Below are 576,716 nucleotides of genomic sequence, written 5' to 3'. Positions count from 1 at the left end.
AAGACCCTAGGATGTCCGGGCGCCTTTTGCAGGCCCCTAGAGTTGGTCCATTCGATATTTAGTAAGTTTGTTGCCAAATCTTCTTTTGTGGTGCGATTTCCAACACTGATGATCAAAAATCCCTACAAAAAAGTCCGTTTTAGGTCTACAATATCTCCACTGGTTTTAGAGATATTCGCATTTTATTTTTGCAATTTTGACCGAGACCTGCTACGTTTTTCAATTTACAAAGGCATTTGTGGTTCGATTTTAATTTTATGCATTTAGAGAAAGAAACGAATAAAGATATCTTAGTTGTTCGATTTTGTTCTTAAAAAAACCAAAATAAATTCTGCCCGAGTTTTTTTTTTTAAATTCCCAAAATATCCAAAATATTGTTAGGTGTAAAAGTTTTTTGGATGGCTTTAGGGGGCATATGGAGTAGGGAGTGGGTTTTGGGGGACATATGGAGTGGCCAAATGGGGGATCTGGGATCTGAGAAACTTCCTCGAATTTGAGAATTCGAGGAAGTTTCTCAATTTTTTAATAAAAAAAATTGTCTATTTTGAAGTACATATGGCATCCGTTTAAGTTAAGTAAAGACATGATAATGTCTTACTTTATGAAAATACTTTACCAAAAAATAAATTTTTCTCACATTTGTTACTTTCAAACTGTATTACTTTCAATAGAATAATCCGATACGATATGGATTTTTGTGGTTGTAAATTTTGCCAGAAATCCAAATCATGCATAAAAATAAAAAAACGAACAACAAATGCATTCGTAAATAGCAAAATACGAAGGAGATCTCGGTCAAAGTTGCAAAAAATATTATAGAGAAATTTTAGACATCAAGCGGACTATCTTGTGGGATTTTTGAGCACTATCCAGCAAACAAATTTTCGAAATTGGATAACAAGTGAAGATTTGGCAACCCTTGTAAGTTTTCGAAATACGGAGGTGATCGACTTAAGGGGCCTGTCAAAAGGCGTCCCTAGACCTTGAAATTTTGCACACAATCTCGCTACCTCCTCTGCTCTAACAATTCAAAATTTCAAAGACATGTGTCCACCCGTTCTCACACAGCATATTTTTTAACTTGTTTTTTTTTTCGATTTTCTCCCACTGTGCGCTGGGGCGTTTATTTTATTATAATGAATTGTACATTGTGAATATTGTCAATAAAAGAAAAAAGTTCGGGGCCACCGTAACTCAGAGATTAGGATGTGCTTTAATGGCGCTGAACGCCTGGGTTAAAAAAAGTATCAATGGTGATTATCCCCTCTTAGTGCTGGCCACATTTGCGGGTATATTTACCTTTGGTAATCAGCCGTGTAAACGTCTTCGTTCGGACTTGGCAATAAAAAGGAGATCCCTTACCATTGAGCTTGAACTTGGATCGGACAGCACTCATTGATATAAGCGAAGTATCCTGCTGTTCCTTAATGAATTGTTCATGGGCATATGCGCAAGTTTTTCAAGCTCAATGGTTTGAGTTCTCGCTTATTTTGTGGTCTTGCTGTTGGAACTTGTATTCGAATTGCTTGTCTGTTGCTTAACTTCAAAAATGTTTTCACTTCAAACTGCCTCAGCGAACACGCTTAATATGCCACCATTTCTTCTACTCAATGTTTTTTAAATACCTTTAATTTTTTCAAACCTTGGCAGCGGCTTTAGTCTGGCCATATCATGACTCTAGGGTGCTTAATGTCCATTGACATCTCTAAACAGCAAATGGGAAATAATGTGTCGTTTGGATTAATTATGGCCTTTGATGACAATAATATGACACCGCTCCACCAGTATTCACGGCAATTTTTATTTTAAATTTCCATCATAAAAATGTCCACGTTCACCATGCAAACTCGAACACCATTGCCCGGAGAAATTGGCTTTTGCAAATGTCAAGCGCCAAAGTGTGGACAAAAATGTAGGACCATATCGTGTTATCAGTAGTAACGTAGAATTGTGGACGGCCAATGTGGTTATCATTCGACCAACCATCCATTTATGCTTGCCATTCATCCATTCATTTGAGGGGCGATGTCAAACCACAGCCCCACAGGGCGGAGGAGAGGGAAACGGCTACCCAGCCATCTCCCTTGGGGGGAGGGGGTTACACAGGAACATTTAGACATTAAACAGTTCGCTAATGGTCATATTTGTTTACATTAAATATGTTATGACATTTGCTCATATTTCAGATCTACATGTCCGTTTACGTTTAGTGATAACCTCAGAGCATAAATAAAGAGTGGCTACATAAGTACCAACATTGCTGTTAAACATTGAGGTCCAGCAGAGTTGCCAGAGCTCGAGGGGACCTGGCTCAGCGTCTTCACATGTAAGGCGGTTGGCAGGCAGCAAGATTTTGTAACCGCTAATTAAATGTTGTTCTCTTTCTTTTAAGAGACCTTTCAAGAGTTGCCCTTTCTATGCTCTATACTCGTGAGAAATGCCGTTTATGGGCAACACTGGCCTTTTGTTTCCCATCTATTGCGTATTTCTGCCGGCAGAGAAATATGTTTCGCTTCATTGTTAAGGAGACGAGTACATATTTTCACTGTTACTTTGCAACTTTAGGCAATAATGAATGGGGAAACAAGCGCCATTATTAGTGTCCCTGCTCTTCTCCATTCTCCTGCTGCTGTTCCAAATTTAAATGTTGGTGTAACATGTGCCTATAAATGTAAGTTAATGATGATGCATTTTTAATGGGCCTTTTTTTTTGTCTGTCGCTTACCTTTATTGTCCTTCAGGCGGCAACTCAAAGTACGTAGCATTCATTCGCCCATCATGCTGTGTAGGTGGAGTGGGGAGAAATTTGCCGGGGGCTAGTTGCTAACTCCGACAAAAAGACTTCAATACAAAAGATCATGCAAGAGAGCTAATTTTGCTGAATGAATTCACATTCATTTTATTAAAGTACCGTTTGCAATGAGGGAAACGAGATTTTTGATGGTCTGTGTGTGTGTGTGTGTGTGTGTGTGTGTGTGTGTGTGTGTGTGTGTGTGTGTGTGTGTGTGTGTGTGTGTGTGTGTGTGTGGAGGTATTTGGGTACTTTGGAAACTATAATTAATTTTGAATAGATTGTAAGGAGTTGCTTTTATTAAAGAGGCAAACGTTAGCTTGCCAGCCCAGAGTTTTATGTCTTAAAGCCTTATTCCTTTCCTTATTTTTAAAACTTTTCATTTTGAAACTAAGGAAAGGCATAAGACTGGCGAAACCAACTGTATAATATCCTGCACTTCTGAGTTAACTTCTACAAATATTGCACCTCTGCTCCAATTACACGATTAGACATGTCATATGAGCTGTCACTTTCTGTATTAATAAGACTTTTCTTATGTACGTCAAATACAAATAGAGTGCGCTCTAATCGGCATGTATTCTCATATATATTGTGCTTTTTTGTACTTTATTCGAAAAAGTTGAATATTTATTCCAATATCCTGTTGTCGTATTAATAGCCTGTTTGTCTATCTCGAAACGAATTTTTCGCGTCACTCAATAGTTTGTTGAAACTGCAAGTTGCGCAAAAAGGGAAAAATTTCGATATATAAACAGTCCATATAGAAACCGTCCATATAGACACATATAGATCTGTAAACGAAGCCCAGATGAACGAAAAGCAACTGATCGACATCAGCAAGCAGGCTATAAATTTTTCGTACGTATCACGCGATGTGTACTAATTTCAGAGTTGCTATTTTTGAAACTACTTATGACATGTCTGATCGTGTAATGGCAGCTTAAATGACATGCCTATGTATCAAAGCCCAGCACAAAACCGTTCATTGGTATCTGTTTTTGTTGAACTCGATGAACACATGATGTTGCATATCAAGACTACTGTAGTGCGAGACACTGAAGATAGAGTTGCTGTCGAGCAGATAATCTTGAAAACAACCACCATTCAGTACTTGGGAATATTTTTATTTTGAATTCATAGGCGCTACAGTGAGTTATGAGAAATTACTCGCTGTATATGGAAGCGTGTCGCTGTAATTTTTAAATATGAATTGATCACACAAATCGTTTGCAAACTTTTTGTTTTCTTACATAAAGAACTAGGCGTGCGGTCGAAAACAATCGACAAGAAAATTTTTAATTTATCTGAAGCAAAATGTACCCGAATACATGCATTGTACAACGTGCACTCACTGAAAACCGAATTATTCATTTGCATTCATTCATCTCGTTACTTGGTGTCTTGTTTATCAATTTTACTCAGTTCTCAATTGTCTCATACACTGTTGTATTTTTAAACGAAGAGTACAGTTCTTGGAACACACTATGATTGTTAGTGTGTCTTGAAAGCAGAAATGAGTGGTATTGCGCAGGCCTTTAATATGTATATGAAAGCTACAATTGAACCGCGATTATCCGGGCCTCTATTAACCGGTTGCATCTGTTAACCGGCATGTTGTACTTTTAGTTGTGGACCTGTTTTAACCGCGTTTACCTCTATAATCCATGCTTCAATTATGCTCCCTCTATTAACCATGCTTACCTCTATTATCCGCGCACCATACGCATGATGTTTGTACCTGCCACCATAGGATGGGGGTATATTAATTTCGTCATTCCATTTGTAGCACATCGAAATATTGATCTTAAATAGTTTATATATTTTTTATGGTCTTGATTTTCTAAGCCGATTTAGCCATGTCCGTCCGTCTGTCGAAAGCATGCACATTTTCGAAGGATTAAAGCTAGGCGATTGAAATTTTGCGCAAATACTTCCTATAATTGTAGTTTGGTTGGGATTGTAAATGGACCGCATCGTGTATGTTTTGATATTGCTGCCATATAAACCGATAGTGATCTAATTTGGTTGAAAATTTGCACAATTACTTCTACATCTATAACAACGAAACTAATTATAGTCCGAATCGGTCCATAACCTGATATAGCCCCAATAGCATAGAAATTCTTATCCACTATCCTTTGTTAGCCTACAGAGAGATAACGGGAAAAGATCTTCACAAATGCGATCTATGGTGGATAATATATAGGACTCGGCCCGGCCGAGCTTAGCACGCTTTTACCTGTTTGATGTAAAATTATGGGATTATTTTTTTGTTTATTTTGAGTTAAATTTGAGTATATTGCTCGTTTACAAACTCCAAAAATACTGATGTCGAAAGAAATCGACAAAAATTTCCAACTTAATACTAATTTTTAGTTCATGGTCTTTTCTCCTGGCAACCCAACTGTAGTCGAGTTTGGCTCGAATTAGGACAAACATTTCTTCAGTGCATGCTTAATTCAAGGCCATTCCGATCAAGCAGCATTCCGAAGCTTCAAATAACATAAATTAATCGTCCAAAAACTTTTTGCTTCCGACAGCAGACATGATTTCGTCAAGTCTTTGAATATCAATACAGCTTTGTGGACAGTTGCTAAATTTTGAGACAATTCTCTAGAAACTGTGTATGGGACCGAGCAAACCGGATAATCGAGGTTCAACTGTAAATATATGTCTTAGCATCTTTTGTTCAAGTTTTGCCCATCAAATGAGTGCACGTTAGGCAACTTTGGTTCCATTCCTGGCGAGAATATAAAAAAAAAACATTTTTTCTTTTGCGTGTGGGATTCTTTTTCAGAAAAGTTTACAGCCAATCTGGACCGCAATAATTTCCATTTTTTTTAATTGAGCTCTTGTGTTTTATTGTTCATATCTCAAATAGGAACCAATTTCGTAAAAAAGTAGTAATACCCTAATCTGCAGACATAATAACAAAATAGTGTTTGTTTTTATCGCTTGACCCAACCAACTGCTATGTTTTTTGTCTTTTAGTTTTTTTATATTGCATTTCGAGTTAATTTGGACATTCGAAACTGAAAGGCACCGCTGATTAGGCTTATCAGGGTTTCATTAGGCAAAAAATTCCTTTTGAAAGGGCTGCACAAAAAAAAATGTCCTTGTATATATGCCAGTTGTTTCAAAGGCATCTAAAATTGGAAAATATCACCTGCGATCCGCTTGAATGCACAACAATTGTTAATGGGAGCCTTAATCCCATAATTCCTCAATGAAATTAATTTTTAATGTATTCTGTGTTATTTAAATGCAAAGTGATGCGAACAAAATTAAGCGACTTTTTCCATGGAATGTGTCAATTAAAAGTTAATCTGCTGCGTGTTGCATTGTGTTTGGGCGTATTACAAAGTAATTGGCATTAAATTTAAGCGTTTATTTAGTTGGAAAAGCAAATGCAAATGAGAATGTGAATATGAATGCAAGGCGTGGGCGTCCCTATGGGCGTTAACTCAAACAAAATACGTTTGTTGCGAAAGAAGGTGATAACACAAAACATTTTATTTAGCCTATTTTAAGCTAGTGATTTGTCCTAGAGCTATAACATTATAGGTGATTGGTGGGAACTCCAGGACTGCCCCATTATTTTTTGTTTTTTTTTTCTCTTTTTTCGAAAAACTTTCAACTCATTGACTGCGGCTGATCCAGCTGATGATGCAAATCATTTTGAATGCCTTGACATGGCACGCATAAAATGCTAATGAGATTTACTCGTAAACGAGTGGTTGGTTGACTTGTTGCATTGTCAATTGTAATATCGAATGTTTTCACTCATCTGCCTTAATTAAGGACCTATATATAAATTTACATCTGCCAAAATGACCCCAACTACACGCACACGCATACACACACAAACACAGCTACAGAACACAAAAATTCCATTGGCTTATTGAGATGTTGTGGACCACCATGAGCGGGTCTCATTTCCAATGGCAGCAGAATAAACTGCAAATAAACATTTATTATTAGCTATGTCCTCATCGTAATTAACTTTACTCGCAGAAGAAAAAGTTTCGCCGAGTAAAACATCAGAGCCAACAGCGGAGACAAAATGAAATCTTCCCAGTCCTAACACAAGCAAGATGCTGAGCCTCCATCACTGTCTTTTAAAAGGACAAAGTTTTAGTTCAATTTCTTGTTTAACGTTGCCTAATGAGGTCATTAACAATATTCCTTACAACTTTCTACAACATTTTGCAGATAAATGTTTACCTTGGTTGAAAGAAAAAGAAGTGCAAGGACGTGAAAGTTTTCCCCACTGTGAACTTATGACGTCGTTATGAAAATTTTGAGATAATGTCTGAAATATTCGGACGAAATTGAGAAGATCACTAAAGCGGGGGGAGGGGCATTAAATGTCTACTATATTGTTAAAAAATGTTGGATCTAAAGGACAAAAAAACTTTACTATGCCTGAAAAAAAGGAGACTTAATTGAGGCAAGCCTTCTACTATTATACAGGGTATTATAACTTCAGCACTTGTTTATTGCTGAAAAAGATATGAACTATTGATAGATATAACGGTGCCTTTGCATCCAGAGAAATCATTGGTTGGAATTCGACTACAAGAACAAAGAGAAAATAATGGTAAATCGAGTTTGATTGTTTAAACCACAGAATGGTTAATGTCATAGTTCTGTACCGGTATATCAACTCCATCAATCATTTCCATAAAAAAGTAGGTTTATTCTGCTTCTGCCTATTGTATCAACAACTTTTTATTTTAAAAATCACTCCGCAGTAACAACAACGAGTTAGCACTACTGCCCCAACGGACAAAATTTGAATTTCAGTTAGTAATGCATACCGGACTCACACGCCACTGAAGAATTTGCATAAACAGGTTCGAATTCCCCGGCCGCACTAAGGGCGGGAACATGGGAAAATGTGGTCAAAATGCAATAAAACGTTGTAGAGTGCTGAGAGAGTAAGTCCTATATACATGCACGCCCGATTTTCGCTTTAAAAGCGATAGCAAGCAGATTAATCAACAAATATTGTCGATTTTGCAGATTGTTTTCTTAAGCATTTACCACTACGCGTGCTTTGGTAGAAACCCGTTCAGATTTGGACATAGCTGTCATATAAATATATGTACCACCCAAATTTCACCATTGGATCCATAACACGCAAGTTTGTCAAGCAATTTTCACGAAATTTGCAAATACAAGTTCTTTACACCTCAGACAACACATATGAAATTTCGTTGCAATCGGTACAGAATTAGGTATACCTGTCTCACACACGTATGGCCCTCAATTCATTTATTTACTGATTGTATAGATATCTATTGACATTTTTTCTTTTCAAATGTTGCCTTACGAAAGTCCTTTTTACCTCGCACTTTAACTGGTTTCGGTTGCTATTATTTATTGTATTTTCAAAGTTTTGCATCAAATGTCTATGTGTAGCAATTTATAATAATCGTTTAAAGTAATATGGGCCAATAAGTAAAACCACAACATACGCTTAAATGGGAGCAGTACTTACACAAATAAGCGGATAAGGTTCATGTTCAATTTTCAACGAACAAAAAGGATCAGTGAAAATGTTCAAGTTGATATCTTCTGCCTTTTTATGCTTTAGTGATTTTAGACGACAGACATATTTTCGAAGCTGTTATATCAGAAAAGTGGCATTAAAACAAATTTTTATTTCAAAAGCAATTTAAAACAAGTAAGAGCGTTCTAAGTTCGGCCGGGCCGAATCTTATATACCCTCCACCATGGATCGCATTTGGCGAGTTCTATGCGCAGTATCTCTTTTCAGGCAAACAAAGAATATTGAATAAGAATATGCTATTGTGTAATATTTCAATTCATTCGGATAAGAATTGCGCCTTGCAAAATCGGGAGATCGGTTTATATGGGAGCTGTATCAAGCTATTGATCGATTCAGACCATATTAGACACGTATGTTGAAGGTCATGAGAGGAGCCGTTGTACAAAATTTGTGCCAAATCGGATAAGAATTGCGCCTTCTGGAGGCTCAAGAAGTCAAGATCCCAGATCGGTTTATATGGCAGCTATACCAGATTATGAACCGATTTGGATCATACCAAAACACTATGTGCAAAATTTCAGTCAAATCGGACGAGAATTGCGCCCTCTTATGAGGTCTGAGACGCAAAAATTCGGGCAACTTTCATGTTGAGTTTTGGACAGGCATAAACCAAATTTACCGTCAATGTAATATCGTTTATATTTTGGAATAAGAGACCTCAATATGTGCTTAAGGCAATTTCGTAAGCTAAATGTTGATATATGAAACATAAAAAATCTCTAATATCGGCCTTTTTTCCACTTTTAGCCCGTAGTGGGCCGTGCATTTTCTTGTTATTTTTTAACTTATGCAGATGTGTTATTCCATCATTAAGAAAATGATATCGGTAGACTAGTGGATGCATTAAAGACTACCAAACATAATATCATAAGTTCAAATATCCTCGGCCACCGAAAAAACAAACAAAATACGCAGAGAAAAAAACCGAGAGCAAGCAAGAAAAATAACGAGCAAGCAGCTCGCCGAACGATGCATTACACAATCACTATTTTTAGTAGCAATAACATAAACTAGACAATAAACTCAATACCTACGATGGTTGTCGCAATACAAAGTTACGGTAGGCAAAAAATGGATTGAGGTAACAAATCCGTTTTCTGTTTGTAGAATCAAAATCTAAGCCTAACGGCCCCATTGTATTTTTGATCGCATCCCTCTAGTAACTTGGCACATAGAACTTTTTTGAACTGGGAACCACGGGTCGGACAGGAAAATAGCACAGTTAAATTTTGTGATATACGAGGGTTGCCTTTTATATTACGGAAATATTTATCATCGAAAATCACTTTGTTTTTCAAAATATTCCCTATTAAGATTTCTACACTTTTGCATGCGTTTGAACCAATTGTCGAAGCACTTTTGCCACTCTGATTGACGTTTCTCCAAAACATGCATTCTCAACGCATCAACCGCTTCTTCAGGTGTCGAAAAACGTTGATCTCACATTTTATTTTTACGTATACGAGAATAAAAACAAGTCATTTGGTGCCAAGTCAGGACTATACGGCGGATGATTCATCAAATCGATGTTTTGAGGGCTCAGGCTATCATTTGCTTGGAAGTGCTTTGAGCGCAAACAACTTTTGATGGATTTGGCACATCTTGAAACACCCATACAGTCGACTGTTGCTTACTTTCTGGCGTAAATCCACGATTCACCGCCTGCCACGATGTCGTAGACATGTTTCGAAGCACCGCGATCGTATTTTTGGAGCATTTCTTTCGACCAAACGACACGAGCCTATTTTTGCGATTGACAAATTGTGTGGGATCCCACGTGAACATAGTTTTTTGCTGGTCCCACTAATGCCTATGGTTGTCTCAATCTTATGAAAGGTCACATGACGATCTTGCAATATCAGTTGGCGCACAGCATCAATGGTTTTTGGAACAACAACTGATTTTGGACGACCTTTACAAAATTCTTCTGGGAGTGAACTACGACCTCGGTTAAATTCACTATACCATCGATAAAAACTGGTCCTTGATGGAGCTTCATCGCCAAAAACTGAATTAAGTTCATCGATGCACTATTGTCGAAAGTTGTACAAAATAATCGTACGAAAATGTTCACGATTTAATTCCATTTTTTGGGCGAGATGAATATTTTAAGCTACTGTAAACAACACAAATAGCGCTCGTATGTCAAAACGTTCTGAGTACGTATAAACTCAAAAATGTCAAGCTTTATGATAAAGCTGTCAGTTGGCAGATTACAACACAAGGATTGTCCAATCCCGAAATATAAAAGCCAACCCTCGTAGGTTAGCTTAGAGCAGTTGTTGTCATACCCATTTTTGCATGTGGAGGTAGCGATCCTCTTTAAGCGCTATAGGTCCGGTCCAAACAACAGATTGCTGCGGGAACATTACGACCGATGCTGCTCGGCCTCTCACTGAGACTCCACTCGATACGGCTTATTGTCCGCGACTGCAGCTGCAGTTACTCCGTAGGGAGCATTCCAAAGTTCCGTGCGGAGCAGTGATGGGCGTTAGTGTGCCCAAAACCATGGCCTTATAAGTTATAGGGTGTGTGTATTTGCTCAGCACTGGTTTAGCAAGTTGTTCATCCACGATTTGCTTATAATATTGGTGTTACATTTTTCATAGATATATGTTTCCTTTGAAGTCCCCACACAGTCTTGCTTTGCAAAGCAAAAGTGGCCTTTAAAGCCCACCTGTTTGTTAGCAGCAACCACAATCTGGGGACAAATGCCTTACCACTTTTCCTTTTTTCGTTCTTTAAAGAGTTCCGTTACTTTTTTATGATGGCGTGCTAGGTTCATAATCGGCTTCACAACCCAGTTGGTAATTGCAACATGTGGCACTGGCGGCCGTGTTGTTGCTGTAGCATGTCGAAGATGATAATCATATTGTTCTATGCCCTCTATCGCTTTATCTCTCGCAGATAGTGGCAGTTGGCAGTTGAGCATGGATGTGCTTTGTTTATTCTCGTTCCTTTTTTTTCGTTCGTGTTTTGTTTTGCCCTCTCTCCTCCTCATAACACACTTACTCTCCACCTATGAGCCGATTGTTGCAATGCAAAGTCGATATGTACATATTTAAACGGATTTTAGACTTCCGTTTAAATCTGAGAGCCTTAATGGAAAAGCTGCCAGCAGCATTTCCTGGACGTTATTGGTTGGTAGCTCCTCTCCCGTGAGCTATTGTTGCTGGTGTTTGGCAGCCAGGCAGGCAAGCAGCAGCACAAGTTTGTTTAGTGCAATTTCCGTCTTTTTTAATGCTTCCATTTGAAGGAAACAGTGGAGTGAGATTACAGTTCACTCCTCTCGATTGTTTATCCTTTGTTGTTACTTTGTGGCAACGGTTCTGTTGTGTTGGCTGCTAGACCCGATTGTCCGACTTTTGTGGGCAATGCCTGTTGGCCGTTGTTATTGTTGCTGCAGTTTTGCATCCCATAGATGGGGGATTTGCGGTTATTGAATGTCATTCGCAAATAAATTTTTCCCAGTTTTGAACTGATTCCGTTGCAGTGGTTTTAACTTGTTTATGTCAGAGTTTATTTATTTGTGACAGAGGCAAAAAACAAAAACAAAAAGAGGAGGACAACCAACAGCCACCAAGCAGCTTCGCGCACCGAGCAACCAGCACTGCAGCTGTGGATTTAGTTTTGTTTGGTTCCGACTAAAGTGGAGCTGCAGCGGCAAAAACCACTCCTGGCATTAGTGTTAAATGCTTTTTGTGGCACCATGAAATATTAAACTGGCACTGGCTTGTGCTAGCAATAACAGCGATTATCGTGAATTGGTTTGAACGGAACGTGCTCTGTACTGTACGTTCAGATCTATTGCAACGGGGGAGGGTTGCATTGCTCAAGTTTAGGTTGATTAATTATTGGAAACAAAAATAAACCTTGCCCCACCTATAAATTTGAATTTGAAATAGAGGCGAGATGACATGTTTTTATGTCGAAACAACTAAAACTAATTTCTGAAGTCCCTTAAATCATTGATTGTTGATGGCATTTCGAAACTTTTGTACTTTTTCTACAGATTTAAGAAATAATTCCCAGGGAATGTACTCTTTACTCATATGGTTATTTGCATTGATATTCGAATAAATATTTAAACCCTTTGGAAATTTAAGCCATACGTTAGTTGAATTCCAAATGCATCCTTTCTCTGCGATTGCATTGAATGTCGAATTATCAATACCAGCCATCATCATCGTAACCATCATCATCATCATCACCATCATTTTCATTATGGCCAAACCAAACCAAGCACTCGAAAAGCACTCCAATTTCAGATCTCGATTTATTATTTTGAAATTGCATTTTAGTACAGTTTTGTCAGCAATTAATTTTAGATAAATATACAGAATTTCTATTGAAATATTTTGAATTTGCTTGTAAACTATGGACGTTTGTATGCATGGGAGTGCCTGTAATGTTGAATTGAATGCAAATATGTAGAAATTCAATCAAAGTCCAATTACAATTAAATGAGAACAAAACTAATGTGTAATTATTGCTTAAATATAGGCTGGCATATGGGTGTTTCCATATGTGTTGTGTTTCCCCCCACCCTCGCCACGCTGCAAGCGAGTATTTTTGGTAAACAAGACAAATCCTTAACAAAAATTGAATGCAACGGTAGGTTGGCTAGATAGGGAGAACTATTTGTTACACCAAGCGAAATTTGTATGTGAAAAGAGCAAACAAGTTTGCTACAATAGTAAAAAATCACCCAGAGAGAGAACAAGTTTTCAGCTGTCTTTAAACGGTCAACATTTGACAGTGGCATTAAAATGTCATAACGACTTTATATATATTGCAACTTATATTTTCCCATATAGACCGATTTTTCAATCAGGGCATCGACCTATCGATACTTCTTTGTGACCCATCAAAATAAGTTAAGTGGCACGTAGGTGCACTCAAAGAAATAAATAAAAAAAGGGATAGAAAAAAGCCATATTTCCCTACTATATCAAATGTCAAATTTGAGTTCAATTTCATACCCTAAACTGCCACAATTTATCGAAATGTTCATACATTAAGTCAGCTTAAAATTCTAGGAAAGTTTCTCGTTAAAATATCAATTATTTTCTGTCTAAGAGTTTAAATTCTAATGTATACCGAACCCTGTGGCAATTTAACATTTTTGAGAAACGGTTTCCCAAATCCTATTTTTATCAGATTTGTGCTATTCATATATTATGGAAACCCCTCAACAAGCCATTGAACTAAACATCTCGCATAGAATTAGCAAAAATTAAAACATTTTTGTTACAATCTCAGCTAGGATTTATTTTGCCAGAGTGGCGTATGAATCCATGAACTCAATGCATTAGATATCAGCACTCATACGCTTTGGTGTTTTCGCCGGCTACAACCCTTAAGGCCACCAATTTGCCATCACCACACAAATACACACACACACACACAGACATGGCGATGGATACACAAAATACAAATATGTGTAATTATATTATTTGCTTGCAAATATTTATGTAGGTATAGTTTAAAGTTCTTAAATTAATTTTTTTTTATTAATTTTTAATACAACTCGAATTAAGACACTTAAAATATCTGCCGTTGTCGTGGCAGGCTGTCGACAGAACTGAGAGGCATTAAATATACCTTTGGTCATTTAGGCGCATAAATCCAGTAATTATCGAGATTTGTGATTTCTCGGCCACCTAATTCAGAAGTGACTAATTAAGAAGTTTGTATGTCTCACACATTGAACCAGGCCAACTTCAAGACCAGAAGTGATAATGAACAGCTATAATGCCAATGCGTGTGCGAATACGTTAGAGTGTTGTGTAATCATCTTGCAGAGCAATTATTGCGAGTTGTGGGTTAACGTACAGATACAATGACAGACATAAGTTTATGTATTTGTATTCTGCGCTAGACCTATGGAAGAATGGGCTCGTCAGCTAAAGACAACCGGTATTGTAGACACGAAATTACGCGAATTGTAAAAAAACAAGTGAAAATATGGCGGGAGGAATCTTGGAAATCCACTACCAACTTAGTTGAGGTTATATGTGCACTTTTCGTACCAAATTTCTGCAAAACCAATTGAAAATTTAAGTTACTCAAGAGATCTGTTTATATTGGAGCCATACTAGGTAAAAGACCCATTTGTACAATACATACCATGGATATTTGATTTGAGATCATAACAAAACACTCTATATAAAATTTCTGCCAAAGCGGACAGAAATTGAGCCTTCTGGGGCTCAAGAAGTCGAATCGAAAGACCACTCTGAGCTGTATCTACCACTGGGAGCTGTATCTAAATCTGAACCTAAGGAGCCATTTGATCAGCCGAAATCGTGATTTCGACGGACGGACAAACGGAGGGACGAACGGAACTGGCTAGCTCCTTTCAGAAGTCGAATCGAAAGGCCACTCTATATGGGAGCTATATCTTCATCAGAACCCAAGGACCTATACGTTCGACCGCAAACGGAGGGACGGACGGAAATGGCTAGCTCTATTCAGAATGTCAACACGATCATAAATGCATAAACTTTATGGGGCCGCAGATGACTATTTCGATGGATCTAGTGGATATATTAAATTTAATAAAGCTTCCTGCTCTCTGTAGCCGCAGGAAAATGTTGAACATCACTTTCATCTCAAATACTTTCCACGGAAAATTGAAGTCCGAATTTTTGTTGAGCCGACTTAATATTAACGTTACATCTAGACCAACGAGAAATTTTCAACTGCTTAATATTCCGTACCATCAATGCGATTTTGCAAATGTCGAGTCTCTTCGTCATATTTGTTTCGATTTTAATATGCAGTGTCATCTTTTTGATTTTACTGAAGACAGACATTCTTTAAAAAGAAGATTTACACTTTATTTAAATACTAATTGAATACCAATGTTATTTGTATTGTATATATGTATATTTATATTAGTCTGTAAGGATACATGTATCTATAGATAACAAAAAAATAATACGTATGGTTTTTTCCCAGGGGGAAATAATCTGCCATTACACCCTGCACCATAGGATAGGGTTATGCAAATGCAACTGCAATTTTGGCCATGGACATTCCATTTAGGAACAGGGGAAAACTTCTCACATATCAATGAGTGCTGCCCGTTTCAAGTTTTTTAGCTCAATGATAAGGTGCCTCCTTTTTAAAGCTGAGTCCGAACGGCGTGCCGCAGTGCGACACCCCTTTGGGGAGAAGTTTTTACATGGCATAGTTCCTCACAAATGTTGCCAGCATTAGGAGGGGATAACCATCGCTTAAAATTTTTTTTTTCTGATGTTCTCGCCAGGATTCGAACCCAGGCGTTCAGCGTCATAGGCGGACATGCTAACCTCTGTGCTACAATGGTATAGGATAGGGTTATAGTAAGAAGTTATTCTATTTGCGACACCTTGAAGCCATGATCTAAAGGTGGGTGCATTTTATTATCGGCAAAACGTTTTAAAACAATTTTAATGCAGATTTTGTCAATCTGAAAAAATAAGGAATACCATTTTTAAAGAGAACTACTTTAAAGAACGCGAAGACTTGCAGATGTTGACTGTGACTAATCTAAATCATTGACATTTTGAGATACAAGTGACTAGAAACATACTACCTAACTCAACAACTCAAGTTATTACCAGTTCACCACTAGCCAACTCTATCTCTGGATACAAAACCCTTATAGCTTTTCGATGAAAAAATGTTAACTAACCAAAGATCTCTAACATATATACTTGTATGAAGTGCTTAAACCAAACGGAAAAGATTTATCTGAGTCAGTAATTAGCCGCTTAAAACAATCTATGCCTTTTGTGCCAAAAATGATGCAACTGATATCAACCATTAATAATTTGCTTTAGTTTTGCACATGTGAAAATGCACTATTGTTGAACAAAACCTCATTTGTATAAAAATATGGGTCGGAAACACCAATTTTTTACATTTTATACTACATCAAGTTAAGTGGTTATAAAACTTTATATGTAAAGGGTGATTTTTTAAGAGCTTTAGGAAAGCTCTGCTTAGTCCAATTTTCGCATAATCTTTCCAACATTTCGTCCGGTATCTCACGAATAAATGCTTCAATATTGTCTTCCAATGTGTCAATTGAAGCGGTCTTGTCTGAAAAGACATGACCTTTAACAAAGCCCCACAAAAAATAGTCTAAAGGCATTAAATCGCATGATGTATGCGGCCAATTGACCGGTCCCGGACGTTTCCCTTCGATTTCCCTTCGACAGTTCGGTCAGAAAACATGTCAACCACTCCAAATGTGTTTCATTCCAAATTCGGATAAGAACAGGTCAGCCTGTTTAAATTTGTGAACAATGCCACGGCATCTCTCTTTGCTAATCCTGAGGAGAGCACTATAGTGGGAAAAGATTATGTAAACACCATGATCACTCCTGAATTGGATGAATTACTTTATAAATAAGATTTTTTTTTTATATAAAACAATAAACAAAATAATTAGCACACATTTACACTTTTGTCCCTCACTGTACGTACCAGTTGCCTTTGTTAGTTGCTCAGTGTGTGTGTGTGTGTGTTTGTTTCCCTGTTTGTGCATAACTCTTGAAGAGGTTACCGTGAGCTGTGGTAATTTGTTGTTGGCGTTGTAGATAATGTGGCACAATTTACGCACCCAAAACAACCAACAACCACCACCGTCATCATCATCATCCACATCCACACTGCAGTGAGAATGGCGGCATGTCAGCCAAATGTTGTTGAGGTTGTTCCCATAATGAGGGGATCATCATAGCCGCCGTAATCGTACTCATTGCGTTGCCTGAATTGCTGTAGTGGCTGTAGTTGTTGCTACTCTGACTGCTATTATTTGGCTGGGTAATGGAATTTAATAGCTGCGTTTTTAGCCGTTAATTGTGTTGAATTAAGCCAAGGGATTGTATTCTCCTCATAGCGAATAAATCAAGTCGTTATGCCGAAAAGAAGGACTACCGTTTAGCGTTCCAAACATCCATTTATCCACGGGAATTCTACCAAACTTTCTTCTCAATTATCCTTGGAAAGAGCGATATTTCAAAATAAATGTTCTATTTAAATTACTGTTGGGCCCAATCCTCCACGACATAACTTTTGAACCTCGCACCTAGGCAAGTTTTAATTGCTTTTTAAAAGACTTTGCTGCCGTGAATAAGACTGGCATGAGAGGGCAACGAAAGTAGGGCCAATAAAATGTTCCATATGGCACGCAAATTTATAAACACACTCCTCCCCTCCCCCTCGCTAAATTCAGCCATAAGGACCTCTTTGTCTATGCGTGAGAATTGCATGTGCTATTGTATAAGAAATTAAGAAGAATGGAATGTGGAAAGTAGCATGTGCTGTGTGTATGTTAGTTTTTTTGTTTTTTTTTTTCTCCCTAATTTACGAACTTTCCATGGGTCATAAATTTTTTATAGGTGAAAGCAAAATTAGCTTCTTTTGTTTTAAATCAATTACAACAAAAGTATGAAAGTGTATTTTAATTAAGAAAAGATTACATTGTGCGCTGTGTTCACTTCTTTCTGCAAAATATTTTTTCACATTTTCTCAATGAAAGCTAGGGGGGGGGGGGGGGGGTGTTCCTTTTTTATTTTTCAAATAAGTAACAATGTCGCCAATTACGGTATTAAATCTTAGCAACATAAACTTTTTGGTTGAAATTTATCGCACCAATAAAGGTTTGTAGTCGATTTAAACGAAGTTGTCCTTACATACAAAATGTTAATTAAATACTTCGACAATAACTTCGACATAAAAAGAAAAAAATTCCGAAAAAATCATTTATTCAAAACAAAAATGTAATGCATTTTTGACTTTCCAAACATCATATTTTTTTGAAATCTTATTACATTTTCACCAGAGACCAAATTTTAATGATAACTTTAAAAAAAAACGTTAATCTTTCTCATGTCAAATAGCATTTTTTCAAATTTCAATGACATTTTTATAAAATTTTTTAGAGAAAAATTTGCAATGAAATTTGTTTTAAAGCAATAGTCATGTAACATAGCCTTCTCTACACTGAAAAAAATTTATACTAATTTTTGAGCTGAATACTGAAGATAACCAACTCTCTGTATTTCCTTTTGTGAAAGATTTTACACGCAATGTTAATTTTTTGTGCATAACATAAATAATTCAATAGAATTAAATTTAAAATTTGAAAATTGCATTAAAATCATGTACACTCATAGAAATTTGTTAGTAAAAACAGCAAAAATTTTTGCTGAAATAGCTGAAAATGGGAACATTGCATTAAAATGATGTGCACTCATAGAAATGTGTTAGTAAAAACAGCAAAAATGTTTGCTGTAACAGCAGAAAGTTTGATGAAAATTGGACAGCAGTAATTTGTTGCTAAAACAGCAAACATTTTCTGCTATTTTCAAATTTAAAAAAGTTAAAAAAAGCTCAAAAATATAAATATTTCAAAAAATGTTATTTTACATCTTATTTTTCAATTTTACAAGCATACAACTTAAAATTTTTTACAATTTTCTAATTTTGATTGAATTTTGAATTACAGCAGACAAAATAAGTACTACTATTATATTGGGTTGCGCAAAAAGTAATTGCGGATTTTTTAAAAGAAAGAAAATGCATTTTTAATAAGAATTAGAATGAACTTTAATCAAATATACTTTTTTTACACTTTTTTCTAAAGCTAGCTAAAAGTAACAGCTGATAGCTGACAGAAGAAAGAATGCAATAACAGAGTCACAAGCTGTGAAAAAATTTGTCAACGCCGACTATATGAAAAATCCGCAAATACTTTTTGGGCAACCCAATATTTATGCTTTTAAACAAAAAAATTTACACCTAAAATTTACAATTTTTTTTTTATTAGCATATACCAAATGTCTCAATTGTTGTTAAGGAGTTCAAAAATTTTGATTGCATTTATTGAAAAGTTTAAAATGTTTAATTTAATATCAGCAGATAGGGTTTGCTGATTCAGCGGACTAATTCTTCTGGGTGTACTATAGAAAATTTAGCCAACTTTTTTATCTTCTGAGGAAAATTATTTAGCTATGCAAAATCTCTAAAAGCATGGCTTGGAGTGGTTGTCATCTTTCAGAAAGTCATTAAACTAGGTAGAATCGAAAAACCAGAGTCTGATCATTTTTGTCCATTTCGATGCCACAGGAGTGGTTGCCACCTATCAGAAAGTCAAAAACATAGGTAAAAACAAAAAACCAGACTCAGACAATTTTTGTCCATTTTGGTGCAACAGTTGCAAAAGATCAAAGCTTTTATTGGAAATTTAATCCACTACCCCGCATGGGTAATTCAAGCTCGCTTCAACTCAGTTACTGGAGCGTTTTACTGAGGTACCATCATTTAGATTAATCGAACTCTCATTCTTTGCGATTTAAGCAGACAGAGTTTATAGAACAAAGACAATATTTCATCTTAATGTGACTAAAATTCCGAATCTTTTTATAGCCGAGTCCGAACGGCAAGCCGCAGTGCGACACCTTTTTGGAGAGAAGTTTTACATGGCATAGTACCTCATAAATGTTGCCAGCATTAGGAGGGGAAAAGCACCGCTGAAAATTTTTTCTGATGGTCTCGCCAGGATTCGCACCCAGGCGTTCAGCGTTATAGGCGGACATGCTAACGGTGGCCTCCCACTTTTTTTATTCAATCGCTGAGAAAACTTAAATCGGCTAAAGTTTCCCTGTTTTTGCCGAATTAAAAAAAAAATATCAAATGAGAATTGAATAGATTTTGCACTACACTAAATAAATGCTTTCATTCGACTGTAAGAAATTTATTTGGACTGTAAAAAAAAGTTGAAGCATTTTCATTAAGCATTTCCATTTACATCATTCCATCTTTAACTTTAGAGACATCATAGGTCATTGTTCAGAATGTGGAAGTTCACCTCGTTCCCATAACGTATCCTTAAAGGTTAGTTTGATTGATTGTCTGATGATCAATTGTTCTGCATTTAAAATATCATCGCATATGGATGTGCCAACACTGTTCTCATCAGTGCTGTGTTGTTGCTTTTTCTGTCTATAGCTTAGACACCTATGGTGTTCTATGTCTAGACTGTTTTTAATTCATATCGTGCGATTGTTTTTCCTAATTCGTTTCGAATTTGCTTGGCATTCAGCCGATGAGAGTCCAAGATGCCTTAAATGTCATTGTCTGCTCTTCAGAAGACCAGCACAACAGCCCGATTGGTTGCAAGTTGACAGCTTTTGGCCGTTTGGATCAGAGTCAATGTTGAATCTTGACAACGACTTCGGACTTTGTATTAGATTTGTACCGACAATGGCACACTTTCAAGTTGCTGACATTCGATGATGTTGCTGAGTACTTGGAATTAACAATCCAAAGCCAAAATTAATGAGGTTTCATCAGAAGAATACCTTAATAACTTTTCCAATACTGAGCTCTTCCAAAAGTCTGCAGTCGAATTGTTTTTAAGAGTTTTTTTTTTTGTTAATTTTTTAACACATTTTACTTGATTGTGTTCATTCATTCATTGATTCGTTTAAATGCGATTTCAATGGCCCCTTGCAAGCATAATTAATTTGTTTAACTTTTTCCAATATGTTTTTTAAAAACATTTTCCTTGTCCAAATGGACGCTCATCCTAACGAATTGATTGCCACTTACTTGTGAATGCAATTACACTCAAGTTGTGGTCCACAAGTGATCAACGGAGCAGCAGCGAGCGAGCGCATGGAGCGACCGTTGTTGAGATGGATGGGATTTGATTCATTGCAGTCCGTTGCCGAGATACTTGTAAATATTGAATTGGATTGAATTTTGCATTTAATTGAATTGAATTATCGTGCAAGCGTTTGAGTGTTCACCTCGCCGGACGATGGGCAATATGGAGTGGAGGAGTGGATAGCATACCAAAGACGACGTGTGTTTGGTGTGTGCCAACAAAGACATTGGCAGTAGTCACGTTTATCTCATTGTAGCCATTAATAGCTCATACAGTGATGATAACTCGCTATCAATTAGTTATTAAGCGACAGAAAAAACAAAGAAAATCGAATACCTTAAAAGATGCCATCCAAATAGGTGAACACAAAAATCAAAGAAACCAAGTCTTCATAGTCTTCATTCATAAGTGCATGTTTACCAAACGTGTGGTAGTTATGTTTGTCTGTCTCTTGTACCAATGACCTCCAGTTAAAAGTCAAAGCTTTGCAAAAATGTTAAGTGATGGGAATTTTTTAAGTTCTGCGTAAAGCAACATGTGCTACAGCATGTATTTTTACCTTGCGATATACAAATCTAAAAAAAAAACCGAAACTTCATATCAGTCAGCCCATAGCAAGTGTCTTTCGTGTATGAATTAAAGCTGCAATCAATATCAAAATTTAGATTTCAGTTATGGCAGTCAACGTTCTTTAAACCCTGAAAAGTCTTCATTAAGCCTTTTTTGTATGCTCTCCATCATATGTTGAGCTATTATACTTTGATGTTAAACCTTTTAAAGTTCAAACTTTACGTTCTATATGCATCAAGTGGTCTGTCCACCTTTCCGTCTGTCCTTCTGGTTGTCCAACATCTCATTTAGAAGATGATATTGTAACAATTGCTTTTAGAAGATGCAGGCCGATCGCAAATACAGTTTTGATAAGTCCATGAGTATGTGGGATCGTATCCTAGCAAGACCACCAGAAATAATCATCGTTACTCCGCTTTTCAAAGGCGTATATCGACAGCAGTCCTAGTCAAAGGCGAATTTCATATTTTGCGGTAGAACCATAAAAACCATACTAACCAAAAATTCAAAGGAATTTCCAACATATATTTGTAAATGGGCAGTAGGTGTGTTCGTCTTGTTTTCCTATACGAAATGTGCAAGCAAGTGAGAAACTCTACTCTCGTTTGTTATTTATTTTGATAAAATAAGATAAAACTGCTGTTTTTCATTAAAATAATTTCGAGGATACTGCTAGACTGCTAGGAGAAGGGCCGTGCGGAGTTTCCATGCTACTTCTACCATCGGACGGCTCCCCAGGTGGTGGAGAGGGGAAAGCTCATCAGATATGACGAGTACAACAGAAATAAAATATGTGTGGCAAACCAAAAAGATACCACAAGCAGGGGGTGTCCCGCCTGCACGGATACGAATACGAACACGATTGGTCCATGCAATGGGGTCGACAGCGGATTAGCCACAAGAAATGGCCAACGTTGGCGCTCGCAGATTTTCAGAGGATTTACCATCAAGATAACCCGGCCCAAAGGGTCGCTGGCAGCTCCAGCATTATGTACCGATGGGATGGCCCAATCCGCATCCATCAAAATCACGATTACAGAAACATCAACAAAAAATAATGGAACTGACAACCCCCCGATGACGACCTATGGATTCTGATTGGAACATGGAACATCAGAACTCCTCAAAACCAACGAGACTTTACCAAGTCCAGAACGAGATGTCAAACTACAACCTAGACATCCTCGGTTAAAGTGAAGTGTGATGGCCTTAATCCGGAACTATGGATCTTTAAGTTGGCTACCACTTCATTTTTTCAGACAATGAAATCCACTTTTACTGTCGCCGAAAGCAAAGCGAACGCATCGTGACGGCAAGATTGAATTCAAAATAACTTCAAAATAACAATGCTATGCGCCAACCGAACCCGATGACGACGAAACAAAGAATCAGTTCTATTCCCAACTCGACTCAATGACACGCTCTCTTCCAAAAGGAGACATTAAAATTGTTATGGGAGATTTTAATGCCAAGTTGGGCAATAATAACAATAATCTATAAACAATCATGAGAATGCAAGGAATTGGCGATACCAAGAATGACAATGGCGACAGATTGGTTGATTTCTTCGCAAGAAACTGGCTCTTTATTGGAGGTACAAAATTCCCCCATAAAAATATGCACAAATATGCTTGGGAATCACCACGTACTTATCACTACTGTACTGGATTCGCTGGTTGATGTAAAAACAAGATGAGGAGCCGACATCGATAGTGACCACATGCTTTTAGTGGCCACTCTTTGTCAGGGTCCAGCCGTCGTGGAAAGGACTCAAACAAAAAGCACAAAGTTCAACCTCTTAAACCTAAAAGACCCCAAAACAGCGCCCGAATACAAGACAACATTACCAGAGAAGTCGCAAAATAACACCCACTACAGCAGCAATTTAGAATCATGATTTGTATTGGGAACTCCGCAATATTAATGCGGTCCAAATCGGATCATAGTTGAAAATAGTCGCCACAAAGACCGATATTCCGAATGAACTCCTGTTATTTACCCGAGATCACTGAAATTTGGATATAACTGCCTACTGTGTACAAAATTTGACCACCATTTACTTTTTTAAAACAAAAAATAAATACGTCTTTATACCATACAACACTACCGTGGTGCAGGGTATTATAACTTGGTGCATTGGTTTGTAACACCCTGAAGGAAGATAGTTTATTATACCGATCGACTCAAAATCGATTTAGAAATGACCGTCTGTCTGTCTGTCCATGTTGATCTGTGAACAAAGGTACAAAGTAAATTTGGCCCAGACATATTTCTTTTAGCCAAGAGACAGCCTATTGAAAATGGAAAAAATTGGTTCAGATTTGGATATAGCTCCCATACATTGCAATAATGTGGTCATTTGTTAACCGATTCTACCGATATTTGCCAGGAAGGATTTCTTATGACTCTTTGCATTACTGGCGAGTTTCATAGAAATCGGTTCAGATTTATATACAGCTCCCATATATATGTATATCACCCGATTTTCACATCCAGAACTACCGCAAGCGCATTTAGTAATCAATCTTCTTTAAGTTTTGCACAACGCTTTCCTCGACGACTACTGCTGCCAGGAGTTTGGTCAAAATCGTTTCAGTTTAAGATTCAGAAAAATAGGTGTGAATCTTATTTTTTGCACGAGTGTGGAGATTAATTTATAAAGTCAACATATTTTGTGTAGAAATTCGTCGATTTTAAAGTGGTCAGTAAAATAGATGTATATGAGTGTTAGTGCTAATCTTTTGAATAAACATCAAACCAGGCAGTTAATACCCGGTGCACCAACTCCTATATTTAAGAACAGCTTCTGTTCTCTAAGGCATGGATGAACTTTACTTACGGTATACCTCTATCGGGATGTTGTATACTCAGACAAATTTGTTAGTAAAAACAGCAAAAATGTTTGCTGTAACAGCAGAAAACCAGCTTAAAATGGAACAGCACTAGTTTTTTGCTAAAACAGCAAATATTTTCGGCTGATTTTAAAATGAAAAGAAGTTAAAACAAGCTCAAAAATTTCAGAATTTTTTCAAAAAAGTTCATATTCCATCGTATTTTTCAATTTAACAAGCATATACCGTACATTTTTTTCAAATTTTTTATATAATTGCTAATTTTTGAATGAATTTAAATAACAGCAGAAAAAATTACTACTACTATTATATTTATGCTTTAAAATTATTTTATTAATATATAGCAAGTTTTTTTATTAATATATAGCAAGTGACTCCATCGTTGTTTAGAATTCCAAAAACTTTGTGTGGATGCATTACAAAGTTTAAAATTTTTAAAATAATATCTGCAGACAGCGTTTGCCGATATCAGCAGACTTATTTTTCTGGGTGTACGATGATTTTTGAATATTTTTGCACAATTGTTTTTTATAGCTGCAGGGAAGCTTAGAAACTTGTCGCTTGAGTTCACCCCAAATGTTCTCTGTGGGTTTGAGGTCGTGGTACTAACTTGGCCACTCAACAACGTTCATATTATGATCCCGAAACCATTCACTTACCAATTTTGATGAGTGTTTCAGCTTATTATCCTGTTGAAATCTCCGTACAAGTGGCATATTTTCCTCAGTGTATGGTAGCATAACTGTCTCCAACAAATCGTTATAAACAAATCTAACAATTGTGTTTTTAATAAGAGGTATCGCACGTACTCCTTCCCAAGAAAAACCGTTCTGATGTTGAATTCTTTTCCTTTTGGACGATGAAGATTCTTTTCTCTATCATTACCAAACAAATTGACTTTTACTTCATCGGTCCGAAAGATATTTCGTCACTTTTTTACTTCTTTTGATCCGCACCATGTTCTATGAACCAAAGCTAAGTTTAACCTCTTCTTCAAGTTTGCTTATCTGAGTAAAGGAACTTTCCGAGCTTTTCTACCTGGTAGTTTTGTAGACAAAAATCTCCGTCGGACCGTCCGGGATGAAAAATCAAACACCGCCTTTAAATATTGACAACATACGTCAATAGAAGTGAATCAACCCACAGATGTTATCAGATCAACCACAAATGTTCACAAACCAACAACAGTATAAATGAATGAAACGTCCACACCCGTTCACATTCTGACAACGTCTTGTGCGCATTTTTTTAAAACATTGAAGAAAGTTATTGTGTGTTGCGGAGTATCGAACCTGTGTTGCGGAGTGAATGTTAACAAACGCCTTACCACATTGCATAACAGTCGGCTATGTATATAAAAATTTTTTAGAGCCATTTAAACTAAGGTTGGTATACATACACATTTTGTTGGGATGATGTTCACAACGCTCGGTGTATGAAACAATAATGCGTGTTTGCAAAATCATCCTCACTTGTTTACAATATTTCCAACAATGTCCGTGTACGATAGTGACAGCATTGGTGCATGACTTTGCAACGTTTTTTTTTTTCTATCAGTGTTGATCATTGCTTTCTGAGCAGCCAAAATGCCAGATAACAGCAACATTTGTTGAAAAATACGATCAAACCCTTCAAAAAAGGTGAAATTGAGCGGTTCAGCTATATGGTGGGCTATACCTAAACATATGTCAAAAATAGGACCTATATTGAAAATTTTTCGTTTCAATATCTTTTGCTCTCTGAGAAGACAAAGTGCCAAATTACAGCGGCATTTGTTGGAAAATGCGGTCAAAATAGACGAAATCGAGCGGTCTTGATAATTTTCGGTTCGCATATTTCTTGCTTTCTGAGCAGCCAAAACGCCAAATTACATCAACATTCTTTGAAAAGTACGGTCAAACCCTTCAAAAAAGGTGAATCCGCTATATGGCGACCATACCTAAACATGGTCCAATCTTCACGACATACGATCCTTTCTTCTATTTTATTCTTCCTTGTTCTTCTATTCTACTTAAAAATGTCCCATTTATCATTTGTTTTGAGTTTTAATCATCTACTCGTTATGCGTCGCTACTATTCGTCAGGGTTTATGCTACCTAATTTTTGGTATAGGCGCCAACATATAAGGTCAAGATCACCACCCCATCGGATATAAAGGTTGCAACTGGTCTTTACAAAGCATGTCCATTTAAAATGGGAAAGATTCTGCATCTCTGAGCTAAACAATTGAATTTCAAATGAGTACACATCCTGAGAGCCTCCAAAGTAAACTTTTTTCTGATTCGACAAATTAAGACCTTCAAAGACTGACTATCCATGGTGTAGGAGCTATTAGATGCGGCCCTACTGAACTTGGCGCCTATATATTTATTGACTTGAAGTAATGTCTTTAATGTTTCACAAAATAACTTTTCATTTTTTCATTGTCATTCATAAATCTTTAGTAATTTTGCTTTTTTTTTGCGTTTTGCAAGAAACTTCGATAGCAAACCAAACTTAAGTTATAAACAAACACTGTTTCTTCACATTTTTCGTATTTTTTTTTTGTTTTGTTTTGGCAACGAAGGGGTAAACAAAAGCTGGATACAAAAAGTTTAGGTATTAACGTGTTTCTCCTGCTCCTTTTTCTTGTTCTTTTGTAAACTATTGGGAGTTTTATGCGTTAAGTTCACTGGTTTTTCGCTCAAAACAGTCCTGCTGCTGCCGGGCGGGGTGGTTTGCTTAGTTCTTGTGGCGATTGGCTACATCCCCTTCAAAAGTAAATTGCCTCAATGAGTCCTGAGGCTTAGACTCTGCGGACCTTGTTAAAGTGATTTACATTTATGGAAGGCCCCAAAGGCCATCTACGGACTCCTAATCCCATGGCTGTTGATTAACAATGTTTGGGCCTGTAGGGTATGCCAGTGTTTGTTATGTCCCCGTTCTCTTACCTGCATGTAACGACGGGTGTGTATATCTTTAGACTTCATTTAAATGTTCTTGGAGAACACATACAGACGAAAAAAAAAAGACCACGACTATGGCATCGTTTTTTGCATTGTCCGAAAAGTTGGACTATGCGGAGCGTGAAAGAAAAAATACAAACGCACGCACACAATGGGTGAACAAAAAAGAAAAAACGATGCTAAACCCAAATAAACACCAGCATAAAATGCCAAGCCAAAACCCCTCAGGAACAGCTAACAGCGGGGAGCTAAGGAAACAAAAGAGGACCAAGCAAACTAAAGATGTAGCCACTGCTGTCGTGGCCAAAAATATCCTTTGTTGCTTTACAGGAAATTCCTGCATCTTTTGTCCTCCCAGGTTTTTTTTACAGAATTTTTCACAAAAAGTTGGAATTTTGTTTACGGAATTATTCTAACAATTGTTGCGAGTTTCCTGCTTGTATTCTCTGCCAACGTTGGGTTTATTCGAAATTAACAAGTGCCAGAGTTAGTGTAATTTAATTCACAATAGAGCGCCGCCATAATCTCTTAATAAAGTAGCCAATATTCCAAGTGTTTGCGGGCGAACTTGTCTGTATGGCATTGTGTCCCTTGCACCAAGGATGGCAAATTGTTGTCAAAATGCATTTTGTGCTCTTCGTGATTTTCTTTTCGAGCAGCACAATAGATCAAATATGTCCATAGTCTGGAGAATTGCTCAAAGTTCAGCGAACTGGGTCTGCGTGCATGTTTCAGCTACTCAACTCTTCCCACCCTCTTGTTCGAATATGCCAGTTCGATGTTTACTTTGCACCTTTTGTCTGCTTAGGGGTTGATCGAGAATGTTTGCTAGCTCCTCGATCACACATGCACCAAATGTTTCATTTAGTTGTTCGGCTTATTGCTACCAACATAAATTTCCATTAATTTTCTTTTGTTTTGTTTTTATGTAAAGTCTGATTGTGAGTTGGCGCTACTTTTTAGACGCTACAATTGCTTGGGTTGACTTCACTCAGCAAAATGCACAGTCTAATTCCGTTTAGGGTGTAACGTACTCCTCGTACTTCTGTCAGCATAGACCGTAAGATGTTCAAACTGGAATACAGTTTGGGTGATTTGTGGAGTTCTCTGTTTTTAATGCAAGCAAGCAACATAAATAAAAAAAAATTTTAAATTTATGATAAATATTTAAGCTTCAATTATTTCATATTTCTCATGCAACTACATCTCTGGGAGGAAACTTGAAGACGTTTCTGAGAGTTTTATAAATTTTCTATGCTCTTTCGCATTGATTGCCGTAATATGGTTTTAAAACACGCACATGTTTCTCATCTCGAAGCAGCCGGAAATAGTTTATTTTTCTCTCTGTTCCGTCCCTTATAGTTCCTTATATAGTTCCGAGTTCGTATGAAGATAAGGAGGATACGGAGATAAAACTGATGGGACAGGATGTTGAGCAACTGCATTGATTTATGGCAGTGCTGTGTGTGTGTTGTTGCCTCTTCGCAAATAATGGCCACAATTTATGATAGATTTAAGTGAAAGACACAAAAAAGTTCAGTTTACAAAAGCTGTCAAAGAAAGTTGCAAAAGTTAGGGAGTCCAGTGAGTTCACGACAGGGGCAAATGCTTGTTCAATAACTGTGGAAAAATAAGTGGAGTAGGGGTCCCTCTCCCCGACCACTTTCCCCATTCAAATGTACACATTTTGTGCTGGTCTACTCTCTTTAATGATGATATCTCGCTCGCGAGGAGTCAATAGTATTTATGTCTCATAAAGGATTATCATCACTTTGTTGAACGATGACGATTAAATCTTCTTCCGCCTTTGACGGACACACAGCCTGGCAGACTTCTTGCTGCTTGCGTCTTTAGTGCATGCACTCGAGTTAGGTTCATGGTCATGGCCACGTGCCATTTGAATCTATGTTCAACTAAATCTTGAACTACGTGACACTCGATGTGCCCAGTAAGGTGGTAGAAGAGTGACACGAATCAGTCAGACTGAGGTGTCCAACATATCGTTAGTCGGTTTAGGCGTGGCAACTACCTGCAACGTTTGCACACAAGCGGCTTAATGGGGGGTCTTGCGGAATTCTTGCAAAATCAATTCCAATATGTAGCTTAGCGATAATATATGAATGACATTTAAGATGGCTAGGACGTAGGCAGCATGTGCTAAATCACCCTTGACTGCTGAGTCGTGGGAAATGGGCTTTTGTAACATATGGCACGTCTCACTTCCTTCAGTGATAGATGAGGGGTAAATGTCTCAAAATGTTGCTGCCATATTGGGTTTGAATTGATGGATTGCAGGCCATCGTGGGTGTGTACAGTTAACGTAACACGACACATATTTATCCATTATTCTGTTGAATATTAAAGAAAGGTAAATTAAAGCCTTAAATCTCATTAAGATTTAATTTCAAAGTTACTCACATACCCAAACAACTTTATACTCCTTAAATATCCTCAAAAGGGTTTGCCTCATCGATGCCAACGCACTAGCCAACCATCGTTAGAAACATCATAATTATCAGCATCACCATTAAAAGCCGCATTGTTATCGTAGCTGTCAGTAGACATGACTGCTCTCATCTACTTCTTTGCGTTGCCCAGGAGATTCCTTGAATAAAAGATGGCAAGACGTAGGGGAGTTGGGGGGATGAGCATCTACATTCCACGATTGAGTAAATATTTACATACCTTGGTGCGTTAATAGACAAACACACCCACATTAGCACAAAATAAGGACTTAACTTTGCGTACCGTTCGTTATAAATATAGAAGCCTTTTTAAACTTTCCATGAGTAGAGTTTACATGCACTGTTGTGCGGGGTTTGACAGCTAACTAATAACACTACAATAAAACTGATACATATATAAATAAAATATAAATTTGTATACCCACCACCGAAGGATGGGGGTATATTCATTTTGTCATTCCGTTTGCAACACATCGAAATATCCATTTCCGTATATATATTCTTGATCAGCGTAAAAATCTGTCCGTCCATGTCCGTCCGTCTGTCTGTTGAAATCACGCTACAGTCTTTAAAAGTAGAGATATTGAGCTGAAACTTTGCACAGATCCTTTTTGTTGTCAATAAGCAGGTTAAGTTCGAAGATGGGCTGCATCGGACTATATCTTAGTATAGTCCCTATATAGACCAATCCGCCGATTTAGGGTCTTAGGCCCAAAAAAGCCACATTTATTATCCGATTTTGTCGAAATTTGGGTCAGTGAGTTATGGTAGGCCCTTCGACACACTTCTGCAATATGGCCCAGATCGGTCTAGATTAGGATATAGTTGCCATTTAGACCGATCCGCCCATTTAGGGTCTGGCCCATAAAAGCCAAATTTATTATCCGATTTTGCTGACAGTGAGTTGTGTTAGGCCCCTCGACATCCTTCTTCAATATGGCCCGGATCGGTCCAGATTTGGATATAGCTGTCATATAGACCAATCCGCCGATTTAGGGTCTTGGGCCCATAAAAGCACATTTATTATCCAATTTTGCTGAAATTTGGGACAGTGAGTTTTGTTAGGCCCTTTGACTTCCTTCTTCAATTTGGCCCAGCTCGGTTAAGATTTGGGTATAGCTGCCAAATAGTACGCATTTATTGTCCGATATCGCCGAAATTTGGGACAGTGAGTTGCATTAGGCCCTTCGACATCCTTCTTCAATTTGGCCCAGATCGGTCCAGATTTGGATATAGCTGCCATATAGACCGATCTCTCGATTTAAGGTTTTGTGTCTATAAAAGGCGCTTTTATTGTCCGATATCGCCGAAATTTGGGACAGTAAGTTACATTAGGCCCTTCGACATCCTTTTTCAATTTGACCCAGATCGGTCTAGATTTTAATATAGCTGCCATGTAGACCGATCTCTCGATTTAAGGTTTTGGGTCCATTGCGTTCCAAACGCATTGACAGTTAGGCGGTAACTAGGCCTTAAACCCGATTCCCTCGCCCGGTACTGCTTCCAAGCCTGGCCCATATCCTAGAAGCTGGTCCCAGAGAGCTTCGCCTGGTAGAGGTTCCAAAACCGGCAGGTTGAACAAAAACCCGGTAGGTGGTTTCAAAATCTGGGCCTAGCCCCTGTTTTTTGGGACAAACTCCAGGTTTTGGTCCCACTGCTAGTTTTGGAAACAGAACAAGGCGAACTATGGGGTTTAGGCCCAGCTACCGGCTAGCGCCAGGTACTTTGGGACCAGCTATCAGATTTTGGAGCCACCTGCCGATTTGTGGACCCATCTGCGGGGTTTTGGACCTACCTGCCGGTTTTGGAACCAGAACCAGCCTAAACCTACGGCCCAGCTGCCGTTTTTTTTGGGACCAGCTACCTGGTTTTGGCCCCACCTGCCGGGTTTTTAGCTCACCTGGCACCTAGGCCCGTTAAACTGATAGCTGGGCCCGAAACCAGTAGGCTTCGCCGTTCTTCGGGTCCAGCTACCAGGGTTTGGAGCCATCTGCCGATTTTCCAACCCACCTGCCTGGTTTTGAACCTACCTTCCGGTTTTGGAACCAAAACCAGCCTAAGGCATTGTGTTAAAGCTCCAGCTACGGCCTAGCTGCCGTTTTTTTTAGCTCACCTTCCGGATTTTTAGCTCACCTGGCAGATTTTGCACCTACCTGCCGGTTTTTTCAAACTTCCTGCGGGGTTTTAGACCTACCTGGTGGTTTTGGAACCAGCCTAAGGCTACGGCCTAGTTACCGTTGTTTTTTGGGACCAGCTACCTGGTTTTGGCCCCATCTGCCGGGTTTTTAGCTCACCTGCTGGCTTTTTGGCTCACCTGACACCTAGGCCCGCTAAACTGATAGTTGGGCTCGAAACCAGTAGGCTTCGCCTTCTCTTGGTGTCCAGCTACCAGAGTTTGGAGCCATCTGCCGATTTTTCAACCTACCTGCTGCCGTTTTTTTTTTAGCTCACCTTTCGGATTTTTAGCTCACCTTTCGGATTTTTAGCTCACCTGCCGGATTTTGCACCTACCTGCCGGGTTTTTTAACTTCCTGCGAAGCTATCGGGTTAAAGGTCTAGCTAACGCCTTTTTTATTTTTAGCTCACCTGCCGGATTTTGGACCTACCTGCCGGCTTTGGAACCACAATCAGGCGAAGATATAAAGGTTCGGGCCCACAATCAGTCGAAGATATGAGGGTTCCGGCCCAGCTATCGGTTATGCGGGCCTAGCTGTCGTTTTTTGGATAAGCTATCAGGCTATGGACCCACCTGCCGGGTTTTATACCATCCTGCCAGCTTTAGACGCAGGCCAAGCTTTCGGATTAAGGCCTAGTTGCCGTTTTTTGGGACCAGCTTCCAAAACCCTACCGAATTTTTGGCCTTAAACCCGACAGCTTTGCTTTTTAGTGCTTCCAAACCTGGCATGTGGGTCATAACCTAGTAGCTGGGCCCGATACCAGATAGCTTTACTTGATCGTGGTTACAAAATTGGCAGGTTGACCCAAAACCTGGTGGCTGGCCCAAAAAAAAAAGGCAGCTAGGCGGTAACTGAACCTTATACCCGATGGTTTAGCCTGGTTCCAAAACTGGCAGGTAGGCCCAAAACCCGAAAGTGAGTTCAAAAATCGGCGGATCCAAAACCCGTAAGGTGTGTCCAAAAATCGGCAGATGTGTCCAAAACCTGCTAACAGGTCCCAAAGAAACAGCAGCTGGGCCTTAACTTAACGAAAATTCGCCTGGTTCTGCTTCCAAAATTGGCAGGTGGGTCAAAACACGGCATGTTGGTAGATGGTCCCAAAGAACCGGCAGTTGGGCCTAACCCGAAAGTTTGCCTGGTTCTGCTTTCTCAATCCACTTTCGGAGCAGAACCAGGCGAACTATCGGGTTTAGGCCCAGCTACCGGCTAGCTACCGGTTCTTTGGGACCAGCTACCAGGTTTTGGACTCACCTGCCACCTGCCGGGTGTTAGACCTACCTGCCGGTCATTTGACCAACCTGCAGTTGTGGAACCAGAACCAGCTTAAGTCATCGGGTTGAAGGTCCAGCTACGTCCTAGCTACCGTTTTTTTTTTTTTGGACCAGCTACCAGGTTTTGGTCGGACCTGCCGGGTTTCGGACCCACATGCCAGTTTTTGGACCTTCCTGTTGGTTTTGGAACCAGAGCCAGGCGAAGCTATCGGGTTGAAGTTCCAGCTATCGCCTATCTGCAGTTTTTTTGGGACCAACTAGGCGAAGCTGGTTCGGGCCCAGCTATCGGTTTTACGGGCCTAGCTGCCATTTTCTGGGATCAGGCTATGGACCTGTTTTTGGACCCACCTGCCGGGTTTTGGACCCACCTGCTGGGTTTTGAACTTGCTTGCTGGATTTTTAACCTACCTCAGAAGCAGGCGAAGTTATCGGGTTTTAGGTAGCTAGTCTCAAAAACCGGCAGGTAGGTCCATAACCCGACAGGTGAATCCAAAACCTGGTAACTGCTCCCAAAACACGGCAGCTAGACGGTAGCTGGTGCTAAAATTGGCAGGTATGTCCATGACCCGGGAGGTGGGTCCGAAAACCAGCAGGTGGTTCGAAAAAAATTGCAACTAGGCAGTGGCTGTGCTTCGGCTGGTTCGAGTTCCAAAACCGGCTGGTAGATCTGTAAAAAAAAAGCGGCCGCTAGGACTTAAACCTGTTAGCTTCGCCTTGTACTGCTTCCAAAACTGGCAGGTGGGCCCATAGACTCTGTAGTAGGTCCCAAAAAACGGCACCTAGGCCCGTACAACCGATAGATGGGCTTGAAACCCGATAGTTTCGCCTGGATTCAAACCCGGCAGGTCGGTCTAAAACCAGGTAGGTGGATACCAAACCTAGTAGCTGGTCCCAAAAACCGACAGGTTGGTCCAAAACTCGGGAGCTTTTCAGTAGCTGAGTCTAAACCCCGATAGTAAGTGGGTCCAAAACCTGGTAGCTGGACCCAAAAAACGGCAGCTAGGACAGTAGCTGGGCCTTAACCCGGTAGCTTCGCCGGCAGTCGGGACTGAAATCCGGCAGAAGGATCGAAAATCTGGTAGCTGGTCCAAAAATAAACGTCAGCTAGACAGTCCATGGGTCTAAACCCCGATAGCTTCGGCGGGGTTTGGTGCCAAAACCCGAACCCGGGTCCTTGCTTGGAGGCAGATCGGAAAACCGCAAATTGGACCTTAAACAAGGTATCTACGCCCGTGTTCAAAACAGTTAGCTGGCCTTGAAACCCGGTAGCAGTAAAACCGGTTCTTAGGCCTGAAAACTAGTAACTACGACAGGTAAAACCTAACAATTAATCCCTAGGACTGCAAAACCTATTATTGGTACGTAAACTAGGACCATAAACGCCTGGTAATAATCGGTAGCGGTATCCAAAACCTGAAAGCTGGTCCCATAAAACGGAAGTTAGGCACGTAAAACCGATTTCCGCCAGCAGTTATTCGAATTTAGGCCTAGCATATAGCGGTATTTATGGCCTTTCAGCATACTGTTCCAACCAGCTATTGGTTTGTTGGGCACTCTTCCCGCCTAGCTACACCCTTTTTGAGCCTACCTCAGAATTTTCGGTTCAGCTACCGGTGAGCTGCCAGTTTTTTGGGTCTAGCTACTCGTATTTAGCTGGCGGTCTTAGGAACCAACCGATATTTTTGGCCAAACAATTGGTTTTGGGCCATCTATGAGTTTTTCAGACAAAGTTGCAGGCTTTTTAGACAATAAAACAAAAACCCGCAGCGGCAGCTGGTCTCATAAACCGGTAGCTTATTTCGGTTGTTGTGAAATGCTGACAATTCACTTAAAGCGAATTATTTCCATTATAATCTGTATGTTTTAATATACATCAAATTCACGTATACCTTTTCATATTTTTTCCAGATATATCAACAGATTTATTATCTTGGCGGCTGTGTGAAGAGTTTTGATAATTAATGCAATGGATAAATATTTCGTTGGCGCAAAGAAAGATGCAAAGAAAGATGCAAAGAAAGATGCTACTTCATTTAAATTATAAAGGGTGATTTTTCCGCAATTACCTTTTTTGGCAACATTGGTTTAAACAGCTCATGCACGTATCGTGTTTTGTTTCACAGTCAAACATCTTCAGTTTGGTATATAATTCCACCATGAATCATCTTACAAACGAACAACCCTTGCAAATTATTGAATTTTATTATCAAAATGCCTGCTCTGTTAAGAAAGTTCATCGCGTGCTTCTTCCATTGAGCGACGAAGCTCATTTTTGGCTCAATGGGTACGTAAACAAGCAGAATTGTCAATTTTGTAGTGAAGATTAGCCAGAAGCATTGCAAGAGCCACCAATGCATCTAGAAAAAGTCCCAGTTTGGTGCGGTTTATGGGCTAGTGGCATCATTGGACCGTACTTCTTCAAAGATGATGCGAATCGCAACGTAACTGTGAGTGATGAGCGCTACCGTGAGATGATATCCAACGTTTACTTGCCAAAATGCAAGAGCTTGACTTGACAAGACGGTGCCACATTCCACACAGCACGCGTAACAATGGACTTATTGAGAGGCAAGTTCGGTGAATATTTTATTTCACGCTCTGGACCGGTCAGCCTAGATCGTGCGATTTAATACCTTTAGATTATTATTTGTTATAGATTATGTCTATAAAGACAAGCCTGCTTCAAAGGACGTATTTATTCGTGAGATTCCGGCCGAAATGTTGGAAAGAGAAAGAAAGCCGCAGTCACGGTCAACATTTGCATGAAATAATTTGCAAACATTAAATTATATTGACCGTATTATCGATTCAAATAAAGATTTTATGCATTTTTCTGAATTTTATTTGTTTTTTTTTTTTTTTTTTTGACAAAAATTGCTATAGATCTTATTAGTAGTACCACTACTGTGGTACAGGGTATTATATATTAGTGCATTTGTTTGTAACACCCAAAAGGAAGCGAGATAGACCCATTGATAAGTATACCGATCAACTCAGAATCACTTTCTGATTCGATTTAGTTATGTCTGTCTGTCTGTCCATGTTAATTTGTGTACAAACTGTAGGTCGGAATTTTCATCCGATCGTCTTCAAATTTGGTACGGGCATGTTTCTCGGCCCAGAAACGGTTCATATTAAGATATAGCTCCCATGTATATATATCGCCAGATTTTCACTCATGAAGCCACTGCAAGCGCATTAATTGACCAAAAATGTTGTACAACGCTTTCCTCGGCGACTTCAACAATTTCTATAAAGTTTGGTCCAAATCGGGTCAGATTTAAATATAGCTCCGATATATCCAACGGTGTCGTCAGAATTTTGAAATTTGCAAAACTGAAGATGTGACATCAATTTCAAACTCATTTCGATTTTTTCACCATTTTTCGAATAATAATTATGCGATTTTGAGCTTGTTTTTTGAAGAAAAAACATAGGAGTTGCACTAATCCGATTTTTGTGCCTTAATCTTCAATGCTGTATACTCAACTCAAAAAATTTTTTCGCATCAAAATTTGAAAATTTTCGTAAGGGGTTAGCCTTTGCTAAAAAAATGCAAAAAAAATAAAATGTGAAATTTGACGTAATTTTGCTTATTGTACGAATCTTTTTCGAATTTCGAAATGCGGAATGCTGGAAAATTATAGAAATTCCAAAAAATTGAGGAGTTACAGCGTTTTTGACCTTGAAAACGACCTTGAATTTTTACGCCAAAAACAGATTTGGTTTTTGCGATATTTTCCATAGAAAACTTTACACTATTGCTTCATCTAGCACCACTACGGAAAGGGATTTTCTTGACGAATCCAACGGTGTCGTCAGAATTTTGAAATTTGCAAAACTGAAGATGTGACATCAATTTCAAACTCATTTCGATTTTTTCACCATTTTTCGAATAATAATTATGCGATTTTGAGCTTGTTTTTTGAAGAAAAAACATAGGAGTTGCACTAATCCGATTTTTGTGCCTTAATCTTCAATGCTGTATACTCAACTCAAAAAATTTTTTCGCATCAAAATTTGAAAATTTTCATAAGGGGTTAGCCTTTGCTAAAAAAATGCAAAAAAAATAAAATGTGAAATTTGACGTAATTTTGCTTATTGTACGAATCTTTTTCGAATTTCGAACTGCGGAATGCTGGAAAATTATAGAAATTCCAAAAAATTGAGGAGTTACAGCGTTTTTGACCTTGAAAACGACCTCGAAATTTTACACCAAAAACAGATTTGGTTTTTGCGAAATTTTCCATAGAAAACTTTACACTATTGCTTCATCTAGCACCACTACGGAAAGGGATTTTCTTGACGAATCCAACGGTGTCGTCAGAATTTTGAAATTTGCAAAACTGAAGATGTGACATCAATTTCAAACTCATTTCGATTTTTTCACCATTTTTCGAATAATAATTATGCGATTTTGAGCTTGTTTTTTGAAGAAAAAACATAGGAGTTGCACTAATCCGATTTTTTTGCCTTAATCTTCAATGCTGTATACTCAACTCAAAAAATTTTTTCGCATCAAAATTTGAAAATTTTCGTAAGGGGTTAGCCTTTGCTAAAAAAATGCAAAAAAAATAAAATGTGAAATTTGACGTAATTTTGCTTATTGTACGAATCTTTTTCGAATTTCGAAATGCGGAATGCTGGAAAATTATAGAAATTCCAAAAAATTGAGGAGTTACAGCGTTTTTGACCTTGAAAACGACCTTGAATTTTTACGCCAAAAACAGATTTGGTTTTTGCGATATTTTCCATAGAAAACTTTACACTATTGCTTCATCTAGCACCACTACGGAAAGGGATTTTCTTGACGAATCCAACGGTGTCGTCAGAATTTTGAAATTTGCAAAACTGAAGATGTGACATCAATTTCAAACTCATTTCGATTTTTTCACCATTTTTCGAATAATAATTATGCGATTTTGAGCTTGTTTTTTGAAGAAAAAACATAGGAGTTGCACTAATCCGATTTTTGTGCCTTAATCTTCAATGCTGTATACTCAACTAAAAAAATTTTTTCGCATCAAAATTTGAAAATTTTCATAAGGGGTTAGCCTTTGCTAAAAAAATGCAAAAAAAATAAAATGTGAAATTTGACGTAATTTTGCTTATTGTACGAATCTTTTTCGAATTTCGAAATGCGGAATGCTGGAAAATTATAGAAATTCCAAAAAATTGAGGAGTTACAGCGTTTTTGACCTTGAAAACGACCTCGAAATTTTACACCAAAAACAGATTTGGTTTTTGCGATATTTTCCATAGAAAACTTTACACTATTGCTTCATCTAGCACCACTACGGAAAGGGATTTTCTTGACGAATCCAACGGTGTCGTCAGAATTTTGAAATTTGCAAAACTGAAGATGTGACATCAATTTCAAACTCATTTCGATTTTTTCACCATTTTTCGAATAATAATTATGCGATTTTGAGCTTGTTTTTTGAAGAAAAAACATAGGAGTTGCACTAATCCGATTTTTGTGCCTTAATCTTCAATGCTGTATACTCAACTCAAAAAATTTTTTCGCATCAAAATTTGAAAATTTTCATAAGGGGTTAGCCTTTGCTAAAAAAATGCAAAAAAAATAAAATGTGAAATTTGACGTAATTTTGCTTATTGTACGAATCTTTTTCGAATTTCGAACTGCGGAATGCTGGAAAATTATAGAAATTCCAAAAAATTGAGGAGTTACAGCGTTTTTGACCTTGAAAACGACCTCGAAATTTTACACCAAAAACAGATTTGGTTTTTGCGATATTTTCCATAGAAAACTTTACACTATTGCTTCATCTAGCACCACTACGGAAAGGGATTTTCTTGACGAATCCAACGGTGTCGTCAGAATTTTGAAATTTGCAAAACTGAAGATGTGACATCAATTTCAAACTCATTTCGATTTTTTCACCATTTTTCGAATAATAATTATGCGATTTTGAGCTTGTTTTTTGAAGAAAAAACATAGGAGTTGCACTAATCCGATTTTTGTGCCTTAATCTTCAATGCTGTATACTCAACTCAAAAAATTTTTTCGCATCAAAATTTGAAAATTTTCATAAGGGGTTAGCCTTTGCTAAAAAAATGCAAAAAAAATAAAATGTGAAATTTGACGTAATTTTGCTTATTGTACGAATCTTTTTCGAATTTCGAAATGCGGAATGCTGGAAAATTATAGAAATTCCAAAAAATTGAGGAGTTACAGCGTTTTTGACCTTGAAAACGACCTTGAATTTTTACGCCAAAAACAGATTTGGTTTTTGCGATATTTTCCATAGAAAACTTTACACTATTGCTTCATCTAGCACCACTACGGAAAGGGATTTTCTTGACGAATCCAACGGTGTCGTCAGAATTTTGAAATTTGCAAAACTGAAGATGTGACATCAATTTCAAACTCATTTCGATTTTTTCACCATTTTTCGAATAATAATTATGCGATTTTGAGCTTGTTTTTTGAAGAAAAAACATAGGAGTTGCACTAATCCGATTTTTGTGCCTTAATCTTCAATGCTGTATACTCAACTCAAAAAATTTTTTCGCATCAAAATTTGAAAATTTTCATAAGGGGTTAGCCTTTGCTAAAAAAATGCAAAAAAAATAAAATGTGAAATTTGACGTAATTTTGCTTATTGTACGAATCTTTTTCGAATTTCGAACTGCGGAATGCTGGAAAATTATAGAAATTCCAAAAAATGAAGGAGTTACAGCGTTTTTGACCTTGAAAACGACCTTGAATTTTTACGCCAAAAACAGATTTGGTTTTTGCGATATTTTCCATAGAAAACTTTACACTATTGCTTCATCTAGCACCACTACGGAAAGGGATTTTCTTGACGAATCCAACGGTGTCGTCAGAATTTTGAAATTTGCAAAACTGAAGATGTGACATCAATTTCAAACTCATTTCGATTTTTTCACCATTTTTCGAATAATAATTATGCGATTTTGAGCTTGTTTTTTGAAGAAAAAACATAGGAGTTGCACTAATCCGATTTTTGTGCCTTAATCTTCAATGCTGTATACTCAACTCAAAAAATTTTTTCGCATCAAAATTTGAAAATTTTCATAAGGGGTTAGCCTTTGCTAAAAAAATGCAAAAAAAATAAAATGTGAAATTTGACGTAATTTTGCTTATTGTACGAATCTTTTTCGAATTTCGAACTGCGGAATGCTGGAAAATTATAGAAATTCCAAAAAATGAAGGAGTTACAGCGTTTTTGACCTTGAAAACGACCTCGAAATTTTACACCAAAAACAGATTTGGTTTTTGCGATATTTTCCATAGAAAACTTTACACTATTGCTTCATCTAGCACCACTACGGAAAGGGATTTTCTTGACGAATCCAACGGTGTCGTCAGAATTTTGAAATTTGCAAAACTGAAGATGTGACATCAATTTCAAACTCATTTCGATTTTTTCACCATTTTTCGAATAATAATTATGCGATTTTGAGCTTGTTTTTTGAAGAAAAAACATAGGAGTTGCACTAATCCGATTTTTTTGCCTTAATCTTCAATGCTGTATACTCAACTCAAAAAATTTTTTCGCATCAAAATTTGAAAATTTTCATAAGGGGTTAGCCTTTGCTAAAAAAATGCAAAAAAAATAAAATGTGAAATTTGACGTAATTTTGCTTATTGTACGAATCTTTTTCGAATTTCGAAATGCGGAATGCTGGAAAATTATAGAAATTCCAAAAAATTGAGGAGTTACAGCGTTTTTGACCTTGAAAACGACCTTGAATTTTTACGCCAAAAACAGATTTGGTTTTTGCGATATTTTCCATAGAAAACTTTACACTATTGCTTCATCTAGCACCACTACGGAAAGGGATTTTCTTGACGAATCCAACGGTGTCGTCAGAATTTTGAAATTTGCAAAACTGAAGATGTGACATCAATTTCAAACTCATTTCGATTTTTTCACCATTTTTCGAATAATAATTATGCGATTTTGAGCTTGTTTTTTGAAGAAAAAACATAGGAGTTGCACTAATCCGATTTTTGTGCCTTAATCTTCAATGCTGTATACTCAACTCAAAAAATTTTTTCGCATCAAAATTTGAAAATTTTCATAAGGGGTTAGCCTTTGCTAAAAAAATGCAAAAAAAATAAAATGTGAAATTTGACGTAATTTTGCTTATTGTACGAATCTTTTTCGAATTTCGAACTGCGGAATGCTGGAAAATTATAGAAATTCCAAAAAATGAAGGAGTTACAGCGTTTTTGACCTTGAAAACGACCTCGAAATTTTACACCAAAAACAGATTTGGTTTTTGCGATATTTTCCATAGAAAACTTTACACTATTGCTTCATCTAGCACCACTACGGAAAGGGATTTTCTTGACGAATCCAACGGTGTCGTCAGAATTTTGAAATTTGCAAAACTGAAGATGTGACATCAATTTCAAACTCATTTCGATTTTTTCACCATTTTTCGAATAATAATTATGCGATTTTGAGCTTGTTTTTTGAAGAAAAAACATAGGAGTTGCACTAATCCGATTTTTTTTGCCTTAATCTTCAATGCTGCATACTCAACTCAAAAAATTTTTTCGCATCAAAATTTGAAAATTTTCATAAGGGGTTAGCCTTTGCTAAAAAAATGCAAAAAAAATAAAATGTGAAATTTGACGTAATTTTGCTTATTGTACGAATCTTTTTCGAATTTCGAACTGCGGAATGCTGGAAAATTATAGAAATTCCAAAAAATGAAGGAGTTACAGCGTTTTTGACCTTGAAAACGACCTTGAATTTTTACGCCAAAAACAGATTTGGTTTTTGCGATATTTTCCATAGAAAACTTTACACTATTGCTTCATCTAGCACCACTACGGAAAGGGATTTTCTTGACGAATCCAACGGTGTCGTCAGAATTTTGAAATTTGCAAAACTGAAGATGTGACATCAATTTCAAACTCATTTCGATTTTTTCACCATTTTTCGAATAATAATTATGCGATTTTGAGCTTGTTTTTTGAAGAAAAAACATAGGAGTTGCACTAATCCGATTTTTTTGCCTTAATCTTCAATGCTGTATACTCAACTCAAAAAATTTTTTCGCATCAAAATTTGAAAATTTTCATAAGGGGTTAGCCTTTGCTAAAAAAATGCAAAAAAAATAAAATGTGAAATTTGACGTAATTTTGCTTATTGTACGAATCTTTTTCGAATTTCGAACTGCGGAATGCTGGAAAATTATAGAAATTCCAAAAAATTGAGGAGTTACAGCGTTTTTGACCTTGAAAACGACCTCGAAATTTTACACCAAAAACAGATTTGGTTTTTGCGATATTTTCCATAGAAAACTTTACACTATTGCTTCATCTAGCACCACTACGGAAAGGGATTTTCTTGACGAATCCAACGGTGTCGTCAGAATTTTGAAATTTGCAAAACTGAAGATGTGACATCAATTTCAAACTCATTTCGATTTTTTCACCATTTTTCGAATAATAATTATGCGATTTTGAGCTTGTTTTTTGAAGAAAAAACATAGGAGTTGCACTAATCCGATTTTTGTGCCTTAATCTTCAATGCTGTATACTCAACTAAAAAAATTTTTTCGCATCAAAATTTGAAAATTTTCTAAGGGGTTAGCCTTTGCTAAAAAAATGCAAAAAAAATAAAATGTGAAATTTGACGTAATTTTGCTTATTGTACGAATCTTTTTCGAATTTCGAAATGCGGAATGCTGGAAAATTATAGAAATTCCAAAAAATTGAGGAGTTACAGCGTTTTTGACCTTGAAAACGACCTTGAATTTTTACGCCAAAAACAGATTTGGTTTTTGCGATATTTTCCATAGAAAACTTTACACTATTGCTTCATCTAGCACCACTACGGAAAGGGATTTTCTTGACGAATCCAACGGTGTCGTCAGAATTTTGAAATTTGCAAAACTGAAGATGTGACATCAATTTCAAACTCATTTCGATTTTTTCACCATTTTTCGAATAATAATTATGCGATTTTGAGCTTGTTTTTTGAAGAAAAAACATAGGAGTTGCACTAATCCGATTTTTTTGCCTTAATCTTCAATGCTGTATACTCAACTCAAAAAATTTTTTCGCATCAAAATTTGAAAATTTTCATAAGGGGTTAGCCTTTGCTAAAAAAATGCAAAAAAAATAAAATGTGAAATTTGACGTAATTTTGCTTATTGTACGAATCTTTTTCGAATTTCGAAATGCGGAATGCTGGAAAATTATAGAAATTCCAAAAAATTGAGGAGTTACAGCGTTTTTGACCTTGAAAACGACCTTGAATTTTTACGCCACAAAACAGATTTGGTTTTTGCGATATTTTCCATAGAAAACTTTACACTATTGCTTCATCTAGCACCACTACGGAAAGGGATTTTCTTGACGAATCCAACGGTGTCGTCAGAATTTTGAAATTTGCAAAACTGAAGATGTGACATCAATTTCAAACTCATTTCGATTTTTTCACCATTTTTCGAATAATAATTATGCGATTTTGAGCTTGTTTTTTGAAGAAAAAACATAGGAGTTGCACTAATCCGATTTTTTTGCCTTAATCTTCAATGCTGCATACTCAACTCAAAAAATTTTTTCGCATCAAAATTTGAAAATTTTCATAAGGGGTTAGCCTTTGCTAAAAAAATGCAAAAAAAATAAAATGTGAAATTTGACATAATTTTGCTTATTGTACGAATCTTTTTCGAATTTCGAACTGCGGAATGCTGGAAAATTATAGAAATTCCAAAAAATGAAGGAGTTACAGCGTTTTTGACCTTGAAAACGACCTTGAATTTTTACGCCAAAAACAGATTTGGTTTTTGCGATATTTTCCATAGAAAACTTTACACTATTGCTTCATCTAGCACCACTACGGAAAGGGATTTTCTTGACGAATCCAACGGTGTCGTCAGAATTTTGAAATTTGCAAAACTGAAGATGTGACATCAATTTCAAACTCATTTCGATTTTTTCACCATTTTTCGAATAATAATTATGCGATTTTGAGCTTGTTTTTTGAAGAAAAAACATAGGAGTTGCACTAATCCGATTTTTTTGCCTTAATCTTCAATGCTGCATACTCAACTCAAAAAATTTTTTCGCATCAAAATTTGAAAATTTTCATAAGGGGTTAGCCTTTGCTAAAAAAATGCAAAAAAAATAAAATGTGAAATTTGACATAATTTTGCTTATTGTACGAATCTTTTTCGAATTTCGAACTGCGGAATGCTGGAAAATTATAGAAATTCCAAAAAATGAAGGAGTTACAGCGTTTTTGACCTTGAAAACGACCTTGAATTTTTACGCCAAAAACAGATTTGGTTTTTGCGATATTTTCCATAGAAAACTTTACACTATTGCTTCATCTAGCACCACTACGGAAAGGGATTTTCTTGACGAATCCAACGGTGTCGTCAGAATTTTGAAATTTGCAAAACTGAAGATGTGACATCAATTTCAAACTCATTTCGATTTTTTCACCATTTTTCGAATAATAATTATGCGATTTTGAGCTTGTTTTTTGAAGAAAAAACATAGGAGTTGCACTAATCCGATTTTTGTGCCTTAATCTTCAATGCTGTATACTCAACTCAAAAAATTTTTTCGCATCAAAATTTGAAAATTTTCATAAGGGGTTAGCCTTTGCTAAAAAAATGCAAAAAAAATAAAATGTGAAATTTGACGTAATTTTGCTTATTGTACGTGTTCAAAGTACGTTTGAACATGAAGTCATGTGCACCCATGTGCAGACATGCGTTCACGTATGCACATGACCCACTGTGCATAACGGTACATTGAAGTAAGTTCTTAATCGCTGATTCCGCCTTGACTTCATATTTGTTTACCTGGAATTGTTGCTTGTAGCTTGGAAAGTTGACCGTTTTCGCGGGGTCCAAGTGACAAGCAACAACCAAAAAAAGATCAGTCTCGTTTTAAATCTCAAACCCGCGCATCGTATTCTCTCCCCCTCAAAGTGAAAACCCAAGTGAAGTGAAAAGTAAAAAGTGAACATACATACAAACATATATAACTAGAGTGAACATTGCAACAATAAACTTTGAAACAGTGAACTAATATATTTAACATTTTAGATACAAAGTGACACAATAACAACCGACTCAAAAACCAAATCTACACTCGACCCACAATTGCAACATCACAACAACCATAAGTGCGGGACACAACATACAACACCAACTAATTCTAATATTGCAAACCCCCCACCTGTTAAATACAATGTCTATCTACTACAATCAACTATACTCATAATTTAAATTTTAATCTACTTACTACTGCTACTTAAATCTATGAATTGTGCTATCTAAACCTAAATATTTGCTACTTAAACACTACGATCTACTTATAACTAATGAATTTAAATAACATAGAAAAGAACATCACAATAAACAATCACCACCACATTTGAATTTTAAACATAAAACTTCCTATGTTTTATTTCGGAAGGCAAAACCCTTAGTTTGACCCCAAACATTTGGTCCTTCGAACCGGATAAGTGGTTTTTTTAAATAATTAAAAAACCAAAAATCAAAAAAATTTTTCTGTTTTGTGCACAAAAATAATTCATTTTCATTTCAAAAAACCCAGTGACCGAAACACAAAAAAATTCGCAACAACAAAAGTGCAGTGACCCAACAATTAAAAGCAAATGAAATAGAGAAAAGTGCGAAAAAAGGGTTGGTTACACACAACCGTACATACATACACGTATGGACGGACGGCCAACACAAAAATATCAAAACACATAAAAGATCAGTTTTGGCAATTTATTAAAAACAAAATAATACACAAATCACAAAAAAAAAGAATAACACAGTTGCAAAGGACAAGAAGACTCATACAAAATAAAAGATAATTAAATCAACAGGGTGACCCGAAGAAAATAAAAATAATTAAATTAAATTTGTAATTTGCAAAAATTAATTAAATTTTGTTATAAACCATTAGAAAAGTGTTACAGTGACCCAAAAAACGTAAAGTGACCCGCACAGTGGAACAGAAGTGGAAAAAAGTGGAATTTCAAAAATTATAAAAAATCAAAAAATTTTAAATTGTTGAAAGAAGTTTCTTTGTGTTAAAATGAAAAAAAAGAGCTAAAAAATTGAAAAATTTAACAATTTATCGTCCAACCCAAAATTTATGTTAATTTTTTTTCTACATATTTTGAAAAATTTTTTTCTCTAAAAATCATAAATTTTCAGTATTTTAACTTAAAAAACAAATTAGAGTGTTAAAACAGAATTATGGGTTGCTCGATAAATTTGTAAATTTTATCCCAAACTAATTCTTTCTTTTTCTATCAAACATAAAATATTGTGCATTTTCAAAAAACCCCAACAAAATCAAATTCGTGCGTTCCGTGTAAAAACACAAAAACAAAAAATCTACGCTCTGGGATAAAAACGGAAAAACCCGCTACAACGGTTAAATTCCCAAAACTTCATCAAATCAAAAACACTAAAACAACAAAATCCAAGACTCTAACGACACAAAGCTACAAAAATTGCAAAAGGCGCCAACACACAATTCTGGACCCAAGCCAAGCGCCCACCTACACACACACACACATACACACACATCAAAAAAGAAGCTTCAAAGTGAGTACCATTTTGTTTTTCTATTAAAGTGCGCTTGGGTATTACGTCATACATAACCTTTTTTTCAAAAAAGGAAAAGTTCATACATTTACCCAGCGTACTTTAATATTGTTTTTGATCGTTTTCTGATTATGAATCGCTAATTCGGTTGTCTGATTAATTTTGACCCAAATTAATTTGATCCAAGTGAATTGGACCCAATATAGCAGACCCTACTTTCAAGGCAGTGTGTAGGATTTTCGGGACAGACATCCACGAGATTTTTTGTTGAAATTTTTTATAAAGAAAAGGAAAAGTGTCTAAGAAAAATCGAAGTGCTTTTAGAAAAGAAGAAGTTTTTTTTATCAAGAATTGTTTTTGTGTGAGAAATAACGAAAATAATATTGCGTGCTGGCCTCATTTGTCTTCGAAATTTTAAAACTTCATTCTATTGCACAAATTTAAGTGGAAACGGTCGGAAAGGACTGTGGTTGTTTGTGCAATCCTTTGTTGTTTTTTATACAGAAAGCAAATTGACCCAACGAGTCAAAGCAGTATTATTGTAAAGAATCATCTAGTTCTGCATGCCAAATTTTGAAAAGTGAAAGTTTAATTTTTTTTGGAGAAAAATAAATTTTTTTTTTTTGCAACTTTAATTCGAGCGGAATTAAATTGCTGGTGTATTGCGATTTGAAAGGAAAATTTTTCTTACAATTTTTTGCGGCTATTGTATAATCGATGTCATCAGAAATATTAACCTGTTTTTTTTCTAGTGACCCAGATAAAACATTTATTACGAATTTTGTAAAAAGTTTCAGGTTTGACCCTTAGATATTTGACCCATCATCAAGACACACATTTTTTTCTTCGCATTAGGTTTTTTAGAAATAGATTTGATTTCTACAAATAACCAGTTTTTTTGGACATTTTGTTGTAGATTTTTCCGTGGTTTTATAGTTTTTGAACCTATTTAAAACATATACAAGCCAATTACAAAATGGATAAGAATTTACGCGAAAAATTTGTAAACTGTGTGAATGATTTAGTAGATTTTGAAAGCGTTTACTCCGCGGCTAAGTCAGATGATAATATACATTCGTTAGAAATCACGCGGGTAGAACTCAATTCTTTATGGGATCAAATCAAGAAGGCATACTTAGATTGTAGGGACCGCATTCCGGAAAAGGATGAGACACCTATAGATAAAACTAAACTTCGAAATAATTACAAACAGGCACTAGAAACTTATAAACGGTGTTTAAGCTCTCTTAACGGAGAAATTTTGGCCCTTAACGAGCAACAAGATCAAGAAAAACAGGAGAGAATATCGATGACCCAACAGCGAGACAATAATGATTTTTCACCAGCTCTAAGATTGCCGCCCTGTGACACAGATGTTTTTAAAGGGGGATATCGCGAATGGCCCACCTTTAGGGACTTATTTTCAGCAATTTACATTAACAATTCAAAATTAAGTAAAGTCGAGAAGTTGTTTCACTTAACCCAGAAAACAGCAGGAGAAGCCCGCGAAATAATTTCCAATGTTCCACTGACCCATGAGGGTTTCGACATAGCGTGGAGAAATCTCGTTCATAGGTACGAAAATAAACGCATGCAGGTAAATGAGCAATTGCGAGCTCTTTTTAATTTACCTTCGGTTTCCGTTGATAACGCGTCAACAATCCAGAAATTACAGCGCACTATAGGTAGTTGTACCCAAACTTTACAGACCCTTGAAGTAGAAACGGGGGGATGGGACCCAATCTTAGTTTATCTTGTGTCAACCAAACTACCAAGAATATTTTTAGAAGAATTCGAAAGCAGCCTAGCAGATTGTTCGTCTCTTCCATCGTGGAATCAACTAGATGTATTTTTGACCCATAAATTCAAGACCCTAGAATCAGTCGGCAATATCAAGCCACAATATTCGAGATATAATCAACCCAGATCGGAGTACGATAAGCGGGAAAAGCGAGTTAATAGTTTTCAAACAAATGTAAATCCCAATTTCAAGAACACGGGCTCAAGACCCAGCAACAACACACAATCACACTATAATGCTCAGAATAACAAACCGGTTTGTCAACTTTGTAAATCCAATCATTCTTTGCGAGAATGTCCTCAATTTCTAGAAAGGTCGATCAACGATCGAATAAACATTGTTAAGACAGGTCATCTTTGCTATAACTGCCTTTCTTCGGATCATGGAGTCAGGGAGTGTAAAAGTCGTTTTAGTTGTAGGGAATGTAGTCAACGACACCACAGTTTGATACATAAAGGCAACCAGAGCCAGTACCCTACAACAGGCACACACCAACGAGGCGGAGCACGACCTAGCACCAGTGCTGCCGCTCTCAACACTTTAGTTCAACCCGGTAGACAGGAAGCACGACCTAGCACCAGTGCTACTGATCCTACCACCCTAGCTCAACCGGTTAGCGAATACGCACGCCCTAGTACCAGTGCTGCCGCTTCAACCACCCTAGTACAACCATCGGTATCGCCAAATATACAGTCCACACCTTGTTTAGAAGCACCTTGTTCAACGACTTTGACACTTCAGGAAATCAGACCCACTCCGCAACCCAAAGAGACACTTTTGTTCACAGCAATAGTTCAAATCAAATCTAGAGGACATAGATATGATGCCAGGGCAATCATCGATCCTGGGTCACAATCAACTTTCATATCAGAAAAAATTAGAAACAAATTGCAACTTCCAACAGTTAAGAATTTAATTCACGTCACAGGTTTAAGCGACGCAGTTTCTGAAACATCGACAAAAGCTTGCGTCTTCAATCTTTGCTCACGAGTAAATCCTAGTTTTGAGCTGGAGGTTTGGGCACCAGTCTTAAAGACCCTACCTTCTCATTTACCAACACACAATTTAAGGCAAAATCAATTTGGAGATTTTGCACACCTTAGTCTCGCGGATCCCCGATTCTTTGAAAGTCGACCCGTGGACATGTTAATCGGATTAGATATTGGACCCCTTATATTCACAAAAGGCGGTACTATGAAATCCTTTGGATCACTTATAGCGCAGGACACCGTTTTTGGGTGGATCATAGGAGGACCCATTACGGAAGACCCTAAATCCGACAGACAAATCACACTTTATAGTGCATCATCATTAGAAAAGATAATCACTCGCTTTTGGGAGGTGGAAGAGACCCCAAAAAAGGTTTTGAGGTCAGCAGAAGATATTTATTGCGAAAATAATTACAAAAATACAACACGACGTAATGAGGCGGGGAGATATATCGTAACTTTACCTTTTAAAAGCTGTTCAGAGATCGGTTCATCTAGGAACATCGCATTGGCACAGTTTCATAGAATGGAGAAAAAGTTGTCTAAGACCCCAGATATTAAAGCACATTATGATGCAGCCATATTAGAGTATTTGGAATTAGGACACATGAGGAAGGTAGACCCAAACAGCGTATACAAGACCCCTCACTACTACTTACCTCACCATGCAGTTATCAAACCAGATAGGGTTACCACAAAACTTAGAGTGGTTTTTAACGCATCTAGCCCAACATCAAACAAGAAAAGTCTTAATGATATCTTACATACAGGACCCATACTTCAGCAAGACCTTGTCGTACAAGTGTTGAACTGGAGATTTTTTAAGTACGTCTTCAATGCAGACGTGACAAAGATGTATCGTCAGATCTTAGTAGACCCCAATCAAACAGCATTTCAAAGGATCCTCTTTCGCAAATCAGAAAACCACCCAATTGAGGATTACGAACTCTTAACTGTTACCTTCGGCATAAATTGCGCCCCATTTTTAGCGATTAGGACCCTTCTCCAGTTAGCAGAAGACGTGAAAGATTCTCATCCGTTAGGATCAAGAATTATTAAAGAAAATTTATATGTCGATGATGTATTAGCGGGCGGACACTCCATAGAAGAAGCTACAGCAGCTAGGAAAGAATTAGCCTCCGCATTAGAATCAGCTGGTTTCAGGCTAAGAAAATGGGCGTCAAATGACACACGTTTGTTAAAGGATTTAAATGAAGACATGCTTCTTCCAATAGATTGGTTAAATATTTCCGAAGCTTCTTCGACAAAGACCCTAGGAATTCGTTGGAATATATCAGGTGACAATTTCACTTTTACGGCCCCTACAGTTGAAGAAAAGCAAATGAGCACCAAGCGAGAAGTATTATCAACGATAGCAAGGTTTTTCGACCCATGTGGATGGTTAGCGCCAGTAATTGTTGTAGCCAAGTTAATCATGCAGCAGGTTTGGCTAGATAAGGTAGAATGGGATGACTCGTTGAAGCCAGTGACTCAAATGAACTGGAATAACTTTGTGAGAGGCAGCCATTCTATAGACACTGTATCGATACCAAGATGGGTTCGGTTTACACCTGCTAGTATTGTGGAAATACATGGATTCTGCGACGCGTCAGAAAGCGCATATGCAGCCACAATTTATATACGCGTTGAACACATCGATAAAACTGTAGACACTTTTCTTCTAGCAGCCAAGACCCGAGTAGCCCCAGTTAAGAAAATCTCTCTGCCAAGGTTAGAATTATGCGGTGCAGTTATGTTGTCAAAGTTAACAAATGCCATTGTGCCTAAGCTTCAATTATCAAAGTTTACGACCCATTTCTGGACCGACTCTACAATCGTTCTAGCCTGGCTACAAAAGCCACCATGCTCATGGAGCGCTTTCGTTGGTAACAGGGTTTCAGAGATATTAGAGAACGTCGGCGGTGAGAATTGGAAACATGTTGACTCAGAATATAATCCTGCGGATGTAGCAAGTCGTGGCTGTTCTCCTGACGACTTAATAGCTCATAATTTATGGTGGACGGGACCCCAGTGGCTCAAATTGCCGCATGATCAGTGGCCGCAAGACCGAGTTAATACAGACACTAATCTTGAAGCAAAACAAGTTAAAGTATTCGCAACAGGCACTTTTGATGACCCTTTGACTCGATTTTCGTCTTTAGCTAGAGCATATCGTGTTTTGTCTTACGCAGTTAGGTTCTGGCGTAACACAGGTTCAACTAGATCCTCACTTAAAATTTCATCGCAAGAAATAACCAGCCCAGAGCTCATAGACACAAAGATGCGTCTTATAGTGGCAACTCAGAAACATTACTTCGTTGAGGAATACAGTTCTTTGACCCAAAAGAAAAGGCTTTCACCTAGAAGTAGTCTTTTACCATTCAACCCCTTCATAGATAGAAAAGGAGTAATTAGATCCAATGGTCGTTTAGTTCAATCGCCAGCTTTGACGTACAGCGAACGTCATCCAATCTTAATCCCATATGATTCGCGATTTGCACTCCTTCTAGTGGAATTTGTTCATAAAGTCTCAATGCACGGAGGCAATCAACTTATGACCCGGCTCATCCGTACGGAGTTTTGGATATTCAGATTGAAACAGTTGATCAAGAAAGTTATACACAATTGCAGAGTTTGTACCCTATATCGATTAAAGACTCAGACCCAAATTATGTCATCTCTTCCACCCGAGCGTACTACTTTATCCAGACCCTTTACGAATACAGGGGTAGATTTTGCAGGACCCTTCGGAATCAAAAGCTTAACAGCACGAGCGTGTTTAATAACCAAGGGTTATATCTGCATATTTGTTTGTTTTGCGACAAAAGCCATCCACTTAGAAGCAACAAGTGATTTATCGACTCAATCATTTCTGGCGGCATTAGCTCGTTTCATAGGAAGGAGAGGGTGCCCAGAAAAGATATATTCCGACAATGGAAAGAATTTTATAGGCGCAGCAGAAATGCTCAAGAAAGATCAGAAAGAGTTTATGAAAAGTTTACAGAGCAGCGCCATTCAGCAACATGCTCATCAGAATTTAGAGTGGAAATTTATTCCTCCAGGAGCTCCCCATATGGGGGGATTGTGGGAGGCAGGAGTTAAATCATTCAAGATACACCTTAAGAAGTCTATGCCCAAAATGAACTTCACGTTCGAAGAACTGTCAACCATATTGGCACGTATCGAGGCCTGCCTCAATTCACGACCCCTTAGTCCAGCTTCTGAAGACCCTAACGATTTAGCACCCTTGACCCCAGCTCACTTCCTTATAGGCTCTTCCCTTTTGACCCCGGCAGAACCCGACATCTCAGAGGAGGACATAACGCTTGCAAATCGGTGGAAGAGATTAAAGATTATATCCCAAAACTTTTGTCAGAGGTGGAAGTCAGAGTACTTAAATGAGCTTCACCGTAGATACAAATGGAAGTATCAGCAAGATAACATACAGGTCAATGATTTAGTTGTCATCAGGGATGAGAGATATCCCACCGAGTGGAAGTTAGGACGAGTTTTTAAAACATACCCCGGTGTTGATCAGAACACTCGAGTTATAGATATTCGAACTTCCAATGGCATAGTCAGTCGACCCATAACTAAGATTGTCAAATTATTCTCAGACACCCCTAGCAATTCATAATCACATCAAAACACGGTACTCACGGGATTTTGGTTACAGATAATGGCCGGATATTTACCTCGCCCAGAGTCCCCACGACCCGCCAGACCCACACGCCCTCGCTTCGACCCACGGGAACCCAGGTATCGCCCCGCATCTTGGCAGTATGCCTGTGGCCTCTGCCAGGAGGACCACGCCATACGGTCATGCCCGCGGTTCCGGCAAATGACACCGTATCAGAGATACGAGACAGTTGAGAGACGGAGTTACTGTCGGAACTGTCTGGCGCGCAGCCATCTGGCCCCAGACTGCCCCGTGGTCACTGCCTGCCGAACATGCGACTACCGCCATCACACAATGCTGCATGGAGCCCCACAGCTTAGGGAGACATACGGCAGCTACAGCCCGCCCCCAATGGAGATTGCCAACCCACGGCAACTTGCAATCGAACCAGCCAACCAGATGCCCATCGTCCAAGGCCCTCCCCCGGTCGAGATACCTTACAGCCGGGCCACTGTTTTTGTACCCACGGCGATGGTGGAATTGGCACCCGAGGAGCAGGACGATTGGGCTGGGGTACGGGTACTTTTGTGCCAGGCATCGACCATCACCCGAATCGCGGCAGCCACAGTAACTCGCCTGGGGATACCAACGAGAGAGCGCAGAGGGCACCGTCTGGCAACAATAAGACTTCGGTCAAGGCATGCGTCGAGGAGGACCATGTATACCATCCGGGCAGTGGTGACCCGGGATTTGCCGCGACGACCCTATTCAGATCCCATCATTCCCGACCCCACAAGCAGCCTAAGATCCCTTTCTTTGGCAGATGCTGACCCTAGGGGCAACGAACCAATCGATGTAGAGGTAGGGGCCGATGCCTACGCCCACCTCCGGAGGAGTGGTGTTGTACAACCCGGATTGGGAGCCGTCTTCGCCCAGGAGACAGATTGGGGATACGTGTTCGTCGGCCCAGTCACCTCACAGGCAAGAAACCAAAATTAAAAAGGTAAGATGTCACTTCGTCACTTGGAGGGGGAGAATGTTCAAAGTACGTTTGAACATGAAGTCATGTGCACCCATGTGCAGACATGCGTTCACGTATGCACATGACCCACTGTGCATAACGGTACATTGAAGTAAGTTCTTAATCGCTGATTCCGCCTTGACTTCATATTTGTTTACCTGGAATTGTTGCTTGTAGCTTGGAAAGTTGACCGTTTTCGCGGGGTCCAAGTGACAAGCAACAACCAAAAAAAGATCAGTCTCGTTTTAAATCTCAAACCCGCGCATCGTATTCTCTCCCCCTCAAAGTGAAAACCCAAGTGAAGTGAAAAGTAAAAAGTGAACATACATACAAACATATATAACTAGAGTGAACATTGCAACAATAAACTTTGAAACAGTGAACTAATATATTTAACATTTTAGATACAAAGTGACACAATAACAACCGACTCAAAAACCAAATCTACACTCGACCCACAATTGCAACATCACAACAACCATAAGTGCGGGACACAACATACAACACCAACTAATTCTAATATTGCAAACCCCCCACCTGTTAAATACAATGTCTATCTACTACAATCAACTATACTCATAATTTAAATTTTAATCTACTTACTACTGCTACTTAAATCTATGAATTGTGCTATCTAAACCTAAATATTTGCTACTTAAACACTACGATCTACTTATAACTAATGAATTTAAATAACATAGAAAAGAACATCACAATAAACAATCACCACCACATTTGAATTTTAAACATAAAACTTCCTATGTTTTATTTCGGAAGGCAAAACCCTTAGTTTGACCCCAAACAGTACGAATCTTTTTCGAATTTCGAACTGCGGAATGCTGGAAAATTATAGAAATTCCAAAAAATGAAGGAGTTACAGCGTTTTTGACCTTGAAAACGACCTCGAAATTTTACACCAAAAACAGATTTGGTTTTAGCGATATTTTCCATAGAAAACTTTACACTATTGCTTCATCTAGCACCACTACGGAAAGGGATTTTCTTGACGAATCCAACGGTGTCGTCAGAATTTTGAAATTTGCAAAACTGAAGATGTGACATCAATTTCAAACTCATTTCGATTTTTTCACCATTTTTCGAATAATAATTATGCGATTTTGAGCTTGTTTTTTGAAGAAAAAACATAGGAGTTGCACTAATCCGATTTTTTTGCCTTAATCTTCAATGCTGCATACTCAACTCAAAAAATTTTTTCGCATCAAAATTTGAAAATTTTCATAAGGGGTTAGCCTTTGCTAAAAAAATGCAAAAAAAATAAAATGTGAAATTTGACGTAATTTTGCTTATTGTACGAATCTTTTTCGAATTTCGAACTGCGGAATGCTGGAAAATTATAGAAATTCCAAAAAATTGAGGAGTTACAGCGTTTTTGACCTTGAAAACGACCTTGAATTTTTACGCCAAAAACAGATTTGGTTTTTGCGATATTTTCCATAGAAAACTTTACACTATTGCTTCATCTAGCACCACTACGGAAAGGGATTTTCTTGACGAATCCAACGGTGTCGTCAGAATTTTGAAATTTGCAAAACTGAAGATGTGACATCAATTTCAAACTCATTTCGATTTTTTCACCATTTTTCGAATAATAATTATGCGATTTTGAGCTTGTTTTTTGAAGAAAAAACATAGGAGTTGCACTAATCCGATTTTTTTGCCTTAATCTTCAATGCTGTATACTCAACTCAAAAAATTTTTTCGCATCAAAATTTGAAAATTTTCATAAGGGGTTAGCCTTTGCTAAAAAAATGCAAAAAAAATAAAATGTGAAATTTGACGTAATTTTGCTTATTGTACGAATCTTTTTCGAATTTCGAAATGCGGAATGCTGGAAAATTATAGAAATTCCAAAAAATTGAGGAGTTACAGCGTTTTTGACCTTGAAAACGACCTTGAATTTTTACGCCAAAAACAGATTTGGTTTTTGCGATATTTTCCATAGAAAACTTTACACTATTGCTTCATCTAGCACCACTACGGAAAGGGATTTTCTTGACGAATCCAACGGTGTCGTCAGAATTTTGAAATTTGCAAAACTGAAGATGTGACATCAATTTCAAACTCATTTCGATTTTTTCACCATTTTTCGAATAATAATTATGCGATTTTGAGCTTGTTTTTTGAAGAAAAAACATAGGAGTTGCACTAATCCGATTTTTTTGCCTTAATCTTCAATGCTGTATACTCAACTCAAAAAATTTTTTCGCATCAAAATTTGAAAATTTTCATAAGGGGTTAGCCTTTGCTAAAAAAATGCAAAAAAAATAAAATGTGAAATTTGACGTAATTTTGCTTATTGTACGAATCTTTTTCGAATTTCGAACTGCGGAATGCTGGAAAATTATAGAAATTCCAAAAAATGAAGGAGTTACAGCGTTTTTGACCTTGAAAACGACCTTGAATTTTTACGCCAAAAACAGATTTGGTTTTTGCGATATTTTCCATAGAAAACTTTACACTATTGCTTCATCTAGCACCACTACGGAAAGGGATTTTCTTGACGAATCCAACGGTGTCGTCAGAATTTTGAAATTTGCAAAACTGAAGATGTGACATCAATTTCAAACTCATTTCGATTTTTTCACCATGTTTCGAATAATAATTATGCGATTTTGAGCTTGTTTTTTGAAGAAAAAACATAGGAGTTGCACTAATCCGATTTTTTTGCCTTAATCTTCAATGCTGTATACTCAACTCAAAAAATTTTTTCGCATCAAAATTTGAAAATTTTCATAAGGGGTTAGCCTTTGCTAAAAAAATGCAAAAAAAATAAAATGTGAAATTTGACGTAATTTTGCTTATTGTACGAATCTTTTTCGAATTTCGAAATGCGGAATGCTGGAAAATTATAGAAATTCCAAAAAATTGAGGAGTTACAGCGTTTTTGACCTTGAAAACGACCTCGAAATTTTACACCAAAAACAGATTTGGTTTTTGCGATATTTTCCATAGAAAACTTTACACTATTGCTTCATCTAGCACCACTACGGAAAGGGATTTTCTTGACGAATCCAACGGTGTCGTCAGAATTTTGAAATTTGCAAAACTGAAGATGTGACATCAATTTCAAACTCATTTCGATTTTTTCACCATTTTTCGAATAATAATTATGCGATTTTGAGCTTGTTTTTTGAAGAAAAAACATAGGAGTTGCACTAATCCGATTTTTGTGCCTTAATCTTCAATGCTGTATACTCAACTAAAAAAATTTTTTCGCATCAAAATTTGAAAATTTTGCTAAAAAAATGCAAAAAAAATAAAATGTGAAATTTGACATAATTTTGCTTATTGTACGAATCTTTTTCGAATTTCGAACTGCGGAATGCTGGAAAATTATAGAAATTCCAAAAAATGAAGGAGTTACAGCGTTTTTGACCTTGAAAACGACCTTGAATTTTTACGCCAAAAACAGATTTGGTTTTTGCGATATTTTCCATAGAAAACTTTACACTATTGCTTCATCTAGCACCACTACGGAAAGGGATTTTCTTGACGAATCCAACGGTGTCGTCAGAATTTTGAAATTTGCAAAACTGAAGATGTGACATCAATTTCAAACTCATTTCGATTTTTTCACCATGTTTCGAATAATAATTATGCGATTTTGAGCTTGTTTTTTGAAGAAAAAACATAGGAGTTGCACTAATCCGATTTTTTTGCCTTAATCTTCAATGCTGTATACTCAACTCAAAAAATTTTTTCGCATCAAAATTTGAAAATTTTCATAAGGGGTTAGCCTTTGCTAAAAAAATGCAAAAAAAATAAAATGTGAAATTTGACGTAATTTTGCTTATTGTACGAATCTTTTTCGAATTTCGAAATGCGGAATGCTGGAAAATTATAGAAATTCCAAAAAATTGAGGAGTTACAGCGTTTTTGACCTTGAAAACGACCTCGAAATTTTACACCAAAAACAGATTTGGTTTTTGCGATATTTTCCATAGAAAACTTTACACTATTGCTTCATCTAGCACCACTACGGAAAGGGATTTTCTTGACGAATCCAACGGTGTCGTCAGAATTTTGAAATTTGCAAAACTGAAGATGTGACATCAATTTCAAACTCATTTCGATTTTTTCACCATTTTTCGAATAATAATTATGCGATTTTGAGCTTGTTTTTTGAAGAAAAAACATAGGAGTTGCACTAATCCGATTTTTGTGCCTTAATCTTCAATGCTGTATACTCAACTAAAAAAATTTTTTCGCATCAAAATTTGAAAATTTTCTAAGGGGTTAGCCTTTGCTAAAAAAATGCAAAAAAAATAAAATGTGAAATTTGACGTAATTTTGCTTATTGTACGAATCTTTTTCGAATTTCGAAATGCGGAATGCTGGAAAATTATAGAAATTCCAAAAAATTGAGGAGTTACAGCGTTTTTGACCTTGAAAACGACCTTGAATTTTTACGCCAAAAACAGATTTGGTTTTTGCGATATTTTCCATAGAAAACTTTACACTATTGCTTCATCTAGCACCACTACGGAAAGGGATTTTCTTGACGAATCCAACGGTGTCGTCAGAATTTTGAAATTTGCAAAACTGAAGATGTGACATCAATTTCAAACTCATTTCGATTTTTTCACCATTTTTCGAATAATAATTATGCGATTTTGAGCTTGTTTTTTGAAGAAAAAACATAGGAGTTGCACTAATCCGATTTTTTTGCCTTAATCTTCAATGCTGTATACTCAACTCAAAAAATTTTTTCGCATCAAAATTTGAAAATTTTCATAAGGGGTTAGCCTTTGCTAAAAAAATGCAAAAAAAATAAAATGTGAAATTTGACGTAATTTTGCTTATTGTACGAATCTTTTTCGAATTTCGAAATGCGGAATGCTGGAAAATTATAGAAATTCCAAAAAATTGAGGAGTTACAGCGTTTTTGACCTTGAAAACGACCTTGAATTTTTACGCCACAAAACAGATTTGGTTTTTGCGATATTTTCCATAGAAAACTTTACACTATTGCTTCATCTAGCACCACTACGGAAAGGGATTTTCTTGACGAATCCAACGGTGTCGTCAGAATTTTGAAATTTGCAAAACTGAAGATGTGACATCAATTTCAAACTCATTTCGATTTTTTCACCATTTTTCGAATAATAATTATGCGATTTTGAGCTTGTTTTTTGAAGAAAAAACATAGGAGTTGCACTAATCCGATTTTTTTGCCTTAATCTTCAATGCTGCATACTCAACTCAAAAAATTTTTTCGCATCAAAATTTGAAAATTTTCATAAGGGGTTAGCCTTTGCTAAAAAAATGCAAAAAAAATAAAATGTGAAATTTGACATAATTTTGCTTATTGTACGAATCTTTTTCGAATTTCGAACTGCGGAATGCTGGAAAATTATAGAAATTCCAAAAAATGAAGGAGTTACAGCGTTTTTGACCTTGAAAACGACCTTGAATTTTTACGCCAAAAACAGATTTGGTTTTTGCGATATTTTCCATAGAAAACTTTACACTATTGCTTCATCTAGCACCACTACGGAAAGGGATTTTCTTGACGAATCCAACGGTGTCGTCAGAATTTTGAAATTTGCAAAACTGAAGATGTGACATCAATTTCAAACTCATTTCGATTTTTTCACCATTTTTCGAATAATAATTATGCGATTTTGAGCTTGTTTTTTGAAGAAAAAACATAGGAGTTGCACTAATCCGATTTTTTTGCCTTAATCTTCAATGCTGCATACTCAACTCAAAAAATTTTTTCGCATCAAAATTTGAAAATTTTCATAAGGGGTTAGCCTTTGCTAAAAAAATGCAAAAAAAATAAAATGTGAAATTTGACGTAATTTTGCTTATTGTACGAATCTTTTTCGAATTTCGAACTGCGGAATGCTGGAGAATTATAGAAATTCCAAAAAATGAAGGAGTTACAGCGTTTTTGACCTTGAAAACGACCTCGAAATTTTACACCAAAAACAGATTTGGTTTTAGCGATATTTTCCATAGAAAACTTTACACTATTGCTTCATCTAGCACCACTACGGAAAGGGATTTTCTTGACGAATCCAACGGTGTCGTCAGAATTTTGAAATTTGCAAAACTGAAGATGTGACATCAATTTCAAACTCATTTCGATTTTTTCACCATTTTTCGAATAATAATTATGCGATTTTGAGCTTGTTTTTTGAAGAAAAAACATAGGAGTTGCACTAATCCGATTTTTTTGCCTTAATCTTCAATGCTGCATACTCAACTCAAAAAATTTTTTCGCATCAAAATTTGAAAATTTTCATAAGGGGTTAGCCTTTGCTAAAAAAATGCAAAAAAAATAAAATGTGAAATTTGACGTAATTTTGCTTATTGTACGAATCTTTTTCGAATTTCGAACTGCGGAATGCTGGAAAATTATAGAAATTCCAAAAAATTGAGGAGTTACAGCGTTTTTGACCTTGAAAACGACCTTGAATTTTTACGCCAAAAACAGATTTGGTTTTTGCGATATTTTCCATAGAAAACTTTACACTATTGCTTCATCTAGCACCACTACGGAAAGGGATTTTCTTGACGAATCCAACGGTGTCGTCAGAATTTTGAAATTTGCAAAACTGAAGATGTGACATCAATTTCAAACTCATTTCGATTTTTTCACCATTTTTCGAATAATAATTATGCGATTTTGAGCTTGTTTTTTGAAGAAAAAACATAGGAGTTGCACTAATCCGATTTTTTTGCCTTAATCTTCAATGCTGTATACTCAACTCAAAAAATTTTTTCGCATCAAAATTTGAAAATTTTCATAAGGGGTTAGCCTTTGCTAAAAAAATGCAAAAAAAATAAAATGTGAAATTTGACGTAATTTTGCTTATTGTACGAATCTTTTTCGAATTTCGAAATGCGGAATGCTGGAAAATTATAGAAATTCCAAAAAATTGAGGAGTTACAGCGTTTTTGACCTTGAAAACGACCTTGAATTTTTACGCCAAAAACAGATTTGGTTTTTGCGATATTTTCCATAGAAAACTTTACACTATTGCTTCATCTAGCACCACTACGGAAAGGGATTTTCTTGACGAATCCAACGGTGTCGTCAGAATTTTGAAATTTGCAAAACTGAAGATGTGACATCAATTTCAAACTCATTTCGATTTTTTCACCATTTTTCGAATAATAATTATGCGATTTTGAGCTTGTTTTTTGAAGAAAAAACATAGGAGTTGCACTAATCCGATTTTTTTGCCTTAATCTTCAATGCTGTATACTCAACTCAAAAAATTTTTTCGCATCAAAATTTGAAAATTTTCATAAGGGGTTAGCCTTTGCTAAAAAAATGCAAAAAAAATAAAATGTGAAATTTGACGTAATTTTGCTTATTGTACGAATCTTTTTCGAATTTCGAAATGCGGAATGCTGGAAAATTATAGAAATTCCAAAAAATTGAGGAGTTACAGCGTTTTTGACCTTGAAAACGACCTTGAATTTTTACGCCAAAAACAGATTTGGTTTTTGCGATATTTTCCATAGAAAACTTTACACTATTGCTTCATCTAGCACCACTACGGAAAGGGATTTTCTTGACGAATCCAACGGTGTCGTCAGAATTTTGAAATTTGCAAAACTGAAGATGTGACATCAATTTCAAACTCATTTCGATTTTTTCACCATTTTTCGAATAATAATTATGCGATTTTGAGCTTGTTTTTTGAAGAAAAAACATAGGAGTTGCACTAATCCGATTTTTTTGCCTTAATCTTCAATGCTGTATACTCAACTCAAAAAATTTTTTCGCATCAAAATTTGAAAATTTTCATAAGGGGTTAGCCTTTGCTAAAAAAATGCAAAAAAAATAAAATGTGAAATTTGACGTAATTTTGCTTATTGTACGAATCTTTTTCGAATTTCGAAATGCGGAATGCTGGAAAATTATAGAAATTCCAAAAAATTGAGGAGTTACAGCGTTTTTGACCTTGAAAACGACCTTGAATTTTTACGCCACAAAACAGATTTGGTTTTTGCGATATTTTCCATAGAAAACTTTACACTATTGCTTCATCTAGCACCACTACGGAAAGGGATTTTCTTGACGAATCCAACGGTGTCGTCAGAATTTTGAAATTTGCAAAACTGAAGATGTGACATCAATTTCAAACTCATTTCGATTTTTTCACCATTTTTCGAATAATAATTATGCGATTTTGAGCTTGTTTTTTGAAGAAAAAACATAGGAGTTGCACTTATCCGATTTTTTTGCCTTAATCTTCAATGCTGCATACTCAACTCAAAAAATTTTTTCGCATCAAAATTTGAAAATTTTCATAAGGGGTTAGCCTTTGCTAAAAAAATGCAAAAAAAATAAAATGTGAAATTTGACGTAATTTTGCTTATTGTACGAATCTTTTTCGAATTTCGAAATGCGGAATGCTGGAAAATTATAGAAATTCCAAAAAATTGAGGAGTTACAGCGTTTTTGACCTTGAAAACGACCTCGAAATTTTAGACCAAAAACAGATTTGGTTTTTGCGATATTTTCCATAGAAAACTTTACACTATTGCTTCATCTAGCACCACTACGGAAAGGGATTTTCTTGACGAATCCAACGGTGTCGTCAGAATTTTGAAATTTGCAAAACTGAAGATGTGACATCAATTTCAAACTCATTTCGATTTTTTCACCATTTTTCGAATAATAATTATGCGATTTTGAGCTTGTTTTTTGAAGAAAAAACATAGGAGTTGCACGTATCCGATTTTTGTGCCTTAATCTTCAATGCTGTATACTCAACTCAAAAAATTTTTTCGCATAAAAATTTGAAAATTTTCATAAGGGAAAATGCAAAAAAAATAAAATGTGAAATTTGACATAATTTTGCTTATTGTACGAATCTTTTTCGAATTTCGAAATGCGGAATGCTGGAAAATTATAGAAATTCCAAAAAATTGAGGAGTTACAGCGTTTTTGACCTTGAAAACGACCTCGAAATTAATTTTACACCAAAAACAGATTTGGTTTTTGCGATATTTTCCATAGAAAACTTTACACTATTGCTTCATCTAGCACCACTACGGAAAGGGATTTTCTTGACGAATCCAACGGTGTCGTCAGAATTTTGAAATTTGCAAAACTGAAGATGTGACATCAATTTCAAACTCATTTCGATTTTTCCACCATTTTTCGAATAATAATTATGCGATTTTGAGCTTGTTTTTTGAAGAAAAAACATAGGAGTTGCACTAATCCGATTTTTTTGCCTTAATCTTCAATGCTGTATACTCAACTCAAAAAATTTTTTCGCATCAAAATTTGAAAATTTTCATAAGGGGTTAGCCTTTGCTAAAAAAATGCAAAAAAAAATAAAATGTGAAATTTTACGTAATTTTGCTTATTGTACGAATCTTTTTCGAATTTCGAAATGCGGAATGCTGAAAAATTATAGAAATTCCAAAAAATTGAGGAGTTACAGCGTTTTTGACCTTGAAAACGACCTTGAATTTTTACGCCAAAAACAGATTTGGTTTTTGCGATATTTTCCATAGAAAACTTTACACTATTGCTTCATCTAGCACCACTACGGAAAGGGATTTTCTTGACGAATCCAACGGTGTCGTCAGAATTTTGAAATTTGCAAAACTGAAGATGTGACATCAATTTCAAACTCATTTCGATTTTTTCACCATTTTTCGAATAATAATTATGCGATTTTGAGCTTGTTTTTTGAAGAAAAAACATAGGAGTTGCACTAATCCGATTTTTGTGCCTTAATCTTCAATGCTGTATACTCAACTCAAAAAATTTTTTCGCATCAAAATTTGAAAATTTTCATAAGGGGTCAGCCTTTGCTAAAAAAATGCAAAAAAAATAAAATGTGAAATTTGACGTAATTTTGCTTATTGTACGAATCTTTTTCGAATTTCGAAATGCGGAATGCTGGAAAATTATAGAAATTCCAAAAAATTGAGGAGTTACAGCGTTTTTGACCTTGAAAACGACCTCGAAATTTTACACCAAAAACAGATTTGGTTTTTGCGATATTTTCCATAGAAAACTTTACACTATTGCTTCATCTAGCACCACTACGGAAAGGGATTTTCTTGACGAATCCAACGGTGTCGTCAGAATTTTGAAATTTGCAAAACTGAAGATGTGACATCAATTTCAAACTCATTTCGATTTTTTCACCATTTTTCGAATAATAATTATGCGATTTTGAGCTTGTGTTTTTTGAAGAAAAAACATAGGAGTTGCACTAATCCGATTTTTTTTGCCTTAATCTTCAATGCTGTATACTCAACTCAAAAAATTTTTTCGCATCAAAATTTGAAAATTTTCATAAGGGGTTAGCCTTTGCTAAAAAAATGCAAAAAAAAATAAAATGTGAAATTTTACGTAATTTTGCTTATTGTACGAATCTTTTTCGAATTTCGAAATGCGGAATGCTGGAAAATTATAGAAATTCCAAAAAATGAAGGAGTTACAGCGTTTTTGACCTTGAAAACGACCTCGAAATTTTACACCAAAAACAGATTTGGTTTTTGCGATATTTTCCATAGAAAACTTTACACTATTGCTTCATCTAGCACCACTACGGAAAGGGATTTTCTTGACGAATCCAACGGTGTCGTCAGAATTTTGAAATTTGCAAAACTGAAGATGTGACATCAATTTCAAACTCATTTCGATTTTTTCACAATTTTTCGAATAATAATTATGCGATTTTGAGCTTGTTTTTTGAAGAAAAAACATAGGAGTTGCACTAATCCGATTTTTGTGCCTTAATCTTCAATGCTGTATACTCAACTCAAAAAATTTTTTCGCATCAAAATTTGAAAATTTTCATAAGGGGTTAGCCTTTGCTAAAAAAATGCAAAAAAATAAAATGTGAAATTTGACATAATTTTGCTTATTGTACGAATCTTTTTCGAATTTCGAAATGCGGAATGCTGAAAAATTATAGAAATTCCAAAAAATTTAGGAGTTACAGCGTTTTTGACCTTGAAAACGACCTTGAATTTTTACGCCAAAAACAGATTTGGTTTTTGCGATATTTTCCATAGAAAACTTTACACTATTGCTTCATCTAGCACCACTACGGAAAGGGATTTTCTTGACGAATCCAACGGTGTCGTCAGAATTTTGAAATTTGCAAAACTGAAGATGTGACATCAATTTCAAACTCATTTCGATTTTTTCACCATTTTTCGAATAATAATTATGCGATTTTGAGCTTGTTTTTTGAAGAAAAAACATAGAAGTTGCACTAATCCGATTTTTTTGCCTTAATCTTCAATGCTGTATACTCAACTCAAAAAATTTTTTCGCATCAAAATTTGAAAATTTTCATAAGGGGTTAGCGTTTGTTAAAAAAATGCAAAAAAAATAAAATGTGAAATTTTACGTAATTTTGCTTATTGTACGAATCTTTTTCGAATTTCGAAATGCGGAATGCTGAAAAATTATAGAAATTCCAAAAAATTGAGGAGTTACAGCGTTTTTGACCTTGAAAACGACCTTGAATTTTTACGCCAAAAACAGATTTGGTTTTTGCGATATTTTCCATAGAAAACTTTACACTATTGCTTCATCTAGCACCACTACGGAAAGGGATTTTCTTGACGAATCCAACGGTGTCGTCAGAATTTTGAAATTTGCAAAACTGAAGATGTGACATCAATTTCAAACTCATTTCGATTTTTTCACCATTTTTCGAATAATAATTATGCGATTTTGAGCTTGTTTTTTGAAGAAAAAACATAGGAGTTGCACTAATCCGATTTTTTTGCCTTAATCTTCAATGCTGTATACTCAACTCAAAAAATTTTTTCGCATCAAAATTTGAAAATTTTCATAAGGGGTTAGCCTTTGCTAAAAAAATGCAAAAAAAATAAAATGTGAAATTTGACGTAATTTTGCTTATTGTACGAATCTTTTTCGAATTTCGAACTGCGGAATGATGGAAAATTATAGAAATTCCAAAAAATGAAGGAGTTACAGCGTTTTTGACCTTGAAAACGACCTTGAATTTTTACGCCAACAACAGATTTGGTTTTTGCGATATTTTCCATAGAAAACTTTACACTATTGCTTCATCTAGCACCACTACGGAAAGGGATTTTCTTGACGAATCCAACGGTGTCGTCAGAATTTTGAAATTTGCAAAACTGAAGATGTGACATCAATTTCAAACTCATTTCGATTTTTTCACCATTTTTCGAATAATAATTATGCGATTTTGAGCTTGTTTTTTGAAGAAAAAACATAGGAGTTGCACTAATCCGATTTTTTTGCCTTAATCTTCAATGCTGTATACTCAACTCAAAAAATTTTTTCGCATCAAAATTTGAAAATTTTCATAAGGGGTTAGCCTTTGCTAAAAAAATGCAAAAAAAATAAAATGTGAAATTTGACATAATTTTGCTTATTGTACGAATCTTTTTCGAATTTCGAACTGCGGAATGCTGGAAAATTATAGAAATTCCAAAAAATGAAGGAGTTACAGCGTTTTTGACCTTGAAAACGACCTCGAAATTTTACACCAAAAACAGATTTGGTTTTTGCGATATTTTCCATAGAAAACTTTACACTATTGCTTCATCTAGCACCACTACGGAAAGGGATTTTCTTGACGAATCCAACGGTGTCGTCAGAATTTTGAAATTTGCAAAACTGAAGATGTGACATCAATTTCAAACTCATTTCGATTTTTTCACCATTTTTCGAATAATAATTATGCGATTTTGAGCTTGTTTTTTGAAGAAAAAACATAGGAGTTGCACTAATCCGATTTTTGTGCCTTAATCTTCAATGCTGTATACTCAACTCAAAAAATTTTTTCGCATCAAAATTTGAAAATTTTCATAAGGGGTCAGCCTTTGCTAAAAAAATGCAAAAAAAATAAAATGTGAAATTTGACGTAATTTTGCTTATTGTACGAATCTTTTTCGAATTTCGAAATGCGGAATGCTGGAAAATTATAGAAATTCCAAAAAATTGAGGAGTTACAGCGTTTTTGACCTTGAAAACGACCTCGAAATTTTACACCAAAAACAGATTTGGTTTTTGCGATATTTTCCATAGAAAACTTTACACTATTGCTTCATCTAGCACCACTACGGAAAGGGATTTTCTTGACGAATCCAACGGTGTCGTCAGAATTTTGAAATTTGCAAAACTGAAGATGTGACATCAATTTCAAACTCATTTCGATTTTTTCACCATTTTTCGAATAATAATTATGCGATTTTGAGCTTGTTTTTTGAAGAAAAAACATAGGAGTTGCACTAATCCGATTTTTTTGCCTTAATCTTCAATGCTGTATACTCAACTCAAAAAATTTTTTCGCATCAAAATTTGAAAATTTTCATAAGGGGTTAGCCTTTGCTAAAAAAATGCAAAAAAAAATAAAATGTGAAATTTTACGTAATTTTGCTTATTGTACGAATCTTTTTCGAATTTCGAAATGCGGAATGCTGGAAAATTATAGAAATTCCAAAAAATGAAGGAGTTACAGCGTTTTTGACCTTGAAAACGACCTTGAATTTTTACGCCAACAACAGATTTGGTTTTTGCGATATTTTCCATAGAAAACTTTACACTATTGCTTCATCTAGCACCACTACGGAAAGGGATTTTCTTGACGAATCCAACGGTGTCGTCAGAATTTTGAAATTTGCAAAACTGAAGATGTGACATCAATTTCAAACTCATTTCGATTTTTTCACCATTTTTCGAATAATAATTATGCGATTTTGAGCTTGTTTTTTGAAGAAAAAACATAGGAGTTGCACTAATCCGATTTTTTTGCCTTAATCTTCAATGCTGTATACTCAACTCAAAAAATTTTTTCGCATCAAAATTTGAAAATTTTCATAAGGGGTTAGCCTTTGCTAAAAAAATGCAAAAAAAATAAAATGTGAAATTTGACATAATTTTGCTTATTGTACGAATCTTTTTCGAATTTCGAACTGCGGAATGCTGGAAAATTATAGAAATTCCAAAAAATGAAGGAGTTACAGCGTTTTTGACCTTGAAAACGACCTCGAAATTTTACACCAAAAACAGATTTGGTTTTTGCGATATTTTCCATAGAAAACTTTACACTATTGCTTCATCTAGCACCACTACGGAAAGGGATTTTCTTGACGAATCCAACGGTGTCGTCAGAATTTTGAAATTTGCAAAACTGAAGATGTGACATCAATTTCAAACTCATTTCGATTTTTTCACCATTTTTCGAATAATAATTATGCGATTTTGAGCTTGTTTTTTGAAGAAAAAACATAGGAGTTGCACTAATCCGATTTTTGTGCCTTAATCTTCAATGCTGTATACTCAACTCAAAAAATTTTTTCGCATCAAAATTTGAAAATTTTCATAAGGGGTCAGCCTTTGCTAAAAAAATGCAAAAAAAATAAAATGTGAAATTTGACGTAATTTTGCTTATTGTACGAATCTTTTTCGAATTTCGAAATGCGGAATGCTGGAAAATTATAGAAATTCCAAAAAATTGAGGAGTTACAGCGTTTTTGACCTTGAAAACGACCTCGAAATTTTACACCAAAAACAGATTTGGTTTTTGCGATATTTTCCATAGAAAACTTTACACTATTGCTTCATCTAGCACCACTACGGAAAGGGATTTTCTTGACGAATCCAACGGTGTCGTCAGAATTTTGAAATTTGCAAAACTGAAGATGTGACATCAATTTCAAACTCATTTCGATTTTTTCACCATTTTTCGAATAATAATTATGCGATTTTGAGCTTGTTTTTTGAAGAAAAAACATAGGAGTTGCACTAATCCGATTTTTTTGCCTTAATCTTCAATGCTGTATACTCAACTCAAAAAATTTTTTCGCATCAAAATTTGAAAATTTTCATAAGGGGTTAGCCTTTGCTAAAAAAATGCAAAAAAAAATAAAATGTGAAATTTTACGTAATTTTGCTTATTGTACGAATCTTTTTCGAATTTCGAAATGCGGAATGCTGGAAAATTATAGAAATTCCAAAAAATGAAGGAGTTACAGCGTTTTTGACCTTGAAAACGACCTCGAAATTTTACACCAAAAACAGATTTGGTTTTTGCGATATTTTCCATAGAAAACTTTACACTATTGCTTCATCTAGCACCACTACGGAAAGGGATTTTCTTGACGAATCCAACGGTGTCGTCAGAATTTTGAAATTTGCAAAACTGAAGATGTGACATCAATTTCAAACTCATTTCGATTTTTTCACAATTTTTCGAATAATAATTATGCGATTTTGAGCTTGTTTTTTGAAGAAAAAACATAGGAGTTGCACTAATCCGATTTTTGTGCCTTAATCTTCAATGCTGTATACTCAACTCAAAAAATTTTTTCGCATCAAAATTTGAAAATTTTCATAAGGGGTTAGCCTTTGCTAAAAAAATGCAAAAAAATAAAATGTGAAATTTGACATAATTTTGCTTATTGTACGAATCTTTTTCGAATTTCGAAATGCGGAATGCTGAAAAATTATAGAAATTCCAAAAAATTGAGGAGTTACAGCGTTTTTGACCTTGAAAACGACCTTGAATTTTTACGCCAAAAACAGATTTGGTTTTTGCGATATTTTCCATAGAAAACTTTACACTATTGCTTCATCTAGCACCACTACGGAAAGGGATTTTCTTGACGAATCCAACGGTGTCGTCAGAATTTTGAAATTTGCAAAACTGAAGATGTGACATCAATTTCAAACTCATTTCGATTTTTTCACCATTTTTCGAATAATAATTATGCGATTTTGAGCTTGTTTTTTGAAGAAAAAACATAGAAGTTGCACTAATCCGATTTTTTTGCCTTAATCTTCAATGCTGTATACTCAACTCAAAAAATTTTTTCGCATCAAAATTTGAAAATTTTCATAAGGGGTTAGCGTTTGTTAAAAAAATGCAAAAAAAATAAAATGTGAAATTTTACGTAATTTTGCTTATTGTACGAATCTTTTTCGAATTTCGAAATGCGGAATGCTGAAAAATTATAGAAATTCCAAAAAATTGAGGAGTTACAGCGTTTTTGACCTTGAAAACGACCTTGAATTTTTACGCCAAAAACAGATTTGGTTTTTGCGATATTTTCCATAGAAAACTTTACACTATTGCTTCATCTAGCACCACTACGGAAAGGGATTTTCTTGACGAATCCAACGGTGTCGTCAGAATTTTGAAATTTGCAAAACTGAAGATGTGACATCAATTTCAAACTCATTTCGATTTTTCCACCATTTTTCGAATAATAATTATGCGATTTTGAGCTTGTTTTTTGAAGAAAAAACATAGGAGTTGCACTAATCCGATTTTTTTGCCTTAATCTTCAATGCTGTATACTCAACTCAAAAAATTTTTTCGCATCAAAATTTGAAAATTTTCATAAGGGGTTAGCCTTTGCTAAAAAAATGCAAAAAAAAATAAAATGTGAAATTTTACGTAATTTTGCTTATTGTACGAATCTTTTTCGAATTTCGAAATGCGGAATGCTGAAAAATTATAGAAATTCCAAAAAATTGAGGAGTTACAGCGTTTTTGACCTTGAAAACGACCTTGAATTTTTACGCCAAAAACAGATTTGGTTTTTGCGATATTTTCCATAGAAAACTTTACACTATTGCTTCATCTAGCACCACTACGGAAAGGGATTTTCTTGACGAATCCAACGGTGTCGTCAGAATTTTGAAATTTGCAAAACTGAAGATGTGACATCAATTTCAAACTCATTTCGATTTTTTCACCATTTTTCGAATAATAATTATGCGATTTTGAGCTTGTTTTTTGAAGAAAAAACATAGGAGTTGCACTAATCCGATTTTTGTGCCTTAATCTTCAATGCTGTATACTCAACTCAAAAAATTTTTTCGCATCAAAATTTGAAAATTTTCATAAGGGGTCAGCCTTTGCTAAAAAAATGCAAAAAAAATAAAATGTGAAATTTGACGTAATTTTGCTTATTGTACGAATCTTTTTCGAATTTCGAAATGCGGAATGCTGGAAAATTATAGAAATTCCAAAAAATTGAGGAGTTACAGCGTTTTTGACCTTGAAAACGACCTCGAAATTTTACACCAAAAACAGATTTGGTTTTTGCGATATTTTCCATAGAAAACTTTACACTATTGCTTCATCTAGCACCACTACGGAAAGGGATTTTCTTGACGAATCCAACGGTGTCGTCAGAATTTTGAAATTTGCAAAACTGAAGATGTGACATCAATTTCAAACTCATTTCGATTTTTTCACCATTTTTCGAATAATAATTATGCGATTTTGAGCTTGTTTTTTGAAGAAAAAACATAGGAGTTGCACTAATCCGATTTTTTTGCCTTAATCTTCAATGCTGTATACTCAACTCAAAAAATTTTTTCGCATCAAAATTTGAAAATTTTCATAAGGGGTTAGCCTTTGCTAAAAAAATGCAAAAAAAAATAAAATGTGAAATTTTACGTAATTTTGCTTATTGTACGAATCTTTTTCGAATTTCGAAATGCGGAATGCTGGAAAATTATAGAAATTCCAAAAAATGAAGGAGTTACAGCGTTTTTGACCTTGAAAACGACCTCGAAATTTTACACCAAAAACAGATTTGGTTTTTGCGATATTTTCCATAGAAAACTTTACACTATTGCTTCATCTAGCACCACTACGGAAAGGGATTTTCTTGACGAATCCAACGGTGTCGTCAGAATTTTGAAATTTGCAAAACTGAAGATGTGACATCAATTTCAAACTCATTTCGATTTTTTCACAATTTTTCGAATAATAATTATGCGATTTTGAGCTTGTTTTTTGAAGAAAAAACATAGGAGTTGCACTAATCCGATTTTTGTGCCTTAATCTTCAATGCTGTATACTCAACTCAAAAAATTTTTTCGCATCAAAATTTGAAAATTTTCATAAGGGGTTAGCCTTTGCTAAAAAAATGCAAAAAAATAAAATGTGAAATTTGACATAATTTTGCTTATTGTACGAATCTTTTTCGAATTTCGAAATGCGGAATGCTGAAAAATTATAGAAATTCCAAAAAATTTAGGAGTTACAGCGTTTTTGACCTTGAAAACGACCTTGAATTTTTACGCCAAAAACAGATTTGGTTTTTGCGATATTTTCCATAGAAAACTTTACACTATTGCTTCATCTAGCACCACTACGGAAAGGGATTTTCTTGACGAATCCAACGGTGTCGTCAGAATTTTGAAATTTGCAAAACTGAAGATGTGACATCAATTTCAAACTCATTTCGATTTTTTCACCATTTTTCGAATAATAATTATGCGATTTTGAGCTTGTTTTTTGAAGAAAAAACATAGAAGTTGCACTAATCCGATTTTTTTGCCTTAATCTTCAATGCTGTATACTCAACTCAAAAAATTTTTTCGCATCAAAATTTGAAAATTTTCATAAGGGGTTAGCGTTTGTTAAAAAAATGCAAAAAAAATAAAATGTGAAATTTTACGTAATTTTGCTTATTGTACGAATCTTTTTCGAATTTCGAAATGCGGAATGCTGAAAAATTATAGAAATTCCAAAAAATTGAGGAGTTACAGCGTTTTTGACCTTGAAAACGACCTTGAATTTTTACGCCAAAAACAGATTTGGTTTTTGCGATATTTTCCATAGAAAACTTTACACTATTGCTTCATCTAGCACCACTACGGAAAGGGATTTTCTTGACGAATCCAACGGTGTCGTCAGAATTTTGAAATTTGCAAAACTGAAGATGTGACATCAATTTCAAACTCATTTCGATTTTTTCACCATTTTTCGAATAATAATTATGCGATTTTGAGCTTGTTTTTTGAAGAAAAAACATAGGAGTTGCACTAATCCGATTTTTTTGCCTTAATCTTCAATGCTGTATACTCAACTCAAAAAATTTTTTCGCATCAAAATTTGAAAATTTTCATAAGGGGTTAGCCTTTGCTAAAAAAATGCAAAAAAAATAAAATGTGAAATTTGACGTAATTTTGCTTATTGTACGAATCTTTTTCGAATTTCGAACTGCGGAATGATGGAAAATTATAGAAATTCCAAAAAATGAAGGAGTTACAGCGTTTTTGACCTTGAAAACGACCTTGAATTTTTACGCCAACAACAGATTTGGTTTTTGCGATATTTTCCATAGAAAACTTTACACTATTGCTTCATCTAGCACCACTACGGAAAGGGATTTTCTTGACGAATCCAACGGTGTCGTCAGAATTTTGAAATTTGCAAAACTGAAGATGTGACATCAATTTCAAACTCATTTCGATTTTTTCACCATTTTTCGAATAATAATTATGCGATTTTGAGCTTGTTTTTTGAAGAAAAAACATAGGAGTTGCACTAATCCGATTTTTTTGCCTTAATCTTCAATGCTGTATACTCAACTCAAAAAATTTTTTCGCATCAAAATTTGAAAATTTTCATAAGGGGTTAGCCTTTGCTAAAAAAATGCAAAAAAATAAATGTGAAATTTGACATAATTTTGCTTATTGTACGAATCTTTTTCGAATTTCGAACTGCGGAATGCTGGAAAATTATAGAAATTCCAAAAAATGAAGGAGTTACAGCGTTTTTGACCTTGAAAACGACCTCGAAATTTTACACCAAAACAGATTTGGTTTTTGCGATATTTTCCATAGAAAACTTTACACTATTGCTTCATCTAGCACCACTACGGAAAGGGATTTTCTTGACGAATCCAACGGTGTCGTCAGAATTTTGAAATTTGCAAAACTGAAGATGTGACATCAATTTCAAACTCATTTCGATTTTTTCACCATTTTTCGAATAATAATTATGCGATTTTGAGCTTGTTTTTTGAAGAAAAAACATAGGAGTTGCACTAATCCGATTTTTGTGCCTTAATCTTCAATGCTGTATACTCAACTCAAAAAATTTTTTCGCATCAAAATTTGAAAATTTTCATAAGGGGTCAGCCTTTGCTAAAAAAAATGCAAAAAAATAAAATGTGAAATTTGACGTAATTTTGCTTATTGTACGAATCTTTTTCGAATTTCGAAATGCGGAATGCTGGAAAATTATAGAAATTCCAAAAAATTGAGGAGTTACAGCGTTTTTGACCTTGAAAACGACCTCGAAATTTTACACCAAAAACAGATTTGGTTTTTGCGATATTTTCCATAGAAAACTTTACACTATTGCTTCATCTAGCACCACTACGGAAAGGGATTTTCTTGACGAATCCAACGGTGTCGTCAGAATTTTGAAATTTGCAAAACTGAAGATGTGACATCAATTTCAAACTCATTTCGATTTTTTCACCATTTTCGAATAATAATTATGCGATTTTGAGCTTGTTTTTTGAAGAAAAAACATAGGAGTTGCACTAATCCGATTTTTTTGCCTTAATCTTCAATGCTGTATACTCAACTCAAAAAATTTTTTCGCATCAAAATTTGAAAATTTTCATAAGGGGTTAGCCTTTGCTAAAAAAATGCAAAAAAAAATAAAATGTGAAATTTTACGTAATTTTGCTTATTGTACGAATCTTTTTCGAATTTCGAAATGCGGAATGCTGGAAAATTATAGAAATTCCAAAAAATGAAGGAGTTACAGCGTTTTTGACCTTGAAAACGACCTTGAATTTTTACGCCAACAACAGATTTGGTTTTTGCGATATTTTCCATAGAAAACTTTACACTATTGCTTCATCTAGCACCACTACGGAAAGGGATTTTCTTGACGAATCCAACGGTGTCGTCAGAATTTTGAAATTTGCAAAACTGAAGATGTGACATCAATTTCAAACTCATTTCGATTTTTTCACCATTTTTCGAATAATAATTATGCGATTTTGAGCTTGTTTTTTGAAGAAAAAACATAGGAGTTGCACTAATCCGATTTTTTTGCCTTAATCTTCAATGCTGTATACTCAACTCAAAAAATTTTTTCGCATCAAAATTTGAAATTTTCATAAGGGGTTAGCCTTTGCTAAAAAAATGCAAAAAAAATAAAATGTGAAATTTGACATAATTTTGCTTATTGTACGAATCTTTTTCGAATTTCGAACTGCGGAATGCTGGAAAATTATAGAAATTCCAAAAAATGAAGGAGTTACAGCGTTTTTGACCTTGAAAACGACCTCGAAATTTTACACCAAAAACAGATTTGGTTTTTGCGATATTTTCCATAGAAAACTTTACACTATTGCTTCATCTAGCACCACTACGGAAAGGGATTTTCTTGACGAATCCAACGGTGTCGTCAGAATTTTGAAATTTGCAAAACTGAAGATGTGACATCAATTTCAAACTCATTTCGATTTTTTCACCATTTTTCGAATAATAATTATGCGATTTTGAGCTTGTTTTTTGAAGAAAAAACATAGGAGTTGCACTAATCCGATTTTTGTGCCTTAATCTTCAATGCTGTATACTCAACTCAAAAATTTTTTCGCATCAAAATTTGAAAATTTTCATAAGGGGTCAGCCTTTGCTAAAAAAATGCAAAAAAAATAAAATGTGAAATTTGACGTAATTTTGCTTATTGTACGAATCTTTTTCGAATTCGAAATGCGGAATGCTGGAAAATTATAGAAATTCCAAAAAATTGAGGAGTTACAGCGTTTTGACCTTGAAAACGACCTCGAAATTTTACACCAAAAACAGATTTGGTTTTTGCGATATTTTCCATAGAAAACTTTACACTATTGCTTCATCTAGCACCACTACGGAAAGGGATTTTCTTGACGAATCCAACGGTGTCGTCAGAATTTTGAAATTTGCAAAACTGAAGATGTGACATCAATTTCAAACTCATTTCGATTTTTTCACCATTTTTCGAATAATAATTATGCGATTTTGAGCTTGTTTTTTGAAGAAAAAACATAGGAGTTGCACTAATCCGATTTTTTTGCCTTAATCTTCAATGCTGTATACTCAACTCAAAAAATTTTTTCGCATCAAAATTTGAAAATTTTCATAAGGGGTTAGCCTTTGCTAAAAAAAATGCAAAAAAAAATAAAATGTGAAATTTTACGTAATTTTGCTTATTGTACGAATCTTTTTCGAATTCGAAATGCGGAATGCTGGAAAATTATAGAAATTCCAAAAAATGAAGGAATGAAGGAGTTACAGCGTTTTTGACCTTGAAAACGACCTCGAAATTTTACACCAAAAACAGATTTGGTTTTTGCGATATTTTCCATAGAAAACTTTACACTATTGCTTCATCTAGCACCACTACGGAAAGGGATTTTCTTGACGAATCCAACGGTGTCGTCAGAATTTTGAAATTTGCAAAACTGAAGATGTGACATCAATTTCAAACTCATTTCGATTTTTTCACAATTTTTCGAATAATAATTATGCGATTTTGAGCTTGTTTTTTGAAGAAAAAACATAGGAGTTGCACTAATCCGATTTTTGTGCCTTAATCTTCAATGCTGTATACTCAACTCAAAAAATTTTTTCGCATCAAAATTTGAAAATTTTCATAAGGGGTTAGCCTTTGCTAAAAAAATGCAAAAAAATAAAATGTGAAATTTGACATAATTTTGCTTATTGTACGAATCTTTTTCGAATTTCGAAATGCGGAATGCTGAAAAATTATAGAAATTCCAAAAAATTGAGGAGTTACAGCGTTTTTGACCTTGAAAACGACCTTGAATTTTTACGCCAAAAACAGATTTGGTTTTTGCGATATTTTCCATAGAAAACTTTACACTATTGCTTCATCTAGCACCACTACGGAAAGGGATTTTCTTGACGAATCCAACGGTGTCGTCAGAATTTTGAAATTTGCAAAACTGAAGATGTGACATCAATTTCAAACTCATTTCGATTTTTTCACCATTTTTCGAATAATAATTATGCGATTTTGAGCTTGTTTTTTGAAGAAAAAACATAGAAGTTGCACTAATCCGATTTTTTTGCCTTAATCTTCAATGCTGTATACTCAACTCAAAAAATTTTTTCGCATCAAAATTTGAAAATTTTCATAAGGGGTTAGCGTTTGTTAAAAAAATGCAAAAAAAATAAAATGTGAAATTTTACGTAATTTTGCTTATTGTACGAATCTTTTTCGAATTTCGAAATGCGGAATGCTGAAAAATTATAGAAATTCCAAAAAATTGAGGAGTTACAGCGTTTTTGACCTTGAAAACGACCTTGAATTTTTACGCCAAAAACAGATTTGGTTTTTGCGATATTTTCCATAGAAAACTTTACACTATTGCTTCATCTAGCACCACTACGGAAAGGGATTTTCTTGACGAATCCAACGGTGTCGTCAGAATTTTGAAATTTGCAAAACTGAAGATGTGACATCAATTTCAAACTCATTTCGATTTTTTCACCATTTTTCGAATAATAATTATGCGATTTTGAGCTTGTTTTTTGAAGAAAAAACATAGGAGTTGCACTAATCCGATTTTTTTGCCTTAATCTTCAATGCTGTATACTCAACTCAAAAAATTTTTTCGCATCAAAATTTGAAAATTTTCATAAGGGGTTAGCCTTTGCTAAAAAAATGCAAAAAAAATAAAATGTGAAATTTGACGTAATTTTGCTTATTGTACGAATCTTTTTCGAATTTCGAACTGCGGAATGATGGAAAATTATAGAAATTCCAAAAAATGAAGGAGTTACAGCGTTTTTGACCTTGAAAACGACCTTGAATTTTTACGCCAACAACAGATTTGGTTTTTGCGATATTTTCCATAGAAAACTTTACACTATTGCTTCATCTAGCACCACTACGGAAAGGGATTTTCTTGACGAATCCAACGGTGTCGTCAGAATTTTGAAATTTGCAAAACTGAAGATGTGACATCAATTTCAAACTCATTTCGATTTTTCCACCATTTTTCGAATAATAATTATGCGATTTTGAGCTTGTTTTTTGAAGAAAAAACATAGGAGTTGCACTAATCCGATTTTTTTGCCTTCATCTTCAATGCTGTATACTCAACTCAAAAAATTTTTTCGCATCAAAATTTGAAAATTTTCATAAGGGGTTAGCCTTTGCTAAAAAAATGCAAAAAAAATAAAATGTGAAATTTGACGTAATTTTGCTTATTGTACGAATCTTTTTCGAATTTCGAACTGCGGAATGCTGGAAAATTATAGAAATTCCAAAAAATGAAGGAGTTACAGCGTTTTTGACCTTGAAAACGACCTTGAATTTTTACGCCAAAAACAGATTTGGTTTTTGCGATATTTTCCATAGAAAACTTTACACTATTGCTTCATCTAGCACCACTACGGAAAGGGATTTTCTTGACGAATCCAACGGTGTCGTCAGAATTTTGAAATTTGCAAAACTGAAGATGTGACATCAATTTCAAACTCATTTCGATTTTTTCACCATTTTTCGAATAATAATTATGCGATTTTGAGCTTGTTTTTTGAAGAAAAAACATAGAAGTTGCACTAATCCGATTTTTTTGCCTTAATCTTCAATGCTGTATACTCAACTCAAAAAATTTTTTCGCATCAAAATTTGAAAATTTTCATAAGGGGTTAGCGTTTGTTAAAAAAATGCAAAAAAAATAAAATGTGAAATTTTACGTAATTTTGCTTATTGTACGAATCTTTTTCGAATTTCGAAATGCGGAATGCTGAAAAATTATAGAAATTCCAAAAAATTGAGGAGTTACAGCGTTTTTGACCTTGAAAACGACCTTGAATTTTTACGCCAAAAACAGATTTGGTTTTTGCGATATTTTCCATAGAAAACTTTACACTATTGCTTCATCTAGCACCACTACGGAAAGGGATTTTCTTGACGAATCCAACGGTGTCGTCAGAATTTTGAAATTTGCAAAACTGAAGATGTGACATCAATTTCAAACTCATTTCGATTTTTTCACCATTTTTCGAATAATAATTATGCGATTTTGAGCTTGTTTTTTGAAGAAAAAACATAGAAGTTGCACTAATCCGATTTTTTTGCCTTAATCTTCAATGCTGTATACTCAACTCAAAAAATTTTTTCGCATCAAAATTTGAAAATTTTCATAAGGGGTTAGCGTTTGTTAAAAAAATGCAAAAAAAATAAAATGTGAAATTTTACGTAATTTTGCTTATTGTACGAATCTTTTTCGAATTTCGAAATGCGGAATGTTGAAAAATTATAGAAATTCCAAAAAATTGAGGAGTTACAGCGTTTTTGACCTTGAAAACGACCTTGAATTTTTACGCCAAAAACAGATTTGGTTTCTGCGATATTTTCCATAGAAAACTTTACACTATTGCTTCATCTAGCACCACTACGGAAAGGGATTTTCTTGACGAATCCAACGGTGTCGTCAGAATTTTGAAATTTGGAAAACTGAAGATGTGACATCAATTTCAAACTCATTTCGATTTTTTCACCATTTTTCGAATAATAATTATGCGATTTTGAGCTTGTTTTTTGAAGAAAAAACATAGAAGTTGCACTAATCCGATTTTTTTGCCTTAATCTTCAATGCTGTATACTCAACTCAAAAAATTTTTTCGCATCAAAATTTGAAAATTTTCATAAGGGGTTAGCGTTTGTTAAAAAAATGCAAAAAAAAATAAAATGTGAAATTTTACGTAATTTTGCTTATTGTACGAATCTTTTTCGAATTTCGAAATGCGGAATGCTGAAAAATTATAGAAATTCCAAAAAATTGAGGAGTTACAGCGTTTTTGACCTTGAAAACGACCTTGAATTTTTACGCCAAAAACAGATTTGGTTTTTGCGATATTTTCCATAGAAAACTTTACACTATTGCTTCATCTAGCACCACTACGGAAAGGGATTTTCTTGACGAATCCAACGGTGTCGTCAGAATTTTGAAATTTGCAAAACTGAAGATGTGACATCAATTTCAAACTCATTTCGATTTTTTCACCATTTTTCGAATAATAATTATGCGATTTTGAGCTTGTTTTTTGAAGAAAAAACATAGGAGTTGCACTAATCCGATTTTTGTGCCTTAATCTTCAATGCTGTATACTCAACTCAAAAAATTTTTTCGCATCAAAATTTGAAAATTTTCATAAGGGGTCAGCCTTTGCTAAAAAAATGCAAAAAAAATAAAATGTGAAATTTGACGTAATTTTGCTTATTGTACGAATCTTTTTCGAATTTCGAAATGCGGAATGCTGGAAAATTATAGAAATTCCAAAAAATTGAGGAGTTACAGCGTTTTTGACCTTGAAAACGACCTCGAAATTTTACACCAAAAACAGATTTGGTTTTTGCGATATTTTCCATAGAAAACTTTACACTATTGCTTCATCTAGCACCACTACGGAAAGGGATTTTCTTGACGAATCCAACGGTGTCGTCAGAATTTTGAAATTTGCAAAACTGAAGATGTGACATCAATTTCAAACTCATTTCGATTTTTCCACCATTTTTCGAATAATAATTATGCGATTTTGAGCTTGTTTTTTGAAGAAAAAACATAGGAGTTGCACTAATCCGATTTTTTTGCCTTCATCTTCAATGCTGTATACTCAACTCAAAAAATTTTTTCGCATCAAAATTTGAAAATTTTCATAAGGGGTTAGCCTTTGCTAAAAAAATGCAAAAAAAATAAAATGTGAAATTTGACGTAATTTTGCTTATTGTACGAATCTTTTTCGAATTTCGAACTGCGGAATGCTGGAAAATTATAGAAATTCCAAAAAATGAAGGAGTTACAGCGTTTTTGACCTTGAAAACGACCTTGAATTTTTACGCCAAAAACAGATTTGGTTTTTGCGATATTTTCCATAGAAAACTTTACACTATTGCTTCATCTAGCACCACTACGGAAAGGGATTTTCTTGACGAATCCAACGGTGTCGTCAGAATTTTGAAATTTGCAAAACTGAAGATGTGACATCAATTTCAAACTCATTTCGATTTTTTCACCATTTTTCGAATAATAATTATGCGATTTTGAGCTTGTTTTTTGAAGAAAAAACATAGGAGTTGCACTAATCCGATTTTTTTGCCTTAATCTTCAATGCTGTATACTCAACTCAAAAAATTTTTTCGCATCAAAATTTGAAAATTTTCATAAGGGGTTAGCGTTTGTTAAAAAAATGCAAAAAAAATAAAATGTGAAATTTTACGTAATTTTGCTTATTGTACGAATCTTTTTCGAATTTCGAAGTGCGGAATGCTGGAAAATTATAGAAATTCCAAAAAATTGAGGAGTTACAGCGTTTTTGACCTTGAAAACGACCTCGAAATTTTACACCAAAAACAGATTTGGTTTTTGCGATATTTTCCATAGAAAACTTTACACTATTGCTTCATCTAGCACCACTACGGAAAGGGATTTTCTTGACGAATCCAACGGTGTCGTCAGAATTTTGAAATTTGCAAAACTGAAGATGTGACATCAATTTCAAACTCATTTCGATTTTTCCACCATTTTTCGAATAATAATTATGCGATTTTGAGCTTGTTTTTTGAAGAAAAAACATAGGAGTTGCACTAATCCGATTTTTTTGCCTTAATCTTCAATGCTGTATACTCAACTCAAAAAATTTTTTCGCATCAAAATTTGAAAATTTTCATAAGGGGTTAGCCTTTGCTAAAAAAATGCAAAAAAAATAAAATGTGAAATTTGACGTAATTTTGCTTATTGTACGAATCTTTTTCGAATTTCGAAATGCGGAATGCTGGAAAATTATAGAAATTCCAAAAAATTGAGGAGTTACAGCGTTTTTGACCTTGAAAACGACCTTGAATTTTTACGCCAAAAACAGATTTGGTTTTTGCGATATTTTCCATAGAAAACTTTACACTATTGCTTCATCTAGCACCACTACGGAAAGGGATTTTCTTGACGAATCCAACGGTGTCGTCCGAATTTTGAAATTTGCAAAACTGAAGATGTGACATCAATTTCAAACTCATTTCGATTTTTTCACCATTTTTCGAATAATAATTATGCGATTTTGAGCTTGTTTTTTGAAGAAAAAACATAGGAGTTGCACTAATCCGATTTTTTGCCTTAATCTTCAATGCTGTATACTCAACTCAAAAATTTTTTCGCATCAAAATTTGAAAATTTTCATAAGGGGTTAGCCTTTGCTAAAAAAATGCAAAAAAAATAAAATGTGAAATTTGACGTAATTTTGCTTATTGTACGAATCTTTTTCGAATTTCGAAATGCGGAATGCTGGAAAATTATAGAAATTCCAAAAAATTGAGGAGTTACAGCGTTTTTGACCTTGAAAACGACCTTGAAATTTTACACCAAAAACAGACTTGGTTTTTGCGATATTTTCCATAGAAAACTTTACACTATTGCTTCATCTAGCACCACTACGGAAAGGGATTTTCTTGACGAATCCAACGGTGTCGTCAGAATTTTGAAATTTGCAAAACTGAAGATGTGACATCAATTTCAAACTCATTTCGATTTTTCCACCATTTTTCGAATAATAATTATGCGATTTTGAGCTTGTTTTTTGAAGAAAAAACATAGGAGTTGCACTAATCCGATTTTTTTGCCTTAATCTTCAATGCTGTATACTCAACTCAAAAAATTTTTTCGCATCAAAATTTGAAAATTTTCATAAGGGGTTAGCCTTTGCTAAAAAAATGCAAAAAAAATAAAATGTGAAATTTGACGTAATTTTGCTTATTGTACGAATCTTTTTCGAATTTCGAACTGCGGAATGCTGGAAAATTATAGAAATTCCAAAAAATTAAGGAGTTACAGCGTTTTTGACCTTGAAAACGACCTTGAATTTTTACGCCAAAAACAGATTTGGTTTTTGCGATATTTTCCATAGAAAACTTTACACTATTGCTTCATCTAGCACCACTACGGAAAGGGATTTTCTTGACGAATCCAACGGTGTCGTCAGAATTTTTAAATTTGCAAAACTGAAGATGTGACATCAATTTCAAACTCATTTCGATTTTTTCACCATTTTTCGAATAATAATTATGCGATATTGAGCTTGTTTTTTGAAGAAAAAACATAGGAGTTGCACTAATCCGATTTTTTTGCCTTAATCTTCAATGCTGTATACTCAACTCAAAAAATTTTTTCGCATCAAAATTTGAAAATTTTCATAAGGGGTTAGCCTTTGCTAAAAAAATGCAAAAAAAATAAAATGTGAAATTTGACGTAATTTTGCTTATTGTACGAATCTTTTTCGAATTTCGAACTGCGGAATGCTGGAAAATTATAGAAATTCCAAAAAATTAAGGAGTTACAGCGTTTTTGACCTTGAAAACGACCTTGAATTTTTACGCCAAAAACAGATTTGGTTTTTGCGATATTTTCCATAGAAAACTTTACACTATTGCTTCATCTAGCACCACTACGGAAAGGGATTTTCTTGACGAATCCAACGGTGTCGTCAGAATTTTGAAATTTGCAAAACTGAAGATGTGACATCAATTTCAAACTCATTTCGATTTTTTCACCATTTTTCGAATAATAATTATGCGATTTTGAGCTTGTTTTTTGAAGAAAAAACATAGGAGTTGCACTAATCCGATTTTTTTGCCTTAATCTTCAATGCTGCATACTCAACTCAAAAAATTTTTTCGCATCAAAATTTGAAAATTTTCATAAGGGGTTAGCCTTTGCTAAAAAAATGCAAAAAAAAAATAAAATGTGAAATTTGACATAATTTTGCTTATTGTACGAATCTTTTTCGAATTTCGAACTGCGGAATGCTGGAAAATTATAGAAATTCCAAAAAATGAAGGAGTTACAGCGTTTTTGACCTTGAAAACGACCTTGAATTTTTACGCCAAAAACAGATTTGGTTTTTGCGATATTTTCCATAGAAAACTTTACACTATTGCTTCATCTAGCACCACTACGGAAAGGGATTTTCTTGACGAATCCAACGGTGTCGTCAGAATTTTGAAATTTGCAAAACTGAAGATGTGACATCAATTTCAAACTCATTTCGATTTTTTCACCATTTTTCGAATAATAATTATGCGATTTTGAGCTTGTTTTTTGAAGAAAAAACATAGGAGTTGCACTAATCCGATTTTTGTGCCTTAATCTTCAATGCTGTATACTCAACTCAAAAAATTTTTTCGCATAAAAATTTGAAAATTTTCATAAGGGGTTAGCCTTTGCTAAAAAAATGCAAAAAAATAAAATGTGAAATTTGACGTAATTTTGCTTATTGTACGAATCTTTTTCGAATTTCGAACTGCGGAATGCTGGAAAATTATAGAAATTCCAAAAAATGAAGGAGTTACAGCGTTTTTGACCTTGAAAACGACCTTGAATTTTTACGCCAAAAACAGATTTGGTTTTTGCGATATTTTCCATAGAAAACTTTACACTATTGCTTCATCTAGCACCACTACGGAAAGGGATTTTCTTGACGAATCCAACGGTGTCGTCAGAATTTTGAAATTTGCAAAACTGAAGATGTGACATCAATTTCAAACTCATTTCGATTTTTTCACCATTTTTCGAATAATAATTATGCGATTTTGAGCTTGTTTTTTGAAGAAAAAACATAGGAGTTGCACTAATCCGATTTTTTTGCCTTAATCTTCAATGCTGCATACTCAACTCAAAAAATTTTTTCGCATCAAAATTTGAAAATTTTCATAAGGGGTTAGCCTTTGCTAAAAAAATGCAAAAAAAAATAAAATGTGAAATTTGACATAATTTTGCTTATTGTACGAATCTTTTTCGAATTTCGAACTGCGGAATGCTGGAAAATTATAGAAATTCCAAAAAATGAAGGAGTTACAGCGTTTTTGACCTTGAAAACGACCTTGAATTTTTACGCCAAAAACAGATTTGGTTTTTGCGATATTTTCCATAGAAAACTTTACACTATTGCTTCATCTAGCACCACTACGGAAAGGGATTTTCTTGACGAATCCAACGGTGTCGTCAGAATTTTTAAATTTGCATAACTGAAGATGTGACATCAATTTCAAACTCATTTCGATTTTTTCACCATTTTTCGAATAATAATTATGCGATTTTGAGCTTGTTTTTTGAAGAAAAAATATAGGAGTTGCACTAATCCGATTTTTGTGCCTTAATCTTCAATGCTGTATACTCAACTCAAAAAATTTGTTCGCATCAAAATTTGAAAATTTTCATAAGGGGTTAGCCTTTGCTAAAAAAATGCAAAAAAAAATAAAATGTGAAATTTGACATAATTTTGCTTATTGTACGAATCTTTTTCGAATTTCGAACTGCGGAATGCTGGAAAATTATAGAAATTCCAAAAAATTGAGGAGTTACAGCGTTTTTGACCTTGAAAACGACCTCGAAATTTTACACCAAAAACAGATTTGGTTTTTGCGATATTTTCCATAGAAAACTTTACACTATTGCTTCATCTAGCACCACTACGGAAAGGGATTTTCTTGACGAATCCAACGGTGTCGTCCGAATTTTGAAATTTGCAAAACTGAAGATGTGACATCAATTTCAAACTCATTTCGATTTTTTCACCATTTTTCGAATAATAATTATGCGATTTTGAGCTTGTTTTTTGAAGAAAAAACATAGGAGTTGCACTAATCCGATTTTTGTGCCTTAATCTTCAATGCTGTATACTCAACTCAAAAAATTTTTTCGCATCAAAATTTGAAAATTTTCATAAGGGGTTAGCCTTTGCTAAAAAAATGCAAAAAAAATAAAATGTGAAATTTGACGTAATTTTGCTTATTGTACGAATCTTTTTCGAATTTCGAACTGCGGAATGCTGGAAAATTATAGAAATTCCAAAAAATGAAGGAGTTACAGCGTTTTTGACCTTGAAAACGACCTTGAATTTTTACGCCAAAAACAGATTTGGTTTTTGCGATATTTTCCATAGAAAACTTTACACTATTGCTTCATCTAGCACCACTACGGAAAGGGATTTTCTTGACGAATCCAACGGTGTCGTCAGAATTTTGAAATTTGCAAAACTGAAGATGTGACATCAATTTCAAACTCATTTTGATTTTTTCACCATTTTTCGAATAATAATTATGCGATTTTGAGCTTGTTTTTTGAAGAAAAAACATAGGAGTTGCACGTATCCGATTTTTTTGCCTTAATCTTCAACTCAAAAAATTTTTTCGCATCAAAATTTGAAAATTTTCATAAGGGGTTAGTCTTTGCTAAAAAAATGCAAAAAAAATAAAATGTGAAATTTGACGTAATTTTGCTTATTGTACGAATCTTTTTCGAATTTCGAAATGCGGAATGCTGGAAAATTATAGAAATTCCAAAAAATTGAGGAGTTACAGCGTTTTTGACCTTGAAAACGACCTTGAATTTTTACGCCAAAAACAGATTTGGTTTTTGCGATATTTTCCATAGAAAACTTTACACTATTGCTTCATCTAGCACCACTACGGAAAGGGATTTTCTTGACGAATCCAACGGTGTCGTCAGAATTTTGAAATTTGCAAAACTGAAGATGTGACATCAATTTCAAACTCATTTCGATTTTTTCACCATTTTTCGAATAATAATTATGCGATTTTGAGCTTGTTTTTTGAAGAAAAAACATAGGAGTTGCACTAATCCGATTTTTTTGCCTTAATCTTCAATGCTGTATACTCAACTCAAAAAATTTTTTCGCATCAAAATTTGAAAATTTTCATAAGGCCTTTGCTAAAAAAATGCAAAAAAAAAATAAAATGTGAAATTTTACGTAATTTTGCTTATTGTACGAATCTTTTTCGAATTTCGAAATGCGGAATGCTGGAAAATTATAGAAATTCCAAAAAATTGAGGAGTTACAGCGTTTTTGACCTTGAAAACGACCTCGAAATTTTACACCAAAAACAGATTTGGTTTTTGCGATATTTTCCATAGAAAACTTTACACTATTGCTTCATCTAGCACCACTACGGAAAGGGATTTTCTTGACGAATCCAACGGTGTCGTCAGAATTTTGAAATTTGCAAAACTGAAGATGTGACATCAATTTCAAACTCATTTTGATTTTTTCACCATTTTTCGAATAATAATTATGCGATTTTGAGCTTGTTTTTTGAAGAAAAAACATAGGAGTTGCACGTATCCGATTTTTTTGCCTTAATCTTCAACTCAAAAAATTTTTTCGCATCAAAATTTGAAAATTTTCATAAGGGGTTAGCCTTTGCTAAAAAAATGCAAAAAAAATAAAATGTGAAATTTGACGTAATTTTGCTTATTGTACGAATCTTTTTCGAATTTCGAAATGCGGAATGCTGGAAAATTATAGAAATTCCAAAAAATTGAGGAGTTACAGCGTTTTTGACCTTGAAAACGACCTTGAATTTTTACGCCAAAAACAGATTTGGTTTTTGCGATATTTTCCATAGAAAACTTTACACTATTGCTTCATCTAGCACCACTACGGAAAGGGATTTTCTTGACGAATCCAACGGTGTCGTCAGAATTTTGAAATTTGCAAAACTGAAGATGTGACATCAACTTCAAACTCATTTCGATTTTTTCACCATTTTTCGAATAATAATTATGCGATTTTGAGCTTGTTTTTTTGAAGAAAAAACATAGGAGTTGCACTAATCCGATTTTTTTGCCTTAATCTTCAATGCTGTATACTCAACTCAAAAAATTTTTTCGCATCAAAATTTGAAAATTTTCATAAGGGGTTAGCCTATGCTAAAAAAATGCAAAAAAATAAAATGTGAAATTTGACGTAATTTTGCTTATTGTAAGAATCTTTTTCGAATTTCGAACTGCGGAATGCTGGAAAATTATAGAAATTCCAAAAAATGAAGGAGTTACAGCGTTTTTGACCTTGAAAACGACCTTGAATTTTTACGCCAAAAACAGATTTGGTTTTTGCGATTTTTTCCATAGAAAACTTTACACTATTGCTTCATCTAGCACCACTACGGAAAGGGATTTTCTTGACGAATCCAACGGTGTCGTCAGAATTTTGAAATTTGCAAAACTGAAGATGTGACATCAATTTCAAACTCATTTCGATTTTTTCACCATTTTTCGAATAATAATTATGCGATTTTGAGCTTGTTTTTTGAAGAAAAAACATAGGAGTTGCACTAATCCGATTTTTTTGCCTTAATCTTCAATGCTGTATACTCAACTCAAAAAATTTTTTCGCATCGCATGCGGAATGCTGGAAAATTATAGAAATTCCAAAAAATGAAGGAGTTACAGCGTTTTTGACCTTGAAAACGACCTTGAATTTTTACGCCTAAAACAGATTTGGTTTTTGCGATTTTTTCCATAGAAAACTTTACACTATTGCTTCATCTAGCACCACTACGGAAAGGGATTTTCTTGACGAATCCAACGGTGTCGTCAGAATTTTGAAATTTGCAAAACTGAAGATGTGACATCAATTTCAAACTCATTTCGATTTTTTCACCATTTTTCGAATAATAATTATGCGATTTTGAGCTTGTTTTTTGAAGAAAAAACATAGGAGTTGCACTAATCCGATTTTTTTGCCTTAATCTTCAATGCTGTATACTCAACTCAAAAAATTTTTTCGCATCGCATGCGGAATGCTGGAAAATTATAGAAATTCCAAAAAATGAAGGAGTTACAGCGTTTTTGACCTTGAAAACGACCTTGAATTTTTACGCCAAAAACAGATTTGGTTTTTGCGATATTTTCCATAGAAAACTTTACACTATTGCTTCATCTAGCACCACTACGGAAAGGGATTTTCTTGACGAATCCAACGGTGTCGTCAGAATTTTGATATTTGCAAAACTGAAGATGTGACATCAATTTCAAACTCATTTCGATTTTTTCACCATTTTTCGAATAATAATTATGCGATTTTGAGCTTGTTTTTTGAAGAAAAAACATAGGAGTTGCACTAATCCGATTTTTTTGCCTTAATCTTCAATGCTGTATACTCAACTCAAAAAATTTTTTCGCATCAAAATTTGAAAATTTTCATAAGGCCTTTGCTAAAAAAATGCAAAAAAAAATAAAATGTGAAATTTTACGTAATTTTGCTTATTGTACGAAACTTTTTCGAATTTCGAGATGCGGAATGCTGGAAAATTATAGAAATTCCAAAAAATTGAGGAGTTACAGCGTTTTTGACCTTGAAAACGACCTTGAATTTTTACGCCAAAAACAGATTTGGTTTTTGCGATATTTTCCATAGAAAACTTTACACTATTGCTTCATCTAGCACCACTACGGAAAGGGATTTTTTTGACGAATCCAACGGTGTCGTCAGAATTTTGAAATTTGCAAAACTGAAGATGTGGCATCAATTTCAAACTCATTTCGATTTTTTCACCATTTTTCGAATAATAATTATGCGATTTTGAGCTTGTTTTTTGAAGAAAAAACATAGGAGTTGCACTAATCCGATTTTTTTGCCTTAATCTTCAATGCTGTATACTCAACTCAAAAAATTTTTTCGCATCAAAATTTGAAAATTTTCATAAGGGGTTAGCCTTTGCTAAAAAAATGCAAAAAAAAAATAAAATGTGAAATTTGACGTAATTTTGCTTATTGTACGAATCTTTTTCGAATTTCGAAATGCGGAATGCTGAAAAATTATAGAAATTCCAAAAAATTGAGGAGTTACAGCGTTTTTGACCTTGAAAACGACCTTGAATTTTTACGCCAAAAACAGATTTGGTTTTTGCGATATTTTCCATAGAAAACTTTACACTATTGCTTCATCTAGCACCACTACGGAAAGGGATTTTTTTGACGAATCCAACGGTGTCGTCAGAATTTTGAAATTTGCAAAACTGAAGATGTGACATCAATTTCAAACTCATTTCGATTTTTTCACCATTTTTCGAATAATAATTATGCGATTTTGAGCTTGTTTTTTGAAGAAAAAACATAGGAGTTGCACTAATCCGATTTGTTTGCCTTAATCTTCAATGCTGTATACTCAACTCAAAAAATTTTTTCGCATCAAAATTTGAAAATTTTCATAAGGGGTTAGCCTTTGCTAAAAAAATGCAAAAAAAAAATAAAATGTGAAATTTGACGTAATTTTGCTTATTGTACGAATCTTTTTCGAATTTCGAAATGCGGAATGCTGGAAAATTATAGAAATTCCAAAAAATTGAGGAGTTACAGCGTTTTTGACCTTGAAAACGACCTTGAAATTTTACACCAAAAACAGACTTGGTTTTTGCGATATTTTCCATAGAAAACTTTACACTATTGCTTCATCTAGCACCACTACGGAAAGGGATTTTCTTGACGAATCCAACGGTGTCGTCCGAATTTTGAAATTTGCAAAACTGAAGATGTGACATCAATTTCAAACTCATTTCGATTTTTTCACCATTTTTCGAATAATAATTATGCGATTTTGAGCTTGTTTTTTGAAGAAAAAACATAGGAGTTGCACTAATCCGATTTTTTTGCCTTAATCTTCAATGCTGTATACTCAACTCAAAAAATTTTTTCGCATCAAAATTTGAAAATTTTCATAAGGGGTTAGTTAGCCTTTGCTAAAAAAATGCAAAAAAATAAAATGTGAAATTTGACGTAATTTTGCTTATTGTACGAATCTTTTTCGAATTTCGAAGTGCGGAATGCTGGAAAATTATAGAAATTCCAAAAAATGAAGGAGTTACAGCGTTTTTGACCTTGAAAACGACCTTGAATTCTTACGCCAAAAACAGATTTGGTTTTTGCGATATTTTCCATAGAAAACTTTACACTATTGCTTCATCTAGCACCACTACGGAAAGGGATTTTCTTGACGAATCCAACGGTTTCGTCAGAATTTTGAAATTTGCAAAACTGAAGATGTGACATCAATTTCAAACTCATTTCGATTTTTTCACCATTTTTCGAATAATAATTATGCGATTTTGAGCTTGTTTTTTGAAGAAAAAACATTAAAAAAAAACATCTTTTTCAAATTTCGAACTGCGGAATGCTGGAAAATTAACGAAATTCGAAAAATTTAAAGAGTTACAGCGTTATTGACCTTGGAAACGACCTTGAATTTTTACGCCAAAAAGATTTGGTTCATCTGGCACCCTACGGAAAGGGATTTTGCCAAAAAACTGTGTCTGAAAAATGTTTAAGTTTGCAAAACTAAGAAAGTTACTGCAATTGCAAACTCACGTTGGTTTTTTTTGAATTTTTTTACCCTACACCACTACTGTGGTACAGGTGCATTTGTTTGTGACACCCAAAAGGAAGATCGATAAACCCATTGATAAGTATACCGATCGACTCAGAATCACTTTCTGATCGATGTCCGTCTGTCCATGTTAATTTGTGTACAAAGTACAGGTCGATCGTCTTAAAATTTGGTACATGCATGTTATTTGGCCGAGAGATGAAGCCTATTGAAAGTGGAAAAATCGGTTCAGATTTGGATATAGCTCCCTTATATAAGTTCGTCCGATTTGCAGAAATATTGCAATAAAATTGTCATTTGTTAACCGATTCTCCCAAATTTGGCAGAAAGAACTTTCTCTTGACTCTCGACATGACTGGTGAATTTCATGGAAATCGGTTCAGATTTAGACATAGCTCTTATAGAGGGTGATTTTTTTGAGGTTAGGATTTTCATGCATTAGTATTTGACAGATCACGTGGGATTTCAGACATGGTGTCAAAGAGAAAGATGCTCAGTATGCTTTGACATTTCATCATGAATAGACTTACTAACGAGCAACGCTTGCAAATCATTGAATTTTATTACCAAAATCAGTGTTCGGTTCGAAATGTGTTCATTCGACGTAACGTTGCGTCCAACAGCATCTTTGAAAAAATACGGTCCAATGATTCCACCAGCGTACAAACCACACCAAATAGTGCATTTTTCGGGATGCATGGGCAGTTCTTGAACGGCTTCTGGTTGCTCTTCACTCCAAATGCGGCAATTTTGCGTAGCCATTCAACCAGAAATGAGCCTCATCGCTGAACAAAATTTGTCAAAATTTGAACACATTTCGAACCGAACACTGATTTTGGTAATAAAATTCAATGATTTGCAAGCGTTGCTCGTTAGTAAGTCTATTCATGATGAAATGTCAAAGCATACTGAGCATCTTTCTCTTTGACACCATGTCTGAAATCCCACGTGATCTGTCAAATACTAATGCATGAAAATCCTAACCTCAAAAAAATCACCCTTTATATATCGCCCGATTTTAACTTCTAGTCACATTAACCGCATTTATTGACCCATCTTGCCAAAATTTCGCATAACGCTTTCCTCGACGACTACCACAATTTCTGAGGAGTTTGTTCGAAATCGGTTCAGAATTAGATATAGCTCCCATTATATGTTCGTCAGATTTTGAATAATTTGCAATACTGTTGTCATTTGTCAACCGTAGTTATTACAGTTTGAACATAATTGCTAGAAATTTGATACGGATTGTTTAATGACCCAGCCGAGGTCCCTCAAAATTGGTTCAGAATTGGATATAGCTCCCACATTGTACTTATAGGATAGGTGTACGGTATTATAAAGTCGGTACCGCCCGAATTTTGCCCTTCCTTAATGGTTTTAGTTTAATTTGTATGTAGTTTCCAACAGACATTTTCCAAAAGCACCAGCTTGCTCCGACAAGCAAATGGTAGTTGGGCCAAAAATCTTATAGCTGTCCCAAAACGGTGTGGACAAAAAAAAAACGGTTGCTGAACCCAAAATCGCGGTTGCTGAATTCAAAAAAAGCGAAGCGAAGCGACCTCAAAAAACGTAACCGTGGACCAGCAAACAGAGCTATAGAATAGGTGATTTCGATTTAAAAAAAAAACGGTGGTGGGGTTAAATTTTTTTGGTCACAATAGAATGTGGTTGTTTGACTTGGTAACACTTTGCGTCAGCTACCCTGTATATGATGATGTTACAGCCATTAAGTCAAATCCGCGATTGATATTTTTAAAAGCTTGCAGATAGATATTTCTGGTTGCTGCAAGCCCAAAAGGACACAGATTTTAGCTGAGGCATCAGCTGGACATGGAACGATGTGCAAATGTTTTGTATACCCATTTGAGGAGGGAATATATGCACGATTGCATGAATATGTGGTCGTTATAAGGTCGTCTGTGTAAACATAAACGTAAATGAAGGAAGCACTCACTGACTGACATCTCGCGTGTTCCGCCATTGCGGTAACATGGGCATCTCCATCAACACCGGGCATTGAGTAGATGTGTGCGTGCGTGTGTGTATTCGTACATGCGCTGGAACAGTTTTCAATGTGAATGTCAAGTGTAAAGTCAACAAACGGGAACGAGGCAATGAAAACAACAGCCAAAGAAGAGAAACATGAACGAAAACAAAGTGTGTGGCACAACGAGATGATGTCTGGGGCTGTTGCTAGTGGTGGGGTTGAGACTGAGCCTTTGTAATCCATATCCGTGGAATATTAAACCGTAGGGTAAACAGCAGCGCTCATGGCGATGGTGGTCATGATGGCGATGAAGACTATGACGGCGCAGTGATTATTGTTGTTCGGCTTACAGCTTTTCTGCCGCTAAGTGTATGGCTGGAACTTCTCCAGTCAACAAGAGGCCTTTAGAAATCTCCTGGACAGAGCCGTTGGTGGTGGCTGGGAGAGAATAACTGTTTCCCCAGATGTGGGGGTTATACAACACATATGCTTTACAGTGCTTGTGCCATGTCAAATTACGTGCATACGCTGGTGGCTTATGTGAGCCGATCGTTTCATTGACGAATTGCCAGAAATTCGTTGAGCAGCAATGTTTCTTAACGCCTTGAGAAACGCCAAAGTAATTGGATTAAACTGTCTGTGCACTTGTTTTCAATGCCAGCAATTTGAGGTGAGGCGGAAATCATTTTGATACCACCGTGGCTTTTTTTTTTTTTTGCTTTTAAAGAGACTCATCTATTTAGGCTATTAGATTGCAAAATGGTATGAAACACTTTGTGCAAACGATGATGAGAGGTAGGAAGTGACTAGAGTTCATGCAAGAGTTCATCATTGTATGTTTTGCCATAATCGGTGGGTTAGTGCGGTTAAATGTGAGCATAAAGCCAAACCATAATCCTAAATGATTATCAAAACAACAAGCGGGAGTTCAACGTCCAAGGGTCGAAACTGCTCAAGAGCAAATTACTCATTTCGTGTTCAATGCTAAGTTATTGAACTTCTTTACAAAAGGTTTTGTTCTGCGACACTGCAACTGGATTCAATTTAAAAAATTAAAACAAAAACAAAGACCTCAATAATTAAAAGAGAAAATGTATGCCTGAGATTGCTAAATCCAAAATTATCTATTAATACAAAGCAAGTGCTTCATTCTGTGTTTGAAGTTCAAAGATTTTGAATCGTTTCCGTCAAAAATTAAAAAATAGCCACCAAAGTGCAGAGGTTAGCATGCCCGCCTATGACGCTGTCCCGAGAAGCTTAGCTGCGAGCTACCGGGGGCGTCCATATGTTGCGGATGGTGGAATGCTCCATACGGACCAATTGGAACATTGAGGTCCGATCTGTGTGGTGCTCATAACTGACACGAGAAGCTTAGCTGCGAGCTACCGGGCGCGTCCACAGGTTGCGGATAGTGGAATGCTCCATACGGAGTATCACCAATGGCAGTCGCGGACAATCAGCGGCATCGAACACGGAGTGTCTCAGTGAGAGGCCGGGCGGCACCCGCTCTTGCACAAATACTGAGTGTCTCCGATGCTCGATATGACAAGGCGAGTTATTGGCGCCTTTAAATCACCAATGGCCACTCTGTTCCCGCGGCGATCGGCCTTGACGAGGATCGCCACCTCCACATAAAAATGTGGCTACGACAACGACAATCTCAACTGACCTTTACTAAAAGGAAGTATTTGTGCAAAATTTCAAGCGCATTGTTTTACTCCTTCGACAATTAGCGTGCTTTCCACAGACAGATAGACGGACGGACATGGCTAAACCGACATGGATTGCCATGGGGTCTTAGATCTGTATTTCGTTGTGTTACAAACGGAATTATGTCTACTGAAAAAGCAAACATTCCTATTACATGTATGACTTTACTTTATTCATAAGTTGCACCGGCTAATAAATATGCAACCCTTTATAGGTCAGAGTTGCAGTCTATTTTATAAACAGACTCACATAGGTTATTTTATTCCATGGTGACACCACAGTAGCGGCAGAGCAGGCCTCTGGTGTAAATGGAACCCACAACTTTCGCACTGGAAATCCGATCACGCTCCGGGGCGACCTTTATAAAATAAAAAAACTAGGGTAGCTTAAACCATGGTAAATGGAGTATAGTCATGATTTGCGACTATCCTCAATTTAACATAGTCTGCAATCCTCACTCAGTGAAATTTGTGAGTAAGAATAGCAAAAAAGTTTGCTATACCAACAAAATTGCAGTAATTTTTCGTTGAAAGAGCAAACTGTCTTCTGTTGATTTCGGATGGTCAAAATTTAACTGTTCCAAGGGAATGCCAAAATTATTTAAAAACAAGTAAAAGCGTGCTAGGTTTATCAAGTTCTTTGCCTGGCATCTCTTTATAGGCAAACAAAGGATAATGGATAAAATTGCTATGCTTTTGGAGCTATATCCGATTATTATAAACCGATTCGGGTCATACATAGCTTGGATGTTGGAAGCCATTGTGCAAAATCTCAACAAACTGGGATAATAAATATGGGAGCTATACCAGGTTATGAACCGATTTGGACCATATATGGCACGTATGTTAACGGTCATAAAAAAGTGACTGTGCAAAATTTCTCCCAAATCGGATAAGAATTGCGGCCAAATGAAGTTGATGATGACCAAATCAAAGCATTAATCGAATTGCGTCGTCATGTAACTGAGCGTGAGATAGGAGAGAAGTTTAATATACCAAAATCAACCGTTCATTATCACATAAAAAGTCTTGGACAGGTGAAAAAGCTTGATACTTGGGTACCACATGTATTAAAAGAAATTCATTTAACAAACCGAATCAACGCTTGTGATATGCACCTTAAACGCAATGAATTCGATCCGTTTTTAAAACGAATCATAACTGGAGATGAAAAATGGATTGTTTACAACAACGTTAGTCGAAAACGTGGGATTGGGAGGGTGTGGTATATTTTGAGCTGCTTCTAAGCAACCAAACGATTAATTCGGATGTTTACTGTCAACAATTGGACAAATTGAAAACAGCCATCAAGGAGAAGCGACCAGAATTGGTCAATCGTAAAGGTGTCATATTCCACCAGGACAACGCTAGACCATACGCATCTTTGGTCACTCGCCAAAAACTTAGTGAGATTGGCTGGGAACTTTTGATGCATCCACCATATAGCGCTGACCTTGCACTATCAGACTACCATTTATTTCGATCTTTGCAGAACTCCTTAAATGGTAAAACTTTCGGCAATGATGAGGCCATAAAATCGCACTTGGTTTAGTTTTTTGCAGATAAAGGCCAGAAGTTCTATGAGCGTGGAATGGGAATTTGCCAGGAAGATGGCAAAAGGTTATCGAACAAAATGGCAATTATATATTTGATTAAAGTTCATTCTAAGTTTTATTAAAAATGCATTTACTTTCTTTTAAAAAATCCGCAATTACTTTTTGGGCCACCAATAGTATGAGCGGGAGATGGGTTTATATGGGAGCTATATCAAGTTATGGACCAATTTAGATCATATTTGGCAGGTGTGTTAGAGGTCATAAAACACAGTGACTGTACAAAATTTCAGCCAAATGGGTTAAGAAGTAGCCCTCTAGAGCCTCAAGAAATAAAATCGGGAGATGGGTTTATATGGGAGCCAAGTCAGGGTTTATATGGGACCACTTCAGATCATATTTGGCACGTACGATTAGGGTCACTGTGCGAAATTTCAGCTAAATCGGATAATAATTGCGGTACATTATGCATTTCTTTCTCCTCTAATATGATCATTTATGAACGATTTCAACTAACAGCTGACAGAGAGCAACAGAAAAATCATCAAACTTTTTTGCTGGATATTGCCTTCTATACAAATATCCAACTAAATTCAAAAGAATAATACATTTAAGCGAGGCCAATGTGCCGTTTTATTTTGGGATAAATTCACAAAAAGGTCTATACCACTCCAAAAGCCACAATAAGCCATCCAGTTTGGGAAGATGTTTGGCATGGATGGCTTTGAATTCACCCACATATGTAGAACTGGCTTTCGTAGTGATATCCCAAGACGAGAAAATGTAATTCTTGTTGGGTGAGTTTGAAGGATTTTCTTACTCTATTGTAATTTTAAAATTGCAGCAGCTGTGTAGTAGCTTTGATTCAGGAACTTACATTGCTTCTGGCAATGTTTGGGTAGGTTAGTTATGGCTTCTCTGTGTTGAAAGAGGCAAATGGCATGGCAGTAGTTGCTACGTACATCCAATGGGGCAAGAAGAACGTTGTTAAGAGTTTACATTTATGGAATGTAACAGCACATTAACTCTTGCCATGAGACTCTCTCGCTCTCGCACTCTCTCCTTGGCGCTCGCATTCGTGTTACATGTGGATTTTATGTTAGGATGGATTTCAATGTTAATGTTAATTAACTCTCTCACTTGGTGGTTCTCAAATTTGTAGACCGGTCAATGTTGCCATTTTGTTGCTGACTTTTCACATTGTTGTGTGTGCTGTACACTGCCCGTCGGCTGCCACAGGCAGGTGGTGGTGAAGATGTGGACTCTAGTCTGCTCGTCTCATTTATCAGGTAGTGGTGAAAGGAAAAATTCAGCGTAGATATTTGTTACTTGGCCGACTGGTTTCGACATAATCCTCATGCTGTAAGTCCCGATGGAGATATCAAAGTTGAGATTAAAAATGCTGTGATCCAGCAGCGGATAAATGTTGATCATTGATTTGAGATGAATTGCATGTCTTATAGCCGATTGCATTGCTCGTTTGCATCGATGGATTAGATGGCAAGTCAAAGGCGTGTTTTCCTGCTGTGCGAAAAGACCGTTATGCTTGGACCTAATTTGGTGCATAGCAACGAATAAATAAGTGGTCCTTTTTTGCTTCCATACGATAAAATGCAACGCTTATGCGGCGCACATTTAGGGCAAGATGTATTGGCATACCCATCACCCCTCAGCCTTCGAACGATCGAACATCGTTTCAGGGAGTTCTTTAGAGTTGCCCTCGCTTGCTATACCATCGAAATGAGCAACCCTGTTGCTCTCCCTCTCACACCCCACTGTGGATCTTGGCTCTTAAATAATTTTCTCATTGAAAATCCTTTCTAACGAAAAACCGGTCCCCAATTATATCTGCTGGATAAACTGGCATTTGCCTATGTTTTTGTTGGTGTATTTGTACAAATGCACTTAATACTACTCTGGCGCATGCATGGGCATTGGATGGCAGGTAGGTAGGTAGGTGCCACATCAGTGTGCACATGGCCCCCTCGCCCTCCACTGCTACGGAGCCACAAACGAAATGAGATGCAGCGCAATCTAGCAACCTAACCACCACCACCAGGCAGGCAGTCTGCTAGCTAGCCTGCAAGTCAGCATAGGCCGCATGCAACTGAAAGATGCCACTCACCACCTCCCATGCACTCAACCGCAGATATGGGTTACGGGGAGCACGGGGCGGGTGAGTGTGTGCATGTTTCTCGTTTTCATTAAGCTTTCTGTGGGCTGAAATCATAGCCTGCAATCCGGCGATTGTCTTAAGCACTTTTAATAGACTCTGCATTTTCCATCGCTAATGCATCATGGAAGAGATTAAATTGAAGTGCAGTGCAGTGAAGTGAAATAAAGTGGGTGGTGGTGGTGGTTGGACAAAAGTGTTTAGAAGATGCAGATCCAGTCGGGAGAGGGAGCTAAGGGACTTCCTGGTGAGAAACTTGATTTTATCAGCTGCCTTTGTTTATGGTCTCTGGTGTGGAATAAACCAACCGGGCATTCTTCAAAAGGAGACCAGCAAGAGAATGCCACACTCATTGTGATGGCAGCTACACACACCTAAACAAATTCTAAAGGCTGTAATCAGTTCTTGGGTAATGAACTATTTTTGTTTTTGTGTGTGTTTTCTTGCCATTGCTGAGATAAATGCGAATGACCCTGATGGGAAAATCTTAATTTGTTGTCTTTCCGAAAACACAAATAGTAGCAGACGTCAGTATTGGACCTCAACCTATTGCTAAAGGAGAGCTGATTTCTCCTTAATCGAACTAGAAGCTCTAAAAAGAGTTTTGTCTTGTTTTATGATCCGATTCTTCCGAAATGACTTATTTTCGCATGCAAAATCAATCACAGGTTTCTATAAAGAAATTTGTGCTCACCTACGATTGGCAAGAAAAAACAAAACTTCACAAAAGACCAAATGAAGCACAAACTCCATTAACATGGAACATCCATTGGCAATGTTATTCCATTCCGTTTGATTCATGGCACAAAGAACTGAGGCCGGGCCATTCTTCAGGCAGACATTTCAGCCAAGCAAATACACTGCACAAAAACATCCTAAAAAGGGATGCTGTCACCGGTCTCTCCTCTTAGACCCTGCCCAGGACGGCTGTCAATGGCGAAGAACTATGTGGACACATCATTCAGGAAATGTCAAAAAATTACATCAACAAGCACAACATGAAACCACAGGCACATGCACCAGTGTGTGCCACATGGAACTGTGAGGAACGACCTATTGGCAGAAAGAATTGCAAAGTAGTCCTACAGCATATGAGACATTGCGGTGATATTTCACTAGAGCGAGATTTTCCCACTTCAGTCCCAAACTGGAGTTTTGTTTTGAAATGACGACTGTAAGGCGTCGTGGGAGATGTGAGAGAAACGGGATGGGGTTAGTGAAATATACATAACAAGTAAAATGGCAAAAGGGTATCCAAAGTTTGGCACGGCTCCACCACGGATATATATATATATATAGATAAAAAACATTTCGCCATAATACCGCGAACAATTTATCATTTATGAACCTATAGCAGCTATATCTTAATATAGTCCGATCTCGACCATATTCAAGAAGACTATGTAAGGGTCTAACTCAGTCAACTCATTGTGCCACAGTCATCTGTTAAAAATTCATGTCTTAGGGCATAAGAAGTTAAATCTGGAGATTGGTATATAATAGCCTGTTTCTCGATGTCGAACGGTTGCTTTTCGTCTGTCTAGGCTTTTAATTCCGATCTATTTTCGTCTATATAGACGGGTTATAGTATTTATTTTTGATGAGTTATTAGTGCTTTTGAATATGATGATGAATTCTTCTCTTTTTGCTCGTATTGCAGTTTAAACGTACTCTTGAATTACACGAAAAATTCGTTTCGATATAGGCACACTGGCTATAAATATAGGCCGAGCTGAACCATATTGAATACGAATATCAAAGAGCCTAACACAGCGCACTGTATCAAATTTCAGCGAAATCGAGTAATAAACGCGTTATTATTGTCTCAAGAACTTAAATCGAGAGATCGGCAGCTATATCCAAATATAGCCCGATCTTGACCATATTCGAGGTATGCACCTCGAAATTCGCAACTCATTATGCTTAATTTCAGCAAAATCGGTTAACAAATTCATCTTTATGGGTCTGGAACCTTAAATCGGCAGATTGGTGTATATGGCAACTATATATGTACCGATCTGAGCTGTACTGAACGGGGATGTCGAGGAGCCTAACACAACTCGCTATACCAAATTTTAGCGAAATCGGACAATAAATGCGCCTGTTATAGGCTCAAGACCTTAAACTATACTCGTTACGAATGTCGTAACTTATTGTGCCTAATTTCAGCAAAAACGTTTAATAAATTCACCTTTAATGGATTTAAAACCTTAAATCGGGTAATCGGTCTATATGGCAACTATATCCAAATCTGGACTGATCTGGATCATATTGAACTGATATATCAAGGATCCTAACACAACTCGCTATACCAAATTTCAGACAATATATGCGCATATTATGGGCCTAAGACCCTAAATCGAGAGATCGGTCTATATGGCAGCAATATCTAAATCTGAAACACCACAACTCACTGTCCCTAATGGACCTAAGACCTTAAATCGGCAGATCGGTCCATATGGGGCCTATATCCGATATAGTCCATCTTCGAACTTAACCTGCCCATGGATAAAAAAAAAGAATCTGTGCAAAGTTTCAGCTCAATACCTCTAGTTTTAAAGACTGTAGCGTGATTTCAACAGACAGACGCACGGATATGGCCAGATCGTCTTAGATTTATTGCGACGGTCAAGAATATTTATAGGGTCGCAAATGGATATTTCGAATGTAGGTAAATTTGTTGGAATATTACGTTTAATGTCATAAAATAATTCGTGAGTCAATTTACCAGGTACATCCATCGTCTAAGAGGGAGAATTTTGCTTTTCTTAGTGCCAAAGTTGCAGCGTGTAGCGAACAGATGATGCCGTTATTTCCGCATTCAGTTTTGATTCGAGAAAGGGGAACTCAGTAATAATTATTTCATGGGATACGATGATCTGCTGGATCTCTTTGAAGAAAAAGTTCTCACATACGTTCGTGGGCACCTGGAAACTGCGTCCCCCAAAACCATGGCTCTGCAATAGCTCATATCTGCCTGGAGGAAAACATGGAGTGCAGTACAAAAAACATCCATCACCACCGGAAATGTGAGCTTGTTTATTCACAAATGTAGAGAAATGATTCATGCAAATGGCTAAAATGGCACAGGGACTTAAAGTCGGAGCACGAACTCCCTGCAAAAACTAAAAAAAAAACAAACACAGAACAAAATATTACAAAAATATGTTGACTTCTAACTAGAACACATCATATGTCCCCAATTAAGCAAAGTGCAGGGGGAGGGCAAAGTTTTAACATATTTTACCAGCTTAAATTGCTTTAGAGATTCCAATTTCATCTAACTGCTTGGCAGAATAACACATCCGAGCAGTCCGTAAATCACTCACATACACTCACTGAGTTCACAGAGATGCACTAATAGAGCCATTAGGGGGGAATTCAGTGGCCAATGCATTCATGGCAAGGGTGCCATCCTCATCATTTGGCTCAATGTGCCCAATAAAGAGTTCCCCCTAATGACAAGGTTCGAGGCACCCACTATGACCTACATTGGCCATTACCTAATGACAATTACGAGTCATTCACAAATTTCAATTTTCCATTTTTCATTTTCGCTTCAATGGGGAAAATGGAAAATAACGAAACACTTAATCAAATTTTGTTTGCAGTGAGGAAAACCTGTTGTATATTGTGGGCCACAATCTATGAAGATGTTAGGAAAATGTGAGTTTGTCTGCCTGCACCTTCAGGAGGATTATCAGCGAGGGGGGCGGGGAGGGTTGGGTGTCGCAAACCTCAAAGTGCAACAGGTTATTTCATGACTTGGCTGCTAGCTGCTGCTGCCACAAACAGTATCCAAGTGAAGAGGCCTGCTCGTCTACTTATCGAAAGTGGTGGAAGAGACAGACTTCAAGCCCGCTCAACACTCTGACATCCATCCTAGTATGGCTATTGACAAAGGAATGTTTGGTAAGCAACTGGGAATGGTCGATTATAAAGGGACAGTATATGCTAGTTTCGATAATGGAATGCAGTACCATATAAACACCCTGTTACACCTGTTGCGATTATAGTTGATGTATGTTCCAATCCTTAAGGAGACTGTATAACTGAGCACTCTTAGATGAATGTCGATGTGTTTGAAGAACTTCTAATTTTTGGAATAAATATCTCTGTGGATAAATGACAACCACAGAAAAACTTGTTGAGGTTTGCGAAGTAAACCACAATTAGCCATGTGTCCATGTGCCCTGGCGTAATGTAGGGCGCATGTTGTTACACAAATTAAGGAGTGCTCTTTGTGGTTTGTGTCTGTTTTATGCTTCAAAGGAGTGGACGATGACTTTCTTGATATTAAAACTTTCAATTACGTGCCATAAAACAAGGTAAGTAACAACAGCAATGGCTCCCCGGCTGTGTCAAGGAGTCGACATGGCGGCGATGAAAGAAGCTACCTACAACAAAGCAAAACGGCGGCCAAGGCATGATGTAATACTGTTGGCTGTAACTTACAGTGATGAATTCAAAGGGAAAATATTCCGAAAAATTCGAAATCCAGGTTCACCCCTTTTCATGTGAAAAGTGTTTGGCCTCAAGCACAAATGGCTTGTAAATTAATCCCAAGGCCCTTTCCAACGACTTTTAGAACTTTATTCGAACATCATCTTAAAGATATGCAAAACTATACCCAGTTGGCCACTGAAGGAATGTGTGGGTTGGCCCATACGCTCTCCAGGCAAATGTTTTGAATTGTGAAAAATTGGTAACACGAAATCACAAACCTTTCCCACCAATTGAAACAACTTCTTAGTGTCACTGTTTGCATTCTGGCTTTGCACACATCCACACCTTTTTCAAACGAGGGTGCTAAGTAATTTAGCAGAATTGCCAGTTCATTTCACAAACTCGAATTCTGTTTTCTCTGCCATTCCAGGTTACATAATTATAAGAAAAAATAGGGGACCGGCGCAAAATGGTGTGAAAGATTCGATTTCGATTTCGCTTTACAATACAATGCAATTTCAACTCACAGCGGTTTGAAAAAATTTACATTTTCGAAAAATTATCTGAAAATTTTCATTACACTGTGTAAAAGATTACTGTGTGAAAGACTAAAACCTAAAGTCAATGAGATAATTGGATCCTATCAGTGGGGTTTTTGACCTGGACCAGATATTCACACTGCGCCAAATCCTGGAAAAGACCCGAGACGGACAAATCAACACCTACCATCTCTTTGTTGACTACAAAGCCGCTTTCGATACTCCTTTACGTTCAAAGGTATTTCAAGCCATGTCTGAGTTTGGTATCCCTGCAAAATAACTAAGACTCTGCAGGATGACACTGGCTGACACGCGTTCCTCAGTAAGAATCGGAAAGAATCTCTCTGAACCATTTAATAGCAAACGAGGTGTCAGACAAGGAGACAGCCTATCGAGTGCTCTCTTTAATATACTGCTGGGGAAGATTATACGAGATGCAGATGTGAATAGATATGGCACACTAATCACAAGGAAACACATGCTACTCGCCTATGCCGACGACATCGACATCATAGGTCGGTCACCGGAAGTAGTAACGACTGCCTTTGAAGGAATCGAAAGAGAGTCAGTGAAAATGGGTCTGGCAGTAAATGGAGATAAGAAAAAATGAATGGTTTCAACTCCCAAACACCTTGTACAACCGAGCAGATAAAGAAAATGGAGAAAGTTGGGAACCAAAACTTTGAGATAGTCAGTAACTTTATCTACCTCGGCACCGCCGTGACCGAAACGAATGACACCATTTTTGAGATAAAGTGAAGAATAATACTGGCAAGCAGATGCTACATTGGTCTAAGTAAACAGTTTAAAAGGCGAAGATTACACTATACAAGACACTGATACTACCTGTGCTGTTATATGGTTCTGAAGCATGGGTACTTGTGAAGGCAGATGAGGCAGTGCTTGGAGTATTTGAAAAAAACGAAAGATTCTTCGTAAAATATATGAACCAGATTGCGTTAATGGAGAATATAGGCGACGTATGAACCACGAGCTGTATGACGACGATAGCATAGTTACACGCATAAAATACAACGGCTGCGTTGGCTAGGTCATGTTGTCAGAATGGATGAAGAAGCTCCAGCAAAGAAGTTATTTGAAGACAAACACGGTGGTACACGCAAACCGGGAAGACCAAAAGCCCGATGGAAAGATCAAGTGGTGGGAGACACCTCGAAACTTGGTGTCAGAGATTTTAGATCGAGGCGCTTGGAATGCTATTCTCGGCAAGTGGAACACATGTTCTGTCATAGCCAATTAAAGTAAGTTCATTACACAGTTCATCTTGACCGATTATTAAATTTCATATGAAATTCTCTTCAAAATTGTTTTTTTTTTATTCAAAAATGTATGTAGCATTTTATTGAATTAGTGTAATCTTTAGATTGGATCAACCGGTCGGGTTGAGCCCATACTTTGTCAAAATACCACTAAACCACTATTTGCAGAAGAATATGGGAACGTTGCAACGGTGTTTCTTCGTAAAAAAAGACACTTTTCTCCTGGAGACCACCGTGGTGCAGAGTTTAGCATGTCCACCCATGACGCCAAATGCCTGGGTTCAAATCCCGGCGTGAACATAAAATATGTAAGTTGTGGTTATCCCCTTACTAGTGTTGGCTACATTTGTGAGGCATCCTCCCATGTTGAAACTTCTCTACCAAGTGGTGTCGCTATGCGGCACACTGTTCGGACTCGGCATAAAATAGGAGGCCCCTTATCATTGAGCATAAACTTTAATCGCGGATTGTACTCATTGATGAAAGAAAGGTATCACCTGTTGCTAAAGGGAATGTTCAGAGGAAATGTAGTGGGAAACTTTTCACGTATTATTTCACTTGCAAAGTATTTGTATATAATTTTCATACATATTTATGTAAAATGCAAATTTTGCCCACGAATATTCCACTAAGGAACAGGGGCAAACTTCTCACATATCAATGAGTGCAGTCCGATTCAAGTTTTAAGCTCAATGATAAGGGGCCTCCTTTTTATAGCCGAGTCCGAACAACGTGCAGCAATGCGACACCTCTTTCGAGTGAAGTTCTACATGGCGTAGTACCTCACAAATGTTGCCAGTATTAGGAGGGGAAAACCACCGTTGAAAAATTTTTCTGATGGTCTCGCCAGGATTTGAACCCAGGCGTTTAGCGTCATAGGCGGACATGCTAACTTCTGCGCTACGGTGGCCTCCATATTTATGTATGTGTATAAATTTAACTAAAATATATTTCGCATTGGTTAAGGGATTATAATTAAAAAAAAAAAAGGTTTCAATCCTAAAATTTTTCAGCTAAAAATCAAAACGCTTATTTTAAGCACTCTGGTCTAAGTAGGTATACAAGAAATCTTGGCTTTTCTAATTTAAATCCACCCTTTTCAAAATTCAATCATTCTACTGGCAGAATATACATTTCCACCGATATTCCGTTCAGCTCTTATGCAGCACTCAAAAACAAGTAAAGCCATCCAACCTCTGGCCAATAACACTACTACTAAACGTGCACTCCCGCGGAATCTCACGTTGCAAGAGACTCTGTCAACGGACATTGTAGTCGGCAACGATTTGAATGTGTGATGCGTTGTTTTTTATGGGTTTGCTGCCGACTCTGGTTTCTAGTTCTGGTTTCTGCCATCTAAGCGTATTCTTATAGCCAATTATATAATTTGTTGCTTTTATGAGTTAACCACGGAACGAGCTGGTGAGCATTAACTTGGGTTAACTTTGTCCTCACTGTAATAGATGGTGGTAGCCAGCCAGGGCAGTCGTTCAATACAATGTCTTGGTACGTGGCGACAAGTCTTGACCCAAAGGTCATATTTTTCCAAATGGAAACGAGAGCTTTAAGAGATGTAAAAACAAGATTGTAAAAATCGTATCAACGTTTGTGCCGCCAAAACCTAACTCGAATGGCGAAATGGCGGTAAAGAATATTAAATTTAGCTTCTACGATAATCGAGAGACGGCAAATGAGGCCCTGCCAAGGGGCGGAGTTATTGCCTTTTGTTGTTTACACATTTTCTTAGAACGAAGAAAAAAAACCAGAAACGAATTACCAACGTTTTGCAGTTTGCACAGAATCTTCTATGTTGATCATGTACAATGTACAGTGACCAAGTAACACCTTTTAAAGTCAATATTGATTATATAAGTCACAGGCATTCTAATAGAATCCTTTTTGGAAGACTGTTTTTAAGTGTAACACTCATCGATGTGAAACGAAATTCGCTGTCAAATATAATGTTCAACTTCGTCTACAAAGCTTTTACTGTGAAAAAAAAAGTTTGCTGCAAACATGACACACTCGAAGTATTAAATTGACATTATTGCCCGAGGATGTCCATCGCATTTATTTAATACACTACTCATAGAAAAAAGTTTGCTGAAAATTCCAAACACTGTCTGCTGAATATAAGTAGTAAATTTTGTTGCTATTGTAGCAGTAGTTCTCCTAATACAACAGCAGTACTACAATTTCAGAGTAGCAGACTTACTGCTGAAAAGTCTGTGTTTGCTGATAATGACTGCTGCTTAATTATGAAGGGGATGTTAGAAGAAAAAAAATAGAACACATATGTAAATGTGTGTCTCAGTGGATGTTTATAATCACCACTGAACGTATACTTTCCATAACCTTTTTTCTTTTAATTTAGATACAAAAGGCCATGCCGATCAATGCACAGAGCAAGCAATAACAAAAAATGCGAGCTAGCTCAGCCACATTTCGAAATGTATTGTATAACAATGTGTGGATCAGGTAGCTCCTTTACCGTAATATTCGACAAAATAAAATCATCTCTTACAACAAAGTAAGGCTGACGGCAGAGTGCAGGCAAGATCCCATGCGATGTTATATGCTAAAATAGTTCATGATTTTTTAATGCTATAATACGGTAGAGTGAGTGCGATAGAGAGCAAAGCGTGTTGTTTGTTTACATCACCTGTTTAAGTTGTAGAGTGGTGCTTGTTTACTGAAAATTGATTCAGATGAAGAATTTTTTGTCGCACAATACTTGCAATGCGTTTTTCAAAAGAAAGCTTTCTTTTTGAATTCTTCAAATAAAAAAAAGTCGAAAAAATAATAGGAAAATCCATAGTCTATGTAATTAAAAAAAAATCACCCGGAGAAATTTTTTAATTAAACCAGGACCATATTTTGACGAAAATGTAACACAAACTAGAAAAGAACTGGCCAAATTTCATAAAAATCCCAACTCCGCCCGCCAAAAAACTAATAGTAACTTTGGAGTCAAATTTGATTGAATGGAGTATTATTTATTCATTAAATATATTAAATTTTGGACACAAAATGATCAATGCCATTGAAATGCAAAATTATGAATCCCATACAGTCAATAACGGTAAAATTAAAAAATAAACAAAGAAATTATTATACAGAGACAAAGCGAGTTCCTTCTGTAATTCATTTCACAACACACTTTATCGCTCGCACTAGTGCCGTCTCGCTTGTTCTTCTGACAGCATTTGCGCTATGGCATAACACAACACACGCAGAGATTTAAAGCGCCATCTATCGCCATATCATAGCAACGCTTCAAGCTCGCACTCTGTCGTCAGCCTAACAGGCAACCATAAAAAGTAGCATACATAGCAAACAGCAGATTTTGTTATTTGAATTCCCAGTTTGCTAATACAGCAGCCCTATGTTTGCTGAAACAGCAGTAATGTCTGCTTTCAGCAAAAAGTTGTTGTTTTAGCTGTTAACATTTTTGTTGTTTTGAATAACAAATTTGGTTGGGTGTAAAAACCAAAGCCTATAACAAATTATTTTTAAACAAGTAAAAGCGTGCTAAGTTCGGCAGGGCCGAATCTTATATACAGCGGTCAAAAAAAGTATTCATCATTCAATGTTTTTTTTTTAATAAGTCTACAAAAGACAATTGGAATAAAAACATATTAAACTAATGATGCAGTAGTGCTTGTGTGATATATATGTACACAATTTCATTGTTTTTAAAGAAAAAAATAGTATTTATTGGAACAAAAAGGGCCATTTTACAGCTGAACACAAAAAATTAAACAAAAAAAGTATTCATCATTGCAAAAAAACAAAAAAATAAATAACATAATTTAAAAAAATTAATACTTTGTTATTCGACCACCGCGTCTTATAACTTCTTTTAAACGGTTTGACATCGATTGGACTAATTTAGCGGTTATATTTTGGTCTATATTAGCCCATTCCTCCATTATCACCTGTTGCATTTGACTCTTGCTCGAAAAATTGCGCGTTCTCAATTTGCGTTCGAGATGTTCCCAAAGATGTTCAATTGGGTTCAAGTCGGGACTTTGAGGAGGAGTTTTAATGACTTTGGGGCAGTTATACAGCATCCACATCTTGGTATTTAAAGCAGAATGTTTGGGGTCATTATCTTGATAATATTGAAAGTTATTACCAAGCCCAAGTTTTACAGCACTATCTTTTAAATTCCTCTTTAAAATGTCAATGTAATACTTATGATCCATTACTCCATTAATAATTTCAAGATTTCCCGCTCCTGAAGCCGCCATACACCCCCAAACCATTAAACCACCTCCACCATGTTTTACAGTAGCAACTGTGTTTCGTTCTTCAAGCTCTGTATTTGGTTTTCTGTACACTATGACCTTTCCATCGCACCCAAAAAGATTAAACTTGCTCTCGTCTGCAAAAATGACTGTTTTCCAAAATGATTCGGGCTGTTTTACATACATTTTTGCGAAGTTTAGCCTTTTCACTCGGTTTATTTTATTTATAAAGGGCTTCTTACGTGCAGTTCTTCCTCTGTAACTATGCCTTTTGAGTGTATTTCGAATTGTTTGTGTAGTAACTTCCTTCCCTAAATATTCCATAGTGTTTTTACGAAGAATGGTCGCATTTGTCTTCGGAGTTTTCTGAACTTGCCGCACTAGCCAACGCACATCTCCAACTGAAAGTACTTTTGGTCGACCAGATCTTGGTTTATTGTCAACAGTTTTCGTTTCTGTCCACTTTCTGATGATGGATTGTATAGTAGATCGTGGTCTATTTAATATTTCACTGATAGTTTTTTGAGTTAAACCATTCCTGTGGTGTTTTATTATTAAAACTTTTACCTCATCAGAAATCTCGTTTTGCTTACGACCCATTTTGACAAAAACTATATTTTCAATGAAATTAAATATTTGCTGTCAAGGGCAAAGCCTCCTTTACTAAATAAAACAGAAAAGGGGGATTCCCAAATAATATTTGAATTTGACTTTGATGATAGCACATCAATGATGAATACTTTTTTTGTTCTGTTGTTGGTGTTATTATATAAAATTGCATTTTTTGCGCTAATTAAATTTATTTTTTGAATTTATTTTAAAACATATTACGAAAAATAAACTATTGCATAAAACTGCATTATTTGTTTACTTTAAATTTTCTTCAATTACCCAAAATAAGTGAATTTATTATCAATTTTGCTAATGATGAATACTTTTTTTGACCGCTGTACCCTCCACCATGGATCGCATTTGTCGAGATCTTTTACCGGTATCTCTTTTTAGGCAAACATATGATAAAAGGAAAGAATTGCTATGATATTGGAGCTATAATATCAAGTTATCGTCCGATTCGGACCATAATTGAACTGAATGTTGGAGACTATAGTAGAAGTCGTTGTGTAATTTCAGCCAATTCGAATAAAATTGCGACCTAACGGGGCTCAAGAAGTAAAATAGGGAGATTGATTAATATGGGAGCTGTATCAGGCTATAGACCGATTCAGACCATAATTGACACGCTGAAGTTCATGAAAGAAGTCGCTGTAAAAAAATTTCAGTCTAATAATTGCGACCTCTAGATGCTCAAGAAGTCAAGATCCCAGATCGGTTTATATGGTAGCTATATCAGGTAATAAACCAATTAAAACCATATTTGGCACAGTTGTTGGAAGTCATAACAAAACACCTCTTGCAAAATTTCAGAAAAATCGGATAAGAATAGCGCTCTCTAGCGGCTCAAGAAGTCAAGATTCAAGATCGGTTTATATCGCAGCTATGGATCGGCCTACACTAATAAGAAGTATTCGTACAAAATTTCAAGCGTCTAGCTTTACTCCATCGAAAGTTAGCGTGATTTTGACAGACAGACAGACGGGCATGGCTGGATCGACTTAAAATGACATGACGACCAAGAATATATATACTTTATGGGGTCACTGGAACGTCTTTGCAAAGAAGTTTTACACAGCATAGGTTGTTCAATAAATTAATAATTTATAAGAACTTAGTGTTTGACGATACTCGTACAAAAAAGATTAGGGTAAACAAGTAAAAGCGTGCTAAGTTCGCCCTGGCCGAATCTTATATACCCTCCACCATGGATCGCATTTGTCGAGTTATTTTCCCGGTATCGCTTCTTAGGCAAAAAAAAAGATATAAGAAAAGATTTGCTCTGCTATTAGAGCGATATCAAGATATGGTCCGGTTTGGACCACAATTAAATTATATGTTGGAGACCTGTGTAAAATGTCAGCCAATTCGAATAAGAATTGCGCTCTTTGTGAGCTCAAAAAGTAAAATAGAGAGATCGATTTATATGGGAGCTGCAACGGGCTATGGACCGATTCATACCATAATAAACACGTATGTTGATGGTCATGAAAGAATCCGTCGTACAAAATTTCAGGCAAATCGGATAATAATTGCGACCTCTAGAGACTCAAGAAGTCAAGATCCCAGATCGGTTTATATGGCAGCTATATCAGGTTATGAACCGACTTCTACTTTATTTGACATAGTTGTTGAAAGAAACAATAAAAAACACCATGCGAAATTTCATTCAAATTGGATAAGAATTGCGCCCTCTAGAGGCTCGAGAAGTCAAGACCCAAGATCGGTTTATATGACAGCTATATGAGGTTATGGACCGATTTGAACCATACTTGGCACAGTTGTTGGATATCGTAACAAAACACGTCGTGCCAAATCGGTTTATATGGCAGCTAAATCAGGTTATGGACCGATTTGAACTATACTTGGCACAGTTGTTGGATATAATAACGAAACACGTCGTGCAAAATTTCATTCCAATCGGATAAGAATTGCGCACTCTAGAGGCTCAAGAAGTCAAGACCCAAGATCGGTTTATATGGCAGCTATATCAGGTTATAAGCCGATTTGAACCATACTTGGCACAGTTGTTGGATATCATAGGAAAACACGTCGTGCAAAATTGCATCCCAATCGGATAAGAATTGCGCACTCTAGAGGCTCAAGAAGTCAAGACCCAAGATCGGTTTATATGGCAGCTATATCAAAACATGGACCGATATGGCCCATTTACAATACCAACCGACCTACACTAATAAGAAGTATTTGTGTAAAATTTCAAGCGGCTAGCTTCACTCCTTCGGAAGTTAGCGTGCTTTCGACAGACAGACGGACGGACGGATGGACGGACAGACGGACGGACATGGCCAGATCGACATAAAATTTCACGACGATCAAGAATATATATACTTTATGGGGTCTCAGACGAATATTTCGAGTAGTTACAATCAGAATGACGAAATTAGTATACCCCCCATCTTATGGTGGAGGGTATAATAAAATAAATGGTCATATAATGCGCGTAAATTTATGAAATTTTTGTTTTCAGTTAAAAGATTTTACTATTCTGCGCTGCTATTTTTTTCACCCCAGCTGCAAATCTGCACACATATTGGGACATCAAATAAAACACTTCATGCTAAATTTTGGAAAGATCGGACGAAAATTGTGGCAACTACAGCCCTTATGGCCATATCGGATAAATTATATACATATATGGGAGCCAAGTCTAGACCGATTTTGATGAAATTTAGAATTCGTATTGGGACGTCAAATAAAGCACGTCATGGCAGACAGACAGACAGACAGACGGACTTAGGTAAATCGAATCAGAAAGTGCTTCTAAGCTGATCGGTGTACTTATCAATGGGTGCCCTAGGTTATTATACCCTGCTCCACAAAGTGGTTGGGGGTATGAAAAAAAAAATACAGTGAATAATTTGTACCAAATAACACAGACATTAAAATTTTAATTTGCTTGCTTGTAAATTTCGATTTTTTTTGGGATTTCAAACAAAATTTTCTATTTGATTCGATTGGTTTGCATTTATCCGGAATAACAAAGTCGGACTTCTTATGGTAGTTAAGTAGATTTGCTTTTCTGCCAGCTATGCACATTTATGTTCTCTGGGTTTTTTTGTCACTATACATTTTCCAGCCATTTGTTCTGCACGCAAATGCTGTTGGACAAACAACTTTGGAACTTAACGTCATTTCCCAACTTCACTGCAATTATTTGCTTCATTTGCGATAAATTTTTCTGAAAACAAAGAAGTTTTCTTGCTTCTCCTTTGCCTCGTCGTACCAGAAATGATTTATCGAAATTCCATTTCGATTATCTTCTGAATGCAAACATCATTTCTTTGTCACGGATTCTAAAGATTGGTGACCATTCATGGCCGGCATGGCTTTCATTTGATTCCATTTTTAAGTTTTTCTTTCTTTTTCATGGATTTCTCCGCTTTGAATTTTCTACTGTAAAATTCTAGCATTGTCGAGTTGGACGGAGGAAAACTTAGCACGAATAACAAGTGATGCCAAAAAATGTTTTCCAAGTTGAATGGAAATTTATGGCTTTACCGGTAAAAAGTGACAGTTTTTTGGAGGGGGGGGCAGGATGTGAGAATGAGGGAAAATGTTCGAATTTTTGGTGGTCATGACGGGACGAATTACTTGAAAACGCACTGCAAAATATAACGAACTTTCAATGCATTTTCCGGTGCAGTGAACTGTCAAAATTAAACGCTGAATGTCATTTAAAAGCGTGAGACATTTACAAATGGCAACAGAATTGCCTGCAGAGCTGTGGGATTCTTCGGTTTTGGGAATTTCTTCAGAACCATAGCAGAAGTTTCCATTTTACGTTGATCACACAGCCATCCGATATATTTTTTGTGACGCTGCCCCAGAAGGACATTCAAATAAAACCCCAAACACATTTTGAATCGCAAATCGATAATCAATCCTTCCTAATCATGTGTGGCCACTTGACCAAAATGCACCACATCACGAACAACAATGCAAATTGGATTGGGTGCCATTCACAGCCAGTCCATTTGGAAATTGCCTCCCCTTCCTTTGTGTTTGCCTTTGTAAGGGGCAAGTGACACAAACTCTTTCTAGCCAATACGAGGGTTGCCTTTTATATTTCGGGATTAGAGAATACATAGAAAACAAATATTAATCATCGAAAATCGCTTAATTGTCTTCCATGCGTTCGAACCAATTGCCGAAGCACTTGTGCCACTCTGATTGAGGTATCTTCAAAACATGCGTTCTGAACGCATCAACCGCTTCTTCAGGTGTCGAAAAACGTTGACATCTCATTTTATTTTTATGTACGGCAATAAAAAGAAGTCAGTCCGTGCCACGTCCGGTCTATACCGCGGACTCACCAAACCGATGTTTTGAGTCATCAAAAATGCAGTTGCTTGAGCCGATGTGTGAGAGCTCGCATTGTCGTGGTGAAGTGTGATCCGTCTTCGGCGGTTCGCTTTGCTGATTTCTTGTGTACCACTGAGCATTGACTGTTCTGCGTTGTTCTAGTGGTACGATTCCAACATGTCCTGTTCTTCCGAAAAAACAGACGATCATTTGCTTGGAAGGGCTTCGTGCACGAACAACTTTTGTTGGATTTGGCTCATCTAGAAACACCCATACAGTCGACTGCTGTTTACTTTCGGGCTCATACGCGTAACTCCACGATTCATCAACTGTCACGATGTCATAGATTCGTTTCGCAGCACCGCTAACTTATTTGTGGAGCATTTCTTTCGACCTATTGACACGAGCCTTTTTTGACGATTGATAAATTTTGTGGGATCCAAAGTGAACATAGTTTTTTGACGGTAAAATTTTCATGCAATATTGAATGTATGCTGGTCCCACTAATGCCTAAGGTTGTCTCAATCTCACGATAAAACATGGTTACATGACAATCTTGCAATATCAGTTGGCGCACAGCATCGATTGTTTTTAGAACATCAACTGATTTTGCACGACCTTCACGAAATTTGTCCTGGAGTGAACTGCGACCTCGGTTGAATTCACCATACCATCGATAAACACAGATTCTTGAAGTTCCACTTCATCGCCAAAAATTGAATTAAGTTCATCGATGCACTGTTGTTGAGTTAATCTACGTCGAAAGTTGTAAAGAATAATCGCACGAAAATGTTCGCGATTTAATTCAATTTTTTGGGCGAGATGAATCTTTCAAGTTACTGTAAACAACACAAATAGCGCTCGTATGTCAAAACGTTCTGAGTACGTATAACCTCAAAATGTCAAGTTTTACGATAGAGTTGTCAGTTGGTAGATTGCAACACAAGGGTTGTCCAAACCCGAAATATAAAAGGCAACCCTCGTATGGCCGCACTGTGGTTCCTACCTATCGTAAAAGGAACGCAGGGCTCTCTTCAGGGCAAGTGAGTGGTAATGTTTTGGGCTATGCACAAGGATGTGGGTCTGAGATTTAAATATTCTGGTCAGCATTTGTTGTGGCATGATGCACACTAACACTCACTGACACACACACACACACACAGTGGCGAAAGAAAACATTAGGACTTAATGTTGCAACTTGGTTAGCAGAGATGCCGACCCATGTTATGTATGTGCGGAAATTATAATGGCATTGTTGCCATTGCCTTTCGTGTTTGTAATAAACGCTGCTAAAGCCCTTGCTGCAGACTTTAGTGCACTGGTCCTTCCATTCCCCGGTGAGTGAGTGAATGTGTGTGAGAGTGGGCTTGCGTGAGGGTTGTCTGATGTTGCTGCTGTCATTTGTTTAATGTAGTCAGGCGTCAAATACCATCGAGACGATGTCAACATAGGTTAAGCTAACCAACCATGAAGCAATCTTGAGCCACAATTACAGCACACATACGGCACGCCACACACATGCAACGGACACAAATACAATGCTTCGCTATTTTAAGAGTAACTCGAACACAAACAAACACTCATAAATGTCATATGCCCTAATGGACAGCAATGGGCACTTGGAACACATTTTCAAGCTATTTTATTTTTTTACAGCTTTTTGACAGCTTTCTAATTTCTAGAAATAGGAACTTTTGTACCACATGTGAGAATATGAGGTTGCAACAACCAAGAACCAAAGCTAATAACTAGACCCATTGGTAATTTTACTAATCTACGAGATCCATTTTAATTGAAAATACGAACTAGGAATATTCTAAAGCTAATATTATTTGGCTACCGCGTAAAGGAATTGAAATATTTTAATATGTTAAGCATGGAGAGTGATTTCCAATAGTTGGGCCATTCTATATTTCACATTGTTTCTTCCCTCAGAACAATGTAGTTTATGGAACTTTACTCAGGTAACCCACGATGTTGAAAGGAGGCCTGGGCGAACTTTAGGCCATTGAGCATTAACTTGTTGCCGTGGTGTAGAAATAAAATTTTACAACAATTATGTAACAAAGTTCTACTCAAGCAATGAGTAAAGACATGTATCGTATATCGTACCATCGTATAAGAACAACTGATGCAACTCATCCCGTGTACACCGTATCAGTATAGACATAGACACAAAAGCTTAAAAAATACTCCTCACTGGAATATCGCTGGCGAGAGTCTTCTTAATCCTTTTGTTCAATGGCTTTCGATGCATTTGAAACTCCTCAACGTTGTACTTCATTTAAATTCATCTTTAAAGCATCGACTTCAAGTGCTTGCTCGCTCGCTTCGTCATGTCAGTGCTTCACTTTGACTTACGTCAGCGTTCTTTTCCCCAACTCGTGGAGGTTATTCTGCTGTCAAGGATTGATTTTTTGTTTGATGTGTTCTTTTTCTCGATTTCTGGAAGTTGGATTATTTTCTTTGGCCCCCTTCAATGACCATTCAACTTAAGTCGATGCTGCATCTCATTAGGGGGGAGAATGGGAAACAGGTCGAGCAGAGTACTTGAAATCAAAAGTGTTTCTCGACACAGCGGACTCAAGTGAGGCGGAAAACAGAAGAGCACCGTGGTAAAGGTGTTTAAATGCGCCCAGTGCAAAGCAGGCTGAAGCGATCCTTCTCAAATTTATTTGCAAATTTTATTTGAAGCCCTGGAACGAGAAATAAGTGCTTTTGTTGTTTTCATAAATACTAAATGAGACGCAAAGCGAGAGGCCAGGCCAAAGAGTTTAATTAGTTTTATGCCCCTCTGTTCTACTTTTAGTGAAATTGAATGAAGCCTTGCTGCTACACAAACTGCATGGCGAGTGCCTACGAATGCGGCTTCCTACAAAAGAGCACAATGCAAATTTGGCCGGATTGGGGATGGCCTTTGCACCTAATAATCATCAATAGTTCGTTGAATACTTGATTCGATTAGGCAGCAAATGGTACCATTACGTAAATACAATGAAGTGCAAAATTTAATTAGCCGATGGATGGAGAAAAGCAATTTCACAATTACACCTTCACAATATGCGGCGTTGGAGCACTAATAATATTTTTGTGATTTCAGATAGAAACAAGCCGATACCAATTGGAACCTTTAAATCTTACGTTCTTTTATGCCAATAATATGAATAAAACGGAAATATTTGGTAGTTATACCATAACAAACTGTATATAAAGTCGCGTTATATCCTTTTTTATACTCACCATAGGATGGGGGTTATACGCATCTAGTTCATCTGGTTGTAACACTTCGAAATATTGATCAGTGACCCCATTTTTGTTCGCCTTGACATTCTCAGTCGATCTAGCCATGGCCTTCCGTTTGCGGAAATCACGATAGCGGACGAACGCATAAATCCAGCCGCTCGAAATTTTACCAAGATACTTCTTATTGATAATGGAGGCCTCCGTAGCACCGTTAGCAAGTATGACGCTGAACGCCTGTGTTCGAATCCTGGCGGGAGCATCAAAAAAAAAATGTTCAGCGGTGGTTATCCCCTCCTAATGCTGACGACTTTTTGAAAAATGATATGGCAGCCATGCATAGACTGCAGCACACCGTTGGTGTTGTTGTTGTAGCCACAATTTCATGTGGAGATGGCGATCCTCGTCAAGCACCTGCATGTGAGCAAGCTCGTTCGTATCCAAAGGACCGATCGCCGAGGGAACGCGGTGGCCATTGGTTATTTAAAGGCGTCAATAACTCACCTTGTCAAATCGAGCATCGTAGCCACTCAGTATTTGTGCAAGAGCTAGTGCCGCCCGGCCTCTCACTAAGACTCTCCGCTCGATACCACTAAATGTACGCGACTATCGTTGAAACTACTCCGTATGGAGCATTCTATTTGTGGACGTACCCCGCAACTTGTGGACGTACCCGGTAGCTCACAGCTAAGTTTCTCGTGACAGCCATGAACACCACACAGATCGGACCTCAATGTTTTAATTTGCAATCTTGCGATTTGTAATAAAGGAGATAAACCAGCTTTTATTACCAGGAACAAGCAGGAGGTACTAGATATTACCTTTATATCGGATGATATAAGCACAACAATATGCGACTGGGAGGAGTTTGATCCCTTGGTCCCTCGGCTAAACAGAAGAAAGGCGGATTGGCATACATTTAGGCACAAACTCTGCACGTCTATTCCTTTTAAACCAGAAAAGAAAGTGGCAACTGCGAAGGATATAGACACAATGGTCAAGCGGATAACGAACGCCCTGAATGACTCGCTTGTGTCAGCATGTCCTAGTGCCAAGCCAAGGGGCAAATAGCGACCGCTATGGTGGACCCTATAACTGGTTGGTCTAAGGAAGGACTGCAGGAAACTCTTCAACAGAGCGAAAACCACAAGAGCACCACACGATTGGGATACCTATAAGGCTGAGCTAAGAAAATATAAGGGCGAGCTGAGAAAGACTCAGAACAAATACTAGGTGGAATTCTGTAGCTCTGTGGAGGATACATCTGAGGCCCCTAGAATAAGGAAGATTCTGTCCTCGAGACCTATTACGGTGGAGTATATTCAGATGTCAGAGAATGTATGGACAATGTCTAGTGGGGAAATATTAGAACTTCTCGTTGAGTCACATTTCCCGGGAATTTCTGCAATGGAAAATTTGCTCGATTTTTAACTGGAGAGACAATATTATTTTGGATTCGAAAAATTGAAAAAGTTACAGCAACTTCAAGTTCATTTCGGCTAGGAAGAAAAAAATTTTAAATTTTGATAAAATTTTTAGTAAATTGTGAAATCTTGCTCCATTTTCGATATTTGGCTGGGGAGACCAAATTATTTTGGATTAAGAACGCATAACGTATACAAAACATCCATTTCAGGTTGAAATTCGACAAAAAACATCGATGTAAAAATTTTGAAAATTTTATAAGCGGTTTTGAAAATTTCATAAGGGGGTACCCTATGAAAAAAAGTTAAAAATCATCGGCTTGCCAATTATTGGAAAAAACTTTATGAAAATTTATTAGGGGGGGTACCCTATGAAAAAAGTTAAAAATCATCGACTTGCCAATTATTGAAAAAAACCTTATCTTTGAGCTCTAACTAGAATCGGACAGCACCCAATAATATGTAAGAAGTTGGCCCTGTCTCTTAATGGAATGTTCATGGGCAAATTTAAATTTTTATTGCAAATGAGTCATATTGGTTTAAATTTGGATATAGTTCCGACATGACTTCTCGAGCCCTAGAAGTTGCAATAATTATTCGATTGGGCTGAAATTTTGCACACAGTGTTATGTTAAGACTTTCAACAATTGGGACATGTTTGCTCCGTTCCCATATAAACCGTTCTTCTGATGTTACATCCTGAACTCCTAAAAGCCGTTTGACCTGAATTTTTGTATATAGTTGTCTGTTACTACTTCTAACAACCGTACCATCTACAGTCCAAATCGGTCTGTTATAGCTGCCATATAAATCTATCTTCCGAGTTGACGACTTTAGGCTCCACAAATCGATATTGTTGTCCGAGAACTTCCAACATTCATGATGAATATTGTCCAAATCTACCTAAAACGGTAGGAGCTGATCTCCCGAATAGCCTTCTACAGCCGCCAGAAGCATTAATTTGTGCCCCTCAACTAAGTTCATTGATCTTCATATGAACTTTTTTCGAATAGAGCTTAAGGCTGTAATTTCTGCTATGAATTGGCAAAGAAGAGGTTGCGAGCTAAATTAAAATAGTTTTTGCTATATAGTATGTGGCGAATACATATTTGAAAAATCTATATCGGATTTTATCATCATTGCGCATGAGCGGCACATTAAAATAGAGTCCTCATTACATATCTCAGAGGTGCGAGGTATGTCTTCGGTTATTTTTCAGTGAAAAATAGATGTCACTAAGTCCCTAGCACTCATGGTTTGGCGAATTAATTTGGAAATAATTTTTCCAAGTAATTTTATATGGAATATAAGTGCTCAAGGTGACGTATGATGCATGACATATCTAGACATAATAAGCGAAAAGAAGTCATACACACACATGTCCAATAAACCTAATAAGAAATAATCTTAACTAGTGGGTGTTATGTCAGAGATTTTCGCCTAATCACGGACTCAATAGCGCATCTTTTTGAGATACGAATTTCTGAGGTACATAACGATGAACCCATGGTTTGTCCTGATGTTGTAGTTGCATTTTAAAATACGCAATTTTGACAAAGTCCGATATTACTTTTTTCTATTTTTTCAAATGTATATTAGCCACATATATAGCAAAAACTATTTAGAACAAGTACACATCACCTTATTTGCGAATTCATATCGAAAAACAACTACAAAGTATTTTTTTCTGTCCAAGAAACAAAAAAGAAAAGTCCGGACTAAAATCGTAAACTATGACCCTAAGCTATATCTCAAAACCAAGATATGTTAAAGAAAAAACAAAAACATTGGAGGAAACAAAAGTTGTGTTCATCAGCATTATCAATGACTAGAAAACAAAATATCGATGCCTCAATGTAAAAAGGGCCTTACTCAATTCTTTCCAAGTTATTCTGGAAGACCAATGTCTGTTGCAATACAGATGGATACGATTACAAATAAAAAATTTAAAACAATTTCTAAAAAGCTAAAATCAACTAGTTTCCTTCTCCCGTAACGTAACAATAAAACGAGTTGGGCCCTTTTTATTTTAAGCCATCGACATTTATGTATGCACCCTGAAAAATTAGTCAGGAGGCCACCGTAGCGCAGAGGTTAGCATGTCCACCTATGAGAACATCAGAGAAAAATTTCAGCGGTGGTTATCCCCTCCTAATGCTGGCAGCATTTTTGAGGAACTATGCCATTTGAAAAAATGGTATGGCAACCATGTAAAAACTTCTCCCTAAAGAGGTGTCGCACTGTGGCACGCCACTCGGACTCGGTTATAGCAAGGAGGCCCCTTATCATTGAGCTTAAAACTAGAATCGGACAACACTCATTGATATGTGAGAATTTTGCTCCTGTTTCTTAAAGGAATGCCCATGGGTAAATTTGCAATTTGATATCAGCAAACACTGTCTGCTGACACTAAATTAAAAATATTTACATCTTGAATGACACTACACAAAATGTTTGAACTTCTCAACAACAATTTAAGTTCTTCTTACATATTAATGTAAATTTTTCCCAATTTTAGCTAATAAATTTGACTAACTAAATACAAAGTTTTGCATAAACTTTCAATTAAGAAACAGGGGATATTTCTCTCATATCAATGAGTGCAGTCCAATCAAAGTTTAAGCTCGATGATAAGGGCCCTCCTTTTTATGCCAGTCCGAACAGCGTGCCGCATAGCGACACCACTTGGTAGAGAAGTTTTAACATAGCAGGATACCTTTCAAATGTAGCCAGCATTACTAAGGGGATAACCACCGCTGATATTTTTTTTCTGATGTTCATGCCGGGATTAGAACCCAGGCGTTCGGTGGCCTCCTTATTTTGTCTATTTATCAAATTGTAGAAAATTGGAAAAAAATGTCTAGCTATATGCCCATAAAACTACAAGACATACAAATTTTTAAAGTATTTATTAAATTTGTAGGCTATATTCATATGTATACCATCCAAAAACAGCAGAAAATGTTTGCTATTTTAGCAAAAAATTACTGCTCTCCTGTGTTCAGCAAACTTTCTGCTGTTACAGCAAACATTTTTGCTGTTTTTCCTAACAAATGTCTCTGTTTGTGCCGACAATGTCAATTTGAAATTCTCACTAGGTGATATTTAAAGAAAGTGTTGGAGGATACAAGTGTACCCCACTTACCAAATTTTAGTAAGAAGTATCTGTTCGAAAGTTATCGGGGTTGGTGGATGGACATATTATAAAGCTAGATCGACTTAAAACTAAATGATCTAAGGCTTCTTACTTAATATCTTGTTTCGACAATTTGTATACCACTGGGAATCATTATCAATACAAAAAAACGGCAAACACTCTCCTTATATAGGGTGGCAAACAGAGTAAATGTGACAATTGTGGATTTTCATTTAGATTTTGGTGAAATGCTTTTTTTAGATTATGTTACCACAAAATATTTGCATTTGATGTTTTATTTCACATTATTCTCCAAGAGTGCATCCATCAAATTGCATTTCATGCCAATCACTAAGTGAATCTGCATTCCCTGAGGGAGTTTTGTGGTATCTTCTTTGTTGCTCCAATGGGCGATGCAATCAGCAAAACAAAAAGAGAAATACAATGTTCTTGCAATTAAATCTCAGGCGATGATTGAAAACAGAAAGTTTAAACTGAATGCCGTGTGCCTGAGCATGTGTATGTGTATGTAGCCACGTCTGTACGTATGGGAATATTCCTGATTTTCTTTTATTTCAATGCAATTTATGAAATTCGTTTTGTAAAAGCCATGTTGATTTTTGCCTTTGTTCGTGTGTATACACTAAGCAGAATGGATTGCAAAAGGATCTTACGCAAAGGGATAACCCTTTTTAGGAGAAAGAAAATGTACTACGTAATCTTTCTTTTCACATAACGATGGCCGATAATCTTTTTCGCAATTGCAAAATGTCTTATATACCTCAAAGAGTTCAACCTACAATCATAGATTTAAAAAATGATGAAGAAAGTCTGTCGATACGATTATGGACATTATTCTAAGTACTAAATCGAATGAAGAAGTGTTGTCTTAGGTAACCCATTTTGAATTTTGATGTAGAATTTTCAGTTGTTGTCATCATCTGCTCAAAATGGACATTCTTGGAACACTATACAACCTATTCAGAATAGCAAAAATGTTTGCTAAAACAACAGGATTTTGTCTGCTGAAAATGAGAGAGCAGACATTACTGCTGTTGCAGCAAACTTAGGGCTGCTATTTTAGCAAACATTTCCGACTGCTACTTCAACTAACAAAATCTGCTAAAATATTGAAGACATTGGCCTACTGGTCAGCATCTCAGTCATGAAACTACCTATAATCTACCTTTGTCCATATATATTCTTTTATTGCTGCAGACACATACATATCTCCGTTTCCGTACGGGTAAATATCTCATACGTGAAAATTCTTTAAATCTGCCTGCGATAATATTTTCCCACTTTTGTGCTACCAACCGCAACATCATTTGTTCCTTGCTGTCCTTTGGTTATAATTACAACAACATCACTTGTGTGCAATGCAACAACAACGTTTTGTTCCTTGCTTTCTAACCCCTGCTGTTGGAAGTTGTTGTTTGTTTTTTGAAGACAGCAAACAAAATCTGCTGTTTTAAGTACTAAAATAGCTGAAAAAATTTTGTGTTTTTATGTTTTTTTAGATTTTTTTTTTAATTCGTGGAATATTACTAAAAGAAGCTACCTGATCAACAGATTACTTGTACGCATGACATTATATCCATTGGTATACATTTCGAAATGTGGCTGAGCTCGCTCTCTACTAATGTGTACATTACTGACATGGCCTTGACATGGCCATCATGGAAAGTAAACGTTCAGTGGTGATTGAAAACATCCACTGAGTCACACATTAACATTTGTATTTTATTTTTCTTCTAACATCCCCTCCATAACTAAGCAGTAGTCATTATCAGCAAACAACAGGCTTTTCAGCAGTAAGTCTGCTGCTCCGAATTTGCAAAACTAGTGCTGTAATAGCAGCACTACTGCTTCAATAGCAGCAAATTAACTATTAATATTCAGCAGACAGTGTTCGCTATTTCCAGCAAACTTTTTTCTAAGAGTGTTTTACTTTTATTAAATACTAGTTGACCCGGGCCCCCTCCGCTGCGCCTTCTTTTACTTCATATGGAAAAAAAGTTTCCTTGGAATATTTATTTTGGAAGATTTTTTAGTGAAATACCATGCTAACTTGACTAAGAGTTTAACAATATAAGTGCCTTTATCTGAATCCCATATGATCTTCATTGGTCTACGAATTTAAGTTTGGATGTAAGATGTACCCATTCTGTAAATACTTCATTTCAGCCCGATATTTTCATGATTTCTGATTTAGTGGTGTTTTTCGGGGGAGAGGTGGTCCCCCAGATACTTGGCCCTGAAAAATATCAGCATCGTGCTCTTCTCTCAAATACCATTTATTTTAACCCCATATTGCCATTGGCTTAGGAGGAGTTTACTGGATGAGGCGTCCCCCTAACACATGACCCCAAAATAAGTTATCAAATTCGTTTTCTAATCTCAAATACATTTCATTTGAGCCACATATTGGCATGGTCAATATGGGTATCAATTCTTGCTCTACCCCCCAATTCCTTTCATTTAAGTTCCACATTGACATGGTCGGTAAATGTGGCCGATTTAGGGGTGTTTTGGGGATTGGGGTGGTCCCCCAACCACTAAGCCCGGAAAATACATCAGCAACGTGCTCTATTCTCATATATCTATATATCATTTATTTCAAACCCATGTTGCCATTGCCCTCAAAATGACCGGTTGGGGTGTTTTGTGGGATGGGCGGCCACTCGGTGAGTTGGCCTTTAAAATATATATCGGATTCGTGTTCCACTTTAAAAACCCTCTTATTTGAGCCTCATATTGCAATATTCAGCAAATATTTACTATTTGGGTGGTGTTGTGGGGATGGGGTGGCCCCATAGACACTTTTCCCGAATATTGATATCAAATTCGTGCTTTACTCCCAAAGACCTTTCATTTGAGCCCCATATTGCTATGGTCGTAAATTTGTCCCCTTTGGGGGATGTTTTTGGTGAAGGGCGGCCCCCAAACACTTGGACCCATATTTGGATATCAGATTCGTATTCTACATTCAAATACCTTTTACTTAAGCCCCATATTCCCATGGTCAGTAAATAAGCCTAGTTTGGGGGTGTTTTGGGAAAGGGGTGGACCCCCAGAAACGTGGTCCCACATTTGAATATCAGATTCGTATTCTACTCGCAAATACCTTTCATTTGAGTCCCATATTGCCATGGTCGGTAAATATGTCCGATTTAGGGGTGTTTTGGGGCTTGGGGAGGTCCCCCTAGCACTTAGTCCGACAATTGGATAACATATACGTTCTTATCCTAAATACCTTTCATTTGAGTCCCATATTGTCGTGATTGGCCTAAATATATGTTTGGTAGGTTTTAGGGTGGGACAGCCCCCCTGGTACTCTATCCGAAATTTGGATACCAAATTTTTTTTAGGGTACAATATGAGAGCACACAAAGCACCACATTTGAATATCAGATTCGTATTCTACTCGCAAATACCTTTCATTTGAGTCCCATATTGCCATGGTCGGTAAATATGTCCGATTTAGGGTTGTTTTGGGGCTTGGGGAGGTCCCCCTAGCACTTGGTCCGACAATTGGATAACATATACGTTCTTTTGAGTCCCATATTGTCGTGATTGGCCTAAATATATGTTTGGTAGGTTTTAGGGTGGGACAGCCCCCCTGGTACTCTATCCGAAATTTGGATACCAAATTTTTTTTAGGGTACAATATGAGAGCACACAAAATTTCGCTTAACTCGCACCACCCATCTTCGAGATCTGGCGTTTCTGAAAATTAGGGTAAGGGGGAAGTAAGAACATTACCACCGGGAACCGAGAAGGGGCAAATTCTCACACATCAAGTTTAAACTCAATGATAAGGGACCTTTTTTATATCCGAGTCCGAACGGCGTTCCGCAGAGCGACACCTCTTTGGGGAAAATTTTTTAAATGACCATGACCAACCAATTAAATGACAATGACCAACATTAATAGGGCGACACCGCTTTGCCCAATGTTCTCGCCAGGATTCGAAACCGTTCAGCGTCATAGGCTACAATGGCACGATATTGATATCCGCATTCAGGGCGAAGTGTCCCCACCCTAAAAAGATATTAGAGGGTTAAAGAAGGCGAAGCGGAGCGTGCTCGGTTCGGCTAGTGGACTATATAACAAACGAATTGAGAGACATTCATTAAATTCCGCGAAGCGAAGAATTAAAATATTGGACGATATCTTAAATTCAATGCTGTAAATGCGGTGTGGACCACTGTAAGCAAAATATACTATATTTTCAAGCACTATTTCGGAAACGGTACGAAATGAATTCCAAAAAAAAAATTAAAAATATTTCGTGCTATTTGCCAACAAAAAATTTGTCTTGAGCTTTCATTTAAAAATAACGGGGATACTTTTCTCATATAAGCGAGTGCTGTCCGATATAAGCTTAATCTTCAAGATAAGGAACTCCTTTTTACTGCCATGCAGCAGAGCGACACCAATTGGTAGAGAAGTTTACACGGCTGATTACCTAAAGTAAATACCTCACAAGTGTCGCCAGCACAAACATGTTCTGATGTTCTCGCCGGGATTTGAGCCCAGACGATCAATGTCAACTTCTGAGCTACGGTGGACCCAATTTGTCAAAAGCAATCCATCTATACTTTTTATATGTATTACGTACACAGATTTTTGTTGTTCAGTGGCTTGCAATAAAATGTCAGTTAAAAACATTTTGGTCAGCACAAATGTTTGCATGTGTCATCCTTATACCGAATCTCTGCTCATTACTTTTAGTATTAATATGCCAATTCAAGCAGAATTGCTTCAATGTCAGATCAGCAGTTTGCTCTGATTGGCGTTGCTGATTTCTGTCGTCTAAGCTCCTGCTGAAGTTTCTTTCACAGTGTAGTAGGTGATGATACCATGAAAACACACCTTCTGTTTGTTTGCCTTCCCAACTGGTGCTTGACTTAACTTGTAAAAAATAACTTTATATATCATACACTACGACACATTGTGGCAGAGACGTTTCCCCTTTGCCCTACAACTGAGGATACAGTTCGTTGTATGGCGAAGAAAAATCTGGTTGTTGCCTGTTAAATTCAATATTCTTAGCAAGCCTTTAACTTATTTCGACAATTTTCAATCCAGACACTAAGCCAACCATACTACCGCGCTACCAACATATTTTCCCTCGTGCCGTTTCACACAAAGGAAAACCCGGAAACCCAAATCGGGTTAAAAAAATATTTGAACTATGTGCTGTTTACACGCATGAAAAACAAAAAAAAAGCGAAACGAACAAAAAAGGAAGCAATGCCATGAAAAAGGCAAAGGGAAATAACTTTTCCTTGCGAAAAGCAAATAGAGATGAATTCGTTTCTCTTTCATCCTTGCTTACCCTGAACTTTCCAAAATTGATATCGGTATGTGATGGTAGAATCCAACAAGACAAGGCACAGAGATGCCAATAAACGGTGTCGATGGAAGGATTTTTTTTCGCCCTCAAAGAAACAAAAAACACAAATTGCCAAACGGACTAGCAGCGGGCACCAAAGACAAAAAAAAAACCTATGAAACATGTGGAATATGTCGTTCAGAGAGAAAAGAAGGTTTCATCTCAAAACGTAACAAAATTCGAGGATTGGCATAAAGGACATTCCAAATATATTTGGACATACTGCATGCGCAAGGATACACATCAAACTTGCCTCAGTGGTTACCCTTTAGAGAAGGCCACAATGCATGGCATTCAAGTCTTCCTTAACCAAATAAAAGGACTGAATTTGATTCATACGCATTTATAGGTGTAGGTTTGTACTATCCTTTTGTGTGTCAAGGCAGATTGTGTGTAAATGTATGTGTGGGTGTGGGTCTGCGAATAAATAGATTTGATGTTCTACGGATTTCAACTTTTTTTGGCACTCTTATAACATTTGGTAATCGATCCATTGAATATTGAAAATAAATATTTATTCAGGGAAACACAGGTAAAATCCTTTCAAATATTTATGGCAATAATTTGAATAATATCTTGCAGGAAATTGAAGCTCGTCCATGTTTGTTACGCAAACAGGTGATGCTGAGGCCACTTATCAATATTCAACATGTACCGTGGACTAAACCCATGACAAAGACGTACAATACGTAAAGATTTGGCATTTGAAAAAGTCAATAAGGGATGATTTTGAACGCATAAATGGCCTTGTATATTTTGCGATACAAACATTTATACTAGTTCAGTGCATGTGTGGATTAATTTAATCGATAAATATTGGGTTGCCCAAAAAGTAATTGCGGATTTTTCGTATAGTCGGCGTTGGCAAATTTTTTCACAGCTTGTGACTCTGTAATTGCATTCTTTCTTCTGTCAGTTATCAGCTGTTACTTTTAGCTTGCTTTAGAAAAAAAGTGTAAAAAAAGTATATTTGATTAAAGTTCATTCTAAGTTTTATTAAAAATGCATTTACTTTCTCTTAAAAAATCCGCAATTACAAAGACATTATTGCGAACTTGTTATAAGTTTGCCAGACGCTAAATTTGTCTAAATTCGTTCACAAACTAAGAACTGAAATTTGATTTTCCATAAACACACGAACAAAATCGGATCATATTTTGATATATGGCGGGCATATAGGCTGATCTCTTGATTTAGGCTCGTGAGGCCAAAAAAGGCGCTTTTATAACGCGGTTGAGCATTATGCATTTTTATATCCACCAAAGAACCGCGAGGTATATTCATTGTATCATTTCGTTTACAATACATTGGAATATTCATTTCCGATCCTGTAAAAACATATATTATTGGTCGTCATAAAAATTGAAGACGATCTAGCTTTGTCCGACCGTCTGTTGAAATCATGCTACAGTTTTAAAAAACAAAGATAATGAGCTGAAACTTTGCACAAATTCTTTTCTGTCCATAGGCAGGTTAAAGTCGAAGATGGACTATATCGGATTATATCTTGATATAGCTCCCATATTGACCGATCTTCCGATTTAGGGTCTTAGGCTCATAAAATCAGTATTTACTATCTGATTTGGTTGAAATTTGATAAATGTTTTTTGTTTAGATCTCCGACATCCGTGCTGAATATGGGCCAAATCGGTCTATACCTTAATATAGGCCCCATATAGACCAATCTCCCGATTTAGGGTCCTAAACTCAAGAAGTTTTATTTATTGGCCGAAATTCGCTAATACAGTGAGCTGTGTTCAAGCCTTCAACGTCCGTGTCGAGCATTATTTAGTTAGGATCATTTTTGGGCATAGTCCCCATTTAGACCGATCTGCCGATTGTAGGTCTATTACCCATTAGAAATGTATTTTGTTGAAATTATGTACAATGAGCAATTCTAAAACCATACACATCTTCTCCGAACACGGTTCAGATCGAATCATATTTGGATATAGCTGTTATATACATCGATCTCCTGATTTACGGTCTTCAACCCATATAACACCTTTTTAATACCAGATTATGGACCGAACTTTTGATACCCACCACCCGAGGTGGTGGGTATCAAAAGTTCGGTCCAGTCGAATTTAATGCCATTTTTACTAGTTACTAATTACACTGTGGAACTATTTAAGGGTCACGATCGGGTGCATGAGAAATTTCAAATGGTGATGAAAGTACTAAAATACTGACCTAGTACTTTCTTTCCCATTTGGAGTTTCCCATGATCCGCATCATAGCCCTGAAATTGTTCCACAGTGTAATTAGTAAGAAATAAAGAAAGACATTAAGTTCGGCTGGGCCGAACTTTTTATAATAATTACCTCAAGTTTATAAAAATAAGATTTCGGTAAAATCCGGTGAAAAATGCAAGATTCTGAATCCATAGCAAGTCTATCGAAATATGGTCTGATCTGGATCAAACTTTTAAAGCGAATGTTGATGGTACCCTTAAAAACCCCCAAAAATACAAGTCACCCTTGTGGACATATGCATAGATCAACTGCGACATTATGAGATTCTAATGAATGGTATTTGGGAGTACGAAGCCTATACGAAACTGACTTTAAAAAAAATGCTCCAAATATCGGGAGGGTCGCCCCACCACCAAATTTTCAAGAGGAAATGTAGACCACTCAGAACAACATGACTGTCCGATGAGAAGAGTACATTGCAAATGTGAATTAGAAAAACAAATTATTAAAGGTTTACACTTCACGAAAAAATCATGAAAAATAGAAACATTTGGCATTTAAATTGGGATTTGTCTCTTATCATGTCTGGATGCCGCCCAAAAAAAAAAACACTGCAAAAAATCCCAGGATTTATTGTAGGAAAATTTAAAAAAAAAAATTGTAACTTTTCCCAGCTATTAAAAACATATCTTTTAAACAAACATTATTTACAATACGTTTAAATTTATTTATTTACAATACGTTTAAATTAAATAAAAAAGAACAAAAAACTTGAAAAACTCTTCTTTTTATTTGGCAAAAAAGTATTAAAAATTAAAAAAAAATCTAGAGTTTAGTTACACTCTCATTCGCACCCCCATCACTGTCATCAGTTTCTGAATTCACTTGCGGCTTTGCAGCTCCTTCTAATTATAGTCCATCTTCATATCTTCTTCCATACCTCACCATACTTGTTTTGAAACACTTGCCTATTCACCCAACAAATTTCCCCATGTACAGCACTCGGTGGCTTCCCCCCCCCCCCCCTCTCCGTCATTTCAAAGGGCATAGCAACATGATCATGATGAGAGGTTGGGTCAACCTCCCACTTTAGTTACCTACTCCCAACTACCATTCATTAGAATCCCATCTTGCCCCAGTTGATTAATATGTCAACTGGTGTGATTTCGTGGAGTGGGGCCTCCAGATAATTGAACCCATGTTAAATGTAAGATTCGTGTTACAATACCATATGTCCCATATTGTACTTATCGGTATATATTCCCGTTCATCAAAGTCGTACTCCACTCTCAAATACCTTTAATTTAAGCCCCATATTGTAACAATAGGTATCTGATATGCCCGTTTCTGTGTGTTTCAAAGTTTTGTTTTGGGGTGGGGCGTTCCTCCCAGGTACTTAAACTCAAATTTAAAGATCTGGTTCGTGATATTAAATGTGCAAACAAAAATGCAGATATATCTTGAAAAATAACCCTATAACTCCTAAGGGAATGCATCGAGCTTATTTTTAAGAGATGGCGTTGCTCTCAAACTTACGCAGCTTAAAAAAGCACTTGTTGTACAGTATTATTCCCTTTTTGATATTAATCTGATCCTGTTTCTATTCAACTATTTGTTTCCGATTTCATAAAACTGCCTATTTCTTGGTCTACAATCCTTCCTCGTTACTACATGGCACGGAGAGTTCCTTCCCTATTTTCATACCCTCCATCATATAATGCGGGTATACTAACTTCGTCGTTTCGTTTGCAACACCTCCAAATCTTTCGCAACAAATAGCGTAGGAAAGTTGCAGCCGGTTTCAGTAGTTCTGTGTCACTCAAATCCTTTTTCTATTATCAACTGACACATATTGGCATACAGGCAAAAGAAAATCGCTCATTTTAATCAGGATGTTATTTTTTTTAAGTGGAGATATTTCTTCTGTTTCAGAGATAGCATTAAGATGAGGAAAATTCTATTCCATTGTTTATCCTGTTGGTTATATAACATATTTGGCTTGTTTGTATGAAATGGCATCCTGTGGCCATGGTACAAATGTCGATGGTATTTTTTGTTTGTTTTTTGTTTTGCTGAAGTCAGAGTCCATTCATGATGTGGTGTATAATTCGTGGCGTTGGCGCATTTGTTTTACGACCATTCTTTGCCATTTACTTTTCCTATTGTTTAATTATACATACAAAAGTCAAACGAAAGCACCACCGAAAAAATGTAAATAAACGAATGTCCATTCAAAGCATTCTTGAAAATAACAGCATTCATTTTTGTTCGGGAGCCATTTGTTGGAACAATTACCAACAAAAACAAACAGCAAAATTGTTCACGGAAAATAAACTCTCCGAAGCACAGTTTTGAGGTATGGGGATTTCACACAAATGAAACTGAATATGACGTACGAAGTATCCCATATTAGAGTATCCTCGTAGTTCTCAGAGAAATAGTGATTTGGAAGCTGCATCCAAAGGAAGTACCATGGACTTTGGCTAGATTTTTTTCAAAATTGGGGTAACTCTGTTACTGCTTTACTACTACATCTATGACACACTTATCTGTAGCATGGAAAAATAAAAATCTCAAAAACACCGCCATAAATGCATGAAGAAAGAAACACAACCCAATGAAGTGGTGCCGAAAAAATATAACTACAATAAAACACACAAGCCATCTACAGATAAAGGAATTAAATTATTCACTTTTTTTGAGGAAGAGCATTTCGGGAGCCTTTAACCAGGACAATAAATGAGTAGCAATCAAGAAAGTTTTCAAAGAAGCAATTTTATTTCGTTCACTGTTCCATGTCTGTGGGGAATAATAATTAAAGCGGAGAGAGGGTTAATTTTAAGGAACAACCTCGGTCCAGATCATCACAGAAAGGTCTGCTAAAAAATTACATTGGAAATTTTCTTATACAGATGAGTGTAGCCTCCTTCAATTCTCCTCTTGCTGGGGCAAGATGTCTGTCCTCCTTTCCCCGGCTAATATTCACTTTGGAAGGAAATGATAAATGGAAGTGCCACAGTTTTAGTCCGAACGCCATCGTCGCCAGAGCTCAGCGAAACTCCAAACATTGTGCAATGATTTATTTCACTGTTGAGAGGAATTTCTTCAAAGGCAAGTGTCTTCAATGCAATGCCAGTTAATCGTTTGATCAGTCCGTGGCTGATGATTGGGAGAACAGCTAATGCAATTTGTGAAATGATTTGTCTTGCACCAAAACAGAAAAACTCCATTGTCATGCTAAAATTTTAGCAAAGACGACTATTAAAGGCAGCAGTACAAAGAGTGAGATGAAAAACTATGAACTTTAAAAATTGTTAATGCATTGCTTGAAAGGAATATCCTACGTATGCGTTATAAGAAATTGAACTACAATATTTTCATAAAACACATTATTAAAGAGTTGTGCTAAGCAATAACAGAAAGCATTTAAACACTCTTTTTAAAGAAATCAAAAGGAGTTTTATTTGAAACATCGTTTATTGGATGCAGTTTTCATTGAAATTATATTAGAACCCAGCGAACAATGTGGTCGTAGAATGAAACAAACCAGACTCCCATAAAAATCATAAAGTTTGTGGGACATAATTTTTGATAATTTTCTAGTTCTAAGCTAAAGAACGCGTTTAGGCTTAGGCCCAAGACACAAAATTCATATCGTCTTAGAACTTTAATGCTCTGTATACATTGACTCGTTTTGGAAAACATCTCAACCGTTCACACGAGTTTAGATGTTTTGGAAATAGCATTTTTTCACACTGCAACCTAAATGTTATCATGCACTATTGTTAAGATTTTTTTTCTTGCTTTATCTGTATTTTTTTTTATTCTACAATTTTTGTTTTTGAAAAAAAAAATACTTTTATTTTTTGACATTATTCTGAGCTGTGTTTATTTAGCAATATTGGCACTTATTTGGGCTCACATGCTATGAATGACTCGTTTTTGTGTGAAACGAGTCGTTTCGCCCTTATAAATTGTAAAGGAAAAACGAGTCGTTTGCCCAAAATAGTTTTGGTCTGAACATAGTATAAGACGATCTGTAAAGTTTATATACTTTGTAAGGTCGGAAATGGATATTTTGATGTGTTGCAAACGGAATGCCTAAATTGATATATCCCCAATTCTATGGTGGTGTGTTTGAAAGAGTCAGGTCGAGTATCTGAGTGCGTATTCCCCTCGTTGTTGTCGTAGCCATATTTTCGTGTGGAGGTGGCGATCCCTATGGAGCATTCCACTATCCGGATCCTGTGAACGCGCCCGGTAGCTCGCAGCTAAGCTTCTTGTGGCAGAAATGAACACCATACAGATCGGTCCTTAATGTTCCAGGCTGTGTGGTGCCGGGTGAGGGTGTACTCTTATGCCTCTCCTCAACCATTGCGAATAGGAGCCAAATCAGACCATATTTGGATATAGCCACCATATAGACCGGTCGCACAGGTAGACAAGTTGGTAGTGTGCACGGACTACCAGCTTGGTTCCCGCCAGAGACTAAAATTGTTTAAGTGAATCTGTAAAAAAAATATGCTGCCATTTTTACCTAATTTAGCCTATCCCTTCAAAAAAATAGCCAAATTTATAGGGTCATCTATGGAACCCTGGAATTTTACATACTATCTGCCACATACCCCAGTTCTACTCATTTTAAATTTCACTCCACCAAATTTGTTATTCAAAACAGTAAAAATGTTCGCTAAAACAGCAGTTTTTGTCTGCTGAAAATGGGAAAGCAGACACTACTGCTGTTTCAGCAAACATTAGCCAAAATTTCTTACTGCTATTTTAACTAAAAAAATCTGCTGTTTTGAATCCACAAGTCTGCTAAAAAAATTGATATGCTTCTTTTTATGGTTGCCTGTTACTTGTTTTGATTACTTTAGCCAATTTTTTATTAAGTTTGTTGGAAGGGCACACATATAAAGAGTGTTATTTCGAATCACCCTGTATATCGGTAGCTGACACTTTTAAAGCGTTTATACTTTGATATTTGGCAAATAGAAACTACGCCACTATAAAAAAGGAAACGCTTCAACAACGCATTGAGATTATTAAAATTCACTACAAAAATGGTGAGAAACTCGCAGTGACAGTTCCCATCCAAATCGAAAAACCATCGTGACTGGTGAGGCCCTTTTCTCCTTCGGCGGCTTCGTCAACATGCAAAATTGTCGCATCTGGGGCTTGAAAAGACTTGGGGCTACGTGAAAGATAAGGTGTACACCAACAGCCCAGCGTCGATTCAAGACCTCAAATATAGAATTCGTGAAGCTATCGAGAACATTGGGCAACTACTTCGCAAATTCCATAAAACGAATATGTCCTGTAAGCGTGGTCGTGGTGACCATTTGGCTGATGTTCTTTTTCGATATTAACGGCATACCTTCCTCTTTATTCTAAAATAAATATCCGATTATTTATGTCAAAAATTGGCATTTTGCTTCGAAAACCCCACATTCACAGCGGCACAACAAACTGCGGGAAAGGTTGTTTAATAGAAAATGGTAATTTTGTTCTTTTTTTTTAAATTATTAGGGTTTTATTTTGCTGGGATGTTAACAATAAAAGTCATAAGCAATCCATTTTCACTTCAGAACTTTAGTGCTGTTTTTTTTTGCGTTTATACCCAGTGCATATTAAATCCTCAGAATTTTCCTCGGCTCCAGTGGAAAAAAGTCGGTATGTATTAACAATCCTCTTAATATTTGCCATAGTTATTATTGGTCGAGTACACTTTACACAGTGCAACCCTCGAGAACTGACTCTTGACGAAGCTCCTCACCAAGTAGAGGACTCCCACATCGACAATGGTCGCCACTAGACCACAACAACACTTTTCAGTTTCGTGAATAATGGACTCGACGGGATATTTAAAAACAATTTTCGTGGGGTAAAATGGAAACATCGAAGCAGTAGCCAGGACTCATAAAAAATCCAGCAGAACAGCAACGAACAGAACTCAAATAAATGAACAGAAAAGTTCGCTTTTGTGATGTCGTGAGAACTGCGAACGAGTGTCAGACCACTGGTGTGACTTTTGTGGGTGATATGTAAAAATACTTTCGTTGCAGTCCCCACAATGTTTCCGCTGGAGTTTTATGGGCTAGTGAGGATGCAATTCCTCAATGCGAAATGGACGAAATGTAGGCATGCTGGGTGAAATACATTTCGAAGTTTTTAGCATCATTCATCCACTTTTCCCGTCACCCGCCAAGGCTCGGCAAATGCTGGGTGTTGCGGGCCACTGGGCTGCCGCCTTTGTCTTTTTTTCGGTGTGTTTCGCTTCCTCCCCTTTGTCGATGGACAATTTAACAACAATTGTTATTCATTTGTACATTTTAAATGTTTGTACACACGCTCCTCCCGTGCGTGGCTTTCCTGCCCACTCAAATTCAAACATGGTCACGATTGCGGCTGTCCGGTGCATCTCATTGCAGACTGTTTTATGGGCCAGCAGGAGGAGGTTTGTTGGGTGGAAAACACTGCCGCTGTCACTCCAGATGCCTGAATGCATCTTGGCAATGGGAACAAAGTATTATAGACCTTTAGTTGGGATGTAATTGAAAATTCGAAAACTTCCGTTAAATTATATGGGCTTCCTGGAAACCAAAAAACAGATTCGGAAGCAGCCTCTTTATTACGAAAATATTTGCGGGTGTTCTAAAATAACTCATAACTCATGAATGTGAAGGAACGCAGCAATTTTGAAGGAAGCAGTTAATGATACTCCAGAAACCATAATTTAAATTCACAATAATGGAGAAGTTGTGTATAATTAGAAAGAAAATGCAGAGCGCCAGCAAATGCAATAAATATTTTTGGACAAATGATGTTAGGTTTTACATTACATTTATGTATGACTAGTTCGGAATCTCTTGGCTTTCCGACATACATATCTGTGTACAGAAGTAAGGCCATGGCCCAACAAGAGATCTAGTTTTTAAGATTTCTAACACAATTTCATTCGATCAAATATGAGCAGTCATTTTAGTGAATGGTCTTACTTCCCCTTCGTTTGCGGTTTCTTCCACCCTCTTACGGCAGGTTACCTGGTAGTTGCACGAAATGCAGATGCATGAAATGCCAATTGTCTTCTTCCCTTCCTCTTCTTCGACATTTCATCCATACCCCTACATATCGGGCTAATGCAATGCAAGAACACGTAATGTGTGAATGACTGCATGAATTGCAACGATCTGATTCGAACATTAGTGATATTAAACAGTTCAGTGAATGCCTGACTCCATCAACGTTGATTACTGCCAATTTGAACAGCATTCTTCATGGAAAATTTTCCATAACATTCCAATGAATGCAATGAATCCTTTTAGATGACATATTCAGGAGGATTGTTTCCGTTTACTTCGAACTTTTTCTTTTTTTTTTTGGCACTCTTCCATTAGATGATAGAATGTCTCTTAATCTAATGATACCGATAGCTCATTGGGCGCAAGTGAAAATTATTCTCACCATAAGTGACCCTCAATGTTATCCATTGGAACTGGAAACTATGGCGAAATGAAGTACTGATGTGTCGTAAACTGTCCGTTAATTAATTGCTTAAATCAATCTCATTTAATTTTTCATGGTCTAAAATTAAGGAGAATATGGCATCGACGAGGAAGAAGCTGCTGCCATAGACCCCCTACATCCTCTCCTCCTTCTTCCGTTACATAGAAACAAAAGTGCTACAAATGGGATCTCATTTGAAATGTCAGAAAAATGTAACAATAAATAGACATAAATTACGCCACAGAATCAATTGAGGAGGAGCGGAGGAATATTTTTAAGACTCTCTACCGCCCAATGATTCGCACATTAAAGCTGTGTGAGGCATTGTTTAATGTGTCCAAATGCTTAATATGCGGTCCAAACATTGTATTGGCAGTAATCAAAACAGCAGCAATAACAACGACAACGAGGACATTTACTAACCGAGAATACGCAAACATTCTCTGATTTATGGGTCGAACAATTCTTGGTATTGTTGCCAACTGCGACGTCCCATTTAATTTTTGGCATCCTACGACCTCCTTTCCGCTGTGGCATGTTAAACGTTAACTACACTAGCAGACAAGCAATTGTCCTGCATTGTAGTTGTACTTTCTGATTCGTTGCGAAGATGTGGCAACATTACAAAAGCCAAAACAAGTTACAATTCGTGAAGCATAAGCTAATCTTTCCGTAGCTCTTTCCAAAAGTCATATACCTATCGTAAATGCGGTTCCCCTTAGAACTGTATACCTTCTGAACGCATCTTTTCTACTTTCAAACCCTAACAACTTTTCCGCTTCTATTAGAAATTTTTAACCAAGTTGTGACCCTTTGGTTTTGTGTGAATCTCGTTATATATGTGTCCTTTATTTATAATTGGAGTATATTAAATATATCGAAATAAAATATGTCCAATAGTAAACTGGTCAGTGTGAACATAGGTCATCAACAAGCTCTCTCCATCAAGATTTATCGTTGGCCAAAGCCATGGCTTGATTCCACGATATATGGGTTGATTCCAACTCTCTTTTGTGTTTTTCGGGCGTCCTTGCGATTTCCCCCCTCGCTGTCCTTGCGATTTCCAGTCTGGGACATTTCTCGCTATATCATCGCGCGGTCGGCGTAGGAAATTACCAAACCAAGTTCATTTCCTGTTCCCGATTTCTACATCGGCAGGGGAAGTGTTTGTTCTTATAAGCAATTCCTCATTTGAAATACGATTTGGCCAGAACATTGGAAGTATTTGTCGCAGACAGCGATTATAAAAGCTGTACAGCCATATAATAAAATGGATTTCACACTTCTATTGAAGATTCTGACATTTGTATTATGTGATATGTCACTGCATCGCCAAACTTTGTTGAGTTTAAGAAAGATGCTTCTAGCCTGGTTGATACGTACGCGTATGTCTGACTCTGATCCTCCGTCCTTTGATATTTTGCTGCCAAGATAAGAAAAGTTGTCAATGTCTTTAATGGCATGGTCGTTTATAGTGAGCGGTGTCAGTTTTGATGTTCCTATCCTCATAAATTTTGATCAGGCCTACTTTGGCTGCATTTTCAGTCAATCGTTTCAATTTCGCCTTTATGTGCTCGAAGCGATGCGCAAAGAGGCATATATTATCCGCGTAGTCGATGTCTCCGAGGAAGTCGTATGCCATAGGTTATCCCAGCATTAGTTGCTTCTAATACGGAGTCTAATAAAATTAAAAATAGCGTTAGTGACCGGATGCATCCCTGCTTCACTCCTTTGTCGATCCCTAAGGGTCGCCTCTCTTTTTAATTGAAACGGACAGAAACTTCAGCATTCCTATACAGCTCCCTAACTAGTGTCACGATTTTTTCGGGGATACCCCTATTCAACAGTATACTCTACATTGAACTCCGCGAAACGGTGTCAAAAGCATGTTCGAAGTCGATGAATAAAAGGTATAGGTGTGTATTAAGTTCTGCAGACTGATCAATGATTATGCGCAGCCAGTTAATGTGGTCGGCACAAGAACACACTGGCCGAAAAACTGCCATTTCCTTCCTCAGGCTCCTGCTACCTACTTACACCTTAGCTGGATTACAGATGTTTCTAGCCTATTCTAACTAGGACATTTTTGTCACGAGACTACTTCTCCATATATAAAGAAAATCTTACAAAACAGACATCAGGCATGCTTTGTAAAATGTATCTCCTACTCGTTTGTTACAACCTCTATAACAAGGGGTAGATAAGAAAAAAAGAAGATCTTCATTACCCTATTCCTAATTCATTCTTGCAATCCAAGTTATATTTCTTGCTCCAAGTTATATTTCTTGCCTAGCGTTCCCTTGCTAACAGTAAATTCAAAAAAGGTAATTCTTTTAAACATAAAACATTTGTACGATGACCCACTATAGTCAGAAATATTAATGCTAGAGGAAAACCCAAAAATAATTGTAGTACTGTGTTCTCGAATTACAATTCAAAGTTAGCGATGTGGAATGTTTATTGCCGAAACGGCATCAAATGGGGGCCAGTAGCTGCTGTCGTTGTCGTTATTAACGCAGTAAATATTTATACGTCGATATCGAGAAAATAATGGGGATGCTGTGCCAACACCTCTGGAAAATAAATCGTGGTGTGGGAACATCAATTATGGAATCTAATTGATTGTGTTGTGGGAATTGGCCAAAATCCTCAAATATATTTTTTTTTATTGTTGACTGGAAATTTCGCTTCGATTAACAAGCGATGTTTATTTTCCGAGAGGGAGAGACGAGTACCCAAGGAGCAAGCAAAGGAGCACACAAACTGGAAATTAGACTGTATGTGTGAGATGCTCTCTTCAAGTCTCACTATCAGTAACAATGAGTTCATTTGGCTGAACCTTTGGCGTTTTTTTTTTTTAACCATAAACATAATCCTAAGGAAACCTAAATAGTTTGACTTTACTTTCTAGTGTTACATAAAAAATAACCTTATTTTAAAAATGAGAATAGAAAAAACTAGTAAGAATTGGGCACTATAGGGGCTGAAGAAGTAAAATAGGGAGATCGGTTTATAGGGGAGCTGTATTAGGCTATAAACCAACGCATGTCATATTCGACACGTATGTTAAAGGTTATGGGAGAAGCCGTTTTACAAAATTTCATCCAAATCGAATAATACTTGCGCCCTTTAGAGGCTCAAGAAGTTAAGATCCCACATCGGTTTATATTAAAGCTATATCAGGTTATGGACCGATTTGAACGGTTCTCAGCACATTTGTTGATAGTCATAAAAAAACACCTCATGGAAAATTTCAGCTAAATCGGGTTATATGGCAGCTATATCAGGTTATCCACCGATTTGAACCATTCCTAATACAGTTGTAGGAAGTCATACCAAAACACGTCATGCTAAATTTCAACCAAATCGGATAGGAATTGTTCAAGAAGTCAAGACCCCAGATCGGTTTATATGGCAGCAATATCAGGTTATGGATCGATTTGAACTATTCTTAGCACAGTTGTTGAAAGTCATAACAAAACACCCCATGCAAAATTTCAGCCAAATCGGATAATAATTGCATCATCTAGTGGCTCAAGAACTCAAGACCGCAGAGCGGTTTATATGGCAGCTATATCAGGTTATCGGCCGATTTCAACCATACTCAGCACAGTTGTTGAAAGTCATAGCAAAACACATCATGCATAATATCAGCCAAATCGGATAAGAATTGTACCCTCTAGCGGCTCAAGAAGTCAAGTCCCCAGATCGGTTTATATGGCAGCTATATCAAAACGTGGACCGATATAGCCCATTTACAATGCCAACCGACCTACACTAATTAGAAGTATTAGTGTAGGTCGGCTAGTTCGACTTAAAATGTCATGACGATCAAGAATATATATACTTTATAGGGTCTTAGACGAATATTTCGAGTAGTTACAAACAGAAAGACGAAATTGGTATACCCCCATGCTATGGTGGAGGGTATAAAAACTACGCACACACGTGCACATGTTCGCTCGCTCCTATGTTAACAAAACCTGAAACGAAGGCGTAAGTGTACATGTGAATTGAGCAAGAAATTTTCATTTTGTCAACCACTGGTTTAAAATGCATATGAACGCTGGAGTCTCACTTGTTTGACTGACATGTGATCTTTCAAAAGGTCGTTTAACAAAACGTATGTATTGAACAACTTTGGACAGAAAAGGGAAATTCAAGATTGAGATTATGTCAAACCTATACACACTGATAAGTTTCTTAAATACATTTGTAGTTCGCCATTTCACAAGCAGGTAATTGTTTTCTTGGTGTTGAAAGAAAAGCTTGTGAGGTTCTCCTTTTTCGCTTAAGCATTTACTTAAATATTCTTCATACTCCTGTTAGGATGTAGAGAGGTTTCCCCAACCGCCACTATTGATGGATAACATTTCTCTTTCATTCGTTTCCTTTTTATTTGTCGTTTTGTTCTGTATTCCCGAACTAATTTCGTCTCCTTTGTCCAGGGCCATTTCGTTGTTTTGACACATGTTCAGCGTTAAGTGGCCCCAGTGTTTGTTGGTTAGTGATTTATGGCATTTCATTTGATTTTATTACAAAGCAATCTGGAGGAATTACTACACGTCGATGGATCTGTATTGTGTGGCACTCATTTGGGGGAAATGGACGTCGTTTGGTTAATAATTAAATTGGTATCCCCTCGTAACAGCTTCGATGGGACGACAATCAAGCCATTTTGGGACACACATGCAAGTGGGGTGACTATGAGGGGGAATTATTCACATATTTAGTAGCAGTCAATGAAAGAAGCACATAAGGATGGTCATTATTTATGTCAAGTAATTAAGCTAATGTTGGCAACAACATTTGTCGTTTTCCACAACAACTTTGATTATAAGTAGGTATGTTAGAGGTAAAGTAATTATTTCTGAATATTGAATAGGATTTCTTAATCTCCAACTAAGTGTTCAATGGAAAGACGAAATTCTTTCGCTATACATAGAATAAAACGTTGTCCGAATGCGAAATATTACAACGTATTGATCATTGATCCTGCCAAGAACATCAGAAAAATTTTCAGCGGAGATTATCCCCTTCAAATGCTGGCGACATTTGTGACCACTCCTTGATATATGTGAATAGTTTGCCCCTGTTCCTTAATGGAATGTTCATGGACAACTTTGCATTTGCATTGATCATTAAGCCCTTTAAGCTAATACCCCAATGAATCATTATAGATATATAAAGGTTGAAATGAACATTTTCAAATGTTATTCAATTCAGCAATTCCATTTGCAATTCGGCCATTCCACTTCGATTGAATTTGAAAATATTTCTTCTGAAATTCAGAAAAATTTTCCTTGTAGTTATGTAATAATTTAAAGATGTTTTAGTCATGCGATCTACACATATTTGATTTCTGAGTTTAATAGAAGTTAACCTATGAAACAAAAAAGGAGAACAATTAAGGTTTTGCAATACAACAAACCCTACGTACAACATGTGCATTTTGCAGGATTAGGGCTTATTCCAGGAATGTTGAAGAAAGGGCAGATAAGAATGGGTACCACCGACCAAGGAACAAATGAACACTTGGTATACTCTCTTGTAAAACACCTCTTGTCATTTTATAAAGGCAACTAGAGCAGTTTTCTTTTAGTTCCATTTCAATCAAACACAATAAAGTTTCATTAATTCAAACCCCGGAACGGGATAACTATAAGCATCACACCAGCTGGAACTTTGTGCTCCAATCTGTGTGGGTTTTTTTCGTTATCACGAGAAGCTTAGCTGGGAGCTTCAGGGCGCGTCCACAGGTTGTGGATAGTGGAATGCTCCATACGGAGTAGCTGCAACTGCAGTTGTTGTTGACGAATAACAACAACAACATCAAACAGCTTGACGATAAACAACAACAACATCAATTCAAACTGATAACAATTTTACTGATAAATTATCAGATGATACATGATATGGTCAGTGACCATTGGTCACTATGTTACACCAATCAGGAAATTCTTAAATTGTGATATACGCTAAGTTACTGTGTATGTTAACTCTGAGTCTGAATTTCAATTAAAATATTTAGAACTTTAATTGGGTTTTCTGAATTTCAAAAAATCTGAATTTAAATGGAGTCGAAATTCAGATAGAATTTCGATTGGAATTACACTTGAAATTGTTGTACACTGAAAAAAAAATCTTGTCCGAATTTTAAAGATTTTCCTTATTCGTAGGATTTTAGCAATAAAAACGAGCCAAAGAACCAAAAACGTTGAAAAAAATGCTATCTTTAAATTTAAATTTCTATTTACTAATGAACATAACCATCCAGTTCAAATTTTCATTGCTGATTGATTTTTTTTACTTTAAAGATGACTGTAGAATTACTATTTTTTGACAAATTATGTTTTTTTTTAAACTTAGCTTCTTAATATTAAAAAAAAATAAACATTTAAAAACGCTCCTATTTGTAAGGCCATGTTGCGTCTTTAACTATGGTTCACTGTTGCTTTGTCCCAAGGTCGATTTCCTAACGTTCAACGATATTTTGTTCTTCATTTTAGATTTTTGTCTTTAATAACAAGCTCGAAAGTTAAGGATGTATTAACCTACCATTTAAAATTAAAAATCCTTGAAATTAAGGAATGTATTTTTCACCAAAGGGAATGTTTCCTTAATAAGCTGAAAATGTATTATCTGATATCTTTAAATAAAGTTTGCTATTATTTGGCTCGAATCTTTAAAATTAAGACAAAATTTTGTTCAGTGCATATGGGAGCTATATCCAATGTACATGTACTATGGATCCCAAAGTCGGCTTTCGACTAATCCATTAGTCGACTTTTTGTGTGAAAAAGTCGAAGTCGACTTTCAAGATTAAAAATTCGAATTGAACGTTTTTGAACTCGAATAGTCGAAAAGAAAGCTGCACAGAGATATTTGTCTACAATTTAGCAAGCGACATTTTCTCGGCATGCTAAACGTATATTCCAATCCATGGACATATCGAACAATATTTTATAGTTCCTTTAATATAAGGGTACATTTCACAAATAGGGATTTTTCCACCGAATTTAGCGAAGTCTAGATGGAATTTAGAATAGATAGACTTCGATTTAGTGAAGGCGGTCGGATTTTATGTTCAATTTCATTTTTGAAAAATGGTAATGCCGGATACATAAAATCGGATGGAATAGATTTAATTTTGTGTTTCTTTTGGAGTTTTATTGAGGAAGTGATAAAGAATAAAAGTTCGTTGTTCATATGTGCAATAAAATGTGATGTTCTACTTGAGTTTTAACATTCAAAGTAACACTAGTTGAAAGTCCTCTAGGGCTTCAAGCTTTATTTCAATTAGAACAAGTAAAATCGCGCTATGATCGGCCGTGCCGAATCTTGGGAACCCACCATGGATTATGCTAAAAATGTATACATACTAAATTTAGTTGGAGGGCATAACTTTATTCTACATACCAAATTTCTGTAAAACCACCAAAAATTAAAGCTTCTAGGAACCGCACAACGACGATCGAGAGACCGGGTAACATGGGGGCTATATCAGAATATAGACTGAGATTTGGCACAGTTGTTGGAACAGAACACTATATGCGAAATTACAGCAAAATCCCACAAAAATCGGGGCTTCCAAGGGCTCCAGAAGTCAAATCGGTTTTATATGGGAGCTATATCTAAATCTGTACCGATATAGCCCATTTGCAATCCCCATCGACCTACATCAATAGTAAGTATATGTGCAAAAATTCAAGCGGCTTGCTTTTCGCGTTCGACCGCTATCGTGATATCGACAGGCGGACGGCCATGCGTAGATCTTCTTACAACGTCGAGACGATCAAGAATACATTTACTTTATGGGGTCTTTGACGAATATTTTGAGGTGCTACAAACGGAATGACTAGATTAGTGGTGGGTATAAAAAAGGCGAAAGTAAACCGAAATGTGGCAACTTTTGCAATAAGCTATATTGGCTTTAAGATAGCGGGGTGGTCTTGATATAAAAATGTGCAAATTTTGCATATTAAATTCTTTTTAATAATTCCGCTTTATAAAAATCCAAATATGATTATATCTTCATTGCAAAAGTCTACGCAGACTTATAGAAAATAGCAAATTATTTAGAAAATTTTGAAAATGTTTGACAAAAAGTCGACTTTGATAAAGTTGAAAAGTCGCCTTGAAGGCGAGCGCGTATGTCTCTGGAATGCTTGCTGAATTCTTTGCAGGTATTCTAAAAAGCCTGCTGCACACCTCTTTCCGCTGCTGGGATTATTATTTAACAAAAGTTTTATTGACATCTTATCTCGCCCCATTAGCTGAGAAGGTAGCAAGCTCAGATTACCATTGCGGGGGTTGTGGATGCGATTCCCACAAGTGCCTTTGGTCCGTCGCTACTGTGGTGTTACAATAGAGTATAAATTTTCTAAATATGTTTGTAACCGACTGTCACTACTAGGTTTCGAGAAAATTTCTTTGGAACTGTGCCTTAAGAATGCTTTTTTGAATTTTGTCTTAAGTGAATGATCCGTTGTAGTTATGTCTTCAGAGAAAATTAAAAAAACAAATATCGTTGCATTTTTTTTGAAAATTTTAGTATTTTATTTATAATTTTTCACTATAGTCTTCTCGTCGTGTGGTTTAAGCCTTAGAGAGCTTGTATGATTGGATGAAAATAGATTTGATATAGATGTTAAAAAGGTAGATTATTTTGGGTTGAAAATCATATAGGTTCCTAACTACAAAAACCTTTAATTATAGAAGCTTTTCTTTATTAGAGTATAATTGTCAAAGTGTTTGAGTCAGGCTGCATACAATTCGGGGTGGTTTTGCTTGTTTATCCCACCTACTTTTATACCTTCAAAACAATTTTGTCGCGCTTCAAAAAAAAAAGTGTGGCAGGAAAGAATGAATGTCGTCATTGTTTGTACATATGTCACTGGCGTACATGCCGCTCGCCTCCGCTCGTGTCGCACACGTTTTTCGACATTAGGCAATTTTTCAATTCTTTTTCTAAAAAGGGGTCTTTGGGCATTGCTCACTGCTGTGCTGCTATTCGATGATAAATCAGTCACTTAGCACCAACAATGACATATTCACCTACTCCCCTACAGTTGTAGGTGAGAATGGTCGATTAGGTATTCCTTGTGTAGGCTAAAGAGATCTTAACGCATATCACACGAAGGAAAATTTTAGCTTAATGATACTATAGTTTTAGACAATTTCCTGTCTAATTTGTTGAGAGAACAGTAATGACAGGCCAAAGCCTCTGAAAGGAATCGAACATACGTCCCTCGCACGGGGAATGCAGGCTTGCTACAAAAACTTTCAACATTTTTTCATTTTAATGTTGGATTTTTGTCCAGCTGAAACCCATAAACTTCTATTTAGAATAGAAAGCAAAATAAAAACCCCTCTTAAAAGGTCAAGGCAAAATGTGGTGTGCTATAAATGCGTTATGGGGCAAAAACAGAATTTTCATTTCTTTAACGTAGAATCACATTTAGTTGAACGCACGATTTTAATGGAGGTATTCAACATAGTTTTGATATTTACGCAAACATTTACCGTAAGTTAGATGGATAGGTGAGGTACTGAGGTTTCAAAATAAAAGTAACAAGACCTTGGAGGGCTTTATTGGTGAAAGTTTGGATATTACAACGCCACCAAATCTCTGCAGCCAAGTAAGATTGGCTGCCAGATGAACCGATGCACCAACAATCTAGGCTTGCTTAATCTTCTTCGCTCCTTTATGCAAGTAGGGTATTCTACAAATCAAAACATCGTCGTCATACCCTGACTCCGATTTATTGCTGCTCACATTAAGAGAACAACTTGACAGCCAGAAATGGCATGCTAGACCTCCACGGCGAGTGGCAAAAGTCCTTTTTGTATAAAAATTTTAAAATATTCAAGGATTTGAAATAGCATTTCCACATCAATGTGTTTTGGAGTGGTGGATGTGTGTGTGTGCGTGAATGTATAGGTGGACTTGAGTGTGTGCGGTTTGTCGCGTTTATCCTTCTACTGAGCTGACGACATGAATAATGCCATTCCCAAGACATAAAAGTGGTTTTATTTGAAGGGCTTCCTCAAATGGGGTTGTGTGCAGAGGAAACCCCAAGCAAGCATCATGGGGAGATGAAACGCATTTTCTTGCAAATAAATCTTATGTAAATTTCTTACTTGCCAAAATCAGCAAAAAAAAAAGGCGAAGAAAAATAAATTTGCCACGTTGCGCATTCCACCTTAACGAGGACTACGAATTTTAAATGGCAATCAAGAAATGCAACAACACTCACACCTAGCGGGACCTATTACCAGATCAAGCGGGGCAAATGCTACTATCCTTGGGGAGATGTCTGCGATGATGGCAATACACGCTGCGAGAATGCCATCATCAATCTTTCATTCTAGGAAAACGATGTATCTCTGAGTGGGGGAATGCTTAAAATTACTTTGATGATGATTTTGGCAAGGTTTTAAGCTCTCGAAACAACAGGTACTGACTGATTGAATGCACAAATATCAATCATGGCCTTTGGAGTGAGGGGATAGACATTGCCATTGTATGTAGAATAGCCAGCTTTCATTAACATTAGGCGCGATATTTAAAACAACTATCCCACCTAGCCTAATCGTTGTACATGTGTGTACTGAGAAATTGAGATCCTTTGATGCCTTCGACAATTCTGTAACAGCTAAATTTGTTCAAAGTCTTTTGCTTTATTCATTTTATTTCATTAAATGCCGTTTGCATACAACGCCTACCAGCACATGTATGTGGAGATGTGCGTGCATATGTTCGAATTTGAGTAGACGGACGGATGGCAGTGGAGTTTGACAAAAATTCCTTTTGAAATCCCTTTTTCAATTTAATGTTCTTTCAAATTTTTTTTGTGTGTGTGGTAAAGTTTGTTTGGTTTACAGTTGCCATTTTACCAAATTCTGGGTAAATGCATTAGGGTGGATCACTCTCATAGTTAAGCCAAAGATGAGTTTATGCCAAAAATGTGAGTTCTGTAAACTCAACATTTTCATGATGGGAAAGTACACGACCGAAAGATGTCTGCAAATCATAAAAATTTACTACTGAAATTCGGAGTAGGTGGCTGCTACTTTAAGAGCGTTAACTCGAATGTTGATAAAACTAATTTTGACTTAATAGGTTCGTCAATGAGCAAAACATGCATTATTAGTCAGAAGAAAGTCCACATGTTCTTAACGAATCAATGCTTGGTGCGGTTTGCATGCCGGCGGCGGCATTGGTCCGTCTACGTCTTGTCGACGATGCCAATCGTTACCTTACCGTGAATAAAGAACCGCACCATGCTCACTGATTACGGTTGGCCTGAATTGGAAGATATGGACTTGGACGGCATGTGGTTTCAGCAAGACGGTGCCACAAGCCACACAGCACACGTTACATTTATTAGAAATATGTTTGATGGCGTGTTTTCTGCAGAAAAAAAATGGCCCAGTCGATTGGCCGCCTCGTTCGGTCAAGTCATTGGTCTATGCCAGCAAATCGACGATGTTCGAAAAGCTCAGAGCCAATATTGAACTGTAAATATCGACCATTTCGCCTAAAATGTGTGACCGAGTCATCGAAAAATGGGTTCAACGTATGGACAGATAAACGTGCCGCTGTGGCCATATGAACAAAGTCGAGTTCCATTCATACATTTTTTTGAATATCAAGTCGTTATTGGAAAACCCAATACAAGCTGAACAACATTGCAAACGTAGGGTAGTGTCATTATTTAATGGCGTTTTTCGGTTTAAGGAACACAGAAAGTGACAGGGGACCAGGTTTGGGGAACATTGTGTTTGCGGCACCATTATGATATAAAGTACGACTGTAAATTTTAGTCAAATTGGATAAACATTTAGGTTTCTAAAGACCAAAGGTGTTGAATCTGGAGATCAGATCTGGTGAACGCTTTCGCAATTGAGTTCACATTGGTCAAGCCAATCAAAAGATACGGTACGATGTGATAACAAGTTCATACTGGTATATCTGTCAAACTGGATATGACAGTTACATGACATTTGTTTCATTGCCAGCGTTATATTTGGCTGAGAAATCACCAAAGTGAACAAAATATTTATGTGTCGCACCATTAATCATTATAATGATAATGACTGCAAGTAGTTTTCCATCTCAAGTGATGGTATGGGCAAGTGACCGCCAATGACTGCTCTCCAAGTTACACGAATTCTTATTCTCTCTGAAAACATGCGCAGGGGTATACGCATCGTCTTTCTGTTGTTGTTGTAGTTTAGCCATGAAACACTTTCCTGAAAAGTAATGTAGTAATATGGCTTTCAGACTCGGCTAAGAAAGGAGGACCCCTATCGTTTAGCTACAACTTGTATCGGACGGCATTCATTGATATGAAGGACGTCTCCCCGTAGACCCTTAACGGAGTATATGAGGGAATATTTATATTTATTTATAATGGTTGTTATGCTATGGTTAGCAAAGCGTTCATTATGATATGTATACAAAGATTGATATGCAAATTTGGCCATGAACATTCCATTAAGGATAAGGGACAGAATTCTCACATATCAATGACTGCTGTCCGATTCAAGTTTAAGCTCATTGATAAGGGGGGAACGGCGTGCGACACCTATTTGTGGGGAAATTTCTACATGGCAGTCATACAAAATGCTACAGTACCTCACAAATGTCGCCAGCAGTATGAGGGGACAACCGCCGCTGAAATTTGTTTCTGATTTTATCGCCAGTATTCGAACCCAGGCGTTCAGCGTCATAGGCGGACATGCTAACCTCTGCGCTGCGGTGGCCTTGATATAGTCAAACTTTATGCTGTTTCCATTCGTTTTAATGTACATATATGGTTAATATTTAAGAGCCTTTGCTAAACTGTATCTTGTTTCAGTTTTTGAAAAAGGGCTTTAAACGAAACATACCATTTGACAGCAATTACTTTACCCCAATACACACACAGCCATATACACACATACACACTCGTTCGTATGCACACAGTTGGCAGCTCGAATGTAGCGCAGGGTGCTACACAGTTCTACATGTTTATAAATTTTTGAACATGTTTACACAACTTACAAGCAATATATCAAATTGTCACTTTGCCTGTAACTGCATTTGTATGTGCAGATGTCATGCATATGTCCCTGTGCCCCATGGACAATGTTGAACAAAATGTCCGCCATTCCAGCCTGGCACGTTTGTTTCTTTCGAATCCGCATCCCAATGAGGCCATATTTATTTGCTTTAGGATTTTCTGGGTCATACAGGGGTTAGACGGAAACGTTGCTGAAGAACCAGACGTACAGAACATAGAAAGGAATCGTCTCGACTTAAAACTTGGCGACATCTATGGGGAAAAGAATCATTTCCGATTCTATTTATTAATCATCAATTGCAAGGCAAAGTGGGTTACTCACAAAGTATGAAAAATAACTGAACCCAATTCACAAAAAAAAAGGATCACACGTCTGTAACAGACGGAAGAAAAAAAGTTACAAAAAAAGAAAACCCCAGACGGAGTTGTGCTCGCTTGAGTTCAGTGAAGAAAAATTTTCTTTCACTTACCCATGATTTTTCAGTGCGACGATAATATCCGAAAATTGAAAAAAAGACACTTATAACTAAAAAGATCACAGACCAAATTGATAAACAACAAAATGTCCACTCAAAATGTCCTTTCCAATGAAAATTTACTAATAACCACAATTAAATACAATTCAATACTTTGATACCTTCAATTGTACTCTAAGAGACAATATGGTAGGCTAGATTACATATTAAGAAAAAAAAAAGACCACACTACTCCTCCACTTGGCTCATTCAGTTGGATGCTTTTCAAAAAAAGGACTATTTTTGACATATTAAGTAAACGAAAGCTGTTCGTGACGCTATCTAAAAGGTTTCTCCTTTTATCAATCAAAATTGTAACAGAATGTTCGATAAGAATTACTTATTTATTGCAAATTAATTTACAATAAATGAAGGGAGTTATTAGAACTGGCTGCTAGGAACTTCACCTTGTACAGATGAGGATATACTTACAAGACAATCGTTACATACTTGAATACATATTTAGATGTGCATATTTCTTAATGTAAAGGGTGGCAGATGATCTTTAAGGTGACTGCAATCGAGGTTCTAGATGAAGTCTATCGAATATGCACTGCGGTTCACCACTGAAATACTGGAAGAAGGTACCGTTTTATATAAAGATGGTCTCCAATATTTGGATATTATTTTTTTTAGTTTATGAAAGGTACGGTACTCGATGCTACCAATTACAAAAATTTGCTCCAAGTTCTGTATAGCGGTACTTTTTCGCTCTTAATGGCAATAGTCAGAGTACTTGCTGTTTTGAGATGGTTCATCAGGAACAAACCACATTAAGTTTTATGCTACCTACATCGTCGGGAGAGATAATGCTTATTGAAACCTTTTTTTTAATATAAAAATGATTAGAAAAATATTTTGAGTTTACCGGGTCTTGTATAAATTAGTGTGAACCACACGGAAAAATATGTCCGCAGTGAAATCACCAGAAAATCGAATGAAACCATAATGTATTTATGAATTATAGTTAAAAAGTGTAGAGATACAACAAGCATAAAAAAAAAAATGTGAATACACCGCTCCTACGCTTTAAAACAAACGAAAACATCTGCTACTGCTAAAATTTATTATTTCGTCCATTTTTTTGGCAGTCACAGCAAGTAAATCGTTCGACGTACTATTATGATTGATGGCCATCTGCAGTTTCGAAAACTAAAGAAAGAACCCATAACTTATTGCATCTAGTCAAATACTGCGACTAAAATTCTCTAAGAACCAGATGGCATTGCACATGACATTGGTGCAAACCAACTGAAGCGATAGGGACCGGCTAAAAGGAATTTTTTCGCGCGAAAACGATTCAACTTGAGTAGTCAGGATAGTTACAGTCTTCATTTACGCTATATTCGAAAAAAATGTTTGAGCCGGTAGTAAGGAGGCATTATGGTATGCAGGGACGTAGCCAGGAGGGGGTAAACACGCCATAATTTTTTAAAATCGAAAATTGCCACAATTTTTCTGTTACTGTAAAATTGGTGGAGATACATCAATTTTTGAAAATTGTGGTCACTATTAGATGTAGGAACTGAGCTATCGGCAGTGGTATTTGGCCATAGTCAGAGCTGAATTTTGTGCTGATCGCCACAATTCTAATCTTTCAAAGACTTCAAAGTATGGTTGTATATGCGAATATCTTAGTTTTATAGTGAGTTTCACCGAATCAGCTGCAGCATTTTGATGAAGTTTTTCATTTGCGCTCATTTTTGCTCTCAAACTAGTTTTATGATATCAACAGGTTATGGTTTGTGTCAGACTATTTGTTTTAAAGGACTTTAATTTTCATAAAATTTTACCCACCTTTAGGGAGCTTGGAATTGTTGCAAAAATTAAATTTGACTCGTCGAATTTCATTAAAGTTTTTCGTACATAACACTCAAGGAAATCATTATTCGCAAAATCTTTTCAATGTTGAAAGATTTTCTTGGAAAGAAACAAAAATTCAAAAAGTGAATTTTAAATTTTCTTCGTGAATTCTTATGCTAACGGAAAAGTAAAAAATTGCGTAAAGAACTGAGCACTGAGGACTTGTAATACATCGAATGGAACTTCTTCCGGACTTACTTGGAATATGTTGTTCAACGCAATTGAGGTGCCGTTTATCTTTTGAACATATAAAATAAATGTTCATATTTAAGGTATTTGGACTTTGACCAATTTAATTGATTTGATTTTTCGTCATAGCCAAAAGCAAAAAGTTGCATCAAACCAAAGTTTTGTTGGCAGTACATATTTGAGTCAAATTTTTGTGGATTGAACTAAAATCCAATTCTTCCTTTTTGCTAGTTTTGTTGTTGTTGTTGCTCTTTCAATAAGGGAGACAAAGCAAGCCAGTCATTTCCATAAGTCACGTTTGTGCAGTTAATGCAGATACCATCGACAGACGAAGGGAAAGGAAACTTCTGCCATATAATTTGCAATCAGACAGAGGGCAAAAGTGAGAAGCAACTGCAAGAAGCTCTTTTAAAACAATTCCCATAAAAGTTCTGAGGCAATCATCGTAATAACTAAATTACCAACTGCCAACTATCCGAAAACTGCAACGACAAACCGACAACAGTCAAGAGGACACAAAACATGAAGCAGCGGAGGAGGCTGCAGAGGCCACCATGGCAAAGTATTTGTGGCCAGCAATGATGAAAATAATGCTTAGATGCCAATAGCACCGAAAATTAATATTACCAAAGTCTGGGCTTTTTGTGCACATCCACAGTGCCTTATCATAGACACACACCCTACACTCTGTTGCATTGGGGTGGCGATGCATCAATCCTCCGCATTGGCAAAAGTGATCACAACCTCGGTGTAGGGTAGAGTAATTTGTAAATTATTTTCATTTGTTTTTCCCCTTCCACTCAAGAACGGCAGCGGCTGCCATTTGTTGTCACTTTGAGTGACACAGTAGTTTTTCAATGTTTCGGATGGTGTATTGCCAACGAGAATCCATTAAAAGGGAACATTAAACAAATTCCAAGCTGGACTACATCGCTGTAATGTTTGTGTTCTCTGATGTTTTCCTTGAAAACTGTGATTATTCTGGGTGTCGAAGCTACACCTTCAGTCTAGAGCGAGTATCGGGTCTCATCTGATGCATCATCACCATCTGCATCATTTCAAGAGGAGTTGTGCAACCTGACATTAATGATTGCGCTTGACTGTGCAGGCGAACTGACAGATTTCGTAACAATGCCAAGTTAACACTTCACTAATAATGGGTGTCAAGGTATAGGTGGTTGCTGGATTAGATTTTTGACTGCATCATTATTATTGCATTTCAGTTGGGCAACAAAAAACTTGAATAATGCATTTCAGTGATTCAGATTGTCCACTTTAATCGCTTATGAGGAAAAACGTGGAACTGGCATTGCATTGTATGTTTTTACATGGCATAGTACCTCACAAATGTTGTCAGCATTAGGAGGGGAAAGCCACCGCTGAAAATTTTTTCTGATAATCTCGCCAGGATTCAAACCCAGGCGTTCAGCGTCATAGGCGGACATGCTAACCTCTGCGCTACGGTGGCCTCCAGAATATAAATTAAGAACATGAACGAGATGAGCGTTAACATCAAACAGTGCGGAGAAACCATGTATATACTCGCCATTTCACATGCTATTGGAATCGGATGAAAATTGAGCGCGTGTCCGTCTATGACGTTGAACGCCTGGCCTTGGTTCTACTGTCGAGAACATGCTTATCGCTCTTACACTCAACCAAATATGTTATTCAAAACAGCAAAAATGTTTGCTAAAACAGCTGACCTTACTACTTAAGAAAAAAGAATTGCTATAATATTGGAGCTATATCAAGTTATAATTCGGCCATAATTGAATTGAATGCTGGAGACCATAGTTAATTGGAATAATTGTGTAAAATTTCAGCCAATTCGATTAAGAATTGTGCCCTTTAGGTGCTCAAGAAGTAAAATAGAGAGATCGGCTATAGACATCAGGCAATAGACCGATTCGGATCATATTTGACACATATGTTGAAGGGAGAAGCTGTTGTACAAAATTTCAGCCAAATCGGATAATAATGACGCCCTCTGAAGGCTCAAGAAGTCAAGATCCCAGATCGGTTTATATGGCAGCTATACCAGGTTATAAATCGATTTGAACCGTATTTGGCACCGCTGTTAGAAGTTATAACAAAACACGACATGTGAAATTTCAGCCAAATCGGATGGGAATTGCGCCCTCTACACGCTTAAGAAGTAAGACCCCAAGATAGGTTTATATGACAGCTATATCAGGTTATGGACCGATTTCAACCATACTCAGCACAGTTAATGGAAGTCATAACAAGATAAGAACTGTACCCTCTAGTGGCTCAAGAAGTCAAGATCCAAGATCGGTTTATATGGCTGCTATATCAAAACATGAACCGATACAGCCCATTTACAATCCCAACCGACTTACACTAATAAGAAGTATTTGTGCAAAATTTCAAGCGGCTAGCTTTACTCCTTCGAAAGGAAGCCTGCTTTCGACAGACAGGCGGACGGACATGGCTAGATCGACATCAAATGTCATGACGATCAAGAATATTTATACTTTATGGGGTCTTAGACGGATATTGCGAGGAGTTACTAACAGAATGACGAAATTAGTTTCCCCCAATCCTATAGTGGAGGGTATAAAAACATTATGGAAAGAATACATTCAGTGGTGGTTATAAATATCCACTCAGACACACATTTACATTGGTATTTTATTTTTTTTTTCTTCTAACATCCCCTTCATAATTAGGCAGCAGTAATTTTTAGCAGACTTTTTAGCAGTAAGCCTGCTGCACTGAAATTGCAGTACTACTCCTTTAATAGCAGAACTACTGCTACAATAGTAGCAAAATTACCTACTAATATTCAACAGACAGTGTTTGCTATTTTCAGCAAACTTTTCTATGAGCGTACTAATGCTGACGACATATGTGAGACAATGGAAATTTTCTTCATGAAGAACCGTTCAGATTCGTTGAGCTTAATCTTGCATCGAACAGCACTAATGAATAGGATGTGCATGTGAGTGCTTTTACGCTCACTTTTTTATGTTGACTCACGTTTGCGCATGCTCACGAAGTAACAGTTTTACTCACGCACGACTAATGGAGAACTAACAAGACAATCACTATTCACGAGAAAATCACGACTCACAGTTGAATTACCATTTTTCCATGAAGCGAATAATAGTTTTTTCCGTGCTTTCCAAGTCGTACGGTATTTTAACGTGCGAATATAAATGTGTAAAGAGTATCACCCCTGGAAATGGTTACTACTTTTTCCAGACTTTACCAATAGTGTCAGTGTGCCGGAATTCGTTCGTCCAAATACCATATGATTTGGAACGCATACAAAAAATATGTTTTTTGTAACTTATCTTACAACCTTTCTCGTGAGTATCCCGAGAGTCGTGTATATCTCGTGAGTAGTGAGCACGATTTCACTCACTCGCACAGGAAGAATTTTAATTCAATACGAAAACGTGATGGGACTTGGATCTCACTCACGACTCACGTGGACACCTTTACTAATGATGTCAGAGAAGTCTCCTTGTGTCTCATTGTGTTGTGCAAACTCATCGACATAACTATGGGCCAAGAAACAGTTAAAAACTATTGCCTTGTACTGAGTTCGTCTTTTCGCCCGAACACCTGTCAAAGCGCATTTAAAAAAATTGGAGCGAAAAAATATGAAACCCATTGGTAAAAGTGGTACTGAGTTCTATGAACAAAACAGCAACTCTCCTTGAATGATGATTCCTTTTTTGTATGTTGTTGTTTGGCTTTTGTTTATGTTCTGTTCAATTAACAAACACTTAGCTGCGAATGAACTTTTTACTGGGCTTAGGAACGTCCCCGTCCCCGTTAAACAAAGGTCAGCATCTAGTTTTTTGCTTGTTTGCCCAATCACATTGTTGGTGTTTTTAGGATAAGCAGTCTTATCCCGGCGCATTATGTTTTGCTAATTAGGTCTGTTAATCCTGAGTTAAACCATAAATAAAGCCATTCAGGTGGGCAGAATGCCACCACACAGGTATCCTGGTAATTTAATTGAATTTTCAATATTGTGCAATGCTAATAATAATGAAAATCCACCACTTTAATAATCATAAAATAAAAAACATGAGCAAAGTGGAGTAATAAAAACTCGCGACTTGATTAAAAGCAGCAGCACGGGTGACTGCCGCAACTGCGACGTCAGATTGTTGTTGTGATAATAAAGCAAACAATAAATTAATTAATTATAACCACCAAGTTGGTGTATACATATATATATATAAAAAAATACATAAAAAGAGCAAAACAAAAAAATGCATTGGAAAATGACACATGGACACAGCAGATGGTTCAGTTTAGTATCGTAACGGCCTTATTTGAGGGGGAAATAACTCTCAGCCACTGTGAAAATTCAATTAGCTCCGATGGCAGCTCTACAAACTTTGATTTTCCTTGCATACCCTAAGGCGTTGCACACTTGCAAAATGTGTTGCATATTTTGTGAGTGCGACGAGAATAACTATCACGTTCAAATTAAATTTCAAAGTTTTTAGAGGTATTTTAACAAACGTGCAAAATCAATATTCATCAGTTTTGCACTCAAAATGTCTGTCTGTCTGTCTATTCGAATTATTGATATCTGATTTCAATTTGCATAATAATTGCGCACACTGTGTAAGCATACGAAAGAAAAAAAGAGAGAGAGACAGCATAGAGCTGCTGGTTTGTCATTTCGTTTTACACCATCCATTTAATTGTTGCCGTTGCAATATTTTAATGAAATTTAATCTTTTTTAATTAAGTTTTGGACCTGAGAATGTGCAAGTCGTGCTGTTGGCTTTTTTCTCGCTTCCTGCAAATGATGACATTATTGTGTAACACATAAATATTATTTTATTCAAATAACCGCAAAAATCATGTTTACAGAATTATTGCAAAAAGTCAGCATCCCACGAACGCTCGTCGAAAAAAACAACATGGAAAATTGGCAAAATATGTTTTTATTCCATAAATGCAAATAATTTCACAAAAAGTTGTAAAATAAACAGTGGTCGCACAAAAGCGCAACCAAACAAAGGAATTATGGTAGGTGGAATGGCTAACTAGAGGATGCAATTAACAATGTCTGCATTAAAGAGTCGTCGTCGAAACTAGGTCACATATTTAGGATTTAATGTAGTAGAAAAAGGCACCTGTCCAAAGCAAAACCTATTCTAAAAAAAAAACTCGACTAAAACTGCTTTTGTGACAATTTGTCCCTACCCCCAGAAGAATGTGGCAAAATACCCCTCTCCTTCTGGAATGTTGGAATCCCTAAAATTTGAGTACTTGTTCCAAAGTGAGCAATTAGAGTTAAACACAATATACAATATTTAGCTAGCCTCAAGCTCGCATGCTTTTCACAATCAGTTTATGGTTGCATTCCTGAAAGACAACGGAAATATTCGCACATTTCTTGGGTCTGCAGGAAAATATTATATAGGCTATGCACATAAAACCTAAAATCTAAAAAATATAAAAAAAATAAAATTGGCCAAATATGTACAAAATTACGCCAGCATGTAGGGATTTAATAAGACACTACTATGTCTACAAAATTTCATATTGAATCAAGGCTACCGAGATCAGAGTTAAAAAAAAACAAATTTCTCCGAAATTTCTATATCGGATCGTATACGAACGTTTAATGGACCCTGATTTTAGGCGAGGATTATAAATACTATAACATAGAGAACACCTTTAGGCAATTAAAACAACTAGTTTTGATCAAAATTTGACTACTTCATAAATATAGCCTAGTTACCCTCGAGGACAATCACTCCAGAGTTTGCAGTAAACTGTGAGCAAACGCGATATCCATTTCTCATAGTCAAATGCTTGTGCAGAGTGTCCGCTAACTCCTTCAAGTTCATTTTTCGGTTTTCGGAAACGATTATTTTCAACGATGTTTTCTAGTGTGACCACCTCTTTTGATCAATTAGGTATATCGTCTGTGTCCGTGCGGCCACGTTTGAAGTTAGAAAACCACCCCTCAGCCGTTGGTCCCGATGGAACAGAATCTTTATAATATTATCAAGCCATCCCTTGGCTTGAATTGCTTTAGGTATATTGTTTTAAAAAACAAAAAAAAAATAGCTCTACTAAAACCCCGTTAACTTGGGAACGTACTAATGATCAGATTAAAATGAAATTTTCCTGTTACATTTCTGTCAGTTAGTACTTTCTAAAATTATTATGGACTAAGAGTTTGTGGCGAAAATTATATATTAACCTATGGACCTTTCAACCCATTTATTGTGGTAACGAACACGCAGGCAACTAATCCCCCTGTGCATGTATGGTGGAATTTTCACTCAAAGAACAAGTTGGTTTACCTACTAAGACTCATTGAGTGTATTTATGAGTTGGCCTCGTTCCATGCCGAAACGTAATTAGATTAACGAACAATTCAAATTTCTTGGTTCCTTTTGCTGGCTGTTCTCTGTACAAAATATGCTACATTGTCATGTACAAAATTTCAGCCTAAAAGCATACCAGCATTTTTCGGAATAATTACTACGTTTCACATAATTGATTTTGTGTACAATCGCTTATACACTCTTACAACACACACACACACAGCCATAAAACTTTGCAGTGGAATTTTGGCTGATAGGTGCACTCGTTTTCAATGTTGCCGCTCGCCGTTTCCGTTGCCCGGCTCTTCACACATCCACATGCCATACATCTACCCTCGACGTGGATAGTGTTAGTGTGTGAGTGACTACATGGTTGGGATGTATGTACGTACGTAAAGACTGGCGCCTTTGTTCCAGTTCTTGGGGCTGCTATTCCAACTGCTCCTCTAGCAGCGAAACAGCAGAGCCTTTCGTTTGCAACAAATTACCTGTATTCACGTAACTAACTTACGTACTTTACGTGCTCAGTTCATGTGGCGGAGCAGTCTCAAAGTTCGCTGCTTGAAACTGTAGGAATGCACAGTTTTATGAACGTAGTTATGTACTCGTACGAGCTATTACAGCACATGTCGTTAGGTTGAACATGTTGAACATTTTCCATAATGACGGGACTAAAAATCAACGCCACCTCACATGTCCCCACACTCCGAAAACAGGAAAAAAAAAGAGATGCGGCGAAAGTAAACTTCCACCGTCGTGTGACATAGTAATGCAACATATCATGATCCCATACTTCCTGCATTGGATGGATGAAGGAACTTACTGATAAGTTGGCTAAAACCAACAAAGGACACGATGAGCTTAAGGCTGCATAACTTCAGCAGAAAGTTGTTGGGAAGGACAGAAACTTGTTTTTATGCCAACTGTCATGATAAACAAATTAACGTATCATGCTCTCAAAGGACGCCATACCGCCACAAGCAGATGTGAAAGTAAGGAAATATGATTCGTTTATTTAAAAGACATCAGGCATCCGATTTGACATTCAGATGTCCAAGAGGGCGGTCTCTGTTTAGGAGCTACTGCGTGCAAGATAAAAATCGACTACTAAGCCAATCATAATTACAGCATGGGATATCCTTCGAAGTTGTGTGACTCTACATCTGCTTTAATAGATAAAATCTCCTCAGAACACTTGGGCGAACATTTATTCTTACAATTCAGAACTGTTTTAAAATTTTTTAAAATGGTCGGTAGAAGCAAAAATTTATACAGCATGGGATATCCTTCGAAGTTGTGTGACTCTACATCTGCTTTAATAGATAAAATCTCCTCAGAACACTTGGGCGAACATTTATTCTTACAATTCAGAACTGTTTTAAAATTTTTTAAAATGGTCGGTAGAAGCAAAAATTTATACAGCATGGGATATCCTTCGAAGTTGTGTGACTCTACATCTGCTTTAATAGATAAAATCTCCTCAGAACACTTGGGCGAACATTTATTCTTACAATTCAGAACTGTTTTAAAATTTTTTAAAATGGTCGGTAGAAGCAAATATTTATATGGGAACAAGCGAAAATTCAAACCCAAAAATTTACAATCGAAGAACATTAAAATTGTATACCGCTAGAGCTCGAATACATTTTTCAGTAACGCGCTTAACAAAAATGCGGAAAGGTTTTGTCGAATACTTTCATCACCTCACGGAACTCTATTCATATGCCTTCTTATAGTACATAGTGAACATGTGTAATTTTTTCAAAAACTGACACTTCCACAATTTAAAATTGTTAATATGCACACATTTATTTGTTTTCTAATTTTTGAGCGCGTTAAATTGAAGAGATACCTAAAAACGCATGTACTTTTTGTGTCACTCCGAGGGATAATTTAACCTATAGCGACGAATGGGTAAAACTATTACAAAATAGGTTAGACTTAGAAAGACTTCACTAGTCCAAGTTAACTTGGAAGTATATCCATTCGGGTTCTGTGGGAAAATAGTGGTAAAATAGAAATAGTACAATAAATTTTTTTTACCATGTCTTACGTGATGAGCTTTCTAAATTTCCAATGCACATTCCATTGAGGAACAGGGGATACTAAAGGGCGATTTTTAACTGTTATCTTTTTAGCAATACTGGTTTAAACAGCTCACGCACGTTTCGTGTTTTGTTTCACTATCAAACATCTTAAGTTTGGTCTATAATTTAACCATCAATCGTCTTACAAACGAACAAGGCAAATTATTGAATTTTATTATCAAAATGCGTGCTCTTTCATTTAATGGAAAAAGCTCATTTTTGGCTCAATGGGTACGTAAATACGCAGAATTGTCGATTTAGAAGTGAAGATTAGCCAGAAGCATTGCAAGAGCTACCGATGCATCCAGAAAAAGTCATATTTTGATGCGGTTTATGGGCTGGTGGCATCATTGGACCGTAATTCTTTAAAGATCTGAGAGCTATCGTGAGATGATATTCAACTGTTTTTTTACCCAAAATGCAAGAGCTTGACTTGCAAGACATGTGGTTTCAACAAGACGGTCCCACATGTCACACAGCACGCTTAACAATGAACTTATTGAGAGACAAGTCCGGGGAACATTTTATTTCACGTTCGGGACCGGCCGTATAGATAGTGCGATTTAACGCCTCAAAACTATTTTTTGTGGGGCTATGCTAAAGCTCATGTCTATAGAGACGAGCCCGCTTAATGATCGAAAAATTTAATGCAACGGAAAAATGAAAGCCACGTTTTAACAAATTTATGGAGTAAAGTATCTCTTTCTTAAAGACTTTCGTAATATTTATTCAATAAAACTATCATCAAAATTTTGGAAAGAATACTTTTATAACTCAAATATGTCCATAGTTACATCTAAATATGGGCCGATTTCATATTTGGTTTGTATAACGAGAAGTCCTATACAAGTCATACTTTCAAATTTCAGCAAAATCTGGTGATAAGTTTGCCTTTTATGGGTTCAATCGAGACATCGCTATGGAAGAAAATGGATCTATGCCACAATTTCTGCTCCATATATCAATTTTTAAAGGCTGCAGCGTTATTACAAACGGACGGACTGATACCCGAAGATCGTTAAATCATTTTAGTATTTTACGGCGATCGAAAATTTATATACTTTGTAGGGTCGGAAATCGATATTTCGATGTGTTGTAAACGCAGCCACTAAATGAATATGCCGCTTATCAAATCACGAAAACGAAAGTATCCTCACCGTCTTTGCCAAAGATAATTGATACAATTTTCAAACATAAAAATTGTATATTCAATAAAAAAAATATTTGAAAATTTTAAAACTTTTTTTGATTTGATACTTTAGATTTAAGAACAATTTTTACCAACAGAAAAAAGGTCTTCCTATGGGAACCTCTACATCTCCGCTAGTGGCCGACATAGTATTGCAAGGGCTATTGGATAAAAGCTATAAAATATGTCAGTTTATACCTAAGTTTCTGCCTATGCTGACGACTTTTAGGAATAGGAAAATCCAGTGCAATACATAATCTATTGACGATATTCAACAGTTTAAACCATCACATCCAATTAACAATTGGAAAAGAAAACAACAGTTGTATACCATATTCGGACATACTAGTTATACGGCAAAAAGGACCCACTGTGCATGATAACATCATCGGACGGATCTAGAGAGAATTTCTGTGTTTCAATGTCAAACAGCTGCAACAAGAGACCGACACTTCTGATGTTACATATATATAGTTGATAAACCTAAAATCATAAACTATAGAAAATAGACACTAAAAATATGGCACATAACCATCGCAGTCGAATAAGAAAGTGAAAGAAATCACAATAAGACGAATGCATGGACAAGGACGCAACATTGAGTTCAACTAAAAAATGATTTAACAAATATTTTTTTATTTTTTTTTTTTGATTACATGCACTTTATTATTTTGGACAAAATTCTCCCGTTAATAAACTTTGATAAGCATAATTTAAGCGATGTAGTGTGATATAAAATATATTAGTACACCTCATGTGGCTAGTAGGTACATAGGGCGGTATACATAAAAGTAATTCAGACGAACATTTTTTCGGTAATTTTTAAATTTTTTGTGCAAAATGCTCAACCACCTAGTAAATGTATGATATAAATTGGAAATTTGGTCATGGCCCATTTGCTAACCCTAATAAACACACAGCCCCAAACAACCGTACTAATCCACTCTTCAACAATAACTTTGAATTGAAATGCCCCACAACAAGCTATGCTGATTAATTAAATCAGTAAATACGTCCGTGCTCATGTGTGCGGGCTCAAATTGTCCTTCTGTTCCCTCGAGAATGGTGTGTTGCGCTCGACATAGTCAATAGCCTCAGAAAAGCGGAAGAAGAACAAACTCTCTTAACGATTTCCGACAAGATAGGGAAGCCACAAAATATGAGCTTTCCGGATGTTTGTGCATGTTGCGATGATTATCAGTGACACAGTGGCACCACCAGCGGTAGGCTCGATGCATGGCTGGCTTACTTGCCACCGCAACCACCACTGTCACCGCTTTCAATGGCATGAATGCTCGCTCATTGGCGAAATCCAGTGTGAATTGGAGCCTTGGCGATAACAAAGGCATTTGCATAAATTCGCAGCACAGTTGCCACGACTCCGTCGTCCCCTGTGAATTTAGAGTCGTCAGCACTCGGCACTCACAGCTCCAGAACAGCAGTCAATGGAATTTTAAATATTTCCATTTGAATAGAAGAAATTCCTTAAATGTTCCGAGACTCTCGAATGCCAGCTGGAAACGTGGCAATGCTACATAGATCGGATTTGTAAACACGTTAATTTTAGCACTACGCATTGCCTGCGAATTGCTCAAACGTTCTTCAAATGGGGAACGGTGGACGGTGTACGAAGGGAATTTGGTGGAGAAACGCTCCACTGCTTGTACCTTGCAACACTTACTTAGGCGCTCGTATAGGAAGTTACACAAAACTCCTCGCAGTCGCGTTGCGAGTTTATGGGGCAAAAAACTAAACAAAGAAAAAAAAAAGGTTGAACAAAACAAATGCGTTTTGTTCGTTAGGCGATATGTTCCATGTGGCAGAGAACACACAAAATGGCAGATGTGACTATTGTGTGATTTTTTCTTCTTTAGGTGAAATATCTACATTTCAGCTGTGCTCTTCCACACCACCTTGTCGCGGGCATAGCTGAATGGGGGCCATTGCAAAAGGTTGTTCACCATGAAGGTAGGGGATTTTTTAAAAAATATTCATTTTCAGACATGACCCAACTAAGGGGCGTGGCATGGAAAACAATTAAGGGTTTTGTAAGTAGCACGGAATTCCTAACTTTGATTTTCTTTTTCGAGGTTACTTTTTTTTAGTATTTAGAGCGCACAACAAGCCTATTACTGGCCTAGGTGTATGTCTATAGTGGCATGGGGCGGATTAACATCCGCACCCTCTTTTTAACCTAACCTAACCTATATTTTTATACAGTAAAGTAATATATTCTGACTTTGTTAGAGATAGAAGATATGTGGAATTTTCGAGGAATAAAAAACACTACGTATTAGTGCACTCTTCGAATTAAGAGGCCAACGTAGCGCACAGGTTAGGTTTGACAATTTTTCGATCCGCCCCCCTTCCCATATATAAACAAGTAAGAGCGTGCTAAGTTCGGCCGGGCCGAATCTGGTATACCCTCCACCAAGGTTCGCATCTATCGAGTTCTTTGCGCAGCATCTCTTTTTAGGCAAACAAAAAATAATGAATAAGGACGGACTATTAAGTTATAGTCCGAGTCGGGGCACAAGAAGCAAAATCGGGAGATCGATGTATATGGGAGCTGTATCAAGCCATAGATCGATTTGGCCCATTTACAATCCCAACCGAGCGGCTTGCTTTAATCCTTCAAGAGTTTGCATGCTTTCGACAGACAGACGGACGGACGGACATGGCTAGTTCGATTTAAAATGTCACGACGATCAAGTGTATATATACTTTATGGGGTCTTTGACGCATATTTCGAGGTGTTACAAACAGAATGACGAAATTATTACACCCCCATCCTATTATGGAGAGTATAAAAAAACAATTATATCCTACACAATCTGTAAAAATTTTAAGAAAATCGGTTCAGCCGTTTTGAGTCTATACATATAAAAATACCCTAGTAAAACAAATGAAAATTCGGGACAAAAAAAAATGCCGAAAATTCAAGATTTTTCCTTATTCGTAGGTTTTAAGCAATGAAAATGATCCAAAGAACCAAAACTTCCTAAAGATGGTCTCTACAAATTTAACTTCCTATTTAGTAACGAAAATAACCTTCAAATTTCGATCGTTGGTGGATTCTTATTTTACTTCACAGATAACTGTGCAATTAATATTTTTTGAAAAATTCTTTTTTTTTACCTAGTATCCTAACTAAAAACCCAAAAAAAAAAAACTAAACATTTAACTAAGGTACAATTTTGGCTTGTCCCAAAGTAAATTTCTTAACTTTAAACGATATTTCGACCTTCACTTTAGATTTCTGTCTTTAATAACAATACGCAAAATTAAGGATCTATTAACCTACCATTTAAAACTAAAAATCCTTTATATCAAGGAAAATATCTTTCACCAATGGAAATGTTTCCTTAAAAGTAGTTGAAAAATAAATCAGTGTGGCTTTTCATTTTTTAAGTAAAACGTGAAAATGATTCGCAAAGGTACAAAAAAAGAGCTTCCAATGAAAACTACAGAAGTGACCCACGATTCGCTCGTACCTCATTAAGGCAGCTGTAAGTGAAGAGATATTTTGACAGAACGCGAGCAAAACGCTTAAAGCCCATCGCTATTTGAAGCACAACTAATGTTAAAGTTATGTAAATTTCAAATTTAGAGAAACAATGTTCGAGGAAGCCTGCCATTTTGCATATGGATGTATGTAAATTGAATGTTTTTCGTTTTGGTATCTGCGGATCTACCCGGAGCACGGTATGTGGTGTTCGCTGTAGCTCACCGTGCTAAAATTATCACCATGCATTTGCGTAAATGTAAGGAAGTCGGAACAGAGCAAATAATAAAAGCAAATAATGCAAATATTTATTGTATTCTCCGTCGCTTGTCTTCAGTTTAGTTCAGTTCATGGGCCTCCATGGAAATGACTTCCAGCAACTGTAAGGGGCCACAGTCTTTCGACATTGAGGCATTTGTGGAAAATTAAGGAAAATCAGGTTTTAAATATATAAGAAAAAATATTAAGGACTAAAGTCGTTCGAACACTTATAAATTAAAGTTTATCTAAACCTCCATTCGCTGAAAAGCAAGCTTTGCTCTGGGGCTTTACAAAGGATTGCACATCTGCAATAACTGAATAGTGATACGAAAACCGGAAAAAGAAATCCACAGTTTGCAAAAGGCAGGATCGACAAGTGTTTAGTTACGTCTTTGAAGAAATCACAAAAGGCATCGTTTTGCTAGACTGTTCTGTTACAGTGCAATATACAACCAATCAATTGAATTTCGTACCAATTTCTAATGCTATTTACTGCCTTTATTCCATTTTCCGTATTTGTTTTAACTTCATCCACCGTTGAAAAAAAAATGAAACGTAAAAACGAAACACAATAAAAGAGTTTTTCTCAAAATTTATGTTCATAAGAAATTTATATCACGTATTGACAGCAAATAAAAATATACTTCTCCCCTGCCCCCTCCTATCGCCATAAGCACTCATAGCACGCTCATGATGATGTGCACTAACAGGGGTCGAATGTCATTCCGAATATCTAAAAGGTTTGCTATCTTTTATATCGAAAATGCTGGAGAAGGTTACCACCATATCCAAGTAGAATATATATGTTCAAGTTGTAGAATATATACTATTGAAGTGTTTTCCAAAATTTGTTTTACATTTAAAAATAAAAATTTCATGCTGCGCTGTTTCATAAAAGAAAGGGGAAAAAGTGTATAAGTAAGTAATTTATGGCCAGGCAATGGTATTTTGGGAGATCCCCGGGAAAAACTTACATATTCGTATTTCTAGGGTCATTTCGAACCCTCATACGATAGATTTTGAACCAGTAAAATGCAATAGGTAGGGTTAGGCTAGGTTGAAAAGAGGATGTCACTATGGGCGTACACCTAAGCCTAACTTGAAAAAAATCTAAGTCCGGAATTCCGTGTTACTAAAAAAAATCAAAATTTGTTCTCCATTCCAAGTCGGTTCATGCCTGATACCGTGTTCTCACTTAAGTGCTGGCAATGACATAGGAAAAGCTCCAATCAGTCATCGTGTTCCTCACATGCCCTACACTTCTATCACTTGCCTTATCTATTTCGCATAAATAAGCTCTTAGTCGTATGTGTCTCGTTATAATGCCGAAAGCTATACTGATATCCTTCTTAATTCCTTTCAGTAATAACCTCGTCTTCTCATGATTGGAGATCCGGATAGAGACGTTCGTTCTTCTACCGATAGTTTTGCTGTTTTACAGTGCTACCCGTTCGTCGTCTCGCCTCTAACTCGGACTACGTCGCCCTGAAAGGCTTCGGATTAACCAAGTTTTTTTACTGACCTTTATGGCGAAATCGTTCGCTCTTTCACACCCTCCTTACTCCGCTTTGGCCCGGCACCCAAAAAATGTGGAACGTGCCTACACTTGAAGACTGTTTGTGATCTTACCTTCTTGGTTGTTACAGGCCTGATGTCTAATTTACTGTCCGTGGAACGGGCATACACTTGAAGACTGTTTATGATCTTACCTTCTTGGTTGTTACAGGCCTGATGTCCAATCAGTCATCGTGTTCCTCACATGCCCTACACTTCTATCACTTGCCTTATCTATTTCGCATAAATAAGCTCTTAGTCGTATGTGTCTCGTTATAATGCCGAAAGCTATACTGATATCCTTCTTAATTCCTTTCAGTAATAACCTCGTCTTCTCATGATTGGAGATCCGGATAGAGACGTTCGTTCTTCTCCCGATAGTTTTGCTGTTTTACAGTGCTACCCGTTCGTCGTCTCGCCTCTAACTCGGACTACGTCGCCCTGAAAGGCTTCGGATTAACCAAGTTTTTTTACTGACCTTTATGGCGAAATCGTTCGCTCTTTCACACCCTCCTTACTCCGCTTTGGCCCGGCACCCAAAAAATGTGGAACGTGCTTACACTTGAAGACTGTTTGTGATCTTACCTTCTTGGTTGTTACAGGCCTGATGTCTAATTTACTGTCCGTGGAACGGGCATACACTTGAAGACTGTTTATGATCTTACCTTCTTGGTTGTTACAGGCCTGATGTCCAATTTACTGTCCGTCCTCGCGCAAACACCATAGCACCTCACGCATCCGTGATCGCTAGGACAGTTTAAATATCGGACTCTAGCTAGCTAAAAAATCTTAGATTGAGGGGATCTATTTTTTTTTGAAGCAAATTTGTAAAAGTAATATAAAAATAATAGTTACATAATACAGGTGTAAAATTTTAATAATAAAATTGATTAAATTCTTTAAAACTCTAAAAGATATAAAATAATAAATCCATTCGTTTTTTCTGTTTCTCTACGACCCACTGCAAGGTACCAACGCCTGCACTTACACATCGACTATCTGCTGCGTACAGGGTTTCTCAAATTCCCCCTCCCCCACACACACGAAGAAACAAAGGATGAATTCGTCGCATACACAGACACACACACACACACACACCGTAATATGTTCAGAAAACGTATGCGAATCTTCACCCACACATTTAGTAGTTTGTGCAAATGTTTGTGCATAAAGTGCACACAGTTATTATCAATCTGATGCGCCATCGATTCGACTCTTATGGTTACTGGTGATAGTCATCCGTTTCTATTACTTACGTTACGCTAAAGACCCCCTATCGCAGCAAAATCCACCCAAGGAGTCCTCTGAGTGTTGGCAAACAGAATCTCCAATAACGCTTGTGTTGCAAAACTGCAGATTCAGCGTCCCTCTTCAGCTGATGGCTGTAGTTTGTTGTGCTCGATGCTGTATTGGCCAGTAAACCACTTAATGCTGGGGGAGGGAGCGGCGAGAGTTTGTAACAGGATTTCGTCTATTTATCTTTCCAGCTCAATGGCAAACTGAGCATTATGACCATAAGATACCCCAAGAACCATGACACAATCACGAGTAAATATGGACAATAACAAAAATCAGTAATAGCAAAGGATAAAAAAATAAAGTCCGGACCAGCATTACGGGGAGGAAAAAGTCTGCAATTCCCTACACAGCTAATAGACGAAGCAATTTTATTGTGCATTGTCTTGTAGGATCAAAGAATAACAAGATTGCCGAGGCCGTGAATAGTCGGCCCTCTTCGATGGTCACTTTTGAGATTTCCAGGCATTGGTACAGCATTTCCAGTATGGTCGAACCAGCTTCGCCTATGATGCCAACAATTTGTACCCTGCCATTCCGCCTAGCCATTGCTTCTTTGCTAGCTTTGATCCTTTAACAATTCTTTATGTCTTTAAGCTCTTTCAGTTTCTTCCTTCCTGCGTCTATCTGACAGTGTTGGAGACCCATTCAAACAAATAGAAATCTGTTTACATTTTAGCGTAACAAAACACAACATAACGCAACGCAACAATGTCGTCTCGTATGCGAGCAGGGATTTAGTTAAGCTGCGGAATAAACGAACTGGCAACATATGGCGACAGAAGCAACAATCCACTACCCTCTACGTTGGCTCACTAACATAGTCGGAGAAATGGATGAAAATATGCTTTAATAGAAACCTTGATGCATTTGTTCTGGTTGCCTTCGGGCATACAAGATATCTGAGAAGCCACAGGACTGAAAGGATCGAGAGGGGGAGGTTGCTCCACTCGAAGGTGAGATGCAAATTTTCTAATTAACCTAATTTAGCTTCAATGTTACGCCATGCATCTCGACTGTTCATGACAATGCAGAGGTAAAACGAGCTTTTTTGGTTCGACAACAATTTATGCTTCCTTTAAAAAGTGGTGTTTGGTGTGACAAGGACATGGAAAAACTGTTGAATGTGTCAGCACTCGCAGCGAAGGTAACAAATTTAGCAAGATAACCCTTGCTTGAAGCACAAAAAGAGCTTGTTCAATACAAGGAAGAATGTATTAAGTGCGGCCGTTCCGAACTTTGAAGAAGTTTATTCGTGGGATCGTTATATATACAGCAACATCCAAATACAGTCAGATACGGGCAAGTATGTCGACTATTAACTTTTCAAAATGAGTTGATATCGTGAAATAATTCGTCTTCAATGGGCCCAAGACCTTAAATAGTGAGATCAGTCTATATGGCAGCTATGCACATATATATATCCAAATGTGGTCGGATCAGGACAGAGATGTCGAATTAAATGAAGTTAAATCTAGACCATATAAGGACAAGGACGATGAACGGTTTTTTACAACTAAGAGCTGGTAATTTCATTAAAATCAGGTATAAATGTAACTTTTATGGGTCGAAGACCCCAAACTAGAAAATCGGTTTATACAGCAGATATTTCCAACTTTGATCTTATGAGGACCACCTTGGGTACAAATGCCAGGGGGCTACCTTGAATCGTGATATCATCGATATCAGATAACTAATTGACTCAATTCCTTAAACCCGTATCTTATTCTATGTGGTTCGATTTGCCCACATTGAGCTAGGGTGACGAATGGTATATAGCAGCACGTTCAAAATTTCAGCGAAATCAGGTAGAAACTCGCTTTTTAGGGGCTCAAGACCTTAAATATTTAGATCGGTCTATACGGCTAAACTATATTTGGTACAGATGTCGAAGAGCTATCTTCAACTCACTGTTTCAAGCTTCAACAAAATCGCGTAATAAATGGGTCTTTTATGGGGTCAAAACCCAAAATCGAGAGATTGGTCTATATGTCAGCTTTATCCAATGTGATCCGATCTACGCATATATAGATCGATGTGGACCATACTAACTGTTTCCAATATCAGCGAAATCGAATAATAAATGCTCCTTTTAGGGACCCTTGATCCTACATCGAAAGATCCGTCTATATGACAGCTATATCCAAATATCGTCCAATATGGGACGTTCAATAACTTAACCAGCGAAAATCTGTACAAAATGTTAGCTCAGTATCAACATTTCCAAAATTTCAGGCGAATCGAGTAGTAATTGCAGCCTCCAGAGGCTCAGAAAATCAAATTGGCAGATCGGTTTATGTGGCAGCTATATCAGGTTATGGACTGATTTAGACAACACTTGACACAGTTGTTGGAAGTCATACCAAAACAACACGTGTAAAACTTCAGTCAAATTCGATAAGAATAGCACACTCTAGAAGCTCAGGAAGTCTACTCGGGAGATTGCTATACCATGTTATGGACCAATTTTGACTATACTCACAGTTGCTGGACGTCATACCAAAAACATTTCTGTAAAATTATATGGCAGCTATATCAGGTTGTGAACCGATTGGATTTACACTTAACACAATTATTGTAAGTCATATCGAAATACCATATGCAAAGTTTCAGCCAAATCGGACAAGAATTGCGTCCTCTAGAAGCCCAAGAAGTCAAATCGGGAGATCGGTGTATATGGCAGCTATATCAAAACATAGACTCATTTGCCCCATTTACAAGCGCCTAGCTTTCTCCTTCGAAAGCCTGCGTGTTTTCGGCAGACAGACGGATGGATAGACGAACGGATATGGCTAGATCAACATAGGGACAGTTTTTTCATATAGTTAGTTTATTTTTTTTTTCTTCAATATTTCAATACTGATGCAATTTAAATTTAAACAAGTGAAAGTGTGTAAGTTCGGCCGGGCCGCTTAAAATTTATACAACCTAATTGTATTTTGCTATACTATTCTTTGAAAAGAAAGCATTAAACAATGGTTTAAAGTCGGACAATATCCTGCAATGGGATCTCAGCAAACTAAATTTAGTTGAAGGGCATAAGTTTATTCTACATACCAAACTTCTGTCAAACCAGCAATAACTAAAGCTCCTAGGAATCGAACAAGGATAATCGAGAGACCGGTTTATATGGGATCTATTGGGTTGCCCAAAAAGTAATTGCGGATTTTTCATATAGTCGGCGTTGACAATTTTTTTCACAGCTTGTGAATCTGTTATTGCATTCTTTCTTCCGTCAGTTATCAGCTGTTACTATTAGCTTGCTTTAGAAAAAAAAGTGGAAAAAAAGTATATTTGATTAAAGTTCATTTTAAGTTTTATTAAAAATGCATTTACTTTCTTTTAAAAAATCCGCAATTACTTTTCGGGCAACCCAATATATCGGATTATAGACTGAATTGTTGGAAGTCGTAACAGAACACCGCATGCAAAATTTCAGCCAAATCGGACAAAAATTGCGGCTTGTAAGGACTCAAATCAATCGGCAGCTCAGTTTATATGGGAGCTATACCAGGTTATATTTCGATTTGGACTTTATTTAGTACAGTTGTTGAAAGTCATAACAGAAACCTACATGCTAAGTTTCAGCCAAATCGGACAAAAATTGCGGCTTTTAAGGGCTCAAGAGGTCTATATGGGGGCTATATAAGTTACTGGAAGTTATATCAGAACACTATGTGCAAACTTTTAGCAAAATTGGACGAAAATTGTGGTTTCGAGGGGCTCAATAAGTGAAATCGGGAGATCAGTTTATATGGGAGCTATATCCAATTCTAAACCGATATTGCCCATTAGCAACCTACATCAATAGTAAGTATCTGTGCAAAATCTCAAGCAGCTAGCTCTACGCGTTCGACCGCTATCATGATTTCAACAGACGAACGGACATGGCTAGATTGACTCAGATTGTCCAGACGATCCAAAATATATATACTTTATGGATCCGTATGTCAACATTTCGAGGTGTTGCAAACGGCTCGACTAGATTTCCCATCCTATGGTGATTTGTATAAAAAACTGTTTAATGGTTTAATGGGTTGTTCGGTTTGATGTGTTGTTCCGGTTGATAGCCCGAGAATATAATACAAAATATGAATGGAATGCAAACCCTTCATAACTTCCAACCAAAAAAAAAGACAAAATTTCAACAAAAAAATTTCTACAATAAGGGTTTCCTTTGGAGACAAAATTTCTTTGAAATTTTCCCCAATGAATATTGATAATGATTAACCTCTCAATGGAATTTTGCACTAAAGATAAACATTTAATTTAATTATATTGCGGTGATCTCTAGAGTTGATTTGTGTGGAACTTACTATTTTTTTGATTGATCCAAAATATGTTTGGGCAAGAATTAATTATTAATGAAACATCTTAAAAACGTTAAGACATTTATTTTTAATTCGAAAAGATGCCAGTTTTAAAGAAGCCGTAAAGTGTTGTAAACATACAGAACCATAGAGCCCGGTTTCAATAAGTGGGGCTTATTTTTCAATTCGACCAACCCCGTTGGGTGTGTTTCAATCACTTTACTTCAGGTTTAAAAATTCTCGGTTAGATATAGTGGAATTTGGACGACTCAACCTACACGGATTGATATGACAAGGTGGAAAAAATCTTGCAAAGAAATGTGGCAAATGAAAAGGACACATTTTGCGACTTGGTTTTGCTTTGCTCTCGCTGCCTTTGTTGTTGTCGTCGCCTTCATTGTCATTTTGTCACAACATGCGGCACACGTAACCACGTAACTGTTGCCTTCGGAGAAGCAGCAGCAGTCACCATTGGCGAAGAGCAACGGTTGCAGGAGCAACATTCCATGTCTGTAAATGCTAATGACAGTTAACGTATGCTCCTCAAGTTGTATCCTGTTGCCCGTCTCCAACCTACGTGCAACGCCATCTCCTCCCTGGGCTCTTTGTTGAGGAATACAAATTGCTGAAGCAGTTGATTGTTTTTGAGTGTTGCAACATTTCCTTGCAAGCGAAAGCTTTAATAGGCGATGTCGGTTTGGTGTTGTGGGATTTTGGTTAGATTTCCGTGTCCTCCTTGATTCCCGGTTCTTTTGTGCATGTCATGTTGCAGTTGCCGTTGTCGTTTCCATTGCCTTTGGTAGCGGCTGCTTCTGTGTGCAATGTTCTGAGGTGCCGGTGGGGTGGAATGTTGTGAAATTTGTGGTTATTGAATGTCGCATTTCAAAAGGAGAGCTTTTTCTCCCGCCACAAACCTTTAGGCTGTTTAGAGGATGACTAAATTGGATCTTTTTGCTATGAATTTATGGAGTTTGGCGAGGAGCATCGTTGCAACAGTTTAACTATGAAAAGGCTGATTCAGTGCACCTTGCTCGATTATGTGATGAACATACAATTTGGGCCACTGCTTTTGACTGATCTTGCTTGGCTTTCATTGGCATTTATTTGAATTGCTTATTCTATCTACCACTGCTGGCACAGCCTGGCTATGGCAGATTAGTTGTACTTCGACTAATATTTATTTCATGATGATGTTGACGATGACATCCTATGCAATGGCAGTGTGTATAAAACTGATAGCTTGGTCGCATAAATGCTTTTAAATGACCAATGGCATGGAGTTGGCCGACACCAGATGCGTGTCCAAGTCACATGATGGCTAGAGTTGTTAATTTAGACATGACCTCCCATTGCAACAATTGACGTTGCATGTTTGTGTAATTTATGCAAATTACAAACATCAGAGGCACAGTGACGAGAGCCACAAGTGTTTCTTTCCTCTTTGGGATGACAAAAGGCTTACTAAGCAATTGCGGGTTCATTTGCAAGGCAATAGACGCCCCAAGTGAAACTATCTATACTCGCTGCATAGCAGGGATTTTGCCAGCCGTTCAACCTGTGAGCATTTCACAATTCATGTCACTCCAAAGACCTTTGGAATCCCCTAGATTGCAAACTTAGTGTAATTAACACAACTAAAGTCATAAACTAATATAAACATCAGCACTGCATGTAACCAACTACTCATCCCTCGTAAATATGGACATTTATTAGAGTGGGTAAAGCAAGGCGCCTATAGGCGACTCTGCCATAAAAGGCCACAAAATGGAGATGTAACAATCACAAGCAACTAGACCCACTCTAATTATACATCTGCGTGGTTGTGTGTATGTGTGTGTGTGTACGCGCATCGTACTGGGTCCATTCGGGGAGAAATGTAATTTTGCATTTAAATGTTAATATTTATTAAACTCTAGCCATGGCTTAAATGTGCATTCCTCTGGTCGACATTGCACGGCGGGGATGCGACGAATATTGTGTGTCAACAGGTCAGGCCGACACCGAGTTCGGCTAACTTATCCTGCCATGTTTCCGTTCGCTGGGGATAGCGACAAAAACTAATTACGGTTTGGAAAAGACCAAACAAAAACCAATTTATATTAAAATTATTATGGCATTGTGTGCGACATGGTGGTTGTAGATAAATTTTTCATCAGGCCATGCAGGTAGACCAATTGCAATGCAAATGGCCGGCCAAGGACACACTGTCATTTGAGTAAATCGTATCTGAGAGGATATCATTATTTTGCAGATTTCAAATGTGTGTCTGTTAATATTGACATGTTGCAATTTCAAACCGGATTACCAGAGAAGAAAGTGTGAGAAAACACAGTGCAAATCCACCTCTCAGAAGGAAAATGCAAAATTAATTAAATCTTTATCAGGTACTTGAGAACACACGACGAGCAGTCTAGTGAAACAGACAGGGAGGCACAACTTATTGGTCGCTGATTGACATAACTGCACCATTGTGAGACTTCCAAAGACTTCTGTTGACAAAAAGAATAAATCGTTGAATTGCTGTTTGCACAGAAATCAATTAATTCTTTCAAATTGCCACTTCAACTTGCACCACGAAGATGCCATGCAGCGCACTCTGTCCTCAGTCCATTCATTCATCCATAGTGATAACGGACAAGCAGAGGCCACAACTACACTTATGACAGTCGCACGAATGCACATTCATCCACAGACGATAATCAAACAAACAATTATGCACTTATTTATGGCTTAATAAGTGGGAATCGTTTTACACCAGAGTTTCCCACATCAATTTTTTTCTTATTTCGCCCTTGTCATGCGTTGGGATACTCAGCGTCTGCCAACATTGCCATCCGAATGGCTGCCCCGGAAGAATGCCATTGCGGTGGCTGGTTGCATGCAAATACTCCATAAAGGGCCAACTCACAAGCAGCTTAACCATTAACGACAGCATTCCTTACCTACAACTATATTTTGGCATTATGCGCGAGAGCCGCTATCACCATGGCCATTTATTGTGAATGGATATTCATGTCCAGTCCATCGAACATCCGTGAAAGAGCAAAGTCTATCCGAACTGTATTGTTAATGTTAATGCGGATAAAAGGTGTAAGTCCATTCAAAAACAAAAAAACCGTTCTATTATTACAATAGCTACTCTATAGCAAAATAGCAAATTTGCCCATGAACATTCAATTAAGGAACAGGGGCAAACTTCTCGCATATCAATGGGTGCTGTCCGATTCAAGTTTAAGCTCAATGATAAGGGGCTTCCGTTTTATAGCCGAGTCCGAACTCTATTTGAATCGATTGTACGGTCCATATAATTTAATATTTGAAGATTATTTCATGCAAATGTTGACCGTGAGTGCGCCTCAAATGGTCCATCCGCTTAGTCCAATTTTGGCATACTCTTTCCAACATTTCGGCCGGTATCTCGCGAATGAATGCTTCAATGTTGTCTGTCACTGCGTCAATTGAAGCAGGCTTGTCTGTATAGACATGAGCTTTAACATAGACCCACAAAAAATAGTCTGAAGGAGTTAAATCGCCGCCTAGATCGGCCAATTGTCCGGTCCTGAACGTGAATTAGAATGTTCGCCGAACTAGCTTCCCAATAAGTCCATTGTTAAGTGTGCTGTGTGGCACCGTTTTGTTGAAACCGCATGTCTGCAAATCAAGTTCATGTATTTTGAGTAAAAAAAGTAGGATGTCATTCACGATAGCCCAGTTACGTTACGATTCGCATCATCTTTGAAGAAGTACGGTCCAATGATGCCACTAGCCCATGAACCGCACCAAACTGTGACTTTTTCTGGATGCATTGGTAGCTCTTGCAATGCTTCTGACTGATCTGCACTCGAAACTCGAAAATTCTGCTTATTTACGTACCCATTGCATCAAAAATGAGCTTCGTCGCCTAATAAAAGAAGCGCACGATGAACTTTCTTAACAGAGCAAGCATTTTGATAATAAAATACAATCATTTGCAAGCGTTATTTGTTTGTAAGACGGTTCATGGTTAAATTATAGATGAAGCTGAAGATGTGGCGTGAGCAGTTGCCATAAAGATAATAGCTAAAATTCACCCTTTTAGGACAAATTTAAATCTCATATCTACGTTGCCGGTTGCCGCATTGGTGGATGCGGCACTGTATAGTTTTGTTTGGGCACATAGAAGAAAAAAAATAGACACCCATTGAACATTAAGGGCCATTAATAGAAGTATCAAGCCGTGGATTTGTGCCTTCTGTTTGTATCCCAACAACAAGTGCTATTATAGAAGAGAGTGATGGGGAAGAAAGTGATAACTGAATGTTATTGAGTGAATTCGGACAATACTCTGGGAACTTAAGATAAGTGGGCGAAAGTTAGACAAGTGAGCTAAAGTTAGATAATAGAGTTAGGAATAATTTCTGGTAAAAGATTTAGTGCATGGAGGTAATGATTGATAAATTGGATTATTTTAGGGGAATATTGTGGGGTAAAGCTGTAAGGGGGAATGCTCTAAGGAGACTATTATACATTAACGTGAATATCAACACCACGAGGTTTGGGGGGCTTTCTAACGTTGCTAAGTTTATGTATATCGATGTGCATGTTTGAGGCATAACACAATGTCATGTGAAATATATTTTGTTTTATTTTTCAAAGATCACATAGTAGCTGAATTTTTTGTGGGACTCCCCGAACATAATGCAATAACAATGATAATAATCTTCTGCATTTTTATTTTCGGATGCAATGTTTTATGTCACGTTTTGTTAAATTCATTTGTTTTAAATATACTTTACGGAGTGTTCCTTTAATTTTTGGTTGGCAGACTTGAATTTTTGTCTTTGTTCTGCTTGCTTTTCGTCATTTAGAAAAAACCTCACCTCACTTTTACTCAAACCAAGTTTTTAATAAAGAAACAACGCAAATTGACCTGTTTTGCTAATCTGTGAATTGAGTCGCAGGTAAAGTAAAGCTGAATTCTCCTCAGAGAGAGTTCCCGTTGGCGATACTATTCTATGCTGATTGTGTTGCAAGAACTAGACCACAATGGAGCGGTATCAATCTGTTGGAAGGAATCTCTCATGGAGTCAATCAATGACTTTAAAGTCCAGAGAAACACGGGGTCAATCCAAAACAAACCCAATGGAATATGGAAACAAATAATGCTCGTTGGAATTTACTTGGATTCGTTTTTATTAGACGAATAGAGTAGCTTCTTGCCATTTCGAACACTCTAGCGAAACAAGAAAATGATTCTTTTTGATTGTGCGGAAGTTGCACGTAAGTCATGTTTTGTATTGCAGGGTGAAAACGTTTTCGATATGTTAACAGTGTTAATCGTTTTAAATGTTTATCGACATTGTATTTACATTTTTAGGGATTTTTAGAATCTTTTAGGGAATTTACAGATTGAGATGAAATTAATTGGGTTTATGATCTCGCACAACGACAAGTATTATTTGCCGTTCCTTTATGATTAACAACTGATCGATTCATATAAAGCGATCTCCAAATTTGCCCATTAATATTCCATTAGGGAACATCGGGAATACTTCTTTCATATCAATAAGTGTTGTGCTGTCCAATACAAGTTTAAGCTCTATACCTAATAAGACATCCCCTTTCAATTGCCGAGTCCGAAGGGCTTGGCGCAGAGCGACACCACTTAGTAGAGTTTTTTACACGGCTGATAACCTAAGGTATACACCTTTCAAGTGTCGCTATGACTAGGATGGTATTACCACCACTGAAAATTCGTTCTAAAATTCTCGCCTGACTTTGAAACCAGCGACAAAGGCGGATATCCTAACATCAGAGCTACAGTGGCCACATACTGAAAGAAGTAATTCGAAGAAATTGCCGGTCTCCCGATTTTGTTTGTTTAGCCTATAAAGGGCTCAGTATTTCTACATATTTGTCTGAATTCTGCTCATAATGTTTTTTACTTACAACTTATATCTAATACAGTGGTGGAAAAAATAATAGGGACAATGGTCACTAAGAATAATATTCAACAAAAAAGTAAGAAAATAGTTATACTTCAGTGAAAGGCTGAACCAGATTATTCGCAGAACCGTTGATTTCAGAATGGTAAACTAAAATTTTTTATAAAATGTCATTTAATTCACGTATGCTTTATATGGTGAAATCTCCGGTAAATTCACTTGGAAAAAATAGGGACAAAATATTGTTATTGCTAAAGAACACTAGTTTATTTGTAAATCAAGTGTTGAAAGAAGAAAAACACCAACGGGCAACAATGATTTAAATAGTTTTTGCAATATTCACATGGTAATTAAAAACTTTAATTCCTAAAGTTGGGTTACAGAGTCACACAACTGAAGACGGTAAAATAAGAATGAGTAAGGAAATTGCATATTTAATGACTTGATGGAGAAAGAAAGTTTTATACTTAATTCATTCAATAACTCTTGTGGAAAATAGAGAAAGAAAGCGAAAGATTTCACATCTTTTGACAAATATATACTGAACCTATGGGCAAAATAATCCATTTACAACATTTAAAAAACTACAACTGTTTACATGCGCAAATTACAAGTTCAAAAGTTTGAAATAGGCGTATGTCTGTCGGATTTATAGGAAAAAGTCCAACAATGTTTGACAGCGCAAAAAAAATGGAATTTGTTACGCCAAGTAGTACCAAACCTATCGAATTTGTATATTATTGGTAATAATATAGGAATTTCCATTTTGTTGTTGTTGTTCTGTGAAGCACAAAACGTGTTTGTAATTTAAATTACAACAGTGTTAAAGAAAAGAAAAAGTCAACAAACTATATGAAAAAAACGGTATGTCCCTATTATTTTTTCCACCACTTTGGTTAAAATTTATATAGAAAAAGTCTGCTGAAAATATTGTTTTTTGTCCTTAATTTAATTGTATACAGAAAATGTCTGCTGCTCCGATTATGAGAGGATTATAAGGATGCACATTTAAATGTTATGTGCCAGATTTCATGCGCACGACTCATCCGATTATGGATATATTTTTGTATTTTATCAATTATGCTAACGAAACAAATGACGCAATGGCCTTAGCAATTTATGCGCAGTGTACCTTTCTTTGCTATCGTAGCATATGTGGTTTGTTCACTATTTTAGCAGATTTTGTAGCTAAAACAGCAGATTTTGTGAAAAATAGCAAAGCCAAATGTTTCTAAAACAGAATTCATATGCTTGCTAACACAACAGCCATGTCTGCTTTCCCATTTTCAACAGACAAAAACTGCTGTTTTAGCAAACATTTTTGCATCTTATTAGCCGCACTACACCTATATCCGTAAAAGGATTTATGATTGCAAAGGGGCGCGTTATGGTTCCTTTAACCACAATGTATCTGGATAGATAGTATTTTGGTTGGCTTAACGATTGTAATCACATACTTACAAATGAAAGCGGGTCAATTGTCCCACCTTGTAATTGGTATCATAGCTCATCAGAATAGAATTTTTGAATGCAATGCAATAACTTAATTTTCGAAGGCAATTTTTGTTTTTTTTTTTAAGTTTTTAAAAATTTTGAGTACCTCATTTGTAAAAATCTTAAATTGATATGCTTGCAACAATGAACGTACGTGGACTTGGTACATTTTCACTCTCAAGCAGTTCGTTTGCTACTTTGCTTAGCGAACGGAATAAGTATGGAATGGTTTGTTATCATTAGAGTCCGGATTTTCATGCAAAATGGAAATTTTGATATCAATTATTTGGTGGATGCGTTGTATTTTGCATATATGCATGCAGCATCGAAGTTCTGAAGACATTTTAAGTTTAAAAAATAAAAATGGATATCAACATTACGATTTTGTATTAAAATCCGGACTCTAGTTATCATACACCGACACAATATTAACACACCTTAACAGCCCTAAAAGTGCATAAATGCTGAATGAATTGGTGCGATATGAGGAGACTGAATTCGCAAAGTAATCGTAAATATCCCTTATTTCGAAAGTTAATTCCCTCAAAAGACTATCATAAGCTCTGCTCTGCTCTGCATTACGGTGCCAGCAGAACAATTCCATGTGAATTTCTCATTTTACATTCAGCTGTCAGCACCAGCAAAAGACCGCATGGAAAGCTTCCTTTCGCCAACACTCTTATGATTAAGTAATCGCCTCTGTGGTCTACTGGTTTGACAAACGATAAGAAATGGAAAGTCGCAACTCAGTTTACTTGAAAATTTTTCACGGACCTCTGAAGAACTTTATTTAACAATTGAATAAATGAATGCTAACAAATAGCAAATGAGGGATCATTTAAGCCAGCACGAATATCGAAAGGGCGAGTTTTGCTCCAAATGTTATGATAGCTGAATAAAAAAACAGTTTCAACAAAACCGGAGGCGGAGGTATGCTACCGTAATCCTTTGAGATCAATAGTAACATAATGCCTTTGTTATTGTTTAGTTAAGTTACGATATTTGCACTTTAGTTACAAGCAAAACGGATATTCCATTGGATTGCGAGGCTTTAATTGCTTTCTACTGTCATGCGGGAACTCAACAATAATTTGTTTTATAAAAAATTTGGGTTGTGGTGACTTTATATAGAAAATATGATATGTGCTGAAGGAAATAAGAATTCTACCTTAAAAAAACGATGCTTCAAAAAGCTACCAGTTGCTTTCCGACTCTGACTTAGAAGAGAGACTGCGTATTGTTCGACTTTGTGACTAAAAGGAAAAATCTATCGGTTGCTTTCCAACTCTGACTTAGAAGAGAGACTGTCTATTGTTGGAGGAGCATCGATTGATGTGCAGAAACATTTTCTTTGTGACTAAAAGGGAAAAGCTATCGGTTGCTTTCCAACTCTGACTTAGAAGAGAGACTGTTTATCGTTCGAGGAGCATCGATTGAAGTGCAGAACATTTTTCTTTGTGACTAAAAGGAATATTTGAGCGAAATTAGTTCACTATTGAACTACTAAATCTTTAAATTTTGGACATGTAATAGGCCTTTTATTCGGCACGTCATGAACGTACACGCAATGAGCGTGTACGTTTTTTTTTCTTTTCTTTAATGTTATTTCATTTTCCATACATTTCTTCTTTTCTTATTTATAACTTTTATTTTGGACAGTATGTGCTTTTTTTTCTATATCTGTTAAGTAATGATTACTTATATCTGTGTAAACGGTAATCGATAGACGCCAATCATCGGAAAGATTTTTCAGCCATGACTGATTGTTATGTGTACATGTGACGCATACACCCCCATTTTCACCAATACTATTACAATGACCACGCATCATGATGTGCCATGTAAAGTCCCATCATGGTTTCAAATTGAAAACGAATAAAACTATTAAAAAAGGACCAATGACGAAAAAATTTGTATTGTTTGGTATTTGTATTACAAAGGATGCATTTATTGATTCTGAAATATCACTTGGGAAATGTGAATGCTAATAACGCATTCGGAAAAGGTAAATTTCAAAAAAACATTTTCCAACGGACCGACAATGCAAAACCGCAAAACATTCACTTGAATGCATTTCCGTTTCCCTGCTAATACATGCTGTCATTCTCAATCAATTTTAAATGGCACAACACCCACACAGACACACAATATTCGGCCGAAAAATAGTTTCAACAATTTCTAATGGGCATTTGAAGCGAGCAGGCATTCCAAAATCAAATGGAAAAAGCTTTTAGAGGAACTGAGGAAACAAAAAACAAATCGAATGACATGAGTGATGAATGTCGCGCTCCGGCAGGGTATCTAAATGTTGGAGACATCAAATGAATCACAAAAATCCATTAAAAGCCGGAAATGAGATGGACTCAATGACAGCGACAACCGGAAAATATTCGCATGTCCCAGCTCAGGCTTGGTCGGAACTCCGAACATTGTTTTAACCATTTTAAGGAGTTTTAATGGATATTTACGAGTTAACTGTTGACACACAAAACAAGGCAAAAGTTGCAATTGGATGATATATAAAGGATGTTTGATGATCAAAATGCATATTTATACCCTACACCACCACTGTGGTACAGGGTATTATAACTTAGTGCATTTTTTGGTAACACCCAGAAGGAGAAATATAGACCCATTGGTAAGTATACCAATCCACTCAGAATCACTTTCTGTTTAGCTATGTCCGTCTGTCTGTCTGTCCATGTTAATTTGTGTACGAACTACAGGTCGCAATTTTCATAGAGACGAAGTACAATGAAATTGGAAAAAATCGGTTCAGATATAAATATAGCTCCCATATAAATGTTCGTCCGATTTGCAGTAATAATGCAATAAAATGGCTGTTTGTTAACCGATTCTATCGAAGTTTAGTAGGAAGGATTTTCTCTTGACACCCGATTTTGTACCACGCTTTCCTCAACGACTACCACAAGATCTAAAAAGTTTGCTTGAAATGGGTTCAGATGTAGATACAGCTCCTATACATATGTTTGTCCGATTTTGAGACATATTGGAAAAAGTGCTCATTTGTTAACCGATTCTCTCGATTTTCACTTCTAGAGCCACTGCAAGCGCATTTACAGACCCAATCTGCCAAAATTGTGCAAAACGCTTTTCTCAATGCCTACCAAAATATCTAAGAAATTTGGTCCAAATCGGTTCAGATTTAGATATAGCTCCGATATGTATGTCCGTCAGATTTTGGGTAATTTGCAATTATGATGTCATTTGTCAACAGTAGTTTGAACATATTTGCCTTGCTCGAAATTTGATACGGGTTGTTTAATAACCCCTCTGAAAACATCCGCCGAGGTCCATTAAAACTGGTTTAAAATTAAATATAGCTCCCACTTTGTACTTATAGGGTAGGGTATAAAGTCGGCACCGAGTTTTGCCTTTTCTTACTGGTTTTTGGACTTATTTCCAAAATAAGTCCAATTGCAGACGGCCACTTTAATATAAAAACTTTCATATCTAGCGTTTAATAAGAAAAAGCATTGTTTTTAAAATGAAAACAGAAAACACGATGCGTAAACCCATGCGCATGTTCATTCGTTGCTGTCTCAACAACGACTGAAATCGAGAGAATAAGAAGACAGGTACATTGAAATTTTATTTTCGTGCACAACCGATCTATATGATGATAAAGTAGAAAATCAATTTCAAGGGGCTTTATTACCTTACGAAACTTGCCCACTCCGCCTCGACTTCTTTAACTCTCTTATACCTTTTATTCGAAACCTATATAGCGATGGTCGGGAGAATTCTGGGGTGGGTACATTTCGCCCTGAATGTGGCTGTCGAATTCGTTCTCTACTTCCAAATACCTTTGTTTGATTCCTATATTGCCATGGTGGTTAAATATGTCAGTTTTAAGGGATATTTTAGGGATCGGCTGGCCACCCAGACCCTTGGCCCTTGTAGTAAATAAAAGGTTCGTGCTCTACATTTTATATGAGGCCCATATAACCCTGGTCGGTAAATGAGTTGTATCCCAAATAGATTTAATTTCAGTCCCATAAAGGCCGACCGATTTGGGAGGTGTTTCAGGGTTGGGCGATCCCCAAACTAATGGTTCCACAGTTGGATATCTGACATGTTTTTTACTCTCAAATACCTTTCATTTGAGTCCAATTTTGTTGAGATACATCCATTTGGCGAGTTTTGGGGGCGGGCCTCCTAGGTACCCCCGCATAATAATGGATACCAAATTGTTGTTTTGCGGCAAGAAAAGGGTCTTTGTTTGAATCGCACCACCCATTTCCGAGATCTGACGTTTTGAAAATTAAGGTAATGGGGAGTGCTTTTTGGAGAGATGGTCCCCCAGATATTTCACTCCAAATATGGATATCAAATTTGTTATTTAATCGCAAATACCTTCCATTTGAGCCCTGTATTGTCATGGTCGGAATAGTATTGTCCCAAACACTTAGCTCCACTAGATACTATCAGACCTGTTCCGGTTGTCGAATTCTCAAAACGCAAAAAATTGGTTTGTATATACTACAACTAATAATAACCCACTGGAGTCCAATATAGTCCGGCCCATGCCCATTTAGGGGGTTTTTGGAGGTGGGCTACCCCCAAGTACTTGGACCTCATTTTTTATGCCATATTTGTAGCCTACTTCCCAATACCTTTCAATTGAATCCCACCTTTACATGAACGTCCAATATGTCTGTTTAGGAGAGTATAGGGACTAAGACGGTCCCGGGTACTTGAATCCAATTTGTAATACCATATTTGTGTTTTATTCTCCAAAACCATTCATTTGAAACACATAATGTCGCGATCGGCCCCTTTTTGTAAAAGGGAGGGGACACTCCACTTTATATAAAAAAATAAGATATGAAGCAATACAAACGTGAAGTGGTGTCAATGAAAACCAATTCTTAATTGCTTTCTTTACTGGAATAGAACTAAGAAAAAACATACTAAAACCGTACTTACAGACTTATAACCGAAGGATTCTAAATCTGGAATTGGTTTCTGAACAACAATCACATATCGACACCTCGTTTAATATTGTGTTATTTATAAAAAAAAAGTTGCATATAAGTGACATCACTAAACTTAGGTCTTGATTTTTTGCAGAAATCAAATATGGAACATGGAATAACATCATACTCGGGTTTTTCCTGTCGACAGTTTTTAAAAACAAATGTTCGCAGCAAATGGTTATGTGAAAGCACATCTTGTGGAGAAATGTTTGATTGGTATGAAGTTAATTTGGGAATGATGTAAACTCTAACATGCGACGCAACCTAATGTTTACAAGTGTGTGTGTATTTGTGTGTATTTGTATTCACAATTTATATTCAATATTTGGCTTTAATAATCACCACAAATTCAACAACAAAAGTCACAGCAATAACCGATTTCCGAATATTTATTTGCTTGTAAATGAACGCAAACACACACACACACACACTCATATTGTCGTTCATTGCATGTAGAAGCAAACAATGTAAAAATATAGACTTTGTGTCAACTGTTTGCCAAGTACTCGCCTCTGTGAGTGCGAGTGTGTGTGTGCATGTGTGTGCGTATGTGGTCTATTCATTTAGTGGGCCATAAAAAGGTTAAAGTGCTGCTGCTAACTGGTTAAATGTCGAACACATTACATTTTGGCAACGGCAACTGCCAAGCGCGGCAAACATGCGATATTTTGTGGCACCGAAGGTTACTCTTGGCTCATGGCTTCTTGCTTGGCTTCGATTACATGGGCCAAGATGAATGGCTGAGTAATTCAATGGGATAGGGGATCTGCACTCCCGGCCGGCCTGCTGTTAGTTTGAGGAGGGTATTGCAAATTTATGGCCATTTTGGGATGGCTACAAATGCAAATGGAGACTTATTAAGCAAAGGAGTTGGGAAGTAGTCCAAACAGCCCAAAGCACTGATATTTTATTAGTTGGCATTAAGAGACGAAATAAATCTCAGAGAAGTGAATGGGACAGTCACTTGCCTATTCAATGATAAATCCAAAAGAAATTCTGTGGTAATCAGAAGGACTCAACATAAAAAGTTTGCAGGCAATTCTCACATAATAAAACAAAGAGAGGGAGAAAGGTAGAGAGTGAGAAACAAAGAGAGAGAGAGATAAGAGGGCATGTATCCTATTACTTCACCCGAAAATTGAATTCATAATTAAAGAGTCTGGATTTTTATGCAAAATCGAAATTTGGTCATTTTTTATATGGCAAATACGACGATTTTTTTCCTCCTTTATTTATTCCTTCTAGGAAAGTAGGGGTTCTACAAGCCTATATTCCCAGGAGGCCTATCCATTTCCATTTTCTTTTTGCGATCTGATATTTTATTGGTGTTTCATTCTTCTCCAAAGTTTTGCGTTGGTTATGGTATTTGGCAAAAAAAAAAACGACATATTATGCGGAAGAATTTGTTTATTGGCATCTGCTTTCGGTTATTGCTATTGTTGTGAGCCATGTTTCCCTTCCATAGACCAATATTTGAATATTCTTAGTTTCGTGTGTATGGATGGTTGTGGAGATCGGTCGATTTTATGGAGGCGCCCAAATTTATTTTATGCCGTAATAGCTTCGGATATTTCTTCTATTGTTGGAAGGTTCTCATTTATATCATGTGTTGGTATGCTGGAGGATACATAAGTTCGATCTCAGAGTTTACTGGTGTGCATCTGTAAGAAAATGTCCGCTTCTATACTTGATGGCCTTATTGTTTTTTAATGTTGGGTTTGATTGTTGACCGACGATTAGACATAATTTCCGCAAATTATTTGCAACTGCGGCATTCTTTCTTTCTTGAACGGGTCTTTCCATGAGCTCTCATGCGCTTGGCAATAAGACCTCTCAAATCTGGATGTAGGAAGCCATTCCCTTTCGTATCATCTTTTAGTTTTTCGATAACAAATCTTTTCTTTTGTTGTTATCGATTGCAGTTATTGAATTACCGTTTCAAGTTTAGTATTATGAATGCTAAAAATAGCTCATAATCGCTATCAATATCTGCCCTACATTTTGTACGAACATCCATAAGAGAGAAATGCAAAATATCACCGCATTTTCCAAATAATAGAGAGCAAAATTTTGATATTTCATAAAAATCCGGACTCTGATAATTATGTTTGTTATTAATTAAAATTAATAATGAACAGAGTTCCTTCGTTGGTAAGTTTATATACAAACAGCTGATCTCAAATTTGGCTCAGGTGCAGGTTATATAATAAAAGACGTATTTGAAATCGAGGTCCGTATGCAACACATTTCTCAGAATTTCATTACAAGTAGTTAAAAAAAACCAACAACAACAACTAAAAATCATGCCTGCTAAGTCCCATTGTGGACATGGCAATTGTTGCAATTGTAATTGTTAGCAATTTCATGATTTAATTGCCACAAAACAGATCAACCTGAACAAAAAAAGAACCCCGACAATTGAATTAGCAGCATAACTCGAGCATAAAGACCTCAAATTTAGTGAAAAGCCAATGCTGATAAAGAATGTTGCAAATGCCGTCAAGTTCACATTTCAATTTCCGTTGCTGCCGGATTCCTTTCCCTTTCGACGACCACTCCTTCGACCACATTCCTGTCCACCTTACCTTAACGCCAGACAAAAATTATTCGGGCTTGGAGTTTGCAGTAAATGTAATAATTCATACGAAAACCACGTAGTAAATTATGTTATTTTTTAATAAATGGATGACACCTTTAGCGCGACAAAAAAAAAGAAACTCATTGCGACACATGACACCGCGAACGCCAACGTGGCCAGAACATGTTCTGCTATGCCAAACACAAAAAGATTGAACGGGTGAGGGGGGAGGGGATAAAATAGCCACCGCATAAAGCGAATCGCCAACGCCAGAGGAAGAAAATAACTCACAGCATCGCTGTTTCTGTAGAAGAATTATGTACTCAAACTCAATATTGGGTCACACTGTCGCAGGACAATGTGGCTGGACATGGGCACAAGAAAGTCCGCAATTGTGTGGGAGGAATGGTTGGCACAAAGTAAATGAAAAGTTAAAGCACTTTTAACTTTGTGCTATAGAAATGTCACAGTTTCATAAGTAAGAAATAGCAAGAGGAAGAATGGGGGGAATTCCAGTGTTTACCAAAAAGGCATCAAGGACAGCACACACATACCTCCTAAGATGACGAACAAAATCGAAATAGGGGAACACATCATATTTTAGCATTACATATTTTTTCCCAAAGAAAATTATAACTTATTCTACTTTGGAAAGAAATGGCTAATGCAACATTTTTAACAGAGCTCCTCGGTATTAAGTTAGCAACGGGTTTGGAGTTCGATTCCCAACAGAGGCTTTCCGTTGCCACAATGGTGAGTGTAGGTGAGTTTGATTGTAGATTGCCACTACTACCTGCCTACCCTTAACTAACCAAAATACTCACACACTAACATTTCCATAGCAGGCAATTGTACAAGACAGTGTCCTTACGAAAGAATTATCTACACTGACTGGCACAGCAAACAAAAGAGGAGAGGAGCTGCACCGGGTGAAATATATGCCAAGCCAGGAAGACAAAGCACAACGTTTCGAAACAATCACAGACATTTTGTTAAGAGTGCAATTTGTGGTCCTCAACTCACTTGCCGACAGCGTTTTTTGATTACATATCAGACAATTGGTGCTAAGAAGTGCTAAACTATGCAGCGTCAATGTCAACTAGCCACACGTAGTGGAATAAGATTTAGACATGTCAAAATACTGCTCTACGAACTGCGAATGGCTGTCTCCTGCGTTCTCGTATGGAACACCAGCAAATATAACTGCATGATGCTACTTTTTATCTAAAGGTGCTATTAAACGACATACATTTGCCATATGACATGTCACTTTCTGTATCCATATAACTTTCCTACTGTATGCAGTAACTTAATTTCCCATGAACATTTCATTAAGGAACAGATGATACTTATCACATATCAATGAGTTCAGTCCTATTAAAGTTTAAGCTCAATGGGAAGGGGCCTCCGAACGGCGTGCCGCAAAGCGTCACTTCTTGGTAGAGAAGTTTAAACATGGCAAAATGCGACACAAATGTATAGGTGCTATTAGACGACATACATTTGTCATATGACATCCCACTTTCTGTATCCATATGACTTTCCTACTGCATGTAGTAACTAAATTTGCCATGAATATTCCATTAAGGAACAGGAGATTCATATCTCATATCAATGAGTTCAGTCCTATTAAAGTTTAAGCTTAATGACAAGCGCCCTTCGAACGGCGTGCCATTAAGCGACACCTCTTGGTAGAGAAGTTTAAACATGGCAAGATGCGTCCCAGGTGTAGTCTGTATTAGTAAGGAATAAAGAACGCAGTAAATTTTTCTGATGATCACTCCTAGATTGGAACCCTGGCGTTCGGCGTCATAGACGGACATGCTAACCTCTGCGCCACAGCGGGCTCCTTATGTATGTTAGATGTGAGATATATGTGTCAACTTTTGTTCCAAATGTATAAGAAGAAAATAGAACTCCTTTAAAAAAAAAAAATACACATTTATTCCAACATCCGTATTTCACATTTCATGTTTTATTTGTATCAGACGATGTCTACAACTTTTACATCTGCAAAATTTGACATGTCATATGACAAACACATGTCGTCCGATAGCACCCTATGCAGTATCTACGGATCTGCTTCCGTGTCAGCCATTCAAATCACATCTTGTGGATTGCCAACCACCGGATGGATCTTGATTATCTGGCGCCAGAAATTCAGCGCAACAAAAAAGAGAGCATTTAAATCAAGCAGCATCTAAAAAGCATTTATGAAGATATGGTAGCGGTGAACCATAATCGTTCTGGCTTAACTACCTTCAGCAGATCCCACCTCCTCAATTTTTTTTTTCATCCGCGCAGCAACTCGCTCTCGACTCATTAACAGGGCACGCTGGATGCACCCCACTCGAGTTTCAGAATTCCAAATAGAACCCATCAAGCAAAACTAAGTATGAACCCAGTATGAATGCAATACAAACCAGAGTACAATGCATTGAAGGCCTAAGCAGAGCTGCAAAGTCAGTACGACAAGTAATTACCCGAAGTCGCAGTCCAGTTTGAGGTCGAAGCATGCTTGCTCAGATAAGTTGTATTTAGTTTGCAGTGATCTGAAGACTTACTTTAACCCGGCACGGGATAGCTGTGAGCACCACACAGGCTCGACCATTGTGTGGTGTTCTTTGCTGTCACGAGAAGCTTAGCTGCGAGCTACCGGGCGCGTCCACAGGTTGTGAATAGTGGAATGCTCCACACCGAGTAGCTGCAACGGCAGTCGGGGACAATGAGCGGTATCGAGCAGAGTCTCAATGAGAGGCCGGGTGGCACCGGCTCTTGCACAAATACTGAGTGCCTATGATGCTCGATATGACAAGGCGAGTTAATGTCGCCTTTAAATAACCAATGGCCATCCTGTTCCCGCGGGGAACGTTTCTTTGGACCAGGAGCTTGACGAGGATCGCCACCTCCACATGGAAAAGTCGCCACAACAACAACAATCATTACAACTTTTATGATGTTACGAAACATATCTCTCAAATACTTTCGATGAAAATCTCCCCAAACAAAACCTGTTCTCCAAAACCCATTGACTGTAGGATTCATGCTTGAAAATAATTATGAATTGAAATAACAAAACATATATGTACCTCTTGGACATTAAAGCAGCGGCCATAGCAACCATGGGTTTCCACCGCTTTTACGATTACCAAACATTTTTCTTTTTGTCAAATTTAAATGTTGGTTTTTTTTTGCTTCTTAATCTCTTACCTACAATTCAGTATAATTTAATATCACTTTTCCCCATTAAATGAAGGTCTTCCTAAAGAAGCTCCTCCATAGCTCAGACCAAAAGAATGGCACAGCAAATGCCGGCAGAACTCGTCAATGTCGCCATTGCTACCACATTCACCAGGCTGTAACTCTGCCAGGGATTCTGAGAAAGGCTGCACAATCTTTTGTATTCCATATTGGAAGGCATAAAGACACTTATCAACAAGTACCCTCCAACTGGTGGTGAAATTGTTTTTCTCCATCGTCACAGCAGCCATCGCTTATGATATTGTCCGGGTATTCGGATTAAATTAGCTCAAGTGGAAAATCTAATTTTCTTCTTCGTATGTCCTTTGTATGTGCGCAGTTTGTACCTTTCTCTCTCCACCCATCTACGTTTGGCAAATTGCTAAAATCACAAGGAATCACAGAAACCCAAAAAATATGAAAGGTGTCATGATGACGACTTCACACTACCCTATAGATGGAATCCATCCCAAAACGTAACGCAACCCACCAACATGTTGCCGTTTTCGAAAAAATTAAAAAAAAGTATTGTTGGCACCAAACCTCACCCTTTGTAGAAATGTATTCTTCTAAATTCTACATCGATTGTATTTTCGGTTATTGTTCCCTCGATTGCCAAGCCAAATGACTTACAATGATTGATGGGATTGATAGAGAGAAATCGACGGTATGTGCCGAAGTTATAAACGGAAACTGGTTCTCGCTTTTTCGATATTTAAAATAGCTTTGGCTTCAGATGACGAAACATAACTCAAATAATTACTTACTCAGATGTGCGATGTATACATAGTCGCTACCATCCATACAGCTTTGCGTCACCTACGAGACTTTGAACCAAACGTTTCCGCTGTGTAGCGTAGTCATCTGTAAATAAAAAAAATAAACATAACAAAAAGTGATTCACAATAAATTCCATAGAAAATCTCAGTATAAATAAATTTAAGGAAAAATTCGCTCCTATTATTTTACATAAATTGAACATTAAATTTTGGGGAAAACCTTCGTTGTAGAAAGGTTGCCAGACATCCTTTGCTGTGCTACCCATTCACGGCGCACGGTTTCCCCTGGTTGTATGTCCGGATAAATTACCCAATGAAAGGATTTATAACAGCAAAACTGTCGCTCTTCGTGCTTCTCAGTCCATGACTGTCCGAAAGGGACATTTGTGTGTGTGTGCGTTTGTGTCAAAAAGGCTGTTGAAGGACTAGCGAGAAGGCTAAAAACCAAAACAGCAATAACAAAATTTACTAAAGGTCTTAAGAGGGGATTGCTGTATTGTGTTTTGCTCTTGTTCTTGTCTTTTCCCCTCGTTACAAAGGCAACAGCGTGTAACATTTTCAAGCGATGGCCAGCCAAGATGCTTAAGGATGTTCCATCCCAAAAAAGAAACACCCCCGCCTTCAAATGGTCCTAAGGAAATGGTTCAAACTGTCAAACAGTCGTGGTTGCTCCGTCTCCTTTCCGGCGGCCACCTCATCCAATCAAGTTCATATTAAAAACATTTATATAAACTTTATGGTAATTCTCTGTAAAAACTATAATAATAATCGTAATAACATGCATTGCCATGGATACTTCTTGGAATTCTAATGAAATGCCAGCCCGTAAACGGAGTTATGTAAATGGGTGAGGTTTGCTTTCCAAGAGCGATGGTTCCTTTGGTTGCGGGGACTTGTTTGGTATCGCATTCCGGACCTTACTTTGGCTTGCTAAAATGTCATTTCATTTGCGGACGCTCCATTAAAATTCCATCATCATTAAAGGGACATTAAACGTATCGTAGGAACGTGTTCATTTCTGCTCCCCAAGATGTGTCCGATCAATCACAAACAAACAGATACATGAGTGAGGGGTGCCAGCCAAAAATACACAGTCGGTGAGAGGGACAAAGGCGACGTACACTGTTCTTGCCAATGTTTAAGGGGAGCAGTTCTACTCACACTCGCGAGCTTACACACATTTGGGCATAATTGGTCATGTAAGCGACAAAGGATAAATTATCCGGCAGAATACCAAATTTGGCGCGCAATATTGCCACAGGTGTGAATTATATTTTGACAAATTTTAAAAATTTCCTTCTTCGAACAGGATTGTTGTTAGGGGTTTGGTTGTGCGAGACATCATCTCAGAAATGGCCCTAGGCGGCAATAATCCCATTGCACAGGCATACTAGCTTAGTTGTGATTTTGTCGTAAGTCCACCCCACCCCATCAACCCCCTGTGTATTCTCCACCTTTTGTATTCAAATAGAAAGCCAAGTGGATTCGTTATGGCTGCCAAATGCTAAACCTCTTTCGATTGTCCTGATTCAACGGCACACATGCATTTGCTTTGTTATATTGTGCTTCGTGTTCAAATGATTGTATATTAGGGTGTACTATCCTCAAACGAAATTAAACTTCAACAACAAAAGAATGCTCTTTCACAAAAATCTTTTAACTGTTGTTAAGGGTACTGCGTTTGCAAAAGAATTATTACATGACTCTGTGCTGTCCACTAGAGTATGGGAACTTGCCTGCGATGCAACGCAAGGAAAAATGGTGTAATTGCTGGAATAAAGCATTAGGCTGTAAACCGATGAAGGGGCTGTGGACAAATGAAAGGTATTTGAGAGCAAACGAATCTGGTAATAATTTACGGTCTTAGCCCAAATGCTTACATAGATTTCTTTTGGATTCGGATTAGAAGCTGTATCAAGTTACGGACCGAATTAGGGCAAAACAAGCCATTTCAATTGTGTTAAAAATTTCGCCCTACGTGTCTTAACAATTAAACAAGTATAAACGTGTTAAGATTGCTGATTTTTAGATGCCCAGCATCATGAATGCATGTATTATCCTGTTGTTTCCACTACAACCATAGTAATATCCAAATATGGACCGATTGATCATATTTGGTTTAGATGACCAGAAGCCTTATACAAATACCAGCTCAAAATGTCAGAGAAATTGTATAGTAAATGCGTCTTTTATGGTCTTAGGAACCTAAATCGACACATCGCTCTATATGGCGGATATATCTAAATAAGTTCCGATCTAGACCACATTTGAATGGGATATCGAAAGGCTCAACACAACGGTTGATCGGGCAACATGACAGTCACGCTTGGTTTATATTTGAATATATATAGTCCAATCGTGACCATATGTTACTAGGCTGTTCAGAGATTTAGGAATACCAACCGCTTAAAATTTCAGCAATACCGGATGATAAATAAAGCTTTTATTGTGTTTTTTTTTTGATGTGTTGCAAACGGAAATTTTAAACAAATATGCCCCTATCTTATGATGGTGGTTATAAAAGTATACACTTCAATTCAATAAGTACATGCACTTTCATTTTTCCGTTAGTATACCCCTTTTCTGTTGAATATGCAAAAATGCCACAATATTTTCTGTTCTCATCACACTTGACAACAGAAACTTTATTTGCAAAACCGGTTATTCGAATCTGTTACACGTGAGAAATCAATTATTACTAAGTTTCCCATGAACATTCCACTAAGGAGCAGGGGATATTTCTCTCATATCAATAAGTGTAGTCCGATTAATGTTTAAGTTCAATGATAAGGGGCCTCCTTTTTTATGCCGAGTCCGAACGGCTTACCACATAGCGACCACACTTGGTGGAGTAGTTTTAACATGGCAGGGGATAGGGTAGGTTAGGTTGAAAAGAGGGCGCGGATATTAATCCGCCCCATGCCACTTTGGACATACACCTTCGCCAATAATCGGCCTGTTGTGCCCTCTAAATACTAAAAAGTAACCTTGAAAAAGAATATCTAAATTAGGAATTCCCTTCTACTTACAAAATCCTTATTTGTTTTCCATACCACGCCCCTATGTTGGTTCATATTTGGTATTGTGTCCCCCCCTAAGTATCGGAGGGGGCAATGACATATGAAACGCTCCAACGTATCATCATCTTCCCACATCCCCTACACATGCTAATACTTTTCTCACCGATTTTGCATAAGTGAGCTCGCAGTCCTGTTATACTGATAGCTATACTGACCTCCTTCTTATTTACTTTCAGCAATAGCCTCGTCTTCTCACGATCCGGATCTTGCCATAGGATTCTCGCCGTCCGTGCGAGTGCGTAGCCCACGCCTTTAACTCGGATTGCGTCGACCCGACGGGTTTGGGGTTAACTATGTTAGTTGACGATAGTGCCCTGCCGAACCGCCTGCTTTTCATTCCCCCTTACTCCGCCATGGCCCGGCAGGTGCTGAGAAAACTGACTCACACCCCGCCGTTCGTAGCCCGCGCCCTTAGCTCGGACTGTGTTGACCCGAAAGGCTTCGGGTTAAGAAAATTTGTTTGAAGGCCTTCACTGCCAAATCTTCTGCTTTTTCATTCCCCCTTTCTCCACTATGGCGCAACATACGCTAAGTATGTTCCGAAAACTGACTCACACCCCGCCGTGTGAGACAGCGGCGAAATAATCAGAAATCATACATTGCCTTCTGCGGAAGAGGGAGTACACAGGTTAAGATTGCAAAGAAGTTTGCCGTAAGTTTGAGTTACACAAACAACTCCGACCAAGTACACAACGTATGGACTTGGCAGAGCTAGACGCAGCGGAGATAATTTTGTCGTTAAGAAATGGTTTATGCAGTACGATGACTATGCAGCTGTTTGTAAGTTCAACGGAGAAGAAAAAATGCGTCGCAGACTGCTAAACGTCTTCATGCGTGCCACGTCGCGCCAGAAAATATATCTTCAGCTTCGCGCACGCAACCTGAAGCCGATTGATAAACCTATCGTCTCGATCGATACGAACAACTGAATAAAATGAAGATCTCCAGAATAAAATGAAGAACTCCAGAAATGGGTATGTTGCAAACACCTCTAAAATAAGGCGACTACTGCAAAAACGCCTGACGCTGAAGTTCGCTATTACAATTGTTCGCAGTTTGGACATTATCAGTGTTATTATCAATCTTTGAAACCAAACCGAAGCGATCGGCGAACTCTTGCTTTATATGTGCAGAAGTGGGACATTTTCACAACGGCTACCTGAAGAAGAAGAATTATGCTGCCGCTTTAACTGAAGTTTCTAAGAATGAAGATCAAATAGATGTATATCACACGGTAAGTGTTGCCTTCATTAAGCGAAGTAAACGCACTAAATATAGCAATTGACACGTGTAGTCCTATTAGCTGTATAAAGAAGTCGCTTGCGCCTTTTTCGCCATAAGTGTAAGAACAAATTAACCGAATTTCGCGGTATTGGAAATAATGAAATTAATTCATATGGAACAGCTAATGTGAAATACAAATTCGAAATTCGAAAATATTTCATAAACTATTGATTTTACCGGATAATGAAGCCGTCATGCCAGTAATCATTGGTAGAGATGCACTCTCGAAATTTAAAATGAGTTTATATCAGATAAGAATCGTCAATGCAAATAATGAAATGCTGAAATATAATGTAAATGAAATCCCGGAGAAGGAAACAATCAGTGCGCTTATGAAGTTTAATTGACTAAAGGGTCTGCCTGAAATGGGGAATTTTTCAGCCGGGATAAGTAAAATTGACTTGTTAAGAAGGCGCTAAGGCGCAGGGGATAACCACCGTTGAAAATATTTCTGATGTTCGCGGCGGGATTTGAACCCAGGCGTTCGGCGTCATAGGCGGGCATACTAACCTCTGCGCCACGGTGGCCTCGGAAATCGATTATTATTATTATTTATTATTTATTAATAGATTTTTGAGTACACAATGATAGAGGTTTGAGATTCAGTGTTGTTGTAAATCTATAAAGCTGGCATAGCAAGAATGCTGTTAGCCATATAATTCATTGATATTACCAAAGGTTGGCTGATTATAGTATGTTAATCTATGTTATATAAAGTTGTTTACATATTGGAGACTATAAAAAAGAGAAAGTGCTATTTTAAAAGTTAAATTCATTTTGTATAAAGTTTCTATATTTAATACAATTTTCTAAATATTTGTATAGAGATAAAAAATTCGTGCCATTCAATATGCTTATTACTTCGTTTACATTAAGTGTGGGCTTATTAAAGTAAATAATTCTGAGATTTGTGTATATTGGGCACGAGCCGATAAAGTGGAAGGTGTTCTCGGTTTCGTCTGTGTTACAAATTGAGCAAACGCCATCGGTATTGTCTCTGAAAGATCTAGCATTTAAATTAAGTAACCCGCCTCTAGCCTTTACAATGATACTTGTAGCACGTGAAGATAAGTTCGCAGTGAGTTCCGGTATCCTGGTGTATTCAAGCTGTGGGTAAAGGTCATGGAACTGTGAGCCTTTTGCCCTAACCTCAAAATCTAATCTCTCCTTTGATTTAAGTAGTTCTATAACTTCTTTCCAGTACGAGGGTAAATGTGTCGCGTTGTAGTGCAAAGAAAATTGCAGAGATTGGCATATATTGGACCATTCTTCTGCCCAAGACATATTCAGTTCTATGATCTTCAGCGCAAGAATACGTGGTAATCGTCGGCAGTCTAGTTGGAGTACTCTGTCAATGTAGCAAAAATGTGTCTTCAATGTAGAACAGAAAAGTGAATTGAATCCAGTTTCCAGATATAACATGTAGTTAGGCGTATTGTTAGGCAGATATAACATTTTGTTAATAAAGAATCTAAACAATTTCTCCACGTCCTCATATCTTACACATCCCCAAATTTCTGCGGCATAACACATTATAGACTTTGAACACGATTCAAAAATTTTAAGTTTATTAGCCTTCGATATTTTTGGGTGATTAATATATCTTGACCAAGTAGAATTTATCGCCATTTTAGACGCAGTGAGCTTGTTCTGAAGATGTTTTCTAAAAGATAAGTTGTAACTTAATTCGACACCAAGGTAAGTGTAACTATTCACAATTTCGATATTCTGATTCCCAAACCGCCAATTCAAGTTTCTAGCGACTCTTGTGCCCTTCCGGAAAATAAGTATCTTAGATTTGGCAAGGTTTACCTTCAGACTCCATGTCAAACAATACTCCTCAAGAACGTTAATCATATCTTGTAACCCTTCTGCAGTTTCAGACAGAATGACAATGTCGTCTGCATACAAAAGAACTTTAATGTTAGTATCTGCTACGTTCACACCTCCTGGTAAAGAATCGGGTAAGTCATTAACATATAAAGAAAACAGTACTGGGCTGAGTGTACAACCCTGCTTCACTCCTGTTTCCACCGAAAAGTGATCTGAGAATGCATTTCCGTCCCAGATTTTACTCGTAGTATTTTCATACAATAGTTGCAATATCCGCACAATCTTCGTAGAGAGTCCATAGCTTGACAATTTATAAAATAAGCTGTTTCTGGGGATCAGATCGAAAGCAGATGAGAAATCTACAAAGAAAGCGTAGGTAGCCTTGTTCTTCAAATTATTCAAATTAACAATGTTAACCAGATTGAATATATTGTCAAGCGTGGAGTACTCTTTTCTGAACCCAGACTGGAACTCATTTAGAATGTCATTTCTTTCTATCCAAGCAGATATCCGATTCAAAAGCAAAGAGTTAAAGATCTTACAGTTAGTGTTTAGAAGTGAGAGTCCCCTATAATTAGCCGCAATGTTAACGTCACCTTTTTTAAACAACGGTATCAAGGTAGATTCTCTGAAAGATAACGGAATCCTTTCATTAAGGAATATAGTGTTGAAGACAGCCAATATTTCTTCTAGAAAATTGCGAGGAGCGTATTTATAGAACTCATAAGGGATTCCATCCAGCCCTGGAGACTTATTTCTTCTAAGCCCTTTAATAACAAAGAATAGTTCACACAGTTCAAAGGGAGAGTCAAGGAATGGGTCGACGTAATAAGGCAAACACCAGTGTATGTTCTCGGATTCCTTTCGGTTAAGTAGTAATGCCTTAAAATGTACCATGTAATCATCAGCATTAAGATTTCCTTTTGAATTTTGTGATCTATTCTTCAATGAATTCGACAAGTTCCACCAATCCTTGCTACTCGTTACTCTGTCCAGTCTTCTGAGGTTCTCATTATAATATTCCAATTTCTTCCTACTACATAGTCTTTGAAACTTGGTTCTCGATGAATAATATCTTTTCTTATTAACATCAGTATGGAGAGCCCTAAACGCTTTAAGGTTCCTGCGCATTACTGAACGCAAACGGAAGCATGTCCAATCAAACCACGGCTGTTTAGGCTCAAAAAATTTCCTGTTTGTGTTTTTGACATGTGCCTGTCTAATCTTTTGCGTTATACCGCAGATCATGTCGTCCACAGACATATCTGCACGGTAGTATCCATTCACTGGGGTGTTACCCAGATTTAACCCGTATTGAGTCATATTTCTATCGCTCCAATAAAGTCTTCTAGTATCATTCTGTTTAGTCACATTGCTAGAATGCTTTGGGATTTTAAGCTGGAGACAGATGGGCATGTGGTCTGAAAACGGCTTAGCAAGTATTGCAAAATTCTCAATATATTGCAACAAATCAGATGAGCAAATGCAGTAATCTATCAATGAGCTTCCCATTACACCAAAGAAACTAAGTTTTCCATCCAAATCACCTAAAGTCCTTCCATTTACCACAATACCACCTATGTCCTCAATCATATTCAAAAGCCGTCTCCCTTGTGTATTTATATTCTTATCTTTAGAGCACCTAATTACATTTATATGAGGTTGGTCCCTGATTATATTTTCGTCCAGGACTTGTTGTTCACCTATTCTTGCATTTAGATCTCCCATAATACAGAAGCTGGTTGGATTTAGACTGCTCAAAAATGATACAAACTTATCTGCATCGTTCTTCCAGCTCGTACTATTCAGATAGGTCGGGATAAGTTGGAATAAATTTCCGTCAATATTCACAGATAGCATTGTATGGCTATTGCATTCGGTAAAGTTTAGCTTGTATTTCTTTTTCATTTCTCGATCGGAAATCGATTATTAATAATAAAAAAAACTCGTTAAGCCTATGTTTCAGTAAAAATTTTCACTTTTTGAAAATGATAAAAAAAAACTAATATGCAATAATATCCAGATGCTTCCAGACTGTTTGGTTAGGTTTAGACTCTTACACAATATGAGCAAGAAGTCTGAACTTTACTCTGCATGTAAAAATTGATTATTTAGTTTTACTACTCGTAACTTGCTTTAGACCATAATTGTTGCTTTTATTTAGAGAAGCAAACACCCTTCGATAAAGTATGAATTTCTCAATTTTTTTAACCGGCCGGCACAGTCTATTTTTTTAGGAGTCGTTTCGGAAAAGGGTTTGCATTTTTTGGGCATCGGTGCCGTTTGGTGTCACGTACCATCCCAACGTCTTCAGATCTGGTGACACAAGCATGTGACATCAATTGACACATAAAACAGATGGTACGTTTTTTAAAACTCCTTACGTTGCCGAACAGCGACGGACGCAGTTGGCCCATTTGGCAGACGTGTCCTAATCACAAGTCACGTTCACATTTTTATTCTTCTTATGCGATGGCAAATACTGAAAATGAACCTGGAAAAGTCGATTGTATGACAGTGCAGGAGGGGGATGCATTCACTCCTAGCCACTATGACAGAGCAAGGAAGGACATCATTTTTTTTTCATCAACTCGTAATGAAGAGACACAGAAATACAATTACAAAATATAGTTAAGAAGAGCTCTGAATTATCAGCAGACAGACGGCATATGGATGGGTGTATGGGTTTATGGGTGTAGATGGTTCTGTAGCCAGCCCAAGGCAAGGAAGTTGTATGTTTGTTTATGCCAAATATTGAAAATCTGCCTCCTTCCGTATAAGATATTCCGCTGGCTCAGAACAAACTTTTATCTCGTTATCAGTTACCCTTCCGTTCAGCTTCAGGATGAAATTTAATTCAATTAAGTTTTGTCATAAAACTTTCCCTTTTGTGTGTGAAAATCTATTATGTTGCCAAATGGAAGCGAAGGCCACTTAGCAGTGAAAAGTCAAGTGGCGATGATGTGATTTCGATAATGCCCCCTAAGCGAACCTAGGATGACTAAATGAATAAAAGTTGAAATGAACGAGTTCAACTTAATGATTGAATTAATTGAGGAAACAGAATGAATGGCAAAGAGTGGAGAAGGGTGGCCGCTTTAGTTAGAACTAAGCCCATTTAGTTAGGAACCGCCAAACAGCTTCCTCTATGTGACGGCAACGCCATCACACACTAGACCATACTAAAATATTGCCAGCAAACACAATTATGACATTTTATGGCATCTCTTTTCCACTCGTCCTCCTCACCAACCCCCCACGCAAGGAAAAGTTTTTGCTGCTCTGCTCTATTCTATGTGCGTCTTTACAAAGACACCTACAAAATGACAGCAATGTCAACTTGTCGTAGACTTCTTAATAACGCTAATTTAAGAGTAATTACAAGAAAACAATGGCAAACATTTTCAATTGTGCGCCCATCTTAAATAGAGGAAGCGCTTAGGAAGAACTACGAAGAGGCATTCGTTTCAAAAGAAAACCAAAGTGAGCATAACGCCTGGTAATTAGAGCTAATGAAGCTGGTGGCTGAGAATCAGTGACGAAATTTCGAAATACAAATAACACTCTGAACTCCTTCCACGAACAATCACAGAGAGAGGAAACTTTCCTCATTTTGTATCAATGTAAGATATCCGATTCAAGTTTGGCTCAAAAACAGGCGTGCTTTGTTTTTGTACCCGAAATACTTACATCATTGCCAGCAATAGCAGAGAAAAAAGATGATTTTCCATTTACATATATTTCTGTGCGGATGGTTCAGGCAGGCATGCTAATGAATGCACCTCAATGGAGCGAGTTGTTGTTCTCAACGAGGATCTCTTCTACTCGAGGAGATCATGTAACAACACTTTCCACATTTAAAATACATTTTTAATTACTTACATAAATGTTTCTCTGTTCGCGCTATCTTTTTTTTTTATTAAACTTAAAATCTTTTTGGGATTCCATGAGGAATATTGTACGGCTGTAGACAATAAGCCTAAATGCTTCTATTCAAGAAACTCTTAAAAGTTAGGCAAGTGTGTGCTGCTGTTAAAGCATTTGACTGGCTTTTTGGATGGCGATTTCTAGATTGCCAAGACAGAGTTCAACGAGATTCAGCCTACAACTGGCGGTAAATATTTTTATAAATTAAATGACAGTCGAAATTCTCTATAACGTAGCAGTTGGGGACCGACGAAATACAACTTTATAGAGAAACTTCGTTATAAAGTATCTGCCGAAATTATTGTAGATTTTATTTGACTTTAGTGCAAAAATAAGCAAACCAACATGTGTCTATGAATAAACAGAAACTACATTTTTATCAATGGTGTTGATATTGAATCGATATCGAGTTCAATATATACCCGATACTAGGCAAATAGTCATTGAAAATGTAACGTTTTTTTAACTGAAATTTTAAATTTGTGTTCGTCTGCGAGTGCGTTGTTGATCAACATTGAATGTTTTTTTGTATTTTTTCCTCTAATATTTATGAACTTCAACAACTATAAGCTTGTGTGGGAACGTAATTTGTTTGTGATCTCAGCCAATAATTGATTGTTTTAAAGTGTTGTTTAGGTGACCACTTGTCTAGCTTTTGGCGCTTTTTGACTGTTCATCCCGCCACATCACACTTTTCGCAAAAAGTTTCAGCCTTTCCATACCATCCTTTTGTTTTTATACCCTGTACCACTGCTGTGATGCTAGGAATTTACAACATTATTTTGCATAATTGCAACATTCTATTTTCTTTTTCCATGTTACTTTTTGTTCACCCTTATTCCCGTTGTCAAAGGCGAAGATAGGCAGCAGTTCGAATTTCAGATCGGCAGCAGTTTCGAAGGCGAATTTCACATTACATGGTATTCTGTAACTTATTCGCCTTCGACAGTTTGATAATAGAAAAATATTGTCGTTGTATACTCTTCCGACAAATAGGCGCGATGTAGTTTAAAGTCAAATTAACTTATATATCATACATACGTGCCAACCGATCTTTACTAATTTACCACATAGAAATTGTCTTATACTTGGGCGGATAGATATCCACTGTGAAGAGCGCCATTAAATTTTTCAAAATTTTTTAGCTGTTGGGGTGGCCACCTTCGGCATTATACCCCAAATAATTAGGAGTTTGTATTTAACCAGGCTGACAATTTGTTTGTTGTACATCCTACCCTGCAACCGGCACTAACTTTTGCCACATCACAGAAAATCCGATATCGTAAAGAAATTTACTTTCGATTTGTCTCTAGCCTTTGCTAGCATGAACAGAATAAAAAGGAAGTGGCATCGCTGCAACGAACGAACGTGCTCTTGTCCGTCTGTCCAACCATAGTTTAGGGCTTATGAAAAATTGAACAGCATTTATTTCACTTTGGTGAATGTGTGGCAAAGGCAAAAACACATGGCTTGCTTGCTCCCTTGCCATGCATTCGCAATTGCAGTTCCCGTAGTATGAATGCCCTTCTATTTAGTTTGCCACAACAATAAGAATATTTTTCATGTCTCACTGTGTTAAAGTAAATAGCAGTCCCCTTCCTGCAGCAAGGGAAATTTTTTACCTTTGGCAGGATTGCGTTGATTGTGATGCCAATCGCTCTGAGGAAGATAAATCACGGCAAAGCAATTCAAAGTCGTTTGCTGTGTTGCAAAGAGGTGACGCATGCATTGGAAGATGCAGGACAGGTGAGAAGAACAGGGTATTCGTTGACATAAAAAATTCTTTGAAAATTCAGAAGAAGAAAAATCATATCTTCTGTCGAAAGACAATATGAAGTCTTAAAATTTAAATATTAATAGGGGAAAGAAGATGGAGAGATTGACTGATATGAAAAATTAGGGTGTTGATCGAAGTGCCATCAAAGTTGATCAACGTTCAAGCCTTTATAATTTTAATTATCAAGACCGTCAGAAGTTCAATCGGGAGACCAAATTCTGTAGTGTTTCCAGATTTGAGCCATAATCAGCATAGATGTGGAGAGGTGTAACAAAAATGTAGTCTTTCAATTTCATCTTTATTGTGTTTTATACTTTTAAGACATTTATGATCCAAATTATAACATGTTCGGTAGCGAAATCTAGGTGTTTCGAACTACGACGAAATCAAGTAAAAAGAATGAGTTTAACTTGGTCTAGACTCGAGAGATCGATCAAACTCAACTTGCTATTGGACAAACAAAATATATGTTTAGCATTTTAGCTCATTGTTTTAATTTTTTACCATTAGATGAACAAAATGTGCCTGTGATCCGCTTCTTTATAATTTTGACCAACTTCATTCTAATTTTTATTCATTATTGTATTATAAGCCGCAAGTGGCCGATAAAGAATTACAATAAACAGCAAGTATCACAACTAATCAATAAATTCTAAACATAACAGTGAAGCCTTTTATCAACTCTGGAAAACTAAAATAGGCTTACGCTGTTTGCCATATTGCTGCCATATAGACCGAACTACCGATTAAGGGCCTTAAGCCCATAAAAGCTGCATTTATTACTCGATTTCACTGGAATTTGATACAGTATTAAGCCTCTCTTTTGATCCGATCAACTAAATATAGTCTGATATGGACCATGATATCAGACTATATTTAGATATAGTATAGACCGATCTTCTGATCCCATAAGAGCGAATTTGCTGTCCGCTCACACCTTATTCGAATAAGTGCAACTTACTCTCCACTCTGTATTCGCACTGCTCTCACAATTTGAATCGCAGAGCATGGGCAGACCAAATATAGACTGAGAGCAATGATACAATTGGGTCGTTGTGTGGTGTGTGCCATTAACTTGTACAAGAGTTGTCAGGAACTGAATCAAATATTGCTATGGATATGGAGTTGTTAAAAAAGAGGATGGTTATTTTATCCATGATGGTGGATATCAAAAGATCGACACAACCGAACTTAACACGTTTTTACTTGTTTATTTTCGAGTTAACGAGTTAACACAGCCCACCCATATGAATGACATTTTTGTGCGGTGTTTGGATACTAAACCTTCGTGGAACCCGCTTTAAGTATTAACAAAAGGAAGAAATATATGAGACGGTCTTTCACTCTCTATTTCGTTTGATTTGAGCTCTTTATTGCCATGGTTTCTAAATAAGTTTGTTTCGCTACAAATGTGGATGTCAAATTCGTGTTCTACTCCCAAAATTCCTCTCTTTTTGCCCAAATTGCCGTGGTCGGTAAATATGTCCAGTTTGGGGCTTATTTAAGAGGTGGGGTGGACACCCAGACATATGGTCCCGATATTAGATATCAGATTCGTTTTCTACTTTAAATGAAAGGTATTCATTTGAATCCCTTATTGTGCTCATGGGTGTACATGTTCGTATGGATACCAAACTTTTGTTTTTTGGTTACTATAAGGTTGCAAGCAAAATTTCATTGAAATCCTCAAACCCATCTCCGAGATCTGGCATTTTTTTAAATCAGAGTTAAGGGGAGGGTCAAAATGATTAAAAAAATCCAGTACGGAGATCAGGATTTTTTTTGTTATGAATATAATGATGTCCAGAAACCGCAAAACCAAAATAAAATAACATTTGGTTGTGAAAATCTCTCCGTAACAAAGCACTATTCTGCGGCAGTTTGCAATGAAGGCATTAAAAAAGTTTGTAATAGTAAAGTGATTGGCCATACTCTCCCAAAGAATAGTTGGGATAAGTTCATTACTTTTTATTATTTTTTTTTTTAATAAAGGGGCAGTCGCTTAAAAGGTAAAACTTGTGTGTCGTCACTATTTGAAGTCAAATCCCAAAAAAGGGAATTTAATTGTTGGCACTTCCAGTGCTCACAACTAATTTGAGTGCAGCCATCAAGCTCAAATTCAAAAGTAGAGCACTTAAACTAAAATTAAAACTAAAATTAATTCCCTTCATGCTTATAATACCGAAAAATACACCATTCATAACAGGCTCATTGCAAATCCGTATTTGAGGCAACCCTCCCCCCCTTGCGTCAAGGCAGCAACGGCATCCTCATTGTATCGTTATTAATGGGACAAAAGGAGACACATAAACGACGCAGAAAACATGGACAACCCAAATCTTCTGTTCCAGCGCCTCCTCCTCCTCCGTTCATGTTAGCACTCTTGTGACGGATGTGTGTTGAAGCGTTCTTGTTGGTCCGCAATTTAGCAGCTTAAGCCACAACCGAGCAAATACCAGCAGCAACAGCAGCCAGGAAAGAAGCACCAGCTCCAGCTCCACTACCACACGAGGAGGACACACAAGATGGACAGGGAGCAGTTGCGATGGTTTGTTGGTAGAAAGATAAATATTTGCAACATTCATTTGCATAAGCTTAATAAATTTACAACTATTTATCAACAAATGCCAAGCAGGAAGCCCAATGTGATGTCCTTAAATCGCATCTATTTCACAGTGAACTAACGAACAGACAAACAAACAAACCAACGAACGAACGAACGAACGAACGAATGTATGTATGCAGATTAGGAGCTGTATTTGTAAGGAGGATTTGCAGCGACAGTCGTTCATAGCTCACATAAAGTGGAAATGATGTACAATTCCCTACATGAGTGCGAGGATATAAAAAAGCCTCGCATTTCTAATACCAAAACATTGCGGCGTCATCACTTTATTGGGTAGTCGAGAAGAATCACAATCCGCAATAAATCGATCCCAAAAGCAAGTCTACCAAGAATTTGGCTTAAATAATTAAAACTTAATTCGACGGATCTTCGTAATGATTACAAAAGCAAAACTACAATAAGATGCTATCTTTAAACTAAAGTTGATCCCTTTCAACGGTCATAACTGTTTTTTTACCCACTTTTGATTATTTTTTTTTAGGGGTATATTCAGTGAATTTGCCAACAAATTCCTTTGGCATTAAAAATACAGGCAAATTCCCCCAAAAAAAAATGGAGTTTAAAAACAGAACGTTTTCAACGGTTTAAGGGAAATTTTCATTGACAAAATCTCTAAAATGTATCTCTGCCGATTATTGAAAAATTATTTCAACAATGCATTGAAAGGCTAAATGAGTAAATACCAACTTTCGAATGTTTTGTTGCCGTTGCTCCAACTCCCACACCAATTCGAACTCACGCAATCCATAATTTGCAGCTTTCAAGCATGACTTTTGAATGAAGATGGCAGACAAAGACGAAGGCGGAGGCAGAGGCAGTGGCAAAAACGAGTAGACGTTGAACTGCCTTAAACAAATGCTAGCGAAGCACATTTCATTGAGACTAGTTTCGATTTCGTTGCCATCGTTCCATCTGCGTCTTTGTGTTGTTGTGCTGCTTACACCAGTTCAGTCATTCAGATTCGAACCATCCTCACTTGATCAGCAGCACTATATCGTGGTGCTGCTGCAGCGTCTTAGCCATTCCGCTCACTTTGTGACCCGTTTTGTGCGCTGGCCGTGCAATGAGATTTCATTTTAGCCGCTTTTGTTTTGGCTGGCTATGAATTAATTTGTCTAATTTAGTTGTTAGATTCATAGACGAGTTAAAAATGTTGCTGTTGCTGTTACTTTCGATTTCATTCGATGTTGGCCAACCAAAAAGACCCAAGCATCGCCACCAGGGAGCTGCAGCAAACTGCAACTGGAGCTGCAATTTAACTGCACAACAGAAAAATTTCGCTGGCATCGCTGTAGAGCTGCTGCTGCAGCTACAATTTCAGTTACAGTATGGATGAATTGTCTTAGGTGGACTGAAATGCTAGAAGGATTGCAAACCAAGTCAGCGGCTGCCAATGGAAATTGATGGTTGGGTGAGATTTTGTTTCTAATATTGCAAACTTGACTATACACCGGGTTCTAGTAAAATTGAAAGTAAATTTTTCTAATGAAATGCTGCGTGAAAGTTTAAAACCATCACCCTTTTTACGGTTGGCGATCAAATTTCCTATTTGTTTATAAAAAGGGAAGTGTTGGATGGCCACAGCTGGGTAGTGTTGGATGACCACAGTTTCTCTGAGCATCGTTATTTTAGTTTCAGCCTTGGATAAAATACTGCAGAAGTGGTCCCTCGTCTAAACGGATGAAGAAAGGCGGATGGTATTCTGTAACTTATTCGCCTTCGACAGTTTGATAATAGAAAAATATTGTCGTTGTATACTCTTCCGACAAATAGGCGCGATGTAGTTTAAAGTCAAATTAACTTATATATCATACATACGTGCCAACCGATCTTTACTAATTTACCACATAGAAATTGTCTTATACTTGGGCGGATAGATATCCACTGTGAAGAGCGCCATTAAATTTTTCAAAATTTTTTAGCTGTTGGGGTGGCCACCTTCGGCATTATACCCCAAATAATTAGGAGTTTGTATTTAACCAGGCTGACAATTTGTTTGTTGTACATCCTACCCTGCAACCGGCACTAACTTTTGCCACATCACAGAAAATCCGATATCGTAAAGAAATTTACTTTCGATTTGTCTCTAGCCTTTGCTAGCATGAACAGAATAAAAAGGAAGTGGCATCGCTGCAACGAACGAACGTGCTCTTGTCCGTCTGTCCAACCATAGTTTAGGGCTTATGAAAAATTGAACAGCATTTATTTCACTTTGGTGAATGTGTGGCAAAGGCAAAAACACATGGCTTGCTTGCTCCCTTGCCATGCATTCGCAATTGCAGTTCCCGTAGTATGAATGCCCTTCTATTTAGTTTGCCACAACAATAAGAATATTTTTCATGTCTCACTGTGTTAAAGTAAATAGCAGTCCCCTTCCTGCAGCAAGGGAAATTTTTTACCTTTGGCAGGATTGCGTTGATTGTGATGCCAATCGCTCTGAGGAAGATAAATCACGGCAAAGCAATTCAAAGTCGTTTGCTGTGTTGCAAAGAGGTGACGCATGCATTGGAAGATGCAGGACAGGTGAGAAGAACAGGGTATTCGTTGACATAAAAAATTCTTTGAAAATTCAGAAGAAGAAAAATCATATCTTCTGTCGAAAGACAATATGAAGTCTTAAAATTTAAATATTAATAGGGGAAAGAAGATGGAGAGATTGACTGATATGAAAAATTAGGGTGTTGATCGAAGTGCCATCAAAGTTGATCAACGTTCAAGCCTTTATAATTTTAATTATCAAGACCGTCAGAAGTTCAATCGGGAGACCAAATTCTGTAGTGTTTCCAGATTTGAGCCATAATCAGCATAGATGTGGAGAGGTGTAACAAAAATGTAGTCTTTCAATTTCATCTTTATTGTGTTTTATACTTTTAAGACATTTATGATCCAAATTATAACATGTTCGGTAGCGAAATCTAGGTGTTTCGAACTACGACGAAATCAAGTAAAAAGAATGAGTTTAACTTGGTCTAGACTCGAGAGATCGATCAAACTCAACTTGCTATTGGACAAACAAAATATATGTTTAGCATTTTAGCTCATTGTTTTAATTTTTTACCATTAGATGAACAAAATGTGCCTGTGATCCGCTTCTTTATAATTTTGACCAACTTCATTCTAATTTTTATTCATTATTGTATTATAAGCCGCAAGTGGCCGATAAAGAATTACAATAAACAGCAAGTATCACAACTAATCAATAAATTCTAAACATAACAGTGAAGCCTTTTATCAACTCTGGAAAACTAAAATAGGCTTACGCTGTTTGCCATATTGCTGCCATATAGACCGAACTACCGATTAAGGGCCTTAAGCCCATAAAAGCTGCATTTATTACTCGATTTCACTGGAATTTGATACAGTATTAAGCCTCTCTTTTGATCCGATCAACTAAATATAGTCTGATATGGACCATGATATCAGACTATATTTAGATATAGTATAGACCGATCTTCTGATCCCATAAGAGCGAATTTGCTGTCCGCTCACACCTTATTCGAATAAGTGCAACTTACTCTCCACTCTGTATTCGCACTGCTCTCACAATTTGAATCGCAGAGCATGGGCAGACCAAATATAGACTGAGAGCAATGATACAATTGGGTCGTTGTGTGGTGTGTGCCATTAACTTGTACAAGAGTTGTCAGGAACTGAATCAAATATTGCTATGGATATGGAGTTGTTAAAAAAGAGGATGGTTATTTTATCCATGATGGTGGATATCAAAAGATCGACACAACCGAACTTAACACGTTTTTACTTGTTTATTTTCGAGTTAACGAGTTAACACAGCCCACCCATATGAATGACATTTTTGTGCGGTGTTTGGATACTAAACCTTCGTGGAACCCGCTTTAAGTATTAACAAAAGGAAGAAATATATGAGACGGTCTTTCACTCTCTATTTCGTTTGATTTGAGCTCTTTATTGCCATGGTTTCTAAATAAGTTTGTTTCGCTACAAATGTGGATGTCAAATTCGTGTTCTACTCCCAAAATTCCTCTCTTTTTGCCCAAATTGCCGTGGTCGGTAAATATGTCCAGTTTGGGGCTTATTTAAGAGGTGGGGTGGACACCCAGACATATGGTCCCGATATTAGATATCAGATTCGTTTTCTACTTTAAATGAAAGGTATTCATTTGAATCCCTTATTGTGCTCATGGGTGTACATGTTCGTATGGATACCAAACTTTTGTTTTTTGGTTACTATAAGGTTGCAAGCAAAATTTCATTGAAATCCTCAAACCCATCTCCGAGATCTGGCATTTTTTTAAATCAGAGTTAAGGGGAGGGTCAAAATGATTAAAAAAATCCAGTACGGAGATCAGGATTTTTTTTGTTATGAATATAATGATGTCCAGAAACCGCAAAACCAAAATAAAATAACATTTGGTTGTGAAAATCTCTCCGTAACAAAGCACTATTCTGCGGCAGTTTGCAATGAAGGCATTAAAAAAGTTTGTAATAGTAAAGTGATTGGCCATACTCTCCCAAAGAATAGTTGGGATAAGTTCATTACTTTTTATTATTTTTTTTTTTAATAAAGGGGCAGTCGCTTAAAAGGTAAAACTTGTGTGTCGTCACTATTTGAAGTCAAATCCCAAAAAAGGGAATTTAATTGTTGGCACTTCCAGTGCTCACAACTAATTTGAGTGCAGCCATCAAGCTCAAATTCAAAAGTAGAGCACTTAAACTAAAATTAAAACTAAAATTAATTCCCTTCATGCTTATAATACCGAAAAATACACCATTCATAACAGGCTCATTGCAAATCCGTATTTGAGGCAACCCTCCCCCCCTTGCGTCAAGGCAGCAACGGCATCCTCATTGTATCGTTATTAATGGGACAAAAGGAGACACATAAACGACGCAGAAAACATGGACAACCCAAATCTTCTGTTCCAGCGCCTCCTCCTCCTCCGTTCATGTTAGCACTCTTGTGACGGATGTGTGTTGAAGCGTTCTTGTTGGTCCGCAATTTAGCAGCTTAAGCCACAACCGAGCAAATACCAGCAGCAACAGCAGCCAGGAAAGAAGCACCAGCTCCAGCTCCACTACCACACGAGGAGGACACACAAGATGGACAGGGAGCAGTTGCGATGGTTTGTTGGTAGAAAGATAAATATTTGCAACATTCATTTGCATAAGCTTAATAAATTTACAACTATTTATCAACAAATGCCAAGCAGGAAGCCCAATGTGATGTCCTTAAATCGCATCTATTTCACAGTGAACTAACGAACAGACAAACAAACAAACCAACGAACGAACGAACGAACGAACGAATGTATGTATGCAGATTAGGAGCTGTATTTGTAAGGAGGATTTGCAGCGACAGTCGTTCATAGCTCACATAAAGTGGAAATGATGTACAATTCCCTACATGAGTGCGAGGATATAAAAAAGCCTCGCATTTCTAATACCAAAACATTGCGGCGTCATCACTTTATTGGGTAGTCGAGAAGAATCACAATCCGCAATAAATCGATCCCAAAAGCAAGTCTACCAAGAATTTGGCTTAAATAATTAAAACTTAATTCGACGGATCTTCGTAATGATTACAAAAGCAAAACTTCAAAACTACAATAAGATGCTATCTTTAAACTAAAGTTGATCCCTTTCAACGGTCATAACTGTTTTTTTACCCACTTTTGATTATTTTTTTTTAGGGGTATATTCAGTGAATTTGCCAACAAATTCCTTTGGCATTAAAAATACAGGCAAATTCCCCCAAAAAAAAATGGAGTTTAAAAACAGAACGTTTTCAACGGTTTAAGGGAAATTTTCATTGACAAAATCTCTAAAATGTATCTCTGCCGATTATTGAAAAATTATTTCAACAATGCATTGAAAGGCTAAATGAGTAAATACCAACTTTCGAATGTTTTGTTGCCGTTGCTCCAACTCCCACACCAATTCGAACTCACGCAATCCATAATTTGCAGCTTTCAAGCATGACTTTTGAATGAAGATGGCAGACAAAGACGAAGGCGGAGGCAGAGGCAGTGGCAAAAACGAGTAGACGTTGAACTGCCTTAAACAAATGCTAGCGAAGCACATTTCATTGAGACTAGTTTCGATTTCGTTGCCATCGTTCCATCTGCGTCTTTGTGTTGTTGTGCTGCTTACACCAGTTCAGTCATTCAGATTCGAACCATCCTCACTTGATCAGCAGCACTATATCGTGGTGCTGCTGCAGCGTCTTAGCCATTCCGCTCACTTTGTGACCCGTTTTGTGCGCTGGCCGTGCAATGAGATTTCATTTTAGCCGCTTTTGTTTTGGCTGGCTATGAATTAATTTGTCTAATTTAGTTGTTAGATTCATAGACGAGTTAAAAATGTTGCTGTTGCTGTTACTTTCGATTTCATTCGATGTTGGCCAACCAAAAAGACCCAAGCATCGCCACCAGGGAGCTGCAGCAAACTGCAACTGGAGCTGCAATTTAACTGCACAACAGAAAAATTTCGCTGGCATCGCTGTAGAGCTGCTGCTGCAGCTACAATTTCAGTTACAGTATGGATGAATTGTCTTAGGTGGACTGAAATGCTAGAAGGATTGCAAACCAAGTCAGCGGCTGCCAATGGAAATTGATGGTTGGGTGAGATTTTGTTTCTAATATTGCAAACTTGACTATACACCGGGTTCTAGTAAAATTGAAAGTAAATTTTTCTAATGAAATGCTGCGTGAAAGTTTAAAACCATCACCCTTTTTACGGTTGGCGATCAAATTTCCTATTTGTTTATAAAAAGGGAAGTGTTGGATGGCCACAGCTGGGTAGTGTTGGATGACCACAGTTTCTCTGAGCATCGTTATTTTAGTTTCAGCCTTGGATAAAATACTGCAGAAGTGGTCCCTCGTCTAAACGGATGAAGAAAGGCGGATGCGGACAAAATTCGGCACACATTCTACATGTCCATCCCTTCTAGACCAGAAAAGGAAGTGGAAACTGCGGAGGATATAGACGTAATATTCAAGCGGGTCGCGAAGGCCCTGAATGACTCGCTTGTGTCAGCATGCCCTAGTACCAAGGGACCGCCATGGTGGACCCCAGCACTGGTTGGTCCAAGAAAGGACTGCAGAAAACTCTTCAAAAGGGCGAAAGCCACAAGGGCACCACACTATTGCGACGTCTATAAGACTGAGATAAGAAAATATAAGGGCGAGCTGAGAATGGCTCAGAACAAATCCTGTGTGGAATTCTGCAGCTCTGTTGAGGATACATCTGAGGCCTCTAGGCTAAGAAGGATCCTATCCTCAAGACCTATTGCGATGGGATATATTTATAAGTCGAAGAACGCATGGAAAATGTCTAGTGAGGAAACACTAGAACTAACATTTCCCGGGAAATTCTCTAACGGACAACGTGGCTCTACAAGAGGTTGTCACTGGTATGCATTCGTCGGAGATTGTTGGGGAAGTTGTGTTTGACGCGAAAACCCTTTGGACGATAACATGTTTCGACCCTGATGATGTATCACCCAGCTGTGTTCGATAGACTGGCTCCTTGCTTAGAGAGATATACTCTGCTTGTATCAACATGTCATCTATACCTGTGGGATGGAAGTACACAAAGGTCATTTTTATTTCAAAAGCAGGAAAATCATACCACAAGAAGGCCAAAAAATGTTCGTCTTATTAGTCTGTCATCCTTTATGCTGAAGCCTCTAGAGAGGTTGATAGAAACATATTTTAGGACAAAGATCCCTGGAGATCAACTTTCTCGGCAACAGAATGCATATAGTAAAGGCAAGTCCACTGAAACAATCCTTCACGACCTAGTCGTCCACATAGAGGTTCTCCCGCTGTCAAGGAATATACAATGGTAGCATTTCTTGACATTGAAGGTTCTTTCAATAATGTCTTCTCTACTTTGAAACATAGCCATAAACAATATACTATTGAAGAAGAAATATGTGTAAAAGTAGGAAAGTTTTCCAGCACTATTAGAGATATACTACAGGAAGCTCTCTGTGCCACAGCAAAGTGGGCTACCGAAAGTCGTCGAGGCGTTAAGAAGTAGCACTTTTCAGCAGGATATACAAGTTACCTACACTGGCACCTGTCTTCTTGGGAGGAGAGAATGTTCCATTTACTGAAACCGAAAAATACAGAAAATTTAACTTAAAATTGTAACATTTTGGAAAGGGCAAGAAAGACAACACTGCCCTATACAACTACAAGAGAGCTATTGGCAAAAGTTGGGGGTTTAAACCACGTGTCATGTACTGGTTAAATACTGCAGTTGTCTGACCTATAATACCGTATGGTGTTGCGGTCTGGTGGACGGCGCTTTAAAAGTCCACCTACTGTTCAATACTCAACGGAAAACCAAGGATGGTTCTTTTGTGCATCACAGCCGAACTGAGGACGACACCATCTGATGCAGGGAATATAATGCTACATCTAATGCCTCTGGGCGTTGTGGCTAGACAAATTTCTGCGACCACTGCTGTGAGGCTAAGGGAGTTTTCTCTTTGGTCATGTGGCAGCTACGGACTCTAGTTGTGTGGATTGCACCCTGCCTGAACCTATCTTTGATAAAAAGTACTGTATTACTATCCTTGATAGAACCGATTGGAACTACGATATCCCTGGTAAAAGAAGCTACATCGACTTCTATACGGATGGTTCCAAACTAGATGACCAGTTGTACTCTGAAAAACTAGAATTGGTCCACTGCAGTGTGTATCAAGCGGAGATTCTTGCAACTAAAGAAGTGTTGAAATAACTAAGGTATAACACATTTAGCCGATGTAAATATTCGCAAGTTGTTGGACTTTTGTAAGTGATCTGGATGGTTCAACGGTAGGAACTAGAAAGTATTTTCCTTCTCCTGTTCTTTCGGTATTACAATGGACAAAAACATCTGAATCCGATGGCAGACTGCCACTTTAACCTAACCTACAAAATAGAATTAATTTTGTATTTTTGGTATCACGTAAGTCAAATTCGATGCTCAATTTTGTCGAAAATGGCATAGTTAATGACCCTCTTAAGTATAGCACACATATTTGTATAAAAAGTATGGAGGCTAATTTAACATTATTTTGTTGTCTACTATAAAATCCATATTTCTATTACCACGAAATGTGAAATTCGCTTTCGATTGCCGACAAAGTTCGCCTTAATTTCTTTGACGATCTCTTTGCATCCCCTTCACAACCACCATAGTGCAGTCCGATTCAAGTTTAAACTTAATGACAATAGGGCCCCCTTTTTATAGCCGAGTCTGAACGGATTGCCGCAGTGCGACAACTCTTTGAGGAGAAGTTTTAACATGGCTGACATACCATTCTTTTAAATGACATTTTTTTGATGTTCACACCAGGATTTGAACCCACTTGTCCAGCGTCATTGGCGGACATGCCAACCTCTGCGCTATGGTGGGCTCCCAGTACACTTAACACCAATACAAATATGGCGCCATATAAACCAAATACCCGAGTTGACTTATGATTTGAGTCCATTGTGGTGGGAAAATTTAGCAATAATCCCTATTAGACTTAACCAACTGTAATTTCAATGTTTTCTCAATTTCCATAAATTCTGATTTGGACAATTCATATTTGAGGATAATAGCAAAAGGAATTAAAACGCCTTCTTTTGCCAGCGGTGAATGTGAATCTCGCTTAACCTAATCCCAGGGCAGCCCACTGCCGCGGCCGGTTGCCTTTTCGGGATTTCATGTCTTAACACCAAATTTATTGTTGTCAAAACAGTTCGCCATGTAATTTATGCTCCTCTTTCATTGTGCCGTGTGTCGGTGCTTCATTACACGAATGGAAATGTTCAACATTAAAAAGGTTTATTTGGTATTATTTCATTCGGGGTTACGGCGCCAGCTTTAACGGTCTGTTCGCCGCAGACAACGAAGCTCATGCTGCCACCTTCTTTAGCTGCATTAACGAATGGACGAAGCAGAACGATTTTTTTTTTTGCTAAACAAATTCTCTTTCTCTGTTTGCGTTGTGTGGTCAGAATTGTTTGGAAGACTCCGCACGCCAGGATTTAAATGAAAATATTGCTCATGAACTCCAGCTAGTGAGCCACATCCATATTCTCAATCCCACACCCACATTGGCCACTCACGGTGGCAAACGCTGGGCAGAGAGTGTGGCTAAAGCGCAATTACGAGGATAGTATCACGGAATAAGGCGAGGCGCGAAGCAAACCAGGGCAGAACAGGGCAGCAGCATATTAATTGAAATATGAATATTTGTAATGAAAGTGGAAATTGTATAAAACAACAAAAATAAAGTATGAAAAATAATGGGCATTTTATGTTTTCCACGGTCTTGTCGCTCCGTTCGTCTGACCGTATGCGGGGGTCAAGGATGATGTATTCGCCCATATCACCACACTGCGGATTAACTTGGTAATTTACATTCAAGGACCACGAGACAAGTGTTACAAAAACATCAACTGTTGTTGGACCAATATTTTTGTTAAGCATAGCCAACTGCCTAACATTCCACCTTAAATTAGTTCACAGAGAATAACCATTTAAAATGCCTATTGCGAATGTTAAAAAAGTTGCGTCACACAATTGACATGCCACATAGCCTTTTCGCAAATCAAAGCGATTTAGGTTTGAATTACGATATAAAACGGACTTTTGATTGCAACAGAATGTACCCGGGAAATGAAGATTTTTTGCCATGAAAAAAGAAGCCAGAAGATACTACAAACCATCCAAATTTGACATGTTTCCACTGTTGTCTGCGGCCTCTTCAAATACTTTCTGATGTGAAAGCTTCACAGGCCATCGTACATTGGTCCTGTAGTACTTACAAAGAAGTTAGAGCGAAAACGCCTGTCAACGAAATCAATACCACACTTACCAAGTTCGACTCCTTGTCACATGTATGTTTTGTCCATGCAACTACAATTAATTCCATCGTTAACACATGTTTTGGAAGTTGTGTCGATGGCTTTGTATGCCTAGATGACGCACAGTGGGATAGAATAAAAAAAATTTGTAAAAAAATCTGCCATTTGAGGAAAGGATTGAGATAATTGAGTAGTTAGAGCTGAGGTTTTATAGAGATCAGGTGCAAAATTTCAAGGCCCTAGGTGGGCCGGGCGCCTCTGGGCAGGGTTCTAAAGTTGATCACCTTGGCATTTTGAAAAATTGTTCGGACTGTCAAATATTCATCTACTCTCCGATTTCCATTTTTTCTGAATAGTGCTCAATTTGAATTTTCGTTTTTGTTATATTGGATTTATTTCCCTTATTTTTGTTTTCACCCCTTCAATCCACTCAAATTCATTCCAGAAATTAAGGAAAATTTGCAATTTTCTGAAAACGGAAACTCAACTTGAAAAATTTGTAAGACAAAAATATAAAATGATATCCAAATAATTTTTTTGCCCGAATTTTTTCACAAAAGTATCCAAAGTAAGCATTACGAGAAAATGTGGATTTCAAATCGTAGTTTTTTAGGAAATTTGCTGTGGAAGCTATGAATATTGTTTGGGGAAAAGAAAAAAATTCTTGGGTTAAGGGGACATATGAAGGAAAAAAAACCTAAACCCTAATGCAGGTCTGGGCTTTGTATTTAGAAAACTTGTGGGGTTTTCCAATTTTTTGATAAAAAAAAAAATTGGCTATTATAAAGTAAGTTGAAATATTTTATTAAAACTTCACTTAAAATGAATCTTCAAATTGTCCTCTTTACAAAAATTATGGTTTTCAAGCTAATTTGCCACAAAAGACTAATCAATCAAAATTCTTATTCTTGTGACTAACATATGAAATAACCACTTTCTTTACATTTTTGACTTAAAAATGTATAACTTTTAACTGAATTATCAGATGTGGGCACTTTTTGCAGCAAAATCGTTTTAAATTTTATAGTATTGATCATGCATCAAAATGAAAATCAAACCACAAATGCCCTGGTAAACTCGGTCAAAATTCCAAAAAAAAAAAATAAAAATTAATGATTGAATATGCAAATGATTAGATTTTTCATTACCCTTTATAGTTTCATTTTCACAAAATTTTGGATTTTAGGGCAATGCAGTTTAATCCATTTTGAATAAAAGTCATGTTAATAAACAAGCAAACCCAATAAGCTAATGGAGAGTACCGAAAAGAAAGGGGCATAAAGAAATCAAAATACCTAATGTGCAAGCGATGGCGATGATTTTTGTTTTTTTGGTTTAATTTTGCGCGTTAACCTTTTTCTGAACTAATTTCTTGCCGTAATACAGCCGTTCGTGATAATGAGTTTAAGCATCATTCACATGTCCCTGATCAAAGAATAGAGGCAAACCACCAACGTGCCTTTAACGAATATTTATATATGAACCCAAAAATCAGGGAAAACTAAGGAGGGAAGACTCGGTGTCAGCATTTTCAAAGACAGCCCACCATTCTATTTATCTTAACGGCCATCTTTGTGTGTGTGTGTGTGTGTGTGGGAATTTCATTAGCATCCTCGCCTTCGATTAGTGTTCATGTGCATCACATAGAAAAAAAATTTTATGTCTTTTCCCTTTTGCTACATTGGCCTTCATACATCATCAAAGTTCATATGTAACATTTCTTCTCTTCGGACATCTTTAGGTCAGACTGAATGTTGTACGGTTCCATATAAGCTCACATGCGGAGTTTTCTCATGTTACCCTCAAGGCTGCGTTTTTTTTTTTCAATGAACAAATTTCGGCCTGTTGTTGGCGAAGGATGATGAGGTTGGAAAGGAGGAGACTTTGCCTTTGCTTGTTGGCCTAAAAATAGATTGCCATTTTGTTCTATGGATTTCATGGGAGCGGGCGACATTGTAACAACGCATCATCTATGTCATATCCTTTTTTATATGCCTACATGCAAAATTAACGAGATGGACGATATATGGCCGTAGACATTGTAGCCAACGATACCCAGTAAACAAACCCACATTAAAAAGACAGTATCTGGAAGTTCTGCCTAAAGGTCGGGTTTAAGTTGAAAGTCTTTCTGGGAAGTTGAATATCTCAATGTAACCTTTCAAGCTACATGCCTCTTTATGGCAGCATGACTTAGGTTTGCGTGTTAATGTATAAATGGCCATGTCGCGCTGAAAACTTTTGCTGTGCTCACTCTATGTGATAAATGTCACTGACGATGCTCTTGCAAATGTTTTTCTTGTATGCTCGTTCTATTTTTCTCATTCGCACTATCTCTCTAGTTCACCATCTAGAGAAGGAATAGTAAAAAACCAACGTACTGTCTGTCATGATGGCCTAAAGGGTTGCACCTATTGACGGACAAGTGACAAATACCACACTTTCAGTTTTTTCCAGCGTTTCATTGTTTGGTCGCCACACACACACACACACACACACTGGCTGCTTGTTTCATATCTCCCCGCACCCATAATGATGGCTGCTCTTGGTTTTTTGTTTTCCATTTTTGTGGATGTCAACCTCTGAAGGACTCATTTGGGAGGAATATGCTTTGGCAAGCACTTCGTGCCGGGCTGTATAACCCACTTGAGTCGATGGCATGGTTTAGTTTACATTGAATATGCACATATTTAAAACAACAATAATAACAATAACAACGACAACAAAGAATAAACCCCCAACAAAGAAAGGCGTTTAAAACAATACCACAATGCACTTTGTTGTTTTCTAGGGCGTATGAGCAACACAATGTCACTGCAAGGCTTGCCATCTGGGGCGTATGATGTGTGCGTCTCTAATTGCCATTAATCATACGCATGAGGGCACGCGGAAAGCACGATGACTCCCGTGCATGCAGAATTAATTTTGGCTAATTCTATTCACATTTAATGTGGTGTATGAGTGTAGTTTTCAGCACCATACAAGAAGGCGCAAGTGCAATTTCAAATGGCATAAAAAAAGTTGAATTTCCTTCTGCATGCTCTTTACCTCATCATTCGAAGCTTGTGACAGACTTTTTATTTGAAGGTGCACTACGACGTTATGTGTACATGATGATTTGTGTACATTTGGATAGTTGCAATAGCATTTGTATTCTTAAATCGAATCCTGGCGAGAACTTCATGAAAATGTTCAGCGGTGGATATCCCTCCTAATGCTGGCGACATTTGGGAGGTACTGTACCATTTGGTATGTCGGCCATGTTAAAACTTCTCCACAAAGAGATGTCGCACTGCGGCAAGGGGTTCGGACTCGGCTATAAAAAGAAGGCTCCTTATCATTGAGCTTAAACTTGAATGGAATGTTCATGGGCAAATTTGCATTGCATCTAAATCTAGACCGATATTGATGAAATTTTGTAGACATATTGGGACGGCAAAGAAAATTTTGTGGATTCTACAGCCTTAAAAGTGCATATCGGATAAAATATATATTGGGTGCTATATGTAAATCTCGTCCGATTTTGATTAAATTTTGCACACGTCTTAGGATATCAAATGAAACATCTCACGCCAAATTTTGTAAAGATCGGACCAAAAATCGGATGAAAATATATACAGGAGCTATATCTAAATCTGAACCGATTTCGGTGCAATATCGCACATGCATTGGGACGTCAAATAAAGCGAAATGTTTTATTTTAGGCAAAATTTTGTAAAGATCGGACCAAAATTGTGACTACTTAAGCCTAAAAGACTATATCGGATGAAAGTTTCGTAGGGGAGCTATATCTAAATCTGATCCGATTTTGTTCAAAATCAAAGGCCCCCCTATTATCCGATTTCGCTGAAATTTTACGGAATGACCTATGTTAAGCTTTTGGACATCCGTGCTCTATATGGTTCAGTTCGGTCTATATTGTGATATAGCTGCCATATTGACCAATATTCTGTTTAAACAACTTGAATAGTGAATATTATTTATTAGACCACTCGACATCCGTGCCAAGTTTGGTCTAAATCGGACCATATTTAAATATAGCTGCAATTGGTTAAAAATTGTTGCATTTTTCCGGATAATGACGAAAGGTGGTTAATCCCAAGTTCAGCCCAGCCGAACTTAATGCCTTTTATCCATTTGTAATCCACAACAACCTTCATTAATGGGAAGTATCTGTGCAAAATTTCAAGCGGCAAGCTCCTCACATCCGACCGCTGTCGTGATTTTGACAGACAGACGCACGGGCAGACATAACTGAACTGACTCAGTATATCGAGACGGTCAAGAATTTATATACTTTATTGTCAATATTTCGAGGTGTTACAAACGGAATGACTAGATTATTATTCCCTCTATGCTTTAATATTGGGTACAAAACAAGACGCGCTGAAACAGTGCTTAACGCTCTAGGTATCTATTTTTGTGGTCTAATTGAGCAGGCTTAACCATTATTTGAAGGCTATCACTTTCTGTGACCCTTTTTGACACTTTTTACGAATTTTGTTATTTTGTCTGGATATGGTTACAAACTAAGAAATACAAGAAATTTTGTCGAAATTTTGATTCTGTAAGAAGTATGGTCAAACGTTGGTTAATGTTTGATCAAACTTTTTATAGAAATTGTTTTTAAAAATTTGAACTTTTTCATTTTTAAGTTTTTTTGACAATTAGGGCGAAGACCGTTAAATTTCACAATTTTCGTTTGTATCTCTTTCGAGACGAGCTTAATGATCGCAAAAGCCAGAGATCGCGACACACACCAACCACTATGGGACGCGTTTCGTCAATACAACTTCCAACAGATGCACAGAATCATGTGCTTACCAAGTTATTTTTTGCAGACAAAAAATCTGTCATTACACGAAAACACATGCATTGGGAAAAGTACAGCTAATAGACAGGGTTGTCGAGCGTGGTTAATGTGGTATTTGTATCATTGAGGCGTTTTCGCAATAAATTCGATACAAATGCAACATACCAACGCACGGCCCTTGAAGCCATCACACCTAATATGGTTGAAAAAGACTTCTTACCAAAGACGAAACGCTTCCCATAGTGGTTGGTGTGTGTTGCGATCTCTGGCTTTCCTTTTCCATTTGCAAAGGAAATCACCCATTATTGAGCTCGTCTCGAAAGAGAAACAAACAAAATTTTTTACTTTTATTTTCAAATTTTAAGCTGAAGTAAAATGTTACTCACTTACTTTTACTTTTCAATTCGATTTTTTTACAAATATACGGTTTTTTTACAAATATACGGTTTAAGAGTCCCTTTTAGTTGCCTACTTATTACTGTTGAGAGCGAAAATCATTGATCTGCTGTCTGAATTTAGGCGTGCTTATAAAATCATTACACTAGACATTATCTTATTTGATAACCCTCATCGCTACATTTTCTCATTAGATGATAATGGGAATTAAATATCTACGCATGTTTTGTCTTTGAATGAGTTCCTATCTCGTTTGTTGGTAAATGGTTTGGTTCGTGTCAACCAATGTTAATACAGCCAAATATTGGAGATAAAGAGGGCTCAAACTCAAAGATAGGTTATATATTTTACAAAATTACTCTTCCCTACTCCCTTTATCTCTCTAACACTCTCGTTTTATGCCCACCAACATGGGATAGAGTGTGTGTTCATTTTGACATGCCGTTGGCAAGACATTGAAATATGGTTTTCCGATGAATTACAAAGTATATACGTGTTTATTATTGATCGTCGTAAAATTCTAGACGATTTTACGATGTTGTCGTGTCTGTCTGTTCATTTGTCTTGTCCAATCACGCTATAGCTGTCGGAAAGTGAGATATAGCTGCCATTGAACCTATCTAATGATTAAGGGCCATAAGCCCATAACAGGGAGGTACACTTATTAGCCGACAGGGGTTACACTCAGAGAAATTTGTCAGTAAAAAAAAAGCAAACAGAAAGCCTCCTGAAAATGGAGCAGTAGTAATTTTTTGCTAAAACAGCAAACTTTTGCTGCTGTCTGCAGATGTTATTGTCATATTAAATTTTAACATTTAATTTTTTAGCCATATAGCGTACATATTTTTCCAATTTTATTTCATTTGATATTTTTTTTTACGATTTTAAATAATAGCACACAAAATAACTACTAAAATCATATTTATGCTTTCAAACTAAAAATGTTTGCTCAAAGTTGGCAAAAATGTGAACTAGTGTGTAGAAAATAACCAAAATATTTGTATGGCTTCATTCAAAAGTACATTTTTAATATAATATCAGCAGGCTGTGTTTGCTGATATCAGCAGACTAAATTCTCTGGGTGTAGGATACCCGAAACGAGTATAGTTCACATCAGACCATATTTAGATATAGCTTCCATATAGGCTGATCTACCGACTTAACGTCTTAAACCCATTAAAGGCGCACTTGTTATCCGATTTCCCTTAAATCTGGAACAGAGAGACCTCTTAGACCCCTTAACAAAAGGTTAATGGTCTAGATCGGACACGGTTGCTGTAAAGACCGATTTTCCGTTTTAGGGTCTTGATCCCATAAATAGCCGATTTCGATGAAATTTGAAAATTTCATTTTAAAAGGCTTGTCGGTATCTGAATTAAATTTGATACAAATCAGCCCCTACTTATATATAGTAACGTTGTTTTAAAACAGGATTGCAAAATATATCCATGGTGATGAGTATCCACAGTTCCGCACAGCCGAACTTGAATATCACATGAATAATAGTCAATGATTTCAATTGTGCGCAATCCATTGTGCTCACAATAACACACAAAAACGCACACATTTGAAAATTTTAACTTGATTAAGCGCATCAATCATAACGATGAACTAAATGTGATATGGAAAATATTTCAAATGTAATGAACGACATAAAGACTTACCTCACAGCAGTTGTGGCTCCTCTTCGCAGATAATTAAGCACTGAAATATAATTGGATATCGATGCGAAGTACTTCTTGCTTTGTAACGATGCATGGAGTTTTATTGACTTTTAAAGGCAAATTAACACCTCCAATATTAAAATTATCAGCTCTTGATTGTTATGTGTACACTTTTTACACCTTTATTGCCCCATTGATTTGTTTTTCTCACTTTATTCAAAAAGTTGAAGTAGCGAGATCATGCCGCTATGACTACAGGCATATTGTGAATATTGTCGGTCAGCTGTTGACAGTTTGAGGGGCATTGAGTCACACAACAGTATAATGACATGTCGTAGTGTGCAATTGGCGTTGATGAAGAGTTGCCATATTGTTAGTTTGATTTGTTCTGGAATAAAAGAAAAAACAGAATATAGGTTACATAGAGATACTCAAGGGTCGCCAAAAACTTCTTTTCTAACTAAAATACAGCTGGTTTGCCATTTCATAATCAAAAGCCTTTCTCATAATTGGAGAGCGGCAAATATACAAATGAATATTTTGATTGGAGCTTCGAAAAAATTTTTGAAAACACCGACATTGTTTGTATTCAACGAAAGCACATTGAAAGAAAGCGAAATTAGTGTGGCACATTTTGTCAAGGTAAAAATGTTTGCACTTTTCCCTCTCTATGCTCATTTTGAGTACAGAGAGGGACAGAGAGGGCTAATAGCTGACAGATCCTTGTGGCCCGGCACCCAGAACAGGTGAATTTTAAACTATTCAGCCATCTCGTTAAGAGACTTGCGACAGTTGATGGTTTTTGAATTCCGAAATACGTTATTCGGGGATTTAATGGCTGCCTGGCTGTTTGAGAAAATACAAAGGGAAATAAATCCAGCCTATTTAACAAATAAATAAACGCTTTCAAATCCCACTGCATTGATGCGTTTGAATATAAGGAGAAAGTGGAAATTGTTTAAAAAATTTTTAACGCTTAGCAATTAAATGTAATTTAAACAATTCTTGAATACCATACTGTAAATTAAATTCAAGCTAGATTTTCTGTTGCAATTTCCATCATATTAACCGAATAAAAATGTTGGGAAAATTGGTCGTCGTCATTGTAGCCACATTTTCATATGGAAGGGGCGATCTTCGTCAAGTTCCTCTCTCTGAAACTCTCCTCTCGATACCGCTGATCGTCCGAAACTGCCGTTGAAACTACTCCGTACGGAACATTTCACTATCCACAACCTTTGGACGTTCCCGGTAGCTCGCAGCTAAGCTTCTCGTGACAGCAATGAACACCACACAGATCGGCTCTCAATGTTCCAGCCTGTGTGGTGCTCACAGCTATTCCGTGTCGTGTGGGACAATTGGTGTTAATGAGTGATGGAACAAATTTTGTTATCGTTATATTTCATTGTAAAGACAAAACCGAAGTATATAAACTTTATAACAATCATCGAAAATACATAGCTCTGAAAACATTTTCCAATCTTTATAATTATGTTTATGCTGTCTTGTCAGTATTTGTCCGTTCGTTGTCCCGAAATTTTAGTCCTTGTCCCCAAAAATCCCCAATTTTCTTTTTTATTTTCACAAAAAAAAAAAACTGTTCCAAACCGATTTTTATAAATTAATAACTCAATATTTGTTTGTACTTCTATTTAAATGTTGTTAATTATTTCTCAGAAAAATGTGCGTCATACTAACATGAGAAGGCATGGATTTTGTATTATAATAATCGCTCTCACTCATCTTCGTTTTAACACCATAATATCCCACTCGAAAGGGATTCAAGGGAAAAGTCGTGCCTTGCCTGCGCTTTGATCCAAAATAAGGTTTGTATGAATACAATGAGTGAGTCTCCCTGCTATGTTTATATGGGTGTTTGTGGGCAAATGACATCTCTCAGATGTGGTATTTTTTTCTCAACTTTGAATTTCTTTCTTAAGTTTTCCCCTACTCATAAGGTTTGTCTTTTGTTAAAAAAAAAATTGGTTTGGTCGCGACAGTATTTACTGCTAGTCAAGTGTACTGAAGATATATTCCAGTACCATAAACGATAACCGTCGACGTACTTTGCCCATGGTGTTAAGTATAAGAACTAAATTACCTTAAGAAGAACGGTTTAACCTGACAGATTTAACAACCGTTTAAATCTTCAAATAAAATTTTAATTTAAAAATGTTCAACATTAAAAGTTTTAAGATTTTCGCATGATGTTGGTAAAAATTAAAACATTTAAGATAACCGAGGAGATAAAAACCTCATGTTATCATCTTGCTAACACTTATCAATTGCCAACTGTTTATCAACTATGAAATAAAATCAGCAAACAAAAATACTAACAGCTATAAAACCACTTGTTGTTAACGGAATTAGATGGGATACTAACGCAAAGGCAATCCATGTCTGGTAATACCAGTTGGTTTTATCACACAACAATGTCTGTCGTCATGGTCGACCTCTCCTATGAAACAAGTGCAGCATCCAGTCTTACAATTGCAGTAAAATGTTCAACTAACGCCATAGTAAAATGTCAACAAAGCCCACTCCATAACTCATCGTCTCCCGAACGTACCACCATCCATTTAGGTGCCGGCATACCTTGCATTTGATCGCCATTCTCCACTATTTGAGTTAAAGGTGTTTTGCAAGTTTCAATCGCATTGCCAGTCGGTTATCTTCTATGGGTTTCGATAAATTCAGTGATCATACCCCAAACCCCAAAAAAAGTGTGCTCTTATATATCTAAACCAAGAAATGGCTTGTGAAGCTTTTAAATATGTAGTCGATAGTTTCAAGGCAAAAAAGCAAGGATACGATGTGATGATTCCAAATTCCTAGAAAGATAAAATCGTTAAAGCGCGCTCAATTTGGCAAAATACTTTCCAGCTACAGTCTAAAATTCCCAAGTAATCAATTAACTTCAACGTGGACCCAATAACGGATACAGGTAAAAGCAGACCCCTTTTATGTATTCTGGAATTTTAGCACGATTCTATACTTCTTAGAGAAACTGAAGTTGATACAAATGTTTGCTGGTTGCCAATAACAATTGAACGGCTTTGTTTTAGCGTGCCATGTAATGGAGAACTTGATTTTGACACTGACTGCCATAGTACAAGCCGGCCCCACCCCTTCCTCTGGTGTCATCCCGCCAATGGCTACATTGTTGTGTGCAAGCACCTATTTAATGACGCAGCTGTGGTTGTTGTAACAACGCATTGCTCCCTTTCTGCCGTTCTATAAGCAAAATATGACTTGGCAACTGAGCAACAAAGGTAAGTGGGTTAACATAAGGATGGATTTCATTTGTTGGTGCCACCCTAGGACCACCATTGCATTTTCTTGCTTCAACCCATGCCTAAGTGATGTGCAGTTCCTTTCAATTTTGATTTTCGCATAATAACTACTGTGACGATCTAACTATGCTAATAACGTGTTAATGGATATCGACAATGTAGGCCAGGAGAATGGAAGATAATAACTCCTATCCAGATTCGTCTATATAGACAGGCTTTGCTATTTACCATAGATGAGTTGTTAGCTCTTTTGACATTGACAAATATACTCGTATTGACGAAATACTTCTTTGCTGCTCGAATTGACGTTTTAGCAAAGTTTAACTAGAGATCTATAAACAGGCCAATACCTATACATTCTAGAATTACTGCCCACAAAGCTAAACACACTCTAAATTCTGACGATGTAATTGTTCAGAGTTAATTTCGCTCATTTCCTCTGTGCATATATTGCTGCCGATTAGATGTTAGTGGCCGCAAGTATAAAGCCATCACGTACCCCGTCAAAGGCCAAGCTCTCTTTGCAAACATATTCTGTAAGACATAACCCGCTGCCAAGTCGAGCTGTTTGACAAAGCTCAAAGTCCAAAGACGCCAAAATGAATGTAACTCTGGTGCGATCAATACTCGTTACAATTTCCAGTTTCGGTCGCTGGCTTGCAACAAAAGAGCTGCTGTGACAACGTCTATGGCCAATCAACTTTGAGCAACCGCAATGGCAAATAACGTCCGAATGTGTGGACAGTTTTCATAAACCCGAAAGTCTTGCTGCCATGCTGCACGAGTTTGGAAAAGAGATCAAATCGTGACTGTTTTGTGTAGCCAATCTGGAAATATGACGTTTGGAAAACACCTCGATTCAAATCGATTCGTCGCTTGAGCCAACATCTATGAGCAACAACCATAATGCGGGAAACGTGCAACGCGGCAGCCAAGCAATGCCTCGTGATATTTGAGGAACATTTAGACAATCATGCCATTGGCACTTGGCGCGTTTTGTTGCGTATTTTACGGCAACTTGGAAATGTTGTTCGCACTGCCATAATCGTTTCAAACTTTACACTGAACTTCAAAACAAGGTGCGCATGCGCCACACGGCACCCGGGGCAAAACATTGACACATTATGCATCATCACAAGTGATTCATTGTTCGCAGGCTGGGCATAATACACAAAGAACATCCGAATTGATGGGAACTTCTCACACAATTCACCCCATTTCAGACCAGCGACAGTTGTTACAGAATCTACTCCGATACAATGAATTAATGTGCTCAGTGGCACTCAACACGATGATCAATCATCAGAAACTCGCATCGATGTAACAGGCGTTAGCCTAAACAAACAAACATCGGCGGAGCATGCTGCGGCAATTAAATCAAACTGGAAAAACGCCCCGCCAACAAAACAACTAAGCAGGCAGACTATCAGTCATGCAGCCCAGCAAGCCAACCAGTTATACTCCGTAGTGCATTCGCGTTTTATTTTCCTTTAATTTGGAATTTTGACTGCATTTCATTTGTCTGCTCCGCCATCGATGCTTTTCACTTTCGAACGCGAATATGAAGATAAACAACGCACATCGTCGAATGCCAAATCTGCCGCAAATTAAACAGCAAAACATGAAAATGTTACAATTTCATTCATTCGTTCATTTGTTTGTTTTTTTCCATTCAGTTGGCCATCCGCTCACCCCCTCCCACAATGCTGGCGCTGGAGCTGATGCGGGGTTTGGGATTGCTGCTGTTGGCGTGCAAGTGCACAACATTTTGCAGTCGGAGCTGATTAATGCCATTACCAGCTGGAGGAGCTAGAAAATCGCATGAATGCAGATGCCAGTGCGAATATTGGTCCGTGACGATGATCCAAAAATTATAATCGTTTGACATATCACACAAAGACTTTCGCTTTGGCTTTGGGGAGGCAGCAACTAAGTTCAGCCATCCACCGAATGGCGAAACCAATTCAATTCAGTCTCCAGATGGATTGGGGTGGCAATGACCGCAGTGGAATCGTTGCTTAGCCCCATTAAAGCGTTGTCGAGTTTTCCCAATACAACAAAGCTAATTGCAGACGGGGTGTTTCCTTTCTCTCTGGCAAGAGGAAGCCAGTCACCGCATGCAACATCCTTGTTGAACTTTGGTGAACGGACAAAATAGCACTTGACAGCGCTATATCGCCACAAAGAGACGACTGCAATTCATAGATTAAGATGGCCCAATTGGGACACAGAACGCATTTCACAGCAACGTCCCACACTAATTCGGCGACTTTGTAAAACTTACCTAAATAAGTGTAGTTCTGGAGCAACCTTATCCTTACTAGGCTATTAGTTGGGCCCTTTTATAATTGACCCAATTTTAAATTGCTCAGCACTATTTGATATGAGAGAAATTGTTATAATTTCTCAGTGAGACATGCAACACAGGGACTTCATTGTAGCTATAAACAAGTAAAAACTGTGTTAAGTTCGGCCTGGCCTACTTGAGAACCCACCACTATGGATTCCATATAAAATGTACACAAATGAACTAAGTTGAAGGGCACATTTGTGCATTACGTACAAAGTTTCTGCCAAATCAGCCAAAAATTAAAGCTTCTTGGGGTCGAAGAAGAATAATCAGGAGATCGATTAACAGGGGAGCTATATTAGGGTATACATCGATTGAGTCCATACTTACCAAAGGATGTTGAAAGTCATAACAGAACACTACCTGCAAAACTTCACCCATATCGGCTAACAATTGCTGCTTCCCGAGAGGGGCTAAGGATTTCAAATCGCGAGATCGGTTCATAAGGGGGCTATAACAGGATATAAACCAATTTGGATTATAATATATTCAGATCTGAACCGAAAAGGCCCATGGGCAATCCCCAATGACCTACAACAATAAAAAGAAGAAGTAGCTGTGCAAAATTTCGAACGGATAGCTTTATGCGTTCGACCGATTTCCACAGGCGCATCATTATTTCAAGGTGCTACAATCGGAGTGACTAGATTAGGGAAGTTTTTTATTAAGAGTCTGTTTATTGATATTGAACGATAAATCGAATCAAAATCATTTTATTTTTATTGGTATGCGTAGTCCAAACCAACTATCAAGTGGCTGATTTTGATATTGGCTTCGCATATTGATAGCTCTTTCGATTTTAACAAACACGCTTTTACATGGTAATGTTTGCAATGCCGATCGAAAAGGTCTTCGTTTCGAAGGAGTTATATAAAACGAAATTAGCGTTTTTTCAGCCCAAACAAGTGTCAATGTTGAAGATAAGCAAAACGGCGATAAGAGATTTCCAATAGCATCAAATGTTTCTACATTTTTAATTATGCAAAAATGTAATATTTGCGGAACCGTAAAGCATTCCCCGTTCTCCAAGATAGCATAGTACGCCAACTTTGATACGAGTGTCTTCTGACCAGAAAGTTCTTCCATACGTACACTCAGAAAAATGCTTATCGTAAGTGTGAGTTTGTTATATAATATATGCATGTTAGTTCATTAATTTTACTCACTACAGTTGGGTTAGGTTGAAAAGAGAGTGCAGATAATAATCCTAAGCCAGAAATCGGCTTGTTGTGCGCTCTTAAAACGGAAACGTATCCTCGACAAAGAAAATTTTATGTTAGGAATTCCGTGCTACTTACAAAATCCTTAATTGTTTTCTATACCACTCGCCTAAGTTGTTTCATGTCTGGTATCGGGTCCCCACCTAATTACCGGTGTCTTTAAGCCGCAAAAGCCGGGCAATCACATAGGAAGTGCTCCAACGTCTCATCATCTTTCCCACATGCCCTATGCATGCTAGCACTTGCCGCACCGATTTTGCACAAGTAAGTTCATAGTGCTATGTGTCCCATAAGCTATACTGACCGCCGTCTTACATCCTTTCAGTTATAGCCTCGTTCTCCCGCAATCCGGATCACCCCATAGGATTTTCGCCGTCCTACTGACTGTTTCACTGTAACACTGTGGGTAAAAACAAACCCAACTTATCATGAGTATAGATGAAAATGTTTAAAACTCGGGTGGACTAAGTGATTTTACTTCAACGATTTTTTTTTGGAATAAAAATATCAAACATGTGTAAAAGCATATCATCGTTGACGAAAAATTTTTTGAAATTGTCAATATAACTAAAATTTTCAATCTATTTCTTGAATTCACAATTAACATGTTCGGAATTAAGAACAACTTATTATAGGTTAGTTATTGTTGAACTAAAATTTAATCTGAAGGATTGTAGCTTTATTTCATCCAAAAATATATTTTAATTGTGTTGGTCTGCCCACACATACGCGTAATTTTGAAGTAACCAAATAATAAAAAATCATTTTGCTTGCCTGAGATTCGAACTCAAGACGTTTGTATTGTAAAGCAGAATCACATGCTCTGTGCCATAAACTTCCCTCCCATTTATGGCAAAGTGCTACTTTAAGTTTTACTCTCTTCCACTGGTCTATCAATAGAATATGTTAAACCATAAACAAAAAAGCATGACCCTCTTAACTGAAAAAAAAGTTAGAAAATGTTGTTGTTGTAGCCACATTTGCATGTGGAGGTGGCGATTCTCGCCAAGCTCTTATAGGTGAGCAAACTTGTTCCGGTCTATATGACCGATCGACGCGGGAACATGATGGCCATTTAAAGGCGCCAATAACTCGCCTCGTCGTATTGAGCATCATAGGCAATCAGTATTTAAGCAAGAGCCGGTGTCACACGGCCTCTCACTGAGACTCCACTCGATACCGCTGATTGTCCGCGATTGTAGTTGCAGATACTCCGTATGGAACATTACACTACCCGCATCCTGTGGATGCGCCCGGTATCTCCCAGCTAAGCTACTCGACATAACGAAGAACACCATACCGATTGGAGCTCAAAGTTCCAGCCTGTGTGATGCTCATAGTTATTACGTGCCGGGAGAGTTAGAAAATGTTTCACTTTTGTGTTGTGAGCAAATATTGAAAGGGGAAAATAGCATCAGATTCAAACAATAGTGATGTGGATTAATGCGTTGAGCGCCTGCTTTGTAAACAGAAGTTTCTTGGTTGAGCTCTCGGCTGTGACAAAAACTAGAGTTTTATTTAATTTATAATTGAAAGGTTTCATATTAAATTTGTCCACTTCAAAACAGCTTGACGATTAAGAGCGTGGGGGAGAGAGACAAGCGGAACTAAATGTGTTGTACCCCTCCGAAGAGTTCGAAAATAACTATTTTTCAAAAATTTTACCTTTCAGTTTCTAAGCTTACTAGTTCATATTTTACTTGTGGGAAGTTAAAAGTGAACTAGTACTATGTAGAAACAATTGCATAACTGTTAAACTCAATGTTGAACTCCTAACGAGCATTCAATCTTTAGCGCTATATGAAGATCAATTTTGCTCAAATTTAGCCATTTTAACTAGTGTGGGAGTTCAAAATTTTTTGAGTGAAGATCAACATTAGGATATGAGGGAGCCACATAAACACATATGATACCTGTTCCTACGATATATACCTACCTAGAACAGAGACTTTCTGGGTTTATATCCAACAATATTTTTCAGCAGCCCACCGCCTCAGTCGGCAGTATGGTCTGCTATAAATTTCCCATATGAAAAATCTTTCGCCACTTGGCGGTAAGTGACCGAACAAAGTATTTTTTCGTTGCCTTGTTTTTGTTAGCAAAGTCACCCTATAATTGTGTGTTTGGCTACCTATTAGCGAAGCTGGATTTCATTGTGCTATTTTAGACTAAAGAATGGCTTTCGTGGTTCGTTAGCTTAAAGAATGATCAGATCGTTATATTGGCAAAACAACATTCTATTCATTTAACGACAACTAGTATTTGTTCACCTGCTGCACAACATAAATGTGAATAGAAGTTAATTGTCTTGAGATCGTTTTGCTAGCTCACTCTTTTTCTCCAAGTGCATTAATTTTTACATAACACAACACTTCAAACGTTAATTGTCCATTTATTTTATGATGTTTCGGCATGCTCATTATGCACTTTGAGACAAAGTAGGACATTGCAATTTCGAAATTTGGTTATGTTTGCTTGTGCCCGATGGCACCCCCGCAAAAAGCGTGTTATCATCGAAAGCTGTTTGTTTTGTGATGACATCGAGCACGACACATCTTTTCAATAGACTTAAAAGTGTTGCAAAAGCCACACTTCTCTCCGGTACGCGCTATGCCCTGCACCGAAGATGGTGCACATCCGTCATCATGCAAAGAGCATTGTCACGATATTTCTCTGCGAATTCTTAATTAACAATTTTATTTTACCATAAAGCAAACAAACAGCGACGAAGCAACAAGGCAAACAAACAACCCAAAACCAACAGCAGCATTGACGGGTCCAATAGCATCACAGTAGTATAGCCGTGAGTTGACTTCTTCGAAGAATTGACTAGTGCGTCTCGCCCAAGCCAATGTAAGTCATCACTCATGCTCTATTGGATAAGTGAATGTTGCTGAAGAAAGCGCATGAGTTAAGCAGACAATTACTAAGAATCATGGCCAAGAACCATCAACCTCCACCATCAAGGGTTGCCAGAAAAAATTTATCGAAATAACATCACCAAATAAGGGGTTTCTCCAAAAATGAAACGGAAAATATTGTTTTCAGAATTATAAAAGAAAGAAAGCGAGGCAGTAACTTTATGAATTACATGCATTAGGGAATATGTTTTAATTAGATCGACGCTAAAGAAGCCGTCATGCCATTAATATGCATATTTTGGTCATTAGAATTGCGTTTAGAAATTTAAAACTTTGATGTGTCGAGACATTTGCAAAAACGGACAGTCATAACAGTGCTGACGGGTCTAAAAAGGTTTCCGGTTCCAATTAAAAAATTATTAAAAGAACTTAGTGCCTAAACCATTAACATTTTTTTCTTTTTGTCACTCGATTCGTTCGCCAATTCAATAAAAACAACTGTTATCCCTCTATAAAATTAGCTGTTTTCAATGAATTGGCAATCAAACTGAGTGACAAAAAGAAAAAAAGTTAGTTGTATTGGTCATATTGTTTAATTGAAAATGATTTCATTTTCAATCACATTTTATATAAAAACTTTTTTGAAATTCAATTTAAAAAAATTATTGAACCAATTTTTTAATTGAAAATTTCAAAAATTTCCACTACGATCGTAATTGAATTGAATTAAAAACAATTATTGAATCAATTAATTTTTTAATTGAACATTGCCAACATTTCAGTCACAATCGTAATTGAAAAAAATCCTGACTCAATTAAAAAATGGTTGATTCAATTAATTTCTTAATTAATTTGTTCGTGATATTTTTTTCTGTGTACCTGAATTCGGGCAAATCGGCTGAAAATTGTCGTCAATTTGTAAATTGGGTGATACGTATATTTGAGAGCTTTGTCTAAATCTGAACCGATTTTTTTTTAATTTAATAGCATTTGGCCATGTCTGCCCGTCCGTCTGTCAAAATCACGATAACGTTCCAACGAATAAAGATACCGAATTGAAATTTTGCACAGATACTATTTATTGATAGACGTCATCGGGGATTGCGAATGGGCCATATCGGTTTAGGTTTGGATATAGCCTCGATCATAAGCATAGGGAGGCCTCTGGGAGGTGATGTGAGCACCTCTCCAAAAAGTTTTATTGCGTTGATTTCAGTTAAATTTGGATTTATTGCCAAATACATGGATTTTATTGGCATAGTGCATAGAAGAGTTCAAATCTGTCTATAAACTAATATACCTCCCACATAAACCGATCTCCCAATTAGTCTGCTGCGGCCCCTTAGCTTAGGCAGAAAAGAACACATACCCCCTTCAACTAAGTTCATTTGCGGAAATTTTAAGCAGAATCCAAGGAGGTGGGATCACAAGATTTGGGCCCGACACCTTTTCACTTCTTTTCCTCTAAATACCTTCTTTCCCCGTCAGAAACTGTTTTTCTCTTACCTCCGAAATTCGAACTTACTTGAGGATTTAATTTATGAGGTATGAGGTCTACCACTGTTCCTCCAGTAGAAAGGTCCAATGACGTCTCCATACTGGAGCAAAAGACCCAAGCATAATGTTATCCTCGATCTTGCTGCATTTTCATAGAATTTAAATGAAAACATGTATCTGGGGCTGAACAAAATACCGTCAGATGTTTTGAGTTCAATCGAAAATAACGCACGAGTATATGCTGCTGTGTTTGCACAAAATTGATGGATTTGTTTATCACTTTTGGTATTTCAAATTTTTGTTTATTAAAAAACAAAAAAAAAAAGATAATTCATTTCTCAACGCTTATGTTGCGACAGCAGCGAATTGATGGCAACAGATATCATTGATCGAATTCAGTTTCTCTTTTGTTTGCCCAAGACATACGAGTAGACTCTGCCAGAGATGGATGCAGCCATCGATTCGATATAATTTGGAAACAATCGAAACAAAGCAGATCCCATGCCGCACATCGGAAGCATGGGCTGGCAACCCTCCACATCTCTTAGACAATTGGATGTCTTCGTTGTCTTGGAGCCCCTTAGTCGGTCCAATGACGAGTTGATGTCATCATAAGCCCCCGCCAAACATATGACTGCTCCGCACCAGTATTAGGTAATTTTTCTTTGATGGCAGACGAACAATGGGACCCGTCATAAGCCCCCATCGGCCCGCTACGAATGTTCTTTCACATATTGCCTGCTCTTGCCATGGGGCAGCGGAGAAACTTTCAAATGTTTTGGTTTCTCTTTCGTTAGACAATCATCTGTAAAATTGCAAGTAACCAAACACTTCAAATCGATTAAAGCGTTCGCAAGCTGATAAAAATGCAATAAATGAAAAAAAAAAAAGATTTTAGACAAAAGAATCTCTGATTGGAAGAAGAAGACCATCCAGAGTCTGAGACAGCGAAAGTTATTCACATGGGCTGTAAAGAAGAAAGCGCGGCCACACCGCCAAGCCAGCGCGATGGCATCGATTGCTAAATCCATTAACCGTAACTGCTGACCCAAATTGTCGATTATTTTACTATCAAAACGTAATCGAACAAAATATTTATCAACGGCGGCCCAATGTCTCCATGCGACGCGCAGTGCACATCTGGCCGAATGAATGGCCGGCTACCAGCCCTCACTGCCCACCACCACCTCACAATTGTTGATTGTCAATTGTTGGGTGCTTTGTGAACTGGGTGATTGCTCTTAAAGGCATCAGACATCGTGACATCTATGGCCAATTCCGCCACTTCTGGCTTAAATAGCCGACACATAAGGCATGTTCGGCGTGATTTGGATGTCGCCAATTACGTTAACGTCTGTCTCATTAATTGCACCCGAAGAAAAACATCAGCTTTGCTTTCGTCGCATAGCGTGACTAATGCGATTTGGCAGCTCACAAATCACAGGCGAATAGCATCCAATTGTGTGGTATGTAGGTGTTGGAAGACTCGGAGGCAAATGGACACGCATGACTATTTTTTGCCCGAGTGTAAGCCCATGGCCGCAGAACATTAAGCCAAGACCCACCCACAATGAAAGTGTTTTTATATGTGCAAAAAATAAGAATTTTACGTGGACGAAAGATTTATTCGCTCCTTGTTGGGCAGCTGCCAATGCCTCTCTGCTGGTCAGTGTGGTGTGTCTCTTTAAAATGGGAAACAAAACCGGCTTTTGTTCATTCTGACACGTCATTTAAATAAATTATAGCAGATTAAACACTCTCATGTCCATTTTGCCTGCCCCTTCTCGTTTGACGACGCAACCCATGGCCTGCCCCGCACACACAGCAATGACAGTTATCCACTCTGCTCCACTTGTCTGCCATACATCTCCGGCAGTTGTCGGCTTCTACATCTCACGTCTGTCTCATATCAATTCAGTTCAGCTCAGTTCAGAGGCACACAACCAACACCTTATCAAAACCGCAAAGTAAGCGCACTACAAAAGAAAAGGCATTTCCATCATGGACTCGGCCGTATGCTATGCGTTACTTGCCTTGTATATGTAACCGCAAAGTGTCACGTCTACTCTTGTGTCGTCTGTCTCTGCTTGTGTGGTGTGGGGGCGAGTACATGGCCATAGTGGCTGTCGTTTCGCCTAGATTATGGGTCAGTTCGAAACGAGACGGAAGTAGTTTTGGACACACGAACAAGTGACAACTGCTTGGATTATGGCTAAGGGAGCACAAAAGTGGCATTTTCTGATAAGATTTGCCAACAAATGGGTGAGATTTGTGACAAAGTGTCATCCACTCCCCATATGGGTTAATATCAGCTCTCTTCTGACTGGCTTATGTTATCTTATTATCCAAATGAGGGCAATTAATCGCACAATGACCAAAACGACATTTCATTGGGCCAGTGCAATTCTTTTTTCCAATTTCAGTGCGTCGAGGAAAAGCCACTTTTTTTCCTACGTCACTCTATTGATTTTGAGCTAAACGCGTTTAAAGTTTGCCATAAATTAGCCAAAACTTTTTGCTGTTTACTCACTAGTTACGGGGATGTAGGTCTTGGTGGATTAGCAATCACGATTCCAGAAGCCCGTCAAATGCTTTAGCTACAGCTCTCTGTTGCCGAACTCTTGCAAGTGATCTTTGGTATGACATTTTTTGAATAGAAGTATTCAACTTTTTGTTCGAAGCCGGAACATATGATACCAAAAGGAAGCGCAAACGGATATAAGAAACTATCCTACAGGATCCATAGAAAATGCAGACTTGACTTGCGTATTGCATTACTTTGTCCATTTTTATGATACTTTCATGGCATGTGCATGTAACCACAAAGAAAACATCTTTAGCGGTTTTAAGTTGGCAGCGTTTTGTATGTCAAAACAAAATTTTGTTCACTAATTTCAATTTTTTGCGAAAATTATAATTCCATTTCTTTTGAATTTTCGAATTATTCGCCCATTAAAACATAATCATTTCTATTTATGTTCCTTAAGTTCAGACAGATTTAGAGAAATGCTTGAAGAAAAATTACCTCATTCCGATATTAAACCGAACCGTTATCTTAATCCTAACATGGCCAAAAGTTCCTGGATGATTTTTACACCCTACACCACAACTGTGGTACAGGATATTATAACTTTGTGAATTTGTTTGTGACATCCAGAAGGAAGAGAGATAGACCCATTGATAAGAATACCGGTCGACTCAGAATCAGTTTCTGATTCGCTAACTCCGTCTGTCTGTCTGTCCATGTTAATTTGTGTACAAACTACAGATCGTAGTTTTCATCTGATCGTCTTCAAATTTGGTAAAGGCATATTTTTCGGCCTGGTGACGAAGCCTTTTGAAATTGAAAAAAATCGGTTCAGATTTAGATATAGCTCCCATATATATGTTCGTCCGATTTGCACTAATAATGCAATTAAATGGTCATTTGTTAACCAATTGTCTCGAAATTTGGAAGGAAGGATTCTTATGACTCTCAACATTGCTAGTGAATTTCATAGAAATAGGTCAAGCTTTAGATATAGCTGCCATATATGTATATCGCCCGATTTTCACTCCAACAGCCACTGCAAGCGCATTTACCGACCAATCTTGCCAAAATTGTGTACAACGCCTTGACGACTACCAAAATATCTGAGTTTGCTCAAATACGGTTCAGATTTAGATTTAGCTCCCATACATGTGTCATTTGTCAACCGTAGCTATTACATATTGAACATATTTGCTCCAAATATGATAAGGATTGTTTAATAACCCATCTGAAAACATCCGCCGAGGTCCACCAAAATTGTTTCAGAATTGGATATAGCTCCCACATTGTACTTATAGGGTGGGTGTAGGGTATTATACAATCGGCACCGCCCGACTTTTGCCTTTCCTTCCTGGTTTGTTCGTGTTAATGCTCAAATGTTCCCAGCAATTTAAGCCTTACCTTATCCTACCTAAGCACGTAAGGACAACTTTGATTATTTCCTTTGTAAGAAACCGCTCACGTTGTTTTAAAACCTGACTTCATTCCTCCACAAATGTCTCAAAATTTTGCATGGCTCACATCAATAGAACGAAAGTTGCTAAACTATTTTGACTATTTGCCTTTTGGACCACTGTGTGTTGCTCTAAATTTTGTTTTTTCTTATATTCGTAGTAAGCGATATAGAAAATACATTGCGAAAGCAACCAACTGAATAATACACACTCACACACACACATATAAATATCACTTGATTAAACATAAATAGAATGTTTCAAAAATTATAAAAAACTCCATTTGCAAATTTGTTCAAAGCCATTTAAACTGCATTTCAACATGAGATGGCAAAATTTGGGGGAAAGATAAACACATCTTTCCTCCTTTCTTTACCCAAAAGGTAGCAGCAGCAACAGCTGCGAAAGAAGTTGAACATTGCGGAAGAGATGGAAATTTTGTTAATTTAAACTTTAATTTTGATTAAAAAAGACCCCATCACATTTGGCATGACAGAACACGAGAAATTCTCATGACTCGTCAGCGCAGCCACACGCATAATAAGCTCGTGCCGCATCTATTTGTATAGCCTACACACCACTGTGCTACAGGGTGCTATAGCTAAGTACATTTGCTTTCAAAGCCAAGAGAAAACCAGTAAGGAAGGGCAAAAGTCGGGCGGAGCCGACTATATAATACCCTTCACCACCGAGTTTAAGTACTACATTTAATATATAAAACTAATTTCCAAAGCTAGTCAGACTTTTGGTGATGTATCTAAATCTGAACCGATTTTAATTAAAGCTTGCATACGTATTGGGATATGAATTGAAAGATCTCATGAACAATTTTGTAGAGATCGGACCAAACTTGTGCCTACTACAGTCATAAGGGCCATATCAGATGAAAGATATTCCTGGGAGCTATATCTAAATCTGAGACGTTTTTCATGAAATTTTGCACACGTTTTGGGATGTCAACTAAAAGTCCTCGTGCCAAATCTTATTAAGATCGGATTAAAATTGTGGCTTCAACAGCCTTAAAGGCCATATCGAATGAAAGATTTGCATGGGAGCTATATCCAAATCTAGCCCGGTTTTGTCGAATGTTTGCACACATAATAGGACGTCAAATGAAAGACCTCATGCTAAACTTTGTAAAGATCGGACGAAAATTCTGGCTTCTACAGTCTTAAAAGCCAAAATCGGATAAAAGATATATTGGGTTGCCAAAAAAGTAATTGCGGATTTTTCATATAGTCGGCGTTGACAAATTTTTTCACAGCTTGTGACTCTGTAACTGCATTCTTTCTTCTGTCAGTTATCAGCTGTTACTTTTAGCTTGCTTTAGAAAAAAAGTGCAAAAAAAGTATATTTGATTAAAGTTCATTCTAAGTTTTATTAAAAATGCATTTACTTTCTTTTAAAAAAATCCGCAATTACTTTTTGGGCAACCCAATATATACATATATTACATATATATATATGGGAGCTATATCTAAATCTGAACCGATTTTTTCCAAAATTACTAGCGATCGTCCTTGGATCAAAGAGGTGACACGTGCAAAATTTTGTGACCATCGGGCAATAAATGCGACCTGTACCCTAAATCGAATTAGGAGATGATTCTAAGCCGATCGGTATACTTGTTGATGGGTCTAGCTCTTCTCTTTCCTAGCGTTGTAAACAAATGCACAAAGTTATAGTACCATGTAATACAGTGGTGGTGGTGTACCGACCGACTCAAAATCACCATGTCCGTCTGTTTATGCTTACCTATGCATTTCTAATCGGAATTGGTACAGATCGGCCTAGAGACGAAGCCTATTGAAATCGGAAATTCAAACTTCTTGGAACGCAAACCGAACCTATCGGAAATTAGCTCACAAGCAGACGAACGGATATCGTTACTCAAAAACCGAATAACGAGATTGATGCAACCTTAATCCTATGATGGTAGGTGTAAAATTGCTTCTTCTAAAGGCCTAAACAGAATGAGCGCATTGAGGAGTTAAGCGATGAAAAATGCAACTCTGCAAACATATCTCAAAAAACAACTAGCAAATGTTTTACAATTTTTAACTTTGGCGACTAAAAATACCACTTCACGCGTGGCAGCACAGAATGACGCTCGCTTTCAAACGTCAAAGTTAACAAAATTTTAACTTTTCCGCGTTGCTTTTGTGGGATTTGTATGCAGAGTAACATTTTCGCAACGCGATACTCATAAATATTGTAAAAGCTCAACGCGCTCATTCTGTTTTGGCCTTCAAAGTATTAAACGAGCCCGATTTTCCGATATAAAAAGTCATCACTGCTAGCGCAACAAAAATCATCACTCCAAAAGTATGCAAATAATCCAAAGCTGTTGGAAGTCATACGAACAAAAGAAATGGAAATCCCACGAGCAGACAAACAAGTTTCGAGTTCAAAGCAAACCCAAAGACAAGAAGTCAATTTAGTGGTGCATCCTGTTATGCCGGTGTTGCTCTTCAAATCCTGCGAAACAGCTCCTAGACCTTTTTCTCTGCACATCAAAAATAGTTGCAGTGAAATGTATGGCTTAAGTGGGGAAGAGAGTTAAGAGCGAAGCTCGACCTGTTATTTGAATTGCCAAGAAACTTTTTAATGGATTTCCATCTAATATAGCAAACACAACCCCCCACGAGTGTTCAACCAACATTTCTGGTGTGGCAAAAGGGCAAAAGTGTTCGCGGAGCCCCACTTTGCATGCAAACTAAGCCAATAGGAAATTAGACGCACATAAAGATCTATTAAAGTTAGCTATTAGAGAGACGTACCACAAAAGACATTGAGCGCCTGCGATGTCAAGAAGAGGCAGCCATCCGCGTGAGTTTATCTCTGAGATATAACAATCGAACAATCTTAGTTCGAGTCACAACAGTGGCGGAGGCAGAAGAATGCGCCTGCTACAAAAGCAGAATGAGAAAGGGTGTTGGATTAGTTAAAACGCTAGAATTCGACGGGACTGATGTTTTGATGTGAACGCCAAAACGTTGCACTTTAAGATAGTTTGCCCAAGAAACCATGGGTCTAAAATCAAAATCAATCATATTTCGTAGTTTTGCACCTCGTGCAAAATGCAAAAGACCTAGTTTGAGCTGTTTTATCTGGAGCTTCATCAAAAGATAGGCATTCATCAATGAACTGCTGTAAGCCAACAACAAAACATTATTGTTAAAAATAACTCCGGAAATTCGATTTGAATTTTAGACCTATGGTTTCTTAGAACTCGTTGTAGATTACGTACGACAACCAATTGACCTAAATCACATATTCAGAGCGAAAGTTTGAATCTAAGTTGTGAACCTACTCTCTACATGGCCTCAATAGCTTATTTGAAATCTCCTTCAAGCCGAAAGTTGACAACAGTGCCTTCAGTGAAAGTGCAAGGAAGGCGACTTGAATTGCTTTTGGATACCAGGAAAAGTGTTTTATAATCCACCCAACCACCTCCCTATCTTCTACTCAAGTTCAACTTTACTGGTCTCTGTTGCAAAACATCCGCGCCGTGTTCAGAGTCATAGTGAGTTGACAATTTCTTGAAGCTTTGGCCCTATTGCCCTGTTGATCAACATAAGTGCATCAAGTGTGTCATTCCATTAAATCTCGAAAAACACAAGTCATTTAGTCGCGCCGTTGACACTCATTATGACCATTATTCGATTCTTTTTCGTTTGTCCGTTCGTTCGTTCGTTCGTTCGTTCTACTTCATCGTCATCTTGGCATGTTTCATGAGCTAAAGCTGCTGCTGGTGCTGCCGCTGCCGCTGCTGGGTAACCAGCCAAGTCATAGTCATCATAAATATAATTATGCATAAACAATAGACCAATCATCGACCATAGACCCATAGACCCACAGACAACATCGCCAACAACGAGCAGGCGAACCAGCGACTATGTCTTATGGATGTGACCTTATACCTCATGAAAACGTCTTGCTATCAGTTACGACAGTCATTCCCTTCTTCCACGTCGCGGAGCTTTATAGACGCTTGAACAACAATTACCCGAAAGACGATATCATTCATCAGCATTACCACCATCGTCATTGCCTGGCTTTGTGTTTGTCATCGACAGCAACTAAACTAGCCATTAAATGTTAGCCAAAGTGTATGCACATCGCCCCATGATGGTACTCTTGGCCAATATGATGGGTGCGTGTATGGCAACTGCTGCCCATAAACCACCGCCCCCTCCGCCGCCACCACCAGAGCCCAGAACGAAGCTGCCAGCATTAAGTCTCGTAGGTGACCACTTAGTTGGTTACCAATAAAAAAAAAAATATGATGCGTATGTACGAATATGAATTATCGGTGGGCCATAGATCATCAGAGGCTGGCTCTCTGATCGGCGAGTGAACGAAAGAGGCTCAGCGTCTTTCAACAGGCAGACATTGCTTCAATGTTAATGTCAAGTGCAGGCAACTGAGTTGGCGGGCAGCAGAAGGCAGTGTTGTTAACCCGAATTAGGCGGCTACGCATGGCGGTATCGAACGAACGCAAAGTGGCCGCGCACAGGAAATGTAGAAAACCCACAACCACCAACAATCAAATATCAATTAAATCGATACACGCTTATGCGCAAATTGTAATACGATGTGTGTGTGTGTGTGTGTGTCTCAGCAGATCCACTTGGTGGTTCACATTCAGTTCTTCTCTCTCAATAATCCATGTTTGGCATTGGAATTACTTCAAGGGCTGTGTGGTTTCATACAAAGTCAATGGACTTAAATTTTGGCTAAATTTGTAGAACACACAATAGGAGAGAGGGTGGGAGAGTGAGACAGTTGAACAAGGCACAGTCTATCGGAATGATGTTTTCTGATTGTCAACACTTCGGGCTCAACGAATACAAAGTTGAAAAGTTGCATAATTCAAAAGGGTTTAGTTGCACGTATTTGCCCAATTTTGAGGCAAAAATGGCCCAATAAATTGTATGGAGGGCAAGTTCCAAAGTGTCTTCAAATCGAAACATTTTGGGAATTTTCCCATATGATCATCACATGTCTGGAATATGTCTAACAAAAAAAGCCTACTTAAATTATTTGCTTCATAACAAAAATTTTCAAAACAAGTAAGGACGGGTTTAAATTGGGCAAAGCCGACCTTATTGTACTCTTCACCACATTGGGTATGCAGGCAAAATTGTCGAAATTAAAATTTGCTTAAATTTGAAATGCTGAATTTTCATCAAAATCAGGACATATTTTGAGAGTCATAGAGAAAATTGTTGTACAAATTACGAGAAGATCGTTTGCACTTATCAAAAGCCCTAAAAGCGATTTTGTCTAAAGAAAAAATTGAAATTAAACCTATTCTAAACAAAAAAAACTTCAGTAACATTTTTTTAAAATTACAAAATCTTATATTTATAATATTCTACAAAGACAATACTTTGCTGGAGCCGGGACCGGCTTAAAATTATTATTCTTAGGGACAAAATTGTAATGAAATTTTTACTAAAAACAAAATTTTAATGAAATTCTTTCTTAAACATTTTTTTAAAGACAAAATTTTGCTGAAACTTTCTCAAATGAAACAACAACAAATGAAACAAAAAGACGACCTTACCTCGAGATTATTTTTTAAAGCCATAATTTCAATAAAAATTTTTGTGCCTGATAAAAGCATTTTGCAACAATACATTTTGCCTAAACATTTTTTTCTTTTTATTATGCTTATCTATCCCAGGCAACATTTTCCCAAAATTTTTGATTTTTGCGATATAAAAAATTGCCGACATTCGACAAGCCAATTTTCCCCCAAAAACATGGCGGAAAAAATTATTTAAACTGGTTTCAGTCGTCCATTTTACGCCAATCCAAATTTCATTAGCATACCTCTTTCCTAACTTGAGCCAGAATTTTTCTAAGGCAGCTCTATTCTTGTGTATTTTTAGTCGTTAATGGGTTAATGCAAGTTTTTTTAAGACCAAATCGCAATGCAATTTTTTTCAAAACATAAAATTTTTGTGATTATTTTAAACAAATTTAGAATTTTCGATAAGCCAAAATCTTCATAGAATTTTTTCAAAAAAAATTTTTAATGAAAATTGTTCCGAAAAACAAATATATAACACAAATTTTTCGAAGATATAGAACGTAGCCCAAATAAAATCCTGGCTACGTCCCTGATGGGAGTTATATCTAAGTTTGAAGAGGTTTCTATGATATTTACCAGTGATCAGAAGAGTCATAAGCGAAACCTTTGTGCCAAATTTTGAGAAGATCGACCATCAAATCACCAAATTATTCCTGTATTAGTCAAAATCGGACGTATATGGGAGCCAGGGCGAATTTTTTTAAGAAAAAATTTCAATGACATTTTTCGGAAGATCTCGTGACACAAGATTTCAGTGAAAATTATTTTTTTAAACATAAAATTTCAGTAAAGTTATTTCTAAAGATAAATCTTCATTTAAATTTTTTCTAAGGACAAAATTTTTATGACATTTTTATATCCTCCACCATAGGATAGGGGTATACTAATTTCGTCATTCTGTTTGTAACACCTCGAAATATGCGTCTGAAACCCCATAAAGTATATATATTCTTGATCGTCATGTTTTTTTAAGTCAATCTAGCTTGTCCGTCCGTCTGTCGAAAGCACGCTAACTTTCGAAGGAGTAAAGCTAGCCGCTTGAAATTTAGCACAAATATTTTTTATTTGCGTAGGTCGGTTGGGATTGTAAATGGGACATATCGGTCCAAGTTTTGATATAGCTGTCATATAAACCGATCTTGGGTCTTGACTTCTTGAGCCTTTAGAGGGCGCAATTCTCGTCCGATTTGACTGAAATTTTGCACGGCGTGTTTTGGTATCACTTCCAACAACTGCGCTAAATACGGTTCAAATTGGTTCATTTTTTGATATAGCCGCCATATAAACCGATCTTGGGTCTTGACTTCTTGAGCCTCTGAAGAGCGCAATTCTCGTCCGATTTCACTGAAATTTTGCATCACTTCCAACAACTGTGTTAAGTATGATTCACATCGGTTTATAATCTGGTATAGCTGCCATGTAAACCGATCTGGGATCTTGACTTCTTGAGCCTTTAGAGGGCGCAATTCTCATCCGATTTGGAAGAAATTTTGTACAACGGCTTCTCTCATGACCTTCAACATACGTGTCTATTATGGTCTGAATCGATTAATAACTAGATACAGCTCCCATATAAACCAATCTTCCGATTTTGCTTCTTGAGCCCCTACTAGGCGCAATTCTTATCCGAATGAACTGAAATATTACACAATGACTTCTACCATGTTCAGCATTCATTTATGGTCCGAATGGGACTATAACTTGTTAAAAAAATTTGATTCTTTTTCAAAAAAATCTTTTCACATACACAAGCTTTGTAATAGAACAAGTTTACGAATAATGATTTCCTTAAGGGGTAAGTAAGAAAAACTGTGGTTAAAATGTACTACTCAAATTGCCAACATATTGACAAACACAATTTTTTTTTTTTTTTTTGATTTTGAACTGAAGTGAGGACGAAGCGGTATATTGGATTTTATATTTTGACAAAGGCTGGTCTCGTTTTTTTGTGATCTGTGAAGGCATTTCCAGATTTTTGTATTAAGCCAAGTTCTTGTCTTCGAACTTAAGAGATTCGGTCGGTCAATGACTATGAGTACGAGGTTAATTAAACATGGCTGCTAAGATGCCGCTTTATTAAAATGTATCCAACTAACTGCATGGGTCAATGCGAGGAAGATCTCTCTTGACGACAGATAGTGACACTGACTTTGCTCAATGTTTGTTGGTAGCTGTTTGATCGCTGCCCATCATTTGCTTTATTTCGCCACATTTTAATTAGTCGGTCGTCTTGTAGCTGCCTTAAAGTCTTCGCTCACTGGGCTGGCGTGCGAACGCAGGAAGCTTTGTCTTGTATCCCATCAATTCTTTAATTTTGCCGTTGTTCTTTCACTCTTTGTAGGAATTTTATCTTCGCTACATTTCTACGCCTAATAAAGTTTTGCCTCAAACACATCCGAGAATAACCACAACCAGACAACAATAACACCAACAACAAAGCACCAACAGCAACAAGAGTCGCGATAAAAGCAATACAAAATAAGTGAATTTTTAATTAAACTTCGGTTAATTTGAGTCTTAAGGAACGCCTCTTTTACGAGTTAATTTCTGATGTCGGTTGTGTTCTTTGGCCCAGCAGCAGCAACAAAACTTTGTTCTTCTCTACTTTTATTATTCCCCATTTTCTGTTCTCGGGAGGGAAATGACTCTTAATGAGTTTCAAACATGAACTGGTGCTATATTAGAAATGCACGACACATGGAAGTGTCCAAGTCCCCTCCTGAGGCAAGGTATCCAATTTGATTCTAGCCCCAGCCACCAGCCACCAGTCATCGTTCACTTACAACGGCCAGAAAGATTCTTATCAAAAACCGAGACGGATAGTAAGCTGGAATATTGAGAGCGAGCACATAGCACACAAAGTAGTGTTGTGGTGATTAATGGAATGCAATGGAATAACTTGACGAATGGCGTTGTTAATTTACTTCAATTTAACCCAACATTCCAATAAACTACTCACTAGTAGCATGGGAATGAAATTCATGCAGTGGAGTTGTTGGTCGTTTGAATCTAACACAAAGAAAATAACGCTCCTCCAAGCCTTAAAAGAAGGTGGTCGATCAGAACGCTTTGATTGAAATATCTGCGCTAACATCGGTGACCTATGGACCATTGATTGGCATGCCACATGAATTCTTCGGTCACCGATCTCATTTCTAGTAAGAGATAGCTAGTTCTAAAAAAAAAACTAATTGTACAAAGGACGAAAGCTTTAAATTCAACAATGCACGGTGAGGCATTTGGCCTTGGAGCGGCGAAAAACAAAAAATTCAATCTGAGATATTTTAAACTCACTGTGTTCCAGAAAATTGCTACTAAATTCCAGCCATAAAGTTCAGATTTAGCCATATATGGAAGATATATCTAAATCTGAACCGATTTCGCTGAAATTTGGCAGAGGTATTGGGACATCTCTCACCAAATTTGAATGTTCGGACAAAAATTGTGGCTACCACAGCCATAAAAGCACATTGCTGGGAGCTTTGTCTAAATCTGAACCGATTATTTCCAATTTTACATTCCCAGACCATAAAAAAAATTTTGGTAACTTTCATTAAGATTGAACGCTTCCCTGAATTAATGTCCATTGTGAATGACAAATACCCCACTGTGCGGGTATTTGTCATTATCTTGAAACGTTTAAAGATAACGAGAACAATTTGCCAATTGAGCAATTCGTAAACTGACAAAATTATGATGTATATTTAATCTAGCGCACGTAAGAGTTTGAGCCTACACCCAAACAAAATTGACCCAGTAGTTGTGTTAAAATAAACTCCTTTTGAATGACGTTGAACTTCAAAGACACTTTTATACTTTGTTACACAGAAAAAATGTAGACCTAAATTTGACCGATAACACATGGTATTGACTTAAAAAAAACATATAGAACAAGGAGTTAATTGCTTTAATTATTTTTGACATGGAAATCCGATATTTTTTTGTATTATTGCAAGTGATTGGTAAAGAAGGTATACGTTGAACATATTTTTAATTGTACGAATAAAATTGTTATTCAATAATACAAATTGTGAGTATCTACTTCTTTGTTGTGTAGTGTCCTCTTTCACACATATGCAATTCGAGGAAGTGCGAATAAGCCAAGTATATGTCTAGTCTATACCATAGACAGACACATGGTGGCGTGGGTGGACAAAAAATATCAAGAAAAAAATTAAAGTATGGTTTTTATTTATCTCGCAATAAAAACCAGGTGTCATTCATATTCGGTGAAGCCCGAGTAAAAACAATTTATTTTAAAAAGTGTTATGCTGAAATAGTGCAAAGCAGAAAAATAGGGATGTGAACAAATGAAATAAGTACATTCGAAACGAAAGAAATTTAAGGACATGGAAGAAGATAGACGAGGTATTTATAAATATCATTTTGGAGGAATCGTGGAGGTACCACAGTTCCTCAGGTTTAGGTTATTTAAATTTATCAACAGAAACTATCCAGACGTCTAAGATGTTGTGTGCTGTGGTTTTTATTTTTTTTTTTGTTGTCTTAGAAGTGGTTTTCGGAGCAGACGGTAAACGTCCAGATACGTCCACACTTCTTTCCTATTCACAGGAGGAATGAAGGGCCTTCAGGTATTTTTCCGTCTTCCGTCTTTATTGCTTGAAAGCAAGATCAGGAATGACAATTTGTGAAAGGTTACGGTAACGTTTTATCGCAACTGAGACTTTGAGTGTTAATAAACTAGTTGGCAAAAATAAGTGAGTGGGAGGGAGTACAACATAAAAGTAGCTGAGCATAAAATAAGTGAGAAAATGAGAAAATTAGTTGGATTTTGTTAATCAATAAAACGAATTCGTTTAAAGGTTCGAATTCAGCGAATTTGTTTTTATTAAATATACAAATTGCTTAATTGAACAATGTTTTTAATTTTTTCTGTGAAATTAATGCAGATCTAAAGTATAATGACATCATATGGATTTCGTTATGATTCAACTTTAATAAAATTGAGATAAATTATTCTTTATTCAGTGCATATGATGAACAATCATGTAAGATATTTTTAATTGAACTTTAACTAAATGATGGAATAAAATGTTTGAAATTGTGACTGTCAATACAAACATTTTGCAAAATCTCTGCCTCTATTCCGCTCAGTTTTAACTAATACACCCAGAGAAATATGTCTGCTGAAAGATAAGATGGAGTATACAATTTTTTAAATATTTTTTTTTTCATTTTTGATCCTTTATGTAACTTTTTAGCATTTGAAAACAGCAGAAAATGTTGGCTGTTTAGCAAAAAATTACTGTTGTTCCATATTCAGCAGACTTTCTGCTTTAACAGCAAACATTTTGTTGTTTTGCTAACAAATTTCTCTGAGTGGCGCATGAAATAATTCATTTAATTGCTATTCCCATAATAAACCTCTGTATTTGTTATTAATAAATTTCATATTTACACTTTGCTAATGCATATTTCATATTTATTAAGCACTAAAATTAAAATGTTGACACTTTAAGTTTTTTATGGCTTTGGAAAAATTCCCTATCGTAAATAAGTCGCATAGAAGTAAGCACCACACCACAGAAGTTTCGTTACATCATATCAACAATATTTTACAGACTGTCAAACAAGAAATAAAAGTGTTCAGTATAGATACATAGTTTTATATTCAATCTAATATCTACTTCTACTACTAAGGTATACTTCCCTATGTAATTAGTAGTATGAATCTTTTTGCAAAAGCATTGTAGTTCGCATTTCAATTTTAAAAATGTTTCTGCAATCAATAAAGACCAGTAAAATAACATAATTTTTTTGGTTTATTTATTTAATACTAATGCTTACCAAATCTTCAAGTCGTGTCACACTTCATGCTGTATGTTCGGGCTATTCTGAGCAGTAGCGATGATAACTAATTTTAGCTATACCACTGCACTTGAGGCAATTCTGACAGATAAAAAGGGAGGGGCATCATACCTCGCCAAATTTACTTAGCTAATGTTATTTCACATTTTTCAGAGTTGCAACATTTGAAAAAGTACATAAAACATAACGTGTAATACCAGCTACGTGAGTTATTTTTTTGCGTGTAGCGGAGCTTGCAACTCGTTTTTGACCGACTCTGCGCAGTAGTCATTTGAGCCATTTATGTCATTTGAACCAATAAAAAATATTTTCACACAAAAAAACGTGGTCGTTTGAATTGGTAACACTTAGTGCCAGCATTAGTCGAAAATAGAATAGCGTTCCAAGCGCCTCGATCTTCTGCGCTCATTCTATAATCTGACACAAGGTCACTTGGTCTTTCCATCGAGCTTTTTGACGTTCCGGTTTGCGTGGTACCGCAGCGTGATTGCCTTAAAAAGACTTCTTCGCTGGAACTTGACATGTCCCAGCCGACGCAACCGTTGGCTAGGTCAATCACTCCAATCACTGCCTCGTCTCCTTTCACAAGTACCCATGTCTCGAAACCATATAACAACACGGGTATTATCTGAGTCTTGCATAGATAAATTATATATATGTATATATAAAGAATTTTAACATCGCACATCGACTGGTTGGTGGCGCTTTTGATTATAGATAAATGCATGCTGCAAGCAGAATTCTGCTCTCAATCGCATGCAGTTTGCGTCATTTGCATTTTCTAAACATGCATTATTTCCATTCTCGTGAAGGAAACTTTGGTGTAATGCACCCATATAGGGTTTCGGCACTCTAAGCTTCCAATATATGTATCTTTCTTTGTTCCAATATATGTATCTTTCAAACTCAGACATGGCTTGAAATACCTTTGAAAGAAAAGGGGTATCGAAAGCGGCTTTGTAGTCAACAAATAGATGGTAGGTGTTGATTTGTCTTTCTCGGGTGTTTTTCAGGATTTGGCACAGTGTGAATATGTGGTCAATGGTGGATTTACCGGGTCTAAAGCCGCATTGATAGGGCACAATTAACTCGTTGACTTTAGGTTTTAATATTTCACACAGTATGCTCGAGAGTATCTTGAATGCGATGGGGAGGTAACTTATTCCTCTGTAGATGGCACATTTCGTCTTGTCTCATTTCTTGTGTACGGGACATAGTATGTCGAGGTTCCAATCATCGGGTATGCGTTCCTCTAGCCAGATCGCGCAGACAAGCTGATGCATACGTCTGATCAGCGTGTCGCCTCCTATGTTAAAAAGTTCAGCGGGCAACTCGTTGGCTCCTGTTATTGTTCTTCAATCGTGTTGGACCTCATTCAGACTAGGAGGTAAACATTCCCAAGGATTGATTCTGCGGTATCGTCTTTGCCGCCAATGTCGGACACTAGCAGCTGTGTAAAATGTTCTTTCCATATCCTCAGCACACTATATGTATCAGTCACCCGATTTTCTTCTTTGTCTCTGAACGAGGATGTGCCTGTACCAAAGCCATCTGTACAATTGTAGAATAACCACCACCATAGATATATTTCAAATCCTTTATAGAGCTTGTGTGCCAATTATACCCCCATCAGGATGGATAATAGTTATATGAACAATTCTTCAAATTCCTGCTCCTTTTGTGAGTTAATTCTGAAGACAGATATACCTGACTGTAGTATTAAAGTATAGCAAATTTGGACGGTGATGCGCACGGGTGTCAACGCGTTTTCTATAGCACTCTGTTGCAGCGATAACAGGCCTAAGAAGTTCATTCAAGAAATGGAGCCATATTCAAATATGGTCCGATTTTTATCGTATTTGGCATAGATGGCGAAGGCTCTAGTACACTTTACAGTTTTAGTTCTCTGCGAATCGATTAAAAAATGCATTATTTATTGGGGCTATAATCAAACAGGTATGGTTCGATTAGGACAGTATTTGTCAACGGTGCTGAGGGTTCAAATGCAACTCACTCTTCCCAATTTTAGCGAAGTCTCAGAAAATGTGCTTCTTTGATTGGATTTTGGTTTTTATTTCAATATGGCTATTACCACACCATATTGTGATTAGGCTTGCCAGATTTTCTGAACAAAAAGACGGGAAATTCCTTACAACAAGTCGGGTTTCGCAACGATTTTTTTTTTTCAAAAATACAAAACTTTTGTCAACACCCAGTCTTTATTTAAAAAAAAAAAACAAACAAGAAATACACCACAGTGTTAACAAGTGACTAACGACTTTATTGCATTTTATTAAGAATATATTTTAATGGTATAGTATGATTCTTCACAAGCTTGCATGTGACAAGTTTCTTAAAATCATCATCCCAAAAATTTGCAAACTGCAATATATGAGAACTGTATCAATATTCAAACGGATTTAAGAATATCGCTATAGTTTGCGATGAGTACTTTCATGTGACTTTCATTTGCCAAACTTCTTGAGGGTGGGATAATTAATGTGTATACAATATGAGTGCAAATCGGCCTTATACAATATACGACAGCTGTATCAACATTCAAATCGTTTTCAAAGTACCGCATTAGTTTGCAATAAGAACTTTCATGTGACATTCAATTGTCACACTCCGCAAAGATGGGATAGTAAATGTGCGCAAATTGGCATTATACAATATATGACAGCTGTATCAATATTCAAACCGATTCCAAAATATCGCAACAATTTGTGATAAGAACTTTCATGAGAATTCAATTTGCCACACTTCGCACAGATGGGATAATAAATGTGTATACTACGTGTATTACGATATGAGTGCAAATCGGCCTTATATAACCCCCAATATGTCCCGGTGTATATCTTAAGCAAATTCGATTAAATGTGGCAGGCATGATTTTTGTCAAAAAGTAAAAATTAAAATTTTTCCAAAACAAAATTATAAACAACATTTTACAGATAAAGCAAGAATAACTGAATCATAACAAGAGTGCATCATAATATTTATATTAGAATGTTAAAAAAAAAATGCAATTTCCAAAATATCGCAACTAGTATGAGCGGTTGAGATGTTTTTTTAAAACGACATAAGCATAACGAATCAATGTAAGCATAGCCTGAATCTCTTCAAGTGGGAGCTGTATGAAAATCTGAACTGATTTTTTATGGAAATTCTGCTGTATTATCAAGAATAAAATTTCATCTCCATTTATTGCAATATTGGCCGATTTCTTCTAATTGCTATAGGCTTTTCCTTAACGCCAAATTTTTTTACAACAAAAATAAAACGTATTTACGACTAATTGAACGTAAGTAACTTTGTTCATTCTAAACTCTTTAGCAACTTCACCTACGATAAAGGAATCTTTCTTCCATTCTAAAATCAAAAAAATTTTAGTGACAAGTCCTTTGATAGCCGCAAACGATTATTCGCTTGCCAGACCCATAATTATTCTCTTCTTTCTCTCCAAACATAGAGAAAGTAAGTTCATTTTTTGTTCTTTGACTGAGCGATCATTGCTTTTTGGAGCGTAGTCACTATGTTAAGCAGCTCGAAAAGTGACAATTTTAAACATTTTACCTTAGGTGGAAAAATGCATTAGAGCAACCGACAAATGGCGTCAGACACACGAAAAAACAACAAGAATTGTTAAGGCCATACAGTATTGCCAAAAACTTAAGCACCATCTCAGTACGTTTTTTTATATGATACTTTTTTTAAGAAAAAGTCCTTCAAATGTTTCCATTGTTTATTTTTATTTATTTATATCATTATTATTGAAAACCACAAAATTAAGGAATTCAGAAAATAATAAAAAAAACGTTAAAATTAAAACAAAATTTTTAGTGGCAAATATAAGCGGACATGGAGGATTTCAAAAATGTAAACCCGGCGTCAATCATGAGGGAGCTGGAGTTTATATGCATCACTTTTACCGTTGTAAATTTTTTTAATAACTTACTAGATGTATTACAGCAGGCTTGGGAAAAAGATGGGTCAACAGAGGAACTCCTCTACTTTGGAATACAGCCATTAACAATATACAGCTATGTGCAAAAAAAAAAAAGAAACAACGTGTAGACAGACAAATAAAGGATTCTAAATTGCGTAAAATGAGAGCAAGAACGATGGTTTATAGCAGTTTTTAATACAAAAACAAGTTCCGTTGCGAAATTGGCAAATATACGCAGTATTTTTTTTTTTTTTTTTTCATTTCTTAAACGTGGAAAAATATTGGGGACACTTTTGATTTTTAAACATAAAACTGCAAAAATAGGAAAACGAAGGCATGTTTTGAGTTACGAATGTAACCAAATTGCGTTGTAAAAGCTCAATAGCTACATACCGATATGTTGTGTTCAAAATGAGCTTGAGTCACTTAAGGCATAGAGTCAGTTCAGTTCTGGGGAACCGAAAAGGGTATAAGTTCCTGCGAAGCTTTAATGAGTAACTAAAATTTATCTGAGTTGAAAGGAAGTATTGTTTGAGTTTTAACGATATTGCACAGATTTTCAATCGAATTTAGATTCTGAGACTTTGGAAGCTACTCCAGGACAGATATTTTATTGCTCCTATTCCAAGGTTATGTGTATTAAAGTTCTTATCATGCTGGAAAATGTATATGACTTGCCTTAAGTCTTCAGATAATGCAAGGATACAATTCGAAATTTAGAGATAGTACGATGTCGTATATACGATACAAGAGACCCACTCTATTGTATAGAAACTTTCCCCAAACCATGATATTTGCAACGACATGTTTGACGGTTTATACGGTGTGCTTGAAATTTGCTGAGGCTTCAGCCATTCTCATTACATGCTATTATCCCTTATTTGGGCTATCCAAAATAATTTTAAGTTATCAGACCAAAGAATAATGCTCTGTTCTTCTTATGTCCAGATGAAAATATCATATTTGACTACTTCAAAGATAACAAACAATTTTTTTTTTTGAGTAATCTATTTGTGACATCCCTTCTATTTATAAACTTTCAAGAATTAAAGTTTTTCGAAGAATTGAAGAAATAACTTTTTTCCCTTTTTCTGCAGACGATATAAACAGAGTGTTTCTGATCGTTCTATGTTTCGCCTCACAATTTTCGGTTTCTTGACCCAACTTTCTGATTTAGGTATCCATTTCACTCCATTCTCCTTCACATTTTTCGAATAGTATTTTCCCATATTTAGTAATTTTTCGATATTTTTTCTTGTAACAGGGATACAGTTCCTCGATCTGCCTATATCGGCATAGGTTTAACAAATAAAAACTTCAATTAAAATCAAAAATTTTACCTAAACTCTTGTTTTAACATTTCCACAAAACATAAATGATTTTTATTCACTTTCAGTAACAGCTTTTAATATATTTTCTAAAAACCTAAAATTGGACTTTTTGTAGCAATAGAGTTTTCTTGCGAAATATCAGAACGTCTTTATCACTTTTATAACGGGAATTGTTTTTCCAGTGTAAAGCAATACAAAATTGCTTTAAACCATAAATTGCGCTTTCGGACGTGTTTCCTTTAACTAGAAGAATATCAAGACCATAAATAGTAAACGGAGAATAAGAAACCCAGCCTTAGAATCCTTTACTTGTCTGTCCAGCCGCTGTCCCTATTCTTTCGCACGTAACTGTATTATTGTCTCTGGAAGAACAACATGTAAAAGAGGTCGCGCATGCTGATGACTTGGCTGTTGCGCGTTGAGGGGAAAGTCTCCAAGTGCTCTTAGAGATATCTTCAGGATACTCTACATACGACAGCAAAGTAGGCTACTGATAGTGGTCTGGGCGTAAATTCGTCTAAGACAGAAGTAGTTCATTTTATGAGAAGATACACGTTACCCACAGCGGGACCTGTTTCCTTGGGAGGAGAGAATGTTTCATTTACTGAAAATTTAACTTAAAATCAAACATTTTGGAAAGGGGAAGGAAGGCAACTCTTGGCCTATACATTTGCAAGCTGGGGGCTTAAACCATGTGTTATGCACTGGGTGTATATTGCAGTTGTCAGACCTATAACGCTATATGGTATTGTGGATTAGTAGTAGGCGCTTAAAAATCCATCTACTGTTCGATACTCAGCCAAGGATGGCTTGTTTGTGCATCACAGCCGCATTAAGGACAACACCATATGATGCATTAAATTAAGTGCCAACTAATGCATTTGGAAATTATTGTCAAGGGAACTTGCTCTTTGGTCATGTGGCGGCTACGGACACTGTGTCTTCTTGATACAATGACCGATGTTACAGGCAGTGTGGATTACACATTGCCTGAGCCGCTTTTTGATAGAAAGTACTGTACTACTATTCCTGATAGGACCGAATGGAACTTCGATATTCCTGGTAATAGAAGTTACATAGATTTCTATACGGATGGTTCCAAACTAGACGACCAGGTTGGTTTTGGCGTGTACTTTAAAAAACTACAACTGGCTATATCGAAAGAGTTACACGGCCACTGTAGTGTGTATCAAGCGGAAACTCTTGCAATTAAAGAAGTGATGTAATGGCTAAGATATAATGTCATAACCAGAGATGGCCCGTAGAAAACTCTGACATGTATGACATACATTTCCGACGCATAATACATACGTCGAAAACGTCGCAAAAAATAATTTTCGACAGAGTTACTGGCCCGTAGAAAACTCTGACATGTATGACATACATTTCCGACGCATAATACATACGTCGAAAACGTCGCAAAAAATAATTTTCGACAGAGTTAAAAATTTCGAGGGATTTTTCGAGGTTTATAACGTTTACAACTTTTTGACAGCCGAAAACCTAAAAAAATCGTCATAACGTCGATTAGGATAAATATTTTCTTTGACAGCCAGGCTGCTATTAAATCTTACGGAAACATACTTCTAAATTCAAGAACCGCCCTCGACTGTTGCAGATCGCTTAACGAGATGGCTGCACAGTTGAAAACTCTCCTGTTCTGGGTGCCGGGGTCACTGCTGTCTGATCGGAAAACATGCTGACAGGTTGCCAGTAACGAATTCTGCAGAATCTATGAGGAAATCGAGGAAAGAAGACTTTAAAACATTTGCTGTGTATCTGTCACGCACTGGTAGGCAGAAGAAGTTCCATTTTAGGTTTTCATTTCTTTCAAAAATGGATGAAGGCTTCATATTTAATTGATGATCCACATCATAACAAATACGAATAAACTCTGAAATAGTTAAACAGTTTATGATGTTGTTGTAGCAGTGTGTTGTACACTGAGGAGGCAGCTTTTGCCGATGAATGTCTTCATCGGGTAAATGCGGTTCGTACAACCGGCAGCCTTGGGATTGAAACTGCTCATAATTGTTTAAAGTGTTTACTTTATAAAATCAGCTGTCGTGAGCCATAAATCCGGATTTAACCGTTGGTCAATCTAAAGTGGTAATATTGCTTCAACATTAACTTGATATGCTTTTGGATATGCACAATCTATTCCAAAATTAAAAGGAATGTATGTACATATAAGCATGATAATGTTTAATTCCATATATAGATGTTATCAGACTATATGTTCTTGTCTTATGACATGCCACTTTTTATGTATCATTGGTATTGCATTATCTGTGTCAAAATTGCCAATTTATATACGATTTATCATTTTTGCTATCACACTAGTATGTTACTTTTGTATGACATATCCTCAAAATGTGGCTTCAAATTGTTAAAGTGGTGAAGACAATTTAATTTGGGGTTGCTTTCATTCAACTTACAACAAAAAGAGCAGTTTTCTTTTTGTTTTTGTCAGAAGCAATAGAGCACCGCTCTAATCGAAAAAATAACGGTGCTATGATGAAAAGTGATTTTCTGGTGTTAGTTTCATTCGTATCACACTATGTGTGCAAGTCAAACAAGAGCAAGATTTGACATGTCATAAGATAAGAAAGGTGTTATTTGGGTAAAAGTTGATTATTTGTCACAAATTCTTGCATGCTTTTATCACAAAAAATCATGTAAATCATCGTAACAATGTCCCAAAATTTTTCTCAAAAGAAGATTACTTGTCGAAATTTGCTATAGAAAACGATTTTTTGTTTGCGTGAAGTAGCTAATATGCTTGCCATTTTATATGTGACCCAGTTCTGACATGGTTGTTGCAGATGTCACACGGAATTAAAAAAAATTGAAACGTAAAAACGGTCAATGTGGGTCTTTATCGAAAAGTGAACCTATGTGTATCATATTAAGGGCAGATTTAAGCCTGAATGCTCGAAGGTATTGCCTATCATTAAGTACTTTGGTATGACAGCTAGGCGATACGACTGATAGTGTGTTATCGCAAAAATTATTAAATTTCCCCCAATAATCGTGTAAAGTCGAAAAGTCGGGATTTTCCGATATTTTTTTGCCAATAGTCCAACCATTTGGCAAGCCTCATTGTGATCCATGCTAGACGTGTTCGATTTTGATATTTGATTTTCCGAATAGGAATTCCCATCGTCTTCATTTAATTTTCAAGAGAAAGACAAAATTTACTGCTTTGACTTTATGATTGCAACAACGCTTCAAAAAGATTATTCAATTACTGAAACATTTGTGTCTGACAAACCTGATGTTAGCTAATGTAAGCATTTGGTAATGTTCAAACAAGAGCAACAGCGAGAGGGATGGTCAGTGGCAGTGAGAGCACTTCTGTTATTGCCAACATTCTGTGGGTGCTATGTTAGCAGTACTGATTACGAACGCAGAGGAACGCATGTGAATTTAACAGTTGTTTAAACCGGAGAGCATTAATGTTTCGCGCTGCTTCGTTGCACACAGTTAGAGTGTGACAAAAATTGAATTGTTTTGATTAATTCAGCATAAACGCCACTATACTATGGCCTCTGACAAATCCGCTTTATTTTTTTAAGTCACTATTTCATTTACTACTTCTTACGAGAGAGGCAACATGTTTTATGCGCATAATACAAATAAACTACAGCTAACGCTTAGCACTCGCTCATCATGTTATCATGTTGAGTGCCTTAACATCAGTCAATCATTTGCTGCTGTTAGTCACTGTTAAAGCGACCGATACATTCCAAGATGTTAAAGAGCTAATGAGAAGTTGAACAGGCGTTAGTTGTGCCGGCATAGCGAGATAGAAAAGACATATCGCTTTCTGTGACTCTTCTGCGTCAGTCGTTACGAGTTACGTCTTACGTCGTTACTTGCGTGAAGTGAATAAAAATGTGAAGAGTTTGAGAAAATGCAACACAAATTAATCAAACATGTTTTCCCCATCAACCAAAAGAAAACCAATGTGAAAAATTAAAACTGAATACCTAAAGGTCATTATGATAATTATTCACAAATTTTAAGTGAACACAGAGCAGCACATCACTATTAGTGCAAAAAAATGTTAATGCATGTTAAAACAAATAACAAGCAAGAGCCCAGCCCGCCCGTCGCCTTGTCAATCTGTCAAACGAGTTTAATTCGTTACTCCACAAAATCCAAACAAAAAAAAAAAAAAAACAAAACAAAAAGCAGCACCCAGCATAACTAACCACAAAAAAAAGAAACAAACATATATGAGCATGTATGCAAATTAGAAAATGAAACAGTTTTTCTGTGGAATTAACAAATGTGCTTGAAAAGAAATTAAAAAAAAAGTTGATAGGGATCAATAGTGACACATAATCATTCCGCGCTTTGATCGATTATCTACGGCTGAGATAAAATAACGTTTCGATTGTGCCATTATCTGGAATAAAAGAAACGAAAGTAGTGGTGCACTCCAATGACCATGGCAGGTACTAAGTAGGGGAGAAATTGCGAATTTCCCAATCAGTCAATAAACCGCCATTGGTTGATAAATTTATAAATAAAAAAATTCTAAAGAAATTTTCTCCTTCTTATGTCGGGCTTAAACTAAAGTCTTCCGTCTTCATACATGCATAAAAGCGGTGTATGTACTGTTGCCTGTGGAAATACCTTCGAATGATTTGTTGTTGTTTTGTGTTGGTGTTGTTTTGTTGTTGCTCTTGTTGTGTTGATTGTTTGCTCTTGGTTTTTATTTCAGTTTTCTGTTTTTTTTTCTTATTTTGTTTTTGTTTTATATTGGAGAGTGGTTTTCGTTTAACTCATAAAACCGGATTTATATGAAAGGAATTATTCAACAGCTTAAATACCGAAGGGAAGCAACGATACAACAATGAAAATAGCCAACCGCTTCTACTACTACTAGTGCAACAATAGCAACAGCGCCAAAAACAAGAACAACATCAGCACCGAGTATATGCAACAAACACTGGAAACAGCACACAACGTGCCAAAGACAACAATAACACGATGCACAACAACAAGTTTCTTTCTTTCGTTACGTTTCTCATTTGTTAAACAGCAGCAGCAGCAGCAGTAACAGAAGAGAAATTAACTGTTGTCTCTGAACCCAGAGAGCACCAATGACAGTGAGAGAGCAAAAGTGCAAGCCACACTGACATTGGTGCTGACGTGTGTGTGAGTGTTGTCTTGATGCTGCTCAACTGTTAGTAAAACTAACAGCCTTCCACGAGTTTCAAACTGAAGAATGTGAAAATGAAGCCTAGAATGCAAACAAAGCAACAAAAATAAAAGAAACGGGAAAGACTTGAAACATAAGGAGATACGAAGAGCAGGCTTAATGCATAAGAAGGGGAAGAATGTAAAACACAAACTGCATGTTATATACGCGACCCTTGAAGGGAACAAATCTAAACAAAAATTCTCTGCAAATGACCAAATATACCTTTAAAGCACACAAAAAAAAAAAATACAAACGTGTTTCACACACTCACCTAGTGAAATTGAAAATCGTTAAAGAAATAGTTGCTGAATGAAATTAGCCAACGCAACACACACATACGTGCGCGAATACTTAAATGGAATGAATTTTGAAAATTCGACGCCTCAGGCTAATGATTAACGGTCGCTCTTTAGAAATTGCTTTTTGCGGTGATGGTATGCGCTGTGGTGCTCTCTGTTTACGGGTTATTCTTCAGACGGGTAAAGCTTAGCAGCAGCCAGTGGAGAAATGTGGAAACGTTTGCAAGTCCCTATGAAAATTGTTCTCTATAGTCGCGGTTTGCACTTTTGTGTGTTAATCCAATTAGCATTCGCATTCATTGGCAATACAACACATTGATGTTTTAATTTTTTTTATTCTCTCTGTTTGGTGTACATCTCGGCCAAAAGGTGAACGAAAGCAAAATAAAAAAAAAATAAAAAAGAAAACGAGCAACTATAAAAATTACAATATTTGCCAAATCCATAGAAACAAATAAACTACGTTCTCCTCTACCCACACACCAACCAACCTACCTACCTACTAACCGGTAGCTATCAAATAGTTCGACAAAATCGAACTTCAAACTGAAAACCGAACGCCAACAAAAATAAACTTGGGCACTTATCTGCTCCTAATAACTCGGCTTTATCATTGCGCTATTGCAAAGCAATACGATTAGCACCATCACTACCACCACCACCACCACCAACAACAACAACGGCAGCAACCGCTAACACGGAATTGGATTACTTTTGCGGTATTGCCTTCCTCCTCTCTTAATCTTTGAGCAAGAGGAAAGTGGTTATTATAAAAATAATCGGTGTTAAGGTGAGTTGATGACGTCCATCTCAAGCTAGACAAAGACCAATTTATAAATTAATCATGAACGGCCGCCGGCCAGCAGCCGGCAGGAAACCAGTTTCTGTCACACAAGAAAGTGCCAATGTTCATGCCTATTTCGAATATTTCAAGCATGACACTTCAGCCAGATTCGTGCAGTTCGTCCAATACATGGATAATGTGTTAAATAGGGTACAAATTCCTCTTAAGACACTCTTTATTGGTTCACATTTTGTTGACATTTAACTAGGCTCACATTCAGCATTTGTTTATCGATGCAAACAAATGCTTGGTGGGGGATGGGGGGCGGGGTCTATTAAGTCTACATACCCTTCATTGACAACTATGACTTACAGCTCCAACTAGTTATTATAAAAAAAAACAAAGTTATTTCAAGATTTAAATTCTTGGAAAATTTTATGTCCACAACTTTTTTTTTGTTTTTTGAAAATAAACTTTAAAACTATGCCAAAATTTATGATATTTTACAATTCTGAATCGGAAAACACCAAGACACCAGTTTGTCACACAAACAATGTGAAAGTGTCAATGTACATCTACCGTTTTATCTAAAGTGACTAAACGATGAAAGTTGGAATGGTACACCTATCTATCTACAGTGGTACAACATGACAAAGGATTAGCAAAAATGCAAATTTGCCCATGAACATTCCATAAAGGAACAGGGGCAAACTTGTCTCAGATGCCAAGGAGTGCTGTTCCATTCAAGTTAAAGCTCTGCGATAAGGAACCTCCTTTTTATAGCCGAGTCCGAACGGAGTGCCATGTGACTCCACTTTGAGCAGCATAAGGGGGAGAAAACCACCCTGGAATATGATTTTCCAATGTTCTCGCCATAGGTGAACACGTAAACCTCTGCGCCCCAAAAGGCCTGACAATGGGCCAGCACGTCACTAATAATCAAAACAGAATTGATCAAGTAGATTGATCTTTGTAAAAAGCATAAAATTGAAGTGCACCTTTAGGATATAGGCTCTATTACAAAGATAAGAATTCGTCAGACATGTCAGTTATTCAAGCGAGAGCTGTTAAGAATACCAACGTAAAAAATAATCTAAAGAAAACACTATTTATTTAAGGACACACCTAAATATGATACAAAATGTCAAATTTTTTCCATATTTGGGGAGGGTCTGAGGAATGACATAAGAATAAGTGGATTACATTTCAGAGCTCATAGGTTCACGTACCCTCAAATTCCCTTAAATGTATCTTTTTGGGATGCGTCAAAAATAAAAAAAATAATTTTCACTTTCATTTAATATTAAGACATATAATGCATCTCCAATATTTGAAGAGACACCCCAAACAAGTATTTTTGATCGATTTTCTTGAATCCTTAAAAGCCTCAGATGTTGTCGAATTTGTATGAATTCTACATACGAGAAAATCACGTTTGTTCTTCAAGAATCATATCATCTACGACTTATATAGATTTATAAATAGGTTCAGGTTCCATTTCAACCAGTGATGGGCACTCTAACACAGTTGAAAAACTGAATTGTGTTTGTTTGAGATAAACCGAAACCAATAAAAACCAGTGATCAAATAAGCGAAGTAGCTTTGTAAAATAACGATAATCCGTCAACCGAACGAAGCCTCACGAAGTTGCTTGCATCGTACTTATGCATCTGTTCGTTTTTCATAGAAAAACAATGTGCGTTGGTGCCCATTTATTATATAAACCAAATTCCGGTTAGACTTCTTAAGTTCCTTAGCCATATTTGGTTGAAATGTCGAAATGTCTAGTAGACTTTAGATCACCAATGCCCAATTTTCTTTGTACGGCCCAGTTGGGGTGATAATAAGCTATATCCTCAATGTACCTCAATCCAAACTCCTTGAGCCCCTAAAACTGCTCATTTCCCCCGATTTGGGTGACATTTGGTATTAAAGTACACTTACCTTCAAACATAGTCTTAAAAGGTGTATAGATCGAAAGAGATCCATATAATTCGATACTAAAAAGGTTCATTCATTCGCCTATTTGCTTTCTTCAAATTATCCACGAACAATGTAATCTTTTCGTTTGGCCGTTATTGCCTTTTTGGAATTTGTTAATTGCTCTGTGGAAAATAAAATTATACTACATGTACTTTTATTTCTTTGAAAAAAAAAAACACAATCGATAACAAATGTTTTTCTTATCAGCAATATTCAATGTATTAAACAGTGCCATTTCAAAAATACCCAACAATAATCGAAATGGAGTTGTTTGTCTTCAAACAGTTTACAGCTAAGCGTTTGCTTGTGTACTTTATTGTAGCCGTAGCGCTAGTACACTCCGTCAGTGTGGGTCGCATTTCTTTTTTTTTTTTAGATTATTAAAAGCAGAAACTTGATAGTCAAGAGGCCCTTCTTTAAAGGCACACAGATTAAATGGGACTATCCAATTGAAGCTTTTATTTGCCGTTGTTTTATTTAGATCTCTCTAAGCCATTATTGTACCAAAGCTGAGTTACTATGAAAATTCAATTCAAATGTACTTGGCCGGTCTCAGGGCATCGCGATTAAAAATAAAGACGGTTTTTGTACAACCAATTCAAATATTTTCGTAGTTTATGCGATTAGCAGGTGATGGTAAAACTGGCTCCAAGTGTTGAATCATTTCGTTCATTGGTATTGCACGTGAGCATTGCTTTAAAAACTCAGCATTCCCCAACGAGGTGACCACCGTTGCGACGTTAAGCAAAGCAGAAAAGAAAGAACAAAAACAGGGGGCATTTGGCATCACCATCTATCTCTACATATGTATCTATGTACAGCTGTGTTCAACATAATAGCAGTGCTACCTCTTCATATTTTGAAAAGTTAATATCCAAATTAAATGATATTCTAAGGGTACTTAAAAGGGGTATAAAAGAAGTAAAATAACAAATATAAGTTCATTACAAATATTTAATTTTTGATGCCAATCGTAGTTTTCTCTTTTGGTCACTCCATGACCTTGTGCGAAAAAATAGGAGTATGAATGATTTGTAATAAAAAAAAATAATCATTATTAAATTAAAACAAAAGAGTGATAAGTTTGGCCGGGCCGAATCTTGTATACCCTCCACGATGAATCGCATTTGTCAAGTTCTTTGAATGACTCTCTCAAATAGAAAAACACCAGTCATACAAAAACACCACCTCCAAAATTTCAGCAAATCGAGTAATAATTGCGCCCTCCGGAGGCTCAAAAAGCCAAACTGGGAGATTGGTTTATATGACAGCTATGTCAGGCTACATACCGATTAAGACAAAACTTGGAACAGTGGTTGGAAGTCATACCAAAACGACATATGCAAAATTTCAACCATATTGGATAAGAATTGCACCCTCTAGAAGCCGATATCAGGTTATGGACTGATTTGGACCATAATTGAGACAGTTGTTGGAAGTCAAAATAAAATACTTCATGCAAAACTTCGGCCACATCGGATAAGAATTGGGTCAAGAAGTCAAGACCCAAAATCAGCTAATATGGTAGGTACATCTGGTTATGGACCGATTTGACCCATTCTTAGTACAGTTGTTGGAAGTCATAACGAAACACGTTATGCAAAATTTCAGCCAAATTGGATAGGATTTGGGTTTAATTCGCACAACTCTATTATAGTTTGGTACAATATTATGATTTGCTGTATTCCTTATGCTATAAACACATTTAAATACCAACTATGGGATGGATATTTCTTTATTGCGAAAATATTACCAAACAATGTATGTGCCTAAGAAATTCTTGATATGTGTTCTTGTATCCAGCAGCCATTTGTCTGTTTTTGTAATGATTTTTGTCATGGGACATACCAGGATTTTTCGTTTTAAGGCCTTAATTTAAAAATGATCTTTCTCCGAGTTTACGCGCATCCGCACTCGATGGTGCTGCCAAACATACTGACTACTCATTGGTCAGTCAAAGGAAAAAATGTTCTGAATGAGTATGTGTCTATAGTGAGAAGCTCAATATTGCAAATTTGCAGCCCATCGGCTTGTTTGGGATTATTTTCTTTTTATGTACGTACACAGTAAATTGCAATAAACAAATAATCATTTGAGGTTAACGAAATACTTTCGCTATTAAAGAGTTTTTAGTTTTACAACAAAAGAAAGGTTCTTTTATTGTAGGCGAAGCTTCTAAACGTTACCGTATGTTCAATAATGCTACGTTTATGGCTTACGTTTGACATGTTGAATCGAAACATTACAAGGTTTCAATAAAAGAAAAACTTCGTTATAAATGTATTATGTTTGTCGTAAAAATGTCCCAAACGTTTTATTTGTTTGCGTGTATTGATGATCGTTGTTTGTGTGATATAGCAAAGCAAACCCTACTGCGTCTTCAAAAAAGATTAAGCAAGTAAGAGCGTGCTAAGTTCGGCCGGGCCGAATCTTATATACCCTCCACCATGTATATCCACCACATTTGTCGAGTTCTTTGCACGGTATTTCTTTTTATGCAAATAAAGAATTATGAATAATGAATAAAAATACAATCCCATGGCAGCCGGTTGTATGTACCGGATTGACCCGATGAATTCCTTCATCGTCAAGGGCTGCCGCCTCAGTGTACCACACACTGCTACTACAACAACAATGAATAAGAACTGTTTTGCTATTGCAGCTATATCAAGTTGTAGTCCGATTCGGGCCATAAATGAATTGAATGCTAAACACCTCAGTGTACTACACACTGCTACTACAACAACAACGAATAAGAACTGTTTTGCTATTGCAGCTATATCAAGTTGTAGTCCGATTCGGGCCATAAATGAATTGAATGCTAAACAATGTAGAAGTCATTGTGTGCTATTTCAGTACATTCGGATAAGAATTGCACCTTGTAGGGGCTCAAGAAGCAAGATCGGAAGATCGGTATACATGGAAGCTGCATCAAGCTATAGATCAATTCAGACCATATATCACATGTATGTTGAATGTCATGGGAGAAGCCGTTCAACAAAATTTCAGCCAAATTGGATAATAACCGCGCCCTCTAGAGGCTCAAGAAGTCAAGATCCCAGATCGGGGTATATGGCAGCTATATCAGATTATGTACCGATTTGCGCCATACTAAGCACAGTTGTTGGAAGGAAGTTGTTAGAGACATACCGACGGATATGTCTAGATCGACTCAAAATGTCATGACGATCAATAATATATATACTCTATGGGGTCTTAGACGCATATTTCGAGTTGTTACAAACAGAATGATGAAATTATTATACCCCAATCCTATGGCGGAGGGTATAAAAAGGGTGATTTCTGAGTGTAGTTGGTCCTTTTTATTGTTGGAAAGTAACTTATTAGCATATCATTCAAAAATGGTACCAATGCTGACCAAGAAACGATCAGATTAATTTGCTAAAGGGCATATCACTTGGCTAATGGAACAATTAAGGAATACAATGTTGTCCGATGAATGTAAATTGTATTGTTTGGTGAAACTGGGTCTAGACAGAACGTCAAATGCCCTCCCAACACATAATATAAAGCAATTTTTGTGCCATTTGCTTTAAAATTTTTGAGTTATATATCCACACTCGTATTATTTTGAACAGCAAATTTTTGGGAAAAAGTTTATTCATTGGAATATTTTAAACTACTATAGCTTTAACTACATAATTTATTGTTATAAAATTTAGGGAATTGATTAATAGTTAATCTTGCGTAAAAACATCTGAATTAAAACAAATATTTTTTATTCAATATTCAATATTTGTTTTTTAGTTGGGCGCACTCCTATTTTTTTGAACACAACTGTATGTTTGTTGCTCCAGCAACAAAACTCAATACTGCAACCTTGTGCAACGACTCGTCTGTTTCATTTTAAACCCTCAAAATGGTTCAATTGTCTAAATTCAAAGAACTCGCCATTGTGGTTTTTTTTTTTCAAAGTATGCCTCTGGCCAGGCCATTCTTGTGTCTGCCGTTCCATTGCTCAACTCGCTTTCGAATAAACACCGACCGTAGGAGTCATTTATGGGCAGCATGACTTGAGCATTTCTCGCTAAACATTATTACAAATTCAAAACAGAACAGAATGTCCCACGAGCGAGCCCATTCCTAAAACAATGGAAGCGGTTGTTCAATAACTGTCACAAATGGGCTCTTATTCAAAGAGAATTGCCACAGCAATTATCAAAATTGTGGTGTTGATAATTAAATGAATAACCATTTTGCCTCTCCAATCAATGACAGGTTGATGATATTCGAAGTTAATTGGAGTGACACAGCTAATCCTAGTCCCTGATCGGCACGCACTGAAAGGTGTGCTGGTATGCAATAAAAAACAATTTTCCCAACCGGAAGATAGCCGACCTGGTTAAGCTCGGAAACCGTTTTTGGCTCATTCCGTACAAAACGGTCTCTAGGCGTAGAACAACATTTCAAAAGTGCGAGCAAAAAGTACGAGACAAGATAGCAAAATTGTGAATACAATCCTGTGCTTAAGGTCAGTATTCAGGCTAAGTGAAGCTGTCGTGGATGTTTCTCTCGTTCGGTGTCAATAGACTTCATTTTGGAATAATTCGAGGGTTGTTAAGTAAACTATCCGCTTTATCAATTTAAAGTAAGACTCCAAAACCTCTTTTTTGAAAGGTAATTCAATACTTTTAGTGCTTACTCTAACTGAAACCTTTTAAAGGCATGCATAAAAACCTCCCTGGAGGATAATTTCTGCAACGGCTTATTTGGCTCCTGAGTGACGTTTCCTTGTCGATGGAGCAACCAACGCAAGGGACATGTCCTTGGTAAACGTCATCGGTACCAAGTATGCGTGTGTGTGCCGATGTAATACACTACGTACCGCCAAAGGCTTGAGGCAGACTTTCAGCTGGCACCAACTTCGCGGCAACAGCACTACCAGCCCTCAGACTATTTGAAAGTATTTAGTCAACCATCTGTGAGTGAACTATTTGCTGTTGTTGCCAATAGAGCACTCCACTCTTTGGCTAGGCCAAATGCAACCCATACACTACTGTCGGCAGGCTCTTGGTGGTATGCATGCATCATGTACATGTGCCAGTGCCACCGATGTTTATGTTTCGTCTTATTTTCGGCGAATTGAGTTTTCACAGTTTTTGAAAGGGAGGGCGAAGGCAATTCGGAAACCTGAACCAAATGTGAGCTTTTGTGTTGTGCTTTTTGTTGTCTTGTCTGCTGAGCGGTTGTCCTCATTGGCGTCGTCTGCCTTGTTGCAGTTGTTAGCAATTTCATTGGCGGTTGCTCAGTCTAATTTAATTTTGGCCCATTTGTATCGAACGAACACACAGCAACAACTACCACAGTCCCTCGGAAGCATGTTCATTTATTTTTGTGGCTACCAGACTACTGATTTTTCTTGCATTGGCATATTACCCAACGAACATTTCCAGTTGGATGCAGTGCCAAAAAAAAACCAAAATTTCAGCCAAGTCGGATACTACAGGTGACAACTTTTGATTACCACTATTGAAGTTTAGGATTTAGTTTGCTCCCCCATTTTGATAGATGGAAACTCGTTTTGGGAAAAAGGAAAAGGACTTGGTTCATCACATACAAATGTGATTTTTTCATTGCTACATGTTTAACGTATTCTCTATGATTGTTCTCTTGTAAAGAGCATGACTAAGCATACACTGAAAAAAGGTTTGTCCTCATTTTAAAGATGAGAGCCTAAGGTAAGCAGACTTAATTTTAATTTTAAATGGTAGGTTAACAGATCCTTAGCGAATTTCAAAGTATCGTTGAAAATTAAAACATTAACTTTGGGACAATACAACAGTGTACCTTCGCTAAAAACACAAAATAGACTTAGAAATAGCGGCGTGTATAAATGTTTAGCATTTGTAGGTTAGGATGCTAGGTTAAAAAAAAATATCATTGGACAGTCATCTGTGTAGTAAAATAAGAATCAATCAGCGATAGAAATTTGAAGCAGGAAATTCAATTTAGAGATAGTTTTAGTTCGTTGGCTCGTTTTCATTGCTGGAAACCTACAAATAAGCAAAATCACAAATTTTGGACCAACTTTTTAGTGTGAAACTCTTTATTCCATCTTTATGCAAATTGCCCATGAACATTTCATTGCAAACTTCTCACAAATCAGCGAGTGCTGCCCGATTCAAATTTCAGCTCAATGATAGGGGACCTCATTTTTAACGCCGAGTCCCAACGGCATCCCGCAGTGCAACACCCTTTGAGAAGAAGTTTTTACATGGCATAGTACCTATCAAATGTCGCCATCAATAGGAGAAGATAACCAACGCTGAAATTTTTTTCTGATTCAGGATTCAAGTTCAGGCGTTCAGCGTCATAGGCCGACATTCTAACCTCTGTTCTAGGGTGGTCATTATCCTGCATAAACAACAAATTTGCGAACATGAAAATTTCATGAATTCTCTCACCCTCTTCGCACAGTTGCAAAACAACACTTGCTGATGGATAAACACACACCGAACGAAATGTGCTGTTTTTTGCCGATTCCTTTTTGCAAATTGCAATGCATTCAAATGAAATTCCAAATAAATCTATTAATACCGTAATGGGAACTTAACTTTTATTTGGATTCACTCATTTAAACAGGATATTGTACAAAAACTACAAGAGTGTGCTGGTATTAAAGCATTCGACTAGCTTGGTCATTGCGATTTCACCTCTGTCAAAAGAGTTACTCACTTCTCTCCTTACCCTTAAGATGTTTCTACATTTTTCAAGGTGCGCCTGAACCAACATTAAATAAATAGGTCTTACACCTGGAAAATTACTTGAGATTCTAAAACTCCAAAATTCATAGACGAGAAAAAACAATTCAAAATCTGTGGAAAGTTTTTTAAATAAATCCACTTTGAAAATTCGTACTCACGATATACAATATATTTTTTTATTTGAAAACGAACATTCAAATTAAAAAATTTCTAGGAAAAAACTTATAAAGATATCTTAATGATAATTCAATGCAGATAAAAAATTTCTTATAAAATAAAAAAAATATGAATATTGACTGAATTTTTTCACAACATAAATACCCATTTCAGGTAAAGGTGGTTTCCCATTCGCCATCTTTCGTAAATTGGCTGTGGAAGCTGGAAATATTGTTTGAGCAAAACATTGTTTGCGTATGAAGTAAAAGAACATAAGCCCAAATGGGGGTTATGGGCTTTGCGTGTTGAAAACTCAAGGAGTTTTTCCAATTTTTTAATAAAAACAATTGCCTGTTTTAAAGTAGATATAGCATCCATAAAAGTTGACATCCGCCGAATAGTCCTAACTTGGCACCGAATTCTTTTTATTCCCGTACGTAAAAAATAAAATGAGAGGTCAACGTTTTTCGGCACTTGAAGAAGCGGTTGATGCGTTCAGAATGCATGTTTTGGCGATACCTCAATCAGAGTGGTAAAAGTGATTCGACAATTGGTTCAAACGCATGCAAAAGTGTATAGATCTTAATGGTGAATATTTTGAAAAACAATGTAGCGATTTTCAATGATTAATATTTGTTTTTGGGTTCTCTAATCTCGAAATATAAAAGGCAACCCTCGTATATTCACACAATTTCGAACAGAAATTGAATAAAATTAATTACTTTTCTTAAACTGAAAAACGCTGCCAGCATCGAAGGGACTCTTTTAGCATTAGTGGTTACTGGGTTATACGAATAGGTTCAGCTTGGCCTCCACCAATTGATTTCTTCAAATACCACGACAATGTTTTCAGACGATGGTATCATTATTGCTATTTGCAGCGCAGTCACATCCATGCAACGATGGCAGCCTTTGGTGCGGCAGTAAAGATGTCAATCGTGACTTTTGTGCCACAGAAAAACTGTAAATCAAAACTTCCTTCAGCTAGCGCACAGGGTGCAAAACAGCGAAAATATTGGAGATAAGTCTACAACTTTTTATCTGTAGATCTGAGCGGCTGTAAACATATACTGGCACAATGTGTGTGATATTTGCGGTATATCTTAAAAATTGAGGGAGTTATTAGACGATTCGAATCTCATTAACGGTGTCCGATGGTATTGTAATAAAGGGTGATTTTTTTGAGGTTAGGATTTTCATGCATTAGTATTTGACAGATCACGTGGGATTTCAGACATGGTGCCAAAGAGAAAGATGCTCAGTATGCTTTGACATTTCATCATGAATAGACTTACTAACGAGCAACGCTTGCAAATCATTGAATTTTATTACCAAAATCAGTGTTCGGTTCGAAATGTGTTCATTCACCGTAACGTTGCGTCCAACAGCATCTTTGAAAAAATACGGTCCAATGATTCCACCAGCGTACAAACCACACCAAACAGTGCATTTTTCGGGATGCATGGGCAGTTCTTGAACGGCTTCTGGTTGCTCTTCACTCCAAATGCGGCAATTTTGCTTATTTACGTAGCCATTCAACCAGAAATGAGCCTCATCGCTGAACAAAATTTGTTAAAATTTGAACACATTTCGAACCGAACACTGATTTTGGTAATAAAATTCAATGATTTGCAAGCGATGCTCGTTAGTAAGTCTATTCATGATGAAATGTCAAAGCATACAGAGCATCTTTCTCTTTGACACCATGTCTGAAATCCCACGTGATCTGTCAAATACTAATGCATGAAAATCCTAACTTCAAAAAAATCACCCTTTATATGCACGTTTTCTAGATCTCGTCCAGTTCTTTCTAACATGAACCGTGCAAATCGGGTCAGTAGATCAAGAGTTATGGCCCCCAGATGATTGAAGAAGTGGTCCAAAGTGGTTAACTTTGACACCCTGTATTACATGCGACGCTAGTGCACTTGAGGAAGTGTAACTACATGCATGTCTGCAATTGTTTATTTCGATGTACCAACGCAATAATCTTTCATTCGCCATTTTCAAAATCAATTGTTTGACACCCTGTATTACCTCCTGTATTAAAAATATAGACCTGAAAGTCCATGTCCTCCTCTACAAATGTGTAGAACGTGTCATTACCGCTCAGACCAACAGAAAAAAGTTTTGGGCTTATTTCCGTTTGGCCCACTGTGCAGCGTTCACAGACTGCATTGAACACGCCTTGATATGGACTCCTCCAATGCCCCTAATGCGACGCTAGTACACTCGAGGAAGTGCAACTACATGCATATCTGCAAGTGTTTATTTCGATGTACCAACGCAATAATCTTTCATTCGCCATTTTCAAAATCAATTGTTCTCGTGTTGCAATTACTTGCACAGAAAGTGGAAGCACACACGCACCGATAAAGATGCGTGCCCATATTTCAAATCAAATCCAAACTCAAAATCTTTGACTATGCATTATGCGCAGGCAAGAGGGTATTTCATGAATTCAAGAATTTCATGATAATAAAGTTTAAGCCATGAGCAACAAAAATTTGGCCAAGTTCAAGTTTACTGATGAAAAGGACACGTTTAGCTAGACAATCATGTTCCTTCCTTCTATTAGCACCGAATTCCTGACATTTAATAAGGATTACAAATATGGGCACAAATGTCAGCAATAATTTCTTCCGCAAAATCTTCGGGAAAACTTTTGCATCTCTTTTTCGAGAACACATTTTGACCAGTTGCCAGTTTATTCCCATTTCTTGCATTCTAATTTTGTCTCAGTCCAGTCCATCGAGACCAGTCGGCATAAATACCATTATGCTCGCATGTCCATGTGAACGAACACAGTCACAAGAGAGGGGAAGAGGGTGCTCCACGTATTTCTTTCACACGCGTTTGCATGGCAGTGAGTTGATGCAACAAAACTTGAAACGAGTCGAATGCTGGCACATATGAAAAGTCTCCTCTTCCACTTCTATGCCAGCGAAAACAAGTCCCTTTGGCTGCACAGTGCACACACGGCCAGAGCAAGTAAATTCATGCCGGCGGAGTAATTGCGAGGCCTTGAATATAGACAACGACTCAATTGTAATGTCGTTAAGGCTCTTTCTAAACGGATTGTCGGATGGCATGAATAAGGAGGCTGTTTATTTTAAAACTGACAAAAACATGGGCTCAGAGTGTCTGCAATGTCCTAAAACTTAAGGAATCGCATGCAGTTTCAAAAGAAGTCGTGTGCTTCATTCCTGAACGGTGTAATGGATGCAATGAATCTGCCATTTAATATGTCTCAAATTGAGGGCCTTACTCGCACAGGCAGAGGGCCTGTCTCGAACTCCATGCAACGCATTTATGAGGAATGAATTCAATATTCGAAAATAAACATGTGGGGTCGTCGTCTCTCAGAACTCTTTGCTTTGCAAGATAGTGTGTGTGTGTGCTTGCGTGCAACAAAATGTGAGGAGATGTGGAGGAAGACTAGCTTTGATGTATGTTTGAACACATCGAGAGCATGTGTGTATCCGTGTGGTCGGTTTCCCATCGCAGTCTGCGTTGCAACTGGCGACTGCTCATGCAACATGTGCTGGCAATATTTTTAGCTCGCTGCTCTCCTCTGCCTGCTTCTCCAATACGAGGCGCTGCATTAACTAAGAATCTGTTACCAAGGCATAGTGAAAATAAAAATTTGCCCATGAACATTCCACTAAAGAGCTGGCGCAAACTTCTCCCATATAACTGAGTGCTGTCCGATTGAAATTTGAAGCGGTCTCCTTTTTATAGCCGAGTCCAAACGGTATACCACAGTGCGATACCTCTTTGGGAGAAGTTTTAACAGACATAGTACTTCACAAATGTCGCCAGCATTAGGAGTAGATAACCGCCGCTGAAATAGTTTTTTCTGATGTTCGCACCAGGATTCGAACCCAGGCGTTCAGCGTCATAGGCGAACATGCTAACCTCTGCGCTACGGTGGCCTTTAATGTTTCAGGGGATACGATCTTCAGTAATCTTTTATTTCATAGTTTCACATTTATCCTATCCGAATTTCAGCGACAGAGTTATTGTCACTGTCACTGGAATAGAAGTCAGCGGTGCTCTAACAAACGAAAATTCAAAAGGGCCATAATCCACGACAAATTGTAGCACAATCTGAAAAGTTTGCCTCTTTCAACGTTACAGGCAACAGTGGCATGCGAAGACATAAGGCGTTACAAGATGTGGCCATAAAACAACTGATCAGCAAATAAATCTTCAAAAGTCTTCGCAGTACTTCGATGTGAATAGTTTTTATATGAATTGGTCCCATCCCATTATTTGGCATCCGGAGTATCTGCATTGCACATTTTTTTTTACCATTTGAGTTTCAATTTTTGCATGCGGAGTTTTGTTGTGACTTTCATCGACTGTGCTGAGTTTGGTGTGAATTGGTGGCTCCAAAACAATCCGTTCTGATGTACCTGGATTTGAAACAGCATATTTTTCATGTGCTTCAACTATGCAAATGCAAATTAACCCAAATGTTTGAACCCATTAATGCATAAAGCTCCCTAACAAGGTTTATTCAAAATTGCTGTTGTTTTTGTACAATTAAACGACGACAAATAGGCAATTTTAAAAAATATTTTTTTTTATATATAGCAAAAAGGGAAACTTATTTTTAGAGAGCGTCCTTTATAAAGACGATAGGCAGAAAGTGTGTATAGTATAAGTGAATCAGTTTAATTTTCATCATAACTTGCACGAGCATATTGTTTGGATTTGTTTCCATCAGCCGGAAAAATAAAAATATTGGTCCCGTTATAGTACCATTACATTTACTTTCATAAGTAAACAAGAAGTTTCGAGTTGAACCTTGATCAAAATTATAGAATAGAATGCTCTAACACGGAGCTTTAGAAATAAAAACGTCCGATAAAAAGGACACTATGCACCAATGGGTCAGAGTCTGCCAATTAACAAAAAATCAAGGAGGGTATATAAGATTCGATGCGGCCGAACTTAAGGCGCTTTTCGCCATCTCCCTTGCACAAGTGGTTGTTTTATTTCATTTCCATTTTTTTCAATCCGTTTATGTCGCTTTTTCTTGATGAACTGCACCACAATGCATTGACATATTCAATGTTGTAATTTCTTACCACATCCATAGGTGTTCGGCAAACAGACTGAGACAAAAGAAATGAATAGCAGAAATGCAACAAAAGACACGAAAACAATAGTCAAAAAAAAAAATTAAGAATTTACGATGCCACAGAATTCCTATAGAATTCGTTGAATTCTCCTCTGCAGTTTTTGTAAGCAACAGCATTCTTTGGGTTCTCTGCTCTGCCTTTTTCGTCGACAACAGAAACGAAATTCTTTTGTTTCGACATGAGTTCACCCAGCCTTCCACGATTCTCATTCGTAGTCAATCAGTCATAGGTTCCCATTTGAGCAGCCCCCATCCCCATAAATAAAGCATTGTAATTTTTAATTAATTAAATATGCCCTACACTCAGACTTTGCGTAATCTACATTGACCTACGACCTTCGCACTTAGAAAACAACAACCACAGAAAAACGACAATAGACATAAGCCATTCATTCATATCGTTCACACTTCAGATGGATATTGGGCAAGAGTTATGCTTACAAAAGGGAAATTAATCCGCGAAGCATTGTGCAAAGATGGCAGCATTGGAAAATTACGATGTATAACCCTTGCACCTCAACAACAAAAGCCAGTGTTAAAATTCCGGACTTAACATGCAAACTGTTAGGCATACAGGGTATGAAAATTCTAATTGCATTATTCAGCTTTGTGGCTCCGAGCAATTCAAGTTAAACGGAGTCGATTTGAGCTAAACGGAGTCGATTTGAGCTAAACGGAGTCGAGTTGAGCCAAAGCTAAAATTTGCATAACATAACATTCTGTCATGTAGCCTAATCAAGTTATAGCTCAATTAGGGTTAGCGCCACCACTTAAAGGGACGTTTTACAATACAGGACTGAATACCACACAACGGTCGGAACGATATTGCGTTCAGATAATAAGGATAAACCATCAGACGATCATCATGGTTACATCGACTCAGAATGTCGTGGCAATCATGAATTATGTATTTTTTTTTGGTTCGGTTTTTGAAACCGGGTTTTCGTTTTACTTGCGCTGAATATAGTAATTGGTTTCTTAAAAATTACCCGTTTCGAGTTTTTGATATATCGGTGTCTTGCGAAAAATAACCGGTGTCTTAGGTGTTCCCATGCCAATGGTTCATTTCTAATCTAAGTGCACTGAGAAAAAAAATGTCCCAAAATTTACCTCATAGACCCGACCATTTATTATTTTTTTAATAATTCTTTTTTTTAAACTCAACTTCTTAACTTAAAACAAGTTATAGTCCGATTCGGGGCTTAAGAAGCAAAATCGGGAGATCGGTTTATATGGGAGCTGTATAAAGCTATAAATAGATTGCACACGTTTGTTGAAAGCCATGGGAGAAGCCGTTGCACAAAATTTGTGCCATCTCGGATGAGAATTGCGCTCTCTAGAGGCTCAAGAAGTCAAGATCCCAGATCGGTTTATATGGCAGCTATATCAGGTTATGGATCGATTTGGACCATCCTTCGCACAAATGTTCGAAGTGATACCAAAACGCCAGATGCAAAGTTACAGCCAAATCGGATGTGAATTGCGCTCTCTAGAGGCTCAAGAAGTCAAGATCTCAGATCGGTTTATATGACAACTATATCGGGTTATGAACCGATTTGAACCATACTTAGCACAGTTGTTGGAAGTGATATCAAAACACTAAAATCGGACGAGAATTGCGCCCTCTAGAGACTCAAGAAGTCAAGACCCACGATCGGTTTATATAGCAGCTATATCAAAACATGGACCGATTTGGCCCATTTACTATCCCAACCGACCTACACTAATAAGAAGTATTTGTGCAAAACTACAAGCGGCTAGCTTTACTCCCTCAAAAGCTAGCGTGCTTTCGACAGACAGACGGATGGACGGACGGACATGGCTAGTTCGACTTAAAATGACACGACTATCAAGAATATATATACTTAATGGGGTCTCAGACGCATAATTCGAGGTGTTACAAACAGAATGACGAAATTTTATACCATGGTGGAGGGTATAAAAATTAAGCATTTGAAGACGCTCCTATTTGTAAGGCGATTTTGCGTCTTTAACTACGGTTCACTGTTGTCTTGTCCCAAGGTCAATTTCCTAACTTTTAACGATATTTTGACTTTCATTTTAGATTTGTGTCTTTAATAACAAGACGCAAAGTTAATGATTTATTAACCTACAATTTAAAATAAATAATCCTAAATATGAAGAATTTTTTTCACTGAAGCGAATGTTTCCTTAGCAAGTTAGATAATGAATCATCTTTAAATTAAATTTGCTAATCTTTGGCTCGATTCTTTTAAATTAGGACAAATATTTTTCAGTGTGTGTGATAAATATGACTTTTAGAGGAAACGTCTTGAAAAAAAATTTATGGAATAAACTCCCAGGGAATTAATTTCTCCCTCAACTAAAATCCTCTTATTCTAACTGAATGAGAAGAGAAAAAATTTGGCAGAGGGAATTTCGAATTTTCGAAAACAGTTGTTTTGCTCGGGCTGTTTTATTTTGGCTAAACATTTGACTTTTTGGAAAAAATAACATAAAATGGAAAAATTAGCAAAAAGAATTTATAAATGTTGTTAAAAAAGTTGGAGGTCACCGTGGGCGGAACTACTTTAGTGAGTTGTATATAGGTTTGTTTCTACTTCGTCGTCATGACTGCTGTGGTGGTCTTCCTGATACGCCGTTTCATCTCAAGACCTACGTTTATGGAGCTACAATTTGAAGATCTAATCGACATTTCTGGGCGGCGGCCGATTTTCTTGGTGGTTGGGACGGCTTCCACACATTTTAATACCTACATATATGTATGCATATACCAATTCTATAATTCTCGTCTTTTATTGTCAGTAAAACTGAAAAACGTATGCAAATCTACAAACTTTGGAGTTGTTTTTGATGAAAAAGGGAAAAAGAAATTCCGTACATAATAAATTCTTTGTAAATAGTAAGAAGCGGTATAAATTTTTTGTAAAAACAAATTAAATTCATAATTTTATATCCTAAATCCCTTTGATTTGTTTGGAGGAATTTTTCGCAGATTTTATCGTCTCCTTCTTTTATCGATTCAGAATACCTACTTTTTTCCCCTGGGAGATATTTCCCTTTTGTCGAAGTTTGTTTAGAATAAGGGAACAGGGAGTAGGGAAAAAACTCCCAGAAAATTGTTATTGGAAGTGGGGGAAAAGGGAGTAGGGAAAACACTCCCAGGGAATTGTTATTCAGATTCGGGCTGTTAGTGAAAATTTTTTCTTTCATTCAAAAATTATTTTCTCCACCGACAAATCAATCACAAACTTAAATAGGGATTGCAGGTCAACAATTTGAAAAAGTTATCTTTTGTAAGAAATAACCTGCTCATTTTTCGAATAATTCGAAAATTGGTTTTAGTAAAAAGCCGGTTTATTGATCACCCTACTTTATGTTATCTTTGATTTACATTAAGCGTGAAAATAACGCGAACAACGTGTTTTATTTGAGAACTATTCTAATCGTAACAACTGCTCACACTCAGAGAAATTTGTTAGTAAAACAGCAAAAATGTTTACTATAACAGCAGAAAGTCTGCTAAAAATGGGACAGCTGCAACATTGTCTACTGTTTTCAAGTGGTAAAAAGTTCAAAAATTTCATACAAATAAAAAAAAAATTATATACCATCTTATATTTTAATTTTACAAGCATATAGCGTACATTTTTTCCATTTCTCCTCAATTTGCAAGTTTGTGAAGGAGTTTAAATAATACCTCTCAAAATAACTACTACTATTATGTTTATGCTTTCAAACAAAAATTAACGCCTAAAATTGGCAAATTTTCGTTTTATTAATACATAGCAAATGGCTCAATTGTGACCAACTTTCAAGCTTCTGGACTCATTAGGGTCGCATACTTATTGGAAAACCACCTCAACATTGACTATGTCAAGTTTCGTGTACATATCTTTATCCGTTTAAAAGTTCCATAATTGTTTCCAAGATTTTTCGATTTGGCAACACTGTGCGCCCATAATCAGCGTTTAGTTTGATATTTGGCTAAAGCATTTAATGCAAGCATACTCACTGAACAATTTCAAGTTAGTGGTTGCTACAGCATTAGATGTGAAAATTGTTTTATAAAACGCTGTCTGATGCCCTTCACTCATTTGTGTAAATTATGTCATTTAAAAAAGCATTCGCTTAAGCCTTTCCCTTTACCCACTGATACTAATGTGATTTATGGCTTCTTTATCTGCCCTTTGCAGGTTGTGGGAACTGGCCTGGCCTGGACTGGACTGGATATTGCTTCACCGCTCTGGGTAAGTTCATGCCTCACCTTGAGAGAAGTTCAAACGATGTGGCACAACATCAGTGGTCCCATTTTAAGATCACCTCACATCACAAGGTTCATTGCTTCAATCGCTTAATCGCTTTCCATGTTGGGCATAAACAGCAAATTAAACTTGTTGTTGCTTCGGAAGGCGGAGTGGGTGGCAGAATTAGACGGAAATTTGGCGATGCTGTGTTGCAATGGAAGCTATGTTGGTATTTTTCTGGAAGTTATCACTCCGATTAGATTCCATTATAATGTGAAAGGCTTATCTAATCGTCACTTGTTTTATGGCGTAGATGGCCTTTATCTGTGTACGAGTGCATGTACACGCTTGGAGTGACAGAAGTTACACCATTTCCATTGCACGTGGAATATGGACAGAGGCAATAAAACCTGTTATTTATAATGCCTTGAGGGTTGTAAAGTTTCTATTGCTTGTAACACAAAATGATAACAGAAGAGGGTCGACAGAATTCTCGGGTCCTTATCGTCTTGCTGGAAATTTATTGCAAAGTACTTGGAGCATAGAATATAGTCAGTTGTTGTGTTTCCCAGAAAAGACACTTCCCAAATGTAGCGGTTGTAGTAGTTGGTTGGAGCATTATTTGTGTGATAATTGAATTATTCTCAAGTGTTGTCAAGGTTTGATGTTATCAGTGCAGGGGTACAAAAAAAAACACTCAAATCGATATCGAAACGAATACAAGAGTGGAATAGGTAAAACAAAAAAAACGAATATCATCAGGAGAACGTACATACCAATTTCATCTTCTTCCAGAAGTTTTACATGCATTCACTCTCGATTTCAAACGCTGCACAGTCTCGACTAAGCATCACAACTACTCTGCACCGCCGCTTTTCTGCTCCAGATAGATTTTAAAGTGCCATGCGCAAGTATGGCCCCTTTGCTGCCGCCACAAAAGCACTTCCAATTAATATTTTCGAATTAAAACTGCAAAAGAAAACGCAACACACACAACAATAATTATTAAATAGCAAAAACAGATTATATTTTTCATTCGAAAATTTATTCAACACAGCCGCAACGAACAGCAAATGCGGCAGGAGAATTTGGGGGGCTGCAAACAACAAAAAACACGCAATTATGAGAATTATCGTTGAAACGTTAAAAAAAAGTGAAAATGAAACTAGAAAACTTAAGTTCGAAAATGTTAGCCACATAAACAATTAATTTTATCGATTCAAATGTAAATCGGGCGAAAAAAAATTTTAAATTTTATCGTTTTTTTACAAATGCACTGTACTCAACTGCGATTGCCAAATTACCAGGTTAGCTTTGAGAATACTGTTACACCCAGAAAAATAAGTTTTCTGATATCAGAATATACTGTCGGTTAACAAATTATTCAATTGTACAAGATAATGAAAAGAAAATACGCTATAAAGTAGTCTTGCCTTTGCTGCCAATGCATGTTTTGCACTCTTTTTTGCGGCTGCAAAGCAAAATTCGCACTTATCTTTAAAGCGTTTAAAAGCCAACAAGTGTGGCTTTTAAGTGTAATATTCAGTCAAATCTGTTTTTTACTTCTATTGTGAATATTTGAGTAAGAAACCCTAAAGGTTCAAAGTTCGTGTATGTGAGTGTTTGACAACTAAAAGACAAAATCTATTTTTTGGTTTTTTATTATTTGCGGCTGGTAAATAGAAAAATGTTATCAAAAGTGACGATATCTTTCAAAATATTGTAGGTCGTTGAAATTCGCACTTAAACGATTGGCTGTTAAGAGATTAATTTGTATAGAAAATTGGATAGAAATTCACTTTTTTTAATATCTGACAAAACTTACAAATTTATATTTTCTTGAGTTTTTTGCCTGTTGAGGCGAAGATTATTTTATTCTATAATTTCAATTTCTCTTTCGAGACGGGCTCAGTGATGAAAATAATTTTTTCTTAAAGCCAGAAGATACAAAAACACCAACCATAGTGTGACGCGTTTCGACCTCTTTGTTGAGAAAGGTCATCCTCAGAAGGCTTCAAGGGCCGAACATTGATAGGTTGCACCTACATCCAATTCATTGCGAAAACGCCTCTGTGATAAAAATACCACAGTAGCAAAGCTCGACACCCTGTCTGACAGCTATTTCAAATTTACACTTAAACAATTGTCAGGTAGAACAAAACTACTGTATACCTTTCACATTTAAAATAAAGTTTATTATTAATTTTTTTCGTGTATTTGAGGCAATTTTACGCTACTTTCGAGTTGTTGTTATCTTTAAACTGAGCAAAATATGTTTGCTGTTTTAGCAAAACAAAAGAATTGTTGTGCTATTTTCACCAATTTTGCGATTGTTACAGCAAAGATTTTATTTTTACTAACAAATTTCTCCGGGTATAATGCAGACATTTGCAAGGAATAGGAACCAGAGTTTACAGAACTATTTTATGCATAAAAACCTATGCATTCCTAATAACATCCATTTTTGGGATGTTTTGGTCTGTTGTTTCCTTTTTTAATAAATAAATAGCGTTACCGTTATGACTCTAAATGGACACTTTGAACCCTTTTTGTGATCCTTTTTATAAATCCAGTGCTATCTGCTATGGGTTAATATATATACATATATATATCCTTGGTAGTGATTATTCACAGTTCGGTACGTCTAAACCTAATGCCTTTGTACTTGTTCTTATAAATTCGAATATCAATATTACTATATTATGTGATAACAAATTATAATTTTTTGATGAATTGTTTTAATGTTTATTGTGCTTATTATACCCACCACCATAGGATAGGGGGTATATTCATTTAGTCATTCCGTTTGCAACACATCGAAATATCAATTTCCGACCCTACAAAGTATATAAATTGAAATTTGGCACAGATACGTATTTTTGATGCACGCTGGCTAAGTTCCTGAACAGGCCAAATCGCACCATATTTGAATATAGCTGCTATATAGAGCGATCTGCCGATAAAGGGTCTAATGCCCATAAATGCTTTATTTTTTATCCAATTTCACTGAAATTTGAAACAGTGAGTAATTTAAGGCTTCCCGTCAAATATGGTTCAGATCAGACTATATTTAGATAAAGCTGCCTTATATAGACCGATCTGCCGATAAAGGGTCCGAAGCTCATAAAAGATTTATTTTTCAACTGATTTCGCTGAAATTTGAGACAGTGAGTAGTTTTAGACTAACATACTCCTAACATAGGATCCAAATATGGTTCAGATCGCACTATATTTAGATTTAGCTGTCATATAGACCGATCTGCCGATAATGGGTCTGAAGCCCATAAAAGCTTTATCTATTACCCGATTTCGCTGAAATTTGAAACAGTGGATTATTTTAAGCCTCCCGATACCTGACCTAAATATGGATTAGATCGGACTATATTAAGAAATAGCTGCCATATAGACCGATCTCCCGATAAAGGGTCCGAAGCCCTTTAAAACGTTACTTTTTATCTGACCTAAATATGGTTCAGATCGGACTATATTTAGATATAGCTGTCATATAGATCGATCTGCCGAAGTCTGAAGCCCATAAAAGCTTTATCTATTACCCGATTTCGCTGAAATTTGAAACAGTGAATTATTTCAAGCCTCCCGATACCTGACCTAAATATAGATTAGATCGGACTATATTAAGAAATAGCTGCCATATAGACCGATCTCCCGATAAAGGGTCCGAAGCCCTTTAAAGCGTTACTTTTTATCTGACCCAAATATGGTTCAGATCGGACTATATTTAGATATAGCTGTCATATAGATCGATCTGCCGATTAGGGATCTGAAGCCCATAAAAACTTTATTTTTTACCCAATTTCGCTCAAATTTGAAAAAAGTGAATTTTTTAAGGCTTGTTTTGAAATGAAATATTTGGTTCAATAAATACAACAAAGGTTTGACCATTTTACGGGAAAAAATCCCATTTTTACTTCTTTTGAAAATTTCTTAAAGGTAAGCCTACTCCATAAGTCACCGCAGTGCAATCGTTAGCATGTCCACATACGACGCTGGGTTCAAATCCTGGCGAGAGCGTTAGGAAAAAATATTCAGCATGGGTTATCCCCTTCTAATGCTGGCGACATTTGTGAGGTACTACTATGCCATTTAAAAAAATTCCCCCCAAAGAGGTGTCGCACTGCCGCACACCATTCGGACTCTGCTATAAAAAGAGGCCCCTTAGCATTGATCTTAAAACTTTAGTCGGACAGCACTCATTGATGTGTGAGAGTGAGAAGTTGCTCCTATTCCTTAATTGAATATTCAAGGCACACAATGTTGGTGCTCACAATGTCCGGCCAAGAGCGCAAAAACTCCAGAACATATAAAGCTATTCCCTCAAAATGTTGGATCCACAGTGGACGATAATGTGTGAGTCTGATTGTAGATTTAGATTTAGGATTTATAACAGCTGTAAACAAACTTCAATCATTTAATTTGACTTCTACCGCAAAGGAATACAAAACATATTCATATGGTAGAAATTTTGCATACGAGCTTGACTAAAGCCTAGGGTCCATTATCTGACAAAGCTCTGTACCACATATGAAAATTTGCCCACGAATATTCCATTAAGGAACAGAAATAAACCTCTTGCAAATCGATGAGTGCTGTTCGATTCCAGTTGAAGCTCGATGATAGGGCATCTACTGTTTATAGATAAGTCCAAACGGGCCAATAAATATTCAAGCCAATATATTAATCAGCATTTGTAGAAAATAAAACCGATTAAGTTAATCCCTTTTATCCCGTTGGCGATGGGGTGCCGAATGTCGACATTTTGGTTGTCGAAGACATTATTAATATCACATAACTGTCAAGTTTGACGGAAACGATCGATATAGTATAGGTTAATTGCATTCTAAACTACATCGCGCCTAGTTGTCGATAGAGTATGGAACCTTCTTTTATGTTATTTTTTTATTTACCACAATATTTTCCAATTATCAAACTGTCGAAGGCGATTACGGCACAGAATACCACGAAGTGTGAAATTCACCTTCGCCTTCGACTACGACTGCTGTCGATTTTCGCCTTCGACAACGGGAATAAGGGAGAATACTCAGTTGAACGTAAGTAGTCATGGATAATCTTAAACGTTTGACTGTAAAATTAGAATTTTTTTAGTGGTAGTCCATCATTCAGGCAATGGACTACATTTAGGTAACATTTAGTTAGGACATCATTTAGGCAATGGACCCGCACGGGTAACCCAGCACGCGATCAACTAGGCTACCGAGGCGGTTCACCCAATCTGTGGCATCATCTAAGACAATCATATCAACTTGCCAAAAGTACAGCTCCCCGTTGTGAGGCATAGAAGGGAAGAGTTTTGGAATGCTACATCGCTCTGTTTCGAAACATATTCAAGTTCCGGCTGACTGCCTAAAAACGATGAAAGTGATGATGTACCAGCCGCACAATCTTCCGCACGTGTGTGTGTGTGTGTGTGTGCTTGGTTATGGTACTATGAGATTTACCTTTCTTTCTCTTCTAGTGATGAGACGAATGTTGTGCTCAAGATCACTTTATATCGCCTCAGCAAGTTTCAATTCGGCGAAATGCCAAACCGCTCAAAGTGTCTGCATTGTGAAACTAACAATTACCTCACCTCTTCAAAACGAATCCGAACGTTTCGATAACACCTTCATGAGAAGACAATTTTTGGTTAGTATATGCGAATACACCAGCAATAGATAACCATTATTAACACCGCCATACGAAAGCGTGGTTAAATTTTTATTGAATTTGGCTCATTTAAATCGAACGAGATTCTTTCTAGGCGATTGTAATAAATGCCACAAATTTGTAAAACGGTTGTTGTTGTAGTTGTTCATGACACAATGCGTTGATATTTCCGGTCCACATTCGAGGATATTTCAACCACAATGACAAAGCATCTGAACAAGGCAACTGAAGTCGGAGATTTACACAAAAACATAACCAAACAGCGGCGTACAATCGCACATTGACGCATGCAGTTAACAGGTAAATAATAATTCGTCTTTTAACAATGTGTGCTGCTACACGATGCACTCTACTGGTCGGTCATTGTTTGTCATCAAAAGACCTCAATGAAAAATAAAATAAATAACCAATAAAAAATAACAACAACAACAACTCCCTTCTACACGCGGAGATAATGTCTATCACGAGGTGCGTTCACAGGGTACAGTAAGTGGTCTCTCTTGCAAGCGACATGAATGTGAACCACCACTCAACTCAGTTTTTGGTGGTCGAACCTTCCAAAACTAGAGTCAATTCATGCGAGGGGTTGTTCAATTGTAAGACAAATATTTTATTATTTCAATTTGGAATTTCGCAACGGGGTGGTAGCTTTGTATTCATTTAAATGATGGATACACAAATATGCCTTGAATACGCCGATCCTTAAGCGATTAAAAAGCCTTAGGGAGCAACTTTGCACCAAAAACACCTCCAGTTATCTAGCATCTCTAAAAACAGTGCCACAGTCCAATTTTGTTTCTAGCGCCATAAATGGGTATAATGTGCTTGGCCATCGTCTCGTATTTTTGTTTTCTTTTAATTTTTAGCATTCGCAATGACATGAGCAAAGTCGAATATTAAAAGAAGCACTAATTCACTTTTTACTCACAATACTTTGGGGTAAAATCAAATAGAAACTAGATTTGAAATGCCATCAGAGAAAGCACTGTGCCCTGTGCCGATCAATAGTGCTGAACTAGTTTTCCGGCTTTACCCAATGACCTAATGACTCAAGGTCTGCTTTCCATTTGCATATCTGTCTCAGCACACATTTCTCACAAGTCGTATGTCACTTTGGCTATTGGTTGGCATTTGCCTCGCGCCGCAATGCTTTGGATGTTCTGTAAGCCCCAGCACTCAGTGTATGAAAGTGGCCACCGTTTCAGTTTGTAATCGTTCTGGTGGCACGCCAACCTTAATGAACTTTTTTCAATGGGGCACAAAAGGGGAGACTGACAAACAACACCTTGCGACATATGACATTTACTCCGAAGTGCTGATTCTTCTGCACAACAAAAACAGCTCCAACGAAGATGCCCCAAGCCTTTTGCACCTTTTCATTCTCGGGGGTGAAGAGGGCGCGACGCAGCAGTTGGTAATGATGAAAAGCAAAAGTAAGAAAAGACAATAAAACTTTTGTCACACATTTACTTCGAGAGAGGGCCCAAAGCAAAGTCCTACTTTGTTGCAAATGGCAGCAACAGGGAGGGAACAAACGACGTTGATCTTGATGGACTCTTAAGACGGTGACAACAATGCACACTCACCCAGGCTACCCTTGGCCCCCTGTGGCCGTGATCCCTCCTTCTTGGAAGAGAAGTGAGGTGGAACACATTCATTCACCACCTCCTGTTGTGTACAGCTTGCTATGGCATTGCATTCATAATAGATTCGACATTTTCGAATGAAAGTTTGATTTAGTGCCCCAAGGTTGTAAACAACCATATACATTTTACTCCAAAGGCTTCCATGAAATATACAGGGTAATATTATGCCGGCAACGTTCCTCTAAACACCCAGTTATTTTTTTGTGATTTGGCACCATGCCAAAGCAAAATTAGAGTGATAAACGATTCGGTTTTTGAACTATTTAAAAAAAATGAGTGCCGTCAAATAGAGGAAGTTAAAAACCAAATTGGTCACATTGGAATAGGTGAAAGGCATTCATTCAGCGTGTTAGATGCACAATCGATCCGAAGATCAAACATCTATTCGGATCATTGCCTTGTTGCGGGAAAGGTTCGCACCCGTTTGAGCGTAACGAGAAAAGTACTATCTGACACTACACGTAAGTTGGACATTGAAAAGCTGCAAACACAACAGATGGCAAAGACATACTTCACTCGACTGACCCAACTGCTTAATGAAGGCACTCCTTACACGATGATATAACGGCACAGTGGCAAACCATTGCCCACGCCATGGAAAATGTGGCGAAATCCGTACATGAGTACTAGAAGCCTCCCACAAGAAACCTATGGTCCGACCGAGAATTCAGAATGCTACTGAAGCCAAGAATGCGGCATACAGAGCAACCCTGCAATCAGTAGCAACGCGCCAGGAAATGGAAAGACATGAGTGTAAGCGAACTGCAATCAATGTACAGGTGTCTGAATGAAATCTGGAAATTTTACCTAAGAATCAAACATCAAACCGATGTACGGTGGGGTATTTGGTAGAGCTGGCAAACTACCGATAATCTTAAAATTCGGTATTTTCTATAGTTTTACTTATAAATATCGATAGTATCGATACTATCGTTAAATTCCCATCACCTAAATTTCAAACGATAATGAGAAGTAAAAACCCGTGGATCGATTTATATAGAAGCAATATCAATGCATTGACCAAATAAAACCAAGGTTTATAAAGACAGTTGGAAGTCATGAGAAAAATTGTACAAAATGTTAGCCTAATGAGATGAAAATTGCGCTCTCTATAGGCGCAATGTATCATAATTCAGTGTCAGATTGCTTATTTTTGTAGGCGCAATGTATCATAATTCAGTGTCAGATTGCTTATTATTGTTTAGTTTTGCAAAAATTTAACTTTTGCGATATTATCCATAGGAAAAATATCAATCGATATTCAGTCAAAAAATTAAATATCGGTAGTGCCAGCTCTAGTAATTGGCCCTCAAAATGGCGCATAATTGATTTTTTAAATTTCCGATATAGTAATTGATTTTCAATTTACGCCAAAAAAGACAATTCAATTTTCAATTTACGTCCTATATGTCCGTGTATTGATCTGATAGCAGCCAAGCGGTTCATAAATAGGTTTGGGCGGTATAAAAATGGGGTCTCTTTACAAATTTTTAATATTTTTGTGAACATAGTAATAACCCACTGATGGTACCTTAGAAAAACGTGGACAAATATTCAGCCCAAAAATACATAACATAAGCTATATCTTTAAGGACAGCAGACGATGTCTTCCAGGACTGTAGTGGCTCTCATTTGTTTGTTTGTTTATTAAAGGCATAACTAGTGCAAAAAGATTTAAAATCTTATAAGTGACTGTGCTAGAATTGTAAGGATATAGTAAATTATTACAAAAAATACAAATTGAAAGTTACATAACAGTAATTATAAATAAGCATAGATAAATAAAAAAATATAATAAATAAGGAACATTATTTTAAATGAAAATAAAAAGTGATTTAGTGAATCCTGCATAACATTTAAAAAGGTCAGCATTACTCAACAGTTGCAATTAATTGGAGAGAGAGTTCCAAGGACGTGACATGTGAATAAGAATTGCGGTTCGGAACAGTCTTTTGAATCTCGGTAATATGAGTTTCTTGTCTCTACTGGATCTGGCGAACTGTAAATGTTTGTAGGGATATGGAGGTTCTTTTGAATGTACTACATAATGAAGTTATATTAGGCATTTGTTCTTTTATATTGGCGGTTTTAGTACTTGCGTATAGTTGTACATCATCAGTATACATTTGTATATTGCATGTCTCAGGAACGTCGGGAAGGTCATTTTTACAAGGACTAAATAACAGAGGGCCGAGAATGAAACCCTGGCGCACACCTCGCAATACATTTAATGATCGAGATTTTTGCTCGCCGAGAACAACACACTGAGACCGATTTGACAAGTAGAATGATATTAGATTACAGGCTGAATTAGAGAAGTAAAAGAGTTTCTTAACTTTCGCCAACAATATATTATTATTGACCGTGTCAAAGGCCTTGCTTGTTTATCTTGACAGCTACCAATCATCTAAAATACGAATATCATTCATTGCATTGTGTAGAAAGTTTAGACCACATCAATTGATCAAACCTAAATTGCTTTAATTATGAAACTACATATTTTTGAAAAGTCTAATAACATTTAGTCTTTTGACACTTCACCAACTCGCCATTAAAGATCACATGAAAGACTCTACCCTACTTCAGCCTATTGCTATGCGAAAAAACTTTTCAATTCTACCGTCTTAACGCTAAGGACGCGTGCAATTGAAAAGCTCATGTGACGTAGTGCGACACATGGTTGTGCACTCAGGAAATAGGAGGAAGACATGCACTTGCCTTGTGATTGAATCCCGGACATTCTGCTGTTGTATGGACAAAACTTACATAGCTTCGACATGGCTACATTGGCTCGGACTACACTCCTTTGAAGTGCTGTTTGTGTGTGATAGTACAGGGTTCGACTAAGTAAATAGTCGGCTGTCACTGAGGAGAAGTCCATAAGGCTCAGTGAGGCTGAGTGGCGCAGTCAACGTTTTAAGTTGTCATTTGCAATGTTGATGGCTTCAAATTGAATTTTGGGGTTTTGTTGGTCAGCGCAGTGCTGAGTGTGAGCGTGTAACTTGCCGACGAGAAAATTGAAATAGCACTAGAGCCGGTGGAAAGCAACACAAGGCGGGAAAGGAAACTTAGCGTTGTGCTCTAAGGCAAAAATGCAAATGCAAATCTCTAACAGAGTCATTGGCTATTATTTCCAGTATTTTGCATTCGGAACATGTACAACAAACATTCAAAAGATGATAGCTGGTACCACATAAAACTAGTCAATGAAGTGCCGCGGTCTAAGTAGGACAAAGTTCAGTTTAGCAAGGACATAAGGATTAAATCCTCCAAAACTTGACGCTTGAGCAAAGTTTTGGAGCTTTTTAAATGTTATAGCCACTACACAGAAAAAAAAGATGACCGAAAATTTGAAATTTTTCCTTATTCGTAGGATTTTAGCAACGAAACCGAATCAAACTTTTTAATAGAAGCAAAATCATAGACTATTGGTTGTAGCCAAAATAAAAAGAAGCGCCAAGACAGATTAATGAACGGACAGCACGCCGATAAATGTGTATTCTGCAATACCAACAAATTGAACAGTTACTCCTCGTCAATCAAAGATTGCTGGGTAACAGGTTTTGGCTTTGTGTGTGTTGCTGGTGCTAGATGTTTTTTGAATAGAGACATTGGCGGTAGGTGGTTTCTATTCTTACTGCGTTCGATGAAAGTTATCATGATATGATGCAAAGAGGCTTGCTTCTGCGACTGCACTGCTCACTTATTAGTGAATAGATGGAAGTATGTAATCTTTTTAGGGCTTTTTGGATTGATGATGAAGCTTTGATCAGTTCTGATGCATTTATAGCACACTACATTGTCTTAACTTTTTAAAAAAGGTTTTTTGCTTTCTATTCTAAGTAGAAGTAAAATCAAAGCCTATTGGTTTTAGCTGACCAAAGAAATCCACCAACAAAAATTAAAAATTAAAGAGTGAAGTGTTTATGCTATATTTTCCTTAAATCGGGAATTCAGGCTACAAAAAATAAAAAGAAATTTTTATATAAGTGCAATATTACAATTTTATTGATATATTATATTATTGTACTATATATAAAATCGAATTAAAAAAAAGAAAATATATAATTTAAAAATATTTATTCTTAAATTAAAATTCTTCCTTTAGGAAAATGTTGCTTTATCATTTTGGAAAATTTTCGACTTTTGCGGTGAGTATATCCTTCAATTCCGATTTGGTAATTATTCTTTGAACATATCCATGAAGATATGCACTGGCCATAACACATATTTGAGTGGTAATAGATATTCCACATTTAGTAAAAATTATGAAACATATTTGCGTCGCTCAATTCCACCCTCAACCCAAGAACGTTTCCATTGCATGGCGGTGAACAATTCACACTCTCTACTAAGGCAAGCACATTTTCCTGAGTCAGATGGCCCACTATTTGGCAGCAATATTATCGAATAAAAAAGTCCAACCATATTTTACGGAGAAACGACAATATGCTTCATAACACGAAACGGTGGTTGCGCCAGCAGCCGCAACAGAGCCCCAGTTCAGGACCTTAAGCGTGTAAGTCAAAAAGGTGCGAGAAAACAAATAAGGATGCAAGCAGATTACGAGCAATAAAAATGGCAAAAACCATCCTTTTGAATTGAAAAGTTGATTATCCGCCTTTAGGCTGCCTCTCATACACATACTGATGCCGCCCTATGGAAGTTTTGTGACAATCCAAGCAACTCATGTCTGAAGATGCGTGAGGGTAAAAAAACATACATATTTCTATAGTAGTCTAAGAGAAAAAAAAAAATACGAAAGGCGGAAACTGTGAGCCAGACATTGGTCGTCATTCATAGCATGGGAATATAGAGTTTATCCGTATTAATCACATTGTAAGATGTGTTCATTGAGACTCCCTGCATTTGATCTGACGACTTTTCTTGAGACATCTTTGAGGCTTTTCTTATCGCACCTGTTGTAACATATAGAAGTTACTGAACAATTTAAAATTTGTGGTATATGCGAAATACAGATTCTTAGAAAAGAATCGAACAACTATTATTCGACTATGTTGCACTTAAAGGGGACAACATTTTGCAAATGTCGCCCCAACCCTCTCATAGTGTTACACTTTTTGCATTTTCAATATGTAGTCATGAAGAACTTTCTTGCAATGCATCTAATATGCCGTTAGCTGAATAAAACGCCTTCACTATATTTTATATATTTATTTTTTATATTTCGCCACTTTTTTCCGAACATTCAAAAAATTTTGTCTTCTACTTCTTTTCAAACAAAATTTGCTTGAATGATAGCCTCTGTTTTTCAGTGCGACATTCCCCACCGTAGACTTGGCACGGTGTAAGAAATGCAACATTTTTCCACTCTCTGTAGGTAACACCATTTAAAACGAACACTTCACACGGTGTTGGGGTTACATTTTTTTGGACAAGCGAACACAAAATTTTGATTTCAGTTCAACATGTCGAAAAAATGCTACAATTTTTTGCACAATCGAAATCACCATAAATTTGATAAATACATACAACAAATAGAACCTTTGACAAGGGTAAACTTCTCATATATCAGTGAGTGCTTTCCGATTCAAGTTAAAGGCCTCAATGATAAGGGACCTCATTTTTTATTTTTTGATCGTTGCCATCGGTCCACCATGCCATTAATTCTCGATTTCTGCCATTTTTAAAGCGGCAACCGGGCCACAAGCGGCGTTCGGGAAGAAATACAATGCATCCTATTGCCACGAGTCCAAATTAACACTTAAATTGTTGTGAGGTGTTTTTTTTTTTTTGAAAAGTTATAAAAAATAATTGTTTAACATCATAATCATCGAGTACCGAAATTCATAAAAACTGAAAAAATTACTTTCAAAAGCTTTAGAAAGGCATATTCATGAGATCGAGAGCAAAATGGTAAGGATCTCTGGCAGACGAGATGCAATTGCAAATGACGATCACTTAACAAAGAATTATCGGCTAGCTCTCCTTGCCCTCTCCTTTTCCCTCTATTGTTTTATTATTTAGTGCGGATAGCCAGAGTGAATGTCACTTCGATTTTTGGCATCCGCCAGAGGCTCTATTAGCCGTATTTGTCAAGTGCATAGTGGCTGTCGTTTGTTTAATACAATTATTATTCAATTCATGATTTGTTTTGTTTTGTGAGCAGTAACATTGTTTACCTCCGCTTCGATGTGTCTGCCTCTGGTCAGTTGTTGTATGTGGTATGTGCGTCAAGTCAATATTTAGATATGATTGTCAAACAGCGGCGCTCGAGGCTTGACTGCCAAGAGATCCGAAAACGGCTCTGTGAGTGCGTTGTCGCCAAATGCCCAAAACTCAACTGTATTGACGCTGTCGACTTGTTTCATTTCACCCGTCTACACCCCCTACGTGCCCGTCTTTAGTTTCAAATAATTAACCTTGAATTGAGTTTTATAAACATTGGAGTGGCTTTGAACAGTGCTCAAGGTCAGCCATGAGCGTTGGTTAGGTAGTTAACAATGGATGAAACTATTCAAGGAATGCTGAAGTTCATGGATATTTTTTCAATCGCAAAAATCGCAATCAAATCGCAAAGAAATTTAACAGATTTATATTGATAAAATTATATGGATAGGAAAAGTGGATAAGAAACCAAAATTTTTTAATAATGCGGCAAGAGTTAAGCTTAGGAACATTGTAGACAAAGTTTTAATATTATTTTAAAAATATCATATATTTAAAAACAAATAAAATAAAGAACCGCAAGATGTTCTATTTTCTAAATACGATGCTATTAAAGTGATGGTCGAAAGCTATGCTATATCCTGTTGAAATCACAAAACGATTCTGAGATCGAATAAAAATAATCTCAAAACGAACGGACAAACGAAAATGCACGACACAAATTGCTCTTATACAGAAATTTGAAGAAAGTTTCTTGTATCGAAATATCAATTTCCGAGCATACAAAGGCAGCTAGTGGGACAAAGTGCAGAACTTGGTTAGTGTTGTGTGCATTTCATAAAAGTACTTTCGCAATTTCATCGAGATAAATACAACCTCACAATCTAGTATCTCTGGTGATATTCATGCTTATAGTCAGATAAGCCCGACTCACTCCCATTTGGGAGAAATAACGTAAAACAAGTAAAAGCGTGCTAAACCGAATCTAATATACCCCCCATCATGGATCGCATTTGCCAAATTCTTTGCCCCGTATCACTTTACAGGCAAATAAAGGATAAAGGATAAGAATTGCTATCATATAAGAGCTATATCAGATTATTGACCGATTCGGATCGTACTTGGTTTGCATGTAAGAGACCATAGTAGAGATCATTGTGCGAAATTTAAACAAAATCGAGTGAGAACTTCGCCCTTTAACTCAAAAAGTAACATAGGGGCTCAAGAAGTAACATAGGAAGATCGATCTATAAGGGAGCTAAGTCAGTTTATAAACCGACCATATTTGGCACGTATTTTGACGGTTATAAAAGAAGTCGTTGTCCAAAATTTCTGCCAAATCAGAAAAGAATTGCGCCCTATAGAGGCTCATGAAGTGTAATCGGGAGATCGGTTGATATGGGAACTTTATCAAGTAACGAATCAAAACAAAACAGTTCGTGCAAAATTTCAGTCAAATCGGATTATAATTGCGCCCTCTAGAGACTCAAGAAGTTTAGGTCCGAGATCGGTTTATATGGCAGCTTTATCAAAACATGGACCGATATGGCCCATTTACAATCCGCACCGACCTACACCAAGAAGAATTTTTTCAAAGTTTCAAGCTCTACTCTTCCGAAAGTTAGCGTGCTTTCGGCAGACAGACAAACGGACGGACATGGCTAAATCGACTTAGAATGTCTAGACGATCAAGAATATATATATATATATATACCGTGGAATGACGAAATTAGTATACCCTCATCCTATGGTGGAGGGGATAAAAAGTAGCTTGGACCTCTGGAAGCCGGTTAGCTTTAATTTTTTTGAGTGAAGTGTGTTTTTCCCTCCGCCTGTGTATGCCCCCCGCATATTGACAATATTTTTAATATATTTTTGATTTTGCAATGTCTTTTTTCTGTCAGTGTATAATTATGACTTAACACACACATTTCTATATTTCTAGTAATAGATATAGCTATTTATCCATTTAGCACCGAATGGGTATTTAAACAACGATGACATAAAATCTCACCAAAATAGTAAATCTGTCGCCATATGTTTTTCTTATCTAAATCGCACCAAAATAGTGAACCTTTTGCCATATAAGAAGACATAAAAACTACTAAACGGTTTCCAGAAATCTCACTAAAAATCATTTAAATTCAAGAACTCACAAAGTGTTCGGTAAGTGTGTGTTATTTTAAAAGTACTTTGACTGACATAGACGGTCGCGATTTCTGATACGAAACAAAATCAAAGACTGTTAGTGTTGCGTTTCCCGACTTGGAGCTTTGGGGTCCTGGCAAGACTACATAAATCTCACTTAACCCGAATCAATGGTTTTCTTAAAGAGAGAAAATTTGCACATTTCTGGATTTTGAACTATGTAGTCAGTGTTTTAAAAGACTAAAGGACTTACTGCCACCGTAGCGCAGAGGTTAGCATGTCCGCCTATTACGCTGAACGCCTGGGTTCGAATCCTGGCGAGATCATCAGAAAAAAAATTTCAGCGGTGGTTTACCCCTACTTGTGCTGGCAACATTTATGAAGTACTATGCCAGGTAAAACTTCTCTCCAAAGAGGCTGCGGCACGCCGTTCAGACTCGGCTATACAAAGGAGCCCCCTTATCATTGAGCTTAAACTTGAATCGGACTGCACTCATTGATATGTGAGAAGTTTGCCCCACGTCTCCCCAGGGAGATTCTAAAGTTCTTTTTCATAGACCTTTTTGTGGATGTTCGTTCTTCTTGTTCAACGATAACAATTTTCGCCAGTGGGGAGCATTTCTCTCGTCTTTCAATTCGATCATTTGACAGCTAGAACATCTGCGCTCCTCCAACTTGCCAGAACAAATGTGTGCGTGGAACGGAAGCAAAAAGGAGAAATATTACGTGAACATCTATACATGCATGCAAACAAACATATGTACACGCATGAATAGCCCCTTTGGCTGGCTGTTCGGAGGTCGTATTTAAAAGATTAGGCGGTTGATGAACCTGAACATTTCAAATTAAACCTTTTTTGTGCAGATCCAATTGTCTTGGCTCCCACCTGATTTTCTTTTGTGTTTAACCAAAACTCAAAGAGTATGGCCTGTCACGGGGTATGTGCCAAGGTACGGATATGGGCAGTTCACATGTGTGTAGCTTGTGGCAGTACAAAACTCATAATTAATTGTACAACAACAACAGCAACAACTACAACAATTTACTAGAAAATAGCAGCTGAGGAATTCAAACACAATTCAGAATCATTAATCACAAGGCACGAGAGAATATCTAGTCGGGATTTGATGCGGCAGAGAAGACGCTTAGCGGGGAATTCGATAAGCTAAATATAATTATGCCAACAATGAAACTGCGTACACACTAAAGGGCGATTCCTTCGAGTCTTGGTAGTAGAGTCAGAAGTTGTGAGCAACCAACTATGGGAAATACTGACACATTCAACGGCGAATTCGTCATCTCGCTTCGTCTAACCAGTGCCCAAAGGCAAACAACAAATGCCGTAACGCGTCACTTCGTCAGCCAGTTGAGGCGATTTTCATTTTAATAGCCAGTCAATCCCTTCACGCGTCGTCTCCCTCTTACGTCAGCGAGAGATCACTTTATTAATTATTTAGTTTTATAATAGAACCATCCGCCATTCGATAAACTCCCTCCCATCCGCTGTACTTAAGTGGAAATCTATGTGCGACTGTGAGTTGGCTTTTTGCGCTACCAACAGCGCTCCATCCATAATGGAATAATCACCCAATCATCCAATCGCCTAATCGCACGCCAAGTTAGTTTTTATTGCTTCAAGTTCTGTATGATTCGAGTTATCAAAGTTTGAAACGATCAAAATAGTTAATGATCTCATCACTTTATTAGTGGAAAACGACAGTAGCCATGCAATGGCCCTGCCAAATGCGACCTCAGATAGATATGTGACATGTGACACCTGCAGGTAAATTTTAAATACAGGCCAGGCAGGCGGAGGCCAGAATTGTAGCATCTGCAGCAGAACCTACGATCGCTTTATTTCTGAATTTCCACTTTCAACGAATTAGCCCAGCAAGCCCGACAAGCAAACGAAATGCCAGCAGCACATGCCCATGCCCATTTCTGGCTGTTGCTAATTCATAGTTTCTAATTGCGTCCACGCCTGGTACTGGATTCCATGGCGCAAAGAACCGTTTCAAAGAGCATTGCCTTGGGTATTTATGCAAAACAAGCCCGGCAGACACCTACCTACCTTACAAGCAGCGAGTTGAATGAACCTTTCTGCTTTTGGTCTCTCCCATCGCCAGAACGACGAAGGCAGAAGACTAAATCCAATTACAATAGAGCACCCCGTATAAACAATAAATCTTAACCACACAATCGACCGACCGTACACAGATTGCGCCGGCCAGTCAGCCAGTCAGCCAGCCAACCAGTCAGTCAGCAGGAGGGAATAGACCTGAGCAGGGACATAAAAACAATTGATATTCAAAACTCGTTAACGACCGCAGTAAACAGCAAAAATACCAACCTACAATAGGAACACATTCAAGATGGAGAAACTTTCTAAATCGCTTTGAAGACATCAGCACCAACCAACACAGGCGAGTGGAAATCTATCATTCTGTCAAAAGACAAGTCCCCCACTATCGGAGCGAGATGTTGGACGGAGTATTTGACAGGCCTGCGGCGTGGCCACAAAGGCTGACAAATTGAAATTTGACGGTGGCTGCAAAAGATTCAGCACCAATAGCCAGCAACTTGACCCACTTTTGCCAGCAGAACAATACCCAAATGATCGACAATTGCCGATAATGACAGTTGTACGATCTAAGTGTGGCCACAGAACACAACTCTCACTCCAATATGTGTCCATTAAACAAAAAAAAAGGAGAGATAACCTACTTCTGCATACCTATCTGTCTACAAATTATTTTAGCTTTTATGCATGTGTGTGTGCTTAGATGTGCATTGTAAAACTCAAGGCAAATTTGAAAGTAGCTACTCACTACTCTGTTCCGCCAGTTATTAATGGCCTTTTCATTCATCCATTCTTGCCACTTGTCTTTGACTAAATCAAGCATTCCTCTTATCATAATCAAAAAAATAAAATATATGGGCATGCGTTGTAGCTTTAGACATATAGCGAACATAGCTAAGATAAGATCGGATAACAATCATAAACAAAATAATTGACACTTGAGCAAATCTTTCAAATCGCGAACTCATCGGTTTTGGTTTGCATTCCTTTGAGTTTTGTTTTTACCAAACCTAATACGGAAAAATGCATCGCGAAACTGAGCAGAATCCCACACAGAAGAAAACACTTTGCCTTAGTAATTTTCTGATTTACTGGTCGCTTTATGGAAAGCTTTTGCTATGCCTTATAACAAGGGTTCGGAATTCTATGCACAAAAAACAGTGCTTTATGCGCATATATGTATATCTGCATTAAAAATCGGAAAACATACTTCTAGAATAGAAAATATGAAACAAATTTGGTAAAGAGGCATAAAATTTTGAAAATTTATCTGGTTTTTTAATGACTTTTACAGTCTTTTATTGATGCAACAAAACACAATATAAGAAAACATAAACATGGTAAATAATATACAATGTGGTTGTTCATCTGGACAATTCAATTCGTAAACACCTAAAAACAGTTTGTCACTCCGTCATTCCGCTAAAACAACAGACAGTCTGCTTAACATGAACAGCGGACATTTTTTGCTAAAACAACAAATGTTTTCAATTGTTTATCGTAAGGCAAACACGACCGTAACATAAAACTCCTTAAAAATGTTGATATCCCTTCTAGTGTAAATAGTGTTTCTGGCGTATTATGCTTTAAGTATTCTTATTACCCAAAGGAAAGCTAATGACCATGAAAAATTTGTTGGCCAGGGAAAATAATTTTTCCTACTAAACAAAAACTGTGCCACTGAAATGGCCAAAAATGTATACCAATATAAAGGAAATGCTTCGATTATGGTTTTTAAGTTCATAACATTACAGACAATTTAAATCAATAGCTAGAAATTGCTGATATCAGAAATCTTATTTCTCTCGGTGCATAATAGGCGCATTTATAAAAATTTGGAGTACAGATCGGCATATAGTAGAATATAGCTGCCAGATATGTCGAACTCCCGAGATATGTAAGTTCTTAAAAGCGGCGGTTTGCTAGAACCAGCCGATGTTGCATTTAATACAGCATAGTCCAAGATAGAATAAACTTGGGCACAGGTAGATATAAAGAAGTTTCATATTTACTTACAGACAAACGAAAATGTGTGTCTTAGTGCATATTTACATTCCATATTCTTTTTGCATAGTATAATACAGAAATAAGTAGACAATTTCTTTTCAGTAAAATTCCACAAACTAAAATCTTCTCTTCCAACATAATTTCTTATGATCACTAGATCGACTCCTTTTGGATATGCCAGATATGCCGAACTCCCGAGGTATGTAAGTTCTTAACAGCGGCGGTTTGCTAGAACCAGCCGATGTTGCATTTAATACAGCATAGTCCAAGAACGAATAAGCTTGGACACAGATAGATATAAAGAAGTTTCATATTTACTTACAGACAAACGAAAATGTGTGTCTCACTGCATATTTACATTCCATATTCTTTTTTCATAGTATAATACAGAAATAAGTCGACAATTTCTCTTCAATCATGTGGACAATTTCTTTTCAGTAAAATTCCACAAACTAAAATCTTCTCTTTCAACATAATTTCTTATGATCACTAGATCGACCCCTTTGGAAAAATACCTAGAGAAATTAAAACACATTACCGGCCGTAATTGCCAAATATAATGCACTCAGAGAAATTTGTTAGTAAATAACAGCAACAATTTTTGCTGTAACAGTAGAAAGTCTGCTGAAAATAGGACACCAGTAATTTTTTGCTAATGGTAAAAATTTAAAAAATACCAAGAAATAAAAAGTTAAAATAAGCTCAGAAATATCATATATATTTCAAACATTTTTATATTCCATCTTATCTTTCAATTTTAATAGCAAATAATAACGTAAAATTTTTTCAATTTTCTACAATAGCAGGAGACAAAATTTTAAACATCAAATGAGCGCCTATTAGTAAACGCCTTAATTGTTGTTTAGAAGTTAAAAAATTTTGTATGGATTCACTCAAAAGTCTAAAATTTCTAATTTATGATCAGCAGACAGATTTTATTCATATCAGCAGACTGATTTTCCTGGGTGTAGCATAAAAAAACAAAAAAACAAAAAACTCGTTTGTCAGTTCCGTAATAGTTTAGCAGATTTTTGTCAGTACTATGTTCGTTTTAACAGTTGGAAAACACTTGTTTTTCGCTATTACTTCTTTGAAACACTACAAAAATCTCAATGATAACATTATAATCTTATCAAATGTAACAATGGAATGTTATACTGAATGGAAACAGCATGCTTTGCTTGCTTCAAAATTTGTTCTTCAAAAAATTAATCATGTCTGTCATGTCTGGTTTCCCATTTTCGGCAGACAAAAACTGTTGTTTAAGCAAACATTTTGGCTACTTTGAATAACAAATTTCGTTGAGCCTATAAATAAGACGTAGGTATATTCATAATGATTTCCAACTATGCGCCGGTCGTGTTTGAGAATAAAACGGAAATCCTTTTGCAATCAATGCCTTTGTATTTACACGAAGCACAACAAATATGCATTTGCTAAGAATTCCGAACCCTACTAATAACTTTGTCCTTAGTTTGTGTGTTAGCTCTTGGTCTGGCTGAATTCTAAATCAAAGGATCATCCATCAATTTGGCTTCTGATACACCTTGAGATATTTTTTACCGTTTTACAGTTATTTGCACTCACACAACAACTCCAGTTGAGCCTCGATTATTCGGTCCGCTCGGGGCCGAGCTTAGCATGGAAAATCGAAAACACAGTTAATAGAATTTTTTTATACCCACCACCGTAGGGTGGGGGTATATTCATTTTGTCATTCTGTTTGCAACACATCGAAATATCCATTTCCGACCCTATAAAGTATATATATTCTTGATCAGCGTAAAAATCTAAAACGATCTAGCGATGTCCGTCCGTCTGTCTGTTGAAATCACGCTACAGTCTCACAGATTTTTTTTTTGTCCATAAGCAGACTAAGTTCGGCCCTTCGATATCTTTCTTCAATTTGGCCCAGATCGGTCCACATTTGGATATAGCTGCCATATAGACCGATCTCTCGATTTAAGGTTTTGGGCCCATAAAAGGCGTATTTATTGTCCGATTTCGTCAAAATTTGGACAGTGCGTTGTGTTAGGCCCTTCGACATTCTTCTTCAATTTGGCACAGATCGGTTCAGATTTGGGTATAGCTGCCATATAGACCGATCTCTAGATTTAAGGTTTTGGGCCCATAAAAGGCGCATTTATTGTCCGATGTCGCCGAAATTTGGGAAAGTGAGTTGTGTAAGGCCCTTTGACATTCTTCTTTAATTTGGCACAGATCGGTTCAGATTTGGATATAGCTGCCATATAGACTGATCTCAAGATTTAAGGTTTTGGGCCCATAAAAGACTAATTTCTCTTTGTGTATGTGTCTTTATGTATACCATACAGAATTTTTATGATTCAAAACTAAAATTTGTGGTGCTACATTGTTCCAAGATATGACAGCTGTCCACAAAGCTGTATTGATATTTTTAGTCTTGACGAAATCATGTCTTCTGTCTGAAGTCAGAATGCTCCTTGATCCATAGGTTGAATTAAGCATATACAATGTACGGCGGAAGAAATGTTACTGTGACTATCAGGTATCCGAACACTAACATCTTGGTGTGCTTACATCTATCTAAACGCAAAAGCACTTTGCACTCCTCATCGAAACCAATGTTCTTCAGATTTTGTCTTACTTCTGAATTTTTAGATTCACTTCTGAGGCATGTATTAAAATTGCTATCTTCCTTTTTTATTAAATCACGTAAATTTTGTTTTCCTACATCATATTGTTCTGATAACAACCCAACGGACTGACTGACTTTAATCAGTTCAAATTTTTCCTGACTTGAAAGAGCTTTACGTGCTCATTTTGTCTCTTTGTTTGTTGGAGCCATTTTCTCAACTTTAGCTCAAAATAAAAAGGGGAACCCCAGAGTTTTACATAAAAAACATGCATTTAATAGAGGTTCAAAACCAAGTTAATAGAGAACTGGATAGTCGAGGTTCAACTGTTTTATGATTACTACGAAATTTCCCATTCTCATTTCCCAGGAACAGGAGATACTTCACTCATGTCAATGAGTGCAGTTCGATTGTGGTTTAAGCTCAATAATAAAGGGCCTGCTTTTTTATGCCGAATTCGTACGGCGTGCCGCATAGCGACACCACTTGGTATAGAAGTTTTAACAAGACTGGATACCTCAAAAATCTAGCCAGCATTAGTAAGGGAAAAAACCACCGCTGAAAATTTTTCTGATGTTCCAGGCGTTCGGCGTCATAGGCGGACATGCCAACCTCTGCGCCACTGTAGCCTCCGTTGTAATGTGATTCCTTTTTTAATCAATTCGGCAAAGTTTGAGCAAATTTTTGGTAATTGGCAGCTCTATTTTTATCTAAGCCATTCTGAATAACATTTTGTGCGGTTATAACAAGATTACACGAACAGACAGACACATAAATCGCTTTTAGAAGTGCTTCTGAATCCATCCTCCTCCAGCAAGTGTACAAACTTGCATTATCATACATCACAGTAGTGTTGTAAAAAATAAAATTCGGATGCACTTAAAACAAATTTAATTCAATTCAAATAATTGTCCAAAATTCCTTTTCTCTTTTACTGAAAAATTCCATAATGGGATCAGCGGGTGTGGTACAGTGAGGGACACATTGCTTTACTTGAACACAAGCGCTTTAAAAAGTCTGCGAGCATAGACTATGGCGACTACGATAGGCGTACGTGGACTTCATAGTAATTATTACGAGCGTCAAGCTAATACAGATATCTTTGTTTTTTCAATTGTTTGCGTGAGTTGTATCGGCACATTAATGGTCATTTCGTTAGCGACATTAGAAGCATTCCAATACTTCCTGATTTGATATTCGCAGACAGGGCAACCACACCATTTCCAATTGAACTTACGAGACATACGAGTACAATTGAAAGTGACAAATGAGAGATGACTTAAAAGGGATTAGGTTCATGCGAACAAAACACTTTCTAACAAGAACTCCAAAATGAAACATTTCCTAAAATTTGCTAATGGCTCTCGGATTTTTATCGATTATACAGCCGATCTACAGATCGGCACATATTGCATAGCCACCTTTTGTTACAGAATTTCTTAATTTTTTTAAGGCTGTTATGGAAATCATGAGAATTTGAACCTTGACACAGCAGCAGAGTTTGCCCCCTGTTCTCAAGGACTTCTGATCCACAATTCAAGGCACCCTAAATTATAATGCTACAGATGAGGCAAATTGCTTTTCCTAGAGTGATTTTCTTAAACTGTTTTTTTTTTCTCTTTCTATGGATATTGAAAAATGTTCAAGAAAATTATGAGTGCAGCTCCAACCTACTTCGGTGATATGCGGGAAGCATTAAACTAATTATTAAAAGTACAAACAGCATTGCCGCCAACTCAAATCGTTCTTCCTACATTATGCAGCGACTAAGTGGACTGGGTAGGGGCATCCCTAATAGGATTCTCGGCTGATGGATTATAACCATAATCTTGGTTGCAGACGGTTTACAGGCGGTAGTCTGCATGCCCGACCACAATTCTTCCGCTATTATTCACCCACCCCGCACTGTTTTGACAATATAATGGAAGTTATGAGGCTCCTGAAGCCGTAGCTTGCGCCATGCGAAGCTTGCAATTTCACTTTTGCAAAGAGTGCTGATGCAAAGGATACGTCGTTGCGCAGCGGCAGGGGAATTGCATTGTGTTTAACAGACTGTCGTTGTGGGGTTTCCTTGTCGGCAGCAGTAAATTTTGTGACATCAGGTCCTTTGCCTAGTGCTGATATGTTGTGTGTGTGTGTGTGTAGAAAGTTTACGAGGTAGAGTCATACTGTGCCTGCCTCTGTCTGGAACATTTTAATCATTATGATAGCCTTGAATCATCTCCGAATGCTTTTCGTATGCCATTGTACGAAGTGGTGAATGATGTTCTCCGTTGAAGGATGTGCTTTCTTCACAATGGTGACAAACGGCGGACAGAGAACGCAGCGCGGAGTTGGATTTCATGTACAATGGAAATGGAAAATGTTTGAAAACACAACCGGATGAAAATTGATATCAGGCAATTTGTTCTTTCAGGAAAAAGCGACACACCAAGACTCACTCTCGGAAAACATGCCATTTGGAAATTAGAAAAAGTTGTATTGTTTATGATGTAAGGACAGGCAGGAAATGACAATAAAATATTGTGACAGGGATTTATTAGCGTACCTATCCTCCCCTTCTCAAAACCGTTTGGATGATCAGTGGCTACATGGTCCACGCAATCAAATGTACGTTGATATTCTATCGATTCCATAGAATTGCTTGTGGCCTTTTCCACCCTCATTGCAAAATGCCTTGTCCATGTCGAAGTTGTAGCAAAGTCGGGTGATAAAATCTCTTCGATTTCATTTGGACAGACTTGCTTCCTCCAAGAGCTACCGTTGCGTTGCGTCTTTCTCAGAATGACAGAGTTTTGCAAAATATTAACAAAATTCACAGCAGGAGTTTCAACAACGCAAACGTCATCTGCCCTCTAGAGTCAGCCAGTCAGCCACCCATCCATTCAGCCAAGACCATAGACACTTCGAAGTACATTGCCATTACCATTGCCTCAACATTCAATGGCACAATCGAGGACAAGCGTATCCCTCTATGTTTGTCGATAAGGGATGTTTTAACATGAAATTCTCTTCCAGTTCGCAGAGTTTTTTCCCCTCCATCCAGTTTGATGTCATTAAATTTTAATGATTTCCATCGCATGGCCTCTGCTCAGCCGAAAACCAGACGTGGGGTACAGAACAACGAAGCAGACAGACGACGTGTAACAGGAAATTGTTGCAATCCATTGTTAATGTGACCTTTTCTGGGTTCTCTCAATCATCTCTTCCTGCATATATATCCAGACCAATTTGAAACCAAACCAGTTCGCATCTACTTTCAAATCGCTATCCCCAGTTCAGTTGTTTAATTTTTCCACAGCCCAGGGTTGTGGTGGCAGACTACACTTAAAGGCGAAGAGATAATTTAATCTATCATTTGCTCCCGTTGCACTAACTACATTGCCTTATGAAGCCACACCTGGCGCGTTAAAGTTCAAATCTGCTTGATTCTACACTAGCCAGTCGGACAACTTCAGTATACTGTTCATGCACGGCCCCGATTAAAACCGCTAACCTTTCCCAAAGGCACCTTTTCAGGTATATAGAGTTGGTTTGGTCGCCTCTCTTCATAGAGTGGCGAACAGGTTTCCCGTTTAGTCTCCTGTTCAACAGAACAACAAATCAAATGATTTTAGCAACAATAACGGACGCCCCGGTAGCCGAGTTGGTAGCGTGCTTGGATTACAGGGATGCAGGGGTCTTGGGTTCGATTCCCGCCAGAAGCCTTGGTCTATCGCCACTGTGGTATCACAATAGACCTAAAATTGTATAATTGAGTCTGTAAAGGACTGCCACTCTTACCTAACCTAACCTAACGAGCCAAAGAACGAAAACTTTAAAATAAAGATGCTATTTTACAATTGATTTTGCTATATACTAACAGGCACAACCACCCGTTTCAAATTTCGATCACTGATTGATTATCATTTCACAAATGACTGCCCAAATATAATTTTTTGAAAAAAAAAATCGTTTTTTCAACTTAATATCCTTACGTAAAACAAATTCAACATAAAATAACGCCCCTTTTAATAAGGCTATTCTATATCTTTAACTAAGGTTCAACATTGACTTTCCCCAAAGTCATCTTCCTGAACTTCAACGACATTTTAACCCTCATTTAAGAATTTGTATCTTTAACAACAAGACACAAGTTAAGAATCTATTCAACTGCCATTTAAAATAGAAAATCCTTAGTATCAGTAAAAATTCTTTCACCCAAGGCAATGTCTCCTTAAAAAGTTGGAAAATTGTTCATCTATAAATTAAGATCGTGATCTTTGTGTCAAATCTTTGAAATTAGAAAAAAAGAAAATTTTCAGTGTACCATTCTTGCTAAAGCATTACTATGCACGATTTTCAGTGTACCATTCTTGCTAAAGCATTACTATGCACGATTTTTCCCTGTCCCTTTTTTCCCAGCGTTGAGGTAGATGTGTGACCGTATAACAAAAACTTCTGCTACAATGAAAACTATAATCCGAGAAAGAAGAATTCGATTGGAATTTAACATAGTAATAAATTAATTACGACGTGAATGGTTGACACCCACAACATTAAAACAAAATTCCATAGTGACAAGCGGGATAAGGGAGTGAAGGCGTTTTCAATACAAAATCCGAAAAAAAAACAAAAACCAAATGACATCGTAATGAAAATGTGAAATGAATCATCGAAATAAACAATTAGCCACCCCATAAAACTCCAAAAAGAAGGGCGAAATAAATAAAATTCATTCCTAATAAAATACATCGCAGCATCCTTGGACGACAACAAAAATGTGAAATGAGATGAATGCACGCCAGGCACCAAAACGTTCCAAATGCATTTGGCTTTCTTTCCAAATAGAGCAACTTTTTTCTTCTTGCCTACCATAAAACGCCTGAGGCATAAATCGTCCAAAGTTGACACAAATATTGAACTAAACAATCAGTTGAGTGACAAACGGACTATCTATTAGGAATACTAGACAAATTACACCTACGCAGCTTCCAATTCGTTTCAGCATAGACACGCGTCCGCCTCCATGGGGCAATCAAAACAATATGCAGGATTTTTTGAGTTCAAAAATAGTATGCAAGCGATTTGTAGCTAAGAAAAACCAAATGCGCTGTTCTTACTGCATACCAACACACACTAAGGATTCTACATACTAACACACACTAAGGTGTATCGCCTGTATTGTTCTGAACATAAATAATTGAAGTCAAAACTGTGGACGGTGAAAATGTCTAAAAAAAAGGCGAAAAGGTTTACACTGTTGAGACAAATTAGTATTTAGGGATATTTAAAGGATTATAGGATTAAGGGATTCTCGAGATACCAAACAAATGCAACCCACAACCCAGTCACCACGCATATTGGGATGCCTGTCGAAGAATGATAAAATATTGCGCCAAGGTCAGGATGAAAGAGACTTTGAATTACAATATTTAACTAAGACAATTTATTTTACGGCTTCTTTAAGTTTTGCCGTTAACATTTAGAGCATAAAAAGTCAAAAACAATGAAATTTAAAGTTTTATGCTTAGAACCTGTTTCTCATTCTCCGGTTACAATTTTTGGTACCGACATTCGTCTTGTTAATTTCTTAATATATGCTATCCTATCAATAAACCTACAACCCGGCATATGGGTTCGGTCAACCCGGTTGAGATCTCAACCCGATAAATTGAAACAGATGGGGTTTGTTTACCGATTGCTGCGTAATATTAGGTGTGTTCGCTTAATTGTCTAGTAAAAATTTGCAGGAGGGTTAGAAATTTCTGCTGAGGAAAACAGCTCCAGCAGAAATGTCCAATTTCTGCATATTTTTGAGTTCGCAAACTCTCTAATTGCTGATATACTACCAAAGTAAATTTCCCATGAACACTCCATTAAGGAACTCATTGATATGAACTTATCTCATATCAATGAGTGCATTCCGATTAAAGTTTAAGCTCAACGATATGGGGCCTCCTTTTTTATGCCGAGTACGCCGTATAGCGACACCACTTGGTAGAGAAGTTTTAATCTGGCAGGATACCTCACGAATGTAGCCAGCATTGATAAAGGGAAAACCACTGCTGAAAATTTGTCCGATGTTCACGCCTGGATTTGAAGCCAGGCGTTCGGCGTCACATACGGACATGCTAACCTCTGCGCCACGGTGGCGTAATATATTGTAGCTATATCTTCTAAATTACCTTTAAAATGTACGAGAAACCCAAATTTGTCAATCTTCTCGATAATTAAATGAACCGGTAAGTTATCACGAACTTTATTTTTCTACGAGATACCGTCCCTTAAGCATTCTCGAAAACTAGATTTATACTGTTTAATTGTTATTATAACTATTTGGCGGTGATGTACACATATACCAAAACAAATTAAAGCGTGCTTAGTTCGGCCAGTCCGAATCATGGGAATCCACCACCATGGATTCTACTGCACTCAGTTGAATAGCATTTTTGAACGTTACATACCAAATTTCAGCCAAATCAGGCAAAAATTAAAGCATCTAGGGGCCGTACGAGGCTAATCAGGAGATCGATTTTTTATGGTTTTAGATCGATTTGGATTTTATCAAGTCATAACGAAACACTACGTGCAAAATGTTTGCCCAATCAATTGCGATTTCCAGATGCTCAGGATCTTAAATAGGGAGATCGTTTTATACATGGCACCGATATTGAAAGCCCTACTTCGTCGTAAAAGAACACACCGTACAAAATAATCGGATACAAATTGCGGCTTCTAGCGCCACAAGATCTCAAATCGGGATATCGGTGTGTATGGGAACTATATCCAAATCTGAACCGATATGGCCCATTTACTATCCAAGTATCTGTAAAATAGGTCAAGCTGAAAACTTTATTCGTTCGATCGCTGACGTCGATTTTGACAGAAGAATATACTAGTGTATCCCAGCACTCGATAATCGAGTACCACTTATAATCCACAAAATGTAAACTGCCCTCCTACGCCTTATCTATGGCTTCTCATCTCTATACACTAAAATGCTTTCCACAGTAACGAGAAACGGATGCAATTTTACAATTGGACACCTGCGTGCACTTTCGTGCTGCCATATGGCAACACCAAGGCTAAAAGACAGAATTTAAATAAAAAAAAATCTCTTAAGGCAAGCTTTCCACAAAATTTTATCTGTATTTAACATGAAAATTAAGCTGAAATTTGTTAATTAGTGCAAAGTCAAATTAATACTACCATAACGAAAGCGATAAATTTTAAATTCGCAAATGTGTCAATATTTAATTTTAGTTCAGAAAATGGCACACAACCACTACATATGCATTTTAATTACAATTTAAATTCATACACCTAGTTCAAATTCAATGACTTCACTTGTTGCAGGAGAAATTGGATTTTTTTATTATCCTTTTTTATTCGTTATTATGACAACAGCCAGTGAAATCGACTTTCAAATTTGCATTAATAGGCTGAATAATTTAAATCATGGCAAATATAGTCCGATATAGCGCAAAGTGTAGAGGTGTCTAAAACAACTCAAGATACCAATGTGAATGGGTACAAAACTATCAAAACGGTTGGGTAATCGAAAACATTTTTATTTCTCCCTGTGTGAGTGGAACTGGAAAATCGTACAAAAAAGACTGATCTAAATCATTGTTTTTTCAAAAAAAAAAAAAAAAAACAAAAACTTGATGAATGCTGTTGGGGGCACCAGAGATGGTCTGTATGTCGGTTTTTTAGTAGTCAGACGTTTTCTGCCATTGGAGCACGTTCTAACCTATGCACCAGTGTTGCCATATTTATAAATTCACAAAAGTTGAAACTTATTCTTCGAAAATGTCTCCCTGTGTGAGTGGAAACTGGAAAATCGTACAAAATAGAATGATTTTAATCATTGTTTTTTCAAAAAAAGAAAAAAAAAATTGTTGAATGCTGTTGGGGGCACCAGAGATGGTCTGTATGTCGGTTTTTTAGTAGTCAGACGTTTTCTGCCATTGGAGCACGTTCTAACCTTGCACCAGTGTTGCCATATTTATAAATTCACAAAAGTTGAAACGAATTCTTCGAAAATTTCTCCCTGTGTGAGTGGAAACTGGAAAATCGTACAAAAAAGACGGATTTAAATCATTTTTTTTTTCAAAAAAAAGCAAAAACTTGTTGAATGCTGTTGAGGGCACCAGAGATGATCTGTATGTCGGTTTTTTAGTAGTCAGACGTTTTCTGCCATAGGAGCACGTTCTAACCTATGCACCAGTGTTGCCATATTTATAAATTCATAAAAGTTGAAACTAATTCTTCGATTTCCTAATTAGTTTTCCATTGTCCAAAACTTAATTTTTTAGATATGTTCATGACGTTTTTGACGTATGTATTATGCGTCGGAAATGTATGCCACATACGTCAGAGTTTCCGACAGCCCATCTCTGGTGGACACTCTAGTGTTCACATATTTTTATTTCATATTCAAAATTATTTCAACGGGAAATTTGTGTCAATTCCATGTTTATTTCATTCAACTTTTGTCGGCCTTGTTCAGTTGGTGCCCAGTAAACACAAACAGAATAACCTGTCTGTCCGTATGTCTTACACATGTTTGTCAAGCAAAGCCTCGCTGCTGTCGCGACAAGTCATTAGCGTGGGTGATTTGGGGGTCAGGTCACGGCTGTATCCGAATACTTTCTTCCGCTGTTATGGATTCGTGTTCTGTTCACATGTCGATGGGGACATGCATACTATTAAATGCTTCTTTGTATCTAAACCGTAATTTTGCCCGCCAAGAAGAGTGGAGCAACAGCATTAACCAAACTTGCGTGACCCACAACGCCCCAACAGGCAAATGTAAACAAAAAATTAAAGCTTTAGGTTGTCACAACGTGTGTGGAAACAAAAGTTTATAGACCAAAGGCAACGCATTGTGTCAAACGCCTTTTGACTCAACCTTTGAGTTTTCCTCTCCAGTCGATTTTTACTGCTGTTTGGATTTGATTATTGTATGCAACATTTATTATGTGAAAATTTGCACTTCTTGAACCGTGCAACCTTCTGAGATCAAAGTCCGTCAGACAAGTTTAGTCCATTGTGATACCATCTGACCTGTAAGTCAGACGCTCTACTAAGTCTTCCAACGAAGCGCTGAAAAAATTGCACCACACTCATATCGAACCGATCTTCCATTCTATCCTAAATATAGACATATGGCAGAAATGAATCAATGATTAACATATTCTCATTTATTTCAATTAATTATTCACCAGTTTTGATACTTCACCATCAGAAGGTTAGTTTTTTAAGCGGATTTAATACTACCTACTGCAATTCACTCACTATGCACTACTCACCGAGAGATGAAATTATTTCTCAGTTGCTGGGCTGCTCAACTATGCAAGTAGCGTTTTTGATGATATGTACTCGTACCTTAGGGAGGTTGAAAAAACGTAGGGGCCTTAAAACACTCACCGCAATTCGCAATTCCCCCGAAAAAACATGGGTCTAAAAACAAAATTAAGCTTTCGGTTTTTAATGACAAAATTCTGTTTAAGGTCTTAACATGATCAAACTTTCGATCTTGTCGTTAAAACACGGAAGCTAAATTTTGATTTTAGATCCATTGTTTCTTGGACAAAAATTCTTAGTCAATTAAACCAACCTAATGTACCTTTGTTGGGTGTTAATATGTATAACATATAGCAACTAAAATAGTTATTAGAAACGCTTCAAGCAATTGAACTGAGATTGTCATTGTGTTCTGTGTGGTACTTTATCGAACAAAAATCTAAATTCAGTTAAATCACACTCCCACCTCTACAATCATTTTAACTATCAACTCACCTTTAACCGGTAAAAAATTAAATAAAATGTCTTTCTGCTCATCTCTTTCAGGATTAAGAAAATACCACGTCCGACAAGTATAAGCCATTACACAAGGTAAGTACCTACTGTCCATTGCACAGTGAGTGCATGACTAATTAAATTTTAATTGAATAAAACAAAATGCAAGACAAAGTGCACTCTGACACAGAGACCAACCCACCCACCAACCACCCTAAGAGGTGGTTTGCCTTTCTTTGCATATGTGGCAGGCAGCATAGAGTGAGATTAAATAAACCACCTTTTTACAAAAACGAGTCTAGTGTGTATAACAACTGGAAACCGGATTTCATGCAAAACATGTTTTGCATAGATGGACATACGTATTAAAGTCCCGACTTCACTCTAATGATTTTTGACCTAAAACAGGTCATTTTAAGTTTTGTATATCCATATGCCAAAAATTTGCACATTGCTTTAGCGACTGTAAGAATGCACAAAGCTCAGTACCTTAAATTTCTTCTGTTTCAGTATCTTCTGTCTTCACTTTTTCACTGCAGAAAATTCTTCGATCATAAGCTCGTCTGAAAAAGTGTAATGAAATGTAATTTTTTATGGTTTAAGGTACATGATTTCAGAATAATCGAGGATATTTGACATGTCCCGTTAAAATTTCCAGACAACGAAATGTAAATGTGTTCCACATCACCTATTTCAATAAACTTTGTATGATTCAAATTAGTTCCAACGATGGTACTGATTTAATCACACCTGTTTGCCTGTGGTCCGATGCTGGCGATGACATCAGAAAACAAGAAAAAATGCATTAAGTTCCGCCGGGCCAAACATTGGATACTCACCACCTCAGAAATATTTACCTATATAGTATCTACATCACGTCAAAATCAGGTTCAAAATCAACCATTTATGAAAGCTTAGCGAAATATTGCTGATTTGGACTTAAATCGGCACGGGCGGCGAGGGATGTAACACAATGAACTGTTCAAGATCGTAAAACGGGAGATTGGTTTATATGGTAGCTATTGTGTATCCAAATAAACTACGAGGTGCACCATATTCGGGAAGGATGTGTAGGCGTCTAATACCTATCATTCTAGCAAATTTCAAAGTCGACTGTGCAAACTTCAACAGCATCGTGTCAAAAGTTTAGCTTTAATGGGCCTAAGTCCTTTGGGCGGTTGATCGATCTATGTAAATTTCTATGTAAATTTTCAGCTCAAAATCTATATATTTTTAATGACTATGGGCTGATTAGAAGGGACAGAAGCACGGACATGGCTAGAACGTGTTTGGTTTTGACGACGATCATGAATATACATATATATGGAAATGGTTGTTTCGAGGTGTTGCAAACGGAATGCCAAATGAATGTACCCCCATCCTTCGGTGGTGGCTATAAAAATTCATCGGATGATATTCCCTTACGAATGCTGGCGATTCATTTGGTGGGGTCTTCTGCCATATAAAAATAAAACTCTGCGACACGACGTTCGGACAGCATTCACTGATATGAGAGACGTATAGCCGCTGTTCCTTAATGGAATTTTCGTGGGCACATTTGTAATTTTACATAGAGTGATGGCATTGTGATGGATAAATTCCACAAATGCCAAAACTTTTCATATTCCACTTACGGTTATATATTTTCAAAGGAAATGAACAAAGTGTGGTGCAATTGCGTAATAAATATTTAAGAACTATTGGGTTATACAAAATATCCACAGGTCATATAAATGCATTTGCACCCAACTAAAGGAGGAACAGCGCTTTTGGTCACAATACCGAATACGTTGCTCACAAACCAAGCTATTTATCATCTCGCTACACAATACAGCTCTGAGGAATTGACTCAGCCATCACAGACGCTGGCAACTTCAACAGCATCGTGTCAAAAGTTTAGCTTTAATGGGCCTAAGTCCTTTGGGCGGTTGATCGATCTATGTAAATTTCTATGTAAATTTTCAGCTCAAAATCTATATATTTTTAATGACTATGGGCTGATTAGAAGGGACAGAAGCACGGACATGGCTAGAACGTGTTTGGTTTTGACGACGATCATGAATATACATATATATGGAAATGGTTGTTTCGAGGTGTTGCAAACGGAATGCCAAATGAATGTACCCCCATCCTTCGGTGGTGGCTATAAAAATTCATCGGATGATATTCCCTTACGAATGCTGGCGATTCATTTGGTGGGGTCTTCTGCCATATAAAAATAAAACTCTGCGACACGACGTTCGGACAGCATTCACTGATATGAGAGACGTATAGCCGCTGTTCCTTAATGGAATTTTCGTGGGCACATTTGTAATTTTACATAGAGTGATGGCATTGTGATGGATAAATTCCACAAATGCCAAAACTTTTCATATTCCACTTACGGTTATATATTTTCAAAGGAAATGAACAAAGTGTGGTGCAATTGCGTAATAAATATTTAAGAACTATTGGGTTATACAAAATATCCACAGGTCATATAAATGCATTTGCACCCAACTAAAGGAGGAACAGCGCTTTTGGTCACAATACCGAATACGTTGCTCACAAACCAAGCTATTTATCATCTCGCTACACAATACAGCTCTGAGGAATTGACTCAGCCATCACAGACGCTGGCAATTATTTCTAATCACTTCGGCGATTATGGCAAACTTAAAAAATCTTTGTAAATAATTATAAAGAAGTATGAGCAAAAATGCAAAAAAAAAACCATAAACATAAACATAAAAATAAAAATACATTTTATTTTAAAACTCTAGAAGGTTTTACGCTTGACCGTGACTCTTGCGACTGCTAGAATTACCTGGATGTCTGTCTGGCAGTGTGTCTGTCTGCAGGTCGTCGTCATCGGCTTGCCTACTCAGTGTCAGAATTTCATAATTAATAAAAGAGTGTTTAGCTCATTAAAAGTTTTGTGTAGATTGTTGTTAACGCTGGCTCTCTTAGCACTGGCCTTTGGATGGTTGGATTGACGAGTGGCCAAAGTACATACGTGCGATGGGTCGGCGTGGGGACTAAAGTCAGGGCACTTGATATGTTGTCGTTTTATTTTTAATTGGATGCTGTCATGGTGCAATTTGAGCCCGATTGCACTTTGCTGTCTAGTTAGGCATCCATTGATGAACTCAACACCCACCCAACGACATCTGTGAATTTTGCCATTGTTGCAGATATGCCAACTTCCCACAGCGATATGAAAAATCAGCAGCAGTTAGTGAAGGGCCTCCGCCTGCCACCTGGCACCTGCCACAAGCCGTTAGCCGCCAAACACCCAACAATGCCCATTGTGAGTGTATGGTTTTGTTGTTTGTTCACAACGATCTCGATTTTATGGAATTATTCATTGGCCTGTTTAGGTTTTCTAATTAAAATCATATGAAACCTAACCTCCAGGCCTTCATTTCGTCTCGAGCATGACAAGTGTCATGTATATGTTTGCTACTAATCCCTCTCTCCCACTCCCACTCCCACACTTTTTTCTATGCAATAAAAAACCACCTGCCGTTGGCTCCAAATGGAAAATTGGCCATTATGAAATGTGCGGGTACTTTTGTATGTCTCGCGTTTTTCCGTTGCAGTTTAATGCAACATGCTTCCATTTGGTTCACATGAAATCGGACACGTCGCAGCAGGGACAGACTTTCAATAACACCACTTAGGAAATTTACTCTCATTAAGTAGATGTTACTACAGCAGTCTACTATTTTGCCATTGCGGTAAAAATTATCATCTTTTTTCCACTCATCATAATTGTTTATGTTTAACAAAAGCAATTCATCTATGATGGCCCACAAGTGGCAAAAAGTGATAACAAGCGCAAAAGGTGCATTAAGACCATTTGTTTTGTTTCGAAATTTTCAATGCAGCATTGACAGCATAGGCAATGCTCACGCCTCCTTTGTAAAGCGATAGAACTGTGAAACGCATGTTATAGAGATGGCCTTTACCATACGGTACGTCACCTGTATTTGTCATATGACTTCATTCGAAATTCAAATTAATTGCTACCCGGAAAAAATATGTTCGGATTTCTTTGAAAAATTCTAGCTCGAGTTAGGTAAGGTGTATACCAATGCAATTTTCTTTTGGGAAAAAATTTGCTTGTGAAACGTAAATTTGCCAATTTTACAAATCTTCAATATTTAAACAAAAATTGCTAAAAATACCACGGATTTAAATTTCAAATGAAAACAAAAACTCGGCGAGGCATTGTCACGTTCAGTTCATACCTAAAAAATCGTTGCACAGTGGGCTGACTATGTGCTGCGTTTTGATGCACTTTAGATAAGCACATTAAAAATGAAAATTTCCCAAATGGCAAGTTGTAATCAAGTCCCATTTGTCACGTTGAGTTCATACAGTGTCACGTTGAGTTCATACCTAAAAATCCGTTTCACAGTGGGCTGACTATGTGCTGCGTTTTGATGCACTCTAGATAAGCACATTTAAAATGAAAAATTATTTCCCAAATGGCAAGTTGTAATCAAGTCCCATATGTTTGTTAAGGGTAAATAAAACTTCGAAATCGAAATCCATGTAGTATCTGTGCAGTCTTAGACCCAAAAGCAAAAAAATAAAACATCTTTCAACAAAATATGAATTGGTAATAAAATCGTGTTACTTATCCACATTTTTCCCATTCCCAATTTGTGTATGTTGCCACCTGGTCAGCAACATTTTTTCTTTGATCTATCGATTCTGGTAATCCTTTCTAGCCAAAGAAGAAAAACAAACTTAAAAATGGTGATGCCGTCTTAAAAATTCCGTCACTATATATTAATAATACTATAAACTTTCGCCAAAAAATTTTAAATTTAAAATTTATTCGTAGAATTTTTGCAATGAATAAGAACCAAAATAAGGATCTTTAAATTTAATTTCTTATTAACTAACGCACACGACCATCAAATTTTGATCGCTGATTGACAGATGACTGTTCTTAAACTTAGCATCTTAACCTAAAAACACTCAACGTTTAAAGACGCTTTTATTTCTAAGGCTGTTTTGCTAAAGTACACTATTGTCTTGTTCCAAAGTCCATTTCCTAACTTTCAATGATATTTTGACCTTCATTTTAGATTTGTGTCTTTAATAAAGTATAAAAAAATCCATAATTTAAAATAAAAAAATAGTTCACCAAAGGAAACGTCTTTTTAAAAAGTTGAAAAATTTATCATCTTTAAATTAAGTTTGTTTATCTTTTGCTCGAATCTTTAAAATTAGAACAAGATTTTTTCAGTGTAAGCTCGCTGACTGATTCTAATTGTACTTCACAAATGATTCTCATTTTATAATTTTCAAACACTTGTTCAAACCTGGAATCCTTTGCTTTAAAATGTAAACATTTAAGTCTGTCTTATTGAAAAGTCTTTTTTCCACAGCCATAACAAGACGCAAAGGTGCCAAATATGAACAAGTTTGAAATCTTTCACCAAATGATTTGTTTCGTTTAAAAGTTCGAAAATTGGCCATCTTTAAATTATGTTTCTTTGGCATTGTTGGACGAAATCTTTCAAGTTTGTAAAATGTGACTAGGTTAAGTGAGGACTTAGATCTTTAGAAATTTATAGTCATTGAAAGTTACATTTAATCCAGGTCCAGATGAGATTCCGCCAAACATTTTAAAAATTGCGCTCTCCAACTTGCATATCCCGTGTCTATGGTGTTAGACAAATTAAAAAATATGCCATTTAAGAACGGATAGAGATAACTCTTTGAAATTTGAAATTTTTAGAGATGAAGTGCTATCGATATCATGTGCAAAATTTCAGGGGCCTAGCGTTGGGGGCGCCTCTTTGCAGGGCCCTAAAGTTGGTCACCTCGGCATTGAAATTTTGCTCATAATCTCGATAACACCCCCGCTCTAACCATTTCATATTTCGAAGAACTATCTCCATCAGTTCTCAAATGGCATATTTTTTACTAGATTTTTTCGATTCTATCCCACTGTGCACTGTCAAACAGATACTATCTATGCTGATTTTAGTAAGGCTTTTGATAAAGTTAACCACAACCTACTGCTGAAAAATAGACCTTTTTGGTTGCAGTGCTTCACTACTAAAGTGGATTTATTCATATCTAAAAGGATGTACTCAACGAGGTTGTTGTTGTTGTAGCAGTGCTGTATACTGCGCCTGCAGCTCTTGCCTATGAAGGAATCCATCGTGCCAATCCAGTACGCATAACCGGCTGCCATGGGATTGGTGCCTTAGGTGTTCCACAGGGATGGTAGGTTACACCCTAAAAGTTTTGGCATCTGTTTGCGCCAATTGTTCTTTGTAAATGACATTTAATTGTTAGGTATCGCCGGGAGATTTGAGTGTTATCAACGTATATGGGATATGTACGTCCCTTTTCATTACATAATACAAGTCTACGTGGATTCAATTCTAACATTTGATGGATTTTCAAATTAGCACCAACTATCATTTTCATCCCATTGTGCATTATGTGTTGCAGCATTGCTGTATTCCATGAGTGTTGGAAGATGTGCGCTGGCCCGTTTAATATAAAAGCCAACTCAGAAGTTTTTTTTAAATTGAGTGCAAAAAATCCAAGTGCCGATTACTTATAATTGGAAATATGAGCCAGCGTTCCTAATATATGGAGAAAAAACCCACGGTGGACTTAAACTCATTACTTTGCCGCGAATCTACAATGTCGGCAATTTGGCAACTTCATAGTGGCAGCGCTTCAAATGGCCATGTCGATGGAACTGTCAATTGGTCCATAATTTGTTTATAAATTAATAATTGTCCACGATTTCATGGTGTTTTACGCATGGTTGCAACAGTCACTATTATATCGCTATCTTGCACGAGGTGCCCATCGGGCTTGTGCTGGCACATAGAACCGGTCATTTGGTTGGATGTCATCCGCCGTTTGTGATGGCTAGCGTCGCTACAAGTTGCAGGTTGTTCTGCTTTGCAGTGAGTAGTCATTGAAGCAATTACGTGTCGCGTTACTCCATCGCGATTGTTGAATGTTAAATTAATCGCTAATCAGCTTTAATGGGCCGAATCCGCAAAGTGTGTTCGTCATGGGTATTTGATTTTTGGCAATGCCAAGTGCAAAGACAGCATATTGAAGGCTTTAACCGAATAAATGCGAAACGGTAGCCTTCAACTGCAACGCATCCTAATAACGCTCATTATCAGCATACACTCCGCGATTAGCGATTAACTGGCATCCACAACATTTGTTTGCTGTCATCGATTACCTCAACACTCTCTTGTCCAATCAAAAAGCAGCTAACAGTCAAGGACAACATGGCATACAAATTGAAAACACTTTGGAAGCAAAATTCTCGTTCTATGAAACTAAAACTCGTGCGATGGGTGTGCAGACAAAATCTTTTTTAGACAGCATATTGGAGGCTTTATTGTAAGGCTTCCACTTCCGTTGAAGTGGAGAAAGCCTTACAAAAAGCAGCATCTTTAAATTTTAAAATAAAGATTCTAAGTTTTAAAGTAGAATTTTTCCAAAAAAAAAACAAATTTGAAATTCATGTATGAAGTAAAATGAGAATCACTTGGAGATCGAAATTCGAACCGAAGTTTGCGTCCGCTAGAATACAGCGACAGCAATTTAAAGATGAACCAATTTTTCCACGAACATTTCACTAAGGAACCTAGGGCAAACTTCTCAAATATCGATGAGTGCTGTCCGATTCAAGTTTTAAGCTCAATAGTTAGGCGCCTCCTTTTAAAAGGCGAGTCCAAATGGCGTGCCGCAGCGCGACGCCTAATTAGGAAGAAGTTTTTACATGGCATAGTACCTCACAAATGTCGCCAGCATTGGGAGGGGATAACCACCGCTGAAAAACTTTTTCTGATGTTCTCGCCAGGATTCGAACTCAGGCGTTTAGAGTCATAAGCGGACATATTAACGTCAGGCGCCACGTTTTCTCTCAAGAGAACTGATCACCCTAACATCTTCCTTCCTTTTTGAATATGCATCAGGGATGGAAAACAAAAATTTTAAATAGTTATAAAAAGGTACTTTTTGGACCCAAAGAGCATTTTTAGCTATGCATAAAGATTTCAAAAATTCTTGAGTCCATAAATTTTTTGCTTTACAGCCAATTCATATTTCATAGAAACGTTAAAACTTAACATAGTCATGCGTTTAGATTACTTCCCAACATATAGGAAAAGAACAAACTTTGTCACTTTGGAAGTATATAAAATGCTGTTCTTTTAGAATAACTTATAATTGATTTTGCTGGGATTGCAAGCGCCTCGACCTTCTGCAGTTTCTGACACCTAGTTTCGAGAACACATTCGACTCCCCCCTACATAATGCCACTGACCTTAGTATAGCACTGTATGCAGTATTTTTGGGCCACTAATGTATTCAAACAATTGGATCAGTAGAGTCGCTTACTGTTGCTTCTCCTAATTCTCTATTAATAGTCTGTACGTTCCTGGTGCAAGTTCTTCAGTGGAGTTTGACGAGTGTAGACTACCAACTTTTTGCATCAACCCCATTCCTCATCTCTCAAAATTTGCACTAAATAACCGATCGAATTATACCCTCTGCATGTTAGAATGTTTGCCCGCCCATTTTCTACCGGAATCATTTCCTCGTCTGTGTGCAACTCCCTACTCTAGGATCGTGGCCAACACTTCAATTAGATAACAAGAATTGGTACGGAAGGTATTCAACTAACTTTTATTTTCTTTCAAACTCCACGACCAAGGTCAACCAAAACAAAAAGTAAACCAAAACAAACAAACAACGATGCTGCCAAAGAAAGCAGAACCAATTAAACGTCATCTACAGTAATGAAATGCGGGAATAAAACCGGCCTGCAGTAGTAAGTAATTAAGTATTAGCGCATAAGGCAAAACATCGCTGTGTGACATTCCACAAATAACAATCGTTTTTAAGTCGGTTTCGGTGCTGCGTACACTGACTTCGAAGAGTTTGTTGACTTTTCGCCGGAAAGACGATGTTAGGAAGAAAGTAAATGTGTTGGAGGTGCACATGTACGCCAGGTGTGAAAACGATCAAATGTGAGCTAGAAGATTCACACCAGAAAAAATTCACTTGGTTGAATGCATTGACAACAAAAAAAAGGACTAAATTCGACTCCTGGGTACCAACTAGGGTGTACATTTATTTGTACTTATGGTTTATTCGATTAATTGTTTATTTGAAAATCTAGGTTCAACGATTAATCGAACAAGACCGAAAGAGTTGTCGATTAATCGAAAATATATATTTTGGTTTGATTTTTGGGATCCTATGCTTCAAATATTTCTTATGTCTGTGTGTCAATTTGAATTGAAAATAGGCAAATGGATCAGATTTTTTTGAAGCAAAATATTCTCATCCCAATCGAATTAAATTTTGGCACAAATTATCGAAAAAATGTTGACAGATGACGCAATTCATATGTTTTTAAGCTTTTTTGTCATCCAAACGATTAATCAGATATCCATTCTTAATCATTCGATTATTTGTTTATTTGAAAATGAAATGAAATTTTTTTTATTTGAAAATGTATCATTTTCAATTATTCGATTATTTGGAAGGTCACGAATAACCGATTTAGCTGAAAGTGCACACAAATCAATTTGGTTTATATTTGAATTATTTATATAGAAACAATCGGGTAATGATGGAGGCTCAAGTAGTGGGGCTCAAGAGCACAAACAAAATTATAGGATCGTTTTGTAAAAGGACAAAAAGCGGATTTTTGCAAATGGCATTTTTTGGATAATAAGCAAATTCGTATGCAAGTACTTGTGGACTTTATGCGAGTCCAAAGGTTTTTATTTTTTTTAGGAAATTGGATTTGTCATATTTCATATTACAAAACAATGAAACAGGAAAAAATTTTCTTCGGAATGGGTCCTAAACAGTCAAGGTTATCGTCATAATGTAAATATTAATAAAAAGAAACCAATCTATTTATTTTTTTGTATTATCGGAATGAATATTGGCTAGTTGTGGACAGCTTAAGTTGCTATCACACGATAAGCCTTGTCATATGCATTTTCAAAGATAGCAGCTCGGAAAGTTGTACACATAGTGCGATATATACGAAAACTTTTATATGATTAAATCGAGCTCTTATTTCATCGAACATACATGTAGACACATGTCTATAAAAAAAGTACAATATATAAGTGAATACGTTAGAGTGCACTCTATTTTTTATTTGGCGTTTATAAGGAAAGTTTTAAAACTAAAGAATGTGACAGCACATATGTAACGCGCATACCGTGTAATAGCATCTATTTTTTATTTGGCGTTTATAAGGAAAGTTTTAAAACTAAAGAATGTGACAGCACATATGTAACGCGCATACCGTGTAATAGCATCTTTGCAGTAGGAGTCATTATGTGTACAAAACCATTTGTTTCAAAATAGTTCTTTTTTCAGCCTTTAAATTTACGATTATTTCTGTTTATTAACATTTTATGATTTCTCGTTCTCTACTTAAACCTAAAAAATCAAAAACAATAATCTTAAAACAACAAAAGAATACTTAAAATCAAACGCTTTTGCACAGTTTGTCAGATTCTGTCAAAATTTATCATTTTTGAAATTTCAATTTTGGACTATATCTTACGAAAATCGTGTGTATGTTGCGAGTGTTTCATATATGTGGCTTATAATCAAAAATGGCTTATATCGCTAATGGACTTATACACCAAACGAATTATGTGTAAAATGATTATATTTGACTTGAAAACGAATCATATTGGATTATGTCTTTAGTTCTATTATATGCGGTGTGGACTATAAGCGGCAATCCCGTGGCAGCCGGTTGTACGTACCGGATTGACCCTATTGAATTTTTCATTGGCAAGGGCTGCTTCCACAGTATACAACGCACTGCTACAACAACAACAACAACTACTACTACTAAAAGCGTGATATACTGTACCAAATTTCTATCAAATCGGACAAAATTCTCGAAATTGCAGATGGAAAATAATGCGAAAATCGCTATTCTATTCTTTAGATTAGTTCCATATTTTCAATGAAGCTATTCCATGCTTTAAATGGAGGTATTGGGTTTCCTATATGCATTTTTTGCAGGTCACAACTGTGAATGTAAAGAGGATGATAACCATCTGCCATATCAATAAATTCGTTAGAATACAGAGGCGGTGAGACCGTATAAGAAATGGTGTTTCTAATTTCTTACCCTAGCTCTGCATGTCTCATTCCCGTTTAATGGCACTCGTTTCAATCACAATGTTCACCGCAAATCTGAAGTTTGCCCAAAATCAAATCAGCAATGTGTTTTCATCCGCCTTCATCATCGACATTGTGTGGTTGGTGTGGCTTATTGTGCTTCGAATTGCAAAGTTGAATCAATGCTGTCAATATTTTTCCACTAAATACTTGTATTGATTTATGCATTGACAATGGCGGTGGTGATGATCATGATGATGGTGCTGGTGGCGATGACGATGACGCTGACAATATGCCAATACCATTTTGTTTTCTTCTTTGCAGATTCATATTCCCCTCTGCATTATCCGCCATTATTTCGGCGACTTTTCTTTTGTTCGGAGCTGAATCGCCACTCATGCTCTGTGTTATGTAGGAGTCGAAACTGTAACGGCTGTTTCATAACAAAAGATTGCAACATCCTTATTAGAGTTTGCATTACACCAGCAGCGTCTAACAGCAGATACGGTGGGTAACATTTTAAAGGGGACACAAGGCACATTCGTTAGAGGCTTTTAAAGCTGCTTACAAATATATCCGGAGAAATACAAAAAGGAAAAAATTTAAGTCATTTTCTACATGATCACCAGTGTCCTAAATATCTCTATTCCCTCTGTACATTGGAATGCAATAGTAAAGTTGCTATCACACGCTCTAACCGGCATGTATTCTCATATGTATTGTATTTTTCTTATAGACGTGTGTCTACATGTTTGTTCGATGCTCGTTTTAAACGAAAGATTTGCATATTTATTCGAAAATCCATTTAACATATTTTTTAATACATATCGTGCGATAAAAGCGTATGTAAGAGCAGAGGCAACGCGTCTAAATGTTAAATGTGGTTGTTATTGTTCTACAATAATTTCCCCGATGCTCAATGCAACGGCACCCAAGTGGTTTAAATTGTTGTGAGCTTCTACTAGCAGAGTTCTTTGAGAAAAGTTCTAATGCCACGAGTGGTCGGCCACCCATAGTCCTTTCAATTGGCGGTGTGACGGCCCCGAAAACTTTTTCTGAAATATTCATACCAGATTCTTACTCGACTCCTTAAGAGATTGATACGCATTTTTTACCAGTGGAGATAAATATCCATTTTGGGGCTTTTTTGGGGTACGATGGCCCCTAGGACACATTTGGACCATATTTTTAAAGATTTGCACTCTATTTTCAAATACCTTTCATTTGATACCCCTATTACCGCAATCGATAAATTTGTGCGTTTGTGTGGACTTACGGGTGGGGCGTTTCCCCAGGATGTTTGACCCCAAAGTTTTATACCGATTTCGTGTTTTTGGGATGCCATAAAGGTGCACACTATTTTTACCTATTTAAATGAGGGCCCCCCCATAGACCCCACTCTACAATTTGTAAAAACTTCGGGAAAATCCGTCCAGCGGCTTCTGAGTCTCTACGGAATAGACACACAAACAAAGCGTAACATTTTCTCCTTTTTATAATGGATTTTTATAAAGATTTGTCTTTCTTATGGTTATATTACATTTTGGCAGTTGCAGAAAAATATGTTGCCGTTAGATTAATTGCAACATTCAAAAATTGTAACAGCGATTTTTATCATTTCTAAAGCTTGTTGGCCCTCTACCATAGGATGGAGATATACTCACTTTTTCATTTTTTTTGTAACTCTTTGAAATATTCAACTGCGACCGTTTAAAGAATCACCTTGGCATTGTAACTCTATTTAGCCGTGTCTGTCCACGCTTATTTTCATTTAATTTTTTATGTCTTCGAGTAATGTGTTAAATACGGTATGAAACAGTTAGTCCCCCCCATATTAACAGATCTTAAAAACTGACTTCATGAGCTCCTACAGACTGTTAGCATGTCCGCCTATGACGCTGAACGCCTGGGTTCGAATACTGGCGAGAACATTATACCGTACCATCTGATACGGCAGCCATGTAAAAACTTTTCTACAAAGAGAACTCGCCGTTCGGACTCAGCTTTTAAAGGAGGTCCCTTATGATTTAGCTTAAATTTTAATCGGACATCATTCAGTGATACGTGAAAAGTTTACCCCTGTTCCTTAATGGAATGTTCATGGACAAATTTGTATTTGCATGTGCCGTACCTCAAATGCGTCAAAAGAGCGTTTAAAATGATAGAAAGCGCTTAAAATGCTAACATTGACGTAGAAAAGCACAGAGTTTGGCAAAGCATTTTGACGGGATTCTCGGATCGGGATTTCTTGTCTATCGACAAAGTTTCCACACGATTTGTCGAATGGATTCAGGTACTCCACTTATCCACCACTTGTGAGCAGAGTGTAGAGAATAGTTTTTGGTTTCAAACGGGGCTTCCGAGCATTGCTTTCTGTTAAATGACATCAGCAACAACAAGTTTAGGGATTACTCGAAATTACATCCAATTGGCAACAAGTGTCAAAGTCTAAAAGTATAACTTTAAATTTTGCTAAAATGTAATTCCCAGGTCACCTCATGGTAGCATAATAAACCGAATGGTATGGAAATATTAAAAAAGAATTACAGATGGGCCCTTAGCTAAATATGTAGTGTAATGTGCAGAAGGCCATGTTGCATCTTCAACTAACCGAACTCAATGGCATTTTCTGGAATCTAATGTATGCTTCGCAACTTATTTCGACTCCCGGATTCAAAGAAATACTAACTTCTAGGAGCTACCATCATCGTATTACTCAAAATATATTTCACAGTTCTGTGGTCATTTAAGAAGTGTGAAGCGTAGAACTTTTCATTGACTGCTAACAGTAACCATTTTTTTCGAAGTTACTTAATTGACCGAATCTTAATTGAATATAGCTTTTGTATACACCAATCTCCAGATGAGAAATATATCTATAGTTGTGAATATCTAATTTTTGGCTCGGGCGAGTTTACGTTTTTCTTCTTTTTCCTTGTTGTTTTGTGTTAAGTATGTGAGTTAATAAAATAACCAGTAATTATCCTTAATAATTAATATTTTCTTTACCAAAATACTATATGCCGACTTTAGGAACATGTCATACCAAGCATTGGAGGATGGTGCCGACTACTGGTGAAAAAACACTTTTTTTAAATTGAAAATTTTACAAAATTAGTAAAAGAAATTGAAATTGTTTGTTAATACAACTAAAGCAAAACAAAATTTCGAATTGTAAAAACCAAATTTTAATTGAATTGAACGTTTGTACCCGGAAGGCTGATGAATTGAAAATGGCAAAATCCTTAAACTGCCGGCTACTGGTGCACTTATGCGCATTTTTAATTGCACGTTTTTGTTTCTCTAAACACTGCAAAACGATCAAATTCCGTCACGACTAAATCAAGTCGCACCCCAAAAAGATAACAACGATTGCATGCTGCTATTGTAATCTTCTTCAGTGTAAATGGTATCAAAAACAAAACAGCTAAGCCAAACCACTACGCACTACCATGAAAGAAAATGAACAGAAAACGTTTCACAATAGGAAATACGAGAACTTAATAACAATTTCCTGAATTGGAAGAGCCAAACAATGGACAGACCCATCTCAATGTGAATAGCTTTCCTCGGAAAGAAATTAAAATGCGCCGTTAAATTGACAACCCATCTAGGGTATCATACTTGAGTATCTCTATCGAAGTTTTGCGGTTCAGTGCTGCAGCCTAACTTAATCCTTGCCATGATAACAAAGTGCCAACTGTTGGCGACCCGTATTCAGAAATATTTGTGCACCCTACACCACTTCTGTGGCATAGGATATTATATGCATTTGTTTGCAACACCCACAAGGAAAGAAGATGGACCCATTGTTAAGTGTACCTATTGACTCAGAAACACTTTCTGATTCAATTTAGCAATGTCTGTTCGCCTATATGTCTGTTGTTATTTGTATCCAAAGTATAGATTGCATTTTTCATCCGATCATCTTCAAAAGCTCCGAAATCGGAAGAAATCTGTTCAGATATAGATAAAGCTTCCATGTATATACATGCGTCCGATTTAGAATAATATTGCAATTATGCAGTCATTTGGCGCATAACATCTCTTTAATGTTTCTGGTAAATCTTTACCAAGTCGCATATAATTTAGATATGCAGCGGTAGCCATGTAATTAAGGACAATATTACTAATTTTGCAAAAAAAAAACTTCGATAAACGTTGATAAATTTCAAATTATTGTTTTTCTTTAATAATCCCACATGCTATGATTAGGAACATGTATACAACCAAAGAAATAAGTCTGCTATCAGCAAACACTGTCTGTTTAGCTTGGCCAGCTAAATAGGGATGTAAGTTTAACATAAATTGATTATTCGGGTCGTTCTTAAGGCTAAGCGAACTTTAATATTTAGTTTGGTGACCCTGTAATGCAAATGATGGTCTTCAACTTGGTGAAAATGTTTCTAGCTAACTTTTTAGGCAAACCTGGGAGATATTTAGCCAAATTCCTTGTTCATTTTGGAATATCTCATCCACCCTTCAACTTTTTCTCTTTCCTAAAGAAAATGCTCTGAGACGGCGCGTCCCGACGTCCGATAAATTGATGTTTTTAGTAGAAATCCAGAGTTTTACCCACCTGTTGGTATTTTTTGGATCATTTTCTTGCACAAAAACAGTTGAAGCTGGCATGTTTTGAAACGCAAATGATTTCATTGAATTTCCCATTATATTTTTATGGAAATGGTGATCCATTCTTGGAGTTATCTTAGTTTAGGAACGATTACCTCATACCATGAAAAAGCTCCCCAAATCATTAAGTTTGCCTCCATCATAACATATTACTTTAAAGTATACTGAGGGTCAAGGTAATTCTCGCTAAAGAGGTGTCGCACTGCGTCACGCCGTTCCGACTCGTCTATAAAATTTACACAATAATAGAATTAACAGTTTTGACGATTTCCCTAATATATGGTGAATCTGCACACCGTGCCGAAGTTCATTCAAATCGATTCTTATTTTAATATAGCGTCCATATAATAATATTACCCAATTTACGTTTATGGAATAACTGTAAGGTATTATATTATTGGCACCCCCGACTTTTGCCTTATCTTACCTGTTGCCTTACAATAACCAATAAATAAATAGAGTTCCGTTAGCTGAAGCCAAATCAGATTCGCTCGTGAAATAATTTGTAACCATTGTCAAACGACAAAGAACAGAAAAATGTTTCAAAAAATCGGGCTGGAAGTTATTAGGAACAATTCACTAAGTTCCATGCAATGCTTCTTTAAGGAGTGGTTCAAAAAATCATGTCCTCAGTGCCAATCACCTGCCCAGAGTGTCTCTCTATTACATCGTACGCTCGCCCCCACCAACACCCCAAATCACAATGCGTCAAGGCACATAACAAGTTGCAAGTTCCTCTGTAGCGCTTTCACGTTTCGTTTCGTTGTTACTTTATAATGCCATTATTGCTTATAAACAAATTTAGTAGGCAGACAGACGCTTGGTCTGTCTGACAGAAAACTACTTGGAATTGAAGAAGAAAAAAGCTTGTTTCCTAGGTAATTCTGTTTATGTGTATGTACTTAACGCAATCCCAAAAAGCTATCATCTATCATCCATCCCCACACAGAGATGGTCGTCGCCGCACAGTGGCGTGAGTTCTCAGTGAAGTTGGCCAAAAATAAAAGGAACTAACGTAGATGAATGAAACTACAAGGCACAGTTTTTTTTTATTATTATAGAAGAATAGGTCCCATATAGACCGATCTTTCGATTTTACTTTCCAATCCCATAAATTGTTCATTCTCCATCCGATTGCCCTCAAATTTGAAACAAAGCCTTTTTTGGGCTGTCTTATAGACCGATCTCCCGATTAATGGTTTTGGCTTATAAAGGACTTTTTTCAGCCAATTGTTACGAATTTCGGATCAGCGAGTTCTATAGCACCAATATAATCCAAATCGGACCATATTTGGATTTAGCTACCATATAGACCGATATTTCGACTTTGAGTCTCGGGACCATAAAATACACATTTGTCATTCGATTTCGCTAAAATTTGGAACAGAAATACATTTAAGATCCCTATCCAAGCAATCAATGAGACCAATTGGGTCATATTTGTGTATAGTCTTTGGAGCTCTCTAGACCATATTTGATATCTGGTTTCAACATAAATAGAGTTAAGTTTTTTATTTCCATTTCACCCCTTTCAATTTTTATTCGATCTTCAATAAATTTAAGCCCTGACGTCGCATATGCCTTTTTTTATCTCTCACTTCTGGCCATTTGCTAAAGATGTCACAAATCTTCAATGATGTAGACACTGAACCAGTAGAGATGTACAAATTTCCCCTGGTCCGAATCTTGCGGTTCACCATGTATTTTGTGAAAAATGTCCACAAATGAACTAGTTGAAGAACCTTTGTGGCCATTTTCTACTTCCAGAGTCTCAAGATGTCATATCGGGAGATAGATTTATATGGGAACTATATCAGATTATGGAAGGATTTGGAACGTCTGTCTGTTGATATCACGTTACAGTCTTTAAAAATAGAGATATTCGACTGAAACATTGCACTGATTCTTCTTTTGTCCATAATCAGGTAAAGTTCGAAGGTGGACAACATTGGACTATATCTTCATATAGCCCCCATATAGACCGATCCGTCGATTTAGGGTCTTAGGCCCATAAAAGCCACATTTATTATCCGATTTTGCTGAAATTTGGAACAGTGAGTTGTGTAAGGCCCTTGGGAATTCTTCTTCAATTTGGCATAGATCGGTTCAGATTTGGATATAGCTGCCATATGTAACGATCTCTCGATTTAGGGTTTTTAGCCCATTAAAGGCACATGTATTGGCACGATTGTTAGAAGTCATAACAAATTCATCCAACCGGGACAAAAATTGACACTACTAGTAGCTCAAGAATCCAAATCGAAGAACCACTTTATATGGGAGTTATTCGATCCCATCCGATGGTGGTGGTTTTAAAAAGATTAATAAATTTTGTTAATAAAGGCTAGCTGATACTTTAACACGTTTAAGAACAAACGTTTTAAGATTTAACAAGTAAAAGCGTGCTAAGTTCGGCCGGGCCGAATCTTACATACCCTCCACCATGGATCGCATTTGCCGAGTTCTTCTCCCGGCATCTCTTCTTAGGCAAAAAAGGATATAAGAAAAGATTTGCTCTGCTATTATTATATTATTACACGTTGGAGACCTGTGTAAAATGTCAGCCAATTCGAATAAGAATTGCGCCCTTTGGGGGCTCAATAAGTAAAATAGAGAGATCGATTTATATGGGAGCTGTATCTGGCTATAGACCGATTCAGATCATAATAAGCACCTATGTTGATGGCCATGAGAGGATCCGTAGTACATAATTTCAGGCAAATCGGATAATAATTGCGACCTCTAGAGGCTCAAGAAGTCAAGATCCCAGATCGGTTTATATGGCAGCTATATCAGGTTATGGACCGATTTGAACCATACTTGGCAAAGTTGTTGGATATCGTAACGAAACACGTCGTGCAAAATTTCATTCCAATCGGATAAGAATTGCGCACTCTAGAGGCTCAAGAAGTCAAGACCCCAGATCGGTTTATATGGCAGCTATATCAGGTTATTAACCGATTTGAACTATACTTGGCACAGTTGTTGGATATCATAACAAAACACGTCGTGCAAAATTTCATTCCAATCGGATAAGAATGGCGCACTCTAGAGGCTCAAGAAGTCAAGACCCAAGATCGGTTTAAATGGCAGCTATATCAAAACATGGACCGATATGGCCCATTTACAATACCAACCGACCTACACTAATAAGAAGTATTTGTGCAAAATTTCAAGCGGCTAGCTTTACTCCTTCGGAAGTTAGCGTGCTTTCGACAGACATGATGGCTAGATCGACATAAAATTTCACGACGATCAAGAATATATATACTTTATGGGGTCTCAGACGAATATTTCGAGTAGTTACAATCAGAATGACGAAATTAGTATACCCCCCATCTTATGGTGGAGGGTATAAAAACCAGAAAACTGGAGCGACCGTTTTTGAATATTTTTTTCTGACCCACTTAAGTTGTGATTCACTTGCACGAGTTCGTCTTACTAAGTATTTCAGTTTTGGGTAACTGCAAATTCCGTATGATCAACACATACATATTCAAAGAAACATATTGCCACATTATTTACATCCCAAAAAATTTACTAAAATTTGTGTGAACAGATGCAGCTTTTAATTTACGCCATTAAACAAGGAAAAAAGGCATTGCAAAAATTATTGAATGTGAACCCCTATATACACACAAAACTACTTGACATATTGAAACCTTATTTCACATTTACAGTGACTGGAGTGTTCTCTATCGAATTGCATCAAAAATTTGCGTTTTGGCCACGGTCGTGACACTGTGCGTCGTCATCTTGTTCACATCTAGAAGTTCACTTAAATGCAACTTCCAAGCACGAAAAACTTGAATGTGTGCTCCTCTGCCGCTAAAACCGCTTTTGCACCTCGCCAAAGTACCTGTTAGGAACATAATGAAGAATATGATTTCTATGATGCTGTTTCGCTCTTCTCTTTAGCCAAGCACTCATCGAATGTAATAGCAGATGGTCTCCCTCACTGCCTGTGTAAGCTTCATGTCTGACGAGGACGTGCGGTTACTGCAGCAGTTTAAGGTAAGGAAACAGTAATGGAAATAAAAATGAAACCTGAAACATCCTCACTTGCAAACAAGTTTCTATAGCCATAAATAGAACGAGTGCGTATCCACTGACAGACGATAGCACGCTGCTCCGCAGAGAATTAAATGAAGTGATGCCGACGTCTGAAGTTTTATGTAAAATGGTACTGCAACGAACTTTGATTTCACTCAAGCTTTGCGCCAAGCAATTCTTCAACTGACACGCTGCCGTTTTAATGGCGCCTGCAATTAATGTTTTCGATTCGAATATTGTAAAGAGTACTTTCCATAGGGATGAGCGTTTAAATGCTAAACTCTGCGCCACGGTGGCGAAGAGCAGAGACTTAGTAGTAGTGAAATAGCCAGAACTTGATGGAGAATCCGCCATTTGGTCTATCTAGGAGTTCACGAACTCGATCAAAAGGTGCTTTTTAGATGGCCTGCTTCTTAGATGGCCGAGTTTACTTTTCATAGATATTGTAATTGCCAAACATTTGGTTGCAAAACTAAATGTGGGCATTAACCCGAATCGTCCTGATGTAGACAGACGACAACGCGTACATGTTTGCATGTTTCAGCTACGGGAGCAGTTCGTCTTTCAAACATGTGATCGCTAGTATTCAAGTGAGTGGATCGCAAATTCCGAAGTGCAATTAGTAACTTTTCATATAATTTTGATTGTGTAAACTTTTATCGATAAATTTCAGTTTTTGTCATTTTATGTGTTGATTAAACCGATACTGTATTTTTTGCTGAAATTATTGAATGTTCGGATTTTATGCCGTAAAATGTTTGATCTTCTAGAGGCTGAATTACGGCATACATAATGGAGTCACTATTGTATCGAATCAGACTGCAAATTATAGTATCGCAGTTTTAAAGATTATGATAGCTTTTAACATATGCCGCATGCATGCCTTCCTTAGTTTTGATTTTATTTTTCACATAAGCATTTTGTTTAGCCCTGGCCATATTATTTAACTTTTAGAGAAAACTTATATTCATATCTTGTGTTATTAGAAACTTTGGGCTATTTAGAAAAACTTTCAGGTCAGACGATCTTTGTGCGGTATATTAGGGTGGGTCAATTTTTAGCGGTTGTGACAATCGTAATCTACGACAAGTTCTAAGAGTTTGATAACGACAACATCATTGGGCCTTACATATTGACCTACTCTAATATGTATCCCTAATAAGGGCTTGAAACTAGTAATTTTTAAATCGTTTACCTCTCTAAAAAAAATCGTCGTAAAATTTTGAGCACAAAAAACCAACTATACCTTTCGGTCCAGTTATTGTTTTATTGCAATATTTGTTTCGTAAATCAAAGCATTAACAATTAAAAATGGTTGCAGATTCAACAAAATTGAAGAAGAGAAAAGGGTGATTACAAAAAAAAAACGAAATGTACGAAAACCCATAGAGGAAACGTTTGATTTTTTTGTATGCCCCAGAGGTCTTCAATAAGGTTTAAGTCCCATGATTGCGTTAGGCCTTCCAAACTCGGTACAAAAAGCTTTTGAAACTGGAATTCCGCTCGCGGTCTTCTAGGGGTGCTTAGGATTAAATCATTAAATTAAATGAGATTTAATGTCAAATATAAGCAGACCATTTAAAATTCAACAGGTCTATGAATACGAAATAGTCATGTTGTTGTTTGTTGCTTTTATCAACCGACGAAATTTTTCACAACGATTTTCTCTATGGCTCCTACAATGTTGGTCAACATACGATATATCCAAATTAAAAAATTTTAATTTCGATGACTAAGCGTGTCGAACCATCGAAAGTTCTGCTTTGTCTGACTTGGATCTGCTTACTTGATTTTTTTACAGTCAATCACATTTTAAGTTCGTAAACCTTGCGAATTAATATTGTATATTTGAACATGGTATGTACAGGATCTTTTGAAGTACTCGTACATTGTAACATACAAGACAAAATTGTTAAGTATCGCCCAGTCAGCTATGGCTAACTTTACCAATTTCCATTACAATGTGCCAGCTTTATGTACTTCAGCCGTTGAATGCCATTTTAAACTGAAAGACACATTCAAAACAGGCAGCGCTTCAGGGCACACCTAGCTGCAGGATTTGCTAAAGCTTGGAAAATCTAAGCTTAGGAGATTCGGTTTCTCTTCTTCCGTGTACGAAGTGCACAGATATTCCATTAACCTTTCTCCACTTATGCGACGTCATACATACTCGTACAAAACCAATTTCCACTTTTCTCATCTAAAAAATATAGTCCAGAATCCAGTTTTTCACGAAAATTGAGCCAGCACCAATGACCGGCCGCGTAAAACCATACAACGCATTTTACCGTTAGCGATTTAAACGTTCATGATCAGTGGGTCTGGTTATAACTTGTATTCCATTACCATGGCTGAAGCTAATCCAAAAGTGGCAATAACGCAAGTGAACACCGTAGCTGTAGCAGTAAACATCATCAGTGAGATATGTATGTATAATGGCGCAGCCATTGATAGCCGAGGCAGAGCAACTGCACCACAGCACAGCTCAGCACACTGCCACCCAAAGTGAACTCGCAAGCGTCGCCATCTAAGCATCCGGAGTGAGGTATGAAATCTATACCAAAGAAAAACAAGTACATGAACCACAGAACCAACTGCTCGCCTCTGGAAAGTCAATTGTTTTCTGGCCTTTAGAATCAATTTCGCGATGAATATTCAAGTTTTTGCTTTAGCAGCGTGCATTTCACCGCAATTCTCTCCGCCATGTAGTGGGGCGCAGTTGGTGAATGCAATTGTAAGACCAGTTTGTGTGACTCTGCAACCGGCGCATTGACACAAAATGGTCAATGGAAGCATTATTATAACTCTCACAGAGTCCAAACAATGGGACTGCATGTGAGCAACGCCATGAAAAGTTCCAATCCTAAGGTATAAAAATAATTCCCCTACTTCCAAACAGTTGCGATATTTCGAAGTCTTATTGTAAAAAATCATCCTCGAACCTAATTTTCACAGGAAACTAGTCATTGGGTAACACTGTCATATATTGAGCGCAACCGACATCACGTCGAAATTGGTGTTAATTGGAGCTTACCTTAAAATGTTTCCACGAATAGGCACACTGGAACCAATAAGCAATCGGGTAAACTGAAAAAAAAACAACCACAAAAACCAATTTAAATTAAAGGGACTTAGAGCTAAAACGCTTTAATATCAAACGCAAATCAAACAGGATCGGTCATCGGATTCCTATCAGGTGGTCGTTGTTTAGGTCGTTCTTGGCGTTCACATCCCACTTAGTATTTATAAATGAAATTTGAGATACAAAGCAAGCAATAAAATCAAAAAAAAGAGATTCCGCTACACACTAGTGTTGCCTTGTGCAGGCCTCCAATCTAAACCATATTCGCTAAGGAAGTAGAAAGGTCTGATACAATTCAATCCAACTATTTTAGCGAAATCAGTTAAAAAATATACCTTTTATGAGTTTAAGACCCGTCTTGGAAGATTGGGCCATATGACAGCTATATCCAAATGTGGTCCAATCTAACCAATATTCTGTCCCGGTACCGACAGAACAAGCAGAATTGTCGATTTTGGAGTGAAGATCAGCCTGAAGCATTGCAAGAGCTACCAAAGAATCCAGAAAGTCACAGTCTGGTGCGGTTTATGGGCTGGTGGCATCATTTGACCGTACTTCTTCAAAGATGATGCAAATCGTAACGTAACTGTGAATGGTGAGCGCTACCGTGAGATGATATCCAACTTTTTTGTCCAAAATGCAAAAGCTTGACTTGTTTGACATGCGGTTTCAAAAAGAAGGTGCCACATGCCACACAGGACGCGTAGCATTGGACTTATTGAGAGGCGAGTTCGGTAAACATTTTATTTCATGTTCAGGACCGGTCAATTGTCCGCCTAGATCGTGCGATTTAACGACTTTAGACAATTTTTTTGTGGGGCTATTGGAAGACAACATTCAAGCATTTATTTGTGAGATACCGGCCGAAATGTTGGAAAGAGTTTGCCAAAATTGGACTAGGTTAGGTTGAAAATAGGGTGCGGATGTTAATCCACGAACAAAAAAGGAAAAATATCGGTTTAAAATAAGTTGCGTAATGTAATGAGAACAAACAAAAAAAATTGCAAAAAGTAAAATTGAAGAAAAGTACCATATTATATCCAAAGTTGATGAAGGCTCTAAAACAGAGAAGGAATATCGCCTAGAGCACTCTCAAATATTATAAAGAACAGAAACGCCATCCGCATTTTTCTGTATCCATTAAATTTCAGAACGTAAGGATTCTGAGAATTCAAATGCTTACAGTGGGTTAGAGTTGAAAAATCTAGTAAAAAAATCTGCCTTTGAAAAAAGGTAGAGTTAACGGGATTATGTGCAAAATTTCAAGGCAGCAATGCTTCCGGGCTGGTAAATACGAATTTGTGGTCTGATTTTAAAAATTTTTGCTGGAAAGTCCTAAAAAATCCCTACAAAATAGTCCGCTTGAGGTCTACAATATCTCTTCTGGTGTCGAGGATTTTTCCTAAAAAAATTTTTGCACCAAGCAATATTTGTAGCTTCCTTCACAGTCAATTTACTAAAAAATTACTATTTTGAAATCATCTTTGCCCTAAATGGGTGCTTTAGTGAAAAAATTCGGGTAGTTTTTATTTTTTGTTTTTTAAGGACAGTTTTATCTTCAAAATTTAAAATTTTCTTTTCCAGAAAATAAAAATTTAAAAATCAGACAACAAATGAAAATTAGATTTAGGACCTTGCCAAGAGCTGCCTGCACCGTCTAGGGCCTCTCGTAAACACCTCATATATAACCATTCAAAATTTCAAAGAGCTTTCTCTACCCGTTCTCAGACGGCAGATTTTTTATTATTTTTTCGATTCTATTCTACTGTGAGCTTGTTTATTCTTGCACTTATGTCAAATTAAACATCAATTTCCCCACGTCGGTCCCCAACTGCCGTGTTCTGGGCAAGTTCTGCTGTATTTACAAATTTCGTACACCAGAAACCAAATTCTGCATGGAAGTAGAAATACCAAAGATCTTGTTTACTTCAATTCTTTTTATAGAGCCCTGTTCCGATAAGCACAATTACAAGAATTTTGTGAATTTAACTTTAATTTATGTTCCGGTAATCGGAAATAGCAAAAAATTTCCTTAAAATGTTTTCAGCAAAATATAAAAATATAAACGAATTGTGTCCGTCAGTATAAAAAACGGTGGTGTGGCAAAATAGGATTTCCCTTCGAATTTCATTACCATGCAATGCCAAAACCAAATAAGAACAAATATTGATAATGTAGTATAATTGCATACAACCCGTTACAATGGAATTGCCCATATATAAAAAATATATAAAATTTTGTTTACATTTCATCAAATTTTAAAAATGGTGAAAAATTTATAGTTTTTAAAAAAAATTTACCTGGAAACGGTCAAAGTACTCTTAATTTTACATGTATTAAGTACACCAATCAATCCCATGGCAGCCGGTTGTACGTACCGGATTGACCCGATGAAGTCCTTCATCGGCAAGGGCTGCCGCTTCAGTGTACAACACACTGCTACAACAACAACCAATCAATAGAAAAATAAAAACGGACAATCCCGTATCCCGTTTTCGAAATATTGCATTTAAAATCGAACCAATTTAGCTACAAAATTGTATGTTTTGTTGAAAACCAACTACAGTCGAATACTCTATACCGAACGTATGAAATTAAGCAAACCAGTTGACCACTTCTGCTAAGTGTTGCCAACGAAATTTAATGTAAACGAAATGTAAATCGCACGAAACCCCAAGAAACAACCTATGCATCGCACGAATTTATTACGATTTGGACTCGCAAACTTTCGTGGAAATTGGAACAGGCCTGATAATCTGTGTTTTGCACGAAACCAAAAAAATATCCAAAATTTCGCTAAGGATATGACAATACATTTCTTATGGCATCAAAAATTTCGTTGGAGGGTCAAGCCGCCTTTTGGCCAAAAGAAAAAAAAACCCGATGGTCACTTGGCAACCCTTTAAATAGGCCACGAATGCGTCCATGTTTAAATGTTGCTTGAAACACAGATTAGCGAGCACAGTTTGTGACCATTGAGAAAAGGAAACAAAGAATACACAACGTATGGAACCCTCATGAAAACTGTAACGACTTTATTTATATCATCCATATAACTGAAATCATCGCCACCACCCGAAGAATTCTTGGACGGTCATTAAAGTTACAACATTTCGCTTATTCTTGGTGGCCTACCCTTTCTAAGTTATCAGTCGAACAAGGGCAAAATGTGCCGCATCAACCCTCATAAAATTGTTTCAAAGACTTGCACGCTAATTAAGATTTTGATTTCTTTAATTATAATGTTAATTTTTTCCCACTTATTTCACGATACCATTTTGTTTCTTATCTCTTCTAGGTTATTTCGCCAAATGTTCGAGAAGAGTAAACCGTTTGCCAATGCCTTCAACCTGCGTTTCTTTGTTGATGTTTACAAATTTTCTAATTAAAGTTCCCTAAGCCACCTGGATAGGCAAAAAGGCAGCAGCATAGCATCCGCAGGCGTTTGTCCTCCAAGGCTACACCCACAAAATACAGTTGGAGCACCATGGCTCGCACAAAAGTTATTTTGAAAATTCTTTTCACGCTATGCGTGTGGTCCTTTGTGATAATTGGTGTCTTCAAAATGCACGGTACAAACATTGTATCGCAAGAGTATGCAGCAGTTCAACTAAGTGGTCGTATCCTATTGCAAAAAGATATGAGATATGCCGAGCCCACATCGACTACGACGGACAGATTCGACCCTTCAGAAATATTGGTGGATAATCGAACAGGTAAGATTGCAACGCATACAAGTGGCAATACACTGAAAAAATGAGGTCAATCGAATGAGGAATCTCTTACTCAGACATCTGTTGGTGAAAACAAATTATTTCCTATCTTAAGATTTCGAAAGTCCCTGGAATTGATGGGATTAATAATATTCGTATAAAAAATCTGCCTGATTCAGCGTTAGATTTTCTAGCAAAAGTCTATAATTCTGCATTTCGAAATCATATTTTCCAAAAAATTTCAAACTGGCTACAGTAATCCCGATACAGGAATAAGGCAAAGATGGATAGCTGCCATGCAATTGTCGACCAATCAGTCTTCTTATTTGTAGAGGAATATAATTCGATTCATGACTGTCAGTACAGATTAAGCGCCGGTCACTCCACTACTCATCACATCTAAAGTGTAGTCAATATGGTAAAGACCAATAAGAACAGGAGGCTTTCAACTGGTGTTGTTCTCCTTGATATCGAGAAAGCTTTTGACGCTATTTGGCATAAAGATCTTCTGGTTTAGAATGAATATTCCCATAAATTTAACAAAGCTCATAAGTTTTTTAAATGACCGTAGGTCGATGTCAATGGCAGTCGGTCAACAGAACGCCCAATCCCTGCTGGAGTCCCTCAGGGATCGATCCTATCTCCTTTGCAGTATTCACTTTACACTTCGGATTTTAAAATTATCAATGGTTATAACACGGCTTTCTAACCAATAATATGTAAGGGAATAGTTTCAAATTCTATCGTGGGGAAATCCAGAAGGCTCTAAGCTCCGCTGTGAAATTTTTTTATTTTCCATAAATGAGCAAGACTCAACCCATTTTGTTTCCTTTCAATAACTCTTCGAAAAGGATTCCCTCCCTTCTTTCAACCCATTTTGTTTCCTTTCAACAACTCTCCGAAAAGAATTTGTTCCCGTAGACTTTCCTTACAGGATCGAGATTACGATTTTACAATACGTCAAAATATCTGGGAATGATTTTAGATATACAATTTAATTTTAGGGATCACCTGAATAGTGTGTGCCTCAAAGCCACTGCAATTCAGAATAAAAATCTGAAAATATAATGATATTTCTTGGTCGAAATTGAAATCGCGATACGGATAGCCAGTCATGTATAAGTAATTATGTATTTGAAGCAACGATTGTAATATTACTGAAAAGAAATTGCCTGATCAACAGATCCCTTACATACATTTCGAATGGTTGCTAGAGTCGTTTATCAATGTTGTTGCTCTGTTAATGTACATGTGGCTGTCGACACTACCTACGTATATGTCATATGGGAAAAGAATATGGAATGTAAATTGTACCTGTTCCTTATTGGGCAAATTTGCAAATATCCATTGAGACTACTGATAAATATCTCATTCATGGAACTTCCTTAACCCTTTCACTGCCGAATTAAAAGTAGCAATCATAAAATTACTTTCTCCTCGCAACTAGTTATTTGGAGTGCTATGAAGCGCAAAAGTTCTTTTTTCGAGAATATATGTTAGTTGGCTTGTCTGCAATAAAAGTCCTCCTGAGAGGACATTCGCAGTCAATGGAGTAAATCCAACGAAAATTTGCCAATGAATCAATAATAAGGGAATATAGCAATTGGCTTCAAATTTTGAACAGATACATCTTTTCGATGTAGGTCGTTAGGGATTGAAAATAGACCATAATGGTTCATATTTGGTTGTAGCTCCCATGTACACCGATCAACCGATATGATTTCTTTAATCAGTAGAGGGCGCAATTATTATCTGATTTCGCTGTAATTTTGCACGTTGACTACTATTATGACATTGAACTTACGTGCAAAGTTTGGTCTAATTCTTTCTATAACCCGATATAGCACCCATGTATACCGATCTATCGATTTAACTTATTAAGCCCCTAAAGGGCGAAATTATAATCTGATTTCGTTGAAGTTTTACGCATATGGTTTTGGTATGACTTCCAACAACTATGCCAAGTATGGCCTAAATCTGTTCGTAACCTGATTTTGCTGCCATATAAACCGATCTCCCAAATAGAATTCTTGAGCCTCTCGATGGCGCAATTCTTATCAATTTTGCTTTGCTTTTCCAATAATTGTGCTATGTTTGATTTAGTTCGGATCATATACTTATATAGCTACCATATTACCCGATTTCCCAATCTGACTTCTTGGGCGTCCAGAGGGCGCAGTTTTCATCTGATTTAGCTAAAAATGTGCACATATGCCGTTTTTGTATGACTTCCAACAACTGTGCCAAGTATGGTCAAAATCTGTTCATAACCTCATACAGCTGCCATATAAAGCGGTCTCCCACCAACTTGACTTTCTGGGCCTCCGAAGGGCACAATTATTACTTTATTTGCTTGAAATTTTGGAGGTGATGTTTTTCTATGACTATAATAATAGCCATGACAAGTACGGTTTAATTGGTCAATAACTTATTATAGCTCATATATATATGAAGTCATTCAAAAAACTTGACAAATGGGATCCATGGAGGGTGTAAAAGATTCGGTCGGGCCGAACTTAGCACGCTTTTACTTGTTTTCTCTATGAGTGGGAGCTAAGAAGGCCAGCGTGGCGCAGAGGTTAGCATGTCCGCATATAACACCGAGCGCCTGGGTTCAAATACCGACGTGAATTATCCCCTTGCTAATGTCGGCTACATTTCTGAGGTATCCTGCCATGTTAAAACTTCTCTACCAAGTGGTGTTGCTATGCGGCACGCCGTTCGGACTCGGCATAAAAAAGGAGGTCCCTTATGATTGAGCTTAAAACATTATTGGAATTGCACTCATTGATATGAGAGAAGTATCCCTCGTTACCAAATGGAATGTTCATGGGGAATTTAATAGTAGTATAAAGTACAAGCAATTGGGTGTCAAGTCAGGTCTGTACGGCGGATGACCCATTTTGTTCGGTCAACAAGGGCTCGTTTGAGTTGGTGTGTGAGAACTTGCGTTGGCTTGGTGAACATTGATTCGTCTTCTCTTGTTCGTTTTTCGACAACAAATTGCGGTTTACCTCTCGAAATTGACCTCCTACGTTAGTTAACGGCACAGTCGCAACATCACTAGTGTTTCCGAAGAAAAAAGGGCCCATTTGCTTCGAAGTTCTTCTTCCACGGTCAACATTTGTTGGATTTGGCTCGTCTTGGACGACCCACAGTGCTGTAGGATTGTGTTTCATCGCCATACAAAAATTTAATTTAATCAATTCAGTCTTGTTGTAAAAAGCCACGACAAAAGTTGTAAAAGAGCCGGCGATGTCCGTTCTATCGCTGACGCTCTCCAGTAGATACCGCTGATTGTTCGCGACTGCAGTTGCAGCTAATGCGTATGTAGCATTCAACTATCCGCAACCTGCGTACTCGAACGGTAGCTTCCGTCTTAACGTCTCGTGATAACGATGAACACCACATAGATCGGAGCTCAAAATTCCAGACTATGTGGTATTCGTAGTTATCCCGTACCGGGTATAAGGGTTGATTTTTTTGTTATTATCTTTTTGGCAACACTGGTTTAAACAGCTCACGCACGTTTCATGTTTTGTTTAAACGTCAAACATCTTCAGTTTTGTCTATAATTTAACCATGAATCGGCTTACAAACGAACAACGCTTGCAAATTACTGATGCCACACAGCACTTATTGAGAGGCGAGTTTGGTGAACATTTTATTTCACGTTCGGGACCGGTCAATTGGCCACCGTTGGAATACAACATTGAAGCATTTATTCGTGAGATACCGGCCGAAATGTTGGAAAGAGTATGACAAAATTGGACTAAGCGGGTGGACCATTGGAGTCACGGTCACGTCCAACATTTCCATGAAATAATCTTCAAATATTAAATTATATGGTCCGTACTATCGATCTAAATACAGATGTCATGCATTTATATGAACTTTGTTCTTTTGTTTGAAAATTTTCCTATAGCTCTTATTTAAATAATCACCCTTTATATGTATGTGTACTAGGGAGATACATTTTTTACAACCTGGTATTCCTGTATCATTTTTTGAGGAGTTTATATTAAAGATTAGATAAAATTTTACTAATATGGTGATTCGATAAAAAAAACCTCACGCACAAATTGATTTAAAAAAATTTCACGAAAGTGTTTTTTTAAATTTTAATGGAAATTTCAAAAAAGTGGTTTGTGCATGAGTTTTGCTAGTATTTTAATAGATTGTGTATTATTTTAGTGTTTAATAGGCAAAAGGTCATTTATTCGCGCAACAGGAACTAATTTTTGAGAAAAAAATTAAAAAGTTATCACACTAACGAACAAGGTCCTAAATTGACTTGCCGGGTAGAAATGTATTTATTTGGGGGATGAAAACTTTGTTTCCCCATATCATACTTAGACTGAGTGTTTATTTAAGATTAGACAAAATCTTAAATATAAGGCGATTCGATAGAAAAACCTCATGCACAAAATGATGTAAAAAATTGCATTCAAAGTGGTTTGTGGGTGAACTTCTTCAATATTTAAATGGAATACATTTTATTTAGTCATTAATTGGCAAAGCATTCGTGCAACAGGAAATAATCTTTGAAAAGAAAAGTTCAAAAAGTCAACACCCTAATGGATACTTTGTTGCATCGGAAATCAATATTTTGAGGTGTTACAAATAGAATGACAAAATGAATACATGAATGAATATCCGTATTTGACTAAAGATTTGAGTCACTTGTATTTAGCTTCTCATTTTTTTTTTCTTATTACCATTACAGCCATGGACGATGACCAACTGGTGCGTGATGTCGAATCCCGAATTCCTTCGCTGCCTATAGCCTATTGGAGCAAAAATAAGAACTTTCTTCAGCAAAAGTCATCAACATGTGCCAAATATCCGTCGATTTTTGAGCTGGAATTCAATAACATATACTGGCAGACGATGCGCACATCGAACGGAACGTTTCAGCTGTTTGGCGCCTACTACGATATCAGAAAGAACTCACTGTTAGGCCCTACAGTGCGTATTCTGGGCATGATCGATCGCATCGAACCGAAAGTGAAGACGTATTGCCAGTTTTGGTTTGATGGTCAAAAAGAGCCGTTCATAGTCAAGACATACGAGTACAAATACATCTGGTACAACAAATGGGGCAACTACAAGCAAGGAATTTATCAGCCCTATCTGATAGCGTGCAAAATACCCAAGCCATTCCATGGTGTAGTGCCCAGTTCGGTGTCGATGGTTGAAAAGGAATGTGATACTGCAACCAACAATTTGAGGGTAATCTACAATCGGCCGCCAGACGATCAGAAAAGGGGCTTTGCGGTATGCGTTAAGGGTTTAGACTTCCTATACGATGATCTGTCTGTGCGTCTAATTGAGTGGATAGAAATGCTGAACATTCTTGGGGCGGACAAAATATACTTCTACAATCTGCAGGTCCATCCGAATATTTCCAAAGTTCTCAGCCATTATGAGCAAGAGGGAAAAGTTCAGGTTATACCGTTGACTTTGCCCGGCGGTCAGCCGAATGTGCCTGGCTTCCAGCATTTGTACCTAACAAAGAAAACGAATCACAAACGGCAAAATGAAGTTATCCCATACAACGATTGCCTGTACAAGAATTTATACCTCTACGACTACATAGCGCTTCTCGACATAGACGAAGTTATTATGCCGAAAGGTAATTTTGTACTATGGTCCGAACTGATGGAAAAAGTGGTGCCCGAATCTCTCAAATTGCGACCAGAAGGATACCATAGTTTCAATTTCCGAAATGTATATTTTCTGGACGATCAGCAGCACGAGCACGGGTGGCACAAAGATATACCGAAGTACATGCACATGCTGCAACATGTTTACCGTGCCAAGAACTACACAAAACCGAACCAATATGTAAAATGTTTCCATAATCCGGAAAAAGTGTTGACCTTACACAATCACTTCCCATTAGCGTGTCTGGGTGGGGTGTGCAAGTCATACCCAGTGGACACAAAGGACGCCCACCTGCAACACTATCGGGCGGATTGCGTCAACACATTGAAAAAATCGTGCGTGGAATTTAGAGAAAATTCGGAGGAGGACAAAACCATATGGAAGTACAAGGACGAGCTCATAAGGCGTACAATAAAGACTCTGGAAACGCTTGGTTTCTTTCGCCGCCAGTCGGGCACATATGGCAGTGGATATGGGTCCACGACGCATTCTTCGGAGCGGTGATTGCCGAATTCTTGGTGGTCTTTGAAAATGCAAGAATGGTGGGGCATTTTACAAGGGGGTCAACAACGAATTAGTAAAACACCAACTGTCCCAGCTGAGAAAATGGAAGAGAATGGTGTACGCCGCTCCAGTACCCCAACCTTTATTGACACCAGTCGCAGCAATAATTCACATCCCACTGCCATCTCGAACAGCGGCTGCAGTCAGACATCCACAGAAGGTGTTGACACCGAAGTCCCGGACAACGCCACCGCAATACAAACCACCACGAGTTCTTTTGCAAGATAGTGATTCCTAAAATATCAAGACTTGAAGTAGTCCACATTTGCGTCACCCCTACATCCCATCATAAAGATTAAGAAAAAACCAAACCCCTTCCAATATCACGTCCACACACATCATATCATTTAAAGATCTATCCTGAAATTCTTCTCCTGCACTGTGCTGATGGTGGTCCGTTTGAAATGTCCACGCTGCTGTTTGGGACTAACAAAGCGAGTCCTTTTGTCACCACACTATAGCTCGACATTGGGTACACAGTCACACTTTATGCTGAAGGCCGCCGCTATCCCCTGCGAGAGGTTGAAATCTCTACAAAACTTGTGATCCCGCTACGAGCCTTACAGCAAATGTGCTCTCGTATTACATATATCCTATTTTTGTTTTTCTTAAAGTTAAAAAATATTATTTCCTTATTACATTTATTTGTAACTACTAGATGTATCAACACACGCCTACACATTTCTTTGTATGTACTACTTGCAGCGGAGTAAAAGTTGTTGCAATGAAAACCGAGTTTGTTAGAAAAAATGTGCCTTCTATGTAAAAATTACTTTTTTGTCTTTTTGTTCTACGTAGATGAAAAAAAAAAAGTCATTGTTATAATTTTACATTTTGTATGTACCTATGTATGTGTATATGTATGGTTGTATATATGTAAATAGACAGTAATTATAGATTAGCGCTACGCAGGTACAGCCACAAAAAGTTTCACCGCGACTCGAGACCACCATGTTTAAACCGCATCAGCATCCATGCATCACCCGCGCAATATATTAAAACGCCTCGAGAAGCACGCCCTACATACGCAACCTCCAAGTTTGAAATCTCTTTATGCAAGATATCCCGAACCACCATCAAACTATTTATTTAATTCTACAATGTATCATCATGCACAAGCCCTACACAATGCAGCTGCAACGGCAACTTTTTGCAAGGAGCATGCCTAACAACCAATAATGTTAACGGGTGGAAAAAATATTAGAGATTTGTTTGTTTCTACGGAGGTTGTTGTTCTCGATTACGGACATTCATCAAGTTTGTTTAGAACCTAGAATTTTATACATATACCTATGTATATGTATCGGAAAGGGCTTTTTTGTATTAACACTATACCCGGTATAAAATTTAGTTTTTATTCAAACTCAACTCTTTTTTACACATTTTTTAAAAAACATGCCAGTAGCGAAGGGTTAGGTCACGACGACTTTTTCATGCAAAAGTTACAAAATTTTCCCATCGAAAAACATTGGCCTTCAAACAAATCTGTTCGACGGCTGTTTCTTCATTTTCTCTTGAAACAAACCCCAATATACAACCTCAAACAAAATCTGTTCGACGGCTGCTTCTTCATTTTCTCTTGAAACAAACCCCAATATACAACCACTTACATATATACAATACATATTTACACACATAAAAACATACATGTTATTAAGAAATGCTAAGTTAAAGACTGAAGATTAGAAAATTGTTCATTGAAAATACTTAATAGATAATAGATAATACCAAAATATCAATAAGTAGCCTCTAAGCGGATTGTACAGCAACTACATGTAACTAACATACAATATATTAGCCATAAGTGATAGCCAGATACACACGTCAACTGACCCACGTGGGAATTTGACTCTAGATCGGATTTATCAAAACAAAACGCAATTTGTTTCAAGCTTCTGTGACCGAGAGGTTACACAAAGCGAAGCTTTAAACTTTATTCCTCTCTTGCTGTACATATTATGGCAACAGCCGTTACTGCATTTTCAAGTATGCCTACCTGTACATATCGGAAAGAACGCCTTGGTTGAAATTTTTATTCTAATACAGGATGCGCCAGAGAAAATTACTTATTTGAAAGATCAATAAAAACAGAAACAGTGCTACAGTTGATGTTTTTTGATTCTTTTTTTATTATTTGCGAATACAATATCACAATTTTTCATGCAGTCTTGAAAATGATACCGTATAAATGGCGACCTCCATTGCGAATACACCACTTGAGTCGATTTGTGTAATTCGCGGCATATCAATCGGTATATTGTCAATGGCGTCTTGAAAAATGTTCTTGAGCTGTGCTATGCTCCGTGGTCGAATGACAAAATCACTCCGACTCAAATCTTGATGGAGATCGCCTCCATCGACAGAGATCCGGAGGCCGGGGACATGTTGTCGCAATAAAATCCTTAAGTCTCGAGATGTGTGCGTGCTGAAGTGCCATCTTGGTGATACCATACGTTCTGTCGTTCTGATGTTAATTTCTTCGAGGCTGGGAAATACAACATTCCTCCATCATGTTTCTGCAACGAGCTGCATTAATGACAACTGCGCGTTCCGTTATCTTCAAAAAATAAGGACCAATTATTCCGATAAACGACATGGCACACCAGACAGTAACTTGTTCGCGTTGAAGTGGCTTTCGGGTGAAGTTCTCGCGGATTTACACCACTCCAATAACGCATGCTTTGCTTATTGACACATCCGGAAATGTGAAAGTAAACCTCGTCACTGGAAAAGACCACGTTGCGTAAGAACAGGCGAGCGGCCGTAAGAAAAGAAGCTCCCGACGGCAAAGGCTGACTGACTGGAGAGAGAAACAAACTTGGGGACTTCCCCCTCAAGATGTGCCCCATCCCCGTCCATCTCACCGCTCGGGAGCTTTTTTAAATAAGAAAGTTTCTCTGGCGCATCCTGTACTTGTTGAATTTTGGCATTATTTTTGGCAGTATCCATATACATATGTACATATATATATTTAAATTAAAATCATATAATTAAATTAACGTTAACAAAAAAACGCTATGCCAGAGTGCAGAACATCCATTTGTTTACTTATTTACACAAACTAAACGTAGTTATGTTTCACAAGCTTATATATAAACATATATACAAATGTATATGTGTGGTTAACTTTCACAATGTAATAAGATGTATTGATAACTACCTATTATATATGATCCTAACGAAGGAGAGGACATGTTGCAAGGAACTACAAAATAATAAAAGATGAAATACAAATAAAAAAAAAAACTTATATGTGATTGTTTCTTTCTTGGATTTTGCATTGAACGTTATCTGCCACCTGCCAATGTCTTTAGGATAGTCATTCAAACGAAGCATTTCCGTCTATTCCAAACAGAAATTTATACTAGCTAGTCCTGTCTTCTCGCTACACCCTAAAGTAGCTTTTGTAAACTAAATACTTAACTATTTTGAAGACGTTCCCAAAGCATAACATTATTGAGGACTATTTACTTTATATAGTTTGATTAATGTATGTAATTGTTAGTACCATATCTGATTCACAATGTTCAAAAGATCCCCCTTGTATCATTATAGCCTACACCACTATTGTGGTACATGGTATTATTTTCGTAGTAAATTTGGACGTGAAATGTGTTCTGTACTCCCAAAGACTCTTTTGGATTTTCATATTACCGAAAATAGGGGGTACAATTTTTAGGGCTACTTTGGGCTTTCCTAGTACCGGATTGATCCGATGGAGTCCTTCATCGTCAAATGCTGCCGCCTCAGTGTACAACACACTGCTACAACAACAACAACAAGTAATTTCAAACCATAAAAGAAGACTTAGAAAATATAGGCAAAAAATTCAAAAACCGGAACAGGCCTGACTGACAGTGTCACAAAAACTGCAACTATATGAACTGAGTCTGCAACAAAATATTAAGTTTGCAAGTTTAACTCCGATCGTTCTATCCAGGTCCACGTTCCACTGCTATGAGTGGTCAATTGCCAAAAACTATATTGAGGTCACAACAACAATTTTCAGCGATGATGTTTTATCCAATAATTCTGGCGACTTTATTCATCAATAATTTTATAATGCAATTATTATGAATTTGAAACGCTTGTTGTTGTTGGTGTTGTAGCCACATGTCTATATGTGGAGGTGGCGATCCTCATCTAGCTCCTATAGGTGACCAAGCTCGTTGACCATTGGTTATTTAAAGACGCCAACAACTCGCTTTGTCATATCGAGCATCATAGGCACTCAGTATTTGTGCAAGAGTCGGCGCCACCCGGCCTTTCACCGAGACTCTCTGCTCCATACCGCTGATTGTCCGCGACAGCAATTGTAGGTACTCCGTATGGAGCATTCCACTATCCGCAACCAGTGGAAGCGTCCGGAAGCTCGCAGCTAAGCTTCTCGTGATAACAATGAACACCACACAGATCGGAGCTCAAAGTTCCAGCCTGTGTGGTGCTCATAGTTATCCCGTGTTGTTGTTGTGTGTTGTTAAAGGCAAATATTTTTATGTGGAGGTAGCGATTCTCGTCAAGCTCCATAAGTGACCGAACTTGTTCCGGTCCTTAGAACCGATCGGCGCGGGAACGTTATAATCGTTCCCTCGCCTCTCCTGCACTGGGAAGAAAAACAAGTTTCACTTTAGGTTGTGAGTGAGTCTGATTGCAAACTGCCACTAAAGCCTAACCTTAAACTTTGCCTTTGAGAAGTCTTGAGTCACGTAAAACGTCTATTCTTTACATTTGGGAAGTCTTGAGCCAAGTAAAACGTATATCCTACGCCGACCGCGCGATGATATAGCAAGAAATCTCCTAGACTGGAAACCGCAAGGACAGCGAAGAAGGGGACGCCCGAAAAACACTTGGATCAGCTGCACGAAAATAAAGTTGGAATCAACCCATATATTGGGGAATCAGGTCAAGGCTTTGGTCAACGATAAGCTAGATGGAGAGAGCTTGGTGATGCCCTATGTTCACACTGAACAGGTTACTATTGGTCATATTTTTTGTAATATATTTAATATACTCCAATTGTAAACAAAGGATATATAGAGTAAAACTTCTAAGTAGTTCAGAGAGAGCTTGGTGATGCCCTATGTTCACACTGAACAGGTTACTATTGGTCATATTTTTTGTAATATATTTAATATACTCCAATTGTAAACAAAGGATATATAGAGTAAAACTTCTAAGTAGTTCATTTCTTAGTTTGAAAATAAATATTAGCGGATTGAGCATCATTTCACTTTGCGGAAAATTTGCAAAGCTGATCATGTGAGGAATAATCAAAAGTCCTTACAAAATGGGAGTAAGGTCATAGAATACGTACTACAGTTATGTATATATTACAATAAGCACTTACCCCAATCACAACGTCCAACCGCACCTGACCGATTGGCACATTGGCTGTGTCGTTACATGTTGTAGCAGTTGGAAGTGGTAGACCGCTAAAGTTCAAATGAATGGTTCTGCGCGTACAATGCACAAATGTTCTTGCTTCTTTTTGGTGCAGGAAATAATTCCGAAAATATTGTCGAAACACCAAACAATAACGATGAAATTACAAACCACAAAACACTATTCCATTTGCTGCTTTTTTGTGCGTCTTTTTACTTTCAATTTAAAATTTTGCGACACACGACCAAATTTATTTTATACTGATTGATTGCAGACATCAACGCCGGCACTTGAAGACAACATCGCCGTTTGCCATCGTTATGCAGCTTGGCAAAAGACAGCGCATGCACTCGACGTTTTTCACAATTACTTTTTTGAACAATACGTAAAAAACAATGATAAATTAACAATTTTATTCAATTTTTACCATAAGTAATTAGGAAAAGTCATACTGAATGAAATCAGCAAGTCATTTAAGTCCTTAATACATTATATGCTCATTTGCTTTTCCAATAAGCATTATTGAGCAGAATTTTTGCTATTGGAGAAAAAATTTGCTACAAACACTGCAAAAAAGGAACGCACACATTTGTTTCGAAAACACGAACAGATTTATTGCAAGAAATTTTAATATTTCTACAGCTTAACGCTATTTTGTTGCACACATGTATTCACACTTACTGTATGAATTGGTAGGCTGCTTTTGCAAAGGCAAGAAATTTTCTTCCCGTCAAACGTTACGATTCTAATAATTATATACCACCCATGTGAGCAATTTTTAAAATTAGATTTCCACACGGGCGGTTTCACTAACGTTGTGATGAGTAGCGTGGTTGGAGTATTATCTAATTTTTAGTATTTCTCCTTTTTAACACTCCATTGGCTGCAGATTTATCTATGCATTGCTAATGTTTCCGCATATGTTTTGCTCTAATGCTCCAACCACGCTACTCATCACAACGTAATTGAAACCGCCCATGTGGAAATCTAATTTTAAAAATTGCTCACATGGGTGGTATATAATTATTAGAATCGTAACGTTTGACGGGAAGAAAATTTCTTGCCTTTGCAAAAGCAGTCTACCAATTCATACAGTAAGTGTGAATACATGCGTGCAACAAAATAGCGTTAAGCTGTAGAAATATTCAAATTTCTTGTAGTAAATCTGTTCGTGTTTTCAAAATTTGTACAAATGTGTGTTTACTTTATTTGCAGTGTTTGTAGCAAATTTTTTCTCCAATAGCAAATTGTGGCTTTAATCAGGTTTACATAAATAGATTTATTCAAAAATTCTGCTGAATAACGCTTATTGGAAAAGCAAATGAGCATATAATTTATTAAGGGCTTAAATGACTTGCTGATTTCTTTCAGTATGACTTTCCCTAATTACTTATGGTAAAAATTTAATAAAATTGTTGTTTTTACGTACTGTTCAAAAAAGTAATTGTGAAAAACGTCGAGTGTGAACATCTTTACGGACAGTAAAATGGCCATAAGGGCAACAACAACCAGGACGGTAAGGTCACAAACAGTCTTGGAATGTAAGAAGTAGATTAACGGCTTCTCTGAGGATGGCACAATCCGCATCGTTTGGGTGCCGGGCCATGGCGGTGTAAGGGGGGACGCCAGAGAACTGCCGTCAATAAACTTGGTTAATCCGAAGCCTTTCGGGACAACGCACTCTGATTTAAGGGCGTGGGCGACAAACGCGCACGTAACACTATGGAACAGTGAAACATTCGACGAAAATCCTATGGGGTGATGCGGGTCGTGACAGGACGAGCCTATGACTGAAAGGAAGTAAGAAGGTCAGTATAGGTTTTGGTGTCATAACGGGACACATAGAACTACGAGCTCACTTATGCAAAATCGGTGCGGCAAGTGTTAGCACGTGGGGAAGATGATGAAACGTTGGAGCATTTCCTATGTCCAATGTCAGGGGGTGGCATGACAAACAATTAAAGATTTTGTAAGTAGCACCGAATTCCTAACTTAGATTTTCTTTTTCGAGATTTCTTTTTAGTATTTAGAGCGCACAACAAGCCGATTACTGGCTTATGTGTATGTCCACAGTGGCATGGGGCGGATTAAAATCCACACCCTCTTTTTCAACCTAACCTAACCTAACCTAAATCTTCAGCCACATTATTCACTACATACACGCATGAGGTGGGTAGGGAGCTAAATATGATGGTCGATGGAGTGACAATTCCGACCATCAAAAGTCCCAGAAGTTACTAATGGTATTTATGGGGTGATGATGTCGATGGAGTGACAATTCCGACCATCAAAAGTCCCAGAAGTTACTATTGGTATTTATGGGGTGCTGACAATGAAACCTTGTTGACCACGCTCAAAGCAATTGGCCGGTCAGTGATAAGATATGTAGCGCCAGTGTAGTCTCCTTAGCTATGTGACACGCTGTGGAATAATATTCATTTCTGTCAGAATGCCGCTCTTCGAACTGCAATGGTTCTCACGTGGACCACCTTCATCAGCAGACAAAGATCCTACCTGTAAGAAGACATAATTACATGCTGTCTATGCAACACCTTCTGAGCTGTTATCACAGGAATCGTCCAAATCATCATCTTGTGGATAGGTGTCTACCCGCCAGAAGCCTCAAATTGGATCTTTATGATCTACAGCGAAGATCAACGATACGAGAGAGAACCTCTAGATCAAGCGGCTTATAAGGCGGGTCTGGGCGACATTCATGCAGACACGGTAGTAGATGCGGTGAAAAGCCTTGGAGAACGACTGTCACTCATCGCACCCCAAGAAATTAACCTCATCCACAGTAGTTCTGGCTCAGTAACAATCCGGCAGATGCAGCTTCCTCGACCATTGCAGAGCAAGGATTGATGTCAACGTGCAGGATGTGTGTCCCGATTGTGACCTGGGACCTCACGACTCCTGTTTAACTTCCCAGTCAGACCCACTCGCCTTAATTATTATCATTTTTTTTTAATTAAATGGGTTTTCGAAGGATATGGAAACTATATAAATAGCGTAAAAAAAACATAGATTATACATAAATACATATTTATAGTAAATTGTCAATTGTAGCATTTATTTGTTTTCTGAATTTCGCCCATAAAATTATACTTCTCAAATCAATTGTGTGTAGAATAAATACCATTAGTAACTTTAGCTACATTGTAAAACTATTCGTAGTGTAGGTATTTCCATCAAAAATTGGATATCCATATGAATGTTCATACAAAAGTAAGTGAACCAACAAAGGTCAACACAGAAATGTACACTAATTTTTTCACGTTTCATTGATTTCCTATAACAACTTCGTTACATAATAACTTGCGTCGAATTTTATAATTTCCAATTTGGTAATTGAATTAATTTTGTTTTCGTTGTACTTTTGTCACGTGCATTTTGCACTTTCGCTGCCAAGTCATATGGCTACCCCCACCCCTATCGCATCACCCACTAACGCATGTACGCATGATAAAACTTATAGGTGCGCTCTTCACCTTGCTGGACATTTCTCCAATGAATGTTTCCATGCAGACAATGAAACTTTTATATGAACTATCGCATTTACCGCGCAGCGGCCACTTTAAAATATCAAAGTATGAATGGAAAATGCTCGTTTAAAAAACTTGGATTTTTTGCAGAGACATACAGACCGAAGCTAAATAAGAGAATTTGCATAGAAATGAACATTTTTAACTGAATTTCGATCAAAAAGGGCCAATTTTTATCGACTTTTTTTCTTCTGGTGTATATATATATGTAGATATTTAAAATTATAAGTATTTTTCGGTGCTTGATAGGAATAATCTATTTTAATAAAACTTAGGAACAAGGCGTATTTAATAAGCTGATGGAATTTGATATGTCAAGTCATTTGTGAATTCGCCTTAAAAATATTTAAACTTCAAAATAAATATTTTATAAATTGATTGTTGAGTTTGCTGCTGTTTTGATTCTTAAACTTAGGTTGTAAATGGTACGCGTAAAACAACCTCAATCGCTATCAGCTTCACTCAGGAAACTTAGGTTTATTGCGTCGCCCCCGAAAGAGATTCAAAAAGCGCTGAAAAACAGATACAAAATTTACGGCGGTACAATGGCAGATATTAGAGCGAAGAAGATAAAGAGCCAACATGCACGACAATAATGGGGGCCAGGCTGGCTGAAGAAGTTCCCTCCAATCTGCCATTTCAATCCCTTATTGCAGTCAAAAATGGCAAAGGGACTATGTGTCTGAAAATAATTAAGACAAGTCAAGTGTTCATTTAACCATAGTCATGAACCCTTTCAGGAAGTGCCATAATAGGCGCACAACCGTCAACCGGCGCGGTTTCAAAGTCCTTAAATTCCAATTGCTTGTAGAAGCCCTATCAGAAGTGAGAGCGATAGCTCCACCGCATCTAGGATATGTCCCCTAAACACACCAAATTACTTCATATTGGTGAATAGTACTAAATTTTTTCCTTCGGGGGTTTACGTCAAGCCCATTGGCCAATCTTGGCAGCATACTATATGCTCTCCGAACGACCACACTCTAAGATGAAAATGTCATCTTCGTAGCCAACAAGCTTTAGCCCCCTCTTTTTCACATGACCTAAAAATCCCATAATTATCAAAGAACCCCAAAAAGGGGGTCCATTATCATTGAGGTTAAAGTTGAATCGGACAGCACCCTTTGATACGTGAGAAGTTTGCCCCTGTTCCGAAGTAGAATGTTCATGGGCAAAATTTTCAATTTGCAATTCTAATAATTTAATATCAAATTAGTTATTTTAAGGCAATACTATGACCTTGCGGCCACCGCGGCGCTGTGTTTAGCATATCCACCTATTACACCTAACGCCTGGTTTCAAATCCCGGCGAGAACACCAGAAAAATGTTCAGCGATGGTTATCCCACACGAATTTTAAGACAATACTATGACCTTGTGGCCTCCGCGACGCTGTGTTTAGCATATCCACCTATGACACCGAACGCCTGGTTTCAAATCGCGGCGAAAACATAAGAAAAATGTTCAGCGATGGTTATCCCCCACGAATGCTGACGACATTTGAGAGATATCCTGCCTGGCAAAAACTTCTCTGCGAAATGCTGGTTGTTTCGCACCCGGCATACAAAAACTAGGTCCCTCATCGATGAGCTAAAATTTTAATCGGACTGCACTCTGTGATATGAGAGATGTATCCCTTTTCCCTTAATGAAATTTTCGTGTGAAAATTAATTAATGATGCTATTATCTGGGAATAATGCAAATCACAATAAAATATTTTTTGGTGGCATAATAGTCTACATTCAGATCGCAAGAAACGGTTTTATGCCAATAGTCGGCCGTATCAAATATGAGCTAAAACTGCATTCCTACAAAAAGCAATTTCTCACGCAAAGTACTGCCAATATGTCGAATGGCCAAAACAAATGTGCACTGCCGGACATTGCGGGTATCCCATATAGACTAACACGAACACTGGTATTAGTTGGAATTGGACACTACAAATTTTAATATAAACTGCAATTAATAAAATCATAAAAATTAAAACAAAAATGCGATATGAGACATGAATGCCAATTGGCTCTTGGCAGACGCGCGGAGGTGGTCGTGAACGGAATTGGAAATGGACAAAAAGGGTGAAACCAAACAAAACTGAAATATAAAAACTATTGCTTGCGTTTTCGATGTTGCTCAAAAATGCATAAGGCTTGCCGTCTGCAAACATAAAGTTTAGTATGCGTATGAGCTCCATAAGTTGCAAAATATAGCATATTGAGTGTGAACGACACAGTACAATAGACGCGACCAAGTTATTTGGAGACGCTTGCTGGGTTGGAGTGGCACGGCTCTTTGGTCACTTTTATTGGGATTTGAAAGACGCCCGCTTATAAATACATGATAAAGTAAGGAAGTCTATTTCATTAGGTAAACAACAATTAACGGGTCGACATTAAAGTGAGACTTTGAGAAGCTATCGGTTTGCGTGGTCATAGCTTAGTGAAAATGAAAGTGTTCGCCTTGACTTTGGTGGCTGCTTTAACTTTTAGTGGTTGCTGTGCAGTGGAATTGAAAAAAAATGCCACCGAAGATGAACTAAGAAAAGAGTCAGCATCGAAAGGAGACAAAGAACTGCATAAACGTGGCGTTTTTCACTATGGTACCCTAGCTGCCCACACCAACCCGTGGCCTAGGTCCTATGCAGCACATTATGGCTATGGCGGTGTACATCTACCCGCATTTTCAACCTTTTCTCCCTCTGCTTTATCTGCAGCTCATATTGCTGTTCCTGGGGCATTAAAATATAATACAGCTGTTCACTACAAAGCATTGTCATCTCCGTTTTCACCAGCCGGTGTGACAGGTTTAAACTCAGTCGCCACACCATTCGTCATCAGACCAGGAGGTGCGGTTGTTCAGTCGTATAGTGTCAATTACCCACACCACAGGCCAAATGTTGCAATTAAAACGTTTCCAGCCTCTCCAGTAACACCTGTGCATGTCTATCAAGGTGTATTTCCCGCTGCACAATCGTTCGAAACTGTCCAACCAGCACCTGTTCAACCGGTACAACCAGTACCGATACAACCAGCACATTCAGTTGTGCAAGTACAACATGTAAAACCTATTTTAAGTTATGATCAGTCTACCCAACAATTGCCGACATTTTTCCAAACTTCATTTGTGCACCCGGCACCGACGAGTGTACCTTTGCCCCTTGCACCGCACGTACCAGCCTTGGCTCCGGCCCAGCCAGCATTCTCAGCAATACCGTCCTTCGCACCCAATTTCCCTGCTGTTACCACCTCCACAGTCTCAAACAGCTTGTTTCCCGTCAATGTGCAACCTCCTCTTCCCCAGCAACCGACAACCTTTGTAACAGCTCAAGTTCCCACACTTGTCCCTGTTCCTGGAACACCCAACCAAAACAGACCCGATTTTGGAAGCGCCGAAGCAGCACCTCAAATACCAAGCCAACCTACTCCCGAGCCTCATTTTAATTCCGAACTCCCTGCGCAGCAGCCAACACAACAGCCATGGAAGCCTGTTTTGTATCTGCCCCCTAATGTAGGAAGTGAAGTCCATCGTCCGTCTAACACACTCTTGCCTCCCTATGGAAGCTCACCAGCCGAAGGTAAACAATTTAGTTTCTTAAGGCGCTAAAATTTTAATATTGCAGGCGCTTGAACAAATTGCAAGAACGTATTTACTTACATTTTTCTATCCTTCTTATAATCCACATTTTTGCCAGGCTACTTGCCACCAGCCCCATCGTCGTCTAATCATAAGCAGCTCAACGAAGAGTTACAATTAAATCGCCACTTTTTTGATAATCTTTCTGATGCCGACATTCAACACATATTTCATCAGGCCAATTTAGCTGCTCAAAGTGAAAACGGTCACACGCATGACCACGCCCACACCGTCCATACGTACCATTCCCACTACTAGCATAAGTTTCTTGAGAACAACATTAATTGTATGTGACTACGCCCACATCGCTGATACGCACCTTCCCACTACTAAGTGTGACATTTTCTTTAACAAACTAGTGATTAAGACTTTCGACTTATTGATATCTCGAAAAAAAGACTACAGTCTCAGAAAGTATAGCTACATGTCTGCCGTATGTTCACCCAATGCAATTTTTAGTATAAGGACTTTTTCTTTGTAAATAATATTTATTTTCTTTTCTCCCTTCTCAAGCTCCTATACCATCTCTCGCATATAAAAATAAAAATAATTTTCAAATAAAATAACAACAGTTTTAAAAGTCAGTAGAAGCAGTAATTTTCACAAAAAATACATGTCTATCTGAACTCGTCGTGACCTACATTTTCCAATCGCAAATAGTTTCTTTGGGTGTTCCCAAATTTCGATATGACCTAAGTACTTTACTTTCAAAAGCCTTTTATTTGCATCCCATATTGTCGCGGATGGCCAATATGAGTTTATTGGTGAATCCTGTACTTCCAAAGACTTTAAATTTGAGTCCAATACTGTCCCGGTCGGCCAATATTTCTCTTGGGCCCTACTTTTAAACAGCCGATTCGTACTCTACTTCCAAATATAAAACGTTTCCTTATGATTTTTTTGTATATTTTTTGCAATTATTGCTTAATTTGTTTGAGGTACTTGTGTCTAGCTAAAATAATGTAAGTGTCATTCGCTGTCACAGAATTAATCTACCAAAATTAAAACGGCACTTACATTAAAATTGTTTTTGTTGTAAAAACATAACGGCCTGGATTATCGACTCCAAATTTTAACTGAAGGTGGAAACAGTCATCAGTTATCCATTTTTATTAAAAACTGAAAATACCAAAATTTTGCACTTTTTGGGGGTAAGGGGACGATATGTAAGTAACAAAAGTCCAACGTTGCAGGAGTAGTTTGAATTAACTCAGGCATTAACACAAAGCAAATTCAAAATTGCATATTTTGCCCATAAACATTCCACTAAGGAACAGGGGCAAACTTCTCACATATCAATGAGTGCAGTCCGATTCAAGTTTAAGCTCAATGATAAGGGCATCCTTTTTATAGCCGAGTCCAAACGGAGTGTCGCAGTGCGACACCTCTTTGGAGAGAAAGTTTTACATGGCATAGTACCTCACAAATGTTGCCAGCATTAGGAGGGGAAAAACCACCCCTGATATTTTTTTTCTGTTGGTCTCGCCAGGATTCGAACCCAAGCGTTCAGCGTCATAGGCGGTGGCCTCCGCAAATTCAAAACATCCACCTAAAATTAAAACATTTTCTTACTTATATATCTTTGGCGCTTTGGGGATGATATAGAAACAAAATCTTACATTGGCTACTTTTTATTCATTCAATGTAAAAACGTTGCACAGTGGCGCGGCCAGAGGAAACAGGTGGCATACCGACTCGTCAATGAGAAACATTTTTGTCCTCATACAAAAAATTATATTTCTGACCATTATATTTCTAACCATCTAATCAAACTTGATTTTGATCAAATTTAGCAGAGACTTTCGGATGGATAATACAACATTCCATATCAAAATTCATGCAAACACGTTGAAATTGTAGTAACTACGCCCTACGCTTAGATAGTCCTCTGGGGAAGTGAGCTAATCCACGGTAGTGATGCCGGGTACAGTTTGTGTTTCTATAATAAATTCCATATAAATGAGAACCACTTGGTTAACCAATTTCATGCTACGAGGTAAAATACTCAACGGGATTAATTAGAAAGCACTACATCCAATTGGACGGGTATTCGTCAACCGATCGCCACCATATATCCCTTTTTCGATATTTTTCCCACCAATTCCGATAGCTGAACAGAATATATTCTGCTTAAACATGAAAAAATTAGTTTTCTCCCAAAATATGCATAATGGAGTAATAAGCATTAATATTGTCAATTTTGTAACTCTATAAGGCCTTGTTGGTTTAGTTATTGAATTAATAAATTAAATAAAAAGATTAGTAACTTAGTATACCTTTACTTTGAAGAGAAATAGTTCCATGTGCTCCTTCTCCAATTCCTGACACCACTTGGTCTTTCATCGTTGTTTTTTTTATTAATCCCCTTCTACGTTTACGATCAGGTTCATTTCCAATTGTCTTCTTAGCTGGGTATTCTTCACTGCAACAAAAATTAGTTTTGTTTACTGGGGATTTTTCTCTCTTGTAGAAATTTCAGCTCGTGCTCAAACAATGCATTCGCTAATGTGTTCGTTTTTGTATCGAACAAAGTGTCTATACAAAAACATTCATGGATCGCTACCATTTTCCACAGCTTTGCTAGCGACAAAAAGCGAATTAGAATCATTACTTGGCTAAATAATACTTTACATATTATATTCAATATTACTTTGTTTTGTTAATCTAAATGCAAAATGGCTTTTTATTGTACTGACTTGATGGATCTTTCTATAAGAAGACAAAATTAACCATTATACGGAATAAAATTTCTTGAAGCGTTTCGATACTTTGCGTTTCTCCAGTTCCAAGGATAGATTCATTCCATCAACAATAATTCATCAATTTCTCTTTTTGTTCTCCTCCCAAATTCTGGCACACATTAGGAAATGGCCATGAAGTTTATTTGGGGACAAAAAGGTAAGTGATTAGTATGGAGAGGTGCAAAACGCAAGTGTTTTTTTCATACAGAAAAAGCAAACCAGCCAACAGCAGTTTCAACAATAAAATCTTGGTCATTAGCAGCTTCCCAAAGTGTATGGCAAATGGCTACCAAGTTGCAAGTGTTTAAATAGGGACAGCAACACAATGGCTTCTAAAAAGAAAATTTTGCATATATTCCTATGTATGCGAAGAAATGCAAAAACGATTAAAAACAAATGCTTCTCGATGACGATGAGTAATCGAAAAGGATTGCGAACAAACGATGCTCTCGTGATTCGTATGCATTATAATTTGATATGATGTATAATTCGATTTAAAAATCTTGAAATCGAATGTCTGAATAAGAAGTTGTCCTAAGCTCCAGCAAATATTTACCCGAACAAAAAACACGAGCTGAACAATTATTTTCCCTGATCATGTATGTGTGGTTGTTAGTGCAAGTCCCAAAAACCCCCAAAGCAACAAAACAATCCTATGATTGTCTATGGCATTTTTGAAAACACGTAAACCGCAGTTACATCGAATCAAATTAAAACGCAGTTTTGTAAAAACTTGCATTCATATGTATGCACTTAATTTACACCATCCGCTTCATTTATGCAATTGTTTTATTTGTAGCTACTTACAATTAAATAAATAATATTAAAATACTGTTCTTAAAACTAAATACATACAAACTTATGAATTTTTCATATTGCTGCTTAAAATTCGAGGATGTTAATTGCTATCATTTGAGATTCCATTTATTATTATTATTATTACATCTTAAAATAGTCTGTCTGTTTGTTTGGATTACTGCTGGGTTTTATCAAGTATTGCGATTGGCGCAATAAATGGTGAACCAAAACATGTTGTTCGTTTTTAAACATTTGTGGTCAATTTTTGTAAAAAGAAATAAAATTTAGTAGTATTTGCGCTGAAAATTAACCATACATATGTATGTATGCTCATGCATTGAAGTCTGAGTTAATTAATTTAAATCAACTACATGCAACGTACACAGTACTCTAGGAATGGCGTCGAATCGTTCGTATTTTTAAACAAACAAAAAAATTGTGTACACTTTTCGGCTGTTTGTGTGTGCGTTCATTTTGTTAAAATATTTATTTTTTTTCTGTTTTGATAATACTCCATAACTCTGGCGATGTTTTGAGAGGGTACAAATAGTATTGGTGTCAGGTGATTTAACTAAGAGATGTCACTTCGCCATTCCATGAGCGATTGGACAGATGGGCGACAAAGAAATTTACGCAATGTGACTCACGTCAAAAAACTTCGAAAATACGTTGGAGTAAAAGCTTCTAAATTGATTGGAATAAAGATTAACTAACCCAGCAACACGCATGGAAACACGTATACGAGTACTTGGTAAAAAGCCTCGGTAATTAAGAATGCACTATTTCTGCAGCTAAATTTGTCCTTGGTTCCTTATATGAATACTTTTTGTGCTTATTTGAAATGATAAATATTAGAGAGACCAAAAGAAAATACGACAATACAAACTAACAATGTGCAATTTTTCATACAAAAGAATAATTTAAACGAAACCCTGATTTTTACCTTTCTTTTGTTTTTTTGTGTTGTTTTGTATCTACACGTTAGGATAAGTTGGCAACTTGGCTGTTTCTACTTTATCCACGACTTTAAATGACGGAAAGAGTCCCACTTGGTTCGTGCGCGTGTTTTTGCCTTTGGTAAACCCATCCCAATGGTTACCGGCGACCCCCACCAAATCCCCTGCTTTCAGGTGGAGTTCCTCGTGGCTCTTAGGTTTATGTGGTATTACCACTTGTCGATTATGCTGATTTTGGCCGCCATAGTAGTATATATCGTCCAGCGATTTGAAACGATGGCCAGCATCAGGATGTAAAGTTTGCATAATCTCGTATGCTACGCGGCAAACTTGTGAGCTAAAAGTACATACCAAATAATCGGATATGGATAATAAATGTATATCCAAAATTATGCCATTTAGTCCCGTGTCCGTATATCTTGTGGAGACAGCAGCCATTCGCGCCACCTCGGCATCTCCAATTATTTCATATTGGGGATATTTTTTTCTTGCTTCGTCTATAACACGCGCATCATCCGATGCTAAGAAAATACGCCTCGCCATAGAAGTTCCATTGATCTCTTGTGTTAAATAGTAATCCTCGACATGAGTCATGTACTCGTCAATGCTGTGAAAAGCTGCCTCCGTGCCTACCTTGTCTGTGCGGCGTACGTGGACCCTTAAATAGAAAATATAAAAATTCTCAAATAAATCTTAGCTGCTTTAGATTTAATATGAATGAAAAACACAATGTTGAGATAATGGTCCGAACCATTAATCCAAACAATAAACATAGCGCTAAAGAAATAAATATCTACAATCTGACTTAAAAGAGTGGCTAAAAGAGTTTCAAAAGATTCACAAAGCTGAGATTTTCCACAATGTTTTGAACGTAGAATAGTAGAATATTTAGTTGATAGATTTGCAGATCGTTAGAAATGATGACGTATTTAATACCATTTTCCTGCTCCAAAATTGATTCTAATATGAACAAATATACCAAAATCTCATTTTGTTTTAGAACAAATAGTTCATGGAACTTAAATCGTATTATGTTTAGCTTGGCCGAATCTTATGTACATACCTCCCACCAAGGATAGCATTTGTTATGCTCTTTGTACTAATAATTTTTTAAGCTGAAATTAAAGGCTCATTAAAGCGCATTCCAGGTTCGCAGCAAGTCAAATCTAGTGATCGAGTTTTATCGATTGAAAGTCATAACAGAATCCTTGTGCACATGTTTAGCTAAATCGGAGAATATATGCGCCTTCTAGGGGTTGAAGAAGTCAAAAAAAAAGACCGATTCGGATTTGACTCATTTGCGATTCCAACTGATTCCCTTGAATAAGTGGTACTTTAGGCAATATTTGGAGCTGATAGCTGTACTTGATAAAAAGTTTGTGTGCTTTCAACAGATGCACAACACTTACTCTGAGTTCAAACTTCCATTCCAAAAAATTGCCTGCATCAAATCGCCAAGTAATGTAAATTTGTCCATGAACATAACATTGTATCTCACAAATGGCGCCAGCATTAGAAGGGGATAACCACCAATGATGTTTCTGATGTTTTCGCCATGATTCGAACCCGGGCGTTTAGCGTCATAGGTGGACATGTTAAGCTCTGCGCTAAGGTGGCCGCCTAGTACAAGTCATACATTTTGTCGCAATTTTCGTGAAAAATGTCCCTAAATCAAAGTTTGCAGCTTCTTAATAGCCGAAATCCTAAAATTTTGCTTGCTCTTTGCGAATAAAATTCAATCATTTATATCGCCCACATATTCTTTGGAATTTTTCTTCTTTGCTGTTCACTTTATATATTTAAATTATTTATTGTGTAGTTGGTAAAGGAAAATAAGTGTATATTAATTAAAAAATATGTGTATTTACGAACATTTTGGGGGGAAACAGATTCTATGGGAGTGGCTAAGCCTCGCCAATGCCAGCATGCATGCTATCTTTCTTTTGCCTAGCTTTAGCCGAGATGAAATATGTTGAATATCAATAGGTTATAGGCTAAATCTTTTCCTTTTTATAAAAGTTTTCAATATATATTTTAAACAAATAAAGACTTATACAGATGTTTAAACTTATTTTTTATGTCTTGTTTGGCTAATTTTTAAATTTAGCGAAACTTCAAAAATGACTGATTAAACATGTCTATATAATGTCCCTATTGACATATACTAACAATGCCCCACATATCCCGCAATCTCTCTACATATTCCCTAATGACTTACTATTTACAATGAATGACAAGCTCAAATAAAATGTCTATAGCAAAAAACATGGACATGGGTACAATTTGTCAGTAGTTCTGTTGACAAAGTCAATAGTAAGTCACTATAGATTTACTATTGACATTTCCTATAGGGAAACCGAGTCTTTGTATTAAAATACACGGTAAGATTTGATCCATACGCATTTTCTGTGGTTTGCTACACGTAGTGTAGCGGTTGAACAATTGCTGGATTTGGCTTGCGTCACGTACGCATGCATACATATGAGACATTGCACTATGGCCCAACGACCGGTTTTATGGGCTTTTTATGATGAGCTTGATATTCAGAGTCGATCCAACATTTTCCGTGCGTCTGTCGTATTTTGCTACATTGCACTTTGCCCCAACGACAGGTTTTATGGACTTCATTTCAGAGTCGATCCAACATTTTCTGTGCGTCTGTCGAATTTACGATTGCGTTCGAACAAGTTAAGATAAACTCTTTAAATTTTGCACACATAGTTTTATTAACGTAGGTCGTTGGGTATTGCAAAGAGGCAATTTTCTTTCAGATTTTAATATAAATACAAACCGAACCCCAGATTTGACTTATTGAGTCCCGGGAAGCCTCAATTTTTATCCTATTTGTTGACATTTGGTACGCAAAGTACATGTAATGTTCTTTCTTACACTCCCATCCAGACAGGTCCATAAACAGATATAGCCCCCATACAAACCTTCCCCGAATTGGAATTCTTCAGACCATTCTAGTTACTACAACATATTACAAATCCCATGGCAGCCGGATATATGTACCGGGTTGACCCGATGGAGTGCTTCAGGAAGGAGGAAGACTTACCAGTATTTCTGTCAAATTGGATGAAAATGTAAGCTTCTATGGGTCAAGAAGTCAAACCCGAGTATTTGATTGTGTATGGTCTTTAGCCTTTTATGGACATAGTGGTGGGATGTCATGTGAGTGTTTGAGAAAATAATCAGTTGAATTATGTGCAGGCGTTAAAGGGTATAAAAATACTTTACAATGGAAATTTCAACCAAGTCGGATAAAATATAAGGCTCCTAGAGTCTCATAAAGTCAATTCGAATGACATTTTTATATGGGAGCATTTATTAGTGTCATTCAAATTGACAAAGTTCAAGGCTCCTAGAGTCTCATAAAATTCAATTCGAATGACATTTATATATTGGAACAGATCTAAATCTGAACCTGTATGGAGCATTTGCAATCCCCTACAACAACCTACACCAATAAAAGTAACTGTGCAATTTAAACGGATAGCTCTATTCTTACAAAAGCTATCTTAATTTTGACAAAGGAACGTAAAAACAGCGCTTTAAGTTCGCCGAATCTTTCGTTGCTAACTTTTTGATTTGCTGATAAAAGTTTTTGCTGACACAGAAACATAAAAGTTGGCGGACGAAATTCTGTTGTTTTCGCAAGGACTCGAACACAGGCGACATAGGCGGACATGATAATCTCTGCATCAAGGTGGACTCCTAGAAATCATATACTGCCCCGGTATAACATCGATAATTATGTGATTTATTAGAATTAAAATAGAATTAAAAGAATTAAAAGAATTTGAATAAAAGTTTTTGCTGACACAAAAACATAAAAGTTGGCGGACGAAATTCTGTTGTTTTCGCAAGGTGGACTCCTAGAAATCATATACTGCCCCAGTATAACATCGATAATTATGTGATTTATTAGAATTAAAATAGAATTAAAAGAATTAGAATAAAAGTTTTTACTGACACAAAAACATAAAAGTTGGCGGACGAAAATCTGTTGTTTTCGCAAGGACTCGAACACAGGCGACATAGGCGGACATGATAATCTCTTCATCAAGGTGGACTCCTAGAAATCATATACTGCCCCAGTATAACATCGATAATTATGTGATTTATTAGAATCCACTTATTAGAGTCCAGATTATCATGTCCGCCTATGTCGCATATGCCGCTGAACGCCTCAGTTTGAGTCCTAGCGAACATTATTGCCTTCTAATGTTGGCGACATTTGTGAGGTGGTCTCTTATCATTGAGCTTAAACTTGAATAGAGCAGCTCTCATTGATATGTGAGAAGTTTATCCCCTGCTTTTTAGTTTGTGGGCAAATTTACAATTGTGTAGCAAAATGTGCGGAGACAACCGTAGCGCATAGATTAGCATATCAGCGGTTATCCCCTCCTTATGCTGGCGACTTTTGTGTGGCAAGTTAAAACTTCTCCCCAAATAGTTGTCGCACTGCGGCACACCGTTCGGACTCGGCTATAAAGAAGATGTCCCTTATCACTGAGCCTAACCTTGAATCTGGCGGCACTCATTCATTTATATGTAAGAAGGTTGCCCCTGTTCCTTAATGGAATTTCCGCAGACAAATTTGAAAATTGTTCAGAGTAAAATGTATGAATTTAGGGCAAAGTGAAAGCAAACGATAGATGTACATATACATCCATAGAAAAAATCAAGCGCTGCGCTGAAAAAGTGACCACATTCGTTCATAAAAGTGAATCAACACACAGATGTTATCAGATCAACCATAAATGTTCAGCAACCAACAACAGCTTTTTGAATGAAACGTCCACACCCGTTCACGTTCTGACAACGTCTAGTTCACAGATTAAAAAAAAATGCAAAAAGTTTTTGTGTGCTGCTGAGTTTTTCACTTCATCCAATTTCATTGAAATCGGGGCATTGATTTGTTTAGACCTCTCTACATTCTTGGCGAAAATGGTTGAGGTGCGACCATAAATAGAAACAGAAGTTACAAAGGTGGATAATGGTTAGATATAGGAGTAAGGTGCATGCTGAGCAGCTAATACTTATACGAAAAAGCGACCATTTCGGCAAGTTTTTAAAGAATTAAATTGATTCCTAATGCTATGACTAATAACGCTGACATTCAATATACATATGTACATTTATTTAAGAATTCCTAAATTGGATTTTTGGCATAATATGGGGAGAATTGCCCAAATTTAAACCCGATCTCCCCTCAATCGGTTCTACGTGCCGGGAATGGTCAAAGAATATTCTGGCTCAAACGTTGTTCCACCTTCGAAAATACGCGGCATTACAAAACAATACAAATTGTCTAAAACAAAATGTTATTTCATAGCCGAACTGTCATATTCGATCAAATACCTGTGCCCAGTTTTAGATTTTTAGAAATTATACTAAACTTATATCAAAATATAAGATTAGTAGGAAAAAAATAGCAATGGCTACTGAGGTCATCAGCTAAATATTTAACTTCTATTATTGTATAATCCTAGTTAATCACATTTAATTGGGATATGAAGTTAAAAACTCTGTTGATATTGTCTTAGCTTGGATGTTTTAAGACTTCGCTTGGATGAATTAAGATATCTGTAAAATATAAGATTAGTAGTAAGAAGAAAAAAAATATGCAATGGCTACTGGGGTCATCAGCTAAATATAAAATTGCTATTATTGTATAATCCTACTTAATCACGTTTAATTGGGATATGAAGTTAAAAACTCTGCTGATATTGTGTTCGCTTCGATGTTTTAAGATATCTGCTCCTTCGTTATTCAGCATAGTTTTTTCTTGAGCAGATTAGCAGCGGCAGTATTGAAGTATAAGTTGCACAGTTCTTTGTCTATATTTGTTGGATAAATCGGTCGTACATATTCAACGTTTATTTGAGTATAATGTTGGTGCTGATACTTTGTCCTCATGAAAATTTGATTCTGCTCAACATTCAATATATGTTTTATGTCTTACTTTTCCATAGAGGATCAACTAGTAGGGAAGATGAGCAAACCCATTTAGCGTCGAGGTCGGCAAATACGTTTGCTTTTATACCGACATGTCCAGACATCCAACACAGTTTCAATCTTTTACAGTTCCCTGTTAACGTGTCACGAATTTTGTTAATTGAATTCCAACAAAAGTTGGATATATTACAAACACTCTTAAGTACAGATCGAGAAAGAATAGTCTTCTTTTTCGATTGAATTGCAAGATCCAAGGCCAGGAGGATGCCAGCAGCTCCAGCAGTAAAAATCAAAGAATATTTGTTTTATAACTTCATCCCGAGATTTTTGCCGCCATTGTTAACAACAGTATAAGCAGTACAGTTCGCATTTTTTGAGGCATCAGTAAATAAAAATTATCATTTGTCCCAATAATGTTAAAATGCTGCAGGTATACTTCATTTGGCGTACGTTCTTTAAGAAGCCTTACAGGGAAATGTTATAGCAGTCATCGGAAAAATCAAGCGGGAAAAGAGGTTTTAAATTTCGGGAGTTTTTGTTTTATATCTAAAATGTTGTTGTGGAAACAATCATATAATGTTGATGGTATCCTGGTCACTCTCTTATTTATCATAACTCTTGCCATATCAACATTAACAATAAATTCACTAAGAGACAAAACTTTAGGTGAGGAGAATATTTACTGACGTGTTTCGGTACGCATAAATACTTGCTCTTATGCAGCTGTGATGGACCGACTTAATTTGTTTCAGTGTTAAAATAGGACTTTTTCCAAATAGAAAAAGGTCATTGTCAATTTCGCTAAGAACAAGCGTTTTGACTAGATACACCAGGGTACTAATGTGTGTATAGCTTTTCTCAGCCAGATACTTGATTAAATTCGACCTTCGCATAAGGTCTGTTTTTGGATTTATTATTTGGTATTTCCAGCGGTGATTCTCTCAAACACTATGCCCAGGATCCACAGTTGGGTTACCTGAGGAAAACGATATCATTTATAACAAGTTCCCACGGCGAGCAGTGATTTTTTCTACATACACGAAGAACTGAGGTTTACACGCTGCTGTAAAGATCATCCAAAGTTTGACTTGATATAATCGGATGGATTTGGAGCGAGCAGCAAACAAAAGTAGATAAATGTGTTGGTTTCCCGTCGTTTAGTAAGCACATATTTTGCAAGTGTAAAGCGTTTACCTCCTCTAGTCGCTCGTCTGTTTCTCTTACAGGATCCGCATAAAGTGCAAGGAATACTTTCACATCCCCTACGAGTATGGTGGGCGTGTGATTATTTTGAAAAAGCGATAGGAAGTAATTAGTATCTAAATTCTCAATTGGATGAATGCAATGGGTCGTTCAGTTGAGTGGTTGTCTGACAACGCAGACAACTGGCGTTGTTTTAGGAAGAAATTAGGTATGAGATAGGAGCACAGACTTGATGTTGATATGGAATATGTGTCTCCTGTATTGAAACGAATGCAGGTGAAATATCTTTCATTAACAATTTAAGGTCTATGAAGTTGTTAGTTAGCCCTTTAATATTGCATTGGGTGATATCAAAATTGGACATAAAGCTTTTTTTTGAGGGGAATGTTTTAGTTTTGTCCCTTTATCTGTTGTTTGGTTTTCTGGGTGGCTTTTGTGTAGACTGGTTTCCATGTTGATGTGGCTATTTCCCTCTTGGTTGAGTACAATTGTTTTGTTGCTATTGGATGAAGATAAGTCGGAATTTTGTATTGTTTTATTTTGATTTTCTTTACTGGTAGGTCTAGGGGGATTTTGTTGGACTGCTTGTGCAGTGCTAACGGTGGGTAAGATGTTGTTGTTAATATGATTTTTGGTGTTAAGTCTTTATTCGTTCTTCCATTGCATTTTCAATAGGTTTAGTTGTTGTTTCTTTCTAATGGAGCTAACTTTGGCGTATTTTGAATTTCATTTTTGAAACACTTACTTCTTATTTTGTACTTCGATACTTCTCTGCGTTGTAGAAAAGCGAAGCTTTGTATTTTACACAAAGGAGTAGGGTCATGTGCTGCCAATGAGCAGACTTCTTATGTTGAAGTGTTTTTGCAGGGTTTTTTGTATGCCCTAATTTAATGCAATTTTGGCACAGTTTATAACTCCGAACATCCTTAGGAAAGTCATACAAATTAAAGGTAAGTACATGAATTGCCATTTTGATTACCTGTCCGTACTGAAAACTAGTGGTTTTCTGACATCCTACGTTTGTCATTTCTTCTTCGGTAGACAATTTCTTCTTCGGTAGAGTTTGTGAGTAGATCGGTTATAAATAATGCTTTGACGGTGTTAAGAGTGGGATGAAGCGTTCACTCTATTGAAAAAATCCCAAGTAGGTTCTTGGCTTTTAGGAAACGGTTGGCCTGTGCTTCTTTTTAGGATAGGAAAAGGAGATTACTTCCCTGTTAAAGATTGTTTAGAAGAGATTCCTTGTAATGCTTTCGAAACCAGGAAATTTTTTTAAAATTTTATTGGCTTTTCAGGTACTTTTCTCTTTATAACTACGTATTTCGGGTGTGTGGGGTTTTTTTTTGTCTAGGTGAGGTGGACATTCTAATGAACTTCCTAAAGCGTATGTTTTTGTTTTTGCGACGATTTATTCCAATAAAGATAAAACAAAAACGATGTTAGTTCGGAAAGACAACGACTTTAAAAAAATAGCTATAGATGAACAAAAGCACAACTGATCACAATGAGTGTTAAATTCCTCGCAAATATACTAAATATTTTTATTCTAACGGTTAATCGTTTGAATGAACCTCACACACCGGTATCAACAAATCTTTTTTCATATAAAACAGCATTTTTGTCTCTCTATAGATATACGGCCATGTTTCTGGTTTCACTCTTCCTTTCGCAACTTAAAACTTCTTGAGGTTATCTTGCAATAAAGTGCTGAAATTTCTTTTTTTTTATGTCATCATAAGAGTTTCACAATAAAATCTTGGACATTTTCTACAACAATACATGCATTTTTGATGAAATTAAACCAAAAATAGGCATCTCTTTAATACGACAAGGTTCAGGCTTATCAAATGTATATAAATTAAGATATATATATATATACTTGCCCCACAATCGGCTTCTTCCAGCCTAGCTTTGCCATACTCGTTTCCAAAAACGCTTTAGTGCCCTTTTGCGGTCTTAGTAAATACTTCAAAAATTGGCCAACCCACCAAACAATAGGTTCACTGTGGAGACGTTTTAACCTTGGCGCTAAGTCTTCCGGTATAGATAGCGGTAAATATGGGGGTCGTGGCATTAATGAATCTATTATTGGCAACACCACAACTTGAGATTCGCGTCTGCCGGGCCAGTTGTTAGCGCGAGCCCCTCCGATGTCTACGCATGTGTCTGATACGGGTTGAAATACTTCTTCCCAACCACCTTTGTGATAGCGCCAGCCTTTCGACTTTAATATCAATGTTCTTTCTGTGGCATATGCCACTATGAAGCAGTAAACAGCATGGTGCAGCTGGCAGCCATACCCGCAACCTTTATTCAATTTACACAACAATTTTTTAGCTCGAGAGCATTCAGTTGGATTTTGTAAGAAATGGATGCGCCTTTGCACCAAATTACTAAGTTCAACCGCCTCTTTTTGGCGCCAGGCTTCATATCCGTCTAGCTGGCGTAGGCGCTCCATGTCACTCAAAAGCGACCGTTTGTGCTCCGCTCCCAAAATTAGTACACTATTGATGTCCTCGTTCTTTCCAATAGGGCCATGGTCAAAACTTTTCTTAACTTTTCCCAGTTCGTTACTGAAAAAATTCCACAGCTCCCCAATGTTAGTTTGAATACGTCTTCTTAGTAGCTCATATTCTAATGTGGGTTCATTCGATGGGTTGCCATATACGATGGGAAATTCGGCTTTTGCTTCCACTCCTAGTTGGTTGTGCAAGTTGTATTCCAATTTTTGTATCAGCTTCTGTGCAGATTGATAGTCTACATTGTCTCTATAAAAATACAAAATAATGAGTCATGCATGTATATATATATTTAACTTCATTGTACCAATATACTAACTTTAAAATGGTGTCAATAGTCTCCTGTAACTCCTGGTTCCTTTGACGCGATGCTTCCAAAAGTTGCAGAGCCTGGTTAATACGATTGGAAATACTGTCAGACTCATCTGTGTTAGCAGGATTCAACTTTGCAACAAAAATATATACAAGGACGGCCCACGCTAGGCAAAATATAATAAGTGCTCGAACCCAGGTATTTGACGAGGTACCAACAAATTGACGTAAAACTGACATTTGAGATGGCTTTGCATATATTCCTGCTGTGTTTGTGATAGTTTGGAGATGGTAGGTTGAAGGTCTCTTTGTAGTTTTGTCGCTTTTAATATTTTCCACAATATTTCTTATCCTGTGCACGCCAAGTGTAGGGGACAAAGTTGTTCTTATTCCAGAAAATATCCACAATTGCAAACGTTAAATCCGGCTTTATTTCTGAAATCAAAACGATCAAATGTTATTCGTGCCTCATACCCCAAAAACATTTGTTAAAAATATTAGATTGATCTGCAAATGACTCCCTTACAAAGTACATCAAAATTTTGGCCTGATTATAGGCAAAATATAAAAAGTGATAAGTGAAATTTGAGATGGCTTTGCATTAATTCTTAGTTAAAATAGTTTCCACAAATTTTCCTATCGTGTTCTGCGCCAACCAAGTGAATAAGAACATCATTGCTTTGATATTCAAAAAAAACCACACCTACATACCTACAAACTTTCTGGCCCTATATCTAAATTCCAAACGATAAAATTTGAATCGTACTTCATACTCCAAAAACATTTGTTAAAATAGTGAACGCTTGGGTTGTTCTGCAAATGATCCCCTTACAAAGTACATCATAATGTTACCCTAAAACGTTCTGATTTTTGTTATATATGTGTGTGTGTGTGGGTGTGTTTTTTTTTTTCACTAGTCTAAGCAGCTCTTCAAAATAATGCGAGCAAATAATTTGAGCTGATAACAATTAAAAATGCTTTTGATTTCGCAACTTTACACTGGGGATTGAAAAGTAAAACATTCCTTCCCACTTCTCGCCCCTTTCGCGTCCCACTTATTTCAATAACTATGTCTGTTGTGCATAGATTAACAGTTTTTTCCTTGTATTGTTTATATTTCTCCTTTCTTCAATATTTCAATACTGATGCCAATTAAATCAAAAAACCTTTTGTGGTTTATTAAACAACAGCAAAATCAAAGATGAAATAAAATATTTGTATCAATTAAATAAGAATTTTAACGGTTTGGTGCTGTTGGACAAAAAAATAAGTCAATTTTTTCTTATATTTTTACCATGTCTCGAAGGTCATCCAGATAAACTTTCACCGGAGCGGGACAACTACGCGCGCTCTGATGGATAAAATCAGCAAGGGCAATATTCATATTGCCTTAATTCAGGAGCCATGGACGACCTGGAACAAAGCTTCTGGACTGAACCATGTCAACTACCAGTTATTCTATGCTAACACTGGTACTCGGCCTAGGACCTGCGTTATTTTTTACAAAAATTTAAATTATGTATTTTCCCCAGAGTTGTCAACGTGGGATGCAACAGTGAGGAGACACTTGATATGCCTTTCGACTCTCCGACACCGCCACCCACGTCGGAGCTGCAACGGTTGGTGAGGAAAGCAAAACAGACAGGAAATGAGGTACTAATATGGTGTGATGCGAACTCTCATCACATTTAGTGGGGAGTACCATCATGAATAACGGGGGTCGGGCCCTGGCAGAATTCTTGAGCACTAATGACCTAATAACACTTAAAATTTGTAACACCACCACCTTTGTTAAAGGATTAGGTGGGAGGTTTTAGATGCGACAATACGTTCGGAAAATCTAATCGATGAGGTTCAAGGTTAGAGGGTCTTCATGGAACACTCCTTCTCTGACCATCGCTACATTAGGTTTAGAATGGCACAGCCAGCGCCGAATCCGATAAGCTTCCGTAATAAGTTGAAAACCAACTGGCCAAAATTCGGGAGACTACTTGAACAAGATAATTTAGATTGTCTAAGCATAGAAGACATTGACGACAACGTCAACAGGATTACGACTGTACTGGTGGGGTCTTTCGAAGATAGTTGTCCTCCTCGGGAAAGAAAATAACCCCAAGAAAAACCCTGGATGACCGGGGAGATGCGCAATGTTGGAACAGAGGTCCATAGACTTTTTAACAGAGCACGGAAGTATATTGGGATGTGTATTACACACGGCTCAATGAATACATTACAATTACCAGAGCGACAAACGTGCCTCCTGGAAGCTTTTCTGCGAACAGGTCGAATGCGCCGCCATGATGAAAGAGTTTCTCTCAAAAACCCATGCCCAAACTGAAACGTTAGTAGACGGCATGGGAGTGAGATCAGATTCAACGAGGTCATCATCAAACACCAACTAAATGAAATAGCTTAGCAATAGAGGCAGCCGAAAAAAGCCACACGAAGTTGTTTATACTGTCCGTGTTCTACTGTTTTTTTCCTATACCCGCGGGCATAGGAATTTATGTGCTAATGTGTATGACCATCTATGTTCTAATACATGAATATGAAGTAATTGCTGGTCCGATATGACTCGCTAAGCCCCAAAAAGATAAATTGATAATTTGAAGCTGGATCGATATGGTCAGGACCATGCGATTGTTCCGTGTACCACAGACATGATTCTTTCGTGTAAAATTCGGGAATTCGCCATTTTATATCTGGTTAAAGTTAAGGATCAAGTTATTTAGTATTAAAATCTTCTACCAGCTTCAATGACGCTCCCTCTATTAACCATGCTTACTTCTAAAGGGTGATTTTTTAGCTATTATCTTTTTGACAACACGGGTTTAAACATCTCAAGCACCTTTCGTCTTTTGTTTCACAGTCGAACATCTTCAGTTTGGTCTATGATTTAATGTATCAACATGCGTGTTCTGTTAAGAAAGTTCGTCGCGCGCTCATTGTGTTCAGCGACGAAGTTCATTTTTGGCTCAATGGGTACGTAAATAATCAGAATTGTCGATTTTGGAGTGAAGATCAGCCAGAAGCATTGCAAGAGCTACCAATGCATGCTAAATAGTCACATTTTGGTGCGGTTTATGGGCTAGTGGCATCATTGGACCATACTTCTTCAAAGATGATGCGAATCGTAACGTAACTGTGAATCGCGAGCGCTATCGCGAGATGAGATCCAACTTTTTGTACCCAAAATGCAAAAGCTTGACTTGCATGACGTGTGGTTTCAACAAGACGATGCCACATGCCACACAGCATGTGTTACATTGGAATTATTGAGAGGCGAGTTCACGCTCGAGACCGGTCAATTGGCGATTTAACCCATTTAGAATATTTTTGTGGGGCTATGTTAAAGCTCATGTCTATTCAGACAAGCCCGCTTCAATTGACGCAACGGAAGACAACATTGAAGCATTTATTCGTGAGATACCGGGCGAAATGTCGGGAAGAGTATGCCAAAATTGGACTAAGCGGATAGACTATTTGAAGCGCAGTCACGTTCTACATTGAATGAAATAATCTTCAAATTATATGGACCGTACTATCGATTCAAATAAAGATGTCATGCATTTTTCTGAATTTTTGTTTTTGAAAAACTTTCCTATAGCTCTTAAAAAATCACCCTTTATAACCCGTACATCCGACATGTTTGGTCGAAATTTCCGGGATTCTTCTTTTTACTAGATTTGAGTTTAGGTATCGAAGAATTCGAGATTGATGGGGATTCTAAAGAAGCAGACGTAGGAGACTCAAAGGCCCAGAAACCCCCAATTTAGCTCGATCAATGAAAGCATGCATTGTTCTGTTTGAATTTATTGAAAACAATATGAGTCCAGAAATTTCAGAGCCAAATGGTATGCAGGTGTATAGCATAAAAAATAATGTACTCAATCAAAGAATACACACACAAAAACAAACATTATGTATCTTACATAGCTATCTATATACCGAATTAATCCAAAAATATCTCTCAACTAAGTCAAATATTACAAAATTGCTCCTGGAGAAAAATGTGATCATCTTGGCCACATGGAAAAAGATGGCCCTTCCACTCACAACTCCTCAATTTATTGGGGATATGAGAAATTGTACATTTTAAATATTCAGTGATTCAAAGTAAAAAAAAGGGAGTCTAATGATTCAAACAGTACAAAATATTTGAAGACTTTTTTGCAGGATGCAAATGATTTAACCAATCGCACAACTTGATTTATTTCCTTGGCCAAAAAACCAAAATCGAGTAATATTTACACTTTACTATATACACGTGTTTAAACTAAAAATTAAGCACATCTTTTTATTTTTAATTTTTTCCAAGAAGTTTTTTACCAACTAAATTCAGCTACCTTTTTTTCCAAGAAGTTTTTGCTTCATTTATACAATAACGAAAATATTTAAGCTTTAAGGGTATGTATTGTTGTAACATTTCTTAAACAACATTTCCCTTAGCCATCGGGTCAATGCATTGCAACGAGCTTGCTCTTAAAAGGGAGCTTACCAAGGATCGCTACCTCATCGCGCGTACGTGGTAGGTGGGTGCAAATACACAAAGGAGATTATAAATAAAGTACTAGTCGACATCTTTATAACGAAATTATTTAGATCACATCGCCGTCAATGTTCAAAGAAATCACATATATCAACTCAGAAACAATCCATTTCGACAAAAATTTACTTTATAGGGCGCGCCTCTGATTTCACTACAATTTGATATACAGATGTGGGTTGACCCCAAGAAAACGAATCCGAACTCCGCTTTTGAGGCAAACGCCCTTGGACACCCCTAGGGACTGAAAGCCCCTCTCGATTGGAAGTGCTCCAACCTAGTCAATATGCATATCAAACGAAAGATAGTATTCTTAAAAAAAAATTCTTAAAATTGGACCATGAAACTTTGAACCTCCTAACCTATGCAATATGGGTATCGAATTTGCATTTGGAGGTAGCGATCATACCTCCACCCGGGAAGGACCTATGGGGCCATGAAACTTTTGAATCTCCTAACATAGCCAATATGGGTATCGAATGAAAGCGATTGACTTATTGTTGATTGTTGGTAGAGTAGATTACAAATGAAAATAAAAAAATTTTAAAAATTTTTATTTTATGGGACAAATATGGAAAAACGATGGTGAAAATATGTTCAATATAAACTAAATGCTCATGTTTATCTTATGGCAATGTTGCCTAGGCTAAGAGGTTCACTATCTCAAAACACTTTCGATCCTTCAATCCCATGGCAGCCGGTTGTACGTACCGGATTGACCCGATGTATTCTTTCATCGGCAAGGGCTGCCGCCCCAGTACACGACACACTACAACAACAACCTTTCGACCCTTCACAGGCCAAATTGTTTGCATTTTTTGAACCTTCCCGGCTTCAATTTTGATACATTTTTTGCCTATTTGCAATCTACTCCTTTATGTATTTTATTTCATATCCATATTGCCTAGGTTGCAACACGTATCTTTGAGGGAGTTTATGGCCCGTAGGGCAAAGGCCCGTGGACCAAATCTAAGAGTTAACCCACCTCTATATTCCAAATTTTAGCGAAATCAAAGGTGCGCACTTTAGTAACTGTTTTCTCTAGGAATTTTGAGCAAAACTAGTGCGCTTGGTGTCACTTTTTAGGCGTTTTTGCACAACCATGTATGTTTTTTACTATAAGAAACAACGACTCACAAAGGAGAGCAGCGTTAAATTGGATAAAAATATGGATTAAGACCCTTATACATATTTTGGCATGAAAAATATATTTTGTTAGTAATTTATACAAATTACAAACTATTAACAATGAAAATGCTCACCACAATTGCTGTTAACAATACTTCTTATACCCGTTTTAAGATTGAGAACTTTATCAAATCATGTCACCAACCTGAACTTGAGCTTATCTTGCAAAGGACAACGTTGTCGCTTACTAGCATTCATTCATTAATAATATTGACAGCCATTTTACGCAAATTAACAATTAAAATTTTTACCTCTGTTCTAGAGTTAATACGACTACGTAAACATATCGTTTAATTTGTCAAACAGCGCGAATATCGATTGCACGATTGCTTAATCTGTCATCGCTGTCGATGATAGTTCTACGAAGCAGTATTCTCTTAAACAAGGTAGGGCCAGCTGCCCAGCTGAGTGAAATTATTCACTTCAAAGTTGATTGGGTTGTTTTTTTTGCCAGTCTGACGGATTTGCTAGCTTAGCGTCTAAACCCAATCCAAGAGTCAAAGTCATAAAAAATCGCTAGTCGCGAAACCAAATAAGAGATGCGACACTGGTGGTAAAGATGTTAGTTAATTATATACTTTTAAAAATTCAAAGTACGCGAAAATTTAAAGTCTATCACAGTATTTCAATTTAATCACTTGAAATAAATTTGTATACTTTTTGTAAATTTTACATAAAAACATCTGCAATTTTTTAAACATGTAAGGTTGCTATATTTTCATTAAAATTCTCTGAAAATTTTTGGCAACGTAACGAAGTCATAAAAATCGCTAGCGATGAAACTAAATAAGAGAAGCGGAATCTGGAGTCAAACGGCGAGAAACAGCGAGACTGGTGGTACAGATGTTTTTTAATTATTAAATTTTCTATACTTTTGAATAACTTCGAAGTACACAAAAATGCGTTTGAACTGTATTGCAATTTTATCACTTCAAAAATTGACATATTTTCTTATAAAGTTTACACAAAAACAGCTGCAACTTTGTAAACATGGAATTTTTTCATATAAGGTTACCATATTTTTTGTAAAATTCTTCGAAAATTGTTGGAATTTTCATGAAAATGTGGCAACATTTCAGAGAGAAATGTGCTGAGAGAAGATAACTTTGGCTCACCTACAGGAACTTGAAGAGGATCGCCACCTTCACATGAATATGTGGTTACAACATGTTTTACGCGATTACTTTTTTGAAACACTAAAAGATATCAATGATAACATAATAAATACGCGAAAATTTAAAGTCTATTACAGTATTTCAATTTAATCACTTGAAATAAATTTGTATACTTTTTGTAAATTTTACATAAAAACATCTGCAATTTTTTAAACATGTAAGGTTGCTATATTTTCATTAAAATTCTCTGAAAATTTTTGGCAACGTAACGAAGTCATAAAAATCGCTAGCGATGAAACTAAATAAGAGAAGCGGAATCTGGAGTCAAACAGCGAGACTGGTGGTACAGATGTTTTTTAATTATTAAATTTTCTATACTTTTGAATAACTTCGAAGTACACAAAAATGCGTTTGAACTGTATTGCAATTTTGTCACTTCAAAAATTGACATATTTTCTTAAAAAGTTTACACAAAAACAGCTGCAACTTTGTAAACATGGAATTTTTTCATATAAGGTTACCATATTTTTTGTAAAATTCTTCGAAAATTGTTGGAATTTTCATGAAAATGTGGAAACATTTTCAGAGAGAAATGTACTGAGAGAAGATAACTTTGGCTCACCTACAAGAACTTGAAGAGGATCGCCACCTTCACATGAATATGTGGTTACAACATGTTTTACGCGATTACTTTTTTGAAACACTAAAAAATATCAATGATAACATAATACTTTTATTCAATTTTTTTGAGAGTTATAACGGAATGTCCCATTGAATTAATTCAGCAAGTTTTTTTACTTTAAAATCTGTTAAGATAGCAGTTTAAAACAATTAATCCTAGTGAAAGTAAGTTCCATGATACGATTCGTTGCAAAGCTCATCGTGTGCAGAAAAAAAATTGAAATTGGGCCAGATTTAAACACAGCACTAATAAACCTTTTTTTATCCGGTATGCGTTTTTCTGGCATTGTACACATAATAGAAGAAGCTTTATATTTAGAAGTTTCCATGAGACGATACGTTGCAAAGCTCATCGTGTGTAGAAAAAAGAATTGAAATTGGACCAGATTTAAACATAGCACTAATAAACCTTTTTTATCCGGTATGCGTTTTTCTGGCATAGTACACATAATTTAAGTCCCTCGCTTAAAAAATTTAAATTTTTTATATTTGAGATCTGTCAATGTGTGAAAAATGTTCTTAAAATCGGATACAACTTTCAAACATATTATGGTTACTTATTTTATTAATAGTTGCAGTAAATGCACTTAGTTGTGTAAGGTTTATTATTAACCACGGCCGAGTTTTGCCTTTCTTGCTTGCTTTTCATACCCTCCACCATAGGATGAGCGGTGTAATAATTTCGTCATTCCGTTTGTAACACATCGAATTATTGATCTGAGACCCAACAAAGTTTATGTATTCTTGATCGTCTTGACATTCCGTGTCGATTTAGCCTAGTCTGTCCGTCTTTCTAAGGGATAAATCTAGGCGCTTGAAATTTTGCATGATTACTGCCTATTAGTATAGATTGGTTGGGATTGTAAATGAGCTATATCGGTCATGTCTTGATGTAGCTGCTATATACACCGATCCTTCTTGAGCATGTAGAGGGCCCGATTCTATCCTATTTGTCTGAAATTATACATGAGGTGTTTTGTTATGACTTCCAACAAATGTGCAAAGTATGGTCTAAATCCCTTGATAACCTGATATAGCTCCATATAAACCGATCTCGGGTCTTGATTTGTTAAGTCCCTAGAGGGCGCATTCATTGTACGATTTGGCTGAAGTTATTAGCTTGGACTTCCAACAGCTGCGCCAAGTATGACTGTACAACGACTTCACCTATGACCTTCAACATACGTGCCAAATATGATCTGAATCAGGTCATAACTTGATCCACAAATTTTGCACAATGACTTCAATTTTGGTCTCCAACAGCCAAACCAAGTATGAGCCAAAATGGGTTCATAACTTGATAAAGCTCAAATGGCATGGCAAGTCTTATCCATTATCTCATGTTTGCCTATAAGGAGATATATGGCAAATAACTCGACAAATGCGATCCATGATGGAGGGTATATAAAATTCGGCCCGGCCGAACTTATCAAACTTTTACTTGTTTAATATAAGGTTTACCATTATAGTGTATGGTTTTGGAACTAATGATAAGTTGCATGCCAACAATTGGAGCCCAAATAACAATTTATGGTAAACAATTTTTGGTACTGAAACATTGTAATATATTCTATTTAGTCGAGGTTTCCATTGTAGTTATGGTATTAAAACATAATTTATTATGGTATTCAATTTATGTTAATAAAATTAATAAATTTAATAAAGGCAAAATTAATGAAAATATTTTTATAACATTTTTAAAATAAAGCTTTTAAGAGAGAACCGCCCCCTATATTTAGTGGGAAGCAAAACCGAGTAGAGGGTTCTCTGTCTACATTGTTTCCGAAAGTTAAATCAAAAATGGATCATAATAACTAAAAAATTATTTTGTTATATGGTTTGTTTTTGAACAAAGCTGTTGACTGTCGTCAACATCAAATTTATTTTGTGAGAAATTAATTTTTTCATAGCTAAAACTTGGTCTGTAACATGCATTTGACACATGAAAAGACCATACGCAAATTTCTATGCTATTTTTATCCAAGCATCGTAATTCCTTTCTATTAACATTAAATTGTGGATTTTTTGTTTCATTAGTACGTTCATTGAATGTGGGTTTGACAGTTAATGAATATATGACAAAGTGGATAGCACCAACTCTCGGAACGCTTTGTACAAGCGGACAAACAAAGAAATTTGGAAACTATAACTTTGAAATAGTCAACAATTTCATCTACCTTGGCAACGCGTTGAAGGGAACGAATGACACTAGTTTTGTAAATAAAGCGAAGAATAATATTGGCAAACGTATGTTAATTTGGATTAAACAAGCAGTTTAGGAACAATTTCACCTCTCGACAAACGAAAATTACATTTTACTACCCGTTGTGTTACATGGTTTAGAGGCATTTTTTTAGCTATTTCGAAGTAAAGTGTTAAACATATTAAACCAAGTTTACAGCGCTCAATAAATCCGGATTTAAGGCTCTCGTCAGCTGATTTTAAAAAGGGAAAACAGATGATCGAGCCATTAAATTCGGATTTAAAGAGCAGTGTAAACGGGGTTTTAGCTTTGTAATTAAAGTTTCTACAATATAAAGTAGATTTTAAAAAGCTGATTTTAAAAAGGGAAAACAGATGATCGAGCCATTAAATTCGGATTTAAAGAGCAGTGTAAACGGGGTTTTAGCTTTGTAATTAAATTTTCTACCATATAAAGTATATTTTCTTCGAACAGATGCACTTTTTGCTCAAATGTTCAGTGGCGAAAGACTTAAAAATAATCTTTTAAGTAATTTAGCGAATGAAGTGTGAAATTTTTTTTATAAATTTTAATCGATGGATTCATTAAATAAAACGATGTTTTTCACCACAATGAACTAATTTTGGCCCTCTTTTTAACGTCGTAATCAATTCTTTTCTGAAGAACAATTACTTGGCATAATTTCTTCGACCAGATGCACTTTTTGCTCACATGTTCAGTAACGAAAGATTTAAAAATAAACGTAAGGTTAGGTTAGGTTAAAAGAGGGTGTAGATTTTAATCCGCCCCATGCACTATTGACATACATCTATGCCAATAACCGGCTTGTTGTGCGCTCTAAAAACAAAAAAAGTAAGTTCAAAAGAGAATCAAGTTAGGAATTCCGTGCTACTTACAAAATCCTTAATTGTTTTCCATGCCACTCCCCTAAGTTGCTTCATATCTGTTATAGTGTCTCCACCTAAGTGCCGGTATCTGTTAGAAGCGAAAGCCGGGCAATGACAAAAGAAATGCTCCAACGTCTCACCGCATGCTATCACTTTCCGCACCGATGTTACATAAGTAAGCTCGTAGTCCATGATACCAATGGCTTTACTGACCTTTACTGACTTTCTTTCAGTAATAGCCTCGTCTACTCACGATCTGGATCCCCCATGGGATTTTCGTCGTCCTACCGAGCGATTTGCTGTTCCACAGGGTTGCATGGGCATTCGTCACCCACGCATTCGTCAGACTGCGTCTTCCCGAAAGGCTTCGGGTTAACAAAGTTTATTGACGGCAGCCCTCTGGCCTTCACCGCCAAAACGTCTGTCCTTTCATTTCCCCTTAATCCGTTATGGCCCGGCACCCAAACGATGCGGATTTTAAGAGGAGGCGTTAATCTCCTTTTTACGCTGCAAGACTGTTCGTGACCTTACCGCCCTGGTTGTTATTGCCCTTATGGAAATTTTAATGTCCGTAGAGATGTACACACTCGATGTTCCCGCGTTAGCACCACACCACCTCACGCATTCCGTGATCGCTCGGATCTCCGCCTGTCGGATCGTATTATGGTCAGGTAGTCTAAAACAGATCTCCGTCTCTGGGTTTTCAATGTAGATCCCCAGGCACACTCTGTCCTCTAGCTTGGATCCATCCGTGTAACATGATCTTCCAGATGGCAATACTACGATTCCGTCAATCCAAGACTGTGCTGCTGGCAGCAGTACCTCGCATTCGGCCTCAAGGTTCATCCCATCGGAAACCTCTTCCCTCCCTTCCGGGTATCCTATCGTCGTCACGATTATATGTGGTATAATCGTGGTATGAGCTGTTCCCATCCTCAATCCATTCTCCCATCACCTTAAGTCTCATAGCAGCAGTGGCTGCATCACACTAAATCTGTATGTCAATGGGTTGGATATCTAGAATAGTCTCCATTGCCCTAGTGGGGGTGGTCCTGATAGCTCCGCCTATGCAAAGACATCATGTTCTCTGAACCTTATTGAGGAAACGTTGTTTCAAATTGGCACACCTTCGTCTGCCTCGTGAACAGGCATATTTCAGACTTCTCGGGGTTAACATTGAGACCTCTGGGTCTAGCCCAGTCATATACAAGACCCTTTCGGCCCTTCTGCATAGCTGGTTCGGATCCTTACCCCTAAGAAGTATTATAACATCGTCTGAGTAGCAGACGGGCTCAATTCCCTCCTTAGGTAATAGGTCATTTATGGTGGTCATCCATAGGAGTGGCGATAAAATGCCCCCCTGTGGCGTGCCTTGTGCCACTTTTACCCTTATATTTATGCCATGGGACACACACTTTATTTACCTGTTCCTTAGCATATGTTTTATCCAGTCTCTAAGGATCCAGTCCATCCGGTACTGGTCTAAGGATTGGATCAGTGTGTCGGTCCGCACATTGTTAAAAGCCCCCTCGATGTCAATGCATACCGCCAGTGTGTACGTTTTGGCATCGAAGGATTCTTCTATTTTATGCACAACCTCGTTCAGGTCAGTCTCCACCGACCTTCCCTTGACATCGGCATGCTGTTTGTACTACTCTTTATCATTACGTCCACAATACGTTCCATGGTTTTGAGTAGAAAGGACGTAAGGCTTATAGGTCTGTAGGCCTTTGGTGTCGCATAATTTGCCTTGCCGGGTTTGGGTATAAATAACACCCTTGCCTCCTGCCAGGCTTTCGGAGATGCAAGTCCCAGGTACGCTGTGAAAATATTGGCCAGGTGGGGTGCCAGATAGTCTGTCTTTCTCGGTAGTAACGCCGAAATTATTCCATCAGGTCCGAAAGACATAAATGGTTTGAAGCTCCCCAAGGATTCCTTCACCATAAATTCCGTAATTATAAATCTTCGATCAACATCATCATTCCAAGATTCCGTGTATCCGTGAGTCCCGTTGTATCCTGTGGAAAATGGGTTTCAATCAAAAGCCTCAACAAGTCGTGCGTTGTCTCTGCTCTCACTCCCATGTCGTCGACTAAAGTTTCAGTTTGGACATGGCTTTTTGAGAGAAACTTTTTTGCGGCGTCATTAACGCTATCGACCTGTTCGCAGAAAAACTTCCAGGAGGCGCGTTTTTTTATAAATTTTAATCAAGAAATTCATTAAATAAAAGTGGAAGTTTTTCACAACAATGAACTTATGTTAGGGAGTTGTTACTTGGGAGTTTTCCCTACTCCCTGTTCTCCTATTCTGAATAATAATTCTCTAGATTTTTTCCTTTTCCCTTATTCTTAGCGAATTTGGGAAAAGGGTTAATTTTCCCAGGGAAAAATAAGCGACATTATTAAAACACAAGTCACATGTTCACCAGTTCTCAATCAAACTCCAGTTTTCTAGATCTGAATACTTTGTATTTGGTAGGCCATAGTGGGGACTACCAAAATACAAAAAGTAAAAATAAAACATTACAAAAACAACATATAACAAATTTGGAGATTGCTTAAATTCCTGTTTACCTTGTAAAAGTAATAGCCAAAAGTTAACTCTAAACAAAAGTTAAAAGTTTGCAATACATCAGGCGAGAGCATAAGAAACCATTGAAACAAAACCCTTTACATGGAACCTTTTACGTTGTGAAAAAAACTACACTTATATTTTAGAATGTCGGACATCTTTGAGATTTCGTCGAAAACTGCAAATGAAATTTGCCCATTAACATTCCATTAGGGAACTGGTGCAAACTTCTCACAAATCAATGAATGCTGTTCGATTCAATTTTGAGACCAATGATAAGGGACCTCCTTTTTATAGCCAAGTCCGAACGGCGTGCCGCAGAGCGACAGCGACGGCAAGGTACCTCACAAATCTCGCCAGCATTAGGAAGAGATAACCAACGCTGAAAAAATTTCTGGTGTTCCTGCGAGGATTCGAACCCAGGCGTTCAGCTTCAAAGGCGGACATGCTTGCCACTGCGCTACGGTGGCCTCAAAACTTTAATAACAAACCCTCAACCCCGTCATTTTAAGCAAAAACTTGTCTATGGTCGACTTTCTGATTCCATTCATTTTCATAAAAGTATTCCGGTGTGACCTTGGTTTCGCCAAAATTAGTTTTCCCTTTTCACATTCGTTTCACCAAATAAATATTAAGGTGACCGCCAAATCACACGAAATAATTTTTTCAAACTCACAGTTCGAAAAATTAAAGCATATGTTTTGTCTGAAACAAAGGTAAACAAAAGATAGAAAGAAGAAGAAAATCTTGGACTTGTAATTTGTTTTAAAATTTTTGGAAATTTCTAAATACCTGCGGCTTTCTTGTTGAGACCAAATTATAGATGTTTTTTAAATCTCAAACTTCGCACATTGAAGTGATTTTTTAACCCAAAAACTAATGACACAAATAAAAAACCACCAAAAACTGGTTATTTGATTTTAAATAAACTGGTTGTGATTTTAATGTGTATTTTAAGTATTAGGAATAATTTACATTGGTTTCACCATAAAATTTTTAGTCAAATGGTTTCACAGTTTTTTTGGTGAAATCTATCATACTGATCACCTCATTTTACAAATATTTCACATTAGTCTGCGGAACGAAACCAAGGTCGTACTCGATTATGTTATTATTCTGGTTTCTGTAGTGTATCAAAAAAACATGCGATTTCGCCTGTGAAAAACGAATATAGTACCAGCCTTAACAGAAAAAATTCAGCTGTAGAAATAATTTTTTCGAAGAGAATAAAATAACTCTGAAGTTGATAGAAAACATGCCAATTCATACTAATTGATTTGTAAAAAATTGAATAAACTATCAACAACAAGCCATATTCTAAATTTATTGTAAAAGTACAAAACTGATCGCATGTGCCAATTTTGTAACTGAATATTTTTAATATTCGAAAGAAACGCAGACAGAATTTGTTTCCCCATTGTATTTCGTCGGCCTATTTCCATATTGGTCCAAACACCAGTTTTAAGTTGGGTTAAGTTTTTGTGACTTTAAAGACACGTACTTACATTCAGATTCTCATTTATGGCTCGATTATGTATAACAACCTTATGGGTCGGTTATGGATGGCAATCTTAAGGGTCGATTATGGAACGCAACCTTAGTTCAGTTGCATTGTCAGTTGACATGGGATTCTTCGGCAATCACATTCTTGTAGTTGCTGTTTTTTTTTTATTAATAAATAAGTGAAATGAAAAGGAAATGAATTCGCTTGCGTTGAAATTGTTCATTTGTTTGTTTATTACAAATGTGTTGGCGTTTGTTGGCTTCCCCACAAATAAATAATTTTTTATGTATCATCAAAAATACATGATAAATACATACGCTACCAATGCATATTACTAGCCCGCATACGAGTTGGGAAAACTCTTTTTAACACACAACATAACTAAGATAATTCCACTACCATTCAATGTGTTCACTGCAATCAAGAGCTGAGTATTTCTCACATCCTTGTAGAATGTCCTTCCTCCAAATACAACGAGCCGATGTCAACTCCCATGGACCCCTCTAATCCAAGGAGTCTGCCTAAAACCTTAGGTTCGGCAACTTTTGTAGTTGTTAGTTAATAAAAAGAATGTTAAATGTTTCTTGTATTCAATTTTTTTTTTGTATGTTACAAATGTGTTTATATGATTCGTCATAGTAAAATCCCCACAAATCGATAATTCTTTATGTTAAGAAAAATGGTGACAACCCCAAATATAGCTCGGGTTGTGCGTGTGTCATAAAATTTCGCCGCCAGGTACATCTGGTGATAGTGTCGGTCATCGCCAAGAGTGCCTGTTACCATTAGACCAACTCGGTAACAGACCTATTGTGTACTCATTATGTGTGATAGTGTGAAAAGATTATAAATCAAAGATAAAATGAAATTAAAAAGAAACCTAAACATCGCAGAATGTCGGCCATCGCCAGGAGTGTCTATTTCCATTAGACCCAGTCGATAGAACACCAATTGCAAATAAACTTGAATGGAAGACCAGTAGGCTAGCTCTTTGGTTTTGGAGAAATGATGGATTTGAAAAAAAAAAAATAGTTCAAAATTGCTTTAAATTGAAAAGAAAAAAATGTTTATTCATGATAACTCACATGTGCTGATTTATTTGACAATTTTACGTCATGGATGAAACTTTCAACTGAAGTTGCCAATGCCAGTGCTAAAAATGGAATTTTTCATCAACTTTTTGTAGAGCAGAGAGTCTCAGTGAGAGGTCGGGTGGCGCCAGCTCTTACTAAAATACTGAGTGCCTATGATACTCGACACGACAAGGTGAGTTATTGGCGCCTTTAAATAATGGCTATAACGCTCCCGTGGCGATCGGTCCTATGGACCAGAACGAGCTTGCTCACCTATGGACCTTGTAGAGGATCACCACCTCCACATAGAAATGACTAGTTAATTTTTGCCATCTTAGTCTTTAAGTCATTATTATATTTTGTATATTAAACATAAGGAGTAGTTGATTGTAATTTGTTTAAAATGGCCACTGCGTGGCTTCAAATTGCATTATCTGAATAAAATGAAAAAAATTTTAAATTGATTACAACAACAACTATTTAGATCATGCTACACAGAAGGATAAAAGCTAGAGGACAGAGTCGGCCTGGTGGTTTGCATTGAGAGCCCTGGGACTGAGATCTGTTTTTGGCTGCCTGACCATAATACAACCCTGCAGGCGGAGATCCGGGCGATTACGGAATGCGTGAGATGGTGTGGTGTTAACTGCAGGACGTCGAGTATGAAAATCTTTATGGACAGTAAACAGGCCATAATAGAATAACAACCAGGACAATAAAGTCACGAACAGAACTGAAGCATAAGAAGGAGATTAAAGCCTTCCCTGAGGTGCCGGGGCATAGCAAGGTAAATATAAAAGCCTTCAATAAACTTTGTTACACCGAAGACATTCGGGACGACGCAGTCCGAGTTAAGGGCGTGGTCAGCGAACGCGCATGTAACATTGTGAAACAGCGACAGGGACGATGAAAATCCTTTGGGTTATCCGGAGGCTTTAAGACCAGGCTGTTACTGAAAGAAAGTAAGAAGGTCAGTAAAGCTTTCGGTATCTTAACGAGACATGAAGGACTACGAGCTCACTCATGCAAAATCGTTGCGGCAAAGGATAGCTTGTGTAGGGCATGTGGGGAAGATAGCGAGACGTTGAAGCATTTGCTATATCATTTTCCGGCTTTCGGTGCTAACAGATATCGATACTTAGGTGCCGATGCGATGAAGTTCGCAACGCATTTTGCGAACTTCTAGTTCGTCGATCTCAAAATCAATAGAATGGTGTAAGGAACTGTGACACAATGCCAGAGTACATCCTTCTGGCTTTGTTTATATTGTTTGCAAATAAGTATTCTAATTACACATTTTAATCTATTGAATTTTGTATAATTTTATTGCGAAGAAAATACTAGAGTTTCGAATAGAAATCAATACAAACAAAATTATGAACGTCTAAAAAGTCTTGAATAGATACCTACCCGACTAAGTGTTGAGTTGTGGAAATGGAGGCAATTTTACGAATATAAATTATACACACCAGATCGTACGGGTAATATACCATATATGACATAAATATTTCGTCTTGACCTCGTTCACATGAGTCCTTGGTTCACCCGAGAATCTATGTAGAATTTATACATTTTAAAAAAATTTTTACCCACTCAATAGAATGGTGTAAGGAACTGTGACACAAAATTCTAGTGCCCAAGAATGGTATTCATATTCTGAATGCCAGAGTACATCCTTCTGGCTTTGTTTATATTGTTTGCGAATAAATATTCTAATTATACATTTTAATCTATTGATTTTTGTATAAGATATTGTAATCAAAAATTTACGATGTACAGCGGTCAAAAAAAGTATTCATCATTCAATGTTTTTTTTTTAATAAGTCTACAAAAGACAATTGGAATAAAAACATATTTAACTAATGATGCAGTAGTGCTTGTGTGATATATATGTACACAATTTCATTGTTTTTAAAGAAAAAAATAGTATTTATGGGAACAAAAAGGGTCATTTTACAGCTGAACACAAAAAATTAAACAAAAAAAGTATTCATCATTGCAAAAAAACAAAAAAATAAATAACATAATTTAAAAAAATTAATACTTTGTTATTCGACCACCGCGTCTTATAACTTCTTTTAAACGGTTTGACATCGATTGGACTAATTTAGCGGTTATATTTTGGTCTATATTAGTCCATTCCTCCATTATCACCTGTTGCATTTGACTCTTGCTCGAAAAATTGCGCGTTCTCAATTTGCGTTCGAGATGTTCCCAAAGATGTTCAATTGGGTTCAAGTCGGGACTTTGAGGGGGAGTTTTAATGACTTTGGGGCAGTTATACAGCATCCACATCTTGGTATTTAAAGCAGAATGTTTGGGGTCATTATCTTGATAATATTGAAAGTTATTACCAAGCCCAAGTTTTACAGCACTATCTTTTAAATTCTTCTTTAAAATGTCAATGTAATACTTATGATCCATTACTCCATTAATAATTTCAAGATTTCCCGCTCCTGAAGCCGCCATACACCCCCAAACCATTAAACCACCTCCACCATGTTTTACAGTAGCAACTGTGTTTCGTTCTTCAAGCTCTGTATTTGGTTTTCTGTACACTATGACCTTTCCATCGCACCCAAAAAGATTAAACTTGCTCTCGTCTGCAAAAATGACTGTTTTCCAAAATGATTCGGGCTGTTTTACATACATTTTTGCGAAGTTTAGCCTTTTCACTCGGTTTATTTTATTTATAAAGGGCTTCTTACGTGCAGTTCTTCCTCTGTAACTATGCCTTTTGAGTGTATTTCGAATTGTTTGTGTAGTAACTTCCTTCCCTAAATATTCCATAGTGTTTTTACGAAGAATGGTCGCATTTGTCTTCGGAGTTTTCTGAACTTGCCGCACTAGCCAACGCACATCTCCAACTGAAAGTGCTTTTGGTCGACCAGATCTTGGTTTATTGTCAACAGTTTTCGTTTCTGTCCACTTTCTGATGATGGATTGTATAGTAGATCGTGGTCTATTTAATATTTCACTCATAGTTTTTTGAGTTAAACCATTCCTGTGGTGTTTTATTATCAAAACTTTTACCTCATCAGAAACCTCGTTTTGCTTACGACCCATTTTGACAAAAACTATATTTTCAATGAAATTAAATATTTGCTGTCAAGGGCAAAGCCTCCTTTACTAAATAAAACAGAAAAGGGGGATTCCCAAATAATATTTGAATTTGACTTTGATGATAGCACATCAATGATGAATACTTTTTTTGTTCTGTTTTTGGTGTTATTATATAAAATTGCATTTTTTGCGCTAATTAAATTTATTTTTTGAATTTATTTTAAAACATATTACGAAAAATAAACTATTGCATAAAACTGCATTATTTGTTTACTTTAAATTTTCTTCAATTACCCAAAATAAGTGAATTTATTATCAATTTTGCTAATGATGAATACTTTTTTTGACCGCTGTACGTCGCATGTTCCAAAACTTCCTACCGAATCCCAGTGTTCAGATAGCTAGTTTGCACAAGAGCTTAAATCTTTCATATGACATACATAATAATTTTTGATTTATCCAAGTGGCGTTGACATTGTTCGACTTAGTGCTTGATACATTCAATAAACACTGAAAAATGTATTCATTGTTTGAAAGTTTTTGATATCTCCAAGTGATGTTGATCCGTACTCCTATCTATGTAGGTGCCTAATACATTTGACAAACTCGGAAGGATTTTTTGATTGTTTAAAAAATTACCCTTAAAGCAGGGGTTGAATTGCTGACTTCAAAATATTAACAGCACAAAAAACATGTACTTTGCTTGAGCTTTTTTCAGTCAAAAAAAGGAAACTGATTACTGGCTGTAACTATGAAAAATAAGCAAGCAAAAGCCAAAAAGAAAAAACAGAACAACTTAACTTGACTTTTAAGCAAACAGTTAACGCATTTAAAACAAGCAAAGCTACAAGAATTGCTATCAGCATTTAGGTTATATAAAGTATATATTAAATCGTAGTAAAATTCGAATATATTTGTCCGTAGGTAGCCTTTAAAATTATGATGTTGGGCTGACATTTAACAGACCCATATTTTTTGTACGCAGTTTAAGTCTTTGAACAGGCAAAGCCGGACCATATTAAGAAATAGCTCACATATAAACCGATATCTTGATTTTGGGGCTTAAGCCATAGAAGGGGCCTTTGTTACTCGATTTTGCTGAAATTTTGAATTGTGACCTGTATAAGACCTCTCGATTTAGGCGCCTTATATTTACCAGATTCGTCCATTTGAAATAAATGGACGCAATAAATGATGAATACACATTTTAAGCGATTTTGATTTTAATGTTTTCTGTGCATTTGCTCGACTTTGCAAGTCGAAAAAGGAGCAAGATTAAAGCAAGAAAATTTTAATAAAACTGAATACTGACAGTTAAGAAGTTCACATTGATTTGTATTGCTTAGCTTGCTTTGATTGCTATAACTGTTTGTTAAGGAAGTCAAGTTAAACTGTTCTTTTTTTAAATGCTTTAGCTGTTGCTGTTGCTTGTTTATTTTTCACAGTCACAGTTACAGCCAAAAGTCATGTATTGAAAAATAGTCAAGCATTCAAACTGAATACTGACAGTTAAGAAGTTCACATTGATTTATATTGCTTGGCTTGCTTTGATTGCTTTAACTGTTTGTTTAGGAAGTCAAGCTAAATAGTATTTTTAATTGCTTTAGCTGTTGCTTTAGCTTGTTTATTTTTCACAGTCACAGTTAAGGCAAAAAGCCAAGCATTCAAGCCCTGCCTGAAAGAACTACTTGACAATACAGTTTTTGTAATCCATTGTTAAGCATGTCAAAAATGTATGATCTACGTCCCACGTTCCAAAAACTTGATTTTATTTGTATTAGATCATGATTCATGCGGGAATATGCACAGTTATGGGTACGAATAAGTATGAGTATATTGGAAAACAATGTATGCCCCCATCTTTATAGCTTAAGTAAATTGTTTGCTTTTTATTATTAGGGAAAACTATTATGGGTGTGAAATAAAAATATAAATTTTAAGTTGTTATATAAAACTAAAATTAAGAAATTATTACATTTATGTCGAAGTCCCTTAACGTTAACTCAAATCACGGCTGTTTGTGGTTGCTGGAATGACAGGCTTATTGCCGGTCATGTTTGGAAACGTTTAAAGCTTTTCTCCGATTACAAAGAAATGTTATTTTTCAATGGTAGCTATATTTGCGTTTGTTTTCGTTAATTAAATATAAATTTACCTTAATTTTAATTGGGTTTCCTGTTTGTTTTTAACTGCCTTTCGATTTTAAACAACAAGCGCTTTTAATAGTTACCGACCTAATCTAAAGATGCTGTGTCTTTCTAGCGTTCATGGATTGATTTTTGTTCTTTAACTTTATTATTTTTGTTTTTGTATATAGATGCTTATCTTCCATATCCCTTATACGGTTAATTTTTTAGTCGCTACGTATCTTCTTTATGTCTGGTTGTGCCGGTTCTTCCAGCGATGCCTCATCCGCGCAATTGAGTGTCCGCTTTTGGCCGACGATTGTGGCGGCGGCTGATGTAGCACATCCACCGCTTAGAGTAGAGTCGTTATCTGTAGTATTATGGTTGATTAATGAAGGTGTTTGACCATCGTCCAAAGCACGACTGTTACTACTCTCATCATCCTCATATTCTGATTCGCGCAAGCAGTTACTGCTGCTGTTTTCACCTTCCAATCCAGCTGCCGAAGCTGGCATAATAAGTGCACCATTTCCATTGGATGCGGTTTGAGTAGTTGCGATGTTGGACTCCTTAAGTAGTAACGAACTATTTTTATTAGTTTTTACTACTGGTGGTTCCATATTACTTTCTGAATCAGATGCTAAAGGTGTACCTTCAGCATTTTCCTCGCCATCATCAGTTGTTGTGGTAGCCGTAGTTTGTGTTGTGTTTTCATCAAGGTTGGGCTCTTGTGATGTTGAATCGTTTGAAACAAAATTGGAGTCGCCATCTTGATGTGTAGGGTTAGTATTTTCATTTTCTGATTCAGTTGCAATATTTTCTTCTCCACGACCTAAAATTAAAAAATATGAGATTAGAAACGACGGTTACATTAAAATTCATAGCAAGACGTCTTTGTAAAACAAAAGTCCAACAAAGCGAATCTTGCTACGCATTTTTGAATATATCAATGACGCATATTTATGTTTTTACAAATGTAACACAACAAAAGACACCAATACCAATGTGTACAACATAGAAAACGCTCATAAATACTATTATCAATCCTGGAAAACATATTTAAAGGATTAACACCCACCTGCGCTATCGTCGTCATCGTCGTTTGTGTCATCGCCAGCAGCATTTCGAACATTATCGGATGTTCCATTAGCTTTGTTTCCCGCTGCACTGCCACCACCTTTGCCAGAAGGCATTTCATCTAAAAGTTCTGGGCTCAAGTCGTTGGCGACATAGTGAGCCCATAATGCCAATTCAACTCTGTGTGGTGACCATACTGGCTTCTCTCCACCCGCTTGGGCATTTAGCCGAGTAACAGTTGATTGAATATGTTGGACAAAGTTTAAATATTCCTTCGTGGTGTAGTCGATACCTTCAATTTCTGGAATGGCCATAAGACACTCATCCGCCATAAATGGTGCTGAGTCTGGACATGCAGCTGCTAGCAACGCTGAAGCCATTGTTGTTCCAACACCTTTTAAATTTGATAGTGCTGTAATAGCCTGTTCCAAATTAGGCAGTTTGCGGAAAGCCTTTTTTGTCTCTTGTACTACTGCTCGTGGTGTGTTCACCTTAACAAGATAATTGAGTTGAGGATAGAATTTTCCTCGAGCCTGTTTCCATCTCATCGTCTGTACCAGCTCATCATACTCCATATGTGCATCTTTCCCTCGTTCCTTTATAAGCTTAGGTAGAACATTTTGATACCATTCATCCAGCCGTATAAGTTCCTGTGGCTTTTTGTTGCGTTTCTCCGCCTTAAGTTTCAAAACTTCGGGGTACAAATTATAGCAGTAGTCGAATTGCTCCGTCGTGCCATTTTCAAAGAAAGAAGCCGTATCTTTGCCGGTATTGGCCATATTTGCTGTTTTTCCAATACTCCCGATTTAGCTATGGCTATGGCCAATCTAAAGTACTAAGATCTGAATACCCAACCGAACCGAATACACAAAGTTAACTCAAAAGCAAACCAAAAAATAAAACTACAAGCGACGAACACGAAGAGAAATGACAGATGGTTTTCCAAAGAAGAAAACGGCCTCTATCCTCTATTTAATGGCGGCTCGTAGTTTGAGTGGAGAAGACAAGCGTAGCGCTTAAAATGTTGAGCTCTCTTTCGATGTGAATGCTTGTTGTTGCTGTGGCCGATGATAAATGCTTCGCCTGCTGCTTTAATGTGATTTGTTGTTGTTGATGGTGGTGGTTGCTTGTGTTTGTATATCACAGATTCACACACACAAACATTTCATGTCGTATTTTAATGGCAGCTGCAGATTCTTGATGGTGTTGGTGCCTGAAATGGTGGTGTAGCTGATAATGGCGAAGAAGGCCTAAAGCAAAAATCCTAATCCTGTCGAGGAGCAACTCCGCTTAATTTTTTCCCGAGCACGTCTGGGCCAATATTCACCCTGATTTTTAATCTGAAAAGAGCAAAATGCGAACCCTTAAATTTAAGCCAATACACAACAGAACCGAGAATAAATTACTTTGACCAGCCAAACTTTTAAAACCAATGTTTTTCTTACTAACCTTAATTTCTACATATATTATTATTTATAATATGTTTATGGAACAAGCTTATTTCACAAATTATTTGCTAATTTCACGGTAAAAATTTTTCTGTGCCACCAGCAATAGTAATTTTTTTTTAAATTTTGTCTTGCCTTCTTTTCTCTCCTTTTCTCTTTTTTTTAACCCTAACACAACCATGTCGCACGACGCTTATCGAAACCCGCTACGAGTAAACACAACCATAGCAAAGCGGTCACCTATTCAAAGGGCAGTTCCCACATGAATATATTTAGTTCAGTTTGACAGAAAATTACTCAAGTTCATTATATGAACAAATTCGATTGTTATTTATTGTTATTTCAAAGACTGTTATTGCCAAATTTAATACTCTTAAAGTAGTTTTCACTTACATTTAAGCCTAGTACTGAATTCGAATCGAAAAAAAAATGCAAACACATTTCGTATATGGAATTCTCGTTGTGTTTTATTTTAGCGCTATATAGTGCAGATCACGATTAATTTTTTCTTATTAAGCCTAGTACTAACTTCAATTGCAGCGAAAATGCCTATTAAATTATTGCGAAATCCGACGGACTCTTTTCTTTGTCAGAACACAAACAAAAGTCAAATGACAACACACAACAGTATGGAATCAGAGTTGATTCGGCCCATTTCGTGAGCATTTAATTACATTTGCAATTAAAATGGTGCGAAATTTATCCTGAAGCAGCTACATGTCGCTACTATTTTGCTCAAAGAACTCAGTACCACTTGTACGGAATGTGTTCGCATTATCTTCGTCACCATTTTTTTTTATAGTGCGTTTCGACACTTGTTTGGGTGAAAAGTCAAAGTCAGTACTAGGCGTTATCTGTTATCCCATGTTATGACTGGTACCATGGCATAATTACCAGGTAGTGTACCGTATATAGCTGAATTAAATTTTTTCTCGCGAAGTGCACTATCTGTCAACGAGTTTTGGTTGGGTGTGTGTTTCAGTGTTTCAAAAAAGAAAACGTGAAAAATGTGTGTTTTCTGACTGCTCTGATTAGGACAAAGGCATATTCATTTACAGGTATTGGCAGTTGCCCAACAACAAAATATTAAGCGCACTATCTGTCAAAATCAGTGTTTAGAACCACTTAATAGACAATTTTCGTGCGAATGAACTTAGTACTAGGCTTATAGCAGTGTTCATTCCAGTTTTTAATTCTATAAATTCACTACAAATGGTTAGCTCGCAAATAGAAAATCGAATAGTGAAGAAATTGTACGCTAAAACCCGGTATTTTTTATAAAAAATAACGGTATTTTTTTGTTAAGTTTTTTTTTCTGCTTCCGTCGAAAATCTTTCCATGCCATCCTTTCATTTGATCTGATCAGTATTCCTATCTTCTCGCAGTACATTTCCATATCATTATCCAATACCTATTTCAATTCAATTGACTCACATGTTACATTCTTGTAAGAAATGTGTGTATGTGCGCCGTTAGCCAAGTACGCGTGTATCCGATACTCACCAGGGCACTGATCTGTCGCAAAAAATAAAAACTATTGCATCACAATAGATAAAAAAAAATGGAAACGAATCGGTTTAATAGACTGTCACTATAACCTATTCTGGCCTGTCACTATAGCATATAACGCTTTTTATAAATTCGTTTGATTCTGTTTTCATAATGATATGCAATTATTTTTTAAAACCTTTACTATAGTATAGGGGTTATAGCAACTTCACCATTCCGCTTGCAACGCCTCAATATTCTAAAAACCTATATTCTTAATTGTCGTGACATCATAAAAGTACGTTTACACAGCCCATTATATTGGTATTTATGGCCCACGACTATTGATTTTATAAAGGGAAACCCGATGATTGAGCTATTTAACAGGCTTTAATAATCAGTGAACCATACTTAAACTTAAAACGAGTAAAGCTAGACGTTCAAAATTTGCACAACTACACCCATCTCTTCTCAATTCTTGCGCCCTTAGATGGATCAATTATTGCTGTCTTATTTCAGTTCTACATCTGCAAGTAAGATATTCTAAATAGATATCATTGCAAAGTTGCAATGGTAAGTTATCGATATCATGCGTAACAATTCCGTTTTGGAGTACATCCAGATCCCTAAAAACTAAATTTTTTCTACATCTTTGGAAGCAAACATTTTGCGCCATGTCATTTTTCATAAATTTTCAATTAATATATTGAAAATTTCGATTTTAAATCAAAAAAATTTTATTTGTTGTTAATCTAATGCAGGCAAATCAAAGATTTATTGGTATATTTTCATAAAATGCTAATGCATCCAATTAGCTAACTTGAAGAATTGATTTGCTCTTTTCCTTCGACTATCTTGTCAACAATAGTTTGTATTCTCCATATAATGTCGTAACTCCCTTTTCGATACCTACAAGTAATAATAATAAAAAAATATGTATATATAAACGGGCTTGTTATTAGATCAACAGAAGTTTTTCATTCATATTGTTACCTTTTCGAACTCACATAGAAAACAAGTTGTTATTCACATTTGCAGGATTAATATTTCAATTAAATTTAAACTAGGCATGACGAAAAGGGTGTTGATAAAATTAAATTTTTTAGCAATTTTTTGTGGATATTACTAGATTAAAACAAATAAAAGTTAGTAAATGGTTTATCTTCAATGTAACATAACTAAAGAAGTGAATCCAGTTAATAACTTTTTTGTTTCTTTGAAATTCAGGCGACGACATTAGTTACAAATTGAAAACTAATTGTCGAATTATCAATTATTCAAAAATTAACTCAAACATGAAACAACTAATATCAATGCATTTCTAATGCTTCCAGTCGTACTGGTTGTGTGTATGGTATTATAGATTTCTTCTCCGTGTCCCTTGTGAGTGCTTTTCGCATATCTGAAAATAATAGTTAAGCAAATGTCACATTAATGCACATACCTATTTGTATCTCAAGTGTTATGGCGGGTACTATGTTCGGTTTTCACCGTTGAAAACCCCTTTTTCTCACGATTACTGATTTGAAACTTTACGAAAAAAAAACATTGTTTTAACAATTTTATTAAAATTTTGCCAAGAGTAATGAGTGAATGGCCTACTGAATATAATCGAAAGTTTTTCTGCTTTAAAATCTATTGTCTAAAACAAGTAATCGGCGAAAAATATCGCGAAGAGGGAATATAGTACCAGCCTTTATATGGCAGCATAAATTATAATGAATTTTGTATGTTTATGGATGCCCCCGTAATCGGCGAAAATATCGCGAAACGGGAATTTAGTACCAGCCTTTATATGACAGCATAAATTATAAGGAATTTTATATGTTTATGAATGCCACCGAGGCGCAGAATTTGCCATGCGTTCGGCTTCATAGGCGGACATAACTTGGTTTGCACAGCACGCCGTTCGTGCTCGACTATAAAAAGCAGGTCGCTTATCATTGAGCTTAAACTCGAATCAGAGAGCACTCATTGATATGATTGATATTGAAGTTTACCCCCTCTTCTATAATGGAATTTTCGTGGGAAAATTTGCGTTTTGTGTACATATGTTTATAATATAACAACTAATATTAAAAGACATGTAAAACTCACCATAGGCATCTTCGTCTTGATCTCCAGAATAGTAGTCCAATATTGTTCGAAATATTATATATCCTAAATTGGTATACATGTTTATGGCAATTTTGTTACTTTTGCGAACAAATAAGTCAACAAAATAAGCTCGCTTCCTAAAAAAAAGTAAAAACAATTAAAAAAATATACAGAGAATAAATAGGGACTAAAAGGGTTAAAAATTAGACAATCAGCGTCATTAAAAAAAAACCTTTTTTCGTGATTACTTTTTTAAAAATGACAAAATAAAAATTTTATTAAAAATTTACCATAAGTAATGAGGGTGTGAAGTCAGCAAGTTTTTTTGCTTTAAAATCTATTATCTAAAAAAAGTAATAGGGGAAAAATATCGCGAAAAGCGAATATAGTACCAGCCCTTAGGGCGAAGATTAATTTTATTTCTCTTTCTAAAATCGAGATTAATACGCGAAAAATTATTTTGCAATGATAATCCCCGATTGGGATTAGAACAGCCAACCTTACGAGTCCAAGGTGTATGCTGGCCCTCTGTGCTTCTCGCCTTATTTCATTACAGAAGCCTAAGTAAATGTCAATTATTTTGTGTTTGGTTTTTAAGTTAGCGGCAGAAGCAATAACAAAAACAAAATTGTTTAAACTTCTATCAATAACTGTAGATGATGAAAAAAATTTGTATAATATAATTGCGATAGTAACGTATTTTGTTGTTTTGAATCATGAAATCTCTACTAACTTTAATACATAAGTATCAAAATATTGGCGAGTATGGAGTTTGAGATGCATTCCAAAATGTTTGCAGGGCGCCAAACAATAAAAAATTGGCAAAATTTACCATTTTACTACAAAAAAAAATAATTTTCTGCAACTTATGTTGCTAAGAATTATTATTTGAAATGACTAGATACTTTTTATAGATCATTTAATGCAATCTCAATTTAATCACTGTTGTGTATCCAATTAATAAAACATTGTTTTTTTTTATAATAAAAACAGCATCAATATTGGCACAATTTCTACCCGGCATGGGATAACAACACAACTGGGATCTACCGGGTGCATTCACAGGCTGCGGATAGTGGAATCCTCTGTATACGGAATAGCTCCAACTGCTGTCGCGGAGAGGGTGGACAAGGCGATTTATGGGCGTGACATGATTTCTAACCGACGTGGTATTACTCTCACACAGGTTAGACATCTCAGCTGAGATGTACCAGGTGCATCCACAGGTTGCGGATAGTGGAATGTTCCGTATACGAAATAGCTGCAACGGCTGTCACGAACAATCAGGGGTATCCAGTCGGGAGGATGAACAAGGCGAGTTATTGGCGCATCAAAATTACTTCAGACCATAACGTTCACGCGGCGATCGGTCAAATGAACCATAACAGGCTTGCCCACCTATGGATCTTGACGAGAATCGCTACCTTCACATGCAAATATGTGGCCAATCCCATGGCAGTCGGTTGTACGTACCGGATTGACCCGATGGAATTCATTATTGGCAAGGACTGATGCCTCGGTGTAGACACTGCTGCAATAGTGGATAGTGGAATGCTCCGTATACGAAATAGCTGCAACGGCTGTCACGAACAATCAGGGGTATCCAGTCGGGAGGATGAACAAGGCGAGTTATTGGCGCATCAAAATTACTTCAGACCATAACGTTCACGCGGCGATCGGTCAAATGAACCATAACAGGCTTGCCCACCTATGGATCTTGACGAGAATCGCTACCTTCACATACAAATATGTGGCCAATCCCATGGCAGTCGGTTGTACGTACCGGATTGACCCGATGGAATTCATTATTGGCAAGGGCTGATGCCTCGGTGTAGACACTGCTACAACAACCAAATATGTGGCTCCAACAACATTATTTCTAAATTATGTTCTATACTTATAATTAAAAAAGTGACAAATAGGTTATCTTCAAATAAATTTCTTACTTTTCAGATATGTCTTCCAAGAAGTTCATTAACAGAGCTGCTAAGCCCAAACGGCGGTAGTCAGGTGACACGGTTAAAGCTGTTACATGGCCATGCCAATTCTCCATATGTCCTTCAACTTTTCCCATTACTAAAGAATTAAAATATATTTAATGAGGAAGCGTTACTCTTAATGGTACTTTACTGTTGTTCCATCTAAAAATACCAATTCTAATAATTTTAAAACACTACAAATTCATTTGTGCGGTCACAGCATTGTGTAATTTATTAACTAGCCAAGACTTTAATGAAATTAAAACTCGCCTTTTCAAGAAACACAGTAAAGTACCACAAGAAAAACAAAATAATCTTACTGTATCCCATTATCTGGCCACTGGGCGATTCCGCTAATTGAAAAAATTCTGGCCAACGAGCAAGATACTGTGTATAAAACGAAAGACCATATGTTTCTGTTAAGGGGTCAAAGTTCCTGTGGAAGATGCATTTATAAGAGCAACATATAATTAAAATAAATGTGAATTCCAAAAGGAACGTTGAAAAAGCATGTTTACATTACAAAGTGGGTCGTCGATGAGACCCACTTTGTAATATTTACTTACACATTATTGAATTTAAATAAGTCATCGCAAGTAAAAGGTCTCAGAGTGGTCATACTGGTGAAATAGGATTCCTATAGCAACAAAAATCTGCTGTGGTGCTTCTCTCGATTTATTTTTGGATTAGCCACCATGCACAAATTTCGCTCCAAGTTTATTAAAAACAAGTCTGATAGTGATGAGAAATGGCGTAGAATTCTGCTCGTTTGTGAGTTTTCGATTACCAGGATAAAAATTGTGCTAAAAATAACAAACTATTTATACAGGTCTCCTTGATAGGCTGTTGTAAAGAATCATTTAAGCCTTAGATGAATGAATTTGTTTATTGATTGCTAGATTGCTACTGCAAACCAATATTTTAATATTATTAATCCTAACAAAATGTAAGAAACGTACAGTTTTTTGTTCTATTAAAGATGGCAATTAATAAGAGATTAAAATGTACTCTAAAACAAAAGTAATCGGTTTCTCCGCTGACTAAATTAGAACAGCAACGGCGGCATGGTTGAATTAAGTAGGTTGGCTCACTTACCCAACAACAACGAAATCAATATTTCAACACTATGGCGATGGTGGCGCAAATTGCCACTAGGCAGTCAAATTTCTAGACACTTCCTACCTGACATTCTAGTTTTTATTTGCACTATCATGCATAGGTGCCACAAGATTTTAAGATTTATCATTATAAACGTGTATATTATAAATTAAAACAATTAAACAAAATTTAAATCCAAACCAGGCATTTGGCTTTCTGGTGGGTTTTGGATACAACTCTGGAGTTGGACAATTCCATCAGCTGGGCAAGTGAGCCAACGTTCAAAGTTATACCATGAACAGCGGCATTTAGAAGCAAGATACGTCGGGGTTATGAATAAAATATTTATTTTGAAAAAAGTTTATCACGTTTCATTTTGTTACTGAATTCGCCTGTTTCCAAATCTTTCATTTGAATTTGGAAATACAAATTCAACAAATTCAAATTCAATTGTATTGTGTTTCAGAGACGTTGCCGTGAAGCACGAAATTTGGGTCCGGGGTCGAAGGTTTGAGTCCCATCGTAGACTTTGGTTTGTCATTGTGTCTCAACGGTCACAATTGTGAGTCTGTTTAATGGGACTGTAACTCTTACCTAATGGCTGGTACTATGTTCGTTTTCAAGGTTGAGCACCCATATTTTTTTTGAAACACTACACAAAAAAACAATAATAAAATAACAATTTTATTAATTTTTTGCCATAAGTAGTGGGCGAAAGTCCTACTGAATGAAATCAGCATGTCTATTTGTCTTAAAATCTGTTATCTAAAAAAAGTAACCGGTGAAAAATATCACGAAAAACGTATTTAGTACCTGCCTTAATCTAAGGGTCAACTTCATGCTCCCTAGATACATTTCCCAAAAATACCAATTACGTTTTGTAGTGAGTTGTTTTATTAGAGTAGTTGGTCTCAGTAAGAAATTTGTTGTTGTTGTTATCATTTTCCGTTCGTCGTTCGTGTTGCAATCGTCTTTTTGGGGAAAATTACAAACATTATATCAACATATTGATAAATAAATTAATAAAGTAATTATAAATTGTAGTAAAAGTATATTAATTCCTAGTGCTTTCGTCATAAGTAAAAATTTTTATTGAAGCAGTGTAATATTAATGGGAAAAATTGTGGTTAAAGATTCTGAAAATTGGGACAAACAACCACCACTACAAAAAACTGTAGACTGTAGCCATGAAATGATAGATACAAGTGAAAACGAAAATTTATGTTAAAACTTCTAAAATAGGAAAGAAGTATAGTGAATGCTCTAAAAGTTATTGGTGTTATCTGAAATACTTCTTAAATAATAAAAATTTAATAATTATTGATATATGCCTCTGAAAGGAATATCGAAAGTTATTCGCGGTTCACCGTTTTCTTGTTCGTGTTCTCGTTCGTGCTGCACTACAAACGTCGTATTTTGTATTGCTTTCTATCGTGCAAACCAGTTAAAAATTAAGAAAAAAATCTTGATCAAATCGATGTTTTGGATTAAATCATGTTGAAATCAATATTGCGGCAGATATGATGTCTCGATTCCCATTTCTGTAAAAGTGAGTATATACTATATATTTAATGAACAGACAAACGCCAAGCGAACGCCACATTTCTCCGCCTTTTATAACTAGTGTTGCCAGACTGCAAAGAGCTACGTGTGTCAAACGGATTGTTTACCTTATTAGGGCTTGTATTATGTTCACCTCACGCGTTGAAAATCAATATTTTTCGCGATTACTTATTATAATGAATAAAAAATCTTGCTTATATCATTCAGTAGAACTAATTTTATTATTGTAGTGTTTCAAAAGTAAAAATGCAAGTTTGGCCTTGAACATTCCATTAACCCATTAACGCCTGAGGGTTGGCACACTATTCGTCTTCATACGAATACTAAAATCTTAATTTAGATTCCTTGTAGGAAATTGTCCGGCTCTAGAGCATTTCATTCATGCTTTCTATTCAGCAACCAAATAATAGAAAGCATTAAACGAAATGGTTTATGTCCGTACTAAATGCTGCAATGGAATCTAAAGATTTTAATACCAAAAAAGGAAAGCGCAAACAGACAAACCAAATGGAAAGCACGTCGTTGTGTAGGTATCACTGCCAATACACAAAATATCACTGATAGCATCAGGCGATGGCAGATCTAAGTGCAGAGAACAAATGAGTTCGGCAAAATGTTTGTTTGCTGCTATTGGCATTGTTGGATTATGTTCAACAATAAGGATAAGTTGCATTTGAATCAGGGAAGTGTTTTTTTTTTTTACTTTTTTCTATTACGCTTGTGAATCAAGTCGCATTTTTTTTTTAATAAAAACCATCATTTGCTACAATATACTATAACGTTGTTCTCGCGGCGATCGGTTTGGACCGAAACGAGCCTGCTCACATACAGGAGCTTGACGAGGATCACCACCTCCTCATGAAATTATGACTGCAACAAAAACAACTAAAACAGAAATCTCACTCGCTCTAACTTTTTGATAAAATTTTTTGTTTCATTTTGTTTTATATAAAAAATTGCCGACATTCGACAAGACAATTTTTCCCAAACACATTTTATGACGGAAATAATTTTTTTTTACCAAATTTCTACTTTACGCCAATCAAAATTTCAAAAAGATTCTTCTTTCTTAACTCGAATGGGAACATTTATTAAAAAAGTTTCATTCGACTTTTTTACGCCAATCCAAATTTCATAGGAAGTTAGGAAAGAGCTAACATTTTTCTTTGACAGCCTTATTCATGGGTATATTTCTATGAAACAAAACAACTAAAACAGAAATCTCACTCGCTCTAACTTTTAGATTAAATTTTTTGTTTCATTTTGTTTTATATAAAAAATTGCCGACATTCGACAAGACAATTTTTCCCAAACACATTTTATGACGGAAATAATTTTTTTTACCAAATTTCTACTTTACGCCAATCAAAATTTCAAAAAGATTCTTCTTTCTTAACTCGAATGGGAACATTTATTAAAAAAGTTTCATTCGACTTTTTTACGCCAATCCAAATTTCATAGGAAGTTAGGAAAGAGCTAACATTTTTCTTTGACAGCCTTATTCATGGGTATATTTCTATGAAACAAAACAACTAAAACAGAAATCTCACTCGCTCTAACTTTTAGATTAAATTTTTTGTTTCATTTTGTTTTATATAAAAAATTGCCGACATTCGACAAGCCAATTTTTCCCAAACACATTTTATGGCGGAAGTAATTTTTTTTTACCAAATTTCTACTTTACGCCAATCAAAATTTCAAAAAGATTCTTCTTTCTTAACTCGAATGGGAACATTTATTAAAAAAGTTTCATTCGTCTTCATTACGCCAATCCAAATTTCATAGGAAGTTAGGAAAGAGCTAACATTTTTCTTTGACAGCCTTATTCATGGGTATATTTCTATGAAACAAAACAACTAAAACAGAAATCTCACTCGCTCTAACTTTTAGATTAAATTTTTTGTTTCATTTTGTTTTATATAAAAAATTGCCGACATTCGACAAGACAATTTTTCCCAAACACATTTTATGGCGGAAATAATTTTTTTTACCAATCCAAATTTCATAGGAAGTTAGGAAAGAGCTAACATTTTTCTTTGACAGCCTTATTCATGGGTATATTTCTATGAAACAAAACAACTAAAACAGAAATCTCACTCGCTCTAACTTTTAGATTAAATTTTTTGTTTCATTTTGTTTTATATAAAAAATTGCCGACATTCGACAAGCCAATTTTTCCCAAACACATTTTATGGCGGAAGTAATTTTTTTTTACCAAATTTCTACTTTACGCCAATCAAAATTTCAAAAAGATTCTTCTTTCTTAACTCGAATGGGAACATTTATTAAAAAAGTTTCATTCGTCTTCATTACGCCAATCCAAATTTCATAGGAAGTTAGGAAAGAGCTAACATTTTTCTTTGACAGCCTTATTCATGGGTATATTTCTATGAAACAAAACAACTAAAACAGAAATCTCACTCGCTCTAACTTTTAGATTAAATTTTTTGTTTCATTTTGTTTTATATAAAAAATTGCCGACATTCGACAAGACAATTTTTCCCAAACACATTTTATGGCGGAAATAATTTTTTTTACCAAATTTCTACTTTACGCCAATCAAAATTTCAAAAAGATTCTTCTTTCTTAACTCGAATGGGAACATTTATTAAAAAAGTTTCATTCGTCTTCTTGACGCCAATCCAAATTTCATAGGAAGTTAGGAAAGAGCTAACATTTTTCTATGACAGCCTTATTCATGGGTATATTTCCACTTATCCATCGTCTACAGGTTAAGGTACAGAGGCAAACTTCTTGCATATCAATGAGAGCTGTCCGATTCACGTTTAAGCCCAATGATAAGGTGCCTCATTTTTATAGCAGGGTCTGAACGACGTGGCGCAGTGCGATAACTTTTTGGGGATTTTTTTTAAACTCTACTCGCATGTTTAGATTTGCTGAAATAGATTGAATGAAATATTTTTCATTTCATTTATTAACCAAATATGTAATATAAAGCCAATAAGGCCCATAAAATAATTACATACAAACATTTCAGTAACCTGAGTATAACAGATAATTAAATTCATTTCTTAACATAATGAGGTACTTTATTATATTTACCTAATATTTGGCTCCCCAGCCATTAAAAATAAAGAATATAAAAGAAATCCAAATGGAAGAGAGCGATAAATAGAAAGTGGTCCAACAAAGTGCACAAGAATTAAAAATAGCGAAAGTTTATACTTTTTTACTATAACTGAGTTTACCTGACTTTACTTTAATTGACTATGACAACATTTGTCTCTTTAGCCGAAGTTAGAGTATATTTTAGTCTCCTCGAAGTTTTGCGCTGCTATCTCTGTCACCTGATTTTACTATAATTAACTATGAATGAGCATTTGTCCCATTAGTCGAAAACATGATGTATTTCCCAGCGCCTAAGTCTTCTGCGCTCCTTCTCCAGTCTCTGGCACTTAGTTTCAAGATGTCTTTCACAAATTGATCGTTACATCGGAGTTTTGTTCGTAGCACAGTGCTTGACTTCAAAAGACTTCTTCGGTGGAGCTTCTTCATTCATACTGACAACATGATCTAGCCAATGCAAACGTTGTAATTTGATACAAACTGGTCCATACATTTTACGAAGAATCTTTCTCCTAAACGCGTCAATATTCTTCGCTTTATTTCCACACTGGTGTCATTCGTTTCGGTTACTGCGGGTATATGTATGAAGTATACCTGCAACTGCAACAAATGGTAAGTAACACTCAAACCAAATTTGGTTGAGATAGGTCAACAAATATATTATTATGTACATAAAGCTCTCACATTATTCGATAAGCCGTTTTCATCTTTGAGCCCTTAAAAGCCAAATAGTCCTAAATCCCATACAAACCCATTTCTATTGGGTGTTAAATTTTTGCTCAAATATATCTTTGGAAAAAATATTATTTGTGTATTTATGAATTAAAATGAATCCTAGTTTTATAGAGGCGTCATGTTGACCTATCATCGGCTTAATGCTATACGCAATTTTCGATTATTTTAAGTTTTTGTGGCTTTCAGATACTTGTTTTGTAGCGTCAATTTAAATGGAGGCCACCGTAGCGGAGAGGTTAGCATAAGCGCATATGGCGCTGAATGCCTGGGATCGAAATCTAGCGAGAACCCCTATCCTAATGCTGGCGACTTTTTGATGAACTATGCCATTGGAAAAAATGGTATGACAGCCATGCAAAGACTTATCTCCAAAGAGAAGTAGCACTGTGGCACACAGTTATTGTTGTAGCCTCATTTTCAAGTGGAGGTGGTGATTCCGTCAGGCTTCTGCATGTGAGGAAGCTTGTTTCGCACCAAAGGACCGATTGCCGCGGGAAAACGGTGGTCATTGGTTATCATTGATGGGCAAATTTGCATTTCCATTTAAATTAATTATTTTGAGAACCTTCATTTATTCCAAAAGCATGTCTTAATCAACCTAACTATGCAAATTTTATGTTAATTTTCTCTTTCGAGATCGGAAATTTTATACAATGGAAATATGAAAGTTACAGGAGATACACCACACCAACCACGCGTTTTTTCGGTTTATAGCTTTTGATTCATGTGTAGACGAAATTTTCCATCAACGAATATATTCGCCTATAAACTTATAGTTTGTCGGCGTTCCGAGTTTTAATACCATGTATGTTACTTTGCCTTCGTTTACTGCCAAACATACTTTATCTTTCTCTTTTTCCCCTATTGTACAATCTTTAACCAAAAATTTGAACAGCAAAAAGCTAAAATTAGTTCACCACCAAAGATATATAATTGTTTTATGCGAACTGCTAATTTTTGTAAAAATGTTAAACCTCGTAAAGCATACAGATGTTGGGTAATATAGATATTGAGAAATATAACGTAGTCTAATTTTTAATTTAATTTATATCAAATTTCAAACTAAGGCCTCTAGGAGCTCAAGAAGTCAAATCTGCGGCTCGGGTTATATAGGTGATATACATATTTATGAACCTATTTGGATAAGATTTGGTGTGAGTGTTGGAGGGCATAAGTGCACTTACACATACATACTTTTCAGCCAAATCAGGTGAAAATTGAGCATTCTAGGGATCAAAAATAAAAATGATGATCAGTTTATATCAAGGCATTATCAGTTTATAGACCGATTCGGATACTTGGCATTCATTCAAACGCTAGCGTGATTTCGATAGACGGACGGACAGACAAACGGAAGGGCGGAATTTGCTAGATCGACTCAGAAAGTAAAGCCGACCAAGAGTAGTGAGGTACACTAGCTCTCATCGACTTCTCGACTTTGTTAGTCAAGACGTTGAACGTTTCTTAGTTCCCATTTTTTATTTTGTGGGTTTAGACTTATGCTAACATTTTATAAGATATATAAGTAGCAAACGCCATCTTTTCTTTCAAGTCTCTTAAATTTTTGTCACTTGATACGAGTTAATCAAACTGTTATCCCTAGACTTTTCCCTTTTGTGAGCAGATCATTTCAGGTCAAAGTGGCTTAACTATTTAATACGCTTCCTAATCCTCTTAGAATTTTTAATGCCTTCTGTCATACCTATACAATAAAGCTGCTTCAACACTTTGCGATAATTCATATTTTTTTTAAATTTTTAATTATATGTATACTTTTGTAACCTGCTGATTAGGATATCGAATCAGTTTAGTAGTTTACTTTCTTTCTTTTGTTTATTTTTTAGGAATTCAATAATAAAAATCCCCTTTTAAATTGCATTTGAAAACAAAAAGCATTAAAATATTTTATATTTTATTTTTAAGAGAATAGTCTAATATAAACGTGCAGTTCTATTGTAATTTTATAAATGGACCGAACAGCTTAAGATTACAAAATTAGGCAAATAAATTAATATATAACTTCTTTATATGGTCTCAAACCAATATTTCAAAATATTACAAACGGAATGACCTATCGTGATTTCGACAGATGGGCGGACGGACGTACGTTGATAGTTCGACTCAGACTATCAAGACGAACAAAAATATATATACGTATAATTTAACAATAACTTAAAACAATATTGATTGATCGAAAATACATTAACAATTTTATACTTACGCGATAATATCAAAAAACTACCCCCATATCAGTTTATCTTTTCAAATGCTTAGACAGTAAAAATTCTAATGCTTTACAAAGCATTTATGTTTTTATTATTATTATTTAGTTTTTATTTTTGTAAGTGAGTTCACTGTAGACATCACTGGTTTGGTTGCTGCTTATTTGAACCGCGTTTGTTGTGTGTGTGAGATTGTATGTTTTGCTACTCTTCTTTTTGCTTTGTATCTTTTATTCTCGTATTCGTTCGGTTGGTTCGTTGGCATATACATTTAGCGTGTCGAATGTAATAATTCTTTGTGTGTAAAAAGGGTTTAAAACATTATTTTTGTTTTTTGCGACATTTCAGTAGTTGATTTTTGGACATAACTTAGTGCTTGCAGCATAAACTAAAGCTTACAAAAATGAATCTTTAACAAATCTTTAATATATTGCAAAAAAAGTCCATATGAACGCGAGTGTCTATGCAACTGTCTGGCCAGTTCAGTTGTGTGTAATGTGTGCAATAAATGAATTATTTTGAGTGATTTGTACCTAACTAATGTTTAACACATTTTCAACAACGCTAAAGATTTGAAGTGACATTTGTTTTTGCTATAAGCAACTTTTACAACGCTTGTTTGTACGTAAGTGAGAATTGTATTTTAACCCATGTGTTGGTTTTTATTCATCAATAGATTGTCGTCCATTTTCCGTCGTAACATGTCGTTTGCTTTTCGTTATTGTTCGGCGTTCTTTATGTGGTTATATTTTTATTTCTCAATCGTTCCCTTACCTTTTCGACCGCATTAACGCTCCGCACTTGGGGACGAATAACATTTAAGTTTCGCATTGAATGGATATTGTATATGTGGACAAGTAATTCATATTGTGTTTCTCATATCATAAATATGTGTGCATCATGTTGGTGCTCTCTTTGAATTTGAAGTGTTTTGCCCCCTAAAAATCATGTGCGTTTACGTTGAACTTGCTCTTTGTTCACATACTGCTTTTTATAGACGTAAAAATATACATATGCAGCGGATCTGGATTTTTTTATTCTTGTAACGATTGAAAGTGATAGTTGACTGTTTTTTGGGATAATTTATAGCTGAAATAGATATTCCCTGTAATGACTCAGTCGAAAATATTTCAACTTTGAGTTGATAGTCCACAATTAATGTTAAAATCTCAATAAATTCCAGGTTTCTAAGAACGGGATTGTACTAGCCCTTACTACTGTTCGGAGAACAACAGATAGGCCGACTTAGTTTCTTTAAGGCCATTAACTGCTCCTTTCATCCGTAATGTTCGAAGCAGCCGTTAGAATAAGCATTTATATTTTTTTTATATAAATCCTGATAACATAACATAAAAAAGCTACAAATCCATTGTGGTTGCTATCCTATTATATGTCTGTCCAAACCAAATGCGATTTTATCAGAATATTTTCGAGATTGTCATTTTTAGGGTTCGCAATTCCATGCAAATGCATATTCGATGTCGTTCGTCTATACAGAAGCAAAATAATACACATGTGGACAGAAAAATAGGTGTGAAGTTTTTTGAAAGAGTGTATGATTTTTAGGTTTTTTAGTAAAGTAAACAAATTTGGGTATTTAAAAATTATTTTGGTATTTAAGAAATTCATTGATTTTAATGTGGACAGTAAAATATGGAAATATGTATATGAAAAAACTTAAAAAAAAAATTTTTGTACATGAGTGTTAGTGTTTTGAATAAACATCAAAACAGGCAGTTAATAGCCAGTATATCCACCCTTATTTTTAGACAAGCTTCAGCTCTTAGGATTGCATGAAATTATCTTACGGCAAGTCTCTACCGGAATATTATACCACGCTTTTTGAATATTTTCTTGACGCTGGGGTTCACCCCAAGGTTTCTCAATGGGATTGATGTCGGGGAACTGACTTGGCCACTCAACAATGTCTAAATTATGATGCCGAAACCATTCACTCACCAATATTGAAGAGAGATTTGTGACATTATCCTATTGAAATTTACATCCAAGTGGCTTATTTTCCTAAACGTATGGTAGCATGTCTCCAATAAATATTTGTAAAGAAATCTATCCATTGTGTTTTCAATTAGTTGTATCGGACCTACTCTCTCCCAAGAGAAACAGTCCCATATCCTGACATTTCTTCCTCCATGTTTATCACTTTTTGTTTGGTAAATCTGATATGGCATTCTTTCCATTTTGGACGAAGAACACTCCTTACTGTATCATTACCAAAGAAATTGACTTTTACTTAATCGGTCCGAAGGATATCAGGTCACTTATTTACTCCTTCTTGTCCGCACCATGTTTAATGAGCCAAAGCAAAGTTTAACCTCTTCTTCGTGTTTGCTTGTCTAAGTAAAGGAAATTTCCGTGCTATTCTACCTGATAGTTTTGCAGACACTTATCTTCGTCGAACCGTTTAGGATGACACAACATTTCGAATTTCCTTTAAAATTTCTTTTGAACTCTTGAAAGTGTCTGGTTTAGCTAAAGTTACGATACGATTATCCGTAACTAGAGAGGTTTTCTTTTTTGCGCCGCGGCTCTTAATATTTTTATTTGGTTTCTATCCTTTCGAAGCTGATGAACTAGGCATCTTTCTTTTTCACTGCTTTTATGTCCACGATTGGATTTATGGATATGGATTTCACCTTATAAATGTTTATTACGCACTTGATGAGTTTTTTTTTTTAATTTCTGTTAGATTAAAAAAAATAGAACTATTTTTCTGTCCACGTGTGTATATCTATGCGAATCAAGAACATTGGATTCAAATACTATTGATTTGTGAAATAGGCAAAAATATGCATATTTCACTTTAAATGCGTATATTTAGATATCTGCCGAAAACATTCTTATTTAGACAGTAAAATAGTTTTAGGTGAATTTTTCAATACAAATTGAGCAAAAAAAGGTTCAGCAGAATATGGTGTATTACAACTAAACGACCAGTGTGAGTTTAACATATGATTTAATGTTTGGTAAAGCTGCAGTTACAAGACCAGACATGTCCCATATAAAAACACACGCCGATTAGGGCGCTCTCTATTCGTATATTCGTACATAAGACAAGTCTAATTTATGCAGTATATTACAGCTCAGATGACATGTCTGATCGTGTAATAGGAAATTAAGATGCGTTGATTGCACTGCGCTGTAAGCTAAGACTATGTCGTGTGTGAGTTAGCGCACGTTATATGTATGTACAGCTGTGTTCAAAATAATACGAGTGCTACCACATATTTTGAAAAGTCAACTTTGTTGGCATAACAATATCCAAATTTAGTGTTACTCTAGGGGTACTCCAAAGGGTATGTAAGAAGGAAAAAAACAAATATGAGTTCAATATAAATATTATATTTTTGCTGCCACCGATTATTTTCTCTTTTGGTCACTCTGTAGCCTTGTTCAAAAAATGGGACTATGAATGACTTGTAATAAAAAAAAATGTACAGTATTAAAATAAAAAAATAAATAAATAATGAAACAATCGATAGAAAATTTGCATTAAAGCAGCACTGTTCCAAGCAAATGCGAAAATTACTCCAAACTACGAAACTACCTAAAAAACTACGAAAAATGTATAGAGAAATAAAGGAAATAGCAGGGTGCTTTGATCTATTCACTCCAAATGCCTCACCACATAAAAAAAGGGTATGAAACATATTGTTGACCGAGGGATGTAAAATTGTATTATTTGGTGGAACTGGGTCTAGACAGTATGTCGGATGTCTTGCCAACACATAATATAAAGAACTTTACACAAAAAATATAGCCAAAAATGATGGGGGAAAAATTATTGACACATTGGGGCCTTTAATACAATGGTGTAGGTCATGAATATGCAGGTTTATGTTAGAATTTTGGAATATATAATGTTAACTTATTCAGAATGGGAAATTATTCTGAAATTGGTATCCGAACACCGGAAATATACTAGTAAATTGCCACAGGAGTGGTTAAAGGTCAAAGGGGTTCAGGTTAAGTCGTGACCTGCTAAGTCTCCCGACATCAGTCCCATAGTAAGCATATGGGGAGACATTGGAAAATATGTTACAGCGACAAAAGTGGCGAAATAGGAATAGTTATGGAATGCAATTATAATGCTTGAAAAAAATCTGTTTAAAACAGCGATGCCCAAAATGAAAACATGACTATATGTGTGTAATACTCCCCTTAAGTATTTTTAGTTCGCTAATTTTTGGACTGAGTGAGTGCATTTTTAAAAATTGTAGCGTGATTTCAAAAGACAGTTGGATGGCCATTGCTAGAAATTTGAGATTTTTGCCAAACTATTTTGTTGTGTTACGTTTTGCATTAATAAAAGATTAATATCATATTTGTTATTTTTAATGTTTTGAATATAATAATGATTTTAACAAACTTTTAAACATTAAGGCTCTTGTTATGCTGCATTAAATTATTTATAACAAAACGTCAAAGTATGTCTACAAGAAATTGGAGTTTGGCAGAACCATCAGGCGGATAATGTCCCAAAGCGAAACAATCTGCTAGTGTCTGAATGGCAATTCTTTCATAATTAATTCCATTTTAAAATAAAAATATGCCAAACATAAAGATTATACCAATTTAATAGCTACATAAATTTTCGGACAAAAAAAATTTACTTCGAAAAGAATTTCGAATGAGATTTAAAAATTGGTCAAAATAAACGGTTGGTACCTCTATTGTTTAGTATGAACCTTTTGAGTTAAAATTTTGATTATATTATTTTTTAGCCATAAGTAGTTAAAGATGGTTGTTGAGTTCTATAGGAGTATACATTGATATATACCCCTTATAGAGTGATCTCCCAATTTTCAAATTTTTAAATTTGCCCATGAACATTCCGTTAAGGAATAGCGGCAAACTTCTCACATATTCATGAGTGCTATCCGATTTAAGTTTAAGCTCAATGATAAGGGGCCTTCTTTTTTTTAGTAGTATAGTATAGTACCTCACAAATGTCGCCAGTATAGTACCCCCCTCCGAGCGTCATGGGCTGACATGCTAACCTATGCGCTCCGGTTATAATATATAAAATCAATGTGTTGTAAAAATTCATCTCGGGATTTTGAGTCGTGCAGTTTTGGCTCGACTACGGAAACCTGCTTTAAACATTATGTAAAACTCAATCCTGAAAATTTTGCGAATATCGTTTGAAAAGTGTTGTTTGTATTACATTACAAGTATATGCAGAGGTGATCACCTAGGCATTAGACTAATTTTATATGTATATACAATATATATATGCATATATAGGTATTTTATACCTTTTAACAGACGTTTTTTAGATCCATAACATTTTTTTACTGTTCTTGTTTTGTGAAAAAATTTAATTCACTAAAGGGACTGAGGAAGAAACAAGAATTTTCTATTAAATCATTTTCAGCCTGGTCATAAATTGAAGACACCTCTGATTGGATAAAAATATCTTCATAAAATTTAAAATTGTTATAGCTTAGGTGTTACCACCTATGTCAATTATGCTGCCAATTATACCATAATTTGTCATGTCATTTATAGCAATGTGTTTCTTCTGGTTTTTAGGAGTACCACGCTGACTTTGTAAACATAATAAGCTTGTGCCCAAAATTTGTAGGATTAGTACTAGGCAGATTTCGTAAATATCAGTAGATCACCGGAGGCCACAGTAGCGCAGAGGTTAGCATGTCCGCCTATGACGCTGAACGTCCGGGTTCTAATCTTTGGGAGACCATCAGAAACAAAATTTTCAACAGTGGTTTTCCCCTCCTAATGCTGGCAACATTTGTGAGGTACAACGCCATGTAAAACTTCTCTCCAAAGAGGTGTCGCACTGGGGCATGCCATTCGGATTCGGCTATAAAAAGAAGGCCCCTTATCATTGAGTTTTAAACTTGAATCGGACTGCACTCATTGATATGTAAGAAGTTTGCCCCTGTTCCTTAGTGGAATGTTCATGGGCAAAATTTGCATTTTTGCGTTTGCAGTAGATCAATAAAGTATAACAAACCAGGAATTTATAGCAATGTGTGGAATTTGTAGCAATATGTTTCTTCTGGTTCTAATTATTATTTCTTTATCGTATTTTTAGGAGTACCACACGGATTTCGTAAATATAATAAGCTTGTGCCCAACATGCTTTCATTTAGTCAATAAAGTACAAGAATCCAGAAATTTTGTGGCAAAAAAACGAAAATACAGAAAAACTTGGAAAGTTAATTTCAATACACATAAGAGATGAATGTTACAAATCGACGAAGTTCGACGGATGCAGATACACCACCATCAATACAGACTCAAAATCACCAACCACAATTAATAGCTTATATAACCTGTCGGCAAGCCGCTTCTGCTTCGAATAGGAGCAATCGATCTCGACAAGAGGAGGATCAAGAACCTTTGGTTACCTCGACATCAGCAGATAGTGTGTTACCACTGCAGGCGGAGGGTGAAGGGGAGGAAGTTTCAATTGATTTGGAGACAGCAGACACTTCCATTGAACACATTACCAGCAGCACTCATTGCTATGAATTTGTAAACGAATCACTTGATGAAATGGTTATGCCATCTACATCACAGAGCACAAGTTTAGGATCCGAAGGTTCATCTGTAAACTCCATTAATACAGGTATAAGCAGCAGCAACCGCTCAACCAGGTCTTTTCCTATAGATATGGTGGCTAGAGACGTTAATAGTAAAACTTTGAACGATACATCTGCTCGTGGAACTAACCGAATCACTTCTGAATCTACTGTGAGACTTCGTGATATCGATGATCAGTCGACTTCATCAGCTAATAATATCACAGTGGACTCAATGCCGCACATAGATAAAAATAAAATAATACTTAAACTGCCGAAAATGACCGGAAATGAATCTCAAATGTTTTCTTCTACAGAAGACGACTTACGTAAGGTGGAACCTTTAAAAATAAATCTTCATAATACGCATCATCACCATTACTCTTCCAATACCCATCATACACCGAAAATAACTATAAAACCTATTTTAAAGGAAAACGCCGCGGAAGCTCTGGTGTCTTCGGAGGACTGTTCTTCTTCAGCCGAAGAAGAAATGGTTTCGAGATTGAACAATACCGAACCACATATCTTACCAAAATTAACTATTCGAGCAAAAAATGAAGATTATGGATCGTCACAAACTTCTGTTGTTCCAAAACTTACAATTAAAATAAATGACTCTAATTCGGCAGAATCTCTAACTACAGCAACAGCTGCTCACACACCACCATTACCAAAGTTAACTATAAAAACCGGACAGGATGGCCATCCTGAATCTATAATATCTAATGTGTCACCAGCTTCATCCACTACATCATCATCGTCGTCGATGGCATCATCTTCAACTTCTTCCTCGTCGGGTAATTTTTTACTGGCTACTCCATCAATACCAATACCTAAATTAACTATAAAACCTGTTCAAAAAGAGGACTCCAAATCAGCCGAAGTTAGCGATTCCCACCCATCTATACCCAAGCTATGCATTAAAACTAATACGCTATGCACAGACTCAACGGAAGAACCAATTCTTTCCAAAATACCAAAACTTACTATAAAAACGGGACACGAACATGCAGTTATTATAACACAGCACAACGACGGCGCAAAGGCAAAGGGCATACCCAAAATGACTATTAAAACGAAGTCTCTGGATACTGCTGATGACTCTAGTATTTCAGCATCCTCCGTTGTAGAGAAAATACCAAAATTTACAATAAAGACCACAACTGGAAATGATCTATCTAAACTTTGTAGAAACAAATCTCAATCTGAAGTCGACAATGTTAGCGGTACACCATTGACGTCTCCAAAACAATCAATTTCAAAGATAACCATAAATAGAAATGCTATTCAAATGGAGAACATGTTAGGAATTCAAGGAAATGTGGAAACACACTGCTCGAGTAAAACTTTAACCAAGGAACAATGCAAAATAGATAGCGTACCAAAGGTTGCAGCAAAATCAACAACAAACAGATCATCACAGATCGAGGACATTTGTATTAGTTCTGACTTTGACGACGAATGTGAGGACCAAAATGCCGGAAACAGTAAAATTGTGCCGAAGTTAACTATAAAAAATGTTGGCTCTCCACAACAAAAACTAAAATTTGTCGTTGACACGGATATAAAATCAAATAAGAATACGATCACTTTACCAGTGGTTGATGTTGCAGACGAATTCGATCTATTAAATGTCGATAATGTCGGCGGGGAATCTAGTAATTCTCAAGAGTTCTGCGGCTTTAATGATAATGCAGATTGTACCCAAAATAAAGAAATTGGTCTGGATGCAGATGCTAACACTAAACCTGAATTGCCTCGGCGTCATTCCGATGATATGGATATAGATGAAACACTTAGGGATCAGCATGAACCAAAAATATTTCAAAACGCCACAAACATTCATGCACAAGATTCCTCCAATTTTATTACTAATGAGGAAATGGACTTAAACGGGAAAGCATCGTTGAAAATTGGGCATATTATTGATACAGTTGATTTAACATCGTCAGCAGGCAGTTCACCAGTGCACCGTTTTGACTATAATGATGGCGAAGGAGAGGATAACGATGTCAGGGAGAAATCGCCAATGGTAACAAATACAATTGTGCCTTCAACAAATATTTTGTTAGAATGTCTACAAAGAGAGACCACTGTAATACAAAACACCCAACAATTGACACAACAAACACAGCATAACACAGCACTGCCTCCATTACAACCTAAACCTATGGTAGCAACTAAATCATCAGTTTCTCTCAAATATCCCCAGTTGGCTGAGCGTTTATTGGCTAACGGTTCATCAGTTGGCTGTATGGATGTAGGACCATCTAGTGCAAAGAAAGACTCCGTCGAAAATATCATAGACTCCATAGAAATTCTTGACACTCCGGAAGGGAGTCCTCGTGGTTTCATAGACGACAGACATGAAAATGATACTATCTTTAACGAAAACCTACAAACACTAAATGGTCTAAATGTTTCAGAGGAAAACCGTTTACTGAGCCTTAATAACAACAGTTTAAATTTGAAACGACCTGTTTCGCAGGAATGTCATGTTTCAGAGACTATATGTACAGCAATGTCGGAAAAGACAATAGAAACACCCTCTAAATTGCGCAAAATACAAAATGAAAGCGAACAGCTAAATACAAAAAATAATGCCTTACAACAATATCTTCCAACAGGATACCAAAATCATCAGCGGTTGCGTAAACAAAAACATGAACATTTGTTACCTATACCTATGGACGAAGTAACAGATGCCATTCAAACAAATTCGAACGATAGTTTAGACCTTCAAATTAATATTGACTCGAATGAAAATTCTACTCCAATTGTAAAAAAAAGGGGAAGACCTAAAAAATCGGAAATCAATTTAACCTCAGAAAATGCCAAAGAAGAACATACAATAAATTCAGACAATAGACAGGATTGCAAAGCACGCAGAGTTCAATTGTTACGAAAAAGACTAGCAATTGACATGGTCGATGCGGAGCAACCAGTTGCTCTTATTACCGACATTGCAACATCGGGAGGCCCAGAAGATAACAAAAGTGAACAGAATATTATAGAAACACCTAAAAGAGAACGAAATTTACGAACTCCCCTGAGAACATCGAGAAGAAGTAACACGCCAATAAACTTTCAAAGTGAGCTTAAAACATCAAAAAGTAAGCCTTTATCGTCATTGTCATTGGAAAACAAGAAAACATCAAACGATACAGGTTCTGAAAATGAACTCAATCACTTCCACGAATCGAATTCGTCTATATCGTCTGTCAGCTTTCATAGTTCATCAACAATTCAAAATATTACAAACATTGCAAATAGTGTTAGTCATTCAATGACTTCCCAAATTGATTTGACTATATCTTCATCATCAAGCAATAGCAATGGGAGCACAACGAACACAATTACCACTGTAGAAGCTACATCGAGAAACGATGGCCCCGTCTTTGTTATTCCTGATTGTAGTGTTAATGGTGCAAATATTGGAAGTAATAGTCATAATTCAATGTTGCCACCCACAACAATTTTATCGTCGTCAGATCCTTTACCGGATATGATATTCAAACCGAACGATTTCTCTTCTATAATAGCTACACAGCAATTAAGGGTCTCCAATTTTTCAACTGTTTATAAACCTGGATCAGTTGCATCACAAGAAGAAGAAACGGCGGACGATGTTAGTGGAGCAGATAACTCTGAAGGTTCGCCAATGCAGTTTAATACCACTTTAATAAAATATTAACTACGGAAAGTTTCTATTTCTAGATGACTCAGCCAGTTCTTCTTCTATGCCTGCAATACCAGGCCGTAGCCGTGGACGTGTTCGGGGATCCCGCGGAAGGAGTATTGGTCGTGGTCAACGAAGTCATGGTATTAGTCGTGATAGTTTAAGTGTAAAATCTATAGCTATGAATCGGCCACGTTGCATAGGAGCCCTTAAGCATACCCCTGATCCTGAGAGGATTAAAGAACTCTTCAGTCCGGTACGTAACATTTTTCTGTCACAGAATAAGTCAATAATAAAATCAAAAATGTCAACCGTCAGAGCCTTATAGCTAAGCCTAAATTTGAATGGCATTTATTTTTATTTCAATCCGTAGCGATTATAAGCACTCTGATTATTTACGACAAAATAGAGCGTGCTTATTAGTTTAATATTATCATTCACTGGCAAAAAAGGTATTGATATTCTTTTATAGACTAATTTTTTTTTAATATATTTTCAGTCTCCTCAAGTTTTTGAAGAAGACACCCGTATGAGCGCCGATTTGTCTCAAACCAGTTTACAACAACAATCTCCTTCTTATTCAAGGTACATAGGGTTCTATAATATTTAATAATATTATTAATATTTATTTATAACTAAACTATTTTGTAGCCAACCTGATTTTTTTACCAATGAGGAGTCCCAGTCGTCCATTATCAGCAATACGAGCATTATAGACCCGAATAGCACGGCATCAGCTCAAAATAGTGCATCCGCCAAGAAAACAACGAAAAAAAAGAAAATGGAAGTTTGCGTTGCTGAAGAGTATGTACAACTTGTGTTATTCGTTACTCTTACAATGCAGTAACTTTAATTATTTTTTTAAGCACCGACTTCACAGTTGCATCTATAGCAGAATATGATTGGCCGCCACCGAAAGGTTGTTGTCCCTCAAAAAATCGAGATACCTTTATGATACAAGAACAGGTTGCAATGTACTTGGGAATTAAAAGCTTCAAGAGAAAATATCCCGATTTACCCCGCCGTCAAGTAGATATGGAAGAGAGAAATTGGTTGCAAGAAAAAGGGCTGGTGTCTGAAAAAATGTGTGATTTAGGAATCACGGCCGTATGGGCTTCCGACATTTTGGACATAATGTATACAGATTTCTATGAAAAGTACGAGGAGTATAAGGACTTTGTACGGCAAAAACATTTGCGTGAAATAGAGGCTAAACAGAAATCACTTGGACTCAATGTGGCTGGAAGAGGTTTACAAGCTCGCGAAAGAGCCATGTTATCTACTAGCAAATGGAACTCATACTTTAACAGAACGTAAGTTACAATGAATATCAAAAGATTTCTAGGTTATGGTACAGACAATTTTCAGGCGCAAAGACGAACGATTGTCATTCCTCGATCTTCAAACGCTGGTCATTAACAAACCCTGCCCATCTACAGCCCCTTTATCTACTATACCCAACCGTCCAGTTGCTGAAGCAGTTGCGTTAGCTATAAAAACGGAGCGCATTTCTCAACCTCCGACTTTGCTTAAACCTCGGATTTGGGAACCATCAAGGCCAAGAGATATTTATTACCCGTTATCTCTCGTTCCAGGCCAATTTTGTGAGAAATATCACGACTATTCATCTGATGAATTACGGTAGGCATGGTCTTTAAACTATTTATAAACAAATATATTCTATTTTATTTTCACTTTGGATGTATGCCTCCCAATACGACGGTAGACCTTATTTTAAACTAAAGGGTGATTTTTTTGAGGTTAGGATTTTCATGCATTAGTATTTGACAGATCACGTGGGATTTCAGACATGGTGTCAAAGAGAAAGATGCTCAGTATGCTTTGAAATTTCATCATGAATAGACTTACTAACGAGCAACGCTTGCAAATCATTGAATTTTATTACCAAAATCAGTGTTCGGTTCGAAATGTGTTCAAATTTTGACAAATTTTGTTCAGCGATGAGGCTCATTTCTGGTTGAATGGCTACGTAAATAAGCAAAATTGCCGCATTTGGAGTGAAGAGCAACCAGAAGCCGTTCAAGAACTGCCCATGCATCCCGAAAAATGCACTGTTTGGTGTGGTTTGTACGCTGGTGGAATCATTGGACCGTATTTTTCAAAAATGCTGTTGGACGCAACGTTACGGTGAATGAACACATTTCGAACCGAACACTGATTTTGGTAATAAAATTCAATGATTTGCAAGCGTTGCTCGTTAGTAAGTCTATTCATGATGAAATGTCAAAGCATACTGAGCATCTTTCTCTTTGACACCATGTCTGAAATCCCACGTGATCTGTCAAATACTAATGCATGAAAATCCTAACCTCAAAAAAATCACCCTTTATTTACAAAGAAATGTTTTCTATTTTATTTTCAATTTAGATGTATGCCACTCAATACGGTTGTAGACCCTATTGTTCAAATGTGGTCCTGCAAAGACTGTGGTAATAACAGCTCTGACACAGATTCGGCTATAGAGAGTATTGATAACAAGACTGAGATAGATAAATCATTGCCGGGCAGACGACACAAAAAACGTCGCCTACGGCGAACACGACAACCTGGAAATATGAGTGCTGATGAATTTAAGGTACCGCTGCTCCCTGGTGCACCAGTGATATCGACAAGTTCGACAGATTCTTGTTCCTCGAGTGATACGTCTTCATCGGAGACAGTAAGTGTTACTTTGTTTTAAAATATATATCTACATGTTTTGAATATAATTTTTTATTAAATTGCAGGATTCCGAATCGTCGTGTTCTTCATCGTCCTCTGATGAATCATCCAACGGTGAAGAATCATTGGCAACGTGTGAAGTCTGTTTACGTCCACATAATCGTAATCTCAATAATGTGCCCGAATTATTTCTACAATGTTATACTTGTAGACGAAGAGGTAGGAGCGATATAAATCCTCTTGGTCTTTTGAAATAAAAATTAATTTCCTTTTCAGTTCACCCCAGCTGCATTGAAATGCCACATCGCATGAGTTTACGCGTTCGAAATTACAATTGGCAATGCGCCGATTGTAAATGCTGTGTGAAGTGCAAACGTCGACATGATCAAAATAAAATGTTGTTCTGCGAACAATGTGACAGAGGTTTTCACATATATTGTCTTGGAATTAAGACCGTTCCTGACGGTAAGTTCAGACTAAATCTTTACACCAGTATTTTATGGTTCAAAATATTTTTCATGTTCATTAAGGTCGTTGGAGCTGTAACCGTTGTAGTATTTGTATGCGTTGCGGGGCAACGACACCAGAGGGCTTATCTCACATGCATCAGCTAATAAATACGGCGCAGGGAGAACATGTGAAACAAACTAAGCAAAAGAAGGCCAAGTGGGTTAATGAATATCGTTTGGATCACTTAACTAAGATAAAGGAACATTGTTCTATGTTATGCATTCCTTGTGGAAAAATGAAAAATTCCAAACGCGCGCAAAATGTAGCACACAATAACGCTACGACAAAAGCAACATCGCCGTGCTCCCTTAGTGAATCTAGTTCTAACAGCTTTATCAATTACCCCCCACCTTCAGCCATCTCATCACAAAAACTTTTGCCTTCTCCAAATGCAACATCAAATGGCGAATTAATGCACAGTAGCACTGTAAAGGAAAGTAGCGGTCATGCTGCGCCTTCGACTTCCATACCAACTGAAGATTCGTACTTCTCGGATAATAAAGATTCTGAAAGGTACTCGCCCGTACCAAGCAGTTTTACGTCATCTATAATAGCTGCAAGCAATACACAAATGACAACTACGCACAACGCAACTGGCGGCCCTCCTCCTGTGGTTGCCTGAGTAGGGGTAATACGTTTTTGTCCAAAGCTGCAACCACCGCCACAAACGCCTTTTTTAAATATACCGAATTTATAGCAGTTGTAAACAAAGTAAACTCTACTGGCTGCTAAATACATTTGGAAATATCAGGAGGTAGTTTTATTTTAAATTTATTCGTATGTTTCTTTTTCTCCATAAAATAATTTAATCTGCATTTTTTACTCGTATTGTATGGCTTACTTCACAAAGTAGAAACTGACATTCTAACCAAAGGTGTAAACAAATGTTTTCATTTATAATTTACCAGGATGTTGGAAATGGCTAAAAGATACAATATGATAATTAACATATTTTAAAATGATAAAAATTAAGAAATTAGAGATGTATCCCTTCTATAATTTTAAATTTATTTTACGTCTCAAGCATTTGCCTGATCGACATTACAAACACGTAGTCTCTTTTGATGTTTGATTCTTTAAGTAAGGCATCCGAAATTTATTTTTATAAATACATCATCTTTCATTAGATAATTTTTAAATAGATATTTATAAATTGTTTAATTAAACTTTATTTCTAATCATTTCGCGTATTATTTTTTGTTTCGTCTAATTTAATTTTTTACTCTAAGGTTAATATATATACATAATTAAGAAAACCGTGTGGCTTGTGTTTTGTCAATTGAATGTGTTAATACTGTCCACAAAAATTACTGTTCAAGATGCCGCTTTCTTTCTTTTCTTATTTTCAGCGTCACGTCATTTGGCCGTTTATTTCATTTAAGCAGGCCATTGCTTTTTTCGTATCATCATTCTCTTCGTAGCATAAAGATCGAAATGAAGGAATAAATAGAGGTGCATTACACTCATCACCTTTTAAACACGTCAAATTCGGTGTTATTTAAACTCAAAATTTGCCCTAAATCATCCATCCTTAAACAGTTATCGAAAATTCGAATGAGAAGAATTTTGATTAAAAGTTATTTTTGGCAGCATTTTCTTTTTGAATTAATCCCAAAAAACGCAATAACTTCTGTTATTTGGATATAAGAAAATTCTATTTCAATAGACCATAACATTATAGATTTATAATTTTTATTTTTCAAATAATAACAAATACTGTATTTATTGACGCAATCCATATGTAAACACACCAAAAGTGAAAACCTTTAAAAAACTATACTTATGAAAGAAGGAAAAACATTTATATTACTGAATGTACTAAATATTTGTAAAATAAAATGTTCCTTAGCATAGGACACAATTCAAACGATAGACTAATAAAAAAGAAACAATTTATGCAATGAAGTAAATCATTTTATCTAATATTATTTATCTATACTTTCATTTGGTATTTTCATTCTCTCTAGATATCGCATACGATGTGGATGTTAGTTGAAATTGATGCATCTCTGGATATCCCATTATAAGAATAAACGTTATCAAATATTTTTCATATTAATTTTATTGAAAATTTTCTTTATAAGAAAGAATTTTATATATTTTACAGAAAAATCGTCTCGGCGTCAAATTTTTTTGTGACAATTGGAATACTTGTCTACCTAAATTTTTCTATCGAATGTTGAGCACTCCTACACGCAACCAATTAATTACTATTAGTGGCGGAATTATCTTGCGGTTTCAAACAATTTAATCGGACTCTCCCATTGCAGCCGGTTGTACGAACCGTATTGACCCGATGGAGTCCTCCATCGGCAAGGGCTATCGCCTCAGGTAAATGCACCAAAAGTGAAAACCTTTAAAAAACTATACTTATGAATGAAGGAAAAACATTTATATTAATGAATGTACTAAATATTTGTAAAATAGAATGTCCCTTAGCATAGGACACAACTCAAACGATAGACTAATAAAAAAAGAAAAACTGTATGTAATGAAGTAAATCATTTTAACAACTAATATGATTTATCTATACTTTCATTTGGCATTTTCATTCTCTCTATATATGGCATCCGATGTGGATGTTTGTTGATATTGATAAATCTCTGGATATCCCGTTATAAGAATTAACATTACTAATTTATTGAAAATTTTCTTTATAAGAAATAGTTTTATATTCTACAAAAAAAAATCGTCTCGGCTACGAACCGTATTGACCCGATGGAGTCCTTCATCGGCAAGGGCTTTCGCCTCAGTGTACAACACACTGCTACCACAACAACTATTTTTTGCCATAAACATAGGTCCCATATAATTTGATCTATTTTTCGAGCACTTTATTAAACCCGTAATACTTTGTAAATTATAACCCATGTCGTAAACAGAATATTATAGCCATTAAATCAATCTGAAAATGAAACAACTTATTTTCAGTAACATTTAGTTAAAAACCTCCTTTAATACGGAATTGTATTATAACCTACAAGGCACTTGCAAAATGCTTTTGTATATTGTAGACATGTAAGACTTAATAATGTAATCCTTATGCAAAAACAAAAAAAAACTTAGCTTTACGTAATAAAAAAATTGAAACCAAACATTTGTCACTGTTAGTTCTTAGGAGTATATATATGATTTACTACAAATTGCAATAGATATCCGCTCGTTAATGCATGACGAAAATTTTAAAATGTTTAATACATCACATTCGGTTGCTAAACGATCAACATATAATTATTTACCATGTATGTCGACGAATTATTACTTTTAAAAACATTCTATTTGTTTGGTAAAATGATCAGCTTGTAATTGCTTTATTCATATAGAAACTATTCTGGTTTGTACTAGATTTCACTTTCATGCGAATAAAGTGCCAAAATTTCATAAATGTTCATTATAAGATTTCTTAAATAAAATCAACCCACTCTAATCAGATCAAATTTGATTTAATGTGGCACAATAAATACAATTAGATAAAATTTTATACTTTTAGACAAAATTGACTTCAAATTTGTCCAAGATATAATTTCATATAATTATGTATATCTAATTGGATCAGATTAGACATAATTTTATATGATTAAATCTTAAGCTATAAAAACATCGAGATTGACATTTTAAGTCTATGCATTAGTTTATTTACGAAATTAATAATTTATTTAAGGATTTAAAAAAACTCGCATCTCACGCAAGCACGTATGTGCCTTCACCGGAGGCTATTGCACCTTCCGGCGAAACCATCCCATTCCGCCAACAAATCTCAGGAAACCTCCCAGAGGTACGTTCGCAAGATCACACAGGGGCCTAATCACGGCATTCGATTTCGAGATTTTTCAATCGAATTGTACATTTTTCGAATCATGAGACTCGATATCGAGTTGCGTTTTTCGAAATATTCGATTGCTCTGTTGTCGCCGAGAAGGCTTTCTTTTGATTGTTTAAGCATTTATTTGTACACATAAGAATGCAAAAACGTAAATTTTTGGTTGTGTTTTTCTCCTTTTTTGTCTATTTATTATAAAGAATGATTTATATACTATTTTTGCCAAATTTAACATAAACTAATTAACAACAATTAATTCCGGTCAACTTAATGAAACAGCAACACAATAAGATACTGCGCACAGACTAAGGGACAAAAAAACTGCGGAAGTTTCATTCCTTACTCTCGGTGACGGTGTAGCTTGGAAGAAGATAAATATATGAAACCTTGCCATAATCGTTTTCAATCGATGCATGACTTTAAACTCCTGTTAGAAGCCATTGTATTTCTGCCACTTTTTCACCACTTCCAACTTTGGAAGCTTGTAATGATCAAAAGATTTAATTGTTGATATTGCTGTCGCGCAGAAAACTTTTTACGCACATAAAATCATTTGCTTTTTGCTCCTCTCCATACATTTGCAAAATCAACCACATGCGTATATCGAAGCGCTGTAAGAAATTTACTCCGTTTGGTAATGAAATCTTTGATTTTGTCTTCCTAAGAAAGAGATCCACCAACACAGCACAATAAAGAGTAATTTTGCATTTAGATTTACAAAACCATGTAATATTTATTTTCATTTACTGCCGCCGACTAAGTTTTCTTATTTGTTTTGATTCTAATTCTATTTTTAATACTGGCAACGCAGTACAAAATGATAGCAAATTTCGATCGAATACCGCGATCCAAATATGTGTTCGTATCAATAATATGTTCGAAGCAAAAACGAATACGCTATCGAATGTGATTAGGCCGCAGATCGCAGAGGAACCGCCTCCACAAAAAGGGAGTCTGCATCCCTGCAGACCCAGACATGAACAGAGCAAGTGCTCAATAGTACCCTCCTCATCTTGACATCTCCTGCAGAAGTCATGGCCTATGGCACAGTGTCCTGTTATGACCTCTGTTAAGGTACTCATCGACCTCTTATCAAAGGCCAGTAACTCCTCCGTCCTGTGACCACGACGCTGGCCAGACTCGGGACCTTCTGGAATTCCCTCGTAGTACTGGCAACGGAGTACAAAATTCGATCGAATTGCGCAATCCAAATATGTATTCGTATCAACGTAAAAGTTCTCTTTTACATGGCCCTCCACCATACCAGTACTCCATAGGTCAATACTAGTCTCACAAAAGCCATATATATCGAAGAAATCATCTTGTTGGTTACTACCACTTGCTAAAAGACATCCACCAACAGGAGTAAAGAGCACACAGTGCCTTACGGCGCTTTTCCTCCGTATTCCTCTTCAGGATAGCTTCAAATCGAGGACTATGCCAATTTGCTGGGTGATTGCGTCAAAAGTCTGAATTACAGTATCTTTTATCTACGAGTGAAGTGCACCAGCTCCTTCCTCGTGTTGGTCCTCCAGCCATTTCAATGACTCTTCCATGCTTTCTCTAATCGTTGATAGAAACCTACCTCGGGCCAGCAACACGTAGTCGTCTGCACAAGCGATTATCTCCGTACAATTTAAAATATACTCGTTCATTGAGGAGCATGACTGTATAGTCCCTGCACAATTTGAGTTTGGCGCTATACATCATCGATGGGGCAAAGCTTTCCATTTCCGTGGTTGTTAGAATCTAACATTAGAATAAAAATATATCAAATACGAGTGTGAAAAACGGACTATTTGAATTTCAACAAGCATCGTTTACAGGCAAAAACAAAACCAACCATTTTCTAATTCAAAGATAATCGCCATCCTTAGCAATAATAGGTTTAGCTGTGTGTTATAAAAAAAATTGAAGTTATTGCCACGTTTAATAAGACTTTGCATTTATACAAGAGCCTGCATAAAAATAAAAGACATCGAGATTGAGTGGCGGCGTATTCGAGCTCAGGGGCCGTATTGCCGCATACGTAATCGAGTGCGCTTTCGTATCGAAAGGTATTTCAACTTGTATTTAATGGAAGTTATGCCCCTTGTTTATAAATTTTTTTTGTCAAAGTTTTGATAAATAATGAACGACTTAAATACTCGCGTTCCTAAATTTCGAAAATCCCCGTTCAACAAAAAGATACATAATTACAATAGAGAGATTTCGAACGATTTTACTCGTTCACTTATACAGTAATTCGGCCCCAGTTTTCATTGAACGGTGTCTTTTGGTGGACGGTAGTAAGATGATCGCCGTACTTAGCAATAATAGGTTTAGCTGTATGCTACAAATAAATGAAAGTTATTGCCACGTTCAAGAGGACTTTATTTGCATTCAAACAAGAGCCTGCATATAAATGAAGGAAATCGAGATTGGGTGGCAGCATATTCGAGCTCAGCTTTCATTGACCGGTGACTTTTGGTGAGCGGTATTAGGCTGATCACTGGCTGCAGCAGTTTTTGTTGACTTTTAGCAGTCTGCTTAGATTATTATTAATTTTAGCTGATTCCGGACGAAATCGATTTACAAAAGTGGAGAATTGCGACCCAAGTTTACTCGTTCACGCATGCGGTAATTCGGCCCTTGCATTTGTCCTTGGTACAGGCCCTGGATTTGTTTTGTGGTCAATCGGCAAGAACGTTGTGAATTAAGGACTAATTCCATATGCTAGCTAGCGACCATTTTAGAGTCTACGAACATCCCACTACTAGAATTCTTGGACAAACATATGTTTTGATTCTCTAATTACTTTATTAAGAATTGGACGATATGAAGTAAAGGTAAGAAATCTTTAGCGACTTATACGAGTATGGCATAAAAAACAATGCGCTATTCTGTAAGAGGCTGTAATGCCTTCACAGCTATCAAACTTACATGCACAGACGGACGGCAGGGATTTTTTGAAGTGACAGCTTCCCGTAAACTTGACTCTGTCTGCTAGTCTATTGTTGTTGAGGGGCTTTAGGTGAACAGAGGCGCAATCCTGAACTCGCTCTAACCATATGAATTAAAGGTAAGAAATCTTTAGTGACTTATACAAGTATGGCATAAAAAACAATTCGGTATTCTGTAAGAGGCTGTAATTCCTTCACAGCTACCAAACTTACATGCACAGACGGACGGCAGGGATTTTTTGAAGTGACAGCTTCCCGTAAACTTGACTCTGTCTGCTAGCCTATTGTTGTTGAGGGGCTTTAGGTAAACAGAGGGGCAATCCTGAACTCGCTTTAATTGAACGGTAGGCGGCTCGTCAGTTTTTATTTGGCAGCAGCAGTTTTGAATATCCTTTAGCAGTCTGCGTAGATATTTATCCATTTCGACTGGTGCCGGACGACATAGTTTTGCCAAACTGGAGTATTGCTGCTCATAATTTGCTCCCTTTTAGCGCTGAAAGAGCAACAGGAGAGTTTTAGCAAATAGATAAAAAAGTAAAAAAAAATATAATTACCTCGTTTGACGAAGCAATGTCAATCTTGGATATTTTGATGTCCGGGATAGATGACATTATCCAGCATTTGTCCTTGGTACTGCGCTTGTGTTTGTTTTGTGTTTACTCAGCAAAAAACTTGTGAATTAATGACGGGTTGCATATTTTACCGACATTTTAGAGTCTATGAACACTCCATAACTGGTGTACTTGGACAAACAAGTGTTTTGATTCTCTGATCACTATTATTAGAAATGTATAAGGTGAATTAAAGGTAAAAAAAAATTTAGTTAATTATAAGAGTATAGCAATAAAAACAATTCCCTATTCTGTAAGTGGCTGGAAATCCTAGTGAGAAAAGTAGTTAGGTATGTTTATTGCTGAATTTCTGAAAACAAATTAAACGAATCTTCTTTTGTTTAGTAGGCGATGTTGATCTTATTGAATATTCTAGGAACGATTGTAGTCCAGTTCGTAGTTTTCAATTTGTTAGCTGGCTTGCACAGACGGACGGCAGGATTTGTTGAATTGACAGCTTCCCGTAAATTGTTCTAGGTCTATTGGCCAATTGTTGTTGAAGGGTTTAAGTTGACCAGCAGCGTATTTCTGAACTCGCTGCTCGTAACTTTTATCAAACGATGACTTTTGATGAAAGGTAGGCGGCTGATAAGTATTTATCTGCCACGTTTAATAAGACTTTGCATTTATACAAGAGCCTGCATAAAAATAAAAGACATCGAGATTGAGTGGCGGCGTATTCGAGCTCAGGGGCCGTATTGCCGCATACGTAATCGAGTGCGCTTTCGTATCGAAAGGTATTTCAACTTGTATTTAATGGAAGTTATGCCCCTTGTTTATAAATTTTTTTGTCAAAGTTTTGATAAATAATGAACGACTTAAATACTCGCGTTCCTAAATTTCGAAAATCCCCGTTCAACAAAAAGATACATAATTACAATAGAGAGATTTCGAACGATTTTACTCGTTCACTTATACAGTAATTCGGCCCCAGTTTTCATTGAACGGTGTCTTTTGGTGGACGGTAGTAAGATGATCGCCGTACTTAGCAATAATAGGTTTAGCTGTATGCTACAAATAAATGAAAGTTATTGCCACGTTCAAGAGGACTTTATTTGCATTCAAACAAGAGCCTGCATATAAATGAAGGAAATCGAGATTGGGTGGCAGCATATTCGAGCTCAGCTTTCATTGACCGGTGACTTTTGGTGAGCGGTATTAGGCTGATCACTGGCTGCAGCAGTTTTTGTTGACTTTTAGCAGTCTGCTTAGATTATTATTAATTTTAGCTGATTCCGGACGAAATCGATTTACAAAAGTGGAGAATTGCGACCCAAGTTTACTCGTTCACGCATGCGGTAATTCGGCCCTTGCATTTGTCCTTGGTACAGGCCCTGGATTTGTTTTGTGGTCAATCGGCAAGAACGTTGTGAATTAAGGACTAATTCCATATGCTAGCTAGCGACCATTTTAGAGTCTACGAACATCCCACTACTAGAATTCTTGGACAAACATATGTTTTGATTCTCTAATTACTTTATTAAGAATTGGACGATATGAAGTAAAGGTAAGAAATCTTTAGCGACTTATACGAGTATGGCATAAAAAACAATGCGCTATTCTGTAAGAGGCTGTAATGCCTTCACAGCTATCAAACTTACATGCACAGACGGACGGCAGGGATTTTTTGAAGTGACAGCTTCCCGTAAACTTGACTCTGTCTGCTAGTCTATTGTTGTTGAGGGGCTTTAGGTGAACAGAGGCGCAATCCTGAACTCGCTCTAACCATATGAATTAAAGGTAAGAAATCTTTAGTGACTTATACAAGTATGGCATAAAAAACAATTCGGTATTCTGTAAGAGGCTGTAATTCCTTCACAGCTACCAAACTTACATGCACAGACGGACGGCAGGGATTTTTTGAAGTGACAGCTTCCCGTAAACTTGACTCTGTCTGCTAGCCTATTGTTGTTGAGGGGCTTTAGGTAAACAGAGGGGCAATCCTGAACTCGCTTTAATTGAACGGTAGGCGGCTCGTCAGTTTTTATTTGGCAGCAGCAGTTTTGAATATCCTTTAGCAGTCTGCGTAGATATTTATCCATTTCGACTGGTGCCGGACGACATAGTTTTGCCAAACTGGAGTATTGCTGCTCATAATTTGCTCCCTTTTAGCGCTGAAAGAGCAACAGGAGAGTTTTAGCAAATAGATAAAAAAGTAAAAAAAAATATAATTACCTCGTTTGACGAAGCAATGTCAATCTTGGATATTTTGATGTCCGGGATAGATGACATTATCCAGCATTTGTCCTTGGTACTGCGCTTGTGTTTGTTTTGTGTTTACTCAGCAAAAAACTTGTGAATTAATGACGGGTTGCATATTTTACCGACATTTTAGAGTCTATGAACACTCCATAACTGGTGTACTTGGACAAACAAGTGTTTTGATTCTCTGATCACTATTATTAGAAATGTATAAGGTGAATTAAAGGTAAAAAAAATTTAGTTAATTATAAGAGTATAGCAATAAAAACAATTCCCTATTCTGTAAGTGGCTGGAAATCCTAGTGAGAAAAGTAGTTAGGTATGTTTATTGCTGAATTTCTGAAAACAAATTAAACGAATCTTCTTTTGTTTAGTAGGCGATGTTGATCTTATTGAATATTCTAGGAACGATTGTAGTCCAGTTCGTAGTTTTCAATTTGTTAGCTGGCTTGCACAGACGGACGGCAGGATTTGTTGAATTGACAGCTTCCCGTAAATTGTTCTAGGTCTATTGGCCAATTGTTGTTGAAGGGTTTAAGTTGACCAGCAGCGTATTTCTGAACTCGCTGCTCGTAACTTTTATCAAACGATGACTTTTGATGAAAGGTAGGCGGCTGATAAGTATTTATCTGCCACGTTTAATAAGACTTTGCATTTATACAAGAGCCTGCATAAAAATAAAAGACATCGAGATTGAGTGGCGGCGTATTCGAGCTCAGGGGCCGTATTGCCGCATACGTAATCGAGTGCGCTTTCGTATCGAAAGGTATTTCAACTTGTATTTAATGGAAGTTATGCCCCTTGTTTATAAATTTTTTTGTCAAAGTTTTGATAAATAATGAACGACTTAAATACTCGCGTTCCTAAATTTCGAAAATCCCCGTTCAACAAAAAGATACATAATTACAATAGAGAGATTTCGAACGATTTTACTCGTTCACTTATACAGTAATTCGGCCCCAGTTTTCATTGAACGGTGTCTTTTGGTGGACGGTAGTAAGATGATCGCCGTACTTAGCAATAATAGGTTTAGCTGTATGCTACAAATAAATGAAAGTTATTGCCACGTTCAAGAGGACTTTATTTGCATTCAAACAAGAGCCTGCATATAAATGAAGGAAATCGAGATTGGGTGGCAGCATATTCGAGCTCAGCTTTCATTGACCGGTGACTTTTGGTGAGCGGTATTAGGCTGATCACTGGCTGCAGCAGTTTTTGTTGACTTTTAGCAGTCTGCTTAGATTATTATTAATTTTAGCTGATTCCGGACGAAATCGATTTACAAAAGTGGAGAATTGCGACCCAAGTTTACTCGTTCACGCATGCGGTAATTCGGCCCTTGCATTTGTCCTTGGTACAGGCCCTGGATTTGTTTTGTGGTCAATCGGCAAGAACGTTGTGAATTAAGGACTAATTCCATATGCTAGCTAGCGACCATTTTAGAGTCTACGAACATCCCACTACTAGAATTCTTGGACAAACATATGTTTTGATTCTCTAATTACTTTATTAAGAATTGGACGATATGAAGTAAAGGTAAGAAATCTTTAGCGACTTATACGAGTATGGCATAAAAAACAATGCGCTATTCTGTAAGAGGCTGTAATGCCTTCACAGCTATCAAACTTACATGCACAGACGGACGGCAGGGATTTTTTGAAGTGACAGCTTCCCGTAAACTTGACTCTGTCTGCTAGTCTATTGTTGTTGAGGGGCTTTAGGTGAACAGAGGCGCAATCCTGAACTCGCTCTAACCATATGAATTAAAGGTAAGAAATCTTTAGTGACTTATACAAGTATGGCATAAAAAACAATTCGGTATTCTGTAAGAGGCTGTAATTCCTTCACAGCTACCAAACTTACATGCACAGACGGACGGCAGGGATTTTTTGAAGTGACAGCTTCCCGTAAACTTGACTCTGTCTGCTAGCCTATTGTTGTTGAGGGGCTTTAGGTAAACAGAGGGGCAATCCTGAACTCGCTTTAATTGAACGGTAGGCGGCTCGTCAGTTTTTATTTGGCAGCAGCAGTTTTGAATATCCTTTAGCAGTCTGCGTAGATATTTATCCATTTCGACTGGTGCCGGACGACATAGTTTTGCCAAACTGGAGTATTGCTGCTCATAATTTGCTCCCTTTTAGCGCTGAAAGAGCAACAGGAGAGTTTTAGCAAATAGATAAAAAAGTAAAAAAAAATATAATTACCTCGTTTGACGAAGCAATGTCAATCTTGGATATTTTGATGTCCGGGATAGATGACATTATCCAGCATTTGTCCTTGGTACTGCGCTTGTGTTTGTTTTGTGTTTACTCAGCAAAAAACTTGTGAATTAATGACGGGTTGCATATTTTACCGACATTTTAGAGTCTATGAACACTCCATAACTGGTGTACTTGGACAAACAAGTGTTTTGATTCTCTGATCACTATTATTAGAAATGTATAAGGTGAATTAAAGGTAAAAAAAAATTTAGTTAATTATAAGAGTATAGCAATAAAAACAATTCCCTATTCTGTAAGTGGCTGGAAATCCTAGTGAGAAAAGTAGTTAGGTATGTTTATTGCTGAATTTCTGAAAACAAATTAAACGAATCTTCTTTTGTTTAGTAGGCGATGTTGATCTTATTGAATATTCTAGGAACGATTGTAGTCCAGTTCGTAGTTTTCAATTTGTTAGCTGGCTTGCACAGACGGACGGCAGGATTTGTTGAATTGACAGCTTCCCGTAAATTGTTCTAGGTCTATTGGCCAATTGTTGTTGAAGGGTTTAAGTTGACCAGCAGCGTATTTCTGAACTCGCTGCTCGTAACTTTTATCAAACGATGACTTTTGATGAAAGGTAGGCGGCTGATAAGTATTTATCTGCCACGTTTAATAAGACTTTGCATTTATACAAGAGCCTGCATAAAAATAAAAGACATCGAGATTGAGTGGCGGCGTATTCGAGCGCAGGGGCCGTATTGCCGCATACGTAATCGTGTGCGCTTTCGTATCGAAAGGTATTTCAACTTGTATTTAATGGAAGTTATGCCCCTTGTTTATAAATTTTTTTGTCAAAGTTTTGATAAATAATGAACGACTTAAATACTCGCGTTCCTAAATTTCGAAAATCCCCGTTCAACAAAAAGATACATAATTACAATAGAGAGATTTCGAACGATTTTACTCGTTCACTTATACAGTAATTCGGCCCCAGTTTTTATTGAACGGTGTCTTTTGGTGGACGGTAGTAAGATGATCGCCGTACTTAGCAATAATAGGTTTAGCTGTATGCTACAAATAAATGAAAGTTATTGCCACGTTCAAGAGGACTTTATTTGCATTCAAACAAGAGCCTGCATATAAATGAAGGAAATCGAGATTGGGTGGCAGCATATTCGAGCTCAGCTTTCATTGACCGGTGACTTTTGGTGAGCGGTATTAGGCTGATCACTGGCTGCAGCAGTTTTTGTTGACTTTTAGCAGTCTGCTTAGATTATTATTAATTTTAGCTGATTCCGGACGAAATCGATTTACAAGAGTGGAGAATTGCGACCCAAGTTTACTCGTTCACGCATGCGGTAATTCGGCCCTTGCATTTGTCCTTGGTACAGGCCCTGGATTTGTTTTGTGGTCAATCGGCAAGAACGTTGTGAATTAAGGACTAATTCCATATGCTAGCTAGCGACCATTTTAGAGTCTACGAACATCCCACTACTAGAATTCTTGGACAAACATATGTTTTGATTCTCTAATTACTTTATTAAGAATTGGACGATATGAAGTAAAGGTAAGAAATCTTTAGCGACTTATACGAGTATGGCATAAAAAACAATGCGCTATTCTGTAAGAGGCTGTAATGCCTTCACAGCTATCAAACTTACATGCACAGACGGACGGCAGGGATTTTTTGAAGTGACAGCTTCCCGTAAACTTGACTCTGTCTGCTAGTCTATTGTTGTTGAGGGGCTTTAGGTGAACAGAGGCGCAATCCTGAACTCGCTCTAACCATATGAATTAAAGGTAAGAAATCTTTAGTGACTTATACAAGTATGGCATAAAAAACAATTCGGTATTCTGTAAGAGGCTGTAATTCCTTCACAGCTACCAAACTTACATGCACAGACGGACGGCAGGGATTTTTTGAAGTGACAGCTTCCCGTAAACTTGACTCTGTCTGCTAGCCTATTGTTGTTGAGGGGCTTTAGGTAAACAGAGGGGCAATCCTGAACTCGCTTTAATTGAACGGTAGGCGGCTCGTCAGTTTTTATTTGGCAGCAGCAGTTTTGAATATCCTTTAGCAGTCTGCGTAGATATTTATCCATTTCGACTGGTGCCGGACGACATAGTTTTGCCAAACTGGAGTATTGCTGCTCATAATTTGCTCCTTTTTAGCGCTGAAAGAGCAACAGGAGAGTTTTAGCAAATAGATAAAAAAGTAAAAAAAAATATAATTACCTCGTTTGACGAAGCAATGTCAATCTTGGATATTTTGATGTCCGGGATAGATGACATTATCCAGCATTTGTCCTTGGTACTGCGCTTGTGTTTGTTTTGTGTTTACTCAGCAAAAAACTTGTGAATTAATGACGGGTTGCATATTTTACCGACATTTTAGAGTCTATGAACACTCCATAACTGGTGTACTTGGACAAACAAGTGTTTTGATTCTCTGATCACTATTATTAGAAATGTATAAGGTGAATTAAAGGTAAAAAAAAATTTAGTTAATTATAAGAGTATAGCAATAAAAACAATTCCCTATTCTGTAAGTGGCTGGAAATCCTAGTGAGAAAAGTAGTTAGGTATGTTTATTGCTGAATTTCTGAAAACAAATTAAACGAATCTTCTTTTGTTTAGTAGGCGATGTTGATCTTATTGAATATTCTAGGAACGATTGTAGTCCAGTTCGTAGTTTTCAATTTGTTAGCTGGCTTGCACAGACGGACGGCAGGATTTGTTGAATTGACAGCTTCCCGTAAATTGTTCTAGGTCTATTGGCCAATTGTTGTTGAAGGGTTTAAGTTGACCAGCAGCGTATTTCTGAACTCGCTGCTCGTAACTTTTATCAAACGATGACTTTTGATGAAAGGTAGGCGGCTGATAAGTATTTATCTGCCACGTTTAATAAGACTTTGCATTTATACAAGAGCCTGCATAAAAATAAAAGACATCGAGATTGAGTGGCGGCGTATTCGGGCTCAGGGGCCGTATTGCCGCATACGTAATCGAGTGCGCTTTCGTATCGAAAGGTATTTCAACTTGTATTTAATGGAAGTTATGCCCCTTGTTTATAAATTTTTTTGTCAAAGTTTTGATAAATAATGAACGACTTAAATACTCGCGTTCCTAAATTTCGAAAATCCCCGTTCAACAAAAAGATACATAATTACAATAGAGAGATTTCGAACGATTTTACTCGTTCACTTATACAGTAATTCGGCCCCAGTTTTCATTGGGGCCGAAAAATGTTGGCTCTCCACAACAAAAACTAAAATTTGTCGTTGACACGGATATAAAATCAAATAAGAATACGATCACTTTACCAGTGGTTGATGTTGCAGACGAATTCGATCTATTAAATGTCGATAATGTCGGCGGGGAATCTAGTAATTCTCAAGAGTTCTGCGGCTTTAATGATAATGCAGATTGTACCCAAAATAAAGAAATTGGTCTGGATGCAGATGCTAACACTAAACCTGAATTGCCTCGGCGTCATTCCGATGATATGGATATAGATGAAACACTTAGGGATCAGCATGAACCAAAAATGTTTCAAAACGCCACAAACATTCATGCACAAGATTCCTCCAATTTTATTACTAATGAGGAAATGGACTTAAACGGGAAAGCATCGTTGAAAATTGGGCATATTATTGATACAGTTGATTTAACATCGTCAGCAGGCAGTTCACCAGTGCACCGTTTTGACTATAATGATGGCGAAGGAGAGGATAACGATGTCAGGGAGAAATCGCCAATGGTAACAAATACAATTGTGCCTTCAACAAATATTTTGTTAGAATGTCTACAAAGAGAGACCACTGTAATACAAAACACCCAACAATTGACACAACAAACACAGCATAACACAGCACTGCCTCCATTACAACCTAAACCTATGGTAGCAACTAAATCATCAGTTTCTCTTAAATATCCCCAGTTGGCTGAGCGTTTATTGGCTAACGGTTCATCAGTTGGCTGTATGGATGTAGGACCATCTAGTGCAAAGAAAGACTCCGTCGAAAATATCATAGACTCCATAGAAATTCTTGACACTCCGGAAGGGAGTCCTCGTGGTTTCATAGACGACAGACATGAAAATGATACTATCTTTAACGAAAACCTACAAACACTAAATGGTCTAAATGTTTCAGAGGAAAACCGTTTACTGAGCCTTAATAACAACAGTTTAAATTTGAAACGACCTGTTTCGCAGGAATGTCATGTTTCAGAGACTATATGTACAGCAATGTCGGAAAAGACAATAGAAACACCCTCTAAATTGCGCAAAATACAAAATGAAAGCGAACAGCTAAATACAAAAAATAATGCCTTACAACAATATCTTCCAACAGGATACCAAAATCATCAGCGGTTGCGTAAACAAAAACATGAACATTTGTTACCTATACCTATGGACGAAGTAACAGATGCCATTCAAACAAATTCGAACGATAGTTTAGACCTTCAAATTAATATTGACTCGAATGAAAATTCTACTCCAATTGTAAAAAAAAGGGGAAGACCTAAAAAATCGGAAATCAATTTAACCTCAGAAAATGCCAAAGAAGAACATACAATAAATTCAGACAATAGACAGGATTGCAAAGCACGCAGAGTTCAATTGTTACGAAAAAGACTAGCAATTGACATGGTCGATGCGGAGCAACCAGTTGCTCTTATTACCGACATTGCAACATCGGGAGGCCCAGAAGATAACAAAAGTGAACAGAATATTATAGAAACACCTAAAAGAGAACGAAATTTACGAACTCCCCTGAGAACATCGAGAAGAAGTAACACGCCAATAAACTTTCAAAGTGAGCTTAAAACATCAAAAAGTAAGCCTTTATCGTCATTGTCATTGGAAAACAAGAAAACATCAAACGATACAGGTTCTGAAAATGAACTCAATCACTTCCACGAATCGAATTCGTCTATATCGTCTGTCAGCTTTCATAGTTCATCAACAATTCAAAATATTACAAACATTGCAAATAGTGTTAGTCATTCAATGACTTCCCAAATTGATTTGACTATATCTTCATCATCAAGCAATAGCAATGGGAGCACAACGAACACAATTACCACTGTAGAAGCTACATCGAGAAACGATGGCCCCGTCTTTGTTATTCCTGATTGTAGTGTTAATGGTGCAAATATTGGAAGTAATAGTCATAATTCAATGTTGCCACCCACAACAATTTTATCGTCGTCAGATCCTTTACCGGATATGATATTCAAACCGAACGATTTCTCTTCTATAATAGCTACACAGCAATTAAGGGTCTCCAATTTTTCAACTGTTTATAAACCTGGATCAGTTGCATCACAAGAAGAAGAAACGGCGGACGATGTTAGTGGAGCAGATAACTCTGAAGGTTCGCCAATGCAGTTTAATACCACTTTAATAAAATATTAACTACGGAAAGTTTCTATTTCTAGATGACTCAGCCAGTTCTTCTTCTATGCCTGCAATACCAGGCCGTAGCCGTGGACGTGTTCGGGGATCCCGCGGAAGGAGTATTGGTCGTGGTCAACGAAGTCATGGTATTAGTCGTGATAGTTTAAGTGTAAAATCTATAGCTATGAATCGGCCACGTTGCATAGGAGCCCTTAAGCATACCCCTGATCCTGAGAGGATTAAAGAACTCTTCAGTCCGGTACGTAACATTTTTCTGTCACAGAATAAGTCAATAATAAAATCAAAAATGTCAACCGTCAGAGCCTTATAGCTAAGCCTAAATTTGAATGGCATTTATTTTTATTTCAATCCGTAGCGATTATAAGCACTCTGATTATTTACGACAAAATAGAGCGTGCTTATTAGTTTAATATTATCATTCACTGGCAAAAAAGGTATTGATATTCTTTTATAGACTAATTTTTTTTTAATATATTTTCAGTCTCCTCAAGTTTTTGAAGAAGACACCCGTATGAGCGCCGATTTGTCTCAAACCAGTTTACAACAACAATCTCCTTCTTATTCAAGGTACATAGGGTTCTATAATATTTAATAATATTATTAATATTTATTTATAACTAAACTATTTTGTAGCCAACCTGATTTTTTTACCAATGAGGAGTCCCAGTCGTCCATTATCAGCAATACGAGCATTATAGACCCGAATAGCACGGCATCAGCTCAAAATAGTGCATCCGCCAAGAAAACAACGAAAAAAAAGAAAATGGAAGTTTGCGTTGCTGAAGAGTATGTACAACTTGTGTTATTCGTTACTCTTACAATGCAGTAACTTTAATTATTTTTTTAAGCACCGACTTCACAGTTGCATCTATAGCAGAATATGATTGGCCGCCACCGAAAGGTTGTTGTCCCTCAAAAAATCGAGATACCTTTATGATACAAGAACAGGTTGCAATGTACTTGGGAATTAAAAGCTTCAAGAGAAAATATCCCGATTTACCCCGCCGTCAAGTAGATATGGAAGAGAGAAATTGGTTGCAAGAAAAAGGGCTGGTGTCTGAAAAAATGTGTGATTTAGGAATCACGGCCGTATGGGCTTCCGACATTTTGGACATAATGTATACAGATTTCTATGAAAAGTACGAGGAGTATAAGGACTTTGTACGGCAAAAACATTTGCGTGAAATAGAGGCTAAACAGAAATCACTTGGACTCAATGTGGCTGGAAGAGGTTTACAAGCTCGCGAAAGAGCCATGTTATCTACTAGCAAATGGAACTCATACTTTAACAGAACGTAAGTTACAATGAATATCAAAAGATTTCTAGGTTATGGTACAGACAATTTTCAGGCGCAAAGACGAACGATTGTCATTCCTCGATCTTCAAACGCTGGTCATTAACAAACCCTGCCCATCTACAGCCCCTTTATCTACTATACCCAACCGTCCAGTTGCTGAAGCAGTTGCGTTAGCTATAAAAACGGAGCGCATTTCTCAACCTCCGACTTTGCTTAAACCTCGGATTTGGGAACCATCAAGGCCAAGAGATATTTATTACCCGTTATCTCTCGTTCCAGGCCAATTTTGTGAGAAATATCACGACTATTCATCTGATGAATTACGGTAGGCATGGTCTTTAAACTATTTATAAACAAATATATTCTATTTTATTTTCACTTTGGATGTATGCCTCCCAATACGACGGTAGACCTTATTTTAAACTAAAGGGTGATTTTTTTGAGGTTAGGATTTTCATGCATTAGTATTTGACAGATCACGTGGGATTTCAGACATGGTGTCAAAGAGAAAGATGCTCAGTATGCTTTGAAATTTCATCATGAATAGACTTACTAACGAGCAACGCTTGCAAATCATTGAATTTTATTACCAAAATCAGTGTTCGGTTCGAAATGTGTTCAAATTTTGACAAATTTTGTTCAGCGATGAGGCTCATTTCTGGTTGAATGGCTACGTAAATAAGCAAAATTGCCGCATTTGGAGTGAAGAGCAACCAGAAGCCGTTCAAGAACTGCCCATGCATCCCGAAAAATGCACTGTTTGGTGTGGTTTGTACGCTGGTGGAATCATTGGACCGTATTTTTTCAAAAATGCTGTTGGACGCAACGTTACGGTGAATGAACACATTTCGAACCGAACACTGATTTTGGTAATAAAATTCAATGATTTGCAAGCGTTGCTCGTTAGTAAGTCTATTCATGATGAAATGTCAAAGCATACTGAGCATCTTTCTCTTTGACACCATGTCTGAAATCCCACGTGATCTGTCAAATACTAATGCATGAAAATCCTAACCTCAAAAAAATCACCCTTTATTTACAAAGAAATGTTTTCTATTTTATTTTCAATTTAGATGTATGCCACTCAATACGGTTGTAGACCCTATTGTTCAAATGTGGTCCTGCAAAGACTGTGGTAATAACAGCTCTGACACAGATTCGGCTATAGAGAGTATTGATAACAAGACTGAGATAGATAAATCATTGCCGGGCAGACGACACAAAAAACGTCGCCTACGGCGAACACGACAACCTGGAAATATGAGTGCTGATGAATTTAAGGTACCGCTGCTCCCTGGTGCACCAGTGATATCGACAAGTTCGACAGATTCTTGTTCCTCGAGTGATACGTCTTCATCGGAGACAGTAAGTGTTACTTTGTTTTAAAATATATATCTACATGTTTTGAATATAATTTTTTATTAAATTGCAGGATTCCGAATCGTCGTGTTCTTCATCGTCCTCTGATGAATCATCCAACGGTGAAGAATCATTGGCAACGTGTGAAGTCTGTTTACGTCCACATAATCGTAATCTCAATAATGTGCCCGAATTATTTCTACAATGTTATACTTGTAGACGAAGAGGTAGGAGCGATATAAATCCTCTTGGTCTTTTGAAATAAAAATTAATTTCCTTTTCAGTTCACCCCAGCTGCATTGAAATGCCACATCGCATGAGTTTACGCGTTCGAAATTACAATTGGCAATGCGCCGATTGTAAATGCTGTGTGAAGTGCAAACGTCGACATGATCAAAATAAAATGTTGTTCTGCGAACAATGTGACAGAGGTTTTCACATATATTGTCTTGGAATTAAGACCGTTCCTGACGGTAAGTTCAGACTAAATCTTTACACCAGTATTTTATGGTTCAAAATATTTTTCATGTTCATTAAGGTCGTTGGAGCTGTAACCGTTGTAGTATTTGTATGCGTTGCGGGGCAACGACACCAGAGGGCTTATCTCACATGCATCAGCTAATAAATACGGCGCAGGGAGAACATGTGAAACAAACTAAGCAAAAGAAGGCCAAGTGGGTTAATGAATATCGTTTGGATCACTTAACTAAGATAAAGGAACATTGTTCTATGTTATGCATTCCTTGTGGAAAAATGAAAAATTCCAAACGCGCGCAAAATGTAGCACACAATAACGCTACGACAAAAGCAACATCGCCGTGCTCCCTTAGTGAATCTAGTTCTAACAGCTTTATCAATTACCCCCCACCTTCAGCCATCTCATCACAAAAACTTTTGCCTTCTCCAAATGCAACATCAAATGGCGAATTAATGCACAGTAGCACTGTAAAGGAAAGTAGCGGTCATGCTGCGCCTTCGACTTCCATACCAACTGAAGATTCGTACTTCTCGGATAATAAAGATTCTGAAAGGTACTCGCCCGTACCAAGCAGTTTTACGTCATCTATAATAGCTGCAAGCAATACACAAATGACAACTACGCACAACGCAACTGGCGGCCCTCCTCCTGTGGTTGCCTGAGTAGGGGTAATACGTTTTTGTCCAAAGCTGCAACCACCGCCACAAACGCCTTTTTTAAATATACCGAATTTATAGCAGTTGTAAACAAAGTAAACTCTACTGGCTGCTAAATACATTTGGAAATATCAGGAGGTAGTTTTATTTTAAATTTATTCGTATGTTTCTTTTTCTCCATAAAATAATTTAATCTGCATTTTTTACTCGTATTGTATGGCTTACTTCACAAAGTAGAAACTGACATTCTAACCAAAGGTGTAAACAAATGTTTTCATTTATAATTTACCAGGATGTTGGAAATGGCTAAAAGATACAATATGATAATTAACATATTTTAAAATGATAAAAATTAAGAAATTAGAGATGTATCCCTTCTATAATTTTAAATTTATTTTACGTCTCAAGCATTTGCCTGATCGACATTACAAACACGTAGTCTCTTTTGATGTTTGATTCTTTAAGTAAGGCATCCGAAATTTATTTTTATAAATACATCATCTTTCATTAGATAATTTTTAAATAGATATTTATAAATTGTTTAATTAAACTTTATTTCTAATCATTTCGCGTATTATTTTTTGTTTCGTCTAATTTAATTTTTTACTCTAAGGTTAATATATATACATAATTAAGAAAACCGTGTGGCTTGTGTTTTGTCAATTGAATGTGTTAATACTGTCCACAAAAATTACTGTTCAAGATGCCGCTTTCTTTCTTTTCTTATTTTCAGCGTCACGTCGTTTGGCCGTTTATTTCATTTAAGCAGGCCATTGCTTTTTTCGTATCATCATTCTCTTCGTAGCATAAAGATCGAAATGAAGGAATAAATAGAGGTGCATTACACTCATCACCTTTTAAACACGTCAAATTCGGTGTTATTTAAACTCAAAATTTGCCCTAAATCATCCATCCTTAAACAGTTATCGAAAATTCGAATGAGAAGAATTTTGATTAAAAGTTATTTTTGGCAGCATTTTCTTTTTGAATTAATCCCAAAAAACGCAATAACTTCTGTTATTTGGATATAAGAAAATTCTATTTCAATAGACCATAACATTATAGATTTATAATTTTTATTTTTCAAATAATAACAAATACTGTATTTATTGACGCAATCCATATGTAAACACACCAAAAGTGAAAACCTTTAAAAAACTATACTTATGAAAGAAGGAAAAACATTTATATTACTGAATGTACTAAATATTTGTAAAATAAAATGTTCCTTAGCATAGGACACAATTCAAACGATAGACTAATAAAAAAGAAACAATTTATGCAATGAAGTAAATCATTTTATCTAATATTATTTATCTATACTTTCATTTGGTATTTTCATTCTCTCTAGATATCGCATACGATGTGGATGTTAGTTGAAATTGATGCATCTCTGGATATCCCATTATAAGAATAAACGTTATCAAATATTTTTCATATTAATTTTATTGAAAATTTTCTTTATAAGAAAGAATTTTATATATTTTACAGAAAAATCGTCTCGGCGTCAAATTTTTTTGTGACAATTGGAATACTTGTCTACCTAAATTTTTCTATCGAATGTTGAGCACTCCTACACGCAACCAATTAATTACTATTAGTGGCGGAATTATCTTGCGGTTTCAAACAATTTAATCGGACTCTCCCATTGCAGCCGGTTGTACGAACCGTATTGACCCGATGGAGTCCTCCATCGGCAAGGGCTATCGCCTCAGGTAAATGCACCAAAAGTGAAAACCTTTAAAAAACTATACTTATGAATGAAGGAAAAACATTTATATTAATGAATGTACTAAATATTTGTAAAATAGAATGTCCCTTAGCATAGGACACAACTCAAACGATAGACTAATAAAAAAAGAAAAACTGTATGTAATGAAGTAAATCATTTTAACAACTAATATGATTTATCTATACTTTCATTTGGCATTTTCATTCTCTCTATATATGGCATCCGATGTGGATGTTTGTTGATATTGATAAATCTCTGGATATCCCGTTATAAGAATTAACATTACTAATTTATTGAAAATTTTCTTTATAAGAAATAGTTTTATATTCTACAAAAAAAAATCGTCTCGGCTACGAACCGTATTGACCCGATGGAGTCCTTCATCGGCAAGGGCTTTCGCCTCAGTGTACAACACACTGCTACCACAACAACTATTTTTTGCCATAAACATAGGTCCCATATAATTTGATCTATTTTTCGAGCACTTTATTAAACCCGTAATACTTTGTAAATTATAACCCATGTCGTAAACAGAATATTATAGCCATTAAATCAATCTGAAAATGAAACAACTTATTTTCAGTAACATTTAGTTAAAAACCTCCTTTAATACGGAATTGTATTATAACCTACAAGGCACTTGCAAAATGCTTTTGTATATTGTAGACATGTAAGACTTAATAATGTAATCCTTATGCAAAAACAAAAAAAAACTTAGCTTTACGTAATAAAAAAATTGAAACCAAACATTTGTCACTGTTAGTTCTTAGGAGTATATATATGATTTACTACAAATTGCAATAGATATCCGCTCGTTAATGCATGACGAAAATTTTAAAATGTTTAATACATCACATTCGGTTGCTAAACGATCAACATATAATTATTTACCATGTATGTCGACGAATTATTACTTTTAAAAACATTCTATTTGTTTGGTAAAATGATCAGCTTGTAATTGCTTTATTCATATAGAAACTATTCTGGTTTGTACTAGATTTCACTTTCATGCGAATAAAGTGCCAAAATTTCATAAATGTTCATTATAAGATTTCTTAAATAAAATCAACCCACTCTAATCAGATCAAATTTGATTTAATGTGGCACAATAAATACAATTAGATAAAATTTTATACTTTTAGACAAAATTGACTTCAAATTTGTCCAAGATATAATTTCATATAATTATGTATATCTAATTGGATCAGATTAGACATAATTTTATATGATTAAATCTTAAGCTATAAAAACATCGAGATTGACATTTTAAGTCTATGCATTAGTTTATTTACGAAATTAATAATTTATTTAAGGATTTAAAAAAACTCGCATCTCACGCAAGCACGTATGTGCCTTCACCGGAGGCTATTGCACCTTCCGGCGAAACCATCCCATTCCGCCAACAAATCTCAGGAAACCTCCCAGAGGTACGTTCGCAAGATCACACAGGGGCCTAATCACGGCATTCGATTTCGAGATTTTTCAATCGAATTGTACATTTTTCGAATCATGAGACTCGATATCGAGTTGCGTTTTTCGAAATATTCGATTGCTCTGTTGTCGCCGAGAAGGCTTTCTTTTGATTGTTTAAGCATTTATTTGTACACATAAGAATGCAAAAACGTAAATTTTTGGTTGTGTTTTTCTCCTTTTTTGTCTATTTATTATAAAGAATGATTTATATACTATTTTTGCCAAATTTAACATAAACTAATTAACAACAATTAATTCCGGTCAACTTAATGAAACAGCAACACAATAAGATACTGCGCACAGACTAAGGGACAAAAAAACTGCGGAAGTTTCATTCCTTACTCTCGGTGACGGTGTAGCTTGGAAGAAGATAAATATATGAAACCTTGCCATAATCGTTTTCAATCGATGCATGACTTTAAACTCCTGTTAGAAGCCATTGTATTTCTGCCACTTTTTCACCACTTCCAACTTTGGAAGCTTGTAATGATCAAAAGATTTAATTGTTGATATTGCTGTCGCGCAGAAAACTTTTTACGCACATAAAATCATTTGCTTTTTGCTCCTCTCCATACATTTGCAAAATCAACCACATGCGTATATCGAAGCGCTGTAAGAAATTTACTCCGTTTGGTAATGAAATCTTTGATTTTGTCTTCCTAAGAAAGAGATCCACCAACACAGCACAATAAAGAGTAATTTTGCATTTAGATTTACAAAACCATGTAATATTTATTTTCATTTACTGCCGCCGACTAAGTTTTCTTATTTGTTTTGATTCTAATTCTATTTTTAATACTGGCAACGCAGTACAAAATGATAGCAAATTTCGATCGAATACCGCGATCCAAATATGTGTTCGTATCAATAATATGTTCGAAGCAAAAACGAATACGCTATCGAATGTGATTAGGCCGCAGATCGCAGAGGAACCGCCTCCACAAAAAGGGAGTCTGCATCCCTGCAGACCCAGACATGAACAGAGCAAGTGCTCAATAGTACCCTCCTCATCTTGACATCTCCTGCAGAAGTCATGGCCTATGGCACAGTGTCCTGTTATGACCTCTGTTAAGGTACTCATCGACCTCTTATCAAAGGCCAGTAACTCCTCCGTCCTGTGACCACGACGCTGGCCAGACTCGGGACCTTCTGGAATTCCCTCGTAGTACTGGCAACGGAGTACAAAATTCGATCGAATTGCGCAATCCAAATATGTATTCGTATCAACGTAAAAGTTCTCTTTTACATGGCCCTCCACCATACCAGTACTCCATAGGTCAATACTAGTCTCACAAAAGCCATATATATCGAAGAAATCATCTTGTTGGTTACTACCACTTGCTAAAAGACATCCACCAACAGGAGTAAAGAGCACACAGTGCCTTACGGCGCTTTTCCTCCGTATTCCTCTTCAGGATAGCTTCAAATCGAGGACTATGCCAATTTGCTGGGTGATTGCGTCAAAAGTCTGAACTACAGTATCTTTTATCTACGAGTGAAGTGCACCAGCTCCTTCCTCGTGTTGGTCCTCCAGCCATTTCAATGACTCTTCCATGCTTTCTCTAATCGTTGATAGAAACCTACCTCGGGCCAGCAACACGTAGTCGTCTGCACAAGCGATTATCTCCGTACAATTTAAAATATACTCGTTCATTGAGGAGCATGACTGTATAGTCCCTGCACAATTTGAGTTTGGCGCTATACATCATCGATGGGGCAAAGCTTTCCATTTCCGTGGTTGTTAGAATCTAACATTAGAATAAAAATATATCAAATACGAGTGTGAAAAACGGACTATTTGAATTTCAACAAGCATCGTTTACAGGCAAAAACAAAACCAACCATTTTCTAATTCAAAGATAATCGCCATCCTTAGCAATAATAGGTTTAGCTGTGTGTTATAAAAAAAATTGAAGTTATTGCCACGTTTAATAAGACTTTGCATTTATACAAGAGCCTGCATAAAAATAAAAGACATCGAGATTGAGTGGCGGCGTATTCGAGCTCAGGGGCCGTATTGCCGCATACGTGATCGAGTGCGCTTTCGTATCGAAATGTATTTCAACTTGTATTTAATGGAAGTTATGCCTCTTGTTTATACATTTTTTTGTCAAAGTTTTGATAAATAATGAACGACTTAAATACTCGCGTTCCTAAATTTCGAAAATCCCCGTTCAACAAAAAGATACATAATGACAATAGAGAGATTTCGAACGATTTTACTCGTTCACTTATACTGTAATTCGGCCCCAGCTTTCATTGAACGGTGTCTTTTGGTGGACGGTAGTAAGATGATCGCCATACTTAGCAATAATAGGTTTAGCTGTATGCTACAAATAAATGAAAGTTATTGCCACGTTCAAGAGGACTTTATTTGCATTCAAACAAGAGCCTGCATATAAATGAAGGAAATCGAGATTGGGTGGCAGCATATTCGAGCTCAGCTTTCATTGACCGGTGACTTTTGGTGAGCGGTATTAGGCTGATCACTGGCTGCAGCAGTTTTTGTTGACTTTTAGCAGTCTGCTTAGATTATTATTAATTTTAGCTGATTCCGGACGAAATCGATTTACAAAAGTGGAGAATTGCGACCCAAGTTTACTCGTTCACGCATGCGGTAATTCGGCCCTTGCATTTGTCCTTGGTACAGGCCCTGGATTTGTTTTGTGGTCAATCGGCAAGAACGTTGTGAATTAAGGACTAATTCCATATGCTAGCTAGCGACCATTTTAGAGTCTACGAACATCCCACTACTAGAATTCTTGGACAAACATATGTTTTGATTCTCTAATTACTTTATTAAGAATTGGACGATATGAAGTAAAGGTAAGAAATCTTTAGCGACTTATACGAGTATGGCATAAAAAACAATGCGCTATTCTGTAAGAGGCTGTAATGCCTTCACAGCTATCAAACTTACATGCACAGACGGACGGCAGGGATTTTTTGAAGTGACAGCTTCCCGTAAACTTGACTCTGTCTGCTAGTCTATTGTTGTTGAGGGGCTTTAGGTGAACAGAGGCGCAATCCTGAACTCGCTCTAACCATATGAATTAAAGGTAAGAAATCTTTAGTGACTTATACAAGTATGGCATAAAAAACAATTCGGTATTCTGTAAGAGGCTGTAATTCCTTCACAGCTACCAAACTTACATGCACAGACGGACGGCAGGGATTTTTTGAAGTGACAGCTTCCCGTAAACTTGACTCTGTCTGCTAGCCTATTGTTGTTGAGGGGCTTTAGGTAAACAGAGGGGCAATCCTGAACTCGCTTTAATTGAACGGTAGGCGGCTCGTCAGTTTTTATTTGGCAGCAGCAGTTTTGAATATCCTTTAGCAGTCTGCGTAGATATTTATCCATTTCGACTGGTGCCGGACGACATAGTTTTGCCAAACTGGAGTATTGCTGCTCATAATTTGCTCCCTTTTAGCGCTGAAAGAGCAACAGGAGAGTTTTAGCAAATAGATAAAAAAGTAAAAAAAAATATAATTACCTCGTTTGACGAAGCAATGTCAATCTTGGATATTTTGATGTCCGGGATAGATGACATTATCCAGCATTTGTCCTTGGTACTGCGCTTGTGTTTGTTTTGTGTTTACTCAGCAAAAAACTTGTGAATTAATGACGGGTTGCATATTTTACCGACATTTTAGAGTCTATGAACACTCCATAACTGGTGTACTTGGACAAACAAGTGTTTTGATTCTCTGATCACTATTATTAGAAATGTATAAGGTGAATTAAAGGTAAAAAAAAATTTAGTTAATTATAAGAGTATAGCAATAAAAACAATTCCCTATTCTGTAAGTGGCTGGAAATCCTAGTGAGAAAAGTAGTTAGGTATGTTTATTGCTGAATTTCTGAAAACAAATTAAACGAATCTTCTTTTGTTTAGTAGGCGATGTTGATCTTATTGAATATTCTAGGAACGATTGTAGTCCAGTTCGTAGTTTTCAATTTGTTAGCTGGCTTGCACAGACGGACGGCAGGATTTGTTGAATTGACAGCTTCCCGTAAATTGTTCTAGGTCTATTGGCCAATTGTTGTTGAAGGGTTTAAGTTGACCAGCAGCGTATTTCTGAACTCGCTGCTCGTAACTTTTATCAAACGATGACTTTTGATGAAAGGTAGGCGGCTGATAAGTATTTATCTGCCACGTTTAATAAGACTTTGCATTTATACAAGAGCCTGCATAAAAATAAAAGACATCGAGATTGAGTGGCGGCGTATTCGGGCTCAGGGGCCGTATTGCCGCATACGTAATCGAGTGCGCTTTCGTATCGAAAGGTATTTCAACTTGTATTTAATGGAAGTTATGCCCCTTGTTTATAAATTTTTTTGTCAAAGTTTTGATAAATAATGAACGACTTAAATACTCGCGTTCCTAAATTTCGAAAATCCCCGTTCAACAAAAAGATACATAATTACAATAGAGAGATTTCGAACGATTTTACTCGTTCACTTATACAGTAATTCGGCCCCAGTTTTCATTGGGGCCGAAAAATGTTGGCTCTCCACAACAAAAACTAAAATTTGTCGTTGACACGGATATAAAATCAAATAAGAATACGATCACTTTACCAGTGGTTGATGTTGCAGACGAATTCGATCTATTAAATGTCGATAATGTCGGCGGGGAATCTAGTAATTCTCAAGAGTTCTGCGGCTTTAATGATAATGCAGATTGTACCCAAAATAAAGAAATTGGTCTGGATGCAGATGCTAACACTAAACCTGAATTGCCTCGGCGTCATTCCGATGATATGGATATAGATGAAACACTTAGGGATCAGCATGAACCAAAAATGTTTCAAAACGCCACAAACATTCATGCACAAGATTCCTCCAATTTTATTACTAATGAGGAAATGGACTTAAACGGGAAAGCATCGTTGAAAATTGGGCATATTATTGATACAGTTGATTTAACATCGTCAGCAGGCAGTTCACCAGTGCACCGTTTTGACTATAATGATGGCGAAGGAGAGGATAACGATGTCAGGGAGAAATCGCCAATGGTAACAAATACAATTGTGCCTTCAACAAATATTTTGTTAGAATGTCTACAAAGAGAGACCACTGTAATACAAAACACCCAACAATTGACACAACAAACACAGCATAACACAGCACTGCCTCCATTACAACCTAAACCTATGGTAGCAACTAAATCATCAGTTTCTCTTAAATATCCCCAGTTGGCTGAGCGTTTATTGGCTAACGGTTCATCAGTTGGCTGTATGGATGTAGGACCATCTAGTGCAAAGAAAGACTCCGTCGAAAATATCATAGACTCCATAGAAATTCTTGACACTCCGGAAGGGAGTCCTCGTGGTTTCATAGACGACAGACATGAAAATGATACTATCTTTAACGAAAACCTACAAACACTAAATGGTCTAAATGTTTCAGAGGAAAACCGTTTACTGAGCCTTAATAACAACAGTTTAAATTTGAAACGACCTGTTTCGCAGGAATGTCATGTTTCAGAGACTATATGTACAGCAATGTCGGAAAAGACAATAGAAACACCCTCTAAATTGCGCAAAATACAAAATGAAAGCGAACAGCTAAATACAAAAAATAATGCCTTACAACAATATCTTCCAACAGGATACCAAAATCATCAGCGGTTGCGTAAACAAAAACATGAACATTTGTTACCTATACCTATGGACGAAGTAACAGATGCCATTCAAACAAATTCGAACGATAGTTTAGACCTTCAAATTAATATTGACTCGAATGAAAATTCTACTCCAATTGTAAAAAAAAGGGGAAGACCTAAAAAATCGGAAATCAATTTAACCTCAGAAAATGCCAAAGAAGAACATACAATAAATTCAGACAATAGACAGGATTGCAAAGCACGCAGAGTTCAATTGTTACGAAAAAGACTAGCAATTGACATGGTCGATGCGGAGCAACCAGTTGCTCTTATTACCGACATTGCAACATCGGGAGGCCCAGAAGATAACAAAAGTGAACAGAATATTATAGAAACACCTAAAAGAGAACGAAATTTACGAACTCCCCTGAGAACATCGAGAAGAAGTAACACGCCAATAAACTTTCAAAGTGAGCTTAAAACATCAAAAAGTAAGCCTTTATCGTCATTGTCATTGGAAAACAAGAAAACATCAAACGATACAGGTTCTGAAAATGAACTCAATCACTTCCACGAATCGAATTCGTCTATATCGTCTGTCAGCTTTCATAGTTCATCAACAATTCAAAATATTACAAACATTGCAAATAGTGTTAGTCATTCAATGACTTCCCAAATTGATTTGACTATATCTTCATCATCAAGCAATAGCAATGGGAGCACAACGAACACAATTACCACTGTAGAAGCTACATCGAGAAACGATGGCCCCGTCTTTGTTATTCCTGATTGTAGTGTTAATGGTGCAAATATTGGAAGTAATAGTCATAATTCAATGTTGCCACCCACAACAATTTTATCGTCGTCAGATCCTTTACCGGATATGATATTCAAACCGAACGATTTCTCTTCTATAATAGCTACACAGCAATTAAGGGTCTCCAATTTTTCAACTGTTTATAAACCTGGATCAGTTGCATCACAAGAAGAAGAAACGGCGGACGATGTTAGTGGAGCAGATAACTCTGAAGGTTCGCCAATGCAGTTTAATACCACTTTAATAAAATATTAACTACGGAAAGTTTCTATTTCTAGATGACTCAGCCAGTTCTTCTTCTATGCCTGCAATACCAGGCCGTAGCCGTGGACGTGTTCGGGGATCCCGCGGAAGGAGTATTGGTCGTGGTCAACGAAGTCATGGTATTAGTCGTGATAGTTTAAGTGTAAAATCTATAGCTATGAATCGGCCACGTTGCATAGGAGCCCTTAAGCATACCCCTGATCCTGAGAGGATTAAAGAACTCTTCAGTCCGGTACGTAACATTTTTCTGTCACAGAATAAGTCAATAATAAAATCAAAAATGTCAACCGTCAGAGCCTTATAGCTAAGCCTAAATTTGAATGGCATTTATTTTTATTTCAATCCGTAGCGATTATAAGCACTCTGATTATTTACGACAAAATAGAGCGTGCTTATTAGTTTAATATTATCATTCACTGGCAAAAAAGGTATTGATATTCTTTTATAGACTAATTTTTTTTTAATATATTTTCAGTCTCCTCAAGTTTTTGAAGAAGACACCCGTATGAGCGCCGATTTGTCTCAAACCAGTTTACAACAACAATCTCCTTCTTATTCAAGGTACATAGGGTTCTATAATATTTAATAATATTATTAATATTTATTTATAACTAAACTATTTTGTAGCCAACCTGATTTTTTTACCAATGAGGAGTCCCAGTCGTCCATTATCAGCAATACGAGCATTATAGACCCGAATAGCACGGCATCAGCTCAAAATAGTGCATCCGCCAAGAAAACAACGAAAAAAAAGAAAATGGAAGTTTGCGTTGCTGAAGAGTATGTACAACTTGTGTTATTCGTTACTCTTACAATGCAGTAACTTTAATTATTTTTTTAAGCACCGACTTCACAGTTGCATCTATAGCAGAATATGATTGGCCGCCACCGAAAGGTTGTTGTCCCTCAAAAAATCGAGATACCTTTATGATACAAGAACAGGTTGCAATGTACTTGGGAATTAAAAGCTTCAAGAGAAAATATCCCGATTTACCCCGCCGTCAAGTAGATATGGAAGAGAGAAATTGGTTGCAAGAAAAAGGGCTGGTGTCTGAAAAAATGTGTGATTTAGGAATCACGGCCGTATGGGCTTCCGACATTTTGGACATAATGTATACAGATTTCTATGAAAAGTACGAGGAGTATAAGGACTTTGTACGGCAAAAACATTTGCGTGAAATAGAGGCTAAACAGAAATCACTTGGACTCAATGTGGCTGGAAGAGGTTTACAAGCTCGCGAAAGAGCCATGTTATCTACTAGCAAATGGAACTCATACTTTAACAGAACGTAAGTTACAATGAATATCAAAAGATTTCTAGGTTATGGTACAGACAATTTTCAGGCGCAAAGACGAACGATTGTCATTCCTCGATCTTCAAACGCTGGTCATTAACAAACCCTGCCCATCTACAGCCCCTTTATCTACTATACCCAACCGTCCAGTTGCTGAAGCAGTTGCGTTAGCTATAAAAACGGAGCGCATTTCTCAACCTCCGACTTTGCTTAAACCTCGGATTTGGGAACCATCAAGGCCAAGAGATATTTATTACCCGTTATCTCTCGTTCCAGGCCAATTTTGTGAGAAATATCACGACTATTCATCTGATGAATTACGGTAGGCATGGTCTTTAAACTATTTATAAACAAATATATTCTATTTTATTTTCACTTTGGATGTATGCCTCCCAATACGACGGTAGACCTTATTTTAAACTAAAGGGTGATTTTTTTGAGGTTAGGATTTTCATGCATTAGTATTTGACAGATCACGTGGGATTTCAGACATGGTGTCAAAGAGAAAGATGCTCAGTATGCTTTGAAATTTCATCATGAATAGACTTACTAACGAGCAACGCTTGCAAATCATTGAATTTTATTACCAAAATCAGTGTTCGGTTCGAAATGTGTTCAAATTTTGACAAATTTTGTTCAGCGATGAGGCTCATTTCTGGTTGAATGGCTACGTAAATAAGCAAAATTGCCGCATTTGGAGTGAAGAGCAACCAGAAGCCGTTCAAGAACTGCCCATGCATCCCGAAAAATGCACTGTTTGGTGTGGTTTGTACGCTGGTGGAATCATTGGACCGTATTTTTCAAAAATGCTGTTGGACGCAACGTTACGGTGAATGAACACATTTCGAACCGAACACTGATTTTGGTAATAAAATTCAATGATTTGCAAGCGTTGCTCGTTAGTAAGTCTATTCATGATGAAATGTCAAAGCATACTGAGCATCTTTCTCTTTGACACCATGTCTGAAATCCCACGTGATCTGTCAAATACTAATGCATGAAAATCCTAACCTCAAAAAAATCACCCTTTATTTACAAAGAAATGTTTTCTATTTTATTTTCAATTTAGATGTATGCCACTCAATACGGTTGTAGACCCTATTGTTCAAATGTGGTCCTGCAAAGACTGTGGTAATAACAGCTCTGACACAGATTCGGCTATAGAGAGTATTGATAACAAGACTGAGATAGATAAATCATTGCCGGGCAGACGACACAAAAAACGTCGCCTACGGCGAACACGACAACCTGGAAATATGAGTGCTGATGAATTTAAGGTACCGCTGCTCCCTGGTGCACCAGTGATATCGACAAGTTCGACAGATTCTTGTTCCTCGAGTGATACGTCTTCATCGGAGACAGTAAGTGTTACTTTGTTTTAAAATATATATCTACATGTTTTGAATATAATTTTTTATTAAATTGCAGGATTCCGAATCGTCGTGTTCTTCATCGTCCTCTGATGAATCATCCAACGGTGAAGAATCATTGGCAACGTGTGAAGTCTGTTTACGTCCACATAATCGTAATCTCAATAATGTGCCCGAATTATTTCTACAATGTTATACTTGTAGACGAAGAGGTAGGAGCGATATAAATCCTCTTGGTCTTTTGAAATAAAAATTAATTTCCTTTTCAGTTCACCCCAGCTGCATTGAAATGCCACATCGCATGAGTTTACGCGTTCGAAATTACAATTGGCAATGCGCCGATTGTAAATGCTGTGTGAAGTGCAAACGTCGACATGATCAAAATAAAATGTTGTTCTGCGAACAATGTGACAGAGGTTTTCACATATATTGTCTTGGAATTAAGACCGTTCCTGACGGTAAGTTCAGACTAAATCTTTACACCAGTATTTTATGGTTCAAAATATTTTTCATGTTCATTAAGGTCGTTGGAGCTGTAACCGTTGTAGTATTTGTATGCGTTGCGGGGCAACGACACCAGAGGGCTTATCTCACATGCATCAGCTAATAAATACGGCGCAGGGAGAACATGTGAAACAAACTAAGCAAAAGAAGGCCAAGTGGGTTAATGAATATCGTTTGGATCACTTAACTAAGATAAAGGAACATTGTTCTATGTTATGCATTCCTTGTGGAAAAATGAAAAATTCCAAACGCGCGCAAAATGTAGCACACAATAACGCTACGACAAAAGCAACATCGCCGTGCTCCCTTAGTGAATCTAGTTCTAACAGCTTTATCAATTACCCCCCACCTTCAGCCATCTCATCACAAAAACTTTTGCCTTCTCCAAATGCAACATCAAATGGCGAATTAATGCACAGTAGCACTGTAAAGGAAAGTAGCGGTCATGCTGCGCCTTCGACTTCCATACCAACTGAAGATTCGTACTTCTCGGATAATAAAGATTCTGAAAGGTACTCGCCCGTACCAAGCAGTTTTACGTCATCTATAATAGCTGCAAGCAATACACAAATGACAACTACGCACAACGCAACTGGCGGCCCTCCTCCTGTGGTTGCCTGAGTAGGGGTAATACGTTTTTGTCCAAAGCTGCAACCACCGCCACAAACGCCTTTTTTAAATATACCGAATTTATAGCAGTTGTAAACAAAGTAAACTCTACTGGCTGCTAAATACATTTGGAAATATCAGGAGGTAGTTTTATTTTAAATTTATTCGTATGTTTCTTTTTCTCCATAAAATAATTTAATCTGCATTTTTTACTCGTATTGTATGGCTTACTTCACAAAGTAGAAACTGACATTCTAACCAAAGGTGTAAACAAATGTTTTCATTTATAATTTACCAGGATGTTGGAAATGGCTAAAAGATACAATATGATAATTAACATATTTTAAAATGATAAAAATTAAGAAATTAGAGATGTATCCCTTCTATAATTTTAAATTTATTTTACGTCTCAAGCATTTGCCTGATCGACATTACAAACACGTAGTCTCTTTTGATGTTTGATTCTTTAAGTAAGGCATCCGAAATTTATTTTTATAAATACATCATCTTTCATTAGATAATTTTTAAATAGATATTTATAAATTGTTTAATTAAACTTTATTTCTAATCATTTCGCGTATTATTTTTTGTTTCGTCTAATTTAATTTTTTACTCTAAGGTTAATATATATACATAATTAAGAAAACCGTGTGGCTTGTGTTTTGTCAATTGAATGTGTTAATACTGTCCACAAAAATTACTGTTCAAGATGCCGCTTTCTTTCTTTTCTTATTTTCAGCGTCACGTCATTTGGCCGTTTATTTCATTTAAGCAGGCCATTGCTTTTTTCGTATCATCATTCTCTTCGTAGCATAAAGATCGAAATGAAGGAATAAATAGAGGTGCATTACACTCATCACCTTTTAAACACGTCAAATTCGGTGTTATTTAAACTCAAAATTTGCCCTAAATCATCCATCCTTAAACAGTTATCGAAAATTCGAATGAGAAGAATTTTGATTAAAAGTTATTTTTGGCAGCATTTTCTTTTTGAATTAATCCCAAAAAACGCAATAACTTCTGTTATTTGGATATAAGAAAATTCTATTTCAATAGACCATAACATTATAGATTTATAATTTTTATTTTTCAAATAATAACAAATACTGTATTTATTGACGCAATCCATATGTAAACACACCAAAAGTGAAAACCTTTAAAAAACTATACTTATGAAAGAAGGAAAAACATTTATATTACTGAATGTACTAAATATTTGTAAAATAAAATGTTCCTTAGCATAGGACACAATTCAAACGATAGACTAATAAAAAAGAAACAATTTATGCAATGAAGTAAATCATTTTATCTAATATTATTTATCTATACTTTCATTTGGTATTTTCATTCTCTCTAGATATCGCATACGATGTGGATGTTAGTTGAAATTGATGCATCTCTGGATATCCCATTATAAGAATAAACGTTATCAAATATTTTTCATATTAATTTTATTGAAAATTTTCTTTATAAGAAAGAATTTTATATATTTTACAGAAAAATCGTCTCGGCGTCAAATTTTTTTGTGACAATTGGAATACTTGTCTACCTAAATTTTTCTATCGAATGTTGAGCACTCCTACACGCAACCAATTAATTACTATTAGTGGCGGAATTATCTTGCGGTTTCAAACAATTTAATCGGACTCTCCCATTGCAGCCGGTTGTACGAACCGTATTGACCCGATGGAGTCCTCCATCGGCAAGGGCTATCGCCTCAGGTAAATGCACCAAAAGTGAAAACCTTTAAAAAACTATACTTATGAATGAAGGAAAAACATTTATATTAATGAATGTACTAAATATTTGTAAAATAGAATGTCCCTTAGCATAGGACACAACTCAAACGATAGACTAATAAAAAAAGAAAAACTGTATGTAATGAAGTAAATCATTTTAACAACTAATATGATTTATCTATACTTTCATTTGGCATTTTCATTCTCTCTATATATGGCATCCGATGTGGATGTTTGTTGATATTGATAAATCTCTGGATATCCCGTTATAAGAATTAACATTACTAATTTATTGAAAATTTTCTTTATAAGAAATAGTTTTATATTCTACAAAAAAAAATCGTCTCGGCTACGAACCGTATTGACCCGATGGAGTCCTTCATCGGCAAGGGCTTTCGCCTCAGTGTACAACACACTGCTACCACAACAACTATTTTTTGCCATAAACATAGGTCCCATATAATTTGATCTATTTTTCGAGCACTTTATTAAACCCGTAATACTTTGTAAATTATAACCCATGTCGTAAACAGAATATTATAGCCATTAAATCAATCTGAAAATGAAACAACTTATTTTCAGTAACATTTAGTTAAAAACCTCCTTTAATACGGAATTGTATTATAACCTACAAGGCACTTGCAAAATGCTTTTGTATATTGTAGACATGTAAGACTTAATAATGTAATCCTTATGCAAAAACAAAAAAAAACTTAGCTTTACGTAATAAAAAAATTGAAACCAAACATTTGTCACTGTTAGTTCTTAGGAGTATATATATGATTTACTACAAATTGCAATAGATATCCGCTCGTTAATGCATGACGAAAATTTTAAAATGTTTAATACATCACATTCGGTTGCTAAACGATCAACATATAATTATTTACCATGTATGTCGACGAATTATTACTTTTAAAAACATTCTATTTGTTTGGTAAAATGATCAGCTTGTAATTGCTTTATTCATATAGAAACTATTCTGGTTTGTACTAGATTTCACTTTCATGCGAATAAAGTGCCAAAATTTCATAAATGTTCATTATAAGATTTCTTAAATAAAATCAACCCACTCTAATCAGATCAAATTTGATTTAATGTGGCACAATAAATACAATTAGATAAAATTTTATACTTTTAGACAAAATTGACTTCAAATTTGTCCAAGATATAATTTCATATAATTATGTATATCTAATTGGATCAGATTAGACATAATTTTATATGATTAAATCTTAAGCTATAAAAACATCGAGATTGACATTTTAAGTCTATGCATTAGTTTATTTACGAAATTAATAATTTATTTAAGGATTTAAAAAAACTCGCATCTCACGCAAGCACGTATGTGCCTTCACCGGAGGCTATTGCACCTTCCGGCGAAACCATCCCATTCCGCCAACAAATCTCAGGAAACCTCCCAGAGGTACGTTCGCAAGATCACACAGGGGCCTAATCACGGCATTCGATTTCGAGATTTTTCAATCGAATTGTACATTTTTCGAATCATGAGACTCGATATCGAGTTGCGTTTTTCGAAATATTCGATTGCTCTGTTGTCGCCGAGAAGGCTTTCTTTTGATTGTTTAAGCATTTATTTGTACACATAAGAATGCAAAAACGTAAATTTTTGGTTGTGTTTTTCTCCTTTTTTGTCTATTTATTATAAAGAATGATTTATATACTATTTTTGCCAAATTTAACATAAACTAATTAACAACAATTAATTCCGGTCAACTTAATGAAACAGCAACACAATAAGATACTGCGCACAGACTAAGGGACAAAAAAACTGCGGAAGTTTCATTCCTTACTCTCGGTGACGGTGTAGCTTGGAAGAAGATAAATATATGAAACCTTGCCATAATCGTTTTCAATCGATGCATGACTTTAAACTCCTGTTAGAAGCCATTGTATTTCTGCCACTTTTTCACCACTTCCAACTTTGGAAGCTTGTAATGATCAAAAGATTTAATTGTTGATATTGCTGTCGCGCAGAAAACTTTTTACGCACATAAAATCATTTGCTTTTTGCTCCTCTCCATACATTTGCAAAATCAACCACATGCGTATATCGAAGCGCTGTAAGAAATTTACTCCGTTTGGTAATGAAATCTTTGATTTTGTCTTCCTAAGAAAGAGATCCACCAACACAGCACAATAAAGAGTAATTTTGCATTTAGATTTACAAAACCATGTAATATTTATTTTCATTTACTGCCGCCGACTAAGTTTTCTTATTTGTTTTGATTCTAATTCTATTTTTAATACTGGCAACGCAGTACAAAATGATAGCAAATTTCGATCGAATACCGCGATCCAAATATGTGTTCGTATCAATAATATGTTCGAAGCAAAAACGAATACGCTATCGAATGTGATTAGGCCGCAGATCGCAGAGGAACCGCCTCCACAAAAAGGGAGTCTGCATCCCTGCAGACCCAGACATGAACAGAGCAAGTGCTCAATAGTACCCTCCTCATCTTGACATCTCCTGCAGAAGTCATGGCCTATGGCACAGTGTCCTGTTATGACCTCTGTTAAGGTACTCATCGACCTCTTATCAAAGGCCAGTAACTCCTCCGTCCTGTGACCACGACGCTGGCCAGACTCGGGACCTTCTGGAATTCCCTCGTAGTACTGGCAACGGAGTACAAAATTCGATCGAATTGCGCAATCCAAATATGTATTCGTATCAACGTAAAAGTTCTCTTTTACATGGCCCTCCACCATACCAGTACTCCATAGGTCAATACTAGTCTCACAAAAGCCATATATATCGAAGAAATCATCTTGTTGGTTACTACCACTTGCTAAAAGACATCCACCAACAGGAGTAAAGAGCACACAGTGCCTTACGGCGCTTTTCCTCCGTATTCCTCTTCAGGATAGCTTCAAATCGAGGACTATGCCAATTTGCTGGGTGATTGCGTCAAAAGTCTGAATTACAGTATCTTTTATCTACGAGTGAAGTGCACCAGCTCCTTCCTCGTGTTGGTCCTCCAGCCATTTCAATGACTCTTCCATGCTTTCTCTAATCGTTGATAGAAACCTACCTCGGGCCAGCAACACGTAGTCGTCTGCACAAGCGATTATCTCCGTACAATTTAAAATATACTCGTTCATTGAGGAGCATGACTGTATAGTCCCTGCACAATTTGAGTTTGGCGCTATACATCATCGATGGGGCAAAGCTTTCCATTTCCGTGGTTGTTAGAATCTAACATTAGAATAAAAATATATCAAATACGAGTGTGAAAAACGGACTATTTGAATTTCAACAAGCATCGTTTACAGGCAAAAACAAAACCAACCATTTTCTAATTCAAAGATAATCGCCATCCTTAGCAATAATAGGTTTAGCTGTGTGTTATAAAAAAAATTGAAGTTATTGCCACGTTTAATAAGACTTTGCATTTATACAAGAGCCTGCATAAAAATAAAAGACATCGAGATTGAGTGGCGGCGTATTCGAGCTCAGGGGCCGTATTGCCGCATACGTGATCGAGTGCGCTTTCGTATCGAAATGTATTTCAACTTGTATTTAATGGAAGTTATGCCTCTTGTTTATACATTTTTTTGTCAAAGTTTTGATAAATAATGAACGACTTAAATACTCGCGTTCCTAAATTTCGAAAATCCCCGTTCAACAAAAAGATACATAATGACAATAGAGAGATTTCGAACGATTTTACTCGTTCACTTATACTGTAATTCGGCCCCAGCTTTCATTGAACGGTGTCTTTTGGTGGACGGTAGTAAGATGATCGCCATACTTAGCAATAATAGGTTTAGCTGTATGCTACAAATAAATGAAAGTTATTGCCACGTTCAAGAGGACTTTATTTGCATTCAAACAAGAGCCTGCATATAAATGAAGGAAATCGAGATTGGGTGGCAGCATATTCGAGCTCAGCTTTCATTGACCGGTGACTTTTGGTGAGCGGTATTAGGCTGATCACTGGCTGCAGCAGTTTTTGTTGACTTTTAGCAGTCTGCTTAGATTATTATTAATTTTAGCTGATTCCGGACGAAATCGATTTACAAAAGTGGAGAATTGCGACCCAAGTTTACTCGTTCACGCATGCGGTAATTCGGCCCTTGCATTTGTCCTTGGTACAGGCCCTGGATTTGTTTTGTGGTCAATCGGCAAGAACGTTGTGAATTAAGGACTAATTCCATATGCTAGCTAGCGACCATTTTAGAGTCTACGAACATCCCACTACTAGAATTCTTGGACAAACATATGTTTTGATTCTCTAATTACTTTATTAAGAATTGGACGATATGAAGTAAAGGTAAGAAATCTTTAGCGACTTATACGAGTATGGCATAAAAAACAATGCGCTATTCTGTAAGAGGCTGTAATGCCTTCACAGCTATCAAACTTACATGCACAGACGGACGGCAGGGATTTTTTGAAGTGACAGCTTCCCGTAAACTTGACTCTGTCTGCTAGTCTATTGTTGTTGAGGGGCTTTAGGTGAACAGAGGCGCAATCCTGAACTCGCTCTAACCATATGAATTAAAGGTAAGAAATCTTTAGTGACTTATACAAGTATGGCATAAAAAACAATTCGGTATTCTGTAAGAGGCTGTAATTCCTTCACAGCTACCAAACTTACATGCACAGACGGACGGCAGGGATTTTTTGAAGTGACAGCTTCCCGTAAACTTGACTCTGTCTGCTAGCCTATTGTTGTTGAGGGGCTTTAGGTAAACAGAGGGGCAATCCTGAACTCGCTTTAATTGAACGGTAGGCGGCTCGTCAGTTTTTATTTGGCAGCAGCAGTTTTGAATATCCTTTAGCAGTCTGCGTAGATATTTATCCATTTCGACTGGTGCCGGACGACATAGTTTTGCCAAACTGGAGTATTGCTGCTCATAATTTGCTCCCTTTTAGCGCTGAAAGAGCAACAGGAGAGTTTTAGCAAATAGATAAAAAAGTAAAAAAAAATATAATTACCTCGTTTGACGAAGCAATGTCAATCTTGGATATTTTGATGTCCGGGATAGATGACATTATCCAGCATTTGTCCTTGGTACTGCGCTTGTGTTTGTTTTGTGTTTACTCAGCAAAAAACTTGTGAATTAATGACGGGTTGCATATTTTACCGACATTTTAGAGTCTATGAACACTCCATAACTGGTGTACTTGGACAAACAAGTGTTTTGATTCTCTGATCACTATTATTAGAAATGTATAAGGTGAATTAAAGGTAAAAAAAAATTTAGTTAATTATAAGAGTATAGCAATAAAAACAATTCCCTATTCTGTAAGTGGCTGGAAATCCTAGTGAGAAAAGTAGTTAGGTATGTTTATTGCTGAATTTCTGAAAACAAATTAAACGAATCTTCTTTTGTTTAGTAGGCGATGTTGATCTTATTGAATATTCTAGGAACGATTGTAGTCCAGTTCGTAGTTTTCAATTTGTTAGCTGGCTTGCACAGACGGACGGCAGGATTTGTTGAATTGACAGCTTCCCGTAAATTGTTCTAGGTCTATTGGCCAATTGTTGTTGAAGGGTTTAAGTTGACCAGCAGCGTATTTCTGAACTCGCTGCTCGTAACTTTTATCAAACGATGACTTTTGATGAAAGGTAGGCGGCTGATAAGTATTTATCTGCCACGTTTAATAAGACTTTGCATTTATACAAGAGCCTGCATAAAAATAAAAGACATCGAGATTGAGTGGCGGCGTATTCGGGCTCAGGGGCCGTATTGCCGCATACGTAATCGAGTGCGCTTTCGTATCGAAAGGTATTTCAACTTGTATTTAATGGAAGTTATGCCCCTTGTTTATAAATTTTTTTGTCAAAGTTTTGATAAATAATGAACGACTTAAATACTCGCGTTCCTAAATTTCGAAAATCCCCGTTCAACAAAAAGATACATAATTACAATAGAGAGATTTCGAACGATTTTACTCGTTCACTTATACAGTAATTCGGCCCCAGTTTTCATTGGGGCCGAAAAATGTTGGCTCTCCACAACAAAAACTAAAATTTGTCGTTGACACGGATATAAAATCAAATAAGAATACGATCACTTTACCAGTGGTTGATGTTGCAGACGAATTCGATCTATTAAATGTCGATAATGTCGGCGGGGAATCTAGTAATTCTCAAGAGTTCTGCGGCTTTAATGATAATGCAGATTGTACCCAAAATAAAGAAATTGGTCTGGATGCAGATGCTAACACTAAACCTGAATTGCCTCGGCGTCATTCCGATGATATGGATATAGATGAAACACTTAGGGATCAGCATGAACCAAAAATGTTTCAAAACGCCACAAACATTCATGCACAAGATTCCTCCAATTTTATTACTAATGAGGAAATGGACTTAAACGGGAAAGCATCGTTGAAAATTGGGCATATTATTGATACAGTTGATTTAACATCGTCAGCAGGCAGTTCACCAGTGCACCGTTTTGACTATAATGATGGCGAAGGAGAGGATAACGATGTCAGGGAGAAATCGCCAATGGTAACAAATACAATTGTGCCTTCAACAAATATTTTGTTAGAATGTCTACAAAGAGAGACCACTGTAATACAAAACACCCAACAATTGACACAACAAACACAGCATAACACAGCACTGCCTCCATTACAACCTAAACCTATGGTAGCAACTAAATCATCAGTTTCTCTTAAATATCCCCAGTTGGCTGAGCGTTTATTGGCTAACGGTTCATCAGTTGGCTGTATGGATGTAGGACCATCTAGTGCAAAGAAAGACTCCGTCGAAAATATCATAGACTCCATAGAAATTCTTGACACTCCGGAAGGGAGTCCTCGTGGTTTCATAGACGACAGACATGAAAATGATACTATCTTTAACGAAAACCTACAAACACTAAATGGTCTAAATGTTTCAGAGGAAAACCGTTTACTGAGCCTTAATAACAACAGTTTAAATTTGAAACGACCTGTTTCGCAGGAATGTCATGTTTCAGAGACTATATGTACAGCAATGTCGGAAAAGACAATAGAAACACCCTCTAAATTGCGCAAAATACAAAATGAAAGCGAACAGCTAAATACAAAAAATAATGCCTTACAACAATATCTTCCAACAGGATACCAAAATCATCAGCGGTTGCGTAAACAAAAACATGAACATTTGTTACCTATACCTATGGACGAAGTAACAGATGCCATTCAAACAAATTCGAACGATAGTTTAGACCTTCAAATTAATATTGACTCGAATGAAAATTCTACTCCAATTGTAAAAAAAAGGGGAAGACCTAAAAAATCGGAAATCAATTTAACCTCAGAAAATGCCAAAGAAGAACATACAATAAATTCAGACAATAGACAGGATTGCAAAGCACGCAGAGTTCAATTGTTACGAAAAAGACTAGCAATTGACATGGTCGATGCGGAGCAACCAGTTGCTCTTATTACCGACATTGCAACATCGGGAGGCCCAGAAGATAACAAAAGTGAACAGAATATTATAGAAACACCTAAAAGAGAACGAAATTTACGAACTCCCCTGAGAACATCGAGAAGAAGTAACACGCCAATAAACTTTCAAAGTGAGCTTAAAACATCAAAAAGTAAGCCTTTATCGTCATTGTCATTGGAAAACAAGAAAACATCAAACGATACAGGTTCTGAAAATGAACTCAATCACTTCCACGAATCGAATTCGTCTATATCGTCTGTCAGCTTTCATAGTTCATCAACAATTCAAAATATTACAAACATTGCAAATAGTGTTAGTCATTCAATGACTTCCCAAATTGATTTGACTATATCTTCATCATCAAGCAATAGCAATGGGAGCACAACGAACACAATTACCACTGTAGAAGCTACATCGAGAAACGATGGCCCCGTCTTTGTTATTCCTGATTGTAGTGTTAATGGTGCAAATATTGGAAGTAATAGTCATAATTCAATGTTGCCACCCACAACAATTTTATCGTCGTCAGATCCTTTACCGGATATGATATTCAAACCGAACGATTTCTCTTCTATAATAGCTACACAGCAATTAAGGGTCTCCAATTTTTCAACTGTTTATAAACCTGGATCAGTTGCATCACAAGAAGAAGAAACGGCGGACGATGTTAGTGGAGCAGATAACTCTGAAGGTTCGCCAATGCAGTTTAATACCACTTTAATAAAATATTAACTACGGAAAGTTTCTATTTCTAGATGACTCAGCCAGTTCTTCTTCTATGCCTGCAATACCAGGCCGTAGCCGTGGACGTGTTCGGGGATCCCGCGGAAGGAGTATTGGTCGTGGTCAACGAAGTCATGGTATTAGTCGTGATAGTTTAAGTGTAAAATCTATAGCTATGAATCGGCCACGTTGCATAGGAGCCCTTAAGCATACCCCTGATCCTGAGAGGATTAAAGAACTCTTCAGTCCGGTACGTAACATTTTTCTGTCACAGAATAAGTCAATAATAAAATCAAAAATGTCAACCGTCAGAGCCTTATAGCTAAGCCTAAATTTGAATGGCATTTATTTTTATTTCAATCCGTAGCGATTATAAGCACTCTGATTATTTACGACAAAATAGAGCGTGCTTATTAGTTTAATATTATCATTCACTGGCAAAAAAGGTATTGATATTCTTTTATAGACTAATTTTTTTTTAATATATTTTCAGTCTCCTCAAGTTTTTGAAGAAGACACCCGTATGAGCGCCGATTTGTCTCAAACCAGTTTACAACAACAATCTCCTTCTTATTCAAGGTACATAGGGTTCTATAATATTTAATAATATTATTAATATTTATTTATAACTAAACTATTTTGTAGCCAACCTGATTTTTTTACCAATGAGGAGTCCCAGTCGTCCATTATCAGCAATACGAGCATTATAGACCCGAATAGCACGGCATCAGCTCAAAATAGTGCATCCGCCAAGAAAACAACGAAAAAAAAGAAAATGGAAGTTTGCGTTGCTGAAGAGTATGTACAACTTGTGTTATTCGTTACTCTTACAATGCAGTAACTTTAATTATTTTTTTAAGCACCGACTTCACAGTTGCATCTATAGCAGAATATGATTGGCCGCCACCGAAAGGTTGTTGTCCCTCAAAAAATCGAGATACCTTTATGATACAAGAACAGGTTGCAATGTACTTGGGAATTAAAAGCTTCAAGAGAAAATATCCCGATTTACCCCGCCGTCAAGTAGATATGGAAGAGAGAAATTGGTTGCAAGAAAAAGGGCTGGTGTCTGAAAAAATGTGTGATTTAGGAATCACGGCCGTATGGGCTTCCGACATTTTGGACATAATGTATACAGATTTCTATGAAAAGTACGAGGAGTATAAGGACTTTGTACGGCAAAAACATTTGCGTGAAATAGAGGCTAAACAGAAATCACTTGGACTCAATGTGGCTGGAAGAGGTTTACAAGCTCGCGAAAGAGCCATGTTATCTACTAGCAAATGGAACTCATACTTTAACAGAACGTAAGTTACAATGAATATCAAAAGATTTCTAGGTTATGGTACAGACAATTTTCAGGCGCAAAGACGAACGATTGTCATTCCTCGATCTTCAAACGCTGGTCATTAACAAACCCTGCCCATCTACAGCCCCTTTATCTACTATACCCAACCGTCCAGTTGCTGAAGCAGTTGCGTTAGCTATAAAAACGGAGCGCATTTCTCAACCTCCGACTTTGCTTAAACCTCGGATTTGGGAACCATCAAGGCCAAGAGATATTTATTACCCGTTATCTCTCGTTCCAGGCCAATTTTGTGAGAAATATCACGACTATTCATCTGATGAATTACGGTAGGCATGGTCTTTAAACTATTTATAAACAAATATATTCTATTTTATTTTCACTTTGGATGTATGCCTCCCAATACGACGGTAGACCTTATTTTAAACTAAAGGGTGATTTTTTTGAGGTTAGGATTTTCATGCATTAGTATTTGACAGATCACGTGGGATTTCAGACATGGTGTCAAAGAGAAAGATGCTCAGTATGCTTTGAAATTTCATCATGAATAGACTTACTAACGAGCAACGCTTGCAAATCATTGAATTTTATTACCAAAATCAGTGTTCGGTTCGAAATGTGTTCAAATTTTGACAAATTTTGTTCAGCGATGAGGCTCATTTCTGGTTGAATGGCTACGTAAATAAGCAAAATTGCCGCATTTGGAGTGAAGAGCAACCAGAAGCCGTTCAAGAACTGCCCATGCATCCCGAAAAATGCACTGTTTGGTGTGGTTTGTACGCTGGTGGAATCATTGGACCGTATTTTTCAAAAATGCTGTTGGACGCAACGTTACGGTGAATGAACACATTTCGAACCGAACACTGATTTTGGTAATAAAATTCAATGATTTGCAAGCGTTGCTCGTTAGTAAGTCTATTCATGATGAAATGTCAAAGCATACTGAGCATCTTTCTCTTTGACACCATGTCTGAAATCCCACGTGATCTGTCAAATACTAATGCATGAAAATCCTAACCTCAAAAAAATCACCCTTTATTTACAAAGAAATGTTTTCTATTTTATTTTCAATTTAGATGTATGCCACTCAATACGGTTGTAGACCCTATTGTTCAAATGTGGTCCTGCAAAGACTGTGGTAATAACAGCTCTGACACAGATTCGGCTATAGAGAGTATTGATAACAAGACTGAGATAGATAAATCATTGCCGGGCAGACGACACAAAAAACGTCGCCTACGGCGAACACGACAACCTGGAAATATGAGTGCTGATGAATTTAAGGTACCGCTGCTCCCTGGTGCACCAGTGATATCGACAAGTTCGACAGATTCTTGTTCCTCGAGTGATACGTCTTCATCGGAGACAGTAAGTGTTACTTTGTTTTAAAATATATATCTACATGTTTTGAATATAATTTTTTATTAAATTGCAGGATTCCGAATCGTCGTGTTCTTCATCGTCCTCTGATGAATCATCCAACGGTGAAGAATCATTGGCAACGTGTGAAGTCTGTTTACGTCCACATAATCGTAATCTCAATAATGTGCCCGAATTATTTCTACAATGTTATACTTGTAGACGAAGAGGTAGGAGCGATATAAATCCTCTTGGTCTTTTGAAATAAAAATTAATTTCCTTTTCAGTTCACCCCAGCTGCATTGAAATGCCACATCGCATGAGTTTACGCGTTCGAAATTACAATTGGCAATGCGCCGATTGTAAATGCTGTGTGAAGTGCAAACGTCGACATGATCAAAATAAAATGTTGTTCTGCGAACAATGTGACAGAGGTTTTCACATATATTGTCTTGGAATTAAGACCGTTCCTGACGGTAAGTTCAGACTAAATCTTTACACCAGTATTTTATGGTTCAAAATATTTTTCATGTTCATTAAGGTCGTTGGAGCTGTAACCGTTGTAGTATTTGTATGCGTTGCGGGGCAACGACACCAGAGGGCTTATCTCACATGCATCAGCTAATAAATACGGCGCAGGGAGAACATGTGAAACAAACTAAGCAAAAGAAGGCCAAGTGGGTTAATGAATATCGTTTGGATCACTTAACTAAGATAAAGGAACATTGTTCTATGTTATGCATTCCTTGTGGAAAAATGAAAAATTCCAAACGCGCGCAAAATGTAGCACACAATAACGCTACGACAAAAGCAACATCGCCGTGCTCCCTTAGTGAATCTAGTTCTAACAGCTTTATCAATTACCCCCCACCTTCAGCCATCTCATCACAAAAACTTTTGCCTTCTCCAAATGCAACATCAAATGGCGAATTAATGCACAGTAGCACTGTAAAGGAAAGTAGCGGTCATGCTGCGCCTTCGACTTCCATACCAACTGAAGATTCGTACTTCTCGGATAATAAAGATTCTGAAAGGTACTCGCCCGTACCAAGCAGTTTTACGTCATCTATAATAGCTGCAAGCAATACACAAATGACAACTACGCACAACGCAACTGGCGGCCCTCCTCCTGTGGTTGCCTGAGTAGGGGTAATACGTTTTTGTCCAAAGCTGCAACCACCGCCACAAACGCCTTTTTTAAATATACCGAATTTATAGCAGTTGTAAACAAAGTAAACTCTACTGGCTGCTAAATACATTTGGAAATATCAGGAGGTAGTTTTATTTTAAATTTATTCGTATGTTTCTTTTTCTCCATAAAATAATTTAATCTGCATTTTTTACTCGTATTGTATGGCTTACTTCACAAAGTAGAAACTGACATTCTAACCAAAGGTGTAAACAAATGTTTTCATTTATAATTTACCAGGATGTTGGAAATGGCTAAAAGATACAATATGATAATTAACATATTTTAAAATGATAAAAATTAAGAAATTAGAGATGTATCCCTTCTATAATTTTAAATTTATTTTACGTCTCAAGCATTTGCCTGATCGACATTACAAACACGTAGTCTCTTTTGATGTTTGATTCTTTAAGTAAGGCATCCGAAATTTATTTTTATAAATACATCATCTTTCATTAGATAATTTTTAAATAGATATTTATAAATTGTTTAATTAAACTTTATTTCTAATCATTTCGCGTATTATTTTTTGTTTCGTCTAATTTAATTTTTTACTCTAAGGTTAATATATATACATAATTAAGAAAACCGTGTGGCTTGTGTTTTGTCAATTGAATGTGTTAATACTGTCCACAAAAATTACTGTTCAAGATGCCGCTTTCTTTCTTTTCTTATTTTCAGCGTCACGTCGTTTGGCCGTTTATTTCATTTAAGCAGGCCATTGCTTTTTTCGTATCATCATTCTCTTCGTAGCATAAAGATCGAAATGAAGGAATAAATAGAGGTGCATTACACTCATCACCTTTTAAACACGTCAAATTCGGTGTTATTTAAACTCAAAATTTGCCCTAAATCATCCATCCTTAAACAGTTATCGAAAATTCGAATGAGAAGAATTTTGATTAAAAGTTATTTTTGGCAGCATTTTCTTTTTGAATTAATCCCAAAAAACGCAATAACTTCTGTTATTTGGATATAAGAAAATTCTATTTCAATAGACCATAACATTATAGATTTATAATTTTTATTTTTCAAATAATAACAAATACTGTATTTATTGACGCAATCCATATGTAAACACACCAAAAGTGAAAACCTTTAAAAAACTATACTTATGAAAGAAGGAAAAACATTTATATTACTGAATGTACTAAATATTTGTAAAATAAAATGTTCCTTAGCATAGGACACAATTCAAACGATAGACTAATAAAAAAGAAACAATTTATGCAATGAAGTAAATCATTTTATCTAATATTATTTATCTATACTTTCATTTGGTATTTTCATTCTCTCTAGATATCGCATACGATGTGGATGTTAGTTGAAATTGATGCATCTCTGGATATCCCATTATAAGAATAAACGTTATCAAATATTTTTCATATTAATTTTATTGAAAATTTTCTTTATAAGAAAGAATTTTATATATTTTACAGAAAAATCGTCTCGGCGTCAAATTTTTTTGTGACAATTGGAATACTTGTCTACCTAAATTTTTCTATCGAATGTTGAGCACTCCTACACGCAACCAATTAATTACTATTAGTGGCGGAATTATCTTGCGGTTTCAAACAATTTAATCGGACTCTCCCATTGCAGCCGGTTGTACGAACCGTATTGACCCGATGGAGTCCTCCATCGGCAAGGGCTATCGCCTCAGGTAAATGCACCAAAAGTGAAAACCTTTAAAAAACTATACTTATGAATGAAGGAAAAACATTTATATTAATGAATGTACTAAATATTTGTAAAATAGAATGTCCCTTAGCATAGGACACAACTCAAACGATAGACTAATAAAAAAAGAAAAAATGTATGTAATGAAGTAAATCATTTTAACAACTAATATGATTTATCTATACTTTCATTTGGCATTTTCATTCTCTCTATATATGGCATCCGATGTGGATGTTTGTTGATATTGATAAATCTCTGGATATCCCGTTATAAGAATTAACATTACTAATTTATTGAAAATTTTCTTTATAAGAAATAGTTTTATATTCTACAAAAAAAAATCGTCTCGGCTACGAACCGTATTGACCCGATGGAGTCCTTCATCGGCAAGGGCTTTCGCCTCAGTGTACAACACACTGCTACCACAACAACTATTTTTTGCCATAAACATAGGTCCCATATAATTTGATCTATTTTTCGAGCACTTTATTAAACCCGTAATACTTTGTAAATTATAACCCATGTCGTAAACAGAATATTATAGCCATTAAATCAATCTGAAAATGAAACAACTTATTTTCAGTAACATTTAGTTAAAAACCTCCTTTAATACGGAATTGTATTATAACCTACAAGGCACTTGCAAAATGCTTTTGTATATTGTAGACATGTAAGACTTAATAATGTAATCCTTATGCAAAAACAAAAAAAAACTTAGCTTTACGTAATAAAAAAATTGAAACCAAACATTTGTCACTGTTAGTTCTTAGGAGTATATATATGATTTACTACAAATTGCAATAGATATCCGCTCGTTAATGCATGACGAAAATTTTAAAATGTTTAATACATCACATTCGGTTGCTAAACGATCAACATATAATTATTTACCATGTATGTCGACGAATTATTACTTTTAAAAACATTCTATTTGTTTGGTAAAATGATCAGCTTGTAATTGCTTTATTCATATAGAAACTATTCTGGTTTGTACTAGATTTCACTTTCATGCGAATAAAGTGCCAAAATTTCATAAATGTTCATTATAAGATTTCTTAAATAAAATCAACCCACTCTAATCAGATCAAATTTGATTTAATGTGGCACAATAAATACAATTAGATAAAATTTTATACTTTTAGACAAAATTGACTTCAAATTTGTCCAAGATATAATTTCATATAATTATGTATATCTAATTGGATCAGATTAGACATAATTTTATATGATTAAATCTTAAGCTATAAAAACATCGAGATTGACATTTTAAGTCTATGCATTAGTTTATTTACGAAATTAATAATTTATTTAAGGATTTAAAAAAACTCGCATCTCACGCAAGCACGTATGTGCCTTCACCGGAGGCTATTGCACCTTCCGGCGAAACCATCCCATTCCGCCAACAAATCTCAGGAAACCTCCCAGAGGTACGTTCGCAAGATCACACAGGGGCCTAATCACGGCATTCGATTTCGAGATTTTTCAATCGAATTGTACATTTTTCGAATCATGAGACTCGATATCGAGTTGCGTTTTTCGAAATATTCGATTGCTCTGTTGTCGCCGAGAAGGCTTTCTTTTGATTGTTTAAGCATTTATTTGTACACATAAGAATGCAAAAACGTAAATTTTTGGTTGTGTTTTTCTCCTTTTTTGTCTATTTATTATAAAGAATGATTTATATACTATTTTTGCCAAATTTAACATAAACTAATTAACAACAATTAATTCCGGTCAACTTAATGAAACAGCAACACAATAAGATACTGCGCACAGACTAAGGGACAAAAAAACTGCGGAAGTTTCATTCCTTACTCTCGGTGACGGTGTAGCTTGGAAGAAGATAAATATATGAAACCTTGCCATAATCGTTTTCAATCGATGCATGACTTTAAACTCCTGTTAGAAGCCATTGTATTTCTGCCACTTTTTCACCACTTCCAACTTTGGAAGCTTGTAATGATCAAAAGATTTAATTGTTGATATTGCTGTCGCGCAGAAAACTTTTTACGCACATAAAATCATTTGCTTTTTGCTCCTCTCCATACATTTGCAAAATCAACCACATGCGTATATCGAAGCGCTGTAAGAAATTTACTCCGTTTGGTAATGAAATCTTTGATTTTGTCTTCCTAAGAAAGAGATCCACCAACACAGCACAATAAAGAGTAATTTTGCATTTAGATTTACAAAACCATGTAATATTTATTTTCATTTACTGCCGCCGACTAAGTTTTCTTATTTGTTTTGATTCTAATTCTATTTTTAATACTGGCAACGCAGTACAAAATGATAGCAAATTTCGATCGAATACCGCGATCCAAATATGTGTTCGTATCAATAATATGTTCGAAGCAAAAACGAATACGCTATCGAATGTGATTAGGCCGCAGATCGCAGAGGAACCGCCTCCACAAAAAGGGAGTCTGCATCCCTGCAGACCCAGACATGAACAGAGCAAGTGCTCAATAGTACCCTCCTCATCTTGACATCTCCTGCAGAAGTCATGGCCTATGGCACAGTGTCCTGTTATGACCTCTGTTAAGGTACTCATCGACCTCTTATCAAAGGCCAGTAACTCCTCCGTCCTGTGACCACGACGCTGGCCAGACTCGGGACCTTCTGGAATTCCCTCGTAGTACTGGCAACGGAGTACAAAATTCGATCGAATTGCGCAATCCAAATATGTATTCGTATCAACGTAAAAGTTCTCTTTTACATGGCCCTCCACCATACCAGTACTCCATAGGTCAATACTAGTCTCACAAAAGCCATATATATCGAAGAAATCATCTTGTTGGTTACTACCACTTGCTAAAAGACATCCACCAACAGGAGTAAAGAGCACACAGTGCCTTACGGCGCTTTTCCTCCGTATTCCTCTTCAGGATAGCTTCAAATCGAGGACTATGCCAATTTGCTGGGTGATTGCGTCAAAAGTCTGAATTACAGTATCTTTTATCTACGAGTGAAGTGCACCAGCTCCTTCCTCGTGTTGGTCCTCCAGCCATTTCAATGACTCTTCCATGCTTTCTCTAATCGTTGATAGAAACCTACCTCGGGCCAGCAACACGTAGTCGTCTGCACAAGCGATTATCTCCGTACAATTTAAAATATACTCGTTCATTGAGGAGCATGACTGTATAGTCCCTGCACAATTTGAGTTTGGCGCTATACATCATCGATGGGGCAAAGCTTTCCATTTCCGTGGTTGTTAGAATCTAACATTAGAATAAAAATATATCAAATACGAGTGTGAAAAACGGACTATTTGAATTTCAACAAGCATCGTTTACAGGCAAAAACAAAACCAACCATTTTCTAATTCAAAGATAATCGCCATCCTTAGCAATAATAGGTTTAGCTGTGTGTTATAAAAAAAATTGAAGTTATTGCCACGTTTAATAAGACTTTGCATTTATACAAGAGCCTGCATAAAAATAAAAGACATCGAGATTGAGTGGCGGCGTATTCGAGCTCAGGGGCCGTATTGCCGCATACGTGATCGAGTGCGCTTTCGTATCGAAATGTATTTCAACTTGTATTTAATGGAAGTTATGCCTCTTGTTTATACATTTTTTTGTCAAAGTTTTGATAAATAATGAACGACTTAAATACTCGCGTTCCTAAATTTCGAAAATCCCCGTTCAACAAAAAGATACATAATGACAATAGAGAGATTTCGAACGATTTTACTCGTTCACTTATACTGTAATTCGGCCCCAGCTTTCATTGAACGGTGTCTTTTGGTGGACGGTAGTAAGATGATCGCCATACTTAGCAATAATAGGTTTAGCTGTATGCTACAAATAAATGAAAGTTATTGCCACGTTCAAGAGGACTTTATTTGCATTCAAACAAGAGCCTGCATATAAATGAAGGAAATCGAGATTGGGTGGCAGCATATTCGAGCTCAGCTTTCATTGACCGGTGACTTTTGGTGAGCGGTATTAGGCTGATCACTGGCTGCAGCAGTTTTTGTTGACTTTTAGCAGTCTGCTTAGATTATTATTAATTTTAGCTGATTCCGGACGAAATCGATTTACAAAAGTGGAGAATTGCGACCCAAGTTTACTCGTTCACGCATGCGGTAATTCGGCCCTTGCATTTGTCCTTGGTACAGGCCCTGGATTTGTTTTGTGGTCAATCGGCAAGAACGTTGTGAATTAAGGACTAATTCCATATGCTAGCTAGCGACCATTTTAGAGTCTACGAACATCCCACTACTAGAATTCTTGGACAAACATATGTTTTGATTCTCTAATTACTTTATTAAGAATTGGACGATATGAAGTAAAGGTAAGAAATCTTTAGCGACTTATACGAGTATGGCATAAAAAACAATGCGCTATTCTGTAAGAGGCTGTAATGCCTTCACAGCTATCAAACTTACATGCACAGACGGACGGCAGGGATTTTTTGAAGTGACAGCTTCCCGTAAACTTGACTCTGTCTGCTAGTCTATTGTTGTTGAGGGGCTTTAGGTGAACAGAGGCGCAATCCTGAACTCGCTCTAACCATATGAATTAAAGGTAAGAAATCTTTAGTGACTTATACAAGTATGGCATAAAAAACAATTCGGTATTCTGTAAGAGGCTGTAATTCCTTCACAGCTACCAAACTTACATGCACAGACGGACGGCAGGGATTTTTTGAAGTGACAGCTTCCCGTAAACTTGACTCTGTCTGCTAGCCTATTGTTGTTGAGGGGCTTTAGGTAAACAGAGGGGCAATCCTGAACTCGCTTTAATTGAACGGTAGGCGGCTCGTCAGTTTTTATTTGGCAGCAGCAGTTTTGAATATCCTTTAGCAGTCTGCGTAGATATTTATCCATTTCGACTGGTGCCGGACGACATAGTTTTGCCAAACTGGAGTATTGCTGCTCATAATTTGCTCCCTTTTAGCGCTGAAAGAGCAACAGGAGAGTTTTAGCAAATAGATAAAAAAGTAAAAAAAAATATAATTACCTCGTTTGACGAAGCAATGTCAATCTTGGATATTTTGATGTCCGGGATAGATGACATTATCCAGCATTTGTCCTTGGTACTGCGCTTGTGTTTGTTTTGTGTTTACTCAGCAAAAAACTTGTGAATTAATGACGGGTTGCATATTTTACCGACATTTTAGAGTCTATGAACACTCCATAACTGGTGTACTTGGACAAACAAGTGTTTTGATTCTCTGATCACTATTATTAGAAATGTATAAGGTGAATTAAAGGTAAAAAAAAATTTAGTTAATTATAAGAGTATAGCAATAAAAACAATTCCCTATTCTGTAAGTGGCTGGAAATCCTAGTGAGAAAAGTAGTTAGGTATGTTTATTGCTGAATTTCTGAAAACAAATTAAACGAATCTTCTTTTGTTTAGTAGGCGATGTTGATCTTATTGAATATTCTAGGAACGATTGTAGTCCAGTTCGTAGTTTTCAATTTGTTAGCTGGCTTGCACAGACGGACGGCAGGATTTGTTGAATTGACAGCTTCCCGTAAATTGTTCTAGGTCTATTGGCCAATTGTTGTTGAAGGGTTTAAGTTGACCAGCAGCGTATTTCTGAACTCGCTGCTCGTAACTTTTATCAAACGATGACTTTTGATGAAAGGTAGGCGGCTGATAAGTATTTATCTGCCACGTTTAATAAGACTTTGCATTTATACAAGAGCCTGCATAAAAATAAAAGACATCGAGATTGAGTGGCGGCGTATTCGGGCTCAGGGGCCGTATTGCCGCATACGTAATCGAGTGCGCTTTCGTATCGAAAGGTATTTCAACTTGTATTTAATGGAAGTTATGCCCCTTGTTTATAAATTTTTTTGTCAAAGTTTTGATAAATAATGAACGACTTAAATACTCGCGTTCCTAAATTTCGAAAATCCCCGTTCAACAAAAAGATACATAATTACAATAGAGAGATTTCGAACGATTTTACTCGTTCACTTATACAGTAATTCGGCCCCAGTTTTCATTGGGGCCGAAAAATGTTGGCTCTCCACAACAAAAACTAAAATTTGTCGTTGACACGGATATAAAATCAAATAAGAATACGATCACTTTACCAGTGGTTGATGTTGCAGACGAATTCGATCTATTAAATGTCGATAATGTCGGCGGGGAATCTAGTAATTCTCAAGAGTTCTGCGGCTTTAATGATAATGCAGATTGTACCCAAAATAAAGAAATTGGTCTGGATGCAGATGCTAACACTAAACCTGAATTGCCTCGGCGTCATTCCGATGATATGGATATAGATGAAACACTTAGGGATCAGCATGAACCAAAAATGTTTCAAAACGCCACAAACATTCATGCACAAGATTCCTCCAATTTTATTACTAATGAGGAAATGGACTTAAACGGGAAAGCATCGTTGAAAATTGGGCATATTATTGATACAGTTGATTTAACATCGTCAGCAGGCAGTTCACCAGTGCACCGTTTTGACTATAATGATGGCGAAGGAGAGGATAACGATGTCAGGGAGAAATCGCCAATGGTAACAAATACAATTGTGCCTTCAACAAATATTTTGTTAGAATGTCTACAAAGAGAGACCACTGTAATACAAAACACCCAACAATTGACACAACAAACACAGCATAACACAGCACTGCCTCCATTACAACCTAAACCTATGGTAGCAACTAAATCATCAGTTTCTCTTAAATATCCCCAGTTGGCTGAGCGTTTATTGGCTAACGGTTCATCAGTTGGCTGTATGGATGTAGGACCATCTAGTGCAAAGAAAGACTCCGTCGAAAATATCATAGACTCCATAGAAATTCTTGACACTCCGGAAGGGAGTCCTCGTGGTTTCATAGACGACAGACATGAAAATGATACTATCTTTAACGAAAACCTACAAACACTAAATGGTCTAAATGTTTCAGAGGAAAACCGTTTACTGAGCCTTAATAACAACAGTTTAAATTTGAAACGACCTGTTTCGCAGGAATGTCATGTTTCAGAGACTATATGTACAGCAATGTCGGAAAAGACAATAGAAACACCCTCTAAATTGCGCAAAATACAAAATGAAAGCGAACAGCTAAATACAAAAAATAATGCCTTACAACAATATCTTCCAACAGGATACCAAAATCATCAGCGGTTGCGTAAACAAAAACATGAACATTTGTTACCTATACCTATGGACGAAGTAACAGATGCCATTCAAACAAATTCGAACGATAGTTTAGACCTTCAAATTAATATTGACTCGAATGAAAATTCTACTCCAATTGTAAAAAAAAGGGGAAGACCTAAAAAATCGGAAATCAATTTAACCTCAGAAAATGCCAAAGAAGAACATACAATAAATTCAGACAATAGACAGGATTGCAAAGCACGCAGAGTTCAATTGTTACGAAAAAGACTAGCAATTGACATGGTCGATGCGGAGCAACCAGTTGCTCTTATTACCGACATTGCAACATCGGGAGGCCCAGAAGATAACAAAAGTGAACAGAATATTATAGAAACACCTAAAAGAGAACGAAATTTACGAACTCCCCTGAGAACATCGAGAAGAAGTAACACGCCAATAAACTTTCAAAGTGAGCTTAAAACATCAAAAAGTAAGCCTTTATCGTCATTGTCATTGGAAAACAAGAAAACATCAAACGATACAGGTTCTGAAAATGAACTCAATCACTTCCACGAATCGAATTCGTCTATATCGTCTGTCAGCTTTCATAGTTCATCAACAATTCAAAATATTACAAACATTGCAAATAGTGTTAGTCATTCAATGACTTCCCAAATTGATTTGACTATATCTTCATCATCAAGCAATAGCAATGGGAGCACAACGAACACAATTACCACTGTAGAAGCTACATCGAGAAACGATGGCCCCGTCTTTGTTATTCCTGATTGTAGTGTTAATGGTGCAAATATTGGAAGTAATAGTCATAATTCAATGTTGCCACCCACAACAATTTTATCGTCGTCAGATCCTTTACCGGATATGATATTCAAACCGAACGATTTCTCTTCTATAATAGCTACACAGCAATTAAGGGTCTCCAATTTTTCAACTGTTTATAAACCTGGATCAGTTGCATCACAAGAAGAAGAAACGGCGGACGATGTTAGTGGAGCAGATAACTCTGAAGGTTCGCCAATGCAGTTTAATACCACTTTAATAAAATATTAACTACGGAAAGTTTCTATTTCTAGATGACTCAGCCAGTTCTTCTTCTATGCCTGCAATACCAGGCCGTAGCCGTGGACGTGTTCGGGGATCCCGCGGAAGGAGTATTGGTCGTGGTCAACGAAGTCATGGTATTAGTCGTGATAGTTTAAGTGTAAAATCTATAGCTATGAATCGGCCACGTTGCATAGGAGCCCTTAAGCATACCCCTGATCCTGAGAGGATTAAAGAACTCTTCAGTCCGGTACGTAACATTTTTCTGTCACAGAATAAGTCAATAATAAAATCAAAAATGTCAACCGTCAGAGCCTTATAGCTAAGCCTAAATTTGAATGGCATTTATTTTTATTTCAATCCGTAGCGATTATAAGCACTCTGATTATTTACGACAAAATAGAGCGTGCTTATTAGTTTAATATTATCATTCACTGGCAAAAAAGGTATTGATATTCTTTTATAGACTAATTTTTTTTTAATATATTTTCAGTCTCCTCAAGTTTTTGAAGAAGACACCCGTATGAGCGCCGATTTGTCTCAAACCAGTTTACAACAACAATCTCCTTCTTATTCAAGGTACATAGGGTTCTATAATATTTAATAATATTATTAATATTTATTTATAACTAAACTATTTTGTAGCCAACCTGATTTTTTTACCAATGAGGAGTCCCAGTCGTCCATTATCAGCAATACGAGCATTATAGACCCGAATAGCACGGCATCAGCTCAAAATAGTGCATCCGCCAAGAAAACAACGAAAAAAAAGAAAATGGAAGTTTGCGTTGCTGAAGAGTATGTACAACTTGTGTTATTCGTTACTCTTACAATGCAGTAACTTTAATTATTTTTTTAAGCACCGACTTCACAGTTGCATCTATAGCAGAATATGATTGGCCGCCACCGAAAGGTTGTTGTCCCTCAAAAAATCGAGATACCTTTATGATACAAGAACAGGTTGCAATGTACTTGGGAATTAAAAGCTTCAAGAGAAAATATCCCGATTTACCCCGCCGTCAAGTAGATATGGAAGAGAGAAATTGGTTGCAAGAAAAAGGGCTGGTGTCTGAAAAAATGTGTGATTTAGGAATCACGGCCGTATGGGCTTCCGACATTTTGGACATAATGTATACAGATTTCTATGAAAAGTACGAGGAGTATAAGGACTTTGTACGGCAAAAACATTTGCGTGAAATAGAGGCTAAACAGAAATCACTTGGACTCAATGTGGCTGGAAGAGGTTTACAAGCTCGCGAAAGAGCCATGTTATCTACTAGCAAATGGAACTCATACTTTAACAGAACGTAAGTTACAATGAATATCAAAAGATTTCTAGGTTATGGTACAGACAATTTTCAGGCGCAAAGACGAACGATTGTCATTCCTCGATCTTCAAACGCTGGTCATTAACAAACCCTGCCCATCTACAGCCCCTTTATCTACTATACCCAACCGTCCAGTTGCTGAAGCAGTTGCGTTAGCTATAAAAACGGAGCGCATTTCTCAACCTCCGACTTTGCTTAAACCTCGGATTTGGGAACCATCAAGGCCAAGAGATATTTATTACCCGTTATCTCTCGTTCCAGGCCAATTTTGTGAGAAATATCACGACTATTCATCTGATGAATTACGGTAGGCATGGTCTTTAAACTATTTATAAACAAATATATTCTATTTTATTTTCACTTTGGATGTATGCCTCCCAATACGACGGTAGACCTTATTTTAAACTAAAGGGTGATTTTTTTGAGGTTAGGATTTTCATGCATTAGTATTTGACAGATCACGTGGGATTTCAGACATGGTGTCAAAGAGAAAGATGCTCAGTATGCTTTGAAATTTCATCATGAATAGACTTACTAACGAGCAACGCTTGCAAATCATTGAATTTTATTACCAAAATCAGTGTTCGGTTCGAAATGTGTTCAAATTTTGACAAATTTTGTTCAGCGATGAGGCTCATTTCTGGTTGAATGGCTACGTAAATAAGCAAAATTGCCGCATTTGGAGTGAAGAGCAACCAGAAGCCGTTCAAGAACTGCCCATGCATCCCGAAAAATGCACTGTTTGGTGTGGTTTGTACGCTGGTGGAATCATTGGACCGTATTTTTCAAAAATGCTGTTGGACGCAACGTTACGGTGAATGAACACATTTCGAACCGAACACTGATTTTGGTAATAAAATTCAATGATTTGCAAGCGTTGCTCGTTAGTAAGTCTATTCATGATGAAATGTCAAAGCATACTGAGCATCTTTCTCTTTGACACCATGTCTGAAATCCCACGTGATCTGTCAAATACTAATGCATGAAAATCCTAACCTCAAAAAAATCACCCTTTATTTACAAAGAAATGTTTTCTATTTTATTTTCAATTTAGATGTATGCCACTCAATACGGTTGTAGACCCTATTGTTCAAATGTGGTCCTGCAAAGACTGTGGTAATAACAGCTCTGACACAGATTCGGCTATAGAGAGTATTGATAACAAGACTGAGATAGATAAATCATTGCCGGGCAGACGACACAAAAAACGTCGCCTACGGCGAACACGACAACCTGGAAATATGAGTGCTGATGAATTTAAGGTACCGCTGCTCCCTGGTGCACCAGTGATATCGACAAGTTCGACAGATTCTTGTTCCTCGAGTGATACGTCTTCATCGGAGACAGTAAGTGTTACTTTGTTTTAAAATATATATCTACATGTTTTGAATATAATTTTTTATTAAATTGCAGGATTCCGAATCGTCGTGTTCTTCATCGTCCTCTGATGAATCATCCAACGGTGAAGAATCATTGGCAACGTGTGAAGTCTGTTTACGTCCACATAATCGTAATCTCAATAATGTGCCCGAATTATTTCTACAATGTTATACTTGTAGACGAAGAGGTAGGAGCGATATAAATCCTCTTGGTCTTTTGAAATAAAAATTAATTTCCTTTTCAGTTCACCCCAGCTGCATTGAAATGCCACATCGCATGAGTTTACGCGTTCGAAATTACAATTGGCAATGCGCCGATTGTAAATGCTGTGTGAAGTGCAAACGTCGACATGATCAAAATAAAATGTTGTTCTGCGAACAATGTGACAGAGGTTTTCACATATATTGTCTTGGAATTAAGACCGTTCCTGACGGTAAGTTCAGACTAAATCTTTACACCAGTATTTTATGGTTCAAAATATTTTTCATGTTCATTAAGGTCGTTGGAGCTGTAACCGTTGTAGTATTTGTATGCGTTGCGGGGCAACGACACCAGAGGGCTTATCTCACATGCATCAGCTAATAAATACGGCGCAGGGAGAACATGTGAAACAAACTAAGCAAAAGAAGGCCAAGTGGGTTAATGAATATCGTTTGGATCACTTAACTAAGATAAAGGAACATTGTTCTATGTTATGCATTCCTTGTGGAAAAATGAAAAATTCCAAACGCGCGCAAAATGTAGCACACAATAACGCTACGACAAAAGCAACATCGCCGTGCTCCCTTAGTGAATCTAGTTCTAACAGCTTTATCAATTACCCCCCACCTTCAGCCATCTCATCACAAAAACTTTTGCCTTCTCCAAATGCAACATCAAATGGCGAATTAATGCACAGTAGCACTGTAAAGGAAAGTAGCGGTCATGCTGCGCCTTCGACTTCCATACCAACTGAAGATTCGTACTTCTCGGATAATAAAGATTCTGAAAGGTACTCGCCCGTACCAAGCAGTTTTACGTCATCTATAATAGCTGCAAGCAATACACAAATGACAACTACGCACAACGCAACTGGCGGCCCTCCTCCTGTGGTTGCCTGAGTAGGGGTAATACGTTTTTGTCCAAAGCTGCAACCACCGCCACAAACGCCTTTTTTAAATATACCGAATTTATAGCAGTTGTAAACAAAGTAAACTCTACTGGCTGCTAAATACATTTGGAAATATCAGGAGGTAGTTTTATTTTAAATTTATTCGTATGTTTCTTTTTCTCCATAAAATAATTTAATCTGCATTTTTTACTCGTATTGTATGGCTTACTTCACAAAGTAGAAACTGACATTCTAACCAAAGGTGTAAACAAATGTTTTCATTTATAATTTACCAGGATGTTGGAAATGGCTAAAAGATACAATATGATAATTAACATATTTTAAAATGATAAAAATTAAGAAATTAGAGATGTATCCCTTCTATAATTTTAAATTTATTTTACGTCTCAAGCATTTGCCTGATCGACATTACAAACACGTAGTCTCTTTTGATGTTTGATTCTTTAAGTAAGGCATCCGAAATTTATTTTTATAAATACATCATCTTTCATTAGATAATTTTTAAATAGATATTTATAAATTGTTTAATTAAACTTTATTTCTAATCATTTCGCGTATTATTTTTTGTTTCGTCTAATTTAATTTTTTACTCTAAGGTTAATATATATACATAATTAAGAAAACCGTGTGGCTTGTGTTTTGTCAATTGAATGTGTTAATACTGTCCACAAAAATTACTGTTCAAGATGCCGCTTTCTTTCTTTTCTTATTTTCAGCGTCACGTCATTTGGCCGTTTATTTCATTTAAGCAGGCCATTGCTTTTTTCGTATCATCATTCTCTTCGTAGCATAAAGATCGAAATGAAGGAATAAATAGAGGTGCATTACACTCATCACCTTTTAAACACGTCAAATTCGGTGTTATTTAAACTCAAAATTTGCCCTAAATCATCCATCCTTAAACAGTTATCGAAAATTCGAATGAGAAGAATTTTGATTAAAAGTTATTTTTGGCAGCATTTTCTTTTTGAATTAATCCCAAAAAACGCAATAACTTCTGTTATTTGGATATAAGAAAATTCTATTTCAATAGACCATAACATTATAGATTTATAATTTTTATTTTTCAAATAATAACAAATACTGTATTTATTGACGCAATCCATATGTAAACACACCAAAAGTGAAAACCTTTAAAAAACTATACTTATGAAAGAAGGAAAAACATTTATATTACTGAATGTACTAAATATTTGTAAAATAAAATGTTCCTTAGCATAGGACACAATTCAAACGATAGACTAATAAAAAAGAAACAATTTATGCAATGAAGTAAATCATTTTATCTAATATTATTTATCTATACTTTCATTTGGTATTTTCATTCTCTCTAGATATCGCATACGATGTGGATGTTAGTTGAAATTGATGCATCTCTGGATATCCCATTATAAGAATAAACGTTATCAAATATTTTTCATATTAATTTTATTGAAAATTTTCTTTATAAGAAAGAATTTTATATATTTTACAGAAAAATCGTCTCGGCGTCAAATTTTTTTGTGACAATTGGAATACTTGTCTACCTAAATTTTTCTATCGAATGTTGAGCACTCCTACACGCAACCAATTAATTACTATTAGTGGCGGAATTATCTTGCGGTTTCAAACAATTTAATCGGACTCTCCCATTGCAGCCGGTTGTACGAACCGTATTGACCCGATGGAGTCCTCCATCGGCAAGGGCTATCGCCTCAGGTAAATGCACCAAAAGTGAAAACCTTTAAAAAACTATACTTATGAATGAAGGAAAAACATTTATATTAATGAATGTACTAAATATTTGTAAAATAGAATGTCCCTTAGCATAGGACACAACTCAAACGATAGACTAATAAAAAAAGAAAAACTGTATGTAATGAAGTAAATCATTTTAACAACTAATATGATTTATCTATACTTTCATTTGGCATTTTCATTCTCTCTATATATGGCATCCGATGTGGATGTTTGTTGATATTGATAAATCTCTGGATATCCCGTTATAAGAATTAACATTACTAATTTATTGAAAATTTTCTTTATAAGAAATAGTTTTATATTCTACAAAAAAAAATCGTCTCGGCTACGAACCGTATTGACCCGATGGAGTCCTTCATCGGCAAGGGCTTTCGCCTCAGTGTACAACACACTGCTACCACAACAACTATTTTTTGCCATAAACATAGGTCCCATATAATTTGATCTATTTTTCGAGCACTTTATTAAACCCGTAATACTTTGTAAATTATAACCCATGTCGTAAACAGAATATTATAGCCATTAAATCAATCTGAAAATGAAACAACTTATTTTCAGTAACATTTAGTTAAAAACCTCCTTTAATACGGAATTGTATTATAACCTACAAGGCACTTGCAAAATGCTTTTGTATATTGTAGACATGTAAGACTTAATAATGTAATCCTTATGCAAAAACAAAAAAAAACTTAGCTTTACGTAATAAAAAAATTGAAACCAAACATTTGTCACTGTTAGTTCTTAGGAGTATATATATGATTTACTACAAATTGCAATAGATATCCGCTCGTTAATGCATGACGAAAATTTTAAAATGTTTAATACATCACATTCGGTTGCTAAACGATCAACATATAATTATTTACCATGTATGTCGACGAATTATTACTTTTAAAAACATTCTATTTGTTTGGTAAAATGATCAGCTTGTAATTGCTTTATTCATATAGAAACTATTCTGGTTTGTACTAGATTTCACTTTCATGCGAATAAAGTGCCAAAATTTCATAAATGTTCATTATAAGATTTCTTAAATAAAATCAACCCACTCTAATCAGATCAAATTTGATTTAATGTGGCACAATAAATACAATTAGATAAAATTTTATACTTTTAGACAAAATTGACTTCAAATTTGTCCAAGATATAATTTCATATAATTATGTATATCTAATTGGATCAGATTAGACATAATTTTATATGATTAAATCTTAAGCTATAAAAACATCGAGATTGACATTTTAAGTCTATGCATTAGTTTATTTACGAAATTAATAATTTATTTAAGGATTTAAAAAAACTCGCATCTCACGCAAGCACGTATGTGCCTTCACCGGAGGCTATTGCACCTTCCGGCGAAACCATCCCATTCCGCCAACAAATCTCAGGAAACCTCCCAGAGGTACGTTCGCAAGATCACACAGGGGCCTAATCACGGCATTCGATTTCGAGATTTTTCAATCGAATTGTACATTTTTCGAATCATGAGACTCGATATCGAGTTGCGTTTTTCGAAATATTCGATTGCTCTGTTGTCGCCGAGAAGGCTTTCTTTTGATTGTTTAAGCATTTATTTGTACACATAAGAATGCAAAAACGTAAATTTTTGGTTGTGTTTTTCTCCTTTTTTGTCTATTTATTATAAAGAATGATTTATATACTATTTTTGCCAAATTTAACATAAACTAATTAACAACAATTAATTCCGGTCAACTTAATGAAACAGCAACACAATAAGATACTGCGCACAGACTAAGGGACAAAAAAACTGCGGAAGTTTCATTCCTTACTCTCGGTGACGGTGTAGCTTGGAAGAAGATAAATATATGAAACCTTGCCATAATCGTTTTCAATCGATGCATGACTTTAAACTCCTGTTAGAAGCCATTGTATTTCTGCCACTTTTTCACCACTTCCAACTTTGGAAGCTTGTAATGATCAAAAGATTTAATTGTTGATATTGCTGTCGCGCAGAAAACTTTTTACGCACATAAAATCATTTGCTTTTTGCTCCTCTCCATACATTTGCAAAATCAACCACATGCGTATATCGAAGCGCTGTAAGAAATTTACTCCGTTTGGTAATGAAATCTTTGATTTTGTCTTCCTAAGAAAGAGATCCACCAACACAGCACAATAAAGAGTAATTTTGCATTTAGATTTACAAAACCATGTAATATTTATTTTCATTTACTGCCGCCGACTAAGTTTTCTTATTTGTTTTGATTCTAATTCTATTTTTAATACTGGCAACGCAGTACAAAATGATAGCAAATTTCGATCGAATACCGCGATCCAAATATGTGTTCGTATCAATAATATGTTCGAAGCAAAAACGAATACGCTATCGAATGTGATTAGGCCGCAGATCGCAGAGGAACCGCCTCCACAAAAAGGGAGTCTGCATCCCTGCAGACCCAGACATGAACAGAGCAAGTGCTCAATAGTACCCTCCTCATCTTGACATCTCCTGCAGAAGTCATGGCCTATGGCACAGTGTCCTGTTATGACCTCTGTTAAGGTACTCATCGACCTCTTATCAAAGGCCAGTAACTCCTCCGTCCTGTGACCACGACGCTGGCCAGACTCGGGACCTTCTGGAATTCCCTCGTAGTACTGGCAACGGAGTACAAAATTCGATCGAATTGCGCAATCCAAATATGTATTCGTATCAACGTAAAAGTTCTCTTTTACATGGCCCTCCACCATACCAGTACTCCATAGGTCAATACTAGTCTCACAAAAGCCATATATATCGAAGAAATCATCTTGTTGGTTACTACCACTTGCTAAAAGACATCCACCAACAGGAGTAAAGAGCACACAGTGCCTTACGGCGCTTTTCCTCCGTATTCCTCTTCAGGATAGCTTCAAATCGAGGACTATGCCAATTTGCTGGGTGATTGCGTCAAAAGTCTGAATTACAGTATCTTTTATCTACGAGTGAAGTGCACCAGCTCCTTCCTCGTGTTGGTCCTCCAGCCATTTCAATGACTCTTCCATGCTTTCTCTAATCGTTGATAGAAACCTACCTCGGGCCAGCAACACGTAGTCGTCTGCACAAGCGATTATCTCCGTACAATTTAAAATATACTCGTTCATTGAGGAGCATGACTGTATAGTCCCTGCACAATTTGAGTTTGGCGCTATACATCATCGATGGGGCAAAGCTTTCCATTTCCGTGGTTGTTAGAATCTAACATTAGAATAAAAATATATCAAATACGAGTGTGAAAAACGGACTATTTGAATTTCAACAAGCATCGTTTACAGGCAAAAACAAAACCAACCATTTTCTAATTCAAAGATAATCGCCATCCTTAGCAATAATAGGTTTAGCTGTGTGTTATAAAAAAAATTGAAGTTATTGCCACGTTTAATAAGACTTTGCATTTATACAAGAGCCTGCATAAAAATAAAAGACATCGAGATTGAGTGGCGGCGTATTCGAGCTCAGGGGCCGTATTGCCGCATACGTGATCGAGTGCGCTTTCGTATCGAAATGTATTTCAACTTGTATTTAATGGAAGTTATGCCTCTTGTTTATACATTTTTTTGTCAAAGTTTTGATAAATAATGAACGACTTAAATACTCGCGTTCCTAAATTTCGAAAATCCCCGTTCAACAAAAAGATACATAATGACAATAGAGAGATTTCGAACGATTTTACTCGTTCACTTATACTGTAATTCGGCCCCAGCTTTCATTGAACGGTGTCTTTTGGTGGACGGTAGTAAGATGATCGCCATACTTAGCAATAATAGGTTTAGCTGTATGCTACAAATAAATGAAAGTTATTGCCACGTTCAAGAGGACTTTATTTGCATTCAAACAAGAGCCTGCATATAAATGAAGGAAATCGAGATTGGGTGGCAGCATATTCGAGCTCAGCTTTCATTGACCGGTGACTTTTGGTGAGCGGTATTAGGCTGATCACTGGCTGCAGCAGTTTTTGTTGACTTTTAGCAGTCTGCTTAGATTATTATTAATTTTAGCTGATTCCGGACGAAATCGATTTACAAAAGTGGAGAATTGCGACCCAAGTTTACTCGTTCACGCATGCGGTAATTCGGCCCTTGCATTTGTCCTTGGTACAGGCCCTGGATTTGTTTTGTGGTCAATCGGCAAGAACGTTGTGAATTAAGGACTAATTCCATATGCTAGCTAGCGACCATTTTAGAGTCTACGAACATCCCACTACTAGAATTCTTGGACAAACATATGTTTTGATTCTCTAATTACTTTATTAAGAATTGGACGATATGAAGTAAAGGTAAGAAATCTTTAGCGACTTATACGAGTATGGCATAAAAAACAATGCGCTATTCTGTAAGAGGCTGTAATGCCTTCACAGCTATCAAACTTACATGCACAGACGGACGGCAGGGATTTTTTGAAGTGACAGCTTCCCGTAAACTTGACTCTGTCTGCTAGTCTATTGTTGTTGAGGGGCTTTAGGTGAACAGAGGCGCAATCCTGAACTCGCTCTAACCATATGAATTAAAGGTAAGAAATCTTTAGTGACTTATACAAGTATGGCATAAAAAACAATTCGGTATTCTGTAAGAGGCTGTAATTCCTTCACAGCTACCAAACTTACATGCACAGACGGACGGCAGGGATTTTTTGAAGTGACAGCTTCCCGTAAACTTGACTCTGTCTGCTAGCCTATTGTTGTTGAGGGGCTTTAGGTAAACAGAGGGGCAATCCTGAACTCGCTTTAATTGAACGGTAGGCGGCTCGTCAGTTTTTATTTGGCAGCAGCAGTTTTGAATATCCTTTAGCAGTCTGCGTAGATATTTATCCATTTCGACTGGTGCCGGACGACATAGTTTTGCCAAACTGGAGTATTGCTGCTCATAATTTGCTCCCTTTTAGCGCTGAAAGAGCAACAGGAGAGTTTTAGCAAATAGATAAAAAAGTAAAAAAAAATATAATTACCTCGTTTGACGAAGCAATGTCAATCTTGGATATTTTGATGTCCGGGATAGATGACATTATCCAGCATTTGTCCTTGGTACTGCGCTTGTGTTTGTTTTGTGTTTACTCAGCAAAAAACTTGTGAATTAATGACGGGTTGCATATTTTACCGACATTTTAGAGTCTATGAACACTCCATAACTGGTGTACTTGGACAAACAAGTGTTTTGATTCTCTGATCACTATTATTAGAAATGTATAAGGTGAATTAAAGGTAAAAAAAAATTTAGTTAATTATAAGAGTATAGCAATAAAAACAATTCCCTATTCTGTAAGTGGCTGGAAATCCTAGTGAGAAAAGTAGTTAGGTATGTTTATTGCTGAATTTCTGAAAACAAATTAAACGAATCTTCTTTTGTTTAGTAGGCGATGTTGATCTTATTGAATATTCTAGGAACGATTGTAGTCCAGTTCGTAGTTTTCAATTTGTTAGCTGGCTTGCACAGACGGACGGCAGGATTTGTTGAATTGACAGCTTCCCGTAAATTGTTCTAGGTCTATTGGCCAATTGTTGTTGAAGGGTTTAAGTTGACCAGCAGCGTATTTCTGAACTCGCTGCTCGTAACTTTTATCAAACGATGACTTTTGATGAAAGGTAGGCGGCTGATAAGTATTTATCTGCCACGTTTAATAAGACTTTGCATTTATACAAGAGCCTGCATAAAAATAAAAGACATCGAGATTGAGTGGCGGCGTATTCGGGCTCAGGGGCCGTATTGCCGCATACGTAATCGAGTGCGCTTTCGTATCGAAAGGTATTTCAACTTGTATTTAATGGAAGTTATGCCCCTTGTTTATAAATTTTTTTGTCAAAGTTTTGATAAATAATGAACGACTTAAATACTCGCGTTCCTAAATTTCGAAAATCCCCGTTCAACAAAAAGATACATAATTACAATAGAGAGATTTCGAACGATTTTACTCGTTCACTTATACAGTAATTCGGCCCCAGTTTTCATTGGGGCCGAAAAATGTTGGCTCTCCACAACAAAAACTAAAATTTGTCGTTGACACGGATATAAAATCAAATAAGAATACGATCACTTTACCAGTGGTTGATGTTGCAGACGAATTCGATCTATTAAATGTCGATAATGTCGGCGGGGAATCTAGTAATTCTCAAGAGTTCTGCGGCTTTAATGATAATGCAGATTGTACCCAAAATAAAGAAATTGGTCTGGATGCAGATGCTAACACTAAACCTGAATTGCCTCGGCGTCATTCCGATGATATGGATATAGATGAAACACTTAGGGATCAGCATGAACCAAAAATGTTTCAAAACGCCACAAACATTCATGCACAAGATTCCTCCAATTTTATTACTAATGAGGAAATGGACTTAAACGGGAAAGCATCGTTGAAAATTGGGCATATTATTGATACAGTTGATTTAACATCGTCAGCAGGCAGTTCACCAGTGCACCGTTTTGACTATAATGATGGCGAAGGAGAGGATAACGATGTCAGGGAGAAATCGCCAATGGTAACAAATACAATTGTGCCTTCAACAAATATTTTGTTAGAATGTCTACAAAGAGAGACCACTGTAATACAAAACACCCAACAATTGACACAACAAACACAGCATAACACAGCACTGCCTCCATTACAACCTAAACCTATGGTAGCAACTAAATCATCAGTTTCTCTTAAATATCCCCAGTTGGCTGAGCGTTTATTGGCTAACGGTTCATCAGTTGGCTGTATGGATGTAGGACCATCTAGTGCAAAGAAAGACTCCGTCGAAAATATCATAGACTCCATAGAAATTCTTGACACTCCGGAAGGGAGTCCTCGTGGTTTCATAGACGACAGACATGAAAATGATACTATCTTTAACGAAAACCTACAAACACTAAATGGTCTAAATGTTTCAGAGGAAAACCGTTTACTGAGCCTTAATAACAACAGTTTAAATTTGAAACGACCTGTTTCGCAGGAATGTCATGTTTCAGAGACTATATGTACAGCAATGTCGGAAAAGACAATAGAAACACCCTCTAAATTGCGCAAAATACAAAATGAAAGCGAACAGCTAAATACAAAAAATAATGCCTTACAACAATATCTTCCAACAGGATACCAAAATCATCAGCGGTTGCGTAAACAAAAACATGAACATTTGTTACCTATACCTATGGACGAAGTAACAGATGCCATTCAAACAAATTCGAACGATAGTTTAGACCTTCAAATTAATATTGACTCGAATGAAAATTCTACTCCAATTGTAAAAAAAAGGGGAAGACCTAAAAAATCGGAAATCAATTTAACCTCAGAAAATGCCAAAGAAGAACATACAATAAATTCAGACAATAGACAGGATTGCAAAGCACGCAGAGTTCAATTGTTACGAAAAAGACTAGCAATTGACATGGTCGATGCGGAGCAACCAGTTGCTCTTATTACCGACATTGCAACATCGGGAGGCCCAGAAGATAACAAAAGTGAACAGAATATTATAGAAACACCTAAAAGAGAACGAAATTTACGAACTCCCCTGAGAACATCGAGAAGAAGTAACACGCCAATAAACTTTCAAAGTGAGCTTAAAACATCAAAAAGTAAGCCTTTATCGTCATTGTCATTGGAAAACAAGAAAACATCAAACGATACAGGTTCTGAAAATGAACTCAATCACTTCCACGAATCGAATTCGTCTATATCGTCTGTCAGCTTTCATAGTTCATCAACAATTCAAAATATTACAAACATTGCAAATAGTGTTAGTCATTCAATGACTTCCCAAATTGATTTGACTATATCTTCATCATCAAGCAATAGCAATGGGAGCACAACGAACACAATTACCACTGTAGAAGCTACATCGAGAAACGATGGCCCCGTCTTTGTTATTCCTGATTGTAGTGTTAATGGTGCAAATATTGGAAGTAATAGTCATAATTCAATGTTGCCACCCACAACAATTTTATCGTCGTCAGATCCTTTACCGGATATGATATTCAAACCGAACGATTTCTCTTCTATAATAGCTACACAGCAATTAAGGGTCTCCAATTTTTCAACTGTTTATAAACCTGGATCAGTTGCATCACAAGAAGAAGAAACGGCGGACGATGTTAGTGGAGCAGATAACTCTGAAGGTTCGCCAATGCAGTTTAATACCACTTTAATAAAATATTAACTACGGAAAGTTTCTATTTCTAGATGACTCAGCCAGTTCTTCTTCTATGCCTGCAATACCAGGCCGTAGCCGTGGACGTGTTCGGGGATCCCGCGGAAGGAGTATTGGTCGTGGTCAACGAAGTCATGGTATTAGTCGTGATAGTTTAAGTGTAAAATCTATAGCTATGAATCGGCCACGTTGCATAGGAGCCCTTAAGCATACCCCTGATCCTGAGAGGATTAAAGAACTCTTCAGTCCGGTACGTAACATTTTTCTGTCACAGAATAAGTCAATAATAAAATCAAAAATGTCAACCGTCAGAGCCTTATAGCTAAGCCTAAATTTGAATGGCATTTATTTTTATTTCAATCCGTAGCGATTATAAGCACTCTGATTATTTACGACAAAATAGAGCGTGCTTATTAGTTTAATATTATCATTCACTGGCAAAAAAGGTATTGATATTCTTTTATAGACTAATTTTTTTTTAATATATTTTCAGTCTCCTCAAGTTTTTGAAGAAGACACCCGTATGAGCGCCGATTTGTCTCAAACCAGTTTACAACAACAATCTCCTTCTTATTCAAGGTACATAGGGTTCTATAATATTTAATAATATTATTAATATTTATTTATAACTAAACTATTTTGTAGCCAACCTGATTTTTTTACCAATGAGGAGTCCCAGTCGTCCATTATCAGCAATACGAGCATTATAGACCCGAATAGCACGGCATCAGCTCAAAATAGTGCATCCGCCAAGAAAACAACGAAAAAAAAGAAAATGGAAGTTTGCGTTGCTGAAGAGTATGTACAACTTGTGTTATTCGTTACTCTTACAATGCAGTAACTTTAATTATTTTTTTAAGCACCGACTTCACAGTTGCATCTATAGCAGAATATGATTGGCCGCCACCGAAAGGTTGTTGTCCCTCAAAAAATCGAGATACCTTTATGATACAAGAACAGGTTGCAATGTACTTGGGAATTAAAAGCTTCAAGAGAAAATATCCCGATTTACCCCGCCGTCAAGTAGATATGGAAGAGAGAAATTGGTTGCAAGAAAAAGGGCTGGTGTCTGAAAAAATGTGTGATTTAGGAATCACGGCCGTATGGGCTTCCGACATTTTGGACATAATGTATACAGATTTCTATGAAAAGTACGAGGAGTATAAGGACTTTGTACGGCAAAAACATTTGCGTGAAATAGAGGCTAAACAGAAATCACTTGGACTCAATGTGGCTGGAAGAGGTTTACAAGCTCGCGAAAGAGCCATGTTATCTACTAGCAAATGGAACTCATACTTTAACAGAACGTAAGTTACAATGAATATCAAAAGATTTCTAGGTTATGGTACAGACAATTTTCAGGCGCAAAGACGAACGATTGTCATTCCTCGATCTTCAAACGCTGGTCATTAACAAACCCTGCCCATCTACAGCCCCTTTATCTACTATACCCAACCGTCCAGTTGCTGAAGCAGTTGCGTTAGCTATAAAAACGGAGCGCATTTCTCAACCTCCGACTTTGCTTAAACCTCGGATTTGGGAACCATCAAGGCCAAGAGATATTTATTACCCGTTATCTCTCGTTCCAGGCCAATTTTGTGAGAAATATCACGACTATTCATCTGATGAATTACGGTAGGCATGGTCTTTAAACTATTTATAAACAAATATATTCTATTTTATTTTCACTTTGGATGTATGCCTCCCAATACGACGGTAGACCTTATTTTAAACTAAAGGGTGATTTTTTTGAGGTTAGGATTTTCATGCATTAGTATTTGACAGATCACGTGGGATTTCAGACATGGTGTCAAAGAGAAAGATGCTCAGTATGCTTTGAAATTTCATCATGAATAGACTTACTAACGAGCAACGCTTGCAAATCATTGAATTTTATTACCAAAATCAGTGTTCGGTTCGAAATGTGTTCAAATTTTGACAAATTTTGTTCAGCGATGAGGCTCATTTCTGGTTGAATGGCTACGTAAATAAGCAAAATTGCCGCATTTGGAGTGAAGAGCAACCAGAAGCCGTTCAAGAACTGCCCATGCATCCCGAAAAATGCACTGTTTGGTGTGGTTTGTACGCTGGTGGAATCATTGGACCGTATTTTTTCAAAAATGCTGTTGGACGCAACGTTACGGTGAATGAACACATTTCGAACCGAACACTGATTTTGGTAATAAAATTCAATGATTTGCAAGCGTTGCTCGTTAGTAAGTCTATTCATGATGAAATGTCAAAGCATACTGAGCATCTTTCTCTTTGACACCATGTCTGAAATCCCACGTGATCTGTCAAATACTAATGCATGAAAATCCTAACCTCAAAAAAATCACCCTTTATTTACAAAGAAATGTTTTCTATTTTATTTTCAATTTAGATGTATGCCACTCAATACGGTTGTAGACCCTATTGTTCAAATGTGGTCCTGCAAAGACTGTGGTAATAACAGCTCTGACACAGATTCGGCTATAGAGAGTATTGATAACAAGACTGAGATAGATAAATCATTGCCGGGCAGACGACACAAAAAACGTCGCCTACGGCGAACACGACAACCTGGAAATATGAGTGCTGATGAATTTAAGGTACCGCTGCTCCCTGGTGCACCAGTGATATCGACAAGTTCGACAGATTCTTGTTCCTCGAGTGATACGTCTTCATCGGAGACAGTAAGTGTTACTTTGTTTTAAAATATATATCTACATGTTTTGAATATAATTTTTTATTAAATTGCAGGATTCCGAATCGTCGTGTTCTTCATCGTCCTCTGATGAATCATCCAACGGTGAAGAATCATTGGCAACGTGTGAAGTCTGTTTACGTCCACATAATCGTAATCTCAATAATGTGCCCGAATTATTTCTACAATGTTATACTTGTAGACGAAGAGGTAGGAGCGATATAAATCCTCTTGGTCTTTTGAAATAAAAATTAATTTCCTTTTCAGTTCACCCCAGCTGCATTGAAATGCCACATCGCATGAGTTTACGCGTTCGAAATTACAATTGGCAATGCGCCGATTGTAAATGCTGTGTGAAGTGCAAACGTCGACATGATCAAAATAAAATGTTGTTCTGCGAACAATGTGACAGAGGTTTTCACATATATTGTCTTGGAATTAAGACCGTTCCTGACGGTAAGTTCAGACTAAATCTTTACACCAGTATTTTATGGTTCAAAATATTTTTCATGTTCATTAAGGTCGTTGGAGCTGTAACCGTTGTAGTATTTGTATGCGTTGCGGGGCAACGACACCAGAGGGCTTATCTCACATGCATCAGCTAATAAATACGGCGCAGGGAGAACATGTGAAACAAACTAAGCAAAAGAAGGCCAAGTGGGTTAATGAATATCGTTTGGATCACTTAACTAAGATAAAGGAACATTGTTCTATGTTATGCATTCCTTGTGGAAAAATGAAAAATTCCAAACGCGCGCAAAATGTAGCACACAATAACGCTACGACAAAAGCAACATCGCCGTGCTCCCTTAGTGAATCTAGTTCTAACAGCTTTATCAATTACCCCCCACCTTCAGCCATCTCATCACAAAAACTTTTGCCTTCTCCAAATGCAACATCAAATGGCGAATTAATGCACAGTAGCACTGTAAAGGAAAGTAGCGGTCATGCTGCGCCTTCGACTTCCATACCAACTGAAGATTCGTACTTCTCGGATAATAAAGATTCTGAAAGGTACTCGCCCGTACCAAGCAGTTTTACGTCATCTATAATAGCTGCAAGCAATACACAAATGACAACTACGCACAACGCAACTGGCGGCCCTCCTCCTGTGGTTGCCTGAGTAGGGGTAATACGTTTTTGTCCAAAGCTGCAACCACCGCCACAAACGCCTTTTTTAAATATACCGAATTTATAGCAGTTGTAAACAAAGTAAACTCTACTGGCTGCTAAATACATTTGGAAATATCAGGAGGTAGTTTTATTTTAAATTTATTCGTATGTTTCTTTTTCTCCATAAAATAATTTAATCTGCATTTTTTACTCGTATTGTATGGCTTACTTCACAAAGTAGAAACTGACATTCTAACCAAAGGTGTAAACAAATGTTTTCATTTATAATTTACCAGGATGTTGGAAATGGCTAAAAGATACAATATGATAATAAACATATTTTAACATGATAAAAATTAAGAAATTAGAGATGTATCCCTTCTATAATTTTAAATTTATTTTACGTCTCAAGCATTTGCCTGATCGAGATTACAAACACGTAGTCTCTTTTGATGTTTGATTCTTTAAGTAAGGCATCCGAAATTTATTTTTATAAATACATCATCTTTCAATAGATAATTTTTAAATAGATATTTATAAATTGTTTAATTAAACTTTATTTCTAATCATTTCACGTATTATTTTTTGTTTCGTCTAATTTAATTTTTTACTCTAAGGTTAATATATATACATAATTAAGAAAACCGTGTGGCTTGTGTTTTGTCAATTGAATGTGTTAATACTGTCCACAAAAATTACTGTTCAAGATGCCGCTTTCTTTCTTTTCTTATTTTCAGCGTCACGTCATTTGGCCGTTTATTTCATTTAAGCAGGCCATTGCTTTTTTCGTATCATCATTCTCTTCGTAGCATAAAGATCGAAATGAAGGAATAAATAGAGGTGCATTACACTCATCACCTTTTAAACACGTCAAATTCGGTGTTATTTAAACTCAAAATTTGCCCTAAATCATCCATCCTTAAACAGTTATCGAAAATTCGAATGAGAAGAATTTTGATTAAAAGTTATTTTTGGCAGCATTTTCTTTTTGAATTAATCCCAAAAAACGCAATAACTTCTGTTATTTGGATATAAGAAAATTCTATTTCAATAGACCATAACATTATAGATTTATAATTTTTATTTTTCAAATAATAACAAATACTGTATTTATTGACGCAATCCATATGTAAACACACCAAAAGTGAAAACCTTTAAAAAACTATACTTATGAAAGAAGGAAAAACATTTATATTACTGAATGTACTAAATATTTGTAAAATAAAATGTTCCTTAGCATAGGACACAATTCAAACGATAGACTAATAAAAAAGAAACAATTTATGCAATGAAGTAAATCATTTTATCTAATATTATTTATCTATACTTTCATTTGGTATTTTCATTCTCTCTAGATATCGCATACGATGTGGATGTTAGTTGAAATTGATGCATCTCTGGATATCCCATTATAAGAATAAACGTTATCAAATATTTTTCATATTAATTTTATTGAAAATTTTCTTTATAAGAAAGAATTTTATATATTTTACAGAAAAATCGTCTCGGCGTCAAATTTTTTTGTGACAATTGGAATACTTGTCTACCTAAATTTTTCTATCGAATGTTGAGCACTCCTACACGCAACCAATTAATTACTATTAGTGGCGGAATTATCTTGCGGTTTCAAACAATTTAATCGGACTCTCCCATTGCAGCCGGTTGTACGAACCGTATTGACCCGATGGAGTCCTCCATCGGCAAGGGCTATCGCCTCAGGTAAATGCACCAAAAGTGAAAACCTTTAAAAAACTATACTTATGAATGAAGGAAAAACATTTATATTAATGAATGTACTAAATATTTGTAAAATAGAATGTCCCTTAGCATAGGACACAACTCAAACGATAGACTAATAAAAAAAGAAAAAATGTATGTAATGAAGTAAATCATTTTAACAACTAATATGATTTATCTATACTTTCATTTGGCATTTTCATTCTCTCTATATATGGCATCCGATGTGGATGTTTGTTGATATTGATAAATCTCTGGATATCCCGTTATAAGAATTAACATTACTAATTTATTGAAAATTTTCTTTATAAGAAATAGTTTTATATTCTACAAAAAAAAATCGTCTCGGCTACGAACCGTATTGACCCGATGGAGTCCTTCATCGGCAAGGGCTTTCGCCTCAGTGTACAACACACTGCTACCACAACAACTATTTTTTGCCATAAACATAGGTCCCATATAATTTGATCTATTTTTCGAGCACTTTATTAAACCCGTAATACTTTGTAAATTATAACCCATGTCGTAAACAGAATATTATAGCCATTAAATCAATCTGAAAATGAAACAACTTATTTTCAGTAACATTTAGTTAAAAACCTCCTTTAATACGGAATTGTATTATAACCTACAAGGCACTTGCAAAATGCTTTTGTATATTGTAGACATGTAAGACTTAATAATGTAATCCTTATGCAAAAACAAAAAAAAACTTAGCTTTACGTAATAAAAAAATTGAAACCAAACATTTGTCACTGTTAGTTCTTAGGAGTATATATATGATTTACTACAAATTGCAATAGATATCCGCTCGTTAATGCATGACGAAAATTTTAAAATGTTTAATACATCACATTCGGTTGCTAAACGATCAACATATAATTATTTACCATGTATGTCGACGAATTATTACTTTTAAAAACATTCTATTTGTTTGGTAAAATGATCAGCTTGTAATTGCTTTATTCATATAGAAACTATTCTGGTTTGTACTAGATTTCACTTTCATGCGAATAAAGTGCCAAAATTTCATAAATGTTCATTATAAGATTTCTTAAATAAAATCAACCCACTCTAATCAGATCAAATTTGATTTAATGTGGCACAATAAATACAATTAGATAAAATTTTATACTTTTAGACAAAATTGACTTCAAATTTGTCCAAGATATAATTTCATATAATTATGTATATCTAATTGGATCAGATTAGACATAATTTTATATGATTAAATCTTAAGCTATAAAAACATCGAGATTGACATTTTAAGTCTATGCATTAGTTTATTTACGAAATTAATAATTTATTTAAGGATTTAAAAAAACTCGCATCTCACGCAAGCACGTATGTGCCTTCACCGGAGGCTATTGCACCTTCCGGCGAAACCATCCCATTCCGCCAACAAATCTCAGGAAACCTCCCAGAGGTACGTTCGCAAGATCACACAGGGGCCTAATCACGGCATTCGATTTCGAGATTTTTCAATCGAATTGTACATTTTTCGAATCATGAGACTCGATATCGAGTTGCGTTTTTCGAAATATTCGATTGCTCTGTTGTCGCCGAGAAGGCTTTCTTTTGATTGTTTAAGCATTTATTTGTACACATAAGAATGCAAAAACGTAAATTTTTGGTTGTGTTTTTCTCCTTTTTTGTCTATTTATTATAAAGAATGATTTATATACTATTTTTGCCAAATTTAACATAAACTAATTAACAACAATTAATTCCGGTCAACTTAATGAAACAGCAACACAATAAGATACTGCGCACAGACTAAGGGACAAAAAAACTGCGGAAGTTTCATTCCTTACTCTCGGTGACGGTGTAGCTTGGAAGAAGATAAATATATGAAACCTTGCCATAATCGTTTTCAATCGATGCATGACTTTAAACTCCTGTTAGAAGCCATTGTATTTCTGCCACTTTTTCACCACTTCCAACTTTGGAAGCTTGTAATGATCAAAAGATTTAATTGTTGATATTGCTGTCGCGCAGAAAACTTTTTACGCACATAAAATCATTTGCTTTTTGCTCCTCTCCATACATTTGCAAAATCAACCACATGCGTATATCGAAGCGCTGTAAGAAATTTACTCCGTTTGGTAATGAAATCTTTGATTTTGTCTTCCTAAGAAAGAGATCCACCAACACAGCACAATAAAGAGTAATTTTGCATTTAGATTTACAAAACCATGTAATATTTATTTTCATTTACTGCCGCCGACTAAGTTTTCTTATTTGTTTTGATTCTAATTCTATTTTTAATACTGGCAACGCAGTACAAAATGATAGCAAATTTCGATCGAATACCGCGATCCAAATATGTGTTCGTATCAATAATATGTTCGAAGCAAAAACGAATACGCTATCGAATGTGATTAGGCCGCAGATCGCAGAGGAACCGCCTCCACAAAAAGGGAGTCTGCATCCCTGCAGACCCAGACATGAACAGAGCAAGTGCTCAATAGTACCCTCCTCATCTTGACATCTCCTGCAGAAGTCATGGCCTATGGCACAGTGTCCTGTTATGACCTCTGTTAAGGTACTCATCGACCTCTTATCAAAGGCCAGTAACTCCTCCGTCCTGTGACCACGACGCTGGCCAGACTCGGGACCTTCTGGAATTCCCTCGTAGTACTGGCAACGGAGTACAAAATTCGATCGAATTGCGCAATCCAAATATGTATTCGTATCAACGTAAAAGTTCTCTTTTACATGGCCCTCCACCATACCAGTACTCCATAGGTCAATACTAGTCTCACAAAAGCCATATATATCGAAGAAATCATCTTGTTGGTTACTACCACTTGCTAAAAGACATCCACCAACAGGAGTAAAGAGCACACAGTGCCTTACGGCGCTTTTCCTCCGTATTCCTCTTCAGGATAGCTTCAAATCGAGGACTATGCCAATTTGCTGGGTGATTGCGTCAAAAGTCTGAATTACAGTATCTTTTATCTACGAGTGAAGTGCACCAGCTCCTTCCTCGTGTTGGTCCTCCAGCCATTTCAATGACTCTTCCATGCTTTCTCTAATCGTTGATAGAAACCTACCTCGGGCCAGCAACACGTAGTCGTCTGCACAAGCGATTATCTCCGTACAATTTAAAATATACTCGTTCATTGAGGAGCATGACTGTATAGTCCCTGCACAATTTGAGTTTGGCGCTATACATCATCGATGGGGCAAAGCTTTCCATTTCCGTGGTTGTTAGAATCTAACATTAGAATAAAAATATATCAAATACGAGTGTGAAAAACGGACTATTTGAATTTCAACAAGCATCGTTTACAGGCAAAAACAAAACCAACCATTTTCTAATTCAAAGATAATCGCCATCCTTAGCAATAATAGGTTTAGCTGTGTGTTATAAAAAAAATTGAAGTTATTGCCACGTTTAATAAGACTTTGCATTTATACAAGAGCCTGCATAAAAATAAAAGACATCGAGATTGAGTGGCGGCGTATTCGAGCTCAGGGGCCGTATTGCCGCATACGTGATCGAGTGCGCTTTCGTATCGAAATGTATTTCAACTTGTATTTAATGGAAGTTATGCCTCTTGTTTATACATTTTTTTGTCAAAGTTTTGATAAATAATGAACGACTTAAATACTCGCGTTCCTAAATTTCGAAAATCCCCGTTCAACAAAAAGATACATAATGACAATAGAGAGATTTCGAACGATTTTACTCGTTCACTTATACTGTAATTCGGCCCCAGCTTTCATTGAACGGTGTCTTTTGGTGGACGGTAGTAAGATGATCGCCATACTTAGCAATAATAGGTTTAGCTGTATGCTACAAATAAATGAAAGTTATTGCCACGTTCAAGAGGACTTTATTTGCATTCAAACAAGAGCCTGCATATAAATGAAGGAAATCGAGATTGGGTGGCAGCATATTCGAGCTCAGCTTTCATTGACCGGTGACTTTTGGTGAGCGGTATTAGGCTGATCACTGGCTGCAGCAGTTTTTGTTGACTTTTAGCAGTCTGCTTAGATTATTATTAATTTTAGCTGATTCCGGACGAAATCGATTTACAAAAGTGGAGAATTGCGACCCAAGTTTACTCGTTCACGCATGCGGTAATTCGGCCCTTGCATTTGTCCTTGGTACAGGCCCTGGATTTGTTTTGTGGTCAATCGGCAAGAACGTTGTGAATTAAGGACTAATTCCATATGCTAGCTAGCGACCATTTTAGAGTCTACGAACATCCCACTACTAGAATTCTTGGACAAACATATGTTTTGATTCTCTAATTACTTTATTAAGAATTGGACGATATGAAGTAAAGGTAAGAAATCTTTAGCGACTTATACGAGTATGGCATAAAAAACAATGCGCTATTCTGTAAGAGGCTGTAATGCCTTCACAGCTATCAAACTTACATGCACAGACGGACGGCAGGGATTTTTTGAAGTGACAGCTTCCCGTAAACTTGACTCTGTCTGCTAGTCTATTGTTGTTGAGGGGCTTTAGGTGAACAGAGGCGCAATCCTGAACTCGCTCTAACCATATGAATTAAAGGTAAGAAATCTTTAGTGACTTATACAAGTATGGCATAAAAAACAATTCGGTATTCTGTAAGAGGCTGTAATTCCTTCACAGCTACCAAACTTACATGCACAGACGGACGGCAGGGATTTTTTGAAGTGACAGCTTCCCGTAAACTTGACTCTGTCTGCTAGCCTATTGTTGTTGAGGGGCTTTAGGTAAACAGAGGGGCAATCCTGAACTCGCTTTAATTGAACGGTAGGCGGCTCGTCAGTTTTTATTTGGCAGCAGCAGTTTTGAATATCCTTTAGCAGTCTGCGTAGATATTTATCCATTTCGACTGGTGCCGGACGACATAGTTTTGCCAAACTGGAGTATTGCTGCTCATAATTTGCTCCCTTTTAGCGCTGAAAGAGCAACAGGAGAGTTTTAGCAAATAGATAAAAAAGTAAAAAAAAATATAATTACCTCGTTTGACGAAGCAATGTCAATCTTGGATATTTTGATGTCCGGGATAGATGACATTATCCAGCATTTGTCCTTGGTACTGCGCTTGTGTTTGTTTTGTGTTTACTCAGCAAAAAACTTGTGAATTAATGACGGGTTGCATATTTTACCGACATTTTAGAGTCTATGAACACTCCATAACTGGTGTACTTGGACAAACAAGTGTTTTGATTCTCTGATCACTATTATTAGAAATGTATAAGGTGAATTAAAGGTAAAAAAAAATTTAGTTAATTATAAGAGTATAGCAATAAAAACAATTCCCTATTCTGTAAGTGGCTGGAAATCCTAGTGAGAAAAGTAGTTAGGTATGTTTATTGCTGAATTTCTGAAAACAAATTAAACGAATCTTCTTTTGTTTAGTAGGCGATGTTGATCTTATTGAATATTCTAGGAACGATTGTAGTCCAGTTCGTAGTTTTCAATTTGTTAGCTGGCTTGCACAGACGGACGGCAGGATTTGTTGAATTGACAGCTTCCCGTAAATTGTTCTAGGTCTATTGGCCAATTGTTGTTGAAGGGTTTAAGTTGACCAGCAGCGTATTTCTGAACTCGCTGCTCGTAACTTTTATCAAACGATGACTTTTGATGAAAGGTAGGCGGCTGATAAGTATTTATCTGCCACGTTTAATAAGACTTTGCATTTATACAAGAGCCTGCATAAAAATAAAAGACATCGAGATTGAGTGGCGGCGTATTCGGGCTCAGGGGCCGTATTGCCGCATACGTAATCGAGTGCGCTTTCGTATCGAAAGGTATTTCAACTTGTATTTAATGGAAGTTATGCCCCTTGTTTATAAATTTTTTTGTCAAAGTTTTGATAAATAATGAACGACTTAAATACTCGCGTTCCTAAATTTCGAAAATCCCCGTTCAACAAAAAGATACATAATTACAATAGAGAGATTTCGAACGATTTTACTCGTTCACTTATACAGTAATTCGGCCCCAGTTTTCATTGAACGGTGTCTTTTGGTGGACGGTAGTAAGATGATCGCCGTACTTAGCAATAATAGGTTTAGCTGTATGCTACAAATAAATGAAAGTTATTGCCACGTTCAAGAGGACTTTATTTGCATTCAAACAAGAGCCTGCATATAAATGAAGGAAATCGAGATTGGGTGGCAGCATATTCGAGCTCAGCTTTCATTGACCGGTGACTTTTGGTGAGCGGTATTAGGCTGATCACTGGCTGCAGCAGTTTTTGTTGACTTTTAGCAGTCTGCTTAGATTATTATTAATTTTAGCTGATTCCGGACGAAATCGATTTACAAAAGTGGAGAATTGCGACCCAAGTTTACTCGTTCACGCATGCGGTAATTCGGCCCTTGCATTTGTCCTTGGTACAGGCCCTGGATTTGTTTTGTGGTCAATCGGCAAGAACGTTGTGAATTAAGGACTAATTCCATATGCTAGCTAGCGACCATTTTAGAGTCTACGAACATCCCACTACTAGAATTCTTGGACAAACATATGTTTTGATTCTCTAATTACTTTATTAAGAATTGGACGATATGAAGTAAAGGTAAGAAATCTTTAGCGACTTATACGAGTATGGCATAAAAAACAATGCGCTATTCTGTAAGAGGCTGTAATGCCTTCACAGCTATCAAACTTACATGCACAGACGGACGGCAGGGATTTTTTGAAGTGACAGCTTCCCGTAAACTTGACTCTGTCTGCTAGTCTATTGTTGTTGAGGGGCTTTAGGTGAACAGAGGCGCAATCCTGAACTCGCTCTAACCATATGAATTAAAGGTAAGAAATCTTTAGTGACTTATACAAGTATGGCATAAAAAACAATTCGGTATTCTGTAAGAGGCTGTAATTCCTTCACAGCTACCAAACTTACATGCACAGACGGACGGCAGGGATTTTTTGAAGTGACAGCTTCCCGTAAACTTGACTCTGTCTGCTAGCCTATTGTTGTTGAGGGGCTTTAGGTAAACAGAGGGGCAATCCTGAACTCGCTTTAATTGAACGGTAGGCGGCTCGTCAGTTTTTATTTGGCAGCAGCAGTTTTGAATATCCTTTAGCAGTCTGCGTAGATATTTATCCATTTCGACTGGTGCCGGACGACATAGTTTTGCCAAACTGGAGTATTGCTGCTCATAATTTGCTCCCTTTTAGCGCTGAAAGAGCAACAGGAGAGTTTTAGCAAATAGATAAAAAAGTAAAAAAAAATATAATTACCTCGTTTGACGAAGCAATGTCAATCTTGGATATTTTGATGTCCGGGATAGATGACATTATCCAGCATTTGTCCTTGGTACTGCGCTTGTGTTTGTTTTGTGTTTACTCAGCAAAAAACTTGTGAATTAATGACGGGTTGCATATTTTACCGACATTTTAGAGTCTATGAACACTCCATAACTGGTGTACTTGGACAAACAAGTGTTTTGATTCTCTGATCACTATTATTAGAAATGTATAAGGTGAATTAAAGGTAAAAAAAAATTTAGTTAATTATAAGAGTATAGCAATAAAAACAATTCCCTATTCTGTAAGTGGCTGGAAATCCTAGTGAGAAAAGTAGTTAGGTATGTTTATTGCTGAATTTCTGAAAACAAATTAAACGAATCTTCTTTTGTTTAGTAGGCGATGTTGATCTTATTGAATATTCTAGGAACGATTGTAGTCCAGTTCGTAGTTTTCAATTTGTTAGCTGGCTTGCACAGACGGACGGCAGGATTTGTTGAATTGACAGCTTCCCGTAAATTGTTCTAGGTCTATTGGCCAATTGTTGTTGAAGGGTTTAAGTTGACCAGCAGCGTATTTCTGAACTCGCTGCTCGTAACTTTTATCAAACGATGACTTTTGATGAAAGGTAGGCGGCTGATAAGTATTTATCTGCCACGTTTAATAAGACTTTGCATTTATACAAGAGCCTGCATAAAAATAAAAGACATCGAGATTGAGTGGCGGCGTATTCGGGCTCAGGGGCCGTATTGCCGCATACGTAATCGAGTGCGCTTTCGTATCGAAAGGTATTTCAACTTGTATTTAATGGAAGTTATGCCCCTTGTTTATAAATTTTTTTGTCAAAGTTTTGATAAATAATGAACGACTTAAATACTCGCGTTCCTAAATTTCGAAAATCCCCGTTCAACAAAAAGATACATAATTACAATAGAGAGATTTCGAACGATTTTACTCGTTCACTTATACAGTAATTCGGCCCCAGTTTTCATTGGGGCCGAAAAATGTTGGCTCTCCACAACAAAAACTAAAATTTGTCGTTGACACGGATATAAAATCAAATAAGAATACGATCACTTTACCAGTGGTTGATGTTGCAGACGAATTCGATCTATTAAATGTCGATAATGTCGGCGGGGAATCTAGTAATTCTCAAGAGTTCTGCGGCTTTAATGATAATGCAGATTGTACCCAAAATAAAGAAATTGGTCTGGATGCAGATGCTAACACTAAACCTGAATTGCCTCGGCGTCATTCCGATGATATGGATATAGATGAAACACTTAGGGATCAGCATGAACCAAAAATGTTTCAAAACGCCACAAACATTCATGCACAAGATTCCTCCAATTTTATTACTAATGAGGAAATGGACTTAAACGGGAAAGCATCGTTGAAAATTGGGCATATTATTGATACAGTTGATTTAACATCGTCAGCAGGCAGTTCACCAGTGCACCGTTTTGACTATAATGATGGCGAAGGAGAGGATAACGATGTCAGGGAGAAATCGCCAATGGTAACAAATACAATTGTGCCTTCAACAAATATTTTGTTAGAATGTCTACAAAGAGAGACCACTGTAATACAAAACACCCAACAATTGACACAACAAACACAGCATAACACAGCACTGCCTCCATTACAACCTAAACCTATGGTAGCAACTAAATCATCAGTTTCTCTTAAATATCCCCAGTTGGCTGAGCGTTTATTGGCTAACGGTTCATCAGTTGGCTGTATGGATGTAGGACCATCTAGTGCAAAGAAAGACTCCGTCGAAAATATCATAGACTCCATAGAAATTCTTGACACTCCGGAAGGGAGTCCTCGTGGTTTCATAGACGACAGACATGAAAATGATACTATCTTTAACGAAAACCTACAAACACTAAATGGTCTAAATGTTTCAGAGGAAAACCGTTTACTGAGCCTTAATAACAACAGTTTAAATTTGAAACGACCTGTTTCGCAGGAATGTCATGTTTCAGAGACTATATGTACAGCAATGTCGGAAAAGACAATAGAAACACCCTCTAAATTGCGCAAAATACAAAATGAAAGCGAACAGCTAAATACAAAAAATAATGCCTTACAACAATATCTTCCAACAGGATACCAAAATCATCAGCGGTTGCGTAAACAAAAACATGAACATTTGTTACCTATACCTATGGACGAAGTAACAGATGCCATTCAAACAAATTCGAACGATAGTTTAGACCTTCAAATTAATATTGACTCGAATGAAAATTCTACTCCAATTGTAAAAAAAAGGGGAAGACCTAAAAAATCGGAAATCAATTTAACCTCAGAAAATGCCAAAGAAGAACATACAATAAATTCAGACAATAGACAGGATTGCAAAGCACGCAGAGTTCAATTGTTACGAAAAAGACTAGCAATTGACATGGTCGATGCGGAGCAACCAGTTGCTCTTATTACCGACATTGCAACATCGGGAGGCCCAGAAGATAACAAAAGTGAACAGAATATTATAGAAACACCTAAAAGAGAACGAAATTTACGAACTCCCCTGAGAACATCGAGAAGAAGTAACACGCCAATAAACTTTCAAAGTGAGCTTAAAACATCAAAAAGTAAGCCTTTATCGTCATTGTCATTGGAAAACAAGAAAACATCAAACGATACAGGTTCTGAAAATGAACTCAATCACTTCCACGAATCGAATTCGTCTATATCGTCTGTCAGCTTTCATAGTTCATCAACAATTCAAAATATTACAAACATTGCAAATAGTGTTAGTCATTCAATGACTTCCCAAATTGATTTGACTATATCTTCATCATCAAGCAATAGCAATGGGAGCACAACGAACACAATTACCACTGTAGAAGCTACATCGAGAAACGATGGCCCCGTCTTTGTTATTCCTGATTGTAGTGTTAATGGTGCAAATATTGGAAGTAATAGTCATAATTCAATGTTGCCACCCACAACAATTTTATCGTCGTCAGATCCTTTACCGGATATGATATTCAAACCGAACGATTTCTCTTCTATAATAGCTACACAGCAATTAAGGGTCTCCAATTTTTCAACTGTTTATAAACCTGGATCAGTTGCATCACAAGAAGAAGAAACGGCGGACGATGTTAGTGGAGCAGATAACTCTGAAGGTTCGCCAATGCAGTTTAATACCACTTTAATAAAATATTAACTACGGAAAGTTTCTATTTCTAGATGACTCAGCCAGTTCTTCTTCTATGCCTGCAATACCAGGCCGTAGCCGTGGACGTGTTCGGGGATCCCGCGGAAGGAGTATTGGTCGTGGTCAACGAAGTCATGGTATTAGTCGTGATAGTTTAAGTGTAAAATCTATAGCTATGAATCGGCCACGTTGCATAGGAGCCCTTAAGCATACCCCTGATCCTGAGAGGATTAAAGAACTCTTCAGTCCGGTACGTAACATTTTTCTGTCACAGAATAAGTCAATAATAAAATCAAAAATGTCAACCGTCAGAGCCTTATAGCTAAGCCTAAATTTGAATGGCATTTATTTTTATTTCAATCCGTAGCGATTATAAGCACTCTGATTATTTACGACAAAATAGAGCGTGCTTATTAGTTTAATATTATCATTCACTGGCAAAAAAGGTATTGATATTCTTTTATAGACTAATTTTTTTTTAATATATTTTCAGTCTCCTCAAGTTTTTGAAGAAGACACCCGTATGAGCGCCGATTTGTCTCAAACCAGTTTACAACAACAATCTCCTTCTTATTCAAGGTACATAGGGTTCTATAATATTTAATAATATTATTAATATTTATTTATAACTAAACTATTTTGTAGCCAACCTGATTTTTTTACCAATGAGGAGTCCCAGTCGTCCATTATCAGCAATACGAGCATTATAGACCCGAATAGCACGGCATCAGCTCAAAATAGTGCATCCGCCAAGAAAACAACGAAAAAAAAGAAAATGGAAGTTTGCGTTGCTGAAGAGTATGTACAACTTGTGTTATTCGTTACTCTTACAATGCAGTAACTTTAATTATTTTTTTAAGCACCGACTTCACAGTTGCATCTATAGCAGAATATGATTGGCCGCCACCGAAAGGTTGTTGTCCCTCAAAAAATCGAGATACCTTTATGATACAAGAACAGGTTGCAATGTACTTGGGAATTAAAAGCTTCAAGAGAAAATATCCCGATTTACCCCGCCGTCAAGTAGATATGGAAGAGAGAAATTGGTTGCAAGAAAAAGGGCTGGTGTCTGAAAAAATGTGTGATTTAGGAATCACGGCCGTATGGGCTTCCGACATTTTGGACATAATGTATACAGATTTCTATGAAAAGTACGAGGAGTATAAGGACTTTGTACGGCAAAAACATTTGCGTGAAATAGAGGCTAAACAGAAATCACTTGGACTCAATGTGGCTGGAAGAGGTTTACAAGCTCGCGAAAGAGCCATGTTATCTACTAGCAAATGGAACTCATACTTTAACAGAACGTAAGTTACAATGAATATCAAAAGATTTCTAGGTTATGGTACAGACAATTTTCAGGCGCAAAGACGAACGATTGTCATTCCTCGATCTTCAAACGCTGGTCATTAACAAACCCTGCCCATCTACAGCCCCTTTATCTACTATACCCAACCGTCCAGTTGCTGAAGCAGTTGCGTTAGCTATAAAAACGGAGCGCATTTCTCAACCTCCGACTTTGCTTAAACCTCGGATTTGGGAACCATCAAGGCCAAGAGATATTTATTACCCGTTATCTCTCGTTCCAGGCCAATTTTGTGAGAAATATCACGACTATTCATCTGATGAATTACGGTAGGCATGGTCTTTAAACTATTTATAAACAAATATATTCTATTTTATTTTCACTTTGGATGTATGCCTCCCAATACGACGGTAGACCTTATTTTAAACTAAAGGGTGATTTTTTTGAGGTTAGGATTTTCATGCATTAGTATTTGACAGATCACGTGGGATTTCAGACATGGTGTCAAAGAGAAAGATGCTCAGTATGCTTTGAAATTTCATCATGAATAGACTTACTAACGAGCAACGCTTGCAAATCATTGAATTTTATTACCAAAATCAGTGTTCGGTTCGAAATGTGTTCAAATTTTGACAAATTTTGTTCAGCGATGAGGCTCATTTCTGGTTGAATGGCTACGTAAATAAGCAAAATTGCCGCATTTGGAGTGAAGAGCAACCAGAAGCCGTTCAAGAACTGCCCATGCATCCCGAAAAATGCACTGTTTGGTGTGGTTTGTACGCTGGTGGAATCATTGGACCGTATTTTTTCAAAAATGCTGTTGGACGCAACGTTACGGTGAATGAACACATTTCGAACCGAACACTGATTTTGGTAATAAAATTCAATGATTTGCAAGCGTTGCTCGTTAGTAAGTCTATTCATGATGAAATGTCAAAGCATACTGAGCATCTTTCTCTTTGACACCATGTCTGAAATCCCACGTGATCTGTCAAATACTAATGCATGAAAATCCTAACCTCAAAAAAATCACCCTTTATTTACAAAAAAATGTTTTCTATTTTATTTTCAATTTAGATGTATGCCACTCAATACGGTTGTAGACCCTATTGTTCAAATGTGGTCCTGCAAAGACTGTGGTAATAACAGCTCTGACACAGATTCGGCTATAGAGAGTATTGATAACAAGACTGAGATAGATAAATCATTGCCGGGCAGACGACACAAAAAACGTCGCCTACGGCGAACACGACAACCTGGAAATATGAGTGCTGATGAATTTAAGGTACCGCTGCTCCCTGGTGCACCAGTGATATCGACAAGTTCGACAGATTCTTGTTCCTCGAGTGATACGTCTTCATCGGAGACAGTAAGTGTTACTTTGTTTTAAAATATATATCTACATGTTTTGAATATAATTTTTTATTAAATTGCAGGATTCCGAATCGTCGTGTTCTTCATCGTCCTCTGATGAATCATCCAACGGTGAAGAATCATTGGCAACGTGTGAAGTCTGTTTACGTCCACATAATCGTAATCTCAATAATGTGCCCGAATTATTTCTACAATGTTATACTTGTAGACGAAGAGGTAGGAGCGATATAAATCCTCTTGGTCTTTTGAAATAAAAATTAATTTCCTTTTCAGTTCACCCCAGCTGCATTGAAATGCCACATCGCATGAGTTTACGCGTTCGAAATTACAATTGGCAATGCGCCGATTGTAAATGCTGTGTGAAGTGCAAACGTCGACATGATCAAAATAAAATGTTGTTCTGCGAACAATGTGACAGAGGTTTTCACATATATTGTCTTGGAATTAAGACCGTTCCTGACGGTAAGTTCAGACTAAATCTTTACACCAGTATTTTATGGTTCAAAATATTTTTCATGTTCATTAAGGTCGTTGGAGCTGTAACCGTTGTAGTATTTGTATGCGTTGCGGGGCAACGACACCAGAGGGCTTATCTCACATGCATCAGCTAATAAATACGGCGCAGGGAGAACATGTGAAACAAACTAAGCAAAAGAAGGCCAAGTGGGTTAATGAATATCGTTTGGATCACTTAACTAAGATAAAGGAACATTGTTCTATGTTATGCATTCCTTGTGGAAAAATGAAAAATTCCAAACGCGCGCAAAATGTAGCACACAATAACGCTACGACAAAAGCAACATCGCCGTGCTCCCTTAGTGAATCTAGTTCTAACAGCTTTATCAATTACCCCCCACCTTCAGCCATCTCATCACAAAAACTTTTGCCTTCTCCAAATGCAACATCAAATGGCGAATTAATGCACAGTAGCACTGTAAAGGAAAGTAGCGGTCATGCTGCGCCTTCGACTTCCATACCAACTGAAGATTCGTACTTCTCGGATAATAAAGATTCTGAAAGGTACTCGCCCGTACCAAGCAGTTTTACGTCATCTATAATAGCTGCAAGCAATACACAAATGACAACTACGCACAACGCAACTGGCGGCCCTCCTCCTGTGGTTGCCTGAGTAGGGGTAATACGTTTTTGTCCAAAGCTGCAACCACCGCCACAAACGCCTTTTTTAAATATACCGAATTTATAGCAGTTGTAAACAAAGTAAACTCTACTGGCTGCTAAATACATTTGGAAATATCAGGAGGTAGTTTTATTTTAAATTTATTCGTATGTTTCTTTTTCTCCATAAAATAATTTAATCTGCATTTTTTACTCGTATTGTATGGCTTACTTCACAAAGTAGAAACTGACATTCTAACCAAAGGTGTAAACAAATGTTTTCATTTATAATTTACCAGGATGTTGGAAATGGCTAAAAGATACAATATGATAATAAACATATTTTAACATGATAAAAATTAAGAAATTAGAGATGTATCCCTTCTATAATTTTAAATTTATTTTACGTCTCAAGCATTTGCCTGATCGAGATTACAAACACGTAGTCTCTTTTGATGTTTGATTCTTTAAGTAAGGCATCCGAAATTTATTTTTATAAATACATCATCTTTCAATAGATAATTTTTAAATAGATATTTATAAATTGTTTAATTAAACTTTATTTCTAATCATTTCACGTATTATTTTTTGTTTCGTCTAATTTAATTTTTTACTCTAAGGTTAATATATATACATAATTAAGAAAACCGTGTGGCTTGTGTTTTGTCAATTGAATGTGTTAATACTGTCCACAAAAATTACTGTTCAAGATGCCGCTTTCTTTCTTTTCTTATTTTCAGCGTCACGTCATTTGGCCGTTTATTTCATTTAAGCAGGCCATTGCTTTTTTCGTATCATCATTCTCTTCGTAGCATAAAGATCGAAATGAAGGAATAAATAGAGGTGCATTACACTCATCACCTTTTAAACACGTCAAATTCGGTGTTATTTAAACTCAAAATTTGCCCTAAATCATCCATCCTTAAACAGTTATCGAAAATTCGAATGAGAAGAATTTTGATTAAAAGTTATTTTTGGCAGCATTTTCTTTTTGAATTAATCCCAAAAAACGCAATAACTTCTGTTATTTGGATATAAGAAAATTCTATTTCAATAGACCATAACATTATAGATTTATAATTTTTATTTTTCAAATAATAACAAATACTGTATTTATTGACGCAATCCATATGTAAACACACCAAAAGTGAAAACCTTTAAAAAACTATACTTATGAAAGAAGGAAAAACATTTATATTACTGAATGTACTAAATATTTGTAAAATAAAATGTTCCTTAGCATAGGACACAATTCAAACGATAGACTAATAAAAAAGAAACAATTTATGCAATGAAGTAAATCATTTTATCTAATATTATTTATCTATACTTTCATTTGGTATTTTCATTCTCTCTAGATATCGCATACGATGTGGATGTTAGTTGAAATTGATGCATCTCTGGATATCCCATTATAAGAATAAACGTTATCAAATATTTTTCATATTAATTTTATTGAAAATTTTCTTTATAAGAAAGAATTTTATATATTTTACAGAAAAATCGTCTCGGCGTCAAATTTTTTTGTGACAATTGGAATACTTGTCTACCTAAATTTTTCTATCGAATGTTGAGCACTCCTACACGCAACCAATTAATTACTATTAGTGGCGGAATTATCTTGCGGTTTCAAACAATTTAATCGGACTCTCCCATTGCAGCCGGTTGTACGAACCGTATTGACCCGATGGAGTCCTCCATCGGCAAGGGCTATCGCCTCAGGTAAATGCACCAAAAGTGAAAACCTTTAAAAAACTATACTTATGAATGAAGGAAAAACATTTATATTAATGAATGTACTAAATATTTGTAAAATAGAATGTCCCTTAGCATAGGACACAACTCAAACGATAGACTAATAAAAAAAGAAAAAATGTATGTAATGAAGTAAATCATTTTAACAACTAATATGATTTATCTATACTTTCATTTGGCATTTTCATTCTCTCTATATATGGCATCCGATGTGGATGTTTGTTGATATTGATAAATCTCTGGATATCCCGTTATAAGAATTAACATTACTAATTTATTGAAAATTTTCTTTATAAGAAATAGTTTTATATTCTACAAAAAAAAATCGTCTCGGCTACGAACCGTATTGACCCGATGGAGTCCTTCATCGGCAAGGGCTTTCGCCTCAGTGTACAACACACTGCTACCACAACAACTATTTTTTGCCATAAACATAGGTCCCATATAATTTGATCTATTTTTCGAGCACTTTATTAAACCCGTAATACTTTGTAAATTATAACCCATGTCGTAAACAGAATATTATAGCCATTAAATCAATCTGAAAATGAAACAACTTATTTTCAGTAACATTTAGTTAAAAACCTCCTTTAATACGGAATTGTATTATAACCTACAAGGCACTTGCAAAATGCTTTTGTATATTGTAGACATGTAAGACTTAATAATGTAATCCTTATGCAAAAACAAAAAAAAACTTAGCTTTACGTAATAAAAAAATTGAAACCAAACATTTGTCACTGTTAGTTCTTAGGAGTATATATATGATTTACTACAAATTGCAATAGATATCCGCTCGTTAATGCATGACGAAAATTTTAAAATGTTTAATACATCACATTCGGTTGCTAAACGATCAACATATAATTATTTACCATGTATGTCGACGAATTATTACTTTTAAAAACATTCTATTTGTTTGGTAAAATGATCAGCTTGTAATTGCTTTATTCATATAGAAACTATTCTGGTTTGTACTAGATTTCACTTTCATGCGAATAAAGTGCCAAAATTTCATAAATGTTCATTATAAGATTTCTTAAATAAAATCAACCCACTCTAATCAGATCAAATTTGATTTAATGTGGCACAATAAATACAATTAGATAAAATTTTATACTTTTAGACAAAATTGACTTCAAATTTGTCCAAGATATAATTTCATATAATTATGTATATCTAATTGGATCAGATTAGACATAATTTTATATGATTAAATCTTAAGCTATAAAAACATCGAGATTGACATTTTAAGTCTATGCATTAGTTTATTTACGAAATTAATAATTTATTTAAGGATTTAAAAAAACTCGCATCTCACGCAAGCACGTATGTGCCTTCACCGGAGGCTATTGCACCTTCCGGCGAAACCATCCCATTCCGCCAACAAATCTCAGGAAACCTCCCAGAGGTACGTTCGCAAGATCACACAGGGGCCTAATCACGGCATTCGATTTCGAGATTTTTCAATCGAATTGTACATTTTTCGAATCATGAGACTCGATATCGAGTTGCGTTTTTCGAAATATTCGATTGCTCTGTTGTCGCCGAGAAGGCTTTCTTTTGATTGTTTAAGCATTTATTTGTACACATAAGAATGCAAAAACGTAAATTTTTGGTTGTGTTTTTCTCCTTTTTTGTCTATTTATTATAAAGAATGATTTATATACTATTTTTGCCAAATTTAACATAAACTAATTAACAACAATTAATTCCGGTCAACTTAATGAAACAGCAACACAATAAGATACTGCGCACAGACTAAGGGACAAAAAAACTGCGGAAGTTTCATTCCTTACTCTCGGTGACGGTGTAGCTTGGAAGAAGATAAATATATGAAACCTTGCCATAATCGTTTTCAATCGATGCATGACTTTAAACTCCTGTTAGAAGCCATTGTATTTCTGCCACTTTTTCACCACTTCCAACTTTGGAAGCTTGTAATGATCAAAAGATTTAATTGTTGATATTGCTGTCGCGCAGAAAACTTTTTACGCACATAAAATCATTTGCTTTTTGCTCCTCTCCATACATTTGCAAAATCAACCACATGCGTATATCGAAGCGCTGTAAGAAATTTACTCCGTTTGGTAATGAAATCTTTGATTTTGTCTTCCTAAGAAAGAGATCCACCAACACAGCACAATAAAGAGTAATTTTGCATTTAGATTTACAAAACCATGTAATATTTATTTTCATTTACTGCCGCCGACTAAGTTTTCTTATTTGTTTTGATTCTAATTCTATTTTTAATACTGGCAACGCAGTACAAAATGATAGCAAATTTCGATCGAATACCGCGATCCAAATATGTGTTCGTATCAATAATATGTTCGAAGCAAAAACGAATACGCTATCGAATGTGATTAGGCCGCAGATCGCAGAGGAACCGCCTCCACAAAAAGGGAGTCTGCATCCCTGCAGACCCAGACATGAACAGAGCAAGTGCTCAATAGTACCCTCCTCATCTTGACATCTCCTGCAGAAGTCATGGCCTATGGCACAGTGTCCTGTTATGACCTCTGTTAAGGTACTCATCGACCTCTTATCAAAGGCCAGTAACTCCTCCGTCCTGTGACCACGACGCTGGCCAGACTCGGGACCTTCTGGAATTCCCTCGTAGTACTGGCAACGGAGTACAAAATTCGATCGAATTGCGCAATCCAAATATGTATTCGTATCAACGTAAAAGTTCTCTTTTACATGGCCCTCCACCATACCAGTACTCCATAGGTCAATACTAGTCTCACAAAAGCCATATATATCGAAGAAATCATCTTGTTGGTTACTACCACTTGCTAAAAGACATCCACCAACAGGAGTAAAGAGCACACAGTGCCTTACGGCGCTTTTCCTCCGTATTCCTCTTCAGGATAGCTTCAAATCGAGGACTATGCCAATTTGCTGGGTGATTGCGTCAAAAGTCTGAATTACAGTATCTTTTATCTACGAGTGAAGTGCACCAGCTCCTTCCTCGTGTTGGTCCTCCAGCCATTTCAATGACTCTTCCATGCTTTCTCTAATCGTTGATAGAAACCTACCTCGGGCCAGCAACACGTAGTCGTCTGCACAAGCGATTATCTCCGTACAATTTAAAATATACTCGTTCATTGAGGAGCATGACTGTATAGTCCCTGCACAATTTGAGTTTGGCGCTATACATCATCGATGGGGCAAAGCTTTCCATTTCCGTGGTTGTTAGAATCTAACATTAGAATAAAAATATATCAAATACGAGTGTGAAAAACGGACTATTTGAATTTCAACAAGCATCGTTTACAGGCAAAAACAAAACCAACCATTTTCTAATTCAAAGATAATCGCCATCCTTAGCAATAATAGGTTTAGCTGTGTGTTATAAAAAAAATTGAAGTTATTGCCACGTTTAATAAGACTTTGCATTTATACAAGAGCCTGCATAAAAATAAAAGACATCGAGATTGAGTGGCGGCGTATTCGAGCTCAGGGGCCGTATTGCCGCATACGTGATCGAGTGCGCTTTCGTATCGAAATGTATTTCAACTTGTATTTAATGGAAGTTATGCCTCTTGTTTATACATTTTTTTGTCAAAGTTTTGATAAATAATGAACGACTTAAATACTCGCGTTCCTAAATTTCGAAAATCCCCGTTCAACAAAAAGATACATAATGACAATAGAGAGATTTCGAACGATTTTACTCGTTCACTTATACTGTAATTCGGCCCCAGCTTTCATTGAACGGTGTCTTTTGGTGGACGGTAGTAAGATGATCGCCATACTTAGCAATAATAGGTTTAGCTGTATGCTACAAATAAATGAAAGTTATTGCCACGTTCAAGAGGACTTTATTTGCATTCAAACAAGAGCCTGCATATAAATGAAGGAAATCGAGATTGGGTGGCAGCATATTCGAGCTCAGCTTTCATTGACCGGTGACTTTTGGTGAGCGGTATTAGGCTGATCACTGGCTGCAGCAGTTTTTGTTGACTTTTAGCAGTCTGCTTAGATTATTATTAATTTTAGCTGATTCCGGACGAAATCGATTTACAAAAGTGGAGAATTGCGACCCAAGTTTACTCGTTCACGCATGCGGTAATTCGGCCCTTGCATTTGTCCTTGGTACAGGCCCTGGATTTGTTTTGTGGTCAATCGGCAAGAACGTTGTGAATTAAGGACTAATTCCATATGCTAGCTAGCGACCATTTTAGAGTCTACGAACATCCCACTACTAGAATTCTTGGACAAACATATGTTTTGATTCTCTAATTACTTTATTAAGAATTGGACGATATGAAGTAAAGGTAAGAAATCTTTAGCGACTTATACGAGTATGGCATAAAAAACAATGCGCTATTCTGTAAGAGGCTGTAATGCCTTCACAGCTATCAAACTTACATGCACAGACGGACGGCAGGGATTTTTTGAAGTGACAGCTTCCCGTAAACTTGACTCTGTCTGCTAGTCTATTGTTGTTGAGGGGCTTTAGGTGAACAGAGGCGCAATCCTGAACTCGCTCTAACCATATGAATTAAAGGTAAGAAATCTTTAGTGACTTATACAAGTATGGCATAAAAAACAATTCGGTATTCTGTAAGAGGCTGTAATTCCTTCACAGCTACCAAACTTACATGCACAGACGGACGGCAGGGATTTTTTGAAGTGACAGCTTCCCGTAAACTTGACTCTGTCTGCTAGCCTATTGTTGTTGAGGGGCTTTAGGTAAACAGAGGGGCAATCCTGAACTCGCTTTAATTGAACGGTAGGCGGCTCGTCAGTTTTTATTTGGCAGCAGCAGTTTTGAATATCCTTTAGCAGTCTGCGTAGATATTTATCCATTTCGACTGGTGCCGGACGACATAGTTTTGCCAAACTGGAGTATTGCTGCTCATAATTTGCTCCCTTTTAGCGCTGAAAGAGCAACAGGAGAGTTTTAGCAAATAGATAAAAAAGTAAAAAAAAATATAATTACCTCGTTTGACGAAGCAATGTCAATCTTGGATATTTTGATGTCCGGGATAGATGACATTATCCAGCATTTGTCCTTGGTACTGCGCTTGTGTTTGTTTTGTGTTTACTCAGCAAAAAACTTGTGAATTAATGACGGGTTGCATATTTTACCGACATTTTAGAGTCTATGAACACTCCATAACTGGTGTACTTGGACAAACAAGTGTTTTGATTCTCTGATCACTATTATTAGAAATGTATAAGGTGAATTAAAGGTAAAAAAAAATTTAGTTAATTATAAGAGTATAGCAATAAAAACAATTCCCTATTCTGTAAGTGGCTGGAAATCCTAGTGAGAAAAGTAGTTAGGTATGTTTATTGCTGAATTTCTGAAAACAAATTAAACGAATCTTCTTTTGTTTAGTAGGCGATGTTGATCTTATTGAATATTCTAGGAACGATTGTAGTCCAGTTCGTAGTTTTCAATTTGTTAGCTGGCTTGCACAGACGGACGGCAGGATTTGTTGAATTGACAGCTTCCCGTAAATTGTTCTAGGTCTATTGGCCAATTGTTGTTGAAGGGTTTAAGTTGACCAGCAGCGTATTTCTGAACTCGCTGCTCGTAACTTTTATCAAACGATGACTTTTGATGAAAGGTAGGCGGCTGATAAGTATTTATCTGCCACGTTTAATAAGACTTTGCATTTATACAAGAGCCTGCATAAAAATAAAAGACATCGAGATTGAGTGGCGGCGTATTCGGGCTCAGGGGCCGTATTGCCGCATACGTAATCGAGTGCGCTTTCGTATCGAAAGGTATTTCAACTTGTATTTAATGGAAGTTATGCCCCTTGTTTATAAATTTTTTTGTCAAAGTTTTGATAAATAATGAACGACTTAAATACTCGCGTTCCTAAATTTCGAAAATCCCCGTTCAACAAAAAGATACATAATTACAATAGAGAGATTTCGAACGATTTTACTCGTTCACTTATACAGTAATTCGGCCCCAGTTTTCATTGGGGCCGAAAAATGTTGGCTCTCCACAACAAAAACTAAAATTTGTCGTTGACACGGATATAAAATCAAATAAGAATACGATCACTTTACCAGTGGTTGATGTTGCAGACGAATTCGATCTATTAAATGTCGATAATGTCGGCGGGGAATCTAGTAATTCTCAAGAGTTCTGCGGCTTTAATGATAATGCAGATTGTACCCAAAATAAAGAAATTGGTCTGGATGCAGATGCTAACACTAAACCTGAATTGCCTCGGCGTCATTCCGATGATATGGATATAGATGAAACACTTAGGGATCAGCATGAACCAAAAATGTTTCAAAACGCCACAAACATTCATGCACAAGATTCCTCCAATTTTATTACTAATGAGGAAATGGACTTAAACGGGAAAGCATCGTTGAAAATTGGGCATATTATTGATACAGTTGATTTAACATCGTCAGCAGGCAGTTCACCAGTGCACCGTTTTGACTATAATGATGGCGAAGGAGAGGATAACGATGTCAGGGAGAAATCGCCAATGGTAACAAATACAATTGTGCCTTCAACAAATATTTTGTTAGAATGTCTACAAAGAGAGACCACTGTAATACAAAACACCCAACAATTGACACAACAAACACAGCATAACACAGCACTGCCTCCATTACAACCTAAACCTATGGTAGCAACTAAATCATCAGTTTCTCTTAAATATCCCCAGTTGGCTGAGCGTTTATTGGCTAACGGTTCATCAGTTGGCTGTATGGATGTAGGACCATCTAGTGCAAAGAAAGACTCCGTCGAAAATATCATAGACTCCATAGAAATTCTTGACACTCCGGAAGGGAGTCCTCGTGGTTTCATAGACGACAGACATGAAAATGATACTATCTTTAACGAAAACCTACAAACACTAAATGGTCTAAATGTTTCAGAGGAAAACCGTTTACTGAGCCTTAATAACAACAGTTTAAATTTGAAACGACCTGTTTCGCAGGAATGTCATGTTTCAGAGACTATATGTACAGCAATGTCGGAAAAGACAATAGAAACACCCTCTAAATTGCGCAAAATACAAAATGAAAGCGAACAGCTAAATACAAAAAATAATGCCTTACAACAATATCTTCCAACAGGATACCAAAATCATCAGCGGTTGCGTAAACAAAAACATGAACATTTGTTACCTATACCTATGGACGAAGTAACAGATGCCATTCAAACAAATTCGAACGATAGTTTAGACCTTCAAATTAATATTGACTCGAATGAAAATTCTACTCCAATTGTAAAAAAAAGGGGAAGACCTAAAAAATCGGAAATCAATTTAACCTCAGAAAATGCCAAAGAAGAACATACAATAAATTCAGACAATAGACAGGATTGCAAAGCACGCAGAGTTCAATTGTTACGAAAAAGACTAGCAATTGACATGGTCGATGCGGAGCAACCAGTTGCTCTTATTACCGACATTGCAACATCGGGAGGCCCAGAAGATAACAAAAGTGAACAGAATATTATAGAAACACCTAAAAGAGAACGAAATTTACGAACTCCCCTGAGAACATCGAGAAGAAGTAACACGCCAATAAACTTTCAAAGTGAGCTTAAAACATCAAAAAGTAAGCCTTTATCGTCATTGTCATTGGAAAACAAGAAAACATCAAACGATACAGGTTCTGAAAATGAACTCAATCACTTCCACGAATCGAATTCGTCTATATCGTCTGTCAGCTTTCATAGTTCATCAACAATTCAAAATATTACAAACATTGCAAATAGTGTTAGTCATTCAATGACTTCCCAAATTGATTTGACTATATCTTCATCATCAAGCAATAGCAATGGGAGCACAACGAACACAATTACCACTGTAGAAGCTACATCGAGAAACGATGGCCCCGTCTTTGTTATTCCTGATTGTAGTGTTAATGGTGCAAATATTGGAAGTAATAGTCATAATTCAATGTTGCCACCCACAACAATTTTATCGTCGTCAGATCCTTTACCGGATATGATATTCAAACCGAACGATTTCTCTTCTATAATAGCTACACAGCAATTAAGGGTCTCCAATTTTTCAACTGTTTATAAACCTGGATCAGTTGCATCACAAGAAGAAGAAACGGCGGACGATGTTAGTGGAGCAGATAACTCTGAAGGTTCGCCAATGCAGTTTAATACCACTTTAATAAAATATTAACTACGGAAAGTTTCTATTTCTAGATGACTCAGCCAGTTCTTCTTCTATGCCTGCAATACCAGGCCGTAGCCGTGGACGTGTTCGGGGATCCCGCGGAAGGAGTATTGGTCGTGGTCAACGAAGTCATGGTATTAGTCGTGATAGTTTAAGTGTAAAATCTATAGCTATGAATCGGCCACGTTGCATAGGAGCCCTTAAGCATACCCCTGATCCTGAGAGGATTAAAGAACTCTTCAGTCCGGTACGTAACATTTTTCTGTCACAGAATAAGTCAATAATAAAATCAAAAATGTCAACCGTCAGAGCCTTATAGCTAAGCCTAAATTTGAATGGCATTTATTTTTATTTCAATCCGTAGCGATTATAAGCACTCTGATTATTTACGACAAAATAGAGCGTGCTTATTAGTTTAATATTATCATTCACTGGCAAAAAAGGTATTGATATTCTTTTATAGACTAATTTTTTTTTAATATATTTTCAGTCTCCTCAAGTTTTTGAAGAAGACACCCGTATGAGCGCCGATTTGTCTCAAACCAGTTTACAACAACAATCTCCTTCTTATTCAAGGTACATAGGGTTCTATAATATTTAATAATATTATTAATATTTATTTATAACTAAACTATTTTGTAGCCAACCTGATTTTTTTACCAATGAGGAGTCCCAGTCGTCCATTATCAGCAATACGAGCATTATAGACCCGAATAGCACGGCATCAGCTCAAAATAGTGCATCCGCCAAGAAAACAACGAAAAAAAAGAAAATGGAAGTTTGCGTTGCTGAAGAGTATGTACAACTTGTGTTATTCGTTACTCTTACAATGCAGTAACTTTAATTATTTTTTTAAGCACCGACTTCACAGTTGCATCTATAGCAGAATATGATTGGCCGCCACCGAAAGGTTGTTGTCCCTCAAAAAATCGAGATACCTTTATGATACAAGAACAGGTTGCAATGTACTTGGGAATTAAAAGCTTCAAGAGAAAATATCCCGATTTACCCCGCCGTCAAGTAGATATGGAAGAGAGAAATTGGTTGCAAGAAAAAGGGCTGGTGTCTGAAAAAATGTGTGATTTAGGAATCACGGCCGTATGGGCTTCCGACATTTTGGACATAATGTATACAGATTTCTATGAAAAGTACGAGGAGTATAAGGACTTTGTACGGCAAAAACATTTGCGTGAAATAGAGGCTAAACAGAAATCACTTGGACTCAATGTGGCTGGAAGAGGTTTACAAGCTCGCGAAAGAGCCATGTTATCTACTAGCAAATGGAACTCATACTTTAACAGAACGTAAGTTACAATGAATATCAAAAGATTTCTAGGTTATGGTACAGACAATTTTCAGGCGCAAAGACGAACGATTGTCATTCCTCGATCTTCAAACGCTGGTCATTAACAAACCCTGCCCATCTACAGCCCCTTTATCTACTATACCCAACCGTCCAGTTGCTGAAGCAGTTGCGTTAGCTATAAAAACGGAGCGCATTTCTCAACCTCCGACTTTGCTTAAACCTCGGATTTGGGAACCATCAAGGCCAAGAGATATTTATTACCCGTTATCTCTCGTTCCAGGCCAATTTTGTGAGAAATATCACGACTATTCATCTGATGAATTACGGTAGGCATGGTCTTTAAACTATTTATAAACAAATATATTCTATTTTATTTTCACTTTGGATGTATGCCTCCCAATACGACGGTAGACCTTATTTTAAACTAAAGGGTGATTTTTTTGAGGTTAGGATTTTCATGCATTAGTATTTGACAGATCACGTGGGATTTCAGACATGGTGTCAAAGAGAAAGATGCTCAGTATGCTTTGAAATTTCATCATGAATAGACTTACTAACGAGCAACGCTTGCAAATCATTGAATTTTATTACCAAAATCAGTGTTCGGTTCGAAATGTGTTCAAATTTTGACAAATTTTGTTCAGCGATGAGGCTCATTTCTGGTTGAATGGCTACGTAAATAAGCAAAATTGCCGCATTTGGAGTGAAGAGCAACCAGAAGCCGTTCAAGAACTGCCCATGCATCCCGAAAAATGCACTGTTTGGTGTGGTTTGTACGCTGGTGGAATCATTGGACCGTATTTTTTCAAAAATGCTGTTGGACGCAACGTTACGGTGAATGAACACATTTCGAACCGAACACTGATTTTGGTAATAAAATTCAATGATTTGCAAGCGTTGCTCGTTAGTAAGTCTATTCATGATGAAATGTCAAAGCATACTGAGCATCTTTCTCTTTGACACCATGTCTGAAATCCCACGTGATCTGTCAAATACTAATGCATGAAAATCCTAACCTCAAAAAAATCACCCTTTATTTACAAAGAAATGTTTTCTATTTTATTTTCAATTTAGATGTATGCCACTCAATACGGTTGTAGACCCTATTGTTCAAATGTGGTCCTGCAAAGACTGTGGTAATAACAGCTCTGACACAGATTCGGCTATAGAGAGTATTGATAACAAGACTGAGATAGATAAATCATTGCCGGGCAGACGACACAAAAAACGTCGCCTACGGCGAACACGACAACCTGGAAATATGAGTGCTGATGAATTTAAGGTACCGCTGCTCCCTGGTGCACCAGTGATATCGACAAGTTCGACAGATTCTTGTTCCTCGAGTGATACGTCTTCATCGGAGACAGTAAGTGTTACTTTGTTTTAAAATATATATCTACATGTTTTGAATATAATTTTTTATTAAATTGCAGGATTCCGAATCGTCGTGTTCTTCATCGTCCTCTGATGAATCATCCAACGGTGAAGAATCATTGGCAACGTGTGAAGTCTGTTTACGTCCACATAATCGTAATCTCAATAATGTGCCCGAATTATTTCTACAATGTTATACTTGTAGACGAAGAGGTAGGAGCGATATAAATCCTCTTGGTCTTTTGAAATAAAAATTAATTTCCTTTTCAGTTCACCCCAGCTGCATTGAAATGCCACATCGCATGAGTTTACGCGTTCGAAATTACAATTGGCAATGCGCCGATTGTAAATGCTGTGTGAAGTGCAAACGTCGACATGATCAAAATAAAATGTTGTTCTGCGAACAATGTGACAGAGGTTTTCACATATATTGTCTTGGAATTAAGACCGTTCCTGACGGTAAGTTCAGACTAAATCTTTACACCAGTATTTTATGGTTCAAAATATTTTTCATGTTCATTAAGGTCGTTGGAGCTGTAACCGTTGTAGTATTTGTATGCGTTGCGGGGCAACGACACCAGAGGGCTTATCTCACATGCATCAGCTAATAAATACGGCGCAGGGAGAACATGTGAAACAAACTAAGCAAAAGAAGGCCAAGTGGGTTAATGAATATCGTTTGGATCACTTAACTAAGATAAAGGAACATTGTTCTATGTTATGCATTCCTTGTGGAAAAATGAAAAATTCCAAACGCGCGCAAAATGTAGCACACAATAACGCTACGACAAAAGCAACATCGCCGTGCTCCCTTAGTGAATCTAGTTCTAACAGCTTTATCAATTACCCCCCACCTTCAGCCATCTCATCACAAAAACTTTTGCCTTCTCCAAATGCAACATCAAATGGCGAATTAATGCACAGTAGCACTGTAAAGGAAAGTAGCGGTCATGCTGCGCCTTCGACTTCCATACCAACTGAAGATTCGTACTTCTCGGATAATAAAGATTCTGAAAGGTACTCGCCCGTACCAAGCAGTTTTACGTCATCTATAATAGCTGCAAGCAATACACAAATGACAACTACGCACAACGCAACTGGCGGCCCTCCTCCTGTGGTTGCCTGAGTAGGGGTAATACGTTTTTGTCCAAAGCTGCAACCACCGCCACAAACGCCTTTTTTAAATATACCGAATTTATAGCAGTTGTAAACAAAGTAAACTCTACTGGCTGCTAAATACATTTGGAAATATCAGGAGGTAGTTTTATTTTAAATTTATTCGTATGTTTCTTTTTCTCCATAAAATAATTTAATCTGCATTTTTTACTCGTATTGTATGGCTTACTTCACAAAGTAGAAACTGACATTCTAACCAAAGGTGTAAACAAATGTTTTCATTTATAATTTACCAGGATGTTGGAAATGGCTAAAAGATACAATATGATAATAAACATATTTTAACATGATAAAAATTAAGAAATTAGAGATGTATCCCTTCTATAATTTTAAATTTATTTTACGTCTCAAGCATTTGCCTGATCGAGATTACAAACACGTAGTCTCTTTTGATGTTTGATTCTTTAAGTAAGGCATCCGAAATTTATTTTTATAAATACATCATCTTTCAATAGATAATTTTTAAATAGATATTTATAAATTGTTTAATTAAACTTTATTTCTAATCATTTCACGTATTATTTTTTGTTTCGTCTAATTTAATTTTTTACTCTAAGGTTAATATATATACATAATTAAGAAAACCGTGTGGCTTGTGTTTTGTCAATTGAATGTGTTAATACTGTCCACAAAAATTACTGTTCAAGATGCCGCTTTCTTTCTTTTCTTATTTTCAGCGTCACGTCATTTGGCCGTTTATTTCATTTAAGCAGGCCATTGCTTTTTTCGTATCATCATTCTCTTCGTAGCATAAAGATCGAAATGAAGGAATAAATAGAGGTGCATTACACTCATCACCTTTTAAACACGTCAAATTCGGTGTTATTTAAACTCAAAATTTGCCCTAAATCATCCATCCTTAAACAGTTATCGAAAATTCGAATGAGAAGAATTTTGATTAAAAGTTATTTTTGGCAGCATTTTCTTTTTGAATTAATCCCAAAAAACGCAATAACTTCTGTTATTTGGATATAAGAAAATTCTATTTCAATAGACCATAACATTATAGATTTATAATTTTTATTTTTCAAATAATAACAAATACTGTATTTATTGACGCAATCCATATGTAAACACACCAAAAGTGAAAACCTTTAAAAAACTATACTTATGAAAGAAGGAAAAACATTTATATTACTGAATGTACTAAATATTTGTAAAATAAAATGTTCCTTAGCATAGGACACAATTCAAACGATAGACTAATAAAAAAGAAACAATTTATGCAATGAAGTAAATCATTTTATCTAATATTATTTATCTATACTTTCATTTGGTATTTTCATTCTCTCTAGATATCGCATACGATGTGGATGTTAGTTGAAATTGATGCATCTCTGGATATCCCATTATAAGAATAAACGTTATCAAATATTTTTCATATTAATTTTATTGAAAATTTTCTTTATAAGAAAGAATTTTATATATTTTACAGAAAAATCGTCTCGGCGTCAAATTTTTTTGTGACAATTGGAATACTTGTCTACCTAAATTTTTCTATCGAATGTTGAGCACTCCTACACGCAACCAATTAATTACTATTAGTGGCGGAATTATCTTGCGGTTTCAAACAATTTAATCGGACTCTCCCATTGCAGCCGGTTGTACGAACCGTATTGACCCGATGGAGTCCTCCATCGGCAAGGGCTATCGCCTCAGGTAAATGCACCAAAAGTGAAAACCTTTAAAAAACTATACTTATGAATGAAGGAAAAACATTTATATTAATGAATGTACTAAATATTTGTAAAATAGAATGTCCCTTAGCATAGGACACAACTCAAACGATAGACTAATAAAAAAAGAAAAAATGTATGTAATGAAGTAAATCATTTTAACAACTAATATGATTTATCTATACTTTCATTTGGCATTTTCATTCTCTCTATATATGGCATCCGATGTGGATGTTTGTTGATATTGATAAATCTCTGGATATCCCGTTATAAGAATTAACATTACTAATTTATTGAAAATTTTCTTTATAAGAAATAGTTTTATATTCTACAAAAAAAAATCGTCTCGGCTACGAACCGTATTGACCCGATGGAGTCCTTCATCGGCAAGGGCTTTCGCCTCAGTGTACAACACACTGCTACCACAACAACTATTTTTTGCCATAAACATAGGTCCCATATAATTTGATCTATTTTTCGAGCACTTTATTAAACCCGTAATACTTTGTAAATTATAACCCATGTCGTAAACAGAATATTATAGCCATTAAATCAATCTGAAAATGAAACAACTTATTTTCAGTAACATTTAGTTAAAAACCTCCTTTAATACGGAATTGTATTATAACCTACAAGGCACTTGCAAAATGCTTTTGTATATTGTAGACATGTAAGACTTAATAATGTAATCCTTATGCAAAAACAAAAAAAAACTTAGCTTTACGTAATAAAAAAATTGAAACCAAACATTTGTCACTGTTAGTTCTTAGGAGTATATATATGATTTACTACAAATTGCAATAGATATCCGCTCGTTAATGCATGACGAAAATTTTAAAATGTTTAATACATCACATTCGGTTGCTAAACGATCAACATATAATTATTTACCATGTATGTCGACGAATTATTACTTTTAAAAACATTCTATTTGTTTGGTAAAATGATCAGCTTGTAATTGCTTTATTCATATAGAAACTATTCTGGTTTGTACTAGATTTCACTTTCATGCGAATAAAGTGCCAAAATTTCATAAATGTTCATTATAAGATTTCTTAAATAAAATCAACCCACTCTAATCAGATCAAATTTGATTTAATGTGGCACAATAAATACAATTAGATAAAATTTTATACTTTTAGACAAAATTGACTTCAAATTTGTCCAAGATATAATTTCATATAATTATGTATATCTAATTGGATCAGATTAGACATAATTTTATATGATTAAATCTTAAGCTATAAAAACATCGAGATTGACATTTTAAGTCTATGCATTAGTTTATTTACGAAATTAATAATTTATTTAAGGATTTAAAAAAACTCGCATCTCACGCAAGCACGTATGTGCCTTCACCGGAGGCTATTGCACCTTCCGGCGAAACCATCCCATTCCGCCAACAAATCTCAGGAAACCTCCCAGAGGTACGTTCGCAAGATCACACAGGGGCCTAATCACGGCATTCGATTTCGAGATTTTTCAATCGAATTGTACATTTTTCGAATCATGAGACTCGATATCGAGTTGCGTTTTTCGAAATATTCGATTGCTCTGTTGTCGCCGAGAAGGCTTTCTTTTGATTGTTTAAGCATTTATTTGTACACATAAGAATGCAAAAACGTAAATTTTTGGTTGTGTTTTTCTCCTTTTTTGTCTATTTATTATAAAGAATGATTTATATACTATTTTTGCCAAATTTAACATAAACTAATTAACAACAATTAATTCCGGTCAACTTAATGAAACAGCAACACAATAAGATACTGCGCACAGACTAAGGGACAAAAAAACTGCGGAAGTTTCATTCCTTACTCTCGGTGACGGTGTAGCTTGGAAGAAGATAAATATATGAAACCTTGCCATAATCGTTTTCAATCGATGCATGACTTTAAACTCCTGTTAGAAGCCATTGTATTTCTGCCACTTTTTCACCACTTCCAACTTTGGAAGCTTGTAATGATCAAAAGATTTAATTGTTGATATTGCTGTCGCGCAGAAAACTTTTTACGCACATAAAATCATTTGCTTTTTGCTCCTCTCCATACATTTGCAAAATCAACCACATGCGTATATCGAAGCGCTGTAAGAAATTTACTCCGTTTGGTAATGAAATCTTTGATTTTGTCTTCCTAAGAAAGAGATCCACCAACACAGCACAATAAAGAGTAATTTTGCATTTAGATTTACAAAACCATGTAATATTTATTTTCATTTACTGCCGCCGACTAAGTTTTCTTATTTGTTTTGATTCTAATTCTATTTTTAATACTGGCAACGCAGTACAAAATGATAGCAAATTTCGATCGAATACCGCGATCCAAATATGTGTTCGTATCAATAATATGTTCGAAGCAAAAACGAATACGCTATCGAATGTGATTAGGCCGCAGATCGCAGAGGAACCGCCTCCACAAAAAGGGAGTCTGCATCCCTGCAGACCCAGACATGAACAGAGCAAGTGCTCAATAGTACCCTCCTCATCTTGACATCTCCTGCAGAAGTCATGGCCTATGGCACAGTGTCCTGTTATGACCTCTGTTAAGGTACTCATCGACCTCTTATCAAAGGCCAGTAACTCCTCCGTCCTGTGACCACGACGCTGGCCAGACTCGGGACCTTCTGGAATTCCCTCGTAGTACTGGCAACGGAGTACAAAATTCGATCGAATTGCGCAATCCAAATATGTATTCGTATCAACGTAAAAGTTCTCTTTTACATGGCCCTCCACCATACCAGTACTCCATAGGTCAATACTAGTCTCACAAAAGCCATATATATCGAAGAAATCATCTTGTTGGTTACTACCACTTGCTAAAAGACATCCACCAACAGGAGTAAAGAGCACACAGTGCCTTACGGCGCTTTTCCTCCGTATTCCTCTTCAGGATAGCTTCAAATCGAGGACTATGCCAATTTGCTGGGTGATTGCGTCAAAAGTCTGAATTACAGTATCTTTTATCTACGAGTGAAGTGCACCAGCTCCTTCCTCGTGTTGGTCCTCCAGCCATTTCAATGACTCTTCCATGCTTTCTCTAATCGTTGATAGAAACCTACCTCGGGCCAGCAACACGTAGTCGTCTGCACAAGCGATTATCTCCGTACAATTTAAAATATACTCGTTCATTGAGGAGCATGACTGTATAGTCCCTGCACAATTTGAGTTTGGCGCTATACATCATCGATGGGGCAAAGCTTTCCATTTCCGTGGTTGTTAGAATCTAACATTAGAATAAAAATATATCAAATACGAGTGTGAAAAACGGACTATTTGAATTTCAACAAGCATCGTTTACAGGCAAAAACAAAACCAACCATTTTCTAATTCAAAGATAATCGCCATCCTTAGCAATAATAGGTTTAGCTGTGTGTTATAAAAAAAATTGAAGTTATTGCCACGTTTAATAAGACTTTGCATTTATACAAGAGCCTGCATAAAAATAAAAGACATCGAGATTGAGTGGCGGCGTATTCGAGCTCAGGGGCCGTATTGCCGCATACGTAATCGAGTGCGCTTTCGTATCGAAAGGTATTTCAACTTGTATTTAATGGAAGTTATGCCCCTTGTTTATAAATTTTTTTTGTCAAAGTTTTGATAAATAATGAACGACTTAAATACTCGCGTTCCTAAATTTCGAAAATCCCCGTTCAACAAAAAGATACATAATTACAATAGAGAGATTTCGAACGATTTTACTCGTTCACTTATACAGTAATTCGGCCCCAGTTTTCATTGAACGGTGTCTTTTGGTGGACGGTAGTAAGATGATCGCCGTACTTAGCAATAATAGGTTTAGCTGTATGCTACAAATAAATGAAAGTTATTGCCACGTTCAAGAGGACTTTATTTGCATTCAAACAAGAGCCTGCATATAAATGAAGGAAATCGAGATTGGGTGGCAGCATATTCGAGCTCAGCTTTCATTGACCGGTGACTTTTGGTGAGCGGTATTAGGCTGATCACTGGCTGCAGCAGTTTTTGTTGACTTTTAGCAGTCTGCTTAGATTATTATTAATTTTAGCTGATTCCGGACGAAATCGATTTACAAAAGTGGAGAATTGCGACCCAAGTTTACTCGTTCACGCATGCGGTAATTCGGCCCTTGCATTTGTCCTTGGTACAGGCCCTGGATTTGTTTTGTGGTCAATCGGCAAGAACGTTGTGAATTAAGGACTAATTCCATATGCTAGCTAGCGACCATTTTAGAGTCTACGAACATCCCACTACTAGAATTCTTGGACAAACATATGTTTTGATTCTCTAATTACTTTATTAAGAATTGGACGATATGAAGTAAAGGTAAGAAATCTTTAGCGACTTATACGAGTATGGCATAAAAAACAATGCGCTATTCTGTAAGAGGCTGTAATGCCTTCACAGCTATCAAACTTACATGCACAGACGGACGGCAGGGATTTTTTGAAGTGACAGCTTCCCGTAAACTTGACTCTGTCTGCTAGTCTATTGTTGTTGAGGGGCTTTAGGTGAACAGAGGCGCAATCCTGAACTCGCTCTAACCATATGAATTAAAGGTAAGAAATCTTTAGTGACTTATACAAGTATGGCATAAAAAACAATTCGGTATTCTGTAAGAGGCTGTAATTCCTTCACAGCTACCAAACTTACATGCACAGACGGACGGCAGGGATTTTTTGAAGTGACAGCTTCCCGTAAACTTGACTCTGTCTGCTAGCCTATTGTTGTTGAGGGGCTTTAGGTAAACAGAGGGGCAATCCTGAACTCGCTTTAATTGAACGGTAGGCGGCTCGTCAGTTTTTATTTGGCAGCAGCAGTTTTGAATATCCTTTAGCAGTCTGCGTAGATATTTATCCATTTCGACTGGTGCCGGACGACATAGTTTTGCCAAACTGGAGTATTGCTGCTCATAATTTGCTCCCTTTTAGCGCTGAAAGAGCAACAGGAGAGTTTTAGCAAATAGATAAAAAAGTAAAAAAAAATATAATTACCTCGTTTGACGAAGCAATGTCAATCTTGGATATTTTGATGTCCGGGATAGATGACATTATCCAGCATTTGTCCTTGGTACTGCGCTTGTGTTTGTTTTGTGTTTACTCAGCAAAAAACTTGTGAATTAATGACGGGTTGCATATTTTACCGACATTTTAGAGTCTATGAACACTCCATAACTGGTGTACTTGGACAAACAAGTGTTTTGATTCTCTGATCACTATTATTAGAAATGTATAAGGTGAATTAAAGGTAAAAAAAAATTTAGTTAATTATAAGAGTATAGCAATAAAAACAATTCCCTATTCTGTAAGTGGCTGGAAATCCTAGTGAGAAAAGTAGTTAGGTATGTTTATTGCTGAATTTCTGAAAACAAATTAAACGAATCTTCTTTTGTTTAGTAGGCGATGTTGATCTTATTGAATATTCTAGGAACGATTGTAGTCCAGTTCGTAGTTTTCAATTTGTTAGCTGGCTTGCACAGACGGACGGCAGGATTTGTTGAATTGACAGCTTCCCGTAAATTGTTCTAGGTCTATTGGCCAATTGTTGTTGAAGGGTTTAAGTTGACCAGCAGCGTATTTCTGAACTCGCTGCTCGTAACTTTTATCAAACGATGACTTTTGATGAAAGGTAGGCGGCTGATAAGTATTTATCTGCCACGTTTAATAAGACTTTGCATTTATACAAGAGCCTGCATAAAAATAAAAGACATCGAGATTGAGTGGCGGCGTATTCGGGCTCAGGGGCCGTATTGCCGCATACGTAATCGAGTGCGCTTTCGTATCGAAAGGTATTTCAACTTGTATTTAATGGAAGTTATGCCCCTTGTTTATAAATTTTTTTGTCAAAGTTTTGATAAATAATGAACGACTTAAATACTCGCGTTCCTAAATTTCGAAAATCCCCGTTCAACAAAAAGATACATAATTACAATAGAGAGATTTCGAACGATTTTACTCGTTCACTTATACAGTAATTCGGCCCCAGTTTTCATTGGGGCCGAAAAATGTTGGCTCTCCACAACAAAAACTAAAATTTGTCGTTGACACGGATATAAAATCAAATAAGAATACGATCACTTTACCAGTGGTTGATGTTGCAGACGAATTCGATCTATTAAATGTCGATAATGTCGGCGGGGAATCTAGTAATTCTCAAGAGTTCTGCGGCTTTAATGATAATGCAGATTGTACCCAAAATAAAGAAATTGGTCTGGATGCAGATGCTAACACTAAACCTGAATTGCCTCGGCGTCATTCCGATGATATGGATATAGATGAAACACTTAGGGATCAGCATGAACCAAAAATATTTCAAAACGCCACAAACATTCATGCACAAGATTCCTCCAATTTTATTACTAATGAGGAAATGGACTTAAACGGGAAAGCATCGTTGAAAATTGGGCATATTATTGATACAGTTGATTTAACATCGTCAGCAGGCAGTTCACCAGTGCACCGTTTTGACTATAATGATGGCGAAGGAGAGGATAACGATGTCAGGGAGAAATCGCCAATGGTAACAAATACAATTGTGCCTTCAACAAATATTTTGTTAGAATGTCTACAAAGAGAGACCACTGTAATACAAAACACCCAACAATTGACACAACAAACACAGCATAATACAGCACTGCCTCCATTACAACCTAAACCTATGGTAGCAACTAAATCATCAGTTTCTCTCAAATATCCCCAGTTGGCTGAGCGTTTATTGGCTAACGGTTCATCAGTTGGCTGTATGGATGTAGGACCATCTAGTGCAAAGAAAGACTCCGTCGAAAATATCATAGACTCCATAGAAATTCTTGACACTCCGGAAGGGAGTCCTCGTGGTTTCATAGACGACAGACATGAAAATGATACTATCTTTAACGAAAACCTACAAACACTAAATGGTCTAAATGTTTCAGAGGAAAACCGTTTACTGAGCCTTAATAACAACAGTTTAAATTTGAAACGACCTGTTTCGCAGGAATGTCATGTTTCAGAGACTATATGTACAGCAATGTCGGAAAAGACAATAGAAACACCCTCTAAATTGCGCAAAATACAAAATGAAAGCGAACAGCTAAATACAAAAAATAATGCCTTACAACAATATCTTCCAACAGGATACCAAAATCATCAGCGGTTGCGTAAACAAAAACATGAACATTTGTTACCTATACCTATGGACGAAGTAACAGATGCCATTCAAACAAATTCGAACGATAGTTTAGACCTTCAAATTAATATTGACTCGAATGAAAATTCTACTCCAATTGTAAAAAAAAGGGGAAGACCTAAAAAATCGGAAATCAATTTAACCTCAGAAAATGCCAAAGAAGAACATACAATAAATTCAGACAATAGACAGGATTGCAAAGCACGCAGAGTTCAATTGTTACGAAAAAGACTAGCAATTGACATGGTCGATGCGGAGCAACCAGTTGCTCTTATTACCGACATTGCAACATCGGGAGGCCCAGAAGATAACAAAAGTGAACAGAATATTATAGAAACACCTAAAAGAGAACGAAATTTACGAACTCCCCTGAGAACATCGAGAAGAAGTAACACGCCAATAAACTTTCAAAGTGAGCTTAAAACATCAAAAAGTAAGCCTTTATCGTCATTGTCATTGGAAAACAAGAAAACATCAAACGATACAGGTTCTGAAAATGAACTCAATCACTTCCACGAATCGAATTCGTCTATATCGTCTGTCAGCTTTCATAGTTCATCAACAATTCAAAATATTACAAACATTGCAAATAGTGTTAGTCATTCAATGACTTCCCAAATTGATTTGACTATATCTTCATCATCAAGCAATAGCAATGGGAGCACAACGAACACAATTACCACTGTAGAAGCTACATCGAGAAACGATGGCCCCGTCTTTGTTATTCCTGATTGTAGTGTTAATGGTGCAAATATTGGAAGTAATAGTCATAATTCAATGTTGCCACCCACAACAATTTTATCGTCGTCAGATCCTTTACCGGATATGATATTCAAACCGAACGATTTCTCTTCTATAATAGCTACACAGCAATTAAGGGTCTCCAATTTTTCAACTGTTTATAAACCTGGATCAGTTGCATCACAAGAAGAAGAAACGGCGGACGATGTTAGTGGAGCAGATAACTCTGAAGGTTCGCCAATGCAGTTTAATACCACTTTAATAAAATATTAACTACGGAAAGTTTCTATTTCTAGATGACTCAGCCAGTTCTTCTTCTATGCCTGCAATACCAGGCCGTAGCCGTGGACGTGTTCGGGGATCCCGCGGAAGGAGTATTGGTCGTGGTCAACGAAGTCATGGTATTAGTCGTGATAGTTTAAGTGTAAAATCTATAGCTATGAATCGGCCACGTTGCATAGGAGCCCTTAAGCATACCCCTGATCCTGAGAGGATTAAAGAACTCTTCAGTCCGGTACGTAACATTTTTCTGTCACAGAATAAGTCAATAATAAAATCAAAAATGTCAACCGTCAGAGCCTTATAGCTAAGCCTAAATTTGAATGGCATTTATTTTTATTTCAATCCGTAGCGATTATAAGCACTCTGATTATTTACGACAAAATAGAGCGTGCTTATTAGTTTAATATTATCATTCACTGGCAAAAAAGGTATTGATATTCTTTTATAGACTAATTTTTTTTTAATATATTTTCAGTCTCCTCAAGTTTTTGAAGAAGACACCCGTATGAGCGCCGATTTGTCTCAAACCAGTTTACAACAACAATCTCCTTCTTATTCAAGGTACATAGGGTTCTATAATATTTAATAATATTATTAATATTTATTTATAACTAAACTATTTTGTAGCCAACCTGATTTTTTTACCAATGAGGAGTCCCAGTCGTCCATTATCAGCAATACGAGCATTATAGACCCGAATAGCACGGCATCAGCTCAAAATAGTGCATCCGCCAAGAAAACAACGAAAAAAAAGAAAATGGAAGTTTGCGTTGCTGAAGAGTATGTACAACTTGTGTTATTCGTTACTCTTACAATGCAGTAACTTTAATTATTTTTTTAAGCACCGACTTCACAGTTGCATCTATAGCAGAATATGATTGGCCGCCACCGAAAGGTTGTTGTCCCTCAAAAAATCGAGATACCTTTATGATACAAGAACAGGTTGCAATGTACTTGGGAATTAAAAGCTTCAAGAGAAAATATCCCGATTTACCCCGCCGTCAAGTAGATATGGAAGAGAGAAATTGGTTGCAAGAAAAAGGGCTGGTGTCTGAAAAAATGTGTGATTTAGGAATCACGGCCGTATGGGCTTCCGACATTTTGGACATAATGTATACAGATTTCTATGAAAAGTACGAGGAGTATAAGGACTTTGTACGGCAAAAACATTTGCGTGAAATAGAGGCTAAACAGAAATCACTTGGACTCAATGTGGCTGGAAGAGGTTTACAAGCTCGCGAAAGAGCCATGTTATCTACTAGCAAATGGAACTCATACTTTAACAGAACGTAAGTTACAATGAATATCAAAAGATTTCTAGGTTATGGTACAGACAATTTTCAGGCGCAAAGACGAACGATTGTCATTCCTCGATCTTCAAACGCTGGTCATTAACAAACCCTGCCCATCTACAGCCCCTTTATCTACTATACCCAACCGTCCAGTTGCTGAAGCAGTTGCGTTAGCTATAAAAACGGAGCGCATTTCTCAACCTCCGACTTTGCTTAAACCTCGGATTTGGGAACCATCAAGGCCAAGAGATATTTATTACCCGTTATCTCTCGTTCCAGGCCAATTTTGTGAGAAATATCACGACTATTCATCTGATGAATTACGGTAGGCATGGTCTTTAAACTATTTATAAACAAATATATTCTATTTTATTTTCACTTTGGATGTATGCCTCCCAATACGACGGTAGACCTTATTTTAAACTAAAGGGTGATTTTTTTGAGGTTAGGATTTTCATGCATTAGTATTTGACAGATCACGTGGGATTTCAGACATGGTGTCAAAGAGAAAGATGCTCAGTATGCTTTGAAATTTCATCATGAATAGACTTACTAACGAGCAACGCTTGCAAATCATTGAATTTTATTACCAAAATCAGTGTTCGGTTCGAAATGTGTTCAAATTTTGACGTGAACAAATTTCATTAAAATAAAAATAAAAATAAAAATGAAAAACTAACTAATTCCCTTGAGTAAATGAAACAAAATATTTTAAATAAAAATAGAAGAATAAAAATAATAATAATAAAATATAAAATAAATAATAAATAATAAATAAAATATAAATAATAAAAATAAAATTAATTAAAGATTAAAATAACTAAATAAATGAATAAATTACAATAAAATATATGATAATAATATTAAAAATTAGTAAATTACAATAAAATAAGAATAAAAATTATAATACAAAATTCCATTAAAATAAAAATTAAAATAAAAAATTAACTAATTTCCTTGAGTGAACAATCTTCATTAAAATAAAAAATAAAAAATGAAAAACTAACTAATTCCCTTAAGTAAACGAAACAAATAATTTAAATAAAATTATAAGAATAAAAATAATAAATAATAAAATATAAAATAAATAATAAATAATAAATAAAATATAAAATAATAAAAATAAAAATAAAAATTAATTAAAGATTAAAATAACTAACTAAATGAATAAATTACAATAAAATATATGATAAAAATATTAAAAATTAGTAAATTACAATAAAATAAGAATAAAAATTATAATACAAAATTTCATTAAAATAAAAATAAAAATTAAAATAAAATTTAACTAATTTCCTTGAGTAAAATGAAACAAATAATTTAAATAAAAATAGAAAAAATAAAATAATAAATAATAAAGTGTGTGAACAAATTTTATTAAAATAAAAAATGAAAAATAACTAATTCCCTTGAGTAAATGAAAACAAATAATATAAATAAAATTAGAAAAATCATGTGAACAAATTTCATTAAAATAAAAAATAAAAATAAAAATGAAAAACTAACTAATTCCCTTGAGTAAATGTGAACAAATTTCATTAAAATAAAAAATAAAAATAAAAATGAAAAACTAACTAATTCCCTTGAGTAAATGAAACAAAATATTTTAAATAAAAATAGAAGAATAAAAATAATAATAATAAAATATAAAATAAATAATAAATAATAAATAAAATATAAATAATAAAAATAAAATTAATTAAAGATTAAAATAACTAAATAAATGAATAAATTGCAATAAAATATATGATAATAATATTAAAAATTAGTAAATTACAATAAAATAAGAATAAAAATTATAATACAAAATTCCATTAAAATAAAAATTAAAATAAAAAATTAACTAATTTCCTTGAGTGAACAATCTTCATTAAAATAAAAAATAAAAAATGAAAAACTAACTAATTCCCTTAAGTAAACGAAACAAATAATTTAAATAAAATTATAAGAATAAAAATAATAAATAATAAAATAAATAATAAATAATAAATAAAATATAAAATAATAAAAATAAAAATAAAAATTAATTAAAGATTAAAATAACTAACTAAATGAATAAATTACAATAAAATATATGATAAAAATATTAAAAATTAGTAAATTACAATAAAATAAGAATAAAAATTATAATACAAAATTTCATTAAAATAAAAATAAAAATTAAAATAAAATTTAACTAATTTCCTTGAGTAAAATGAAACAAATAATTTAAATAAAAATAGAAAAAATAAAAATAATAAATAATAAAGTGTGTGAACAAATTTTATTAAAATAAAAAATGAAAAATAACTAATTCCCTTGAGTAAATGAAAACAAATAATATAAATAAAATTAGAAAAATCATGTGAACAAATTTCATTAAAATAAAAAATAAAAATAAAAATGAAAAACTAACTAATTCCCTTGAGTAAATGAAACAAAATATTTTAAATAAAAATAGAAGAATAAAAATAATAATAATAAAATATAAAATAAATAATAAATAATAAATAAAATATAAAATAATAAAAATAAAATTAATTAAAGAATTTGAACAAATTTCATTAAAATAAAAAATAAAAATGAAAAAACTAACTAATTCCCTTGAGTAAATGAAACAAAATATTTTAAATAAAAATAGAAAGAATAAAAATAATAAAATATAAAATAAATAATAAATAATAAATAAAATATAAAATAATAAAAAATTAATTAAAGATTAAAATAACTAAATAAATGAATAAATTACAATAAAATATATGATAATAATATTAAAAATTAGTAAATTACAATAAAATAAGAATAAAAATTATAATACAAAATTCCATTAAAATAAAAATTAAAATAAAAAACTAACTAATTTTCTTGAGTGAACAATTTTCATTAAAATAAAAAATAAAAAATGAAAAATTAATTAATTCCCTTAAGTAAAATGAAACAAATAATTTAAATAAAATTATAAGAATAAAAATAATAAATAATAAAATATAAAATAAATAATAAATAATAAATAAAATAATAAAAATAAAAATAAAATTAATTAAAAATTAAAATAACTAACTAAATGAATAAATTACAATAAAATATATGATAAAAATATTAAAATTAGTAAATTACAATAAAATAAGAATAAAAATTATAATACAAAATTTCATTAAAATAAATATAAATAAAAATTAAAGTAAAAATTAACTAATTTCCTTGAGTAAAATGAAAACAAATAATTTAAATAAAAATAGAAAAATAATAAATAATAAAGTATGTGAACAAATTTTATTAAAATAAAAAATGAAAAATAACTAATTCCCTTGAGTAAATGAAAACAAATAATTTAAATAAATTTAGAAAAATAAAAATAATAAAATATAAAATAAAAAATAAATAATAAATAAAATAAAAATAATAAAATAAAAATAAATTAAAGATTAAAATAACTAACTAAATGAATAAAATACAATAAAATATATGATAAAAAAATTAAAAATTAGTAAATTACAATAAAATAAGAATAAAAATTATAATACAAAATTTCATTAAAATAAAAATTAAAAAATAAAAAATTAACTAATTTCCTTGAGTAAATGAAACAAATTAATTTAAATGAAAAATAGAAAAATAATAAATAATAAAGTATAAAATAAATAATGAATAATAAATAAAATATAAAATAATAAAAATAAAAATAATTTAAAGATTAAATAACTAATTAAATGAATAAAATACAATAAAATATATGATAAAAATATTAAAAATTAGTAAATTACAATAATTAAGAATAAAAATTATAATACAAAAACAATAGAAAAATTTCCCGGAACGATAATCATGTGAACAAATTTCATTAAAATAAAATTAAAATGTAAAAATTAACTAATTCTCTTGAGTAAATGAAATAAATAAATTCAAATAAATTAGAAAAATAAAAATAATAAACAATTAAATATAAAATAAATAATAAATAAAATATAAAATAATAAAAATAAAAATAAATTAAAGATTAAAATAACTAAATAAATAAATAAAATACAATAAAATATATGATAAAAATATTAAAAATTAGTAAATTAAATAAAATAAGAATAAAAATTATAATACAAAAACAATAGAAAATTTTGAACAAATTTCATTAAAATAAAAAATAAAAACACTAACTAATTTCCTTGAGTAAATGAAACAGATAATTTTAAATAAAAGTTGAAAAATAAAAATAATAAATAATAAAATATAAAATAAATAATAAATAAAATATAAATAATAAATAATAAAAATAAAAATAAATTTTATTAAAATAAAAAAAATAAAAATGAAAAACTAACTAATTTCCTTGAGTAAATGAAAACAAATAATTTAAATAAAAATAGAAAAATAAAAACAATAAATAACAAAAACATAAAATAAAAAATAAATAACAAATAAAAATATAAAATAATAAAAACAAAAATAAAACAAATTAAAGATTAAATTAACTAACTGAATGAATAAAATACAATAAAATATATGATAAAAATATTAAAAATTAATAAATTACAATAAAATAAGAATAAAAACTATAATACAAAAACAATAGAAAATTTTTTGAATAAATCTCATTAAATTAAAACACTAATCAATTCCCTTGAGTAAATGAAAACAGATAATTTTAAAATAAAAATCGAAAAAAACAACCACTTACCTAAAAAAATTAATTAATAAATTAGATATAAAAATTCCAAAATAGATACAGAAAACTTAAAAAAACCTAAAAATCTTAAAAATCCAAAAAAATTCCTAAAAAATCCTTCAAAATCCCAAAATCTTATTGGAATGTGAAATAACACCAAACATCAAATTGAAATATAAACCCAACATCCCAGAAAAAATATTCTGAAAACAGAATGTTTCAGTACTTAAATAAATCAAGATCAACAGTAGTAAGAAAAACCAAAGTAAGAATAAAAACAGAAAACAAAAATAAAAAATTAAAAATCTTAAAAAAACATATATATATATATGTGTACGTGTATACACAAACATACACAAATATAATCACACACACATACCCAACATATACACATACCTACAAACACATATACATGTGTACACATACATACATACATATACACATTCAAAACATAAACATAATATCAACACATAAACATATACACATGTACATACATACATATACATTCATACACACAAATACACATTCATTCACACAAATTTACATTCACATAAACACACATACATATTTACTTTTCCAAAAAACATACATCCATGCATATGTATATACACATACACATATCAAATTTAAATAACAAATAAACAAAAATAAAAATGATAATAAAAAAACAACACAAAAATTTATTCAAATATCAACAACTACAATAAATACATGGCTGCCCGGAGCGCTTTCGCCTCTTGCCAGGGAGGACTCATCAGCGAGCTTCAAAAAATACAAAAAACAAAACAAAAATAATAAATAATAAATAAAAATCAAAAACATTAACATAAAAACAAATAAATTACAACCAAAAAAATAAATACCAAATAATAATTTCACACAAAAATGAATGAATAACATATGCACAAATTGAATTGACAAGATCACAATTGATCTATTGAAATATTAGATTCCCAAAAAAATCTTTATCAAGAAAAAATATTCTAATCGTTAAAAATCCAAAAACCTCCTTACAACAATCTATATCATCAAGTACATCCCATGATTAAACAAAATAAAATTTTCCCTTCCAATTTCCATAGTAAAAAAACCTAAACAAGGAAAAAAATATAAAAACAAAAAAATAAAAAAAATAAAAAAATCTTTTTCACCTTAATATAGTATATAAAATATATATAAAATAAAATAAAACGGAAATTATAAATAAAAATTGTCACTAAAAAAATTTTCAATTAAAAATTAAAACCATGAAATGAAATAATCAAATAACAACAAAGAGAATAACCAGAATATATTTAATCTAATAACTTTTACGAAGTTTCATATCACAACAATTATTGTTAAATATCACAGAATAAAAAGAAGAAAAACTTTATCTTGCAACAGATCACAGACAATAACAAACGTATATTCAAAAATTATTTTTTAAAAAATAAACAAAAATAAAAAATCATCATTTCTTATAAATAAACTTGTGATCCTTAACATCATGTATATAATTTAAATAGATATATATGTATAGCATATAAAATACAAATATTACATAAAAAAACAAAATGTAAATAAAAACAAATTGTATTTGATTCTTACCGATAACATTGAAAAAATAAATTTACAAAAAAATAAAAATTTCTCCAATATCAGAAAATCATCTCCTTTTTTCTAAAAAACAGAACGAAAAAAACAGACCTTTGTTTTAATAAAAGAGCCATAAACACAGCATGCTTTCAAGAGAAACAATTTCTTCTATATGTATCAAATTTTCAATAAAAAACAATCTTAAAACGAAAAAACTTCTTACATTGAACTAAAAATTTCCTTTTCCTTTTCTTTTTCCTCAATCTCAAATATGTAACGAAACTTCATTTTCGACAGAAAAAAACATATGTCCATTATCTCAATAAAAATAACAAATTCACAAAAAAATAAATCAAACACTTGACTTCTTAAGACACTGCACTCATTCACAACTAAATCAATACTCAAGATAAAAATGTATAACATAACTTACATATTCTCAACGAAAGTAAAAAACAAAGCCTACTTTACTATTTCATTCAGAGAGAATTCAAAAACATTATTGTCAAAAACAAAATAACCGGTTTGAAAAACAAATAAAAAATCTTTCCAACTTCCTAACAATAATCAGCAAGATTCTTCTGTAAAATCAATATATATATATCCACAACATAAGTATAATACATTGTACGCATGCATCCAAATCAAAAAACTTTTCTTCTCCTCAAAAAAATCAAATCGTATCATAAAACCTCTTGTGGAAAAATGATTATATCAATTTATATCAATTTGTCTCGAAAAATAGACACAAATGAATTTTAAATCGAACATCGCCCTAACAGGTAACATAAACTTGAAAAAGAAAAAATCACTTCAACAATACAAATCAAGTTATGAAGAAAAATCAACCTCAAGAATGAAAAAATCATTTCATGAAAAATTCTTCCTCCTCAAAAGCAATGAAGAATGTCCTATTAAGTAAAACTTGCAAGTTCCTCTTGTCATAGCATCCATCATTCAAAAAGGTAACCATAAAATAATCCTTCCCAAAAACAAACGTAGTACCATCCTTAACATGTAAAAAAACATATATATGATGTATCATGTAAATATAAAAAAATAAGATGTACCATGTAAACATAAAATATGTCCATACAATACAATGAGATCGTCACTCAAAAACAAAGTAAACAAAAGCACTCTGTCTATCTTCCTCTCACTAATGTCCCATATCATTTGCAACAAAACCATCAGAGACCCAAGACAAACCACCATGAAAAAAATACAATCCACTAGCCAAAACAACTTCACAGAGGAAAGTCATACCCAACGTTCGTACAAAAAATCCCATGTATATGGAAATGAATGGGAAGGGTCAAATCAAATGGCAAACGTTACCGTCTGCAAAAATCACATTATAAACTAAAGAATAGAAAAACATACCATCATGCATGCCAATAAAGGTAAGTTTCAGCAAAGCAACCCCAACCCATAGGCTGAAAAAAACCATCAAAATAGAGTAACCCTTCCATATCAAAATCCAGCTCCCATTAAGTCAATATCAATAAAAAACTTTATTCTATTTCCAGAAACCAAAAATGAACAACAAACGGGGGACATACAAAGCAAAAAAGGGGGGTTGTCAAATATCATCAATTATCAATAATCACAAAAACAACAGCGATTCCACACAGGAAAAATTAAACGCAAAACTCCACACACATGACCAAAACGAATCATTCATCAATGGCAAAGATCATATATGATAGAAATCAGCTAATCAAACGGACGAAGACAACAAATCAAACAGATAAAACAAATAAAAACCAAAACAAATCAGAAATGAAATAAAACAAAAATATATAAGGACAAAAAAACTTTTTCACCTCTTTTTACAAATAAAATTGAAAAATAAAAAACAATATATCTCTCATATACATATTCCACAATACACATCCGTTCACTCATCTATTCACAAATATAAAACACAATAAATTTATCCAAAAATCAAAAATATATGCAAAAAGTATATAAAGTCAGAAATATAAAAACAAAAATAAACAACATTAATAAATAAATAAAATAACAAATAAAAAATTCATATAAAAATACATATAAAAATATATTTCCGAAAAAAGCATCCATTTATTTAAAAAATACCTAAATTTTCCTAAAAAACATTCATTCGAAAGAAATTTCCTTATAAAAACAACTGATACAAATTAAAAAACAACCAAAATACTAATTTATTTCACAAACCCAATTATTTCACAAAATTTAATTATGTAAGACATTAAAAAATATAAACAAATAACCCTATATCTACATATAACTATTCATATATATAAGAGAAAACAAAAAGAAAAATATTATCTATATATTAAGAGAAATTATATTAAAAAATATTAAGAGAAAATAAATAATAGAACAAATATATACGAAAAATATCTTCATAAATAATTAATATAAATATAAATAATATAAAATTGTCATAAAATGTTTACTATACATATTCATCTATGTATATATAAATGTAAATTAATAAAAAAATTATTAAAAACATTAATAATAATAATAATATAAGAATTTGAATAAATTAAAAATTAGAATGAATAAAATATAAGAAATTGAATAAATTATGATTAAAAATAGAGTTATAAATTATACTTATTATGCATATTATTTAATATATATGCAATTAATAAAATAAATAAAATAATAATTAAAATATATGACATCTGTGTTAACTCATATATGTACTGGCAGTTATAAATATTCAAATATATATCTATTCAGATATACATAGATTTCCCTCAAGTCAAAATAATGCTAATAAAATATTTAAAAATATTTTTATCATTATTTACATATTCACTCATGTAAATAAAAGTTATTAAAAATGAATTATAAATCGGAATAAACAAAATGGTTATAGGAAATAATAAAATGAAAATATTAATAAAGATCTATAAAAATGTATAGATATCCTATTCACATATAATTATTATAAATATAAAATATAAATATAAAAGTATAAAATATAAATATGGATAATATGAATAAAAATAAATTGATAATACTTAACATGAATGTCAAAAATTGTTAAAAAAATGTCAAAAAAATGTCAAAATTTGTGAAAAAATTAAAAAAATTAAAAAATTAAAAATGTCAAAAAACATGCATATGTAAATAATAAAAATAATTAAAATGCATATTAATAAATAATGAATAATAATAAATATAATAATAATAAAAAAATTCTTTTAAAAATTTATAAATAAAAATCCTATAATGTATATTAATTTATACATGTATAGGAAATAAAATAAAATATATTACATACAAATTGGTTCATGTATGATAAGTATACCACAGGACATATAATAAATAAACAAATAAATAGTATAAATAAAAAAATAAATTATGTAAATAAATATCATCAAAAAGGAGTTATATATTAAATGACGTAGTCATATTCATCATGTTGACTATATATATTAATTCATGCATATGTAATTAATGAAACAGATATGTAAATAATAAAATAATTAAAATGTATATTAATAAATAATGAATAATAATAAAAATAATTAAAATGTATATTAATGATAATGAATAATAATAAAAATAATAATAATAAAAATTAAAAATTAATAAATAAAAATCCTATAATGTATATTAATTTATACATGTACAGGTAATAAAATAAAATATATTACATACATATTGATTCATGTATGATAAGTACACCACAGGACATATAATGAATAAACAAATAAATAATATAAATAAAATAAATAATTTTATGAATAATGAATAAATAATAAAAATAATTAAAATGTATATTAATAAATAATGAATAAAAATAAAAATAATAATAATAAAATTAAAAATTAATAAATAAAAATCCTATAATGTATATTAATTTATACATGTATAGGTAATAAAATAAAATATATTACATACATATTGGTTCATGTATGATAAGTAAACCACAGGACATATAATGAATAAACAAATAAATAATATAAATAAAATAAATAATTTATGTGAAATAAATATCATCAAAAAGGAGTTATATATTAAATGACGTAGTTATATTCATTAAAAATAAATAAAAAATCTAAAATCTTATAATGTATATTAATTTATACATATATAAGTAATAACATAATATACATATCATACATATTAATTTATGTTTGATAAGTATCTTATATGATAAAATAGTAAATAATAATAAATTAACAAGATGACTGATATAAATATATTCCTATGATTAATATTGTAAAACATTATGCTGACTATGCATATTAATTCATGCATATGTAATTAATGAAATAGATAAAAGAATTTATATTCAAGTATATGACATATATTTTGAAGTCATATATGTATTAAAAATGATCATAAATTAAATAACATATCTGTGTATGCATAAGTAACTTTTAATTTAAAATAATAATAAAAATAATAAAAAAATATAATAAAAATTAAAAAATAAATAAAAAATCTAAAATCTTATAATGTATATTAATTTATACATATATAAGTAATAACATAATATACATATCATACATATTAATTCATGTTTGATAAGTATCTTATATGATAAAATAGTAAATAATAATAAAATAACAAGATGACTGATATAAATATATTCCTATGATTAATATTATAAAATATTATGCTGACTATGCATATTAATTCATGCATATGTAATCAATGAAAACAGATAAAAGAATTTATAATCAAGTACATGACATATATTGTGAAATTATATATGTATTAAAAATGATCATAAATTAAATTACATATCTGCGTATGTATAAGTATTCCTCAATTTAAAAATAATAATAAAATAAAAAATATAAGAATTTTTTATCTATAAAAATATTTATATAAAAAAATTTTTTTATATAAAAAATGTGAACAAATTTCATTAAAATATAAAATAAAAATGAAAAACTAACTAATTCCCTTGAGTAAAATGAAACAAATAATTTAAACAAAATTAGAAAAATAAAAATAATAAATAATAAAATATAAAATAAATAATAAATAATAAATAAAATATAAAATAATAAAAATAAATTAAAGATTAAAATAACTAACTAAATGAATAAAATACAATAAAATATATGATAAAAAATATTAAAAATTAGTAAATTACAATAAAAATAAGAATAAAAATTATAATATAAAATTTCAAAAAAATAAAATTTAAATAAAAAATTAACTAATTTCCTTGAGTAAAATGAAACAAATAATTTAAATAAAAATAGAAAAATAAAAATAATAAATAATAAAGTATGTGAACAAATTTTATAAAATAAAAAATGAAAAAACTAACTAATTCCCTTGAGTAAATGAAAAACAAATAAATTTAAATAAAAATAGAAAATAAAAATAATAAAATATAAAATAAATAATAAATAATAAATAAAATATAAAAATAATAAAAATAAAAATAAATTAAAGATTAAAATAACTAACTAAATGAATAAAATACTAAATGAAACAAAAATAAATTGAATAATAATTAATAAATAATTAATAATTAAATAAACTATAATGTATACTAATTTATACATATAAAAATAAAAATATATGATAAAACTATAAGTATATATAAATATAAATTAATTAAAAATAAATACGTAAGAATTTTTATAAAAATAAAAATAATAAAAATATTAATTATAATAAAAGGGCAAAAATAAGTCAAATACAAAAAGATGTGGTAAAAAATGAATGACTAAATTAAATATTGATACCTAAAGATCTAACTAATGCGTAAAAAAAGGGAAAATCTTTTAATTAATAATGTCGTAAAGACCTTAAAATTTTCTTTATTTTAAATATCAGAAAATAAATTTCAAAAATACAATAAAAAACCACATGTTTACCCCTTCATAGAGACAAAAATTGTATCTATGGGTTTTTCAAATTTAAATAAAAACCATGTGATATATTGTATGTTGGGTCCAAGAAAAAGGTCAGAAAACTGTAAAAAATTTTTTTGTGTAAAAAAACAGAAGGCGCAGAACAGGGGCAGTGTAAAAATGTTATGTAAATAACAGTAAATAAAAATTGAATAAACAAGTCTGTCAATGTACAAATTGTAAAATCATGTGAACAAATTTCATTAAAATAAAAATAAAAATAAAAATGAAAAACTAACTAATTCCCTTGAGTAAATGAAACAAAATATTTTAAATAAAAATAGAAGAATAAAAATAATAATAATAAAATATAAAATAAATAATAAATAATAAATAAAATATAAATAATAAAAATAAAATTAATTAAAGATTAAAATAACTAAATAAATGAATAAATTACAATAAAATATATGATAATAATATTAAAAATTAGTAAATTACAATAAAATAAGAATAAAAATTATAATACAAAATTCCATTAAAATAAAAATTAAAATAAAAAATTAACTAATTTCCTTGAGTGAACAATCTTCATTAAAATAAAAAATAAAAAATGAAAAACTAACTAATTCCCTTAAGTAAACGAAACAAATAATTTAAATAAAATTATAAGAATAAAAATAATAAATAATAAAATATAAAATAAATAATAAATAATAAATAAAATATAAAATAATAAAAATAAAAATAAAAATTAATTAAAGATTAAAATAACTAACTAAATGAATAAATTACAATAAAATATATGATAAAAATATTAAAAATTAGTAAATTACAATAAAATAAGAATAAAAATTATAATACAAAATTTCATTAAAATAAAAATAAAAATTAAAATAAAATTTAACTAATTTCCTTGAGTAAAATGAAACAAATAATTTAAATAAAAATAGAAAAAATAAAATAATAAATAATAAAGTGTGTGAACAAATTTTATTAAAATAAAAAATGAAAAATAACTAATTCCCTTGAGTAAATGAAAACAAATAATATAAATAAAATTAGAAAAATCATGTGAACAAATTTCATTAAAATAAAAAATAAAAATAAAAATGAAAAACTAACTAATTCCCTTGAGTAAATGTGAACAAATTTCATTAAAATAAAAAATAAAAATAAAAATGAAAAACTAACTAATTCCCTTGAGTAAATGAAACAAAATATTTTAAATAAAAATAGAAGAATAAAAATAATAATAATAAAATATAAAATAAATAATAAATAATAAATAAAATATAAATAATAAAAATAAAATTAATTAAAGATTAAAATAACTAAATAAATGAATAAATTGCAATAAAATATATGATAATAATATTAAAAATTAGTAAATTACAATAAAATAAGAATAAAAATTATAATACAAAATTCCATTAAAATAAAAATTAAAATAAAAAATTAACTAATTTCCTTGAGTGAACAATCTTCATTAAAATAAAAAATAAAAAATGAAAAACTAACTAATTCCCTTAAGTAAACGAAACAAATAATTTAAATAAAATTATAAGAATAAAAATAATAAATAATAAAATAAATAATAAATAATAAATAAAATATAAAATAATAAAAATAAAAATAAAAATTAATTAAAGATTAAAATAACTAACTAAATGAATAAATTACAATAAAATATATGATAAAAATATTAAAAATTAGTAAATTACAATAAAATAAGAATAAAAATTATAATACAAAATTTCATTAAAATAAAAATAAAAATTAAAATAAAATTTAACTAATTTCCTTGAGTAAAATGAAACAAATAATTTAAATAAAAATAGAAAAAATAAAAATAATAAATAATAAAGTGTGTGAACAAATTTTATTAAAATAAAAAATGAAAAATAACTAATTCCCTTGAGTAAATGAAAACAAATAATATAAATAAAATTAGAAAAATCATGTGAACAAATTTCATTAAAATAAAAAATAAAAATAAAAATGAAAAACTAACTAATTCCCTTGAGTAAATGAAACAAAATATTTTAAATAAAAATAGAAGAATAAAAATAATAATAATAAAATATAAAATAAATAATAAATAATAAATAAAATATAAAATAATAAAAATAAAATTAATTAAAGAATTTGAACAAATTTCATTAAAATAAAAAATAAAAATGAAAAAACTAACTAATTCCCTTGAGTAAATGAAACAAAATATTTTAAATAAAAATAGAAAGAATAAAAATAATAAAATATAAAATAAATAATAAATAATAAATAAAATATAAAATAATAAAAAATTAATTAAAGATTAAAATAACTAAATAAATGAATAAATTACAATAAAATATATGATAATAATATTAAAAATTAGTAAATTACAATAAAATAAGAATAAAAATTATAATACAAAATTCCATTAAAATAAAAATTAAAATAAAAAACTAACTAATTTTCTTGAGTGAACAATTTTCATTAAAATAAAAAATAAAAAATGAAAAATTAATTAATTCCCTTAAGTAAAATGAAACAAATAATTTAAATAAAATTATAAGAATAAAAATAATAAATAATAAAATATAAAATAAATAATAAATAATAAATAAAATAATAAAAATAAAAATAAAATTAATTAAAAATTAAAATAACTAACTAAATGAATAAATTACAATAAAATATATGATAAAAATATTAAAATTAGTAAATTACAATAAAATAAGAATAAAAATTATAATACAAAATTTCATTAAAATAAATATAAATAAAAATTAAAGTAAAAATTAACTAATTTCCTTGAGTAAAATGAAAACAAATAATTTAAATAAAAATAGAAAAATAATAAATAATAAAGTATGTGAACAAATTTTATTAAAATAAAAAATGAAAAATAACTAATTCCCTTGAGTAAATGAAAACAAATAATTTAAATAAATTTAGAAAAATAAAAATAATAAAATATAAAATAAAAAATAAATAATAAATAAAATAAAAATAATAAAATAAAAATAAATTAAAGATTAAAATAACTAACTAAATGAATAAAATACAATAAAATATATGATAAAAATATTAAAAATTAGTAAATTACAATAAAATAAGAATAAAAATTATAATACAAAATTTCATTAAAATAAAAATTAAAAAATAAAAAATTAACTAATTTCCTTGAGTAAATGAAACAAATTAATTTAAATGAAAAATAGAAAAATAATAAATAATAAAGTATAAAATAAATAATGAATAATAAATAAAATATAAAATAATAAAAATAAAAATAATTTAAAGATTAAATAACTAATTAAATGAATAAAATACAATAAAATATATGATAAAAATATTAAAAATTAGTAAATTACAATAATTAAGAATAAAAATTATAATACAAAAACAATAGAAAAATTTCCCGGAACGATAATCATGTGAACAAATTTCATTAAAATAAAATTAAAATGTAAAAATTAACTAATTCTCTTGAGTAAATGAAATAAATAAATTCAAATAAATTAGAAAAATAAAAATAATAAACAATTAAATATAAAATAAATAATAAATAAAATATAAAATAATAAAAATAAAAATAAATTAAAGATTAAAATAACTAAATAAATAAATAAAATACAATAAAATATATGATAAAAATATTAAAAATTAGTAAATTAAATAAAATAAGAATAAAAATTATAATACAAAAACAATAGAAAATTTTGAACAAATTTCATTAAAATAAAAAATAAAAACACTAACTAATTTCCTTGAGTAAATGAAACAGATAATTTTAAATAAAAGTTGAAAAATAAAAATAATAAATAATAAAATATAAAATAAATAATAAATAAAATATAAATAATAAATAATAAAAATAAAAATAAATTTTATTAAAATAAAAAAAATAAAAATGAAAAACTAACTAATTTCCTTGAGTAAATGAAAACAAATAATTTAAATAAAAATAGAAAAATAAAAACAATAAATAACAAAAACATAAAATAAAAAATAAATAACAAATAAAAATATAAAATAATAAAAACAAAAATAAAACAAATTAAAGATTAAATTAACTAACTGAATGAATAAAATACAATAAAATATATGATAAAAATATTAAAAATTAATAAATTACAATAAAATAAGAATAAAAACTATAATACAAAAACAATAGAAAATTTTTTGAATAAATCTCATTAAATTAAAACACTAATCAATTCCCTTGAGTAAATGAAAACAGATAATTTTAAAATAAAAATCGAAAAAAACAACCACTTACCTAAAAAAATTAATTAATAAATTAGATATAAAAATTCCAAAATAGATACAGAAAACTTAAAAAAACCTAAAAATCTTAAAAATCCAAAAAAATTCCTAAAAAATCCTTCAAAATCCCAAAATCTTATTGGAATGTGAAATAACACCAAACATCAAATTGAAATATAAACCCAACATCCCAGAAAAAATATTCTGAAAACAGAATGTTTCAGTACTTAAATAAATCAAGATCAACAGTAGTAAGAAAAACCAAAGTAAGAATAAAAACAGAAAACAAAAATAAAAAATTAAAAATCTTAAAAAAACATATATATATATATGTGTACGTGTATACACAAACATACACAAATATAATCACACACACATACCCAACATATACACATACCTACAAACACATATACATGTGTACACATACATACATACATATACACATTCAAAACATAAACATAATATCAACACATAAACATATACACATGTACATACATACATATACATTCATACACACAAATACACATTCATTCACACAAATTTACATTCACATAAACACACATACATATTTACTTTTCCAAAAAACATACATCCATGCATATGTATATACACATACACATATCAAATTTAAATAACAAATAAACAAAAATAAAAATGATAATAAAAAAACAACACAAAAATTTATTCAAATATCAACAACTACAATAAATACATGGCTGCCCGGAGCGCTTTCGCCTCTTGCCAGGGAGGACTCATCAGCGAGCTTCAAAAAATACAAAAAACAAAACAAAAATAATAAATAATAAATAAAAATCAAAAACATTAACATAAAAACAAATAAATTACAACCAAAAAAATAAATACCAAATAATAATTTCACACAAAAATGAATGAATAACATATGCACAAATTGAATTGACAAGATCACAATTGATCTATTGAAATATTAGATTCCCAAAAAAATCTTTATCAAGAAAAAATATTCTAATCGTTAAAAATCCAAAAACCTCCTTACAACAATCTATATCATCAAGTACATCCCATGATTAAACAAAATAAAATTTTCCCTTCCAATTTCCATAGTAAAAAAACCTAAACAAGGAAAAAAATATAAAAACAAAAAAATAAAAAAAATAAAAAAATCTTTTTCACCTTAATATAGTATATAAAATATATATAAAATAAAATAAAACGGAAATTATAAATAAAAATTGTCACTAAAAAAATTTTCAATTAAAAATTAAAACCATGAAATGAAATAATCAAATAACAACAAAGAGAATAACCAGAATATATTTAATCTAATAACTTTTACGAAGTTTCATATCACAACAATTATTGTTAAATATCACAGAATAAAAAGAAGAAAAACTTTATCTTGCAACAGATCACAGACAATAACAAACGTATATTCAAAAATTATTTTTTAAAAAATAAACAAAAATAAAAAATCATCATTTCTTATAAATAAACTTGTGATCCTTAACATCATGTATATAATTTAAATAGATATATATGTATAGCATATAAAATACAAATATTACATAAAAAAACAAAATGTAAATAAAAACAAATTGTATTTGATTCTTACCGATAACATTGAAAAAATAAATTTACAAAAAAATAAAAATTTCTCCAATATCAGAAAATCATCTCCTTTTTTCTAAAAAACAGAACGAAAAAAACAGACCTTTGTTTTAATAAAAGAGCCATAAACACAGCATGCTTTCAAGAGAAACAATTTCTTCTATATGTATCAAATTTTCAATAAAAAACAATCTTAAAACGAAAAAACTTCTTACATTGAACTAAAAATTTCCTTTTCCTTTTCTTTTTCCTCAATCTCAAATATGTAACGAAACTTCATTTTCGACAGAAAAAAACATATGTCCATTATCTCAATAAAAATAACAAATTCACAAAAAAATAAATCAAACACTTGACTTCTTAAGACACTGCACTCATTCACAACTAAATCAATACTCAAGATAAAAATGTATAACATAACTTACATATTCTCAACGAAAGTAAAAAACAAAGCCTACTTTACTATTTCATTCAGAGAGAATTCAAAAACATTATTGTCAAAAACAAAATAACCGGTTTGAAAAACAAATAAAAAATCTTTCCAACTTCCTAACAATAATCAGCAAGATTCTTCTGTAAAATCAATATATATATATCCACAACATAAGTATAATACATTGTACGCATGCATCCAAATCAAAAAACTTTTCTTCTCCTCAAAAAAATCAAATCGTATCATAAAACCTCTTGTGGAAAAATGATTATATCAATTTATATCAATTTGTCTCGAAAAATAGACACAAATGAATTTTAAATCGAACATCGCCCTAACAGGTAACATAAACTTGAAAAAGAAAAAATCACTTCAACAATACAAATCAAGTTATGAAGAAAAATCAACCTCAAGAATGAAAAAATCATTTCATGAAAAATTCTTCCTCCTCAAAAGCAATGAAGAATGTCCTATTAAGTAAAACTTGCAAGTTCCTCTTGTCATAGCATCCATCATTCAAAAAGGTAACCATAAAATAATCCTTCCCAAAAACAAACGTAGTACCATCCTTAACATGTAAAAAAACATATATATGATGTATCATGTAAATATAAAAAAATAAGATGTACCATGTAAACATAAAATATGTCCATACAATACAATGAGATCGTCACTCAAAAACAAAGTAAACAAAAGCACTCTGTCTATCTTCCTCTCACTAATGTCCCATATCATTTGCAACAAAACCATCAGAGACCCAAGACAAACCACCATGAAAAAAATACAATCCACTAGCCAAAACAACTTCACAGAGGAAAGTCATACCCAACGTTCGTACAAAAAATCCCATGTATATGGAAATGAATGGGAAGGGTCAAATCAAATGGCAAACGTTACCGTCTGCAAAAATCACATTATAAACTAAAGAATAGAAAAACATACCATCATGCATGCCAATAAAGGTAAGTTTCAGCAAAGCAACCCCAACCCATAGGCTGAAAAAAACCATCAAAATAGAGTAACCCTTCCATATCAAAATCCAGCTCCCATTAAGTCAATATCAATAAAAAACTTTATTCTATTTCCAGAAACCAAAAATGAACAACAAACGGGGGACATACAAAGCAAAAAAGGGGGGTTGTCAAATATCATCAATTATCAATAATCACAAAAACAACAGCGATTCCACACAGGAAAAATTAAACGCAAAACTCCACACACATGACCAAAACGAATCATTCATCAATGGCAAAGATCATATATGATAGAAATCAGCTAATCAAACGGACGAAGACAACAAATCAAACAGATAAAACAAATAAAAACCAAAACAAATCAGAAATGAAATAAAACAAAAATATATAAGGACAAAAAAACTTTTTCACCTCTTTTTACAAATAAAATTGAAAAATAAAAAACAATATATCTCTCATATACATATTCCACAATACACATCCGTTCACTCATCTATTCACAAATATAAAACACAATAAATTTATCCAAAAATCAAAAATATATGCAAAAAGTATATAAAGTCAGAAATATAAAAACAAAAATAAACAACATTAATAAATAAATAAAATAACAAATAAAAAATTCATATAAAAATACATATAAAAATATATTTCCGAAAAAAGCATCCATTTATTTAAAAAATACCTAAATTTTCCTAAAAAACATTCATTCGAAAGAAATTTCCTTATAAAAACAACTGATACAAATTAAAAAACAACCAAAATACTAATTTATTTCACAAACCCAATTATTTCACAAAATTTAATTATGTAAGACATTAAAAAATATAAACAAATAACCCTATATCTACATATAACTATTCATATATATAAGAGAAAACAAAAAGAAAAATATTATCTATATATTAAGAGAAATTATATTAAAAAATATTAAGAGAAAATAAATAATAGAACAAATATATACGAAAAATATCTTCATAAATAATTAATATAAATATAAATAATATAAAATTGTCATAAAATGTTTACTATACATATTCATCTATGTATATATAAATGTAAATTAATAAAAAAATTATTAAAAACATTAATAATAATAATAATATAAGAATTTGAATAAATTAAAAATTAGAATGAATAAAATATAAGAAATTGAATAAATTATGATTAAAAATAGAGTTATAAATTATACTTATTATGCATATTATTTAATATATATGCAATTAATAAAATAAATAAAATAATAATTAAAATATATGACATCTGTGTTAACTCATATATGTACTGGCAGTTATAAATATTCAAATATATATCTATTCAGATATACATAGATTTCCCTCAAGTCAAAATAATGCTAATAAAATATTTAAAAATATTTTTATCATTATTTACATATTCACTCATGTAAATAAAAGTTATTAAAAATGAATTATAAATCGGAATAAACAAAATGGTTATAGGAAATAATAAAATGAAAATATTAATAAAGATCTATAAAAATGTATAGATATCCTATTCACATATAATTATTATAAATATAAAATATAAATATAAAAGTATAAAATATAAATATGGATAATATGAATAAAAATAAATTGATAATACTTAACATGAATGTCAAAAATTGTTAAAAAAATGTCAAAAAAATGTCAAAATTTGTGAAAAAATTAAAAAAATTAAAAAATTAAAAATGTCAAAAAACATGCATATGTAAATAATAAAAATAATTAAAATGCATATTAATAAATAATGAATAATAATAAATATAATAATAATAAAAAAATTCTTTTAAAAATTTATAAATAAAAATCCTATAATGTATATTAATTTATACATGTATAGGAAATAAAATAAAATATATTACATACAAATTGGTTCATGTATGATAAGTATACCACAGGACATATAATAAATAAACAAATAAATAGTATAAATAAAAAAATAAATTATGTAAATAAATATCATCAAAAAGGAGTTATATATTAAATGACGTAGTCATATTCATCATGTTGACTATATATATTAATTCATGCATATGTAATTAATGAAACAGATATGTAAATAATAAAATAATTAAAATGTATATTAATAAATAATGAATAATAATAAAAATAATTAAAATGTATATTAATGATAATGAATAATAATAAAAATAATAATAATAAAAATTAAAAATTAATAAATAAAAATCCTATAATGTATATTAATTTATACATGTACAGGTAATAAAATAAAATATATTACATACATATTGATTCATGTATGATAAGTACACCACAGGACATATAATGAATAAACAAATAAATAATATAAATAAAATAAATAATTTTATGAATAATGAATAAATAATAAAAATAATTAAAATGTATATTAATAAATAATGAATAAAAATAAAAATAATAATAATAAAATTAAAAATTAATAAATAAAAATCCTATAATGTATATTAATTTATACATGTATAGGTAATAAAATAAAATATATTACATACATATTGGTTCATGTATGATAAGTAAACCACAGGACATATAATGAATAAACAAATAAATAATATAAATAAAATAAATAATTTATGTGAAATAAATATCATCAAAAAGGAGTTATATATTAAATGACGTAGTTATATTCATTAAAAATAAATAAAAAATCTAAAATCTTATAATGTATATTAATTTATACATATATAAGTAATAACATAATATACATATCATACATATTAATTTATGTTTGATAAGTATCTTATATGATAAAATAGTAAATAATAATAAATTAACAAGATGACTGATATAAATATATTCCTATGATTAATATTGTAAAACATTATGCTGACTATGCATATTAATTCATGCATATGTAATTAATGAAATAGATAAAAGAATTTATATTCAAGTATATGACATATATTTTGAAGTCATATATGTATTAAAAATGATCATAAATTAAATAACATATCTGTGTATGCATAAGTAACTTTTAATTTAAAATAATAATAAAAATAATAAAAAAATATAATAAAAATTAAAAAATAAATAAAAAATCTAAAATCTTATAATGTATATTAATTTATACATATATAAGTAATAACATAATATACATATCATACATATTAATTCATGTTTGATAAGTATCTTATATGATAAAATAGTAAATAATAATAAAATAACAAGATGACTGATATAAATATATTCCTATGATTAATATTATAAAATATTATGCTGACTATGCATATTAATTCATGCATATGTAATCAATGAAAACAGATAAAAGAATTTATAATCAAGTACATGACATATATTGTGAAATTATATATGTATTAAAAATGATCATAAATTAAATTACATATCTGCGTATGTATAAGTATTCCTCAATTTAAAAATAATAATAAAATAAAAAATATAAGAATTTTTTATCTATAAAAATATTTATATAAAAAAATTTTTTTATATAAAAAATGTGAACAAATTTCATTAAAATATAAAATAAAAATGAAAAACTAACTAATTCCCTTGAGTAAAATGAAACAAATAATTTAAACAAAATTAGAAAAATAAAAATAATAAATAATAAAATATAAAATAAATAATAAATAATAAATAAAATATAAAATAATAAAAATAAATTAAAGATTAAAATAACTAACTAAATGAATAAAATACAATAAAATATATGATAAAAAATATTAAAAATTAGTAAATTACAATAAAAATAAGAATAAAAATTATAATATAAAATTTCAAAAAAATAAAATTTAAATAAAAAATTAACTAATTTCCTTGAGTAAAATGAAACAAATAATTTAAATAAAAATAGAAAAATAAAAATAATAAATAATAAAGTATGTGAACAAATTTTATAAAATAAAAAATGAAAAAACTAACTAATTCCCTTGAGTAAATGAAAAACAAATAAATTTAAATAAAAATAGAAAATAAAAATAATAAAATATAAAATAAATAATAAATAATAAATAAAATATAAAAATAATAAAAATAAAAATAAATTAAAGATTAAAATAACTAACTAAATGAATAAAATACTAAATGAAACAAAAATAAATTGAATAATAATTAATAAATAATTAATAATTAAATAAACTATAATGTATACTAATTTATACATATAAAAATAAAAATATATGATAAAACTATAAGTATATATAAATATAAATTAATTAAAAATAAATACGTAAGAATTTTTATAAAAATAAAAATAATAAAAATATTAATTATAATAAAAGGGCAAAAATAAGTCAAATACAAAAAGATGTGGTAAAAAATGAATGACTAAATTAAATATTGATACCTAAAGATCTAACTAATGCGTAAAAAAAGGGAAAATCTTTTAATTAATAATGTCGTAAAGACCTTAAAATTTTCTTTATTTTAAATATCAGAAAATAAATTTCAAAAATACAATAAAAAACCACATGTTTACCCCTTCATAGAGACAAAAATTGTATCTATGGGTTTTTCAAATTTAAATAAAAACCATGTGATATATTGTATGTTGGGTCCAAGAAAAAGGTCAGAAAACTGTAAAAAATTTTTTTGTGTAAAAAAACAGAAGGCGCAGAACAGGGGCAGTGTAAAAATGTTATGTAAATAACAGTAAATAAAAATTGAATAAACAAGTCTGTCAATGTACAAATTGTAAAATCATGTGAACAAATTTCATTAAAATAAAAATAAAAATAAAAATGAAAAACTAACTAATTCCCTTGAGTAAATGAAACAAAATATTTTAAATAAAAATAGAAGAATAAAAATAATAATAATAAAATATAAAATAAATAATAAATAATAAATAAAATATAAATAATAAAAATAAAATTAATTAAAGATTAAAATAACTAAATAAATGAATAAATTACAATAAAATATATGATAATAATATTAAAAATTAGTAAATTACAATAAAATAAGAATAAAAATTATAATACAAAATTCCATTAAAATAAAAATTAAAATAAAAAATTAACTAATTTCCTTGAGTGAACAATCTTCATTAAAATAAAAAATAAAAAATGAAAAACTAACTAATTCCCTTAAGTAAACGAAACAAATAATTTAAATAAAATTATAAGAATAAAAATAATAAATAATAAAATATAAAATAAATAATAAATAATAAATAAAATATAAAATAATAAAAATAAAAATAAAAATTAATTAAAGATTAAAATAACTAACTAAATGAATAAATTACAATAAAATATATGATAAAAATATTAAAAATTAGTAAATTACAATAAAATAAGAATAAAAATTATAATACAAAATTTCATTAAAATAAAAATAAAAATTAAAATAAAATTTAACTAATTTCCTTGAGTAAAATGAAACAAATAATTTAAATAAAAATAGAAAAAATAAAATAATAAATAATAAAGTGTGTGAACAAATTTTATTAAAATAAAAAATGAAAAATAACTAATTCCCTTGAGTAAATGAAAACAAATAATATAAATAAAATTAGAAAAATCATGTGAACAAATTTCATTAAAATAAAAAATAAAAATAAAAATGAAAAACTAACTAATTCCCTTGAGTAAATGTGAACAAATTTCATTAAAATAAAAAATAAAAATAAAAATGAAAAACTAACTAATTCCCTTGAGTAAATGAAACAAAATATTTTAAATAAAAATAGAAGAATAAAAATAATAATAATAAAATATAAAATAAATAATAAATAATAAATAAAATATAAATAATAAAAATAAAATTAATTAAAGATTAAAATAACTAAATAAATGAATAAATTGCAATAAAATATATGATAATAATATTAAAAATTAGTAAATTACAATAAAATAAGAATAAAAATTATAATACAAAATTCCATTAAAATAAAAATTAAAATAAAAAATTAACTAATTTCCTTGAGTGAACAATCTTCATTAAAATAAAAAATAAAAAATGAAAAACTAACTAATTCCCTTAAGTAAACGAAACAAATAATTTAAATAAAATTATAAGAATAAAAATAATAAATAATAAAATAAATAATAAATAATAAATAAAATATAAAATAATAAAAATAAAAATAAAAATTAATTAAAGATTAAAATAACTAACTAAATGAATAAATTACAATAAAATATATGATAAAAATATTAAAAATTAGTAAATTACAATAAAATAAGAATAAAAATTATAATACAAAATTTCATTAAAATAAAAATAAAAATTAAAATAAAATTTAACTAATTTCCTTGAGTAAAATGAAACAAATAATTTAAATAAAAATAGAAAAAATAAAAATAATAAATAATAAAGTGTGTGAACAAATTTTATTAAAATAAAAAATGAAAAATAACTAATTCCCTTGAGTAAATGAAAACAAATAATATAAATAAAATTAGAAAAATCATGTGAACAAATTTCATTAAAATAAAAAATAAAAATAAAAATGAAAAACTAACTAATTCCCTTGAGTAAATGAAACAAAATATTTTAAATAAAAATAGAAGAATAAAAATAATAATAATAAAATATAAAATAAATAATAAATAATAAATAAAATATAAAATAATAAAAATAAAATTAATTAAAGAATTTGAACAAATTTCATTAAAATAAAAAATAAAAATGAAAAAACTAACTAATTCCCTTGAGTAAATGAAACAAAATATTTTAAATAAAAATAGAAAGAATAAAAATAATAAAATATAAAATAAATAATAAATAATAAATAAAATATAAAATAATAAAAAATTAATTAAAGATTAAAATAACTAAATAAATGAATAAATTACAATAAAATATATGATAATAATATTAAAAATTAGTAAATTACAATAAAATAAGAATAAAAATTATAATACAAAATTCCATTAAAATAAAAATTAAAATAAAAAACTAACTAATTTTCTTGAGTGAACAATTTTCATTAAAATAAAAAATAAAAAATGAAAAATTAATTAATTCCCTTAAGTAAAATGAAACAAATAATTTAAATAAAATTATAAGAATAAAAATAATAAATAATAAAATATAAAATAAATAATAAATAATAAATAAAATAATAAAAATAAAAATAAAATTAATTAAAAATTAAAATAACTAACTAAATGAATAAATTACAATAAAATATATGATAAAAATATTAAAATTAGTAAATTACAATAAAATAAGAATAAAAATTATAATACAAAATTTCATTAAAATAAATATAAATAAAAATTAAAGTAAAAATTAACTAATTTCCTTGAGTAAAATGAAAACAAATAATTTAAATAAAAATAGAAAAATAATAAATAATAAAGTATGTGAACAAATTTTATTAAAATAAAAAATGAAAAATAACTAATTCCCTTGAGTAAATGAAAACAAATAATTTAAATAAATTTAGAAAAATAAAAATAATAAAATATAAAATAAAAAATAAATAATAAATAAAATAAAAATAATAAAATAAAAATAAATTAAAGATTAAAATAACTAACTAAATGAATAAAATACAATAAAATATATGATAAAAATATTAAAAATTAGTAAATTACAATAAAATAAGAATAAAAATTATAATACAAAATTTCATTAAAATAAAAATTAAAAAATAAAAAATTAACTAATTTCCTTGAGTAAATGAAACAAATTAATTTAAATGAAAAATAGAAAAATAATAAATAATAAAGTATAAAATAAATAATGAATAATAAATAAAATATAAAATAATAAAAATAAAAATAATTTAAAGATTAAATAACTAATTAAATGAATAAAATACAATAAAATATATGATAAAAATATTAAAAATTAGTAAATTACAATAATTAAGAATAAAAATTATAATACAAAAACAATAGAAAAATTTCCCGGAACGATAATCATGTGAACAAATTTCATTAAAATAAAATTAAAATGTAAAAATTAACTAATTCTCTTGAGTAAATGAAATAAATAAATTCAAATAAATTAGAAAAATAAAAATAATAAACAATTAAATATAAAATAAATAATAAATAAAATATAAAATAATAAAAATAAAAATAAATTAAAGATTAAAATAACTAAATAAATAAATAAAATACAATAAAATATATGATAAAAATATTAAAAATTAGTAAATTAAATAAAATAAGAATAAAAATTATAATACAAAAACAATAGAAAATTTTGAACAAATTTCATTAAAATAAAAAATAAAAACACTAACTAATTTCCTTGAGTAAATGAAACAGATAATTTTAAATAAAAGTTGAAAAATAAAAATAATAAATAATAAAATATAAAATAAATAATAAATAAAATATAAATAATAAATAATAAAAATAAAAATAAATTTTATTAAAATAAAAAAAATAAAAATGAAAAACTAACTAATTTCCTTGAGTAAATGAAAACAAATAATTTAAATAAAAATAGAAAAATAAAAACAATAAATAACAAAAACATAAAATAAAAAATAAATAACAAATAAAAATATAAAATAATAAAAACAAAAATAAAACAAATTAAAGATTAAATTAACTAACTGAATGAATAAAATACAATAAAATATATGATAAAAATATTAAAAATTAATAAATTACAATAAAATAAGAATAAAAACTATAATACAAAAACAATAGAAAATTTTTTGAATAAATCTCATTAAATTAAAACACTAATCAATTCCCTTGAGTAAATGAAAACAGATAATTTTAAAATAAAAATCGAAAAAAACAACCACTTACCTAAAAAAATTAATTAATAAATTAGATATAAAAATTCCAAAATAGATACAGAAAACTTAAAAAAACCTAAAAATCTTAAAAATCCAAAAAAATTCCTAAAAAATCCTTCAAAATCCCAAAATCTTATTGGAATGTGAAATAACACCAAACATCAAATTGAAATATAAACCCAACATCCCAGAAAAAATATTCTGAAAACAGAATGTTTCAGTACTTAAATAAATCAAGATCAACAGTAGTAAGAAAAACCAAAGTAAGAATAAAAACAGAAAACAAAAATAAAAAATTAAAAATCTTAAAAAAACATATATATATATATGTGTACGTGTATACACAAACATACACAAATATAATCACACACACATACCCAACATATACACATACCTACAAACACATATACATGTGTACACATACATACATACATATACACATTCAAAACATAAACATAATATCAACACATAAACATATACACATGTACATACATACATATACATTCATACACACAAATACACATTCATTCACACAAATTTACATTCACATAAACACACATACATATTTACTTTTCCAAAAAACATACATCCATGCATATGTATATACACATACACATATCAAATTTAAATAACAAATAAACAAAAATAAAAATGATAATAAAAAAACAACACAAAAATTTATTCAAATATCAACAACTACAATAAATACATGGCTGCCCGGAGCGCTTTCGCCTCTTGCCAGGGAGGACTCATCAGCGAGCTTCAAAAAATACAAAAAACAAAACAAAAATAATAAATAATAAATAAAAATCAAAAACATTAACATAAAAACAAATAAATTACAACCAAAAAAATAAATACCAAATAATAATTTCACACAAAAATGAATGAATAACATATGCACAAATTGAATTGACAAGATCACAATTGATCTATTGAAATATTAGATTCCCAAAAAAATCTTTATCAAGAAAAAATATTCTAATCGTTAAAAATCCAAAAACCTCCTTACAACAATCTATATCATCAAGTACATCCCATGATTAAACAAAATAAAATTTTCCCTTCCAATTTCCATAGTAAAAAAACCTAAACAAGGAAAAAAATATAAAAACAAAAAAATAAAAAAAATAAAAAAATCTTTTTCACCTTAATATAGTATATAAAATATATATAAAATAAAATAAAACGGAAATTATAAATAAAAATTGTCACTAAAAAAATTTTCAATTAAAAATTAAAACCATGAAATGAAATAATCAAATAACAACAAAGAGAATAACCAGAATATATTTAATCTAATAACTTTTACGAAGTTTCATATCACAACAATTATTGTTAAATATCACAGAATAAAAAGAAGAAAAACTTTATCTTGCAACAGATCACAGACAATAACAAACGTATATTCAAAAATTATTTTTTAAAAAATAAACAAAAATAAAAAATCATCATTTCTTATAAATAAACTTGTGATCCTTAACATCATGTATATAATTTAAATAGATATATATGTATAGCATATAAAATACAAATATTACATAAAAAAACAAAATGTAAATAAAAACAAATTGTATTTGATTCTTACCGATAACATTGAAAAAATAAATTTACAAAAAAATAAAAATTTCTCCAATATCAGAAAATCATCTCCTTTTTTCTAAAAAACAGAACGAAAAAAACAGACCTTTGTTTTAATAAAAGAGCCATAAACACAGCATGCTTTCAAGAGAAACAATTTCTTCTATATGTATCAAATTTTCAATAAAAAACAATCTTAAAACGAAAAAACTTCTTACATTGAACTAAAAATTTCCTTTTCCTTTTCTTTTTCCTCAATCTCAAATATGTAACGAAACTTCATTTTCGACAGAAAAAAACATATGTCCATTATCTCAATAAAAATAACAAATTCACAAAAAAATAAATCAAACACTTGACTTCTTAAGACACTGCACTCATTCACAACTAAATCAATACTCAAGATAAAAATGTATAACATAACTTACATATTCTCAACGAAAGTAAAAAACAAAGCCTACTTTACTATTTCATTCAGAGAGAATTCAAAAACATTATTGTCAAAAACAAAATAACCGGTTTGAAAAACAAATAAAAAATCTTTCCAACTTCCTAACAATAATCAGCAAGATTCTTCTGTAAAATCAATATATATATATCCACAACATAAGTATAATACATTGTACGCATGCATCCAAATCAAAAAACTTTTCTTCTCCTCAAAAAAATCAAATCGTATCATAAAACCTCTTGTGGAAAAATGATTATATCAATTTATATCAATTTGTCTCGAAAAATAGACACAAATGAATTTTAAATCGAACATCGCCCTAACAGGTAACATAAACTTGAAAAAGAAAAAATCACTTCAACAATACAAATCAAGTTATGAAGAAAAATCAACCTCAAGAATGAAAAAATCATTTCATGAAAAATTCTTCCTCCTCAAAAGCAATGAAGAATGTCCTATTAAGTAAAACTTGCAAGTTCCTCTTGTCATAGCATCCATCATTCAAAAAGGTAACCATAAAATAATCCTTCCCAAAAACAAACGTAGTACCATCCTTAACATGTAAAAAAACATATATATGATGTATCATGTAAATATAAAAAAATAAGATGTACCATGTAAACATAAAATATGTCCATACAATACAATGAGATCGTCACTCAAAAACAAAGTAAACAAAAGCACTCTGTCTATCTTCCTCTCACTAATGTCCCATATCATTTGCAACAAAACCATCAGAGACCCAAGACAAACCACCATGAAAAAAATACAATCCACTAGCCAAAACAACTTCACAGAGGAAAGTCATACCCAACGTTCGTACAAAAAATCCCATGTATATGGAAATGAATGGGAAGGGTCAAATCAAATGGCAAACGTTACCGTCTGCAAAAATCACATTATAAACTAAAGAATAGAAAAACATACCATCATGCATGCCAATAAAGGTAAGTTTCAGCAAAGCAACCCCAACCCATAGGCTGAAAAAAACCATCAAAATAGAGTAACCCTTCCATATCAAAATCCAGCTCCCATTAAGTCAATATCAATAAAAAACTTTATTCTATTTCCAGAAACCAAAAATGAACAACAAACGGGGGACATACAAAGCAAAAAAGGGGGGTTGTCAAATATCATCAATTATCAATAATCACAAAAACAACAGCGATTCCACACAGGAAAAATTAAACGCAAAACTCCACACACATGACCAAAACGAATCATTCATCAATGGCAAAGATCATATATGATAGAAATCAGCTAATCAAACGGACGAAGACAACAAATCAAACAGATAAAACAAATAAAAACCAAAACAAATCAGAAATGAAATAAAACAAAAATATATAAGGACAAAAAAACTTTTTCACCTCTTTTTACAAATAAAATTGAAAAATAAAAAACAATATATCTCTCATATACATATTCCACAATACACATCCGTTCACTCATCTATTCACAAATATAAAACACAATAAATTTATCCAAAAATCAAAAATATATGCAAAAAGTATATAAAGTCAGAAATATAAAAACAAAAATAAACAACATTAATAAATAAATAAAATAACAAATAAAAAATTCATATAAAAATACATATAAAAATATATTTCCGAAAAAAGCATCCATTTATTTAAAAAATACCTAAATTTTCCTAAAAAACATTCATTCGAAAGAAATTTCCTTATAAAAACAACTGATACAAATTAAAAAACAACCAAAATACTAATTTATTTCACAAACCCAATTATTTCACAAAATTTAATTATGTAAGACATTAAAAAATATAAACAAATAACCCTATATCTACATATAACTATTCATATATATAAGAGAAAACAAAAAGAAAAATATTATCTATATATTAAGAGAAATTATATTAAAAAATATTAAGAGAAAATAAATAATAGAACAAATATATACGAAAAATATCTTCATAAATAATTAATATAAATATAAATAATATAAAATTGTCATAAAATGTTTACTATACATATTCATCTATGTATATATAAATGTAAATTAATAAAAAAATTATTAAAAACATTAATAATAATAATAATATAAGAATTTGAATAAATTAAAAATTAGAATGAATAAAATATAAGAAATTGAATAAATTATGATTAAAAATAGAGTTATAAATTATACTTATTATGCATATTATTTAATATATATGCAATTAATAAAATAAATAAAATAATAATTAAAATATATGACATCTGTGTTAACTCATATATGTACTGGCAGTTATAAATATTCAAATATATATCTATTCAGATATACATAGATTTCCCTCAAGTCAAAATAATGCTAATAAAATATTTAAAAATATTTTTATCATTATTTACATATTCACTCATGTAAATAAAAGTTATTAAAAATGAATTATAAATCGGAATAAACAAAATGGTTATAGGAAATAATAAAATGAAAATATTAATAAAGATCTATAAAAATGTATAGATATCCTATTCACATATAATTATTATAAATATAAAATATAAATATAAAAGTATAAAATATAAATATGGATAATATGAATAAAAATAAATTGATAATACTTAACATGAATGTCAAAAATTGTTAAAAAAATGTCAAAAAAATGTCAAAATTTGTGAAAAAATTAAAAAAATTAAAAAATTAAAAATGTCAAAAAACATGCATATGTAAATAATAAAAATAATTAAAATGCATATTAATAAATAATGAATAATAATAAATATAATAATAATAAAAAAATTCTTTTAAAAATTTATAAATAAAAATCCTATAATGTATATTAATTTATACATGTATAGGAAATAAAATAAAATATATTACATACAAATTGGTTCATGTATGATAAGTATACCACAGGACATATAATAAATAAACAAATAAATAGTATAAATAAAAAAATAAATTATGTAAATAAATATCATCAAAAAGGAGTTATATATTAAATGACGTAGTCATATTCATCATGTTGACTATATATATTAATTCATGCATATGTAATTAATGAAACAGATATGTAAATAATAAAATAATTAAAATGTATATTAATAAATAATGAATAATAATAAAAATAATTAAAATGTATATTAATGATAATGAATAATAATAAAAATAATAATAATAAAAATTAAAAATTAATAAATAAAAATCCTATAATGTATATTAATTTATACATGTACAGGTAATAAAATAAAATATATTACATACATATTGATTCATGTATGATAAGTACACCACAGGACATATAATGAATAAACAAATAAATAATATAAATAAAATAAATAATTTTATGAATAATGAATAAATAATAAAAATAATTAAAATGTATATTAATAAATAATGAATAAAAATAAAAATAATAATAATAAAATTAAAAATTAATAAATAAAAATCCTATAATGTATATTAATTTATACATGTATAGGTAATAAAATAAAATATATTACATACATATTGGTTCATGTATGATAAGTAAACCACAGGACATATAATGAATAAACAAATAAATAATATAAATAAAATAAATAATTTATGTGAAATAAATATCATCAAAAAGGAGTTATATATTAAATGACGTAGTTATATTCATTAAAAATAAATAAAAAATCTAAAATCTTATAATGTATATTAATTTATACATATATAAGTAATAACATAATATACATATCATACATATTAATTTATGTTTGATAAGTATCTTATATGATAAAATAGTAAATAATAATAAATTAACAAGATGACTGATATAAATATATTCCTATGATTAATATTGTAAAACATTATGCTGACTATGCATATTAATTCATGCATATGTAATTAATGAAATAGATAAAAGAATTTATATTCAAGTATATGACATATATTTTGAAGTCATATATGTATTAAAAATGATCATAAATTAAATAACATATCTGTGTATGCATAAGTAACTTTTAATTTAAAATAATAATAAAAATAATAAAAAAATATAATAAAAATTAAAAAATAAATAAAAAATCTAAAATCTTATAATGTATATTAATTTATACATATATAAGTAATAACATAATATACATATCATACATATTAATTCATGTTTGATAAGTATCTTATATGATAAAATAGTAAATAATAATAAAATAACAAGATGACTGATATAAATATATTCCTATGATTAATATTATAAAATATTATGCTGACTATGCATATTAATTCATGCATATGTAATTAATGAAATAGATAAAAGAATTTATAATCAAGTACATGACATATATTGTGAAATTATATATGTATTAAAAATGATCATAAATTAAATTACATATCTGCGTATGTATAAGTATTCCTCAATTTAAAAATAATAATAAAATAAAAAATATAAGAATTTTTTATCTATAAAAATATTTATATAAAAAAATTTTTTTATATAAAAAATGTGAACAAATTTCATTAAAATATAAAATAAAAATGAAAAACTAACTAATTCCCTTGAGTAAAATGAAACAAATAATTTAAACAAAATTAGAAAAATAAAAATAATAAATAATAAAATATAAAATAAATAATAAATAATAAATAAAATATAAAATAATAAAAATAAATTAAAGATTAAAATAACTAACTAAATGAATAAAATACAATAAAATATATGATAAAAAATATTAAAAATTAGTAAATTACAATAAAAATAAGAATAAAAATTATAATATAAAATTTCAAAAAAATAAAATTTAAATAAAAAATTAACTAATTTCCTTGAGTAAAATGAAACAAATAATTTAAATAAAAATAGAAAAATAAAAATAATAAATAATAAAGTATGTGAACAAATTTTATAAAATAAAAAATGAAAAAACTAACTAATTCCCTTGAGTAAATGAAAAACAAATAAATTTAAATAAAAATAGAAAATAAAAATAATAAAATATAAAATAAATAATAAATAATAAATAAAATATAAAAATAATAAAAATAAAAATAAATTAAAGATTAAAATAACTAACTAAATGAATAAAATACTAAATGAAACAAAAATAAATTGAATAATAATTAATAAATAATTAATAATTAAATAAACTATAATGTATACTAATTTATACATATAAAAATAAAAATATATGATAAAACTATAAGTATATATAAATATAAATTAATTAAAAATAAATACGTAAGAATTTTTATAAAAATAAAAATAATAAAAATATTAATTATAATAAAAGGGCAAAAATAAGTCAAATACAAAAAGATGTGGTAAAAAATGAATGACTAAATTAAATATTGATACCTAAAGATCTAACTAATGCGTAAAAAAAGGGAAAATCTTTTAATTAATAATGTCGTAAAGACCTTAAAATTTTCTTTATTTTAAATATCAGAAAATAAATTTCAAAAATACAATAAAAAACCACATGTTTACCCCTTCATAGAGACAAAAATTGTATCTATGGGTTTTTCAAATTTAAATAAAAACCATGTGATATATTGTATGTTGGGTCCAAGAAAAAGGTCAGAAAACTGTAAAAAATTTTTTTGTGTAAAAAAACAGAAGGCGCAGAACAGGGGCAGTGTAAAAATGTTATGTAAATAACAGTAAATAAAAATTGAATAAACAAGTCTGTCAATGTACAAATTGTAAAATCATGTGAACAAATTTCATTAAAATAAAAATAAAAATAAAAATGAAAAACTAACTAATTCCCTTGAGTAAATGAAACAAAATATTTTAAATAAAAATAGAAGAATAAAAATAATAATAATAAAATATAAAATAAATAATAAATAATAAATAAAATATAAATAATAAAAATAAAATTAATTAAAGATTAAAATAACTAAATAAATGAATAAATTGCAATAAAATATATGATAATAATATTAAAAATTAGTAAATTACAATAAAATAAGAATAAAAATTATAATACAAAATTCCATTAAAATAAAAATTAAAATAAAAAATTAACTAATTTCCTTGAGTGAACAATCTTCATTAAAATAAAAAATAAAAAATGAAAAACTAACTAATTCCCTTAAGTAAACGAAACAAATAATTTAAATAAAATTATAAGAATAAA

At 35.5% G+C, this 576,716-nt stretch overlaps 15 protein-coding genes and 6 long non-coding RNA genes across 47 annotated transcripts; 15 read left to right on the top strand and 6 right to left on the bottom strand.

The window, feature by feature from the left end:
* Positions 1–27,832: 27,832 nt before the first annotated feature.
* Positions 27,833–30,235, bottom strand: LOC106084211 (uncharacterized). The gene is made up of 3 exons (XR_001220769.1): positions 30,089–30,235; positions 29,826–30,008; positions 27,833–29,751 (listed from the first exon to the last, which is right to left on the bottom strand). It is a non-coding gene; the product is annotated as an uncharacterized LOC106084211 (long non-coding RNA).
* Positions 30,236–45,004: 14,769 nt separating this feature from the next.
* On the top strand, positions 45,005–54,892 carry LOC131997132 (uncharacterized). 7 transcript variants are annotated; one of them, XM_059367530.1, is made up of 3 exons: positions 45,005–45,096; positions 46,810–46,912; positions 53,379–54,739. In XM_059367530.1, exon 3 carries the CDS (start codon positions 53,382–53,384, stop codon positions 54,318–54,320), a length of 939 nt encoding a protein of 312 aa, XP_059223513.1. In that variant the 5' UTR covers positions 45,005–45,096; positions 46,810–46,912; positions 53,379–53,381; the 3' UTR covers positions 54,321–54,739. The 7 variants fall into 7 exon arrangements, with proteins under 7 accessions (XP_059223513.1, XP_059223511.1, XP_059223508.1 ...); XM_059367528.1 differs by having other exon boundaries at positions 45,005–45,294; XM_059367525.1 differs by having other exon boundaries at positions 45,005–45,294; positions 46,793–46,912.
* A 46,424-nt stretch (positions 54,893–101,316) lies between these two features.
* LOC131997135 (uncharacterized) lies at positions 101,317–117,658 on the bottom strand. The gene is made up of 2 exons (XR_009398078.1): positions 117,437–117,658; positions 101,317–101,871 (listed from the first exon to the last, which is right to left on the bottom strand). It is a non-coding gene; the product is annotated as an uncharacterized LOC131997135 (long non-coding RNA).
* Positions 117,659–218,036: 100,378 nt separating this feature from the next.
* LOC106088107 (uncharacterized) lies at positions 218,037–351,651 on the bottom strand. Its single transcript, XR_009398076.1, has 5 exons — positions 351,290–351,651; positions 335,951–336,003; positions 281,755–281,947; positions 224,523–224,910; positions 218,037–218,118 (listed from the first exon to the last, which is right to left on the bottom strand). It is a non-coding gene; the product is annotated as an uncharacterized LOC106088107 (long non-coding RNA).
* Positions 260,241–347,031, top strand: LOC106088106 (uncharacterized). Of its 5 annotated transcripts, XM_059367521.1 has the most exons (7): positions 260,241–260,436; positions 262,322–262,742; positions 280,928–280,981; positions 292,418–292,460; positions 313,126–313,170; positions 339,297–339,714; positions 344,438–347,031. In XM_059367521.1, exons 6-7 carry the CDS (start codon positions 339,486–339,488, stop codon positions 345,880–345,882), a joined length of 1,674 nt encoding a protein of 557 aa, XP_059223504.1. In that variant the 5' UTR covers positions 260,241–260,436; positions 262,322–262,742; positions 280,928–280,981; positions 292,418–292,460; positions 313,126–313,170; positions 339,297–339,485; the 3' UTR covers positions 345,883–347,031. The 5 variants fall into 5 exon arrangements, with proteins under 5 accessions (XP_059223504.1, XP_013108872.1, XP_059223505.1 ...); XM_013253418.2 differs by lacking the exon at positions 292,418–292,460; XM_013253417.2 differs by lacking the exons at positions 260,241–260,436; positions 292,418–292,460 and adding an exon at positions 260,511–260,908 and having other exon boundaries at positions 261,956–262,742.
* Positions 351,652–357,310: 5,659 nt separating the features above from the next.
* On the top strand, positions 357,311–358,756 carry LOC106088103 (endosialin-like). Its single transcript, XM_013253415.2, has 2 exons — positions 357,311–358,439; positions 358,557–358,756. Exons 1-2 carry the CDS (start codon positions 357,311–357,313, stop codon positions 358,754–358,756), a joined length of 1,329 nt encoding a protein of 442 aa, XP_013108869.1.
* A 3,204-nt stretch (positions 358,757–361,960) lies between these two features.
* On the bottom strand, positions 361,961–379,008 carry LOC106088110 (alpha-(1,6)-fucosyltransferase). 3 transcript variants are annotated; one of them, XM_013253429.2, is made up of 4 exons: positions 378,977–379,008; positions 372,999–373,426; positions 372,044–372,928; positions 361,961–363,651 (listed from the first exon to the last, which is right to left on the bottom strand). In XM_013253429.2, the coding sequence occupies exons 2-4, from the start codon at positions 373,229–373,231 to the stop codon at positions 363,012–363,014; spliced, it is 1,758 nt and encodes a 585-aa protein (XP_013108883.2). In that variant the 5' UTR covers positions 373,232–373,426; positions 378,977–379,008; the 3' UTR covers positions 361,961–363,011. The 3 variants fall into 3 exon arrangements, with proteins under 3 accessions (XP_013108883.2, XP_013108881.2, XP_013108882.2); XM_013253427.2 differs by having other exon boundaries at positions 378,800–379,003; XM_013253428.2 differs by having other exon boundaries at positions 378,871–379,003.
* A 14,911-nt stretch (positions 379,009–393,919) lies between these two features.
* LOC106088109 (uncharacterized) lies at positions 393,920–396,632 on the bottom strand. The gene is made up of 3 exons (XM_013253426.2): positions 396,475–396,632; positions 395,027–396,365; positions 393,920–394,780 (listed from the first exon to the last, which is right to left on the bottom strand). Exons 2-3 carry the CDS (start codon positions 395,802–395,804, stop codon positions 394,176–394,178), a joined length of 1,383 nt encoding a protein of 460 aa, XP_013108880.1. The 5' UTR covers positions 395,805–396,365; positions 396,475–396,632; the 3' UTR covers positions 393,920–394,175.
* A 2,042-nt stretch (positions 396,633–398,674) lies between these two features.
* On the bottom strand, positions 398,675–403,062 carry LOC106088112 (N-alpha-acetyltransferase 20). Of its 3 annotated transcripts, XM_013253431.2 has the most exons (7): positions 402,997–403,062; positions 402,604–402,840; positions 402,358–402,473; positions 402,005–402,134; positions 400,059–400,195; positions 399,302–399,363; positions 398,675–398,870 (listed from the first exon to the last, which is right to left on the bottom strand). In XM_013253431.2, the coding sequence occupies exons 2-7, from the start codon at positions 402,654–402,656 to the stop codon at positions 398,820–398,822; spliced, it is 549 nt and encodes a 182-aa protein (XP_013108885.1). In that variant the 5' UTR covers positions 402,657–402,840; positions 402,997–403,062; the 3' UTR covers positions 398,675–398,819. The 3 variants fall into 3 exon arrangements, 1 of the variants encoding a protein (XP_013108885.1); XR_001221381.2 differs by lacking the exon at positions 402,997–403,062 and having other exon boundaries at positions 398,955–399,363; positions 402,604–402,990; XR_001221382.2 differs by lacking the exon at positions 402,997–403,062 and having other exon boundaries at positions 398,969–399,363; positions 402,604–402,990.
* A 1,064-nt stretch (positions 403,063–404,126) lies between these two features.
* On the top strand, positions 404,127–426,095 carry LOC106088108 (supporter of activation of yellow protein). Of its 3 annotated transcripts, XR_009398101.1 has the most exons (12): positions 404,127–404,684; positions 416,822–420,967; positions 421,032–421,249; positions 421,493–421,578; positions 421,645–421,797; positions 421,860–422,306; positions 422,362–422,634; positions 423,382–423,673; positions 423,741–423,894; positions 423,952–424,140; positions 424,206–424,939; positions 425,535–426,095. XR_009398101.1 is itself a non-coding variant. In XM_059367688.1 (11 exons), the coding sequence occupies exons 2-11, from the start codon at positions 416,968–416,970 to the stop codon at positions 424,805–424,807; spliced, it is 6,414 nt and encodes a 2,137-aa protein (XP_059223671.1). In that variant the 5' UTR covers positions 404,127–404,684; positions 416,822–416,967; the 3' UTR covers positions 424,808–426,095. The 3 variants fall into 3 exon arrangements, 2 of the variants coding, with proteins under 2 accessions (XP_059223671.1, XP_059223672.1); XM_059367688.1 differs by having other exon boundaries at positions 424,206–426,095; XM_059367689.1 differs by lacking the exon at positions 404,127–404,684 and adding an exon at positions 411,069–411,367 and having other exon boundaries at positions 424,206–426,095.
* Positions 426,096–426,194: 99 nt separating this feature from the next.
* Positions 426,195–445,763, top strand: LOC131997185 (supporter of activation of yellow protein-like). Of its 2 annotated transcripts, XM_059367702.1 has the most exons (11): positions 426,195–426,516; positions 440,317–441,342; positions 441,407–441,624; positions 441,868–441,953; positions 442,020–442,172; positions 442,235–442,681; positions 442,737–443,009; positions 443,758–444,049; positions 444,117–444,270; positions 444,328–444,516; positions 444,582–445,763. In XM_059367702.1, the coding sequence occupies exons 2-11, from the start codon at positions 440,376–440,378 to the stop codon at positions 445,181–445,183; spliced, it is 3,381 nt and encodes a 1,126-aa protein (XP_059223685.1). In that variant the 5' UTR covers positions 426,195–426,516; positions 440,317–440,375; the 3' UTR covers positions 445,184–445,763. The 2 variants fall into 2 exon arrangements, with proteins under 2 accessions (XP_059223685.1, XP_059223684.1); XM_059367701.1 differs by lacking the exon at positions 426,195–426,516 and having other exon boundaries at positions 438,981–441,342.
* A 163-nt stretch (positions 445,764–445,926) lies between these two features.
* Positions 445,927–460,150, top strand: LOC131997182 (supporter of activation of yellow protein-like). Of its 3 annotated transcripts, none has more exons than XM_059367696.1 (11): positions 445,927–446,892; positions 453,997–455,022; positions 455,087–455,304; positions 455,548–455,633; positions 455,700–455,852; positions 455,915–456,361; positions 456,417–456,689; positions 457,437–457,728; positions 457,796–457,949; positions 458,007–458,195; positions 458,261–460,150. In XM_059367696.1, exons 2-11 carry the CDS (start codon positions 454,056–454,058, stop codon positions 458,860–458,862), a joined length of 3,381 nt encoding a protein of 1,126 aa, XP_059223679.1. In that variant the 5' UTR covers positions 445,927–446,892; positions 453,997–454,055; the 3' UTR covers positions 458,863–460,150. The 3 variants fall into 3 exon arrangements, 2 of the variants coding, with proteins under 2 accessions (XP_059223679.1, XP_059223677.1); XR_009398104.1 differs by lacking the exon at positions 445,927–446,892 and having other exon boundaries at positions 452,664–455,022; positions 458,261–458,994; positions 459,590–460,150; XM_059367694.1 differs by lacking the exon at positions 445,927–446,892 and having other exon boundaries at positions 452,664–455,022.
* Positions 460,151–460,286: 136 nt separating this feature from the next.
* LOC131997184 (supporter of activation of yellow protein-like) lies at positions 460,287–473,121 on the top strand. Of its 2 annotated transcripts, XM_059367700.1 has the most exons (11): positions 460,287–460,571; positions 467,676–468,701; positions 468,766–468,983; positions 469,227–469,312; positions 469,379–469,531; positions 469,594–470,040; positions 470,096–470,368; positions 471,116–471,407; positions 471,475–471,628; positions 471,686–471,874; positions 471,940–473,121. In XM_059367700.1, exons 2-11 carry the CDS (start codon positions 467,735–467,737, stop codon positions 472,539–472,541), a joined length of 3,381 nt encoding a protein of 1,126 aa, XP_059223683.1. In that variant the 5' UTR covers positions 460,287–460,571; positions 467,676–467,734; the 3' UTR covers positions 472,542–473,121. The 2 variants fall into 2 exon arrangements, with proteins under 2 accessions (XP_059223683.1, XP_059223682.1); XM_059367699.1 differs by lacking the exon at positions 460,287–460,571 and having other exon boundaries at positions 466,343–468,701.
* Positions 473,122–473,284: 163 nt separating this feature from the next.
* Positions 473,285–487,508, top strand: LOC131997183 (supporter of activation of yellow protein-like). 3 transcript variants are annotated; one of them, XM_059367698.1, is made up of 11 exons: positions 473,285–474,250; positions 481,355–482,380; positions 482,445–482,662; positions 482,906–482,991; positions 483,058–483,210; positions 483,273–483,719; positions 483,775–484,047; positions 484,795–485,086; positions 485,154–485,307; positions 485,365–485,553; positions 485,619–487,508. In XM_059367698.1, exons 2-11 carry the CDS (start codon positions 481,414–481,416, stop codon positions 486,218–486,220), a joined length of 3,381 nt encoding a protein of 1,126 aa, XP_059223681.1. In that variant the 5' UTR covers positions 473,285–474,250; positions 481,355–481,413; the 3' UTR covers positions 486,221–487,508. The 3 variants fall into 3 exon arrangements, 2 of the variants coding, with proteins under 2 accessions (XP_059223681.1, XP_059223680.1); XR_009398105.1 differs by lacking the exon at positions 473,285–474,250 and having other exon boundaries at positions 480,022–482,380; positions 485,619–486,352; positions 486,948–487,508; XM_059367697.1 differs by lacking the exon at positions 473,285–474,250 and having other exon boundaries at positions 480,022–482,380.
* Positions 487,509–487,644: 136 nt separating this feature from the next.
* LOC131997179 (supporter of activation of yellow protein-like) lies at positions 487,645–501,188 on the top strand. Of its 3 annotated transcripts, none has more exons than XM_059367691.1 (11): positions 487,645–487,929; positions 495,034–496,059; positions 496,124–496,341; positions 496,585–496,670; positions 496,737–496,889; positions 496,952–497,398; positions 497,454–497,726; positions 498,475–498,766; positions 498,834–498,987; positions 499,045–499,233; positions 499,299–501,188. In XM_059367691.1, the coding sequence occupies exons 2-11, from the start codon at positions 495,093–495,095 to the stop codon at positions 499,898–499,900; spliced, it is 3,381 nt and encodes a 1,126-aa protein (XP_059223674.1). In that variant the 5' UTR covers positions 487,645–487,929; positions 495,034–495,092; the 3' UTR covers positions 499,901–501,188. The 3 variants fall into 3 exon arrangements, 2 of the variants coding, with proteins under 2 accessions (XP_059223674.1, XP_059223673.1); XR_009398102.1 differs by lacking the exon at positions 487,645–487,929 and having other exon boundaries at positions 493,698–496,059; positions 499,299–500,032; positions 500,628–501,188; XM_059367690.1 differs by lacking the exon at positions 487,645–487,929 and having other exon boundaries at positions 493,698–496,059.
* Positions 501,189–501,287: 99 nt separating this feature from the next.
* Positions 501,288–517,100, top strand: LOC131997181 (supporter of activation of yellow protein-like). Of its 3 annotated transcripts, none has more exons than XM_059367693.1 (11): positions 501,288–501,609; positions 510,946–511,971; positions 512,036–512,253; positions 512,497–512,582; positions 512,649–512,801; positions 512,864–513,310; positions 513,366–513,638; positions 514,387–514,678; positions 514,746–514,899; positions 514,957–515,145; positions 515,211–517,100. In XM_059367693.1, the coding sequence occupies exons 2-11, from the start codon at positions 511,005–511,007 to the stop codon at positions 515,810–515,812; spliced, it is 3,381 nt and encodes a 1,126-aa protein (XP_059223676.1). In that variant the 5' UTR covers positions 501,288–501,609; positions 510,946–511,004; the 3' UTR covers positions 515,813–517,100. The 3 variants fall into 3 exon arrangements, 2 of the variants coding, with proteins under 2 accessions (XP_059223676.1, XP_059223675.1); XR_009398103.1 differs by lacking the exon at positions 501,288–501,609 and having other exon boundaries at positions 509,608–511,971; positions 515,211–515,944; positions 516,540–517,100; XM_059367692.1 differs by lacking the exon at positions 501,288–501,609 and having other exon boundaries at positions 509,608–511,971.
* Positions 517,101–522,738: 5,638 nt separating this feature from the next.
* Positions 522,739–530,780, top strand: LOC131996677 (supporter of activation of yellow protein-like). Its single transcript, XM_059366345.1, has 11 exons — positions 522,739–522,747; positions 523,446–525,651; positions 525,716–525,933; positions 526,177–526,262; positions 526,329–526,481; positions 526,544–526,990; positions 527,046–527,318; positions 528,067–528,358; positions 528,426–528,579; positions 528,637–528,825; positions 528,891–530,780. The coding sequence occupies exons 1-11, from the start codon at positions 522,739–522,741 to the stop codon at positions 529,490–529,492; spliced, it is 4,629 nt and encodes a 1,542-aa protein (XP_059222328.1). The 3' UTR covers positions 529,493–530,780.
* Positions 530,781–537,133: 6,353 nt separating this feature from the next.
* LOC131997186 (supporter of activation of yellow protein-like) lies at positions 537,134–541,100 on the top strand. Its single transcript, XM_059367703.1, has 6 exons — positions 537,134–539,332; positions 539,397–539,614; positions 539,858–539,943; positions 540,010–540,162; positions 540,225–540,671; positions 540,727–541,100. The coding sequence occupies exons 1-6, from the start codon at positions 537,457–537,459 to the stop codon at positions 541,001–541,003; spliced, it is 3,057 nt and encodes a 1,018-aa protein (XP_059223686.1). The 5' UTR covers positions 537,134–537,456; the 3' UTR covers positions 541,004–541,100.
* A 6,078-nt stretch (positions 541,101–547,178) lies between these two features.
* On the top strand, positions 547,179–548,782 carry LOC131997187 (uncharacterized). The gene is made up of 2 exons (XR_009398106.1): positions 547,179–548,294; positions 548,421–548,782. It is a non-coding gene; the product is annotated as an uncharacterized LOC131997187 (long non-coding RNA).
* Positions 548,783–558,839: 10,057 nt separating this feature from the next.
* LOC131997295 (uncharacterized) lies at positions 558,840–560,443 on the top strand. Its single transcript, XR_009398176.1, has 2 exons — positions 558,840–559,955; positions 560,082–560,443. It is a non-coding gene; the product is annotated as an uncharacterized LOC131997295 (long non-coding RNA).
* A 10,057-nt stretch (positions 560,444–570,500) lies between these two features.
* LOC131997298 (uncharacterized) lies at positions 570,501–572,104 on the top strand. The gene is made up of 2 exons (XR_009398179.1): positions 570,501–571,616; positions 571,743–572,104. It is a non-coding gene; the product is annotated as an uncharacterized LOC131997298 (long non-coding RNA).
* The last annotated feature ends 4,612 nt before the right edge of the window (positions 572,105–576,716 follow it).

Source organism: Stomoxys calcitrans, chromosome 4 (assembly GCF_963082655.1).
Source record: "Stomoxys calcitrans chromosome 4, idStoCalc2.1, whole genome shotgun sequence".
In the NCBI taxonomy this organism is placed as follows: domain Eukaryota; kingdom Metazoa; phylum Arthropoda; class Insecta; order Diptera; family Muscidae; genus Stomoxys; species Stomoxys calcitrans.
The sequence above is the reverse complement of the archived record's forward strand: the minus strand, read 5'-3'. Positions and strand labels throughout refer to the sequence as shown.

Coding starts and splice junctions, on each gene's coding strand:
- LOC131997132 (XM_059367524.1), top strand. CDS start 53,382: ATGGCCGGATATTTACCTCGCCCAGAGTCCCCACGACCCGCCAGACCC.
- LOC106088106 (XM_059367522.1), top strand. CDS start 339,486: ATGGCTCGCACAAAAGTTATTTTGAAAATTCTTTTCACGCTATGCGTG. Junction 339,715..344,437: donor ATTGGTGGATAATCGAACAG/GTAAGATTGCAA, acceptor TTACCATTACAG/CCATGGACGATGACCAACTG.
- LOC106088103 (XM_013253415.2), top strand. CDS start 357,311: ATGAAAGTGTTCGCCTTGACTTTGGTGGCTGCTTTAACTTTTAGTGGT. Junction 358,440..358,556: donor TGGAAGCTCACCAGCCGAAG/GTAAACAATTTA, acceptor CATTTTTGCCAG/GCTACTTGCCACCAGCCCCA.
- LOC106088110 (XM_013253429.2), bottom strand. CDS start 373,231: ATGTCAGTTTTACGTCAATTTGTTGGTACCTCGTCAAATACCTGGGTT. Junction 372,929..372,998: donor ACTATTGACACCATTTTAAA/GTTAGTATATTG, acceptor GTATTTTTATAG/AGACAATGTAGACTATCAAT. Junction 363,652..372,043: donor TGGAAGAAGCCGATTGTGGG/GCAAGTATATAT, acceptor TTTCTATTTAAG/GGTCCACGTACGCCGCACAG.
- LOC106088109 (XM_013253426.2), bottom strand. CDS start 395,804: ATGGCCAATACCGGCAAAGATACGGCTTCTTTCTTTGAAAATGGCACG. Junction 394,781..395,026: donor CGATGACGACGATAGCGCAG/GTGGGTGTTAAT, acceptor TTTTAATTTTAG/GTCGTGGAGAAGAAAATATT.
- LOC106088112 (XM_013253431.2), bottom strand. CDS start 402,656: ATGACCACTCTGAGACCTTTTACTTGCGATGACTTATTTAAATTCAAT. Junction 402,474..402,603: donor TTATTTAAATTCAATAATGT/GTAAGTAAATAT, acceptor CATCTTCCACAG/GAACTTTGACCCCTTAACAG. Junction 399,364..400,058: donor TCAAGACGAAGATGCCTATG/GTGAGTTTTACA, acceptor TATTATTTTCAG/ATATGCGAAAAGCACTCACA.
- LOC106088108 (XM_059367688.1), top strand. CDS start 416,968: ATGAATGTTACAAATCGACGAAGTTCGACGGATGCAGATACACCACCA. Junction 422,307..422,361: donor AACTCATACTTTAACAGAAC/GTAAGTTACAAT, acceptor GACAATTTTCAG/GCGCAAAGACGAACGATTGT. Junction 424,141..424,205: donor AATTAAGACCGTTCCTGACG/GTAAGTTCAGAC, acceptor ATGTTCATTAAG/GTCGTTGGAGCTGTAACCGT.
- LOC131997185 (XM_059367701.1), top strand. CDS start 439,467: ATGGATATAGATGAAACACTTAGGGATCAGCATGAACCAAAAATGTTT. Junction 441,954..442,019: donor CAATCTCCTTCTTATTCAAG/GTACATAGGGTT, acceptor ACTATTTTGTAG/CCAACCTGATTTTTTTACCA. Junction 442,173..442,234: donor GAAGTTTGCGTTGCTGAAGA/GTATGTACAACT, acceptor TATTTTTTTAAG/CACCGACTTCACAGTTGCAT.
- LOC131997182 (XM_059367694.1), top strand. CDS start 453,147: ATGGATATAGATGAAACACTTAGGGATCAGCATGAACCAAAAATGTTT. Junction 455,023..455,086: donor TGGAGCAGATAACTCTGAAG/GTTCGCCAATGC, acceptor TTCTATTTCTAG/ATGACTCAGCCAGTTCTTCT. Junction 456,362..456,416: donor AACTCATACTTTAACAGAAC/GTAAGTTACAAT, acceptor GACAATTTTCAG/GCGCAAAGACGAACGATTGT.
- LOC131997184 (XM_059367699.1), top strand. CDS start 466,826: ATGGATATAGATGAAACACTTAGGGATCAGCATGAACCAAAAATGTTT. Junction 471,408..471,474: donor ATACGTCTTCATCGGAGACA/GTAAGTGTTACT, acceptor ATTAAATTGCAG/GATTCCGAATCGTCGTGTTC. Junction 471,629..471,685: donor TTATACTTGTAGACGAAGAG/GTAGGAGCGATA, acceptor TTTCCTTTTCAG/TTCACCCCAGCTGCATTGAA.
- LOC131997183 (XM_059367697.1), top strand. CDS start 480,505: ATGGATATAGATGAAACACTTAGGGATCAGCATGAACCAAAAATGTTT. Junction 483,211..483,272: donor GAAGTTTGCGTTGCTGAAGA/GTATGTACAACT, acceptor TATTTTTTTAAG/CACCGACTTCACAGTTGCAT. Junction 483,720..483,774: donor AACTCATACTTTAACAGAAC/GTAAGTTACAAT, acceptor GACAATTTTCAG/GCGCAAAGACGAACGATTGT.
- LOC131997179 (XM_059367690.1), top strand. CDS start 494,184: ATGGATATAGATGAAACACTTAGGGATCAGCATGAACCAAAAATGTTT. Junction 496,890..496,951: donor GAAGTTTGCGTTGCTGAAGA/GTATGTACAACT, acceptor TATTTTTTTAAG/CACCGACTTCACAGTTGCAT. Junction 498,988..499,044: donor TTATACTTGTAGACGAAGAG/GTAGGAGCGATA, acceptor TTTCCTTTTCAG/TTCACCCCAGCTGCATTGAA.
- LOC131997181 (XM_059367692.1), top strand. CDS start 510,096: ATGGATATAGATGAAACACTTAGGGATCAGCATGAACCAAAAATGTTT. Junction 512,254..512,496: donor TTAAAGAACTCTTCAGTCCG/GTACGTAACATT, acceptor ATATATTTTCAG/TCTCCTCAAGTTTTTGAAGA. Junction 515,146..515,210: donor AATTAAGACCGTTCCTGACG/GTAAGTTCAGAC, acceptor ATGTTCATTAAG/GTCGTTGGAGCTGTAACCGT.
- LOC131996677 (XM_059366345.1), top strand. Junction 525,652..525,715: donor TGGAGCAGATAACTCTGAAG/GTTCGCCAATGC, acceptor TTCTATTTCTAG/ATGACTCAGCCAGTTCTTCT. Junction 526,482..526,543: donor GAAGTTTGCGTTGCTGAAGA/GTATGTACAACT, acceptor TATTTTTTTAAG/CACCGACTTCACAGTTGCAT.
- LOC131997186 (XM_059367703.1), top strand. CDS start 537,457: ATGGATATAGATGAAACACTTAGGGATCAGCATGAACCAAAAATATTT. Junction 539,615..539,857: donor TTAAAGAACTCTTCAGTCCG/GTACGTAACATT, acceptor ATATATTTTCAG/TCTCCTCAAGTTTTTGAAGA. Junction 540,672..540,726: donor AACTCATACTTTAACAGAAC/GTAAGTTACAAT, acceptor GACAATTTTCAG/GCGCAAAGACGAACGATTGT.